General features: G+C 42.6%; 19 protein-coding genes and 1 long non-coding RNA gene across 37 annotated transcripts; 8 read left to right on the forward strand and 12 right to left on the reverse strand.

Moving 5' to 3' along the window:
- Positions 1 to 1,542: 1,542 nt before the first annotated feature.
- On the forward strand, positions 1,543 to 9,573 carry dusp14 (dual specificity phosphatase 14). The gene is made up of 2 exons (XM_056441247.1): positions 1,543 to 1,668; positions 7,498 to 9,573. Exon 2 carries the CDS (start codon positions 7,605 to 7,607, stop codon positions 8,238 to 8,240), a length of 636 nt encoding a protein of 211 aa, XP_056297222.1. The 5' UTR covers positions 1,543 to 1,668; positions 7,498 to 7,604; the 3' UTR covers positions 8,241 to 9,573.
- Positions 9,574 to 16,168: 6,595 nt separating this feature from the next.
- Positions 16,169 to 49,998, reverse strand: synrg (synergin, gamma). 9 transcript variants are annotated; one of them, XM_056440323.1, is made up of 24 exons: positions 49,924 to 49,998; positions 45,931 to 45,971; positions 44,780 to 44,934; positions 44,373 to 44,500; positions 42,350 to 42,455; positions 42,159 to 42,270; positions 41,209 to 41,625; positions 40,134 to 40,412; positions 38,986 to 39,063; positions 38,610 to 38,806; positions 36,530 to 36,805; positions 36,312 to 36,445; positions 34,646 to 34,770; positions 34,054 to 34,116; positions 33,725 to 33,754; positions 31,226 to 32,194; positions 25,798 to 26,331; positions 24,427 to 24,590; positions 24,269 to 24,322; positions 23,460 to 23,556; positions 22,972 to 23,120; positions 22,258 to 22,368; positions 22,123 to 22,161; positions 16,169 to 17,084 (listed from the first exon to the last, which is right to left on the reverse strand). In XM_056440323.1, the coding sequence occupies exons 1-24, from the start codon at positions 49,956 to 49,958 to the stop codon at positions 16,953 to 16,955; spliced, it is 4,425 nt and encodes a 1,474-aa protein (XP_056296298.1). In that variant the 5' UTR covers positions 49,959 to 49,998; the 3' UTR covers positions 16,169 to 16,952. The 9 variants fall into 9 exon arrangements, with proteins under 9 accessions (XP_056296298.1, XP_056296297.1, XP_056296304.1 ...); XM_056440322.1 differs by having other exon boundaries at positions 22,957 to 23,120; XM_056440329.1 differs by lacking the exon at positions 40,134 to 40,412 and having other exon boundaries at positions 22,957 to 23,120.
- A 7,581-nt stretch (positions 49,999 to 57,579) lies between these two features.
- hnf1ba (HNF1 homeobox Ba) lies at positions 57,580 to 76,236 on the reverse strand. Its single transcript, XM_056441643.1, has 10 exons — positions 75,576 to 76,236; positions 73,535 to 73,734; positions 72,961 to 73,228; positions 72,641 to 72,864; positions 67,223 to 67,377; positions 65,886 to 66,012; positions 65,617 to 65,799; positions 65,086 to 65,204; positions 64,105 to 64,149; positions 57,580 to 61,116 (listed from the first exon to the last, which is right to left on the reverse strand). The coding sequence occupies exons 1-10, from the start codon at positions 75,953 to 75,955 to the stop codon at positions 61,096 to 61,098; spliced, it is 1,722 nt and encodes a 573-aa protein (XP_056297618.1). The 5' UTR covers positions 75,956 to 76,236; the 3' UTR covers positions 57,580 to 61,095.
- Positions 76,237 to 98,119: 21,883 nt separating this feature from the next.
- On the reverse strand, positions 98,120 to 101,886 carry dynll2a (dynein, light chain, LC8-type 2a). Its single transcript, XM_056441076.1, has 3 exons — positions 101,341 to 101,886; positions 100,690 to 100,839; positions 98,120 to 99,920 (listed from the first exon to the last, which is right to left on the reverse strand). The coding sequence occupies exons 2-3, from the start codon at positions 100,819 to 100,821 to the stop codon at positions 99,783 to 99,785; spliced, it is 270 nt and encodes an 89-aa protein (XP_056297051.1). The 5' UTR covers positions 100,822 to 100,839; positions 101,341 to 101,886; the 3' UTR covers positions 98,120 to 99,782.
- Positions 101,887 to 104,659: 2,773 nt separating this feature from the next.
- srsf1a (serine and arginine rich splicing factor 1a) lies at positions 104,660 to 109,117 on the reverse strand. The gene is made up of 4 exons (XM_056441077.1): positions 109,043 to 109,117; positions 108,467 to 108,634; positions 105,924 to 106,025; positions 104,660 to 105,726 (listed from the first exon to the last, which is right to left on the reverse strand). Coding segments are annotated over exons 1-4 (372 nt in total). The 5' UTR covers positions 109,045 to 109,117; the 3' UTR covers positions 104,660 to 105,626.
- Positions 109,118 to 117,692: 8,575 nt separating this feature from the next.
- Positions 117,693 to 121,245, reverse strand: aldoca (aldolase C, fructose-bisphosphate, a). The gene is made up of 8 exons (XM_056441085.1): positions 121,067 to 121,245; positions 120,693 to 120,904; positions 120,463 to 120,517; positions 120,198 to 120,358; positions 119,421 to 119,504; positions 119,131 to 119,305; positions 118,823 to 119,022; positions 117,693 to 118,729 (listed from the first exon to the last, which is right to left on the reverse strand). The coding sequence occupies exons 1-8, from the start codon at positions 121,176 to 121,178 to the stop codon at positions 118,637 to 118,639; spliced, it is 1,092 nt and encodes a 363-aa protein (XP_056297060.1). The 5' UTR covers positions 121,179 to 121,245; the 3' UTR covers positions 117,693 to 118,636.
- A 5,688-nt stretch (positions 121,246 to 126,933) lies between these two features.
- Positions 126,934 to 144,690, reverse strand: LOC130210611 (bridge-like lipid transfer protein family member 2). 2 transcript variants are annotated; one of them, XM_056441063.1, is made up of 40 exons: positions 144,366 to 144,690; positions 143,923 to 144,049; positions 143,448 to 143,574; positions 143,221 to 143,270; positions 142,999 to 143,140; positions 142,798 to 142,916; positions 142,624 to 142,684; positions 142,366 to 142,549; positions 141,019 to 141,142; positions 140,791 to 140,915; positions 140,624 to 140,691; positions 140,382 to 140,518; positions 140,029 to 140,147; positions 139,469 to 139,662; positions 139,043 to 139,340; positions 138,307 to 138,512; positions 137,175 to 138,225; positions 136,844 to 137,035; positions 136,541 to 136,743; positions 136,219 to 136,337; positions 135,916 to 136,139; positions 135,613 to 135,803; positions 135,159 to 135,258; positions 134,868 to 135,067; positions 134,484 to 134,781; positions 134,242 to 134,399; positions 133,704 to 133,910; positions 133,205 to 133,304; positions 132,920 to 133,102; positions 132,649 to 132,770; positions 132,389 to 132,544; positions 132,173 to 132,294; positions 131,910 to 132,090; positions 131,504 to 131,590; positions 130,498 to 130,608; positions 130,276 to 130,411; positions 129,856 to 129,980; positions 129,660 to 129,761; positions 128,822 to 128,956; positions 126,934 to 128,588 (listed from the first exon to the last, which is right to left on the reverse strand). In XM_056441063.1, exons 2-40 carry the CDS (start codon positions 143,988 to 143,990, stop codon positions 128,403 to 128,405), a joined length of 6,711 nt encoding a protein of 2,236 aa, XP_056297038.1. In that variant the 5' UTR covers positions 143,991 to 144,049; positions 144,366 to 144,690; the 3' UTR covers positions 126,934 to 128,402. The 2 variants fall into 2 exon arrangements, with proteins under 2 accessions (XP_056297038.1, XP_056297037.1); XM_056441062.1 differs by having other exon boundaries at positions 143,923 to 144,052.
- Positions 144,691 to 144,884: 194 nt separating this feature from the next.
- On the reverse strand, positions 144,885 to 147,551 carry glod4 (glyoxalase domain containing 4). Its single transcript, XM_056441128.1, has 9 exons — positions 147,415 to 147,551; positions 147,221 to 147,270; positions 146,992 to 147,112; positions 146,740 to 146,884; positions 146,054 to 146,190; positions 145,866 to 145,952; positions 145,657 to 145,770; positions 145,491 to 145,577; positions 144,885 to 145,389 (listed from the first exon to the last, which is right to left on the reverse strand). Exons 1-9 carry the CDS (start codon positions 147,502 to 147,504, stop codon positions 145,324 to 145,326), a joined length of 897 nt encoding a protein of 298 aa, XP_056297103.1. The 5' UTR covers positions 147,505 to 147,551; the 3' UTR covers positions 144,885 to 145,323.
- Positions 147,552 to 147,971: 420 nt separating this feature from the next.
- Positions 147,972 to 150,398, forward strand: mrm3a (mitochondrial rRNA methyltransferase 3a). Its single transcript, XM_056441216.1, has 4 exons — positions 147,972 to 148,436; positions 148,747 to 148,991; positions 149,075 to 149,236; positions 149,328 to 150,398. The coding sequence occupies exons 1-4, from the start codon at positions 148,075 to 148,077 to the stop codon at positions 149,951 to 149,953; spliced, it is 1,395 nt and encodes a 464-aa protein (XP_056297191.1). The 5' UTR covers positions 147,972 to 148,074; the 3' UTR covers positions 149,954 to 150,398.
- On the reverse strand, positions 150,399 to 203,808 carry nxn (nucleoredoxin). Its single transcript, XM_056441218.1, has 8 exons — positions 203,331 to 203,808; positions 163,720 to 163,837; positions 160,441 to 160,574; positions 159,288 to 159,388; positions 159,047 to 159,153; positions 158,333 to 158,512; positions 157,720 to 157,844; positions 150,399 to 151,407 (listed from the first exon to the last, which is right to left on the reverse strand). Exons 1-8 carry the CDS (start codon positions 203,637 to 203,639, stop codon positions 151,225 to 151,227), a joined length of 1,257 nt encoding a protein of 418 aa, XP_056297193.1. The 5' UTR covers positions 203,640 to 203,808; the 3' UTR covers positions 150,399 to 151,224.
- Positions 203,809 to 204,497: 689 nt separating this feature from the next.
- txndc17 (thioredoxin domain containing 17) lies at positions 204,498 to 206,637 on the reverse strand. The gene is made up of 4 exons (XM_056441039.1): positions 206,398 to 206,637; positions 206,123 to 206,204; positions 205,212 to 205,287; positions 204,498 to 205,022 (listed from the first exon to the last, which is right to left on the reverse strand). Exons 1-4 carry the CDS (start codon positions 206,540 to 206,542, stop codon positions 204,954 to 204,956), a joined length of 372 nt encoding a protein of 123 aa, XP_056297014.1. The 5' UTR covers positions 206,543 to 206,637; the 3' UTR covers positions 204,498 to 204,953.
- Positions 206,638 to 206,748: 111 nt separating this feature from the next.
- Positions 206,749 to 238,398, forward strand: kiaa0753 (KIAA0753 ortholog). 3 transcript variants are annotated; one of them, XM_056441036.1, is made up of 18 exons: positions 206,749 to 207,359; positions 207,881 to 208,174; positions 208,288 to 208,549; positions 208,707 to 208,816; positions 208,910 to 208,972; positions 209,336 to 209,548; positions 209,875 to 210,052; positions 213,792 to 213,976; positions 214,083 to 214,204; positions 214,654 to 214,806; positions 215,375 to 215,464; positions 216,837 to 216,924; positions 217,559 to 217,630; positions 217,729 to 217,890; positions 218,080 to 218,161; positions 218,345 to 218,468; positions 226,049 to 226,282; positions 237,618 to 238,398. In XM_056441036.1, exons 1-18 carry the CDS (start codon positions 207,237 to 207,239, stop codon positions 237,781 to 237,783), a joined length of 2,721 nt encoding a protein of 906 aa, XP_056297011.1. In that variant the 5' UTR covers positions 206,749 to 207,236; the 3' UTR covers positions 237,784 to 238,398. The 3 variants fall into 3 exon arrangements, with proteins under 3 accessions (XP_056297011.1, XP_056297012.1, XP_056297013.1); XM_056441037.1 differs by having other exon boundaries at positions 226,055 to 226,282; XM_056441038.1 differs by lacking the exon at positions 237,618 to 238,398 and having other exon boundaries at positions 225,971 to 226,059.
- Positions 238,399 to 247,814: 9,416 nt separating this feature from the next.
- Positions 247,815 to 330,986, forward strand: pitpnm3 (PITPNM family member 3). 2 transcript variants are annotated; one of them, XR_008834846.1, is made up of 20 exons: positions 247,815 to 247,933; positions 261,180 to 261,275; positions 268,667 to 268,777; positions 294,375 to 294,445; positions 294,603 to 294,823; positions 304,095 to 304,284; positions 305,422 to 305,544; positions 306,073 to 306,239; positions 308,313 to 308,470; positions 309,019 to 309,189; positions 320,874 to 321,071; positions 321,211 to 321,359; positions 323,577 to 323,693; positions 324,950 to 325,066; positions 325,161 to 325,309; positions 325,892 to 326,041; positions 326,241 to 326,424; positions 326,602 to 326,730; positions 326,843 to 327,237; positions 328,753 to 330,986. XR_008834846.1 is itself a non-coding variant. In XM_056441175.1 (19 exons), the coding sequence occupies exons 1-19, from the start codon at positions 247,912 to 247,914 to the stop codon at positions 327,161 to 327,163; spliced, it is 2,844 nt and encodes a 947-aa protein (XP_056297150.1). In that variant the 5' UTR covers positions 247,815 to 247,911; the 3' UTR covers positions 327,164 to 328,321. The 2 variants fall into 2 exon arrangements, 1 of the variants encoding a protein (XP_056297150.1); XM_056441175.1 differs by lacking the exon at positions 328,753 to 330,986 and having other exon boundaries at positions 326,843 to 328,321.
- On the reverse strand, positions 273,470 to 276,697 carry LOC130210695 (uncharacterized). 3 transcript variants are annotated; one of them, XR_008834849.1, is made up of 4 exons: positions 275,370 to 275,570; positions 274,408 to 274,575; positions 274,106 to 274,201; positions 273,470 to 273,689 (listed from the first exon to the last, which is right to left on the reverse strand). It is a non-coding gene; the product is annotated as an uncharacterized LOC130210695 (long non-coding RNA). The 3 variants fall into 3 exon arrangements; XR_008834848.1 differs by lacking the exons at positions 274,408 to 274,575; positions 275,370 to 275,570 and adding an exon at positions 276,676 to 276,697; XR_008834847.1 differs by lacking the exon at positions 275,370 to 275,570 and having other exon boundaries at positions 274,408 to 274,682.
- Positions 330,987 to 339,239: 8,253 nt separating the features above from the next.
- slc47a4 (solute carrier family 47 member 4) lies at positions 339,240 to 343,937 on the forward strand. The gene is made up of 17 exons (XM_056441152.1): positions 339,240 to 339,407; positions 339,765 to 339,866; positions 340,101 to 340,169; positions 340,267 to 340,415; positions 340,841 to 340,883; positions 341,003 to 341,047; positions 341,188 to 341,285; positions 341,386 to 341,483; positions 341,588 to 341,701; positions 341,848 to 341,915; positions 342,050 to 342,158; positions 342,240 to 342,315; positions 342,409 to 342,478; positions 342,574 to 342,706; positions 342,835 to 342,929; positions 343,078 to 343,164; positions 343,375 to 343,937. Exons 1-17 carry the CDS (start codon positions 339,240 to 339,242, stop codon positions 343,639 to 343,641), a joined length of 1,791 nt encoding a protein of 596 aa, XP_056297127.1. The 3' UTR covers positions 343,642 to 343,937.
- Positions 343,938 to 344,168: 231 nt separating this feature from the next.
- Positions 344,169 to 351,393, reverse strand: slc47a3 (solute carrier family 47 member 3). 2 transcript variants are annotated; one of them, XM_056441151.1, is made up of 18 exons: positions 350,997 to 351,393; positions 350,472 to 350,655; positions 350,132 to 350,233; positions 349,984 to 350,052; positions 349,762 to 349,910; positions 349,622 to 349,664; positions 349,051 to 349,095; positions 348,270 to 348,367; positions 348,086 to 348,183; positions 346,729 to 346,842; positions 346,592 to 346,659; positions 346,379 to 346,487; positions 345,954 to 346,029; positions 345,548 to 345,617; positions 345,307 to 345,439; positions 345,056 to 345,150; positions 344,931 to 344,973; positions 344,169 to 344,734 (listed from the first exon to the last, which is right to left on the reverse strand). In XM_056441151.1, the coding sequence occupies exons 2-18, from the start codon at positions 350,592 to 350,594 to the stop codon at positions 344,535 to 344,537; spliced, it is 1,635 nt and encodes a 544-aa protein (XP_056297126.1). In that variant the 5' UTR covers positions 350,595 to 350,655; positions 350,997 to 351,393; the 3' UTR covers positions 344,169 to 344,534. The 2 variants fall into 2 exon arrangements, with proteins under 2 accessions (XP_056297126.1, XP_056297125.1); XM_056441150.1 differs by having other exon boundaries at positions 350,472 to 351,393.
- A 20,298-nt stretch (positions 351,394 to 371,691) lies between these two features.
- slc13a5b (solute carrier family 13 member 5b) lies at positions 371,692 to 379,275 on the reverse strand. The gene is made up of 12 exons (XM_056441157.1): positions 379,145 to 379,275; positions 378,257 to 378,385; positions 378,035 to 378,171; positions 377,579 to 377,787; positions 377,281 to 377,461; positions 377,068 to 377,190; positions 376,730 to 376,942; positions 376,494 to 376,600; positions 376,258 to 376,379; positions 375,563 to 375,724; positions 374,399 to 374,536; positions 371,692 to 374,019 (listed from the first exon to the last, which is right to left on the reverse strand). The coding sequence occupies exons 1-12, from the start codon at positions 379,241 to 379,243 to the stop codon at positions 373,894 to 373,896; spliced, it is 1,746 nt and encodes a 581-aa protein (XP_056297132.1). The 5' UTR covers positions 379,244 to 379,275; the 3' UTR covers positions 371,692 to 373,893.
- Positions 379,276 to 386,197: 6,922 nt separating this feature from the next.
- On the forward strand, positions 386,198 to 401,274 carry wdr81 (WD repeat domain 81). Of its 2 annotated transcripts, none has more exons than XM_056441147.1 (12): positions 386,198 to 386,426; positions 387,733 to 388,238; positions 389,117 to 392,658; positions 392,743 to 392,850; positions 392,972 to 393,171; positions 393,308 to 393,489; positions 393,747 to 393,912; positions 394,680 to 394,845; positions 394,971 to 395,783; positions 396,452 to 396,597; positions 396,715 to 396,897; positions 399,570 to 401,274. In XM_056441147.1, the coding sequence occupies exons 2-12, from the start codon at positions 387,877 to 387,879 to the stop codon at positions 399,894 to 399,896; spliced, it is 6,195 nt and encodes a 2,064-aa protein (XP_056297122.1). In that variant the 5' UTR covers positions 386,198 to 386,426; positions 387,733 to 387,876; the 3' UTR covers positions 399,897 to 401,274. The 2 variants fall into 2 exon arrangements, with proteins under 2 accessions (XP_056297122.1, XP_056297123.1); XM_056441148.1 differs by lacking the exon at positions 386,198 to 386,426 and adding an exon at positions 388,970 to 389,010 and having other exon boundaries at positions 388,062 to 388,238.
- Positions 401,275 to 401,829: 555 nt separating this feature from the next.
- serpinf2b (serpin peptidase inhibitor, clade F (alpha-2 antiplasmin, pigment epithelium derived factor), member 2b) lies at positions 401,830 to 405,056 on the forward strand. Of its 2 annotated transcripts, XM_056441153.1 has the most exons (10): positions 401,830 to 402,029; positions 402,354 to 402,486; positions 402,608 to 402,676; positions 402,797 to 402,871; positions 402,980 to 403,259; positions 403,369 to 403,512; positions 403,614 to 403,802; positions 403,988 to 404,130; positions 404,277 to 404,481; positions 404,585 to 405,056. In XM_056441153.1, the coding sequence occupies exons 3-10, from the start codon at positions 402,623 to 402,625 to the stop codon at positions 404,935 to 404,937; spliced, it is 1,443 nt and encodes a 480-aa protein (XP_056297128.1). In that variant the 5' UTR covers positions 401,830 to 402,029; positions 402,354 to 402,486; positions 402,608 to 402,622; the 3' UTR covers positions 404,938 to 405,056. The 2 variants fall into 2 exon arrangements, with proteins under 2 accessions (XP_056297128.1, XP_056297130.1); XM_056441155.1 differs by lacking the exon at positions 402,354 to 402,486.
- Positions 405,057 to 405,647: 591 nt separating this feature from the next.
- Positions 405,648 to 429,812, forward strand: rpa1 (replication protein A1). Its single transcript, XM_056441149.1, has 17 exons — positions 405,648 to 405,885; positions 406,493 to 406,540; positions 406,967 to 407,045; positions 407,276 to 407,384; positions 407,554 to 407,642; positions 407,810 to 407,884; positions 408,927 to 409,050; positions 409,480 to 409,582; positions 409,713 to 409,781; positions 410,081 to 410,273; positions 411,890 to 412,026; positions 413,698 to 413,846; positions 420,492 to 420,615; positions 424,929 to 425,105; positions 426,101 to 426,208; positions 426,484 to 426,570; positions 429,446 to 429,812. Exons 1-17 carry the CDS (start codon positions 405,856 to 405,858, stop codon positions 429,545 to 429,547), a joined length of 1,803 nt encoding a protein of 600 aa, XP_056297124.1. The 5' UTR covers positions 405,648 to 405,855; the 3' UTR covers positions 429,548 to 429,812.
- The last annotated feature ends 34,303 nt before the right edge of the window (positions 429,813 to 464,115 follow it).

Genomic DNA, 464,115 nt, shown 5'->3' on the forward strand with positions numbered 1-464,115 from the left:
CAGGTGTTCTTGAACCAGACATGAGGTTTGTTTGTTTCATAGTACTTGTGGCTTTCAGCCTTGGGCTCTGGTGCTGATCCCTCCACCGACTCTGTATGAGGAGTAATTGATGCCAGAGAAAAAGAGAGATAAAGAATGTGTGTGTTTGGGGGAGGGGGCGGGGGATTGTACTTTTCATTCATGTATAATAAATCCAAGCAGCAAAGAAGGAAAGGATGCTGTTTGGCTGCAGTGAGTGAAGGACAGCGACGGAGGTGAGCGTTTGATGAAGCAGTTTCATTTACAGCTTTGTGAGCGACTGCCGTTGATGTTTCGCACCTTGCTGCAGTATTTGCTGTCCCCGGCTATAGTTTCCAGCTTTGGTTTTGACTTAAATGCTTGTTGATACATTGAAACAGGAATCCAAAGACGCATCACACTGAAAGCTCATTCAGATCAGATTGTATGTATATGCACAGATGTCGGTACACATAAAAAAAATCCAATGCATTAATAAACCAAACGTTCTTGTCACAGCAACACACAATTAAATCAATCATATTCCGTGTAGAAATAACATTGTGAACCTACCTTTCGTGGTCAGTGACCCATCAGCTTTAGCATGTTATGACGCTGCTATATGTTGTAAGCCTTGTAACCTTATAAAGTATCCTTCACTTAAGTAAAAGTAGCTCTGTAAAAATACAATTTAACATCTTCATAGATTCAACATTTCACTAAAAGTACAAATGTATTTGCAATACTTGGGCAGAATATTTCACAGATATATTACTAGATAAATCATGTTGTTCCTAAATCTTTAGTGTACAAGCATCACTGTAATGGTACAGCTGCTGGAGGTGGAGCAGATTTGAATCACATCATTTACTGTTGGAAAGTTTCTTATAGAACAGTTTCATATTTTATAAAGTGATCGTGGGCCAACTAAAGCTCAGATGAATGAAGTGAAGTCAAAACTACAATATTTCCCTCTGAGACGAAGCTTAGTCTGGGTGTTTTCATCTTTATTCTACTTTTGCCACGGACCAACTTTTATATAAATAAGCGGGGTGCCGCCTCCCAGCCTATGGAGGACTTAAAATGACTTAAGTATAAATAAATAAATAAATGAATGCATGAATAAATACAAGAATAAATAAATAAATGCTTAAATAAATGTATAAATGAATAAATAAATGCTTAAATAAATGTATAAATAAATAAATAAATACAGGAATGAATGAATATAAGTTATAAATCAACAAGACATCTTTAAATAAATATATTTCTGCATTTCTGTATTTATTCTTGTATTTATTCATGCATTCATTTATTTATTTATTTATACTTAAGTCATTTTGAGTCCTCCATACCAGCCTGTATCCAATGATGCCTCCTCCTGCTCCTCATCTTCCTCCGCCCCTGCGTGGCACGGATGACTCCTCATACTGAGGCTGCCCGGTGCACGCCGCTCGTCAGCGTTGAAGCAGGCGGATGTCGGCTGCTATTCCTGTTGACTCTCACATGATGTTGTTGAGAGTGGTGATTGGTCTCCTGCTCCCTGGCCCCTCGCGCTCCTGCTGGTCGTCCGTGAGAGCGGACTGACTGGAGATCGATGTCCGGACTGTGAGGTCAGCTCGCCGGATTGCTGCAGTGGTTGAAGGCGCTTTAATTAATAAACTCCATCTGGTAAGTTGAGTTTCGCATCTGATGGAGGCAGTTTGTCATTGCCGTGTATCATCATGACCTAGAATAAGAGGATGGTGTGTTTTTTAATTTAAACTCAAACAAAGCATTTACGTGTTTCAATGTATGTTTTCGAGGCATTTATCCTGAGGTGTAGTTGTGTGATGTAAGAGAAACGAGCGGCACCTACCACACATGCTTTTTTAACCTACAATGTAGAACATTATAATATATGATGACATTACATTGTAGATTAAAAAAGTATTCACAAAGAAAAAGATGGTTTACACTTCAGATTCTTCAAAGAAGCCACATTGTGCCTGGATGACAGCTTTGTCGACTCTCCACGAGAGCGGCACTTGGAGCGCGTGCGTAAAGTTTACATCAGGACTTCCTCCTCGGGAGAATAAAGGATATTGTTGTCTCACAGACTTTTCACACTGCCTCTTCGTGAAAGGAAGTGTGAAAATGCGGAGCTTTAAATGAACGATTGCACGAGTTGTATTGATGAGGATCAGAGATGTGAAAAGGACCGCGCTCCTCTGCGCACGGGCGGCTCGTCCCCGCGACACGTGCCACACAGAGGAAGTGTGACAGGCAGGTGCCGCTCGTGTCTTCAGTTTCACTCATCTTACTTCACACAAATAAACATTAAATTGATGAAAAGGTGTTTTACATTTGACTGATCCAACAGAGGGGAAGATTAATGGGCTTAGTGAGAATATATTATACTTGATATCAGGGCTGCAAATGACAATTATTATAACTGTACTAATATGCTCGATTTTATCTTCAATTAGTTGTTTATTTATCTATAAAAGGGTCATTGGAATTTCTCAAGGCTCAAACAATCATATACATTACCATTAAGCTTGTTTTCTGGTGACATAACCACATGGTATTGTACACTCTTGTGTAAATGTAATATGATATATACTATACCGTTATTCGTCCCACAGTGGGAACATTTCAAAAATCACAGCAGTGGTGCACATCAGAACATCAATAAAAATAAATATAAAACACACAAAAAAGACAATGCAAAGACAAATAAGACATACTGAGTAATTTCTAACTTTATTATGAACTTTAGTGCAAAATATATTCTATTTAGTAAGTGCTTGTTATCAATTTAGACACTGTTATTATATATCATGATATTGCAGTGTGTGATTTCATCATGGATCCAATGAAAGATGATACATCATATTGATTATTCACCAGCACAACTATAACGTGTACAGTCCTATGTGGGATTTTGATTGGAAATTATTACAACTATTATTTTCAAAATGTTTGCAGATTAATTTGAGAATTTAACCGACTAATCGTTTCATCTCTTTTTATAATCATTGCTTGTAGCACCAATCATATTTGTAATAATTGTGTCTCATTGAGTCTGATATGTAAACTAGAGTCACTAGATGTATCTGTCTCATCCATGTGCTGGAGGGATGGATAGAATTGATCCGACAAAAAAATATTTTTAAGATGGATGTATATGGCCACGAACAATAGGCTTCATTGCGTAATATATCGGAAAGCAACGGCATTTCCGCCACCGCGTTGTGTTTGTCGTGCATTTGCACTCTCAGCATCTCACACTACACAACATCTGGCCCTGTGTCTCGTGGTGTTTGGGTCTGAGGTGTGACATCGTGGTTGGAGTGAGTCGCTGCTGGTCACAGGAAGGTGCCAGAGCCCAACCCTGTCCTCACAAGGAATCTTCCCCTCAGCTCCTGTTGACCGTGCTCTCTTTGGAACCCTTTGCGGTCAACCGGTGTCTTGCTGTTGTGAAGTTGCAGCCGGTTGTGTTTAAATAGATTTGAGAAGCTGTTTCATCGCTGCTCATTTTCTCCTGATACTTCTCCAGACTGCTGGCAGCAGGGTCACTTTCAGAGATCACACAGACAGAATAGATGGATCGCCTCTGGCTGAGAGCGACTAGCTGCTTGTCTGCTCGTGAGGAGCGTCAGTCAAACATGTGATGCGAGGTTCAGCTCCTCGACGTTGAGTTATGAGAGGGAGGTTGCCGTCAGCTTTTGCTGCTCTAGTTTTCCTGCAGGTGGAATGACCTTCCTCAGTGTTTTTTTAATTCTTGTTTTGGAGAACAAATCATCGCAGTGAACTTGATTGACAGCGAGCTGCAGTATTCCCACTACCTCCAACATTACAGCAGATTGTTTTCTTTGTATAATTCTCCCTCCTCCGCTCTGCAGATTCACTCCTGCCCTGCTCCTCCTATAAATAATTGTGTGGATGGAGCAAATCTCAGCAAAGCCCGGCCCTGTGGTTCATCAGCATCTTAGAGAGGGCTTGGGATTATTCCGCTCCCTTATTTTCTGCATATCTCTGTTGGTCTTGTTGGCTTGTACTGTGGTCAGTAGGTTGCCGTAGCAACAGACTGTGTACCTATGTCAGCTGACGATATGTTAACTATTCCTGCATCGACTGTGAATCCCGCTGGAGCAAAAAAATCATCAAAATTGTAAAATAGGAAGTTCATGTGAAATGTAGGCTGCTATATGCAATTAACCTAAAGATAATGTTTTAGATGAATCAATTTGTCATTTGGTTGGTCAATAAAATAAAATAGGGTAACTTGTTGATGTCCTGAAACACTCTGACCAACAATTTAAACATATTTACTCCGTTTACTGTCACAATAGACAGAAAAGCAGCACCTCCTCTCTGAATATAGGGAATGTTCTGTAGTTCTGCTTATAAAATGACTTAAATTATTTAACAATGTAGTTGCTGATTACTTTTCTGTCAATCATCAACCGACCACTTGTTTGAGTTCAGTAAGACAAAGGCTTACACTGCTCCAATGTACAAGACAATAGCGCCGGGGTCGGACTTGTGGAGTCGTGCTTCTCTGACCACCTCCTGGTCTGATGGTCACACGTGTTTCCCGGAGTCTGGAACGCTGCGTTTGTCGTCTCTTGAGCAGGGGCGATGGCGTGTAGGAAGGTGGATCATGGCATCCATTTCAGAGTAATAGTGCACGGTAATTGGCAATCGGGAGAAACTGTACCTGAATAAGTGGGAGGGAGGACGGTGTTGTTTTAGGCTTTTGATCCTTTTCTCTCCGAGGTGGCAGAGCTGTGATGGATAGGAGGAGAAGGTGTGGAGAAAAGTGACAATGAGACACTGGAGCTCAAAACCTTCTGAAGATGAGGATTAACATGTACACAATAAGTGTGTTTTACTTGTTCTACATACCTTCTTTATATTGGCCTTTTGAACAAAGCTTAATGTACTCGTGAACATTTGAACCAAAAATGGATCTGGACATGTCAGAGGCACAGGGAGGCAAAATAATTCAGCAATTTGCAAATATCTTAAGATAATAAAACTACCGGCTAAATTCCATTGCATCGTCAGTCATGCAGATGTATCTAAATGCATGTCGTTCCACTTGTGTGTTTGATTACAATCTATGAATGAGAAGAATCCCAATCCGTGTTGTCGGCGGTCCCTCTGCGGAGGATCAGGTGGTCGGTTTTGTTCTGCAGGTTGAGTTCCAGTCTGAAGCAGTTGATCCGTGTGTGTTGTTTACCAGACTGGAGCAACTGAAAGAAAAAGAGCGGCCGGCCAGACTGGTGCACGGGGTGTGGATGACGCACGACAAGTGCACCAGTGTGTGAGGGACAGCGCCCGGAGCTGTGAGCTCCCTGCTGATAACTAAAGTATTCACACAGGAGGGTGTTTCCATCATGTACAGAAATGGCACGTTACGGTTCATATAAGATTATAGATCATGAACGGAATATCATCTTTTTTTTGCAAAAAAAGGAAATGCAGTTAGATTAATAACGTTTGGAAAATGCAATGAGATCAGTGCTGAAATTAGGTATTTTAACACTTTGGTGGGATCATATTGTAGATGATTACTTTTCATTTGGTGCCAAAGTGACATCAACAGCACGATAGCCAAAGACACGTGAGATGTCATCTGTATGTGAGGGCTGTGGGTGGATGAACATGAGATGAGGTTCCAGGGGGTCTGCGCTCACGTGCCAGGGGGAGGCGGCCTCAGGGCTGCATTCAAAAGGGAGAGAATCGTACTGCAGAGATTACTCTGGCGGCGATAGAATCATTATTCATCCGTCCATGGAGTCAGGAAAACCTTTAATGTACTTGTAAAGTGAATTAGTGTACTATTGTCTGAGTGTTTTTGTTGTGTTTAAAGCAGTGGTTCTTAACCTTATTGGAGGTACTGGACCCTGCAGGCGTCATCAGTGCATTCGCCGAACCCTTCGTAACTGGAAAAATAAAATGAGATTTCTTAAAAATATAGATATATACACTACCATTCAAAAGTTAGGGGTCATCCAGACAATTTTGTGTCTTCCATGAAAACTCACTTTTATTTATCAAATGAATTGAAAATTGAATAGAAAATATAGTCAAGACATTGACAAGGTTAGAAATAATGATTAATATTTGAAGTATTAATTTTGTTCTTCAAACTTCAAGCTCAAAGGAAGGCCAGTTGTATAGCTTATATCACCAGCATAACTGTTTTCAGCTGTGCTAACATAATTGCACGGGTTTTCTAATCAGACATTAGTCTTCTAAGGCGATTAGCAAACACAATGTACCATTAGAACACTGGAGTGACAGTTGATGGAAATGGGCCTCTATACACCTATGGAGATATTTCATTAGAAACCAGACACTTCCACCTAGAATAGTCATTTACCACATTAACAATGTATAGAGGGTATTTTTGATTAATGTTATTTTTATTGAAAAAACAGTGCTTTTCTTTGAAAAATAAAGACATTTCTAAGTGACCCCAAACTTTTGAACGGTAGTGTATATATTTTTATTAGGGCACACAATTAAGTTCCCTTCAGCACAGATATCAAATGTGGCGTGATCAGCTGCAGCCAATGAGGGCCAAGCAGAGTGTGACGTCACGAATAATACGAGTGGGCTGAATTTATTTTGTGTGACAGTTTGAAAAAGCAACTAAATATTTGGAATCTAATGCTGCGTTCACACCTTTGCATCGCTTTACTCGCGTGAGTTTACTCGCACAACTATTTGTGGTTTATTCGCTTCATTCGCAAGGGGGCGTGGCTTATCTATGTGGCTTTACTCATTGGAAACAGTTATCATCTCCACCATCCACCATGGAAGAAGTTACTACTATTTCTACATTATACTAGTTGTGGACATCCCACGAATATTGTAACATCTAACGCCCTCATGTTTGGGTTCATAACATTAATATCATATATACAATAGGTATGGAAAGTATTCAGACCCCTTTACATTTTTCACCCTTTGTTTCATTGCAGCCATTTGCGAAAATCCAAAAAGTTAATTTCATTTCTCATTAATGTGATAATAATAACTCAACACCCCATCTTGACAGAAAAAAACAGAAGTGTAAGAATTTTTGCAAATGGATTACAAAAGAAAAACTGAATTATCACATGGTCATACGTATTTTAAAGGGGTCTGAATACTTTCCGTACCCACTGTGTATTTATACATATATCACCCGTAGGCTCGCAGCTTGGTGACTTTCACCGACTCCGTCTGAATAACTTCCGCTTCCAGCGCGACGAGAGCAGCAGCAGCAGCCAGTTAGATTCACCAACGGCACGACGTCAGTGATGACGGGCGGAGCGTCTCAACGCCGGGGACATTTTTCACTTCGGTCTTATGTCTGCGCGTTGACCTCACAATAATAACATTTACTGGAAACAACGGTCTTTGCAAACATCAATGACGTGACTCCTCTTTGTGAAGTGACTGTTTCTTTGTCATAGAATGAAGTTTAGACTGAAAGGGAAATCTGTTTGTGTGTTCCAGGAGCTGCACCACGATGAGTCTGAGCTCCTGAAAGTTTTGCTTTTCAAAAAATACATACAAAATAATATATAAATTGGCATCTTTCTTGAAGCCTACTCCATTCCTCGATGGGTTCCCACAGCCAAGGTTTCTTCCACCACCACCACCACCACCACCACCATCGCTCCATGGTGCCCACCATGGTGCCGAGGCTGGTTCCCGGGAACAGCACCCTGCTGGGGGCCATTGCCCAGATCACCCCCAACCTCTTCCTCAGCAGAGGGAACGTAGCATCCGACCGCAGCCTGCTGCTGTCCAAGGGCATCACCTGTGTGGTCAACGCCACCATCGAGCTTCCCAACTTCAACTGGCCTCACATGGAGTATGTCAAGGTCCCTCTGGCAGACATGCCCCACTCCCCACTCTCCTTGTACTTCGACATCGTGGCTGATAAGATCCACAGTGTGGGCCGAAAGCGCGGCGCGGTGCTGGTGCACTGCGCGGCGGGGGTGAGCCGCTCGGCCTCTCTGTGTCTGGCGTACCTCATGAAGTATCACCGCGTGTCTCTGGCCGAGGCCCACGCCTGGGTCAAAGCCCGCCGCCCCATCATCAGGCCCAACGGGGGCTTCTGGCGCCAGCTCATCGAGTACGAGAGGAAGCTGTTTGGTCGGAACTCTGTTAAGATGGTACAGACGCCCTACGGGGTCATACCTGATGTTTATGAGAGGGACCACAGGAGCCTGGCTCCGTACTGGGGCCTTTAAGAACCACAGCTAGGAGATCAAGGAGGAAGTGAAGATGAGCACCTTTGCCCCCCTCGACTGCAGCGCCATGCATGTTCAGGACAGGCGGAGTGAGACGCATGTGAGTGTCCATCTGTGTGAGTGCGTTTGAACAAAGGGAGACCAAACACTGGGGCTTGATGCTTTTTGTCCAACCCGTTGCCTCTCTGTCGTCTTTGTGCGGCAGCAAAGCGACTTGAACCCAGGATCCTTCGGACCAATGGATCCATCGGGACTGCAATGAGAAAAATGGAGATAAACGGCACCAACTTCCACATTTGATCTTGTTTTGGTGTCTATATTCCAGTTCCATTGGAGGATGAAGGTGACGGTTTGGGCTGTTCTCGAGACACTGAATCTCTGGCAGTGAAGTGGCTGAAGTCCTTCTCCGGACGTGATGATGTCATGTGGCGGTATCGTGCCAGTTCTGCAGTAATCATTCGTGTGAAGGGAAGCAGCAAGCTCTTAATTTATGGTAGCAGATACAAATGTACAGAAAAAAACATATATGCAGAAACATAATTTTATTGGAATGTAGTGGGGAACAAGTGGCACACTTTAACTCAACATTTAAAGATGTTGTTATATTGACCTTTAAGTTGAAAAGCTAGAGGAAGTAAGTTTCACCCTGTGACCACACTGTTATTGTTGTGCTAAATGATGCTGCATTAAAAAAAAAATCTGCCACCACAAAGCAATTGGCAGCTTTAGGATATATATATATTTTGTATCCTACTTGTTTTGCCTTTTGTCCACAGGTTGCAAACTCATAGCAGCACAGAGAACACATTTCATTTCTCTTTGTGAATAAGCCTCGTCACACAGGCTGAAGATCCTACAGCAGCTGGTGGTTTTGCAAGCAAGAGATAAATCATTTTTTTCAAAATCGTTCACAATAATCAACTTATAGTCCTTCTACTGACTAACCTCAACTCACTGTTTTAGCACTAGATGTGTCCTGTGATCCCATTGTTATTGTGTGCAGTGAATGTAGTGCGTTAGCTTCGTATTGTGATTTACGGTCTTGACTCCGCCCCCGACAGCACTGCAGTCGTCCCCGTTCTGTGGTCCTCTGTAACGGAACATCACCGAGTGACGTTGGATGGACAGTGAACGTCTTCGCCCCACAGAGATCAGTGCAACGATGTGTGTTCAACAAAGCCATCGCAGGTTAAATGAGATATCACAATGACATATATTAAAGAAGGAAAGGTCAGGGGTCAATACTTGTTAGTAGGAGGAAGATGTTGTGTAGTATGACTTCTAATCATTTCATGCACCAAGACAGTCGTATTAAAATAATAATTAGAAAAATGATCTCATGTCAGTTTTTGTTCAAATGTGATTCAATGTAACAGAAGTAACACATCTCTGACGCACAATATGTTGAGCATTTGATGTCAACAACCAACTTGTTTTTTTTCTAAAAAAGTTAACCAACATGAACATAATGAAATTAATCTGAGAGAATGGAACCACCCGATATTTGTCAAATGTTGCAAAATTATTGCACAATTATTTTATATATAATGAAGGGATGTCGTACTCCCCCCCCCCCCACCCCCCACCCGTGATATTATTCTGAAGTGTGGAGAGGACTGTCAAATGGCATTAAGAAAGACAAAATGTACAAGAAATACAGCTCAACAATTAGATTAATAAATTAAATGTGTAATAAACAAGTTTAGCATATCTGACTGTGTAGGTTGTATTTCAACCACTCAAAGCGAAGATGAACATCTGCTGAAGCGGCAATGAGTTACAGGATCACAGCTTCTCTGGGCTTCAAATTATAGAGCCTTTAATAATTCACTATAATCACCGTGAGCTACAGCTCTTCTCCCATATCAATAGGTAAAAAACCTGCATTTCCATTTTAACAAGGCCAGTTATTAACCATGCTGCTTTCAGCGCTGCTTCAATTTCAGGCTTGCTGCCCTCGTTTCAGGTATTATTTGACCAGATTTAGCCTCATTGTAACCTTTGCTGTTGGATTTAATATGTATTTCCTATTTGCAAAAAATAGCTACATAAAGAATGCTGAATATTTGGCTGCCCATAGTATGGAAGCCCGTTTCCGCCACTGTGATAAATAAATTAAGATCCTGTAAGTCATAATTTCGACTTACTATCTCATAATTATGAGATACTATCTCATAATTTCGACTTACTATCTCATAATTATGAGATTCTAAGTCATAATTATGACTTAGCATAATTACTATCTCATAATTTCGACTTACTATCTCATAATTATGAGATTCTATCTCATAATTTCGACTTACTATCTCATAATTATGACTTACAGGATCTTAATTTTTTTATCACAGTGGCGGAAACGGGCTTCCATACTACAGTTCTTAGAAACCTCAATAAATATCCCAGAGTACAGTTTGTCATGTCTAGATCATACAAATATATTGAATTGAAGCGGTGAAATAAAGAATCCATAACTGAAAGAGAGTAAAGAAAGCGTCAGAATGAGGAACATCTGAAGCGCAGTGGGAGACGTCGTCTGGTATAATTGTGTCTGTAGGGAAACAGATCATTCTCCCTCAGTGAGCAGCTGAGTGAGTGTGTCGTCTTCGAGGTATAACAATGACTCATCCGTCCATCGCCCTTCACGCCTCAAATGGATGAAATGATTGATGGAGTGGGCCCGAGCCACGGATAGTGAAGATGACTCAAACTACATTTCAGGTCCATTAAAGGTTCAATGTAGCCTTTCGGTGCTTTCTTTTAACTACTTACTAGTGGACCAGGTTTCTATGAAAGAGATAACTCTTAAAGTGTCATTTTGTTATTGTCAGCAAATCCCATGAAAAGATCCAAACCAACATGAAGATGATCTCACAAGCGAGTATCCGGCAATATATCTTATTCCTGTTTACATTACCGACATTCATTGTTGTCCAAAACTATTAAAACACATCAATCAACCAAGAAGTATATCGGCCCTGTGCTTTTTATTATTAATTAGTCTCACATACGCTGGACTGTTGCTCTAAATAACTGCACTTCTTGCTCCTGTTTGTGCGCGGCTGTTTTATACCGTACATATGTGTGTGAGCCGTTCTTAAAGACACATGTGGGATCACATGTCTGGATGAGAGACACAGACAAGGTCGGGTAGTCACAAAGTATTCAGAGAAATACCTATACCGAGTGGGTTTTGATTATTTTGTAGCATTTGTAATGATAATAATGAATAAGAAAAACACAGAAAACAACATCTTCAGTCCTTCAATTTGCCATAGAGTTAAATTATAGGGCTGTTTTCGCCAGGTGGCCTGACCAATGGACGGCTCACCTGGTGTCAGTGTAAATGTCGCTGAGGAACAACAAGAAGTGTCAGTATGTTTGATGTTATGAGAAACCGAGAAACAACATGACATACACTACCGTTCAAAAGTTTAGGGTCATCCAGACAATTTTGTGTCTTCCATGAAAACTCACTTTTATTTATCAAATGAATTGAAAATTGAATATAAAATATAGTCAAGACATTGACAAGGTTAGAAATAATAATTAATATTTGAAGTATTAATTTTGTTCTTCACACTTCAAGCTCAAAGGAAGGCCAGTTGTATAGCTTATATCACCAGCTTAACTGTTTTCAGCTGTGCTAACATAATTGCACAAGGGTTTTCTAATCAGACATTAGTCTTCTAAGGCGATTAGCAAACACAATGTACCATTAGAACACTGGAGTGATAGTTGATGGAAATGGGCCTCTATACACCTATGGAGATATTTCATTAGAAACCAGACGTTTCCACCTAGAATAGTCATTTACCACATTAACAATGTATAGTGTGTATTTTTGATTAATGTTATCTTTATTGAAAAAACAGTGCATTTTTTTGAAAAATAAAGACATTTCTAAGTGACCCCAAACTTTTGAATGGTAGTGTAGTTTGTCCACTATAGATCACTGACTAGTTTAATAGTTACTACTGAATGTTTGATATTTAATACATTATTTTATTATAAATAAATTGACACTTGGTAATTTTGGTTGATTTACTGGGCGATGTTCTTGTTTTATATTAATGATGTGTATGTTGGAGACAGCCAACAAATCCCCTTTGGCCTCTAAAATCTCTAGAATACATGAATAAATATGAATAAGTAGAGGTAGCTTAGATTGTGAGTATAAAAAGTGTGAGTTGTGTGTTACTGCCCATGTTCCTGCACAAGTTACCGACACCTCTCTGCTCTCACATTCCCACATGTTACACTTTCTTGCGGGAACCAATCTTTATTTGCGGACACACAGTTAAAGGAAAATATTATCCATATATGCTGTTTATATTGCTTGACATTGGGATGAAGTAAACATCTCAATATTTTAATTGATTGTGTTGAATCAAAATATTTATTGATTGTGTTGAATTTAAAAAAAAGAAATACAGCGTGTCCACCAGACCCACACACACTGACTAAATAACAACAATATCAACCCCACACAATTAAGCATTGTATTAAGCAGTCCTGCTTCGAGGCTGATTCATTTTATTTTCTCAGCAATCAGCATATAGAGGTGCAATCAGCAGGTGCAATTTACAACATATACAGAGATATTACAGTAATAATTAGATCAGCCCTTTTTTTGGAGAAAAGAACATTCCAGTTCAAACACTCTAAAAAGTGTGAACAAGTGTGTTGATATTTAGTACAATCCTGTTCAGGTATGTTCACTAAAGACAATAATGTGCATCTTTGAAGGTTGTATGTAGTTTTGAGTTTGTTAGTATTTCTTCTGAAATTTTTGTGGAAATAGTAATATCAAAAAGATTAACAACAATTCAAACCAGACATTTATCACAGTGAGAGACAAAAGATTCCCTCCAAAAGTAAAAAAATAAGTTTAAAGTGATGTCAAAGTTAGAGTTAATTATGCATTATTGATTCCTGCAAAAAGAGAGTACAAAGGGAACAGTTGTGCTCTCTCGTTTTCGACTTGAACCTTAGGGTCAAGTTTCTGAGGCGTCACTCTATTTGACTTGTTGGATTCTAATCTCACCTTTCTCGGCGGTCTCTTGACCTTTGCGGGCTTGTTCTTGTGTCTCCTGACACCCAAGGTCAGCAGCTTCACAAACATCAGTATGCAATATTTTAATATCCTAAACAGTATGATTGGAGTGTATTTAATCAAATTACACACCCCTTTAAAAGGTGTACCCACGATATACCGGGCTGATGGTAACAAACCCATTCTATGCAGCACACCTACACATTTAGCATCATTTTATTCACCCAGCACGTTTTTGAGATACATAATTCTCATGCTTTAAAAAAAAATTAACATTACATTTACTTTTAATTTCAATACTTAACCCTCCTGATGCCTTAGGGTCAATTTGATCCGATTCAATGTTTAATGTCGGTGTTCTTTCGGTAGTCAACAAACAAACATAAAGTACCTCACACTTAAACTTGGAAAACAATATTAATTCTAATAATTTTCTGGAGGTTTTAATTGCTGGGGTCAAATTGACCCCAAGGGTAAAATATGTCAGTAAATATAAAGGTAACAGGAGGGTTAAACATTGAATCGGGTCAAATTGACCCGAAGGCATCAGGAGGGTTAAGTACATACAGGACTGTCTCAGAAAATTAGAATATTGTGATAAAGTTCTTTATTTTCTGTAATGCAATTAAAAAAACAAAAATGTCATGCATTCTGGATTCATTACAAATCAACTGAAATATTGCAAGCCTTTTATTCTTTTAATATTGCTGATTATGGCTTACAGCTTAAGAAAACTCTAAAATCCTATCTCATAAAATTTTAATATTTCCTCAGACCAAGTAAAAAAAAAGATTTATAACAGCTGAGTGTTTGTCAAGGCTCAGGAAACCCTTGCAGGTGTTTCGAGTTAATTAGACAATTCAAGTGATTTGTTTAATACCCTACTAGTATACTTTTTCATGATATTCTAATATTTAGAGATAGGATATTTGAGTTTTCTTAAGCTGTAAGCCATAATCAGCAATAAATCAGAATAAAAGGCTTGCAATATTTCAGTTGATTTGTAATGAATCCAGAATGCATGACATTTTTGTTTTTTTAATTGCATTACAGAAAATAAAGAACTTCATCACAATATTCTAATTTTCTGAGACAGTCCTGTATATGTCCGAAAATTACTTTTGATACTTTGCATGAAGTAAATTAATTATCAGATACTTGACTTTTACTCAAGTAGTATTCTCATAGGTGACTTTTACTGGAGTCATTTTCCAGTAAGGTATCTTTACTTTTACTCAAGTATGGTTTTTGGGGTTCTTTATACACACAGTGACACCCTCGCGACATGAAGCTCGTGTCCCGGTCGTGTTTTTGAGCCATTGCAATCTGAGTTTTTTAAGCAATTGTACCCTTAAACAATAATGTGATTGACCATGATCATGACATATCTAAGAACAGCAGTCAATACAGCACGGGGTCACTTCAATCTCGCTTCTCTCTCTGGGATGATTTCAGCATTGCAGACAAAAGGCGTGAAGATGAGCGGCCCAGAGGGGCTGCATTTTGAATTATGGGCTTCATTCAGTGATTGATTTCAGTATTTCAGATGTTCACGGAGAGGAAATGAATTAGGTAACAGCGACAGATAAAATGGACATTGAAGAGCACGTCTGAACGCAATTGTGAGAACGATAATGAGACTGGTTTCAGAGCCACGAGACGTCTCATTTGATTGGTTGAGCTGAACCGCCAGCAATGGCCCAGCAGGCTTGTCCAAGTACACATTATTCCATTTTGATTGGATTTGATGGAAATTAGGCCTCTATACGATATCATGAAACAGTCATGAAAAATATTATTGCATGGAATGTCGTTGAAAAGAAACATTACATCAGGTCATAAAAAAGAGAAATATCATTGTATGTCCTAAAAATGCCAAAGTATTACATCTCAATCAAATGATCAAACAGTATTAAATGTATATGTGTATCTAGGTGACCTTTAACAAATAAATCTGTTGGTTATTTTCAGTACCGTTATTCATTATTTGGATTTGTTGTGATTTATTCTTATAAATATGCATTTAAAGATACATGTTCAATTGTTTGGAAGTATCTAATTTATAAATATCTGTTGTAAAGAAAACTGCCAACCTGGGTTAAAATACCTTTTGATTTAAAAGGGGATGTAAGAAACTATATAAAAGTGCAATGAATCCATAACATTGTCACAAATGTCAAAGAATGTGATGACATAATATATCATAAAATGTGCAACAAAAAGTCCAACGAATGTCTTGTATAAATTGTCTTTGAAAGTTTTTTAAAAAAGGTAAAAGAGATGTCATATCATAAAAAAGTATGCCATAAAAAAAAGTCAAAATATAGTTTCAATGTCATCAAAAAGTAATTGTATCTCATAAGAAATGTCAAATTCACTATGCAATAGAAAGTCATTAAATAGTATTCATACAAAAGTTAGTGGCATAAAACTATAGAGTAAGCAAATAGTCATCGAGTCATATAACTTCACAAAATAATGTCACCAAATATAAAGTGTAATTCATAGAAATATGGTTATTCAAGACTTTCTTTAAAGGGCCTTAATTGTTAAATTAAATAATGAACTTCTATTTCTTTTAAGACCCCGCAGACGTCCTACATGACCACTCGCTTTAAAGGACGAGCAAGAACTTATGTTTAATGCTTATGTTAGAGCACAGAATCTTGATCTATTATTTTGGAGACATATTATCATAATACACATTAAAGAAAACCATCATCACCCTCTTAATATCCAGATATCTGCTCTCATCTCAGCCTCATTGACAATGTTAATGTTTCTGAGCTGACTGAATCACAGCTGTTAGCAAACAGGTCATGAGTGTATTGCTTAAAGACATCCTTTCAAATCTGAGAAAAATGACACTTTAAAATAAATATTTTGCATGTTTATTTACATCACATTCACGTTACAGTTAGTTATAATTACAATGCTACAGCATGACACTGTAATATACAAAAAGTGCTCTGCAATTTCAGTTCAGAATTCATCAACTTTTTCCAGACGTTCAGCTCTAGTTGCACACAACAAAAAGACACAAAAACAATACCGTTAACATGATTCCCTTCAGGACCCCAAATCACAACTCTTTACCCCTATACAGTTTAAATATCCCTGGAGGTGCTAAAATCTCCTCAACCGCACAAAAACATTCAAAGCTGTCAATTCAACACAATTCATCAAAACATAGAACGCCAGCCTCGAATTGAACGTTAAACATTTCTTATTAACACCAAAACCGCCAGAGTTTTATCGAAAAGACGTGACCCACAAAACTCATTAAAGTACAATAATAGATTTATAATTCAACAGCTCTGGATCAGTGGGAAGAAAGGAAGTCACGAATAAAGATCCCCTCAAACAGAAGCAATAAGAGACATTAAAAACTCCAGATTCTAAACTGCACACCTAATAATATAAATATGATTCACACATTGAGAGATATTTAAACAAAAGCTTTTAACAAACCACCAGATCGGATCGACAGCCAAGTTGTGACAAAAGAGATAAAATACATAAACAGTGGAATCCAGTGAATAAACATCCTGCTCTCGGTCCGCGGCGGCAGCCCGAGCATCGCACGGCGCCTTGTTGCTCTACCTCTCTGATGTTGATCAGCCTGTGCCCTGTTGCCATGGCAGCAGCGAGCCCAGCGCTCAGAGCAGGTCAGGCAGTATGAGGCCGGGAGGCTTGGGCTCCACACAGTTAGTCCAGAAATTGGCACAGCTGGCGTGGTACTGGTGGCCCCCGTACAGCAGCTTGAAGTTGTCCGTCTCAGAGTTGAACGCCTGTCGAAGAGAGACGGCAGATGTGACACACCTCAGTCACAGGGACAATAACGCCACGCAGAGACGCTCTCTGCCTCTGTGTGGATTATTGCCACTTGTTGTTCCTACGACTGAACTGAGAGAACCACCAACACCTCTCTGTGCCCCTGCTGTGCCCTTCAGTCACGCTGCACTTCAATAGATATATTTGTTATGCAATACCAGCTGTGAGAAAGACATACCTCTTGAAATTGTTGATCCATAAAACTGGAAGCGAGAACTAGTTAGAATACACATATAATGAATAACCCTAAATAGGTAGAACAGATTCTGAATTCATCCTAAGAATATCAACAATGTTTTCTGAAGAATGAGGACACAACATCCGGCGACACCTGAAGCTCTCACTGACTCATTCTGACCGTCCCTTTGATATCTTGAGGCCGCTGTGTTCCAGGTGGGAGAGCGGAGCGACGTCTAATCCCGGTGGCTTGTTCCCGGCTCCGCCTGTTGGCGTGACCAAGTGTCCTTGAGCGAGACCCTGCTGCCCGGCGCGTTACAGATGCCCACTCATGCTCAGGCTGGTGTTAAACGCAGAGCGCTCGTCTCCTCACGGCGGACTGCGTACGGTCGGATGCAACGATACAAATAAAGTGTCGGCTTGTATTTGACGTTTAAGTAGTTCTGTCATTGCGGTGGGATGAATCAAACGTGCACCACGTGGCATCAAGAGACACCAAGACACACACAAGACGTACAACCTCCGACACTCCAGATTCAGAGTTTAGTGTGTGACGCAGTGTGGTTAGACATCCAGACATTAAACTAACTCGGCCTCATGGTTGACCCGAGCTGCACATCATTGTCTTTATTCAACGTGTCGTCCAAAAAGAAATATCTGAAAATATTCCATGTCTGGTCATATTCTATTCATTTTTTTTAAATGTCTGGGACGATGTGGGAAGTTTAAGCACCCGCCGATGTGCCCCGTTGCTTCATGGCGGGCGAGGCTGCACCACGCGGTGCCGTCTCCGTCTGTGCTTCGTACCAGCAGATATTAATTATCTCGTTAATTCAGCTCCAGATTTAAAAAAAAAAAAAGTGGCGATCTCCACAGCGGGGACAATGTGTTCAGCCGGACTTGTTGCTTCAACATATCGTTTGCCTCTGTGACTGAAAGCTGAAGAGTTCTTGAATGTATTATTTAAAGCCGATCTAAATACAATGTCGCGGTTAATAAAACGAAAGCCCGATCCCCATCGGAGTGCCGTGTGCAATCAGGAGAAGCGGATGTGTGCGACGCGCCGTTTAACAGTTTGCATCCGTGATGAAATACTGGGAGCTGAAGCCGGGAGAGAGGAATGAGTCGTGTGCATGAATCACAGCCTCCCGCGCAGGAGGAGGGGAGACGCGTGCAGAAAGAAACAACCCGAGTCAAACACGGCTCCACCTGCGTCGACGCCGTCTGCAGCGCACATGCCGGCCAGATGAAGAGCCTTCTCGAGCAAACGGAGTGACACATGCTCACGCTTTATTTTCTCACATTTCAAAAGCAGAGCCGTTTCCTTTGTGAGCCCTTCTGTTCGCTGGCCGACTGGGTTTCACAAACCTGCACTCACAGCTGCCAAAGCGAGACAACATTGTGAATGAAAGGGTGGTCACACAACGACACACCGACGCCGCCTCCTTTCACCGGAGAGCCTTTCCCTCTCGATGAAAGGGCATCTTCACACACTCAGACTTCACCTTCCTCATCGTGGTCGTGACAGTGGGCGGATTCAGTATTTCTTTACTCGGCAGATGTGTATTATTAAGCCTTTAGGCACTGGCAACATAAATGAGTCTTCATGCCTTCAAGCTTGAGCTGGTCAGATACCACGACAGCTCTCCTCTTCCAGCTGACCTTTGTAGGTGCCTGTAAAGGTGAGGGACTCAGGCTGGGCCACTGCCTGGTTAGAAAATATTAAAAACAACTCTGGATCTACAATCTGGCTTTCTATAGTTCGATAATAGTTACAAAATAAGTAAGGCATAATTACCCATAACCTCCCGTTTGTGTCTTTAATCAATGCCTGTCAGCACAAGAGCAGTCAGAGTGCTCATGCAAAGCCCAGACGGAGCAGCGCGTGCACAGAGAGCGCGGCAAGCAGACATCACATCAGCGGTTTTACCCCAAAAGAGTGAAAACATGAAAGAATCCAAGTAATTATCCCTTAGGGCTCCAAGAGATTTGATCTGAAGTATTGTCACTCCGTTGCGCCTGCTCATACGAGCAGATCAGTCTCTCAGGAGTCCTGCGGTGGCACTTCACTTTTAAAGCTGCGTACGACACTGATCAATGTCCAACATTTCAGTTTCATGTTACATGCTCATCAAATGCCATTTGTCTGCTGCCGTTATCAGCAACAAATTGAGCTTCTTAACTATAAATACATTTCACATTTCTGAACAGCTGCATATTTATAGCTTGCTTGGTTGTCGTTTCTATATTTCCCGTTATGACTCGTGTCCGTCATACAAATTAGCATTTCTTCAGATTACAATGAAAGAAACTATGCGGTTTGGTAGTTTAAATCATAAACTAAAAAGTAATTCCAGCTGGGTTCAACCAGCTATCAATACCGTCACATCCAGACTGGAGATATTCTTCCCCTCTGGGTCATAACCAGTTACTGACTGATGACTAATACCCTCCACATTCACACGACTCTTTTCAGGCTCGGCATTCCCTCCAGAATGTATTTAACTGTGTAGGAGCCTCGAGAACCCGAGGCTCAATACAGCAAGCTGCGACAGGGATGGGCCACCAAAAAACAGATTACAATTTTGAGGATGGGAACATTAGCAGAAAAGGCTGACAACGTGTGGCTCTAAACTTCTGATGTCAAACCTCCTCAAGTAAAAGCTACTCAGAATAATCAATCCAATTCATTGAGTCGCTGCAGAAAGCTGCATGAATGAAAATAGCCAGATATGCTAAATTATTCAATTTAAAATCCTTTCCAGGGCTCCTCGCTGTAATTGCTCAAATTAACATGCATCATTTAGGAGATGCGCTGGAGCATCATTAGCTGAGAAGTATTACTTATGATGAGCTGCTGCCGCCTTCGAGTGATAAACCGAGATGAGATGAAGCTGCTGCCCGTTGCCCATCACGCCTCCTGACCCGCAGGAGGACGGGCGGCGACTGAAAAGGGCTGCTTCTACAAAAGTAACACAACAACGCAAGACTGAAACCCTTAGCGAATTAAAAACTAAATAATTGAGATGGGACCCAAATTTGACAGAAGATTTTTAAGATTAAAATCCAAACAGCGAGAATAAAGCAGGAGCCGTCGAGCTCTTCGGCGGTCACATTTTCTCGACGCCACATCAACATCTCCTCAGATGTGAACTGGCGAAAAATAAGGATTTAGTTATGGTAATTTATATTTGAAAGGGGTTGAGCTGCGTCCAAAATTGTCGATACTATTTTTACGAATCGCGTGCCTAGTTTTTAGTTTGTGTGTGTAACGCAACACAATGGAGAACAACTGCAATACAGCATTTCTTTGCTGGGAATGTCACCAGACACCCACTTCGTAGTAATAATATATATCACACACACACACACACACACACACACACACACACACACACACACACACACACACACACACACACACACACACACACACACACACACACACACACACACACACACACACACACACACACACACACACACACACACACACACACACACACACACACACACACACACACACACACACACACAGCTTATTACTAACATGTAAGCCACATCTGCTCGCATCCTAGACGCCTCTTCGTCAGCCGGATCTTGGCCGGGCCATCCATCCCACCCTCTGAACCGCAGGGTCCGAGAACACCATTACCGCCCCACATTGATGAAACGCAAAGCCGTCGTGGGCAACGAGGTCGGCGGTCAGACATTTTACACACAGCGGCCCGTTCCCAGTTAATAGCTGAACACTTATCAGAAACACCAATGGTTGAGTGCTGCAGCTGGTGAGATGAGCAGGTGCCTCATGCTCGAGGCGACAGAGTAGAAAACGAAACCCTTCCAGACAAAGTGACGACCTTCGTGACCTTGAAGAACCAATCCCAGAGTGCAAGGACCAGCCCTGAGGCGCCAAAGTGACCACTCTCCTCTCTCACTTATTATAAGAGTGCACATTATTATTCTGAGATACGTTTCGCTTCTGTACGCCGATCGCCCAATTACAGCTTAGCAACTGTGAGGATGTCAGGTTTGTCAAGCTTTGGATTTCTTCACATCTTGAAACTGTAGACATGGGTCTCAAGTAAGAGAGACACCCTGCATTCAAAGAATTTGAGGGGCGCTGTTCTTCTCCCTACTTAAAACCTGGTGGCAATACAAAAGTCAAGGATCTTATAAAGAACTGATTTCATTATTTTGTGGCGCTACAGGTTGAATTAAAACGATAGAATGTCATCGCTATCAGTGGAGAGGCTAATGTTAGCTCTTTCATGCTATTTATTATATTTAGAGAAGTTTAAAGTGTAGTGACCTGAGAGAGCATTACAAACGGGTTAGTCTTTATAAGCTAATAGTAGAACTAACTCCCAGTAACTTAATCTCTGCCTTGAAAAATTAAAAAAAACATGCTTTACATGAATCAGCTGGTGGGAGCTGGTCTTTGCCTGGGACTTTTCGTCTTAGGAGACATACACAATATCTACACTCATCATCGTTTGTTGGTTTGAAATGAGGAGTTTGCTTTTTCCTACACCCAACACTCGGAAGTCAAAGGGTCGTTACAAACTCCACATGTGAGAAACAGAAGGCTTGACAGGCCAGTGAGCGAAGCTTAAAGTTATGTGGGCTCAAATCGAGTCTGCCACAGTGAGCGTCTATGCAGACAACCGTTTGCTTGTCGGAAAGGAGCAATGGAGAGAAGTTAATTGCGTCACTGTGGCCCCCCACCGGGCTCGTCGGTAAGAGGAGAATAGGCCCCCGAGGCCCTCAGTGGGAAAGAGTGGAATGAAATTCAGTTGACAGTTGAATGTCTCATACTCGTTTAAACAGGCGTCCAATAGTGCTTTCTTCTTTGTTCTGTAAAATGTTTCAAAGTCAAAGAAATGTCAGTTGTCAATATGTAAAAATATATTCACAAACGGTTATTCTGTGTGTGTGTGTGTGTGTACAAACCTTGCTGCGTGTGTCGACGTTGAGTAGACACACCCCGCAGGCCAACTCCTTGGCATTCTTTATGCCGTGCCTCAAAATACAGGAGGAGAAATCGAGGGAGCTTTCATCAGGCTGCACAGACACATAAAAAAGCATACACACAAACTTATTTTACTTCCTGCCGCAGTGCAAAATACAGTCATTTCTATTCTTATAATAACAGTTTAAGAGCAAATACAAATCTCTGAGCATCAACACCTTTCTCTAAAGACTCAGCTTGGTGGTGTAGAAACAAACAAAACCAGCATATGACTTCCTTCTTTCATGAAACTATCTCTCCACTTCCTTCAATTAAACATTCGTTCCATTTTTGTTTCTTCCTTCAGATGCCGTGTTCGATCTCCTGCAGCGTTCTGCTGGCTCTATGAATGAGGACAGCCCTCCTCCTCCATGGTCCTGATTTACAGGAAATAAATAAATCCATACCGTCCTCGTCATCTCAACACCGACCTCCTAAAAGGCCCCAAATCAATGTTGTTGTTTTTAGCGCATGGAACAATATTGGATACGCTACCATGTCATTATGTCATTGGTAGCCTTATTACAGTGCTCTATGATTATGTGTTGTGTTGGGTGGATGAAGGCAGCAAAAACATCTTCAGCACCTGCGTGCATGTTTGGGTTGCTGTGGAACGGTCCTGTGCTCTGGACTAGTTCTACCGTTTGGCTTCTTACAGCAAGCTTGGCCAGCGACATGAAGCCCATCAGGTTGTTCCACACGCGGCTGACGTCCTTCAGCAGCTGCTGCAGTTTCTCGGAGCACACGGCCGTCGCCTTGATGCCCAGCTCCACGCGCCTGGTGACACGATACACTTCCACCACGCCTGTCAGGGAGAATACACAAGCGCACACATCACTAAAACCAGTTGCGTTTCCTGTTTTTGATTCGTTTTCGGGGAGGCACAATGTGTTTAGTCCCTCGCTGTGATGTTTGCGTCTCGCAGCTCATTAAAAAGCGGAGAAGCACAACGAGGGAACAGACCGGCAGAGATAAGCAATCGCACCAGAGCTCGTTTTAATCGCGTCCTCTCTGTCCTTCAGAGGGAGCAAGGACACACATACACACACACGCAGTTCTTTTACCGCCTCTTGTTCACACTATATAGCCCCTCTGGGCTTGCTTATAGTGTGTGTGTGTGTGTGTGTGACTTGTGATCCCTCACCCAGCAGGTACTCCATGCCCTGAGCAGACTGGATGACCTCAGTGCAGACAGCGGAGCTGCTGATGCTGTTTAGGATGTTGTTGGCTTTGGTGATGACCTGAATGTGGGAAGACAGAAGCCATCATGGTGATACTTTATACATAAATACATTTTCATCTCAATTATATCATCTTCCAAGAATGGTATGCCCTTTGAGTCGGATTTGAGGCACGTTTTGGACCCAGAAACACACTTTGTGACTCTCCAGAAGTAAAATCAAGCCCCTCTCCTTTGGAACCGGCTTCCAGGCCCAGGAGATCCTCCTCTGTTGCTCTCCCTGAAGTTTTTCCCCCAATTCAATAAAAAAAAAAGTGTTGTTTTTTGGATTATCCGATGTAAGTGTCTAAAGAAAAATAATGTCATATATACTGTCCAGATTGTAAAGCCCTTTTAGGCAAATTTGTAATAAATAATGATCATAATAAATTGGGATTTCGAATAAAATAAAATTGAAACGTGTTGAATTGATCAATATTCCAGCATGCGGAAGTTATTTTAAAGTTGTGTTTCCCTCGGACACAATCAAATATTTAACTGTGCGAAGACATTTTATGTCTATTATTAAAGGACCCATTAAAATTGATATAAATTCAAATCATAAAAAGGTGCGTTTTCAGGGGGAAATGATTTGTCCCAAAACATCCACGAGAAGAAACAAAATGTCCTTGGGTTGAAAAACATTTCAGCAACTTATGTTTATCTTAATTATTCCTTCCATTTGTATCGTCACTCTCACAATGAAAAGATGTAGGACACAAACAAACACAAACCTCGAGAGCGCTCTCCAGACACCGTTGCCACTCGAATGCGTACCGCTCGCTCTCCTGCAGCAAGAGCACAACATGATCTCAAATGAACCCAAAGAGAACAGCCTTGTGTTGTGCTGAAACCTGGTGCTTGATAACAGTCAACGCCGGGCCCTCCTCACCTCCACCTCCCCAGTCAGGTCCTTGTACTTGTCCCTGATGACGGGCAGGGCGGGCGTCTCGCTCAGGGTGTTGGATCGGTCTCTGAAGGGCTGCTCTGGAGCCGGAGACGGGGGAGAACGTCCAATCTCCTTGTCGCCCAAACTGTGGCTGCGTTTGTGGGAGCCTGACGCAAAGAGAGAAGCACAAAGTCATTTGGGTTTTTTTCTTTATCAGAACAGCAACCTGTGGTGAGGACTCAATTTGAGGTATGTTATCATTATACTTCCATTCTGTGGCTGCTAGTTCTTCCTGGACAAGGACAGCATGAGTAAATACTCAATTTGTGACAATAATTACGTACAAAATGGGATGTACAAATATGCAGGTATGAATTATTTATAGGGACTCAGACAAATCCTGGCATGGTACCACAACAAACACTGGCTATTCCATTGGGGCTGGCAGTTAGTGCGTGTGTGTGTGCGTGTGTGTGTATCCAGACAACGGTAATCTATCCCCCCCCTCAAACTTCTCCACCACCCACAGAGACATACGTCATCCTCCCCACAAGCCAGAAGCTCCCCCAAGATCAGATTACTGTCCCACTGGGTGCAGAGAAGAAAGAAAGGGCCTCTTTCTCCCACAAATTAAATCCAGCAAAGGGCGATAAATCGATGGTGAAAATGGGCTTTTATAGAAAAAGCTGATGCATTATTCCTGGAACATGACAACCGCAAACAGCGGTTAAAAAATAAACAATCTTTCAGTGGATACAGTTAATCTGTCCTCATGGATTTGTTGGCCTCTGCTACCCGCCTCATCAGTTACTGCCTCCAGAGCAGAGCCGTCATCTCAACACTGCCATCTAATGTCCGACAGAGTCATTGCAGATCTGAGGGGCTGAACATGTGGCGGTGGGGCGGGAGAAAACTCCAGGGAAGAGTGTTGTTGTGCCATTTTAGGGCCACAGGTTTAGAGTTGGCCAACAGTCAGTCTTCATTCAAAACATGTAATGTTTGGTCAAATGGTTGATATTAACATCACTGTATAGAGCCACACATAATGAGTTAACTAGAGTAGAACCACCTACAATTAATTGACAACATTCACTTATTGCTGCTTTTCTGATCATTGTAAACTGAATCATTTTGGACAAATACATTTGAAGAAATCATCTTGGATTCTAGTAAATTGGAATATATATGTGTGTGTGTGTATGTGCTTTTCTGATTTAAGGCTGCCAGTGATGACTGTTTCCATCATCAATTAATCTAATATTCGTGAACAAATGTTCCCAGTGAAGATGCACAAGGTAAATGAATGATGAAGACACTGGTACTTCTATTTCTACCACACACACACACAGTAGGTTCGACCTGCTCGTGACTCACCTTGAACAGACAAGTCAAAGGTCGCCAGTTCGTTCTTGATCATCTCCTCACTGGACTTGACGTTGGTCTGAGCGCTGGCTTTGAGGAAGTCGGACTTGCCAAACTTCGGCTTGTCCCCCTGGAAGGCTCCAAACTCATCAGAGGCCTCACTTTGGTTTCCCTCAGCAGTGGCGGCTGGCGAGTCCGACTTTTCAGAGACGGTGCTTGCAAAGTCCCCAAAGTCGTCCTCGACACCGCCTTGGTCGCCGGGGCCAAAATCGGCGAAGGCTTCAAACTTGCCATCCGTGGACGCGCCGTCCTCGGTGGGAACGGAGGTCGTGATCTTCGCCACGGAGCTGCTCGTGATGTTTTCTGTGCTGCCAAAGGTCAGCTCCGTCCTCTGCGCCGACACGAGAGATGGAAGGGAAGCGGCCTCAAAGCCGTGCGGCTTCCTAACCTCACCGGGCAGACACTCCTCGCGGTCTGTCCAGTCGTAGCTGGACAGGGTGCTGATGTCCGACGTCCCGAAGGGGTCAAATTTCACGTCGTCTCCTTCTGTAATGACAACACAGACATACCGGTGGTTCCTAGGAATAGCATTGATGCTGTCATGATCGGAGGTAGATTAATGAGCCTGGATGAGGGACTGAGATCAAGTGTTGGATTTCCTCCCTGACCTAAAGTGGTGTCGAGCTTTACGTTTTTTGCTTAATCAAGCCAGGTTTTAATATATAATTCTGACAGTTCTGCCTTCACCCCAATACTTGTTTTTTCGTGGTGTTCACGATATTGAGAACTACACTAAACACAACAGTAGAACCATCTCTTTCTATAAAACCAACCCTGGATAACACACACCTCACTGTGGACAGCTTTCATTTGAGCAATTTGCAACTAAAGAAATAATCCCTATGAAAACTGAATTATCCATAACAATCGTTTTATTTCTGTGAAATCATTCGAGATGTCATTTTCTTTCAATCCTGTAAGTGCCACAAATGTATGGACATTCACCGCCGTTGTTCTGGGATGGAGGACAATCTCCAAAACGTGCAGATAGAACCTATCGCCACCACTACAGGTTGTTTTGTTGTATGGGAACACCCTCTGGCATGTTGTGTAGCATCACCTGTGCTGCATAGTCAGTGTCAATAATAAGATGTATTGTGAAAGGAAACAAATAGTCCTTAAAAGAAGTGAACACTAATCCTGAAATACACGGGCAACCACATACACCGTCATTCAATACTTACGCCTGCCAACTTGGTGTTGTTTTAACAAACCCAAATTTTTTACAGTTCTGTTGAATAAATTACCACAAGGAATACTAACTCTGCCTTTTTTGTAGCGGACAACTCTCTCCCCACTGACTGATCTCATTCTCAAAGAGCTCTCCGAACAGAGGTGATCTCTTCATGCTGTACAAAATGCACACACACACACACACACACACACACACACACACACACACACACACACACACACACACACACACACACACACACACACACACACACACACACACACACACACACACACACACACACACACACACACACACACACACACACCTTTGCTAGACAGAACACCTTCAGATACAAAGATCAATTTGTGAAATTGACAAGGACCTCGTGCTGTAAGCCTCGTGTCATCAGATCACTTTGCGGCTCGTCAAGAAAGGGAAGGAGAAAATAAGACGGTACGCATTTCAGCAATACCAACAGTAATATTTATTACGACAACATGAGTTGAGAGAAAGAGAGGTCACAAAGTACTGTGAAAGAGGTCTATCATTACAAGAGGTTTGTCAAACGAACACTTGTAAAATATTAGATTGCAGTCATTTAGAATACAAGGGCATGCAGAGTCAGGAGAAAAAAAAGGTAGAAAACAAACAGAGAAGGTAAAACAAAGAGAACCTTAAGATATAGAAGCAGGAACCAGAATGAGAAGGCACATTCACAGACTAAAATCAGTAATTCTGGGGAGATGACAAACTGTTTTACTATTAGGATATAAAGCAACAGGTGTTTTGGAAAAGATACGAGTACAGAACACTTGCAAAGCCAAGTTGAAAAGATAGTTTAAAAAACCAAGATCTAAGCAGGAAGCAGGAACCCTTTGAGGACTTGAGGGGACACATTTGTTTGTTTGGAAAGGCTGCAAACAAACTGCATTTTAGGAGCAGTAAGGACTTAAAAGCCACAATTTAAGAGGCTGCCATTGATACATTTACAAATATGTTACTCCTGGTGTTTATTTTAACAAATTAAAAAGAGAGGTCATCACAATATCTGCATTAACCTCCTAATCTGCATGTGAAAACGTGAAGTGATCTTGTTCAAGCACTCAAAGGGTTACAGAAAACAAAGAGGGTCATTCTTAGACCCGAGGGTTTTAATTACATCCAATCAAAGATGCAGAAACAGATTTAAAGAGGCAGTTTCCTTATTATCTTGCTTCAGTGATTGTTTGTCAAAGCAGGCTAATGTGTTTGCAAATCACACCAAGATCAAGGAGCCTTTCATAATAAGAGCTCATAGTCCTGTCATAAAAATACACTATTAAATCTGTATACATTAGTTTCCTTTGATAAAAAGAACTTGCAATACTGTTATGCACAAAATGATATCTTGTATTATGTTCTTGTCAATTTCACAAATTGAAAAGGTAGGCATACTGCAGCAAAAAGCAAGGCAGGAAGGGTAATACTAACGGCATCATGTTCTCAGAGAGCCAGACCAGAGAGCCACACATGATAGTTCATGCTGCAATATCACAGATAACGGTAAAAAATAAATAAACAAATAGAATGTGATTCCTAAGAAGGAACCTCACAAGAGAAATACTGTCTCTTTAAGATTACGTACATGTCCAGAAACCCAGTGCAAATCACGGTGAGGTGCTCAAACTGCTCGGCTTGCTACACTTTAAATAGATTAGTCCCAAAGGTCTCCGAAAACAGAACATCGGATAAATAAGGATGAAAGCCCGGGAGAGGTGGAGCAGCGGTTACAGTAGTGCGACGCCTTCTTAGGAACGTGCCGATTCAAACTGGGCATTGTTATTCAGGAGGAGCCTCACTGCTGCTCCATGGACCCTTTGTTTGAAAACATCATCCAACTCGGTCACTATAGAGGGGCCAGTTTCAGTTTGACCACTGGACAGAAACTCAAATAAGGCAATGGGGATGTTTATATTTATGATTTCCTCTGATTAGGAAGAGGAATCGTTAATTCCTTGGGTGAAATGATATGAGGTACAAAAGGGATGATTGAAGTGATGAGCAACTGATAAAGCGAAGAAAAAACAAGTGTAAGTACATTTTTCTTTTTTAATTCAATATTATCAGGTGAATACTTTGTCGACTCTCTCAACTCCCAGAAAAGGGTTCTATAAAAGGTTTAAAAACACAAATGTTTTGAGTTGCCAGGCTTTCACTCGACAATGGTTACATGCCTACTGAATGTAATGTTTCTGTGAAACTTGAGCCATGGCATGGCAGGCGATATGCTCCATGGATAAATGATGAGCACTGGAGAGGGAACACTGACATGAACATTACTGAATTACAACCAAAACAGGGTTGATTTCCTTTTAACCAAACGATAGGTACGCCCGTACACATGTGTGCGTCCTACGCATAATCCGGGAACTTTTCAATCTACTTCACACTTGTGGGCGTAATGTCAAGAACACCAAAGACCGTGCGGTCTGGATCGAATTTATCATCGATGTTAATCAACTTTGAATAAACAAGCGACAGACGGAGTCAACTCTGTCGGGATGAGATGCTGAAGAACCGTCCATCCAATAGACTTGTATTAAGTATGAATGAAGAACCAAGGGAGCGCGGTGTCGAGTGGGACGGTAAGACGCTGCACGCAGCACTTACAAAAGCTACGCGCTAGGAACTGCAGTACTTCTGTGAACCGGGACTCCACTTTCATGGATGTGTAACTTGTGATAATGGGCTATACAAAATAAACTGAATTGAATTGGGGGAGGGGAAGAAACAGCCGACGCGCTATTATGGAAACATCTCATAATTAGAGGGCCATTTGATCCAAATAATACTGCATGGTAATACAATAGCTGATGTACATAAAGATGCAAAAAACATGCACTCGCACTCAAATAACTCCGGCCCAAAATTAGTTTTGCGTCCAGCTATGATGCACCGAGCATCTCGGCTGCTTCTGTGGCCCAGTAATTCATTTATAAAAATAGCTCGTTTCCGGTTTCTTATTTAAAGGAGAAGTAATATTCTAAACATTAATATAGCATCAAACAACTATTTGCTGTGTAAAGATTTATTGGAGTAATATCTACCTGAGCAGAGAATTAAGTGGTTCTCCCTCTGTGTGTCGCTTCCCGAGCTTCTCTGAGCTTCGTTGACATACCGGGACAGCTGTCTGTGCTCTTAATGCATGTTAGTCCACTAGTTAACCCGTGGCTACCAACCAACAGCATCCCGACCAACAGCAACGTCACCCACCCTCCGGTTCCCCCTCAGGTAACCACTGTTAGCTCGGTCAGCACTTTTTCCGTCGTTTGTCCTGTTATTTCTGTAAACTATGAGCCGTGCAAGCTTTCCGTGTACATGTTGAAAGCCGTTGGAAGGCCATCAAAATGCTTCCAATCTCGGATCTTGCACATTTCAGGAAACACTGTATGAAATCGGACTTAATCCATTTTTCAGAAAATACATATTATTTTACCCACTCGGCACAAACCAAACCGTAGAAAAGTAGATTGATGGCTTAGAGATAACGCCTTTGGTGAGCTGCAGCAAATTGTGTGAAACCTGTGACGCCAATAAACAAGACGATCGTCACCGTGACAATCTCCTGTACTCGTCTGTATTCAGCTCAGCCACTCTGTTAGTTTATGCACGAAACGTCAACAACGGCCTGCGGAGACAAAACGCACACTGGAGCGAAGCACGTCTGCTGCTGCAGCGTGGACACAACAAATAGGGAGCTTATCCGAGTCACACAGACGGCAGCCGGGGACCTCGTCTCTGAACTGCGACTGAAAACACATCAAAACGAGGCATCTACCAGTTGGAAATAAATAAGAAATTTGGGACGGGAACTTTCTGTGATTACAATACTATTATATGTATGGAGGGAGGGAGGAGAAAGGAATATGAAAATAAAAAGGGGATTACAATCTAAGGATTAAAATATATAAACAAATAAAATTAAATGAATGATGAAATGTAGAATGACAGATACGATGCATCTAATCTGACATGTTATTCATGTAGTGTTACGTCTGTCTTAAGTATTTGAGCATATTGAATTAGGACATAATTACTTGCCCTTTGAACTCCGTTTGGTGGTCACAAGTGGGCACTGAGGAGAAGAGGCCACTAGTGGCCTTGGAATTAATACTGTGTGTAACTGGATGGGGCCTCACCAGAGCAATCTCACTAGTTCCTCACCTGTAGCGGGGGGCTGGTGGGCCGAGAGACCGGGTAAATCCAGAGAGCTGTCCGACATCACATGTTTCAGGTCTCCGCCCATGTCCGAGAGCTTCATGTCCAGCTGCACCGAGAGTGCGTCTTCGGAGTCGTCCTTTCCTACGCTGCTCCCCCCAATAGACGGGAGGTCGAGGGACTTGACCGAGGCGGAGTCCTCTTTGGCCTGTTTGAAAGCGGCCACCTTGTCCACCAGAGTCTTTTCCGCAGCCCCGAGTGCTGTGCAGAACTTTGAGGACTGAAAGTCGGCAAAGTCACCCGTGTCACTCTTCAGAGAAGAGAAGGAACCACCGCCACTGTCCTTAGCGTCATCGTCGGCCAGGCCGCCTTCCAGAGACAGCCGCTTGAAGACGTCATACTTGTCTGAGCTCTGCTGAGGTCGCTGCTGAGTGGGGGTCTCCCCTTGGACACCCACGCTGCTGCTGCTGCTGCTCTCACCTTTCGGCTCCCCACCAGAACTCCCGAACGCCATAAAATCGGCAAAGTCGTCCTGCGGCGCTGCCACTGCTCCTCCCGCTGTTGAAGCCTCAGTGGATGAGCCAAAGAGGGTAAAATCCCCAAAATCATCGACACCTCCCCCTGGAGGTTTTGCTCCACCTGGGAGGAGCACTAGAGAGGGGGGCACAGACACTGAGGGGAATGTGCTGGGTTTTGTCTCGGCGGGGGCAGGAACAGAGGACGCCATAGAAGAGAAAAGGTCCAGGTCGGCCATGTTGAGAGGATTTCTGGGCTGAGAAAGAGACACGGCTGGCTGCTGCTGCTGCTGCTGTGCTAGGTGTTGTAGAGACTGAGAGGTTGGGAAAGCAGAGGGGAAGGAAGGTTGAAAGATCTTGGCCTGGTCTGAAGGGTCTAATGGAGAGACGCTGTCTGCGGTTTTAAAGTCTGTGAAGCCATCATCAGCGCTGACGGACTTGAAATCTGCAAATCCTTCCCCTGCGAACAAAAGAAAACAGTTGGGGATCATTAAAAAATATGTATCGTGGCAGAGAGACATAATGGAAAACTTACAGCTGCAGCCGCTATGATTCTGTTACATTATAATCCTACAAGAAAGGAAGCGGGTCGTTATTAGTTGTGGCTTTGTGAACCTCCACGGTGAACTTTCAGTCCTCTGGTGGGCTGCAGAGTGTTCAATCAACAGCACACAGCACTGCACAAAAAAAGCTAGCGACATCGGCACTACCATGCAATGAGCTGTAACCTGCAACAGAACAGGAGGAAATGCTGCAAAAGTAATGTCCATCTGAACAAGTTATGTTTGTCCTTATGTTTGATAATCCCTCGACTGTCTCCCAGGGAAATAATAGAAGTGCAAATTAAATATAAGGAGGCACCGAAATAACTCTGTCCTGATACTGATATTATTACCCAAGTACCGATCCAATACCAGCGTTGCATTTAGTGAGGGATAATGCCCGACAGGGTGTCCATGACCAGGGATTAATGGACCCGTGGAGGCTCGAACCGTCCGACACGGTGGAGGTCACTTCATTCCTGATTCATTTATGGACACCCTAAAGGGGATAATCTTGTATATACACAATGGTCACTAGCCATATTTCATATGTTTCGCAACAAAAATCCAAATATCGATACGATAGTACAAGTCGTATAATCGCCATGACGATGTACATCATCAGGAATGAACGCACTTTGCAGAGACAACTGTCCCCTGTGCTGGCATTACCTCTTACTTCATGGATACCCTGCAGTCAATCAGAATTATGTAATGACACAAACTATAGTATAATAAGCCGTATGCCTCTTTGGAAGTGACTGTGGTCATTCTTTCATGTGTAAGGCAACGTCAGGCTGGACTTAAACACGGCTTTCCTAACTTTGAAAATCAAAAACAAAAAAATAAATACATGGATGTAAACTGACTGAATTGTTATTTATAACCAAAATAAATTATACGGTACACCAGCAACTTGGAAAAAGAATGTTCATAAATTAAAATGAACTGCAATTCAAGCATAAATCTCTTACAACAAAAAATGTGTGAAACCAATTTATTTCCAGTTATACCGAAATCGGTGCATCCCTCCTTAAAGTTGCAACTTTTGAGACAAATGTCAAAATGGTTTGGATAAAAGATTTTACTTTACAATCTAGGAAACCACCATTATTACTGGTTTGGTTTGGTATTGTAATTGCTTGTTTAGATGGGCGTGGTTCGCAATGACAAAGCTCCATATTTGCTATTAAAAAAAAGTGCAGCAGAAACATTTTTTCCAACAGAATCTTTTTGAACAAGCTGCTGGTATAAAGCTCAAAGAAAAACGTCTGAATGCCTTCTTGAGTTTCAGGGGTTGTTAATCCACTGCTGTATAATATATGCATGGATGGAAACGGAATCTGTTCACACTGCTGGTGCAGGGTGGAAAAGAGATAACTAAAGGGCTCATTAAGGAGACGGAGCCTGACAATGCCACGGAAAGGTCACCGCAAAGCATGACTTACTGGAGTTGTAAGAGCTGTCCCCATCGGAAACTGTTCTAATAAAACAGGGATGGGAAACACACTGGTATCAACACAACACGATAGTGTAAAAAAATGGCTTTAAAATATGGCATTGTAGCCCCTTAACAACTTCACCCAAGTCATGAGACAATGTTTAATTCGGGGGAATTTCATACAAGGGACTATATTAGAGCCCGAGAGGTCCTCTTTGTTATTTGGCCAAAGGATCTATTATCATGAATAACCAGAAATGCATTTATATTTTTACTTAGATTTACTCAAGTGTGTGTTTTGGAGAATGTGCAAGAAAGTGTGGCTGAGTTTCTTACCGACTGGTTTCTTGTCAGCAGGGTGCTCAAGCTGTCTGAATACACTGTATTTGTCCCCAATATCTGGATGAGAACAAATAAAGAAGAATGGGCGAAGTATGAAAAAAAAATACAACACATTGGACAGGTAGGCCGGTGTAGCCTTAATGCAGTTTGCTATAGCCACCGGGACTCTAAGGTTTATTTAAGGACCACAGAGATTATAAATTAAAAAAATATCCATGAACTGAAGGTGCCCTAATTGGAAATATTGTCCAAGACTGAAATTGCACAAGGAAACTTTCGGGGATCAATATTATTTCAGCAGTAATAAAATGCTTTATGAAGGTGGATTAAAAAAATTAAAAAATACATTAGAATCTATGAAATAGTGGCCACGCTATTTCTCAGTTGTGTCAAGGTAAAATGTGTGGAAACCCAGATGAGAGATGAGACATTACCTGTGTTGCTCAACTGGCATCACATCTGAAGATCATATTTCTTCCCTTCCCTAATCTTCTCTATCTTTTCTTCCCAGAGTCTGGAGCGTTTCATGGAGAGCAGACAATGATTCATCACATACCGTTCACTCCACGTCAGCTATAGAAAGTACCTGAGGCAGTGGGTGTCGGCTCTGCAGGCTGCTCCACAGACAGCTGCTTGAAAACAGCGTACTTATCAGAGGACGTGACGGAGGTGGAAGAAGAACCAGACACTGGCGTCAGCATGGCAGACGCGCTGCACGAAACACAAGAGTTATAGTCAGACATCGGGACGAGTGAGGTTCTATAGAAGAGTTTAATCCCCATAAAGCTGATTAAACAGGCTGTAAAGTGTGGCGAGTGACTTTTTTTATTTTATTTTTAAGTGTTCTTAAAAAAACATTGTGGTGGCGATTTTATCTATAATGGTGCTTTATTCATGCAACACCGGCAAAAGACTAAATCCCACATAAAGAGTGCTGGAGAAGGTGGGTCATAAGAGGATTTGTCTACATTCATAAGTGTGAGTGGCTTTTGGTATTATTGGAGTTTTGTCCAATTATCACTGCAGTATGTCAAGGTTTGACATTATGCTGTTCAGATTTTAAGAGATACATTTGACTAATTAAAACATCTGTGCTGTGTTTTTAACATTTTTAAACAATGCTCCTCTAACTGGGGCAACCGTTTGGTTGCTGCCTAATGACATTCAGCTGAATAAAAAACCCTCTGTTGCAGTATTCGCAGTTGTGCTTTTTATGAAGTTTTGACCTTCTATTGTTTACTACCCGTACCGAGTCTTAAACCAATTTGAATTTGAAAAAGGAACAGTTTGACATTTTTAATACCATAAAGTAAGTAAGTGTATTTCCCAATTGTGTCAAACTATTCCAAAAAGCAAATAGTTTCACAATATTTTGATGGACTCAAGTCCCCTCATGTTAATTAATGTGCATTGTTCCTTCCATAATGAAAATAAACATATTTATAGAATGACCAGGGTATACAATTCTTTCTTTCCAAAAGTATAGCCGATTGGATAACATGTACGAGAATTAAGCATAACGACAAATCATGACGCTCATTTTCCAGCAACTCAAAGCCCGTCCTCCGCAACACATCTGACAGTTCAGACTGGCAAACCAACATGAGCTTTTCAGCTTCTCATTAATTAGACAGCAATATCAGAATGGGGGGATTCTTATTACATCAATAAAACAGGAGTCAGATGTGCATGTTTTCATGGGAGAAAGAGGATAAATCATAAAGCGCCCATGCTACTTGATGTGAGATACGCAAGTTCTGCTATCTCTTTGTCTTTTATGGGATAATTGCTTTTCAGCTTCCTCTCCGTAGAAAGACGTCTCTCAAAATGAGCTTGGAAAGTAATATAAAGAAATGAGCCCACCTACTGTCCATTGAAATGAATTAATAAAAAAAACAAATTCATTGCTATTCTCGGAAGATTATTACAAGATATTAAGACACAGTGCCCGACTGTATGGTTTCCAAGATAAACGATTGAAGACAAATAATATGCACAATATCTCAGCTATAAATAACCAACGAGGGCTAAATATTAGACTCTCAGTACTAAAAACATTGACATCTTTTCTTAAGGTATAACAAGTGAGAGTGTAAAGAGATTAAAGAAATAACACTGGAACACTGAAGAAATCTATTTCTTGTAAATTAAGCATCAGGATCATATCAGACAACTTTGACCGAGACATTGCTAATTAAGTAAGCTAGAAGCAAACAGGCATTTTGCATCCCCACTGCACTCACAGCCCTTACCTTTGTTGGTGCTGCGATGCAAGGGTGGTGGGGAAACCTCCACCCGACTCCCCCTGGAACTCAGTGAAGGACTGGTCTCCTGCTTTTGGAGCCTCCTGGAAATCCTGGAAGTCATCGTCATCGGCTTTGGGCCCCTGAGCCGACAACATGTTAGTGAGTGAGATGTGAATTATGATCAACTAATGGATAACGCAGCACTAACGGCATGGTTATGTTACCTGTGCAGGAGGGAAACTGGCTATGAAGTTGGTGTTTGTGGGTGCTTGAGCCTGCATTGTAGTATTCATGCTCATAACTGGTGGTGCCGTTGTGGGCATGGCCATAGGCATAGAGACCGGGGGCTTGGTCATCATGGGGTGCTGGTGCTGGTGTTGGTGTTGGTGCTGGTGCTGGTGCATGACGGGGGCCATGGCCATAGCCAGGGCTGGTAGGTTGGGCACTGGTGGAGAGGGAAACTGACTGAGAATTTCCACATTCATAGCTGGGAGGCCACTCTGAAATAGAGAAAACAGATTTTAAGGAACTAATTAGGGAAGCTACTGTAAGCACATTTAAGAAGGCTACTGGAGATATAAAGTATGCACGGCAATCTCATTTTCTCAGACGTACTGGAAAACCCCACATCTATTGACCCAGAGGCGTTCATGCTCTCTCAGGACACACCTCCCTGAGATACTGGAAACAAAACCATTTTCCATCGTGTTGACAGACTTAGTAACTGTATCAATTAAAGCTCCCGACTAATCAATAGCAAAGTGGAATACTGTGAACATAAATAACTCTTTAAAAGCAAAGGAAATTATTGTAAGTGGAAGAAAATAGAGTAATATTGTATTCACACTACCCTTTATAAAATGTGATGTACTTGGTATGTGCTCAGACAAAGAATAAAAGTCATGGATCACTTCATCAAATTAGAGTTGGACATAAGCCACTTTTCAGCAACCACAACAATAAACTTAGGTGTGTCCATCCTGTGTAAACGCATTCATTTACTCTTATTAGTTAAATATTGGACATACAGGAAAAATATTCCATTATATATGCCTCAATCAATAATAAACTGTTTAGAGTTGCAGACATATATGGCCCCAATAACAACAACATTATCACTTTCCACACGTACACAAATGCCAAACTCTAAAGCACAAGGACCATGTGAATTCTGTTTTGAATTCCTTAAATGGGGCACTTGAACGCACTTTTCATGAGAACTGTCTCAAGAATAAAAAGGACAATTCCCCTCAGAGGGACACTGAATACAAGTTTGATCAAAACCTGAGAAGGTCTTGACTCTTACCTCTAGTTACAGCCACACAACATTAGGCAATACCGACATAAGTCATTTTCAAGGCATTCCGGTAGGAAACAATAGTTCCTTCTTTAATCTAAAGAAAAGAAATGACAGTCCACTAACAACTAAAGAAGACTCTCTTAAATTGAAACATCTCAGTGTAACAAAACAAAGACACTTGCATGTTCTACAACAATTTGGCTTTGGAGAGTTTGGGATTAAATAGATAAAAACACTGTAAAACACACCCATGGACACCGTCAATATTAACAACACGATATCGTACAGATTCACATTTGACCATTTTCATTGAACCCCTTTGCTTGTGGCATCTGACAAAATGAAATAATATGTATGCTACGAAACACAAACAACCCTGCAGGAAGTTATTAAATCTCATAAACAACTTCATACAACATTCAAACTACACCATAAAGTGGATTAAATCAGCCTTACTTCCTATATACCAAAGACCTCTGAACACAGATCTGCAAAAATACACTCAAAATTAAAGAGAGCACAATTCTAAAACTAATCTAGAATACAATTACCCATCAAACAATAAACAGCAACAATTGGTTAAATACATACTTTGGCACTGGAAGAAATAACTTCAAATGTTGCCCGTGAATGAATGCTTCTCAGACATTCAACCCCTACACTCTCGCACCTGCTCATACATAAAGATGACTTGTCAAATTAAAAATAGGTTCATCAATTAATTCGTGAGCTCCCTGCAGAGTGGTGGTGACAGGCCCAGGCTAAGGATGCTAAGAAGCCTCCTGCCAAACACAGCTGATGGGGACTGATGGCGGGTACATATCTTTGGCTTCAAATGCCCCACAAGCACTGGAGCTGATTCACAGCTCGGCCTCCTTCTGCCTATTTCTCGTGAAGCCCGTCTAATTGCAGTGTGGACTTGATGTCGAGGCTCTGTGGGAGCCATGCGTGACGATTAGTGAAGTCGTTCTAACGGGATAATTTGTCACGACTCCAGTGTTTACCTGCGCCACACCAATTAGTGCAAGTACAGTGTAGAGCTCCTCTTTGGTCAGCATGCCAGGTGTTGTGCGGTTGGCTGACGCCCAGATTTGCCCCAGTGCTTCCCTGGGAAGTCCTGATGATATGAGAATAGGGTAGAGATTGGCTGTGTCTATCCCTGCCGGAGTCATGGTGAATTCAAGAACCTTTTTGAACATTTCTGAGGAAAGACAAACAGAAAGGACAATATTCATGCATGTGAGAAATGGTAAAGTAAACTATTTAAATCTTTTAAAATCTTAATCATAACGGAGATGTAGAGTTTCATTCCTTGATACAAAACCCAGCATCCAATATGAATGTCTGAAAGATTATACTAGACATGTTGTAAATGTTCACCTGGGATGAGGCTGTCATTGTAAAGCCAGGCTGGCAGCATGGGCTGAATGTGCTCTTGTTGTGGGTACACACCAACACCTGCCGTCACAAGCAGACACACACACACACACAGTTAGTTGTTATAGCAACAACAACAAAATCATACATCGGATGTATGGAGGATTGCAAAATGTTATGCTCTCCTTCACTGAATCACAAGAGTCTTGTCCCGTCAGACATTGCTTCAAGATGGGCAGACAGAGGAAACTACCTTGTAAGAAAAAATAGCAAAAAATCAAATTTAACTGCCGATATTGAGCTTTAAAAAAAGAAAAAAATCAAATAGATGCATTTTATTTTTACTGCGGCGATTTTTCAGTCCCTTACAAGACATCTTATTGAGTCGAAAAGGCGTCTGTTTACTCAGGCAGCTGCTTTGCAGATAACAATCCCATCAGTGGGCAATTAAACAAATCTTATTACAAATCCTCCAGGTTTCTAAAACTAGCCTCTGTATTCCTCTTGATGACCCGGACACAGACAAACCAATGAAAGCAGAAAGGAGTAGCCAAGTGGGATGCACAATCAGCCTCGGATTATGTTTTTGGGATCGGTGGCGCCTGCCAATCCATGCGCATCCCTGTTAGACCATAGCAGTCAGCATGCGCCAGAGGTGGTTCTCTGAGAAGGTGTTACATAGCAGGGGCACAAACAGCAGCTTATCGAGTCACCTCAGGATCACAAGGGACATAATCCATTTCCACAAAGTGAGCAGAGAGCACCAACATGAGAAGCCCCTCTGACAAGATTTGGTCTGAGGGGACAGAGGTATGAAGCAGGACGATATAAGAGCAGAGACTTGGCTTGAGAGCAGTTGTAACGACACCAGGGAGGATACCTCCAAAGACACCGCCACTCCATTTGATCCACGAGGCGAAGGATATTATCAGCAGAATTTTATTTCAGAGCAGATAGGCGACACGAGTATGACGACCAGCTAGAATCTCGTATGAATCAATTATGACCCAAAGGTACAGAATTATTTTGTGCTCGTTAGAAAGAGTGGAAATATTTTCCCAGCAAAGAAGGAAAAGTACTGCCATGATTGTGTGCAGCAAAGCAAGCGAGAGAAGAAGCTAAGAAGACCAATAAACAGGCACGTCTCTCACCACTGTCACTACTGGTTTGAGGAGACGAGTAAACGGTTGATGGGGGGACGCTGGGTGCCGACACCGAGACCTCGGGTAGCTTTTCTGCAATGAAGATCGAACCCAAGTCCTCAGGGGCCGCAGCCCAGTTCCTCGCTTTAGTGCTGGAGTTAAACTGGGTAGAAACTTTGGTTCCAGGACCCATTTCAGCCAAAATCGACTTGGATTTAAAGCTAAACTGTGCCGTCTTATCAGCAGTGAAATCGCATGAGGAGTATAGCTTCTCATCCAGGGACGGGCCTAGAGGGGTGAATGAGGAACAGGTTTCTTGATAACACACTGGCTATACAAAGCAGTTGTATTCAACTAACGACATAATACAGTTTGTCAATCATGTATTTCTAACGTGTAATTTTTTTTGAATCAGAACTAATTTACCATGTCAAATGTCTTATCCAGCCTGAAATTGATTCTACATTAGCTTAAAATAATATATATTAAAGCAGTCTTATTTGTCAGAGGCATGCGGTGCGAGCCTGAGGACATCCAAACTGTTGATTCTAGATGCTAAACAACGAGGTCAGAAATGTCTCAGAGGACTGGGGGATGACACTCGATGGATTTCTCTGGACGCGAAGTGATCGCTCCGTCCTGTCATTCGCAGTCTCGAGACTGAGAGCTGTCACAGAGCAGCTGCTCATTCGAGAGATTAGACGGCATTGGACACATGAGTGACAGTCTTCTATCGAACCACAAACAGATTCCGTATCTACGATGGATTCGGCCACTATGTGGTTACAACCTACTGAGAAACATGCTCACGCTCTAATAACGAAGCAAGGTCAGTTTCTTATTGATGCTGCATCCTTGTTTGCCTAGTTTGCAGTGTCTGGTAGCTGTGTAGGTTTAGGTCACAAGGCCAGGCTGCATGCGCTCACACTGTAACACAGGCCAAGGCCAACGCAAGACCCAGATGGGCCAGTGAAAATATTCAGCATCGGCTTTAAAATAAAGAAACGGCATTCAAAATGTATATGATCGCGTATATACTATGAGGGTGGGCAGGGAGGTGTCAACAAAGCAAAAAGACAGTTACCTTGAAATGTAGAGCTGTTGTTGACAGCAGATTGTTGGGTGACAGTTGAAATGGACACAGAGGAAGGAAGGGACTGAGGGAGGGAAGAGGAAGAGGACAGTCCAGCCTTCAGGGAAGGGGATGAGGATTGGACTTGGGCCTGAGAGGAGGGGTGGAAGTTGGACGGAGGGAACACATTCAGAGGACCCTGAACAAAGTCACTAAACTCGTCATCGTCCGGGGAAAAACCTGTCACGGGGGAAGTGGACGAAGGCTGGGCGAGGGCCTGAGAGGAGAGGCCAGATGCGCAGGAAGTGGAGGAGGACGGAAGTAAGGAGGCGTCTACATGCCCATGAAAGTCACTAAACTCATCATTGTCTTCAGACACAGCTGGGGGGAGGGAGTGAGTGGGGACAGAAGGATGTGGTGACGATGAGTCTGCAAAAATTAAGAAATAATGATGATGGCACAACACACGACACACACGGCAATGGAGAATGGATTATGGGCTGCACATGCCAAGACTGAGATAAAGATTGTTTTATGCGTGACCAGAGATTAAAGATCTGCTAATTATACCTAAATCTAATTACATACAGCCTGTAATTAATATAATTCAATAAAATGCTTTCCGGGTGGAGAACGTCGGCTGTAATATTACTTTAAGATGTTTGTTCAATGCATAACAACAATTTTGCTTAAAAAAATATTTTTCATGACAATAGACTCACAGCTGTGTGAGCGACTGAAAGAATTACGTGATAAAAGAAATGTGATCAAGAATCAGCTTCTTCTTATTTTGTACACCGACAGTGTACGGCTGCCAGCTGAGCAGTCGTCATGCCGACCTGCCTCTAGTCCGGCTATTATTCTTAGACGGAGGCATTCCAACTGAGAGCAGTTCTGCTGATGGAGAGAAACAGAAAGAAAATCTCACGGGACTACACAGAATATCATTGGGGTGAAGGTACCTGGCTTCTTGGTCTGCGATGATGGATTTGGATACATCTTAGCATCTCTGCTAAAGCCATCCAGGTTGCCTTTGATTGCCTCCAAAGCATCATCGCGGCTCTTCTCAGCTGTCTGAGTACACAGTAAAAGAGGATCAAGAGTCAGGAAGGTTATAAGAATCGAAAGATGAACAGGATGTAGAGACACTCACCTTGGGTTTGACGCTGCTGAGCAGCCTCAGCTTCTGTTTCTGCTCCTCAAATTGTCTTCTCTTCCTGTCCTCTTCCAGCATCTTCTGCTGCTGCTCCAGGCGTTTGCTAAAAGCCACAAAGAGGAGACATTATATTGAGAGTCAACAGAATGATACCTTTGAATGGGTTGGTAAAAGACTCATGTTTCAAAAACACTTGCTCAAAAAGAGCCGGTCTGAAGCGACTGCCTCCTGGAACCAGAAGGCCATGGTGTCGTAGGTGGACAGGTAGTGCTCGTCTGTTAGGGGGACTACATCATCAGCATAACTTTAAAGTATTATTGCCTCTTGGTCATATGCATATCGGTCAAGTTGCAGTTTACACTCATGTCTGTCCAAAATGTCATTATTTTATCATCTCATCCAATTTGACTTGTGTTACCATTGCCATAAATGGCCTCTGCATTTTTTGAGTCCAAGAGGATGTTTGTGGCAAAGCTGAAGAATTTTCCTCAAGACTGCGAGGTCAGTAGAGTTTGAGGATACCATTTCACAAGATTAAGCCTCAACAGCAATGTGAGCGGCTCTTCAAGGCAGTAGTTGAGCACTGCAGAGCCTTGAGCTGAATCCTAACATCAGCACATTTCATTTTTACTCTGTTCAGCATCTTACTTTAAAAGCTGCTCCAAATAACTTGCATTCTATGTTGAACTGCTGGTCGCTGTGGATGAGAGTGGTCATGTTTCTGAGCACCAGAATCCCTTTAAAAACCCCTTATTTGACTGCAGTCCTAGTTCTGGATCTCCCGTGCCTGCCTCTGGGCCTCCAGCAGCATGGTTTCAGGTTGGCGGAGCATGGAGGTGAAGCTCTGCTCCTGACCAGAGAAGGAGCAGCTGCTACCAGTCGCAGAGCTCTCCTGTGGGTCTGTGTCTGTCCGCGGCGGGCAGCTCAATGCTGGAGGACTCGCTGGAGTGAAATTGTTTCTGGTGTCGCACAGAATTCGACCCGGTGGCACCAATTAACAGACATTAGGAATACTTATATATAAATAGCCAATCTTCCCGCTCAAGGTTTATTTTGAAGTGCCACATAGAGGCATCAGCATTAATGGTTAGGGACTTTCATAACCAAACATTGTCAAAAGTTCTCAACTGTATCTTTTAATTAGGATACGGTCAAAATGCATCCCATGGATGCACATGAGCACCAGTACAACACTCCTCCAATGATACAAATCGTGTGAAAAAAATCCATATTAAAATATTCCAAAAATGCCAGTTAAGCCTCAGGGCTCAGGGGGGGGGGGGGGAACAACACAGTGATTCCAGCCTCTCATGCTTCATCTATTTAACAATTTAGTGTGTTAGTTACTCGGCTGGCTATGCAGATGTGAGCATTCATGCTTACAAACAAACAAACACAAACAATCGAGAACCATGATATTATATATATATATATTATCCTCTTTTTTCTCTCCTAAAGGATGAATTTTCATCTCTCAATCACACGTTACTAACTAACTCTTCTTTCTTTCCGGTTCTTGACTTCAGGGTCCATCATGGGGTCGCCTGAGACGACATAGATCCCATCTCTGATCGATCATGGATCATCGGGTGGGGGTCGATTCCTGCTCCTGACGCCACTGTCCTGTTGTGTCTCCGACCACTGACCTCACTCTGTTCTCCTCCTCCGCCTCCTCCCCCCACCGCCATCTGCCTGATGGATCGTGGTCTCCCCATCGTGGAATATGCCTACTATAAACTATCATACACCATATTCATTTCATTGATGTATTTAAACCTACATTACATCCCTCTGTACAACATCTATTGCATCTGTCCATCCATGATGAGATCCTCCCTCCTTGCTCTCCCCTTTTTTTTTTTTTTTTTTTTTTTGAAGGGTATTTTTGAGTTTTTTTGGTGATGTGTGAGTTTTTTTTTGGGGATGTCTGTGTGAAATAGAAACAAAGCAAGATTTTGTAATGTGTGATTTGTGGACAACTAAATAATAATGAAACTGAATTATTGTAACAATGTCTTACTGGTGCTGCTCAGCCATTTGTTTGTGCATGTCCACAGTGTATTGGGGCCCAGCAGGTCTCATACCCATATACTGGGGCTGACCCATGAACTGCATCCCAGGGGTCTGCATACCAAGAGCCATCCCACCCTGTGAGAGACACAACATAACACAGAATGCAGCTCAGACATCCTATTAGCACATGATATTACATACTTGCACCGAGGGAAAGCATTGCAGTTCAGAATAAGATCAGCTCTTAAGTGCAGTCTTCCATGTGAATGAAATCAGTTAAATCAACACAGCAGGGTTACTTACAGAATGCAAGTTTGTTAAAAAACACTACAGATCTCTAAGGAAACATTAGAAGGAACATTTCACCTGAGACAACAAACAAATAGACAAACACAGAATCAAGGAGAAGCTCACCTGCATAGGCATAGCTCCGGCGGGCATCTGTCCCACATAGTTCATTCCCATCATGCCCTGCATGTTCGGTTGCATGACCGGTACCATAGGGAAGCCCTGCTGCTGCTGCTGCTGCTGCTGCTGCTGCTGCTGCTGCTGCTGCATGGGTACCATGCCTGCAGAAACACAAACAAACAGTTACAATATGCTGTGTATATGGAAAAGAATAGTATCTTTATTTACCATTTAATGTATGCCAACTTTAAAGTAAAAAAACAAAAACAACACAACAAAATCCTGGACTGGAAAAAAAGCCTCTAGAGACGAGACATGATTCAGGATCAAAAAATCTATTTCTGAGACGGCTGGAGAAAGACACGAGCTCAGCAACAAACAAATAAATTGTTCTTGTGACGACAGTGGCAGCTTGCAGCACAACAAGAGGCGAAAGCGGAAAAAAGAAGAGAAAAGTTCCTCGTTTGTTTTCACAGATGCTGTGTGAGCTGAGAGCCAGAGCTGTGCAGCCAGCTGGAGACGATTCACTGTTTTACGACTCAAGCGGGCTGAATAAGTGGCTTGTTTAGGTGGCTACACACAATGTGCTTAGTCCAAAATGACATTACTAATGGAAGCATTGTAATGGTCCCTGAGAGATGCTTGTCCTCAGTAGTGTGTGGATGGGTTCATTAGGAGTGTTGTGACAAAGTCAAGAGCCTACATATGATAATGCACGCACAGCTAAATGGTATGTGTGGCCCACAATGCACTGCTCTAGGCACAGGTAACAAAGGTATGATGTCTTTCCGATGGGCTGCATCCTTGCTGCTACTTAATTCTGCCGTGTCGCGGTGATTTTAAGGGGCAAAGATGAATTGTTAACAGGAAAGACCAAAGGGAAGTCTCATGACTAATGCAATATATATCACAATACAAACAAAGTAAAGCAAACGATTTCACAATTTATTTATTTTTTAATCTAAGTATAGTGGTACATACAGTGTGCAAGATTATCAACGGGTCACCTTAAACATGCAACATCTTGTCAGGTAAAAATTCTGAGAGAAAGCTTCCCATTTGATCATCAGCTTTTGAAAGTGAAACTGGAGAAATATATTTTGAAAAAAATCAGCTTGAAACAACAGCCTGGTAATATTGAGTGCAGAATGACTCACCTTGTGGCGGTCCCAGGCCCCCTCCAACAGGATACATGAAACTACAGTGAGAAAATGAACAGTTGCAGGTTGTGAGATTCAAACCGAGGGATAAACAAACCTACAGATAACACTTTTAGGTGACCTCGAAACATTAATCACGTCGCCAGCAGCTTTGAACAAAGTAGAAATATATATATTTTTAAAAATCATACGTATTAATGTAATACTTATACAACCCAACAATACGATGTAAAAGACAAAAGCAAATTTGATTTAATTGCTGAAGGTCAACAAAGAGTGCAACTGTCACTTCAAATCATTTAATTGGAGTTGATTGCATTGGGCAAATGGCACTTTGAACTCCAATTGTTGTTGAAAAAAAATGGAGGGTATGTTTGACCCAACTAAACCATAAATAAAAGCCTTGATTGCTTTTCATAATAGAGACATTAAATTAGAGGGGCCATATCTGAATTCAAGGTCTTCATATGAATCAAATCCTAATATGATTGGATTACGGTCAGCATTTATTGATCAGCAATGATTATATGTTCTACAAACTAGTTCATGCGCAAAGACCAGGGTGAATTTTCACACACTGATCCTTTGAAATGTTAACAGTAATTTCCAAAAGACAGAATAATCGATTCATTTCCACAGGCGACTTGGCGACTGGGTCTGAGCTGAGAATCTTAAAGAAACAATCAGAGGAAGTTTCTACAAGTCGGCCAAGTCACCAGAGCCAACACACACACACACACACAGGCCTTCAGCTATGTGCCAAATTACAACAGAGTTATTCAGGCTGAAGCTGATGATACAGAGACAAAGAAATAAAAAAGAGCCAGCAAGGCCTCGTGTCCCAGACTGACTCAGCTGAATTTGAGCATCACCAATCTCAGTGTTTCCCCTCCCGTTATAACAGGTCGGTGGCCCGCCCCCCTTTTGCTACTAAATGTCTTAAACCGGGGGTTTAACACGCGGCTCCGGAGTCTCAAGCGGCTCTTTAGCCGCTCTGTTGCGGCTCTCTGAGGCTTTGACAAAAAAAGAAGATGCATATATATATATATATAATATAAATAACTTTACAAGCTGTGATATCAAATAGCTTTTGCGCCTAGGGACACATTTTATTTGGTGGAAAACAGGGCCTAATGGATCTTTGGATCGGGAATGACCCATTACCCAGGAGCAGATGGACACAGTTAGCAAGTAGCAATATTTTACTCAGGATACAGTGGAAGGGGAAAAGAAAAGTGAATGTTGGATTTACATTCATCAGGTGGATACAAACACATTTCAAAGTGATGCTTCATGTCTGCTCTGTGTGTGAACATGAGACTGCATGCCAAGAAGCCACCTGTATAATGTGATAGTCTGGCAATAGGTTACTGCTGTCACCATGTGGCCAAATAAAAAACGACTTTGATGTTATTTTATTGTACGACTGTATGTGTATGAATGTGTGTCATCAAACTGTTTTGAAAGCTGGGAAACTGAAGGCAGGGACAGGAGTTTCAGTCAATGTCACCATAACGGAGGAAGGTACAACGAAAATAATGTAAGCTTATTCTGAAGCTTCTCTCCCAGTGGGATGACAGGAGGGATGACGAGAACGCCCTCAAAGGGAAAAGCTAAGAGACAGTAAATTAACCCTTTGTTAAAACAGAAATAAATTGTGAATTAATCAATGCCATGATTTGACATTCATTATCTGGTTCCATCAACCTAATAGACAGAAGTTGATGTTTTTCTCTCTCCTTGTAATCATTGTGCACTGAATAATCAATCTTTGGTTTTAAAATATCGGATCTGGTTCCTGTTAATCAATTCAGGGACACAGAAAGTGGCATAAGATCCTTCAATGAGTTGGGCATTTTATTTAACAGTCACCACAGGTAATGAAACCGACAAGATAGCCCCCGCCCTCCTACACACACACCAACGTGCCACAACCAAAATATTATAATTAAATTACAACTCAGGCTGCCATTCATTTTATTAACTGTAATAATAACCATGTAACCAGTTCTCCTAAGGATTTGACAGATAACATTTGTTATAATTCCAACTTGGAAATGTCTATAGTTGCAAAACACATCTCACAATATAATACTCTCTACAAGCACAATGGATCATCTGACATTCAACGTCTTACATAGTCTGTTGAAGAAATATAAATTGAGGAATTATCACCGGACACAACGGAAGCTGATATTACGCATTTCTGTCACTGTCTCCTTACAGCCTTCCTTAAAGATACATCTACTGCATCTTTCACATCACAGCTTTGCATCATTACATACATTCACCGATACATTTAATCCAACCAGCCACAAAGGTTGCTCACGATGAGCCAATAAGATTATTGTTCAAGCTACACTGCTGCTCCAGCATCTCGCTCTCCACACAGGCCCTCCGGACACCGTTTAATGTATTATTGCTGTATGATCGTGTCTGGCAGTCAAACGTGCTGCACTCACACAATGCACAACGTAACGCCTACATTTAGATCCATTATATTTCCCATGGAAAACGATTAGAAACATTCTGCAGATAAAAGATGCCCCTGGCAAGAAATATGAAAACTTTACGCGCGTGACAAAAAAAAGTAATCCGTCAAATTAAATCAAAGCCTTATTGGCAGCAGTAAAGCGGTGGTTCTGGTTAGGAGTGAACAATACGGATAAAATATACATTCATATCTATAACTTAACATACAGGTCGAGGTCTTTCGTCACAGAATACAAAACGCCTTTAAAAATGAAACATTGCCATAAGCCAGTGTCATGGCGGCCTACTGCATACAAAGCCGCTAACACGAACGTATGATAAACTGGAACAATGTACGGCACTTAACCACACTCTTGTGGATTGTCCTCTCCAAGTGCCAAACGGTGACGGTATATCTACAGCAGCTATTGAAAGAGCTATGGCTGCCATATTCCTGTGGGATTAAATACATAAAGACACGTTCTCCTGCTCTCTATCCTCATTGTGCACACGTCAGTAACTGTCCGCCAGACATCAGCATCGGGATGAACACATGAAAGAACTAGAATTACTTTCAGGTCTTCACGTTACACCTGCTCACAGTCATGAGGGCTTTGGTTTCACCCGTCAGGTCATTATCACCTGGCTCGCCGAGATGCCTGAACCCAGAACACATTTATTATTCAAACTGCTCGAGCTCAACTTTGAAAGAATCATGAGGCTGGTCTTCTCATCTCGCCTGCAGACTATCGTCATCACACTGCTCTAATAGGACACCTGTACATCTCCGAAACATCTGCTACAACTAGCTATGAACCGGGTAGATGAGAGACATGCGATTCAGTAAATCAGTATTAATCCAAACTAATGCAGAGCAGTGGGACTGCGGAAGAGGACGTGCAGCTTGTGTGTGAGGAGAGACATCTTTGAATTTGACGTGCAAGGCTTTTCGCTCAATCTTCACTTCCCTCCTGGTTCACTTTCTCAAAATAGTCAACCACGTATCGACATAGTTCTGCGTAGACTACCCCCATGGCAGAGCATTTGATGGTGAAACAGTTGATAAGGCCAGATTGTGACAGTCGGCCGTGTACGGGCCTGCATGTACAGGTGACAGCTATGTTCCTGACAATGCTAAAGTTTCAAGAGAGCACCATGGACTTGTGTTTCGGTCACGTTAAGTATCGGGATATGAAACAGAGCACTGTGAGCTGCGTGCACACTAACGGGTACGCGAGACACAACGCGTGAAATGTGTTTAATACACGAGCACCGTGGCTTTGTTTTGGTCCACTCGGAGCGTGGACAGGCAGCAGAAACCAGCTCACGTTAGCTCACGTTAGCTCACGTTAGCTGGCATCTGACAACCAGCCATCTCATCATCATCGCCGCGACAACAACAACCGTTTTTAATCGGTCTTCGAGGCCCTTCTGTGCGAGCAACGTGTCGCTAAGGGGCGCGCCGAGGTGCGGAGTTCACATTGTAGCGACAGAGTCGATTTTAAAATGTCAAATTACCTGCCGCCTCCCCCTGATCCCGGCCGCAGCGCCATCTTGATAACAGCAGTCGCCAATCGGAGATGACGTCAGCAGTGACGGTCCTCCAGGGGGCGCGAGGCTCTTCTGAGTTCGGTCTCTCGGGCACAGCTCACTTCCTGCTCCATGCTGATCCATATGGAAGCCAACTTCCGGCAGGACAATAAGATGACAATGTAGCTGTCATCATAAAAATATTACCATGGTAAGTCAACATTATGAGATAGAAAGTCATAATTATGGGATAGAAAGTCCCCACATATTTTAGACAGGTCGTAAACGCTTCAGAGAGGAGAGAGGAAGTGCACCGAGGCCTTCAACACATACGCACACATCATATACACAGATTAATTCAAAGGAATTTTAAGGCATATTCTGCTTTTATGGGCTATGCAAACCAGTGAATCAATATTTCATTAAGCATTGCTTTAAGTTTGAAAGACATACATTACATGTCATAAAAAATATAGCCATGCTGGTGGTAAAGGTATTATAATTAATAAGACATATTGGAATATGAAATACGGAGGACTTAAAAAATAGAGAAGGAAACTTTGCTATTCTTGGCCAACACTAGGCAACACAATTAAAATAAAGTAGTGAAGTGAAGTTTAGCCTGAAGGTGGCACCAGAGGTACACAAATATTACAAAATCCGAAGGTTAACCTTTAAAAGTTGCCAACATTTTAAATGTGATTAAATTGTATGCAAAGAGAAAAGAGGTATATGTCAATGCTTCCTCCTGCAGTTCTGAGCATGCAAAGTACCCTTAGCCGTCTTCAGGTGCATGATAAAATACAGCAAACACAGTTTGTAACTTTCTACACACCAATAACCAATCTAGGTCACTCCAAAATTCTTCAGGTTCAGTGATGTTTACATACAGCATCGTGTTTCACCTGCATAAACTTATTATATTGGGACTATTGGTGACACATACTTGAAAAAGCAGTCCAGGAGATCACTCTCCACAAAGCCCAAAACATCTTCCTCCAGAAGTACAGGTGAACGTCTTACAGGAAGGTACTTCTATTTTTGCAAGACAAATGTGATAATTCGTCCTACGCTTTCCCATTCTTCTTTACCAAAATCATGACATAGGTTTGGCACTTGAAAGCCATTTCCAAGAGTGCACTGCTCATAAAGGTCTTTCCAAAATGCTGACAGTTCATCCTTCAAAACACCACCATCATCCACAGGGTTTTCAAGTTTTCCATTAGGAAGAATAACTTGAAAGTAAACGTCACCTTCCATGATATTTTTTCTCAGAAAACACTTAAGTTCTCTAAAAATCAAAACCAGAGTACTCCATCCCAGAGAGGCTTTCTGTGTGGAAAATTACAATGCAACTATCCTCTCAAGCATCCACATTATGTCATGTGTCTTGCCAACTAGATGCATCCAGAGGGTCAACTGTGGTGTCAAGAAGGGAAACGCTCTCAAAGCTTGCATTTGCAAATACTGCGCTGCTTCCAACATGAATGATATGTGAAGTATTTATCTCAACATCTGTTGCAGAAGTATCTGGAGATACAATATATAATGGAAATGTCTTTATTTATGTAAAAAACAAATACACAAAATACATGTGACAAGGTGGCAATTGAAATATATATAAGAAAGCTCTGCGGCATTCTGTATTTATTTCAAATAGTTATTCTCCTGTAGATCAACTTTAGTAATTTACAATGTTATCCCTGGAGAATTAACACACATATAGGCATGATTTACTGTTTGCAATGTTGCGTTAGGGTAGAATCTGGGTAGAATAAGTTCTGATCAGAAGAGGACAAGAAAACTGAGTAGAATAACGGGCTGATCTTTTATCTGAAATATAACCTGCTTTGGAAAAAGCAGCAAAGAAGGCAAACTGAATGTGACCTCGAGCCATAGTGGAGTTTGATTAAAATAGAAAGATGAGGGACTGATACTCGCCTGGACTTCCTGTGAGGCATTACACAGGACTTGAGATTCCCAGAGACAACTTGTTCTATGTTACTGCAATAAAATATATTTTCCAACAGATGTCCGTGTAAAGCTTGTTTTCAGCTTTGTTCTTGTACACATAGGATCTGGGCTCTTTATGAGTAAACCTGTATGCAGTGTGTAGAGATAGATATATACTGTAGATAGATAGATAGATGGATAGATAGATATATAGATGAGGTTCTGTATTTAGATACAGTCATAAAAATATTTAATGGCATCTGACAATTTTCCTGCAGCACACCTGCACTGTAAATCCACATATTTCAAGTGAAAACATTTTCCACACCACTAAGAAGTCACATAACCTGTTTTTGACTGTGGCAGCACATCATTTAAGATAATGATGCTTATGTTATTCAAATATTTAAACCCAAAATCTAGTCATACACATAAAAAAATGTTAAGCAATGACATCCGCTTTGGTTAGGGTTTAAAGTGTGGGCAGACCTCCCGAGGAGTTTAGCCACACACAGTACACCCGCATACAGGCAATATTTCTGTACATCTGGACTTTATATTGTACAGTTGGCCTTGTAGTTTATTTTTTATTTTGGTATACTTATGAGCCAAAGTCATGTTAAATTGATGATGAATGGCAAAGACAACAGCAGTTGCATTGGGAAACTTGCAAACAAGCATTTTACATTTAAATGACATCATGTTGAAGTGGTTACAAACATTTAATCCGTCTACACTTCCTAAACAGGCAGAAATCATCACCTGTTTTTCTGTAAGTGTTCATTCATTCTCTAAATTAACGTATTTTAAATGTTTCATAAGTATACTACGTATATTGATATTTTTATTTTGTTCTGTATTGCACGCCTATTGTGTCTATCCCCTGATGTCTTGTCCAACATGTTTACCGGCTGCTTGAAGCATTGAGGCCATTGTGCATCCTGACAAAGTCATTCACTTGCCAGTTTCATTGTTACACCAATGACAAGGTGGAGCAACAAGGAAAAGCCTCTCTGGTCTTGTCTTATAGCGGGAAAGATTTACAGCCTAATGAGAGCAGGGCAAGGGAGCCGATGACAAGCCTGGCTGCTATCCATCACCTGGTTTGCCCTCACGCTTTCCTATACCTCTGCTTTATTCAACAGCAATGATTCAGAGTCTATATACATGACAGAGGGACTAATGTGGCCATTTAGGCTGCAGAGTGGCACATAACAAATGGAAAATTAGCAGTTTTAGTTTCACATATGAAGATGGTGGTTTTGAAGAGAAACATTTTGTTTTTACAGTACTTTACCCACATGAAGAAGACAGTGTGGAGAGTGTCCTTTATTTTATTTTATTCATTTTCCATTTTTTCACTTTTTCTTCAACACAGAGTCTCACAGGAAAGCTTCAGATATGATTAAGGACTCCACGGTTGTGTGAATCGTGAGTCATTTGATAAAGAACTAGAACTGGTGCCTATATTGAGTATGTTCTCAGCATTGTCTCTCGAAAATGTTTTTTTTTTGTTGCTGTTTCTTTTTAAATGGCTTGAGTTTATACTAAACCATACACATGTTGGGGGTTGGAGGCTAATTCTGGACATCATTAACTTTGAAAGGTAACAAAAATCAAAACTTAACTTAAACAAGTCATATTAAAGCTTTGAAACATGATTATTAAAAGAAAATATAATTATACAGTAGTATCAAAAAAGTAATACTTTTCTTAAGAAATAATCTCAAAGATTTTAAATTGAATAAATATTCGTTAAGTCACCATGCATCTATCCCCAAATGAGTCGATACAATGCTGATTGAGGCTATAACCCACTGATGAAAGCCCGTGCGTTTGCAATATTATAAACTGGGTGTCGGTGGCGACATTTCTGAGACAAACCACCAGCAACGAACGGTTTGTGACGTGGTGTCCATCACCCTGCTGGAGAAGGAATATTTCCCTCTCCAGCAGACACATGTGAAACCATCCTTCGAATATCAAACTACATTCATCATCCCACACAGTGACGCTCATTAATTAACCTTTTGATTAGAGGGTGACTTTAATTATCACCTGTGTGCTTTGCTTTGTTTATGTGAGATCATCACAGCTGCTTGGCTATTTTCTGCTGCTCTTTATTGCTTCTATTAAAACTCATTAAAAAGGCGATGAGGCCTCGTCAGTTCCCTCCACTTCTCTGAGAGCAGATCATGGTGTCACTCCCTGCTGTGTGTGCCGGGTTTAGCTGGAGGCCGGCCGACTCAGTCAGTCAGTCACGTCCCCCTCCAGTGTTGAATGTGGACTGGCTATGGGCAGCCCCCCAGAGAGGAGGTCTGGCGAGAAAGGTGAACATTAACCCGGGTCCCATTCTGGGCATCACACTATTCCCCATAAATCATTAACTTGTCCAGCATCAAGCCTGTGACAGCATCGCATGACAACATCAATCCATCAGGATTCCTCTAAACTGCAGATTGTCAGCCTCAGATGCAAATAGAGTAAATGTAGGCTCATTCTGGTGAAAACAGACTTGCACTTCGGCGCATCTGAAACACCTCATGTGGTCCTCATATTTAGTTTAATGCTGGTTTATTATGGATGATTTCTTTCAGGTAAAATCCCACATATAGAGAACCATAAACAAGCCTTATTTATCCAGTGCTTCTTCTGTCTAAACATTTAAATATTTTACAAGCTCATTAAAGGGTAAATACATCGAGCACATGACAGGCTCTTACGGTCTATGTAAGATTTATCACAGTTTGAAGTAATGCTTCTGACAGCTATCAGTAATTCATTGTTATAAATGAATTGATTAATAACTGTTGCTAAATTTTCAGTCCCCACTTTAGTTTTTGTTTTTTACATGTAAAATATACACATAATATTTATAGTTTGTATTTTAAGAAAATATTAAGGAAATATATGGATATTGATCAAAAGTATGGCCTGAAACGTGTCATCTCACTTATATAGAAGCCAAATAACTTAAGTTATTCTGAAGCCGGAAATATTCAGATGTGTGCAGATGATCAAAATGTGGTTTTATGCATTTAAGTTTATGTGTTTAAGTTTGATCACTCCTGGGAAAGAAGTCATGGGGTTCTATTAATTTAGTATTTGATTCCAAGTTCTCACTATTATCATGAATATGTCAATAGTTTATGAATTTAGTCGTAGGCTCAAATGTCAGAAAATGTGATTCTGGAAATGACTAATTGATTTTCTTTTTATTTAAAACACTGAAAGAAACAAGCTCAACATCGTTAAAGTATGGACTACAGATTAAGGTAAACTAAAAATACGTCCCACATACATCTTTCATATCTATGCTAATGAGCTGAATTGATCTTAATAAAAAAAAACTTGAGATCAATAGCCACCTATCTTTTCCCGCGTCCAGCCTAGCTGTCACTGTAGGTGGTGCTGGTGGCGATGTACGGTGAAGGGTACTGATGGTTACTAGGCAGCCTGACTGATCTCCATGACTGTGCAGAGCACAACAGAGGCCTCCTTGATGAGGCCTTTTGATGGAAGGCCTCTGTCAGAGCAGCTCCATACATGTGTATGTATTTCTCCATAGAAATGTTGGCGTTAACTCTGGTCGCAGTGACCAATTAGCCCTGGCAGAGAGTGGCCTCCTGACCCTTGACCCCTGCTGGGTAGTCTTATCTATTAACCCCTCTGACCCCAGCTGGAGTTGATGTAGTATCCTTTCTTTTGGCTCCGCTAAACACACGGCCACATTCACCCTGCAGCTTCCACTTTCTGTCTCTTTGCCCCTCTCCTCTGTTACGCGGGTGTCATCTCGCACCTCGTGTTGACCTCTCGAGTCCTCGACGGCACAGATCTGTTGGTCCACCTCCATCATCATCAGAGATTATGGACTTTTGTAGGGCAACCTGAAAGTTAGCATCACACTGGTTCCCCTGACAAAAAGCCAATGGTCAGATGGATTTGGGATTACTGCAGAAAATGAGCTTTGTGGCAAACAAATGGGAATGATACCCTTTGATGCGTTTTGTTCAGCGTGATTCTCTTCAGAAATGAACCACAACATTTATGATTTTTGAAGCGTGAATGCAATCGCCAGAAGTAAAAAGCTAACGTTTGGCTCAGACTAAAAAAATGTATACCAACCACCTTTTCAAAGACATGTAAAAGCTTTCAAATTGACCAGAGGGGTAATTGTCACAGGAGTATAAGGGTGGACCCAATAGCACAACTCAGGAGACAGAACTGCAAATAATGATCTTTACTCCGAGTACCGGCAGGAACAAAACAGGCAGGAACAGATAAATACAATTTGTACCGGTGGAGTGCTTGGTCAGGAAAAAACACAAAACAATCTGGCAGAGCACAAGCGCAAGTGAGGGGACCTAAGTAGACAGGGACTAATGAGTGAATGGGCAACAGGTGAGACGGGCATGAAGACCAGGTGAAGGGAATGACGGATTGACGAGGCAGTGATCAGAGGCAGGTGAGAGAACAGGTGAAGGGAGTTGGACTGACGAGATGGGAAGCAGGATCTGGAATGACGTGTATAGTTAGTGAGGCAGACATGAAAACAACTAATAAAAGGAAGGTATGGAGCTAAACTGTTACAGTATTACATTAGGTATTTTATGTTATATAACTACATGTTCAAATTATACTGAAATGAAAAGAAACCAGAAGTGACACATTTTGACTCATCAGGTTTGAGGACTCAACGCTGCATCACTCTGGGAAAGCTTATAGGCTGATTGTTTTTGTCACCTGTATAGGAATCACCTGAGCTACTTTCCATATCACCATACCAAAGTATTAACACTTGCATGATGATAGCAATGGAATCAACTTTAGTGGCATCTGGTATTGCTGATAACAGTAGCAGTATTTATGTTTTTATAGCAGTAAGTTGTAAAGTATGTGTCTGGTAGTGTTAATGCTGATTACGAAACTTGAACTTGTCCCAAGAGCAAATGTGTGAGGAGCAGGTTCAGACTTAATAACTTCATTTATATTAAAAGTTGAAACTAGTTTGAATTACAGGTGAAGGAATAATGTTCAGGAGACATATTCTGACTGACAACATTTCCCCCAGATGAACTTCGTCTGGCCAAAGTTGAGGCAGCATCAGTCATGGCCTTCCCTGTCTTACGCTCTGCTGCCTGGGAGTCATCCCAGTCGGCTTATAAGAGGCGAAGGGAGAGTCAATGATCCTCTGTTCCCTGGAGGTTTTGGGCTTTGATCAGACAGATGCAGCGCTGAATTAGAAAGCGGAGGAGGCGTTGACTATCTTGTAAAACTTAATGTCTAAAGACTAGCTGAAGCTTCCTGGAAGATGACAGCAGCCTTGCATATGGACAAATGAATTCTGATATTTTAGAGTTTAATCAGTTTGTTTTGCTCCTAGAAATTGGACATGCTGATCAAAAATTAACTAAGACATTTGTAAAAAAGAAATGTAAGGTCATATTTACTTTGGCCTTTTAAATTTGACAATACATTTTTACATTCAGTATATTTTCTCAAAAATATTCCCAAACTTACCTATACCTATACGAACTATAATGATTATTATGATAATAATGATACCACACTTGCATTTGCAATGTGTCATATGTTTGTTATTTCCTCTTTATAAGCCACATTATTGATGAAAGATGAGAAATAAAGAGTACAGAACACAATAAAGGAATTGCCCGATTGGTTGATACCAAAAAGCATTATTATAATTTTAATAACTTTAACGTGTGCTGTATTTTCTTTAACATTCAGCGTGTGTAATAAATGAAAAAAACACTGGAATAGATCTATATTGAGATGGACATACAAAACAACAAATAGGTGTCCATCTGCAAGTTGACCATGTGCATTATCAGAACGCTGAGATGATCAGATAAACCGTTGACTGTATTTCAAAGAAAGTTAGCTGTGGTAATACAATCCATTAAAAAAATGTCCTAAATTGTTTCCGGATTAATAAGCATAAGCTCATCCCTCAAATAACAAGACTAACACACGGGAAGTGAAACAATAAGCTAATCGCTGCTGGGTCAGCAAATATAAACTGTGTTTGAAGCCAGAATCGTCCGCAGCACATTTCTAATAGTTGTCCGAGAGCGTTTCAATGAATCAAGCTTGTATTCACACTCTACTTCACAGCTGAATTAAATGTCATGTTTAGAGAGTTCAGTGTTGTATTTCAAACTCTAACAGATGCTAATGAGCCTTTCAGTATTTCAGTTTCTTTTAGAGAAAAGAGTAAAAGACACAGAGTCAGATCTTTAGAGGCCTCCTGGGTCTGAAAATCAAAGGCCTCATTGAGAACCAAATAGAACAACATCAGTGGATTACAAGGCTCCAAACAGCAGGGCTCCACGGCGGAGGCTGCAGGTCAACACGGCCATGGAGAAGCAGAGTTAAGGGATTCCCAAGTCATATTAGTCGCTATAGGTTTTAAAGTGGCAACTTTCATTTTGAAAGTGGATGTCTTTAAAGCGGCTATGATATATTTTATTTGTAAGCAGAAAAGGCTTAAGATTTTTTAAATGACTGGCTTATAGCACACTTATTATGCAGATATTACATTATATTATATTTCTAGAAGTTGTATTTTCCAATATGAAGCTGTGTGTAATGACAGGTATTTATTTTTACAGTGGGCTCTCTTAAAACCAGATAAAGGCTGAAATGAATTGTGCTATCAACATGGCGGGTTCAATGAACTTATTGCTTGAAATGTAATGTGCAGAATCTAGATCTATGAACTTCAAAGAGGCTGTCTTATCATGCAGCAACACCACAGCATCTTTAGTGGTTATAAACATTTTGGAGAGGTGGAAAGTGACTCAAGCTTTGCACCTAAGTAGACATATGAGGTACATCCATTTTATCATACTTTAAACTTCTATTCCTTTACATTTCAGGGGGAAATAGTATACTTGTTGCTTGACTACTTGTATCTAAGAGATATTGGCTGGGCCACAAGTTACTCTCAGATCAAGATTTTTTTGTTGGAAATGTATTCCAAATGTGTTTAATATGATAAAAACTAATATGGTAAATGCATATAAATGTGTTGTAAACCATCCCAACCGCATATAAAATAGTTAAACTAAGTATAATAATAGTAATATTACAGCAAGGAACAATCTTTTTTAAATGTGGACACAAAATAACCAAAACCAAGTATTCTTTTTGAAAAGAAAAACTTTTACTTGAAATATTAACATTTTCTCAGAAAGTATAAATAATGATTTATGATTGATTTAAATGTTTATACAAAAATAATACATTAGGAGGAGAAAAAAAATCATATCTTGTCACAAAAGTGTGAGTGCCCTCTGATCAGATGGCAGTAGATGTGGCTATAATAACAGTCACAAAACAACCGACCAACATAATAATAACAAATGTAATGACCTAATATTGAACTGTGTGATACGCAGTAATAGGCATTCTCGATGCCAAATGTGGCGCCCATCTCAACCTTTCTCCTCATTGTCCAGCTAAGTTAACCTCAGCTGAACTGAACCGGGGCCGCGTGTTGCGACAGAACTTCACATAAAAAGTCATTTGTGTGGATCCGCCTCTAAAACGTACGACTGGAGGGAAATGGTGAGTTCAGTCGCTGAGATCTTCTGAGCTGATCGCAAACAGAAGCAGACGCATACAATACGAGTCCGTTGCTCGCTCGCTTACAGCTTCACGTCTGCACACTTTGTGCCTCGCCTTCGCTGCTTCGGGGCAAACAAACACAAATGGCCGGTTCCTGGCGAAGGAAGTTCTCTTCCATCCAAACACGCTTCGGTACAGTTAGCGTGGGCGTCTCTACCCACAGCAGCGGCTCCTCTCCCCAACGTTTCCCAGTCTTTGTGGATTCCTGTATGATGAGAGCAGCTGCTGTCACAACACTGCCCTATGTCATGTCTCTCTCCTTCACAAAATACCACACTAATTTGACTGTTTTGTTTCAGAATGCTTGTCAATGTTTCCATTCTAACCCCAGGGGGTCCTGGTGTATGATGAGGAGTTATTAACAATATTGGTCCAATTTGGTTTCTCTTCACATTGAGGCAGGAAGTGGGAGGAGGAGGAGGAGGAGGAGGAGGAGGAGGAGGAGGAGGAAGAAGAAGAGGAGGAGGAGGAGGAGGAGGCGGGTGAGTCCCATTCCTGAAATTCACCTGAACCTGTGTGTGCAAACAACACGGAGGGGAAGGGCAACAGTTAGAGAGTGAGTCAGTCCTCCCTCCGTCGACATTGCTGGCTGACGCTTATTCTTTGGCATTTCACACATTCATCCATCCGCTTTTCTGTTATTTTACAGGCAGCTTCAACAACAGCAACTCCAGCATACAGTTCGTACTGCATGCTCTGGGCTAAGTGTTGGTGGCTTCACTGATAGTGCATATTGATTTCCAGTCTCAATTGTGTGGAGTTCTGCGCAGACTCCTGTCATACAAAGAATTGCATCCACCTTTGCGACGCATTGCATAGTCCTTTCCAGATTGTCAAAGTCTCTTCAATCACAGTATACACATTGAACAACTCCTGAACTGATGAATCCCTCGGCTTAATCACCGGCACTAATGCTAGCACAGTAAAGCTGCGTGTGAAAGAATAATATGGAAGACTCCGTTAAGGCCCAGTAAGAATGCACGCTCAAGATCAGTACGGGGTCCTTGTGATTGTCACGCAGTTTGTGTTCACATCCAGGAACGTGCTGTGAGTCGTTCAGCCTTCACAGAGGCTAATCACTGTCTCTGTTATAGTTTCATGGTGTCTTCATATTTCCACCTTAAATCGCAGAGTAATATCGGTTGTCCCAGAGCCTTCATTCAAGTCGGTACCGCCATAGTTTTTGAGCCATATTGGGGTGCTTGGTTTTTGTTCCATGGTAATGTCAGAAAAGAGGATGACAGGTGGTATAAAAAACTGAATACTGTTTTCAAAGATTGTGTTAGAATCATCTTTGTTGATCGTGTGTGTGCGCAGAGGGGAATCCAGTCTCCTCACTTTCAGGTGCAGCAAGCTTCTTTTTTTTCCCCCCCTCTCTGTCCCCATTTCTCATTTTCACCGCTTGGCCCACGGTCGTCAGCACTCCTCTAGTTTTGTTGACTGACTCATCATCCAGCGCGGCGTTGCCGCTTATTAAGAGTTGTCATGGTTACCACGGTGAGAGGGTGGAAAAATGTGCTCCCGTTGCTGAGCACCGAGTAAGTCAGGTGGACGCTCTCACCAAGCTTGAAGAGGACACTGGAAGGAGAAGGAGAGAAATGTGAGACAAAGTAGACCTGCGTTACATAAAACAATAAATACAATATGTCCGGTAACACAGGTAGCACATGTATCGAGTGCATCAAGGCTTCCTGGAAGAAATTCAACTTTCGTTAATGCCGGTGGTGGAAAGTAACTTTGTACAGCTTTGAGGTACTTATACTTGAGTTTTTCCATTTTATTCTACTTTATACTTGCATGCCACAACAATGTCAGAGGGAAGTATTACACTTTTATTTTACAGCTATTGTTGCTCTTCAGATCAAAATTGTACAAAACACATCATCATTTTATAAAATATGATGTATTATTATAAGTTAAACTATTATGCAGTTAGTTAGCTCCACCATGACTAAACTACAATGTTGAAGTACCATTGACATGATTCAATAGTATTACACAGACATGACATGTTTTTCCTTTTCATACTTCATGCACAGTCAGTACAATGCCTTGCCTCGGTAAAATTCGGAATGCAGGACTTTTACTTGCAATGGAGTATTTTTATAGTGTGGTACTTTTCGTTAAGTAAACGATTCAAATTCTTCTTCCACCACAGGTAAACACGTCACCCCGGCACCTTCATGTGCCACACCTGACCAAATACATTCCTCATCCCTCTTTCTCCCAACTCTCAAAAGCCTGGTCTCCATTGAAACGCTCTCTTTTTTGGATTGTTTGTGGAATTTATTTTTCCACCTGCCTCTCCGGGGGTGGAGCCAGGTGACCCCGGTGTGACCCTGCGTCCAGCAAACAGCTTCACCTGATAAAGGTGACCCGCAGGGTAAGACTTGAGTCATTAGACGCCGGGCTCCGAGCAGAGGGGCGGTTGAAACAGACGCAGGTATAATGGAAGGTTCTCAGTCAACAATGGTCGTTATAAAGCCTGAGCATGCTAGTTGTGTCACGAGTAGAAGGCAGCCCCATCCAAGTAAAGTCCTGATAAGAAAATACCTGGGAGAGCCGACTGGCTCAGTGCTCTCTAAATAATTGTGTTTGTGAAATGCTAGTGTGATGCTGCCCGTGGTGGAAAGTAACCACCACTACATCCACTCAAGTACTGCACTTAAACACAATGTCAAGGTACTTGAGATTCACCTTTGACTTTACTTTTTTTCATTTTACTTCATAGATGTCGTTTGCAATTACTTGGCACATTCAAGTTTAAAGAAATGAAAAACAAGAGAGATGCTTATGAAAAACATGTATTATGAAATAATGTGTATTCGACAATTAGTGTAATTAGCAATGAGTTGATCAGCAGAAAATAAGTTAAATAAATTACCAAATGTGAAAATGTGCTGTTTTTCTTGGTAGCAGTTTAGAGTAAATGTAACTGCTGGCCAGACAAAACAAGACATTTTATGGAGTCACCAGAGGCATGTACACTGCTTTTCTAATGTTTTTAGCAATTTAATTATAATAATCACATTTATAAATTGTTAGTTATTAAACCGGTCCTGCCTTCTGTCTCCTTCATCCTCTTGTCATATCAATCTTTAATTCATTTACAGCAGATTTGTTTCATCGTGATCGATTACATATTTAAAACCACTCCATCTGTGTAATTCTACAATATTTGAAGAATTTAAGTATTTCTTGGGTACGTTATCACAACTAAGGTCAAACGTATAAAGTTATTTAGAATGTAGAAAACCTAATGTGTGAATATTAAGTCTGAAAAATTCATACTGTGTGTATTTCTTTACACAGGTAAATCATTTAAATACTCCTTCCACCTTTGGGTACAGCTTTTATCACAGCACATACACTACCGTTCAAAAGTTTGGGGTCACCCAGACAATTTCGTGTCTTCCATGAAAACTCACACTTTTATTTATCAAATGAATTGAACATTTCATAGAACATGTAGTCAAGACATTGACAAGGTTAGAAATAATGATTAATATTTGAAGTATTAATTTTGTTCTACAAACTTCAAGCTCAAAGGAAGGCCAGTTATAGCTTATAGCACCAGCATAACTGTTTTCAGCTGTGCTAACATAATTGCACGGGTTTTCTAATCAGATATTAGTCTTCTAAGGCGATTAGCAAACACAATGTACCATTAGAACACTGGAGTGATCGTTGATGGAAATGGGCCTCTATACACCTATGGAGATATTTCATTAGAAACCAGACGTTTCCACCTTGAATATTAATTTACCACATTAACAATGTATAGAGTGTATTTTTGATTAATTTAATGTTATCTTTATTGAAAAAACAGTGCTTTTCTTTGAAAAATAAAGACATTTCTAAGTGACCCCAAACTTTTGAACGGTAGTGTACCTTAATTGTTTTTCAAAAATCTAACCATAAATACATCTGATCGTCCCCGTAGAAAGAGCAGCACCCTGACCAGAATGCACCTACATTTCAAAGCCTCAGAGAGTGTTGTTTTACTTCCTGCCTCCACTGAGGACACAGCGCTGCTCTGAGCTCTCATCCCGTCATCCCATCTGTCGGTCAGTAGCGCGGCGGTACGAGTGCTCTGCCGCAGCGTGGGAAATTGAGCGTGTGAAAGCACCATGGACAACATTTCAGGCTAGAGCGATCACTGAGAGCAGGGAGAAGTAGGAAAGAGGAAGAGGTGTAATTACCCCACCACCCCCATCTCATCTCCAGCCTCACTGTAGCATGGAGGAAAGTAGCAGCACACCATGCTTGAGAACTTTGATTAGCAGCCGGGTTCATTTCCTGATCGCAGAGGTAACCCTCAGCAGGGAGATGAAAGTGAAAGGAGGCAGCATTAATCAAGAGGGGTTCCGGCTCAGGGAGCAGGTGATTGATTAGACGTCTGTTTAAGAGGAAATAGGAATTCTGAGGAGTATACCTTTCTATATCTATCTTGTCTTTTAGTTTGGAGGCAAATGAAAGCATTTGAACATCAGCAACAGCCCCAGCAGCAAAACAAGCAGTACTTAAAGTATTGGTCAGAAAGTAACTTATAACAATTGTATTTACCCATGAGAGACCCCCGAGTTGGACCATCTTGTTTACAGGAACGTCCTAATGTGACAGGAATGAAAAATGGTCAATACACATTCATAACAAACACACACACCCACAAACACACACACACACACACACGCACACACTTCTCCCTGTCATTATGTAGTTCCTGCTGCTAAGTTTGTGCTTTTCGATTGTGTAGTTTCTCTCACTCAGAACAGGGTGAGGGAGATTTATGTGCATCAATAGGTGATGTGTGAGCTAATCAACTGTTGCAGTTGATTACTTTTAAGGCGGCAAACTCTGGAACACATTACCATCCTCTCTTAGGGAGTGCCCAACCTTCAGCACTTTTAAAAAGCACATGAAGGGATGGCTGTTGTCCACCCAAACTTGTGCTCATATATAGTAGTACTGTCATGGATATGTGATGTATGAATGTTATATGAATGAATGAAACCTTAAAATGTGCTCATTAATTAATGCCCCTATGTGCAATATATCTGTCGTATATGGGTATTGCTTTTATATATATGTATGCGATTCTTTTTTTAATCCATTGTTAACTTTTTATTACCAAACTGCTATGTATTATCAACTATACACTATAATTGATTGTAGTTTATTACAGCTGCACTTTGGCATGACCTTTACCTCTCGGACACTCAATGACAGACAATGGAAATCAGCATTGCGGCTGTAATTGGGTGCATTTACATCTTAACTTAAAGTGTTCATCAATGTACATTGTCCCCTCTCGAACAAATAAAAACGTAAAACTTGAAGTTCTTTAAAAAAATGTTGATGAAAGAATAATTATATATGTAAGAATTGTAACAAAAACTGCAAAAACATTTCAGATTTACAGCTGATTCTCATGCAGATACCCGACACTGATGACAGATTGTCACTTCTTCAACCTACAACCCACGGTAGCAGGCAGGTAGAGGTGAGCACATGCATCTGACCTGCGGCCTGTGTGGTGGGACTGACCGTCTTATTTGATGACATGGAGCTCAGGGTGCTGAGGCTGTTGCCGTCTGTGACGACCATGGCCGAGGGGAAACGTGATGGGTGGGAATATTGTGGTGGCTCTTGCTTGTGAGAATACACTGTGAAAGAAAGTCAGACAAATACAAAGATATAAATACTTCCACATGGATTTTATTTGTAAAAATTACAGAGTTTAAAGGTTAATATCAGGTTTAAAGCAACGGCAAATACCAAAGGAACACAATAAGTGTGATCTAATCATAAATAAATAATAAGTCATAATATATTTATTCTTTGGGGTTTTATTTTACACACCCCTTTAAGGGTCCCCAACAAGGATAGGAGAGAACGAAAAACTTCTTTAGGCCTCGAGAGTTATTGAAATGAAACCAATTAAAAAGTTGTTAAACTGCTCACAGTTAGAGTAGACAGCAGCTTCCAAAGGGTTTGCACCAGTGGTATAACTGATACACAAAGCACTCCAGAGGCATGCATCCAAAGAGGGTGAGAGTATGAATGAATGTTACTGACTGTGCGAGTGTGTGACGGTTGCCATGAACGGCTGCTGACTCATGTGACTGGGGGAATGCTGCATCAGGCTCTGCTGGTGGGGGCTGTGGAGCTGCTGGGAAAACTGCACCGGCTGCAGCGCCGCTAGGCTGCCCGCCACGCTGTTGATCACTGGCACCGACTGAGATTGCGATGTGTTTAAACCTAGTGGGACACAGAGGAACCTCCGTCACATCATGCATGATGAAATACATTCCAAGACTTTCCCCTCTTGATCTGCTTGGACTTACTCTGTGCTATGGCCATGACTCCAGATAGAGGCATGATGAGGTTCTGTGTCTGCTGGTGGTTGTGATGGGAACTGTGGATGTTGGTCAATGTGCTGACTGGAGGAAGACCTCCACCTGAACCTGAGATCTAGGGAAAGATGAAGGAAATCAAAACAATTAGAGTTCTAATGTATTGCTGTATAATGTTGTATAACAAACTACCCCACTTAAAGTTCTGAGTGTCCGTTATTTAAATTCACATAAATGTATTTTCAAAGTGAAACAGATGTTGGCTGCTAAACAAACAACAAACATAAATGTTGACTTAGTTCCGATTCTTTTGTATGACACTGTACTTGTGTAACTCCACTCACACACAGCACACAAGCAAATACTGATAAGAAACAAAAGGTCAAGAAGAAAAAGAATCGTACTAAAAATGTCAGCAGAAGACTCTGCATGAGTTTGTGGAGCACATTGACAGTGGTGTGTACCTGTGTGGTGGATCATGTGAATGATTACGTGAACATTTGCAAAAAACAAAATATATGCATTACAGTATTGGCTATCTGGATCCTCCCACTCGTTGGGGCTGCGACTATTTGACTACTGCCAGCTGCCCAAAAACGACAGATCGGCCAAACACACATCTGCAGATAAAAAACGGTCAGCTCTGACCTGCTGTGGTCACTTCAACTAATGTCGCTCCAAAAGACAGAAGTATTTTGACAGGGAAGTTATTCAACTTCAGTTACATGACATTAGATTGTATGTGACCCTGAACAAGATAAGTAGTTCAAACGGTAGAATTTCGGGTTGCGTGGAAATTCGATTTTGTTCCGAAGTAAAACCTTTTATTTTAACGGTAAATCAAACATCTTATATCAAAAGTTTTGTTGCACCACGACTCAAACGCTGTGGGTCAATGCACAGGTCTCCTTGTCACTGATCAAATATTGGACTAGGGCAGAAGGGAGAAACTCTAAAGTAGACACAAACAAAAAGAACACATTGGATATAATCAAATGTTGGCGTCATTTCTCAGAAGAACAAGCAGAGCTCCACCTGTGGCTCCTCTTTGCGAGGCATTTAATCAATAAGAACAGAATGTTTCTTTGTCAGCTTTATTGGCTGATGCCTGTACACTGTGGTCTGACGAAGGCTGTGTGCTTGTCCAGCCATGGCCTGCCACCCCGGCTCCACCTTTCAAACAGAGCAGCACAATGTGCCAATTGTTGGCTCTTGCCCGTGGGTCCATGGGAGAGGAGGTTCAGGAACCTGCTTTGTACGCTTATGCTAAACGCAGGCCCGGGCCTTATCTAATCTGAGGCCAAGAGGGCCCAGGTGTGTTCACTCACCATCTTGCCGTCAGGTGACAGCAGACTGTGGCTGTGGTCCAATCCTCCCGGAGACACCTGCTGGAGCACCGACTGGCTGGTCACCATGGCGTTGTTACTGTGGTGACTGATGGTTGTGGAGGAGGTGACCTCACCGGGGCCTTGGCTGTAACGCACTGAGATAGAGACACAAAGTTAGTTTTACTTGCTGCATCCCACAGTTATAACACCTGAGGTGTCCTACAAGTATAACAGTTATGTAGGGCAGATAGACAGAAGTGTAGATAAACACCGGTGTCACTCCAATCTACCTGCTCTTTGGCGCAGACGGGGGAGGCCAGAGCAAACAAACACAGTGACCCGCCCGCTGCTATCTGTGTCGCTCAGCCAAGGCCGTTCACCGTGTTCACTCGCTCACAACACAACGCCAATCAGACTCTCTGGTCAGCACACAAAAACTACTACCGGTCATAGTGTTCTTAATTGCGTCAGTGTGAAGTTTCCCCAGAAGTACTCAGATCCTTTACTTAAGCAAGAAGTACCAATTTTGATCATGTAGGTCCTACAAACAATTGAATAAATACGGTATTTTAAGTGTTTTCCACAAAATGTGTGAAAGTAGAATTGAAAGTACAGAAAAGATGGCCTCTGTGCATGTTGTATTATTATATATTAGATTGTCAGATTGGTGATAAAGCAGCATTTTACTGGTGTAGCTGCTCGAGGTGGAGATAGTTTTTATACAGTTTGTTAACTTAGTTCAGTGATTCCCAGCCTAGGGGTCGCAGTCCCTCCAAAAGGTCAAAAGATAATTGGGAGGGGAAGATGAAAGCGGAAAAAAAGTTCTGCAACATAAATTTATCTAATCCCAGTAGCCTACTTCTTTCAGCCTAATTATACTTTTAGAATTATATTTATATTTAAATTATACTAATTATGATCATACGTGTATTTTGTAACCTTTTTTTTTTTAGACAAAATTTAAACTATTCGGAGAAAACTCCCCTGATATATCGAAAAGAGGATAAAGTGGCAAATTAAACCCAACATTTAAAATTCTACAAAGTACAGTGAGTTTTCAATGAAATGAAATTCTTCTTCTCGTGCCATCACTTAATCCTGTGTCTAGACTTCTTGTTGTCCCTCAGTGGAGGCCCACAGGAATGCCTCACCCGACCACAACCGACAATCAAATGCCTGTTTGCCGATGTAGGCCCCCTCTGATACCAACAGAGCAAACATTACACAATTACAAGCGATGTCAAACACATTCTTATCCTGTGGTCTCAGCCTCACACAGACACTCTCTTCGTGACAGTGCAGAGACAGACTGTGTTTGCCCTCAGATCTCACTTCTTCCCCGAGCCCTTCGTCCCTGACCCAGGTGTGACAGGCTGAACGTCCTGTCAACGTCGGTCAGACGTGTAAAGATGCATTGATATACAGCCATTTTGAGATAAAAGGGGAGGGAGAGACCAATGTGACCAATGAGGGGGGGGGGGGGGGGGACTGTTTTATTGTTGCTGCAGAAAGAGTTTGCAGATGTGACAGTTTGCTTCAGGTGCTAGGGAACGCAAATAGCTTTCTTTGTGTTGTTGGATGCGTACAGATTCACGAATATCAACGCATAATATGTCACAGACATTATCGTAATAATCTTGCATAAGATTCCGCACATTTAAAGCAATCCTTTTACATTTCCGGACATACACAGCCAGCTCTCTACGAGGTATTTGACAAGCATATTTCCCATATGGTTGAACTATTCCTTTGACTACAGACACTTAAAATACAGATACCGCGATATTTGAAGCCCCAGTGCCATATTTCATCGACTAAACTTTACTTTACTGCTACTGTGACGACAAATTTCCCCTTGGGGATTAATAAAGTATATATCTATCTATCTATCTATCTAAAGTACCTGTCCTCCATTTTGTTCAGACCACAGACTTCATATTGTCTCCTACAACCTACTAGCAACCCCACAACTCTCCACCGTGCCTTGTAAACACTGCCGCGGAACAATAAAGCACTCCATTGGACTCATGACCCCCATTGCCACACAATAGAGGAGGCCTCATAAAAAGGCAGTTATCTTGGTGCTGGACGACCTCCTAAAGTGTCAGACATAGGAAAGGATGCTATTCAGGCCAGTTTAGTTTCTTTGGGTTGGCCAGTAATCCAGCTGCACATAGCCTCGAAGTAAGTAAGGACGACTTCCATGATCGGAGCAAAGAGACTCTGGGTTTCTAGAAAGCAAATCTTTTAGAGACAGACTTTAAGATACCATTTTTTTGAGTTTCTGAAAAACTAAAGATTTTCTCTGGTAAGAAGGGCAATCCATGAAAATCTAAGGCGTCTTTTTCGAGAGCAGGGGGAGGGCGAGAACTTCAGAGGGGGAGTGGTAGCAAGGATCTTCAGCGGGTTTTAAAGGCTCTAGCTCCCTGTGTGACCCATGTTATATCAAAGCCTGCCTCCCCAACCCCAGGCAGTGCTCATTGTCGCGCTGCTGCATATGACAGACCTCCTGGGTCTCTGCAGGACGTATCCAGTCTCTTCTTTTGTGGCTCTCTGGGACTCACAGAGCAGTGGAAAGTGCAGAGCTAGGCCATTATTTTCTGTGTGAGTGCGTCTTGTTTCGAGCTTGCCTGAGGTGACGGAAAGCAACACAACCCACGGATAATCCCCCCCACCGCTGTGTCCGATCAGGAACTTCTGAGTCTGCTAGTTTTGTAACGGGCAGAATGATGCAGCTCAGCACTGATTCCACATTATGGTGACTTCAGCTGTTAAATGACCAGTGCTGCAAGAAGTACTCATCTAAAAAATACTCTGTCACAAGTTACATTCCTGCATTCAGAATCCTATGCAAGCAAAAAATTGGAACAATGTATTTAAACGATCAAAAGTAAAGGTGCTTGTCGATCAAAGACGCGGCCCCTGTGACAGAAATGTGAAGATATTTTTATTATGAGATTGTGTCAGCTGGGAACAGCTCCAGGGGAATCGGAGGTGGGCACTAGACTTCTGTAACGTTTGTTGGGACGCCGTTATCCGCCGTAACCACCATATAGGAGCAGCCATGAGCCAGGGAATATCTCTTTGGTGAGCAGCTAACAACAAGACGTCTGAAAATTGACACAGGGCCCCAACCTGACACCAGAGTGTTGTTCAGCAAAAGGGATTGGAAAGAAACATTGAATCCGTAACAATGAACGGTATTTTGTAAAATGATTTTGGTTTGTTTAGATAAAATACATTTAGTGATGTTGAAAGTACAATGTTAACCGTTAAAATATAAAGGAGTAAAAGTTAACATACAATGGAATAAGTACGAGCGTAAATGTACTTAGTCACTTTCCACTACTGCAAACAACTTTTTCTTTTGATTATTTTATTATGTTAAATGCATCATTTAATACATTATTAAACTAATGTAAAAATCTATCATTATAAAATATACAGTTGTATATTATGATTTAGTCGGCATAGTTATGACATTAACTAGCTTATTAGAGGAAGTTAATGCTTCAAAGTAAAATGCTGTAAATAAGAGGAAATACTTGAGGTCAGTAAACGGTATTCGCGGATGACCAATCGGTAAATATTCCAAAGGAAAACACAGGTGCGTGCACACATACGCCTTCTGACAAACGATGTAATCTGCCTGAGATCAGTTTCATTTCTGAAAGTTAAAAAGGTCACCACCAAAACTGCACGTCACACTGTTTGACTGTCTATCCAGTTGTGACCGACGAATCAATGAACTGAAACAGAATCAATAAAAACTCCCAAAGTAAGAGGAGTTTCTTTGATCCGACCCAGTGGTGACCCCTCTCGTATGACTGAAGGTGTGGCGACAGTTTAGGGGGGATGGGGGGTGACTAGGTTTCTCTGTAGGCGAAGAAGGGGTCATCAGTCCTGTCTGGCCAGAAAAGGGCCTATACCCCAGTGGACAGCTCCTGCTGCTCCAAGTCTGCCTAGCCTCAGCAACTATGCCAATGCCCATAAAGATGAGGGGGGAGGCTTTAAAATCAGTCCTCCTCAAGGCCCAGCAGAGATAAATGAACCTAGGTTACAGTCACTGCAGTCTTCTAATACACCACAGACAATGGGACCTCCTGCTGAGGCAGAGTATAGAGAGTAGAAGTCAGAGGAGCCCCTTATCAAAGGCCTCGGAGATGTAGTAGCAAAGGATTTTAATTGTCCATTAAGCATGCATAATACGGGTCGTGCCCTAGCAACGCAATGAGACTTCCTGCTGGGATATTATTGTCAGGCCAGAGGCTGACACTGAAAAACAGCTGATGCTGTCGGCAGGATGCCAGCAGGACACCTTGTAAGCAGCCAGCTGAGGGTTTTTTTTTCCGTGAAGAGCAAACTGTTTTCCACCATGCACCGATCCTTCCCTTCTGCAACATTATCGCTGACCCTCTGGCTTGGCAACCTGAGGTCAATGCCTGGTCAGGTGTTCAGAGCAACAACAAAAACCCTTAAAAGAAACCTCTAGCAAACAGACAATCACCAAAGGTAAAAGAGCAAGCCAGGGCAAACAGTTTGTTTTCCCCTCAAAGTGTACTCGTGTTCGAACACGAGACGAACACAATAGGCTCTGAGTGAGACTCTCAAATCACAGATTTATGGAGGGTGAGTGATGGCACGGAGGATAATGCCCTGCGAGGCCTATCAGGTTTGTTTTTATGTTGTATACACCAGGTAGACTCAGTCAACACTAATTACTGCAAATGCAAACATCAGGTAAGGGTGAAATGGTCAGAGCAATAACGCACAGCCTTCCCTTGTTTTGGAGACTGAGTGGAGTCATTAGCAACCCGCATGGGAGGAGGAAATGTGGAAATGACGGCGTTATGTCGAGGTAACCTGGATGTGTCTGTCCCCCCTCCCTGACCCTGGCCTGACCCTGGCCTGTCACAGGGTTGCTGCCCTTTGTGTCATGCTCCTCCATGCTGACTTTGGAGTGGAGATTGCAGGTACAATGTGGATTGTTCTCAGTGTGTTTTCAAAGATCAGAATAACAATGGCATTTGCTCAGCTCACTCACTCACGCTCATTGATCACTTGTCCCCTCTTTCTCTGCTCCTCTGATCACATCAACTGTGCTTAGTAGTTTCACGCCCAAGAAAACTAAATAATGGGCTTGTTGGCACTGTTACCCAAAATGTTGGCGTAAACACCGTAAATGCAATGCGGCGTGCGGTCATGTGACACTGGTTTACATCAGTGATGAGTTTGCCAGGTTTTGACAAAGGCAAAGAATGCGTGGAATGAAAAAAACAATATCTCGGGTTGCTGTATAGATTTTTGGATTTTTCTCTCTCTGACGGTGGTATAGGAGTCCAACCTTAAATGGACAGTATCCTGTCTGCTCAGTGTGACGATGAACCTCATGCAAAATGTTGCCACTTGGGATCTTACTTGGAGGGGAAATGCTGGTGTGGGGATGATGTGGCGAGCTGTGGGACAGCAGAGGGTTCATGCTGTGGGGCGGTACGTTGATGGCGTCCATGGCCAACTTCTGTCTGAAGGCTTCCTCTTTGCGCCGGTTGGCAAACCAGTTATATACTCGCACTTCAGTGACCAGATTAGAGCCGAGGCCCTGAGCTTTGGAGGGGGAGACGCCTCTTTGAAGACATTCGGCTCTGAAGGAAACAGATGAACAGGTTAAAAAATTGGGGTTGGTTTTGTTTGGGTGACATTTTTCAAAGAAGGTCGAGGAAGGTGTCATCTTTATCTACCTGTTGCACTCTTCTACCAACGCTTCCCTCTCCTCCTTGCTGGGGTTCTTCTGGCGTTCATAGGCCTGGTACAGGATCTGCTGGGACGCAGGCCCCCATTTGAAACGGTTACGTCTCATTTTCTTGCAGGAGGGTTCGCTGCCGACCTCTTCACCTGGCTGACCCATGCCCTGACCAGACGGGTTGAACTCTGGGAAAAAAAAGACTGGATCCTGATTGCCTTTGTCTGTCATGTTGCCCATTGAGCCTTGCACTGCCTGGTTAAACTCTGCAAAACAAGAAGAGGGACATTCAACAAGACACAGTTCAAATGGAAAATACATATTTGTAAAAGGAGAAGTTATGTCCATAATCGTAGTGTTTTCTGGCCATAAATAATATTTCCTTCCTTTGGATGCATTATGACAAACTTAGGATAGCACCAATTGCTGAAGGTGCTGCATCCATAATTTGGAAATGTCCAACCCAAAATTGATATCCCTACAGATGTTAAGCCCAAATAAAGAGCCATGCTGTTACCGAGTACACATTACAAGCCGGGTCAAAGCTGGGAGAAACTCAAATATTAACTTACGTTGGAGAATTTCCCGCTGTTTCCTGACATACCAAGTGTAGAGGGCCGCTCGCTTCTGTGTTTTCATGGGCGTGCCTTTGTTGAGGTGCTGGGAGAGGTGAGACTGGTTCAGCCCTGTGACGTCCACAACCTCCCGTTGGGGGATGTTGTGCTGCTGCATGTAACCTTTGATCATGCGGGCAGCACGCCATGGATCCTCTCTGGGTTCAGATAAAACGCAGGAGCAGAAAACACTCATTTCACCACTGAACTAATTGCAGCTTTCAGGGGGAAGTCGTAAAGAGCAAAACCACCTTTACTCACGGCTGAAACTAAGTTTATTTCATGCCATTAATTGTATGTAAACACATGATGAAATTATTATTTTTTATTATTCATGCAAGTGGGAAGATTTGGTTAGATTTGTTGATATTAAAATGTGTTATACAAAATATACAAATATGGAAATACTCTGGTGAAACACAAATGAACTTGTTCCTTTCCTTTAGCTTCACTGTTTTGTTTTGGACCTCAAGTTTAAAGGGGAAGTCCCTTCAAAGTTCATCATTCCAACCCATTCAATAGGCTGCACATATTTGCAAAGGTTCAACTGGTTCCTGCCAGGTTGAGAAATTTTGAACTTGTATTTTTTAACTAAACTGATGATGTCAGCCTGGAAACAGGTGGTCGAGGTTTGTGTGAATCTAAATAAGGCATGAACAGTATAGGTCTAGATTTAAAAAACAAAAACAAACTGTGAAACAAATCCTAAAGCTGCTTGACAAAACTTAAAACAATAAACAATATATTGTCCAATATGTTAATAGTATTTGAGGAAAGTATAATATTGGCATTAGTCTCCTTAATATATACTGCATAATGTGTACATACACTATATACAAATTTAAAAAATGTACTAGTCATACTAAGTTCAGATATTTTTTAATTGATAATCAAACATTATTACTTGCTATTAATCTCAAAAATGTTTTTCGTTTCAAAGAATTAACATTTTCTTGAATTCGCATGAGCATCGCATAAATATACGTACAATTAAAACATGCTCTTACCTGAAGAATTAGCTCTTCAAATTATTAATTTCTTATTCAAATGTCTGCAGCAGTGGGAAAGTGTATCGCAAAAATATGCTCGGATGTAAAACGGATCCGAGATTAGCAGGCCTGACACGCTGAAGTCTAATTGTAGCATATCTGTTTGTTTTGGAGAATGTGGAGCCCGACATTTAAATCTGCGGGTTAAGTGGGAGATGTTCGTTTATAACTTTTGACAATGAATAACCAGATCTCCATTCACTCTAATCACACGCGACTGTGTATCTTTCAGTTGATGATTTATAGAATAAAATTAATAATAACTTAACTACACGTGGGTTAGTTTTGATATTCTTCCGGTCCTTGTTAGGATCTCAAATATTAGTTTTACAGTGAATCAAGTGGTCTGAGTGGATTAAAGGGATTAGAAGCAAGAGGTCCAATGAAGACGGGGTTTTCTTTCCCACGATGTGTTTACTGACTCATGAATACATGGAAAACGTACAACTATTGAATTTGAAGTAATCACTTTATACTTAAATTGGTTGTATTGTTATTATTTAGAATGTATTATCATATGTATTCATATTTTCTATCTAAATTCTTAGCCATAATTAGTTTCGATTCACTTTCTCTTCATGTCGCGGATTGCGATATTTATTGTGGAGTAGGAAAAGGCCTAGAGTAAATAATAAATAGATCTAAATTCAGCTGATATATTCCAAAGGTAAATACATTTTAATCCTTGTCGATAATTAGTAACCAGATTGTAAAAAAAAAAAAAAAACACGGCGGGTTATTAAAAAATGGTAAACAAAGAAGGGAATGCTTTTAGTAGATATATAGGTTTTGTGCTTCATTTTCCAACCTTAAAAACGCAATAAATAGAGCATTTGATGTGAGTAGTCCTTATTTCCACTTCATCATGTCACCTCATACTGCGATTCAAATATATCGAAACTAGTTTGTACACTTAAAAACAAACAAGTCAGCCAGCGGAGGGAACTTACGCCAACATGCGATCCACCTCCGCCCTCTGCTCCGCGGCCTCCTCCGTGTTGAGCGACTGGAGCTCCTTCAGGATCGGCGGGGTGTCGTAGTCGTCCCCGTCCTCGGAGCACTCGTCCCCGGAGATCTTGCCCTTGTTGTGGCCGTTGGTGAGCGTGTGGAAGACGGGCTTCGAATCGACGTCCACCCCGTTCATTTTGCCGCTCTGAGGCGGAGCGGGGGACATGGGCAAGTTCTCCAGTTTTACTCCAAAGCCAGGCGGACTGGGGTCCATATCATCCAGGGCCTGGATCAGAACATCTTTGGAAACTCCAGAGTCCAGCAAGGCGCTGAGGAGCTCCTGCTGCAGAGATGTCAGCTTGGATACCATGTTTGAGAACATTAAAAACTCAACATAAGCCTGCTGTGCGCGCGCTGCAGCAGAGGGGGAAAGGGAGGAAACAGAAGGATATATAATAATAAAAAATTTAAAAGCAAAAGTAAAGTTCCTATGTTCCTCTCTGCTCCAGTGGTGTGGGGAGTTTGCGGCGGCTGACACCTGCTCCGAGAAGCTGCTTCACTTCCCTGTTGAAGGGGAGGATGGAGCTACTTTGTCATGATGCTTTCTGAGTGCAGGGGGATATAAAACGTGGTAATGAGTGGGCCGGCTGATGGGAGCCTTATGTAAATCCACTGAATAAGGCCCTCTCTGGGCCGAGGTAGACATGTGTTTACACTGCTGCACTGCTGCTTTTATTGGCTCCCCTTATCAGCAAAACTTTCATGGACTTTGGACCCTGTTGTATATGCCATAAAGACTTTTAAGAAAGGCGAGCTGCACATATTCACACTGCTGGATCTTTTATTCTGGTTGTAGGCCTTGAAGTAGTGCGGCGAGTAGAAGCCACAGGTTACTCTTGTGAATTTATTTGATTTATTTAGGTTTCAAGTGCTGTCATTATTACATAATGGGATAATCGTATAGATGTGAATAGATGTCGTTTTCGTCATTAATTCAGATTGTTTCCTTTAATGAAGCCTATTAACACATTCCATTAAATTAAATTCAATTCAGTTTATTTGTATAGCCCAATTTCACAAATTACAAATTTGTCTCGGAGTGCTTTACAATCTTTTCGTTTAAAGCAAATAATCACGGGACCAGAGAATTACATTGTAATACAGGGGAATACATTGTTTTACTTTTTCAAAAGCAGCCAATAATTAGCATTAATGATCTCGACAAAGACCAATCGGACTTCTTTTTCAGAATTGAAGTAATAATAATATACTTTTTTCGTTTTCTCTTCTTTTTTTTGCTTTAAATATCGGATGTAACTGGATTGAAATGTTCCATACTTTGAAAAATCGGTTTTAGAAGTTGTAAATTGCGTCAATTGTCTCTTATCTGCATGCGCACACGATACTATTTGGGTTCCTTAAATTGCGAAATGAAACGCCTCCGTTTTTATCTTACTCGGCAAATTTAGAAAAAGACCAATAAACCTACAACTCACTCAGAGAATAAACACACTTTCAACCATTAATATAAGAACAGAGTGAAGTTATTTAGTTTTGTTTCCGTGTGGAACTGTTCCGTAGATATAATAATAAAGCTGTTCAGTGTCATGGTTAAAGCCACAGACAGAGAGGTCAACCAGCAGGTGCAGCGCGGTGTTGAAGGTGTCCAAAATAGAGACCATACACACATTCAAATGTATTGTGTGAACTGTATTAACTAAACTTTTCTGGCAAACATGCATTAAATTGGCTTTATGTAGTTTGGCACGGAAATCTGTAGCAGATCACAGGGAAATGAATCCTGAAAAATAGGACACAATGCGAGTTGATCATGTTTAGAAGTCTGGATGTTCTTGATGATGTTGTGAATCGAAAGTCCGGTTTCAAATGTATCTTGTCAAATTATCCTAAAACTTAAATCTGCATAACTGTACTGCATGATCTTTCACGGAGAGCTGAATACTTTTTTTTAAAATATTCGACCCATGCAGTACTTGCATGAGCGGACGTGTTGTTACCTTCGCATTGAAAATGCGTAAGGTTATGTTTTGATCGCCGTGTATTTATTTATTTATTTTTATTTTTGTATGTGTGTTATTCGCAAAACTCAAAAAGTATTGAACCGAATCGCATGAAATTTGGTGGGATGATTGGTTATTATCCGGGGACCAGTTGATTAGATTTTGGGATCGATCGGGTCAAAGTTCAAGGTCAAAGGTCATGAACAGGTCAAAATCTTCTTTAATCGCATGACATTTGGTGGGATGATTGGTTATTATCCGGGGACCATTTGATTAGATTTTGGGATCAATCGGGTCAAAGGTCAAGGTCAAGGTCATGGAAAGGTCAACATCTTTTTTTTACCATAGCACGATACATTTTTGTCCAATTGGCATGCAACTAATGCCAAAATGTTCATAATTCAATGCCCAATCTTGTGATATGCGAAGGTATGCGCTCTACCGAGTGCCCATTCTAGTTATATGATGGTTTACCTGGAAACGATTATCGCACGATTGAAAGTTGAACTAAAATTAGACACATATACTATAGACTCCAAAACTATAACAATGAAAACAAAACTCATTAAAAAAAGAATTGGGGGGAAAAGCCAAGATGCAGTTGCAGAATTATTGTACACCGTGTTGGCATGTTGCACCCTTCCATCGGTGTGAGTCTGTGGCCTGACCAGAGGGGACAAAGATTAAATAATCAACATTATATTGTATTGATCAATGCATTGCGGATGTTTCTACAAGCCATAGGGAGATATGTTTACATCACTCTGCAGTTATTCTTATAAGTGTCTCTCGAATAATATTATGAATTAATATTAACTATTGAAATTCATAAACACTTAAAAAAACATTATTTCTATTCAAAATCAAATTAGTTAACTTGACTTGGTATCAGTTGCTATTACTTTTTTTGTTACGCTTGAATGATTGAATTCTCAAATTGTATTGAAGCTATTACAAATATTCGTGTATTCTGATTGACTGTATATCCAACATCCTGAGATTAATTATTTGTATCCTGGTGTTTCAGTCAGGTAAATAGTTAAAAGTGGAAAAACTGATCTGAGATAAGATCAGATCCTGGTTGGTTTTATGACATCAGTTATCATAGAAAAAGGTATAAAATCAACCAATATGTGTTGGAACATAACATTTAAATACTTTAAGTGTAATCAATTGTTTTGATGAACATTGCGTTACCACATTTTGTAATTTCTTTCAAAACTATAAACCAAATATCGTTCCATTAACAACATGAACACAGAAGCCACTGACCTCCTCTTTAACCCTTGTGTTGCCTTAGGGTCATTTTGACCCGAATCAATATTACACCCTCCCCCCGCCTTTGGGTCATTTTGACCCGATTCAATGTTTCACCCTCCTGTTACCTTTATATTTACTAACATATTTTACCCTTTGGGTTCAATTTGACGCCAGCAATTAAAACCTCCAGAAAATTATTAGAATTAATATTGTTTTCCAAGTTTAAGTGTGAGGCACTTTATGTTTGTTTGTTGACTACCGAAAGAACACCGACATTAAACATTGAATGGGGTCAAATTAATCCAAAGGCGGGGGGAGGGTGTAATATTGATTCGGGTCAAAATGACCCTAAGGCAACACAAGGGTTAAATATGCATGACTGTTTACAAGATACGTAGCAAATTATTGGTTAGACATATAATCTTTCAGTGTAGTATCAATGTGGTTGATCATTAGTAATACAGGATTTCCCTCAACCTATTAGCACCGCAGCCAATATCATGCAGCAACTCAAAACATGTACTGTTAGTAGAAGTTTAGCCTTGCAGGCAATGTATATGATGACCCAAATGTAACTGATAGTATATGAATAAAACAACAGTTACAATATAGGAAGAGATAAAAAGATAAAGTTCAGTATAAGGTCATTAACCAATCCACTGCCTCTTGTACCCGAGAGACAATTCTCTGTTGGAATGTGAATGATTTTATGCTCGTACAGCCTTATTACAAGTACTTTTATTCTACCGGGACACATCATCAAACAGTTGTTTTCTTCTGCAGCTTTTGATGTCGTTACACAGATTACAGTCTTGTTTTTGGTTACTATTCTGGAATAAAGTTATGCACCTTAGCCAGTAGGAGCCACGGACCCTCATGGTTGTAAATAACGCAGTGGAAACACATCTGTCTGCTGCCCTGTCATGGCCGGGTGACAAGTTAATCACTCCAGGGTTTTCACTCCCTTGTCTGAATCGAATCGAAAATATGTAAATCTAAGCCCAAATATATCAGAGAATCTTTTATCCGAGAGGTAGTAACTAAACAAGCAACAGTTGCATTAACAGACGTACTCACAAAAACATACATCTTGTCTCCTCTGGGTGGCAACACTTTGGCGTACATTTTTCTGGCAATTTCACATTTTTCCATTTAAAATCTATCAACCATTAACGACAAATAATAACAAGCAGCAAAAAACAGTTCATCCAGTATACAGGCCCTCACGTCTGTTGTGAAATCAGCCTGAGCACTGGAGCGTGATGTGGAACATGCACTGCCCATTAACACTTTCACACAGAACGGTGACACGTGGGTTGGGTAACCGGGGACAGGTCCCATGCGGGGCCGGGACATGTCCACTCGCTTCCTGTGACTATACCTGTCCGTCCACCTGAGCATGGACCAACAATCCCACGAAAAGACCGAAACCAAACATTCATTTCAAATTTAAATTACATTAATCCGCAGCTGAAAAAACAAATGCACTACTTACTCCTGTTTAAGAAACTTTTGCTAAACAGTGCCCATCTGTTTTTAGTAAATGATGTATCTCTGTTTTAATATGAGGAAGTCCAGTGCATAAGCCTCAAAACTAAGTAGTGCTACGTTGTACGTTTATTTTGAAAATAGACCATGCAGAAAACCAGTTGCGACACTTTGTCCGTGACACGTCCAAAACTGACACAATGGGTACCTATAGCGTCCTAAATTGAGGCATAGGGCCACTGACCAAGCAGTACTTGATGAGTTGGGAGTGAGAACCATAGACGGTTTAAAATATACGTATTCTCCGTGATGTCACGCATGGATTTCTGAAGAGCCGCCGTGACGACACGGCCTAATTCCGCGAATCCAAAATGGGCCAGAGATGCATCATCGATGGAGATGAGGCGATCGAGGGTGATGCAGCAGAGGAGAGAGCCGCGGCACCCACCCTTCACTCAAAGCCGCCCCACCCTCAATTATGCCTCCAGCCTCTGTATATTTTAAACAGGGTAGTCATATAAAAGTTCAACCCCAGCACAGTTCTCTATCACAGAAAAAGTATCTATAGAGACACAAAATATTGTTGTAGTATCGGGCTGTAAACAGTGGAGGTTGGAGCTTGGTGAGAATGTGTTGGTCTGTCCTCACAGGTTTCCAATGTTGAGGTTGGAAAAAAACAGAGGGTGTTGAATGATTGTAAAGCCCCTTGAGGCAAATTGTGTTTTGGGCCATACAAAACTGACTTGACTTGATGAAATAGATCATCTAACATAACAAATCATATATAAATCTTAACAATATGATAATAACATGAGGGAGAAAAGAAAATTCACTGGATAAACGTGCTTCTTTTATTGGCCATGAGCACACACTCAATCTGGATCCAGCCAGAGTTGACTTGTTCTCCCTGTCATTTTAATACTTTAGCTTCAGGGACTCACTGTGAGTTACTGATGCTTGGCAGCTTCGCGTGTGTGTCTCTGACCTCTCTTGACCTCTTGCTCCTCACCCCACGGCCTGGACAGTGCACTGACTGGAACATTTGGAAAGTGACTGAAATAAAAAGGGTAAAGTCTACATGTTGTGTACGTGAGGATCAGGAACCAGGGACCATTTTCCGTTCCACAGACTGAGCTGGACCTTACCCTCACCCTGAACTCCCTGACTACCCATCCTCTCCTCAGAGACTCATCCTGCTGTTCGCTGTTCCTGCATGAAGAGACAAACATGTTGAAATACTCTTTTGAATGCTGTACACATCTTTAAAGTTCTAACTAAAAGGAATAGTTCCACATTTTTGGAAATAAGACATTTACTTGTTTAATTTGATGGGAATATTGACACCACTAAATATACTAAATGCTAAGTATGAAGGTAGAGCAATAAATAGAAAAAAATGTGGTTTTGGACGCATTGAGAGCGGTTGGTTTGATCCGTACAATACAGAGTGTAAAAATGACAAAATCTCCTACATCCAACCTCATAGTAACACACTCCAGAAGATCCGAAAACGAAAGAACGTCACTAACTGCTGGTAAGCAATCGACACCAGCAAAGTTATCAATATCTATTCTTGTGTACAACCAATAAAATCATAAACAATACTGTTGTGGAAATGTTTGTAGAAGCCTTTTCTCATGTAAAAACAGAAAACACATGGTCATCAACACTAACTTATTAAGTATTTTAACTGAGTTTAGGTAAGGGGTCAACTCAACCCAGGGGCAGGATACAGTGGTCTGGTGGCCAACAGATGACGCCACGCCAAACTAAGACAAACAAAGTAATAATCAACACTATGGTAAACATAACTACAGTGTAATGGATAGTAACTGCAACCTTACACTGATGACAACACTTAGGTGACAGCATCCTGCAAAGAAATGGTCACACAACAAACATTTTTACACTTCAGTTGGTGTTAAACTAAGCTAAGCTAACACGCCGCTGGATAGTAGCTTTAGCATACTCTCAATAAAAAAAGCAAATAAGGGCATTTTCCAACTCTCTTTAAATGCTGCAGAAAAAAGAAACATAAAAACAGCATATTGCTCAAAATGGCAAGATGAGAGGCAAGGAACGAAATAAGGGACAACACTTTAAAAACTAACTTAAATAATGAACTGAAGATTAATTCAGTGTGTCTTGTTAGTTTTTTCTAAGTTAGAAACAATGCCTGTGTTGGCTCCACCAGGAAAGGTCAGCAAGAAAAAGCAATCCTCTAGGGAGAACCTAGATTATAAAAATAAAAGTTAAGAGTCTCGAGATCCCAATTATCATCATTCCTCCCCTTTAAACCTCATTAATCATGCAAATCATCTGGCTATTTTAATGATACTCAGCGGTTGTAAAGGTGTATCTGTTGTAAATCCATCAGTGATCAGACTTTTCCACTGGTGCTTTGATTTCGTCACAGTTTCTCCTCATCGGAAGGAGCAGCAGCTTTGATCTCTATCAGTGCAATAAGATGTCGTCACCACGCCCATGAATCACATAGAAGATGGCTGCACACACACACAGAGGACAGTTTTGTTTGCGGTTGACTGATACAAGTGAGGATAAGGAAGAGGAAAGTGATGGAAAGCACTGACATCCATCCACTCCTCCCGATTCATAAACATGACCTACCCATGATCCTGCACTGGGAGAAGTGGGGAGCCCTGCCAGCCTGGAGCGCTGGAGATGTGTGTCAGAGTGTATCAACTCTGTCGACACACTCAGCAGCAGGGCGCGTGTGTGTGTGTGTGTGTGTGTGTGTGTGTGTGACAGATTGTTTCTGTGGGTCTGAATCAAACCAAAGACTTGAAAGTCTTCGGACTGTGTTTGCTCTTCATGCGAAAGGTGTGTGTGTAGTCAGGGATTGAGCTTTTCCTCCTCTTTTCTTTTGTTAAATCATGTCAGATCAGAGCAGCTTTGAGGTTGTGGCTGTTAGTCACTGCACGGCAAATTGGTTTCTGTCTCAGTGTTGTTTGATTACATCTTAACTTTTCCCTTGTGTAGTATTCTTTATTTTTTATATATTTTTTGCAGTGACAGAGAAGCTGATAAGAAACACTCAACAGATTTGGGATTTTCCTTCCTGTGAAGCTCCGGGATGCAGTATTTTGTTCGTCAGAGCAGCACGACCTCTGGCATCGTACAGCCCCCTTGATACTCCCAACCTTTTACTGTAACTGAGCCAAGCTGATGTATTATTTATTTATTTATTTGTGCATTTTGCTATATGTCCAGCTACATGAATAATCAGTTTGCCTGTGCAAGGTCAGTTAGTTTGAGGAAAAGATCATCATGGGTTCAAATACCTACGAAAGCGGTGTTACTAAATTATGGAAGTTGCGTGACAAATAAATGAATATTGATGACATCACATTGGACATGATGTGGTGTCCTGGGGGACAATCCAGAGAATTCGTTGGATGTTGTTTTTACGACGTTACCTGTTCTGTCTCACGATTAAGTGGATTAGATTCAAATAGATGACGTGGCTTATATACTTATAATCGTGCATTTCGAGGTAGCCTCGAACAGTTTATGAATTTAACTTTTTTATAGTGAAAATTGCCCAAATGGTACAAAAAGTTACCCACATTCTCACAACTGAACCTAAAATATTGTTTACTTGCCTGATAGATAAAGAGTTGCCCATTTGGATGGAAAAAACGCCCATTATGGGAACACTGGCAGCCGCTTCTCAGGGTGTACATGCAACTCGTACTATGATGATTACACTGGCTGAGTCCATTCAGACATGTTTCTCTTTCCAATCCAAAAATACACATACATGTCATAAATCCAGTGTCCTCAAAGACAGTTTGAGCCCTGGAGCTTTCAGGGATACATTGTTGAACTTTACTTAACTTTCACATATTTAGGAATGAATTGCAAGTGACACTTCTTTTAAAAGATGGATGACTCTAGATAGATGATGATAACCGTGTGTCATTTACCTAATTATCTATTTCCATTTTAAATATTTTTAGTTTTGACAGTGCGCCCGGCTACCAGAGCCATTTCCTTATTTAAAAAAAAAAAAACTGAACAATGACTTAACTTAATCCTATCAGGTCTCTGGATATATTTGTAGTTAAAGTATAAAAGCCTAATATAAAATACAAATGCTGTAATATGTGAAAATGTATCCTCAAGAGGATTATCAATCAATAATCCCATCATATTGACAGTATGCTCTTTTGTGTGTGGTGTGTGTATGTGTGTGTGCGTGTTTGTGTATGTGTGTGTGTGTGTGTAGCTGATGATGATCTGCTGGCTGTCCTCCTTCCAGCTGCTGCTGCTGCCGCTTCTCCCTCCTGCAGGCTGGTGGTCAATATTGACTCAGGGATCGAAGCAACAGCCACTTTGTCAGGGTGCACAGGGGGGCAGACCTGCTATCGCTATGGCATCAGGTGAAAACAGAAGAAAAAGACTGCTTATACTAGTCTATGATGCAGAAAACTATGATTGAGCCGACACAAGATTTATTTATTTGCACAATTCAAACAATAAAACAAAATAAAAATAACAACAGAGATAAATGGATATCACAGTACAGGAAGAGACAAAAAGTCAACTAGGCTTATTTGAAGCCTCCACCTATATAATATTTTACATTTTACATTTTATAAAATTACAAACATAAAATGCACAATCAGAGCAACATTTAAAAAATTAAAGTAAAGAAAGAAATGTCTCTTTTGTCATCGACGGGCCCTTTTTTTGTCAGCAGACATTTCGACTTGTCACAGTAGAAAGAATCAAGGTTGAACTTATAACATTAGTTCATGCACAGTACCAGAGCCGTGAAACATACGCAGCTGAATGTAATTAAGCTGATATTAATGTAATTATTAACACCTGTGTGTGTCCTTTGTGTCTTCTTCAACAGAGACACAACTGCCTTTCCAGGAAACAGGTTTGTTGTTATCGACATAATGTTTTTATTTATATTTATCAGACTATATTTCGAATTCAAACACATCAGAAGAGATAAATTCATGAGAAAATATCAATTTATTTCATGTTTTGCAGTATTCTAAATGCTCAGACTGCTCTATCCATTATCAAGAGATTGTTAGATGCAACACTGTAATATATCTCTGTGCTTGATTGTTTAATGTCATTTTTGTAAGGCTTTATATTTTGTATTTATTATTAAAATTATTATTATTATAGTACAGCAAAGTGGTTGTCAGCAGCGTCACATTCAGACTGACTGACTCAGAGAAAGTAAATGAGCCCAAAGGGTAAAAAAAAGCATACATGGGCACTCGAAAGTATGAGAAGAAAACTGCAGTATAACGACAGGACGACCACACCGGTGTGTATTAGGTTAAACCAGATGTAGTGTCAACTATAGTAATCCAGAGATGTGTTGGATGCATAAACAATAAGCTCCTCCGTGTATTCACCCATGTATTGGGCCGAACACCACTCAAAGTGCGTGGAGCAAAGCTGCTCAACACAAGCAGGTGTTCATTTCACTTTTCCGAAATAATGCTTTTATTTTTTGGTGAGTCTGGAGATGGAATCATTTGATCCTCACTAAAAGCAAAACTATACCCACATGTTCCTAACAGTGTGCAAGATGTGCCATCGTCGACATGTGCTCCCTGGTTATCTATCAGTGACTGTTGAACTGGTCAACTAATGCGGAGATTTGCATGACTCGGACACTGGCACATGGGCTTCAGTTCCGTACCAGAGGTTTATTTTGCATAGTCCTGTGGTGAAAGCATAGACTCCTTTTGTAAAGGCACGCTGCAGAAAGTAAAGCTCCTCTGAACCTCTTGTTGAACTCACTGCTGTCACCTAGTGAACAACAGGACATCGTGCAGGTAAAGACCGACCCACTGTCTCGCACCTGCACCACTTTTTCATGATGTTTTGGTCACTTTCTGCAACCTTTTATTTAATCTCTCTATTCTAATTCTGTATATTTTAGGAGTTCATAGCACTGGGTACACAGTGTGCACCCGTAGCATATGACAATAAAGTTCAAACACACAGTCTCACATATCGACCCTGACCTTATTTTGAGCCGAAAAACTGTGCCAGGTCCATGAAAGGTGTGTCGCTGTGCAATAAATCTCCTGAGAAAAGAACATGAGTAAATCAGATCCAAGCCATTAGCTGTTGTACTCAGCGGGAAGTCAAACACATGCCTACAAGGAAGAGTTTGTGACGAATTATGGCGCACGATAAGAAGTCTCTTTATTTAGCAGTGCATTTTGAAACAAGGCTGGAATGCAGTTATCAGATCTTTGCTTTGTGCTCGTTAACATACAAATGCTGTGTGAACTCTTTGTTGTGCTTTGCAAGAAAGACAAGTTGGACTCATTAAGACAACAACAGAGTAAAACAGTGCTTCACAAGCTTTGTTTTAGGTTATATATATATCTATATATATAGATATATATATGAGCTGTGAGAGGCTCTATGAGCAGTGATGTCTGGTATTCAGCTCCTTTACTGATGACAGCTTTGCAATTAAATTGACAGAATGATAGGTCAGATTTTATAGACAAAAGAGAATCCGTAGAAGGTCAGCCAAAAATAACCCAAATCAACCTGAACTCAAGCGTTAATGTTGGAGCTCACCAGCTAACAAGTTGTTTTTTATAAAAAGATTGCATGCATAAGATTGAAGGTATACAAGCTGTAGTACATGTCCTACAGTTGTCTGAATGTTGTGCAATATTTTCCTGTGTAGTATAGGGGTCAAATCTATATTAATTGAAATATTTAAGTAAAGTACAAATACCTCAACGGTTTACTTATGTACAATACTTGAGAACAAGTTGTTACTTTGCACCACATATTAAAATAAGTCATGATTGACTGCAGCAGGGCATAAAAAATGATTAATCTAACAATTGAGTGTATTTTCCATTTGATCTGTATTTGGAGCTTGAACAACAACAAGACATGAAGAACAAGCTTGAATAGCTTTACCTGCATTGATAAGCCAGTGATGTTCGGATGCTTTTTAAAGAGCTCATTCTGACACTCAGAGCCACTTTGGGAGTCAGCAGAAGGATCCATGTGATTTGGGTTGGCTGCCTCCCTGCCCGTGTTTTCTTTCTCCTCGTCTGCGCAATTAGAGATTCAAAAGTAATTACCTGCTCGGCTTCCTCTGCGATTAAACCGCAAGTTCACAGCACCCTCATTAATGCAGAGGCATGCACACCTGCCATTAGCCGCCATGAGAGGTGGAACGTTGGGACTGAAACCTGCAGAACAAACAGACGGCTGTTGAAGCGCACGCACAGAATTACACAACATGAGCAAAAAACACACAATTTACAACAATGTCTCTGATAATCTCTGATCAAATTCATTCATACACTAGTTCTTTATCAATCGGTTTCACATCCTGTTATTCAGATGTTCATGGACAGTAACCAAGAACATTCACCGCCCCAACTAAATCTTGAGGTACGAGTACTTTTCTACTACTTTAGAGTTTGCTCCTCTACATTTCAGAGGAAAAGTGTTTTCCTTTTTACTCCGCTACATATATACCAATATGCAATGGTAATTAATCACAGAAGCAATAATCTTTGAGTTGCCAGGCACTGGACCGTCTTTAACAGCTTCAAAACTACACTTAACATTATTCTTTCAGCTCAACACTCCGTGACTCCTGTTCTTCTTCATGCTGTTATTATTTGTGTTGTTATTATTATTTTATAGAATGTGGGACCTTAAACAATAAAGAAGTAAAGCTAAGGGCATCTTTTTAGATTTTTTTTGGGACCATTTTCAGAGGCAAATGCACTCCACTACAGCTGTAGACGAACCGTATGATAATCTAACAAACGAAAACATGTTTTAGAACTAGAACGGGCACTCGGTAGAGCGCATACCTTCGCATATCACAAGATTGGGCATTGAATTATGAACATTTCGGCATTAGTTGCATGCCAATTGGATAAAAATTGACTGTGCTATGGTAAAAAGAAGATTTTGACTTTTCCATGACCTTGGCCTTTGACCCGATCGATCCCAAAATCTAATCAAATGGTCCCCGGATAATAAGCAATCATCCCACCAAATTTCATGCGATTCGGTTTAATACTTTTTTAGTTATGCGAATAACACGCATACAAATAAATAAATAAATGTAAAAAAATAATAATAATAAATACACGGCGATCAAAACATTACCTTCCGCATTTTCAATGCGAAGGTAATAATTGTCCAGAAGGTATACAACACAATTCAAATCAGCTCCAAGAAAAGCAGCGACGGCAATACATGTTGGACTACAGTTTTAATTTGTGTTAGTAGGCCTAATTGCTAATAATATAACAAATACATTATTCATCATTAGCTCTGTAGATTTATCAGAGCCTGGAAATAGTGACAGATTGACATTTTTTTAAAATAAAAGCCAATTTTGGTGTTTATCCTCTTTTGTAAGCATGTTACTCCATTTGTTGATAATGCTTCTTTACTTCTACATAAGTAATATTACTTTTACTTGGTTTATGGAGTATGTTTACATTGTCGTATTGCTACTTTTATTTTTAGAAAAAGATTAGAGTTCATATACATACATAATAATCATGATAGTAAGTTTAAATAGGATCTCTTCAAACAAACCCCATACATTTAACGTGGGCTTTTGAAGCTAGTCAAATTCATCTCTTCTGCTTCAAAAATATATTTTTAAAACATTTAAATTCCCAGGTGAAATATTCTCTCTCTTCCTCCTCCTACTATCTGACACTCATAGATCTTTATTTTGGCCATAAACGCAGCAATAACACCAAAAAATGTGACGGTAGCAACAATGACAATTATTTTTTCTGTCAGCAATTTATTTGCCTGTTCTGACAAACGCGGTAGGAGGTTATCTGTCCAGGTCTATAAGCTCTTTTTATTTCTGGTTTTTTTGTGAACAGTTAATGGATAACCGAGTGTGTGAGGAATCAGCACATTTCCTTTTGCTTCATACACCGATCGATGTCGGTGTGGCTTCGCTGCGAGAGTGCTAAATGGGATCATTGTCAAGAAAACTACAGTAACTTATCTCAAGTTTGACATGAATGAAGTCACAGTGTGTGTTTTGAACAGCGAACTGGGGGGGGGGGGGGGGGGGGTAGACCTATAGAAAACAGTTTCTTCAATAAAAGGAGGAACATTATGAAACACCTGTCATCAACAGTGGCACACACGTCTAAACTTCCCCTGTTTTTGTCGTGATGAGTTCCAATCTTTCTGTAAGTGTATAATCGTTTTTTTACTGTAAACATGAACTGTGATATGAAAGGTCTCACAGTAGCTTTTGAACAATTACAATTCTGGCCCCGTGCCACTTAATGTGGAACCCAGTTATCTATTATTTCACGAGTAAAGAGCAAATCTTCACACTCAGTTAACCATGGTGTCTGTCTTGTCCCCTGTGATTGCATAAAGCACCTGCAGTTCTGTCTGCGTACGGTCACCAGCTCTCTCTCCCAGTGGACCTTAGGAACGCTGCTCTGGATAAAACAAATCAAGACACAGCCACGCTCGCAGCTCTGTGAGGCATGTAATGGGAATATCATTAGTTTTGCACATATTCGGTCCAAACCAAAATGTCAGACGGACGATGGCGTTAAATGAAAAGTTATGGGATCACCGAAGTTACCACGAATTGTCCAACTTTGTAAACTCTGATCTCCCATAGTTGTCATGATATTTCACTAAAAGACAACAATGTCAACTTCATGGTGTCGCGAGAGGGAAACTCAGGGAATCACTGAAGTCAAGAGGAATGTCTGTACATCTAATACTTGTTGGGATATTTTAGCCTGAGCCCGGCTTTCTTTAAACGTTGGCCACCAACTAGAATGGAAATTTAATTTCTTACTTCTGCACTCAGACCCCCCCCCCTCCCCCCCCTCTTCCCCCTCCCCACCCCACCCCGTCCTTCTACAGCTCCACCACCGGTGGACTTTAGACCTCTGTCTCCACGCTCCTCTGCTCATCCCGAAAATTAATTCATCCGCACATCTCTGTTCCTCCAACACCACATTAACCTCGACCACAGGAGGCATCCTGCCGGAAAAAAATTTCCCTCTCTGGCTTCACGGTGAAACATCAGGTTGACCTTTCCACCTCAGCCCCTCTCTCTGCTCTTTTCCCACCCTCACTGGCTTCATCTAGATTTCAACATGCTCAAACCGCTGAATGATTCGGAGGACTGACCCGAAGACAGACTGGTGTCATAGGTGGGCAAAAGAAGAGTTAAGGCAAGTGTAAATGTGTCGCTTTATCTCAGATGTGAACAATAACATCAAACCTCCTCAATCTCTAAACATGTGGGTGGTTACCATGCTTTGGTGAGGAAGACTCATTTCAGAGAGTCACGCCACACTGGCTGCTTTCTGGAGGACAGAGAAACAGTAATTGGGGGCCATTAGCTGTTGCTCAAGACCACTCATGCAGGGTCAGTTTGTAGATTGAGACATGGTGACTGCACAGTCCCACCGCCGGTATCCGTGTCCCCTACCTGTGTGACTTCCCCACCCCGCGACCTCCCTGACCAAACCCCCTGCATGACCCCAGACACACCACAAACACATCCCCACGTCCTTTATTTTGCATTGTCTTCAAAAAAACCTTGAATGGAGTCAGGGCCAGCAAGACCCAACAGCAATCACATAAAATGTCACTTTTATAACATCCCCATTTTGTAACCGCATCTGTTACCTGTCTGACAACACCTGCACGGCTTTGCGGTGAGGATCAGCTTTAATTCAACACGGATTCAAGGCTTTCATGTAGAAAATTAACATGTTCTATTACAAAACTGAATATCCCTATGAAAATGAGAATGTACGTTTATTAATATGAAGTAATTCCTTACAATTCCTGAATTCCAAAGTGACAACAAAATATTTATCTCGCAAAAGCTAAAATAAACTCAGCTAGGTTAAACTAAACAAGAGTAAATAAAGCTAAACTTATCCAAACTCACCCTGGTAGACTTAAAAATAATCTAAATGAACTCAGATAAGTGGCTGTGGCCTTGTGCAATACCCTATATTGGGGCTTAACAGCAGCCCACTGATTCAACATGCTGTGATGGGTTAAATGCAGAGGTCAAAAGTCATGTATGTACCTGTATGTATATGAAAACCTGTATGTATGTGAACAGAGTTAAGTTAACATCATAAGCTTAACTGAACTCTAATCTAAACTACCACGGAACATAGCTAAACTGACCTTCACTGTACTAAACTAATTGTGAAGCTAAACTAAATCAAGCTTAACTAAACTAAGAGAAAATAGGTTATCAAAATAAGTTGATTGTTAAAATAAACTAACACTCACATCATGTAATGTAACTAACTACTACAAAACAAATGACAGAAATATTTTCCAAATGCATCTAAGGCTACTCGTAATTGATTTTGAATTCAATTCAATTCAGTTTATTTTGTATAGCCCATTATCACAAATTATAAATGTGACTCAGAGTGCTTTAAAATCTATACATATACGACATCCCAGTCCCAGGACCTCGCATCGGATCAGGAACAACTCCCAAGAAATAGAAAAAATCTTTCACAGGGAAAAAAAAGGGAAGAAACCTTCAGGAGAGCAACAGAGGAGGATCCCTCTCCAGGATGGACAGATGCAATAGATGTCATGTGTCCAGAAGGAATCACGACAGAGTAACAACACATTTAATGAATATGACAGAATGAATGAATATGAATATGAATCTGCATAATATGTGCAAAGATACCTGCAGTAGGAAAGAATCAGAACTTCAGGCCTGAATATAGCATATTAACAAACACTGTTACAAAATGATTAACATTTGAGATAACATTTCAATGCTATGTCCTGATAACTTGAAACCTAGGGAAACTCATGTAGCTTTTATATCCGCTGTATCAGCTTTTTGCTAAATGTTCTTCATTTCTCACTCTGTGTTGTCTCAAGATAAGGACATTTGTTCAAACATGTTTCCGCAGTGCAGAAGCCCCCCTGAAGCCACAGAGTCATTCAGTGAGGCCGGAGTTTCACAGTCCGGCTCATAAAGAGTTGCCGTGCTTTATGAGCCTATTGCCCAACATCACATGCCTTCAGTGATTGGATATGATCTGAGATAAGGCAAGAAAGTACCGAAACAAGTCTTCCTCTCCTCCTTCCTTCCGCAGCTCGTTCAGGCAAATGAACGGGATGGGGAACGCGCTGAAGTTTGGTTTTAAAGCCGCTGTGCCAGTAAATACAAAGTCTACTGAGCGGAGGGAAGTCTCGCGTCTCACTATTTCTTGATTTAAGGTGAAAAGTGTAATGTGACACCACCTCATTGGAGGATATCAAAGAAGGTCTGATTCCCTGAGATGCCCTTATTGCGTACAAGTTCTATAAATCATGTCTTTATGATAAGCTGATTACCTTCTCCTTGATAGCAGCGCACAGCAAGGGCAGTAAAGGTGCAGGATTACAAGGTGATGGTTCATAAAGGTTTGGCTCAGATAAGATGGTCTGTGGGCGCGAGAGAGAGAACTGGTGACTTTAGGTCAACAGAAACCAGGTTTTCTTATTACCAATTAAGCTTCATCAGCCACATAGTTTTACAAAACATCTGAGTGGGTAGCGATTTTTTTCGATTTTGGAATCAAGTTCAGTTTTGCCTGAAGCAAACTTTGATGTGTTTCCAGTCGTGCCTCTGCTGACAAGGTCATAAAAATATAGCGGCCCATGAAAGGCATCCATTCCAACCTTTAACCTGCTCCTCACTTAGTCATGCAGGATGTTTGCTCAGATCTGGTGACTTTAAAACTGAGCATGATGGACTCGTTTGCATGTGTATGTTGTTTTTACATTTGCTTTTTTCATTTAGAAAAAAAGTTGACTATTCCTCTCTGATGCCTACCCCCCGTGACATTTTCAAAGTCTGATGAGCTTTTGTGTCCATTGCTATGCCAACAGTCACAATAGACAGCCTCCCTGCTCATGTCCACTGTTCCAGTCTTCAGAATGGCTCTATTAATGAGCCTAATGGCTCAAGAGCGATACCCCACCTGAGTGAAACTGCTTCAGCAACTTCCTGGTTTGCAATGCAAGCCTTTGTGGATGCACTCCATTCAGAGGAAACCATTAGAACAAACTGCTCTCAGGTGCAGCAAAGCAGACCGGGCACCATCATTTATGAACCGAATCACCTCTGGGTGCCCTACACACAAGGACAAAGCAACACTCTTACACTTTTTCATCTGTTCACATTTACACATTTTTGGTTATATTTCCAGTGCGGTATAGTTTTCCTTTCGTGTTGGGAAATTCCACTTTTTGGGTGACTTCCTGTTACACGTTATGAAAAGATTTTGTTATGAATAATTCTCTGTACGCATTCATTCTTTTTGTGAAAGTCCAAAGGTAGAAATGCAAGCTCTATGTTCATGGCAACATGTCTACAGTATATGAGCTGTGCAATCAGTTTAACTCGGTTCAATATTTCCACTGTAACGAAGATGGAATATACCTACTTTCAAACAGCAAATTATTTTGATTGGCTTATTCCTTCATTCTTATTTCTCAGTCTTAGAATGACTTTTTTTTAAATCCAAGACATGTTAATTTGTGAACACATCTAATTTGTTGACTGTTGTTGACTGAGGGTTGTGGCTTTTCCCAAGGAAATAAAGAAGAAAAGAAAAAGGTTTGATATGCAAACTTATTATCGAACAGAGTTGATGGCACAGAACACGTATAAAACACTAAATCAAAGCTATGCTAAATTGTCATTTGTGTTCAATTAATTGAGCATTGAATTGTATTTCTGCTCCAAAATATTGTGGTTATTTTTGACTTAATAATACTGACTCATTGGAGCTGTAATTTTAATTTTAAACATGACTACTTTAAAAAGTATTAGCTTTTCATTGATGTTAATGTCAAGCATAATCACACTGGCTCCTTTTTCATATCACCACAACAAGAGATGTTATAAAGAGAAATGTTTCCCTCTTGTGGTGAACTGCAGTAGTGCATACATATATTATTCATCGTGTATACTATTTATCATGTATAAATCATGTGATTTCATGTTTCCTTGTGAACCACCATGACTTCAACCTATCGTTATGGTTAGGTGGAGAATATTTCACCCATTCTACAGTATTCCCACCATAATGCTGCATCTTCCAATGGAAATCAGCATCGACCAGAGACAACACAGGCAGATAAAGCAAGGATGTGTTCTTTCTCCTGCCTCCATTGTTCCACAAGTCAATATGTCCTTGGAAAAATAAATATTAGCTTCAAGTACTAAACACACAGCTAGCATGAGTGTAAAAGAAATGTCAAGTAATGATGTTTTCAAAGTTGATTCCCCCTGAAAATAGCATTAACTTTAACCTCTACACACCGTGTCATCATGGTGGTCCATGTATCCAGTTGCTGCAGTTAACATACAATGTGTCATCTTGTTTTTTTATCGACATCCCTGATGTTTGAGTCTGAGTCATTCGCCTCTTTGTAATGCCGGTGTTATTGCTGCCCACTGGTCATCTCACAGACTATGAGGCATCTGCAGAGTACAAGCATTGAACACATCAATGAGAGCGAACAAAGAAGCAGGAGGGTATTTTCGGCCTGAGCCAAAACAACATGCGGTTGGCACAATTCAGGTTATTCAAATGTTTTTTAAGGTCGAGCATTTGAGGAGCGACAGAGTTTGAGGGTACAAGGGTGAAAATACATTGCAATAAAAAGATCTTTGGATTTGAATGTCTTAGTGTGGCGGGAATTAAACTAGCTGGATTTGCTTTTACACTATAATAAAGTAAACAGTTAAAAAAAGCATCATTATATTTCCGCTAAACTAATCAGGAACAATTGATCAAAAATGTTTTTAATTTGAAAACTTCAAGTCCACAGATCAGAAACATAGACTGAGTGTTCATCAGCTAATGATCAAACTCTATGTTCAAACTTAGCATTTCTTCTTCCAGTCGATTGTTCGTGCGATGGCCATGAATTACAGCTCCGTGTGGAAAGATGGATGATGGCTACAGTATGAAAGAGAAGCAGGCAGGGACTCTGCCGCGCTTCTTTTTTAAAGTGTGAATGAACCATCACGAGACTGATGTGTTTACATCTAGTCGTTTTAATTTAAGTATTCAGTATTTTTGTGAAACCGGCAGAATAAAAACTTTGATTCCATATGTATTTCACTCACAAAATAGAGCTGAAAGTGAATCCTAGGACATTAATGTCTTAAAAGTAATTTATTTGAGCTTCAAACCCATGGAGATCTGACTAAAATGTAGGCAAAGTGTTCTAGTTAAGTCCACAGAGAGTCTCATTTAACGCGCTTTGACCTCAGTCTGAAATTATTCATTAGTCACTTGTCCATCAATGTGTCTGCTTTCTCAGCTCTGCTGGCGCGGCGTGCTCTTGTTTTTACAGTTTTCCACTTACATGACACCACATAACTTAAACTCGAGACATGACACTCTACCCGTGCATATTTTCATCCATAACAAAATAACAATAAAACGTCTCAGGTGATGCGGTCATGTTGCATGTTGGACCGCAGGAAAACATACATTCCGCCATTTTTTCTTCTTTAATTACATCACATTGAAACGTACACCATTACATCACTCCTCATCCTGACACACACTCTCTGGATTGAAACTGATGTCACACGTCTGTTCCTGTTAAAGTCTGCAGATTGTTATGCCAGCCCAAACAGCACCTGCTGTGCTCACAGAGTTCACGCTGACTGGAGGTTTGTTTATGGGTGGAATCCACTGGTGTATTATTTAAACATGGCTCTGGATTGCACATTGGACACCACCAGTTTGTGTAGCATGAATGGGAACATACATCAAAAGAAGCATTTCTACCAGGAGTGCGATGATGCAACTGAGAAGCAAAAACATTATTGATGTGTCTGAATGTGTCTGATAATTTTAATATGTAACAGACTGAACTTTTAGTTTTACTCCTGCAATGGAGTATTTCACTTCCATAATGTTGGGGGGCTTGCAAGATATGATAAAAAACAACTGTGATCATTTTATTCTACAGAAGCGGCGATACCCTGACTTCTACTTGTTACCTTTTAGTCGAAAATAGTTGGATCCAACATTTCCCATAATGCAACATGAAAGCATCTTTTTGTTACTCTTCCTGCCTGTTAAAATCAACATTCTTAATTTGTATTCAACTCCAACCCCCAGGTTTAGGTAATATAAGACTTACAGGCTTTCTGTCAAAACTCACCATCAGACGGATTTTGTAGATTCAATAATATTTTTCGTATCTTATGTTGCGGTTCATGGTCAGCGCCATAATTCCTTCTCATTAACTAAAGCGGCAGTCATTACGTTTTTTTTGTTGATCAGTATTTTTGACATTTAAATCCGTAGCATTTCCCTTTTTAACTCAGAATATGTCAAATGTGGGATTTAAAAAAAAAAGTGACTTGAACGCAGCATTATCCCAAAGGTGAGTGGTGAGCAGCCAAGTGTTTGTGGCGAGCCATGTGGGTAACCAACACAACAACACAGCGACTGATGTCAGGGTTAGGGGCTTTGTGCTCCTCTTCTGCCTGATGGTCTCACACACTTGTTGACAGTTATTCAGAGTAAACACACAGTGAATCCAACACTGCAAAAATACTTTGTGCCCTGCAGCTTTCACACATGTATACATAAACGTAGTCCTACGTGGTGTGTTCATCTGTTTATAATCGATTTTGCTCAGTCAGTTCGCCCTGTCTATTGTGCAGTGATGTATTTTTGAATCGGCATAAAATGTAACCGACAACTAGTAAAAAGCATTATGGCAGCATTTTTATTGGAAATATATGTCTCAAAGTCTGTTTGGAAGCTGCAAAAAGAGCAGAAGAGTAGCCTATCATCTGTATATGTGAGGAACTATCAGCTATCATTAATGGCTTCAATAATATATTGATGCATCAACATGTCTAAACGTTTGTGACTGTATTATCGTAAACTAACAAGAGACCTTTTCCATTACGTTCATGTACTTATTTTTCTGGTGCAGCCGTTCATTAGTGCCTACGATTTCAGACTTGGCCCATCGCAATTTTCCAATGTGATTTAATGTAAACTAAAGAATGTTAAAAACTTGAAAGATGTTAGATCTACGATGATATAAAAGTTAAATCTCATATTGGAGAAGCTAGAGTGTGTCAATTGTTACCATGTTTGCTTCGAGGTATAGACCGAAAGTGATGCAGTGTAACACTGGAAACGGAAACGACAAATGAAAAGTTGATCTCATACGAAATCAGGAAAACAAACGGACCCATTTAGAAATGTTTATATGGTGAAGTTTTAACCGACAAGACTTGGTAAGGTAGCGCTACTGCTACAGTTCAACATGTGCTAGCATAACATGTTTGTAGTAAGTAGCTACTGTTTAGAAAAACGTACATACTCTGTTTGATTTTATCTTTTTGGAAATAACGTTAGCCCTTGTTGGCGAGTTCGATGAGGAGATTGTTACCACGCGTGTCTCAACAGTTAACATGACCGGTTAGTCTAGCTTTGCATAACGATTAGAAATCTAGTCTGGGTCTGCCAAAAGGTAACACAATCTATCTACCAGCACCTCTTAAGCTTAGGAGTTAAGTTATTAAGTTATATGTTGGTTTCAAATCTCTAGTCGTTGCTCTATCTCTGTGCTAAGCTAAGCTAACAAGCTCCCGGTGCTAGCTTCATATTTACTGCAGAGACACGCGAGCGGCGCATAAATGGGTTGAATAACGGACAATGTCAAACAAAGGCCACTCTGTAATAAGTCAACAATTATGTACTTTATTTTATCGAGTTTTTATGATTTTGGTTCTGTAGCAACCTACTGGATAACTCTAATGAAGTGCAATTGTACTCAAGCCGGTTACAGTTGAGAGTAATGACAGGCACACGTTTTGTGTAAATTTAAACAACATCGGAACGGCTTCTACATATACACAGCAAAAATACATGCCAGAGGAAAACAATACTAAATCAGCTGACATCGACAATAGTTAGAAAGACACTCCTCGACGTCAATCCAAGCTAACACTTGAGATACACATTTTACCCATTGTTGTATTATGGGAGTTAGCAACTAAAAACATAGTCTTTACACACAGCAAGAAATGTGTTGTTAACCACCAACTGCGTGGACGACATGCCCCCGACCTGTCTCTGAAAGGATCCAAACATGCATTGCCCTCTGAAACTAATTTGCTGACATGACAAAAAGGAATCCCCAAATCAGTTAGACAAGAGGTACGTCTCCTTCCAGTTGCTTAAAGTACTCTTAAATATGTCGTATTTCCTTCATGTCTGGCAGTACACATGTTAAAAAGAATTAAAAGTAAATACAAAATTAAACGTTAGAGGGTTAATGCAACTTTAAAGTATCAAGAGCCATACATGACGACAAACCCATCTGAAACACACGGGTGTTGGGAGCATCGGCGGAGTTGACAGCAGATGTTTTTATCTAAAACGCCTTCCTAAAGCTCAGTCCAATATCTACATACTCAAAAGTTAAATAAATGATTTTGCTTCAAGGTGAACTTAGGTTTGATGACGGCTAAATAAATTGACTTTATCCTCCAAACATGCAGAAACACAGGATTACAAGAATGCAATCTCGGTATGCGAGTTGGAAGATGTCGGTGACCAGTACGTCGTGAGGTTACTCGGACATTACAGGCTTAAGGTCTGTGTTTGAGCTTCATTTGCTCGACCGTCCCACAGTGAGAACCACACATCCCTGTCAATGTGTGCACTTGCTTGCGTTAGATCCAAAATGTCAAGCTTGTTGGATGTTGTGAAGATCTTTGTCTGAGATCCATTGGACATGTTATTTTAAATCCAAATTGAAAACGTTAAAGGTTTTGCAATTGCATGTACATATTTTAAATTAATAAAATAGCAGTTATAAACAGAACCCATGCTGTTTGTTAGCGTGGAAACCAAAGGATGGCCGTGAAATAACTCATCTGAAGACTATTTTGCCCCATTGTTCAACTTATTTTCATGATCACACGTTAAAATCTTGATAATGAATTAGTAAACTTATGCACGCAACGATTTGACCATCTAAACTGACAGATGGAGTCTCATAACAGGGTCTGGCGATGCCACTTGTGAAGGAAAGCAGATGCACCACTACATTCTACAGCCTTCCTTTATTATACAATCAAGGGCGACGTTGAAATCTTTTACAACCTAGAATTTAACAGCATCAACAAAAACTAATTCAGTTGCATTCAAATGGCAACTACCGAAAAGTAAACTTACTGTAACATACATATTAAAGTGTATAGTCCATGCAATTGCGCACGGCCGGGTTTGCATCATTACGGTATGTTGTTATTAGTGTATGAGAGACATCAGCCACCAGTGCATCTTCCGATTTAGGTTCAGAGAGAAAAACTCCTCAACACCCAGCAGAAACTTCTCAGCCAGACTTGAAGAGCAAGATGGCCACTTGGCCCAAGTAGAAGTAAATGAAGTGCTTCGTCTCGTGGGTGACGTAGCTGCCGAAGTTCCTCCCGACGATACAGTGCCAGGTGGGGTTATACTTCTTATCAAACTCCTGAAACGTGTCGAAAGAAGCCAATTAGCGTAAACCCAAATAATTACAAAATGGATGCAAGCTACAAATTCTGGCGTACGTATCATGATCAAGAACACTGCTTATGTTTTCCCATTCGTGTATAAACTACTTGTGGGATAAAATGTTTCTTATAATTTCTCAGAGTCCAAAATGAAATCTTCAAATCGTTTTATCTGAACCAAGGCTTGCTCGACAATCAAAATCCTCACATTTGAGAAGCTGAATCGAGCAAAGATTTAGATAAATAAATAAGTGGTGGTCATTTTCTTTCTTAGAATTTAAACTGTTAGGCCAATAAATACACAAATAACTAAATCAATAAATTAGATAAACATGACTGATCTCAATTCAAAAGGCTTGAAAAAAGCATTACAGCATTAACCTAAATGTAAACTGGCTTTAAATAATAAATACGTTATCAAGTTTGTACTTATAATTGCGTTTTTTTTGTGATGCCTGTTCGAGTGTAAAGACATTCATGTTGTCACATCAGTCAACATTAAATATGAAAAATACAATTACTTGAATGTGGTGTGTAGGAGTGTTTGCGTGTGTGTGTGTGTGGGGGGGGGGGACACTTGTTAACTTAATAATAAAAAAAGAAAAATCCTGGCTACGGCCCTGATCACAAGCGCCTCGTCTCCATATTGTGACGAAAATATATCTGAGAATTTTTTTAAAGGGCTCTGAATGTGCAGCTCATTTGCCGGTGATGTAAGCGCGCAGAGGACCCGTCCATGCCTCTCACCTTCTTGATGTAGGCTGCTATGTCCTTCTCTATGTTGTACTTCTCCATGGCCTGGGTGGCACAGTCCACCGCGTCCTGCTGCATGTCCTCGGACATGTCGGCGTTCTTGATCACAGCTTTCCTGTCAGTCATGGTTGAGGATGAGGATGCCTTGAGGAAGAGGAAAAGGAGCACGTTCAATGCACTGAAAATGAACACCGCACGTGGGGCGTTGAGGGAGATTGTTTAGGCCAGCCGGATCACCGCGAACACATCACTGGTACGCAGAAGAATGGCCGTTTGACAGCGCGTTTCCCCCCCAACATGTGCACTGATTCGCACTCGGTACTTGCGCTCATGTGTGACATCTAAACGACGACTGGAGCGTTGCATAGGTTGGCTGCGAAACTTGATACAGGTGGAGTTACATTACTCGGCCAAATCCCTTTCCGATAAAAGCAGCATCAGGAGACCAGAAGTATCGAGATGTATCCGATTACTCATGTGCTCAGGGTGAACAGAATGCACCTGCTGTTCTCCGTGTCAGTCCATCGCCGCGTCTTGCCAGTCGAGATACAGTAACACACTCCACATCACGAGATAAACCCGAATCAGAAATGTCATGACACGCAAGTCAATCTTTTTTTCACAAAAGGGGAATCTGCAACTCACCTTTTCTTGAGCCGAATGAAAACGCTTATTTCCCCCCTCAAAAATATGTATTTCACCCAGCCAGAGGAGGGAGAGGTTTAGATGATGCTGCGGCTAATTGTTTTTTAAAGATTCCCAATAAGCATGTAGGTTGGCTCTCTGCTGCGCTCCAACAGCTCCCCGCCCCTCTGCCGCATGCTGCACCCTGTCATTGGCCGAGCTGCAGCCTCCCCGTGTGTTGTAAGCGTTTTTCTCCAGCTCCGGTCTGCCGGCATCTTATTTCATCCCACAATGCATCATTCACATTGTACACCACCAACTGTGGGCTCAAAGGAAACAAGACCTTGGCAACGAGCAGGTATCGTTTGGCTGCGCGTAAAAGGGTTTTTCATCAGTTGTCGTCACGGATGGGACACTGGAGCTTTGAGTACTGAACATATATGGGCTGCTATTGCGTTGGCGTGTTGTCGGTCATGTTGGACGTGGTGGTTTTATGCAAATGATATTCATTGTCTGCTCTGTCTGGTTCAGTTTTACAAATATATCATCTCTAATGTCTTCTTAAAGACAATACAGTGGTTGTAAATGGAAGGTGTGCACGTTTAAAATATTAAGCGTAGGAACACATCTGTTAAATACATACAAAACAAACTAAAGTATTGGTGTTTGAACATGTTTTATTGAAAATGCTAAGAGAAAAAGCAAGATTAAGCAAAGTGAAACATAACTATCCCCACATAAAACCACCTCCCAACCTCCACAATTTTTAATTCCTTCATACCAGACATCTCCGACTCCATCCTTTGATCCAACTCCCTGGTCCTCAGTTTCGTTTTCTTGTCAAATAAAGCCATTACCAGTGAAACACTTTAAATAGGCATTGGGCGGCCTAATGGAAGTAAGTAAGTCATTTATTTACATAGGTACATACATAACGTGTCCATACTGACATTAACAACAACAAAATAAATACCTGGGAGTCCACATCACCGAGGATCTGACATGGTCAACGAACACAGACACTCTGGTGAGAAAGGCAAGGCAGCGCCTCTACCACCTCAGGCAGCTGAGGAAATTTAAAGTTTCCCAGAGGATCCTTCAGTCCTTCTACTCTGGAGCTGTAGAGAGCGTCCTGACAGGAAGCATCACAGCCTGGTTTGGCAACTGCTCCGCTCAGGACAGGAAGGCTCTGCAGAGAGTAGTGCGTTCGGCTGAACGCACTATTGAACTACACTCCGACCCTGCAGGACTTGTACACCAGGAGGTGCAGAACCAGAGCCGGCAGGATCATGAAGGATCCTCACCACCCCAACAACAGACTGTTTCAGCTGCTGCGGTCAGGCAGGCGCCTCCGTAGTCACGCTGCAAGAACAGAGAGACTGAGACGGAGCTTCTTTCCTCAGGCCATCAGGACTGTGAACTCCGACCTCACCAGGACCCCCACATAGACCCACACAACTGCCCCTCTTAGGCACACACACACACACACACTTACTGTAAATATTGTGTTGTTTTTTATTGTAAATAGTGTGTACTTGTTGCCCTTGCACATTCCTGCTGAGCATTGCCACTTTCATTTCACTGCACACCCTGTGTGTGTATGTGACAAATAAAACATCTTGAATCTTGAATCTTGAAATGTACGAATGGAGGACCGTCCAAAGACCGAGGTCTGTAGGCTCCTCTGAGATGAGGAGTTGGACGGCCCCGCCCCGAACCCTTTAACCCCCCCCTCCCACTACTACAGGCACACAGACAGTACACACACACACATGGATCAAAACATAAAATGTCGTACAAGCAACAACAACAACAACAAAAACCAGAACAGGAAAAAGACAACCAAAAGGAAAACGAAAAAGAAAGAGACATAGTAAAAATAATAATAAAGGCAAATGTGAACTACTGATAACTTAGTAAAAAAATAATATCACGAACATCAAATTATGTATATACATTTTATCTTAAATATCTTTCCTCTATTGTACTGTGCCGCCAGGTTGCTCTGGGACTCCTGTTAATTAGTTATGAAATCAAAACTCATTTAGTTATGAACAGTGGCGGCTGGTGAATTTTTTTGGGGGGGGGGTGGGGTGGGCGCAGTTGGGCGACGCGGTTTAAATAACTTTGGGCATGAGAGGTTCAGAGCAGCTTTAAGGAACATTGGGTTGGGTTTCAGAGGTTTTCAAAATAAAAGAGTTTCACCCTCACATGAAAGCGGTTCAGAGCAGAATAGAGTCAGAAAGAGATCACATGTTACATTGGGTGTTTGACAGAGTAGACCCACTACTGGAAAGAAAAGTGGCCTCCTCTCTTTAAAGTTGGCAAACTTCTCAATAACTCTCTGGTTAAAGTCAATCATGTCTGTAACCAGCCTGTTTCATTATTCTGCAGGGAATGTGTCTGTTTTTCAGAACTCCTTCATCCAGTTCGGTCTCCTTCTGCTGCTCTGCTCTGCAAACAGGGTTAGCTTCAGGCTGTTAGCGAGTTAGCTTCATGCTGTTAGCTAGATGGCTGCGGCAAGATTCGTGCTTCTTACACTTGTCTGAAGCTCTTTGGATCCCTCACCCCGTTGTAGTCCAGAGAGTTTCAGTCTCAGGACTTTGGAACAACAGACAGGGGAAACTAAACAGCGCATTACTCACTGAGCCTCCAGCTAACAGCTCCGTTAGCTACCTGCTCCCGTAGCTCCGTGGAGCTCTCTGGCTGAGGGAACGCCGGTCTCTGATTGGCTGAATAGTCCAGTCACGTGAAATAAGAAACAATGTCATTGGCCAGGGCGCAAATTTTTGCGCTCCAAGATTCACGTTTCATCTGCCAATGAGAAGCCGTCCTTGCCGAAACGACCGTGAAATGTTTGCTCGCTGCCGCACACACACGTTGGGCCGGAGCCCGAAAAATGGGGAGGGGCTTCTCTCCGTGAGGATGAGTGGCGATATATTATTTATGTCACATTTAACTTAAGTGGTTGTTGACAGGCTTACAGTCTCCCACACACATTTAGCGCGTCAACACGGTATATTTACTTTTTAAATGATTTGGTATATAATGTTTTTTGACAGTATATATTATATTTTATTCTTCTTTTTTTTTTCATCTCCAAATTTTAAGAGGGGCGGCGCCCTAGCGCCCTCTATGGACGCACCGCCACTGGTTATGAAATTCAAACTCATTTGAATCCTGATCTCGTTCCAAGCATCAATCCTTGCCTATCCCTTTCCTAAATCGCTCCACTAATCCAGCTCCAACGATTGGGATCCACTGAGCCACTCCTCCAATCAAAACCTGGAAATACCAGGAAGAAAACCAGCGGCAGACTGTTAGAAATAATGTCAAAATGTTTGGGCCTAATTTTTCCATTTTAGTGCACTCATGTCAGATCAAGAAAAGAATAGAAAAAAACCCACCACTGAGCGCAAACAATGTAGCTCCCTGAAGTTAAATCATGTTAACCAATGAGGACATTTTAAAAGTGGGACGTTTTTGCAACAAAGTGATTCAGATTTTTACATTTGACAGTAAATATGTTACAATTACATCACAACACTTGGTCTAGGACTGCTTATTCTTTCACAAGTCAGAGTAACAAGTTACATATATATATATATATATATATATGTGAAGATGTATATGTGTGTAAAGCACAAATGGCTTTTAAATGTCACGCATGATGGCAACCTATCAAAACATTCAATTTATAAAGCGTAACATTGCCTCAAACTGATTGCTCCTCGATGTCCTATCCTGACCATACAAATGAAATGTGCTCCACTATGGTTTTATTCCAAATCACCTTAATCCTTCTCTTCAGATGTCTAAGAGGAAGACACAAGTGCAAAATACAGTTAAGCATTGAGCTCCCTGTCCAAACAGCACACACCACATATCCAATGAGAGAAACTATGTGTGTTTTTTAAAATAAACAAAAACCCAATAAAAGTTAAATGTTCAATACTTGCGAAAACATTGAGTGCAGCTTTTTTGAAGCTCCACACAGAACGATTTCTAATGTTCCTCAAATTGAGAGGACAGAGAGGAGGAGAAAACAAAAAGGACAGAGCAGCTGGAGTGGGTGGGGGAGAGGGTGAAAGAGGAGAGGGGAGGGGGGGTGTACATCTACATACCATGATCATCCACAAGGACATCGGGACATGAAATGCCCAAATTTAAATCAATTGCCGACATCTGGAGAAACCGATGAAAAAGAGGTAAAAACAAGAGGGTATACGTCAAAAGGGCAAAAACATCGGTGGTAGAAAACTTTAAGAACGGGAGCGAGAGAGCGGCTCTGACGAGGCGATCCTCTGTCACAGCAACGGGGACCGATGAGGCTGGGACTCCGGCTCCTGCTCCGACTGCCATGACTGCGGGAACGGGATCTTCCATAACGTGGGCTGCGGGGACCGTCTAATTTCACACGAATGTAAGCACGCGGACACAAGAGACCTTGACATTGAAAAGGCAACACTCTTTCCTATGTTGGAAAAATCATAGAAGGAAATGAGGGCCAGGTGCGTTTCAAATACCGAGCATTTCTTGAAGTACTCACCCGGACAAAGCAAAGAAACATTATTCATGAGAGAGAATCAATTTACTACACAAACCTCATGTGAGCGGGATTTGGTGTTGTCCAGCTTTCGAACGGCCATAGGTCATGTCTTCTCTGTGGTCCTTCAGGTCCTGCCAGCTGCCACTCTGAGGGAGTCCTGCAACAATACCCAAAATAACATGAGCTGACGCATGGTGAATTCTGCAGCTTGGTTTATGTGCGAAAACATCAACATTTGTCGGAATGACACAACTTGTTTATTTGCCCAAACCAAAGCTGTAGGATTATGTAGACACAAGGGTTCCAATCCATTCAATTGAGAGCAACTGTAGTTGAAAGAAGACATGTTAACATGTAAACAGGTTGAAGCTGGTTTAGCTTGAAGACACAAACGGTTTGTTAATGCTAACCTTTCCATCTGCTCTTTTTAATTATAAAATGTAGCAAAGCACCATGTGCTATACTGTGGGAAAATACATTGATTGAAACACATTGTATTTATATTCTCATATTTATGACATTGTAGGTTAAGATGTACTATATGTAATGATTTTTTTATGTAAATCCATTTGCCTTCTCTATGTTTGGCTGAAGACAACATATGAAAATGAACCTTCCTGAATACATCTGGTGCAATGCTCCCCGTTCCGCATTCTGACCTTTTTTTAAATACAGAACAGCGAGGCAGAATCACGAAACAACATTCCTGCCTCGAACACACACAAAAAAGGGTGTTAAACAACTCAACTGTAGTGAAGCCGTCTCATTGGTGTCAAAAAAATGTCATGTGTCATAGGTTGCATTGTCTGATCAGGGTTTTTATACCCCCAATACAACCATTTAGAGATGATGGGTCGCCGATTGATCGGAGCACCCTTGTTAAATTTGCTATATTTAATATTTTTTTATTTGATTTGATTTGTCATTGGTGTTGTGTGTTGTGTATGCATGTGTGTTGTATATGTACATATATATTTTGGTTTTGTATTTTACTTTTATTTTTTACTTTGTATATATCTCATCCTGTTTCTGTTTTGTTTTTTCTTTGGTTTATTGGTTGCTACCCTTGGGGATTAATAAAGTATATATCTATCTATCTATCTAAATGCACCAACTTGTGAGAGTGAAATAGGTTGCTTACCTCCTGTACATTTACTATTGACACTAAACAGTCAATTAAGTATATATTTTCTCATCTCTGATCTTTATCGGCCGATACTGCTTGCAGTAATCAGATGATGCCTCCAGCGATCTGCCCCAAAGGTCACAATTAGAGCTCCCTTATCAGTTACAACTATGTGGTGCATTGTCCTTGTCAATAAATCTTATTACCAAGCCTGACATTACGGAGATGATCAATTTAACTTTACAGTCACAACAGAATGTGTGAACACATTGGTTTACTTTTTCAGTGGTACTGATACTAGATAAATATGTCAATAACCTGTTGTTTAAATCGGACAATATCTTGTTTAATTAGTATCATCAATGTGCACATTACAAATACAAATATTCTTGCCAAATGCAGCTTGTCGCCTAAAGAAGACTCAGCGTGAAATATGGCAATCGAGTAGTGCAGCGTAATCCATATAATAACTCGGGGTATTCGTTTTCTGAACCAAGACCGAAAGCTCATATCAACACAGCATGTCAACAGTAGCGGTGGCACTGACCTTCCACAATAAAAGCCCTCAACATATATATCATATTGCATCGCTGCTTAAGAGACGGTACTTAAATTCATTCAGCTCATTTCAGTAAGAGGAAACTTAGCTTTCAATTTTTTTACTACTCATCTTTGCAAGAATTTAACTTGTTATTGGCAGAAATTAAACATGTGAGGGTGGAGAGACGTAAACGTATATCTGATCTAAGTTAAGAGTTTTACGAGTACTGGTGGGATATTAAAATGTATGAACCCACCATGCTTATACATCAGTCCGGTTTTGTGACTTTTCACACCGTCCATGGTCTTGCATTGACAACATGTGCTATTTATGAATAAATAGTGAAAACAGAAGAATGATTTGATGTTCCCCGTTCTATCATCTATTATTACATTACTGATATTATAGGGTTTTGCCCTGGGATTGTTTCTGTATCGAAATACTACAGGCAGGTAGCATATCAGTCATACTTTTGATATCATGACAGCACTATTAATACCAACATAGGAATTACCACAAAGGTCCCATTGCTGCATCAACAACCACCCTAACCAATGTTTTAACAATACATGCTCCAAATTAATATAGATTGTTCTGGTAAATATATTCTGACTTTAACCATTGATTGGCATTAGTCTAAAGTTAATGTGATGAAGCACACAACAGTCAACCAAGAATGTAACATATCCTTAAATAGCTCAGACACCGATAGGTAATTACAGAAGGCTGTCTGGAGTGTCATTTGCTGAATGCAGCTTAATTGGATGTCACAGTCGAAGAGGTGGACCTTTTTATATGAAATGTGAGAGATTGGGTTGCCCAACAAACTTTTGTGAAAAGTGGAGCTTCGGTTCGTTTGGTGGGTTGTAGGATTCTCAATAAGGTTAAATATGGAGCATGCATGCACATCGAACATTAAACGACTGCTTACCCGACACAGTCGGAGCGTCTGGAGAGAGGACCGTATCTTCCTCTGGGAGCTCCACCAATCCCACGGAAGCCGCCTCTGGAGCCCCTGCCGCTCCGAGGGAACTCCACCCGCAGCCTGTAGCCGTCATCGTCGCACCCATCTCGCCCATAGACCGCGTCATCGACGTCCCTGGTAACAAAACGACAGATAAAGCACGCGAAGGGCGGCCATATAAGTTTGACACACACACATACTGAGAGGAACTGCAGTGACGGACGGGGGTCAGCCACGCTAGCGGCTAACGTTAGCCTGATCCACTTTATGGTAGCTAATCCGCCGTGCAGACGTCCACGATAATACGGCCATTGTGCCTCCATTTGTGCTAAGACAAACAACATGTTATTTGTTATTCTTAGCACTCTGAAATCAAAAGTACCTCCATTAAGAGGAGCGTCACTTGACGAGTTTATTGACTGTCCTCCCAGCCGGGAAAGAATGCACAGTGTCGGTGTGAGTAGCTGTCCCCCTGGGCATTGTGACGCGGTGGGAACTAACGAAGGCGCGTGAGCAAACTTTAGACGTTGTTTAGAAACACACATTGAAAACCGGAACCGCACACAGCACGTTCCGCTGAGAGGACATGGCCCGGTTGCAGTGAGTCCAGGGACTAGTCCGAGCCCGCGTCAGAGAAGAGTGTGTTAGCCCCCCTTCCGGGGGGTGGGAGTAGCAGCAGCCAGTTAGATTCACCAACGGAGTAGCAGCTCAACGCTGATTGGCTTTCACAATGCAGCGTTATGGTCTGTCCTCCCCCTCCGCGCTGCTCTTTTTTCTGTTAAACTCGCTCTGCGATCAATTCAACTTGTTGTTATACTCCGCGATTTATTGAGTGACGTAATTATCGCGCGACACAACGAATCGATAATGAAATTCGTTGCCAACTATTTTACGAATCGTTCTTTTCGTTGTTGCAGCCCTACAACTGATTGAAGATTCTAGATGTTTCCTAAATTAAATTTATGTCAGTTGAATCTCTGTTTTTTTGGGGGTTCACCTGGGTTTGATCATGTTTTATTTAAAGCATCCTAATTTCACGGAATGACCCCAAACATGCTTGCTTATTCTATATAGTTCCCCTTGTTGGTGTATTTTAATTTAATTACATTTATTGAATTCAAATGGTTTCATTTTATTATATATATATATATATTCTATATATTAGGGCTGTGAAATTATTAACAAATTTAATCATATTAATCACAGGTTTCTGTGGATTAATCATGATTAATCACATATTACCGATATTCTTGGTATATTTTTGTGAGAACATAAGGCTTTATGACAAAAGACGGATATATACATTTATACACAGGGGTGCACATAACTTTTTCAGTGAGTTTCTCAGGTGAGTACCTGATGGCGCCGCGAAAGGTCGCCTCGGTGTGTTGGTGCGCGATGTTTTTTATTGTTTTCGTTTTAAATACTGTTTTCTGCTGGGATTCCCAGAGCTCTTTCACCAGAGAAGAGCTCTTGAACATCAGGGGAACAACTCCAGCGGATTTACTTCCAACGTTTTTAACTTCTGTGGAGTTACTGGACATTTTTGTAAAAGGTGTGCTCACCTTACCCACGTGGTGAAACGCCGCGGAGAGGGAAACGTGGAGCGCTTGTACGGCCACGGAAACGGGATCTCGTACAGCGCTGCCGGGCATATTTCTCCAACGTCCGCTCACTGTGCAACAAACTGGACGAACTCCAGCTGCTGGTGGGAGAGACAGAGACTTCTCCTCATCCTCCGTTCTGTGTTTCACGGAATCATGGCTTAGTGGCTCGATACCAGACTCTGCGCCCAGCTCGCTGGCTTCCAGCTGTTCCGAGCGGACCGGGTCACGGAGCTCTCCGGTAAAAAAGGGTGGAGGAATCTGCTTTTACCTCAACAACGGCTGGTGCAACGACGTAACGGTGATTCTACAGCACTGTTCGCCGGACCTGGAATCTTTATCATTCACTGCAAACCCTTCTACTCCCCACGTGAGTTCGCTTCATTCATCCTGGCCGGAGTTTACATGCCGCAGGGAACGTGCACGAGGCACAGCGGACCTCGCCGAACAGATACGGTGTGTGGAGCGGACCTTCCCGGACTCTTTAGTTATTGTACTGGGATTTTAACAAAGGAAACCTCAGCCACGAACTCCATAAATATAGACAGTTAATTAAATGCCCTACCAGAGAGAAGAGCATTCTGGACCACTGCTACACAACAATCAGCAGGGCCTATCACGCCGTCCCTCGAGCTGCACTGGGAAACTCTGACCACGTCATGGTTCATCTGATTCCTCATACAGGCAGAGACTAAAGCTCTGCAAACCTGTGGTGAGGAAGTTCAAGAAGTGGACCAGTGAGGCTCTGGAGGATCTACGGGCGTGCTTTGACTGTACTGACTGGGATGTCTTCAGGACTGCTACCAACAGCCTGGATGAGTACACAGAGGCTGTAACTTCCTACATCAGCTTCTGTGAGGACAGCTGTATTCCATCCAGCTCCAGGGTGAGTTATAACAACGACAAACCCTGGTTCACAGCGGAGCTCAGGAAGCTAAGACTGCAGAAGGACCAGGCATTCAGGAGTGGGGACAAGGACCTGTACACAGAGTCCAAATACAGGTTTAGCAAGGCGGTGAGAGATGCTAAACGACTGTACTCTGAGAAACTGCAACAGCAGCTCTCAGCAAACGACTCTGCTTCTGTCTGGAGAGGGCTCAGGCAGATCACCAACTACAAGCCCAAATCACCCCACTCCATGAACAATGTGCTTCTGGCAGACGAGCTAAATGAGTTCTACTGCCGCTTTGAAAGACAATGGAGCAGTCCTGAGACAATCCCCACAGCCCCACCAACAAGCCACAGACCATCAGCCCACCCTCCCCAGCCCATCAGGGGCTCACACCTCTGAGCACCCTCCATCAACTCAGCGACGCCTCGTCATCCTGGAGAGAGCGTCAACAGGCTGTTTAAAAGCAGAACCCCGCAGCAGCGGGCCCGGACTCCGCCTCCCCTCCACCCTGAAGCACTGTGCTGACCAGCTGTCTCCGGTGTTCACCGACATCTTCAACACCTCCCTGGAGACATGCCACGTTCCAGCCTGCTTCAAGGCCTCCACCATCATCCCCGCCCCAAAACCCAAGATCACAGGACTCAATGACGACAGGCCCGTCGCCCTGACCCCTGTGGTCATGAAGTCCGTTGAACGCTTGGCCCTGTCACACCTCAAGACCATCACCGAGCCACTCCTGGACCCCCTGCAGTTCGCCTACAGAGCCAACAGGTCTGCAGACGATGCAGTCAACATGGCCCTTCACTACATCCTCCAGCATCTAGACTCCCGAGGAACCTACGCCAGGATCCTGTTTGTGGACTTCAGCTCTGCCTTCAATTCCATCATCCCGTCCCTGCTGCAGGACAAGCTCTCCCAGCTGCACGTGCCCGACTCCACCTGCAGGTGGATCACAGACTTCCTGACCGACAGGAAGCAGCACGTGAGGCTGGGGAAACACGTCTCAGGCTCCCGGACCACCAGCACGGGTTCCCCAAGGCTGTGTTCTCTCCTCTGCTGTTCTCCCTGTACACCAACAGCTGCACCTCCAGTCACCAGTCCGTCAAGCTCCTAAAGTTCATGGATGACACCACCCTCATTGGACTCATCTCTGGCGGGACGAGACCGCCTACAGGTGGGAGACTGACCACCTGGTGACCTGGTGCAGCCAGAACAACCTGGAGCTCAACGCCTGAAGACAGTGGAGATGGTTGTGGATTTCAGGAGGAATGCAGCCCCACCCGCCCTCTCATCCTGTGTGACTCCCCGTCGACGCTGTGGAGTCCTACCGCTTCCTGGGCTCCATCATCTCCCAGGACCTCAAGTGGGAGCTGAACATCGGCTCCATCTCCAAGAAGGCCCAGCAGAGGATGTTCTTCCTGAGGCAGCTGAGGAAATTCAACCTGCCAGGGAAGATGATGGTACAGTTCTACACGGCCATCGCTGAGTCCATCATCTGCTCCTCCATCACCGTCTGGCACCCTGCAGCCACAGCCAAAGACAAGCGCAGGCTGCAGAGCATCATCCGCCGGCCGAGAGGGTTATTGGCTGCAATCTGCCTTCCCTCCAGGTCCTGTTCACTTCCAGGTCACTGTCGCGTGCCAGAAAGATTGTCGCCGACCCCTCCCACCCTGGACACTCCCTGTTCGAGTCCCTCCCCTCGGGGAGGAGGCTGCGGTCCATCATGACCACGACCTCCCGCCACACCAATAGCTTTTTCCCGACGGCGGTCGGGCTCATCAATGGACCCCGGGACTGACTGACTGTCACCCCCAGGACTACCACCTCTTCTTCCACCTTCCTCTCTCCTCCTTCTTCCCGCTCCTTCCTCTTCCTCCTCCTCCCTCTTCCTCCCACTCCTCCTCCCTCCTTGCGTTGATTGTTGTTTGTCATGTCCAAATGTTGCACCTTCCACCAAAAAAATTCCTCGTTTGTTTGTGAAAACATTCATTCTTTGGCAATAAACCTGTTTCTGATTCTGATTCTGAGATGGTGTTTGGTACTCACTCCATATGTAGCTTCAGCTTTTGTGACGTCCACCTACGGGGGGGGGGGGTACAAGTGACTTTTTTTTCGTCCCGATGTGCGCGCACACGCCGGCATTGGAGCTCTGCGGCGCGCGAGACAGAGAGCCGAGTATTGTTAATGCGACACGTAGAGACGAAATGACATGCTGCTGGTTAGAAACGACCAACAACAGACGTATTGGAAGCTCATTCTGCGCATGCGCTAAATGCGTTAAAAAAATTTAACTAATTAATCCTGTAATTTTATCATAACGCGTTATTTTTCACAGCACAGCACTAGTATATATATTTACACACATCTATATTTCTGGAAGATTTTCTGGCCGTGTAATCCTTTTTTACCTTTTGTATTTTGTGGCTTTTGTACAATTCAGCTAAAATAAGTATCATGCATATTGCGCAACAGTTTATTCATTCCTCTTCAAGCTGATCAGCCATTGGTCCTCCTTAAGCTGCTCAGTCATTGGTCCTCCTTAAGCTGCTCAGCCATTGGTTCTTCTTAAACTGCTCAGCCATTGGTCCTCCTTAAGCTGCTCAGCCATTGGTCCTCTTCAAGCTGCTCAGCCATTGGTCCTCTTCAAGCTGATCAGCCATTGGTCCTCTTCCTGTTTTTAAGTCTTTATTCAAAGTCACATTTAACCCACAAGAATATCAACCATATCAGCGCGTTCGGCTGAATATTTCCTCTCTATTGATTCTACTATGTTGGTGATTTGAGCATGTTTTTTTGACAGGGTTTAAAAAATGCTTTTGTACAAAATACACTCAGTGTTTAGATCTCGTCTATCCTTCACCCTGGTTTCTCCCTCTTTTTTATTCATCTTTCTCCTTCTGACTCTCAATGTCTTTCTCTCTCTTGTTCTCATGTCTGACTTTTCCCCCTCGCTCTCATTTCTTGGATTGTGATTCATAACTTGGAATATTTAGAAGAAAAAGTTTTGCTTATCTTTTCCAGTTATACATTTCTACCCAATATGTTTGTGCTTCAACATTTTCAGCAGGAAGTTTCCCTTTTTGATATGCTCAGATGTTTAAACTATTTTCAGCCTATTTCAGCTGTTGGCAGCTATGTTCAGCTTCTTTTTTTTAAATATCAGCTAATTTTAGACATTTTCAGCTATTTTCAAACATTTTCAGCAATTTAGTTTTTATTTTTCAGCTTCAAGCTTTCAGATGTTAGCATTCCAACGCATTTTCAGCACGAAATGCATTTTCTAGTTGATCTCTAAATTGCCGATAGATGAGTGTGAATGGTTTTTAGTACTTTATTACTTTTTTACTTTTTAACATTTTTTATAACTTTTTAACTTTTTTTAATTTTTGATAACTTTACATTTTTTGACTTTTTATTACATTTTCATTAATTGTGTAATTTTTTTACTTTTTATTACATTATTACTTTTTCATTACTTTGTACTTTTTATTACTTTTGTACTTTTTCATTACTTTATTACTTTTTTATTACTTTTGTACTTTTTAATTATTTTTGTACTTTTTATTACTATTTTATTACTTTTCATTACTTTTGTACTACTTTTCATCTTTTTCATTACTATTTAACTTTTTTTAATGGAGGTTAGTTTTTAAGGTTAGATGTGTGTGGCTGCACGGTGGTGTAGTGGCTAGCACTGTCGCCTCACAGCAAGAGGGGCTGACGGTTCAATTCCCGGTCGGGTCGGTCCCTCTGTGTGGAGTTTGCATGTTCTCCCCTGTGGGTTCCCTCTCCAGCTCCCTCCCACAGTCCAAAGACATGCTCATGTTAATTGATCTCTAAATTGCCCATAGATGTGACTTTGAATGATTTGTAATACTTTATTACATTTGTATTACTTTTTAACTTTTTTAATTTTTTTATAACTTTTTAACTTTTTAATAACTTTTTGTTCATTTTTAATAACTTTTCATTAAGTTTTTACTACTTTTTATCCTTTTTATTACTTTTTAACTTTTTTATATGGAGGTTAATTTTATTGTTAAGATGTACGGTGGTGTAGTGGCTAGTACTGTCGCCTCACAGCAAGAGGGCTGTAGGTTCAATTCCTGGTCGGGGTGGTCCTTTCTGTGTGGAGTTTGCATGTTCTCCCCTGGCAGCCTGGGTTCCCTCCCACAGCCCAAATACATGCTCAGGTTAATTGATCTTTAAATTGCCCATTGGTGTGAATGGTTTTTATTACTTTATTACCTTCGCATTGAAAATGCCGGAAGGTTATGTTTTGATCGCCATGTATTTATTTATTTATTTATTTGTATGCGTGTTATTCGCAAAACTCAAAAAGTATTGAACCGAATCGCATGAAATTTGGTGGGATGATTGATTATTATCCGGGGACCAGTTGATGAGATTTTGGGATCGATCGGGTCAAAGGTCAAAGGTCAAAGGTCATGAACAGGTCAAAATCTTTCGCAGAACTCAAAAAGTATTGAACCGAATCGCATGAAATTTGGTGGGATGATTGTTTATTATCCGGGGACCAGTTGATTAGATTTTGGGATCGATCGGGTCAAAGGTCATGAACAGGTCAAAATCTTTCGCAGAACTCAAAAAGTATTGAACCGAATCGCATGAAATTTGGTGGGATGATTGTTTATTATCCGGGGACCAGTTGATTAGATTTTGGGATCGATCGGGTCAAAGGTCAAGGTCAAAGGTCATGAACAGGTCAAAATGTTCTTGAATCGCATGAAATTTGGTGGGATGATTGGTTATTATCTGGGGATCATTTGATTAGATTTTGGGATCAATCGGGTCAAAGGTCAAGGTCATGGAAAGGTCAAACTCTTTTTTTACCATAGCACGATACATGTTTGTCCAATTGGCATGCAACTAATGCCAAAATGTTCATAATTCAATGCCCAATCTTGTGATAAGCGAAGGTATGCGCTCTACCGAGTGCCCATTCTAGTTACATTTGTATTACTTTTTTTATTTTTTATTACTTTGTAACTTTTTTTAACTTTTTGTAACTTTTCATACTTTTTTACTTTTTTGTATGGAGGTTAGTTTTTTAGGTTAGATGGGTGGGGCTGTTCCTGACTGAAGATTAATGCAGACTCATACCAACTAAATTACTTGGTTAGTAGCTGTATTTGTTAGTTAAGAATGAACCTCGCTACTGTCTAACTTAGTTCCCTTCTTTGTATTATTTATTATTTGTTTATAATTTGTTTAACTTTTTTATAACTTTTTATAACTTTTTAGTACTTTTTAACTTTTTAATAATTTTTTCTAACTTGTTAAATTTTTTTAACTTTTTTATTTTTTATTACATTTTCATTACTTTTTTACTTTTTATTACTTTATTACTTTTTTATTACTTTTGTACTTTTTCATTCCTTTTGTACTTTTTATTACTTTTTTATTACTTGTGTACTTTTTATTACATTTGTACTTTTTCATTACTTTTGTACTTTTTTATTACTTTTGTACTTTAAATTACGTTTTAATTTTTTTTCTTTTATTATTTTGTATAACTTTATTAATTTGTATTACTTTACCGTGATATTGATCCAATAACAGTTATATTTTTCCAGTTACAGCTTGGCAGCATGGGTTCCCTCTCCAGCTCCCTTCCACAGTCCAAAGACAGCATGTTTTGATCTCTAAATTGCCCATAGGTGTGAATATCAGTGTTACTGGTTTTTAATACTTTATTACATTTGTATTACTTTTTAACATTTAACATTTTTTATAACTTTTTTATAACTTTTTGTAACTTTTTTAGAACTTTTCATTACTTTTTTACTACTTTTTATCTTTTTTATTACTATTTAACTTTTTTAAATGGAGGTTAGTTTTTAAGGTTAGATGTGTGTGGCTGCACGCTGGTGTAGTGGCTAGTACTGTCGCCTCACAGCAAGAGGGCTGACGGTTCAATTCCCAGTCGTGGCGGTCCCTCTGTGTGGAGTTTGCATGTTCTCCCCTTGGCAGCGTGGGTTCCCTCTCCAGTTTCCTCCCAAAGACATGCTCATCATGTTGATTAGTTGGAATGCTTCAGCACAATGGAGAAAGTCTTCAACTTTAAGATCTTCATACTTTCAGCTAATTCAATCATTTATTTTTTTAAATGTTGACATAACCTTCCCCTTTTACTGTATATTTTCAAATATGTTTTATCTTTCCACATTATCAAATGATTAATTTTTTTATGGAATGAGTAATTAATGGGATCCAATGGTGGAAATCTTCAAATCCGCTTTAACTTGTTCAACTTTAAAAGCTTACAATATCGGCATACATTCAGTTAAAGAAACAATTCCAGCTTTAAAATGTTGACAAAATTGTTCGCTCTAACTTTATAATTCAGTTTCTTTTGATAGCTCTTATAGTTATTCAACTGTCCCCGTGTTTTTCCGCTCCTCCTGGAGTTTTCAATGTGTGTGTGGGGAAGTCTAGAGCTGTGACGTCATCGCTATAGAGGGGACAGCTGCGTCAGGATCAAGCGGGAATTATTTTTGTATATCGTCACTATGGCCGCAATTCTTACTCTTGAGGGATTATTTTTTGATAAAGTAGTAGACTTCGGGCAGACAGATACCGTATTGAAAGAAAAATAACAGGTCAAACAAGAAAGCATGAATACATTTAATACATTTCTATTCTCCACAAAAACAATACACTTTATTTTCTTTGAAACTGATGCTAAACTTAATAACAGGTTATATGATCAGCCGGACACAGAAATGTTCAATATTATGTAGAAAACTCCCACTTGTTTGCTACAAAGATAATGAAAACACATACTGTAGGTATACTCTTGCATAATGATATAATAGCATATCAATTACTATTGTTACAGTTCAATACAATTGTTAGATTACTCCTGTTGGGTTTTAATCAACAACTATTATAAATGTATAGATCCCTTATCGCGTAGGTGTACCGGTTATCTTATTCTTAACGTATTGTTCCATACTAAACATGTTGGTAAATGGTTTGTTGGTCACGATACAAAAGGCATCAACACACTGTTTTATTGCTTGACTGCTTACATTTGAACTATGTTCATCAAACTAATAGAAATTTAGATTTACAATGTAAATGTCAGCTTGCTTTCTACCTGACACTGCGGACAGATGAGCTTGAAGCCAATTCAGGTGCAATATTTATTTTTGTGCATTGTCGCTAACAGAACTAAAGTATTCAAACGCGTACACAGAGAAGTTTTGCACATCTTGAAGATATTTCCACCTAACAGGTGGGAAATTGCACATCATAAATTCCATAATTTCCCCTATTTTTCATAAAACTTATGTCATTTATGAGCAGCAAATATCCAATTTACTAACAGCAAATGAGTCGTTAGTATTTGTGTTACGAAGTAGTAAATGCAAGATTTTAAACCTTAAGTTATGGCACTGTCACAAGAGCATGTACATCCACAACAAAAGTAAAGCGATTATCCCCGCAACATGCATTAGAAATATCCAGCCATGTTCTGATTGTCCTCCTTTGTCAAGGCAAAAAGACAAAGCTGTCACGAGTGTCAGAATTCTGAAATAACCTAATTATCCACGATACAATTCCTCTTTGTTATGGTGATGAAAGACAACACAGGGCTTATGGAAACATGGCTTCTTAGTATGCATAACAGGAGCCATAGCTGCGCGGGCCAGTCTCGTCATAGTTCTCCCCACCAGTGGACTTCCCCTGACATGCCAGACTGTTGGCCTGTGGACAGAGAAGACATTAAACAAACAAATTAACAAAGAATAGGAAACAAATGCTGGTTAGTGGTAAAGTTAGGGATCAGGATTTGCAGACCTCCGCTCTCTTGATGAACTGCTCAGTGGCGGCTTTCTCGTTCTCTTTATGTCCTCTCCATGCTCTGAGGGCAGACGCCTGCAGGGCTCGGCCGAAGGAGAAGGTTAGGATCCAGGGTTTGGCCAGAGGGCAGTTGTTGATGGCATTGAGGTGAACAGAGGCCTCTTCTTCACTCTGACCACCTGAGAGAAAAGCCACTCCTGTGTGTGAACAAAAGAATCTTGTTTTACTTTCATTTTATTGCTGCAGACTTCAAACACATTTCTGTAAAATCGTCTCCAGACAGGACAGCGTTCGGGGGGGGTCACCTGTGACCGCTGGGGGGACAGTGCGGCGCAAGGTGGTTACAGTTGCCATAGCAACCTCCTCTGGGCTGTACTTAGTGAGGCAGCTGTGTCCAGCGGTGACCATGTTGGGTTTGAGGAGAGTGCCTTCCAGGTACACATGGTGGTCCGACATGGCCTTGTACACGGCACTCAGGATCTGCAACACACACATTGTTTCAGCAGAGGGCCAGCCGGCGGGCGCTTCCCTGCCTCTCTTGAAGTAACAATGTCACACATGAGAAGAGGTCGTGTACACGAGGTGGAAAAGCCACCTTCTCAGTGATGTACTGGCTGCGTTTCAGGTCATGATCTCCGTCAGGCAGAATCTCCGGCTCTATGATGGGCACAATGCCATGCTGGCCGAGAAAAGGAAAGATTAGCAGACCAACACACAGTGCGTTTACATGATGGTATAATTCAAATCTTGCTTTAGGCGGACTGTGCTATCTTTTGGGGGATCTGCTGTTATCCCAATATACATGGCAGTGAGTAATTCGAATCATTGGCCGAAAGCATGTCCTATCCGATACGATAGGTGGCGCTGTTTTCATAACAACTCGTGGTGATACAGCCATTTCCGCTTGACCTCTTCACCACTACCAACAACAACCAACAACAACAACATCAACATTTCGAGAAAGATGGCGAACAGAGAGCAAGGCGAAGCTACATCCCTCTACTATTCTTGCATGATGTTAATAGTGACATTATCGTCTCTTTCGACTCTTTCGACTTCCGGGTCACGACATGGGAGGGAGGGGGGAGGAGGGCGTTGGGATCTCAAGCATGCGCAAAGACGCAAAGTCCAGTTCCTAATCCAATTCACCGTTACATGCCGCGATAGTCGAATTATCAACCGGATCGGATCGAGTTATCCAGGGGTGTTAATCGGATCGTAGTCGGACCGCACATAGTCGAACAAAGGTGTTTACATGAAATGGATAATTTGATTTCAGTCCGACTAAGCCAGTTATTCGAATGCATGTAAACACGGTCACAGATGCATCATAAACTTGTATCGACATGGTTTTACACTGTTGAGTTCTGACCTGCTGGCAGATGCTGGAGTAGCGCGCAAGAACATTAGCATTTTCTGTGATTGCCAGTTTAGATGGATTGGTGTCACTGATTTTAAGCACGCAGCGCCACTTTGCGAAGACAGCTCCATCCTTTTTATACTGCGCACAGCGCTCGGACAATCCATCCAGACCTGTGAGGTTTATAAAAGAGTGATTGTTTGTCTCGAATACATAATGCATTCCTCTGAAGGGTGTGAGTGATATCAGCAGCAAACCAAGATAATTTTGTTCTGACCCTGCGTGGTGGTTTCCCCACGAGTTCCTGCCAGAGGCACGACACCTTTGTCAACCTGTGGAATAAGGTGTAGAACCCTGATGTGAAATGATCATATACAGAAACGACTAATAACCAGAATTCATGACAACGATGACACACATTGGATCAGAAAATCAACCTATATTCGCTCAAGGGTTGGTACGATTTGACGCTCCGCATTGAAATGATTTGGAACTAAACTGCCGCACCTTGATGCCGACCATGATGCCCCTGTCCCTGATCATTTTGACAAAGGCAACGCCATTATCAGAGTGCTGGTACAGCGTCTCATGGAAGAAGATGACCCCTCCGATGCAGCCGTTGATTCGATCGTCTGCACTGAAGAGAATCTGCCGGTACTGTCTGCGGTTCTCCTCTGTGTTCTCCACCCCGACCTGTGCCAGGCGCTTCGCCATGCTGCCTGCAGTTAACATATACACACGTTTTTAACATCTATACTGTGCACTCTTTGGACTGGATGGTCTTTATTAGTCACATTGTTGATCGTAATTGTCAGAAAGAAAGCAATATTTTTGGCCTGCATGTTTTCTACCATAAAGTGAAAAGATGGAGTTCTACAGACCCACAGATTCATCTGCAGCCAGGATGCCCTTCCCTGGAGAAACTATGCGTAGAGCAGTCTCGTGTAGCTCCTTCTTCTGCGCCTCGGAGAGCGTGGGGGTCTGGTGCGTCATCGCGGGTGACTGATTGTCCTACAGCCTTTGGAAGTTGGTGTGATTGTATTATTCAAACATTAATGACTAAACAAAGACAAATATCACACATCCATGAAGTTTGTTCGGATGGAAAATGTCAAAAGGTTCATCCACATCTGTTTCTCCCTCTGTAATTCTCAAAAGGAGTAGAGACAGTTAAGGAGGCATGATATTCTGACAGTCCTTATTGGCGTTTTCTCAACGGGGATGAGCTTCTATAGACGACAAAGGTTGAAACCAATGTCTCGGTATACACAAAAAAAAGTCTTAAACTTATATGAAAGGAATTAAACCACTCACCAAATAATAAAAGTCTGTTTTGATCCCGAGAGGTGAAATTCACATTTTATACAAGAAAAATACCAAAGAGATTTGAAACGGATACAACAGAGACATACAAAGTTCAAATGTAAAATTGATTAAATATTTTTTTATGTTGTATTAGATAAAGTGAAGTTTAGAGTTGACCCAAGTAAAAACAAATCAGTAATATGTAAACTTAAGTTCAGCATAACTTAAAATATTCCCAATCGTCCGCCTTGCAATTTAAAGCAACTTTGTAACAACTGCAAGTTTGCAGTTAACCGCTTGAAGCAGGAGCAAAGAGAAGTACCCACTGAAGTCAGGGATGTAACCCTAGATCTAAAAAGGACATGAGCAGTTCTTACCTGACAGAAATCAAACGTGTCTCGTCCACGGATGTGATGAACACTGACTTGAGACTCTGTCAGCGCTGCTTTGTATCAATTTCAAGTATGTCACACCTCATAAGCCGACACCCCTGGGCGGCGCTTGTACACCCGCCTCTGCCCCATATACTGTAAATTAGAAGATCTTTGATGAATCATTTCTATTTAAATAGAGACTTTTTTTCTCTCCAGCCATGCACATGATTTTTTTAATGCTGATACGGCAGCTTTACGGCAATGTAGTGCTTGCATTGCTGGTGTGTACACATATACAGTATATATATATATACATACCAGTGGCGGCTGGTGAAATTTGGGGTGGGGGGGGGGGGGGCGCAGTTGGGCGACGCGGTTTAAATAGCACTCAACAATGAGAAGAAAAGAGGTTTTGAGTAGAATATTGTAAAAAACAAAGCTTTATTTCAAGAACACAGCGTGCTCAACACTGTCCAATAACAACTATCAACACACTGTGACTTTGGGCATGAGAGGTTCAGAGCAGCTTTAAGGAACATTGGGTTGGGTTTCAGAGGTTTGCAAAATAAAAGAGATTCACCCTCACATGAAAGCGGTTCAGAGCAGAATAGAGTCAGAAAGAGATCACATGTTACATTGGATGTTTGACAGAGTAGACCCACTACTGTAAAGAAAAGTAGCCTCCTCTCTTTAAAGTTGGCAAACTTCTCCATAACTCTCTGGTGAAAGTCAATCATGTTTGTAACCAGCCTGCTTCTATTATTCTTGAGGGAATGTGTCTGTTTTTCAGAACTTCTTCATTGTGTTTTCGATGCCAGTTCGGTCTCCTGCTGCTGCTCTGCAAACAGGGTTAGCTTCATGCTGTTAGCGAGTTAGCTCCATGCTCTTAGCTAGATAACTGCGGCAAGATTCGTGCTTTACACTTGTCTGCAGCTCTTTAGATCCCTCCCCCCATTGTAGTCCAGAGAGTTTCAGTCCCAGGACTTTGGAACAACAGACAGGAGAAACTAAACAGTGCATTACTCACTGAGCCTCCAGCTAACAGCTCCGTTAGCTACCTGCTCACGTAGCTCCGTGGAGCTCTCTGGCTGAGGGAACGATACCGGTCTCTGATTGGCCGAATAGTCCAGTCACGTGAAATAAGAAACGATGTCATTGGCCAGGGCGCACATTTTTGCGCCCCAAGATTCACGTTTCATCCGCCAATGAGAAGCCGTCCTTGTCGAAACGACCGTGAAATGTTTGCTCGCTGCCGCACACACACACAGTTAGCGCGTCAACACGGTTTATTTGCTATTTAAATGATTTGGTTTATAATGTTTTTTGACAGTATATATTATCTTTTTTTCATTTTTTTTTTTCATCTCAAGATTTTAAGAGGGGCGGCGCCCTAGCGCCCTCTATGGACGCACCGCCACTGATACATACACACTACCGTTCAAAAGTTTGGGGTCACTCAGACAATTTCGTGTTTTCCATGAAAACTCACACTTTTATTCATCAAATAAATTGCAAAAATGAATGGAAAATATAGTCAAGACATTGACAAGGTTGTAAATAATTTGTATTTGAAATATTAATTTTGTTCTGCTAGCTGAAAGGAAGGCCAGTTTTAGAGCTTCTCTCACAAGCATAACTGTTTTCAGCTGTGCTAACATAAAAAGGTGATTAGCAAAAGCAATGTACCATTAGAACAGTGCAAATGGGCCTCGATACACCTTTGTAGATATTTCATTAAAACCAGACATTTACACTGAGAATAGTTATTTCGAACATTAACAATGTATAGAGTGTATTTCTGATTAATTTAATGTTATCTTCATTGAAAAAAACTGTTTCTTTGAAAAATGAGTACATTTCTAAGTGACCCCAAACTTTTGAACGGTAGTGTATATACATATATATAATTACTCATGAGTTTCACATCGTATTGTTTTAACTATGTCAACTCACTCATGTCGGCTGATTGTAAAATAAATGTATTATGTCAAAGCCTCCTCCCGTATAGCAAACTAATTTAATAATTTAACAATACCCGTCGACGTGCTATTTTTATTGTAATTGGTAAAAATGTGCCCAGAGGAAAGTTTCAGGTCTCCTGATAATTTGGTCGTCATCCTCGAATCCTCCGGGGTGTTTCGGTCTCAGAGCAATCCGTGCACTCGGTGGCTTCTCTTTTTTTTGTGAGCTTTAAACTGTAAAGAATGTGATGCAATGTCTTTCGAAATGGAAAATCATTTTCAGGTTCCAGTAAACGTAAATGAACGTGGTGATATGGCCCAAATTAGACCAAAATGAGGTCAACTACATCATTTCCATTTTGATGAAGGAATTCTCTAAATTGCCCCCCCTCTGTTTATCACGCGTTTTACATCAATCAGCTCACAAAGTTGGGAAGCCGGTTGTTTTACACTGTATCAGACAATGTTTGTTTAAAAATGCCAACAGAGAGACAAAAATATGTGATTACATTGATGTGAGCTAAACTGGATCCTCTTTATGTTGTGTTCGGATTTGTTGAATTATGTTGGTCTGTAGCATTGCAGTATAAGAAGCTACATTCAGGAAACTGCATGTTTGTGTTGTGCCACAAGATGTAGGTATTTAGTTGGACTCAGTGGCTTTCCTCCATTTCAGGGGACTCCTCTCGTTATTGTGGGTCAGTGTGCCTCGGAAACCAGAAATGGGTCACTGGACTGCCTGCCACTACACAGCCACTCCGCAGACATGGTGGACCTGTTTAAGACAAGGGCCTGAGAGGGAATTCAATGTCAGGCTGACAGTGGGAGGAGCTGGTGCACTCCCTTTCAGGAAGATAGATTTAAATAGATACATGACTTCAAGGAGAACAGCAATTATATGTGGCGGTCTCCTCCGGGGCTCTGTTTTTTTCTCTCTCTCGCTGTTACCTAATTAAAAGCATTTAATGATGATACTTTATCTGGTCCTTAATTTCCTGTCCTATTAAGGTTGTCCTCGACGGGTTTGTGAGCACTCCTCTAAATAGGTCGAGTCAGGGCAAAAAAGTTGTCCATCACGTATCCAGTTATGACATTAATACGTAACTGGTTTAGAATTAGACAGTATGTTTTTCCTAACAGCAAATACCACAGTCGGACTATACAGCTGGTGTCACTGGTCCTGACAGGAGGTTTTTGTTCTTCTTAAGTTGATTGATGAAGTTTAAGGGTGATTTTCTAGACATGAAGAAAGAGAAGGCCTTAATATTCTGTTCATACTCTTGCCCATATTGTTCTTAAATTTGAATTAATGTAACTTTTCTCATAGAATGTCTGCAGGAAGTGACTAATCGGCATGTGAACTGTATATTTTGACTGCAATCCAACTTCTGTATATTTGCAACTGACTTTAAGACTAAAAGTTCATTCTTGAGCAAACAATGTCACCACAACATCCACTCATAAGGTGTTAAGCAACTGGTCTGTGTGATACAGGGCTATCAAACAAACTTATCAAGTAAATTTTTTTTCTATAACCAAATATCACAAATCACAAAAAAAACAAAAAACGGTATTTTTTATTTTCCGTTTTTTTTACCGTTAAATAAAATATGTTTTTATTGTTAAAAAACAATAAAAAATCATCAGGTTTCTTTCCTGGTAAAAAAAAAGTTACGTTTTTTTTTTCCGGTGAAAAGAAAATGTATATATTGCAAAAAAAATAAAAAAACAGGTATTTATTATTTTCCTTTTTTTTACCGTTAAATATATATATATATATATATATATATATATATATTTTAAATCACCGGGTTTTTTCCCCAGTAAAAAAAAAGGTTGGGGCTTTTTTCCGGTAAAAAAAAGATGTTTATATTGTAAAAAAACTAAAAACAAACGGTATTTTTTATTTCCCTTTTTTTTAACCCTTAAATAAAAATGGTATTTAATTTATTTTTATTGTTAAAAAAACAATAACAAATCAACGTTTTTTTTTACCGTTTATGTAAAAAAAAATGTTTATATGTAGATAAAAGAAAAACAAACGGTATTTTTTATTTTCCTTTTTTTTAACCAATGAAAAACAATTATTGTTAAGAAAACAATAAAAAAATCACCGAGTTTTTTTCCCAGTAAAAAAAAAAAGTTAGTTTTTTTCTCCATTCGAATAATTTTTATGTTGTTAAAAAAAAGAAAAAGAAACGGTATTTTTTAAAATGTTTTTTTTTTACCATTAAATAAAAATGAGCGTGTTTTCTTTATGGTTTACTGTGTGTGGTATAGCCTATACATTTGAAGTGTTATGCTGTAAGTGGAAATTCTGTGTTTTAGATTTCCATTTTGTAAAACACTTTAATTTGGTGGGAGTGTAAATAACCCCATGAGAGGTTTATTGTTCTGTGTTTATTGCCTGTTTTTGTATCTGCCTTATTGGTTTTGATGTATGACTTTTATATTGTAGTGTTTAAATAAATTATAAATGTTTTAATCTACTTCCTCTTTATAGATAAATCAGACTTTTATTTTATGTTAAAATAAATATGTCAAAAGGCGGCTCTTCCTCTCCGCGGCTTCGGTGCACGTGCCAAAGTGTTGCGTTTAAAGCAGTGGTCCCCAAACTCACAGCGAGCGGCGCACTTTTTAATAACTTTTTATAACTTTTACACTTTTGTATAACTTTTGTAAAACTTTGTAACTTTTTATTACTTTTTACCTTTGTATTATTATATTTAACTTTTTTATTACTTTTATACTTTTTATTACTTTTTAATTACTTTTGTACTTGTCATTACTTTTGTACTTTTTTATTACGTTTGTACTTTTATTACTTTTTAATTACTTTTGTACTTTTATTATTCTTGTACTTTTTATTACTTTTGTACTTTTTCATTACTTTTGTACTTTTCATTATTTTTATACTTTATAAATACTGTTTATTAATTTTACCTTCTAATTACTTTTTATTAATTTTTTCCTTTTTATTACTTTATTAATTTGTATTATTTTAGTGATATTAATCCAATAACAGTGATATTGTTCCAGTTACAGCACTCAAAAAACGATTCAAGCCCTTCTTAGAGGTGACACATTTAATTAAATCAATTTCACAAATGAAGATATTTATATTTAATGGGTGTAAAACAAAATGTAGGAATTCTTTCATTTATTAGATATATTTAGGTTAGATGGTGTGCATATGAATGTAAAATATATGTGTTTAATTGGGGACTACCCTTTGCACATGTGCCAAATCTCACACTCAGTCGTCTTTCAGCCTTTTCTCCTGACTGTGACCTGACCAGATAGGTAGGTAGACGAAAATTACAGGGTGGCGGGCCGCCACCTTGTTATAATGGTAGGGGAAACACTGCGTTTAATTGAAATGTTCGGGGCACTTTTGTTTCCTTCTTCTAGAAATGTGACAAACAATATTATAGCGCTACCGATCCACAATACAGGTGAAAGGAAAAAAGACACGCGGTTACAAAAATATCAAAATTCTTTGCATAAAAAGTGCTTTAGTAATAAAATTACAAAACATACTCAGCTGCAACATATTGTCTTTTGCCACAATGACAAGTGCGACATTGTTGAACACGTGACATGTTATTGCTGCTCTATTGTTGATGTATTGCACTGGGGGAGGGGGGGGGGGTCCAGGAGAACAGGTCAAATATCGAACATTTTGTGTGCATTTATGGGAAAAGGCCTTCCTGTCAGAGTGACACTCATACAGCCATTTACAATCCCTTTCATTAGTAAAACATCTACTGATATATATATATTTTGTTACAGTGGACAGCAATGAATGTGCTTCCAGTCGAGTCCTCCTTATTTAGGCAGAAATACCGTGTTCCTGAGCCAGCAGGAGAAGGCGCTCAGTCTTGAATTTGGAGAATGCAGCGGAAACAGTCAGTGAAGGGCTCGCTACACACTGTAGATCTAGTGCTCGACTACACACAGTAGATCTAGTGCTCGACTACACACAGTAGATCTAGTGCTCGACTACACACAGTAGATCTAGTGCTCGACTACACACAGTAGATCTAGTGCTCGACTACACACAGTAGATCTAGTGTCCGACTACACAAAGTAGATCTTACAAGCTACATTCAATGTAACAAGTGGTCATTATTTAGTTTATGAAATACATGTTGAATAATTAATGGGACACAGATAAACAAGATAATAGGATGTATTTGGGCACCCTGCTAACTCCTGGAGCTTTTTTTTGTCTTGTTAATTTAACCTGTATGTAGACAGGTTACCTCATTGAGACACTGTGTGTGTGCGTGTGTGTGTTTATCGTTCTTAAGAGAGACCGGTTTGAGTTCCCAGTGGGGATTTTGGCCATAAACTGACATTTTGAGTATTATTTCAACAAAAAACAACATTAAGTTCAGCAGGCTCATCTGATACAATGAGATATCTCCATAAACAGTTTAAAACGCTCGACCGTGTGCCTTTTCCTTTTCCAAAGCCAGACTGAGGCACTTTCCCCTGATCCTCGTAGCGAGGGACTGTGGCAGCTGCTGGGGATGGTCCGTGCCGGCTCCGACTTGAAGGTGCGAGCGTTTGCGTTATTTGCGCCGACTGAAGATGCTCTTCTTGCCGGAGCTCTTGTCTGCGGTGCTGAGGCCGATGAGGAGGCGAGCCTTCTCATCTTCCTCCTGCTGATGCAGGATGTTGTCCGACTTCCCTTCAGACGCCTTCCCCCGCAGCTCGGAGCCTGAAGCCGGCTTCAGACGCAGCTTCTCCTTTATCATCTGAGCAGTGAGGAGCAAAGAAAAGATGAAAAACAAGTTCATCGAAGACAAACTTTTCAGTGCTGGGGCAAATACATGTCCTTTCTGCTGCCAGACATTCTAGATCATGATAAATACATTTAAACAATAAGCACACTCTAAACTTAAAGGACAACTCAGAATTGCAGAAAGAAACTAACAACAGATCATCGTCTCACAGCTGAAGTGTGTTTCAAAAGTCGGATGTGGTGTACCTGAGCTACGAGAGCTTTCCGGCTGTCCCTTTTCACAGCCATTGCAAAGTCGAGCCATGTCCAGGTATTGTTATGGTACTCCAAACAGGGCAGAACCAGGTTCAGGTCCTTCCAGTCCACACTACTCTTTTCTCCCTGAATCAGTGGGATTCAAATAGAAGCAAACATGTTTTAACATCCAATATAAGTTCATTAAACCTACAATACGGGTTTTTTGGACATCAGAAACAAGCTGTACAAATCAGCAGTCATGGAGCAGCAACATTATCATTCATTTGCGGTTGTGCTCATGTTTCCGACAGTCACGAACGTTTCAGCTCGGCTTTTGTTCTCCACCAACTCTTGAGGGGAATGTCCAGCTCACGAGCTGCTAAATGTTCCACTGCGTTCTCCAGCAAGTTGCTAACTGTTTTTTCGCTAACAGCTGCTGGACTACAAAGAGCGGTGAAAGTCAACCATGTTTCACTTTGGATTTTCATCTCTTTCTACTCTTAGTCTAATTATTATTTAGAGCACGCCACCATATTCAACCATGTCCCTGAAAAACGTGACCTTTAAATCTTATTTGCTTTAATATTAGCTTTCCTGCAAATCCAAAAGGGCCAAAATCAAAAATATAAAAGTTGATAAAGTGCCAGGAAGCCATGACCATTATGATTTCCCACATTTATAGTTTGCTTTGTATGGACGACCCGAGTTGTTTTAAGGTCAAGATGTACAATTTAATTTAATGTAATTTTCAGTCTTATTTCTATTCAAGTTGATTATCAATACAAATTATCAGGGATTGAAATAACATAATAATATAGTCAGTGTGGCGCTCAGTAACAGCGGTTACCTTATAGCTGACACAGAGGGGCACTTGGGGAATCTTGACGTAGATGAAGGAGTTGTTCATAGCAGCGCGCTCCTTCATCTTATCAATGTCATCAACGGGATGCTGGTGGGAGGAAATCATAACTCATATGAAATTATATTTCTCAATGTTCTCGCATTTTGACATCCGAGCACCAATAATCAGAAAGCGGAAATACCTCTGGAGGTTTCCTGAATGACCTCCTGACCCCTGCAGTGCGGTTCAGTCCCTGGGTGACACCTTTGCTGGGGCCCATAGCACCCATGGTGTCCTCCGATGACTGCCGAGGCTTGACAGCGATACCTGTGACACAGATTGCATCAGCACTGTGGCCTCTGGATGACTCGGCACCCTACACCTCATACTCCCAGTGAGTCCCTCTCACACACCCCTCAAGGTCATATCCAACATGACAGAGCCTTTTAATAGCTCAGGAGCTGACACAATATAGTTATGGGCAATTAGATACCACACACACACACTAAAATGGAAGGAATTATTGATCAGTAGTTGGTAGAGATTACAGCCTGGTGACCCTGCAGAGAGACTGCAGACTCAGCCGCCTGCTGTCATATTGCCACTGTTGACAACGACATACCTGTAGTAACCAATCGGAACTTGTCTTCTTCATCAGTGCCCTCTTCCTCTTCAACATTTCTCCCTGGGAAGAAGAATCCCATCATCCTTTTGAAGAACTGGTACATCAGCTGGATGGTGAGAGGCACCACGTTCACCTGATGATGGAAACATTCGTTCAAATAAAGCACACTCCAGATGTTTCCGTCAATATGTGGCCGCATGTGCATGCGAAGCGCTTCACCTCAAAGTGCTCCTTCACCGAGATGCCGCCCACTGGGGGGCGCACTTTACTGAAGATACGCAAAGCAAACTGGCGTCCGGACTGACAGTTACTCTGAGGTCGAAGTACAACCTAGAAAACAAAAGGGAGTTAATGCGACATCACAAAGGTAAGCTCGAGTCACATTTTATGAGGTCAGTTTGACTTTTAACAGCACATATTATTGATGATACAATGAACACAGTATGGACACGACCACCATGTTAACATCACTTGGAATGAGTCCTTGTTCACACATGCATCAAGGAAGCCGAGTGGACATGCAACACTGAATATGAAAGTCTGAAGATGGAGTCAACACAGACGTCTTGTCACTGGACGAGCACTGTACATACCCTCACACGCTGCACAGAGGAAACCAGGCAGAGTCATAAATATCGCACCATGTAGGCTTTTCAGAAATACATGTCAGCATCAAAAGGATGTTTGTCACAGGTGTCACTGCATTGTGTTGTATATTTAAAGCAGGATTGGTAATCTAGAAGAAACTAACACGGGTACACAAGATCTTTTTATTATTATTCTCCATCCCGAAGAACTCAGCACCCAGTGTGTTAACAACTCTTTTCCAATTAAAGCATCGAGGAGCACCAGATTCAAAAGCTGCTAAATTTGGCGAAAAATTCACCAAGTCTGAGAAACCGATAGCCCTCGGCTTCAGGACCCCTCCCCCAACCTATCATAAAATGTAAACAACAAACATGGCTATTGTTCGTGCTCTCAGCTGCCAAGTAGTAGCTTGTGGAAGACTCCAGAAAAGAGAAATTAAACCACAGGCTTATTACAGTCCTGCGACAGCCACAGGTACTGGATCTTGTTTTTGATTAGTTGATTGCCGCCAGGATGTAATAAGAATTTCAACAAGACTAACGGAAATATTTTTGAAGATTACCAACCCTGCCATAAAGGCTAAAATTAATTAAACTCAAATGAATTTGCCTGTCTGAATATTGAGAGAGAAACGCACCTTGTATGATGCGTTGGGCAGGAGGTTGTTCATTGTGAACCACCCCAACTCCAACAGGTGCTCGGCCGTGTCGTCAGATTTGTTGAGCTGAGGTAAGAAAGAATTCACACTCATCAACGTTCACCATCCAGCAGTGATGCATTATCAGTGAGAGGAGAACGACATCTTAAGATATCGTGGAGCAAATGTGCTACAAAATCCTGTTATCCGAGGATGGTTCTTCAAATACAGAAGGCTATAAAAAGGGTAAATAAAATCTACAGACGGAGGCACAGGGAATGTTTGTTTTAAAGTACAAATAGTAAAAGAGGATATGAGAGGAGACGGATGAGTCTGGTGGGACGTCAGGTTTCAACCCTGGATGACGGATAAGAAGCGATTCTGCAGCCCGGTCTGCAGTGCTTACCTTACTGTACATAAATCTCTGCAGCTCCAACTCGGCAATGCCGAGCTGGCCGTCCTCTTCAGTCAAACACCAGCGGGCCTGAGCAAAGTAGATCTCTGTTCTCCTCACCACGCTCACGTCCTCTGGGGGCTTACGCAGCTCCAGCTTGTTTGTCCGTTGCAGCTGAAAGTCCTTAAAACACCTGAAAGAGAGAGAATATAAATGTTTTGACCCGTGTGATATATCTCGTCAGTATTTTCCGTGAATGAGTGCGGATGCGAGACCTGATGAGAATGTTGAGCTCTTCGCTCTTCATCTGCATGTCGTTCTTCTCCTGATTCAGCTGGTTTTGCAGTCTTGTGTTGACCTCCATCAGTTCATCCCCGTTCAGTTCGTCAGATTGTGCCTGCAATTTAAAGAAAGTCTTTTTTTATTCATGTTTTTTTTTTCCAGGTGAACTTTCAATTGCTATTCAAGGAGTAAAGCAGGATGCGACTCACCCTGATGTTGGAGTAAATCTGCTTCTCGAGACGTCTAATCAGGGCGAGGTGCTGCCTGACGGCCTCCTGGAGGTGCAAGATGCTGCTGCGCTGCTCCTCGGGGTTACTGGAGATGTCCAGCTGGAAACGCACGCGCTGCTTCTTCTCACTGTGTTCCTACATGTCCAGAAGATTTACAAAACACATACCGAGTCAGGAGGAAACACCACGAAGGACTCAAAACAATTTATACATTGGGATCTTGAGATGCTCCAGCCTACCTTGCGTCTGGGCTCCACGTGTAACAGCAGGTTGTTGACAATGTCCAGGATCATAGCGTACTGAACAGGGTTTGTGGAGATCTCAAGATCGTGGTGAATGAGGGTGAAGGTGTCCACTGCCCCTGTTAAATCAACATAATAAAACACTTTATCGTGATTTAGTCATATTATTATCCTCCCCCCTGACATTATTAATGAAAAACTTTCGACAAGAACCCAGATGCATTACTCCTTGCAGGCTAAAGGCGCACAGTGCGGTGTTCCGACATACCGGCCTGTTTTTTCAGAAGGTCCTCCTTCTCGTGGCTGTTCCTCAGCTCTGATGGTTTGATCTGGGTGGCCACCTCTGGGTTGATGTCGTGACTGTAACTGATGTAATGCATTCGACAGCTACAGCGGGAAATGATTCGCTGAACCTGCTGAGACTCGTTCACCTGGGCTGGCTGGTTCCAGTCTACAGACACAGATAAGGGAGTCCGTGTGGTCAGTGTCCTGCAATGCATACATGTGACCATGTGGTCAGGAAGAACGGTCTCGTGTTTGAGGAGTAACTTACCTGTAGTGGTGCTCACCATTCCTCCCACAGCCTGGCCGCTCTCCATCAGCTCCAGCACAGAGTCGAGATTACGCTGCCTGTGCTCCTCTATGTTTTTCACCTAAACACAACATAGCGCAGAAGAAGCCAAACAGAGCAGATGAGTTACTGTAAAGCCCTGCTTGTTTGTGGTAGATCAATATTTGTTTTCTTCATTTATAAACCAGGTGAATTATACCATAAAACAAAATAAAATATAACAAGATATGCATTTATTTACTATTAGAAATATACTATATATAATACAGAAACTGTCCATCCTTTGATGAGGCATTGCTTACAAGCTGAATACTATTAATCCCTAGTTTAACAACTGTAAGAAGGAAATGTAACGTTATTAATTGTACCACTGAAACACAAAGAGGAAAAAACAACTCAAATAACTGTATATGTATAACTGCTGATTAGTGCTATTCTAATGACATTCTTTGTAAGGCTGTAACTACAGGGCCGTGCTTACCTCCAGCCACAACTGCCGGTCCTCTTGCTCGGATGCGTTGGGCTCCATGGTGGCAAAGTACTGCATCCCATCCAGCAGACAGGTCCAGGTGGTTTTCTGCTTCAGGGTGTCGTTGTACCAGGCCGGGTGGTGCTCACACTGAAGCAGCTGAGCCTTTGCTGCAGACACCAGCACACAGCCGGCTGTCTCTGTGCCGCGCAGCATCATCTGGGAAAAGCAAAGAAACTGAATAACAACACATCGGGCCAGATCGACTAACATTCAACAAGCTTTTCTGAGAACATATCAAAGATGAAAAACAGAAGCCTTTCAATATCAAAGAGCAGATTTGTGGAGTTTTGAAACAGCTTTTTTAGCCCTCATCATAGGATGCTGCAGCCACTGTTGGATTGTGTCATTCCATTAGTAGTGTACATTATCTTCAATAAGATGGAAAACAAACAAACTGGAGTAAAAACACTTTTTAGAGGGACATTAGGTAGGAACTCGATTGAACTTGCAACATGGAAAAAACTAAACAACAAATCAAGGCAGCTACCTGACAGTTGACTAACTCAATAAACCAGTTGCGGTTAAAGACGTCGTCCGTCTGACAGGCTGCGATGCCACACAGCTGGTCGCTGACACCCGAGTCCTCCTCTGAAAACACCACAAACTTGTCTGTTTCCTCAATCAGTTTCTGGAGCATCGACGTTCCTACACAAATTGAAATGGAAAAGAAGTTAGTGGGTCTTAACAGATTCTGCTTTCGTCTTTTACTTTTCCAAGCCATTTCCTTACCTTCATTTTGACCCTTTTCTGCTCGATTGACAGTGGGCAGAACTGGTGTGGTGGGGGCTGTGGTGGGAGAGTAGTTGGAAGGCGAGCGTTTGAGCTTCTTGGTGTGCGGCTGTGTGTCGATCCTCAGACCCTTTAAGGCTTCAGTAGAGAGATTTCTCTTCAGCACAGACGCCTTTTTGTAACCGTCGTACAGCCCGAAGGCTATGTTCCTGTTCGGGGTGGTCCAGGAAGCACGTAGGTCCACCAGGCGCAGTTTGTGTGTGTAAGAGGCATTCGTCTCATCCTTTTGGTTCACCTCCTGTCAGAAATAAACAAAAAAGCTCGATGAAGAATTCAGTGACAGTGAAGAACCGGCTTGTCGTGCAGCCACCTCTGGGCTTTTACCTCCTCCATGCGGTTGCTCTGTCGCTGGTAGCTCAGGGAGGACAGGCTGAGCAGGTGAGTCTTCTTCACCTGTGCGTTGATCTGGTGGTCGGCTGTCTCATCCCAGGTGGAGGCCATCAGGTGAACCGTCTCCTGAGATAGCTCACTAACCATCTGCGTCACATTCCATTCAGAGATCAGCCTCCTCATCACAGTGCCAGCTGTGAGAGATATGAAACACACACACGCAAATCAGTAAAAAAAAAATCATACATCCGTATGAATAAAGTGTTTTTCCTGGATGGCATGTACCCTGTGGAATAAGTCTCTGTATTCCGCGAGTGAAGACGTGGCCTTTGTTGCACTCCACTTGGACACCTCTCTGTTGGGCGAAGGAGGCCCAGTAATGCATCTGGAGGACACACAACATGTAGAAATGTATTAGAGATATTAGGTGTGGTGAAATGGGGAAAAGGAGTGGAATTGATCAAATATCTGTCAGACGGTAGTAATCATGGTCAAAATCATTATTCAAATGCATCAGGTTTTTAATATACATACTGTATGCATTACCCCCAAAATAGCAAATAGCATATAAAATAAGGAATAGTATTTCCATCTCATTCGTTATGCATCAATACCAAAACAGAGCCTTTGAATAGAGGCTAATATCCTTCACCAAAGCCCCAAAATATTTAATTTGACAGTAAAAGCAAGCAGATTGGTGGTGCACTGTTGCTGGAAGGCAAACCAGAGAAACACGTACTTGTAGTTGTGGAAAGGCAGCTGTGTAGGACGTCTGTTTGTAGTGCTGACCCAGCTTCTTGCGGATAGGCCTGAGGCTGTGGAAGAGCTTGCCTCTGCAGATCGGTCGAGAGACACCCGTCCATGTGGCCCAAAAGTTCTGCATCCAGCGCAGAGTGCTGCTATAGAGCAGAACTCTCGGCTGGGAGGATTCTACAAAGAAAGAAGTATACAGTTCTCTACAGCAAAATACGATATGACACTGGCTTTGTAGAGCAAAGGGCTGAGCTTGGATCGACAGAATGGCCAACAGAGTAGCATGTACCTGTTCCAAAGTGCTGGTTAAGGTCCATGGTGATGGAGAAGTTGAGGTTCTCAGAGCGGAAGGCTCTGAAGGAGTCATGAGGTTGTCCTGAGGTCACATCTGCAACGTTCTCCGCACAGCAGAGCATTACAGCGTAGTGGTCATGGGGATTGCCATGGCAAAGCCATTGGAGGTCAAGGGTCATACACAGGTTGGGCAGGTGTAAAAAACAGACATCATCATACCTAGTATGGAAAAAGGGGACTTGTAATACCAATTCCATTAAAGGTTAATTGAAGTGTCACATCGGATGTCGTCACTTACTTTGATGCTGTCCTGACATTTACATCCAAATCTCCTTTAAAAACAAACTGTCCTGGGCTCCAGTCAAAGTTCAACTTATTCCACTCCCAATGCAGGTTCTCTGTAGTGTTGTAAGGGTCCTGTAAGAATGTACGGTTCGTCATTGTATGAGAATAGGTGATTCATTTTATTCTGCATTACATAGCTCAGTTACATAAATGTGCCATGAAACATATTCAGTGACACACCGAGTGTAAACGTCAACCGATTGGTCATAAACACAACTTGGCTGAACCTGTATTTGCTTAGATTCCCAATAGTTCTTAGGTGTACATTATTTTACCTCCATCGCCAGCTGATGAAGATTGGCCTCATCAATGTCCATGACCCAGCGCCCATGCAGAAGGAGACGACTTTTGTCCCACCAGGCCAGCAGAGGGGAGGGGTCAACTGTGGGCTTGGTCAGCAGGTCAACAGATTGGCCAATCAAAGTCCAGGCAGGGTCCCAACATGGTCCCCACACAATGGTGTACAGAGAGATGTTTGCTGCATGAAGAGAATATTCAGTGAGGGTTAATCCTTGCTCCTCATTATCTAACGAATGCTTGGGAAATAGCTTGCCGACAGCGTAATTCCCAGAACTCACATTTTAAATCATAGTAAAACTTGAGCGGTGGCATATTCCTGTGGACCGTCGCATCTCCCCATGGCGGACCAAGTGGGACAATCTCTTTGCGATGAGCCCTGGCCTGTCCATCCTGCTCCGTCCCAATCAGACGGCCTGACAGCTCCCAGTCCCTGATCTCAAACAGGTAGCGAGGGTAATCCCGAATTCTCACTGGCACAGCGGAGAGAGATTTTTTATTAAAATAAAGCTAAAACCGTGAGGCTTTTAATAACACGCCATCTCCAATTGAGTGTCACCTAAATCCCACCTTATATCTGCAAATTAATGCTGTATATTTGTGTCAACTTACCCAAAAAAGCCGCCAGTTTAAACTTGACAGCGCGGCACCACTGGACCACCAGATGGAGTCCATCCCTGGGGAAGGGACTGACCCTGTCGATGTCCCTCAGCTGCTCTCTCACCATCTCTGGCCCGTGGAGACACTGATCGGCCAGGGCCACCAGCTCCAAGTCAGACACAGTCCAGGTAATCAGAGACTTCCTCATGGGTGTGTTGGCGTAGAGGCGGCGTGAGCGCTGGATGTAGATCTCAATGTGCTTTTTCTCCAGTGAACTATACAGCTCTTCAATCTTTCTGGCAGGGAGAAGTTCTCCATGCTGCTTGCGCAGATCTGCCACCTTCTTGTCCAGCAGCTGAAGACGCTTGGCACTTTCCTTACTCTCATCCTTCATGAGCTCGTAGTTGTCTCGCAGCTTGATTTCAAACGTGTCGTCCAGGAAGACAAAGGAGAACTGGCTGACTTTGAACACAAGGTCAGGAGGCAGCCGTTGGACGGTGGCGGCTTGGTTCGGGGAGCGATGCAGAGTCTTCAGCCACTTCTGCACATTAATGGCCATGTCAAAGGTGTTTGAGAAGTTGTACTGGTAGGGGAACTCGACAGCCAGAGAGGGGCAGGTGAGGACCCAGACACAGTTGTGAGGAGTGGTGAGGAAGGGGAATGCGTCTCTGTGCGCCCGCATCTCAGTCAGCTCGGCGTGCGTTTCAACATCGAGACTTTTGAAGGTGACGATGTCGTTGCCATCCAAGTTGAGGATCAGGCAGGGAGAACGTATATGCATGGAACCAGCTTGTCTGGAGACCGTGAGGGATTCATTTTTCAGGAGAATGTAGTTGTGTTCACTAACATGGGCGGTCAAACGAGTGCAGCCCAGCTCAACGCGCACACACAGCTCTCGACTCGGGCCGGAAAGGATTTCACTCTCCGTGGGTTCGACTGGACCGTCCTCTGCCGTCTCTCCACAAAGCATACGCCAGCAAGCCAGAGCCTCGGTCGTGTGCTGGTATAAGACGATGTGGCCGGGGGGCGTCCACTCGACGGTGAGTTCCTCTTCGCATTGAACCTGAGTGAGACACACAATATGAATATTGACACAGAGATTCAGTCCATGCAGAGAAATGACATTGTATGGAGATCTGTATACCTGTAAGGTGTGGGTGGTGATGAAGTAAGAAAAGGCTATCTTGGCGAGTTTGAGCACAGGATTGGGGGTTTGGGAAGCGGGGCAACATGACTCCATGTTATCCGTGAGTGCTTTGATCGCCGACAAGCTAATGCTTTGAAGAGACACTGTGGATCTTTCTGCCGAGCTGTGGACTTCAACGGTGTCCACCCGCAAAGACACGGCCCCTAAAGAGAAACGGAAATAAAAGATCATTGAAAAGGTGATGATAGACTGAAGAGCAGACAGTTTTGTGTACGATGAATAAAGATGATGAAGATGCAATAAGGACTTCGTAAGAGGAAGATCTGTTCCTTTATGAGTTAGCTAAAAAAATTGATTGTTTTCTCTCTCAAATGCCAGAAAATAGTGAAAAATGCTTATCCCAATTTCATAAAGCCCAAGGTTGGGTCTTAAAGTAGCTTGTTTTGTTAAAGAAAGAGTACAAAGCACAAATAAATGTTATTAACTGCTGCGTTAGAGCAAGTACTTGGTACTGTTCGGCACTTTTGTTTGAAAAATGACAAAAGTAGTTGCTGAGTAATCGTTATCTCTTCATTGACTAATGGTTTGAGCTACACAAGTCTTTTTGGGCCTTGTAGTCCCTAGAGACTAAAACGACTATGAGCGCAATATAAATATATTCATTACTATATAATATATAGTGATTTATGGCTCAAAGGCATGCAACACTCTTACATATTCTGCAATAATGTACCTGCTAGATTAGACAGTGTGAACACATTGACATCCTCGAGACAACAGTCCAGTTTGAACAGCAGCTGGAGCTGCGAGGAGGGGATGGGTGGAACGGCATCACCACCAGAGGGGGACACTGAGGCCACATCTGGCAGCTGTGGCCCAGAGTCGTGAGGGCCACAGATGAGGGACAGCAGGCGAGACAGACACAGAGCACAGGTCTCCGAGAGCTCCACTTGAAGCCCTTTCAGGCTGGACTCCACACTCAAACTCGGATTCATGCTACTGCACTCCATGCGGGGTCGGTTGAAACTCGCCTGGAGGGATGAGATTAGCAGTACTGCAACATAAGCATTCGAGTATACAATTAAATCAAAAGCAATACATGTCAAAATGAATCAATAAAAACTCAATGAAACCACTTTGTGGTCATTCCTGCTCCTACCTGAAGACTGAGCGTGTCTAAAATGAGCGCTTCTCCCCACACGTGTTTCCCAGGAGGATGGGGTGCTTGTTGGATGTGAGACCCCTGACCCACTCTCCACCAGAAGTTGTCCAGGGACAGTGAGACACGCCGGTGCACATTCTGGGACTCTGTGCTCTCTGTGTCAACTTTAATGTCACGAAGATGCTGCAGTTCTACAGACACAGGAAGTGAAAGTCATCACAAAAAAATATTTTCATTAAATATACTCATTATATAAAATTGCAGCTGTCTAGTTGCGAAACGTTAACATGGATATAAAAAGAGCACAAGTTAATGTGTAACATTTAGAGGGCACCCTAAGAAAAGACCTTATCTTATCAAGTTTTGCAAACAGTTGCCTACAGAATAAAACCCACAAAGGTTTAACCAAAGAACAGGACTTTAGCACGATGGAAAGTAATAACACGGAGCGCTGTTGCTTACGACAGGGTGTTGAGGTTATACATTAACGCAATGATGACCTCATTTTGCTTTGCAGAAGCAACATCCTGTGACGGCATGTGAAAGACCGACAGTACCTGCACTAGCAGACAGGAAGCCGAGAGCAAACGGCGTTGTGTCCCCGAGCTGAACAGACACGTTAACGTTGGACACGGTGGAGGTCATCATCACAGGAGCATCCAGGTGAGGGAGGCGCCTGAGGATAAGGAGGGATGGCAAATAATCTAATGGACTACACAACAGTTACACCATGGAGTGATGCGCAAACACAAACATGAATAAGAAAGAGGAGACAGTAAAGAATATATTAGATTATTGTAACAGAACACAGATCCAATCCTTCCAGAAAACATGAAATTGTCTGGTTTATACTCTCCATCACATGAGCCATTAAACCATCGAAGCTTTGGAGTTTCTTTTTGCAACTTGCCTTTTTCTATGTGCTTCCTTCCTGTGGATGAGCTGTTCCCACGGAAATAGATGTAGCCAATGGGAGAACTCCTGGTGACGGTAGTGGATGATGCAAGTGTTGATTGTGAAAGACCCCGAGATGTCAACTGACGTAATCTAAATATCAAGAGACAAAAGTCAATATAATGTTGAAAAAATATTACGAGTTATGGATTCAAGAATCGTTGCTCTTGTAATGAGACTATCGGGCATCTTCCCCACCTGCAGGGCCGTCTTCAGCGTGTTCACACAAAGGATTCGTTGCCTACTTTGTGAGAGGAGAAGTCCATCTGTCAGTTAAAACAAAGAGATCATCTCAGAATGTGTTATTCAGATTATTTCTCTTTCATCCAACTCTCTCTGGATTGTGTGCGTCGACCAGCACTAACCCTCGAGAAGGAGCTCCAGGCTGCTCTGGGGAAAGTTCAGCTCAGGTGTGAAGCTTTGAAGAGGAAGCTGCTCGTCATCACGTTCATAGCACACTTTTAAAGATTTCAGAGTCCAGTTCAGGTGTCTGTGAATCATACGACAGCTCAATTAATAGGTTCTTCCTTAGGGAATCCAATCGTGCAAAACAACAACCAAATGCAGTTGCTGGTCACATGGTGTTGACTCACCTTTTCTGGCTGTGCATTGACAGGGTCACATTTGTATTATCACATTCCATGTTGACCTTGTGGGGAACCAGCCGATGAAACCGCTCCACCGTCTCAGTCTGGATGAACACAGCGTTTTCACACTCTGAAAGGAAGCGGGTACAAATACTATTAAATCACAATAGTATGTGTGATACAACCACACATGTCGAGTCTGCCACAGTTACATTTTATTTGAAATGGTGGGAGAAACAAAAAAAGTAAGCATGGAATGAATACAATCACATGTTGATTAAAAGTAAATGTTTTGACTGTCTGCCAGCTGATACGTGTTGCATGGTGCATATTTCCAAGACCTAATTGATAGCAAATGTATTCCACTTAATTTGTTTGCTCTCTGATGATCCCAAAATGTGTTTGGCATGAAAGATTACCAGAGAGCTAATGTGTAATTTCCTTCCCCTTTCCAGTTTTTAGTGAGAATTTACATCAGCAAAACTAACAACCTTAGTGTCCGTGCTGAGGTTCTCGTTTTAAAAATATATTTTAAAATGTTTTAGTCAGTGAATAAAAACCTCAAAAGACAAACATATAGTACTATAGTATATTAAGAAATAGAATAGAATAGAATATAGAATATACACTTTTATTTATCCCCAAGGGGAAATTAGTTCTCTGCATTTAACCCATCCTTAGTTATTATGAGCAGGCCTAAGGAGCAGTGGCGCGTGTGACCGCCCGGAAGCAACTGGGGTTCAGTGCCTTGCTCAAGGACACTTCGACTTGCAACTAATGGGGAGAGCGGGGATCGAACCCACAACCCTGCGGTTGCAGGACGGCCCTCTTACCCCACTGAGCTAAAGCCGCCCGTTAAATACTAAGAATAATACCCACTAAATACGTGACAATGCTTTCCCAATGTTTTCTTACTTTTTAAAACTATTGCTAACATGCTTTATTTACTGGGTAGGTCCAATTTTATTCATACGTCATTCAGCACGTGAACATTTCAAGCACTGAGACAACACAGCTCTAGGATGTTTTGGTGTTTTAGCTGAACAGCTAAGACTATCAGAGACAACAGTAGACATTCACGTGTTTTTGAATAAGCAGAAGCTCAGTGGAAAACAACTAGAACTTCCATCATAGTTATAATTCTTGGACAATAAAGAACAACTGAAGCCAATACCTGTATATGTGCTGAATAGGTTATACAAGTTGACATGCTTCCCCATTCGTACAATCAACAAGCATTCCAGACCGAACATGAACACCTCAAGATTGATCGGTCATTGCCGAGCCGGTTTGTTAAATTATTCTCATCACAACTTTATGGCATTTCAGAGATTATTCTTTGAGTTTTCTTACCAGATGCTTCCTGGTTGCTCTTTTGGGGAGAGGGGGGCAGCAGGAGTTGGCTAAGAAACAGTCCCTCATGGAGCTCTGCTATAAGCGTCCTCACATTGAGGGACAGACAACCTGGCTTCATCTCCGGGAGGCTCACATCTCCGGACAGCAGCAGGCTCAGAGCTACTTCAGCCAAACATATATCCTACAGTGGAAAGCATGTTAGTCACTCAGACCCAAACACAAGTTTTATATTTCAGGGGAAATACAAGAACTTACCAACTGACTGCTTTTAAGCACTTTACTGCTGAGCTGCCCGACTGAGAAGTCCCACGCCAACCTGTAATGAAAGTAAAAAAGTTCATAACATTGATCCTTCTTTCTTTTCTATTAAATCTAAATGAGATCAGAGGTCGAAAGAAATAACAGACAGGGTGTGAACAACGCAATTACTTTTGACTCTGGTGGTCTAGTAACAAGGTGATGCCTGTAACTGTCATGTGCCATAGAGACTCTGACAATGCCAGGTTCAGGACCATCACATTGATGGAGCTGACGTGGAACGACAGCAGCTGAAAACACAAGACCACAAGAAGTGAGAGGCTGACTACACATGTGTTTATCAGAAGATTGCCCTTTAGTCAGGCTCCATACTTGTGACAGAAAGCATAGCGTTGAGGGGCTGATGGAAATCTTCCCAGATTTCTTTTCATTGCTCTTCTTCCCCAAAGGTCCGAGTGGTGCTTGCAAGTCAAACCTGACTCTGGTTTCGCCAACACACAACGCCAGGTACCTCCTGAAACACAAACATAAACTGATTTGCTGGAAGATTTCCTCTCAAACTAGCTGACGACAAAAGATATGTTGACAACTCACGGCAAATCCTGGTTTAGAAATTTACTCGAAATCCATATTCTGTCAATTTCCTGTCATAAAGAGAGTCACTGTTATGGCGAGTCAAAAAGTATCCGTGATATAATTTTGGACCAACAACACAACGTGTGTTCTGCCCATTCATAAATCAAACATGAAGCCCTGAAATGGGAGTGGCCATATTGAATGAGCTTACTACATAAATGTCTTGTAAACACAGTGGGTCTTACCAGAGTATGCTGGGGGTGAAACTGGATACTAACTCCTTGGACGGAAAACAGCCCGACTGATTTGATCTTCAGATCTGCATTCAGTGCAGTCTGGAAGAATCGCACAGCCAGGGTGCATATGAGCCACCTAGAAGCAAAAAGCAAGGGCATGTATTTTGTTTTTGTTGTAAATAAATTGTTCATATATAAAAGGGAATCAAGGACAAGACACATCTGGGTAAATCCCATCATTAAATGTTGCCTTATAGAATATCATTTGCAACCAAAAGCACACTGTATAATCACACACACACACACACACACACACACACACACACACACACACACACACACACACACACACACACACACACACACACACACACACACACACACACACACACACACACACACACACACACACACACACACACACACACACACACACACACACACACACACACACACACACACACACACACATTACAATTCTTACCTGAAAACGAGACATAACACAATCCCAAGCAGAAGAATAAGCAGGAAAGACATCAGCAAGAGAGACATGGTGTCCCGAGTGGTTCACACCCAAATCTCGGACCCGAGTCTGGCTCTTCTTCCATCAGCTGCTGTCAAAGAGGAAGAGAGGCACTTTCAACTGATTACAGCTGACATTCAGGTGCGAGTCATGTGAATGGTTGCTTTAAAAAAAAGAAAAGACAATCAATAACTTGTCCTGCACTGTGACGTAGCGAAACAACATTTGTTCTGCAGATTATTGACCGTCACTCGCGTTCCTTCAGCCAACAGTAGCGCCTCACAGTGCGAACATGAAGTAGCACGTAGCTTCACGTCGTCACTTTACAGTGTGTGTCTGTGTGTGTCTGTGTGTGTCTGTGTGTGTCTGTGTGTGTCTGTGTGTGTCTGTGCGTACAATCTTACCTGAACTTAGTCCTCGGTAACGAGTCACCAGCGGCAAAACAAACGCGTCGGCCCCAACTAACACGAAGACGAAGTAGTGTGAAGGCGTTTCGTCGCCGCGTCATCCGGACACCGAGCCGCTGTGCGTTAGCAGGCTAACGCTATGCAGCTACTCTTAGCTAGCGGCGGAACTGGGCGTTGGTTTCGGTTGAACTGGGGACACGTCCTCGCTCCCGTCGGCCCCGCGGAACGAGTCACTTACCGGGACGCCTTCACGGCACCGTGTTCGTGCTGCGAAGGGCGGTGTCACGTGACAGCGAACTCGGTGCTGGTCCGCCCCGCTCAGCCGGCAGCTCTTGGACTAGTGGCAGAGGAGCAGTGCCAGCAGAAGGCTGTTCAAGCACATATTAATCTTTGACTGTCATGCACTCAAACGTAAAGGGTCATAACGCAGGCCACCCCCACTTCATACACAGATGAAACACAGTAAACAGTCACGATCAAACTGTTTTACGACGGTGACCAAGGTACAACAACAACTACAGATAATAACTTTTTATTTGTTCATCTTTACAGGTGATTAGATGCAGTGTAACTCAACTACATGAATGGCATATGTATACTACATGATACTGAATGCAATGATCAGTAAAGTGCGATCAAAACTTCGATCATTTTAAGTGAAGTAAGTTGAATCTAATTGACTTTTTGCCCACCTATATGCATTATCGATGGGAACAATATTCACTGCAACAAAAAATTAAACATAAACAATACAATTAAATAAGTGGTCCTTTTCACAAAGCGCTGTCAATGCAATTGTGCATCACGGTGCACATCCAGGGAAGAATCATGCTCATACTACACAAATAAGGATGACCGAGTTGTCATTACAGCACCGCAGGTGCCTTTATAGCATCGTGTACATCATCTGAGCGGAAACTGATGGTGTACAATGTTCCCGTCCAGCCCTTTCATCTCATGCAGCAGCTTTTTGTCGGTTGTTTTTGGCAAACCACTCGTCACTTTTATCTTCAGCCATAGCCTAAAAAATAAGTTTATAAGCAGAAAGAGCACAGGTACGGTGAATATACAATACATGTAGCATATTCTATCTAGAGAGGAACATATTGGAGCAACACCTACCTTATTAAGCAGTTCCTTTCCTTCGGGGTCCACCTTGGACAGTTCCCTGAAAGCCTTGTCTCCCACAAAGCAGATTTCATGACCATCCTAAAAGAAACAGGGTCCAGGTAAGTTTGTTTTAAAAATAGAAACTCATTTAAGTTAATTCTATTGATAATGCACTTACTGGGTCAGACAAGATCACCACTTCTACTGTGGACTTTCCAGGAGTGTCTAGGCTAACTAATGGAGTGAGAATTTTCTGATTTTCATTTTTCATCAAGGCTTCCAGGCCAGGCAGCTGTGGGATGTAATAACATTTTTAATGATGAATATAATAAGGATTTTCTCCATTATTAATAATTATTAGAATGTATCCATGAAATAATGTTTTACTTGCTCCCGTGGGCATGAAAATGCAATTCTCCCAAACGCTGTTCCATGATCTACTGTGCCACTGTTGTCATAAAGCTCCAGTTTACACTGCAAAGAAATAACAAAAAGAAAACAGTCATAGTAAAAGACATGACAGCTTCATTAACATGAAATACAAAAAATAATTAATCCTATGATACTTGACTCACTTGAGTGTCTGCAAATCCCATGAGCACTGTTTTCTTTTCTTCATTCTTTTCCATCACCTTCATTCCTAAAAGTGTAGTCCAGTAGCGGGTCGATCTCTGGAGGTCTGATACTCCAAGACAAACCTTCTGCACCGGGTCTGGGAACAAATTCTCTAAGCTTAGTCCAAACATGTCTGCCCCAGCTGCCAGCACAGCATGAGGGATATCATCACATGAAATGTTTCATGTGGGTTCTTGACATTTCAATTCAGAAAATAATGATGATTAGATTTACTTCAAGAAACTAAAAGTTACTGTGGAGGCTTTAAGATGACATGTTATATCACAATATATACATTTTTGTGCAAAGAAATCTGTGTGGCAGCAGATCATAATTATTCTTCATTATATAGTATGAATGTGTGGATTGATCACTGAATAAATAAACCAATAAAATACAAGATATATTGACACATGCTTAATTAGTTTGAACAATATATTTAAAGGAAAGTGTACTGCTATAAATACATGTATAATGATATGAAACCAAGCAACTGTTTGCATTAGTGAAGCTTGGTATTCTTTTACGTGATACATGTGATACAATGACTTCAGTTATTACAGATATTCCTATTTGCGTAATGGTTCAACTACAATGATAACTCCTTCTCGTGCAGATAAAAAAAAGACCCGGGCGTGACACTCACCACTGGAAGGCTGCTCTTTGTCCACGAGGTAGAAAGGATACCCTCCCGGAGCATGGGTCAGATACAGAGCCTCTCCTACCTCAGTCAGAGGCCATCCCAGACGTTTAGCGTTGCTCACAGCCTGGCTCGACTGCAGGGTGAGCCCCTAAAGTGAAGATATGCATGACAATGACCCTTTAAAAGGCTGCTGTACTCTATAGAACAAAACATGGCGTTGTCCTCTGTAAAGCATTTCACTTATCTCTCACCCACCAAGAAGTCATTCCCAAGTTGATACTCTCCCACCCCATAATTGTACGTCAGTTCAGCAACAAAATGGTCATCTTCAGGGCCGAAGCCAACCATTGTCTTGCTCCATTTTCCATCGTATGGGCTGTATGGACACAGGATGGGGGGGCAGCGGGTATAAACAGCCATACATAACTCTATGATATACAGATTTGAGTCCAAAGTTCAGATACTTCTAAGTTGTCGACGTTACCCATTACACGTTGCTTTGCAGCCTTCCTCAAATTCTTCATGACGCAAAATCTAAAAAGAACGAGAAGAGATGAGGAAATATGCAGTCAGTATTAGTACATTTATGAAAACGCTCGAGTTTGACAGCTAACTAACTGACGAGTGCAATACAACAGTTCATGAATTGCTTCTGACCAGGAAACTCATCAAATGTACCTTCATACCCAGAACATCTCGGTAAAACGTGGCAGTTTTGGTTCTGTCACCAACTTTAAAAACAAAATGCAACGCTCGTCTCAAAGACATATTTCTAGACAGACACAGATATGTCACGATGTCTCCGAGTGAAGATCGGCGAGCAGGGGACGATTAAGCGTCCTTAATGATCGATTTATCTGTCATCGATTGGTGGACATTAAATATAAGTAAGTAAACAGCAGGAATGTACGATTGTAAATACATTCTAAATTATTATGTTAGCCGTTTTTGATTCATTGACAGTATTCAATCCTTATGGTGAAGGGTTACATCTTTATGGAGGATAAACGTAAATAAAACAACCGTCGCCCCCCTATTTATTCAGCTTCATGGTATCTCCCAGTATAACACGCTCTATCGCGAGGTTACAGCAACAGCTACTTTTACTGTTCATTTACATTAATAAAGAAGAAGTAAGAAGTCAAAGAAGTCAAAGAAGAAGATGACACATTTAAAAATAGAGTTAAAGTAGTTTGCTAACCACGCAGTGCATTTATTACCCATTAAACGAGACTGATTTTTGATACTTAACGCTGCATGTAGTATCACCTTCAATGCAGCTGGTGGCGGTAAGGAGATTTGTTCATTAGAAACCAGAGAAGAAGAAACGGGGCAAACATGGCAAACATGGCGGCGTACATGAGAAGCGTGATATGTCTTGTTTCCACGGAGCGAAGTGCTTTTCTGTCAAGGGGAAGCGGTGTTTTTGCTGAGGCGAAGCGGTATGTACGCGCTTTGAAGAGGAGACCTGTCCAGGTCTTGATGCCCGACACCGAGACGGAGAAAGTCCTCAAGCCGTCAGCAGGGCGTCTCGTCCAGAGGCAGAAGGGGGGACAGGTCCCAGCCACAATGCAGCGTCCCGATGAGGACTTTGCTAAAGCGAGAAGTGATGTGCATCCAGCTGTGACACATGCTGTTTCAAAGGATCACATTGATGGACTTCGCTTCGAGAGGGCTTTACCTGGAGATAAACGACTGGCGTAAGTGTCTTCATTAAGGCGGCGGTTTATTATTGCTATTATTGTCACAGATGACACCATTAAAGTCTATACATTATGTTGGTTGATCATGACATTTTTACCATCTTAGCCAGTCCTTAAAAGGATAAAAAGTATTTTAGCAATCTTTCTAATGTCTTTATGTATTATTGAAACATCTGTTTTATAAACATATGTACTTATTTTTTGATACGGTGTTTTACAATGTTTTTAAAAATAGCAATCTTATGTATGATCATTATTCATATTCACACTGTATTTCATCATCTCTGCCTCTCCATCTGTCCTTCAGGAGGTTGGTGAGTGTTGCTCGTTCCAGGGCATTTCGGGAGCAGCAGGGTAAAATCCTGCTGGAGGGAAGGCGTTTGATCTGCGACGCCCTGGATGCCGGAGCCAACCCACAGATATTGTTCTTCAGTACTGCGGATCGGCTCCGGGAGCTGCCTTTGGACAAGTTGAAAAGGGCCACACTGGTGAAAGTCAAGTTTGCGGACATCAAGATCTGGTCTGAGCTTGTGGCCCCACAAGGGGTGATCGGTGAGGGTCCTGTGTTTTGTTTCGGTTATTTATGAAACACAGGCGCTCTAAATTCTTTCTGACTTTGGCTTCTTCTTTCGCAGCCATATTTGCTCGTCCGGACCCGTCACGTTTGAAATTCTCCAGTAAAGATAATTCGTTGCCGTTGTCCTTGATATGCGACAACATCAGAGATCCTGGCAACCTCGGGTCCATGTTGCGATGTGCTGCTGCTGCTGGCTGCAATAATGTCCTTCTCACAAAAGGTATGCTCATCAATTAATTCTGTGAATAAGTGAGCTCAACCTTGAACATGGCTTTGTTTCTTTGCGTATGGTTCTTCAAATGTGTTTGCAGGTTGCGTTGACGCTTGGGAGCCTAAAGTTCTGCGTGCAGCTATGGGTGCCCATTTCCGCCTACCCATCTACTCCAGCTTGAACTGGGATGACATAGAAAAACATCTCCCAAAACCTGTGACCGTCCATGTGGCTGACAGCGGCTGTGGCACAGACAGAAGTCACGACTCGGAGGATTCACAAGTGAACGCGTCTCATAAACCCTCCAAAGCAGGAGACTATGGCTGGGTCAGCGCAAAGCCTAATCGCAACATGCGCTACGAGGAATACGACTCTGATTCCGACTCCGACTCTGATTCCGACTCCGACTCTGATTCAGACTCCGACTCCGATTCAGACTCAGATTGTGAGGGACTTTCACTTCCCAGAGTGGACTCAAAGCTGTACCACGAGAGCTGGGCACAGAGGGCCACTGCTCTTGTGATAGGTGGAGAGACGCATGGTCTGAGTTTAGAAGCGCTCCAGTTGGTTGAGAAAACTGCCGGTCGCCGGCTCTTTATTCCCATCGCTCCTTCGGTGGACAGCTTGAATTCAGCCATGGCTGCCAGCATCCTTTTATTTGAGGGTAGGAAGCAACTTTTGAAACTATTGCAGGCACCTGGAGGGGAATCTAAAGCAGAACAGTAGTTTTCATGTGACTTTAGTGTGTATTTATCGTCACTACAGAATGAGCTATGGTATTTACATCCTGTCCTGCCAACAATAAAACTTCAATTTGGTTTTGCAAAATGGTAGCATCTTCAAATTCTCACTCTGGGAAAGATGACCCACACCCTCCATGACAATGTCGAGGGATTTGTCAAAATATTGAAACTGGGCTTGGACCCAGTGGACCCTCCGGGCTAGACTTTCAACTGCCGGATTGAAAACACTGGTACAGATGCTGACTTGATCTGATATACCGTAACCAAGGTGTACTTGTTAGACTGGTGCTGTTCGAATATGTTATTGGCTGTGGTTTTCAATTTATTTGTTGTATTTCTTTATTCTTTACCGTTTTCCTCTGTATTGTTTCCTTAGTTATATCTTGTTAATTTGTCAAATCTAAATAAAAGTATAAGGAGGATCAACATTTTGTGCTTGCCAGTGAGTTTTAATGGATGTGAGAAGTAATGAATGAAGTAACAGAATACAGGGATTTCTACATTCAACACTTTTCAAATGCCACTTTTGTGCCTTCAGAGATAACCTGGTCTATTCATTATGGGACCTTCACAGAAAATCCTCATAATGACAGATGAGAACCACCATTAACAACTGGCAAGAGATGACATTCACTCACATCAGTACACACAGGTTTTAAAATATCAGTCATTGGTCTGTTACAAGCAAATTTAATGTGGTCTTTACTGTACGTGCACCTGTTTTTTTTTCTTCTTTAAATAGGGCCAGAAAGGCTTACGGCTGCATCCAACTGAGGTTGAGCATTTTTTAACTACATGTGAATTACAACTGTAAAAATGCATTTTATTCTCATCATTCATAAACCAAAAGTAACAAGGATCTCACAGACAAAACAGAAAGCAAAGAATCAGCTGAATAAGTAGGTCCACTGGGTAATTCTGGTTCTCTCGAGTTCACAAATGCTATCAAGTGAAACAAAAAGTACAGATACTTTTCTGGAGGACAAAAAAAAGAACCAACAGAATCTCTCTCTCTCTATATATATTACTGTAGGGACTATCGTCAATGCAAGGCACCACAGGAGAAAAACAGGACTGTGAAAAGAGAATATGTCTTAAAAAAAAGAAGTTAAAATGTCAGTAAAAACAGTCTGACAAAGTCAGAGTGGAGGTGGGAGAACGAGGATGGTAACGGCGAGGGGGTCGCAACAGGTGAGGGTGTGTTGATGGAGTGATTCCCATATAGTGTGTCCGGTTTATTTTTGGATTTCCTCTTCAGATGGGCTCTGGTTTGAGCTTCTCAGACAGAAAGTCGTTGACAAATTGCTCCACTACGAGCGGTGTGATCTCCTCCACGTCGCGTACATACTTGGCACGAGCCGACATGTCCAGGATGGTGAGCAGAGGTGCTGCTTCAGGGAGGTTAGTGTAGTCCCGCAGGGAGTCGCTCATGTCATCCTGTGGCGAAGGAGAAGCAAACACAGGGATTAGGTCATGGTGTTCCAGTGGTTCCTTGCATTCATAGCTGGATTACTGGACTCAGGCCCAAAACACAGCCTCTCCTTTTAGTAACATCTCTGGTTGGAAAGTCAAAAACTGGGGTTTGTCTTAACTTATGACTGAATTTTTTTCTGCCAATACTTTGGCTTCAGTAAGATTGATGAATATTCGTGAACTACAAAATAGAAATTTTTCTGAAAATGTAACCGTCAGGTTTCCTATAATAATGTGTATAATGTCCTGTCGTTTGTTCTCAAAGTGGGGTTGGAGACCCTCCAAGGGGTGGTCACATTCATATGTGGGCTTAATTGTCAAAGAGGACAGGAAGAACAGAAAATAGCTGACTAAGAATTTCTCAAGGTTTTTCTTTCTTTTTTTCTCTCTAAAAAAACAACACTTGTTTTCGTGTAAATTACTGGACAGTCTGACTTCTTCAGGACTCTCACAGAAAAGAAAGGCTGGAAACTACTGGTTTAGACATCCCATCTTCATTGTGTGGAAGATAAAAAATGTTTTGTATTTTGTGCTGCCACAACATAGAGTAAAGTGTGTTATACTTGTGCATAGTGTTATATTAGGCTTAACTGCAAAGATAACCTAGAGCACACACATCCATCTCCCAGACACGAGTTACAAGAACGCCAGACCGAGATAGACACGGCGGCCTTGTGCTGTTCCAGTATTAACCAGTAGCACGGAGACTGTAGAGCAAGGACCGGGATGCTTAGACCAAATAACAATAAGAGTGACGAGACGTCAGCAAGAACTGCCACATTCCTTAATGTAACCGGCTTGAACTAGCGTAGGGGGTAAACGGAGTGTCGAGAAATATGTAATGAGGGAGTGGATGGAGGCACATGCATTGAGTGGGATGGTATAAATAATATATGTCAATGTGTTGGTTCGGGAGTTGGGTAAGACAGATGTGGAGGGAGGTTGTTGTCTTTAATACCGGACTCAGCTCAGTTTTATTTGTGAAACTGTTGGTTACAAATAAATCTACTTGAATTGAACTCTGATCCAAACTCTGTGTTCTGTGGGTGTTTGATTCCTGAGGTCCAGTGCGTGAGTATCCTGTTGCATTTCACTAGCAGTCAAAGAGGAGATAAATACAGGTTTATATGCATCAGGTTAAGAGATAAGTCAGGGATTATCAAAAAGGAAGACATTTAGCCACCACAATCGGCAGCACCCGTCACTTGAAGTATACCACGATACAATCGCCTCATAGAATTCTGAACTGCCTGGCACAATCTTTATTACTGCACACCTCTTGAAAGAGAATATGAAACTCTCTCCCGTCTTCCTGCAGGCAGCCTGTCCAGAGAGACCGGAGCGTCGACCACCTGCTGTGTGGAAAGACAGGAAGGAGCACCATGTGGGGGTCCAACAACGTCCCTCCAGTTTCAAAGGCTCACTCACATCAGATATAAGTCTCCTCACAGAGCTCTGAAGGTTACATGTGGGCAGGAGAGCGAGCGAGAGAGCAAAACAGAGGTGTGAAGTAAGAAGTCACAATTAGATCGCTGTAGCGTTTGGAGGGCATTCCACTTCCGTTTTCCTTTTTTTTTCTTGACAATTATTTTGAAAGAGCTTCACTCATTTTCTGCCGGAGGCTTGATGTCACCATTCACCCTCTAACAAGTCGGGATTACAACCCCTCTAGCCCCAAATAACAGAATGAATTGGCAGCAGGCAGCAACTTTCATTAATTATTGAGACTGAATAAGGAGCTTCAGTTCCAGCCCAGAGTGCTTCTGGAAATGGCGTTCCTACCATGACAAAGAGATCCATTATTCTCGTCATACCTTCCCTCAAGTCAAACGGATTTCAGGTGTTATATTCTGTAAGGTCACAAGGTCACTCATTCGATGTGCACAGCCACTCTAAATTTGTCTTTCAAGACAACGCAACCCGATTTCCCCTCAGCTTAGTGTGCTGGCTCAGAGCGAGACTCCGTGATTACAGATCAGTTTCACATGGGAAAGATTATGTGGAAAATACAAAACTAACCAGAAAAGGCCAGAGGGTGGCACTGCAACAAAGTGTTGGACTTCTCATGGAGGCGGCGCCTCTGATGTTAATACATGTACCGATGTGAGTTTTGTCAAAACAAAGTCAAAGACAAAGCCACTTTGGACGGATTTCCTGCTACATATTAACTCTTAAGCTCCCCGTTGTCAGACAATCCACAGCTATTATTTCTAAATGGATCAAACTACAGTCAGCCATCAGACTTATCATGAATTAGCTCGGCTGTGCTGCTACCTAAAAAGGAGAAGTGTGCCAAGACCTCTTCTTTGCAAAACTGTTAACAGATGAGTAGCAGTGTGGTATGTTGTCATCGGCATCTAACTTCCTCTCAATAGGGCCCATTTTAGCATGCCTCAAATCACGATACACTGACCACTTAATACTCAGATAATCCGTCACTAAGAACAATGTCGTTACGAGGGAAATGCTGCTTGATTGTGCGACTACAAATGGCGGCCTTGCTTTGCATGCTCTCTTGCAGCCGTACTAAGTGTAGATTATAGATGATCCGTGGAAGGAAACCACAGAGAGAGGAATTCCACAATCCGTCATTGTGGTCTTTCCAGCCTCGACGATATGAGAAGATGTAATCTCTGAGTCAGTCTTCGCCTCCGTAGGAAGTCATGCATCTTCTTTTGTGTGCCTTCTCTGCTTGTGTAAACCGCTTCTCGTGAGGTGCTGTCATTCCAGAGACCCCCCCCCCCCTGCCGCCGCCCCGCCCTCTACAGCTCAGCTCAGAACAAAAAAGACAAAGGGCCTCTCTGCCCCAGCCCGCACTCACAGCTGTGATAAGGCTCAGCGTGTGTTTACCGTGTGTGGAACCTGCCGGGCCGCGTCAGGCTTATTCTGATTATTGACGCACCGGGCCATTTCACAGACGACAGCCAGCTGATAAAGCCCAAACTGATGATGGTGAACACAACTCCCCACTGGCCTCTGAGATGGCCAACTTTTATGTCTTGAGGAAAAGCCATGATTGTGAAATTTGGGGATTTCAACAACAATTGCAATTCAATTGTGTATATGTATGCATGTGTAAACCGTTGTGCAATTGTGTATATATATATATATATATTGTAATTTTCTAAAAACTATTCGTATTTTTTATTATTTTTTGTCGTTGATTTATACAAAAATAACACTAAATGTCTCCATGTAATGCTCCGTCTCCATCAGGCTGTGACGCTATACTTTCTACCTTGTTCACGCCATTTAGTTTTGTGTGTTGCTAACGCTAAACTAAATATGTTAACATTTGCAAATCAGCACTATTCACATATTCACATTTGCAGGTATTTGGTAGCGTTACGTCCCGTGACTGAGACGGCCCTGTTCCAGGAAGAGGGTGGAGCTATCTTTCAGATCTGGTATGCCTGGAGCACCACCACCTGAGGGAGATCACTTAATCAGTGGGCGGGACATGAATACACCCTGACTAAGTGTTTCTCTCTCTCTCTTCACCTCTGAGCTGTGACCATTCTGTGGTATGGTGCCGAAGTGTAGGTCACCATTTGTATTTTCGGCTCAAGCTTGCAGGGGTTCTCTGCCATTTTTGTTGTGTCCATTTTCTCCTGTTTTGTGGTCAGACAGGGAGCTTAGTATTGTTTTTCCTTTCTTCTATGGTAGGTCAGTGGTATCTTTTGATTTCTAGTTAGCATCTGGGTTTTGGTTTATTGTGTTGGCCTTGGAGACCCTGACGCCTTTTGCTTCTGTATTATTCTCCCCGTTGTTAAGCCCTAACTGTGAAATAAATACCCCTTATTTGCTTATGTACTTTGGTTTCCCCCGTAGATGTATCCCTTCTTTGTATGTTGCGGCCGGTGCACCCTTAGACAACCAAGAGGCCGTAACAGGTAGTATTGAACTATTTTGACCTGATGATGGCGCCTGACAACATGTTACTGGGTCACAGAGTTCTTACGACTGATCCTGAGGAGCATGGATGCCTCCAACTCATCTTATTTTATAGCTCTCGAGACATTTCTCTCACAACCAGAAATCACTGGCACTATTGCAGCATCCCGGATCGAGCTGCACCCGACGGGCGGACCGCAGGACTCCGTGTTTACGTCGTGGCGTGTGGTTGCTCAAACATAGACAACCTCCATGGGCAATGCTTTCCTGATGTGGAAATGTTTAACGTGATGTTATCTGCCTGGGGAAGAGTTTCTGTTGCTTACATTTCTCCTGATGCAAAATTATTTGGTCTCGTTTATTCTATTGTTATATTGACTCTTTAATTCCGGGCGGCAAAAATCTGTTGAATTCATTAAAATGACTAGATAATACCACGAGAGTACAATACAAGGAGTACACAGCAGCAATGAATGGACAAGAGCCCGTTGAGTCTGCATCTTTAACATGAGTATACCACTCAGTGGCGTATGTTTCTCTAAAGGAGGGTAAGAAGATATTGTGTCATACTGCTCAGCCTGGCCTCCCCCTTGAGAGAATGCCAACATACTTCTGTCTCATGGACACAGACAACCCAGCAGCTGGCCGGGCAAGGAGCCTGCGACTACCATGGTTAACCCGGGCCAGGGAGAAGGAGTCGGAGCCCGGAAGCTCCACTCTCCGAGCGCCACGAACGGGAAGCGACATCGGACCCAGAATGCGATCTGGAAGTGACACTGAGATTTCATATAGCCGGTTCAGCAAAAAGCCAGGATATTATACCTGCACTGTGTGGATGTAAAAATATTTGCCTTTGCATGTGTGCCACGAGGGAAACTAAGCAAACGTAGACCTCTGAATGTCTTCGAGCTCCAGTGCAACAAACAATGCATCTTTGCGTTAGGTCAAATACATATTTGCACTTGACACAAAACACTGGCATGTCAACTCTGGAGGGCTTCCTTGTTCTGTATGTCGGAGGCATTTCAAGGCCGACGAGCGGCCTTGGACAGACACACACACACACACGCAGAGTCAGATAGTTAGCACATGTGCAAGCCCCACGGCCACGAAACCGGAGCTTGCCCTCTGTGTGATACGAGAGACCAGCGTTGTCCTCCCAGAGAGAACTGGGAGGAAGGGGAGCTCGAGGGTAGATAGCACGGGAACTGGAGAGAGGTAGCTAATCTGGTAATCATGTCTGCCGCTGCTGCTAACTCCACCAGCTCTGGAAGGGTCGAGACACAACAACATGAGCTAACAGGAGTTATGAAAACCCCTAAGTTCAGACGAGGGGCGGAGATAAAGTCGGCGATGTGAGGTAAACCTGCTGGCACGCTCTGCCCATTGTGCTAAAAGGCACCAAGTTGGGGTCATCGATAGGAGGGAGTGTTACGCTTGCGGGTTCAAGAAGCTCAAAGGGGGCCTCTAATTCAGTTATTTCAACAACGGCTGAGGTGTTGGGTTCAGAGTCAAACTAGGGAGGGACTTATGTGATCATAGCCCGACTGCTGGGCCAAGCATTAGCTGATATTCGCTTCATTCAGATACATTGCTATCACATGTATGCTGAACACAACACATGCAGAAATACATGTTGAACTCTTTTGTTGTTGTTGCTGAATTGTTGTAAACAGTGTTTTCCACTCCACAGTTGGTATATTTTTCAAATTTCTGTTGTTCCTCTCAGTAAATATATCTCAGAATTCTTTAATTATCAAAGTTTACGTTGCTATAATTAATATATAGACGATGGACTCTACTTATTTGGAAAGGGGCCGTCTGTGGTAAACACATTGACAATTATCACCTGACTGCAATTTCCTTCAGCTCTTAAGAGCATTTTAGCGTCTTTTAGCTCATCGCTTTGGTTTTCTAGCAACTTTACTCTCATCACCTCCAATTTAAGCAAAGATTCTCTAAAACATACCGTACACTACCTCCTCAGCACCCAACAGCAGACAGACAATTATTGACTAGCCGGTGAGCATTGTGCACAGCTATAAATAAATGTTTCTCAAGAGTTGGTAGACACTAAAAACAGAGAGAATACTACATTTGCAAAGTGGCCAGACACACAAGTTTGAATTAGTTAATTTTTTAAACTCCTGGTTTGATAAATTTGTTGCTCAGAATTCTTTCAAAAAATACTAATCAGAAATGATTGTTTATATGACATGTTCAGGAAGTATCCATATACCTCAAACCTCTAGTATCAGACAGGCAGTATACTCTATGCCTTAACTAAAGCACTTTGCCAAGTGTAGCACAACAAGCACCCACACATGAGTTACTGTACATCACACAAGAAGTGATGTTTGTATCTCGAGTGTCTTATCTCACCTCTCCAGCCACAAAGAACAGCAGCGGCATCTCCTCCTCCTTTGCTTTGTACTTGACCATAAGCTTCTCCGCTATTGGCTGAATCAGCTCCTTGGCCGGCTCCAATTCACCTTCCTCCTCAGCGTCTGAACCAACCAGAAGAGAGACACAGAATGAGGTTTAAAGACAGCCACCGAACTGGGTGAAATGGGAAGCAAGGAAACCGTTGGCTTGTGGACAGATGAGTGAGGACATAAAAGAAAGTAAACGAGTGGACTTTGTCTCGTTCCGTTATCCAGTTTGACCGCAAGAGACAAAAGGATGCTCTCAAATTCTGAGGCTCACCCCTTTGGCATTTAGTTCCTCACAAAACCAATAACTTCCACTCATTCATGACCTGTTCCTATGCTATTAACAAACCTGCTGCATTTGGTTTCTTCGCACCTTCCATATGAGCATAGAAATAGATCAAATACTGAACTATACCTCGAGACCTTTGGACCTTTCAACACTGAAAGAATTGTCCATAGAGACTGACATTCAATATGCTCTACATAAATGCCACTCCATTCACGCACAGGGAAGTCCAGGCAGAGCCCAACGTGGAGTGGATCATAAATGCCGGTCTCCTCACCCACAAACAGGACGAGGCAGGGCCCCTCGTGGAGCTGCACGGCGTTGGACTCGCTGAGCTCCAGCACGGGCCGAGGGTGCCAAGGAAAGAGCCGGCACTCCGGGTCATTCAGCACCTCCACGCGGCCCTGTCGCGTGATCATGTGACCCTCTGCGTCCAGCAGAATCAGCGTGGGAATACCTGGTGAGGGAGGGAGGGAGGAGCGGTGAAGGTGGTGGGAAAGGAAGAAGATAAAAAGGGGTGGGCAGGAAATGGGCAAGAGCGTCAAAAGGTGGTTGGCTTTTTTTCCGTTTATTAATCACTTCATGAGACGGACGGTTTCCTCTCCCACGGAGATTTCATTTGTTGTTTGGATGTTTTTTTTACCATTTTTTCCCCCCTCTCTATCTGTGCCTTTTTCCACATGTCATCGTTTCCCACCGTCCTGATTAAAATCTCCTCGCCTCAGCTTTATCAGAGACAGACACCATATGGGAACGAACAGTGTACATGAGCGAGTGTGTTCCTGAAGTCTACAGAGGTGGGGGCCGCCATGAACTACGTGGGTTTGAAATGCAGGAGGGGGGCAGTGTTGACTGTGTTCCATGCATTCCTCACATAGTTTACCAGGAGAGGCCGAGAAACACATTTTTTTTTTTTTTTTAAATCTTCTCATGCTCCTCCCAGTTTGAAGAATTGAGACAACATTGAACAGGATGAGCTGGCTGTGATTACCTTGTATTCCATAAAGTCTGTTGAGACGTGACCGCCGGGCCTCATCTGAATATGGCACCGCCAACCAAGGCATCTCGCTGAAGTACTGCTGAAAGGACTCCTCGGACCTGAAGGGCACCAAACAGCGACACCACAGTCGGTGATTAAACAGCTGAATATAGAGAAGACTTAATTTGTGTCCTTGACAGACGGAGACAGACTAAATAGGATCTGGCCTGCGTTCTGCCTCGGTGAATCTTACCGGTCAGCGCTGACGAACACAATCTCAAACTTCTGACCCGCCTCTTTTAAGGTTTGATAAGACTCCACCAACACCCGGGTCAAACTGCGGCATGGGGGGCACTAACGGAGAGAAAAAGAAGGACGTAAAAAGGCGTGAATATACAGTACACAAATGTTTGGTTGCTTCCATTACTTTGGGTATTTACAAACACCTTTCTACTAGTACTAGTCTCTTGTTTTATATCTGGCTTCTTTAAACATCTTAAATCAGTAATCCTGCTTTAAAGCTGGAGCTTGACACTTCTGTGTGTTTGAGTGTGTGTGAGTTGGCAGGGTGGCATGGCCGGCATTAAAAGATGACATCAGGTCCTATTTATATCAATACATGTTTTTGTGGGCAACATTCATGGACAACCTCCTCGAAGTTTGCCTTCTGGGAAGTGAGACGTGAAAGCTAGAGTACATTTCACACAGTTAACATTCTCCTGGTGTGGACGCCTGCATCACAGATATGATTCAATTAATTCAGACCCCTCTAACTAAGATAATTATACATTATAAATAACATAACCTGTTTGGTCATTGGATGCAAAATATATTACTAAAGCAAAATTAGTTGTCTATCAAATGTTGGCAGAAAATCAATAAAAAAGTACCGGTACTCCGTTAAAAAATAATATTTTAAATTATAAAACCCTTCAATTTAGTACGGCTCTGAGGTTTGAGCCATCCTTCAGGCGGCAGCTGCTGCGCTGACTGCCCCCAGTAGCCAGCGCTGCATCTCATCAGGAACAGTCCACTGATGATATAACGGCCGTCATGCATCACTGAATCAGGAGCTCCGCTGGCTATCAGAAGGTCCAGAAGCGAAAGAGACAATAGGGATGACGTCAGTGGGGCGTGGTGACCGATCCCGACTTTAGAAAAGGTCCAGAGGTAAAAAAGGACTGACGGGGATAGCTAACCACCGTCAGTGTAAACACACAAACACAATGGAGGCGCCTCCACCCTCCTGCCGTCTTGACTAACTGCTGTCCCTTCCTGCTCCGCTCTGCCGCCGGTGCCCTTTCTCACCAGTGTTTCAGTGTTCTGACAGAGCCAAGAGGTCAGAGACATTAAAAAAAAAGAATCAGGGTCTGTCTTTGTCCCTTTTCTCCGTCCCCGGTACTCACCCAGTGAGCGGAGAAGTACACTCCCACAAAGTGTTCCTCCAGAGAACTGCCGTCAGTTGTGTGCCTGTTGTTCCTGAGCAGAGGGCCTGCCACCACCTCCGCAAATGGCTTCGGCCCCCAGGGGAACTCCAGGCCTGGGAGAGGGGGCAGAGGGAAAAGATTCAAAACACGTTGTAATCTGTAATACTATTAGGTATGAACATTTGTCAAATAAAGTTTGGGCCACAGGCAGCGATTTGAAGTTGTCAACAGCATGTTTCATAGTTGTTATATTTAATTGCTTTTATGCATTTTAGTACTTAATCTATTTGATAACAACGGTTGAGAGAGGGATTTGGGGGGGGGAGATCTCAGCTTTCATCAGTGTGTGATTGCTGGCCAGTTTAAATAAGTTGCAGTATTGGTTGGCATATAAATCAGCATTTCACAGTTGCCAAATACCGAAGGGTTGTGATCACATTCTTTTCTGTTGGTTGTAGCGTTATAGCCTCTGGTGGAAGATGAGCGCATCGCTAATGAGAACCACCACAAACATCATCTCTGCACTATGTTATTTGTAGCGCTTCATTACCTCAGCATCACTCAGCGTTTGGAGAATATTAATTTTATTATCTGCTTAAGCCTCTATAAACTCCCTTCTCCAAACAGTTGTACAGAGGAGCTATATTAAGACCCAAGATGGGATCTTGTGTTCACTTTGAGGGGGAATTTAATATTTTGGCACGAGGACCAACATATTGTACTCAAATAAAAACTTTTTGTTTGGGGTCGTATTCATAATGAATCCATTTTTTTAGAAGAAAAAAAACTATTAGATTATGACAAGGATTTTGTCAAGTGACTAATCAATTAATTGACTAATCATTGCAGCTCTAAACCAGAGACACTTCCTTCTGCCCGTGTCATGACTGTTGGATAACAAAGAGTCACGTGGGCTCGACATGTCTTCTTTTTTTACATCTGCGACTGGAAATACACGCTGGATTTTAAAATATGGTTTTAATCAAAGCCATGCTTCTCAAGCATATGAAGGTTACAAAAAATACTCCCTCACACTTTCCATTTTCTTTTCAAGGTGTCTTCATTGTTACCGTCAAGCTCGAGGGATGCATTTGTTGCAGCCAATTTAAAAAGGAGGTAATCATAAATAAAACCTTGTGTGGCATGGCTCATAATGGGCTCTTTATGTGAGCGTGGCTGTCTAGGGCTCCATTAGGCAGGAATGACACATCTGCACCGTGCTGACAGCCTTTTATTGTTGTCCCGATTATAAAAGTGCGCTGCAGGCGAGTATGCCACCACTCAAGGAAGGGCCTTTCATCTAGAGTGAAAGGCAGAGGGCCCCGAATCGTTCACCCCACCCCTCCCAGTCTGGATGTACGGTAAACTTTAGTGCCCTTTCCCCATTTCTAACCGAGACGGCTGCAGCAGAATGGATTCGTCACGTCAGAATCTGCTCAGTGTGTCTTTCAATAATATGAACGGATCAGAATGTAAAAAAGAAAAGAAAAAGTGAGCCTGTAAAGGCATAATCAAGTGCCCGTGCACATATTTATAACTCTGGAGACATTAATCGCTTCTCCTCCAGCCATGTCTAGTTTGGAAGAACACCTAATGAATCCTGGATCATTCTGCAGACTTCGACTGGCTTTCATTAAGCAGGCGGCCAAATCGGTTACAATTCTCACGTGGAATCCGCTCTGCTTCCCCGCTGCGCCGCCACAGAGCCACCATTCTCCATTCTGGTTTCTCACTTCTCCCGTCTCACATGACTAAAAGCACTCTGTTTCACATTGACCTAACAGGGTATAAAGAGGCACCGTTTTCAAATATTGAGATCGTCAGCGCCACAGAGGACATCCTGTGCACTGGGAGAGGAATGCAAGTTCACTCTTGTTAACTCTCCCTCTCCACTTCAAAGTGCAGAAATTATAGGGTTTGCAGATGAGGGAGTGAGACTTGGACACGCTGTAATATTCACACAGCACCATAATTACAGTGAGATCCACACAAGCAAGTGGGGGGAGGGAGGCAAAAAAAAGTTGTTGCAAAATGTTTAAGCCAAATGCTGCATGATGTACACTCGCATCTGTGTGGAGTCTTAAAAAGTAGGATGGGAGACAGAGGCTTCAGTTATCAAGCTCCTCTTTTATGGAACCAGCTTCCACCTTCAGTCCAGGAGGCAGACAGTCACCTCATGTAGAGTAGACTGAAGACTTTCCTCTTTGATAGTCTTATAGTTCGGGCTGAATCTGGTTCACCTGGTCCAGCCCCTTGATATGCTGCTATAGGCTTATAGCTGCTGGGGGACGTTTTAGGATGCACTGAGCACCTCTCTCCTCTTCTCTCTCTCCTTATGGATGAATGTTCATCTCTCCATTGCACATTACTAACTCTGCTTCCTCCCCGGAGTCTTTGTGCCTTCACGTCTCATAGGGTCCATTTGACCTGGCTGGGTCTGATGCCATGGCCCTGCTGATGCTCCGCCCACTCCTCCTCTCTACCTCCATCTATCTGATGGATCACGGAGGTCTGGATCGTGGTGTATGACTACTAAGAAATGTTCAGACAATCCGTCACTCATTAAATGTGTGATGCTTCATTCTGTACACATGACATCTGTTGCTTCTGTCCATCCTGGAGAGGGATCCTCTTCTGTTGCTCTCCTGAAGGTTTCTTTCCTTTTTTCCCTGTGAAAGGTTTTTTTCTATTACTTTAGAGTTTTTCCTGATCCGATGTGAGGTCCTGGGACAGGGATGTCGTATGTGTACGGACTGTAAAGCCCTCTGAGGCAAATTTGTAATTTGTGATATCTGGCTATACAAAATAAGCTGAATTGGATGCAGGAGTGACTTCTGTACTCCTTTACATCGTGATTACTTATATTTCTGAGGTTTATCTCACTCATGTATGTTTGTGTAACTAAGCAGACCAAACACTGTGGTAAGTTAATTTGGAATAATAATACCATTTCAAGTTTTGTTTTTATTACTCCGAACCTCATTACCTAAAGCACATTAGGTATTTCGAATGCAGAGTTCCAAAGGTTTGACAAAGTATGTGAGAAATTGATCGATGTGGTTCTGTCCCTTTGACCCTCAAATGTCATCTTATTATCTCATTATACCGAGATCGCTTTGTGTTGCACAGTGGGTGGTTGGGGTTAACCATTTAACAAAGAGGGTGAAGGTCAGAGCTTGAGGTTGGGGGATACAAATAAATCAGTCTGATGCCTTCAATAATAAGACATCATAAGTGCATGCGTGTGGCTGATCTCACCTTTAGGGTCATCTCGGACCACCAATAGACCGTTTCGACACACCACCTTTCCTGTTGTTGCATCCACAAACACCAGAGATGGGATACTGGTGACTTTGAACTTGTTCCACAGTTTCATCTGTGGAGAGAAAGAGACGAGGAGAGGTTGGAAAAAAACCGTTGACGGAAACATTTATATTTGGTTCAATTTTAGAGCTGGAAAAAATGCTTAAGCCGGTCGTAAAGTATGTCCTCCTTGCAGCGGAGCATTTTCACCTGAAATACTGCAGTATAAACGAAACAAGCCGAGTACTATATGTATTTTACAGGATAAACACCCTCTCTTCTGTTTTAAAAAGGAAACTTAGGAGACTAAGTGGGTAGAATAATAAAAAAACACAGGAGCTCCAAGGTGAATTAGCAGTGCTGCACATTTTAAAACGAGGCTGAATTGGAGCAAACTCATGATGTCCCTGCCGTGTCATGAATAAGAGTAAAAGCAGCTGTAAAAAGAACCACTTTTGCTCGGCAGTAAAGAAAAAATGTCTGAATCCTAAGTGTGTAACACTATGAATTATTGGAGCTTCTTGGGTAGACATGTCAAGCTTCCACAGGATTTTATGAGCGACCATTGGCCTTCAATTTAATCGTCATGAATTTGCCGATATGAATACGGCCTCATAAAGTCAAAAAGATCCTTTAGTCAGAAATATGTGCATGAACCGACGCCATTTATATAGTTCAGCGATCAGTGTAGTCCTCAACATCAAAGAGCAGATCAAGCGTTCCACATATCCGAGACTCGCTTTACATATCAGAGGGAAGAGTCCTACGCTGTGAAAAGAAAATAGCTGGGACTTGTAAAGAGCGGCAATCGGTACTGTGCATTGTTGCTGCTTCAGGAAGTACAGAGGAAGAAGAGAGGAATCCCTCGCATGAAATCCCAAACCAGCTTAGAAAATTCAGGCCGGAAATGTCACACTACCACGGTGTCGTCCCCTTATTTTACACCGGTTTTATACCATCCAATGTATAACCTGCTGTAGCCAGCCACACTTTGAAGCATCCACAATAATGTAATGCGTTGTGTTGCCTGGATGCTGCAGGAGCTTCGTTTACAGATTGCGTGTCAAATGAAGTGAGCGCCGCTGGCATTCTTGAGGCTCTCAGGCTTAGAGTTTGGTTACACGTTGATGACGTTTTTTGTGAAAACAGTGTCACGACGCTATTAGAGTGGACCCAAAAGCACGACTCAGACAGGAGTAACAAAGAATACTGTCTTTGGTTGGAAACAGGCTGGGTCAAAACTGGGAGATCAGTCGAAGAAGCAAACAAGTCCAAAAAGGGGCGGGGCAGAGAATCAGAGGTCAGGGCAGGCAGGCAGGGTCAGAACAGGGAGGTCAGGAATATACTCTAATAACGCTGGAGAACTTGGCACGAAAACACAAGACAATCTGGCAGAGGACAAGTGGAAGTGAGGGAGCTAAATAGCGAGGGACTAATGAGGGGATGGGCTGCAGGTGAGAAGGGCGTGAGGACCAGGTGAAGGGAATGAGGGACTAACGAGGGAGAGATCAGAGGCAGGTGAGGGGAGTTGGATTGACGAGATGGTGTGACAGGATGAAAACAACCATTACAAAAAGGAAGGCGTGGAGCTAAACTGTTACAAACAGTAAGCAGGAGCTGTGCACAGAGACTCTGATATGCAGACTGACTAAGCGAGAGGAAAGCTTGCACACACTGTGTGTTTTACTCATATTGTGAGTCTCCTCTTTGCAAATAGAGGTCAACCACAGGCCTGTCCCGACATAAGGTCAGGCGGTCCGTCCCATGGAGAAGACAACCCGAAGCCTCCTGACTATGTTGGTCTGGAAGTCCCTCAAAAGCAAACGTCAGCGTCTGCCGCAGTCAACGGCTTTACCACACACTCCACGCTGCTCTGGAAACTCCCCCTCACAAATTGATGAGGTTTAGGGGCATTAACTGTGACTGGCTCCAAAGAGCCAACATGCCTGACACAGAATCTGTTTAACTGCGGCCAATTCACTCAGTCCGCCTGCTGTGGTCATCGGGGGCCGATGGGAGAATGAGGGCCGGATTTGGCCGGAAAACAAGTTTTTTTATCGTCGTTATAACTGAGACAAAAAATACACAATGTGACATACCAAAAAAAGACAATAACGCAAATCTGCCCCCATCCCTAGGCTTTGGGAAAAAAAGGTTTGTTGACGTGATATTGAGGATATTTTTGTGATCTTAGTTGTATTAGTCTGGAACAGGACTGGTTTAATAAGATGATTTGAAAAAAATAAATGTTCCCCAGTTGTTCCATTTTCTGACCACTTCCATCTTTTCCCTTGAATGTCTCTCATATTACTATAATATAAAAAGTACAGACCAGTCCTCCAGCCTACTCCACTGAGCTCCTTACAGAGGCTCATCCTGCACCACACATCCATCGTGATGGGTAAAAAGCTTTTTACTGAAAATTGCCAAGCTGAAAGAACATAGCAGGCCTCTTCAATGCAAAACGCTGCATCTATCGGATTTATTTTTATTAGTCCTATAACGTTCTCCGGCAGAACCATTTTCCTGGTGAATTATCCAGGACGGACAGACGCGTAATCTAAGTTTTATTAGTTTGCAACGGGACTCGTTTGATGGAAGCGTTTTCCTTTGTGCTGCCGTTTGTAAAGCTGAGAAGATTAAAAAGGAAATGTTTGGGGGAAATACACACATTAGCTTTCTTGCAGAGAGTTAAACGGGATTTTTTTACAATTCTCATAAGTGTACAATACATATCGACAGTCATCAGCTGGTTAAATTCACCTTTTGTACGATGCTGGTAGTCAGATTGTGTTCCTGCAGAGCCAAGCTGGCTTTTGCCTTCTTTGTTATTATCATTTCATGAACGGATGTGCGACTGATATCAATCTTGTTATCGAACAAGCAAGACATGAAGGAGTTTCTATGAATGTTGGACCTTTCATGACCAATTAATTACCAACTTTTGGGATAATTGATACATTGTTTTCATTCATTAATCCAATATTATACTATATATATGTTCTAAACAAAAGGATTAATGGACACAATATTCAGAAGATTAACATGCAAATAGTAAGTTGCAGCAAAGGCTGTTTATATATTTTTTGCAATTAATTGGAGAGCATTATGTCCAATAGAGCAGTAAGGAGCTAATTCACTGCTTGCAGATCACTGCATCAAGATTTCATTTTGCCGTCCCCTGCTTTCTCCAAGGGGGGGGCCTCTATTCATTATCAATACCAACAGACTGTGCAACCATATAGCTGAGCAGGAGGCCCGGCTATATAGTTACACACTGGTTTTAAGATGCCAATAACCATTGTAGAGAGCCCACCAACTGCTAAGGCTCCAGGGAGAGCTGGAAATCCATACTAACAATCCATTAACTCTTTTGGACAAGCAGACATTAGCTGCGCACTACGCCCAGTGCTCATCATGGTAATTGGATCACACATGGCTGCGGATCCATATCCAGAAGAAGAGCGAATCAGCCCACTGTGGAGCCTGTGGACAGACCAAGGCTGAAATCGCTTCACTGATCAAAGAAAATGCTTATTATTTTTAAGATATGATGCTACTTCTCTTTTTATTGGGAATTAAAGCCTGCATTAATTTCCACAAAGTACTTGGATGTTCTGGACTTCAAGTAACAAAGAATTCTTAAAAAAGTGATCCACATATCCATGTTTAATGTCATGCGTGGCGATCGCGTTCATGCCTCATTGCTCTGCTGCTCTTTATGGCAACGTTCTGCTCTTTCTAAAAGGAGGTTAGCTGACTTGGAGAACCCCCTGATGGATTTGAGGCCTACATTTTTTCAACTGTCACCGTCCTTTCTAGTTTTGACCCAGTCCTTTTTAAAACCCTTTCAGTCTGCATTGAAATTGGGCCTCTGTCAGTAACCGGTGGCGGTGGGTCTCCGCAGTGGCTTTGGCGGGGTGTGTGTGTGTCACCCTGTTGAGAGAACGAGAGTGGAAGGAATTTCATCATTCAACGTTCCCAATTCACCAATCACTGTTCGAGCCCCGTCTGCTCACAGATCTGCTTTCACTGTGCCGGTGAGGGCCGAGGCATCTGCCAGACGCTCCCATTGCTGCTTCATTACAACAGAGCCACCACAAAGGAAAGTCAATCCTCTAAACCACAGGACATGAGCGGTATCCTGCTGTAATGCATAGGATTATTGTTACACGTGGTAATATTACAATTCTTATCATGAAAAAAAAAAAGAGGGGCGCAAACTAAATGTTCATGTTTCTAATTCCATTTTATTCAGGTAAACAACTTTAAGTATTCACAATTCATAACTGCACACCGTATATTCGTGGAATCAAATTTAACCTAAAGGGGAATACTTAACACATTTACCGTCACCAGGTAATCTTCTTCTTCATGTTGAGTGGAATTTATCAGTTCACTGCGCAGATTGTGAAAAAGCACAAATCATGTCCCAGTTTCATTTGATTAAAATCTTCTAAATTAGTTTTTCAAAATGTTATCAAATGTTTTTATTCGCACAATGATCGCCTACACAGATGAGATGAGTCAGGTGATCAGTGGCTTCTTCATATAGATGGAGATGGAAGCTTTGCTCTCTGATGGACTGACCATCCCCCACAAGACATGATCCCGTTTACGGGGATGCTCTTTACTGAGAGAGCCTGCAAGCCGTCTGATCTGACAGTAAAGATGTACTCCAGGGACAAGCAGGCTGGACTGCACTCATGGCAGATCCCAACACAAGCGTTCTAAAAAATAAAAAATAAAAAAAAATTCCGGCCATCCCCGGTGCAGCACGGATAACTTCATCTGCAAATGGATTCAAACGAACATGTTGGTGCACAGCAGCTGCAGCAGGTCATTCATCATGCCTCCCCCTTATCCGTTCTCTTCTTGGTCCACAGTTGAAGACAGACGAGAAACAACAAACGCGTTACTAGCGCCGCACATCTCCTTGCTACACCGCTGAAACTCCCTTTTGGCTGAGCCCCTGCAGCCAGTTTTTACTTGCATTCCTCCATGCTGCACCCATCTTGCTCAATCTGCTCCCGAGGCCCTCAGTAAATGCCTGTATCCACTTCAAAACTCTGTTGCTGCTCTTCACGGCTACAAAGGAAGCCCGCCCCCCACCTCTTAGCCATACTTGAGCCAACACTATGCGGGCCAGTGTGTGTGTTACTTTGCCTGTCCATCTGTGCCGCCGTGACCTGACTATCGCTTTATCCGGTCGAGAGTCTTCACCGCCGTGGATCCCCCGGTGGTGAAATACACATCTCAAACCCTGTGACAGCTGCACAGTCGCTGCCCTTTCTCAAAGCTAAACTGATGACCTCTCTCTATATCAAGATGCTTCATCTTGCTTTGCATGTCGCATGACAATAACAAACACATGAAATATGCTTTGATTTGAAAAAGAATAGTTCCCCAATTATTCTATTTTCTGACCACTTCCATCTTTTCCCTCGAGTGTCTATTTAAATTCTTATAATATAAAAAGTACAGGCCAGTCACTCCAGCCCACTCCACTGTGCTCCTTACAGAAGCTCATCCTGCACAACAAATCCTGACAATTGCCACGCTGAAAGAACACAGCAGGCCTCTTCATGCAAAAAGCTGCATTATTGCATTTATTTTATTAATCCTAAAACATTCTCTGGCTGAGCTTATTTCATGGTGAATCCTCTAGAACGCAGGCCGGGCACGCTGGATAAATTGCTTTTTTTTTCTCCAATAAAGAGACCCCCGTTGCAAAGGCAAGAGACCCCCCGTTGCTAAGGCAACCCCCCCCCCAACACACACACACACACAGTCAAGACATGTCACTGAGTGCCAGACACATTGTGGGCCCTTAGTTAATAATTCAGAGATAAATTAACGGTTTTGTGCGGAAAACAGGTGCCAGAATGTCAGAGGGCTTAGCTCGGGGTAATAGCCGAGCAGAAAAAAAGGGAGATTGAGGGAGAAGGAGGTGTGTGGGTGTTTTCCCCCCCACCCCTCAAGCCTTGTGTGGAGGCACAAAGCAACCCCCTGAATACAGGCTCTAAATCCAAACTTGGACCCTGTATGACGAAAAGTTTTTATGTAGTAAAGAACCCAGTGTAAAAAAAGCAGGGGGGATTGTAAAGGAGTAAAAAGCCAGGGCTCAATAGGTATCTGCAGCATTGTCTCTCCACAGGCGTGGGCTGCCCCTGAGGCCGACATTCGGCAAGGTCAAAGGTCAGGACGGCAGGGGGTGCATTCTTCACTCCCAGTGGCGTTTAGGCCTGCCTGATTAGATTGAGGCCGTTTGTCATTTAATTCACTTTGAAGAACCCTGATTTGCCATCTAATGCTTTATTGTTGCAAGTAACAATCCAGTGGAAAACAGCATTATGGAGACTACAAAAAACATTTAGCAACCATTAGTTTTTTGGCATGGACAACAAATCATATAAATGCTACAACTCAGCTGTCGGTTCATGCATAGCTGTTTTTAACATTCAAATATGTAGTAATTTTGACTTCGTTATTTTAGACAGCCGTAGACAAAAGGGGCATCTCATTTATAAATCTGGGTCTGTCAATATCAGAGTGTATCCCCTGAAGCCAACTAGTTAATTAAGCCAATGTTAGCTTCATATACATTTGTTAAAAACTCCTTTGTTGTCTTAGCTTTTTAAGTTTAGAGGCGTAATTGGAAAAGCAATGCAGAAGGTAAATTATAGCTGTATTGTTCATACTTTCGAACAGTAATTTTCACTTTTATTGTTACAAGAAAAAGACTTTTAGGGAAAGATAATCATGCCAACTCGGATAACTCATTTGGCTGGAATTGCTGCAGTGTAAACGTCCCCCAAATAAAGTACAGAACATTAGCCGCTAACATTAGCCGACACAAATAGCATCCACGAACATCACACTGTGTGGAAATACTGCACAGTGGAATGTTTTTTACATTTTACAGAACCTTTCACCAGAATGTAATCAGCCAGTGAAATCATAACTGCAGTCATGCAAACACTGGGTTAACATTAGTACAGCAACGCTATGATACCTGTAGTCATGCCAACACTGATATTCAAATATTAAACCCTTCAGATCTGTTTACACACGTGTGAAAACCAAAACATACAGAAATAGTATATGTGTACGTGAGAAGTAAAGTGTAGACACAGTAACATAATTATTCAGGTCAATCTCAGTAAGTCAATCATTAAATGATTAAATGATTTACCTCGGCGCTGTTCACAGGATGACAGGAGCTTGTGGTACGTAGAGTGTGTCATGATTTCTCAGTTGGTTGTAACTCACACCTTCTAATCTACACCATCGTCAGCCTGCATTTCATCGAGCGCAGACACACAGATAGGAGATATAAAGTTGGTTTGGCTCTGGACCAGCTGGACGTGCTCTATCAGCTATCTATATCTATAGCGTGACTTGGGCATTATACACTCGCAGTCATCTGCCAACTCATGACTTGAAAAAGCCTGCTGCATTTCTTTGCTGATTTTTTTTTCACAGTGTTTGCCAAAAGGTAAATATAACGCACTAAACTCTCTGAACTGTAACCCACCGCAGCATGGAGCGATTCTGCCGTCAAATAAAGTCAAATATGCGTCGGATAAGCACTTTGTGCAGCCTCATTAAGTCTGCCCCTGCACTCGGGGACTCACAGGCAATTATAGATTATTAATGCGACAAAACATGCATCAGCACAACTTGATGTTGACGCATGTGCTCGATTAGCTTCCCTCAGCTAACAGGCCCCAAGCAGGCAGGTATTAATTCTACCCATAAGCAAACATTGCCATTTCTCTGGTACCCCAGTTTTCTGGATTACCAGGGTGGTGAACAGGGGGGGGGGGGGGCAGGCAGTTGTGCCCTCTGTTTGACCCCACATTTAACTGCAACCACTCCTCCTCATGCTGGAGCCCTGGGAAGTCTCCCAGAGCTGCAGCTCAATCCCCGATCCAATCACAACACAATGCATTCATATTTATGGAAATTTCAGGGGACACATTATCAGCGCTTTTTGCATAATGTTAACTGTGCTGAATTCTATACACAACCACGTTTGGAACACATCTTCACATTTAGGCCGCAGGTTAGCGCTTCATTGTGTGTGTCTGCGCTCAGACTTTTAGACAATCTATAGCAAGAAAACACACAGCATGCATGATTTATAATGATATTCAAATGGGGACTAGATCATTGCATCCAGGCATTACTGAGCAGAAGCAAACCTGACAAAACACAGACTCAGTGTCAAAATAAAGGTGCCCTTTAGACTGCAAAAACAACAATCTTACAGGTTCTCTGCATTTCCCAGTGTGTGAAATGGGTCTAATAAAGTGTCAGACTCATGTTTTTAATATAATTCAATGAACAAGCTTTGATTGTAGCGCTGGCTCATACAGTGTATGCATCAATTTAAGTCACATTCTGATTGATTGTATATGTGGGTTGTAGCAGCAAGCAGAATTTGTTAAAGCCCGTCTTTGCTGACTAAAGATTTCACCACGTGCTCAAAAATCCCACAGTGCACAATAACACCACCACGTTATATACAAAATAAGTGGCATGCTGTTAAGAGGCATGCACTTCTGGTGGTTTTGTTCCCTCCACAGCCAGCAAGGAGCCCCATAAATCACAATGACACCCTGCGTCTACCTCATAAAAACAACACTTCAAGCAAACAAATCAATATATATATACACACAGACACACATATATATGTATGTGTGTGTGTGCGTGCGTGTACTCTTTATATCCATCCATTAGCCCGTTTCCTCCTCTCGTCTTAAGCTCATTAAAAGTCACATCTGTTTGCCCGTCCATTTTTATGGCTGAGCACTAGAGCCGGACCCTCCTTTCGTAGGTGGCAAAGACGTGCCCCCCCCCCCCCCCACCCTTCTCTCCCTACTCTATGCACTCCTCATTCTCGGCTTATCCCACCCCCCATCCTCCCACACGTTTCACAGCAGGGGCGACAGATTCAGACTCTTATAAGCTCCATCTCCAACAGAATCAGCTAATATTGGCCATGAGACTCTTGGGTACCGATTTCATTGAATCCAGATTGACTATTGCACAAAGCTTCATACAAATCAAATATCCATCAAGTCTGAGCCACATGTTTGAGGGATGCACTGGGGGGAAACTAAACAGGCACACACTTTCAGTCTCTAAAATGAATCCATTTATGCCATCATAACCATCAATAACGACTTGATTATGGGCCGTAATTAAAGCAAGTGAACATTGAAAATGGTAAAATGTTAAACTGTTGTTACATTTTCATCTTTGACCAGAATTTAATTGGGACATTGGGGATACTATTTCACTGTGTTTACATCAACACAGAGTGCTTTACAAAGCAGGATTGTAAGAATAATGACAGAGTAGATAAAAGGATACAAAGACGATCGAAATAAAAACAGAGGAGACAGGCAGGCTTGGAACAGCGATACAAGAAGATATAAAAGCACGTTGAAAAAATGCTTCCCTGTACAACAGAGCTTTGAGAAGCGGTTTGATGTGGCTAGCCTCAGCTCTTGCAGAGTGCTGCAGACCTCAGGAGCCTCGACAGCAAAGACTAGGTCACTCTTTGTTAACAGCAGAGTCCTTGGAACAAGCTGTGATGCTCTGCCAGAGGACCTGAGGCTGTGCTCCCCCTCACGAGGTCCAATATGTAGCTCGGAGACAAACCCCCGCTGAACCTCAAAATAAACATCCATCAATTTTCTAGATATAAGGTCAGGACTGTGGTGGCAGCAGAATGCTCAAATCGTCTTTTTTCCTCTTACAACTTCTACTATAGCTTCTCTTGAGGGACCTCATTGAGCTCCCAGCGCAGCTCAAAGTCTGGGGGAATCGGGTTCCTCAACTGGCTCTGTTCGGGCCATCAAACCAGTGCCTTGGTGTCTGCGGTAGTCTGAAGACGTTGCGTTTTAACACAACTATAAACATGTGGATTGTTCTTGAACACAATAAATATATATATATATATAAATAAATATACACACATATTTTTATAAATAAATATACACACATATTTTTATAAATATAAAAACTTGAACTTTGCCACCAAGCTCATTAAAGGCATTAATGCATCTTGTTGGTTTCAATAAGGAATAACAAATCATGGTGTGACTCACAAGCGATGAGTTCCACTAATGATAGTTGGCCATAGTTTTGTATTTTTTATTTACTTTTCTCTTTCCTGTCAAGTCTGAAAGTATATGGCTACTAAATAGCCTACTATTATGAAGTGTTGGTGGGATTTACGAGAGCAAATTGTTCTCAGAGCTGGTGTGGTCGGATGTGTGGAAACTCATGTCATAAATACAGACGTGCTTTTGCTTTACTTAATACTGGTTTATTGTAAAAAAGGACGCAACATGTTGCTTTTCACACATGATTAGTGAAAAACCTCAAATAAGCACACCATTGAGTAATTTCCGGTTACATGCTGCTAAAATGTTATGTTGGAAAAAAGGTAACCGGAGGGTTCTCTTAATGTAAAGATTGTCCGGTGAGAGTGAACAGGCGGCGGCAACAGAGATGATGAAAGAAGGAGAGGACAGACATAAGTCAAAGAGACATCAGTGTCCGTATTTAAGGTCACGTCACCCTGGAGGGCTGACTGACAGGGCAGAGTACGGGTTCAAAGTTCAGGCCTTTAATAGCCCGACTGAAACAGCTTGGCCTTCATGTCATCCGTTTACGACTAACTCCCATGCTACACCCTGATCCTCGCTGACACCACCTCAGCTCCTTGAATGAAACCCTTACAAAAAAGCAAGCATCTCACCGCTTGGCACCTTCCCATGTTGTGGACCTGAGGGCCTCTTTTTGTGAGATTGAATTGATTAAAACTGAGCTTTTTATTTTACGCCAAGTGATTTCCACTCTGAGGCAAAAGCAAGCGTCCAGTGCATCATAAACATGTGCGACATCACAGGGAAGTGTGCGCTCGGCGGTGCGTTTGCAATTCAGGTCCACGAGCTTGACATACAGATCTGAGGCCTCCCGCGGATGCAGGCGGAGATCGCTAAGCCTCGGCTTCCTCCAGACTCTTCTGATATCTTATTTCAGCAGTGCAAGGGCTTTCTAGACAAGATGGTGTAATCCTCTGGCACCAATCCTCCCCGCGCAATCCAACACATTCATTGCACGTGCTGTTGAAGGCAATTAAACACTGGAATCAGCCTGGCGATGTTTAGTTGGGAGCAATGGTCGTACAGTAGGGGCAGGAAGTGAAGGACAATGTGAAGGAAATTACAAGCTCGACATGGCTTCGTGTTGCAAATGGTTGGCAAATGTCGAAGACCAACGAGCCAACGGCCCTAATCAGATTGCTCGTTTCACCAGCTATGTGTCTATTCATACCACGCCTTAGTTGCAATGCAGAGTTAAAATAGACAGGACATTCCTTATTAACCGTTGGATGGGAGAGGCCGATGCTACAGCTGGAAGAAATTCTTTAAAACTACACTTTCTATGACCTCCCATTGACGCGCGTCCCAAAAAGGGATTTCATGCTGCATTCACTTGTTGTGGGAATTGCTCTGTTTAAGAGTGTTGCATTACGTGTGCAGTTCAAGCGTCTTTTGTTCACATGGTTGTTAAATCTTTCCGACGTCAAGTTAGAGGGGGTGGGGGGGGTGGAGGGTTGGGGGTTGTCTCCTCTCCTTTCTGTAACCTTTGTCATGGTCCAGCTGTGTGGAGGTGAGGAAAGAGTAATTATGCTCAGCTGGTGCAAAAGGCTGCTGGCCTGAAATCTTACAGCAATGTGTTGAGATATACTGCGCAGTACAGGTTTTCTAAAGTGGACTGGTTTGGAGCAGCTCATAAACAACATTTGTTTTCACGACTCTGCAAAGCCATGATTACCGTGACTGAGATGGAGAGACTCCTTTATTTAACTCCAGCGCCAATATTTTTCCTATTTCAGGCCACGCAGCAAAGCAAAGCAGGCCTTGAGATTTGTACTCCGGCTACAACATTTAAAAAGGAGCGGGAAACTCTTTTAAAGCCTGCCAATAATAAGGTAGGTAATGACAAAAATAAAACAGTGTGGATTTGCGTTTTAAAGGTCTGTTCATTCCTTTTACAGGCATTTAGATAGGACTGCCGGCGCAACGGATCTTTATCTGCATGTCTGTAGTCAAAATTAAAGCATCCTCTGGAGAGCAGAATACAATTCAAGGCAAATCCAGAAGTTAAATTAAAAGCAGGATTATACCGCTTCCACTACATTCATAAGCATAACCATTACTTCATGGGACCCCGAGTAGAAAATGGAAGTCTGGTTCAAAGGGTGGGGAAGAGGAGTCCTTTAGTGCTTGGACTTCCTCCAACAGTTATTTGGACTCAGCGACAGGAAACCTGCACATAACTGCAGCCAGAAACTAAATGGAAGAGGAAGAAGAAAAGAAGGAACCTAAATGACTTCTTTCTTTAATAAAATGGTGCCTAAAGCTAAAGAAAACATGACGTCCTGCAGACATGAACACATCAAATACATTATTGTCCAGTGATGGTTTGGAAAAGCGGTTCAGGGAAATGTGATGAATGTTTTCCACAAACTCTAAAGAAGAATTCACAGAAGATTAGAACAGAGTAATAGAGTGAGAGAGACAGAATGAGAAAAGCACTTTTCAAAAGTAGTCAAGTTCAGTAATGGCCAACATTGAAATGAGGGATCCATTGCCAAAGAAGGCCCTTCCATTAATATGAGTCATGGAAGACCACAAGCAGTAGTCATAAAAATGCAACAGCCAAGAGCAAAATGTAATTCTAACAACAAAGAAAAAAGAGAGTCAACCGGTTTTTCATGCACGTCCAGAGTCGTGAATAAATCACAAATCGGCAGCTTTTCTTTGGGGTCTTCTCTGCAACGACCGCGAGGATGGAGCTCCGCACAGACACAAAGGGGACACACACCGGGTGAGGTGCAACTCTCCCTGCGTCTGTGGCCGCCAGGAATGTGCAGTGGGTGTACTGGGTTTATAAATAACCGTCAGACACAAAAGGCGGTGCTGTTCCAAGCCGGACCACTCCTGCGGGGCACCCTCTCTGCCCTCCTGCTTACTACCAGCGTCTTACGGGGGCAGTTAGCACCGACCGGTGCCTGACCCGACCCACCCAGGCCTGCGTGTATCCCTGCAGCTCCAACATCAGCAGTTTTGTTGGGTCTGAATACAGAGAAGAATAGTCAAAGCAACCTTTAAGGGCAAACAAGGTGGCAGTGTACGTATGTATGTGGGAGGGGGGTGGGGGAGGAGAATGTAGGTTAAGTAAGGGAGGTAGGGAGGAAGTGCATCAAATTAGGGCTGAAACCGCAATTATTTCTACAACTCCTGTTTTCTTCCACTAAATGAATAATTGTTCAGTCCAGGGGTACCTAACATTTTTGTCTGATTAAACTAAAGCCAGCTGATCTAAAAGCATCAACATTAATGTACTAAGCACAAAGTCACTTGCTTCCTACCAGGAGGTTGTTTGAAATGACCAATGCATTTTATTTTTGGAAAATTCATAATCTATAACTATGTATCCTCAAAATTAACTGTTATTATTTGAGTCAGTTTGGTTTTGTACTAGTATAATTAATTGTGGCAGAAGCTAGACTGTTGTGTATCGATTACTTTTTTATATACATTTCCCTAGCTAAATTAAACTATGTATTCAATAGTTTAAGCCAACTCTAAGACCATCACACTTATGAATACATTTCAACTTAGTCATTACCTCAAGGCATCCATATTAACCATGTCTCTATTAACCTTTCTTTGTTAACATCAACAGTATATCCAGAACATTTAGTTAGTTAAAGGTATTGGTAAACTGGTAAGTTTAGTTTATTGCTTTTTTTTAGTCAGGGACCATGTACTTAATTTCAGACAAAGAAAGTATAAGAAAATATGCATTCTACCAGATTTAGCCATCATCTGCAGTCACCGTTTTGTGCACTCTTTCGGAATATGCCAGTAACTTTTTTTTAATCAAATTGTAATTCATAAGTTTTACATTTTGTCGAGCTACTCTACAATCTTGCCTCATACCAACTGTACAAGCAGAGATACAGCCTCTCTGACTGGGCTTAAACTGAAAGACTCCAGAGCTCACACGGCAATGAGGTAGCGTCGGAAATAATGAGACCATGTGGCTGTAAGGATGTGGTTGCATGGCACAATGGCATGAGAAGTGGCAGACAGCCTTTTTGAAAAGCAGTGAGTGCTTCTGAATATGTGCTGCCGCAGAGCTGGTAGGAGCAGATTATGACGAGAATCAATCCGCGCTGCCACACTACATCCTTCATCCCTTTTCTCCTGGTACCTGGGGAGCAGAGGCGTGCTGCTGCCTGGAGCTCGACCAAGATAGAAAAACCAGGCGGATTTCTATCTCTGTCCTCTCGTCACCTTTCCAGTCCTCCATTCCGTCTCTCCCTCCTTTTCATTATTTCTTAGGAAAAAGGGTTGTAATTGCATGCATTGAGCAAGCGAGGGAGGAGGGACTGAGAGGGAGGAGGGGTGGAAAGGTGATGGGCTGCAAAATGGCCATTCACACCGTATTTAAATTTTTTTTTTCTCCGACACACAGAAATGGAAAGTGAGGAGGGCTGGACAATATGTACTTGTATGCATGTCCTGTTCTTTGGGCTGTGGAAAATTGGTTTGTGATGCCGATTCTACTCTCCAGCGTGATTAGTCAGTGACACCGTTTTCTCTCAAAAACACCAGAGAGAAATACATCATCCGAACCACCAGCTCTATTTTCCCTGGCCAGGAAGCAAGGTTCCTCTCCTTTTAGGGCACTAACAGAGAGAATCAACAATGACAGAGAGGAAAAACAAAAGAGGTTGAAAAAAGAAGAAGATGTGTCTGCGTCAAATGTATCATGTCTATCAACACACCTCGATCCAACTTTTTCCCTCCTTAAATAAAAGAGAAAATATAATCCATAGCACGGAGCACTTTTAGCATTCACAATCAGTCACATCTCAGTAACGTCTATCCTGGAATGTTCCTTGTTCAGAATCCACTGCCAAAATGTAACTCAAACCATCAATTTCGCTCACCCACCTGAACAGAAAATGCACCAATGAATGTTACCTTATGAGAAAGAAAAAAAAGAATAGAGACAACTTAATGTTTTCTACAATGACTGGATAATAAGACTACGTTTGCGTCTTTTTGGATTGGAACATTTCCTTTTCTTCCCGTGGGTGTGATGTAATTGTACAGTTGATGAGAAAATAGTCAACTTGGACAAAGTGAAATTTAAGGAACTCCCGACTAAACTAAGCCAAACCTTAATGTTTGATGTGATGGATTATCTACCTCTGGCAAAGTCCGCATTTGTTTTTCATACGAGCCAATGGAAAAAGCTGACTGCGGCAACACTACGATTATCGATTAAGAACTAGTTGAAACCATAAATCAATTAATCGGTCGGTTGATCGACAGAGAACTAAGCAGCTTCTTTGTCATTGGACAAAAAAAGAATAGCTTTTTCCAAGACGTCACCTTGAGTTTTGAAAATGTCCCCTTGGATCTTTTTTCTACATTTGCTGATGTTCTATTGACCAAACTTATCAACGAATAGAAAATGATTATCTACTGGTTTAATCCTTAATAAAATCAGTTGTTAAACCAAATCAATGCTTTGAAGACATAATCTTGGGCATGGGGACTTCATTGAATAATCCAAAACATAATTAACAGAAGAATCGAAAAATGCTAATAATCATTGCAGCCCTAATCTGTAATTTGTAGATCACAAGTGATGTTAAGATTAAATTACGTTGCTCATCAGGGATACCATTACGCTGCAAACAAAGTCCTTAAATGTTCTTGTCGACACTCAGCCAGCAAGCATGTTTGAATAAAAGCTGTTCCAGGTTCATTCAAAGCGATCGGCGCATTAACACCAGTGTTGAGCGACATGCACAGTGTCGTTACTTTGCGGACACAGATGCAGCTGCTCGATGTGGAGCGGATCTAATTAAATGCTGTTCCACATTAACAGGATTGAGCAAAACTACAGATTTCTGCCTGCTCTCTTCGGCCTGAGTGGCAGTCGGTTTAATGCATACGAGCAGGAACCGGACGAAGTAGCTTCCTACAATATACACACAACCAGCCAGAAACAAGCGAAACCGACATCCGTCCACACAAGATGACCAGCACGCATTGTGCCTCGAGGTGGTGGAACATGGCGGCGTGGCAACAGCGTTACCGTTGCACAATGGCCAAGTAGAAGCTGCTTTTCAAGGTCTTTATGTAGCCCTGGGCGATATCTAGAGGGGTAACCTGTAACATCACTCTCCGTTTCTAATTTAGCTTTAGCTCCACCCAACTCATCTGCATTGAACATAATGTATTTCGTCTTTGCCTGCAGTCATTTTGTTGTCACTGGGCTTTAGGGCTTTAGCTCAAGCCCCATGGAGCTCATGCTTTGCTCGGATTGCTGCCAAATACCAACCAGGAAACTGTGGCCTGTCAAACGCATAGTATTCGTGGTGGCCTACAGCGCACACTGTTAGTCAGTGGTTGCATTCCCCAACATAAACCACCAATGTGGGTTTGCTCATGTCGGATGAAGCAGGTCTCAATGAGAGCAGACGATAAGCTGCATGCTAATTAACAGGCCCCATGTTTTAAATCCATTCGGTTTTACTCAGAACAAACTCTGCGGCGTGGTGTTCAATTATGGCTCCGGCTCTGCGTCTTCCATTTGTATCCAGCTGGAAAACTACAGTCTAAATGGATGGAATTTTTACAAAAGTATGACGATATCCGATCCGAGAGCTCCGAGATGTAAACAGCAGGCCGGTGTTCATACGGATACAGAGTCCATATGGTCGTCTGCGGCACGACCGCCTCTGTTTATGTGCTCAGTCACATCTGTTGAGACAACAGGACCAACTGGTCAAGATCTCGCCGGTTGCTGCTTCATATGATGGACTGCAATGTTCGAGCTAGAGGCCGGTTTGCTTAAATAATATTTAGAATTTCTTGCAGATAACCTACCGAGAGGAGACCACACAGCCGGCTTTTTTGCTGCTACATGTCAGTCCTGCTGTATGAAGCTGAAACACATCCTGCAATTTAATGTTCCCTTTGAGCATAACAGCCCACTTTAGAACAGCGTGAATTCACTCGGACCCTCCTGGGCTGACTGGAACAAGATCCTGATGAATGATCTTCACAATATTTTTACTGTATCTTTGTAATGCAAGTGCAATGCTGCTAAGTACATAGTTTGCTGGCATTTTCCCCAACAGAGAAAAATCTAAATTCAGACATTAAATGCCACTAGACAGGTGTTGGCTCTTGTGGTTCCTAGAGTCTTAAAAAGTAGGATGGAAGCCAGAGCCTTCAGTTATCAAGCTCCTCTTTTATTGAACCAGCTTCCACCTTCAGTCCAGGAGGCAGACAGTCACCACATTTAAGAGTAGACTGAAGACTTTCCTCTTTGATAGTCTTATAGTTGGGGCTGAATCAGGTTCACCTGGTCCAGCCCCTTGATATGCTGCTATAGGCTTATAGGCTGCTGGGGGACATTTAGGATACACTGAGCACCTCTCTCCTCTTCTCTCTCTCCTTATGGATGAATTGTCATCTCTCCATTGCACATTATTAACTCTGCTTCCTCCCCGGAGTCCTTTTGACTTCACGACTCATAGGGTCCATTGGACCTGGCTGGGTCTGATGCCATGGCCGTGCTGATGCTCCACCCACTCCTCCTCTCGACCTCCATCTGCCTGATGGATTGTGGAGGTCTGGATCGTGGTTCATGCCTACCACCAACTATTCATATAATCTGTCATTCATTGAATGTGTTTCAACTCTGTAATGATTCCTTCTGGTCACATGACATCTATTGCTTCTGTCCATCCTGGAGAGGGATCCTCCTCTGTTGCTCTCTTGAAGGTTTCTTCCCTTCCCCCCCCCCCATGAAAGGTTTTTTTTTCTATTCCTTGGGAGTTTTTCCTGATCCGATGTGAGGTCCTGGGACAGGGATGTCGTATGTGTACAGATTGTAAAGCCCTCTGAGGCAAATTTATAATATTGGGCTATACAAAATAAACTGAACTGGCCAGGGTTAACAAATAAATATTTAAAAAATGTATAATATTTTCTTAATCAAACATGTATCCTCAAATAAAAAGGCTTAACTTCCTGTTCCACTGCTGTATCACCGTTTGTCAGTTTGGGGCCAAATAAATGCAAAGCATCCTAATTTGCATACCACTTTTCAACTTTGTGCAACAGAGCTTCAATTTGACATTTTTATTGCCGTCTTGTCGCCTGCCGACAACGTTTTGTTTGTTTGGATGTGCGCAAACACTCTACATTGCTTGAGTGTTGATTCATGCGCATCCCAGAGAACACCAAAGAGGGTTTTATGAAATTTTGGATCGCACAAGCAAGTCTGTCGAGAGAGAAGAACCTTGCTAGTGAAGAAAAGAGAAATGTCATGTCAAAATCAGTATGGTTCACTTTATGGAGGCTTAATATGTGTGGATCATCTGCCCATCAGATTAATACTATGGGTAATTTTTTTTTCCTTGTGTCAGGACTTTGACCATCCACAGACAATTGCAGGTAAGTTACGGTATTTATTTATTAAAAGATACTTTTGCAAACTCAAGTGTTGGTCAAAGTTGGGATTTTCCCAAACATATTAGGAGTAATCATCAGGAGACCAAGAATATCCTTTCGTCAATCTGGCCAGGAGTTGTCGAGGTGTATCCATTATCTAAACTGTAAAAGTCACCATCATTTTACATTAGATGTGTCTTGACTCTGTGTTCAGTTTTTTATTGATTAATCCTTCCGTCTCGGGCCAGAAAGTAATCTGGGAACCAATTCTGCTACATGATCTTTTTCCCAGAGGGATACAATGTTCACTTGTGAGCCCTCCAGTCTGGGTGGTCCAGCCAAAGGAGCAACAAATGGACCGGCCGGGACTGGTTCAGACTAGATTGGACTTTTGTATGGGACACTCCTGTGAAGTGACCGATCGGACAATGCCGCCGTTTTTTTTCTTCCTCCTTCCATTTTGAATGAGCTCATAGTCTGAATTGCCTTACTGTTTCGACGGAGAGATTCAGTCATCAATTTTCAAACAGCACACAAAGAAAGAAAAAACGTTCTGGCCTACATGAAATAAGTGTGGGAAATGAATACAAAAAAGGGACATGATGCTTGAAACATTTATTTTCTTCCACAGTCCATTCCATAATGGTCTATAGAGAGCCAATAACCACTAATTGCTTTTCCAAACATGAACAGTTGGCTTGTAATCACTCCATGTCTTTCACAGAGTCAATTTTTCCTATAATGGAAGCTCATCTCCAGCTTCAACCCTATGATGAATTCACAGCCCCACTCCCTTTCTCAGATCTCAATGATTGGGTAACGTAATTGTCTAGGATTGCTCGGGGTCCACTCAGCCATTAGGAGCCCACCCGCCTGGTCTCTTAGCAACAAAGATCTGCAGCCTGAAGATGATTTCCTGTTTTAGTCAAATTGCAATCAGAGTTGCATCCGTTATGAGAGGATCTATTTTCTACAGCTGTATCCATCTTTTGAAGCTACATAGCCCTTCTGACTTTGAGTGGACGGTTCGTGGACAGGCACAGTCAACATTATGCGTGAGGGACAAAAGGCCGACTGTTATACATATCTTAACCTTTAAACTCATGCATTTGTTTGCAGATTGTTTTGTACAACACAAATCTCTTGGCACAATTAATTGACAGCAAGGGGTAAAAAATATGTGATGCAGATATAGAAACCCTAAAGGCACTCTATACTTCTAAATCTCTGTCTCCTTTCTCTGCATCTTCTGGGAAAACCTAGTATCTATTGTTTTGTTTTTTATTTATGCCAAACAAGCTGCAGTGTTGTGTTCAATTGGGCCATGATGAGCAGCACAGACTACAGCTTTAGAGGAGTGACAAATGAAGAAGACATCCCACTCAAAAACACACACGATTTGGATATCAAATTAATGTGTTTTTTCCCTTCCTCTGAATGTTGCAACTACATATTCCAGCCACTCTTTGCATTACCTGGTGGTTTAATGTTTAACACGATGTCATCTCCCTCATTCAAACACAGTTCATGAACTCATAATAGTGACAATGCTGGATTGTTTAGTTGTAAAGAGAACTGGGAACGTGGCTCCTTTAAGGATTGGGAAGTCACAAAGCCGTGTGAGCAGTCGTTTGAGCGGGGACTTTATCAACGGTAATGGCCCATATTGAAATAAATCTCTGGAGCAGGAGTGAATATTGATGCTTAACAAGCCCCGTCAAGAGACGGCTTTGCATATATTGAGCAGCATTGTGTGAGCTGATGAGGCGCCACTCCAGTACTCAGGAAGAACACCGTTTACATTCCACTACGACTCCCAAACCCACACGAAGCCTTACAGTGAATTACCAAGTATCCCCATAAAAGCTCATCTGCCCTATGCATCAGCATGCTAATTGTTTGTTTGAAGTGGATTTATGGCGTGTCACTGCCTTTCAGGCCCTCCTCCAGCGCTCCTTCTTACTCAGCTTGATTGACAGTGACGCTTGTGGCGGCCCGGGGCAGAGGACAGGAATCACTTCTAGTGAGCGCTGGAATGAAAAGAGCAGCACAGGGGGAAACCCACCACAGCCGCTGCGAGACGGGTCTGACTTCAGAAGCAGCACCATTGTTTAGTTCCCACCGCGAGCAGCAGCACATCGGTGGTTCAGGGGCAGCCGGACACCACAGCCTGAGCGTCAGCCCCCGCCACAGTCCCTTCAGTCGGCCTTGATCTACAATTACCACCCGTCACTTGCCATTCCATTGAAGCAAAAAGGCTGTTTGATGCATAAGAAAGGGATAAATGGGCAAATAATTACATTAATCAAGCTGAAATAATCTCTTCAGCGATAAGACAGGGGGGAGTATCAACTGGAGGAGAGGTCTGCTCATTTGGAAGAAAACATTAATGATCCAGACCCCCCTGTGTGATAGATAACATGCCTCAACTATACTGAGATGCTTAACAATGAAGTGTCTCTGGACCAAAAAAACCCCATAAGAGTATTTTTGTTGAGTCATGCAAAAATCGGAAAAAAACAGCCTACATTTGCATAAACAAAGGCAACAAAGAAGGACTGAGACGTACTACTTTTTACTTTCTGTTCAACATGGAATCTGGGCACAAAGCCCACAGAGTCCGATATCAAAGCAGATGATGAACAATGCATGACAAACATACTGCATCCTGTGAGGCCAGCTTGCATAAGACATTACAAAAAAAAGACAACTAAAAACTCAAACACTGGGATGGCCTGGGGCAATAGCTATGGTCTTGATTAGCTGTGCAAGCTGCGCAAATAGAACAATGTGAACAAAATAAATGCTACACTCAAGTTCACTTACAAGTTTCAGTGAAATAACTAAAAAAACAAATTTTGAAATCAATTTTTCCAATTTTCTAATTTGCAGCAGATCTCAGCAACAGAGGTTGATGTTGACAACACCGTGGGGAGCCTGGCCTTTGGAGGGAACTGAGAAGATGGAAAGAGAGGGGCTGGTAAAGAGGATTACGAGGGGCCAGCTACGGGGGGACTATTGTTTGAGCCTGAGAAAGTGTGCAGCAAGAGTGGCACGCTGGAAACAAAGTTGAAACGCTGGCCTCCCTGATGAATAACAGGAAGCTGTTGGATACAGGTCCTCGTGATCACTGAAATGACTTTCTTGTTCACATCTCCATCCTCCTGTGCTCAGGAAAACGTGTGAAGATTAGCAATCAACTAAATGTGTCGAGCATGAAATATATGGTTATCATGGGGGCAATGCAGTTTGTGTCTGTTTAGCATCATTTTGATCAAAGCGATTGGCTGCTGGAGAGTTCACATTTTTCAGCGGCTGCGTTTGGCAGGCGGAGATGACAGAGTGCTGGTCATCTGGGATATGGCTGGACAGGAGGATGTTGCTCCATGTCTGTGAATGCAATTATAATAAAGACCCTGAGCTGGGGCCATGAACGAGAAATATGAGCTGGCATTAATGCACTGCAAATTCTGTTTTTACAGATTTAAAAAAGGCCCTTAAAACAGATTTCACAACCAGATTATTGCAAGGATCATCAAGGTATATGACTACACACCTTTCTGCAAAAGATAAAGGTTTTGATTATTTCACGTGAGATATTTCTGTTTGTTCGGTTTGTTCTGTTCTTTTTTTCCATGCACCGATTTTACTATAAATGGTATGACAGATGTGGAGTTGTTTGCTTATGTTGCCGGGCCATCGTCAATGAAACATGTTTAAATGTCTGAGGACAGAGGATGTTCTTTACTCTAAACCTTAACTTGATAGTTTCATATGAAGCAATCATTATTTATGGTGACTAATACCACTTTGGAACCAAGTTTTCAGGGGCCTTGAGGATTCATAATAGTTTAAAAGCTGCTTTGGGAGCCTTTTACACCTCTGCAGAAACTAAACATCCAAATGTTTAAAGAACACAGAGGAGAGACTTATCATTAGGGGAAAAGAAGAAAAACAAACATGTCATAAAGAGAGAGAAAGCTGACCCAGTTTGCTCGTCCTGCTCTCCTTTGTGTTGGGAGGAAGAGGACACTGCCGCAGGGGGTGTAGTCTATAAAAACATTAAAAAACATAGCGAAACAGTGTGAGGGCACGAGTGTGCATCCAAGCCCATCAGCTTGATAATAAATCTCCCAAGTGGTCCTGTCCACGCTTAAGTGTCAGCTCTGACCATTACACTTTAAGTATATTTACTTTCCAGAATGGCACCACAGACCAGCGAACCCCTACAAGGTTAGACTCTTCTTGCTTAAAAAAAAAAGAAAAAAAACTTGAAGCTACATTACATTCTTCTGAAATGGCAAAAGGAAACAGCTGCAGTTGAACATTGTTGACTAAGCCACCATACTACAGTCATTACCTTCGCATTGAAAATGCGGAAGGTTATGTTTTGATCGCCGTGTAGTTATTTATTTGTATGCGTGTTACTCGCATAACACAAAAAGTATTAAACCAAATCGCATGAAATTTGGTGGGATGATTGGTTATTATCCGGGGACCATTTGCTTAGATTTTGGGATTGATCGGGTCAAAGGTCAAGGTCATAAAAAGGTCAAAATCTTCTTTTTACCATAGCACGGTCCATTTTTATCCAATTAGCATGCAACTAATGCCAAGTTGTTCATAACTCAATGCCCAATCTTGTGATATGTGAAGGTATGCGCTCTACCGAGTGCCCATTCTAGCTATATCAGTCTTCATGCTGGCATCCTCCTCCAGCGGCTCACACTCCACCACTGGCAAACACGAGAGCAGGCCCAGGGTCGTGCATGAAGCCTCCCTCCTGTCTGTAAACCCAATGCCAAGTACACAAACTGTATTAATCACTAAATCCCCAAAACCACCAGCATATTTCCCTCTTGCATCTATATAACCGGACCGTGACTGGAACCCATTTCCATTATTCAGATAAAAAAAGTCTTATCTAGAACTGGATTATCTGGTTTGTATAATGAGCAGTGTTACTGGATGGCGTAAATGCTGCACAAAAAATCTGAAGTTACTTTCCCAATCCCAGCCCAGTGATATCAAAGCAGAGTCTGAATAAACATCAAAAGCATGGTAATCTGAGGAATTTTACATGGAAATTTATGACACAATGGCTGCAATTCGAAGATCAAAGATGGTGTGGATCATTAAAAATGCACCATTTCCCATCCTTCTTTTCATTGCAGTCTGTGGGAGATACCGTGAAGCAGGGACCATCAATGAAGAGGAAGCAGATCATTCTTGGAGAGCAGGATTGGCTTTCAAGCCCCAAATAACTCCAGGGTCTTTTAATGGAAGGGAAGCTGAAGTGATGAAGAATAAAGGGGCAAAAAAGAGACCACTCCTCAGGAGGCCGTAAAGCGAGACATAAGAACTAACTGAGCCTCGGTAAAATCAGACTAGGTCACACCTAACTCTTGATGAATGAATATTAGACTCAAGATAAGCAACACTCTTGCTCTATTTCATCAAGGTTCGCGGAACTACTGATACCAGCAGACTCTTGTTCAAAAGTGGTCACACTTGAGAAACCCATGTGTGCATTACCTTATATTCCAGGGCAGTGTGTGACACACCCAAAGACTGGCAACTATCTGTTATCTCGGTCCAAAAACTCTGCTTTTCGCAGAAATATTCTGAGCTTTGGAGGCAATGCCAGATTTTTAAACTTGGCTCCGCTTTTACTTTCTGAGAACGGCCGAAGGAAGAACATGTTAAAATGAGGCCTAGAAAGCCAGCGAAAGCACAGCGAGTTCCACCTTCTACTTCCATACATTGTTCTGTGTACCGTCCTTCAGCCCTGCCTCGTTGGAATGGCACCAAAAAAAAGACCATCAATAATAATAGCCTGTTAGCGCGGGTGATGTCAAATACTGCTTTCATATTTTGGGGTTTATGCTCTGATGCCAGTAATTAGAGAGCATAATTACAGTAAACATTATGAGCATATCTCCACCCTACTGGTTTTTTTCTCCCACCAAAGCAAAGTTAAGATGATTCCTCGCACTCACTCAGCCTCTCAAGCTTAAAGAAGTCTAACTGAGGGAACGCAGAGTTTCAAAAAGCACCTGTCAGAATTATAGCAGCTTTGCAGAAAGTTCAAGCTATTTTTTTCTTCTTCTTCCTCCTTCTCTTTTCAAAACATACCTTTGCACACAGTTTCTATCTGCAGTTCATCTCGACGGCTCAGACATCGAACACCTGGAGCAACAAAGCGGTGAGGGGAAGCGATGAAGTGATGGAGATGCCTTTGTCTCTCAAGGGCTTTGGCCACACAGCAGAACTCGGCTGACAGGAGAGAAATGATTCCACATGTCGGGCTTCTCAGCTGCCACAAGCTCCTCTCTGCACTCTTGAGGTAGAGACATTGATCACAAACCGGGCCTCCTGGTTTAGATCTCAACTTTTATATCTTTCAAGTCTGGTTTCATTCACATCGTAAAAAATGGCAACACTAATTCTGTAGTTTTATTCCCTCTCTTTCCCTCTTTTATAAACATGGTACATACCTCCAGCTCTTGCTGCACACCATGATTATATGATGGATTAAAAAGGAAGAAGTGGAAAAGGTATAGGACTTGGCACAAAGACAGACATTCCTGACATGAAACCTTCATCTGCCTTTCTTTCTGCTTCGCTTCATCAGCTTTGTGTGAATCTATGGGGGACTGTGTGCACACAGACACTTGGCTATTGATGCGGCCATACTTAATGATCCTGCGAAGTCTATAGTCCACCTTCGAGAAAGCCGGCTTACGGACCACAGGACACAGACCGGGGTTGTCGGACCAGAACCTTCTGCTACTGGACTTGAAGAGCACACCTGCTGCCTCCAAGACCAGCAGAGCTGTCAAATGAGCAGGTGGCGAGTGACATACTGGGGAACTGTGGAGCAGAGGGGGGGTTGGGTATTTTTTCTGTGTCCAGCCCACTGCCTAAGCCCAAACTCAATTTAACACCAGACAGGCTACAATTCACATCAGCAGGGTCTCACTTTAAAGCTCGTTCGCTTCCCAACAGTTCATTTCCTTCAGAGGAGGAAAACATAAAACCGTTAAGGTCTTGGAAATCTTTTAAATATTGCTAATTATTTCATTTAGGAAATCAAAATGTACATAATTACAAACACTGAATGTGTGTAAATGTTCGAGCAGCAATGTGTCATTAAATTTTCATGGCCATCCTCGGGGGAATGGTTCTTTAACTGTAACCTTTAAGGAAACAAAGCAGGTCTTGTGTGCTAGTATCACATCTCTTTTATCTTTAAAAAAGAAAAGAAAAAAAGGTAGTCACATGGAGTGAAAGTAATAAAACTGAAGGTCATTATAGAATTCGTAAAAAAAGTGACATGTGGGTGTAAAGTGAATTGTTATTTCACTTCAGTGAGGTTGTCAGAAATCAAATGCTATTGTAAAAGATTGCTCATAATCCTAATATAAGTAAATTAGGTTTATGGTCTGCTGGGGGACGTTTTAGGATACACTGAGCTCCCATCTCCTTTTCTCTTTCACTTTATTGAAGAATGTATATCTCTCCATTGCACACTACTAACTCTACTTCCTCCCTCCCTCTCTTGACTTTCACTTCTTCATAGGGTCCATTGGACCCAGCTGTGTGTGTGGTGGTGTGCCTGCCTTTGCCTTGCCTCTAGCCCCTGGCCCCCTCCTCTCTCCTGGCCCTCCCTCCCCCCTCCCCTGCTGCCTGCTGGGCCTCCTGCCTGGGGGCCCCCTCCTGCTGTGATATGATGATGTGATATAAATATTGATATAAACTGAAATATGAATAAATAAATATCCACATAAATACATAATTGTATGTCACTCAATATGAAATATCAGTATAGTTAATCAACTGAGAAGCTTTTTACCAGTAAAATAACCAGTCGGGAACATCTGCTTTGGCTAATCCAGAAAACGAAATACCTTACAAATTAAGTTATTTCAGTTCTGCAGTCTTTGCACCTGATGTATGAAGTCCAACATAAACACAGACGTTAAACAGAGCACTGAAGTGATGTTGTCTGACTTTATGCATCGTTGAACCTGAGGTAGCGACCGTTTCTAATATGAATATTAGGCATGGAGCAAAGTAGCACACTGCATTAAAAAGCCCAACAAGCTCAGATGAAGTCAACATCTGTAGCTTAACCAAATTCCTGCCATTCCACTGGCAAAAACAAACCAGATATTATTCGGAGGTCGTTTATGATAGTTTATGAATAGTCTCATAAACAAGGACCTTACTCCACACAAATCAGTGACAGTGTTAGTCATTTGGCACCTCGAGGCTCCTTCCACTCCTCCACACAGCCAAGCAGGATGCAAACAGCTCTACAATGCTACCTTGATGATGTTGCCAAACACCAGGCGCGGTGAGAGTAGAAACCAAAGATAACTAACAAAATATTCACATTACAATAGCAACAGAGTGTAAAACAATGTGCAAAAAGTCCAAAAAAAGATCGCAGAAATTCATCCTCTGAAAGTGTGCACTGCTACTATAGTAGAAAACAAGCCCTCCTATTACCATCAGTTTGTGGGGAAACAATGTACAGCATTGAAGTCTATAATGTGAGGTTGCATCCAAAGAATCTGCCCCAGATGAGAGCCACGGGACTGCGTTGGGTTATCTCCTCTGCTGCCCTTTGAGAAAAGAGCAACGAGCACTGTGCGTCTCAACAATGTGCAGGACTAGAAAGATGCCGGCTACAACTCTGCGTGCCAGTAATCTCTCTTTGAGGCCCCGGTGTCTCTAATTGCCTGGACACTCGAGTCCGAGGGCCGCTTTCATTCCACCGTGAAAAGATGAGACCTCTCAAGCTTCTTACAACGGGCTTAAGCTGATAAACCCTTTCATTCAACATGGCCGTGGCATCGGCGGTCCGTGCGCAAAGATTGGGTAAAAAAAAAGACTAATCATAACAGCGATTATCCCCCAACACAGGGATAGAGCTATGCCAGAGCCTCAGCAGGGGGGTCCGCTCGCTCAGCAGCTTAAAGTGTGTGATGATTTGTGTGATACGTGACCGACTAACACGCTCCTTATAACTACAGGGCTGTGTTTTTATTGAAGAAAGACATGTCAGAAGACAGGAAAATAGATCTACCCGCTAGCATAATGCCCAAGGCTACTTCTTCACTCGGTGTTCAATCCCTCTCACTCAGATAATCAGCACCTCCCATGACAACCTGGCTTCCTGTCATGGTTTGTGTTACCCAGCCCTCCAACTAATCACCGTTACAGCGAGCAACTATGCCAAAAACTCTGTATGGATGACCATCGGTGAATCCTCTGGCAAGTTACTGTCACGGTCAAGTTGGGTGTGTGTTTTCTTTACTTGCTGAAATGAACAAACAGGCCAGACTTTAACACTCACTACATCTTATAGAAATACTGTTAAAAAAAGAAGCTGGTTTTGTGGAGAGACAATTTTTAGAACGCAGCCTCAAAGTATAGTAAGTATGTAAAAACGATCACCAATTGATATTTCCCAATTGATACACGAAGACAGCAGCTAGCCGGTGAACATGGTGGAGAGTTTAGCAGCGAAAAAGAAATCGGTGGAGAACAAAACTGAGCAAAGAAAAAAAGATGCGTCTTGGAGGTGTAAATAATGTAATTTTTGATTAGTTATCCTCCTCGTGATGACAGAGTTTTGTTTTTCAGCTTGTGGCACTGCTCGCAAATATCCATTTTTATTTTATGCTTAATTAATTAGTCAACTCTCCAGTTTAAGTAAGCAGGTTTAAGTATTCCAACAACGTTTGCGCCTCAACACTGAGAGGCGTTCTTCAGATGCCAGAAAGGTTATCGTTAATGTCAATTGTTTGTAAATTTGGGAAATTTACAAACATATCAGGTAGCATCAAAAAAGATTATTATTGTAGTCATTGTACTTCAGGGTGGCCTCATTCTTTCTACAAAAAACTACAACAAACTCCATACAATTTTCAAATATTTAGAAAAGATGCTGTAATCTACAACATCTTGAATTGCCAACAACCAAAGTATTATTGTACTACATATATATTATCACATACAGTAACTCACAAAAGGCAGGTAACTCTCCATCTATTAATTATCACGCTACTACGCCACAGGTTTTCAGAGCCAGCACATATTGTGAAGCCAGCTCACAAGAGTCCACTTCATATTGTCAATGTAATGTTCCTGAAAATACACCAGCATAAACCAATGTATTGGCAACGCTGCAGCAACATTAATAGTTTTCCAGATTAGCGTGACCATCAGTGACCTTGAGTAATAGCTCACAAATGTGGTCTAAATAATCACATGACTCGGATACACACACCCACAATATCCATTTGTCAAAGTAGATATATAATGTGCAATTATGTGGAGAGCGAGCTGTTGCAGTAGCGTCAAATAACAGCGCTGAGGTAAACTCGGTGAACCTGGCTGCAGAAGGTTTTGAATAATAAAAAATAGAAATACATTAAATTATCCACATTCAAGAATGCCTATTTGTGTGCAATCTCCTGGAGGAGCAGGGAATGGGTTATTATGAAATATAATGAGCAAACTACAGGCCATGACGCCATTCTCCAGCCAAACTCCCCTCCATTTTGCTCTACCATTACTTCACGCAACATGCCAATTTAGCAAGGACAGCATTTCAATTAGCGACACGGCTAGAGTCTCGTTGAGTTCCAGAGCGCCGAGGATGCTTACCTATACACTCTTCGTTCTTTCAGCAACTGTTAAAACCCACGACTTGCTGCCATGCCACGCCCTGAAAACAACTTGGATAATATGGAAGCGGTCTTTGGCCTTTCAGACATGATGTAGCCTCGGCTGGCTCGCTGTCCGGTGGGAGATCAACAGCTTACTGGAAATGAGGCATCTGCCTAGGAGCCGAGTGAGGATCAGGCAACAGTTAGAACCAACTGATGTGAATGATGTAAAACAAGCCCTGCGTTTACATGTACATTTACGCCTTGAAATAGCAAAAAAGAAACAAGGGTACATATGAATAAGAAAATTCATAAAAAGAAGGGCCTCGGCCTGATTTCCCAGTGGAGGCTTGGAGTCAGTTTCTTTTTGCTGTGACAAGGTGCTATTCTGGATTGTATGATTGTTCAGTTTCCTTTGGTTCTCAGTGACCTTCAGTCTGCCTGTTGCCGAGGGACTGGGGTGCATGCTGACAGGTTGTCATCGGGTGTGACAGACGAGATTTGGTATATTGCAAATACGATCCAGTTCTACTGTTAATACTTCATAGGAATAACTCAACATTTTGGGAAATATGATTGTACACTTTCTTGACCACTGTCTGATACTGAAGATATCACAGCTTTAGAAATCCCCATCTGCTCATGTAATTTACAACTTTTGTTTTCCACAGTCTGGCTTATTATAAGGCTTAGGATGGGTTGGAAAATAAACACTTTCACAAAAAAAGAAGATTAAAGCCAGATGATCTTCATCCATATACAGTATACCATTATAGACGTTTAGTTATTTCTAAAATGACATTAAATAATATAGACTGCATTGCCCACATTCAATCCATCCTGTTGAAGATGTGGGCTGCCCACAAAGACCATTAGAGCAGAGTGGAGCCTTTTCTCCACAGAAATACTACGAGCTTGAGGGAGCGACCTTGTTTTCCTCCATCTTTATCTATGTTCTACCAGAACAGCCCAGCACAGCAGTTAATGTACACGAGTGGTTACCAGTAGGGATGCTAGTCTCTAAGCACCTCACGATTAGATTCCAATTCAGAGGGCTACGATGTGATTTATTAAAATGATTATCTAAATATTTGTGAATAAAAAAAACAGATGAATCGATTTCCATTCTCTTTTAGGAATTCAATGTTAATAACACAACAAATAGAAGAGATGTCAATCTCCAAACATTGCAATGAGAACCAACAAGAAAATAAATAAAAATGTTGCCTGTAGCAGCATCCCAATAGTAAAAACTGCCGTTATTCACAAATAAACACTATAGACTTCTCTTCAAACAAATCCCCATTCTAGACAGACAACGAGCAGTCAGTGCCATCTCTTGTACAAAAATATCACTTTCTGGAACGTGGTAAAAATGGAGCGTGAAAACGCTGAGATGGAATGTTGCTTTTGGGTCCAACACACAACACGACTTTGAGCCAACCCTTTCAAATGTTTATTTATTATGTATAGCCAACTCTTTCAATGGTTCATTCCTTACTATTAACCAACCATTTCAACAGTTCATCCATTGCTTTCATCACACCAGTTTGGAATCCAATGCTTCTTTGCCTCCAAAACACCAATATGTCAACATGTCTTCCGTTTTTTAAATTAGTTGAGCTCCTCCAACTACTCGTCGTCTTTCCACAAATGCGGCGGTACAACCTGGGTTAGTGGTTAGGGAATAGCCAAAGTACAATATTTTAGTGTAATCAAGTGCAGTACAACAACATGGTTATGATGCTAACAGCATAACAGATAACAGCGTTGCCCTCAAGTGAGTCAAGTCATCAAGCTACTGCTCGTCAGTTGCTGGATAAAAGTCCCTTCGCTGCAGGCACCAGCCAATCAAATGTAGGCAGCGGGGCTGGTGCCAGTGTGCCATGCTACACGCCGAGACACTGGGTCTCTTTGTATGGTGAGCTGCAGGAGCACTTACACTTGGATGAAAACACCCCAGTGAGGGAGGGGGGAAATGCTTGCATAGACACATGCACAACAGTGCTGCCATCCTGGGACCGGGTAGAGGTCACATGGAAGGGAGGGGTCTATCGTCCAAGGGGAAACTCGTCACGCCAGAAATGTTCATACGATAAATACTTTCACATTAAATCAACACTGGCGCTCACCGATACCATCCTGAAGGGTATCGGTTTCATCCACTGTCGAGAGTTAAAGATGAATATTTTCAGTGACGGACCAAAGCGCCGTGTCTTTTTATGTAGCTTACGAAATATGATCAGTGCTGATGTGCATCACAAAGAGCCAACGTTCAATCTAGGAATGAGAACAGAAAGGAAGAGGAAAGACAGCTCTGGATGGCAGGATGCCCCTGGGGGGGCGGCTATGCCGTTATTATGTTGGAAGGGGCTGCCGAGCTGTGGTGTGGGGCAATTAGAGACCGGAGGATTGAGTGGGGGAGGGTCCAGGCACAACAACCCATCCGCGATGGGTTCTCAGCTCAGAGGGGGAGACGAGCAAACCTCCCGGATACGGCAGCTGTAGCATTATGAAAGAAAGAAAGAGAGTAACACATGGCAGATGATGGATTTATATCGAGAGATCGCATGTTGAACTTTATGCTGCACTGGTTTGGATGCGCTTGACTGGCAAGTATGCGTCAAATGGGCTGGTTCGAGGCAATGTGTGGAGGAATCATCTGTTGTTTTCATCGAGAGCTACTGAAGACATTGTGGTGAACACATTAACCATGTCCATTATCTTTAACGTTACTCCGCTTTGGAAAGTTCTGACTGAAAACCACAAAGTCCAGCTGGAGCACACGGAGACAAAGAGGAAAACTTAATCCCAGTGTATCGTTTCAGGGGTCGGGGACCGCAGACGGAGGTGGAAACCTTGCAGCTAGTGTGCATTATCCGACGGTTAGATCACGGAAGTGAACGAGACACACAGTGCGACTGTTCCCTTAACTTTCACTTGGGGTAACTTGAGCATCCGAACTTCACCTCTGATGAGCTCTCTATTGTGGCCTCTCATAATATTACAGCTCCCCCAATAAAGAAGATATAATGGGCAGAGAAAGAAGACGGTAACTAAAGCCTGGTAGTGTGAAATGTAACAGTTGGCATTGCCATCCCGAGTCCTCTCAAACACAAACACACACACACCGTTTCCATGTCCTCTGGCCCTGAACGGCTTCAGTGGAACAGGTGTCTGGCCACATTCTTTACATAAGCTCTTGTCAAACATGGCGCTCAGCAACAAGGCCTCACAGCTGCAGGACAATGGAGACACGTTAGATGGAGGCGCTGCAACCAGACATGCACACTTCCAGCCGGAGTAACCGCTTCTACAAGGTCAGTGTCCACTAAACCCAATAGAATGTAGAAATGGTGGTAATTGCAAAAGCCATGAGGTGTTTCAATACTACATGCATATATATTATGCCGTTGTTGTTCCAGGTTGATACACCGCTGCCGCAGAAGTGATCTATATTTCACGACCAGTGAAACAAAACCGCTTTTACAAAATAAAAACGCATACACAATCATACCTGAGGCACAAAATTTGACATACACAATAAATCTGATTGAGTTAAATGCTTGATGAACACCTGTGGCATTTCCTGTACTTTATAATTGAAATAAAGACACCGGATTATGTCATTTGAGAAGTCGGAGGTATTATCTAGTTACAATTATGCCAACACGCAGAGCTTCCTTTGCCTAACTATAAGGTGTCCAAGTATTGTTGACCCGAGCCATGCTGGGGGACGAAATTTCCTATATTGTGGTCATGAACAGGGATGTTGTGAATTAAACCAGACAACACATAAATCACAATTTAGTTTGGCAATTAGAAACTTGAAAAAGAAAAATATCAATAATATGTATTAATGTTCTGAAAAGAATATTCTCAGTGAAAAGTAAATGGAATCAAATACCGATTACACGTTTTGGGGAGAAGATTATTAATCTTTAAATGTAATTAACCAACATGAAACTTTCGATTAAATGTTCTTTATCATTAATCATCTGCCAGGGTCACATACCTTGAAGTAAAGATCATCTTATTTCCCATCGATTTTGATTCACACAGCCAATTTCAGATGAAGCTACATAAAGCCGCTGGACTTTGATCATTGTTAGGAATCCAACCTATCTAATCTAAGAGAACGCCATCGTTTCAGGTTCATAGCGACAATTGGAGAAGTAGGCCACATTAGACGCCCCTCATATACATATATCAATATTAGAGGTAAAGATAAAATAATCAAGATATGCACATCTGTGTCACCTTTAACTCTCAAGCTTAACTCCTTCCCACAGAGCTCAGTAATACGGTGGCCAAATCATATCCTAGTTGCTTTTTATGAGCTGATGTAACGCAGCATCTTAAAATGGACAAATAATATTGTCTCAAATAGAGCGCAGGCCCCCGAATTGAATATAATCAAAATTGGATTACTGCAGATTGTGGAATAAACAAATATTGTATCCATGTGGATAGAATCCTTATAATATGGTATTGTGAAGAGACACCTTACAAACCTGGTGATCTGAAAGACCTCAGTTTGATCTCTCGCTGACGTCTACTCCCACGGGCTTCAGCACAGGCATACCGAGCAGAGACTGGTGACGAACACATCCTCTCCGAATCCTACAATTACATTTCTAAAGCTCTCAATTAGAGATGTTCCACATCACAGAATCTCCAAAAATGTCACAGTCTGTTGTCGTTATTAACCCACACTGTGTGAGTAAAAACAGGCCCACAGAAACAATAATGCCACATGGACAGATCAAGAAGAGGGAATTGCCACCTGCAGATAAAAACAGTCTGGGTTCCTTTTCAAAATGCTGGGTGCTCTGCAGTTTTCCTCAGATCAGTGACCTATTGATGGAAGACGTCCCGAGCCCCTCTCTGAAGCCACTTGGCTAGGGGCCAAGCAAGCGGCCGTCCTGCCTTTGGGGGCCCGCTACCGAGCAGAACCGCCGACCAGAAGGCCTCGAACAAGAGGCCTTTCTCTCCCCGGGATATGATCCTCCCCCCTCAGACTACTGCAGGAGCAGCTCTGGCAGCCTGTTCTCCCCATGTTGGTCAAGTTGGGTTTTCACATCGCGTTGGTCGAGGCTTTAATTGATTTACATAAAACTCTCCCTCGCCCCCTCCTGCTGCACAGGTCCATGTAAGGCATTGCCAGCAAGCCAAGATTGCCAGACAGCTGAGCCGAGCCTGGACAGCAAGCAGACGTCCACTCCCTGAGAACATGCTATTCAAGGATTACCGGAGACAAACAGTAGTGGGTATCCTCCGTGCTGTTCAGAAGCCGGGTTCTGACTTTGCAGTCTGCATGACGTTAAGAGCAACAGCAACTTCAGAATAGAAGACATCACCACAGAAAGACAACTAACATGATCCACTCTTATTAAGCCATCTAACTGACCCACGTGTCCGACATGCGCATGAGGAAATAAACTCAATTAAATTCAGTGGTTTATTTATGTGGGCGAGAAAGTAATCAGAGAACTATACAAATGAGTTCACATTTTTCAGAGGACAGTTTCAATAAAGATTGGCCTCAACCCAAGTGAACAGCACCAGACTTTCCTTTCAATCTGTAGTCAAACAAGAATAGCATCCCCTTTGGAATAAATACATAATTTCTGCAAAAGGAAGAGTAAAAATAAAAAGGAGGACAGCCTCCAGTGCGATATTGCCAAGTCAGTGCAGGGCAGAGGGGTGGGGTACAGTCGGAGATTCTCAGGTGGGCGGGCGAGGATCTGGAAGAGAAAGTGCACCCTTCGGGGGGGGGGAGGAGCTCAGCTCGCACCAAGTCAAACAAAGCCCCGAGTGGAGAGCAAGAGGTGCACTTAGTCTCTGCAGGTCAGCAACATCAACAAGGCCCTCCGCCGAGTCAACATCAGTCACCAATTAGGTCCGTCGAAGGTGCACACACACACACACACACACACATTGGATCATCTTCACTGACTGACAAGTTCACATTCAGACAAGACTTCTTCAGCGCCCTCTCGTACTCCGTTAGCCAAAATGTCGGACGTTGTTTTCCAATCTCGTCACTGGCTGACGTTGCACTTCGAAAATTGCAAAATAGAATTTCTGACACTTGAAGTAAACACTTCCAATTACAGTCGTATGCAAAAGTTTGGGCACCCCTGATAATCTCCATTACTTTCATCTATAAATTGTTGGGCATTTGGATCAGGAACTTCTTTGTCATATATATAATACTTCATGCACACAGTGATATTTTAGCAGTGAAATAAGGTTTATTTGAGAAACAGAAAATATGCCATATGCATCATAAGAGAATTAGACAGGTGCATAAATTTCGGCACCCCAACAGAAAAATCACATTAATATTTAGTAGAGCCTCCTTTTGCAAAAATAACAGCCTCTAGACGCTTCGTATAGCCTCTGATGAGTGTCTGAATTCTGGATGAAGGTATTTTGGACCATTCTTCCTTACAATACATCTCCAGTTCAGGAAGGTTTGATGGGTGCCTTGCGTGGACAGCCCGCTTCAAGTCACCCAAAAGATTTTCAATTATATTCAAGTCTGGCGACTGGGATGGCCATTCCAGAACATTGTAGTTGTTCCTCTGCATAAATGCCTCAGTGGATTTGGAGCGATTTTTCGGGTCGTTGTCCTGCTGGAACACCCAACTCCGCCGTAACTTCAGCTTTGTTACAGATTCTAGAACATTATTGTCAAGAATTTGCTGGTACTGAGTTGAATCCATGCGACCCTCAACTTTAACTAGATTCCCAGTACCTGCACTAGCCACACAGCCCCACAGCATGATGGACCCCCCACCAAATTTGACTGTGGGCAGCAAGTGTTTTTCTAGGAATGCTGTGTTCTTTTGCCTCCATGCGTAACGCCTCTTGTTGTGACCAAAGAGCTCGAGCTTTGTCTCATCAGTCCACAGCACTTTGTTCCAAAATGAGCCTGGCTTGTTCAAATGTAGTTTTGCATACCTCAAGCGAGCCTGTTTGTGGCGTGTGTGCAGGAAAGGCTTCTTCTGCATCACTCTCCCATACAGCTGTTCTCTGAGCAATGCACAGTGACACCATCTGCAGCAAGATCACCTTGCAGGTCTTTGGAGGTGGTCTGAGGGTTGTCCTTGACCATTCTGACCATTGTTCGCCTTTGCCTCTCCGATATTTTTCTTCGCCTGCCACTTCTGGCCTTAACAAGAACTGTGCCTGTTGCCTTCCATTTCTTAATAACATTCCTCACAGTGGAAACTGATAGCTGAAACCTCCAGGATAACTTTTTGTAGCCTTCCCCTAAACCATACTGCTGGACAATCTTTGTTTTTAGATCATCCGATAGCTGTTTTGATGCCCCCATGTTGCCACCGTTCAGAGGAGAATCAAAGAGAAGCACAACTTGCAATTGGCTTCCTTAAATACCTTTTCTAATGATTGGATGCACCTTTCTATGGAATTGAAGGCTTAACGAGTTAATCAGACTAATTATGTGTTGCAGTTAATCAGCGATTTAGTAGGTACAGGTATTCAAATCAACAAAATGATAAGGGTGCCCAAACTTTTGCACAGTCTAGTTTTCACATTTGATTTAATTGCACACAACTAAATACTGCTACACTAAATATCTTTGTCTTGGAAACACCCCAGCACTCAGTGTTAACTAGAAAATGAATATTACACAACTGTGATCTTTTTTTGGTGAAGACAGAGTAAATTATCATGCAGCCTCAGAGGGGTGCCTAAACTTTTGCATACGACTGTATATTCCAAAATATGTTAATGTATGCATTTTCGTTGACCACCTGGTGCTCCACCAAGACACATAAATCCATGGACAATGGGCAATTAATTAGGGCTGCAACAGACAATTATGTTCATTATATTCCGATCATTGTTGTTAGAAAATGGTGACCAACACATTGCCAACGGCGTAATTTTGAAGTAATCACATTGCTGGTTTGAGTCCACCAACAGTCCAAAACCCAAAGTTATTCATTTCCCGATCGTACATGACAAATAAATGCAACCAATCATAACATAAGAAGCTACAACAAGCACATATTTGGCATAGACGTCTAAAAAAATAGTTGCCGATTCATTTACTGGTGCAGGTCAACAACTAATCACAACAATATATTTTCTTGGGGGAGGAGAACGGGAACTCAACTAGCTGAATTACCATTAAAAAGATAAACGCCAACCATTTGGACAAAGCGCAGTATGAATTAATGTGCAGATCCCAGCATACATACGTGGACCATTATAATATAATTGACATGCATAAATCAAACATGAACTAGTGGACACCTCTCACATTTATAGAATAGTGGTCCTGTACTAAAGCTGCTGCGTTTCCACTGCTGTGTTAAGATGATGAGAGAGAATAGGCTGAGAGGTTGGAGGAAGCCGACTGGACCAGAAACACAGATCCACAACTGTGCTGCTGTATTCTCATAAGGCCGAGGCAGCCAACAGACCCCCAACCGAGAGCACAAACAATGGTTATGTTGATGCCACAGATTCTCCACCAGCAGTTAGAAAAAGACAACAATGCTGCACTGTGGCGATGGACATGCTCCCCCACCCAGACGTCAACAAGACAACAACCCCTTGACATCTCTGAGCCTCATTCCCTCCTGGACTTCATTATGAGGCGCAACGGAAATCATCATTGGCAATCTGAAAGAATTTACAAGACAATGATGCAGCCTGAGTCATGCCTCACTGACACAAAGAGCAGCCAGTCTGAAACACATGAATCCGTTCTGACAAAATACAGACCGTGTTCAAGACCAGATGTGAGCTGCTAAAATATTTGAGGCCACTGTGATTTGAAACCCGTATTATGTGACATGAGAAAGGTATGTTTTCTCCTCAAAGTAGACAAGCCGTATCTTGAAAAGCCAAAGGGATTAAAATCCTCTAGCAATTTTGAATACATAGCAAACCACTTCAATTTTCAAACAAAAATCAGCATTAGACATGCATGGCAGAGTCGATGCAAAAAAAACACAGACTTTGTTCAGGCGTCATCTGCACCTACATTTAGATTTAGTGAAAGAGAAAGAGACCTGTGCTGCAGACACAACACTGGGATTGCTCACAGACGCGCACACACACCTACCTACCTACCCATCATTTGAAAAGACCTCAGGTTTATAAAGCTGAAAATATCTCTAACTAACTGGTAAAGGAACACTAAAAATAGTAATATATTATTATATGTTGCTTAATGTATATATTGTCTGTTTTTGTGGAGCAGTTTTAGGCGGTAACAAAAGGAATGGGCAATACTTTTCTTCCATCTAAAAAAAATATCAAAATATTAGATTACAGTCAAATGTATGACACTATAAATGATTGTATGTGTTAATATATTGACAATTTAAAAAAAAAGAAATTCCAATGTAAAGATATTGTATGTACACTACATTTTCTTAATAGATATTACAAATATTAAATCCAAGCTGCCTCATGATATGGTATGATAAGACATATATAATTAATTCATAATTGGGATAACAAAGCAAAGGACTGAAGGAGAAATATTTCAAGCACTGCATTCTTTTATGATAATCAAGAAACCGGAAAAAGCGATAAATGAGATGCTGGCACAAAATAAAAAGGCCGTCATGGGCACATGGATAATGTTATATGCATACATACCAGTGCTCCGAGACATTTAGTTGAAATAGTATGTGCCAATAACCACCTTGAACAAAAATGTTAGTCTGTGGAGAGACCACAAAGTATATTAAGTCTCTCTTTCCGTTTCCTCTGCTGATAATAAGTTAGGAATGTCTGGTCTGCCACATTTAGATTACCTTGATAAGGAAGTCAGGAACACACGCTTTATTCAGAGATGCAAGTGGTATGAATACAAAAAGGTGAAATATATTGTTTTAAATAAATTATCATTCAATTGCTCGTCTTTGCCAACAGTGCTGACATTTGATAGATTCGTCTAATTGTCCATTGGCTGCGGCTTTTTCTTCTTACGCCGTGACTTTATTAAATTAGATGTTCTGAATGTGTGTAGCCTACGTGTGAGTGTGTGTTTCCAATAACTAGAGTTGTTGTATTTTAAGGAGGCAGAAGTACATACAATTAAAGTCAGATTTAATTATATGTCCCCTGATTAAAAATACGGTGCTGATGTGAGGAACTAATTGAAGCTCGTACACCTGTGCACCGGCAGAAGAAGCGCACACGGCCAACACCGGCTCTTGCCCACTGACTTCCATCCCGCTCAACACCCGCAGCCCTCTCCAGAGCAGAAGCACCGATCCGGCTGCTCTTCATCACCACAGCCTATTCTTACCTTTTTGTGTCGGTCTTTGAAAGGTAACGCGAGCCATGGCATCTCCTGCAAAAAGTCCTGCCAGTGTTTCTGGTCCTGATCGGACGAGATGAAGACGATTTCCAATTTGTCCTTGTGTTCGGACGCCTTTTTGAACCGGCTGTAAAACTCGCCCAGGCTGCCGTTGAACTGCTTACACGGGGCGTTCATGCTGCACCCGAAGAAGAGCCCGACCAGGGAGAGCTTGGCGCCCAGCGACTGCACGTCCACCTCGGCGTTCTCGTTGTTGACGAGCCGCTCCCCGAGTAGACTCACCAGGAACTCCGACATCGCGGCGCTCGGGTCCTCTCCTCGACTACACAACGTCTACCCTCGGCCGAGGCTGCTGCACATGTGACCGCTACGTGCTCGTGCGACACCCGGCACTTCCTCCACCTCCAATCTGAGGTCTTCCGTGCGCTGTGAGCCCGTGAGGCGATGCGGTCTGCGTCCTCCCGTGTGAGCGCTGTGCAGGAATGCGCTCCGCTTAAATCGTCCTGACTGCAACAGCAGTTGCCCCCCTCCCCCGCCCCATCGCCCCCCCAAAAAGCATACTTTAATCACGGCATCTGGTTATTCTAGCTACAGAGATAACACTTTATCACGATAGTCTGGGGATTCTTTTTAGTATGCGTTTATAATATAACATGCAGGTTAATCCTCATACGTGTACTCAAACGTGTGTATACATTTCAGATTAAAAAGAGTCGGATTCTAGGTTTTAAATGTACATTATATTTCAATAAGTGCTTCGGAATTTGATCATTTAACAAGTTTCATTAGGCAACTCTACATACAACTCTGCAAATTTAACAAAGATTAAGGCTGGGGTAAACTACCCTCTGTTCCTGTGGATGTGCTGCCACTTAGTGCTCACAACAGGAAACTACCTGGGCTGCAACAGACGTTGAAGTGTCGTGACAAGTTTTGTGGCACAATTTAACCTACTTCCAATGCTTATTGAAAGAGGGAAATATTATTAAAATGAGGAAAAACAACTTGTAGTTTAAATAACAACTTTGTTCAAATGTCCAGATACCAAGAACAGAAACCAATCAATAAAAACATTCATGTGAAACTAGCACATTTTAAGCGTGTGGCCTTCGTCGGAGTCATCATCAATACAAATAAAGTTTTCTTCTGCTAAAATCAACATCAAGTGTTACTTTATTGTAATCTTACATCAAGGCAACACACATACAATAACATAAAAATGGTGATAATGAAGAAAATCCGAAGAATAACAAAAAGATTTAATTAACTTGTGTTTAAGATTGACGTTACCTTTGAAGAAACATATCAAACTCAAATTACAAAAATGAATTGAGTGATTGCACATAAAAGCAGCCAACGAAGAATTACTATTAGAGTTCCATCCATTCTTCATGTTTCTCTTTGCAGACGTTAAAGTACTGAATTAATGGAATAGCTGTGTCTTATGCTGGATGCTCATCATTTTGTTTGTAAATTAAAAAAGTTGCTGCTTTGCAAAAGGAGATGTATCATCAGAATGGTTGTCAATAATGCTGGAATTGATGGTGGAGAATTTAACTTTTTAACATTAAGGACATTATGAAATGACAGATGTGAACAGCGTAGGGTCCCTCAGTCCTCGGTGAACATCATCATCACCAGCTCGGATTTGAGGCATTCTTCCTCCACCAACTTCTGAGGCTGAAAAAGGATTACAGAGGGGAGGGGGATGATACATGTACTCACAATACCTTTTAATATGCTACATTTCATACGAGACTGGATGATACCTGAATATGGTCTCTTCTTATCTAATTCTAAAAAACATTTTTAGTGAGACTCATTTTAGTCGTATCTTGTCAGTAAGATATTCAGGAAAAATATTCTTACTGTCCCATATCGCAGCAGAGTTGGAACTCCACTCAACTTTAGTGTCTTCTTGAAGTCATTTGTTGAATCCTTCCAACTGAAGCATAAAAAAAAACATGTTTAAGCAGCTGATATGATTCATCAGTACCACACTTGAAAAAGCAGACATAGGAAGGCTGAAGAGGGTTTTTACAACATGAAACTGCATTTGCATTTTTTTGGAGAAGTAATGATGAAACCCATGAATATGCATTATTTGGTGCTCTAACGTATATTATACATTTATACAGCATATGATTTAACTAAAGTACAGAACATGTGTTGTGATATTGTCTTTGTCTAGTAGCATTATGGCCATAGCATTATGGCCTGAGCAAATCCATTGTTTGCATGCAGATGGTCAACATGTGATACATGTTTTTTCACTGAATGAGTGCAAATATCAATATTTCTCTTTTCAGGATAATAAAGTTTGCTAAATAAATACTTATGCCATGACTATTTAAAGCTCAATGTTTTCTCTCGACTACCATTCATTTGTTAGGTTGATTGGTTATTTCTATGCATCAAATCATCCTTGTGGCACAATACTTTTATTTCTGTCTAGAAACGCAATATTTTACAACCAAGCTCACTGTGACTACCTAAAATGTAAATGTAAATTTGATTTTGTTGATCAGTTACCATTTTATACTAATTTCGCAAGTATACATACTTGGTGCTGGCATCACAAATTCCAAAGAAGTTTTTGTCTTTCCATTTCACAGTGTTTCAAAATAATGTTACATCAAATCAATTAAAATGTTCGGCTGTAAATCAACAGTTTTTGAGCTGTTCCGTTGCGTTGATGAGCTGTCATTAGCTGTGGTGGCCGTTATGTATCATATTTCAGAAAGCAGATTATTCATCTGATAGAAGAGTAAAATACTGACTAGGCCCTTTCTCCCACTTGACAGTAGATGAAGACAGAGCCCTCCGGAAGATGAGTCATCTGCCCTCTTACTACTGGCTCCGCTGAAAGAAACAATGCACCGAAGGTCACAAAGTAAAGATCACTTCAAGAAATACAGGTTACGAACATCTCAGTACCAAAACCGTGACAAATGTGATCATACATTTAATCAAGTCGTCAAAATTAAAGTAATTTATACACATATATTGGCTATATTATATAGGTTTATTCCAGGTGGACAATTTTTGACATTACCTTTCACACAATCCGGGCACCAGCTCTTTCCTTGGGCGTCTTTATTACCTGAGAAATACACAAAAATATCCTTTCCCTTTCTCTCGGATACAGCCTGACAAAAATCGTCATATCCGTGCACAGCCACTTCTTCGTACTGGGCCATCGTTTTGACCGAGTGTGTATGAGAATGCACTTCCTAATACGAATCACTAACAAGAGTTAGCAAAAATACTGCTCCTCTATAAAACTGGACCCGATAGAAATACTCAAAATGTGACAGTACAACTTCCGGTCTGTGCAAAAGTTCTTAAAGTGACCACGTCCCTTTAGTTTGATTTAGCCTTTCTAAATTGTCATTTGTCATGGTGATTTTTTTACATTTATCATAATCACAGTACATACTATTTCCTACATTACGAACGTATCGTAGAAAGGTGCATATTTTATAACGGAACAACTTTTTGTTTTAATGCGGTTGCGTTGATGTTTGACTTCTTTGACGATCCGTACTTAGTAAAAAAAGAAAAGAGAAAAAAGAACTTCCGCTCAGTTGCGATCTGTTATCGTCATGGCGGAGATTCAAACGCTTGACAAGCTATAAATTAATATTGAACAAGTTAACCATGTTCCATATTGTAATTCACATCCAGTTAGCGACGCTACGTGCAGAGTTCATTTACATATCTGTATAAACTGAAAGAAACCGATACAAGTGATGGTCGAGTAGGTTATGTTGGGATTAATGTAATGTTTGTAAACTTCAGTTCAAAAGCGTCGTTAGCGTGATAATGCTAACTCATTTGCATTCGCCATTATTTGCTATTTTTTGACATAACTGTGCGGTTGTCTCTACTGCGATGACCGCTCAGTTCATGCTGAATGGCCTCACGGTTTCTGAAGGACTGCGAAGTCGAGGGAGAAGCTGGGTTGTTTCAGGTCCGACCCGAAACGATTTAACTCCTGTCGTGTCCCAAACCAAGGTAAATAACACTTGATCGATGTGCTACAACTAACACAACAGCGCTGCAATACATCATACAACCATGAATATGATGCTATATTTAGTTAAAACTGTTTGAGGAGTTTTGATTGAAGTTGACAAGATATGATAATCTACTGGACTGCAGTGCTGTTGGATTGTATTGCGTTGTACAAAGAGGTCTCTCTAATATTTTGTTTACCTATGTAAGAGTGGATAGAGTATATATTAGAATCCCCTCTCACTGAACAAATACTTGTTAAAAAAGGGTTGTGAAACGCACAAATGAATGTATTTGTGTAGCCGGTCCTCTATCCAGGTTTCCATGGTGAAGAGGAGGTTCTGTGGTTCAGGTTCCCTCTGTTGACACCAGTCTATGGTTGACACCTGGAAGCTGCTTGACATTCTCCAGGAGCCATATTTTTTATATGTTTATAATGAGTTTGAATGTATAATTTTGTTACAATGCTGTTTATATCACACACATAGCAAATTAAGAGATTAGTATCTTGCACACCACAGCTATTGTTTCATGAAGCCTTCCCTGCAAGTACCAGCAATCGTGCCTCCCATGTATACCCGCCAACCCCCATCGTGATAGAGAGGCTGCTGCCGCCGTCAGAGGAGCCTGAGAAAGTGGAAAGCACCAGAAGCTCCGTCAGCTTCACCACTCTTTCAGAGGAGAGACTACGGGCTGCGGTGCGGCTGGCCAAGCGAGATCTGAGAAGAAGGCGTTTTGAGTCGCTGACAAAATCCCCTGCCAAACCTTCTCAGGAGGCCTCCCTCAATGAAACAAGTGATGTAGAGCTGCTGCAGGTAAGTGATGTAGAATAATTGCATGTATTTTAGAATTAATAGTTTACTGGTTTATTTCCCTTTCAGGTATTATTGCCATTTTGTTCAGTACATTTGTTTTTGTCTCTCTATAGGAGCTTACCACCACGAAGAACAAGTTGAAGACCTCCAGTCCAAAAAAGAAATCAACCCGATCTGGATCCAAATTGTCAGCGAACACACCCCAGAAGCATCCCATTTGTCCCATGCCTCGAATTGGCCGGTCACCGCCGACCAGAGATCTTGGACCAAGACATTTTGAAGGATGCAGACATGCACCTTTAAGCCAGGAGATTGGCAAATTGCAAAATGAGCTGGAATTGTATTTTCACAAAGTAGAAGCGCTCTCCAACAGAGGTAACTCACAAATACAGCTTGTTACATTAGCCGTGTCTGAATGTTGATCGGATTATTTCACAAAAGTAATTACATTATTGTACCCACCAAATTCAGTACACTTTACGATATGATATTACATTAACTCTTATGATGATTCATGGTATTTTAACATCAGGGGGCGAACTAGAGGAGCACCTGGAGCCTGAAGAGCAAGACAAGTTGGAGGTGCGCAGGCAGAAGCAGGCAGGCCGTTCAGCACGTGTCATCTATGTTCTCCAGCAACAGGTATTTAAATCTCTACCACGTGTAATTGGAATAAACCTTTATTTACCTTTTATGTTCTCTTTAACACTATTTCTTAAAATCGCTATTTCAAAGGTAAAAGAGATACAAGAAGATATTGAGAAACTGCAAAGCCAGAAAATGTGGGACACTAAAAAGGTATGTCTTCAGCATTGCCACACATTCACTGCTGTTTAGAGCTCATTTATTTGTTGACGATGATCAAACATTTAGAACACTTTGTGGAATTACTTTTTTTAGACCTGTCGCTCGAAAGATAAATGTTCTTTGTGCCATTTATGTATCTGAACACACCAATGAGTGACCAAGACCAAGCTGTTTGCTGTGTACATGATGCTCAAATAACATGTCTCATGTGCCAGTATTTTACCACATTCTTTAATTATTTAAATTAATATCACTTTTGCTCGGTGGATATTTTATATAGTTTTGAATGTTAACTCATCGAGCTATCTGTTTTACTGAATGGAAAACTGATTTACTTTCTGTTCTTCTGTAAAGTCCACGACAATAAACAGGCTTGCAGCTGCACACCGTGGAACACTCCGAGTCTTGCAGGCGGTTGTCAACCAGCTCTCAGATCGTTCTCATGGCAAGGTACCTCCTTATTACAAAGAGCTGAGCCAACTGATTCGCCAGCTCTCGCTTTGCTCAGCTAAGGTTGAAGCAGAACGGAGTTCAGAGATGGCCCTCGACATCCTGCAGAAACTAGAGGTAAGGAGCATAAAATACAAATCAGAAAGTATTTGGACCATAATAAAGGTTTTCATTGTTTCGGCACCATTCTAGCAAAGTAGATTTAAAATTTAACATCTATTGTATGGAGGCCTACTTTTAGTCCATTGATGTTCATCGGACAATATCAAACAATAATCAACCAAAACTGTTAAATGAGTTACAGACCAGAACCTTAAAGTCAGTCATCTGATCTCAATCCAATTGACTGTGTGTTTTACTTACTGATAGCAAGGCACATGTCACCAGTTTGGCATGTCAAAGTATTGACATTATTTATTGTCTGGTCACTCTATTCTGCTTAGACTTTGGATTCTGCCGTCCATAAGCAACAGCTGCTCGAAAAGATGCAGGCCCAAGCACGACCTCCACGCGGGAAGTCTCCTCATCGCAGCACGTCTCCTACAAGTGCACCCAAGGGTCCCAGCAACTCAACTGTTCGAGGGCCTCGCAAACCAGCAAATCCCAAAAGAGCAATCCGCGGTAAGTGCTCTTTTGTCTGGACTTAGTCAGCATGTTTAGAAGAGTTTAATTAACTTTAGTTGGCCATTTGTACATGTGTAACTTTAACTTCATTTGTTACTCTGTTTTTCTATTTTATAACGTATCTTGTATAAATGCAGTATTTCCCTTTATAATTTCCTGCTGCAAACTGCCCAGAAAGTAAATAATGTGTAGGCCTTTTCATGAATGACAAACCGTCTCCAAAGTATCTGGAAATCACCAAAGGGCTTTCGTGCGGTTGTGTTTGGGCCTCCCACTGTGCTTAAACGGCGGCTTAACATTTATAAGGAGCAATGAGGCAGTGAGTGGAAAAACAGGACCTGAAGATCAGGACTGTTGATTCCCCACTGCCTCGTCCAATGAGCAGCCAACGCCTGCTGGCTCCCATTTGGCTGAGAGGCATCCTGTGAAAGAGATGACACAAACACCTGCAACGAGTTCAGGGATCCAGCTGGTTGTCAGAGTGTTATCTAATTGTTTAATTGGAGGTGTTGTGTCTTCCCTTAGCCTCCACGGCTCAAAACTGATACGTTCTGATTTGATTTGTTTAACCCTTGTGTTGCCTTCGGGTCAATTTGACCCGATTCAATGTTCACACCCTGTTACTACTTTATTTTTACTAATATATTTTACTTTGAGGGTCAATATGACCCCAAATAAAAAAAAAATATTAAAAATTTAATTTATTAATATTGTTAAGTGTTTGTAGTGTATGTGTTTTTATGTTTGTTTGTTGACTCGAAAAGAAAACATTCATATTTAAATCGGGGGTTAAAATGACCCGAAGGCAACACAAGGGTTAAGAGTTATTTAGGGCCAAAGCTATTCCTTAATTTATTTTACATGGGATACAATATGTTAAGATCACAACAAGTCAAATTTGTTGCGGATCCACCTTAGTCTATGTCGAGAGGTTCTTGTAAGGAGTCGTAGTATTCTAGAAAAGGTCTCCATACTTTACTAAAGGTTTGGGAGGACACTGAGGGTATAATTGATTTTTTCAAGTGTCAGGAAATACATGACATCTTTGATCCAGTGGGGGAGCGATGGGGGGGCGCGCTGCTTCCATCTCAGAAGGATCAAATGTCGAGCAAGAAGCGTTGTGAAGGCTATGATCACATTGGCTTTATTTGGTAAACGGGTACGGACTTCCTCTGGAATTAAGCCAAAGAGTGCGCAAATTGGGTCTGGCTCAAATTGAGCCGCAAACATCTCACCATAAGCTTTAAAAATACTTAACCAAAAGTTCGCGAGTTTAGGGCAAAGCCAGAACATGTGCAACAAGTCTGCTGGCTGGCCTCTACATCGAGGACATAGCGGGTCAGAGTTGGGGTACATTTTTGCCAGTCTAGCATTAGAGCAATGCGCCCTGTGTACCACTTTCAGCTGTATTAAGTTGTGTTTAGCGGATGTAGATGTGTATATCAAGTCTAAAATAGAGTCCCATTGGTCATTTGTTATAACCACTCCAAGATCTGAGTCCCAGGCCATTCTTACATTTTCCAAGGAGTGTGGGTTGACGTCATTCATGAGCCCGTAAATTTGGGATATCAATCCTCTACTATTCGGGTTCAGTTCTAGGAGGCTGTCAACATGAGATTTCATGGGCTTGTTCAGAAAAGAGTTACAAGTGTTTCTTACAAAGCTCCTGATCTGCAAGTAGCGGAAGAAATTGTTCTTCGGTAGGTCATAGGTTTGCGATAATTGGGAGAATAAAGCAAACGTGTCTTCTATGTATAAATTATGGATTGATCTGATCCCTTTATCAAACCACTGACCAAATGCGTACCTGAGGAAGTAAACATAAGGTTACATTTAATGGGGGAGCGGGTGGAAGCTGCATGCAGCCCAAAATGTCTCCTACACTGAGCCCATATTCTTAATGTGTGATTTACTGTTATGTTTGTACTCAAGTTATTACTAAGACGAGGCAGGGCTGCACAGACCACTGAGCCGAGATGGTGCTGGTAGGAGGAGAATTCTATTTGTACCCAGTCCGCCTTTCCTACAATTGGACTGTCTTCAAACCAGTGGAGTAGCTTCTGGATATTGCATGCCCACTAGTAAAGGAGAACATTAGATAAAGCTCAGCCTCCCACACGCTTTGGTCTTTGGAGTTGAGTTTTGCTGATCCGACGAGGTTTGGTCCCCCATATGAACAAGATTATTATTATTATTGATTATCAGAACTGAAGATTATATTTTTAACAAGATTTTTAAAGAAAGTTTTTTTAAATCAGGATAGGAATATTTTGAAAGAGCTATAAAAATGTAGGTAAGACTATCATTTTAACTAGGTTAACACGACCCACTAATGATCATGGTAATCAGGCCCAGCGAGTCATATCCTGTTTGCATTTATTCAAAAGGGTAATATAGTTATTTTTCAAAGTAGAGTGGAAGGACCGCGTGACCTCAATCTCAAAGTACCTAATGCCATCCCGGGCCACCTTAAAGGGGAAAAGGCTGGAGGAGAGTGCCTCTGCTTCAGAGTTTAGAGGGGAAAGTTCACTTTTTTGCACATTTAATTTATATCCTGATATTTTCCCAAACTGCTTCAGGATATCTAGAATATAGGGAAGAGATAGAGAGGGGTCGGAGACATACAGCAGCAAATCATCCGCGTAAAGAGAAACTTTTAGTTCCAAATCACCCCGAGGTATACCCTTAAAGCCCCCACAGCGTCACAGTGCCACTGCTAGGGGCTCAGAGAGGAGAAAGAGGGCACCCTTGTCTTGTTCCCCGTCCAAGAGGAAAGTAGTCAGATTTAGTATTTTTAGAGATTACAGCTGCTAGAGGAGAGGAATAAAGTAGTCTAATCCAGGCAGTGAATTCCTCAGAAAACCACATCTTTTGAGGGCAGCAAATAGATATTTCCACTCGACCCGGTCAAAGGCCTTCTCTAAATCAAGAGAAACCACTACCTCTGGGCACCTTGATGGGGCCGAATGGACAACATTGAATAGTTTTCGTAAATTTGAGTGGGAGTGTCGGCCTTAGATGAATCCTGTTTGATCAGGCGAGATAATATCTGGGATCACACTCTCCAGGCGTTTAGCTAGGACCTTAGACAGCACTTTAAAATCCCCATTAAGTCGGGAGATAGAGCGATAGGATGAGCAGAATACTGGGTCTTTATCTTTCTTAGCTAGTAGGGATATAGAGGCCTGTCTCAAGGTTACAGGAAGAATGCCTGAGGACAGTGCTTCTTTAAACATTGCTTTAAGAGTTGGTGCCAGCTGATAGGAGAACTTTTTGTAGAATTCCGTTGTGAACCCATCCGGGCCTGGTGACTTGTTGCTCTGCATAGATTTTATGGCCATGCTGATTTCAGCAGATGAGATATCTGCACCCAAGTTGGTGTTTTGCTCCTCCAATGCGGTAGGGATAGTCAAATTATCAAAGAAGGCACATGAGGGGCCAGAGTCGTTGCTAAGTTCTGAGGTGTAAAGGTTGGAATAGAATTGTAAAAATGCTTTATTTATGTCTTTATGATCTATCAACATTTCTCCTGTGTCAGATTGAATCATTGTGATATTGCGGGTGGTAGCCACTTGGCGGGCTTGCATAGCCAATAGTCTACTGGATTTATCTCCAAATTCATACACATTATGTCTGGATTTTAAGATGAGACGTGTTGCCTCGTCAGTAGATAAAAGATTAAATTCAGTTTGGAATCTCAACCGTTCTTTACATTGTTCATTTTCATTTGTTTCAGGTAAGAGAATGACGTCACAGAAGCCTAGAACTGCTTCTCAGCAGCTCATGAACAGAAGAGAGGTGCTCAGGGCCGGCCTGCAGAGCCTTGCCCAGAGAGAGCTACAGGGACGACCTCAGACAAACACCACCTGCAGAAAAGGAGGGGCTCGAGACTCTGGGAAAAACAAGACAGACATAATTCAGGTATTGGTTTTACTTCTACAAAGATTCTTCAAAGATTTGAACAATGTGAAGGTCATGAAAACAATCCGAACATATATTTTGTATTTTCTTGACGTTGCGTCATCAGGTCCAAGAAGCAGGTTTCCAGCAGCCTACGGTCTCCTCTCAACTCAGAATGAACCAGCTCCCTCTCAAAGAGCACTCTGTTCCCTGGTTACCTACCTCCCCTCACTCTCCTCCTCCACAGCGGTGAGCCTTTTATCACTCTGTACAACCGATTACATGTTCAATTAATTATCAACGAATAAAGAATCTGAAGATATTCTTGTTCACCAATATTTTTGCTCTCATTGCAAACTGGACTACGATTGCACTGGTGTCTATGCTATGTACTGTAGAGTCTGAAACTACAATTTCCAGTATTTATTTATCCATGGATTCTGAATTAATGTGTCCAATGAGACGATAACATAAAAATATTTAAGGGGGAAAATTGCCCAGAGAGACCACTAAAAGGTTGTTCAGTTTCCAGCCAGAAGGTTGATGCAAGAAGGTTGCATCATAAAAATAGTTGCTGGACTAATAGCTTTCATTTACTGTATAATTTCCCAATCGGTCTCGAAACAATATTAACGGAATATGTAATGGTAAACCACTCCTATTCCCTATGTAATTATATATCATTTTATTACCAACAGATCCCCTCAAATGAGAAGACCAGAGCCTCGATGTCTCTTCTCTCCCATCAAGCCCTCGTCCAGCCCTCCCAAGCAGGTGGTGAACGAAGCTTTGGGACCAGAGCCGGGCCTGAGCTCAGATAAGATGACACAAGCTCAGAATGAAGCATTAAGGTGAAGCTCATCGCCTACAAATGATATCTAACTTGTAATCTCTTCTATTTATCAGATATTTCATAATGAAATGTTAGAGTTCCTCAGAGTAGTGAGTTGAGGGTGTCATTTATACTGCACATAGGCGTAGACACTACATCACGATGTCCGTCCTGGCAAGAGAAAAAAAAGCAATGTGATTGGAATCTTAATGAGTCTTCCCTCCGTATTCATGGAGTTATTTCTAACCTCTTTGTCAGACCTCACTTGCTGAAAGCCACAGGCAATACTCTGATTCAAATTTAAAATGTAATTATTCCCAATGAATTAATCTAGGTGGTTGCTAGATTGAGGCCATTTCTCTTTGTGAGTGATTTAATAGTTGGCCTGTTTTCAGTTGTTATAAGTGACACATTGATTGAGTATTCCACATATGTCGCTGTTTAATCAAATGTTAAATTCTACAATTGTGCTTTCCATTTAATCGGGGGCTAGCAGCCTGATTTTTAGAGAGGATTATAAGTATTTATGTGAAGTGGTTAATTGAGCTTGCATGTTGCTTCATTTGATGATGGCTGGCTTGGTACAGAAACGCCTGGCTGGAGAAGATGACGATGCAGAGACTGAAGGAGCTCAACCAGCTGAGTAAAGAAGAGGCTCAACGCATTCAAACATTACGGTACAGAAGAAGTATAAATATAGAATTAGCGGTATCTGAGGGGATGTACGGTCATAATGTTGTATTGGTTGTTAAATATAATAGAGCTAAAAAATAGGTAATTTATTGATCCCATCTGTCCCCAGATTGCAACCTAGAATTATAAAACAACACAGAAAAACATGCAGACAGCTAAAATAGTTAACTGACATAAAACCAAATTCCTCAAGACAAATTTAATAGATCTTAAAGCTACCACGAGGAACTTTTCTTTTGTGTTGATTTTGTCGGTCCCGTTCCAAGAAAGCCTCTAATTTTACTGCAGCAACATCTGACAGTTTGCCCAACTCAGACCTGGTTAATAATACAAATAAATGCTTGAATGTGTCCCTGTATAAGCATTTGTTATTAAAGTTATTTAAGGAGAAGAAACATGTCCCACCAGTTTTGCCACTTTAAATATCCACATATTGCTGCCAACTAAAGCCAGTAATCCACACACCAATCTGCCATACTAATGCGCTCATTATCTCACAATTCTAAGAACAGTTACAGCGGGAACTACCGCGCGGACATAATTACCTACAAACAATAATTTGCCGGTTGTGATTGCAGCAATGTCTCATCAGCACCAGAGAGAGAATATGTTCCCATAGATCAACTCGCATTTCCTAATTGCTCATTGGACGGTTTAATCCTGCAAAGCCAGCAACAAAACACAGCATGAGCAGAAGTGCACGGGTCGGAGTCAACATCTGAGCCATAGAACAAATGTGCGGGCTTGTCCTTTCTGTTTCCTCACACACAAAGAAACAACACATAGGACTGAACTTGGAAGGTTCCGAGGCTCCTTTGGCCGAGTGGGTCATAGGGACGCACCACCATTAATAGAATTTCACCGTCGTTAATATTATTAGTTCCACCGGGGTATCTATTTTTCTTACGAGATGAAATGTCTGCCATGGAAAAGGTCTGTTGGTCCTATTCTGATGGTGGCTGTCCATCCCCCATGAAGATATACCTGTTTGTTTTTCAACATGTATACCAATGGCCTGGTGGGCCATGTGCTCAGGCCTTGATACATATTCAACATTTTCTTTTAAACATCATGACAAAGAGCTGATATCAGTCTCTCTTTGAAACTTGTCTCAGCTGGAGTTGTAATGATCTGCCTCTCCAGTTAAATATACCCGGAATAATTGCCTACAGTGTTCACAAGTAGTTTGGTGGTGTTTACCTTGTTTTTCGCAGTAAATGTGAATAGCCGACAACCAGCCTGACGAATACTGCTGTTTTGTGTAGAACCCCATCGAGCTTGAAAAGCAATTAAAATGTGTTTGGATTTCTATAACTTCTGTGACAGCTTGCAGTGTGGGTGTGTTTTGGTTTACAGGTCAGAAATGGTCTCACCAAGTCAGTGGGCCGAGAGCGCCGAGCAGAAGGCCAGAGAGAGAATTCAGCCGCTCCTGGACGAAGCAAAGGTAGGAAGAGTTTTCTGTTGTCTGCGTAGCAACAGATATTTACTTCCCTTACCTTCTATATGCCACCTTATAATAATAATAATCATTTATTTTATATAGCGCTTCTCAAGACACCCGAAGTCGCTTTACAGAGTCCAGTAGTCATACACACACACAGTCATCCCGGTGGTGGTAAGCTACATCAGTAGCCACAGCTGCCCTGGGGCAGACTGACGGAAGCGTGGCAGCCAATCAGCGCCTACGGCCCCTCTGACCACCACCAACATTCATTCATATCCATACGATGCGCTGCATGTCTTTATGATGGTGGGGGAAACCGGAGTACCCGGAGTAAACCCACGCAGACACGAGGAGAACATGCAAACTCCACACAGAAAGGACCTGGAACGACCGGGATTCGAACTCAGGGCCTTCTTGCTGTGAGGCGACAGTGCTAACCACTGAGCCACCGTGCTTATATGAAGAAGGGGAACAATTCTTATTATTTGTTCAAATTAAAAATATAGCAAGTTTTATTTCACAAGAGTCAAATAAAATGGGACTTTTTGATTATCTTTATTGCTTTTTTAAATAATTCACTTGGAATGATGCTTGATTGTTGGCACTGAGTTTGTCTTTGTCCCTTTTATTTCAGCAGATCGGGGCGTCAAGGACGAGGATCCGCCCCTCACTGAGGATTAAGCTGCCGGAGCAGGCTGCAGAGAGGGTGAGCTGTGCCGAGGTTGCCAATACTTCCCAGGAGAGAGTAAAATTGGTCTTGCTTTTGACTAACATGTGTCATGGCCACGATGTTTTCCTCCACAGGCAGCAGGGAGCGCTGAGCAGCTGAGCGAGGCGCTGCTGGAGGATCTGTTGGAGGACACGGCGTGGGCGGCTGAGACAGACGGACAGTTTGAGGGCATGGCCCAGAGTCGGCTGCAGGCCCCCACCCTGGAGAGTATGCTGCTTCGTATGGAGGAGATTCAGGTGAGAGCGGCCCCACACAAAGCCCCGGCGACCAGAAGGTCAGCGTGGAACCCGAAAGGTCACCAGTGATCGGGCTGATATTTATAGAGCGCTCCTGTGACGGCGTTGGTCCGGTGTTGTTTACTGATGGTGTCTGCTGGCGGGCGGACAGTTTGCTTATCATTTGCATTTGTATATTTTTCTGAGCAGAGAGACCAGGAAGAAGTGAGGAGACGAGTTGCTTCTATCGCCTACTCAGACCCTCTTTACTGGGACAGACCAGGAGCAGCAGGTACAAAAACAAAACGCCTAACACACAAAAGTGATTTCCCTGATTACTCCTGTAGGTGGAGACAGCGCTACAACTGACAAGAGGAGGAGAATACTTGTCATACTGACACTCTGCTCTGCTTGCTTTTTGCATCCGTCGCCCCCCCCCCCCATGCTCCACTCCATCCCTTTCTGTTCTTCCCAGGACCCCAGTGCCCTGCTCTGCGCTCCAGGCCACCAGCCTCTCCTCAGCCAATTAGGCTCACAAAGCCAGGACCGATCCAGAGCTCTTCGGCAGATATTGTCCTCGAGGAACCTGTGGAGACTGGGTGGGTTACTATGTCCTTTACCTGTTTTTCTTATAAAATCGTACGTCACATAATTTCTACCTCTCATCTTTTGCTGAATGGCTTCGCCTCTGTGCTGTTTTATTCATCTTCAAGAGTTAGTGGGGTCTTTCCAGAATATCAACTGGGGTGCAGTATTTCATCTTTTGAGCTGAAATTAGAGCTCTAAGCCCCCTTTTTTAAGTAGCCGGTGCGCCAACACAAAACTAACGTTTATATGACATTACAACACTTAAATATACACAAGGAAACGTTGGGTTTCGATAACTTTGTATGCACCGTTTAGGGCTTCTGTTGTTGTGCTTCAAAACTAAGCAGCAGCAGCATCATCGCCCACAGGAAGTCATTCACCATGGGTTTAATTACGCCATAATGAAATGTAAATTGGTTAATGATTTTCCAGCGATGCACAGTTAGTGTGTTTTTACCACATGACGTGTCGTTGCCCGACAACCACTCTCCCACTGGGAGGCCTTACTCAACCCGCAAGAACTCACTCGGTGGCTCCCGTACCGACGGCTGAGTCTATTCCTGACTGCAGACTCCCCGGAGAGAGCCTCCACTGCCCACAGCGCTCTGGCTGCAGCTGCTCTCCTGCTGGAATTAACGATAAACTTGGAAGGAGGAGAGTGTAAGGACTAGAAACTGTTGACGCAGACGAGCCAGCAGTCTGCCGCTTTTAACTAATTCAAGCAGCAGCATGAGCCAAATGAAGTCGGCGCCTCAGGTTCCGTTCCCTCGTTGGATACGTGGCCCTCACGTCCACTGTGACTCATCCTACACCTTGTCTTCGTAACACACCCATCAAGTAAGAGCTCTATTTCTTTTTGCAAACAAGGGTGCATCGGAAGTGAGGTTTTTAGTGTCGAGTCGCTACAAGAGTTCCTGTGTTTCAAGTCATTGCATATACTTTCTTCAAAGGGATCCAGCCTTGCAGCTTCTTAAAAGGGACACAGTTATTTGAGAACTGCCAGTTACTTTGTTTTGAAACTGCCTGAATCCCTGCAGCATGAAACGGAGACAAACCTGGCTGCATCGCTTTTATCCTCCGTTCAAATTACAGTAACTTTTGAAAAAGCGTCTGCACCTGCCTGGACCTTTTCATTGAATGGCTGTCGATGTACTTGGGATCCTTTTTTGCATTGATCAGTGGAAAAATAAATGATGATGTCAAAGTGAAAACAAATCTCTTTTGAAATGAAGCTAAAATGAAAGAAAACAAGACGTCATCAATTAATTAATTAGCTCCGCATGTCAGCACTACTCTGCTCTTATTTAGAAGTGGTTGATATGTCTGCGGTATGAGGTGAAACAAATGGTTGATGTTTTGAATGGGGACATCTGAGATCTCTTTGCCAATAGATGGCCTGTTGTTTTCTGTTGGTACATCGATCGGCGTAGTCCTCCAGTTAAACGGTCAGTGAGGGATGCATCGAGCAGCATGGAGAGTGGGTTTGATGACATCATGGCATCACGCTTGATGTTTTATTTGTCACATACACACACAGTGTGCAGTGTGAAATGAGTGCAATGCTCAGCAGGGAATATGACAACAAGTACACACACACTTTTTTAAAAAAAAAAACACAACATACAGTAAGTGTGTGTGTGTGTGTGTGTGTTTGGGCGATAAGCAAACCAGCGGGGGTCCATGGAGGAAGGGAGGAAGGCGCAGATTCCTATCAGCCTCTCTCAAGCATTTCATGACCACCGAGGTGAGGGCCACCGTCGGTCATCATACATATGAGAAGCATTCTGGGCACAGGGACAATAGTGGATCTGGATCTTTGAAGCAGGCGGGCGGACGAGGACAGAGAGGGAGAGAATGTTGTGAAAGGAGCTAGCTGGCTGGTGGCTGGGGCTGGCAGTACTCATCAGTATATGCCATCTGGCCCTCTGGACCTGCTCACCTCTCACCTTTCCTCCTCACACTGTGCTCCTCACACAGTGTGTGTGTGTTCAGAGTGTGTGTCCATCCACTCTCGCTCACGCACGGGCTGTTGTTAAATGGAGCTTGCTTAGTTGTTGTTGTTGTTAGCCTCCGCGTAAAAAATGAGTTCAGGTCAAAAAGGAGCTGGTCGTCCGCACTCACTCACATGGCGGTCTGCTGCTTGCGTAGTTGTGATAGTCCGTAGTGATCCCTGCCAGCCCTGCCCTGCCTGCCTGGCTGTGATGTGACTGCACCTGCTGTCCCTACACTCTTCTTCGCCTCCTCCTTCCCTCCGCTCCCTTGCCTTGGCCCATGTCCATGGATACGGATACGGAGTTGGGATTAGCAGCCGGAGAGGCGTTCACAGCTTCACGGATGGATCATCTCACAACCTTTTTTGGTTCAAAGAAATCTTTTTAAAGTCCCTAACTGGTGTCCGCATGGCGTTGCTGTGGGCTCATTCTACTTCCGCTGCTGCCACTGGGCTCACTACTACTGGTCCCAGGATCACTGTCCCTGGATTCTTTATCAGCACTCAGCCCAGCTCAGCCTCTGATTGGTCAGACCACTCATCCTCTGATTGGTCATACTCCCGCGCATCCCTTGTTTCTCCCGCGGACTTGTGAAAATGGCGGCATGGTCTGGAGAAAGATGGGAGGAGAGATGTGGCTTAGCTTAGAGAGAGAGGGGTAGTGACAGCCTTGTCTTCTGCTTACTCTGGTGGGGGGTATTCTTCTCTTTCTTTGGTTCATGACTTTTTAGGTTTTTTTTTTGTTATTTTTAGGTTTGGTTGTTAAAGTCCACCACCATTTTGTCCGCGCATCCACGACGCCGGTGTGGTCGTTTCTGATGCATGTCGGTAGCCGGTGTGGTGTGTGCTAGACGTGGAGGGTGGTGACCGTGTGATGGGAATGGAAGGTGAATGGAATTCGGGACAGAGGCAGAAGATCCGGGGAAGATGCGGCAGATGAGAATGAGATCAGTTGTTAATTTAATGAGAAAGAACCTTGTGTTTATGAACCATTAACCACCACTCAGACTGCACCCGCCACCTCCACCCTTAGATTACCTCAAGACTCGCAGTGACTCACTCGGAAACACTGAAGGACACCAGCGGGCCATCCAAGGACTCGGCACCAATGGCACAAAAGATGTTACAATCCCGCATGTCCCGTTCAAATCTCAAATTTTTCCATCATCATCGTCTTGATCAGAATTATCATCTTGTTTTCCAGAAGGATGCTGGGCAAAGGAGGGTGGGAAGGATGCTGTCTCTCGAGCTTCGGGCTCGCCTCCGTCTCGCTCCTCTCAGTGTTGTTTGTGCTCGTTTCACTCCCGTGTCCACAGCCTTGTTGTTGTTGTTGCTGATTGCTGTTGTTCGCGCTTCGCTGGTGTTCAAAAAAAAAGTGGAAAAAGTTGTTGTTGCTGTTTTAGCAAAAAAATAAACAAAAAAAAATTATGGTAAAAAAATAGCTGGTGTTTGTGGCAAAAGATTAAAAGCAAACAAAGAAAAAAACAAAAATAATCACAAAACACAAGCGCGCCAGCTGGACGGGCGCCATCTCTCATTGATGGGGGGGAATTGCTAAATTCAACTCAACAGTGTGGCCGCTTTATTGCTTCTTGCCAATCGTATTTATAATTGTTATCATTTGTAAAAAAATAAGTCTCATAGATTTTACCACATTGTCCACATTACTCACTTTGTCTACGGTCTGAATGAGGTCTGATTGCCAACAGCTTGGATAATCGAGCACTTTAGTTGGGAAAGACGTTCAAGTGCCATTGGGGTTCTTTCTGTGCTGTGTTTCCAAAGAGTTTATGGAGAAAGGTCCCTTTTCAAAGTAATAGACTACCTAGGTAGTCATTTAGTGTGTCATGGAAAGGGGAATTGTGTAAAGTAGGCACATTATTTTACAGAGCTGTCTTTCGGGGTCAAGAAGTTGTGAACGCCCCGTAGATGAGCAGGCGCTGTAATGACCCGGGGGACACATTTCACTTCCCGTTACAGAGGAGAGGTAAAGAAAAATAAAGTCACATGCACCTTTTTCTAACTTACATTTGACCTCTGATGCAAGATGGAAAAAGGGCATATTAAAAGTGTGTGTGTGTGTGTGTGTGTGTGTGTGTGTGTGTGTGTGTGTGTGTGTGTGTGTGTGTGTGTGTGTGTGTGTGTGTGTGTGTGTGTGTGTGTGTGTGTGTGTGTGTGTGTGTGTGTGTGTGTGTGTGTGTGTGTGTGTGTGTGTGTGTGTGTGTGTGTGTGTGTGTGTGTGTGTGTGTGTGTGTGTGTGTGTGTGTTCCCAAGAAACACATTCTTGATTTAATGAAAAATGTGATTGTGACAAACCCTTACGTCCCAGGAGGTCCTCTGCACTGCAGCCAGCTTCAGGTCAGGTTCATGCAGAATGAAATAATTCAGGGGTTTAGGAATTTGGATACGACAGAGAAGAGGAGAATGCTTGCAAGTGGCTTGTCCGTGCATCAGCAGGAGGGGAAATGGCCTACAGATGTTTTGTGTGTTAGTCCTCCATCCGTGTTGCCTCCTCTCTCGTGTTCAGTGTAGCAGGGTTTGATTTGAGGGGCTTTGTAACCGAGAAATGTGTGAAGAGCTCTTCATGTGTGCCGTCTCAGCCCTGATTGGCTGTTTATAACCCACATTTCTCAGACCAGGGGGAAACATCAGTCGCTGGCCTCAGTAGGAAAACAGAGCGAGCGATCTCGTACCCCACACACACGCATTTAAACACCCAAAGGAAGGACATTAGTGACTGCAGACTTTTTTTAAAGCTTCTTTGATCGTATTGCCTGATGACTTTGAGATAATTGCTTCCCGTCTTTTTTATTTGTGTTGTTTTTATGTAGCCGGTGAAGTGAAAACTGATGTGGAATTCACTTTTCAAAGGAATTACTCTTAGCTGATTTGGTAAGCGTTGAAACCAAGCAGATTTAATCGAGTTGTTTCCGGTTGCTCGGGCTATCGTCGCAGGCTCGTGGTCAACCTGGGAGTCGGGACTTACTACGTCAGGGCCTCTTGGAAGAGACTTCGCCTCACTATTTGTGGAAAGCTAGTTGTTTACATTACGCCAATATTTCAACCCTTCCGTCATGCGTCGCTAGACAGGTCACCGGCACCGTCCTCCTGAAGAGCGTTTCCAAAAGAGCAATTTCGCAGCTGCTTTTGTGCTCCAGCTATCAAGCGACCACACAGACAATTGGGCTGAAAGATTTCATCTTTGGAAAAAATCAGCAGAGCGTCAGATAAGATTTATGTATCCATGGTGAGGAACCCTCGCCCCACACACACACACACACACACACACACACACACACGCACACACACACTCGGCTGATGCTGAAGGACCAACTGTAGCCGGATCAGCAGGTCCAACACATCAATGAAAAGTTAAAAGCCCCACTCGGCAATATTCTAAACCTTTCATGTCGGATTTTTGTATCTGCTCTCCTACTCCACGGGGCCTTTGAGTACAGCGGCAGTCCTCACAGGCCGAGTATCACGGTGTCGTGGATACAAGAAGCGTCGCTCAGTAAACGGCCGCTTGGTAGATTTGCAGTTGTGACGGCTCCCATCCTGTGCATCCAGACGGGGCCTCACATTCACGCTGAATACAACCTGATATGTTATCCCTCTGGAATATACAAAAATGTCAGTCGTGCATCAATGGTTACAAAAACATAAATCAGAACTCGGCACATTTTCCTCCCCGCCATTCATCCTCCAGCTTTTCCCTCCCTGCTGTTCTCGGAAGCTCACCAGGCTTCAGTGACTCTCGCTCCGATCGGCCCGTGTGCCTTATTACTTTTGTCCAACTCCCTTCTGATGTATCGCATATGGCACTGTTCTTTTTCCTGGTCGATATGTGGCTGGAGTTTTTGTAGAGTTTTTGTAGAGAAACTAGAACGCAAACTTGAAAGCGGATCTTAATAACAGCTCACTCTGTCCATCAATTTTTTTTTCCGTGAAAGTCTTGTGCAGGTCAAGTTGTAGGTGGCTAAACGTGACGGGGAGATGTGAAGTTAGTCTATGCCTCCCTGTCATCACACAGAAACACACACACACATTGAATGAATGATTCAGCAGAGTTGTTGAACATTGTTCTTTCTTGGCCTCTGGCTATTCCAATTGAGCTGTTGAAACCATTTTACAGGGAATCACCTTTTCCCACATTAATCTTGGTCTTGGCAGTTTTTGCAACAATGTTTGAATGATGTTGGTTGTCAATAAAAGTCGGCTGGTTCACAGTTGTCTTTGTCTATGGCACAAAAAAAGCACCGCTGCGGTTCACACTAAAAAAATAGGAAGTGGATTCACCGAGGGGCGGTATTGTTGCTTTCGCCAGATGTCAATCCTAAAAAAAATCGACCCTTTACAGATTGAGTTCAGACTGGATGCCTCCCCACGGCGTTTTGCAGCCGCCAGACAAAACAGTTCAGCTGAGGACGAGAAGCACAATAGAGAGGCAGTTTGCTTTGGGAACCGCAGCAACACTAAATATAGCACCGAGGAGGCCGGCTCACCAGGCAGGAGGCATCAGATACCGCCAGGTCCAATGGACCCTCTGAGACGTGAAGTCACAAAGACTCCGGGGAGGAAGCAGAGTTAATAATGGTTGATGGAGAGATGTAAATTCATCCATAAGGAGAGAGAGAAGAGGAGATAGGTACTCAGTGCATCCTAAAACGTCCCCCAGCAGCCTATACGCCTATAGCAGCATATCAAGGGGCTGGACCAGGTGAACCTGATTCAGCCCGAACTATAAGACCATCAAAGAGGAAAGTCTTAAGTCGACTCTTAAATGAGGTGACTGTGTCTGCCTCCCGGACTGAAGGTGGAAGCTGGTTCAATAAAAGAGGAGCTTAATAACTGAAGGCTCTGGCTCCCATCCTACTTTTTAAGACTCTAGGAACTTCAAGTAGCGCCGCATTTAGTGAGCGTAGCTCTCTAGTGGGGCAATATGGTACTACAAGCTCCTTAAGATATGATGGAGCATCACCAATCAAGGCTTTGTAGGTTAAGAGAAGAATTTTAAAAGTGATTCTTGATTTTACGGGGAGCCAGTGCAGAGCAGCTAGTGCAGGAGTGATGTGATCTCTTTTCTTAGTTTTAGTGAGAACACGAGCTGCAGCATTCTGGATCAACTGGAGGGACCTTAGAGACTTATTAGAGAGCCTGATAATAAGGAGTTGCAGTAATCCAGTCTCGAAGTAACGAACGCGTGAACCAATTTTTCTGCATCTTTTTTAGACAAGATGTGCCTGATTTTTTAAATGTTAAGTAGATGAAAAAATGCAGTCCTTGAGATTTGCTTCACGTGGGAGTTAAAGGACAAGTCCCGATCAAAGATAACGCCAAGATTCTTTACAGTGGTGTTGGTTGCCAGGGCAATGCCATCTACAGAATCCACATCACCAAATAATTGATCTCTGAGGAGTTCAGGGCCGAGTAAAATAACTTCAGTTTATTTCTGGTCAATTGCAGCGCTGCTTTTCATTCTGGTCTCCCTCGTTGATTAATGACTTTCTCTCTTCTCCACAGCACTCGGAAGGAAAATCGGCCCGTTTGCCTCGCCTCATGAGCGTCACCCTCACCATCATCCTCTTGTGTTTTCTCAAGACACAGCATCCTCTCTGAAAACAGCCTGACTGATGAGGCATCCCAAGATGAACAGCAGCCCAGACGCGGCCCCGTGTTTCCAGGCCCAGCGGAGAGAAGCACGGGGACTGCTATCTCTGTGCCAGGCGGCATGCTGGGAAACATCCGGCAGTACCGGGAAGACTACGAGAGCTACCTGCGTGTTGTGGCCCACGCGGCTGTCGGCAGCTTCAACCCCTGGGCCGTCACAGATCGGTAAAAGACTAACGGCGATCCTCCCCCGTGTGTGACAGAATCAGTAGTTACACATTTAATCAATTCTATCACCAGTTTTTGTCTTTGCGGTTTTCTAACGGAGTGTGCGATGCTGCTTAAATGTAGTACTACATATCAGCATATAGATATTCAATTCAGTTCATTTGTATAGTCCATTTTTACAAATTAGAATTTTTTCTCAGAGTGCTTTACAATCTGTACACATAGACATCCCTGTCCCATAACCTCACATCGGACCAGGGAAAACTCCCAAACAACCCTTCACGGGGGAAAAAAGGGAAGAAACCTTCAGGAGAGCAACAGAGGAGGATCCCTCTCCAGGATGGACAGATGCAATAGATGTAATGTGTACAGAAGGAATCATTATACACAAATATGTACTACATATAAGCAGCATTTCACGCTCAGTTTTTATAAGCAGAGCCAGATGGAAACAAGATCTGTCCCCACCCCCCCTGCTCTCTGTTTTGTCCACGGATGTGTTCGGTCTTCCCACTCTGAAAGCATCACGCCTTTTATGGTTTGCATAGTGCGTCTCTGGTGTACACAGTATTCTTCGCTCCCACTCACAAATGTGCATCCTAAAACCGAATTCTTAAGTTTCTGCAATGCAGGAGACTCCCTCTCATCTGTGTGAACATGGACTGAATCTGAATGCCTTTGATAAACCAGAGATCAATTCACGTCTCTCTCTGGGTCACAGACAGTGTGTGGGATTGTGAGCAGCTCGATAAGCCGTTGCTGCCCATGGTACCTGACTGCTGGTGCCGCTGGCTCATTAACAATCCCACATCAAGGAATCCATGTTGTCAAGAGACATATCTTTTCTTTTCTGAATTTGGAGGAAAAATATGGATATTGTGTGAGGAAAAGCCATCGAATAACCTCAGTGTGTTTGCAGAGATAACCCAAACTAATCGACATCTAAACCCCTTGCTATGCTGGTAATGGGCTGCCCAGTAGTGGAGCCCCCCCCCCCCTCATTCATCCTGTCTGCTAACAGATTGATTGCAAAATAGCAAAACCTTAGCACAGGAAAATTACATAAAAGATTCATACTTCAAGCTATTATTTTTTATACTGGGGACATATTAATATGGAAATACACAAGAAAACAGAGTAGTATAATAATTCTTTCACACATGAATATCAAGCTTGTGCCTTATTTGTGCATTTTAACCGAAAAGCTCATTTAGTTTTTGCGATTACGTTTTGGCAGGTTAAACATACCGAATCTTAAGGGAGAGCTTTTTAGTGTTTTTCATATTTCCTCGTGTCTGTTCCAAATCCATTCTTTACTCTGTTTCACCCCGTGTCTGGTGTCGAACGCAAGTATTCTTGTATTGAATCTTGAAAGGTCATGGTAGTTCAACAACACACAATTAGCTCCAGCAGTCATCGCTTGTCTCCCTGCTTCAGTCTCATGGTTAACCCAGATATTGATTAAAACCAATGACATTTAGCTCGGTGCCTCACCAATCTTATAAGTTATTTCCCTTTTTCAAAGGCAATACGTTTTTAATATCAAGCTTAACCTTCAGTATTTTTTTTAATTAATGACACACGGTTCATTAATTGTGTTTCAGCTCACATGCCAATTTTTTTCAAGTGACTTACAAAGAATGTCCGTATAAAATGTTTTTGTTTAACTCTGAATAGAGGGGGGGGGGGATGTGTCATGTGACACATTTGAAGGCCAACTAGAATGGAACACAGCAGCATGTGTGATGTCATCAAGATTCAGATCAAAGCCACAACTTCAGTGTAGTACAGGGTACACTGTATGCTTTTACCAATTCCATTTCTCCAGTACTTTTTGCTGCACCATATCAATTTTATACCTACTCTACACATATTTACAAATAGATATCACCTTGAAACGGATTAAATGAAGAACGAGATAAACACAAATTCAAATCACAGCAATAAAGGGGAGGATATATTCACAATGTCATCAGACAATTCAGGCTCTTCAATGTTGGATCGAGTTGTTCTTAATATTGAGGAGTTGACGCAGGACATCTCCAGGTGGAAGGCTGAGGAACCCAATGAAGTAGAAAAAGAAGCTCACATCGAACAAAAGGTGGAGCGAAAGTTGTCGAGGTTTTTTCACATCCGGAAAATATTTGCAGAACACCAAGAATGCACGGAGACTGATTCAACAGTGGCACCATTAGGGCAAGATGAACCAATTCCAACGACCTCAAACAAATCCAGTGAAATCCCTAACACTGAGACTGATCCAAAAGCGGCACCATTGAGGCAAGATGAAGGGCAAGATGAAGGGCAAGATGTACCAATTCCAACGACCTCAAACAGCTCCAGTAAAACCCCTAGTAAATCCTTCTGGGAGAAGCTGACGGCTGTAAAGAATTGGTTTTCAAAATCAAAACGTCGTGAAATACCAGATGTAATCGATATCAAGGACTTGGGGACTGGGGAGAATAACGAAATCAGCTCTGTCCCTCTGGAACAGGAGGATTATGGCACAAGATCAGGATCTCCATTTTCTCAAGAAAATACATTGTCTGAAGTGGAGTCCTTAGAATTTGACCCATTATCAAAGCACCCTGTAATAAGCACTATGGTTGATGATCTCGAGGCAGAAAGCAGCAATTTAAAGTCTGTCACTCCACCTCCTCAAGCGTCATCTACCGCAACCTCAATCTTCTTTGAGGATTTCGGGACTGGGGAGAATGACGAAATAAACTCTGTCCCCCTGAAACAGGAGGATTGGGAAGCAAAACCAGGAACTTCATTTTCTAAAGTGGACTACTTAGAAATGGACGCATTATCAGAGCACCCTGTAAAAAGCACAGTATCATCCAGATCTGGGTCCCCTGAAGAGTCCGTCGATCAACTCCCTCTCTTCCGAGCCGATACCAGTCAACCGAAAAGATTTATGAAAACACTTAAATCTATCTCTCAGAGGATGAAGTCTGTAAAGAAGTTCTTCAAACCAAAACCAAAGAAAAAGGTCCAGGTGGCTTCTGAGCCAGATTTGGTTGATGATCTCGAGGCAGAAAGCAGTCGTTTAAAATCTGTCTCTCCACCTCAAGAACCATCTCCCACAACTACAATCGGCACGAGTGAGAACATCATGACTGTTGAGAAAGATGAAATAAGCTGTGAGGATGAGGATTTGAGAGCAAAACAAGGATATTTTTTTCCTGAAGAGGAATCCATAAAAATGGACAAAACATCAAAGCACCTTGTTGACACAGATTCATCCAGATGTGGGTCCCCTGAAGAGGTGTTTCCCACGACCTCAATCGGCACGAGTGAGAATATCATGACTGTTGAGAAAGATGAAATAAGCTGTGTCCCTATGGATATGGAGGATTTTGAGGATGAGGATTTGAGAGCAAAACAAGGATCTTTTTTTCCTGAAGAGAAATCCATAAAAATGGACAAAACATCAAAGGACCCTGTTGACACAGATTCATCCAGATGTGGGTCCCATGAAGAGGTGTTTCCCACGACCTCAATCGGAACCCATCCTCTTGAACCGGAGGATTTAAAGGTAAAAGACATCACATCAGAATCAAAAAGAGAAACGAGTGAAGCTGCCTATGACAAAGACATGAAGGCAAAGCTGGTTCTAATATGTTTGGAGGTGCTGTCTGACTTTGTTGAGGCAGTCAGTGATGTTGAAAAGAAAAAGTTCACACAAACTGCTGTCCTGCAGCCTTTGAAAACCTCTGTCAGCAAGGTTTGCTATGATGTGTCTGCTGCAGACGCATCTATTAGTACAATACCCAATGCAAAACAAATAATTAGTGACGAGATCCAATCGATTCTGTCAGAGGTCATAGAAGCGTCAAAGATCCATGGACTCCCTCATGTTCGTCCTAATAGGTGCTGCACATTTTTAAGTTGCGCAGCATGCAAGAGAGGTATTATCAAGACAATGAAATGCCTCATCAAGTCAGACATTGAAAAAAGTCCAGCTCCGATTCAGGTTGCCAAGACCAATAGATTTTCTGATTTCTGGAAATCATTCGGCAAAAAACTGTCTTTTAAATCTTGATAGCATATCGGTCTCAGCCTGCTCCCAACTTCCCATCGCCCCGGCGGCGATTGGCGGCCCTGGCTCCCCATGTCCCATCAGCAACCTTGCCGCCCCCAACTTCCTATCGCCCTGGCGGCGATTGGCGGCCCCCTGTCACCGTCCCCGTCAGCGACGGGGCACGGGAAGCCGGGGGTGGCCAGGTCGCCGCCCCCAACTTCCCGCGTCCTGTCCGCCCCAGACTTCCCATGCCCCATCCGTCCCGGCTCCCTGTGTCCCGTCGACGACCTTGCCGCTTCCTGTGCCCTGTCGCCATCCCTGTCGGGGCACGGGAAGCCGGGGGCGGACGGGGCACGGGTAGCCAGGGCGGGCGGGGTATGGGAAGCCGGGGGTGGCCAGGTCGCCGCCCCCAACTTCCCGCGTCCTGTCCGCCCCTGGCTTCCCGTGCCCCTTCCGTCCCGGCTCCCTGTGTCCCGTCGACGAACTTGCCGCCCCCGGCTTCCTGTACTCCGTCGCCGTCCCCGTCGAGGCACGGGTAGCCAGGGCGGGCGGGGTATGGGAAGCCGGGGGCGGCCAGGTCGCCGCCCCCAACTTCCCGTGTCTTGTCCGCCCCTGGCTTCTCATGCCCCGTCCGTCCCGGCTCCCTGTGTCCCGTGGACGACCTTGCCGCCCCCGGCTTCCTGTGCCCTGTCGCCGTCCCCGTCGGGGCACGGGAAGCCGGGGGTGGCCAGGTCGCCGCCCCTGGCTTCCCATGCCCCTTCCGTCCCGGCTCCCTATGTCCCGTCGACGAACTTGCCGCCCCCGGCTTCCTGTGCCCCGTCGCCGTCCCCGTCGAGGCACGGGAAGCCGGGGGCGGACGGGGCACGGGTAGCCAGGGCGGGCGGGGTATGGGAAGCCGGGGGCGGCCAGGTCGCCGCCCCCAACTTCCCGTGTCTTGTCCGCCCCTGGCTTCTCATGCCCCGTCCGTCCCGGCTCCCTGTGTCCCGTGGACGACCTTGCCGCTTCCTGTGCCCTGTCGCCGTCCCCGTCGGGGCACGGGAAGCCAGGGGTGGCCAGGTCGCCGCCCCCAACTTCCCGCGTCCTGTCCGCCCCTGGCTTCCCGTGCCCCGTCCGTCCCGGCTCCCTGTGTCCCGTTGACGATCTTGCCGCCCCCGGCTTCCTGTGTCCTGTCCCCGTCAGCGACAGGGCATGGGAAGCCGAGGGCGGACGGGGCACGGGGAGCCGGGGGTGGCGACAGGACGCCGAAAGCCCGAGGCCAGGTCGCCGCCCCCAACTTCCCGTGTCTTGTCCGCCCACATCAACATAGGGCTTTAAACAAGATGCAAGTAGTATCACAGCTGAAATGTCCCATTAATGTTAATACAGTGTAACCGCGAATGGTAAAGTGCCCTAAATCGGTGGTTTTAGAAGACCTGTTGCCCACACATGGCTGTTACTTGGAGTGGCCAGTCATGACAACTACCCAGATTTTCGATATGAAATGAACAAAGTTTTAGAAAGCAAAGTGTGGGTAATGGACACAGGGTGTCCGCGGGTCCTTAAAAAGTCTTAAGTCTTAAATTCAGATTGGATTGGTCTTAAATTTTTTGGGTGTCATGTCACTGCGAATATGAGGCAATCTGTTCCGCCAGGTCCGTATTTCGCTCCGGTCGGTGTCTCTGGTGTCACCGGGGCCACGCCCCTTCTCTTAAAGGTGCCCCGCGTATTCGGTCCCATCCCCTACAACGTGAAGCATCGGCTACTTTAGAAAACATGGCAGGATGCAAGTTCAACAACGGCTTGAAAAGAACGAGTGTTTCTGGTCACGGTCGGTGAAATGCTTCTGAAGCTGCGTTATGTGTCGCGAGACTTTCCAGCGGTGGAATCTCACGTGCAGAGCAAGAAGCACAGAGACTAGCGAAGGCCGCCAGCAGCCCGCGGGGCTAGCTGCTGCTCCGCCGCTCGCAGCAGCGTCAACGCTACAACGCTGGAGGTCACCGGAGGAAATCCAGCGCCTTGCAACAAAGAGCTCATCACCGAAGTCCAACGCTGCAGTGCGTTCTTCATTCTGTTCCACGAGACTCTGGACTAGACCACCGCGAGCAGACAGCTGGACTTCATGTGCGTTATTGGTTAAATGACCAGGTCCAGTCAGGATCCTGTGGAGCACAGCTCATGGGCCATGACACCGCCCAGGACATACTTCAGCACAGGCACGTGCACAGACATTTTGGGGGGCAGGTGATCAAACCCAAAAAAAGGGCACCCAATGCCAACAAAAAAAAATTCTGACAGAGTTGAAGCATAAGCAGCAATACACTGATGATGCTGTCCTCGACCGGCATTTCCTCTGGGCAGCATCAGACCGCTAGCTTACATTTTCTTTATGAATAAAGATGAATTATTATATAGCAACAACAGTACAAGCGTTCTGATTGGCTAATGGGTCGTCATGCCAGCCACGTATTGCCCTCCTGGTCTGACACGGATCCGTATTGCCCTCTTACGTCATTTTCAAAATGAGCGATATTGATAGACATCAACAGCCAAGAGCCGTGGTCCTCAAACTAAGGCCCGCGGGCCGGTTAAGGCCCGCCTCCACATTTGGCCCGGCCCTCTGAACAAGAGAGGCCTTATGATTTTTTTTTTCAGTCTGGCCACGCAAATCCTAGACTAGCCCCTGTTAAATAGAACGGAATAAGAACTCTCTCTCTCTCTCTCTCTCTCTCTCTCTCTCTCTCTCTCTCTCTCTCTCTCCTTTTTCTCTCTCTCTCCTCTCTCTCTTCTCTCTTTTCTCTGTCTCTCCTCTCTCTCTCTCTCTTCACTCTCTTCTCTCTCTCCTCTCTCTATTCTCTAAAACAGTGGCGTGCCGTGGGCCTGGGGCCTGGGCCCTGGGCCTTCAGTGAGGTCATACACAGTCCCACCCGAATTAATCCACCCAGCAGTCCGGTGTGCAGAGCTTCTCAGAGTCTGTGCCGTTGGTAGCGCTCGGAGTTGGAACTTTGAAAGGGGCGAACGAATCCCTGTCCCGCCTGTGACGGGCTTTGTAGCGTCGACGTCGGTCTTAAAGTTCGTCTTGAGAATGCCGTTATAATTATATCCTCGACCAAATCGATATCTTCTCCTCCTTCCGCCATTGTGGGTTGAAAAAACAGCTTAGTAGTACGCAAATTAATTCGTTTATCAAATTCAGTTTCCTAGTTCTGAGGTTCTGCATATACCTGCCCATAGGCCCCGCCTCTCAATATTGGTAATCCAATCAAAAGACGTGCAGCACTACGCCTGCTAGCTGCTCCTGTGCCGGTTCCGGGGCCTTCTAGAAGGCCTTCAGGAGCCAACTCTAAAGCTGATTGGTTGACACAACATTTTCATTCTCATTCACTTTAAGCTACCAGCCCCCTGGCAACACACGATGGCTGAATATGATTGGATAAAAGATCTAACATAAAGACCAGCCCTCCTAATCTCAACCTGGGGCTGGCAGCAGCGCAACCAAGAGGAAAGCTATGAAATGAAGAGTATAACTCTTACTCTGGGGAATAATTTAATACATATTTGTGGGAACATTTATTTAAAAAAAAAAATTATATTCTGATGATGTTTAGGCCAGCAGAGAAGGCCTTGCTGGCCCTGACGGCCCGCCACTGTCTAAACATAACTAACGTCAGTAAACAGCTGGACGAGGCTTTGAAATCACGGATTTCGTGAGTTTTTGTTTGTTTATTTTTTTCGGAACAGTCGGACCAGTTGTGACGTCATGTTTTCAGCAGCGCTAATGTTGTGGTTGATTTATCACAAAACAACGTCAGGGGACAAACACCGTCATGACCTGTGTGTCTGATGCTGCGGGTCAGAGGAGAAGAAGGAGCACCGTTTGGTGGCGCGAGGAGCACTGCGTGGAGGAGGAGGAGGAGGAGGGAGGGGCGCGGAGGGGGGGGGGCTCGTGAGCGTCGCGGACCATGTCGGGGCGAAATTCTCACAATAACTAAAATAAATGCCCCGTCGGATATTAAAACACATTTGGGTGGAGTTTATGACAGAGAGTAACTTTTATTCTTAAGTACTGAATGAAAAAAGTGGGCTCCAGCAAAAAGGGCACTTTTCTCATCCAGGGCAAAGGAGCTGGTGCTTGAGCACCACTTGGGCTCTATCTGTGCACGTGCCTGCTTCAGCATCTCAAAGTAAGTCTGCCATAAATATATGTATTAACTATCCTCTTGTATATGAGTATGTGTTTCATATAGTTAAGCTTTACTCATGTGTCAAGTTAATAACAGCTATGCATAGGTGCACTACACATTAATTAGACTAACAAAAAATTGTTTTAGAATGGTAGGAAGTAGAGTGGTGTTTACCTGTCAATATGTCTACATAGTGTTCACTAGGCTCAAGAGATGGCTCGCGTTGCTTAATTTGTAAAAATAGTTTTCATTCATATTTATCCAGTCTGACATTAATCTGAAGTGGGGGTGTCATGAAGAGATGTGTTGACTGTTGTATGGCTAATGTCTGCCTTTTTTCCTTTTTTCCAGGAGAATGGACCAAATGTCAACTGGAAGTTTTTTTATTCATATAGTTTGAAAAGGATTGTTTTCCTAGTATATTCACAAAAGCTCAGGAGGAGACATATGAACCTGTGCACAAAAATCCATCACATAGAGACATGAGAACTCTCGCTCACTCACTCACACATACATTCTGTTATGTAAATGTATTTGCATTTTAAAAGCAGCTGGAATTGTTATTTATGTTATTTCATAGATTTTTTTTGTTCAAAAGGAACTATGTTGCTCGTATTTTTTAAAATATATTATATGTTATAAGCATTTGTTCATGGGACCTAAATGTTCTGAAAATGTTGTATTAATAAATATAATTTACAACAGCAATGACATTTTTGTGTTATCCTTTCGCATTACACCATACTGTTCATTTTGAACAAACATCAGTGTGTTTAGATAAATGTATATTTCCACTTTTGATTTGTATTTCCATCACAAGTTAGGTCTTACATTTTATTTAAACGTGGTCTTAAAAAGTCTTAAATTTCACTTGTTTATTCCTGTAGACACCCTGCTTACGTGTGTGTGTGTGTGTGTGTGTGTGTGTGGGCTGTCAATCGATTAAAAAAAATTAACTAATTAATCGCACATTTTGAAATTCATTAATCGCAATTAAAAGTTAATTCTTTTTAAAGACCAAACTTCACACAGAGCTGTGTTTTCAAAGAGGCTCCTACCTATAAAGTGCCATTGAGGTATTTAATATTGTGGATGATAAATTGTTTCTTCAGTGAAACATCAGATTAGTAAAAAAATATATATATATTGAGACCCCATTGGTCCTGTCATCTTTAACATTGAACAGCAGCATAACTTGGTAACTGACTGACATTCAAATATGTCACGTTCATGTTGGAGTTGGACAGCGACACACCACCTGGACGGCACTCACTGGAAGAAAGCAGCGGTAGACTTCTACGTTACATCTATAAGCGTTTTATTCAGAAATCAGGATGCAAGTAGACATCATGCATGGACCCCCCTCCGGCTGGTACCTAGAGTATTCAGACCAGAGAGAGGCGCCATAACAGAGGGCGCAACGGTTTAAATAGCCATCAAGGCCAGTTCTGATTGGTCCAGCGAAGAGAGGGCGGTGTCTTCTCATTGGTTCTTCGTCTCTCTGCCTCCATCGCTGTCGCTCATTCATTGGTTCTTCTCGGCCCGCCAATGAGAGCATATGTTGTGAAAAAGTGTGAGAAAGGAAGATGGAATTCACATGTAGCTTCCTTGACTGAGCTGGGGAGTTTTCTAAGATAGTCTTATCTCTTCCTAGGTGGGATGCGCTGTGGCGAGAAGGTCGTTCCCAGGATATTTAAAAAGGGCCAGTGTAGGTGTGTGTGTGTGTGTGAGAGAGGGCTCTGGTTGAATCCGGATATTAATTGTCAAAGCTGGACCTTTCCTTATCTTATCTGCGCTCAGTAGTTGTCTCTGTGGCTCTCCTGTTCATGTGAGCATGAGTGTTGCTTTGTTCTATTCAAATCTAGGGTGAGCGTTGGTGCATAAAGTTCTTTTGTGTGTCACTGTTATCTTCTTTGATCAGTTCAGGCGCTGGAATGCCCTGCTGATGTTTCTAACTCTCGTCCAGTGTTTTTCCACTTTACACATAACATGTATGCACAATACACTAGGCTATGCTAAGGTATAATATATATATATTCTTTACATTCACCCTCTGGAGGCTGGGCTCATTTTATACATTTTGCAAAACAAAAAAAATTCACCTTTTAAAGGCGTTTGCATATGACACATACCCATGTGTTATACATCAAACATTCCAGAACAATCTCAGCTCTATTCAATGAGGCTCAGTTGTCCTGGCGCCGTGTTCTCTGCTCTCTGACTGACAGGCTGCTATAGAGCCTCACCTGTGAGGTGGGAGGTCCTTTGTGATTTACTGAGTGTTCATTGGTTGTTTTTTCCCCAAAATGTTGACAGACAAACGGATTGACCAATCACGTTGAAGGTTTCGTGTGACGAGTTCTTTCCGCGCCGCGTCACCCGACACGTCCCCTCCGTTCCTCTGTGTATCAGAGGGGGAGACGGGAGGAAGGAGGAGCAGGAGGAAACCCCTCCACGAGTTAAACTGATTTCTGCTCCTTATTTTCGCGGAGAAATAATTGTTTTAAAAACGGAAACAGTGTTAAACCGCACTGCCGCGGTTTGACACTCGGTTTGAGTGTAAAAACTTCAACGAACACCGGAAGTAAGCAAAGTTGCGTTAATTGCGTTAAAATATTTTAGTGCGTTAACGCGGCCAAATTAATCGCATGGATTAACGCGTTAACGCTGACAGCCCTAATATATATGTGTATATATATATACGTGTATACATATATGTATAATTATATGTATATATACATAGATAGATAGATATATACTTTATTAATCCCCAAGGGGAAATTTGTCAAAATATATGTATATATATATATATTTGTCATATAATTACATGTATATATATATATACACAAACATATATATGTGTGTATACATATATGTGTATACATATATGTATAATTATATGTATATATACATATAATTATATGAATATATATGTGTGTATATATATATGTAATACATATATATACACATATATATGTATTACACATATATACATATACATACATTGTATGTATATAATATATATGTGTGTGTATATATGTATATATATGCTTATGCGTATATATGTATATATATGTTTATTTAGCCAACTGACTGCAGAATATCTCTTGTTTTTCCTCATGCCTGTGTGTCTGTGCCCCCTCAGCCTGGCGGAGGAGCTGCTGTCCGAGGCTCTGGCTGACGTGGCAGCAGAGTTCCAGGACGTCGTGGAGGAGTACGCCGAGGCCATCTTCACCTCAGAGTTTCTTCAGCCGACCCAGTCGCCTCCTGCTTCAGCATCAGTCAGCCAACACGATGTTACGACATCGTGAATGAAGCCGTTTCTTGGAAAATACTGTGTATTTATTTTGGTCAGAAATCCATATTTCAGCACAAAAGATGTAAATATCAAAGGCCACAAGTCTTTTTCTCGACCAAGGATTATGATTATTTGTAATCTTTCTCTAGTTTCTCAGGCGGATGTCACATTCGAAATGAAATTATTTCACATATGTACTTATTTTATTAATTTACAAAGATCTATATTTAATTGGGATATGTAGATATATATTTTGTAATGAAGCCGCAAAAGAGTAGGTTGTTGAATTGCACAGATATTGATTAAAACCAATGACATTAGTCACAGGACTCTTTATGGTCCATCTGCATCTGCGATTCAATTCCGCTGGGAAAGTTAGTTTAGTTTAGAGAAGATTGGAGAGACCATCACAGCGGATTATGAGATTACCTCCCTCCCCTTACACTTGGTTTAAATCTCTGAGGATTACTCACACTATCTATTTTCCCGTTGGAATATGGAAATAAATGAATTTCATACAGCCCCGCCAAAAGAATTTTGGAAGCCAGGGACAACTTGATTATCTCTTTTGTATTTTTTAAAATAAAGGGTCTGAACCACGGTGATGAGTGAGGACAATAAAAAGCAACGTGTTGACATTCTTTTTATAAATTGGTTTAACGCCACCTTTTTTTTTTAGTGAGCTCAACGTTTTTCTTCATTCCTGTTTATTTCTTTCCTCAAGGTCAAATAAAATATGGTATAGTTTACCTATAGAGTTGCCACCGACCGACTGACTTCTTCACAATAATGGTGAGAAATGTGCAAAATAAACAGGACGAGCTTGGCAGACCAAGGAAATGTCAGTCCCTTAAAGGCAACATGCCGTGTGCTGTCAAAGTGAACGGGACACATCCAGGTGTTGCCTTGGCCCCTGGGGACCAGCCTTCGATGGGGGACATTCAGTGACTGAACGCATTAGCTCACATTGAATCAGCTGCCTCCACGCTCTCTCCGGGTGATTTCTGCGTGGGCTCCAGCTCGGTTGCTTCCTCCTGAACCAGGACTCGTAGAAATCGAATTGTGGCTGTTGCCATCTTCACACGGACCAACAGGACTGAGCTACTTTTGCCAGTGGGAAATGACTGGTTTTTTTTTTCAAGTGCAAATTTTGGATAATTCTTTTATTGTTATGGTTCAGAAATGTCAAATGAGTTTGCCAAGAGAAATGTTAAAGATAATCTATTTTCAGTTGGCACCAGTTAGCGTTTTGACTCGGACTAAGCCAACCTGATAATTAGCGCTCGCCTTTCTTCATGTACAATTTGTCACAGTGTTAACATTCAGTGCCAGATGTTACAGTTCAGAGACCAGAATTAGCACTGGTTTGCAAATATTATAATTTAAAATTGTCCGAGAGGTTAAGACGTCGCCACCAGCCAGCCTCATTGTCAGAGCTAAGTTCAGAATTAGTTGAGGACACTTTGCCGTTCAAGTGCATCAGCGCTGCGTTGTGACATGTGGGTTGCTTAGGCAACCTTTTCAGCAGATGCTCTGGACCAAAGCTAGATCCAATTGGCTTATTGCTCATGTTTGCTGTTCTCTCAATGTTGTTCTGTTGCCGGGATGGTTCCTGCTTTCTCCCCGAGCCATCTGTCATGTAAATACTTGCATTGTTTGCATTTTACGCCTTGTGAAAATTCTTTTTTAGTCCAATTATTTTGAGGCTTCATTTGCACTCTGAGCGATTTATGGCAGGTATCTTATAGAAGTTATAATTTTAGGATCGTGACAACCAGGTAGAGGAATGAACAGAATCATGGAACAGAATCACGGAACAGACTCATGGAACGGGTTCATGGATCAGACTCATGGAATGGGTTCATGGAACTCATGGAACAGACTCAAAGCTCAGCAGAGCACAGTCAAAAAAAAGGAAGTTGGTTCATGAATGACTTTAACCACATTATATATAATGACCAGTGGGCTGGTGACATTTTTTCATTGGGTTGGTCGCACATTTCTGCGCCCGAAGATTCACGTTTCATCCGCCAATGAGAAGCCGTCCTTGCTGCAAAGACCGTGACATGTTTGCTCGCTGCCGTACACACACGTTTGGCCAGCACCCATAAAGGGGGGAGGGGCTTCTCTCAGTGATGATGAATGGCGGTATGTTATTTTTGGTCACATTTAACTTAAGTGGTTGTTGACAGGGGCTTACGGTCTCCCACACACATTTAGCGCGTCAACACGGTATATTTCTTATTTAAATTATTTGGGATATAAGTTGTCACATTCTTCACCCCTCAGGCTATATTGTATATCAATACCTGCAAACTCATATCAACATCCTAAAATCGGTTCAGCTTTTGGGCAAGACGTCTGGCCAAAGAGCTGTGCGTTCTTCTCATGACGGACAGGCCAGCGCGAGCACTTATCCTCCAAGAAGACCCGACCCGGTAACATCTCAGGGACAGATCCTGCATGGACACTTGGGGAGTAAGGGACATGATGAAGCACACAGAAAACATGGGAACACCAGGACACACATGATAACTCCTCAAGCAGCCATATTGGGCAAAGTGAACATCACCACCAGCCGGACGACGGACAAAGGAGGAGGTGAAGAAACACAATGAGGAGGTGGATTAAAAACAGGAACGCCTCCTAACAAGGTCATAGGCAGGGGTGCACATCACTTTTCCAGTGAGTTACTCAGGTGAGTACCGGGAGATGGTGTTTGGTACTCACTCCATATGTAGCGTCAGCTTTTGTGATGTCCACCTACGGGGGGGGGGGGGGGGGGGGGATACTTTATGAGATAGTATTTCATAATTATGAGATAGTAAGTAATAATTATGAGATAATATCACATAATTATGACTTACAGGATCCTAATGTTCTCACAGTGTCGGTAATGGGCTTCTATAGGATTGGGAGCGATGTCCTTTTTATTTATTTTTAAATTTATTTAACCAGGAAATGCCTCATTGAGATTAAAAATCTCCTTTCCAAGAGTGTCCTGGCCAAGACAGCAGCAGCAGCACGTCACACAAAGTTCCATACAATACAACATAAAACAGTGACAGACAATATATAAAACGAAAAACAAAATCACAGCATGAATAAAACCAAAACTACGACTCAAGTCAACACAACCCAGCTCACACAGGAGCACATACCTCCGTCATAAAACATCTACAGCTAGATGAATTTCCCTCCAATATTTTCAATCTATTTTTAAAAACACCTAAGGAGACCGGCTCCCGGAGACCCAGGTCTGTCTGCAGCAAATTCCAAGCCGCAGGAGCAGCAAACTTAAAACCTCTTTTCCCCATTTCCAAACGGACGTGAGGGACGGAGAGCAAGAGGAGGCCTTGAGCAGAGGTCACAGAGCGAAGATGGTAGCTTCCAGGGTTTTTCAGCTGAATTAGCGTCCAAAGATACGATGGAAGTACGTGGAGAATAGCCTTATAAATAAGGACATGCCAATGATTTTGTCTACAGATGGACAGCGGAGTCCAACCAACCCTAGCATACAGGGAGCAATGGTAAGTCAGAGCCTTAAGATAAGTGATGAACCTCAATGCTCCATGGTAGACAGTATCTAAGGAGTGGAGACATTGAGAAGATGCATGCCTATATAAGACATCACCATAATCAATCACAGGCATAAAAGTAGCAGCAACAAGTCTCTTTTTAGCATTAAAAGAAAAGCAAGACTTATTTCGAAAATAGAAACCCAGCCTCACTTTCAACTTCTTCACAAGTTGCTGAATATGAGGTTTAAAAGAGAGAGAGTCATCAATCAAGAATCCCAGGTATTTATATGATGATACAGACTCAATCACATTGCCCTGAAATGAAATCATAGCTGGAAGGTTTAATGGCTTTGTTTTTGAGTTTGTAAACATCATCAACTTCGTTTTATCATGGCATGGATATAATTCTTCTTCCAGAAGAAATTGACTCAATGTAATTAATCTTTTGTTTCTTTTCTCTTGTATTGTGTCGGTGCAGCCATTTGGTGGAAACAGTGCGATCAGTCTTGCTGGCTTCTTGGCCTTCAGGCTTTCTCCAATGACTTTTTGTGAGTGGCAGTATCTCCACTCAGTGGCCAGAAGTGTATTCTCACTGGCTTTCATGATGAATACAAATCGGCTTCATCTATTCCTACTAAAGTTTGGTGATGTAATGCGATCAGCTCAGGCATCGTTCTCTATCAATATTAATTTGTGTGCATGCGGATGCCAAATGATGACCTGACGAGACCATTGTGGGACTGTGGGACCTCGTGTGTGGAGGAGGAGAAGGGCTAACCACAGCAGGTATTAACGTCACGACGGCTTCACCCGCTAGAGAGTGTAATATTTGCCATTAAAAAAATGCTCCCGTAGCTGTGTCTACGGAGTGTGAATGTGTGTGAATGTTAGTTACTCCTGATTGGCCGATGGAACCTTAGCCCCTCTCATCTGTGTATGAATGGGTGAATGATGTCATGTAGTGTTAAAGTGCTTTGAGTGGTCGGAAGACTAGAAAGGCGCTTTACAAGTACAGGTCAATATTTTGCAGCAATTCAGGTCAAGTGTTGCAGTAGTGCAGCGAGATCAAGATGAGCTTACAAATAAATTGGAGGCACCCAAAAGATAAAGCATCTGTCAGATGATACCAGATGGCACAATTTTAAAAGTGTGGGGAACATGATTCATATGCTTCATTTCTCTTTTCTCTTTCATCCACAGTAAGCAAAAAGGAAGAAAAGGAATCAGTCTTTATTTTGATAGTTTTTTGGGGATTTCCTCTTTTGCCTGGGTGATTGACCTGATTAGACCAAGGTGGTACCTGCTGCTTCAGGGATGGATGTTTGACAGATGTGTTAGCTGTCACCCATCATCCTTAGTTTGCAGTGCTTTCTCGTCCTCCTGCCAACAGCCATCCTGTTGCCTACAACACAGGCTTTCGTGTAACACTCAATGATTTCAATGTGTGGACGTATGATTCCACTGCAGTCAAGTGTCCTTCATATTAATAATTAGATATAGCCTAATAAATACGCTACAACCACACCCTATTATTTCATTCACGCTTACTCTAACTTTATATAGTCATCTGTGGAACCTCTAATATTCCAGATGATCGCTTCTGCTGTTATGTTTTGTCCCGCTGCCCATCATCTTCATAACTCATCTCTTCTAGGACATACCAAGCCTATACGAACAGGGGCCACGTGTGACATTACAATTATTGTTAACTATACTTTATATATAGGCTAACATTCGGTTTAATTCCAAACATCAATACATCCAATGGAATTGATTTGTGTTCTCACAGCAACCGCCCCCCTCCTCCTTTATTTAGGATAGTGTGGTGACACGTAATGTTAACATAATTCACCTTTAGGAATGGTGTTGCCACACGGACAGTTAAGTTGTGACACAGGGGTTGATGCATGTCATTCCTGCAAACTCGCTATGCTAAGCAGTTGTGTGGATAAGGTTCTCTTCCTTGATGGATATTAAAGCTTGGAATTCTATCCTTAATACACCGCCTCCGACTCCGTATCTCCGGCACTACAGTGGTGACCCTGACATTTCTAGGAAAGTTTCCAGAAACTTAGTGAACATGGCAGAGCGTGATGTTTATGTAAAGTTGCCGGAGTTTTGGGAGCATGCTGCGGAGGCATGGTTTGCCCACGTGGAGGCACACTTCGCCTGCCGTCAGGTCCGTGACGGGGACGCAAAATACTACCTGGTGGTAACGGCGCTGGGAAGTTCCACATCGTCCAGGTTGGTGGGATTCATCGCTGCTCCCCCGCTACAGGGCAAATACGAGGCGATTAAAGAGCTCCTCCTTAAGACATTTAGCTTATCTGCTAAGGAGAGAGCACGCCAGATTCTTGACATTCAGAGCCTGGGGGACAGCAGACCGTCTCATCTCATGGAGAAAATGCTGAATCTGCTAGGGGGGGAAGATCCCCAGATATTGTTCATGGAGGTTTTCCTGCGCCGCTTGCCACCCGGGTCCAGGGCGCTGGCCAACACGGCCATCACAGACCCCCGCGCCTTGGCTGAGGAGGCGGACCGCTTTTTCCTGGCGGCACGAGAGACAGAGGCGGAGGCGGCCCGTTTACAGGCAGGACGGCGTGGCGGAGGCCGGTGCCGGATATGGCTAATCAGCGTGGAGACACCGGACAGTGCTTTTACCACGCACGTTTCGGGACAAAGGCAAAGAAGTGCATCGCTCCATGCAGCTACAAACCTCCGGGAAACGGAGGGGCCCGCGCTCAGTAGTGGCCGTGAGCGTGGGCGGCACGGGCAGGCTCCTTTTCATCAGCGACAGCATTTCGGGGACCCTTTTTCTGTGTGACACGGGTGCCCAGCGGAGTGTAGTTCCTGCGTCGAGGGAAGGCGTCGCTCGTGGAGGGAATGGTCCGCGGTTGACGACGGCTAATGGCGGCCCCATTCGCACATACGGCGTGCGGCCTATGTGTTTGTGCATCGGGGTCAGCGTTTCAGCTGGGAGTTTGTGACAGCGGACATTTCTTTTCCCCTGCTTGGGGCAGACTTTTTTTGTGCCCATGGACTGTTGGTGGACGTTAAAAATAAACGCTTGGTTGACGCCTTGACGTTTTCCTCCCTGGTGTGCACACTCGGCAGCGCAGCGTACGACGGACTGTCGAGCTCGCTGTCAGGGTCAGACATTTTCTTAAACTTTTGGCTGAGTTTCCAGACCTGTCGTTACCCACCTTTTCTGCACTCACTACCAAGCATGGCGTGGAGCACCACGTCACGACGGAGGGTCATCCTGTTCACGCCAGGGCCCGGCGGTTGAACCCTTCTAAGCTGGCTGTGGCGGGCGGAGTTTTCGACTATGGGCGCCTGGGCATCGTCCGCCGCTCCGACAGCCCTGGGCCTCGCCGCTGCATGTCGTTCCCAAGCGAGCGGCGGATTCCGCCCGTCGGGGACTATCGTCGGCTCAACGACGCCACTATGCCCGACCGCTATCCGGTGCCGCACATACAAGACTTTTCGGCGCATCGGTGTTTTCCAAAGTGGACCTGGTGCGTGGATACCACCAAGTGCCCATGCACCCTCTAGACATTCCCAAGATGGCGGTGATTCGCCTTTTGGGCTTTGAGTTCCTGCGGATGCCTTTTGGGCTCAAATACGCCGCTCAGACATTCCAGCGCCTGATGGATTCGGTGCTACGGGACCTGCCTTTCGTGTTTGTGTACCTGGACGACATACTCGTCGCCAGCGCTTCGGTGGAAGAGCACCTGTCCCACCTCCGTGCCCTTTTCACGCGGCTCAGCGATCATGGATTAATCATTAATCCTGCAAAGTGCCAGTTCGGGCTGTCTGCCATTGACTTCCTCGGGCACCGCGTCACAGACGGCGGTGCGACACCCCTGCCGGCGAAGGTGGAGGCTGTCGCGGCTTTTCGCACGCTCACAGTCCGGTCGCTACGGGAGTTCCTGGGGATGGTGACTTTCTATCACCGTTTTATCGCCCGAGCTGCCCACATCATGCGGCCGCTGTATGAGGCTTTGAAAGGCAAGACCCCCGTCCAGGCGATCGACTGGACGGTGGAAACGGAGGGGGCCTTTTACTGAGGTCAAGGCCGCGTTGGCGCAGGCGGCTTTGTTGGCACACCCATCACCCACGGCACCCATCTCTATCACTACAGATGCGTCGGACTACGCGGTCGGCGCGGTGCACGAACAGTGGGTGGAGGGCGCTTGGCAACCGCTCGCCTTTTTCAGCCGCCAACTTACGCCCAGAGAACGCAGGTACAGCGCTTTTGACCGTGAACTCATGGGTCTTTATTTGGCCGTGCGGCACTTCCGTTTCTTGCTGGAGGGCCGTGAGTTCACGGCGTTTGTCGACCACAAGCCGCTCACCTTCGCCATGTCGAAGGTGGCGGAGCCTTGGTCGGCGCGTCAGCAGCGGCAGCTCTCGTACATTTCAGAGTTTACCACGGACATTAAGCATGTGGCTGGCAAGTCAAACCTGGTGGCGGATTGCCTCTCCAGGGTCGTCATCGGTGCCGTCCAGTTGGGCCTGGATTATACGCGCATGGCGGCGGACCAGGTCGCTGACCCTGGCGTCCAGGCTCTGAAGTTGGAGAGCACTGGATTGCGCTTGGAGGACGTGGTGTTCGGCGACGCGGACATCACTCTGCTTTGTGACGTTTCTACGGGCCTGTCGCAGCCTGTCGTCCCGCCTGCTGGGCGCTCGGTGTTTGAAGCAGTGCGGCCAATCGCACCCCGGCGTTAAGCCTTCAGTGCGTTTGGTGGCCACAAAGTTCGTCTGGCATGGACTTAAAAAAGACGTGAGGACTTGGGCAGGGGAGGGTGGCTTGTCAACGCGCTAAGGTGCACCGCCACACGAAGGCCCCTTTGGGCGTTTCCTGGTGCGGAGAGGAGGTTTGACCATGTTAACATTGATTTAGTTGGTCCGTTGCCTCCCTCTCAGGGTTTCTCATACCTCCTCACTATGGTGGACAGGACGACTCGTTGGCCGGAGGCGGTTCCGCTCGGGTCGACGTCGGCCGCAGACGTTGCCCGGGCTTTCATTGCAACGTGGGTGTGTCGTTTTGGCACCCCATCAGACATTTCCTCGGACAGGGGCTCGCAGTTCACGTCCGAGCTCTGGGCGTGGTGGCTGGCGGTCTGGGGGTTAAGCTGCACAGGACTACCGCTTACCACCCTCAGGCTAACGGCCTCTGTGAGCGCTTCCATCGCTCCATGAAGGCGGCCCTTAAGGCCAGCCTTACGGACGCAACTGGGTCGACAAGCTGCCCTGGGTGATGCTGGGGTTGCGTACCGCGCCCAAGGAGGATCTGCAGTGCTCTACGGCGGAGATGGTTTACGGTCAGCCGCTGAGGGTTCCAGGGGATTTCCTCCCGAAGGCGTCGGCTCCCTGGTCGGCGAGGGCCCAGCGGGCTTTCTTGCTGGACGCGGAGGCTTTCGCCCGGTACCTACTACTCAGCACGGTACTCCGGGGTTCAGGTGCCCACGGATCTCGCTCGGCTGGGCACGTTTTATCCGCCACGACGCACACAGAGGTCCCCTGCAGCCTCCTTATGATGGACCTTTCAGGGTCTTGGAACACGGGGATAAGCACCTGGTGGTCGACCTGGGTGGCAAGGCGGAGCACATCTCGGTCGATCGGGTGAAGGCTGCTCATTTGGACTTGGGCCAACCGGTGGTGCTCGCTAGGCCGCCGAGAAGGGGCCGCCCCCCAGCTTTGACTCCTGTCACGGGTGCTAGACCTGTTGTTCCGGTCCCTCCTCTTACGGGGACCGCACAGGAAGGAGTCGCTTTACCAACTCCAGTTATTAGGAGCCGTTGTGGTCGGCGTGTTGTTCCTCCCCGCCACGCAGATTTTGTTTATGTGTGAATTCTGGGGGGGCTTGTGTGGTGACACGTAATGTTAACATAATTCACCTTTAGGAATGGTGTTGCCACACGGACAGTTAAGTTGTGACACAGGGGTTGATGCATGTCATTCCTGCAAACTCGCTATGCTAAGCAGTTGTGTGGATAAGGTTCTCTTCCTTGATGGATATTAAAGCTTGGAATTCTATCCTGAATACTCCGCCTCCGACTCCGTATCTCCGGCACTACAATAGCCTACTTCTTGAGCATTTCGCAAAGTCAGACACGGCGAGAGGAAAGAGGACAGACCGCTGGACGGACCGCTGGATGCAGTCGAGCTCCAGTCCGGGTCTCTTCTGTGGGAACTCTGGCTGCTGTCAGCCGCCGGAGAGCAGAGAGCTGCAGGGTGGACGCGACACGTGAGCCGATAAGTCTGCACAGATACAACAACAAATAGACAAAGTCTGTCTGGGGCATATGGGCGGGTCGATGCTCTGAGACTTGAGACAGGTGAAAGAGAGCACAGCTGCAGAATTATTATCCCCCCACCCTCTCTCCCCCCCCCCCACCGCGGTGAGAGGAGACCGAAAGCCGCAGCTGTAGTTCTCCGTGCCTGCTGCTTCATTCGGGCTGGCGTCAAGGCGCAGCAGGCGGGAGAGGAACGCAGGAAGAGCCGCTGTTTAACTACCGGTCCGACGAGACGTTGAGCCGCAGACTAACACCACGGCTTTGCTCAGTGACCGCAGAGAGACCGGGGGCGGGGGACACGCGGGAGAGGACACGATGTCAAAGGCGAGAGGAAAAGGTAAGGGCACACTGCGCGCACAGTCTCGCGCTAACAGGTAGACAGCGGCGCGCGCGCGCACAGCCGCGTGCTGCGTGTTTGGAGGCAAATCTGTAGGAATGTGCACCGGTCTGAAAACGGAGCTCCGTGTGTCAAACGCAAACGGTCCGCTGGACTGTCCTCCTGTCCGTCTGTCTCTCTGTCTGTCTCTCTGACTGCCTATCTGTCTCTCTGTCTCTGACTGTCTGTCTCTCTGACGGTCTGTCTCTCTGCCTGTCTCTCTGACTGCCTGCCTGTCTGTCCTCCTGTCTGTCCGTCTCTCTCTGTCCGTCCCGCTGTCTCTCTCTGACTGTCTGTCTTTATGTCTCTTTCTCTGTCTCTCTGTCTGTCTGTCCTCCCGTCTGTCCGTTTCTCTCTGTCTCTCTGTCTGTCTGTCCTCCTGTCTGTCTGTCTCTGCGTGCCCAGTGTTGCGTCTAAATGTGTGACAGGGTCAACAAACTAAAAAGGGTCACAGCTGACACGGATGTGAGCGTAGAAAAGGGAAACACAACTTTTGATGAAATCCCCAATTAGGTCACAGAATACAGCTACAAGAGAGAAACGGCGCACATGCCCGCTGTTCTACTCTTTACATAACATCTCACAATAAATCCGCAAATAACTATCCTGGACAAGGTTAAAACGGGAATAACACAGGAGTTCAGAGCGTTGCTAATAGCAGGAAGTTGTTCATGCAGCTCATTTGATTGTTAATTGGAAACGAGGTGTTTACAGGGTTTGTTGTGACAGTGTTTACAGGAAAGCAGGTCTTTGAGGTTGTGACATTTCAGGAGAATGCAAGCTTTTTTGTTGCCCATTCCACAGTTTGGCCATAAAATGATGCTTAAGACCACTGAAAGCCCAGTTATTTTCTTTTGTGTGTGTGTGTATTTGATTGATTTTACACAGTTTACTGTCCCGTTAATGTAATAATAACCTGATAATCATGCTGAGGGCAGCAGGATGGCATTGTGAGTAGTCCGGCTTTTCTTTAGTCCGGGTCTATTTCTTAAAGCATCTCTGCTCAGCTGAAGAGCCTTTGAGCAAGTCACTAAATCTCTCTTCGCTTCAGGCTTGCTATTTGCGTGTGGGCTTTGTGCTCCGGGAAGAGAATTTCCCTGCAGAGATCGATAACATATCAGATAATTATTACTCTCGGCACGAGTGACTTAGTATCACAATAGAGAGGAGATTTTATTCAGTAAATTTAATAAGGCTTCAAAATATATCTATCTCTGATTTAAAGTAACATCCTCCCTTGATATCGTCAAGAAATTGATCCGTGCTGAGATCAAGCGTTGTATCAACCTCCACTTAAATCTCCACTTAGGCTTTCGACATAATGTATTTTCTATATCTGGATTTATCTTGAGTATTCTATTTTTAAACATTCTGAGGCCAACAATTTTATCAGAGCGCAATGGTTTTTCAAGTTTCGAAATGGAGTTATGAGGACGTGAACAAAGAGTGGCAGCCCCGTATATTCAACATAAGCCATCAGCCAGTAAAAGGGTTAATGAAATACCTTGTTCGTGATACAAATACAAAAAAACAAAAAAATCCAAACGTAAAACGCTGAAGGTAATTCTGACATTGAGGCACAGTGATAGAGTTTGTTCCACGCTAGAAATCAAGCAAATAGTCGTGTTTTTAGGAGACAGTCTCACAACACAAAGTTGGTTCTGTGAATGCATGCACTCAAAAAAATGATTCAAGCCCTTCTTAGAGGTGACACATTTAAATATTGTTTGATACATTTAAATAAATCAATTCCAAAAATAGATATTTATATTTAATGGGTGTAACACTAAATGTATGAATACTTTCATTTATTAGATTTATTTAGGTTAGATGGTGTGCATATCAACTCAAAATAAATGTGTTTCATTGGGGACTACCCTTTGCGCATGCGCCAGCTGAAAATCAGTTGTTTACATGAGGTGAAGACACTTTCAGGGCTGTACGGTGGTGTAGTGGCTAGCACTGTCGCCTCACAGCCAAAAGGCGTGGGTTCAATTCCCAGTAGGGGCTTTCCTTCTGTGTCGAGTTTGCATGTTTTGTTAGTTAGTTAGTTTATATTTTGAGTTGGACAAACACAAATTAATTTAATTTAATGAATATAGTTATTTTATTTTAGATGTATTTGATACAAATGAGTTGGACTAACTTAATTACATTTTATTGCACTGATGTGATAAATTTGAGTTGGAGTTGCATATAATTATTGGATGGAAAACCTGCCAACAATTTAATTGAGTTCATCCAATGAGTCATTTCTTTGAGTGTGGAAGACTATCGAGCTGCAACTGGATGGCCTCTCCAGTGAACAAGTGAAATTCACTCGCTCTGTGAGGCCGGTGGCGGATTGGAAGCAATGTGCAGTGTGTGTGGGTTTACTGGTCGTGCATTCATGTTTCAAGCATGCAGTGTTTCTGTTTTCAACAAACATCGCTTATCCAGTAGAGAAGTTCTCATAGAGACACCGTTCTTCCACCAAATGTAGTAATTGAAAGAGTGATGTGATGAACCCGAACACAAGGGCGTTAGATGTTCCGACGTTTGTGGGATGTCCTCAACGAGTAGAAAGCAGAACTAGTGGTTGGTTCTTCTGGAGTTGAATGAAGGAAATGACAACCGTTTTCATGGAGCAAATTAACGGGGACGCGAATGACGTAGGTGAGGGGGCGGGGATTATCTCTGTTAATGTTTTTGAATATATATATATTTTTTTAATACAATTAATTGATAAATTAATCACAGATGAATCTATTATTAAAATAATTGTTAGTTGCAGCCCTAGTTTAAACGTTCTCTCTTGACTTAAAATAGTACAGGGGGGCTCTAGATATTTTTTCATCATTAAAGTGTCGACGAGCATTTCTGGAGCATCTAAGCGTTACAGTTTACTGCAGCTTTTCTCAGCTTCTGCAGAAACGATGACCTTGTGCCCAGATTCACGAACTGTCTATTCAACCGGAAGAGAGACACCAGTTTGAATCATTAAAATATTAAAAGATAATTCGAGGAGTAATAAGGATTGAGGAATTATGGGGACAGTGAGTCAAGTGTCAGTCCTCAAAACAAAGCAGGTGGGACAAATGGGACATCGCCATTTTTGTTTTCAATCATTTGGTTGATCTCCCTCTTTCATCTCAACAATATTGAGCTGCTCTGACATTTTGTCCAGACATGTTAAATCCTGATATCATTCTTGATGCCATTAATTTAGCATTACCACAAGGGCAGTATTTTGAGTCATACTGTGAAATGTCTCCACGGATTGGTATGAACTACAAATATTCCTTGTTCCCAGATGATGTCTGTCAATGACTTTGATGGTTCGTAATACCTGGTTTTGGCCGAGCGCCATCATGAGGTTTCGTTGTGTGCTCTATGTCTTGAGAAATTTGCCATGAAATCTGGTGCAGACAGACTTGTTCCCCTGAAGATGAATTGTAGTCCTTTAGGTGATGCCTTCTATAGTGTAAGATTACAGGGGGTCTATTGATCGAAAACTATGTTTTTATTATTATGTAATCCACTGAAACTAAGAATCCTTGGGGTTTCGTAAGCCATGTTGCACCTCCATGTTTCTACAGGAGCCCAGAATGGACAAATGACTTTACTTGCTTGTAAAGCGAGGGGTAAGAGACGGTTACCATCTGCATTCTCTCCACTAGATGCAACTGAGTCCTACACAATGGTCCTTTGACCATCTAGCATCAGGATCTGGACCATTTTAAATGTGTCACTTTGACACTTTGGTTTATGACCGAACAACCTGCGAAACTCGTTTGCAAAAGCCTCAGATGTGCTTTCTGTTTATTAGTTGACCATAATAACGTGCTTTAGCATTTTGCTCAAAGCACCACTGTGACTAGTACAACCTCACATGGCTGCTAGCACGGTTGTTAACGACTCTCAATGTTGTTGAATACACATTCGCAGAATACTATTGGCTATTAGCCATTTTACAAATATTGTTTTTCTTCTTTTAACTTTCTCTATGTAAATGCAGATGCTCAGTTCCAGCTGTGCTTTGAAGGTCTTGTGCTGCCAAATGTCCCAAATGTTTTTGATTGCCAGGGATGTTTGTCATCCTTCTCTCCCAGAGTCAAACTGATCTCTACTGTTTGTCCTCCCTCAGATCTTATGAACCATTTCTGCGCTCTGTGCGAGATTGTGCACTCTGCAGCATTTTGAATTTTTCATATTTGATGAAATGGAATTGGTCCAAGGTGTTTTGGATTGTTATTATTTGCTGTCCAAATAGAATAAATGGGGAGCCTACCTGCTGTTTTGCTGAGATTCAACGTTGTGCTAAAAATAGAGCTGAAGGATGCTGATAAACCGTCTCTCTCTCTCTTGCTCTCTGCTTCCGTCTCTGTCTGAATAGTGAATGTTTGGCAGCATTTTAATCTTGGATGTGTCATGTCTGCCACGTTGTTCTGGGAATATCGACAGCTGGCACATTTCTTGCAAAAAAATGATTTATGTGATGCTTTTTGTGATTGCCCAAATCCAGCTCAGTCACTCAGTCTAAGACGTGATGCACTTCATTTATTACAACCATTATATGTGTTGGGGCTGTTATCCTTGAAAATGGTCTACAGAGGCGAGTGCTAATGCATTCAGCCCGTGACCTCTGTTATTGTATTTGATCATAAACAACAGTGCTAATTTACATTTAATAGGTGTTTGTCATGGGGAGGCACACTGGGCCAGTGTCGGAGGAGCAGCTATTCACAATGCACACGGCAGCTGGACCGCTGACGTTTGAGGTCAGAGACGAGGCGGCGGCAGGGGGACCGTCTCACCTGGAGCCGGGCCCCCGTCTCCTCGTCGTTTGTCGCTGCCAATGTCTCAACGTCACACTGGTGTCGAAATACAGAGCGTGAGGCAGACACTCTGTCTCTCTCTCTACTTTAGTGAATCACAGGTTTCTGGCTGCGTCGAAATGCTCGGGCTCTCTAATGCGACTATGAACAAACATGTTCACTTTAAAATCTACTAGTTCGGTGTAGATGTTTTTTTGTAGGTTCGGCTAATTTACATTGGTGATTAATTGGAAGCGCCTGTCGGTTAAATTGTTAATCGCAAATTGTTATAGAATTTACTTTTTACATTTAATCAGAAGCGATTTTGATAATCAATATACTGTGTAAACCATCTTTCAAGCAACATTGCCAAAACAACTCAGTGGATCCGCCGTCTCAAATGTGAACATTTGCCAGTTTTTTTTATGACAGTGAACTAAGGTGAGCTTAACACCGTCATCGTGTTATCGACCAAACAGAGAGGTTGATCGAGAAAATATTTTGCGATTGACATCTGATGGTATGACGTCACTTTGGCCGTGTGGACACTCGCGTGCTTCGTGGATTCGTCAAACATAAATCAGGCATAACCCCATTGTTTATCGACAGGCAGGTTTACGGTAATGGTTCACTCACTCAGCACCCATAGGGGTTTTTTGGAGCAGTTTTTTAGTCAAAACAGAGCAAAAAGAGCACATTCACCAGGTGACCAGAAATACCACCCCGAATGCATGCAAATGTTCTGCTTGTCGGAAGATAGAAATGATCCAATGAGTGGGAAAAACAACAATGCTTTCAGTCCTAAGCCTCCCACATTCACAATCAAAGACTTACATCATGGATAAAAATGGAGACTACGGGTCAGTGGGTAGCAGGTCCGTCTTTCAATCAGGGGGTTGGAGGTTCAATCCCCGCCCTAGTCGATGTGTCCTTCGCAAACCCCTTAACCCAATTGCTCCTTGTGTAGCTGCGTCTACAGTGTATGAATGTAACAGGATTGTAAATCGCTTTGGATAAAAGCGTCAGCTAAATGACAAGTAATGTAATGTAATAACAATTACAGTTAGGATCAAAATTAGTTTGTGATCTCCTCACCAGCCAGCTGTAATTAAGTGGCTGCCTCATCATCCAGTGCACAACTCATTCAAAATCACAAGAACATGCCGCTTTTAATGTAATCCCTTCAAACGCAGTCATGCTCAGGCTGATAATCCAGTACTACGAGTGGTCATCGTTGCATCGGAAGGGGAGAGTGTGCAGGCGGAGCAGTCCATGAGGAGTCGATCTGCGTAGCTGCATTGCAGATAAATAGCATCCAGGGGGATAACGTCTGGGAGCTGTGTTTGTGAACAATACATTTATGAGGAGTGATCAAGCTCTCTGATTTCTCTCATCGGCTGGAGAGATTGATTTGAACTTTGTGATACAATTAGGTTTAATTGAAGAAGAGGAAAGGCTATTTATAGCTATTTCCAGCTCACAGAGGACCAGTCAGACTTTAAGTGTACCATCTGTGTGAACGAATGTGTGTTCACTGTGGCAGGACGCACACACAGACACACAGACACACACACACACACACAGTCTTTTTCCTTCACGACTATGTGATATTCATACTCGGCGTGGCCATGGTGCATGTTTAAATGAGGGGCAGAGGCACTTCTCACTTGATCCAGCTTCTCACATGCGCAGAAGCAAAACCTTGTTGTCACCCCACTCTGATGTTGTGGATTGTCATGGAGCTTAAGCGATAGTTCAAGAAGGAAGACTCTCTCCACGTCATTTATAAATTTCTCAGTCAATTCTCCCACTATCGGATGATATTGGGGGGGCGGCCACGTTTAAGCAACCAACCAGATGCGGCACCTTGTCTCTAAGCCAATTACATAGTTGCTGTTAAAGGGGTTCTCTGCTCTGCTGCTGCCAGTTGTCATTCCAGCTTTAAAAAAACGAATGCGACCCTCCTCCACCCCAAGCTCCTCCAGCCAGCTTTCAGTCATCCTCCTCAAGTCATCATCGGATTGCAGCAATTCCCTTCTTCACCACCATTGTCTGGACTCCATGGGAGGATTCTGTCGGAGCGCCACAGCCCCTTGAGTATCCTGGTTTAGGATAGAGTCCAATCACCAAAGGGTTTGCACTATTCCAATGTTATACAGATGTAATAAATGTATTGTAGAATTCGGAACGAGTCTCTCCTGATGGAACAGTGTTCATTCAGAAGCGGTTTGCATCGCCATCGCCAGAGAGCCCCTCTGCACTTCCTCTCTGCGTGACGGCAGCCATCACTTATAACCTGGTACATCTTTTGGGTGCCGTTGGTTGCTTCGAGTTGAGAGAGAGAGAGTAAATATGAAATACTGCTAATTACTAAATCTGGCACTTGTTTAGCTTACAGACCATCTGGGTTGGAATGGAGAGAAGGCAATGAGAGATAAAGCTACGGCAGGGAGAAATTCTCTGAGGATTGTAGAAACTGATTAAAAACTGATTCCTCCTATGAGGCCGTTGACACTGAGGGCTCCCTCATTTTCCTCAAAACCCAGAGAACTCGAAGATAATTTTCTTTAAGTTCACCATGAAGCAGTTTCACATACAAAGCTGAAATCTTGTTATCTTTCATAGACATATCTATGGACTGTTTTTTTTCCTGGCTGAAATTAATCTATTGGTTTGGACACTTCAGTTAGGATCAGAGAATCTTGTAACATACAATCATACCACTATAATACTATCAAATCTTCCCAACAAAAGACCAAAATATGCTCCGTCTATCTGTACAAGTATTTTCTGACGTTGCTAAAGAGACTGACAGGAATGCTTTGAAGCTTCAACCTTTTCCCTCTGAGACCAGGTTTAACAAGAAGCGATGAGAGCGTAGTAAAGAGCTCACGGAGTTAGTTACTGGGTGAGATATCCACGCAAAGAGCAGCGCAGCAGACCTCCGGTGTGTCTTTAAGTGGCAGTCGTGCTTTACCGACACACACTGACCCCAGGCTCAGCACAGCGTGAGGCACGCATCATGGCAAAGAGGAAAAAAAGATTCACGGTGTGGCTACGTTTGACTGATAACTGTCATCTCAAATACAATAAAAACCTTCACAGGTAAGACGGGTGGTATCAGCAATTTATCAAAACATTTGGCGAACATGCAGGTCTCGCCTCTTTGTCGAGCAGCCGTCCATCCTCATCGTCCGCTCCACGTTAGTAGCCAGATGGAGTTTGATAATCAGAACTTCAGTAGGCTTCAGTATAGGCTTATAGCTGCTGGGGGACGTTTAGGAAACACTGAGCACCTCTCTCCTCTTTTCTCTCTCCTTATGGATGAATTTTCATCTCTCTATTGCACATAACTAACTCTGTTTTCACCCCGGAGTCCTTTTGACCTGTTTTTTATTAGTCCACTTTAATTTGTGCACTGTGAAACTAAACCGGTCTCAATAGAAAACAAACTGAAAGGAGCCACTATGAGTTTCACTTTCGCAGGCAATGTCACGAATGTCACGGGTTTCGTGGGGGAAGAGCTCAGGTGCGGAGCAAGCAGGCAACACTCCAGGTAAAAGGGAACAAAGACTCTCTTTAACTGAGAAAAAGGTTCAACATAAACTCTGGTTCAAGGCCACTTTACACTGATGACAAAACACTGGGAATCTACAACAGGAACTAAGACAGGAACTGAGACAGGAACTAAGACAGGAACTGAGACAGGAACTGAGACAGGAACTAAGACAGGAACTGAGACAGGAACTGAGACAGGAACTGAGACAGGAACTGAGACAGGAATTGAGACAGGAACTAAGACAGGAACTGAGACAGGAACTAAGACAGGAACTGAGACAGGAACTGAGACAGGAACTAAGACAGGAACTGAGACAGGAACTGAGACAGGAACTGAGACAGGAACTAAGACAGGAACTGAGACAGGAACTGAGACAGGAACTGAGACAGGAACTAAGACAGGAACTGAGACAGGAACTAAGACAGGAACTGAGACAGGAACTGAGACAGGAACTGAGACAGGAACTAAGACAGGAACTGAGACAGGAACTGAGACAGGAACTAAGACAGGAACTGAGACAGGAACTGAGACAGGAATCGACCACGGGTAACAAAGACAGGGACAAATGACACTAGTAACGACGTGCATAAATGACACTAAGACAATAAATAATCACGGTAACAGAGACAACAATCCGAAAGGGAACAAGGGAAAGACTGGGAGCATCAGGGGGGAAAACTCCAGGAGTGTCTGAGGGCCGCTGAAGGGAAAGAACAATCAAGACACCCTGGGGAGAGCCCAGAACAGGGCGTTACAAGCTCCTGTCGGCACTAGTGGGCTTCTTTTTGCTGCTTCTGTGGATTAGCTGAATTTAGCTCCTTTTAAACCACCTTAAAATTCTCCACACCCTCATGTCGAATATGCTGTAATTTAAGCCAGCAGGAACGAGACACAGTGGTTTTAAAAGCCTGCAGAGATGTTTCGAGGTGTTTAATGAATGTTTTACCGAATAGCATGTTCAGGCGACGCTCCGTCCACCAGCGCTCCACCCATCCCACGCTTTACATTAAGAGTCAAGCATTTGCCCCTGTGACTCATGGGGGGATCATACTGCTGCCGCGGGTTTGTAGTAGAGCTGGAGATTCATACCTGTATATGCGGAGGACATCAAGGGGGTATAACCTGTGATTGAACTGGAGCTGCTCCAGTAATTGATGCTGTCAGCCCACCATTTCAACCGGCTACAGGCCGCTGTGTAAACATCGCTGGAGGTGGATAATGGAAAGGAAGAGATGAAAGGGGAAATAGATGAGTCACAAGCAGCCTTGTGTTATGCTGCTCTAAAGTAAAGCTATTTAGATCCTTGTGAACCGTTTTTGAACGCAGCCCAGTAAAGTGCCGGTCCTCTAACACCGTCTCTTCCTCTCTTCTTGTTAGTTTCTTTAAGCTGCATATTTAGATTCAGAAAACGAGCTGTTTTGGATTTGCATGCTTTTAATTTTGCAGACAAAAGCAAATTGATCAAAGTAACTGCTGAATCACCCTTTGCAGTTTTTCGTTAGGGATTCTGTTAAACACTGTGAAACTGAATTTGAGCATGTCTATTGAGTGAGAAGGACTGGAACATCCTAATAAGTTCATTTGTAAAATTCAGCTTGCTACTCTAATTTTCTATCTATATTAACCTATTAAGACTGCCGAAACATTTCCATTACACCTTATAAAAAATGTAGTCTGTATATATACATTTTTTGGTTTACTCAATTTGGTTTGAAAAGGCGTGAAATAAATGCTTGTTCTGACCACGAAATCTCCATTACATCGGTATGGATGTGTAATTCTACTAAAGTGCATGAAAAGGCAAACATACGACAAGCATCTATTCAGACAAACGTCCATTGTTCAAAGCAAATATAACAAAGTTTAAGGAATATCGTACTACATGGTCATGTCTGCATCGATTTATTACTTGACAACTGTCAGTTTCAGCCACTAACCCTAACCCTCAGGACCAATTCTTTATTTCAAATAAAAATCAGTCAAATTCGGGTAAGCTTCACCAATGGCCAAAAACGAGATGAATACATCACGTTTTAGTTGACTAAAGATAAGGTTGAACGGAATGACGGGTCAAATACTTATTCGTCTAATACTTTGCCCTTTTGACAAATTACCAGAACATTTATAACGTTCCCATCAACCTCAGTTGTACTTTGCATTAGCATGATAGAGCGTAAAAACCAAGACGGTGACCACGATGAACCTTGAACCTGCTCAACATCAACATGTCAGCATTGAGCTCACAGCGCCGCTGGGTCGCATGTCTTCTCACAAAACTGCTCCTGTGGACTCTTCTGGTCCCACACACACACACACAGTGTTTTGACATAAATATATCGCCAGTGTGACTATATGAAATACTTATTGACAGTGTTAATTATTAAACAACATTGCTAAGCTAGTCACATCTAATTTGCTTGCGACTACAATTGAATTACACAAACACTGATTTCCACAACGTCGTCTCGTGAAACAATCAAGGGGCTTTTTCTCATAGATATATATATATATATATATATATATATATACAGGGTTCTCTGATGAGATTTGCACTGCTGCTGGTTGTGTGATATCTAATCTGTAGTTCTTTCATTCACTCAGTAGCCGTGGGAATATGTTGTAGTGCAACGCTCTGCAGGGAGCTACATTCTATTATCAATAGAACCATCTCTATTCCCCAGTGGGAAAGGCAGCGCTTAGCGATAGGCACTTTGGTACGAGACTTTAGGCGCACAAGGTTTGGTTTGACCCCCTTAAACGAGACATTCAACCCTCATGCACAGCTTTAATAGGAACATCCACCGCGCATACGTGCCTGTTCCACCGGTGGATGCATCAGTCAAAATCAGCAATTTAAGATCACTTGGAAGGCCTCATGGGGTGACTGACACTGTATGCACTCAACAGTTGATGGAGGATGGAGAGAGATGTTTGGCTGGCTGAATCAGGAGAGTTTCTACTTTAAAAAATGTTTTCTTTCCTTTGCGCATGTTGTGCACCCCATTAGCTCCACCTCCATGAGTGACGCCTCTGCCCATCCATATGCCTCTTCAGCACGACTATCTCAAAGCCTCAGACAGTCAAGTAGGATGCACAGTGGAGAGTGACGGCTCCAATATCGGATGCAATCCTCGCATCTACCCTGTTACTCATCCTCGATCGGGCCATAGGACAAGTTGAGAGGGTTAAAGGCTTTGCTTGGAAGCTTCGGGATCATGGAGAACAAATGTGCTGCTGACACAAGTCAGAAGTAAAAATAAGACATCTTCATGTTGTCCCTTACTTGGTTGGCATATTGACTAATTGTACAGGATTAAAGTGCTTGAAAAGCAGTTGCAAGTTTTTTTCTTGGACGATTGTCGAGATGGAGGATGGCCCTGCTCTTTTTCAGATTCATTGTGGTTTCTTGACAGTATTGGAAAAATAATAAAGAGGCTTTTTACATCACTGAAAAAAGGGTTGATAACCACTGCGTTAGATGAATAGCTAGCAGGTCGATAGGTCTTTTTAAACATGGGCGAATATGATTTATACGCCTGTGTCATGTCGGAATTTCCGTGACTGTGTGACTGCCTTAATATTTAAACATTTGACAGATTGCTACATTGTGTCGGTGCTGTAAAGTCAGGAAGAATGCAATAGACCCAGATTAGGGGAGCAATTTAGTTGTATGATTTGTGACACTGGGCCAGAAGAGAAACGTGGTTCATTACATTATCTGAGTGCAACAATACCGTGAGGTACTCAAAGCTTAACTCCGTGGCTCGACTCAGTGGAAACAGTTTGCATTTCCGCCATCCACCATGGAAGAAATAACCACTAGTTCTGCTTTCTACTTGTTGTGGACATCCCACTCCGTCTAATGACTCCAGAGTAGCAGCAGTCAAGCCACGGAGATAAGCCCCGCCCCTCTAAGGCAAGAATGAAGGGAATGATGTTCATGTGATTGGTTTAAAAAATGAGGGCTACATCTGATTGGCTACGGATAAGTCAATGTTAGAAAAAAACGCAATTACAGATTGAGCCACGGCAGGAGAGTCTCAACAATCTCTATATCCGTGTGTAGCGATCCACAAACAAATGCAGTGCGATCCACAAACAAATAAATAGAAATCCACAAACAAATAGACAAAACCACATAGAAATGCATAAATATTTGTGATTTTTCTTGTACATTTATATAAATTGTAATTTATTTATGCGTGCATTTGTAAATTTTATATATTTGTGAATGTTATGCGTGCATTTGTAAATTGAATATATTTGTGAATTGTTTTGTTGCATTTTTGAGTCTGTGTGCATTTGCAATTATTGAGACTGATCTGACTCCATACTTTGAAGGCACAGCATTCTAACCCTGACCCATTCGATCAACATTCCACTTGGAGAAAAGGCTCCTGCAATATCTAATTTATCTTGTAATTTAATACCAACACCAGCAGAGCAGGATTTGTTGTGTTGCAGCCACTTTCTGCTAAAGAGTGTTTTGAGAAGTAAATAGCTCTTTTCTGTCATTTGTGAAGGTTTTAAGCCTGGGTACTTGAGAGTGAATATTGTCAACAAATGGAAAGTGCTTTCAAATCCCCCTTCATCCCTGCACTTGTATCAGAAGGTCATACAAACACTGTATTAGTTGAGATACGTGTGTGCTTGGACACTGCACAAAGAAAAGTCCATTTGGGTCTTTTCAGTTGGTGTGCCACTCAAAAGGCCATCTATCCCCACATGGGGCACTGACACTTTGCTATTCAACAGTGGGGTAAAAAGAAAGGAAAATGCTACAAAAATGTTCGAACCCGCTGTCATCCTTTCATTCTAAAAGCTGATTTTATTTTCCTGTTCTGACCCACAGGATCATCACGAAAGCACAGCGCCGCTCATTGGTGTCTGCAGGATATTGCTCAAGAGTCAGTTGACAGCTCTGATGAGGAGTTCTTTGATGCCAGAGGTTAGTATTACATCTCTTTTTCCCATGTTATCCTCACCTTGTAGTTTGTCTGTCTTTTCAACAGTAATCTCCAAATGCCTGTTTGAGCATTTTAAACAGACCCTTTTCCATCAAGTGTGCAAACGTATGACTCTTTTAGTCCGTCTTCACTACAGAAACTAACTTGGGCTCAGGAGGAGGGGGCTCTGGGGTCAGCCGGGACTGGGGGACGGGGAGCTGAAGCCCGCCAGGACGGGGAACGGGGAACTGGGACCGGCCGGTTCTGTTCGTTAACATGCTTTATTCAATCGCCTCTGCTCACTCTCCCCACTCCACTCTCAACTGCTCCTTTTATGAGAGCAGCGTCGGCTGCTGACTGATTACCAACCAGCCAGCAGCCGAGGCCAAATTGGAGACTCCACAGCTGCCACATGTATTAATAAACATTCCTCGTTGTTTGAAACCAACATCAATTTCCACTGTTAAATAATCTTTTAGATTAAGATGTCAGACTGACCAGAAATAAACACACTTGAGAAGATGTTCGTCTACCAGCCTTTTTACCAGAGGGATTGAACCAGTGGATTACTTATCCCACCCATTATCCACTACTCAGTGTTCATCCCAAGAGACTGATGTTAGACATACTTAGCTGTGCTGTTTTCAATATGATATGTTCTTATTTTACATTTAGCCAGTCAACAGCGAGCGGTGTGTTAAGAGTTTCTCGTGTCCAAAATTCTTTCTTTTCCTATGAAAACCCGATGAAAATGAGGCTCAGTGGGAAACAGATTGTAGACCGTCTGCTCTGCTCCATTTCCATTTTTGTCGGCGGAGGAAATTTTTTCGTATGGAAATGAGATTTAATAATTTTGTTCTTTGTCCTCTTGTTTTATCTCATTTTGCGATCTCTGCCTCAATCTTGTGTCCCCCCCCCCTCTCCCCCCCCCTTAATTATGATTTTCCTGCACTCCCTTTCCCGTGTCTGTTTGCCATAAAAAGCACGTTCGCTGCAGACTGCTTATCTCAGCTGTCAGGGAGCAGTGCTGCACGTTGCTCACAATTAATTTGGTGAGTCCGGTGTCAAGCGTTAAGGCGATAAGATAATGTGCATGTGCTGTATGTGAGCCGATGTAATCCATCGTCGTGACTTGCACGTCTGCTGCACGAGATTCCCTGCTCAGCCGTGAAATATCTTTACCGAGTGTGAAGGGACGGAGAGCAAAGATGTCCGTTCATATTTTTTTATTAAATAGCATGGGGAGAGACTGCACACTGGTGTGTTGCGTGTCAAACGATACGTACACAATCAGATGTTTGTTGTGTGTGTGGTTGAATATTATGTTATTTAGTTCAGGAAGTATTCACAGTTGGACATTTTGGGATGAGACAAATGATACCGCTAATGTTTTTACAGGAAATATAAAGCTTAAGCGAGCAGCCGATTAGCTTGGCTTCATAAAGACTAATGAACATTGAAACATGAAATATAACAGCCTTAAAGAAAAAAACCAAGAAAAGAAAAGAGGAGATTGTGTTTTTTCTTTATAGTTGCCATGGGACTTTATTGTCTGAGCTCATGGAGAAAGTGGAGCTCAGTCCTGCAGGAACGGCAACAGAGCAAGTTATTCCAGACATAAACATGAATATCGCCATTTAATAATGTTATATTTTTAATTTGTTTAATCCAAACAACACTCAAGTGTAAAAAGATATGCGGTGGTGTCCACTGTACCACACGAAATAGTCAGGACACAAAATAGTCAGGACATAAAACCACATACAAATTGTTGTTTTTCCACTTGTTTTTTAAAAATTGGCTTATTTGCTGGCTAGTTCTGCAGAGGCCAAACATATCACATCTCATTTGTGCCATCGCTCATTGATGCACACAGGCTCGGCTCGTCTGAGCTCATGGAGAAAGTGGAGCTCAGTACTGCAGGAACAGAACAAGTTATTCCAGACAAAAACATGCTCAGAATGAGGGATGCCTCCCTTAAAAGGGAAACCAGAACTCTGCAGGTCCACTAGAGTCACTTGCTAACAAGCCTCTGGCTCTCAATCTTAGCTGCATATAGCGGCTCTTTTATTCCCATCTGGTACACAGGGAATATGTTTTCTTTAGCCAAAAGCAATTTCAGCCATTTATTGAAAAGCAGCAAGCAAAACTAAAATAATGACGTCGAAGAGTGACCGACCGGGTGATTGTCATATTATAGGCCTAACACTCTTGCCGTCACAATGAGCTCTTTGGGGAATTGTTTTTATGTGGTTATGATGAATGCCTTCAGCTACACTGGGTAACCCAGTGTGCCCAGCAATCTATGAGAATGTATGAAGACTAAAACGTTTGCTCAGCTTTCTGCTTTTCAGTTTGTCACACACTCGCAGCCCCCCAGAGCCGGCCTGCAGTGATGATGAAAACAGACGTGCAACGCAGACTGGCGTTCGAGCTGAGCGTGCACTTTTCTACGATTGAAGCTTTGTTCTCTGTGAAGAAGCTCAAGTTTTAGTCTGAACAATCCGATAGAATCAATTTGTTTTAATAATCAATGACATAGAAAAGCGCTTTATGTTTCCCTTTGCCAATAGCTCCATCTCATCTTCATCAGTTTGCTGAAAATGCTCATTGGGACCAAAGTCTTCCATTTTAAATATTTGTTAAACGAGATGAAACACTGCTTCGGCCAGAAAATGCTGCCGTTGTTTTGGATTGAGGATAACGGGGTCAGTCTTGTTATTTATGAAATGTAAACAAGACAATATTTAGATTTCGCTCCATTCAGAAAAGCTTCATATGTGTGTATATATATATATATATATATATATATATATAATATGCTAATGTTCAAAAGTGTGGGGTCACCGAGCCAATTTCGTGTTTTCTATGAAAATTCACAATTTTATTTATCCATTTAATTGCAAAATGAATAGAAATTATAGTCAAGACATTTACAAGGTTAGAAATAATGATTTTTATTTGAAATATTAATTTTGTTCTTTAAACTTCGAGCTGAAAAGAAGGTCAGTTTTATAGCTTCTCTCACCAGCATAACTGTTTTCAGCTGTGCTAACATAAAAATGGTTTTCAAGGGTTTTCTAATCATCCGTCAGTCTTCTAAGGCGATAACAAAATGTACCACTCGAACACTGGAGATGGGCCTCTATACACCTATGTAGAGATTTCATTAAAAAACAGATGTTTCCAACTAGAATAGTCATTTACCACATTAACAATGTATAGAGTGTATTTGTGATGAATTTATTGTTATCTTTATTCATCTTTCTTTGAAAAATAAGGACATTTCTACGTTTAAAAATATATATATATATATAAAAACATGTTTGTGTATACAATAGATCCTTCATATAAGTATTTCTGCCCCTTCATGGCTATTTCTGCCACCACTGAGCAGTTGCAGGAGGTAATTGTGGAGAATTGCTTTCTCTTCCTTATTTGACTCCCTCTGAAGTATCTGATTGTTTCCAAGGGCCCTCCACTTACAAATAGTATAGATTCAAAATCATACCTCTGTTCTACTCAGCAAAGTACTGGCATCTACTTACATCTTGCAGCATCACTCAACATGTTTACCTCCCACACATTTACATCCACTCACAGTTGCACACAAGTGGGAAAAGTCCATTTCTTTTAATCAGGACTGAATATGTCTTCAGGCAAATGCAAATTCAATTGGCAAATTGATTATTGATGTGAGCCGTTGACTAATTTGTTGTGCATTAATCCTGATTCATTATTTGATGACAATAATCTAAACAATAAACTGAATTGACAGACTAAGCCTGAAAGGAAAGCCATGGTGTAGACTACTCTCACAGTTTAATGACAAAATAAATTGCCACGTGAGGTAAAGGTCACCTCTGCACTATTAGTGGCACAACACTTATTTGCAAATCTGTCATGACTTTTAATGATCCTAAAATGTGCTGGTTCCCATCAGCCTATACACACACCATGATACTGGAAGACCTGCTTCAAAGGAATAAAAAACGTCCACTCGCTTTCTTACCCAGAGTGAGATGAGAAGGTTGATGTCATTCTCACGTCTGTCCATTCAATATGAAGCTCCATCCAGGAGCCATTTGCTGAGCTTCATGTAAAGAATGGAAAACAAAAGGGCATATTCATGTAACATGGAGGGACAAAAGCTTAAAAGGTGTATGCCCGCTTTCATAAGACTCCAATGATTATGTATTTTAATCTGAAACTTGTTTGCAAGTATGAAAAGCAAGATTAAAATAGCAATGAACTTTAAAGTTCTGTGAAAGCAATCCAAAGCAAACAGCATTTAGATGTGAAATTATAAAGGCACAATAACTGAGCCATACATAATACACATACACTACCGTTCAAAAGTTTAGGGTCATCCAGACAATTTCGTGTCTTCCATGAAAACTCACTTTTATTCATCAAATGAATTGAAAATTGAATAGAAAATATAGTCAAGACATTGACAAGGTTAGAAATAATGATTAATTTTTGAAGTATTAATTTTGTTCTTCAAACTTCAAGCTCAAAGGAAGGCCAGTTGTATAGCTTATATCACCAGCATAACTGTTTTCAGCTGTGCTAACATAATTGCACAAGGGTTTTCTAATCAGACATTAGTCTTCTAAGGCGATTAGCAAACACAATGTACCATTAGAACACTGGAGTGATCGTTGATGGAAATGGGCCTCTATACACCTATGGAGATATTTCATTAGAAACCAGACGTTTCCACCTAGAATAGTCATTTACCACATTAACAATGTATAGAGTGTATTTTTGATTAATATTATCTTTATTGAAAAAACGGTGCTTTTCTTTGAAAAATAAAGACATTTCTAAGTGACCCCAAACTTTTGAACGGTAGTGTATGTCTTAAAGTGAGAGGCAACACTGCAAAGCAGCATTTTGGAATTAAATCATAACCACACATTCTTTCACACGTTGTCGTTCTCACTCGATCTGATTCCACACATATTGTTTGCTTGTGAGCTCTACTCTTGGTGTTTCAACGCCATCCATCTACCTACCTGACAGACTGTTCATGCCATCTTTATGGGATAATACCCTAAGCAATCTCTTTTTCATAGAGCGTATTATCGGGAGTTGAAAAGGCCAAAAAAAAAGCCAGAAGTGGTATCTTTATAATTCCACCCCTTCAACTAATGCATGATGATGAGATCAAGACATTGAGAATGAGACACTGAAAAAACAATTGAAGTGGTCGAGGTCACCCGAGGCCCTTTCCTCATCATTTCACAATCACAGCATCTCTTCCTCTCTGTTCCGCTCCTGACACTTGATCACCGTGAGCCGACAGAGTGAAGGATGTTTCTAAATCTCTTTTCTCTCTCAGGGCCTTTGGCTGCAGGCAGAGCTCACACTTCTATTTCTCTTCTCGCCTGTCGTGTATTCCAAAAGCAAGAGATAAGGTAGCTCCAATCGGTTGATGTCGTGCTCCTAAGTATTTGTGCGTTGCTTTTATTTGTGTTGCTCGTGGTTTTGCGTGGAGGTACCTTTTAGTTTTTTACCTCGGCTCAAACACATTATGCTTCTCAAAGGAGCTTGTGCTTTGGCTCTTTCCTCGGCTCGATGAGAGAGGAGCCTGCCTGCTTTGCATTCTCCTCCTCTCCAAAAAACAGCTTTCTTAAATCCGGTAACACGTTGTTCAGATTCAATATGCACCTCTGTGTGTCTCTTTCTCGCTCCTCTACATTTTATAAGTGCTTGTCTGTGTATGTTTGAATCTGCGAGTGTGTGTGCTATGTGTGTGCGCTATGCCCCTGCGGTATTACATCTGGCTCGCCACCGTCTGTCTGGGGGAGAAGAGAGGGCACCAATGGGGTGTGGCAGGGGGTCAAACTGTGACCAGTAGACCAGTCGCTGTGTGATCCACATGGACAGGCGGTGTAGACCCATGACAAAGTCTTTCAGAGCTGCCAGGCAGGAATGTGTCCGAGTAGAAAGGTCTGTCAGGTACCGGGGGTTTCATCCTGCATGGCTCAGACTGTCTTGGTTGCTGATCCACACAACACAACGGAGCTGGTCTTTTTGCTTGACATTCGCCACGACAACAGAGCTCATCATTTACGGCGACAATGTGCTGGTTCCATGTTTGAAAGGGCCTGCAAGCCAACATTTCCTTCTGGATACTTAGACTGCTGCTCAGGCTTAATGTAGTGAAGCACTGCTGGGAACTACTCTCGATGACCCGGGTTTGGGCAATGATTTGACCGTTCTCCTTCATGTTCTCCTCCAAATGAGTTTGACGAACCGCTTGATCATGTTTACAACCCGTTTGACTGTTCCTGTTTGTTACTCCAAGCTGTTTGTTAGCAATGGTGCGTTGTTCGGGGATATCGGCTGTCGTAGAGCTACTGGCCAGAACTACAAAAATACAAACTGATGCGCTGACCTTTCTTTAAAATATCCTGTGGCGGTTTGGACCGCTCGCAGCACTATGAAGCAGAGCTTTGATGAGCAAATCTGCTCTACATGTACACGTGGCAGGTTGTCTCATATTATTCCACTGACCCGTGGTTGATGGTGACGTGCCAACAGAAACGGTATCAATGGCACCAACAACAGTCCAGGGAAGAGAGGTATCGTTATCCGCAGCTTTCATTGAATTAGAAAAATTTACTTCTCAAATGAACTTTGTTAGATCTCATACACGAGGCATTTTGGCAAGAACCAGTAAACACAAACTGTTTGTGTACAAGATAAATCTACAGGGTTGTTTTTTAAATAGAGTGCAAGCACGTAAGACACCGGCTTGGTGTGACGGTGCTTCCCGTTGGAAACAGATAAATACAGATACAACTGATGGGCCAGCTTAATAAACATGTCACACCCCAGTCTGCAGGGTGTAATTAATCTGTGTCAACATCATTCAGGCCAGATTTACATTTTATCTTTGGACAGCTTGCAAGTGTTGGCAAAAGCAGCACAAGAGCAATTCCATTTGTGTTCAGTCAAGACGAGCCCTGTGAATGTATGCGTGTAAAAAAGGTCTGTTTTTAGTGTTGCTGGCCGTTATATGGCATTGTGTTGCTTTGTAGCTGCACATTAAGTCTATTCAGGTTGGCATAAGCAGCATGTTTCTTAAGCCACAATTAAAACTAAGTCTAATCATTTTTTATTTTTTTATTTTTTTCGAGGCGCACTTAAAAATGGGGTACTCTCCGTTTCAACAGGTGCCACACATCTAACATGGGAGTGACGGAGAGGTCACTTTCTGGCAAAACAAATGCGTAGCTTTAATCTCCTCGAGCATTAAGTCATTTTCATTTCATTGATATGCAGAGAGAGGTTTGGGTTTTTGTCTTTGCTGCATTGTCTTATTTCTCCTGTGTGTGTGTGTGTGTGTGTGTGTGTGTGTGTGTTCGTGTTCGTGTTCCAGCAGATGTTATGGAGGGGAAGAGCGCCATTCTGCTGGGCATGAGTCAGTGGAACTCAAATGACCTGGTGGAACAGATTGAAACTTTGGGACACATGGAAGACCAGTCGCACGGTACGCTTTACACACACACACACACACACACACACACACACACACACACTTACTTGTAATCACACCCATGAGTCACTGAATGATGGTGGCTAGACTGAATTGTAGCTTCTATTTAAAGCTGCATTAAGTCATTTCTTACCTCTAGGGAGCAGAACAAGTTTTAAAAAACGACCCAGCTGTATTCTTATTGAGGTGTGGCGGGTAAAAGCAAATGTTGGCCTACATCAAACTGCCTTCGGACCAACAGTAGCCGTTCAGTTAAACACTGTAACTGGACTGTGTTAGTGTGCGTCAAAAATATGTATTGGTTTCTTGCAAAGTGAACTGTAAAATTAGCACAATGCTTCAATTGATTGGAACATTTGCATTTATTGTGTTGATTGTTGTTGATTGTTTAATGTTATTGTCCAATGTTGCACCACCCGCCATGACAAATTCCTTGTATGTGAAAGCATACCTGGCATAAAAGGTTCTGATTCTGATTTGACTATCAAACACAGCGCATTGCTGGATGTTGTTGCACTGCGTTGAGCCAGGATCCACAGGACAGCGTGTTAATGTCTGTCTGCATGCAGCAATAAGGGCTTCCCATCGCAGTCGTGTCTCTGCAACCTCACAAATGATGTCTTAGTTATTTCCTATATCCACAGGAAATAGTGAGGGCATGGTCCACCGACTCCTGGGTAAAATATCTTTCCAAGTAGTTCAGATGAGATAATATGAAGTGAAAAAGATTCCATGTTCCTTGCTTGCAAATGGGGAACATTTGCTAGTCGGCTTTATATGAGCGTAAACAAACGTAGCGAACAGAAAAGAAAGATAAACATAATGGTGGCTGAGATTGAATATGCAGAGATGCGGTGCGTTTCAAGCACACTGCTCTGACTGCCTGAGGAGGACCGCTGAGCTCGAAACATGCATGTCCTCTGCAATCATTTAAAGCATGACTAAAAATCACTCTCTTCAGGCAAAGAGGTTTCACTTTCATTTCAGTAACGTACCGCTTCAAACAAAACCTGGCAAGAAGAGAAAAGGGTTGATCACAGATACGTTGGAGGCTCGGCTTCATTTTGGCTCTCTGTTTTTGCCCAATCCATTCCTCAAATGCCGTAATGAGGCACCAAATAAGTAAATATGGGAACAACATCTGTGCTCAATCAACAGAATTAGTTGAATTTTACACAGATGATTTGTCTGTACGAAGCAGAATGAATATTTGTGAAGCAAACGGCATCGACGGGAGGAATATCATATTTCAGCTGGTTTTCATATTAGTCTTCCACACAGACTCACAATCAAGCAATTCTCCAAATGAATTATTCCTGCAAGAAAGTCAATTAATTAAATTAATTTATCAAAGACCCCTGGTGGGATACCCCAACCCCAGGAACTGAATAGTATGTCGCCCACAGTATTTCTGCGACACAATAAGAGCATAATCTGTTCGTGCTACAAAGATCAGAAATTGAATTTACTCTTGCATCCCTTTCATGTTTTTAAAGCAATGAATAAATATCAAGTGGCTCTGTTACCTATCAACATACCATACAAGTAAAGAAAGATCAATATATATATACTTTTTTTTTAACAATTCACTTTCTTTTGTTTCTTGATCGGCCAATGACAACATCCTGTTTAACTATCGCACAAGACAACAGCTGTGGCTTTAAATGGGATGGCAGCAAAGAAACAATCATCCTATTTTACCATATAGACTAAACTCATTGATAAGAACATAGATTCAATACCAACTGCGCTTTACAGCTCTTCATTCCTGTGCTGATAGCGTGGCACTTTTGGGGGGGAGGGTTTGCTTTCTGACAAGTGTACCGGCATTCCTCCTAAAGGTCAATGCTGAGGTTTGACAAACTGCAGTGGAGGCTTTTTAATCAATGTGCTTCAGTGCATGTGGAGCCTGGCGCTGCAGAGATGAAATAAACGGTTCCTGCATGGATGCTGTGCCTACGAAGTCATGTGCCGGGAACTGAAGGAGTGGGTACACTCTGAACATTTCACACATTCCCTCAACAAACCACTCATGAAAACCAGTAAGGATCTGTGAAGTGGTCGACTGCCGCAGCAGCACGAGTCAGTTATTTATCCAGAACAAAGGAAATAAGCTGTGACGGAGGTTACTAGAGTAATGATTTAAATCAATAAGGTATTAAATAATGTAAATGACTGGCAATATCGGAATGTTTTCACTGCTTTACTTTGCATTAGACGGCCGTCTTTGACGATGAACTCATTTCAAAGGCACCCAGACATGCATTGACACAACATTCATTTTCCCTCACAGAACACGGGAGATGCTTGTTTATTATTGTTGTGTTGTTGTGCATTTTTATTCAGTCAATCTTTGCAATACAGTACAATATTATTCTATATAATATACAAAACAGAAAGACTGAAAAGGTATAGGTAGAAGCAAAAATGCTTATATATTCCTATCCTAAATTATTATTATAAAATCAGATAATTAATATGAAATAAAGAAAAAGAAAGAAAAAAATATATTATTTCATTATTTTCATCTCATAATGGAAGTCAGTTTATTCTTATAAAATGTATACTTTCATTGGTTCTCAGTTGTAAATATTTCTTGTAAAGTACATTTTTCTCTTTTTACATGCTCTTTGCAGACTTTGTCATTCATGGCTTTCCTATATATATGTATTCTTTACCCTACAGCTTCTAATAGGACAATGCTTATTATATAACTCCAAAAATATGAGAAAACAAATGCATCATAGGCCTGATTAGGATCATCAGCATAGACCTCATTCCAGATGTTGTTTGTAAATTCCATCTTGAAAGCCTCAATCCTCTGAGGTGTTCTTATTCTTACCAATTTACAGGAAGGTTCACTTGGGCCAACTGAACAGTTAACCTTTAAATTATGGAGGATCACAAAAATAGGAAAATGATCACCGATATCATTTAAAAACAAACCACTTGTTATTTGGTCATGTACATTTGTAAAAATGTTATCAATATGTTTGGCACGTTACTAGTTTTATCAATAAGAGGCCATAGACCAAAGCTAAACATTGCATTACACAAAATATGATGTTAATTTGTGTTTGTTCCATTTTAACAGGTCAATATTAAAGTCACCACAAAGAAAAAGGGATTTATTTTTTATAAACTTTACCAAAAATATCAACTAAGGTTTTCATAAATTGGTCAATGCAGGAACCAGGCGTTCTATAATAGCAACTCAAAAATATTCTCTTAAAATGCATCGATCAGTTGGTTAGTTTGTGGTATTGAATATAAATTTGCTCAGACACAAACACTGCACATACAACCTGAGACACAGCAGAGCGGACAGCATCGTCACCCACAGGACACGTTTTTTCAATAGCTTCTTCCCTGCCACAGTCAGACTGATGGCAAAACAGAACTATTGAGAAATGTGCACTCTGAAAAATCTGAAAATGTGCAATATTACAATCAGCGCAATATCCCCACACAACCTTCCCCCAACATCTGAACATGTGCAATATCCCCATATAACTGTCCCCTTCCCCCCCTTTTTTTATGCTGATAACCTGTTCATGTACTTAATGCTGTATATACTTTTACCACCCTATGTACAGTGTGTTTTTGTACAGTGTGTTATTTTATATATTTTTAATATTTTTATTATTATTACTATTATTATTATTATAGTGTTTTGTACCTCTGATGACTCGGAGAGCCCTGCAAAATAATTCCGATGTGTCTGGACTGCTGGTCTAGGCACAGATGGCAAATAAAAAACCTTGAACCTTGAAATGTATACGATCGTGGCGCCACCAGCGGTACATTACTTCACTGTAAACCCGAATAAGTTAGTAGAACTCAAAAAATTTGAGGCAATATATTGCCTCAAATTTTGTGAGTTAATGAACTTTTTAATTTGATTTTGCAGAACTTAAAAAGTTTGATGACTTGCTACTTGTACCTTTTGATTACAGCTTAAATTAAAGTGTTAATTTAGCTCAACTCAATTATTTTCAGTTATTAGTACTTAAAATGTTCAAGTTTTCAAACCACTGGAATAAGTTCACAGAACTTAAAAAAATAAAGTACACAACCACACCATTTCATGTTAACCAAACTCAATGTTTTCGAGTTCACATTAGTCAAATGTTTTGAATTTGTTTACTTAAAAAGATAAGACTCGAAACTTAATTTTTTTGTGGCAATTTATTGCCTCAATTACATTGAGTTTAACAAACTCAAAATTTAAGTCATGAACATCTATCTATTGAACAGTATTTTCTTGCACTCACATTTAGCACACTGCAATATTAAAATAATTTGAAAATATACTTTAATAAATTGTAGAGCTTAAACTTAGAGCTGGTGACATAAAACAATACCAACATTTTTTGTTATAGCGAAAAAACACTGCTCTTGGCTTCCTGAGTATATAGTGCGGCATTTTGGATTAAATACAACAGAACTGTTTCAGAACATTTTCAGGAAAAAAAGAAAAACTTCCATCTTTATAGTGGCTGATCATTTTAATTATTTGAATGAATATGGGCACAACAAATAAAACATTTCAACTTTGCAACCAAAGTTAAACTTCCAAAATAAATTGTATCTTTACGTTTAAAAGATAATGATGATCTTTACCGCCCTAACCCTAACCGCCCTAACCCTAACCGCCAAGTAAGATCTTTTGAATGAATTCAAAAGTCTTGGTAAGTGCTTTGGGGTAGCTGAGGTGTAGTGCATACATGAATCCAAAGACTACCAGGAAGGCATCGCCAAGTCTGGGGAGACTAACCATGACATCACTTTCAATAATCACAGAGATTTTCACAGGGTGGTAGTGAACTGCACTTGTGTTATTGTCACTGGTGACAGTAAGGAGGCCCACTGCAACCCCATCAAGCTCTGGCTCATCAGACTCGTCCTGAATGAATGAAAAAGAGATACCAATCACAAACTAACACATGGAACAGCACAGATGACATAATGTATCTTTCCTTAACCAAGTCCCAATGAAAACAAAGGCCTCTTTTAAGGGAGACCTGTGTCTCATTGTAAGGAACAACATAAGATCCATGTTCTGCACACACAAATCAACCAAATTACCAGAGAATCCAAGTGGTGAGACTGAAACCAAGCTGAAGGACATTTACAGGAACATGTTTTACTGAACATCTTCTCACTTGCCAATACAGTTCCTTTGTAGTGAGGCGAAACAGACTATATCCGAAAAGTGTATGGGTAGACTAAACAAAGGTAAGTCCTAAAAGATATTAGTATTTTGATGAACTGTTTACATCATGCACACGTAGAATCTGTTAGTGACTTAAGAAGACTCACTGTGCAGGTTCTGAAGAATCCAGATACATCCTCGCACAGATAGACAGGGAGGCCGTGGAGAACAGTCGTACGTTTGGTGTGTATGTCCTGGTTTTCCTATTCAGATAAAAACACATTTGTACATTTAAAATAATCGATTCAGAACATATGGCCACAAATAACCTGTTCACATCTTTAATGCAATCAAACAAATGTCAAACACAGAGTGGACTAATTGCAAAATTCACAAAGCTCATTTGAGTCATTGAACCTGTTCGAAGTTCCACCGGTTCAACCTATGAAGTGTGTAATAATCTATTTACCTGTTCATCGTGGATTTGTAAAATTTCAGCCAGAGCATCTGCTGTCTTTCCAGTTCTTGATGCCTTCTGCCTAAATAAAGTCATTAGTCGTGGAAGATGGCGGTCAAGCTCAGCATAGAATCGGTTGGGCAGGTTCTGATTGGTTATCCTCTGGAACTCTGCATACAACTACATTGAAATAACAGCAACAAATAAAAAAACATTCAATTTGAAGAATCTAGCACATTTATTAAGCCGACAATAGCGGTCAAATGAATAAGAATCACAATTTTCACTTAAAGAGATGATCCATATTACCTCAGAAGATCTGATTCAAGTGGTCTACTATTTCCTGAGTAGCTGTGTTCGAGACATGAAGGATAGCCTGCATCTTTAGAAATAAAGAAGCTAAATTTGTAAATTTGTTTTAAGTTGATTTCTTAGACTGCCAGTGTCACACTGATCACCGTTCCCCACTTCTCTGCTCTGGTCTGGGCATTCTTCATGCGAATCACTAGTTTCCTCAGAAATACTGGCTTGAAGAATATGGGGATCCTCACTGACAATATCAGTTTGAAAGTCAGATGCAAGACCTGCTTTGTGTTCTCTACTTTTATGAGAATTGAACGAGGAGTACACATTTGTGATATAGCTACAATCCTTATATGGGCATGTCACCGTGTCATGATTTTTCAAATGCTTTCTGAGATGACTGAAAACGGCTGAATTAGAAAAGGGTTGCTGAAATGTGCATAAGGGGCATTTGAATAACACAGGCCCCTGACTCTGCTCTGTACAACTGCTAGGTTGTGCTGTATGATATATTGATAAATGAGTACTCAGTGAATTAAGTGTCTGAAACGTGCAAATGCAATCGGTGTAGAGGCATGGAAGAGGGCTGATTCTGGAAAAGTGGCTGTGCTGCAGCCTACAGTGTCTAAATAACTGTATTCTGGAGGTGCAAGAAGCTGCGCACAACTTACACTTCCAGATTATTTTGGAACCAGCAACCTAAAAGGCAAATAAAAAAATGACAAAGTTTAGACCAACATCTAAAACTTTAATGAGAATTACTATTACTTACTAATTAATATAACAAGTTAATTACTATTAGCTTACCAAAACATGATCATGGACTACAGCTAACACTGCTTTAAAATGGCATGTTTTCCATTTTTGTATGCGATGTAAAACAAAAAGTAAATATTTGATTTGAAAGAACACTGACTAAAAAGGACCGGTAACTGTTTCCTATTCATCAGAGAGAGAAGAAAATGAAAGACTGAGTTTTGAATGCTACTACAAACACATTCTTTGCACAATTTTCTCATTCTAAAATATATAATGTGTGGTTCTTAACCTTTAAATGAGTCCAAAAATATGTTACTGGTTGGCCACCTTTTCAGAAATACTTTTTGAGTGGAGATAGGTTGATGCAAATGCTATGCCATAGTACAATTACTGTCAATTATTTCATTTTATTTCTTCAAACAAGATTTTTCTGTGCTGTTCTTTGATATTTCTTACTTAAGGACTCTTCCCACAACACGTTGTGATTCCCATGCAACAGCCTGTGAGGTCCTGACACCCAGGTTAGGAACCGCTGGTATAATGCACTGACAAACATAGTTGACAATACATAATTTGTTGGTGGCATATCTAAACATTTCATTTATGCAGCTTACATGCAAGTCTCAATAACACCACCGTAAAACACTATCTATCTAGGATTTTCCATACAGGGTCTAACAATAACGTGGTTTTTATTTGGGGTGAACAAAACAAAAGAAATGCCAGAGATGCGAGTGACGTGAATAGTCAAGCATAAACACCGGGCGCTGCCGTGAACCAACAGAGAAGCACGGAGATCACTGTCAAGTTACGTTAGCTAGCGTACGTTCGTTAGCCGCGATGTTCTCAGTCGAACAAGGTAGTTTAGTGGAACACCTCGTGCTCCTCCGCTGGTACGTCGTTACGTTAGCTTGCGCGAACCGACGGCGTTAGCTATAGTACCTTAGTACACGAGGGCGTCGTTAGCCAACGTTAGCCGCCACTTGTGTCTCTGAGCTCAAACCAGCCACTGCTGAAGTTGAGAGACAGACTCCGGCAGAGGACTGGAGTCTCGGCGAGTGAAGCAGGCGTAGCTAGCTCGTAATGTCTCGCAAAGTCTAGGAAATTATTTAAAGTTTTAGTTTTTCGAGGTTTGGCAACTGGCTGATTGTAACATCATGTAACTAAACACATTACACATATCAACGTATATATAAAAACACTTAAGATCTCACTCACCTTGAAAACAGTCCGAGTCGACAATGACACCACAGCCTCGTGCGAAAGGGTGCAGGACGAAAGTAAAGTAACGACTCATGATATCCCCATAATGCACTTTGATAACGGCCAAAACACGTGATGACTCCAAGTTGATTTACACTACAAGTTGAATGTGAATTTTCAGCGTAACGTTTTATTTGTCGTTGATATGTTACTAGTTATTTTGTATTATCATGACAACTTCAATAGTCTTTTATGATACCGACTAAAAAACAACTAAAAGGACATTTTACTGTGTATTTTACACTTTTATTGTATTTTAGCATGTGATTTAGGTTTCTTTTTAAATCATCCATATTTAAAACAATAGAAATAACAGGACTTTATCATTAGCAGCATATAATTACTAAATTCTATTACGTTGGGCGTACGTTATGTTTTACAAAATAGTTCCATTTAATAAAAAAATATTAGTTAAAATTACTCAAAAAGAAGAACATGTTACACCAACTTGACATATTTAAGTTAGTAGAACTTTCTCTAAAACTTTGAGTATGCACTACTTAATCTATTTGATTAATTTGGACGTTCGGGTTTACAGTGTTGGCCTCGGTACCCCTGCCTGCTTTTCCAAACAGTGTGCCAACCGCCAACTATGTTACTGTAGGTTAGACACTAACTCTGGATAAGGAATTACGTAGCCATGTCATCATGCAGAAACCTGTCAGGTCAAGGGGAAGAGCTTTTTAGAAGGCTTGGGAAAAATCCATTTTAATGCTAAAATATACATATTTCACCCAACATTTCAACATTGGGATTTTAATACATAAGGAACACACTGTAAAATGATATAAAATGTGTCTGTAACAGGTTTGTGGCTGTCACCAGTTAAGCACCAAAGGATCAGCATACAAGATGGATATTTGGTAATATCTTTTATTTACAGTCTGTGCCTCTGCTCTCCACCTCCTCACTCCTCAGTCCATACTGCTGCTTTATGGAGACAAATGCACATACACAGATTGGCCTCAGCTGGAGACTAATTAACAATCAGCCACCAGCTGAGGCCAATTTTACCTGGTCCCGATACCGTTCCCTGAACCACGACCTCTGCTCCACCCACTCTGTAGTCGAGCCTAGACACCCCCCGCTGCCACAGTGTCATTTGGTTTTGTGATGTATGCGGTGTCTGTAGAGGTTTAAAGCTGGAATCTGCCCCCAGTGAGTGATGCTGAAACTAACTTCATTATGTATTCAGACAGGGTCAAAATGTATGTGCAGCCAGCATCTTAAAACTGACTCACTCCTTGACCATCTTTCTCTTTATTTTATAATGTATGAAAACATCACGAGTATGCTGGCCCATCTTCTTGATGAAATAGAAAGGGGGGCTCAGATGGGATGCTCCTACTGTTGTCTAATCGATGTGTGTCTCATACAGCAGGGGCTTTACATTTTACACTGACATGCAAAGCAAATACTCGTTATATGTTAATAATAATATTAATACATATAAACTTATTATCAGAACCTGAATTCAGCACTGGTATATTTCTTTACCACTCAAGACCCACTAACATGGAAAGGAAATATTGGACTGCTGTTCCCAGTGGACGATTACGCTCGAATGGCGGCTGTTGAGAATGTGGCATGAAGTGTCTTAAGTTATGGTAATTGCATTCTCTCTCTCTCTCTCAACAAAGTCAAACCTGCCTAAAATAGAAACACTCCCCAACACGGTGCTGCATACAAATGTGCAAATGCCTGCTGAGGTTCTTTGGTTGTTTGTTTACATCCTACAGCTGTGCAACTATAGGCACAGCAACCAAAAAGACAAAAGGAAAATCATCTCAAAGCAACACCAACAACAGCCGCTGCAGCAAAAGTGGCCGAGGTCTCGAATCTTGAAATCGGATATATTCATTATATTTTTAACTCTAAAATATCCCGCTCAATACGTACTGTATATTCAGTTTCAATTCAATTCAGTTTATTTGTATAGCCCAATTTCACAAATTACAAATTTGTCTCGGAGTGCTTTACAATCTGTACACATAGACATCCCTGCCCCAAAACCTCACATCGGACCAGGAAAAACTCCCAAATAACCCTTCAGGGGGAAAAAAAAGGGAAGAAACCTGGAGGAGAGCAGCAGAGGAGGATCCCTCTCCTAGGATGGACAGATGCAATAGATGTCATGTGTACAGAAGGACAGATTTAGAGTTAAAATACATTCAATGAATATGACAGAGTGTATGAATAGTTCATAGTAGGCATATTCCACGATGGAGACCTCCACGATCCATCAGGCAGATGGCGGTGGGGAGGAGGAGTGGGCGGAGTCTCAACAGGACAGTGGCGTAGTCATGAGCAGGAATTCCACGACCCAGACGATCCATCAGGCAGATAGGATCTATGCCGTCTCATAGGGTCCGATGACCCCATGAGACGTAAAGTCAAAAGGACTTCCGGGAAGAAAGCAGAGTTAGTAACGTGTGATTGAGAGATGAAAATTCATCCTTAAGGAGAGAAAAAGAGGAGATAGGTACTCAGTGCATCGTAAAACGTCCCCGGCAGCTATAAGCCTATAGCAGCATATCAAGGGGCTGGACCAGGGCAAACCTGATTCAGCCCTAACTATAAGCTCTGTCAAAGAGGAAGGTCTTAAGTCTACTCTTAAACGAGGTGACTGTGTCTGCCTCCCGGACTGAAATTGGAAGCTGGTTCCATAAAGAGGAGCTTGATAACTAAAGGCTCTGGCTCCCATTCTACTTTTAAGACTCTAGGAACTACAAGTAGTCCCGCATTTAGTGAGCGTAGCTCTCTAGTGGGGCAATATGGTACGACAAGCTCCTTAAGATATGATGGAGCATCACCAATCAAGGCTTTGTAGGTTAAGAGAAGAATTTTAAAAGTGATTCTTGATTTTACTGGGAGCCAGTGCAGAGCAGCTAGTGCAGGAGTGATGTGATCTCTTTTCTTAGTTTTAGTGAGAACACGAGCTGCAGCATTCTGGATCAACTGGAGGGACCTAAGAGATTTATTAGAGCAGCCTGCTAATAAGGAGTTGCAGTAATCCAGTCTCGAAGTAACGAACTTGTGAACCAATTTTTCTGTATCTTTTGAGACAAGATGTGCCTGATTTTTGAAATATTACGTAGATGAAAGAATGCAGTCCTTGAGATTTGCTTTACGTGGGAGTTAAAGGACAAGTCCCGATCAAAGATAACGCCAAGATTCTTTACAGTGGTGTTGGATGCCAGGGCAATGCCGTCTACAGAATCCACATCACCAGATAATTGATCTCTGAGGTGCTCAGGGCCGATTAAAATTACTTGGTTTTGTCTGAGTTTAACATCAAGAAGTTGCAGGTCATCCATGTTTTATGTCTTTAAGACATGCTTGAATTTTACAGAGTTGGTTGCTCTCCTCTGGTTTTATCGATAAATATAGTTGAGTGTCATCTGCATAACAATGAAAGTTTATGGAGTGTTTCCTGATAATATTGCCCAAAGGAAGCATGTATAAGGTAAATAAAATTGGTCCAAGCACAGAACCTTGTGGAACTCCGTGATTAACGTTGGTGGTTATCGGCGTCATCGTTTACAAATACAAACTGAGATCGATCTGATAAATAGGATTTAAACCAAATTAGTGCCGTGCCTGAAATGCCAATCGACTGCTCCAGTCTCTGTAACAGGATGTCATGGTCAATGGTGTCGAATGCAGCACTAAGGTCTAACAAGACCAGGACAGAGAGAGTCCTTTATCTGCTGCCATTAAGAGGTCATTTGTAATTTTCACCAGTGCCGTCTCGGTGCTGTGGTGTTTTCTAAATCCTGATTGAAATTTCTCAAATAAACTATTATGATGTAGAAAGTCGCACAACTGATTTGCGACCACTTTCTCAAGGATCTTGGAGAGGAAGGGAGGTTAGAGATCGGTCTGTAGTTAGCCAATACCTCTGGATCCAGAGTGGGCTTCTTCAGGAGAGGTTTAATAACAGCCACCTTGAAGGAGTGTGGTACGTGGCCTGTTAGCAGAGACACATTGATAATATCTAATAGAGAGCCGCCAATTAAAGGCAAAACGTCTTTAAGCAGCCTCGTCGGGATGGGGTCCAAGAGACAGGTAGACGTGTTGAAGTAGAAACCGTTGAAAATAATTGGTCACGGTTGATAGGAGAAAATCCTCAAATATACACCAGGGCATACAGCGGTTTCCAAGGCCATTCCACTTGAGGACAGATTGGCACTGGTTATGGGCAAGAGATTATTAATCTTGTCCCTAATAGTTAAAATCTTTTCATTAAAGAAGTTCATAAAGTCATTACCACTAAGGTTTATAGGAATGCTCGGCTCCACAGAGCTGTGACTCTCTGTCAGCCTGGCTACAGTGCTGAAGAGAAACCTGGGGTTGTTTTATTTTTCTATTATTGATGAGTAATAGGCTGCTCTGGCATTACGGAGGGCCTTCTTATATGTTTTAAGACTATCTCGCCAAACTAAGCGGGATTCTTCGAGATTAGTTGACGCCATATGCGTTCAAGCTTTCGTGACGTTGCTTCAGTTTGCGGGTCTGAGGGTTATACCAGGAGCAAACCTCCTCTTCCTCACTGTCTTCTTCTTCAGAGGCTATCGAGTCCAGTGTCATTCTCAGAGAGCCTATGGCACTGTCAACAAGATGATCAATCTGGGACGGACTAAAGTTAGACCAGGAGTCCTCTGTTATATTGAGGCGTGGTATCGAATCAAATACAGAAGGAATCGCTTCTTTAAATTTAGCTACAGCACTGTCAGTTAGACATCTAGTGTAAAACTTTTGACTAACGGAGTACACTCCGGTAGTATAAATTAAAAAGTTATGAGGTTGTGGTCTGACAGAAGAGGATTCTGTGGGAAGGCGTTCAAATGCTCAATGTCAACGCCATAAGTAAGAACAAGATCAAGCGTGTGGCCAAAGCTGTGAGTGGGTTTCTGTACTCTCTGACAGAAGCCAATCGAGTCCAACAAGGAGATGAATGCAGCACTAAGGCAATCATTATCAACATCCACATGGATATTAAAATCTCCAACAATAATAACTTTATCGGTTTTAAGAACCAAACTTGATATAAATTCTGAGAATTCAGATATAAACTCTGAATATGGACCTGGTGGCCGGTACAGAATCACAAATAGAATTGGCTGTAGTGTTTTCCAGGTTGGATGTGAAAGACTAAGAACAAGGCTTTCAAATGAGGTGTAGTGTAATTTTGGTTGAGGATTAATTAATAGGCTCGATTCAAAGATGGCTGCTACTCCACCTCCTCGACCGGTGCTGTCACTATCCTTGATTCATTTAATCGTGGCCATGGTGGGGCAAGCTGCAAACATATCAGTGACCTCTAATAAAAGTTGACCCACAGCAGGACAGGTAGCGTGTCGTAATTCATAGAGCGTTGCTGCTGCTGAAAATGATGCTGATGAGCCAGATAAAGAATACAGATGTGAGCCAGATGTGAAAAAAAAGGACAATCACAATAGGCACAATCACCCTCTCACTTTAAAAACATATTTTCCTCCTTTTTGTCTTTTTCTTGAAAACAAAGACAACTTAGTGAGGCTTCTCAGGTGCAAAGACAAGGACTTTCTCTTCAGAATTAGAGTAAAAGACAGCAAACAAAAAAGAGGGAGAGGTTAGATAATGAGAACAACGGACTCAATGTCAGGAGTATCGCTCTGCTTCATCTAATTTTTACAGCCCTTTATTGTTAAAGCTCTTTCTCCAGTGCGTCTTTATTTATTTGGCTCTGTTTTCAAATCTGGATGCTAATATTGTTATTGCAAGTCTTCCTTTGTGTCCATATGTGCACGCTGGTCTCATAGAATAATAAATAATCGATCTCAACTACTTACCTGTAAGAAATAGGAAATGCTGTGTGATCCCACACTGAGAGCAGATAATCACACCCAAACAACACTGTCCTTGCCTGGAGCTCCAGGGAGGGGAGGGAACAGGGAAGGGGACTGAAAGAGGGATGACGACTGTGTGAAATGAAAAGGAACAAACCCGTGCTGAAAGCCTCTCATACTCGGCTCCGCATGGTGTTCTGCCGCTGGTGGTTAACGCCTTTCTTAGACCTTTTAGGTTTATTGATCGAGCGTGAGTTTTGGAAATGGAATGTAGCACCATCAGTATCGCAGATAGAAATGGGTCAATACCACCCAAAAGTGGCCAAACTGAGGCCCGTGTGCCTACTGTGGCCGGCTGATTGTTCTTAAATGGCCTGCAGTGGATTTTGTTTTAAATATAAGAGAATATGGCTTGAACATATTCATAGTTAATTGCAGTGCTTGTGCATTACATACTTCATCATTTGAGTGAAAGGATCTCTGTCTTAACCGTGGCACATAAAACACTATTTTACCAGTTCTGCCTGTTCTGTTCATGTCTTAATGTTGGACCGACAGATTTACCATTAGTATCATATTATTTTAAGTGGGACCGTAGGCCATGAAAAGAAACTAAAATAGGTTTTTGGCAATTTCAGCCTCTTTTAACTTCTGGACAGATTTACACTTAAAATCATAATATTTTAGGTGGGCACTTAGGCCATGCACTGTATTAGAACTTAAAAGCATTAGGTGTATTCAAATTAGATTTAAGAGCAGCAGATACAGGAGTACTTTTTGTAACGTGTGAGCAGTGAGCACACTGACACACTGTACCCTGCCTTCGCCCAACATCAGCTGGGATCGGCTCCAGCGCCCCGCGACCCTAATGAGGATAAGCGGTATGGATAATTGAATGGATACAGGAGTACTTTTTGTAACGTGTGAGCAGTGAGCACACTGAGTGTAATGTCCCCTCACATCGGAAAAACTAAAAACTCCCCGCAAAAAACCTTCAATGGAGAAAGAAACAGAAAGAAACCTCCGCAAAAGAGGAGCGATCCCTCTCCCAGAATGGACAGAAGTGCAATATGTGTCACATTAGAAGATAAATGTGACCTTTCGGCTATATAGAAAGAGTTGACTGGATTTATTGAACCATTTTTCTTTTCCAAAACTGATTTCCAAAACATTGAGTATCTATTTGCCTGAAGAAAATAGGATACCGATTGTAATGGTCTTCTCTTTTTCTCTGTCCATTTAGTGTAACCTATCTTGCGTAACCAAAAGCTGTTTCTACCACTTCTATCAATTATTCATGACATTCCAGGGTATATTTGTCAACAAGTTTTTGGTTAACGTTAGATCAGCATGTCCCCAGTTCTCGGCACTGAATGAGCCCCTGCTACACCACTTCCACCCACTGTATACATGTATACATACCTGCAAACTTGTCACCTTTCGGTGAAATTCACCGTTTTGAAATCGAAATAGGTCATCCACGTGAATCGTGTAGATCCGAAGAGTTTTTGTTTTGGGGTAGGGGGGGGTAGGGGGGGTCAACTGGCCGGCCGGCGTTTATGAGATTGAAGTGAGACACGGAGAAAATGTGAAGTGGTGCTCTTCGCAATAAAACTTCTTTGATGGGACGTGTCGCGTCTTGGCCAATCAGCGTTCAGATGTCGACAGCGTTTAGGGGGTTTAGGTTAGCTTGAATGTCAGCCCGCTACATCTACTGCTGTCACGCTGCACGGTGTAGCGATGCTGACAAAGTACCCGTACGTTAAACACAATATGATTTAGCATATTTTTTGTATCAATACTTCATTAAAAGAGCGATCAGAGCGCACGCGCTGCTCCGTGTCGAGCTGTCTGCACGCATTGCGCTGCGCAGCGCTCACAGCGAGTGACGTCAAGTGGCGGAGCTTTTGAGACTTAAAGTCTTCAGCTTTAAAAAAAAGTAGAAAAAGATGATTCCAGAAGTGAAATGTTTCAGTTCTTTGTCTCCAAGGCAGACAATTTGTAAAGTTATGTAACTCTACAGCTGCTCATCCTGATGAACTCTGTATCATCTGGTCAGAAACTAACGGCCTCATAGTGTATAATCAATGCTATGATGGAACCATGTAGTTTCATTAATATCTGGCTGTATTAATACTAATAATACTGCTATTTGTTAAGTGTTGAAAAAGTTGGTAAAAAGTGAACCATACAGATGTTTTATTTATTACTATTATAGATAAATATACCAGTGTCGTATTTATGGTATCATATTGTTTTTATGGTATTGTATCGAATTCTGGTATCATGATATTTATGGCAGGTATCGTATAGAAGTTATAATGTTAGTGACAGCCAGGTAGAGGCAGAACAGACTCAAGGAACAGAGTCATGGCTCAGCAGAGCTCACGAGTCCTTGTTGTTCAGGCCAAAGAAAGGGAAGTTGGTTTATGAATGACTTTAACCATATGATATATAATGACAACGCATATTTTTTATTACTATCATTATATCATTCATAATATTTCTACTTCATACATTTTGTTGCAAAACTACCAAAGTTCAGCTAAAAATATTATTAGATTAATCAATTAGTTGCTTAAGAAAAGAAAAAAAAGAAAAATATTTTTGATAATAATTTCACTTTAAATAATTTTAAAAAAAGTATGGTTCCAGCTTCTTAAATTTGAAGATGTGCTGCTTTTCCATTTTTCCTAATTTGAATGATTTTTAAATATTGTTATACTTGTGTTCGCCAGTAGGGGCAGTAGCGGGTTTTGCCATGACTGGTGCCGTAATTATTGTCTTAAACAAACAAGTCAGACCAGCGTAACACAGACAGTGACGCAGCTGTTGATGCGAGTCTCTTGTTGGTGTTTACAGGTGAGAAACGTACATAAACACCAGGGCTCTCAAGTGTCACGCATTGAGCGTGAGACTCACGTATTTCGGTCTGAAGTCACGCACTCCCGCCAAACATCGTATTTCTCACGCTGAAAAAAACTCGGCTATTTAATATTTTAATGTGCCGCAGCGCGCAAACATGAGCTGGCCGCGCTGCCCTCACCGTGGAGGAATCAAGCGCTCCCCTGGAGTTCTGCTGTGAGGAGCCACTTATCAGCCAATCAAGAAAAAGAAATGGGCTACACAATAGGGTTGGGGGGGGTGCTGATGGAAATGGAAATGTCACTCTTGCCTGTCTTCAAAACTTGAGAGCCCTGAAACACCATATATATATTCATGTTATGTTCACTCGCTTTTATATTTTGACAGTTATTAACTGTAGAAGTTAAAGTGAAGACAGTTAATTAAGGCTAGCGCCGTTTAGCTAGCAGATGTTAATTGTACAATGTTCTGCTGGCCTGAGAATTACATTGTTCCATGAAAGATTAGATAGTTACATGTTGTGTCCCGTGACAGATATAAACAGTAGTATGCACACACATAAGTACTTATATACATACACAACAGACCGAGCTACTATTCCTTCCAGGGAAGGGCTCCCCCACCCATGACCTGACTACCACCTTCAACAGCTCTGTGTTGGCCCCTACCCTGACTGCCAGGAACCTCGGGGTGACACTCGACAGTCAACTCTCCCTGACGGCCAACATCACTGCGACAGCGCGTTCCTGTAGGTACATGCTGCACAACATCAGGAGAATACGGCCTCTTCTTACTCAGAAGGCGGCACAGGCTCTGGTCATTTCACGCCTCGACTACTGCAACTCCCTCCTGGCTGGTCTACCTGCTAAGGCCATCCGACCTCTGCAGCTCATCCAGAATGCAGCAGCTCGACTGGTCTTCAGCCTCCTGAAGTTCACCCACACCACTCCGCTCCTCCGCTCTCTCCACTGGTTACCGGTGGCTGCTCGCATCCGCTTCAAAACACTGGTCCTGGCGTACCGTGCTCTGAACGGATCGGGCCCCGTCTACATCCGGGATATGGTCACACCGTACACTCCGGCACGTTCGCTCCGCTCGGCAACAGCCAACCGACTTGTGACTCCTGCACCTCGAGCTAACCACTCTACATCCAGACTGTTTGCTGTCCTGGCTCCTCAGTGGTGGAACGAGCTCCCCACTGACATCAGGACAGCAGAAAGTCTCTACATCTTCCGCCGGAAACTGAAAACACACCTTTTCCGACTATATCTGGATTAAAACACAGATTAGCACTTTAGTGGCACTTAAATAGCTCTTACTTATGGTACTTTTGTAGTTCGACGATGTTGAGGAAATGTTACTTCCTGTATTCTTGTTGTTCTTAGTTTGTACTCTAGGTTGAATGCACTTATTGTAAATCGCTTTGGATAAAAGCGTCTGCTAAATGACATGTAATGTAATGTAATGTAGATGCATATAAAGTTTAAACAGGTTTCCTGGTGGAAGTCACTTCTTGTCAGTGCCTTCGATCTCCGTGACCTTGTCCGTCACCATGGAAACGTTGTCACATGACACTCACTCTGGTTCTGTGCTGTGACGTCGCTAGTGACGTCACGGAGCACCGAACCAGAGTCTGTATATAGAAGTGATTTCCAGCAGGAATTCAGTGTGTGAATCTCACAGAAACCCCCCCACCCTTCTCCATTCAGCCACTTCCCGGGGTGGGGGCCTCTGATGCGATATCACAGACAGGGTGGGTGGGAAGGTTTATTATATATTATATATTATTGCTTATTGGATAAAATAAGGAACAAAAGGAATTCATTTCTAAAATTATTTAGAAATTAAAGAAATTAAAAAAGTGTTCAAGTGCACACAATTCAGGAAGTTACTTGATTTGTAAAAGTGTAACGTGGGACAAGTCGGCCGTAGAGATTTCTCTGAATGGGCCTCGCTCCTATTCACACCTGGGCCCATGCAAAATAAATATTACTGAATATTTCAAGGTGTGGCGGCCATCTTACCGGGTTCACCATCATCTTTCAAGGTGTTGTCACTATTCTATTAATATATATATACATCTATTATATTCTTATTAGAAGGGTTTGTGGGCACTGACTTAGTCAGAGCAGAGGACCCCCACCCCGTTGTCACCTTTTTCACCCCTCATGAGTTTGCAGGTATGTATATACATGTATACATGTATACATGTATATATGTGGGAGTATTTGTTGCAGCAACATATAGACAGGGAGCAGCTGGGAGCGGTTGGGAACAGACTGTGTGTACGTGTGTCTGAACGTATGTGTCTTTGAGTGTATGTGCTGCATCGCCTACGGTGTGTGTGTTGCTGTGTGTGTGTGTGTGTGTGTGTGTCATGCAGTGGAGCTGGTGGCGTCTCCTGAGGTCTTTTCACAGTAGGGCAACACAACAGAGCCTGATTCCAGCAGCAGTGAACAGACGGCTGAGCTTGTTATCAGGCGTGCACCGTGCCAGGGGTCAGAGGGAGATGTTCAACCAGTGGGGAGGCAACATACCTCCAAACAAGCACCCTGACCTGTTGCTGCTTCACGGCACGCACTTTTAAATCAAGTGATGCCTCTTCACATTTTCGTGGGGATCTTCGCCAAGTAACTTTTTTAATATCTTAAAAAGATTTAAAGAAACACAAATCCTTCCATGCATTTCTCGTGTTAACGGTACAAAATGATCACAAACAAATGCGAAACCTGTCGCAGTGATGTCGATTTCACCGTCCACCAAATGTCTTTAAGTTATTCTTCATTTCCGCATGAGCGCAGTGAGGGAAAAACACAATTCATTGGCACGGAGCGTTTCAGATTTTCCCATCAATCAATCATTGGTGTGTGTGTGTGTGTGTGTGTGTGTTGTTCGGGGGAACACCTGCTTCATGAATCATTTCATTCACTTCTTTTGGTGAATTGTTTTGGTTAGTTATAGTTTGCATCTTCACTGTTCTGGTTCAGTCTCCTGGAGCAGCAGGCGGCTGACAGACTAAATATTGTTCTTGGTGGAGAACAAAACCTCATGCCACCTAGATTTTTTGATGACGTCATGTTAATTGAATGAATGATGAAGAGGTCATGGGGTTCTCCCTCTCAGGACCACAGCTAGTTTTGTTCGTCACCGTAAATGTCTTCTCGTGCCTCTTGAAATTGTTGAGCTTTAGATTATCAGAATCAGAATCAGAATCAGAAACAGGTTTATTGCCAAAGAATGAATGTTTTCACAAACAAACGAGGAATTTTTTTTGGTGGAAGGTGCAACATTTGGACATGACAAACAACAATCAACGCAAGGAGGGAGGAGGAGTGGGAGGAAGAGGGAGGAGGAGGAAGAGGAAGGAGCGGGAAGAAGGAGGAGAGAGGAAGGTGGAAGAAGAGGTGGTAGTCCTGGGGGTGACAGTCAGTCAGTCCCGGGTCCATTGATGAGCCCGACCGCCGTCGGGAAAAAGCTATTGGTGTGGCGGTGGTCGTGGCCATGATGGACGCAGCCTCCTCCCGAGGAGGGACTCGAACAGGGAGTGTCCAGGGTGGGAGGGTCGGCGACAATCTTTCTGGCCGCTTCAGTGACCTGGAAGTGAACAGGACCTGGAGGAAGGCAGATTGCAGCCGATAACCCTCTCGGCCGGCGGATGATGCTCTGCAGCCTGCGCTTGTCTTTGGCTGTGGCTGCAGGGTGCCAGGCGGTGATGGAGGAGCAGATGATGGACTCAACGATGGCCGTGTAGAACTGTACCATCATCTTCCCTGGCAGGTTGAATTTCCTCAGCTGCCTCAGGAAGAACATCCTCTGCTGGGCCTTCTTGGAGATGGAGCCGATGTTCAGCTCCCACTTGAGGTCCTGGGAGATGATGGAGCCCAGGAAGCGGTAGGACTCCACAGCGTCGGGGAGTCACACAGGATGAGAGGGCGGGTGGGGCTGCATTCCTCCTGAAATCCACAACCATCTCCACTGTCTTCAGGCGTTGAGCTCCAGGTTGTTCTGGCTGCACCAGGTCACCAGGTGGTCAGTCTCCCACCTGTGGCGGTCTCGTCCCGCCAGAGATGAGTCAATGAGGTGGTGTCATCCATGAACTTTAGGAGCTTGACGGACTGGTGACTGGAGGTGCAGCTGTTGGTGTACAGGAGAACAGCAGAGGGAGAACACAGCCTTGGGGAACCCGTGCTGGTGGTCCGGGAGCCTGAGACGTGTTTCCCCAGCCTCACGTGCTGCTTCCTGTCGGTCAGGAAGTCTGTGATCCACCTGCAGGTGGAGTCGGGCACGTGCAGCTGGGAGAGCTTGTCCTGCAACAGGGACGGGATGATGGAATTGAAGGCAGAGCTGAAGTCCACAAACAGGATCCTGGCGTAGGTTCCTCGGGAGTCCAGATGCTGGAGGATGTAGTGAAAGGCCATGTTGACTGCATCGTCTGCAGACCTGTTGGCTCTGTGGCGAACTGCAGGGGTCCAGGAGTGGGTCGGTGATGGTCTTGAGGTGTGACAGGACCAGCGTTCAAAGGACTTCATGACCACAGAGGTCAGGCGACGGGCCTGTAGTCATTGAGTCCTGTGATCTTGGGTTTTGGGGACGGGATGATGGTGGAGGCCTTGAAGCAGGCTGGAGCGTGGCATGTCTCCAGGAGGTGTTGAAGATGTCGGTGAACACCGGAGACAGCTGGTCGCACAGTGCTTCAGGGTGGAGGGGAGCGGAGTCCGGGCCCGCTGCTTTGCGGGGGTTCTGCTTTTTAAACAGCCTGTTGACTGCTCTCTCCAGGATGACGAGGGGCGTCGCTGAGTTGATGAGTTATGAAAATAATGTGCAATTTGAAAGCCAACGCTGCTCTTCTCTGCGCACGTCTTTTCAGAAAATCAGAATTCATCATGTTACTGAATCTCTCTAATGAGGTGATTCTCACTCTAGCAGGCAGGACACATTGAGTAGATTGTGCCATGTTCATACTTCCTGGGAAGATACGTCTGCAGTCTGGAAGCCAATCTTCCTGATGATGGATGTCATATTTTGCCTCTCTTTCATTCCCCTGCTCTTCCGTTTTACCATCTTCTCAATCGAAGGTAATGCATGTGTGACAGTGATGAAAGGGGTCAAGACACAAAACAGAAAACAAACACTTTGCATGTCGGTGAACAAACGAGACGTTGTATGGGAAAATTACAATAAATATTGTAGTTGGACATACAAAAACAGATCAATATTTCATCCTCTCTCATTCGGCTCTGGGAGCCCTTTCATCTTCACAACCCTCTTTTTGGAGGCAATTTTCTCTTATTTTCCCTCCGGTGAAGAGATATCTCAGACTGCAGTATGATAACAGATGCACTGTGTGTAGCTGCAGTGAGTGTGCGCCTGAATGGGCTTTAAGCCACTGGAAATGGTCACAGTTGCTGCTGAACTCGGGCATTGTTGTTAACTTTCTACAGGGAGTTTTCTCGCTTTGGTTATTTGTTTGTGGAGGATGAGTGCCGATAAGGAGCTGCTAGATACCACTAAGCTTCATGAAGTACATCTCGACTGGCAGCACCTCTAAGGGGAAGCGCAGAGAAAGAAAAAAAGAAAAACGGACGGATTGCTAGAATTGTGACAACAGAAATCGGCCTCGTAACCGCGGAAGCCGGCTGATACCACCGAGCAGAGCCAAACAAAAAGATGTTTTTGTTTCCTCCAATATCAGGCAAATGTCTTACTTATCGTTGGATTCACGAGCAGCCCAGCATGTGCGCCGCTCTCACAAATGACGAGGTGAGCGAAGCTCGGCTATTTCCTCCGACTGGGTTTCCTACAATCTGCAGCCAGTACATTTTTGAGAACAATCTGTGTGAGCTGCAAAGGCTCTTCATATTGGCTGGGCTTGAGTTTGTGCTTGAATATACTTAACTCGTGAATTCTATGATAAAACAAGTGTGTACCTTTTACTGCTCTTTATTAATAGAATGTCTTTAAAGATTAAGGTACAACTGATTCCTGATCAATAAACGTTGTTGGATCTAAACACTCTGTCACATTCATTGAATGTATTTAAACTCTAAATCTGTCCTTCTGTACACATTACATCTATTGCACCAGTCCATCCTGGAGAGGGATCCTCCTCTGTTGCTCTCCTGAAGGTTTCTTCCCTTTTTTTCCCCCTGAAGGGTTATTTGGGAGTTTTTCCTGATCCGATGTGAGGTTTTGGGACAGGGATGTCTATGTGTACAGATTGTAAAGCACTCTGAGACAAATTTGTAATTTGTGAAATTGGGCTATACAAATAAACTGAATTGAATTGAATCTAAACTACATTGTATGTAGCTGCATCTTTCCCGTCCCCTAAACCAGAGAAATCATATTTCCCTCAACTATCAGCCACTGGATTTGTAGTCTGTGAAACTTTTGATGAAACTGGGTTGAGCCCTCTGCTTGAAGGCATTGCTCTAACCTTCCTAAAATAAAAGTTTGTGTTCAGGTTTCTGCCATGGGCATCATGCCACGCCATTTATGGGGATTTTGGCAGTGTGAAAATGATCAAACGGCTATTTCATGAAGATTGGTCCAACTTAAAGTGCTCTCTGGCCACATAAAACAAAACAAGCTGCGACAGTCAGGCTGGTCTTGTATTCACCTTGTGCGTATATCATGACACAATGTGGCCCTGGAGAGACGGCTACTGGAGCAGGAAGTATCACTTAGTCGATTGTCTTGAGTCATTTGCTGTGTGAAACTTTACAGGTGTGTAGTTTAGGTTAAAATGAAGGTTGCGTGTACTTTGAGAGCCCCCCCCACACACACACACACACTTTACGCCTCTGCGCCATGTTACTTTTGTTTACAGCCAGTTTACCAATTCAGTTTTATTTGTATTGCCCAATTTCACAAATTACAAATTTGTCTCGGAGTGCTTTACAATCTGTACACATAGACATCCCTGCCCCAAAACTTCACATCGGTTCAGGAAAAACTCCCAAATAATCTAGGGGGAAAAAATGGAAGAAACCTTCAGGAGAGCAACAGAGGAGGATCCCTCTCCATGATGGACAGGTGCAATAGATGTCATGTGTACAGAAGGACAGATTAGAGTTAAAACACAATCAATGAATATGACAGAGTGTATGAATAGTTCATAGTAGGCATATTCCACGATTGAGACCTCCAGACACACAGCTTCCTGCTCCAATCCACATGCTATCAACTGTGTAACTGTAATGCAATTACTGAAATATATATTGTAATTCCTAACACTCGGTACTGAAAAAGATGAGCACATTACTGTAATGCGTAACTGTATAAAATGTGAGTCAAAAGATGAACAATTATTTGTGTGCACTGAATTCACTTGTTATTTTCCTGACCATGGAAACACTTGTAATCTATATCTGAGAGCAGCCAATCACATTGCACAGTTGGAGGGAAAGGTGTGTTTGGCAGAGCAGCAGAAAATAAAGAGAACATGTTTCAGACTTACCGCGTAGCATTTAGGACTTGGACTTGATTCTTTGTCATCGTAGCCAGATCAGGAGATTTATGTGACTTGGCAAACAATGACTTCATCCCACCTCTGTTAAATATCATATATCATTTTTGAGACATTGGAACAATTGCTTTGTTCAGATTAAAGGATGTTAAAGGATCAGAAAATAGGACCAACATTTTTTTATTTTGTTGGTCCAATAGTTCAGTTCACAATGATACGTTTACAGCTTGGGGAAGCTGAAATCAAATATATTTCATTAAAAACTTACTTAAATAATGAATACATTATCAAATAGTTGTCGGATAATTATCTCTAATCGATTCATTGACTAGTTCATAATTGTTGAAGTTTACTTTGGTTTTAACAATCTGGCCCTACAAACAACCTGTTAAGAATGCCTAACTTAAGCCGTTATATGATTTAAATTCGTGAGTTATGTACAAATTCACCTTCTGCTAAATCTTTCTCTTGTACCATGCTGTTAATGTGTATTTATGATGTAAGATGGTCCTCTTAACATGGGTGTCTATGGGGATTGACTCACTTTTGCAGCAAGCCATTTAAGTAAATGCAGTTTTTGGCACTTCCGATTCGGCTTAATTTCTTAGCATCTTAGGTTGCCAATTGGTTTCTCTGCACACTGTTAAATTCCACCGCACAGTTTTCCCCCTAAAATAATAAACCAGGTTTTCGGGGGAACTTTTCTTCCCTACCTCCCGTTTTCAGAAGAAGAAAAAAACCTCCCTCCATAGATTTCCTTTTACTTTGTGACCAACATGTCGTGTGCTGAGTCCCCTGTGTGTGCTGAGCTGTTCGAGACAAGCAGGCAGTGGGAGGCAGGCTGTGGGCTGGGAGCGGAGTAGAAGGGAGATGACTTCTGCACAAATCTGTGAGAGCCGCCCATGACAGGCGGCCCCAGAAGAGGAAGCTGCGTATAAATAAACACAGAGCCCTGCCTTGAGCCTGGAGAGAGAAAATAGTCAGCGAGACGGGAGAGAGCTCGGGAATAGGATGACACGGCCTGCAGCGGCTTCCGGAGAGGGTAATGAGTTTGGCCAAGTTCCCATGACATGCTGAGCCGCACAAAGAGGGAGAGACGCTTCTAGTCTTCACATTTGGGAAAAAAATGTCCCCATCCCTTCATATGTTTTCATTATAAAATAAGTCTATTGTTGTTTCTCCATCAAAGAGGTCCAAATCCAATTGCATTTGACAGCTGCAGACTGACCACGGCCCTGTGTTTACTATCAGTATTGACTTCTGAATTCTATGCTCATGCCATTTGAGCCTAAAGGTACATTGACCCAGTTTGGAGTACGAATGAAGAGTGATGAAGAGGCATTAGTCATATTGATCATATTCACAGATTAATATCCATGTGTGCTCGCTGCATCTGGGTGAAGTAGCTCCCGCATTGACCTGTTCTTCTTTCTATCTTCCCTCTTCTTTCCTGACACTTCCTGCTTCTACCCTTTACTCATCCAATACAGAGGGTCTCTACCAACTGGGCGGTCCACGCTGTGCCCCTCAGAGCAGCATTGAAGAACTGGAGGACACAGAGGTAGGATCATTATGAACATCCTCTCAGGTCATCCAGCAGCAGCCAAGAGCATGTCAAAGCCACCAGTGATTGGCCTCACTACTTTCACAGAATGCTGCCTCCTTTCTTACCTTCTTGTAAGTCTCTTGTTCAAACTTGCCCTCCCCCTTGTTTGCAGAGGAAATGTAAGACGCATGTGCTGCTGCTGGTGGTGCATGGAGGAAACATCTTGGACACAGCGGGGGGAGACGCCAGCTCAAAGGCCGGCGATGTGGACACGCTGGCCTCGGTGCTGGAGAAGGTGACGCGGGCGCATTTCCAGGCTGTCGCAGAACACATCAAGATCAAGCTGGTGCCATGTCTGGCTGTGTGTGCCGAGGCCTTCTCCCTGGTGTCCAAGTGAGTGCTGTTGCCAGAACAGGGAGTCTCATTGGCCCGGTTTACACTTGTGTCTCATATCTGGATAAAATCCAGATGTAGTTTAAAAGGCTTTTGTTTAAATGTGGCGACATACACACTGCAGACAAATTCATACAGTATATATTTACATAGGTGAGATGTCCATTTATTTGTATCATAAAGCAGGTCGAGGTGCTACATAAATCATGAAAAAGTATCTAAACACTCAATCCACGGAGAAATGCTCAGATTCAGAGTTTATGTACGGTTGTGATGTCACAACTATACAGCCACCTGGTCAAAGTGCCCCTAAACTTCCTCTGCGGTGATGCTTTGAAGATGACAAAAGCGCAGATGTGGAGGACCAGAAAACGCTGACCAATCAGAGCAGACTGTGCTTTATTTCTGGAGTGGGGCTGTAATAGACATGCGCTAAAATACAGATAGAGCCAGGCGGACTTTTTTGAACAGTAAAACATGTAAATATGTTCAAGGGAAAAGAGGGAAACATCTGTTGCATACCATTAATTCTCAGTCAAATAACTGGTAGTTGACCCCATAATTCATTCACGGTACCGAGTGGCATATAAACAGTGCCGCCGCTCCCATAACGCGCACTACGCGCTGTGCGTAGGGCACCAAGTCCTGAGGGGGCACCAAAAAATAGGCAACCAAAAAAAATCCTCATAGTTATAATAATTATAATGCCGATATTATTTCAATCTAGAAATATTAGGCACCTTTTAGGCATGTATTTCACAAAACAGGCAGAACAAGAGATATATTTAATTGCTCAGCCCCCCCCCCCCCCCCCCGCCGCCGCCGCCGCCGCTCGCCATAGCTGCCCTTTCCAATCTCAGGGGGGGGGCATCATGAAGGATTTATGCTTAGGGCACCAACATGTCTAGCGACAGCACTGTATACAAAATGGATAATGATTATTTCATTTGATCTCTCATCTGTCTGTATATGCGCTGTCCTTCAGCCAGACCACAAATCTGTCTGAATCTATCATATTTGCAAATGCAACATGCGGTGGTGCTGCTGCATCTGAAGATGCCCAGGAAGTAAGTAGCGGATGCTGAAAAAGCTGTTACGCTAGCTATCAACCATCCATTGATGAACACAAACACATGGATGGGCTATGAGAGAGACTTGAGAGACACTCATTTTACGCCTTGTGTATGACAACAGCTGTTGCTGCCTTCTTCTGACACTTGAATGAAATGGGGAGAAAAATGGATAATTCCATTGGCACTAAGGCTGACAATATCGGCTGCAACACCACTGTGAGTCGCTTCTTCCACAAGTTGCTTTTCGGCGTGGAGTTCAGAGTTAAGTTGAGTGGAGAGACGGATGAATTATGAACAGTTCTCAGGCAGCTCCTCTGTTCAGCCAGAGACACGCCAAGTAAATCACCAACAAAAAAGAAAACATGATGAGGACGAGTCAGGTTTAATTGGCCGTGCTGTCCACCTGCGTGAATGTGATTTAAAGTTAGTCAGCTGGTGACTGAGCATTAATGAAACGGTTAATGTGAGCAGTTAAAGTGCTCCACCTGAACGAGGTCTTTGCTGCAGAAACCTTTTATTCTCAGCAGTAAAAACAATTGAACAAGTAAATTGATGATGTTTCAGGGTCCTGGTACTGTGCATCACACAATGTCATCATGGCTTAGTTCATGTTATTAGTAACAACTGTTCTTTTCCTACAATAATTCAACATGTCTGCTGTGATAAAGGACTATCATGTGCATTTTTTATATGTTTCACATGGTTCTTAGGCACCACTGCTTTGCTTAATTTGCCTTTATGATTTTTGAGTGTCTTACTTCTGTTATGTTTTTGTATTCAACCGACATTCTCACAAGTTTTATAGACAGCCTTAATTACTGTTCGGTAGTAATCAACGGACTACGCATGAATGTTTCTGGGGGTATTTGAGGAATCAATATGAACACACGCCTGCAATAATTAGCATAGAGGAAATTATGCCTGGTTGGCTAAGGATGTGAAGGTCAATCGAGGAATATATATTGACCAAATACCCAAAATAGACAGGGCAATGTGAATTAGTATGCTGCAGACATGTGCCAGCTCATGCAGGCATGTGGCCATGTGGAATAGTCCTTGACCTTTTTAAATGCTGTTGTCTTTAATTGTTAATTTGGCCCTAAAATCCTGGAAGAGGACAAATCGATTGACATTACACAGTTTCTACTGATCCTGAGGCCTCGGCAAAGTGGTGTGTGATTACCTGTTTGTATAATGAGCTTTTACTTTGAATTCAGGTTACATTTGTGGTGCCAATTTTAGAGTTGGAGTTAATTGTGTATGGTAGTACCTCAGTGATGAACAGCAGTCAGGAGAGGATTCTTTTACATTACATTACATGTCATTTAGCAGACGCTTTTATCCAAAGCGACTTACAATAAGTGCATTCAACCTAGAGTACAAACTAAGAACAACAAGAATACAGAAAGTAACATTTCCTCAACATAGTCGAACTACAAAAGTACCATAATAAGAGCTATTTAAGTGCTATTGAAGTGCTAATCTGTGTTTTAATCCAGATATAGTCGGAAAAGATGTGTTTTCAGTTTCCGGCGGAAGCTGTAGAGACTTTCTGCTGTCCTGATGTCAGTGGGGAGCTCGTTCCACCACTGAGGAGCCAGGACAGACAACAGTCTGGATTTCGAGTGGTTAGCTCGAAGTGCAGGAGTCACAAGTCGGTTGGCTGTTGCCATATCCCGGATGTAGACGAGGCCCGATCCGTTCAGAGCACGGTACGCCAGAACCAATATTTTGAAGCGGATGCGGGCAGCCACCGGTAACCAGTAGAGAGAGCGGAGGAGCGGAGTGGTGCGGGTGAATTTCGGGAGGCTGAAGACCAGTCGAGCTGCAGCATTCTGGACGAGCTGCAGGTCGGATGGCCTTAGCGGGTAGACCAGCAAGGAGGGAGTTGCAGTAGGATTCCTCCCTTATGATGAAACAGTTGTATCTCCGTTAAAAGTCACAAGTCGTTCCTTGCTGTGAGGTGCGTTTGCTTATTCTTTTTTTTGGTCTGCTGCCTGTGCAGAGAACTACTGAAGTGTAACTGATGATTTCATTTCACATTCAATGCCACATGTCCCTGTGGTGACCATTTTCTATCTTTGACATCGTCACTTAGTTCTCGCTGCTCTCCAATTATATGCAGAGGATGTTTTTGTCTGAGGTGTCACTCATCACCGGGACTGAGAGAATGTGTTTGGCAGTCATGGCGAGGCTTCAGGCTGGTTTTGTGATTGACATCAGGCGGAGTGAGGTAGTGACTGGAAGCAAGACGAGTGTAAAGAGTTTTGAGTTCTGTAGCTGCTGGGCAGCTTGACATCCGCTTACCTTTCAACACATCCAGAGATGAATTATTAAAAACAACAACTGCCCATGGGAGTCGAGCTGAGCTTTTGCAATATGTCTCGATTGTGGACGCAAACAAAAAGTTACATCAAAGCTAATGGAATACAACTCACTTGTATGTCAGTACACAGGATTTACAGCACAGGTACACTCTGTTAACCCTTCCAGCAACAAAGCTAAGTTAACAACTGCTACCTCTGGGCCTCACCAGCACATTTGGTAATCCAACCGTGTCTCTAAGAGCAGTGCGTAACAAGACTGTTCTGTATAATAATTAGCTATAAATGGTACATTCCTTGAAAAAGTGTCTTTGACTGAGTAGTATAAAGATCATGATTTACCAGTTGGCACATAACATGAATAACAATATTGATGCGAACCTTACCGAGATAGATATCAAGCGCAGCATTTTACGGTGTTACACGTATATCAAAACTACCATGATACTATGACGATTGTAAATCATCTCAAACCCAGTTTGGCATTTCTGTCCAGCAATGTATTTCACTAGACTTCACCAATATCTTGGCCTCGCCCTAATTTTCATACAAAGAGTGAATATTTCTTAACAGCTCTCCACAATACTTTTTCAACAGTGCCTTTTGCCAGTTCACAGTGTGCGCTCTAATGACAGTGTTGGAGGTGTGGGCGTGCGGAGCCTTATTTATTTGCATGCCAACATAATCAGAGTTGGCAGCCCCTCGCGAAGGAATGGCTGCTGTGTGGGTAATTCACTCTCATTCCGGCTCACGGCTTGGCTGAAGATCTCATCGCGGGATTGAGGTGGCAAAAGCTCTTAGTGCCTCGAAGACAAACTTTCACATAAACAAACCACTTTGACTCCGTGCCTCACAATTCCTCTTGTGCTGCAGGACGTCCCCACATGGAGCGAACGTGTTCCTCAGCCGGTGTTGTGGTTGTCGCCGGTTGAGCGTCGAGCCTGCTGTGCTCCCGAAGGCTCCGAGCGCTCATTCTTAGCTCTGCCTGCTAATGAACATATCTGGCAGTGCTGGTTAGGGGCTGTGTGTCAAGACAACACACACATAATCCATAAACACACTCAACGCACAAATGCAACCCACTCAAAAACAGTCAGAGCACGTCCAATTAACAGCGACAGTGGATTGATTTTCTCTCCCAGCCAACACACTGTGTCCCAGTTTGAAAAGAAAGAAACATTTCAACTGTTGAAAACTTCATCTTAACAACAGGAGGGGGACGATAAAATGTGTTCCTTTTACGGACGATACATTGTCATGTTTTCCGGATCCGTTTTCTTTCAGGGAGAGGAGTGGAGGAGGAGGGCGTGCACTAGTAATGACCTCAGGTCAGGGAGGTACGGACTCATTATTCTGGCCATTGGCGGCGGGGGACATGCGGCTGCTATTTCTAGGCCTTCTTGCCTAATTAAGAAAACTCTACAGTGGCCCATCGCTGTTCTTTGTAACTGTGCACACTTTTAACAGCTCAGCCAGCCGTTAAGGAACTGGGAGTGCAATTAGGCAGGAATCTGACATACTTCTGAGTTTTCAGTTTGCCGTTTTTTTAACGAGCGGGTGGTAGTGCAGCATAATAGAGTCCTTCTCAAGATTATGCTGTGTGAGATAATGCCGATTCCAGGTTAATGGATCTCTCCATCATCCTATTACCATGGAACCCTAAGGAAGACTTCTGTACGTCTCTCACTGTGCAATTATATGGTAAATATTAACCGGCCTTTAGGTGTTATTGAGTGAGTCTTTGATAGTGTTTCAAGGGAACTTCCCATAGTAATTATATGGAAATAAATAAACTGTAAAGCTTTAGGATGAATGATTACCTGACAACATATCTAAAGTCAACTATGTGACTCATAACAAAACAACAATTTAAGCTTTTTATGTAAGCTGAACACTCATCATTTAAGTCTACAATCAAAGACTATGAAATCCAGACTATACAGAACCACATAAAAACTATTTTTATAGAACAGCTTTTAAGTGTCGTCCTTTTATGCGGTTCTTTGGTTCCCCTAATTTAGTTTGTCTTTGTTTTTTATTTTATATTTGTATCTTACCATTCTATTTGTTTTGCCGTGATTCTCTGTTGAGCACTTTGTAAACTTTGTTTTTAAAGGTACTATATAAATAAAGTTATTATTATTATCATCTATTTTGAAACAACAAATACACCGCTGCAGTTTTGCTCCATCATAAACGATATGTTCGAAATCACAGCTGCGACTTTATTGATCAACAGCATTTTAAAGGAAGATAGAGTTTGTTTTAATCGGATTAATTAGCATTTAAATGCAGATGGGATTTGAAAGGTTTGGTGGAGCAACCTTTTCTGAAGCACATACATGTTTGTGTCAAAAAAGGTAATTATGATCACCTCAAATTGATTAGGAACCATTGATTCTGACAATATATTGAATAATTGACAGTCCATGAGAACGTTATACCTTCAAACAGCCTCACAAGCAAGCAAGCAAATCATTTACGTGTGTGTAAAACAGTGTCTGCTCCATCTTAATACTAACAAGTGCTTTCATAATCAACTAATTGTGCAACGCAAATAATGAGCAGAGCAGCAGGTGTTGAACCTCTGTTCCTGTTCTGTGACTTGTGGACCCTGTTCAGAGCTCGAGCTGTGTTTGGAATATTAATTGAAACTTATTTTTTCTTTGTTGTCTGCGAGCATGCGTTTTTGGCAGCAGTGTGTGAGCAGCAGTTGTAAACAAGAATCCAATAAGATCTTCAGAATGTTAAACTTCAAAGCTCTGACCACAGTGGCCCTCAGCTGGGGTGTTGGGATTTCTCATTTCCAGTTCCTTAAAACTCAATAAACAAGCACCTGGTGAATATATCAACGTGGTTTCAATTATGAGTAGCACACCTTCCTCTTGGAGCGAGACGTTGCCATCTCTCCGCTTGAATTGTCTGAGCTGAATATTTCACACAGCAGCATCTCTGGAAGAAGGGTCACCTTTGTAATGCAAATAACTGTCTGCAGTTCTGTTCCAGTGACACAGAATATATTATAAAGGTTTCCTTTTTAAAAATTCAAATCTGCATGGAAGCGGCTCAAAGCGTAGCTTCTGTCTGAAAGAGCTACTCTCTGAAGCAGCGTGCATACGGAGCTGCAGGTCCAGTGGGGTTTTGTCAAGCATGTTCTGCGCTGCTTTGCTCTCCTTATTAAAGTCGTGATCACCAAAGAAACGTGGAGACTCTGAGTCAACTTGTGGTCTAGTATATGGTTTATCTGATAAATAAGGAACTCGTTGTAAGCACTTTCTTTCCACGAGGCTAGTAAGTCACTCTTGAATTTTTGGATATTCACTCTTGGTAATGTCAATTTTTAGCCATTTCAAATATTGAGCCCTCATTATGTTGCTGATGTTTTCCATCATTTTTTGCCAGAAAGTGACGGATGAGGGACAACTAAACGCATGTGCATCTTATCGCACAGGCTGGAGTCGCATCTCGAGCATGCTCTGGATGGCATCAGGGACGTAGACATTTTTCAATCCATCTATTCTGCTGACTGATGTAAATAATCACCCTTCAGCCGAGATCTGTAACTGTCTGCTCTTGTGTCAGCAGAGGGGCTTGTGGAGGTGGCTTTATCCACCAGACCTGACGGGTGAACGCTGTGTTGCTAGGAGCACAACAATCAATTGTCTTTTTCCCCCCTTCCCAACAGAGTGTAGCTCTTTTAGACAGAAGCTATGCTTTCAGCAGCATGCTATTCAGTGGCAACCAAACGAGGAAATGTCAACTATGAACATATGGTGGCACATAATAATGGCTTATGGTGTTGAGAAAAGAAGAAGAAAAGGGAATGATATTGGAGCTGGAGGATTTTTTCAGAAGAGGTTTTATCTAGATAATTTAAAGTGTGTTGGCGCTGACATTGGCATATAATCAGAAGATTCACACAATCATGCAATCAGTGCAAGCAATCAAGTAAATGGCTTATTTAGAATTTATACTGGGACATTCACAATCACAAAGAAAGAACATTAAGTTACTCTGGCACAGTTGTTCCCAGAATAGGAGAAACCTGTCCTTACATACATGGTCTTTCCTGAGATTTTGACACTTCATAGCAGGGGGGATAAAGATCGTGTGCAGAGCCAGCAGCTAATTAGCCCCAATGTGTGAGCTAATTCATACTTGGCTGGTGATTTTTTTTTTATATAATAAACTTAAACCATAAACCTTTCTTGTATAGACTTGACTAAAACAAACATGCCTAATGGTTTTGAAGTTCTTGGAAGGCAGAGCCAGGTTCCCCTTCCCTCTCCTTGCTTTCAGTGTTGGTTTAATGCCAGACAGAGTTTAAATTATTAGCCCTACTTAGAGGTGACATCTAAATATGGTTTGATACATTTAATTAAATCAATTACACAAATAAAGATGTTTGTATTTAATGGGTGTAACACAAAATGTCGGTATACTTTCATGTATTAGATTTATTTAGCTTACATGGTGTGCATATCAATGCAAAATAAATGTGTTTAAAACGAGTTCAGTAAAGTTAGAAAGATATTCACAGATTCAGACTTCCCGGCTCAATAGCTCTCAAACGACACGGAGTTAAAACACAAACAACACCTCTCTGTGATCGTAGTGATGTCGACAACAAGCTACAACCTTCATTTTACCAAAAAAAAGTCTCAATGTGCGATGAGCTGTGAGACCTAAGCCCAGGGACCGTCTGCAAAAAGCAATCCAGGAAAGACATATTCCAAAAATATTCAATATATCCACTGAAAGATTGTGAAGGCTGACAGAACTTATACCATATGTCAAATGGCCACCCTGTAATGTACTACAGCTGTTATTTTGAAAAAAACTCATCTTAAATAATTATTATGAATTATATTTAATATTTTATGGAAACAATCTTCAATAGCTTCACTGTTATCAAGTGTACACATCAATGGGCTCCACATGAGTGGACTACACCTCTCATTTTGAAGAAAAAAGATTTTGAATAATTTTTATGAATATTTTGTCATAATTTATGGAAACAATCTTCAATAGCTTCACTGTTATCAAGTCTAGAGTGAAATCATTCAACATCTACGTCAATGGGCTCCACATGAGTGGACTACACCTCTTACTTTGGAGAAAAAAGATTTGGAATAATTGTTATGAATATTTTGTCATAATTTATGGAAACAATCTTCAATAGCTTCACTGTTATCAAGTGTAGAGTGAAATCATTCAACATCTACATCAATGGGCTCCACATGAATGGACTACACCTCTTACTTTGGAGAAAAAAGATTTGTCTTTGAGACAATTACGTCCTTCCCATAATGTTGCATTGCAAACATGTCTTTGTCGGTGCTGCATCACAACCGTCTCCCCTGTCACTTGCATCGAGGTTTTGCCCTTCTGTGTGGGGAGGTGCCCGTTGCTCCTGTTTCAGGCTTTATGTGGTGTCACATGCTTCCTCCTGTAAAAACTGCATTTGATGGATGATGACAGGGTGGGCAACACCATCTTTTTCCGTTTCCCCGCGTTGTCACATGAAATGTCTCTTATGCTGTGTCTGTCATTGTGCTACACACACACACACACACACACACACACACACACACACACACTAGCATTGTGGGAAAACCTTGAAGTCTTGTATCAAGTCAGATCAGGAACAGATTGGATGAGACATTAATTCATTTCGAGAAGACAAGGGGTCTGAATGTGAACATCTGAATAATCTTAGCTTTCATTTATTTTAACATTAATCTTCATTAGAAACTGATGACTGCCATTTTACAAATTTGTAAGGAAATATTCCCAAAGGGCTTTGTTAAGATTGTTACATTAATATATATATATATATATATTATAATAATTATAATTGTTCTTCTCTTCCAGTCTGAACCCATACAGCTATGACGAGAGCTGTGTGTCCAGTAGCGTGGACCACCTGCCCCTGGCTGCCCTCCCCCTCCTCGCCATCGTCTCACCTCGCTACCAGGATGCCGTGGCCACCGTGATCGCCCGAGCCAACCAGGTCTATCGCAGCTTCCTGCAGTCAGAGGACGGCCAGGGATTTACGGGTCAGGTCCGTCTCAAACCTCTTCTGGTGGGAGAAGAGAGGCCTCTCGTCTCTCCTCATTGAATAATGAGCTGTAGGCACTTTGATCGAAGCCAATGATTGTCAAAGGAATTACAGATTGCTTTTGAGTGGGCTGTAATGTGTGGTAGCTCTGGGCCTAAGAGGCTGCAGATGTCTATTGTTTAGCAGATCGCATTTCATTCTCTTGTACATAACAACTATTGAGCTCTTGGTAACACGCTGCTTTTTCTTGTGAGTTAATGATCTGTGAGAAGAATGTTGACCATTGACCCTTTGCTAAACCGGAGTTACCAAACCCATGCTGTTTCTTACTTTACTCTCAGAATAAATGTTATGTAAAACGGTAGGTATGTCTTTATTCACTGCAAAAGCAGCATTATTCAGGATACATTATTCAGGATACATTATTCAGGCATGCATAGCATAGAAGTGCTAGAGGTGCAAAAATGACAAAACAAAGGATACTGAGTGTATATATAAAATGAAACCATTGCATATTTAAATCTTTATTCAACCAGGTGAGTCCCATTGAGATTCAAAATCTATTTTTCGATGGTGACCTGGCCAAGACAGGCTACATAAGAAACACATAGTTACAAACAAAAAACACAGAACAAGACAAGTTAAAAGAAACTAAATTTAATTAACCAAGTTAATTTAAGAAATTCCATTTCTTTCATTTTATATTTTAAAGAAGGTTCTTTGAGTTTAATTATTCTGCAACTTATTCCAGGATGAGGGTGCAGAGTACACAAAAGCCCTTTTTTCCCATTTACGTTCTGAAAAGTGCTGAAACGAAACCAGAACAATACTGTGTAGGAAAACACAGTGATTTTTTTTGCTTTCTCTTTGTGAAGTTTTACCAGCAGTCTGATGGATGACAATTCGCACAATTATGTTTGTGTTTGTACAACATGGGAACATGTATTGATTTATTGTCTACTAACATTCAAACATACAGTATGTATTACCAGAGAAATATGTTGTTTTCCCAGTGAAATATGTTGTTTTCTTAATTCTATAATTGCTTTCACACACCTCTCCATTATCCTCCTGTTATGTCTCGTCTGACTGAGTGTGCCATATGGGAAGGTTGTCTGAATGATCTATTTTCCCCAGCAGGTATGCCTGATGGGCGACTGCGTGGGAGGTGTGCTGTGCTTCGACGCTTTATGCTTTAGCAATCACCAGAGGCCCGGCAGCCCCAACAACAGCAGCAAGAACAACAGCACCGAGAGCCTGAAGGTAGGAACTCCCTGTTACACTGGCAACAAGATGATGGTGATGCACAGACCTGCTCCGGGGAAAGAGCACTTTACTGGTGATGCATCTTAAAGAGATCACTGCAAATGCAAACCATGACATGCTTGTGTTTTATTTTGTCAGTATAGCTAATTACTCCCCAGAGTGCACCAGTGGCACCCCCAGTCCGCCTTAGTAAACAAACGGAGACTATCATACATAGTGTTGCTCTCCTGAAGGTTTCTTCCCATTTTTTCTGAGCTCAACTTTCAGCAGTTCAATCTGTGCATGTAACATGTTCATTATAATATTTGGGGCAGCTTGTCATTTGATGTCCTTTTTCCGCCTGCTACGTATCACATGATCCCCACTTTCTGTCTCTTGCCCGCTCGCTCTCTTCTCCTCTCCTTTTCCAATCCACTCACATCTTTAGATCGTCACTCTTGCATAGATAGGGTTCATCTAAGGGAATCAACTCCTATCTGTATAAGGTATTTTCAGCATGTTGCACACTCTCCTCCTTCCCCTCAGGATAACTCGGGCCTACTCGGGGAGTCCAGCCTGAGTCTGAGTTCCAGCAAGAGGCTCAGTAAGAGCAACATCGATATCTCCGCCCCCAATGAAGGGCTCAGACGCAAGCAAAGCGACTCCTATGATGGAGACGCCACGTCCACGGGCCAGCACAGCTTTTTTTCCAGGTGGGTTATTACTTTGTTTACTATAAAATATCTTTAAATGCGGTTTATATCAAGGTGCCTGTCCGTTTAATATTTCTGGATGTATAGGTAAGTATGGGCAATGTTGAAAAATCTATATAAGTAGGGTTCATTCTTTATGATTTATGGTAATATTGGAATTGTATATACAAGTTTGCGTCACTGAGGTTTAGAACTTTTTCAGCTATTTGCTGGATTTACCACAAACAAGCATTCTTCTCTGTTTATTATTATTATTATTATTATTATTAGTAGTAGTAGTAGTAATATTAGTATTACAGTTTTTAAGCTTAGGGTCTCAGTTGATAACTCAGATCTTGCATGCCATCCCTCTCAGGTTTTCCTGGAATGTGTCACCTTGTCTCGCCCTTGCTCTTCATCAATATTTGCAGCTTGACTGGCCTGCCTGCCTTCTGGTCTATAAATAGCCGTTTTTTGCCTGTGCCAGTCGGTTTGTGCGGGAGGCCGAGCAATGCGGCTGAATTTAGCTGAGTTGTGTTGGCCGGGGGGGGGGGGCTACAACTGCCATGTTTACTCACATCAAGCAACCAGTGTTCCCATTCCAAATCACACGCTCCACTGGGCGTACACCATCAAAGTAACACAGTGACTGAAGATAGGACCCCATCTATTCACCATTACGCCACATTGTGTCCACGGTGGTGCACCTCGCTCCTTACAGTTCTATAGTTCTCCTCTTGCTAATCGCAAGCCTCGCGGTGGAGAAGGTAACCTCTGCTCCTGGACGTGCTCTTTCCCCCAGCCCCTCCCAGTGGATGTTCCCATCCCGCAGAGGGCTTATTAAAGCTCCTTTTTAAGCCCACATTATTCTCTTTTCAGAATGGCCAATTGGAAAGCTGTCTCCGTCTGATTCTCTCTTTTCCACAACAGCTTGCTCTGCTTTGACACTCACAGGTGGAAATGGTCACAACACGTACTAAGAAAACCCAGGAGACTGCAATCAGTGCAGCAAGCATGAGTGCTGTTGTCCTTAATGTTTCAGCCAACATATGGAAATAAAGCTTACCTTTCAAGATGAGAAAAAACAAACGATAAAATGGATATCATTTATAAGATTTCGACATCTATTTAGTCTAAAGTGGTCAGAAAAAATAAACAAGTATGTGCAGCCAGAGCTTCGCAAAGGCTTCATGCATTCGTAATGCCCATAAGGAAATATATTTGCAGGGGTTTAGTATAATAGTTTGGCATCAATCACATCTATTTGCTGCTCTAGTAGAGAGCTGGTCATTTTAAAATGCCTTATCTGTTTCTTTACCAACAATTATCCCTCATAAAACCGTGTCAACCACTTACTCAACACCACTACGTATACCACTACTCCAGATTCTATGAGCAAAGGTTTAACATCAATGTCATATTTGTCATATTTAAATAACATAACAGATTTTTACGAAAGAGTGGGCGTATTTCTATAGAAAAGCCAACAAAACAAATGGAAGCTGAAGGCAATCAAAAAGCTATTGATTTAATTTTTAAACATGACTGTCAGCTCATCCCTTTTCCCCATAGAGGACTAACTGTTTAGGGGAAATGACGCCCTGCCTGTGTGAAGGCTAAGCGACGAGCTGCTCAGGCTGAGTCATCAAGACTCGCTGCCGCCAACAACCCCTGAGTCTTGAAATTATCCGGCCTACCATTGATTCAGAAAAGAGCAAAAAGCATCACTCAATTTTGCCTTTTCAATTTCAGTAAGCACATTATTCGCTTTTATTCGTTCCCAATTAGTTATGTGTTAGTAACTACTAAAAAGGGTGGGGTTAACTGCTGTTAATTGTCGCTCCAACAATTAAACAATTATAAGAATATATATATATATATCATCTTATTATATCTATACTATTTACATGTTATTAGGGATATTATCCACCAAATTTCCAATTTGTAATTATTTGCTGTGGTGAAATGTGCTGTATATTTACTATATATCTATTATACTGTATATATTATTACAACTGTGCAAGGTTCAAGCGGACGCTCTGTCGCGATTCCACTCTCCACAGACAGATAACATTGTATATTGTGTGTCCCCAGTTTGATGAAGGAGGGTGTGGAGCTGCGTGGTGGCAGAAGCACCGGTCTGGTGTTGAATCCCGGTCAATTTGACTTTGAGGTGTCAGACTGCTTCCTGCTCGGCTGCCCTTTGGGCCTGGTGCTGGCCATGAGACGCACCGTGCTGCCTGCCGTCCAGGGTAAGACTCAAAACACATTCAACAGATAGCGGAGAGCGCAATTCTTCAAATGCAAACTTCTACACAAGGACACACTCTCACAGATAACAGCAGCTTGTATCTCCAGTTGTTGTGCTTTATATTTCTACTGAAGCACTTGACGACACTCACCTGTACACAAGGTGCTGTACAAAGTTACTTTGATTGACTAATTTAGAGAGGACTGCAGTGAAATCACATAAATCGGATGTAAATAGATCAGTTTAGACTGGTTTTCACTTGGATTTTACTCCTGCACTGCAAGAAAAGTTTAATTTATACCGTATTATTATTATTTATACCTGTTATAAAAGTAGGTCCTTTGGCATATGTAAAAATGTAAATGAGCTGGTGATTATCCCTCAAAGTGATAACACCAATAACCTCAAAATTATTTTCACTGGAAGTTTGATTGCCCTGCTTATTTATTGTGTTTCCAACACCTCCTCCCTCAGCTACACTTTATACTCTGTATGAGTCATACTTTTCCTAATGGTTTTGCTTGTCCATTGTGCTTTCTGCCCCCTCAGTGAACCAGCTGCATCCAGCCTGCTCTCAGATTTTCAACTTGTTTTACCCTTCGGACCCTTCAGCCTCCAGACTGGAGCCACTGCTGCAGTCTCTCTTCCACAAGTTGCCACCATACGCTGTGCCGCGCTACCAGCGCTACCCTCTCGGAGATGGACGCTCAATGCTCATAGGTAGGAAGTTGGATTCGACCCTGAAAATCAATTTGCGAGCGTTGGGAGATGCGAGAGAAGCTCCTCCTGAATATTTCATTGGTTAATTTATTTTCTGGTATAATTGCATTGCTTTATTAATAACCTTTTGGGTTTTGCATTATAAAGCTGGCATGAAATCTTTTAGGATTACAGCGGCAGACAGATGCTATGACTTTGTAATGACAATTTTCACAGGCACACATGTGCACACAGAGCCTCGGCCTCACCTGTGTAAGCTTGCCCTGCTGATGCAGAGATAAATCCGATTTGAAGTAAATGTACTTCTTGTGGCCCTGTACTTTTGGCCCGCCATCGCTCTCTGAGGGTCAGGCACAGCATGTGAGATATTAGTCTGCTAGATACGGCAGAGTACTGCTGTAATCCCCCTTGGGGGCCTGGTTGTAGAAAGTGAGTCCTTAATGAGCTACTAAATAATTTGAAGCATGTTTTAGCACACTTTTGGGACATAGAGACTGGATGAAAACAGCGGGGATGACGTGTATAGCTTGGATAGCCTGCCCCCCTGTGCGCCTACCTCACCGAGAGAAAGGAGGGCGACTGCTGATCTCTTGAGGTAATGGCCTGTGAGCATGAATCCAGATCAGAGGATACGGCTTCGTGGTTTGGTGCAAGGCTAGAGACAAAATAAAAACTCCTTTACTGAACATGCAATCATTAGAAATATGTATAACAATATGTCAAATGTACTATTGTGGCGACTTTTCCATTTATGTTCCATTCTTGCTTTTTTACTAGGCACAATAAAGTAGGTTCTTTAGTCAGGTCAAGTTTATTTGCATGGCACATTTCATACGACAGGACACTTTAGTGAGATTGATTGTTTAAACATGAAAAGGTATTGGCTCAAGTCCTATTCAGACATGCACAATGGTATGTATTATGTGGTGGCAATTTTAGACATTACAAATTAATTCTGTCTTTCTTGTCAGGTGCCTGAGACAAATATCCATGCAAAGACTTCAGTATAATCATATTTCATACACCATATAAACACAACTTGAGGACAACCATACTGTACTATACATTACAAGTTCATCGTTAAGCAAAGAAGAAAAACTGTCCAATACAGTCTTAAAAAGTAAAAATACAGCACACTTTAGAATTCAATACTCTCATGCAGTGTCGTCAGGTGATGTGCGAATTGTCTTTTGTCTTCCACGAGCAATCGCATTAATAATGTTATAAAATAAATTCACTGCTGAATAATTTGCGTGTTTTGCTTGCATGTGGACCTGTGTACCCAAAATGCCTGACACGTGGTATTAAATAGCGAAGTGTGTTTACACGCGTAAGCTCGAAGCCCAAGCTGTGTTTTATTAATTCAATCAGACTCGGCCACTCACATAACGGGAGGTGATGAAGTGTAAAGGCAGACACACAGCGAGGGCTTGCAGCTATACCGAGTTTTAATTATGGGTCTGCATCCCTGTTCTATTGATTGATCCTGGATGCTGTCAAATTATAGATTATAGACAGGTGCACACGGACGGACACAGCCATACAAACACACTCGTACACACAGAAGAAGCAACAGCCCGCACCACCCATTTCCTCCTCTGTAATACGATAATTAGTTGTTCTGAAGGCATGAAAAGACAATCAAATCCTGTGCATATGACTTTGACATCAACACCCATCAACAGTGCAGCTTTTATTATGATGAATGTTGCGAATAAAGAGGGAACTAGCTCTCTTCCTATTGATTTCCAGCGATGGTCCAACGGGGAATATTATTGTCCAAGACAGCAAATGCACATGGAATCACAGTAATTAATATCTGTATTGATCACATGGCTAGCTATGCTTTAACATAAGGATGGTGCTGTATCTATTCCTCACCATTAAATTGTACCTGTTGTGCTCGTGTGTGGAGGCTGAGAACGTGACGAGGAATGCAGGAAAGGGGCTGAGTTAAAAGTCTCTGAGTAAAAAGACATTTCAAGGCCACAGTGCAATCATCCTCCCTCACTTTATGAATAATCTGCCTGTCCTACCATATTACCACCATCATCAGCGGTTTCACTCTCATCTGCCGTGTGCAATCGTTTGGTCTTTTTTGCAGGCACACAAAGTACAAGCACGCATGCTCGTGCTTGTACTTTCTTGTCTTTCTCACTAGCCCTATTTTTGTGTCAAGCCCCTGCAGTTTTGTGTTGCTCCTGTCTCTCTCTGTCTGCTTCTCCAGCTGCACGTCTTGTGAAATGTCGCAAAAACGTGTCAGTCAGTGGATCATTCTCCCACCCAGAAGAGTATCTCCCTCTCTCTGTTTATTGTGCTGTGAAAGAAAAACACAGTTGTGCTCATATTCCAGAGATTAGATGCAAATAGAAGCTTGGTGGGTGTGTAGGTGTGTGTGTGTGTGTGTGTATGTGTTATAAGTAAACAACATTTTGATTCAAGATTGTTATTGGATTTTGTTATAACATTAAAATTCTATCATAACAGCCCAACCAGATGACTATAGGATCGGTTAAATCAACCTCACCTGATTGAGTCGGGGGGCGAGAGAGACAGAGAAGTGGTGGATGCCAATCTGTCATCACCATTATTATTAGGTATTCATATTTTTCCCAATGCCTTACAATTTGCATATTAGTTTTCAGAGACATACATTGGTCTATGAATCTGAAAAAATACCATAATAATGTCATTATTTCTTTTCTCCAATCAACAGTCCGAAGCCCAAAGATGTTCAGCTTACAGTTGAGACAAAGCAAATGCTCTCGTATGAGAGACAGACTTTGTGCTCCCTTCACTGAGTTAATTGACTCAGGACATGCTCCTGTTTTCCTAAAGGGATGTGGCAGTGACAAAAAACACGTGACGCATGAAGGAAATTACTCCAAGTGTGCCGTCTTCTTTCTGAACCGTCACTGCGGTTATTTTCCGTCGTGTCAGGGAACGTGCCACTTGGCTGGAACTGAGCCGTTGCGGGGGGCTTTGGAGATCATCTTGTCATCAGTCAGATTTGCATCCCATGATTGGTAGATTGACCCTTTCTCTGCTGCCTACTGGATTGTTTTATAAATAAACCGCCAGATGCAGCCACGTGTTGCATCGTCGGTCTTTGAAGGATCTGCAACCGTCGCAGGAAACGGATTAGCAGCCGCCCACTCAGACATGAGGGAGGATCAGGTGTGGTTAATGATGCAGGAGTCTTAGGATGATGAAGATTATGGAATCTACGTTCATATCGGTGATGCTAGATGAGATGGTTTGGTTTCAAATGGGTCTGTTTCCGAGGAGCAGGAAATATGACTTCAGTGTTTGTCATTGTCGAACCAGAGAGAAACCCTTTTGTGAAAAAAGAACTTGTCCTTGACCGGCAACTTCCGTGTTCTGCAAGGGAACAATGACTGTTTTGATAAAAAATACTGAAACAGTTTCCGTTCCCTGATGGAAAGAACTACTTGACAGCAAGGTGAAGCGCTGAACATGTTATAAATATTGCATACGCTAAAACTGATTGAGAGAGAAGAGAAGAGCACCTCTCTACTTTTGTACGGGCTCTCCCATACCTCACACAACACTACTTCAACACATTTACCTATCTCTCTGAGTGATTCTTTAAAAATGGAAACCATGTTATTCAATTCAGTTTATTTTACATAGCCCAATATCACAAATTATGAATTTGCCTCTGAGGGCTTAACAATCTGTACACAGACTGTATGTAGCTGGCCTTCTTGGAAATCAACCTAGGAAGGAGGAGTTCCAGCCTCTTCACGCAGCTCCGAAAGTCCTCTTGCTCACTTGGTGGGACCCATCGTTTCCACCGGCGGTACACGTCCTTTCCGGTCTTTACCCGTCCTTGCAGGTGGTCGAGCATAAAGTCATATGCCTCCTGGCTACTATTGGGCCGCACAGTAGCAGCATGGTCACACTCCTCTGCCGCCTGCAATGCTGTGGACAATTCAACGTTCCTCCTGAATCAGACTTTTGACCTCCCTTAGTTTTCCATTACACTCATTGAAGGTCTTTTCTATGTCGGCTTTTTGCTGTTTAGTTAACACAGCATCCTCATTTGCATCCAGCTCCGCCTTAAATCCAGTTTTCAAATTTTATTTTCACCCATAACTTTCTCAGTTTCTCTTATGACTTTATTGAAACTGTCTCTGAGCTCCTTTTTAGACATGTCCTTGTAGGCCATGGCGGTAATCCTGTTGACCAGTTGTGTAAATAGTCTTTTCGCTGTAGTTCGTTCCACCTTGAGTTGCTCGGCTGATTTCACAGTAGTTTGATCCGTCTTGTTTGAATCCACTCCGTTGTTGATTACAGTTGAGAAGGTAAGTACTACTTTGATCCTATATATATTCACTTGATTGTCTTTTCCCAGGATTCCAGTGTATTGCTCCTGCTGTTCCAGCTCAAAGTTCCCAGATTTTCTTTTACTGGTTTTCCAGAATTTCCAGTTTTTGATCCCCGGTTTTTCACTGTCAAGTTTCCGTTTTTAAACCGTTGCAGTTTCCCGATCAAGTAGGGAAACTGCAAAGGTCTAAAAAACTGAAACTTGACAACATCCCCGTCCCAGGACCTCACATGGGATCAGGAAAAACTCCCAAAAAATAGAGAAAAAAACGTTCAGAGGGAAAAAAGGGATTAAACCTCCAGGAAAGCAACAGAGGAGGATCCCTCTCCCTGGATGGACAGAAGCAGTAGATGTACAGAATGAACAGCGTTACAGAGTGACATAAACACATTCATGCTTATCTCCTCATAGTTTCAATATTCCCACAAGCCGCATATCTTCCGAACATTCTGAAACTAAAATGGCAATTTTCAGACACATAAATCTGGAGAAGGTCTACATTAACTCAACGTTCAAGACCTCTCTCTGTCTCAGCAACACGTTCTTCAGCACGACATCTGGCAACACGGATATCTCTTTTCCCTGTTGATGCCGAACCTGTCTGGTAACGTTACCGGTCGAGTGTTAACGTGAGCCAAACTGGCGTCAACTCACATCTGTAATAGTCACAGCTCTCTCATTTTCATAATGCTAAATATGCCAGTAAGAAATATATAAATGCATTAGAACAAAGCCACTTGGAAGACAAGCTGTAAGACGTCATCTTGTGAAATAAAACAACAATGCTCATCTTTGTGTATACATCGTGAATGGAGGTAATGAAAGTGGGATTCTGTCAGGAGAACCCCTTTTTTTCCAAAGATGCAGCAAGATCCTTTCAAACCCAGACACGATGTGTTGAGGTTAACATCAGCAGGCGAGCAGGCACACCTGCTCCCATTTTGATCTGCGCCCTCCTCGGACGTGCTGCTTCGTATTCCAGCTCCCCGTTCGTACCGTATCTATTCCATCACACCAGGCTTTCCTTTGGATTGACACATATTACAGTAATTGTGAGCAAAGTAAAGGACGTGGTACCAAAGTGGCGTCATTGAGTCTGGGCTTGTTTGTGACATACATACATATATAGATTACATTGAATCTGTGGCACACTGTGTAGCGCAGCAGTGGAGAAGAGACTCATTCAGATATGAGTCGAGCCTCATCCAGTGACAAATGAGATCCACAGCAACACACAAGGCCGAGGTAACAGGATAATCAGCACCCTCCAGAGTCTGGTTGAAAAAAGAACTTTGAGTTAAGAAGAGGAAAACAGTGGTGGGTGGATTGCTGTCAAAGAAAGAGCCCCACGGCTGTGTTGGACCCTGCTGTGTAATGGAAGCTGTATTCAGTCAGTGTGAGTCTCCTTTTGTCCTCAGGATGGACTGTTGTGTCTTCTCCTTTCATGCCGATTTGCTTTTTGTTCATTGTAAATAAACAGATCAATCACCCGCACACATCCTCTCTACCATACCTAATAGCACAACACATTTGTGAAAAGAGAAATGTATTAAACATAGCATCACATAGAAATAGGCAAGTAATTGAAGATAAAGGTAATTCCCAAATAAACATTGTACATAAACATACAATAAACTAAATATACACGAGTAGAAATATTTACATGAGAAGAATATAATGCGTATATACACATGACAATATAGAAACATCTATATCGACACCTATGAATTTGAAGGTAAGATAAATGTGCTATTGAACTGAGCTGGTAGCCACTTGTATTTCTAACGACACAATTACTGATTAAATATGTTCCTGCTATGCTCTTAGGAATTACCAAGTAGATCCATGATGTCTGGTGAACAGTGGCGGCTGGTGAATTTTTTTTTTGGGGGGGCGCAGTTTAAATAGCACTCAACAATGAGAAGAAAAGAGGTTTTGAGTAGAATATTGTAAAAAACAAAGCTTTATTTAAAGAACACACTGTGCTCAACACTGTCCAACAACAACTATCAGCACACTGTGACTTTGGGCATGAGAGGTTCAGAGCAGCTTTAAGAAACATTGGGTTGGGTTTCAGAGGTTTGCAAAATAAAAGAGTTTCACCCTCACATGAAAGAGGTTCAGAGCAGAATAGAGTCAGAAAGAGATCACATGTTACATTGGGTGTTTGACAGAGTAGACCCACTACTGTAAAGAAAAGTAGCCTCCTCTCTTTAAAGTTGGCAAACTTATCAATAACTCTCTGGTGAAAGTCAATCATGTCTGTAACCAGCCTGTTTCCATTATTCTTGAGGGAATGTGTCTGTTTTTCAGAACTTCTTCGTTGTGTTTTCGATGCCAGTTCGGTCTCCTTCTGCTCTGCTATGCAAACAGGGTTAGCTTCATGCTGTTAGCGAGTTAGCTTCATGCTGTTAGCTAGATGGCTGCGGCAAGATTCGTGCTTTACACTTGTCTGAAGCTCTGTAGATCCCTCACCCCGTTGTAGTCCAGAGAGTTTCAGTCCCAGGACTTTGGAAAACAGACAGGGGAAACAAAAAAACGAATTACTCATGGAAAATCCAGCTAACCAGCTCCGGTTAGCATATAGGCTTGAGGAGAATCTCCGGGTGTACGTCCTCCCGCGGTCAGCGCTTTGCTGCAGAATTTTTTAATCCGGATGTTCGGGTCCCAACTCTTTCAGCCTCTTCTTGTCAATATCTGACCGTCGATTGAAAGGTGTTTGGTGTAGAGATACCACAGAGTTTTCAGTCGCCGACGCCATGCTAACATAAAGCTTCTGCTAGCTATGTTGCTCGCGTACCTCCGTGGAGCTCCGTGGTTGCCAGGTCTGTGTGACACAACCAGCCCAATGGCCAATAAAACCAGCCCAATATCAGAATTCAAAATATGCCCGTGCCAAACCATATACACTGCTTTTAAAGTCCAACAGCATTGCTATCATTGCCAAATGTATTGTAATATCTACAAAGTAACACCAAATGTTTAGTATGCCAACATGAAAAGCAGTTTTCCCAAAACAGTTATTTCACCTAGGTCCTAAAATGGCCTTGTGTAATTAGATACAGAATATTATCATAAATAAAATGTGTGTATGTGCTGATCTGGAGGATTACATGGAGGATGGCGCGGCTGTGTCCAGTCGCCGTCGCGGCAGCTCCGCGGAGATTGTGCGCTCTTTTAGTTTTTGTGTTTATTTTTAATATTTTCTTTGCCACAAACACATCGGCACTAACAACATACGACCGCAGCACACTTTTGGACATAAACTTTTGCGCAAAACAAGGGTTTTTGTCCACTTTTTCCATCGATCCAGCGTGGCCGGCAGAGATTGTACGAGCGAACCAAAACAACAACAGTGGAGCCGCTACTACGGGGAGACGACGAAAACATCGAGGGAAACGGAGCGGAATTCGGAACAGACTGAGAGTTCAAGCCCACCGTCCACCTTTGCCCAGCATCCTTCTTGCTAACGTCCAGTCTCTGGAAAATAAGATGGATGATTTTAGGGCAAGGATCAGATTCCAACGGGACATGCGGGATTGTAACATCTTTTGTCTGACGGAAACTTGGCTGACCCGCTGGTGCGGATCGAGTCATATGCCCAACCGAGTCCTTCTCTGTTTTCCGTGCAGACAGAACGGAAGAGTCTGGTAAATCTAAGGGTGGAGGGTTTGCTTCATGACAAACAACATGTGGTGTGACCCCAAGAACATTAAGACTCTTTCTCGTTCCTGCTCGCGAACCTGGAACATCTGACGATCTCATGCCGTCCATTCTACCTTCCCCGGAGTTCAGCTCGGTCATCACCACTGCCGTCTACATTCCACCACAAGCGGACACCGGCGTAGCACTATCGGACCTACATGATGTGTTATGTCGGCATCAGGACAAGTATCCCGACGGCTGTGGTGGTGGCTGGGGACTTTAACAAGGCAAACCTGCAAAGTCATGCCGAACTTTCACCAGCACATTACGTGTGCTACCAGAGGGGAAAGAACGTTGGACCACTGCTATACGCCATTCAAGAGAGGCTACAAGGCTGTCTCTCTCCCTCCGTTAGGGAAATCAGACCATGCCGCCATTTTTCTGCTTCCGGAGTATAAACAAAGGATCGCGCGGGAAGCGGTAGTGACGAGGAACGTAATGCGGTGGTCTGACCAATCAGAGGCTGAGCTACAGGACGCTCTACGTATCGTCGACTGGGACATGATCCAATCCAGTTCCAGTGACGTCAGCGAGTTTGCGGAAGTAGCAATGAGCCTCATAGCAACGCTAACGGACACCATCGTCCACACGGTAAAAGTTAGGGTCTTTCCTAACCAAAAGCCGTGGGTTGATGGATCCATCCGTGAAGCTGTGAACGCCCGTACTGCTGCCTATAACTCCGGTCTTGTATCCGGCAACATGGACGAGTACAAGGCAGCGGTCTATGGACTGAGGAGGGCGGTGAAGGACGCCAAAAGGAGGTACCGAGACAGAGTGGAATCACAGATGGAGCAGCGCGACACCAGGCGCCTATGGCAGGGGCTACGGACTATCACAAACTACCAGAGCAGACCCCGCGCAATGGTGAGTGCCGACGCATCCCTAGCGGACGACCTGAACTCATTTTATGCACGGTTTGAGGCTAGCAACAACAGCGCTAGCTCGCCGCTAACAACAACACCGTTAAGCGTAGCCGAGGTGAGTTCTACCGCTGGGGATGAACACACACTCTCTGTGACCGAGCACAGTGTGAGGAGGGCTCTGTTGAGGGTGAACACCAGGAAAGCTGCAGGTCCAGATGGCATATCTGGGCGAGTACTGAAGACCTGTGCTAACCAGCTAGCTCCAGTGTTCACCACAATATTCAACCTCTCCTGGCTGAGTCCGTGGTCCCCGCCTGCTTCAAGAGATCCACTATTGTCCCTGTGCCCAAGAATGCTTCTCCAGCATGTATGAATGACTACCGACCGGTGGCCCTCACCTCGGTGGTCATGAAATGCTGAGAGAGGCTGATAAAGGACTACATCTGCGCCTTCCTCCCTTCCTCCATGGACCCGCTGCAGTTTGCTTATCGCCCAAACAGATCCACGGATGATGCTGTCTCCCAGGTACTGCACACCACACTCTCTCATCTGGACAGCCAGAGGGGGCTATGTGAGACTGCTGTTCATTGATTATAGTTCAGCTTTCAACACCATAGTCCCCTCAGACTGGCCGGCAAGCTGATTGAGCTGGGACTGAACACCCCTGTGTGCTTGGATCCTGGACTTCCTGACCGCCAGGCCACAGGTGGTCAGGGTGGGCAGACACACCTCCAAATCCCTCACCCTGAACACAGGATCCCCCCAGGGTTGCGTCCTCAGCCCCCTACTGTACTCCCTGTACACACATGACTGTGTGGCCAGGTTCAGCTTCAACACCATCATCAAGTTTGCGGATGACACAGTGGTGGTGGGCCTGATCTCCGACAACGACGAGAAGGCCTACCTGGAGGAAGTTGCTGATCTGTCACTCTGGTGCCAGGACAACAGCCTCATCATGAATGTCACCAAAACTAAGGAGCTGATTGTGGACTTTAGGAGGGTACAACAACAGAGGACGTACTCACCACTGGGGATTAACGGGACTACTGTGGAGAGGGTGAGCGGGTATAAATACCTGGGAGTCCACATCACCGAGGATCTGACATGGTCAACAAACACAGACACTCTGGTGAGAAAGGCAAAGCAGCGCCTCTACCACCTCAGGCAGCTGAGGAAATTTAAAGTTTCCCAGAGGATCCTTCAGTCCTTCTACTCTGGAGCTGTAGAGGCGTCCTGACAGGAAGCATCACAGCCTGGTTTGGCAACTGCTCCGCTCAGGACAGGAAGGCTCTGCAGAGAGTAGTGCGTTCGGCTGAGCGCACTATTGGAACTACACTCCCACCCTGCAGGACTTGTACACCAGGAGGTGCAGAACCAGAGCCGGCAGGATCATGAAGGATCCTCACCACCCCAACAACAGACTGTTTCAGCTGCTGCGGTCAGGCAGGCGCCTCCGTAGTCACGCTGCAAGAACAGAGAGACTGAGACGGAGTTTCTTTCCTCAGGCCATCAGGATTGTGAACTCCGACCTCACCAGGGCCCCCACATAGACCCACACAACTGCCCCTCTTAGGCACACACACACACACACACACACACTTACTGTAAATATTGTGTTGTTTTTTATTTGTAAATAGTGTGTACTTGTTGCCCTTGCACATTCCTGCTGAGCATTGCCACTTTCATTTCACTGCACACCCTGTGTGTGTATGTGACAAATAAAACATCTTGAATCTTGAATCTTGAATCTTGAGTTTGGTAGGATTTGGGTATGAATAAATTATTTCATTTAAAATATGGATTTTTATTTAAAGATATTCATGTAATTTGCATGCAAAATAGGTCTACCCGAACCAAGGACAAAAAATTCAACCCGCGGCAACACTTCAAAAGTAGCCCGATTCCGCAGGGAAACCGCGGACCTGGCAACACTGCTCTATGGGCTGAGGGAACATACGGGTCTCTGATCTGCCGAATAGTCCAATCACGAGGCCATGGCGCACATTTTTGTGACCCAAGATTCACGTTTCATCCGCCAATGAGAAGCCGTCCTTGCCGAAACGACTGAAATGTTTTCTCGTTGCCGCACACACACATTGGGCTGGAGTCCCGAAAAAGGGGAGGGGCTTCTCTCCATGATAATGGCGATATATTATATTTTTTTACATTAACTTAAGTGGTTGTTGACAGGCTGACGGTCTCCCACACACATTTAGCACGTCAACACGGTATATTTACTATTTAAATGATTTGGCATATAATGCTTTTTGACAGGATTTTTTTTTTTTTTTTTTTTTTCATCTCAAAATTTTAAGGGGGGCGGCGCCCTAGCGCCCTCTATGGACGAACCGCCACTGCTGGTGAATCTAGGTCTCATGGGGAAATTATCATTTTCTTATCATACAATATTATCGATGAACAAATAGGAAAGAGCTGCGTAGAGAAACCCAACCAGTTAAAGGGGTCCTACTTGTCAGCAGGAGCCAAGAATAAGATGTTTTAAGAATGCCAAAGTCAATACATATGGATTGAACCGCATCACGAGTAGAAGCAGTTTCTGTCCTTGTTATTAGTGCTTGTCCTTGATTTTTCCTTTACGAAACACAAAGCAAGCAATTCGATGCATAGCAAGAGGTTATCTTATTCGTCAAAAAGCAGCATTGATTTTTTTAACGATTGAGTCAATTGTTGCGAGATCAAAGCATTTCCTTTCCTCTTCCCTCCCCGCTCGTCCTTCTCTTTTCTCTTCCACTCACCCTCCCTAGCGGAGAGTATCCAAAGTCATTCAAATGTGTTTCTGGAAGCTGAGCAAACCCCTGGAGGTTCAGCTTCACAGACGTCCTCTGAGACTAAGGCCGATGGAGGAGGGGCAGAAGAAGGAGGTCGTAGAGCCAGCGTGACCAGCGCGGAAAGTGAAATGTCCAATTGCTCCTTGGGCCAGCTGGGAGACACCATCGCTAACAGTGAGTGGGAGGGCAGAGGAGCACGACGCTGTCCCATGTCATTCTTCAACGATCCGCTATAGATGCATTCAGGTTCATGAGGTGTCCCAGCTCTGAAGCTCAACTCCGATGTATCTGCTTCTGTGTGTGTGCGTTTCAGTTTCCAGCAGCTGGTGGGGCTCCAAGAGGCTAGATTACGCCTTGTACTGTCCTGATGTGCTGACCTCCTTCCCAACGGTGGCTCTGCCTCACCTTTTTCATGCCTCCTACTGGGAGTCCACTGACGTAGCGGCCTTCGTTCTCCGGCAGGTGGGAACGTCTTATTGACGGCGTTTGTTTTTTCCGCAGCAAGTTTCACCACTCGACCAAAGTATTGTCTCGGTAAATAGTACGCAAATATAAGAAAAAATAATTTAATTAGCTTACTAAAAACAAGATTTATTCATTGCATAATTAGCATAGATTATTCTCAACAAAGGCAACGAGCATCATCTAAAGGCTGTTTCAAAATGAAGATCCACAACAAGACAAAACCCTTTTCAGGGTAAAGTAGTGGTTGTGTTAATAGTAATCTCTTCAATTATTGGCTGACATCTCAAAAGACTGAACTAGTCAAAACAAGTATGAAAAAGTTTCTCCAAGCACGTTGCTCTGGGAGTAGATAAAACATTATGGTGAAAATATGGCACATCTCCAGTCTCTTGTGCATAATATCAGTTTCTTTTTTGATGTGACAATTGTGATCTGTTCCAAGCCCATGACTTGTGGGTTTGTTTGTTGTTATAACATGTGGTTATATGAGAGCAGCAGGAAGCCCTATGCGGTCACTGAACCATACATTGAGCTTTTTGTAAGATATATTGCAAACAATTTGAACAATTAAACTTCTGGTATACATATTCACTATTAATAAGCAGCTAATGCATGCATATTAGTAGCATTTTGGCTCTCTGGTAGTTATTATTAGGCACGAATTAATGCCTTATTGTGCATGACAATATTACAATACATAAAGAAGGACTATTGAGATGCACAAGTTCTAATCTCTTCCCTTTGTATCGATATAGGTTTGGAAATCTCTAAAGTGGTCCATTAATTAAAGTAGCTCTTTATACTTGTGCTGTCTTTGTTATTCTAGCACAGAATGGGAACAGAACCTTTGTATCTCCATATACCTTCATTTAAGTACAGGGTATGTTAATTGTTCTATAATTAATGCACTGTGTTAAGAGGAGGCGGTTTTAGAATTCAGAAGTGGGACTTCAACCGTAAGTCGTGGCAGTGTTGCTACCGCCATATACCGACTGATAACATTCATGTGTATTGTTCATCTAAGTGTATTCCCCAGATCCTCTTACACAACAAAGAACAGGGGGGAAAACGGAATAGATACATAAGATGTGTCTATTACGCCATGTTAAAAGCTCCTTCAACAACATGTGCAAGGCAGAGGTAGTAGAGCATAACATACCAGGTGCATTACACTCCTGTGACCAATCATGCTTTAGACAGAGGTTCAGACCGCCCAGCTCATTTGCATATAAGGACACATAAATGTCAAGCATAAATAAATGAAGAAATATGTGTGGACACATAAATAGAGACATAAATAAATGAAGAAATACATAAATGTAGAAATAGATTTATTTAATGGTCCTATTTAGGTAGAACTTTACTCCTGTATTTATTTATTTATACATGTATTTATTTATTCTTGTATTTATATATTTATTTAGAAATTTATTGAAGCATTTATTTATTCCTGTATTTATTTATACATTTATTTAAGCATTTATTTATTTATTCCTGTATTTATTTATACATGTATTTAAGCATTTATTTATTTATTCCTATATTTATTCAAGCATTCATTTATTTATTTATTTATACTTAAGACAACACTGTCCTTCTTTAAACGTGGTCATGAGAAAGCAGAGCTCACACTGCAGCATGTCTTCTTTGTGAGAACATGTGAGGGGAATGAGGAGAGCACACGGGGAAAAAACGAGGGCTATCGACGCCATCAGGAGGCTAATAAACCCGAAGATCGTTATTTTGGTCCAGCGGTTTAAAGCTCCACTGGATACAGTGTTGTACTAAATGATCGTTATGGAATTTAAGGGGCGGCAATGTAGAACACACGTTCTCTCAATCCAAGCTCAGTGTGTAGAGAATGTCTTCCGGTGGGCCATGAAACAAAGAGCCTCTTGACATCAGGAATGATATGCAGGATTTCTTTCTGTGTGGTCATTTTATTTGAGTACTCCAAATCACCCCTTGTCCCTTTATCTGTGTCCGGGCTGTTCCTGTCACAAAGGCGTCCGATCAGAATTTTGACCAATGATCCCTAAACATGGCTCCTGATTTGCTTTCTAGGCATCCGATTATTCTTCACTTTGTGCAAGTGTTGCGGTGAGACTGGAGTTGTGACAGATAGACAGATGGTCTGCCGAACAGGAGGATGTGATATTGTGATACATGTGTGTTGAAATGCTTGCTATAATACATGCATGTGTTTGTTGACAGCTCATGAGATGTGACTGTGTGAAGACCCAGGAAGCGGACAATTTGGGCTCTGCTCTGTCCTCTTCCTCCAGCCCTCGAGAAAAATGGCTCCGAAGGAGGACACATGTCAAACTAAGGGTAATGAATTATTTGTTTGGTTAATTTAGCACAAGATTTACTTTTTTGAAATACTCCAAAGAGCAACAACTACGCACATAGCCGATATTATCATTCTGCTGCAATGACCCTGCATTCATTTAAACTACAAATGAAGGTACTGCTAACTGCTAAGGTCGTAGCGCTTTAGAACTCCGACTTTGTGATCGGAGACCTACATTTATTTAAATACTCCGACACGCCCACCTTGAGACACAGAAGCAGGCAGACGCACACAATTACTCGATGCTCCTGAGCCCTGCAGAGCAGAACAACCAAGGTCGTATTGCTGTACACCCGGTGCTCCTCTTATCTAGAATTCAGTGACTGCTTGCCTTTTACGAGGCTTAAAATAGAACTACGTAACCAGAGTGTAATGTAAGAAAGTCTATATTTAAGTCTGTGAAGGTTTTCTTTTCTCTCTCTCATCTTGGTCTTGCCTCAGTTTTACCGACTAATGCGTTTCTGATGTAAGTGCCTCAAAAAAGTTGCCTCATCCTGAATGCATTTCAGTATGTGAAGATCTATGGTCGCTCCGTGCTGATTGAATCTGGGAACATCTTATCTGCTGCCGAGTGATACTATTCAGAGAGGGGAGGCATCTATTTCTGATTTTCCTTACCTTGGTCAGAGGTGTTGTCTCGGCCGGAGAGGGTGGCTAGTGTGGTAGACATTTTAGGTGGTCCATATGAAATGATTTTAGCATTCGCTCGTGCAACTTCCCATGCCGACCCCCTCTGTTACCTCACATCCATGACAATCAGAAAAACAACCTTATTCATTCTAGGAATAGGAGCTCCACCTCATCATCCATCTCTTTCATAAGTGTTCACTTCTGAGAGCAATGCAAGGGGATCAGTTTGGCTGCTTAGGGCGGAGAGAAACTGAAGAGTCTGATGATGAATCTGTTTTCTTTTCTTTACTCATCCTAAGCATTCGCAGTAATGGGCTGCTGTAGCTTAGTGTTCATTGTCTCTCCCACGGAGGGAGTGGGAGCCTGATGATAAAAGGACAACGCATTCCACCTGAGCCAATAGAAAGTTATTGCACATTAATTCCCCATTATGTAGTAGATCCATTGGTAATCTGGAAAAATAGATTGTAGAAGCATTAAATATGTGTTCATGTTTAACAAACGTGTATCTCTGGCTGAGGTGGTTTAATTGTATTTCTTTATTTTTTCTAAATCAAATAAACCTCGACTGACCTGTGTTTTGTGCTCTTGTTATCGACTGCAGAACGTCACTGCCAACCACAGGGTGAATGATGTCATTGCCACCGAGGATGGCCCTCAAACGCTGGTTGGTCGCTTCATGTACGGGCCCCTGGACATGGTCACACTGACTGGAGAAAAGGTGAAGACAAGCAACAAGATCATTATAGATATACGTTTGTGTGTGAAATATGTATATGAAACTCCAAGCTGTTGACCCCGCCTGCCCCTCTCAGGTGGACATCCTGCTCATGACACAACCTCAATCCGGCCGCTGGGTGCACTTTGACACAGAGGTGACCAACAGCAGTGGCAGAGTCACATACACGATTCCCAAGAGCAAGAAGCTCAGCCTGGGAGTCTATCCGATTAAAATGGTGGTCAAGTAAGCATCCATGTAGCATCACAGAGTGATGCATTATCAAATAAGAGGATACTGTGTGTATTTGTGTGTGTGTGTGTGTGTGTGTGTGTGTGTGTGTGTGTGTGTGTGTGTGTGTGTGTGTGTGTGTGTGTGTGTGTGTGTGTGTGTGTGTGTGTGTGTGTGTGTGTGTGTGTGTGTGTGTGTGTGTGTGTGTGTGTGTGTGTGCCTCTAGCCAGAGAGTGTAAAGTCCCTTAACCCTCCTGTTACCTTTATATTTACTGACATATTTTACCCTTGGGTCAATTTGACCCCAGCAATTAAAACCTCCAGAAAATTATAGAATTAATATTGTTTTCCAAGTTTAAGTGTGAGACACTTTATGTTTGTTTGTTGACTCCCTAAATAGCCCTTTAAATATATAAAAAAGTTGATATTTCTTATATGTTTGACACAGTGAAAAACAGCCTGGGGTCAAATTGACTCCAAAGAACACCGACATTAAACATTGAATGGGGTCAAATTGACCCGAAAGGTAACAGGAGGGTTAAGGGAGTAACAACCATATGTTGCAAATGCAGCTTCTACCTCTTTTTCTTTCCCAAGGGGCGATCAAACGAGTGCAGAGGCTTACGTGACTGTGTTGCCGCGGGGCATGGAGTGTGTGGTCTTCAGCATCGATGGTTCTTTTGCTGCCAGTGTGTCAATCATGGGCAGTGACCCCAAGGTCCGCCCCGGAGCTGTCGATGTAGTCAGGTAAGCGGTTTACAGCCTTCAGATGTGTGTGGCTGTGGCCGTTAATGACATTCCCCATTTCAGAGACAGACACAAAGGTTCACGAGGGTGTACACACGGAGCACCTGAAGCATTTAAGTGCGTCCTCTCCAGGATGATGCCGCGACTGAAGGAATTGAAAGACTTTGACGTGTGTTTGCTGTTATGTATTCACATGCAGGCACTGGCAGGACCTGGGTTATCTGATCATCTACATCACAGGCCGCCCTGATATGCAGAAGCAGCGCGTGGTCTCCTGGCTGTCGCAGCACAATTTTCCTCACGGGATGATCTTCTTTTCTGAAGGCCTGGTTCACGATCCCCTTCGGCAGAAGACCATCTTCCTCAGGAACCTCATGCAGGAGGTACGGTCCTGAGACGATCCCTCGTTCTCACATTAACAGTTGATCTTTCTTCCAAAGCACGTGAAACATTTTGTTCATTGCCGTTGTCGCTCCCAGGCTCCCAGTGTTGTGGCCTCGAGTTGTGCCGCGTAGAAAAGGCCATACACATCTCTGACTGAATGTTGTCTCTCTTCCCAGTGTCACATTAAGATCAACTCTGCTTACGGCTCCATGAAGGACATCACCGTTTACAACATGCTCGGCCTCTGCCCCTCACAGATTTATATTGTTGGCAGACCTACGAAGAAGTATCAAAATCAATGCCAGGTAGTTTCATTTTCATTGTATTTCATCGCTCTCATTATATGTATTTCGTAGTATTTCCGTCTGCCTGTTTTACTTGTATTTGTTTTACCATTTCCCTGTGTGGTAAATGTAGTTCCTGAGCGAGGGATATGCAGCGCACCTCGCCACCCTTCAGTTTGGACACAGAGCCAGACCCAAGAAATCCCCTTCAGTCCGTATGGTCCTCAGGAAGGGCTCTTTTGGTCTCTCGGCGAAGCCCGACTTCCTGTGTAAGCGCAGCCACCTGCGCAGGACCATGTCAGTGCAACAACCCGACCCACCGTCCACACCCAACCCCAAGCCTGAGCGAGCTCAGAGCCAGCCGGAGTCAGATAAGGACCACGGAGGAGGAGGGGGAGGAGGACAAGGCGTGTGGGGACGGCCCTCCATTCACCGTGGAGACACCACTCCCTGACGTCGAAAGAGAGATGGAAGGATTGCAGGAATAAAGAAGAGGAGAACAAAGGGGTCTTAGTGTCCAGGGCCAAGGTGATATCTCGTGTTTTAAATGTATTTATTTTATTTTATTATTTTAAAGGACCATAGTGTAGGATTTAGTGGCATCTGCCAGTGAGGTTGCAGCGGTCAACCAACTGAACACCCCTCTGCTCACCCCTCTCTCTCCAAGGGTGTTTATGAGTGACGGTGGCCGTCATGTAACTTAAGAACATGAAAGACTCTCCAGAACCAGATGCGTGGTTTGTCCGCTCTGGGCTACTGTAGAAACATGTTGATGTAACATGGTGGACTCTGTGGATCCACTCGGTATTTAGATAGAATGGGCTCATTCTGAGCTAACAAGAAGTCTTAGTTTCAGGTCATTCAACACGATAGTGATGAATATATATTCAGCTTCTGCCAGTAAATTCCCCTAAATGTTACACACTGTTCCTTTTTTATGAATAATTGTTATCTTAGTTAGTTTTCTGATAAGAAAGAATACTTTTGTACTCTTCAAGCGGTAAACAGGCAGTCGGATGATCAAGCTCCAGTCTGATAAAACAAAGATGAACTGAAAACATTTCTTTAACAGACTTAGTTCAACATCCTTGATCAAGCTCCAAAAACATTTGAAAAAAAATACAAATCCAGTAATGCAACTCGATGGAGTCTTTGTTTAGACGTCCCCACACGACCTGCTGTACAAGCACACTCTTTTTAAAAAATCCAGTCTTTATTGGTGGAGTGAATATTTTTTAAGCAGAGGACAAGAATATAAACAAAACGTGCAAACATCAAACGAGGTGGTGATAGTTGACTGTGCCACTGACACTTTTTGCAATATGGAAAGCAAAAGCTCCAATGATCTGATCAGGAGCATCAAAGCGGTCCAGATTGTCAGAAGAGTCTCTCAGATTGCTGCAACACCTCTGAAGTTGTCTTTTACTTTTTTACCGCTTAAGGATAACAATCGCTGTTGAACAATGAGCCGCTCACCTTTTTATTTCGCTGCTTGGTCTGTTAAGCCTTTAAGACAAGGAGGCTCCACGAAGCTTTGCCTCAAACACAGATTGATTTTGCTCTCGCTACTGTTGAGTTCCGACAAAGTCAATAAATGTCCGTCTTGATTTGATTGTGTTCCTTGTGTTCTTTGATGTACACCATTTATTACGGCCCGTTCGCTTTGAGTCACTCTATAAATAATGTGAAGTCCAACAGCACAGAAGCAAAAAGATCAGCAAAGCAGGAAAGTAAAAGAGAATGAGTAATTCTTCTGGATACTGAATATCCCTGTGGCAACCTGAGTAAGATATGCTATTACTAGCAGCAGCTCCCTTTGGAGTACTGAATGTAAATTAGTCCACAGCGGTGATTATGCTGGTTGGCCTACTGCTGAGCTAAGACTGTCCTTCTAAGATTTCCATATTTTGAAATATTGTTTGTGCGATGATGGAAATGAATGCTGTATCACTGAGAGCATGTATACGAACAAAAGATGCTGACGCACCACATGCTCATCAAATGTGAGAGACTTCACTAATTGTCCTTTCTCTTTCCATGTAGATACATGTAAATTGGATCGCCTGCCGGTATCCCTCCGGCGCCGCTTCACCTCCTGCTCGGCACTCGACACTATTCCTCCTGCCCGGCCCTTTCCTCCTGACCCGCTCGCTGGATTATGTCACTTAGTCTTTGTGCCTGAATTATTAAGCAGTTGCCGGGAGATGGGGGGTTCCAAATGTCCCTGTCTCGCTAGAATTGTGTCTAATTGTAAGGTAAAAAAAGAAGACGTACTTGAGATAGTGACTCTGAACCTGTTGAGACCTTTGCAACCGGACTGCTGTGCTGCCGGGTGGTCACGTTGACAGACTCCTGCAGTAACGCCCCGCTCGTGTAAATAAGTATTCAACGCACGTCATCCCTGTTCAGGCCTCTGGACATTTAGTTCCAAGCTCCACACGAGCTCTGAGATCCGCAGGTCCAATGAGTCAACCTCAGCCCCCCCCCCCCCCCCTTTTCGACAGCCGCCTCAGATCAGGTCCACGACTCGCACCCTGAGGTTGCACTTGCACTTTGGTCGTACGCCGCAGTGGTTCTCAGTTCGGCTGCGGCACTCGCTTCAGAATCAAAGAGTTGTGTGTTTGTAGTTTCTTGTTTTTCCGGCAATTTGTGCAGCTTGTGTGTTCCTGTAACTCCCGGAAGATGAAACGCAATCGTTTGTTGGCTTGACCAAAACACTTTTACAGATTGACAGACTCGGATGTAAAAAGTGATCTGAACTTGTTTATCTACTTAATGTCGTTGCAGTTGCTTGCCGGATATTGTACTGTACAATACACCCCATGCCAGTTGAAGTTCCAGCAGGATACTCTTGCATCCATTGAATACAGCTGCACTGGAACCAAGACGATACACGTGATTACGTCTGATGCTGTCTTGAATTGAATCCATGTTTAAAACTCAAGTCAAACATATTTTTCAATGAGGAAATATTGTAAATATAAATATTTTCAATGTATGATTTTGAACCTTTTGTTGTTTGATCTTAAATTGTAATTGCTGTTGTGTAGAGTTTTGGATTTGTTTGACCAAAGTGTTGGACAAAGTGCATTTTATCAAGTTGATATTGTTGCTTTGACAGGTTTTAGATAGTGTGTGCGTGTGTGTGTGTGTGTGTGTGTGTGTGTATGTGTGTGTGTGTGTACCTAGGTATTTGTGGTAGACTTGTATTTACTGTGAACATGGAAATAGCTGTGACGAGTACATGTCGGCGTGTTGACATGCCACCATGTTCTCACTGTGTACTTTAGAGGTATGGATTAAAGCACTGCGTCAGAGGATTATTTAGTTGAGGTTTTTACACCTGCTGTAAAAGAAGAAGAAAAGGCTTTTGAGATCTGTGTCTGGGTTCAACTGAAAACCTGCATCGCCAGGAGGGAGCAGGCTTTTTCTTTTTCTTTCCCCGCCTGCACATAATAGGTGTTCCAGTAATTCGCTGTTTGATTACTACTAATCAGTATTTATGACTCTGTTGTGCCGCCCGTGTAATTGCAGTGCAGTGTTTAGCATTACTTGGTACATTTATAACATTGTACAATACTGAAAAGCCTAACTCCATTTTGTTTTGCATTAAGATTGTTGAATACTGAAATATTGTTTTTCCAAGCAACATAATGATCAAGTCGGTTTAACACATAGTAATATCTTTCAGTGTGTAAACTATGTATGATGGGCAACATAGTACAACAACAACAACAACAGTATAATATTGGTAAATGGCAAATGATGGTCTAATAGTTAAATGGTGATTGTTCTGTGCATGTTATTATTTCATATTGTTAAGTAATGGCTATCAATTGTCATCTTTGTTATACTTTGAAGTTTTAATTAATTAACGGGAGAATAAGAATTAATCATTCATTCGAACAGCAAATCCGAATTCCAATAGCATAGAAAAGTATTAGTATTAGTATTCACCAAATCACAACTTAACTATAGAGTATTGACATCATTTGCCATTTATTAACAGTTTGTATGACTTAATAAGTCGGCTTTGGTAACTAACATGGTGTTACAGTCTGTTTTACAAAAAACAAAATATTTGTGTTAATTATTTGTGTGGTCTTAATCTTGGTTTTATGAGTATTTGAAACCGGAACTTTGACCAATGTGGGGAAAAAAATGGTTTCCTGGCTCCAAAGTGTATTGTTTTGTACAGAGCTCATGTAATTATGTTGTTGTGTTTATTGGACTCAGTCCATCTTTCACTATGGCATAAATAAAGATATTTCATAGTCGAAGAATTTGGTTTTACTCCAGGAGAGTTAGTATTACTTCCACATGTGTTTCATCTGCAGAGAAACTGAATCCCCTCTGATGTGCTTTATTATTTCATTTCAAGGTCAGAGTTTGAGTATCAGACGTGACTCGAAAATCCTCTTATTTTTATTTTTTAAGGCTCTGTTTTAAAGTCAGTATTAGAAACCTCACTCCAGCTTTCCTTTTGTATCACCATCCACTGAACTGTCTGACTTGAATGAACGGCTGAATCCGCCAGCCGGTTGGATTCAGAGTCGAGACATCGGGCTTTCACAGATCTACAGTAGACATCGTCATGTCTAGTCATGAATCCGTAATAAACATTGTGTTTTGGTTAGAACATTAGAGTGGAAGTGTGTGATGGCCATACGTTGTTGCAGCCTTTAAAAAAAAAAATCAACTGCAATATTCAGAATAAAAAAACATTCAAAATCAGCTGCAACTGATTTGCACTGATTTGGTGCAAAGGTTACCATTTTAGACCATTTTAAATTGATTTTTAAAAAGGGTTAATAATCCCTACAAAATACCACATTAAGACCTCGATGAACACCATAGAAGAATTCCTGCTGTGCTTTGGTATTTAAAAAGACATTTGGCAACTTGGCATGGTATGATGAGCTTCTTTTCTGTAAGTCTAAAAATGAATCAATTAAGCTCATTGAATCCACAATAGTTTCAGCGTTACACTAATTTTCAATGTATGTTATTCCAAGACATATATTCAAATCCATCCATGTATCAAACAAATAACTGTATGGGATTATCATTGAATGGTTATGTCTGTAAAGGGGAGATTTCAAGGTACCCAGAACACCCATGTCATTCAGCTATCTTATTGTGTCAAGACAAAGTGATTTGCTGAGTCATTTGAAAATGTATTCATGATACGTCAAAAGGCAAACATAATCCACAGCATAATACTTTCCCGTCAAAACATAATTCACAATGCAGTGTCCTTGTTTGGGAACGTTCGTTCTATGAGACGGGGCTGCTTGAGGTTGTCTTCCCGACAATATCAGGTTTTTTATCGGACCATCCTCTTCATGGTGTCTTTAAAGCTGAGCTCACGACTGCCTCTTAAATACAGTAATGTCACAGATGCTGTGGATCTCACAGTATAATAGTGTTGAGATTATTTTCTTGACAGCTGTTTAGAAGCTTGTGAATTAACTATCGAACTAACAAGGACAAGGAGTTCTGCTCAGGAACAAGAGTCCACTTGCCAGCGGTTCTGAGGCTGAACTTGGTCACAGCAGAGCTCTTAACGCCCACTCCTCCTCTCGACCTCCATCTGCCTGATGGATCATCGAGGTCTGGATCGTGGCCCATGCCTACTACCAACTATTCATACACTCTGTCAGACTCATTACCTTCGCATTGAAAATGCGGAATGTTATGTTTTGATCGCCGTGTATTTATTTATTTATTTGTATGCGTGTTCCTCGCATAACAAAAAAAGTTTTAAACCGAATCGCATGAAATTTGGTGGGATGATTGGTTATTATCCGGGGACCATTTGATTAGATTTTGGGATCGATCGGGTCAAAGGTCAAGGTCATGGAAAGGTCAACATCTTCTTTTTTAAATAGCATGGTCAACGAACACAGACACTCTGGTGAGAAAGGCAAGGCAGCGCCTCTACCACCTCAGGCAGCTGAGGAAATTTAAAGTTTCCCAGAGGATCCTTCAGTCCTTCTACTCTGGAGCTGTAGAGAGCGTCCTGACAGGAAGCATCACAGCCTGGTTTGGCAACTGCTCCGCTCAGGACAGGAAGGCTCTGCAGAGAGTAGTGCGTTCGGCTGAGCGCACTATTGGAACTACACTCCCCACCCTGCAGGACTTGTACACCAGGAGGTGCAGAACCAGAGCCGGCAGGATCATGAAGGATCCTCACCACCCCAACAACAGACTGTTTCAGCTGCTGCGGTCAGGCAGGCGCCTCCGTAGTCACGCTGCAAGAACAGAGAGACTGAGACGGAGTTTCTTTCCTCAGGCCATCAGGACTGTGAACTCCGACCTCACCAGGACCCCCACATAGACCCACACAACTGCCCCTCTTAGGCACACACACACACACACACACACACACACACACACACACACACTTACTGTAAATATTGTGTTGTTTTTATTGTAAATAGTGTGTACTTGTTGCCCTTGCACATTCCTGCTGAGCATTGCCACTTTCATTTCACTGCACACCCTGTGTGTGTATGTGACAAATAAAACATCTTGAATCTTGAATCTTGAATCAATTTGTATCCATTTGGCATGCAACTAATGCCAAAATGTTCATAATTCAATGCCCAATCTTGTGATATGCGAAGGTATGCGCTCTACCGAGTGCCCGTTCTAGTTGAATATATTTTAACTCTAATATGTCCTTCTGTTCACATGGCATCTATTACACCTGTCCATCCTGGAGAGGGATCCTCTGTTGCTCTTCTAAAGGTTTCTTCACTTTTTTCCCCGTGAAAGGTTGTTTGTGAGTTTCTCCTGATCCGATGTGAGGTTCTTTGATAGGGATGTCTATATGTACAGATTGTAAAGCCCTCTGAGACAATTTGTAATTTGTGAAAATGGGCTATACAAACTAAACTGAATTCAATTGAACGCTAACGTCACAATGACAATTATCGAAAGGACGAGTAGATCGTCATTATGTAAAATACACAAGAGCCAGAAGCATGTCGACTATTTAACTGGCGAGTCTACTGTTATTATGGTTTTCGTTTTATTATACAACAATGTGGTATAATGAGCTGGATCTGTAATTCTCCGAGCCACATGTAGCATCTGGTCTGGGAAAACAGGCGGCGGGAAGGACTGCTGTTTTCTTCTATGATTCACATGAAAGGTTGAAATCAGTCAATCAATAGTATGTATTGTAGATGAGTGTGAGAGCATTTTCCTTTTGGGTTTGTGGTGCACTAACATATACAAATATTTTTCTTTCTATGTGGTCGGGGCTGATGCACAGCTGACAGTATCTGAAATGGGTGTTTGTTAATTCACATTTCCACAAGGATAGACCAGTCAGCTTGTTTACTCTTCTTTGTTTACAGCCTTGAGAACCACCTGTTCCGTAACAGCGGTTGCTTTCATGTTCTTGATTTTGAAGAGTTGAAAATTAAAGTGTGATTCATGAGCCATACTGTGAGCTGTGAACACTTGCTACCCCAGGATTGTGATTTAAAAATGTAGCGACCGTTTCTGACTCACTTCATTTGTGTCCCTATTCTCCCTGTTGCCATATTTGTTTGGCCAAAAGAAATCAGTCCCTTTTCTTTTCCTTTTTTGTATACATTAAAGGCACTTATCACCGCTGATGAATATCTTGACTCAAGGTCAGTTTAACTAGGTGCTCAAGTAACTTCTTCCAATCCTTGCAGAGTGTGCGCTTTATTTCGACCGCGTGATTATATACGAGGCCTTTATCGGGGATTTTGAAAATCTTTGTCACTTGTGTTGGAAGTAGCACTTCACGAAACTGCCTCTTGCACCATAATAATTTTGTATCCAGGTTTAAATGGGAAACTTGATCCTGCGAACATAAAATTAGAAAATAGTCCATTGTTCTTAGTTGTGTGGTATTTCTCGTGAGATGGAGTAACAGGGGTTGCATGTAAAACAGCTCACCAGGGACAGAGGCTGGACACCTCACACACATGTCATGGATTGCTTTGCCCTGTGTCACCGAGACTTTGTGAGAGACGAAAGACTTATCCCAAGGATTTGATTGGTGCATCCCTTATTGTCCTGCTTTTATCTCAAGCTTCTGGAAATCGGAAGCTTTTTCCAGTCCTAGAGTCTTAATCTTGGTAAAGGTGAATGGGCCTCGCTTGTGAATCAATGTATGCTATTGTTGCAGGGTCTTTGTCTTTGTAAGCGGAGGATGCTGGAGCAGTGCTGCGTGTTGGATGGAGCGCCCTGCATTGTCACGCCTGGAGCATCTGTAATGCGGTTCAAAGAGGACAAAGTAATGCTTGCATAAGAATGAAACCCTCATCCTTCCGTATTTGAGTTCATCTAGTTTACGCTTTGCAAAACAAGTTGGTTAGTTACCTAGAAGCAACTTAACACTTACTGTGACCTCCAGCTCTGATTGACAGCAGCACCCAACTGAATCACCCTGGTTGTTATTCCCAAACAGCAGAGTGGGGTTTAATTTGTTTTGGGATTTGGCCGGTGATCTATGGATGCCAGGACAGCGACGAGGAGTGTATTACAATCTGAATAGATTGTAATACAACAGAGCAGCGATAGAGACGGAGACAAAGAGATATATTGAGACATTTCTTTGGCCCAGGATGCCTGGTTTCTACACAGCAAGAATATCCTCAGATGGTGTAAATAACAGTCCACACAGTCTTAACCAAAGCACATCCCTGAGGTCAGCAAGGAGAGACGTGTACCTCTGGCAAGTTGGCATGGCAACTCTCTGCTGTTTAGATCAAGCGTGATTTCACATTTTATTATATTTAAATATGTCTTGTTTTACATTCTGTACATGGTCATCTGAATTAATTTCACAAGGAATGTAATTGCTGCAGCTTAATATAAGTGATGATACAGGTTACGAGGCTTAATGTAATTGACGTTAGCCGTGGGGACACTGGAATAAACGGTGTAGCCGTTTGGTGGTAAAATGCAGCAAGATTCAAAATAGGTCTCTAAATTATTCTGGAGGGTACAGCACTTGCTAGATGCGAACAAAATCCTGTTGTTGCAGCCGACGACCCGGCTTCAGAATTCAGTTTTGGCTGGGTCACAAGAAATTATAAAGAATTTAGAAACCCGCTGCATTAGAATATTTTCAGAGATTGCATTTGAGAAAGCAATGATCCATCGGAGCGGGTCAGATGCCGGAGCCACATATCACTGCCTACAGAGGCATCAGATATGACAGGCTGCGTCCCCTCATCATGACTCAGATCAAACCTTTCCCTTCCATTATTTAGTCAATCCATATGAAGCTAATGGTCAGAACGCTCTGGAAAGGGATGCACCTTTTCCTGCTTCTTGTTTTGGAGAAGTTGTATGTGACAGCGTGGAGGCAGAAGCTAAACAAGCCCCATTTGTTTTGTCTGCTTGGTACCTGCAAACATAATGTCTCACAATTCTAAAACACAAGATTCTGCTGCATGTTCAAGTTCGTTTTGCATGTTTATTTCAGGTGTTTTCCTCTGCTTTGGTTTTTCATTTGAAATCCGAGAATGGCAGATAAGGGCATCTTTTATTCAAGCTGCCCAGCCAGTGCCGTCCACTTAGTAGCTCATTGACGCAATATCTAGTTTACTCGCAACATTGTGAAAGACAAAATGAAAGTGAATGATTAAAGGAGAACCACATGAATACGTTGTGTGTGCCTCCTTCAGAGGTGTAATTCATTCAAACATGTATCAGTTGAATAAATATGTTGAAGAAAAATATATTTGCGTCTTGATCTTTTTGTCCATCAGGAAATCAAAGGCAGCTGTGCACGCTTCTTCGAACTTTTTTAAGGAGGATGCAGGATTAAAATGAGATGCCACAGCTCAGGTAATGTTAAACCAAGATACGTGTATAAACTCAGCGGATTAATGTTTTACTCGGAAAGGAGCTGGTAGAGTTCTAAAATCATCTTTTGTTTTGGACTGTTTAACTTTGCTTAGTCTCATGGACTTCTAACTTGTAACAGAAATTAGTTTGTGTTCTCCAGGGATGGCTCAGATGAATCCACCAGCATGCTGTACAGAATGTGACGCAGTGCAGAGGTCAACCATATGTTTATGGTCTGTGGTTTTCTTCTCTTACACTGTAGTGTCCCAGATGGATGTGTCAGGACGGGATTTAGGGTGGACCCAAATGTGTCCCTACAGATGTTAATGTATTTTCCAGAAGAAGCACATCAAAATGCAAATTTCAAACTAATGAAAGTATAGTTGAGGAAGTGTTTTAGTTTCTAAGTCTTTCTTTTTTTCATGTAGTCTGAGTAAAATGTTTCTCCTACTCTACGACTCACATGAAAGGATGAAATCAGCCGCAGTGGAAGATGTGATTTAAAACTTAGCGACCGTTTCTGACAAACTTCATTTGTGTCCCTATTCTCCCCATTGCCATGTTCGTTTGGCCAAAAGAAATCAGTCCTTTTCTTCTTCCATTTTCTTATTTTTAATCCATAAAAGGCACTTATCACAGCTGATCAATATCTTGAATCAAGGTAATTTTAACTAGGTGCTCAAGTAACTGCTTCCAATCCTTGCAGAGTGTGCTCTTTATTTAGACCGCGTGATTATATACGATATAACTATGAACTGTATTCAAACTAATCAAAGTATTGTTAAGGAAGTGTTCTAGTTTCTAAGTATTTTATTTGTATATGTAGTCTAAGTAAAATGCACACACAATCCCAAAGATCATCAGTGCAAATGAACATGTCGTATATAAAAAATTGTGAATTTCACGTGAAAAAAAGCTCCGGACGGGCAGAGAGCAGTGAGAGAGAGGGCATGGAAGGCATGGAAGACGATACCGACCAGAGGCTCGGGGAGCAGAGATATCAGGCGCCATCGGATGGACTTAGAAAACACAAAGGCAGGAGCAGAGTTATGGAAAACAACAAGTGACAGATACAAATCACTGGCGCTGTCGCACATGGTGACCGTGGCATTCACTCCAACGGGCTGATTGATGCATTCAACTTGAGGCCTCGAGGGCTTTGGGTTGTCTCTCTAAGGGGAGCTCATTGCAAGAATGCCACATTTTCGTTCGTCCTTCCTTGTTTTTAGAGATGCATTACACAGCTAGAACTCACACATCTTTTCTGACCTGGTGAAATCAATCGATCCGATGGATAATAATCACATTCTCGCTCTCAGTAGCCTACAGTTGAATCTTTCAAAGCTGATTCTTGCGGTTTCAAGAAACTGGTCATTGTCCAGTAAATATATAGTATAGTAAAGTATATGATTTCAATATAGTTTTTCAGTAGCACTGGAAGAGAAGAATAGTGCATGAGCTCACACTCGCGCTTTGTGTGTTTATAATAACATGTTATTTATTCACACAATATTATAACTACCATAATGTGCGTAACACCGTCATTTTAGAGCACAACTTTCTATGAAACCATGCCGTAGTCTTTATCTCTAGACTTCATCTTTAAGTCAGCTTTGCAATCAGAGTGGCACACATGAGTTTGTGGAAGCACTTTTAATGATTGTGTGTATTAAACTCCTGCTCCCTTCCATGGAAATAATGAATGCGCCACATAGACGCACAAACTCATCACTTCCCTGTCGATGAGGAAAGCTGAATTCACCAAAAACATTATCAATTTGAGCTTAGCGCAGTCATTATATTTGGTCCACATGAGGCTACACTTGTAGAAACTAGGTGTTTTGTAATCTCATTGCTACACAAATGTATACACCAGCATCACTGCATCACTGTTTCGTGCATTGATAATATGTGATGCACGCTGTCTCTCTGCTCCAGAGAGTTGAACGGGTTTTCTGCCAGCTCGCAGCAGAGCGCTGTGTCTTAGTTTAGATGTTGCCAGAGCACTGACTGGTTGACCTTTGCCCCTCCCCAGTAGGACAGAGAACCATATCCTGATGCCAATGTTTCATATTGGGTCAGTGCTTAGCAGGTCCATCTTTCAATCAAGGAGTTGGTGGTTCAATCCCCGCCCTAGTTGATGTGTCCTTGAGTAAGACACTTAGCTCTGAATTGCTCCCTGTATCAGTGTATGAATGGAAGATGATTGTAAATTGCTAAAGCTAAATGACATGTAATGTAATGAATTTGACTGATTTCCCTTCTTCAAAGGTAACATGTGCCAGTCAATAATAAGCAAAAGGTGATTGAATGATCATGACATCACACCTACATATCATATCTAACAACGCAGAAGTAGAAGAAAGGTTAGGGTTATTTATTATGCTTTCCACGAGGGCATCTTGGCCATATAATCATTTACTCAGTAAACCCAATGAGACGCAAAATTACATTTTAACCGCATTTTTATTTGAATTGTAAAAGTAATTCTCTGGTTCCACTTAGTACACAATAGTATATAGTGACTTATAATATGTACTTTGTAACATGTTAACGTATTTATTATAATTATTTGACATAGTTTCTACAACCTGAAATGCAATATGTAAAAGTAACTAATTAATAAGTTACCTTTGACGGTGTTGAAATACAGCAGTGGTGAACTCTTTCTCTGGAGAGCATCGAAGATGAGCGACCTGGCTGAGGCTGCAGTGGAAAAACCTGCATTATTTTCCGGTCCTGCAGACATGGAGGGGTCCAGTGACAAGCTCTTCTGCTGCAGGTTGGTGCGCAACAGAATTCCGCTGGCATACCGGGAGGAACTGTACCACATCCTGAGGATGGCCGGCCCTCTGGTAAGGATGGACACTGCCTACATCCCTTCTTCTGTCTGTTAGGGAGTGTGTGGTTTCAGGCTGTCCATGATGAAAACTTGATTCATGCAACAGAAAAAGTTAGTATTTGGTTGGAAATTTCAAGTAAAAAACAACCTGTGTCTGATATTTAGAAGCACATAACAGTCAACCAAAGGCAGTGCTTGCCTAGTTTCAATCAGTGGCTGCAACCTGACAAAGCGATGACAGCGTCATGTCTCATTGGCAAATAGAGCCACGCTGAATAATTATGACTTGTGTCTCCGGTAAATTAAAAACGTATCCTCTGTGAGCTGGTAACCATATCAACTGCACCATTGTCTACTATTTTCTTTCTAGCTGCTCTCTCGAATCCTCCAGTACATGCTACCATTTGTGGTCACAATGTTCTGTGGGCGTCTGGGAAATGAAGTGATGGCTGGCTATGGATTAGCTTGTGCTGTAAGTGTTCATATGTATGCTCCATAGACTTGTGGAGGCTGGCATGAGGGAATGAAGGTGGGAGAAAATTGCATATTAAAGCTGTAAACTCAACTTCTCAAGATTCAACAATTTTCTCAAAGACTGGTGATTTAATAAATATGTCGTATAGTTACTGTTATGAGTCATAGAAATATCGGTTATCGCGAAGTTTGTGCTTCAGGCTCATTCAAGTGTGTTTCATACTCATTCCAGACCATTAATATCACGACTACAGCAACGGGATATGGTCTGGGACTGGCATGCGATACTTTGGTGGCTCAGGTTTGCCCCCCCCTAATTTTTACAAACTCAAGTTCCCCATTGGTCATTCATTACACCGTGTTCTCCACTGATAAACACGGTCTGTGCTGTTGTGCAGACATTTGGTGGCAAGAACCTGCTGCGGGTGGGAGTGATCCTTCAGCGGGGCATCATCATCCTGCTGTTGTTCTGCCTGCCTTGCTGGGGTCTGCTCATCAATGCCCAGGCCATCCTGCTGTGCCTGGGCCAGAACCCTGAGGTGACCAGGTAACTGACGGTACCGTCAAACTCAGTGCGTCTGTCCATGAATGGGGTTTGGTCAGAGCATGAGACCTCATCCCTTTAAACACCTCTACATTCAAATAAAATATGGTCCCCACAGATTATAAACAGATTCATCATCAACAGATTATCTGTCTTTAATGAATGAATATACACTTTTATTTAACATATTGATCAAATACACCTCTTAACAATTATGTGGTGCACACTCACACCTCTTCTGTGTTATTTAATGTGTGTTCTCAAGGGATAAGTATACACTGTACATAATAATATCTTCATATTATTTCTCCTGAAAGGCAAAACGTTCTACATTTTTAAGTGTGGATATAAATGAGGTTCCAATTATGACAGTATATACTATGAAATCAACATTTCCTTGCATCTAAATACAGCCTTTTGGATTTTAGAATAGCGCAGCAGTATATTACAGCCTTCCTTCCTGCCGTACCAGTGAGTTGTGACTTTTCTCTCACCTTTTCAAGCAAATTCAATACTTTAAACTTTTTTTTAATAAACCATGACCTCTCAAATGTGGTTGTTTTTTTTCAATTAATTTGTATGTCTTTTAGGCAATGTTTCTAAATAGGCTCCAGATGTCTTATCTGCAAAACCAGGTGCAGTAACATCCTGAACACAAATTTGTTTTCTTTTTCTGAGAAACAAAACATGCTGTCTTAGATAATGGAATGAGGAGACTGAGGGGACGTGTATAAGTGGTACTCATCATCACTTCATCTGGTGTTTGTGTACTCAGGGTATAATACTGCCACAAGTGTACGCTGCCGTCATGGCAAACATATTAAACATTGTGACGAACTACATCTTTCTTTACTGGCTGGATCTGGGTGTTAGGTAGGTGTACTTACACACCACATACACACACACACACACACACACACACACACACACACACACACAAACACACACACTGATCAACTTCTCTGTCTTACAGCGGATCTGCAGCAGCCAATTCTATGTCTCTGATTTACTACTGCATTTTTCTGTTTGCTTACATTCGGTGGAAGAAGCTCCACGTAAAAACATGGGGAGGTAAGAGATTTCACATTTATGCTTTCTCTGTGCTTTCATGCATCACTCTCTTCAGCCTCCATCTCTTTTAATCTCAATACATGAGTTTCTCTCCCCCCCTGCAGGCTGGACTGTGGAATCACTGCAGGAGTGGGGCTCCTACATGAAACTGGCCTTTCCCAGTACATTAATGATGTGTTTTGAGTGGTGGCTTTTTGAGTTTGGGGGATTATTTGCAGGTAATCCAGCTATTTTCATGATTACATTAAGCCCTATAGATTTAAACACTGAGCAGTACTAACCTATGCTATTTAAGATTATCTCTAAGCTCAATGATTTAATCAAATCAAGCAATCCAAACTTGTTCTTTGTGTCTGACGAACAGGAATGCTGAGTGGAGACGAGCTGGCTGCCCAACATGCTGTGATCATGGTGGCTTTCATAAACTACATGGTACTAACAAGTCAGAGTGTGACTTTACAAATTAGATTGAAATCATTTTTTAAAAAGAAGCTCTTGAGTATATCAGTGTTCATTCTTTCTGATTCCTGAATGTATTATTTGTGTGCAAAACGATGGATCCACAGTTCCCTCTTGGGATTCAAGGTGCAGCATGCGCCCGTGTGGGCAATGCTCTCGGTGCAGGAAACACTGCCAGGGCCATCCTCACCTGCAAGGTGTCATTCGCTCTCTCAAGTCAGTTTTAAACACCTTTTTTTTTATTACGTAAAGCAGCATTTGATGTTTGATTTCTTTACATCCACTTTATTTTCCCAGGTAGCATTGCAGTTGTTGCAGGTCTTGTGCTCGGCTCCACTAGAAAAGTGATTGGCTACGTCTTCACCTCTGACGAGTGAGTCTCTGCAGCTACACTCACCTTTTGAATGTTAAAGTTGTTACACTACATCTGTGACACGCAGAGACACAATCCTAATTACCCTTTCAGGAAGATCGTTGGTCTGGTCTCCCATTTGTTGAACGTTTACTGTTTCCTCCAATTCTTTGATGGTCTCGTGGTGAGTCTAACGGCCGGCAAAAACACATTTGCAGTATGATGCCAACATCAAGTCAATAAATGTCAAATAAGAAATACAAAAATTCCCCATTCTAGTGTGTGTGCACGGGCATCTTCTTGGGCACGGGCAAACAGAAGATACCGGCTGTGGGCAATTTCATTGGATACTACTGCATCGGACTTACACTGAGCGCAGTTTTAACGTTTGTTGCCAAGCTGAGAATTTTAGGTAATAATATGAAGTGACCAATGTGTAGTTGCTTTCATAGACCAATAAATACTGCTGAGAGCGAACCAAGTTCTTATAAGAGAGGCCCGCTGGGTCTTTGACACACTAATTTGTCTTTTTCCCTGCAGGTTTTTGGCTGGGGCTGCTCATCTGTGTCATCTTGCAATCTACCTTCTACGTCACTGTCATCTTCAAGCTCAACTGGAGCAAAATGACGGAGGAGGTATGCTGCTGGCCAGCTTTTACTGGCAGAACCTGCTTCATTTCTATAGCATCAGCTGCTCAAGCAAATCTAAAGTTGTATACATACTTGTCAAGTGTATGAATAAGAAGATATTGACAGTTGGGTTTTTGTATCTGCTTGTTTGCAGGCTGTGAAACGAGCTCAGAAAAAGACACACGGGACATTATTACGCACAGCTTCCCTGTCAGATGACCAGATGGCATGTAATAAGAACGTAAGTGACTCGCGACTGTTAGCACTAACAACTGAAATGGCTTTTCATAGCTATAGGATCACACTGTCATCAATGGACTTTTCTCATTTGTTTTAAATGTAATACTCCATAAGTCCAATAAGACCAAATATCTGACGACTTTACTTTTTACTGCACGTGTTCTTTATATGACTCAACAAAAGAAATGAACATGATACGTTCTCCTTTAAGTCAATGGAAGGCTACATGTCTGTGGGCCCTGGACACCATGACGGGAACGCGGCGACACAGGGTGGCCGTCTCTCCACTACCCAGCTGATCCTCAGGCGAGGCCTCGTTGTGTTTGCAGCCGTTGCACTTCTGGCTGTGGGAGCCACTGTTCACTTCCTGTTGCCTTTGCCACAGACCCGGTCTTCAGAGGCCAACTTTACTTTGGGCTGGATCAACATGACGCATACTCATCAAATTCTTTCCACCGCACTGGTTCCAAATAAATGATTGAACTTAAAGTAACAATATTGTGCCCGTATTACCTAGATTAGAAATTGAGGATACTGAACCGTCTTGAATAAAAGACGAATGCATTTCCAAGTACGAGTCATGCACTGTAAATTGATCTGCTAACATTCCTGCCAACTGCTGTTAGACTTAATAATAAATCACCTCTGGCCAGATCCTCCTTAAATTGAATCAATACACTACATATACTTTGATTTTTTTTCCCCATCTTCATAATTTAATTTTCTTTAATATAAAATGATCTGCCATTTCATATGAATGTATTGTATATATTTTAATCTTGTTTGTTGCCGCTAAAAATAAATTTCAACTTGGGGATGAATAAAGTATCCATCTAATGCATTTGTAATGTATTTATTGACTGCAAATTATAAACCAACTTATGTGGATTTGTTTGAAATCTTTCAGTTCACTAGATGTGTGTCTGGCTATGTTAACAGAAGCCAATCCTGAATCCTGAAAACAAAAGCCTTAGGAGAAAAAGTTTTTAAATCCCTTGAGCCGTCTCAATTTCTCAAAAGTGACCCTTCTTTTTATGATTTAATCCAGTAAATATATTGTTGTTCCTTCAAGAAACCAAAAATAACCACAATGTAATGCCTTAAATACGAAAGTTATCAAACTGTCTTTACTATGACTCATTCCCTTTGACAAGGTTGGTTGAGACAAATACTGCAGATTCACTGGAAGATCTTGTGAATTATTGGTTTGACAATAATTCATTAAGTTTACACAATTTCACACCCTGGGCTCCGTCTCCTGTCTGCATGTGTGCCTTGCTTCTGCACGCCCTGCTTTGACATCCTGCAAGGTCAACCGCTGCATCATATTGTGCACTTGTGAGTTACATCACTTTATACTATAGACTTTGCTCATGTTATCAAGTTAGTGATCAACAGGTTAAGAATTATCCCAACAGCCAGGATTAAAAGCATGACAGCCAGAATGAGGCCTCTATTCAGAACCAGAGCCCTGTAAGAGAACCCGTCCTCCACTGTCTTTACTGCTGGTTCCGCCTCAGGGAGAACCATGTCCGTCGTGTCGGTTTGCCTTGGATCATCTAGTTGGGGACCTGGATACATACAATACAGTTTATAGCTTTTTCATGAACTTAAAAAGGTGTTAGAGTATATGTATATCTTTATGGAATATACCACCATTAAACTACTTGTCTTATAGTCTCAATTTACTTGAGGAAGAATTCGTCGTTTAATTTGCCGAACAGAATAACATTTTGTATGTAGCAGGATAAAAAAAGTTGTACTTACTTGTGTCTATGATCTTCTCACGCACTCCCGCTCTGATCTGAGCCTGGAAGAAAATCAATGTGTGAACTTTTTTTCATAAAAGCAGTAGGCATTTACAATGGGAGGATGTACCTCTGAATACTGACCTCGTCTCTGGCTTTCACCCAGTTCATTCTTATGAGGTAGAAAATCAGAAATGAAGACTGCAGAAATACGCAGATAAACAAGCCCGACCAAAGACCTGAGTGAAATAAACAGTTTGACATATTTAGCTTTAAGTGTCGTATCAGATCTTTTACTACAAAAGCATGGGGACAAAACATAAAAATGACCAGTTAAGAAAGAAATGTGTCAAAAACAAACAGTGTAAGGCTCAAAAACATGCAATAAATCGTACCTTTGATTCCCATTTTGGCTGCAAACATCAGAGACACTCCGATGGGAAAACCAACACCATAATATCCTAAAATGTTGCAAATAGCCCCAATCTTCTGTTTACCAGTTCCTCTTATAATGCCTCCCGAGGCCGCCTGGTGACGCAAAGACAATAAAGAGGGAAGTTAGACTTGCATTTCGAAAATGCAATAATATGTTTGAGTATTAAGGGATCTGGTTTGGATGAGAATTAGGATACTTACTGCTATTGCATCTAGGAGGATGAATGGTGCATATAAAGCTATGACATCAGCAACCCGTTCCCGTATTTGTCTGACAGAAAAGACTCAAAATTAACAGTTTGACACAGTAAGAGAGGTTAAGAAAAGTTATGTCATGAGATTTGTGTGTTGTATATTGTGACACCCATGATTATGGACCAAAGAGAAATAAGTTGACAAAAATTAGAACATTACAGCGATGCTGAGCGTAACATTTCCTTCAAGTTAAAGTTGAAAAGAATGTTGCAAAAGTTCCCTGAAATGATTTGCATGTCATGGTGAAAGGTCACTTAGATTCTCTCTCGCAGACTTGACACTGTCGAAGTATATGTGAACATAAAACACACACGCACAAAGTTAGAAAAAGACTTGTTCAAGATATACTCACTCGTCATCTGTAAAGACATAGGAGATGTGGTTATGCAGGCTCCCAATGACAACGGACAAACATATGGAGACTGACACTGTGGTAAAGAGTAACAGACTTCATTTTTCACAGATTACATCATACAAAAAGGTGCCGACATAATCACACAAAGGACAACCACAGTCTCGTGAAGCTCAAGTTCAGTAAGGAAGACACTCGTGATCGTTCATAATCAGTCTCCCAAGTCTCACAGAGTACACGCCCCCATCAGCTGATTGGGGGCGTGTACGTTGAATGAACCAATCGAATTTGCCGCAGTTTCTGAAAGCCGATCACATCGTTGTTGTCAAACTTTTAAAATAGGTTCTCCTCTCCGCTGCCGTCAGTTGTCATTTCAGCTCAAACCGATGACATTAACACATGACATATAAATGGTGTTTACTGACCTGCACAGAACATAGTCAGCTTAGCGGACAGCTTCGCCTGCTCCGTGTCTCCGGCTCCCAAAGCATTTCCGACTCTTACGTTGCCTGCTATACTTAAACCCAGAGGGAACTAAGAACAACAAGGCAATAAGAACATGCCTTTTGTACAAATAGGCGATTCGTGTGACATAATAACAAATGGAAGTATATTAATTTCGGTCGGGGAAAGATTACCATGTACGCAACAGAAGCAATTTCATATACAACCGCTTGAGCTCCAAGCTCCACCTCACTTATTAGACCTGTCAAGGACAAACCGTTAGATTTCACACCAGAAATGCGTTAAACAACAAAGTGGCCCATGACATCACCTGCCAGAAAGCCTCCAATCTCATACGTCCACCACTCGACACACATCATGATCATGCTGGGGATGGCCACGTTGATGTATGAGCCCCAGTCCTGCAGGCACTCTTTAGACCAGCCTGCGTGGTCAAACAATGAATGAGTAAACCACTCTATAAAATATACTGTAGGTTCGATCAGATTATGGGTTATGGACTAAAACATCATGATTTTGACGGAAACATGGCTCAACAGTGGCGTTGCCGATAGTGCCATTGAACTAGCGGGACGTCACGTGCTCATATTTGTGCATTTCCACTGTTGACCATATCTGCACTGCATCTTTGCACTCTCTGGTCAGATGTAAAACTACATTTCGTTGCCCCAGTGCCTGTACTCTGTGCAATGACAATAAAGTTGAATCTGAATCTGAATCAGTGCCTTGTCTCAACAATCACATGTAAACCGAATCCAGGGAGCTCTGCTGGGAACTTATCATTGGCAGAACAGGTTCATGATTAGATCGAACACAACGTTCTGTAATGTCCTAAACAAACGGGGAAGCAAGTGAATGAAAAAGAGCTTGTATTTGTGTTTGTAGTGACTCAAACCTCAAGTTCTGAACTAAACCATAGTGTGTGCCCTCAGCATGTCAAATATGGAAGATGTGTTATACTACTGTGGAGGAAGAGGGATGGGAGAAATGGAACATGTTCCCCATAAGTTAAATCAGTGGTTCTAAATGCATTTTTTTATATATACATATATTTAATTTGCATACATTTAGAAAAAAATCATAAATAAATAAATTTGAAATAAATTTGAATTCATAAATATTCAATCAAATAGAAGTGTAAGTGTCCTTCTGTACACATTGCATCTGTCCATCCTGGAGAGGGATCCTCCTCTGTTGCTCTCCTGAAGGTTTCTTCCTTTTTTTTCCCCCTGAAGGGTTATTTGGGAGATTTTCCTGATCCGATGTTTGGTTTTCGGACAGGGATGTCTATGTGTACAGATTGTAAAGCACTCTGAGACAAATTTGTAATTTGTGAAATTGGGCTATACAACTAAACTGAATTGAATTGAATTAAGTTAATACACTGAATTGTTTATATATTCTCTATTAAATCAGACACTGATGGCACAGTGCTATAAGCTGGTTAGGGAGAACAGGAGGTACATATCTGAAAAAAGGTTAAGAACTATTGAGTTAAGCTTAGCCACACAAAGCCTTCACTCTATAGGCACACGGCCTTGAATGGACAGTACTTTGTCTCGGAAGATTGAAACTCCTTCAACACAATTACGTAGATGTTTTTGTGAGCTTCCTTCCGATGGATTGTATTCAGGCTCACGGTCCTGCAATGCAAATGTGGTTCTCACCTCCCCAGGTGGCCTTGTGAAGACCTTTCCACATGATGTAAGCGTAGAGAACTGAAGCCAAGGAGAACTGGGAAACGGTGTTGGCAACAGCAGAACCTCTGTAAAAAGTATTTTGTTGCCTGATATTGGTTATGTCATACAAGCAATACTTGTGTTCCTGAAAGAGTCAACAGGCAATACTTACGCTACTCCCATCTTAAATAGGTAAAGGAAGATGTAGTTGATGAGGACGTTAAGAAGATTGACCACAATGCCTGTGATTACCTGCGGCCATATGATGCCCTAAAAAGAGGAAAGCCACATATAATTCAGATTAGACAGAAGGCAAAGTGAGAGCTCAAAGAGGACCATAGGAAATGAATGGAGGACATCAACAGACAGAATCCATGTGATTAGAAACCTCTTTACCCGATAAAGGGCCAAATAAAATGAAATACAAATGTAAATGGTCCATTCTATATTGTTGGTCAGTCCTTGGGATACATTTACAGAATGTATGGAACCGTTTTGGGATTCAGCACCTCGAGCATGCGCTTTGTGTGGTGGAAATCAACCTTTTTAAATACCTTGGGAGAAACAACCGTGATGTGAAAACTGTTAAATGTCTTTAAGTATTTATTTAAAAACAGACACTTGGTATACTTCAGCTGAATGAATAGAGCTCTTTCCCCACAGATGGTGCAGGGTCTAAGCACAAGAAAGGTTTAACAGAGTCTATAATGCAAATTAATGTCTCCAGTCAGACATAAGATCCATTTGATAAGATCCACTTGTTATCTGGGTTTGTGCTTAGTGTTAAGTTATAGCCCAAAAGCCTGATTAACAAGCATTTCACTATACTTTTATCCTTATGTGGATACGAGGGAGCCAATACGGGCTACAAGGCTACTCTTTCATATACTCATCCTGCGCTGTCCTTATTTCAGCTCATCAGTTACTTAATGTTGAATAATAACGGGCCTCACCTGGTTTTGCAGATATCTTGCTTGTAATGAATACATGAATGTAGCCTAAACAGAACAAGAAAAATGAACAATATCAAAATAAAAATAAATGGTAAACTGTTTAGAATGGCTTATTACCTTCACATTGAAAATGCGGAAGGTTATGTTTTGATCGCCGTGTATTTGTATGCGTGCGTGCGTGTTATTCGCATAAGTCAAAAAGTATTAAACCGAATCGCATGAAATTTGGTGGGGTGATTGGTTATTATCCGGGGACCATTTGATTGGATTTTGGGATCGATCGGGTCAAAGCTCAAGGTCATGAAAAGGTCAAAATCTTCTTTGAATCGCATGAAATTTGGTGGGATGATTGGTTATTATCCGGGGACCATTTGATTAGATTTTGGGATCGATCGGGTCAAATGTCAAGGTCAAGGTCATGAAAAGGTCAACATCTTATTTTTACCATATTTTTATCCAATTGGCATGCAACGAATGCCAAAATGTTCATAATTCAATGCCCAATCTTGTGATATGCGAAGGTATGCGCTCTACCGAGTGCCCGTTCTAGTTCCGATTATGAAATACTTACTGGAAGAGCTGGCATAAAGATAGTCACGTACATCTGAGACAACCTAAAAAGAGATTTTCCATCAATAAATAACAAAAAATACACACTTTCTTTAAAAATAGATGCATATATTAAATTAAGAAATGAAGCGGAAGACATACCTGGCCACCTCGGGCTCCTGTCTGACAGCCAACAGAATGCCCTCTGTATTAACGAGGATCGCCCAACAGGGGAAACACGCCAGTAACAAAATAAGGATTGCCCGCTGAAGAATGACCCCAACTCTCAAGAGGTTATTGCTCCCAAATGTCTGAAAGCAAAGAGCATTTTCTTATTTTGTCGATACGTCTTACCAAATGGAAAATAAGGTGTGAGGCTCATACCTGAGACATCAGAGTATCACATGCTGAAGCCAAACCAGCTCCAATAGATACACCTGTGACATTAATAACCTGAGGACACACACACACACACAATGTTCTGTTGCTTTAATGGCATGTCTTTCACTGTGAGAATCTTACTGGGACTTACTGATATTGCCAAAGAAACCCCTGCCAGCTCTTTCCTCCCCAGATGGCCACAGAAAATAGTGCTGACAAAACTCACTGCAAACACCATGAGCTGGGCAATAACCTGAAGAGATCAAATCAAAATGAATGGACACATGGTGAGAAGTAACTGACCATTAGAGACGTGGGCCTATTTGTTCTACATCAACCTGACCTGTACACTAAATAGTACAAAGCTTCATTAGTGATACATTTAATTACCAGTCAATGTGAATTGTTAATTGAACCTTTTTTTCCATTGAGATCATCTTCGAGATGAGCAATGATTGGCCACCGAGAGTGCACAAATGACGGCTACTTACCACCGGTGCTGCCAGTTTAGATAACTCTTTTATTTCGGTCTTGAAGCCAACAGGGACCAACATGCGGATCCGCTTCACTACAAAGCATTCCCTCCAGGAAGAAAGAGGCGCGCTGTTCGCCATGACGCGGCTGCGTGCTGCTGTCAGGGCGCCTTCGGCTCGACCGGGAGTCTCTGTCAGTGTGCTGGGGGACGAAAGGTTGGTGAAGTAAACTCTGCTTTTACTCCACGGCACGTGGACGTTAGCGCCGGTTAGTTATTTCCGGGTGAGTCAGTCGGCAGTCACATTTCCAAGCGGCTGTCCCGGCGGCCTCGCGCATGTGATTGATCGACCTCAAACGTTCGGGCTCAAACCGGACATTCATACGGTAAGCACGCACGTGCCTTGAGGCGCGCGCTCCCAAAGCCCGTGAAGGATTACGGCTCTATACCAAATACTCGAGTGTCTCTTGCAAGTATTTTGAGCCCTCTATAAACCCTTTCTGTCAAATGCAGACTTTGCCCAACTGAATTACCCACAACTCACTGTGATATGCCATTAAACACGCCACTAGTGGAGGCATGGAGGGCGCAGCTACAACGTTAACGATTAAAGATGGGACATGCATACAAACACATAGAATCAGGGGAATGCAAGCAGAGACTAAACTCCCGTTACCGTAACGGGAGTTTAGGGAAACAAATAAAGAGTGAAGCCGTGGGCGAGCGGCACGTCTGTTCTCCCGACTGTTTGTTCACGTGTGATAAGTGCACCAGATACACGGACCCATATCGCTCGGTTACATAGGTGGCAGCGGAGCGGTGGTTCCTATAAACCGACTACAGACCGCTACAGAGATGTTACACGTCGGTGACTGTGAGTGTGAACGAGCTGAGCTGAGCTGTCTCGGTTTAGCTAGCCAGGCTATCTCCGCAGCACAGAATGCGTTTTTCAATTCCAAGTAGGCCTACACGAAGTGCAGACTTGTGTTCTTTTGGAGTTTGGACTTGGGAGTCCAGAGGACGGGAGGACGGTCTTTCTGCGATTGGAACAGCAGCTGACTTGATGACGTCACCACATCAGCTGTTCTTGCTCAAAAGTTTACTCCAATTATTCACTGTAAATAATGTTTTAAACAAGTCAAACGAAATATGACAACCCTGCTCTTTTCATTATAAAATAAATTAATCATACACAGAAAATTGTATATATAGTGTAAAAAATAAAAACATATATATTTGTATATATAGTTTATATATACATATTTGTATATATATATAAAATAAATATGTTATGTAAACATACATATATATATTTGTATATATATATTAGGGCTGTGAAACGATTAAAATTTTTAATCAGGTTAATCACAGGTTTCTGTGGATTAATCATGATTAATCACATATATACATTTACAGGGCTCTCAAGACAGGCAGGAGCTCCGAGAAGAGTTGTTGACGGGGGGGTGCTAGTGACTTTTCATGCGCGCAGACCGGCATCGGAACTCTGCGGCGACCGCGATCGACATATTGAGCACCCCTGCATTAAAACATTAAAGAGCCGAGAGTTTTTTTCAGCGTGAGAAATACGATGTGTGGCGGGAGTGCGTGAGTTACGACCGAAATGCGTGAGTCTCACGCTCAATGTGTGACACTTGAGAGCCCTGCATTTATACACAGGGGGGCACATAACTTGCTCACCAGTGCGCGCGCCAGCATCAGAGCTCTGCCGCGCGAGACGGAGATCGGAGTCGTGTTAACGCGACACGTATAGCCAGAATGACATGCTGCTGGTTCGAGACGACCAACAACAGACGGATTGGAAGCTCATTCTGCGCATGCGTTAAATGCGTTAAAAAAAAAAAAACTAGTTAAACCTGTACTTTAATTAACTGAGTTAATCCAAATACAGGTTTAACTAGTTATTTTTTTTAACGCATTTAACGCATGCGCAGAATGAGCTTCCAATCCGTCTGTTGTTGGTCGTTGGGACGAAAAAAAAGTCACTTGCAAAATGAGCTTCCAATACACCACTTCAATCTGAACTCTGTCCGCTCTCATGCAGACGGTCTGTTCATCGGTAATGATCCTTCCGCAGGTTCACCTACGGAAACCTTGTTACGACTTTTACTTCCTGTAGATCAGGGTCTCAACACGTCGATCGCGACCTGCCAGTCGATCGCGGCGTAGTGTCGGTAGATCGCATGACATTAAAAGATTGGCCCGCCCTGACATGTTCTCTATAGCACGTCTTTGTTCTTTTATTAAACTAAACGTCTGTTGTTGATCGTATCTCCACAGCAGCATGTCATCTCTGTCTCTACGCGTTGCGTTAACACTTATCGATCTCCGTCTGGCGCGCCACAGAGCTCCGTGCGCGCGCATCGACCGAGCAAAAAAGTCACTTGTCAATCTGTCCACCTTTAGATTGTATCATGGTGGAGTTAATGGTTGACAAACAAGAGAAAATGCTCTGTTTAACCCTCCTGTTACCTTTACATTTACGAACATATTTTACCCTCGGGTCAATTTGACCCCAGCAATTAAAACCTCCAGAAAATTATTAGAATTAATATTGTTTCCCAAGTTTAAGTGTGAGGTACTTTATGTTTGTTTGTTGACTACCTAAATAGCCCTTTAAATAAATAAAAAGTTGATATTTCTGATATGTTTGACACAGTGAAAAACAGCCTGGGGTCAAATTGACCCCAAAGAACACCGACATTAAACATTGAATGGGGTCAAATTGACCCGAAAGGTAACAGGAGGGTTAAACATTCTGTTTAGGATGAAGATGTATTAATGTTCCATATGGAAGAAAACTGCTAAATAACTGCTGAGTTGCAGCACCATTGTATAGAAGAATGTATAAATGTATATATCCGTCTTTTGTCATAAATCTCTATGTTCTCACAAAATATACCGAGAATATCGGTAATATGTGATTAATCATGATTAATCCACAAAAACCTGTGATTAACCCGATTAAAAATGTTAATCGTTTCACAGCCCTAATATATACATATTTGTATGTGTAATATAACTATATTACACATGTAATTGCAAACAATTTGGTCAAAAGCTTCCTCAGCAGCTGCACGGGGGTCCAGTTGCTGCACACTTTTCTGCAGAGCGAGTCTGGGAGAAGGCCAGACAGACCTACGATTGGCTTTTCATGTTGAGGGACATTACACATTGGTGTGAGCAGTGCAGAGCCTGCCAAACCCGCAGGGCCCCAGTTCCCAGGCAGAGGGCTCCCATGGGAGAGTCCCAGGTTAGTCGTCTTCTGCAGCGGGTGGCCACAGATATCCTCCAGCTGCCTGTAACGTCACGGGGGAACAGATATATATTGGTAGTAGAGGACTATTTCACCAAATGTGTTAACCTGAATCCGCTGCCCAATCAAACTGCTCACATAGTGGCTCGCTGCTTGTTCGATGACTATGTGCTCGTGCACGGGATCCCTGAGGTCCTGCACAGCAACCAAGGCCGACAATTTGAGGCAGAGGTGAATCCGAGTCTGTGCAAGTTATTAGATATAAAAAAGACACGCACTACTGCCTACAACCCCAAATCAGATGGTGTGGTGGAATGTTATAAAAGGACTCTGATTGACCAGCTGGCAAAGATGCTGCTTTCACACGGAGGTGAATGGGACGATGATGTGAAGCAGGTGGCCTTTGCCTCCAACACATCCAGACATGCCAGCACTCGTATTATCCCTTTCTTCCTCATGCATGGACATGAGGCACGAGTTCCAGCTGATGTTCTTATTCCTAACAGGGTTGATATTTCCCAGGGCTCTGGAGTCCTGCCGGAGTATGTGCCATCTCTGGTGGGGAGACTGGAGAGAGCCTTCAGCGCAGCGAGACTTCATGCTTCAGAAGCTCATGAGAGACAGAAACTGTATCACGATGTTTGCCATCGTCCTTATGGAGAGGGTGCGTTAGTGTGGCTTAACAACCCGACTGAGAGTCGCACCAAACTGGCGCCTCACTACATGGTCGAGCAGGCGCTGGCTTCAGACCAGGAAGCGGCCCTGACATACCAGATTGTCAACCCACTTGACCCGCTAGACCGGGCCCAGGTGGTTCACCGTGATAGATAGATAGATAGATAGATATATACTTTATTAATCCCCAAGGGGAAATTTGTCGTGACAGTAGCAGTAACACACAAGAATAAAAACAAAACACAAAATATAAGAAACAGGGATGAAAGATATAGAAGTATACAAGTAAAATAAAAGTAAAATGCAAAACAAAATATATATGTAAATATACAACACGCATGCATACACAACACACAACAACACTGACAAATCAAATACAAAAAATATTAAATATAGACAGAGTGCAAAAAGCAAAGTGTGTGTATGAGTGCAGAGCAAATTAAATGAAATGTGTGTAGTGCAAACAAATGAGATGTGTGAAGTGCAGATCAACATAGTGTGAGTATTCAGTTATTGTTGTAGTTATTGCACTATGATCTGGCAAGAGGTGATCTGTTGTAGAGCCTCATAGCCGTCGGCAGGAATGTTCTCCTGTATCTGTCCTTGTGGCAGCGGAGCGTGAGGAGACGTCTGGAGAAAGTCCTCCTCTGTCCCTGTAGGAGGTGGTGGAGAGGGTGGTCCGGGTTGTCCAATATGGACACAAGTTTCTTCAACGTCCTCCTCTCCACCACCTGTTCCAGGTGCTCCAGCTGGCAGCCGATGATGGAGCCAGCCTTCCTAACCAGTTTGTTGAGACGGCTGGTGTCACGGCCCGATGCTGCTCCCCAGCAGACAATGGCAAAGTGCAGCACACTGGCCACAACCGACTGGTAGAATAACTCCAGCATCTTGCTGCACACGTTGAAGGATCAAGCTTTCTCAGGAAAAGAGTCGACTCATCCCTTCTTGTACACAGCGTTGATGTTGGCCTTCCAGTTCAGTCGGCTGTCGATGGAGACGCCCAGGTACTTGTACTCCTCCACCATGTCCACGTCCACTCCCAGGACACTCAGAGGTGGAGGAGCTGTCGCCTTCCTCCTGAAGTCCACCACCATCTCTCTGTTCTTGGCCACGTTCAGCCGCAGGTGGTTCTCATCGGCCCACTTTACAAAGTCACTCACCACTGCCCTGTACTCCTCCTCCCGTCCATCCCTAATACACCCGACCACTGCAGAATCATCAGAGTACTTCTGCAGATGGCATGACTCCGTGTTGTACTGGAAGTCACTGGTGTACAGGGTGAAGAGGAAGGGAGACAGAACAGTTCCCTGTGGGGCTCCAACATCACTGACCCCCGTTCAGCACACGGCCCATTCTGACAAACTGTGGTCTGCCTGTGAGGTAGTCGGTGATCCAGGAGATGGTGGACGCGTCCACACCGACCACCCGCAGCTTCTCACTCAGCAGCAGTGGCTGGATGGTGTTAAATGCACTGGAGAAGTCAAAGAAAGTGACTCTCACAGAGACACCGGTTCCATCCAGGTGCGACTGAGCTCGTTGCAGCAGGTAGATGATGGCGTCGTCCACTCCCACATGAGGCTGGTAAGCAAATTGCAGAGGGTCCAGCGACGATTTCACCTGTGGCCGGAGGTGGGCCAAGACCAGCCTCTCCAGCACCTTCATCACATGGGAGGTGAGGGCGACCGGTCGGTAGTCGTTGAGGCCAGATGGTGTTGACTTCTTTGGGACAGGGACCAGGCACGACGTCTTCCACAGCACCGGGACCTCCTCCTGCCTCAGGCTGAGGTTGAAGAGGCGCTGCAGGACACCAGACAGCTGGGTGGCGCAGGTCTTTAGGACCCTGGGGCTGATGCCATCAGGACCTTCAGCTCTGCGCTGGAGTAGTTTCTCCAGCTGTCTTCTCACCTGGTCAGTCGTCACAGAGAGAGGGGGGAGGGTGGAGGAGCCCATTGATGTTGAGGGCTCGGTGGATGTGCAGCTCAGCACGGGGGACAGAGGGGGAGGTGTTTGGGAGGTGTGATGTGTGGAGGAGACGGGGGAGGGCTGTGAACTGAACCTATTGAAAAAACAGTTCAGCTCATTGGCCCTCTCCAGGGAGCCCCCTGGCTGTCTCCCTCCCACCTTGAAGCCAGTTATCTGCTTCATTCCTGTCCACACCTCCTTTGTGTTGTTCAGCTGGAGTTTGGCCTCCAGCTTCCTCCTGTACGAGTCCTTGCCCTCCCTGAGCTTCACCTTCAGGTTGCGCTGGGCTCTCCTCAGCTCATCCCTGTCTCCAGACCTGAAAGCAGCTTTCTTCTTGTTAAGAAGTGCCTTCAGGTCCCTGGTGATCCAGGGCTTGTTGTTGGGGAAGCAGCGCACAGTCCGTGATGGGATGGTGGTGTGTTCACAGAACTTGATGTATTCCGTGATGCAGTCGGTCATACTGTTGATGTCCTCCCCATGCGGTCCACACAACACATCCCAGTCCGTTGACTCGAAGCAGTCCTGTAGAGCGTCGTTAGCCTCCAGAGACCACCTCCTCACAGTCCTGGTGGTCACCGTCAGCCTCTTCACCAGAGGAACATACCTGGGTGTCAGCCGGACCAGGTCATGATCAGACCTGCCGAGGGGGGGAAGGGCAGTGGCACTGTATGCGTCCTTAGTATTAGCATACAGCAAGTCCAGAGTTTTATTGTTCCTTGTTGGGCAGTCTATGTATTGATGGAAGGTTGGCAGAGCTTTATCCAATGTGGTGTGGTTAAAGTCACCAGTGATGGCCATGAATGCTCCAGGCTGATGATTCAGCAGAGCAGACACAGTGGAATGGATGGTGTCCATAGGTTGAAGTGGTACACTCTGCCCCTGCCATCACTGTCTGTCGATGACACGTCACCCTCCCTCCCGTCTTCTCCTGAAATGGGGGCTTCTCGGCCTTCCTGAGGGGGGGGGGGGGGGGCAGCGTGTGCTAGGACAGTCGGCCCCTGACCTTGGGGGTGGTGTGGCAGAATCACCTGACCCTGTGCGGTCACGCGGGGGTCGTGTGGTGCGTTTCCCATCCCACCTTCAACAATATGTTCTGTTTTGACTGTTGGGTTGCCACCCGGGATGTTGGTCCTTGTGTAAGCCGTTATATGTTTGAAGCAGACGGTGTCATGTTTTGTTGTTCGCCTTGCTTTTTGATGATTTGTGTTCATTTCTTTGCGTTTGTTGGTTACGAAATAATTGAGGGGGGGGGGACATATGTAACAGACTGTTTCAGGTGTTTTGGTGTTGCAGATGATATGTCCCTTCGGTTGCAGTTGAGAGAAAAGGTAACAGGAGTTTGCGGAGAAAAATAAAGTGTGTAGCCAGATCGACACGTTTGTTCTCCCGACTGTTTATTGACATGTGATAAGTGCATCAGATACACAAACCCATTTTGCTCAGTTACACGAATATATATATATATATATTACACAGATTTATTTATTCAGTCATTTAATCTGTTTTGACAGAAACAAGTTCATATTATTGTTTTCAATTATCTCATATGTGACGAAAAGAGACTGGAAGATATTCCAATCAGGAAGTACAAATCATAGAATAAAACAAACAATTCCACATCATATATTTTGACTTTGTAATGATTAACATGATATGTTGCAGCAAAGTACCGTCCCATTAGTATCTACACCATTTCAAGCCCTCCTAGCCTCTCACACTCAAGGAGGTTTTACAGAACATAGTTCGGGAGGGGAGACCACGCCCCTCATTCAGCCAATCATTCGAGCCGACGGTACTTAAACACGTCACACCTATTCACGCCCTCTTCGTCTCAGCGGCGACATTCCAACCAGCTACCAGGACACTGGTAACCCGACCTTCTCCTCTCTCTCACCCATCTAACCCTCTACCGTCATCCCGTCTCGACCCCATCCCCACATCCTTCCCCGACCCTTTTCCTTTCTCTCTTCGCTAGAAGAGGCTTCGTCTCAGCGCCGACATTCCCACCAGCGACTGGGACACCGGCGGGACACCGCAACCCGCCGTCTCACCCGCCGACCTTCTGCCGTCTAACCTCTACCTCCCTTACTTCTTATCCTCGACCGTCATCCGTCCCTCGACCCCATCCCTACAGCCCTCACCCCACATCCCTTCCCTCGACCCTTTCCTTTTCTCTTCGCTAGAAGAGGCTTCGTCTCAGCGCCGACATACGGCGCTCTTCCAACCGTCGAGATCCAGCTGCTCGAACGCGGCCGTGATCGACCTCCACGCCGACGCTCCCGAGCGCTTTACTTCCACCCCGGTGGACAGTAAAGCCGAAAGACGCACTCGCCCAGCGCAACATTCCATGTAACAAACCTGACAGAAAACCAGACTATCAACGCCTGCCTGGCGGAACACCACGGCACTTCCGGGTTCCCGGCGTCAGCGACAGCAACGCCAAGGACGTCACTACTTCACTATTAACCCTGCACATGCTTCCTTCCGCCTTCCTCCCTCCTCATCCACAACATGTACGTAATGATAACCATAATACCCTGCATGCAACCCTTCCTTCCACAGGTAGACACGTCGGCGCATCGGACTAGCACAATCCTAAACTACTGGCCTGAAACAAACGGTCCTCCTTAACCCGACACGGACGAGCAGCTGCGTTCTGAAGCCTCGTAATCTCCTCCTTCACTTCCCACGCCGTCGCCAGCATCATCGGCTGCTTGCCATCCACGATCCCCGCCACAATTCATCGCGGAGCTCCCGACGGAGCTCGATTTAGGCGCCCGCCACGCCCACCACCTCATCTCACCATTCCATCGGCGTCTACAAATCCCTCTACGCGCACAGTCCCCAACCAAGACCGCAACCATCGAACCCAAAATCATCAGTCTAAGGAAAAACAAAACTTTTCCAATACGCCACGGGACCCAAAGCCAACTCGATCTCCAGCGGGCACTTCCGGGTATCCTCTCGCGTCTCGTCGCAGCTGCGATGGATCCGACGCCATCGAGGAGAGAAACCCCCCATTCACCAGGTCGTATCCCAGCCATCTTCACCAGGTCGTATCCCAGCCATCTTCACCAGGTCGTATCCCAGCCATCTTCACCAGGTCGTATCCCACCCCATTTCAAGCTGCCTCTGTACCAGAGACATTTCACCTCGCAATTTATTGGCCAAACTTCACCGCCAACACATCCACACTGATCCCGTCACCACCAATGCTGACGCAGCCCTCGCAACCATTAATAATAATAATATCACATTTCATTTGGAGGCGCCTTTTAAGTCACCCAAGGTCACCTTACAATACAATAATACAGAATAAAAGACAAAAGCAGATCGAAACAAAATTAAAACAGAACATGAAAAAAAAAAAAAAAAAAATCCAACAGCGGAGGAAGCGCAGCAGCAACTTGCCAGCGGACCTTCCTCCTCAGGAAAAAAGTATATCCTACTTTCAGCCATGTCTTTCGCGTTTACGTTCACCGAATTGACGAGACTCTTTACTCTGGATATGTCTCCGTTACGACAGGCCTCGAACAGCTCCCTGAACGCCCCGCCGACGCCGCTGCTCCCGTCCGCTCCCGAACCAGGCTTGAGACGCTGCAGCTGCCGCCGCCACCAGAGGAGGAGGTCGTCGTAGTGAAGTTCGCGCTGATCGCAAGGACCATGGCGGATAGGTCCGGGGAGGCTTCGGCCACCTCGATTCCCCCCTCACTCTCTGGAGGTACGGGGGCCGAGGTCAGCACAGCCATCGGTGGAGACACCAGAGGAGCTCCCGAAATAGAGTCGTTTCTCGTCGGAGACCGCAACGCGCCTTGCGTTGTTGCTGCTCCTGCAGCCGGTCAGACATGAACGCCCACTGCTCGGGCCCCTCTCGCTCCAAATGTTCCAACTTTCAGCACGCCGGAGCCATTCCGAGGCATACACGAACGGTCCAGCACCGTCGCAATCTATTCAGACACAGCTTCAAAACTTGACCAGTGACTCACTTTAGGTTCCTCGTGCAGGAAGACCAACTCATACGCACCAGCCTCCGACTCCCAACTGGACAGCCATCGCGGCTCCTCTACCTTCATGCCTCGACCACCACCCCTTACCCTACATCTCCTCCATCCTTCGACCCCGTCTCTTAATGTCTCGATCCCTCTGCCCTTCATCCCTTCACCCCGACCCTAATCCCTACATCCCTTCCCCCTCGACCCTCTTTCTGTCCTCGTTGCTTCCTCGTTTTCTTGTACCGCGGTTACATCAGAACCCTGATCCCACTGGTCATCCTCTCCCAGTCGTACTCAAAATCGCGAGTAACTTCCTCCTTCCTCGCACACCTCACTCTCTGGAGGTACGGGGGGCCGAGTCAGCACAGCCATCGGCGGATACGCCAGAGGAGCGCCCGAAATAGAGTTGTTTCTCGTCGGAGACCGCAAGGCGCTTGGCGTTGTCGCTGCTCCTGCAGCCGGTCAGACATGGCCGCCCACCGCTCGGGCCTCCTCTCTCGCTCCAATGTTCCACCTGTCGGCACGCCGGAGCCATTCCGAGGCATACACGAACGGTCCAGCACCGTTGCAATCTATTCAAAAATAGCGTCGACATAACATCCGAGCCTTCCGTCCAAGGGGTCAAAACCTGACCACTGACTCACTTTCGGTTCCTCGTGCAGGAAGACCAACTCATACGCACCAGCCTCCGACTCCCGACCAGACAGCCATCGCGGCTCTTCTACCATCATGCCTCGACCACCACCCCATCCATTCACCCCTACCCGAATCTCTACATCCCTTCCCCCTCGACCCTAATCCTCACATCCTCTCATCCCTTTACCCCTACCCTAATCCCTACATCCCCCGACCCTAATCCCTACATCCCCCTACCCTAATCCCGACTACCTCTACCCTAATCCCCACATCCTTTTCAACCCTTCACCCTCTACCCTCTATCCTTCCATCACACCACCCGCACCCCATATCCCACCTGCATAAACTAATGTACACTACTAACCTCTCCTGATCCTGTCCTCGTTGCTTCGTTCGTTTCACAGGTTTCCTCGGACTGCGGTTGCACCCGAACCCTGACCCCACCGGTCATCCTCTCCCGGTCGTACTCAAATCACGAGTAACTTCCTCCTTCCTCGCACCCCCTCCCTTCCTATCCCAGTTGAACGGCGAGGATAACGTCTTCCTTCCTCAACCCGCACACCAACTACTAACCTCGCTCGATTCTGTCTTCGTACTTTCTCGCTCCACAGGTTTCATGGATCGCAAATACACCCGCTACCTACACTTCAGCCTTATCGCTTTCATAATTGCACCCTACTAAACTTGCCTGAACCCGTCGCCTGTTCGCCACACAGGTCTTCAAGGATCCTGCTCACACCCGTACCGTGATCCTGCCATCCACCACTACCTTCACTAGCCGTCGAATCGCTACTACAAAGGCCTCTACCTTCCTCACCCCACTACCATTATTCTACCATCCAACCCTGCGCTATCAGTAGTCTTATCGTCATCAGTCTCTGACTGTCCCAATAACAGGAATGTTTTCATCATACGCATCTAACGCATAGTAATCTCGTCGCGTCGTAGAAAGAGACATCCACTCTTTGGGGCTCTGCATCAGCCTCAACCCACAAACACATAGCCACGCAGCAGCGGGCTCCATAAAGACGAACCAACTGCACACGAAACAGTCTGCCTCCCACTTCAGTTCCCAACACAGCCACACTCGCAGCTCAGGCTAGCGCTGCTGCACAGCCAAGTATTAGATTCGATCGTCTCCTGGCTTCCGGCCTCCCGCATCCTCCAGTTTACCGCTCGACCACGCCCGACATCTCCGTCACGCCGACACATCATCCATAACCCTAAACTCTGCATGAGCAACAACTTTGTCTGCCTCAACTCAGATGCTTGGCCACGGTCCTCCTCACTGTCCTCTCCGATACCCGCTCCTATCTAACACTCAACGGGCATGCACGCTTTCCATTAAGCCATCTTTTGGGGACTCTGCACCGCCAGAGCTTCAGAAGAGACAACCCCACCCACGAGTCTCAACCCCGCCGTTCCTCTAACCACCAGACGTCAGCAGTCTCCAATAGCACCCCTCCAACCCGCTCTTCACGACCCTTCTCGTTCCAGACATAATCAACCCTTCATTCATTTATTTCACAATAAACTAACTGTAAACATGTATCACTGCTGGCGTGGTTTTCCTTAGTGAAAGGAGGTTTTACAGAACATAGTTCGGGAGGAGACCACGCCTCATTCAGCCAATCATTCGAGCCGACGGTACTTAAACACGTCACACCTATTCACGCCTCTTCGTCTCAGCGGCGACATCCCTCCCTCCCAACCCCGTTCTTGTCTTCCCATTTCTCTACTACAGGACTACGGGAACAACGGGGGACTCTGCACCGCCAGAGCTTCAGAAGAGACAACCCCCACCCACGAGTCTCAACCCCCGCCGTTCCCTCTAACCACCAGACGTCAGCAGTCTCCAATAGCACCCCTCCAACCCGCTCTTCACGACCCTTCTCGTTCCAGACATAATCAACCCTTCATTCATTTATTTCACAATAAACTAACTGTAAACATGTATCACTGCTGGCGTGGTTTTCCTTAGTGAATTGACTTTCAGTTTCACCAAGACCGAGGATTGGTCGGAGCCAATCACAGGGCGTGAAGACAGTGGATGAAAAAAACAGCTAAGAGTACAATTTAAATTATAACAGTAAATAGTGCAATTAAACTACTGCCTCAAAAAAGATGCAACATTAATACAAAAAAGATGTGAAGATTGGATTAAATGATCCAAATCTGAAATTCAGTTGCAGTTATTCATGATATGTTGTAATCCTTTTCATACTATAATATGTAACTAATACCTTTATATTTGATAAGGAAATGTGTCCACCTGTTGCAAGTCATCCCACACAGAAATTCAACAACATCTGTCCTTCAATTACCCGACATTGAAGTCCTGAGATGTTGTTGTAAGAGCTGAATAGTTCCAACAGATGGAGCCATTTCCCAGGTCTTTATATTAACATATCACATCACAAAGAGATATGTTGGTCTATAAAACATGTTGCTTTTCTCTAGATATCTTAACTTTCACAATGTAATCATTATTAGTCAATTATTGATTAAAATGCCATTAAAACACATTTTTAAATGTATAATTTCATTGATTGGCTTCATGATGCACACTTTGGCTAATGCATTATGTGAAAACCAATCATTTACAAAGTTAATAGTGAGTTGGCATTAATAGAGCCATAGGAACAAGGTCCATCAAATGACCCAATATAATTATATAATATTGTAGTTAAATTGATAATGTAAAATACAAAGTACTTTGTAAATGTATTAATTTTTAATTAAAGACATTTCTTTGCAACTTTTTGCAAAGACTACAAGTCCCCTTATTAAATTGAGAATTTGATATGGGGTATTGAAATTAAGTTTGTTTTACGTTTCGGCCTCCCTTTAATCATTTTAGCAGTCTGAAATTCGGGGTTGTAATATACTCCTATGCCATGTTAAGCCCCATTATCTATTTGCAAGAGGATTTAGAATTAAGCTAAGGGCCAATCAATGTCACTGTGGGGTAAGCATTTGCCAAATAACTATGTAATTTAAATCTTTAAAATGTTTTTTATAACTGTGTTTTTTGGAGTCTGATTATTTATCCACAAATGTATCCCATGTATTGTAAATTAAGGGAATAAAGCACTTAGCCTGAAGGGGTAGTAACTTTGGACAGGAGAAACATGCTCTTTGGTCACCAAAATGTGCTCTTTTTTACATTAAAAAGAGAAAGACAGACGGGCGACCTCGAAACTGTTTATGTCGATTTGTGACAGATTTATCAAAACTATCTATTGAGAACTTCCGAGAGGGACACAATAGTAGGGTTTGCACAGCTTTAGCCTCTTATTGCACCTAAAAATGATCTTTTTGTGAACACATGAACTGTGGTCATACAGTCCAATGAATCACCCATCATCCTGTTTTTTTAACATGTGTTGTATATGCTAAAAGAGTTCCCGGTTGCGTTTTCTGGCAAGAATCTCACAGAATAAACAATAACTAGTATGCATGAAGCAACTCTGTGTGCGTGGCCTTTCTGGATGACAAGGCCTGCAGGGGTCACTGACTGATAGGCATAAACATTATTTGAGTAATTGGACTAAATGAATTCAGATATATGAACATTGTAAGCCCAATATGAATTAATGTATTGATTATAAAGGCACTGTTTAGCTACGTCAGCTTAAATGTGCCCAAAGAGTACAAAGAAAGACCCTCTGTCCTCTTCTAGATCTTTTAGTTTTTGGCCTGGGCTCTTGTCCACACGTTAATTGGATACTTTGCTAACTGAAACCAACTCTACACGCAAGAATTCTGCCAGGATGAAGGAGTCATTGTATCAAACAGGCTGCATATTGTCCTCGTGTGTAACCGATACAGAAAAGGTGGAAGGCAAGTGTAGCTTTAAAAAGACATCCCATCCACAAAATGTTCTTAAATTCATCAGGTGGACGAGTCCCCAAATCTGCTTTTTGACCTCTTGTGTGCCCGGCAGACATGTATCAACATGACTTCCTTTCTGTGCAACCAGAGTTCATAAGAAGTTAAAGGAACAGTGCGTAGATTCTTTTGGCAGAAATAGAATATGATATAATTAGATTATTTGTCTTTCTTTTTTCTTTTGTTGGCTATCTTATGCATTTTTCATTTTATGTTTGTAATTTGGTAAAATGTTAAATATTATATAGGTGGAGGCTTCAAATAAGCCCAGTTGGCTTTTTGTCTCTTCCTGCACTGTGATATTCATTTATCTATGTTTTGATTTATAGTTTTGTTTTATTGTTTGAATTGTGTAAAAAAAAATACAAAATAATATATATTAATAAGTATATAATCCCCTGAAAATTGGAATTGTGTTTTTGTTCCCTGAGAATGAATGAGGCCTCGGTATGTAGAACGGACAAACTAAACTCTGGATCTACATAGGGCGATTCACGTTTTCACTTCGCTTCGGCCATTTTAGGAACTTTTATCTTGCTGTGAAAGAGTCTCGGTGTAACACTGATGCCTCTACATGACCACTTCACGTTTCGAACCAGTTTTCCCTGCTCAGCGACACACCCGCTGAGGAACACACCCTGGTTATCGGGAGCTCTATAGTCAGGAACGTGAAAATAGCGAAGCCGCGGACCAGAGTCGTGTGCCTCCCGGGGGCCAGAGCGGGCGACGTGGAGTCTTGTTTGAAGCTGCTGGCTAAGGACAAGCGGAGATACAGTCAGATTGTAATACACGCCGGTGGTAATGACGCCCGAGCCCGTCGGTCGGAAGTCACTAAAATTAATGTGGAATCGGTGTGTGCTTATGCCAAGACGTTGTCGGACACCGTAATTTTCTCTGGCCCTCTCCCAAATTTGCAGACAGACGAATTGTATAGCCGAATGTCGTCTTTCAACCGCTGGCTGTCGAGGTGGTGCCCAGCGAATAATGTGGGCTACGTAGACAACTGGAAGACTTTCTGGGAAAACCTGATCTGATGAGGAGAGACGGCATTCATCCCACGTTGGACGGAGCGCCTCATTTCTGCGAATATGACCAAGTTGATCACCGGACTTAATCCATGACAACCCAGGGTTCAGATCAGGAACTGGGATCAGAGTTGTAGTTTAACACCCTTCTCTGCTCTTCCATTCGAGCAGTTACCCACCCATGACTTTAGAGTAGAGACTGTGTCTGTCCCACGGCCACTTCAATTAAATAAATCAAAAGTAAGCAGAAGAGGAGTCGTACACAATAACCTTATACAAGTTAACACCATTATTTCAGCAGTGCAACAAAATAGGTCTATTAAATGTGGTCTCCTAAATATTCGATCTCTGTCATCTAAAGCTGTGTTACTAAATGATTTAATATCAGTTAATCACATTGATTTATGTTGCCTAACTGAAACCTGGCTGAGCCATGAAGAATATGTCTGCCTGAATGAATCGACTCCTCCAAGTCATATTAATACTCACATTCCTCGAGGCACCGGTCGAGGAGGTGGAGTAGCAGCCATCTTTGAATCGAGCCTATTAATTAATCCTCAACCAAAATTACACTACACCTCATTTGAAAGCCTTGTTCTTAGTCTTTCACATCCAACCTGGAAAACACTACAGCCAATTCGATTTGTGATTCTGTACCGCCACCAGGTCCATATTCAGAGTTTATATCTGAATTCTCAGAATTTATATCAAGTTTGGTTCTTAAAACCGATAAAGTTATTATTGTTGGAGATTTTAATATCCATGTGGATGTTGATAATGATTGCCTTAGTGCTGCATTCATCTCCTTGTTGGACTCGATTGGCTTCTGTCAGAGAGTACAGAAACCCACTCACAGCTTTGGCCACACGCTTGATCTTGTTCTTACTTATGGCGTTGACATTGAGCATTTGAACGTCTTACCACAGAATCCTCTTCTGTCAGACCACAACCTCATAACTTTTGAATTTATACTACCGGAGTGTACTCCGTTAGTCAAAAGTTTCTACACCAGATGTCTAACTGACAGTGCTGTAGCTAAATTTAAAGAAGCGATTCCTTCTGTATTTGATTCGATACCACGTCTCAATATAACAGAGGACTCCTGGTCTAACTTTAGTCCGTCCCAGATTGATCATCTTGTTGACAGTGCCACAGGCTCTCTGAGAATGACACTGGACTCGATAGCCCTCTGAAGAAGAAGACAGTGAGGAAGATGAGGTTTGCTGCCTGGTATAACCCACAGACCCTCAGACCCACAAACTGAAGCACACGTCTCTAAAGCTTGAACGCATATGGCGTGCAACTAATCTCAAGAATCCCGCTTAGTTTGGCGAGATAGTCTTAAAACATATAAGAAGGCCCTCCGTAATGCCAGAGCAGCCTATTACTCATCAGTAATAGAAAAAATATGAACAACCCCAGGTTTCTCTTCAGCACTGTAGCCAGGCTGACAGAGAGTCACAGCTCTGTGGAGCCGAGCATTCCTATAAACCTCAGTGGTAATGACTTTATGAACTTCTTTAATGAAAAGATTTTAACTATTAGGGACAAGATTAATATTCTCTTGCCCATAACCAGTGCCAATCTGTCCTCAAGTGGAATGGCCTTGGAAACCGCTGTATGCCCTGGTGTATATTTGAGGCTTTTCTCCCATCAACCGTGACCAATTATCTTCAACGGTTTCTACTTCAACACGCCTACCTGTCTCTTGGACCCCATCCCGACGAGGCTGCTTAAAGACGTTTTGCCTTTAATTGGCGGCTCTCTATTAGATATTATCAATGTGTCTCTGCTAACAGGCCACGTACCACACTCCTTCAAGGTGGCTGTTATTAAACCTCTCCTGAAGAAACCCACTCTGGATCCAGAGGTATTGGCTAACTACAGACCGATCTCTAACCTCCCCTTCCTCTCCAAGATCCTTGAGAAAGTGGTCGCAAATCAGTTGTGCGACTTTCTACATCATAATAGTTTATTTGAGAAATTTCAATCAGGATTTAGAAAACACCACAGCACCGAGACGGCACTGGTGAAAATTACAAATGACCTCTTAATGGCAGCAGATAAAGGACTCCTCTCTGTCCTGGTCTTGTTAGACCTTAGTGCTGCATTCGACACCATTGACCATGACATCCTGTTACAGAGACTGGAGCAGTCGATTGGCATTTCAGGCACGGCACTAATTTGGTTTAAATCCTATTTATCAGATCGATCTCAGTTTGTATTTGTAAACGATGACGCCGATAACCACCAACGTTAATCACGGAGTTCCACAAGGTTCTGTGCTTGGACCAATTTTATTTACCTTATACATGCTTCCTTTGGGCAATATTATCAGGAAACACTCCATAAACTTTCATTGTTATGCAGATGATACTCAACTATATTTATCGATAAAACCAGAGGAGAGCAACCAACTCTGTAAAATTCAAGCATGTCTTAAAGACATACAAACATGGATGACCTGCAACTTCTTGATGTTAAACTCAGACAAAACCGAAGTAATTTTAATCGGCCCTGAGCACCTCAGAGATCAATTATCTGGTGATGTGGATTCTGTAGACGGCATTGCCCTGGCATCCAAAACCACTGTAAAGAATCTTGGCGTTATCTTTGATCGGGACTTGTCCTTTAACTCCCACGTAAAGCAAATCTCAAGGACTGCATTCTTTCATCTACGTAATATTTCAAAATCAGGCACATCTTGTCTCAAAAGATGCAGAAAAATTGGTTCACGCGTTCGTTACTTCGAGACTGGATTACTGCAACTCCTTATTATCAGGCTGCTCTAATAAATCTCTTAGGTCCCTCCAGTTGATCCAGAATGCTGCAGCTCGTGTTCTCACTAAAACTAAGAAAAGAGATCACATCACTCCTGCACTAGCTGCTCTGCACTGGCTCCCAGTAAAATCAAGAATCACTTTTAAAATTCTTCTCTTAACCTACAAAGCCTTGATTGGTGATGCTCCATCATATCTTAAGGAGCTTGTAGTACCATATTGCCCCACTAGAGAGCTACGCTCACTAAATGCGGGACTACTTGTAGTTCCTAGAGTCTTAAAAAGTAGAATGGGAGCCAGAGCCTTCAGTTATCAAGCTCCTCTTTTATGGAACCAGCTTCCAATTTCAGTCCGGGAGGCAGACACAGTCACCTCGTTTAAGAGTAGACTTAAGACCTTCCTCTTTGACAGAGCTTATAGTTAGGGCTGAATCAGGTTTGCCCTGGTCCAGCCCCTTGATATGCTGCAATAGGCTTATAGCTGCCGGGGGACGTTTTAGGATGCACTGAGTACCTATCTCCTCTTTTTTCTCTCCTTAAGGATGAATTTTCATCTCTCAATCACACCTTACTAACTCTGCTTTCTCCCGGAGTCCTTGACTTCACGTCTCATGGGGTCATCGGACCCTATGAGACGGCATAGATCCTATCTGCCTGATGGATCGTCTGGGTCGTGGAATTCCTGCTCCTGACTACGCCACTGTCCTGTTGAGACTCCGCCTACTCCTCCCCACCGCCATCTGCCTGATGGATCGTGGAGGTCTCCATCGTGGAATATGCCTACTATGAACTATTCATACACTCTGTCATATTCATTGAATGTATTTAAACTCTAAATCTGTCCTTCTGTACACATTACATCTATTGCATCTGTCCATCCTGGAGAGGGATCCTCCTCTGTTGCTCTCCTGCAGGTTTCTTCCCTTTTTTTCCCCCTGAAGGGTTATTTGGGAGTTTTTCCTGGTCCGATGTGAGGTTTTGGGGCAGGGATGTCTATGTGTACAGATTGTAAAGCACTCCGAGACAAATTTGTAATTTGTGAAATTGGGCTATACAAACAAACTGAATTGAATTGAATTGAATGACCGAATAGAAATGTGTTTTTGAGGTTACCGGAGAAGGTCTTGTGTGTGCAAGAAAACCCGGCAGGTTCAATTTCCTACTGAAGACTTATATGTCATAGTCAATAATATAGGCTATATACGTGAGGATGTGTTTCAACTGATTACAGGATTTCTGCTGTTTGGATTTGGCGCTGCCCTGGCTTATCGGAAAATTAAGGAAACGGTGACAGCTGTAAAAAGCCCCCTAAGGCTGCCCGACATGATTGACGCGTTGGGTAGAGTTGTTGGCACTCAGACTGTGGCATTAAACCGCCAGAATGATAACATCGTGGAGAAGCTGACGGCTCTGCAAATGAAAGTGGATCGATTTGAAATCCTATTGGCAAACGGGAGGAAGATGGAGGAATAGTGGTTGCGCAAAATTGAAATGCAGCTACTGGAAGACCAAACAATCCCAATCTTATCTGTTTTCGGCTCCCTTACCAGGACGGGCCTTGGCCAAGGCCGTTACTGGAACAACAACTCCCCCGAAGATCACTGAAACGAGAATCTCTCTCATTCCCTTCCCCCTATCCACAGACACCTGTGGTTGTTTTCTCCCAGGACCTTTCAAGGCTATCTCCATGGCAACGACCATCTTGCGGACTGAGAACTCTGTCTGTTGTGGCCTGGGGGAGGACGACATACCAGAACACGCACACACAAACTTTCAATAATACTGATTTGCATTCACTACCCCCCTCCCCCCATCCCACGCCTTCGCCTGCTTTTTACCCCCAGTGTGACCGGACGGGGCTGTGGCTGGCGCTGCTGTGATGGCGCCGGACCGGCTGGCTGCTTGTCGGTGCTGGTTACCTTCTGCCCCCAATGGATGGGCTTAGATCACCCAGTTGTTGGATTACCTCCCCTCCCCCCTTCCTACTCGTTGCAAGTCATGTCTAAAATGTATGTGCTTATGTGCTAAGGTGTTTTTTTCCTGCTCCCACACTGTACCCCTCTCGGGGCATAGTCGGGGGGTTGGTGTTTTTTCTCGCCTTCTTCCCTCATGTTATGCTGTAATCTTTCATCCACCCTTTCTTGTAATTTCGATGCTTTTGTACCTGTACTCTGGCAAACGACAAATAAATATATCAATCAATCAATCAATAAGTGGGTGGCTGAAAGGCAGCAAAGTGAAAGAAAGGCACTATAATTACATCAACTTTTTTCCCCATTGGGATCTCAGATGATAGTGATCTGGTCTTCTCTATGCACCCGACCGTCACTTTCAAACCGTCTAACATGTAAAGAGTCACGGGAGTGATGACCTTTTGTCTCGCTGTAAAAGACAGTTCTCATCATGGTGTTTAGGGTTGTAATAAAGTGCTTTTGCATTATTTAAATGGAGACATGTGAAATGTCTTCTTTGAGCTCATAATGTTTATGACGCTGGACATCATCACCACCTTGACCCTTTGCTCACGCAACGTCTCGGCAAGAGGACAATGACACAGAGCTCTTGTCTTCATATATTAGGTGTGGCCTTTCAGTGCAGGATTACTGTGGTTTTGCACACTGTGTTTACAGGATTATATCAGCTTTATGTATGAGACAAGCGGTCCTTCAGCGAGAGGCGGAGACACACGGCTAATAGTCATGCGTAGTTGAGAAAGAGACGACTGGTGATGAAAGTGGGATCACTTGGTTTTGGATGATTGTTTTATTTCCACCTGTTCATTAAAGTCTTAGAAGCCTATGCTCGGCCATTAATGTTAACTGTTAAGATCTTGCTGTGAAATCAGTGGCTTACATTTTAAGTGTTTCTGTAGAATTGCGAAATATTCTGTGCATGAACAGCTGAAATAACTTTGTATATGGAAAAGGAATGAGGATTTGAAAATGTTATCAAAGCACGGTGTATGGAGGCTGTGCAACAAGAAAGACACATTAAAACTCACAATATTGAAACTTATGTCTTTTATTTTTAGAGTTTGTCACAGACCAATGAAATATTGTATCTTTAGCCCATTGGATATTTCGGCAGAGAATATACTTCATTAATTCTTTCCCAGGTACAAAAGTCTTGCAATTGAAGAGAAAAAAGAGCCATAGCTTAAAAAACACTTTATTGCAATTCAGTCATAATTCATGATTGCAGTGAGGATTTTCTCAATGTGTATTGATCAAAAATATTGAGAATGTGTTTACAGTACAATACATCTGTGTGTTTGTACAAGTGTGAGAAAGCTATGCTTAATAGCGCTCTTAGCAATAGCTATTGTGTATAATATTGTATTTAGATGTTGAAGGGTCAAGTCAAATAAAATACACTGAAGGTATTATCCAATGATATTAAATGAATAACCGTGAATGTGATTGTGAAAGACCTCAGACAACGACTGTGAGAGGAACAAAAACGTTTGGCTGGGAAATGTTTAAGGCACGAAGAGGTGTAGATCTTGGAGAAATAGGGGGTTTGCTTGACCTGATGGTCGAGGAATGTTGTTGATTGTAAACTAAGACCACAGGAGTGATAAGGAAGAACAGAACAAGGTGTTGTCCAATCACAGGGCTGGAAGTTGTGCTGACCAGATGGAGGCTGGCCTGACATTCTGAAAATCAGATCTTGTGCCAGCTGCCGGGCAGGTAACCGATGTACACCGGTCTGCCCGGGGGCGGGCGCTTGATCTCTGTCCCACAGGATATATTTCATGTATTTCCGAGTGTGATTCAATTTGTAATTGTGTTTGCGTTACTTTTTGTATAAATATTTTTTACTGGAAGTGAAACCATCGATTGTCTCTCTATTTTGTTGACGGACCTCATCGCAGAGGGAGTTCTCTTGAGGACGGTCGAACACAACACAAGGCACATATGTTTTTGCATTGGTGCATTTCAAAGTTCAACTGGAACTAAAACAAACCACCATACATCCAGATATAGCCTGAACATAGGGGTCCAAAGTACAAGTTTACTTCTTGTCAAGAGTCTGACATATAGTTCATATGAGCCCATTATCTGTAAATACCAAAATGCCAAAACTAACTAGCAGTGTTTGCTACCTTAAATCTATTTAGAAAGATGTGCTAACAAGCCCATCAGCTCTAAAAACCGTGGATTAGTCCTGAATTCAACATTTTACTTCAGTGAGAGTACAGATTTCTGACACACAAATATATAAAATTGTAAAATTACAGATTGAAGCTGAATTACCCTTTTCAGTGATATGTTAATGTTATTGGATGATACTAATGCATTGACACATAATGTTGTATCTGGTTGAGATGGGGCTATTTTTGCATACTTTTATCTCTAATAATATTTCATATCACATTTATACAAAAGATAGACAAGTAGCGACAGCTCTCAAATAAATGTACTCGAGTAAAAAAGGAAATATTTTCACTTGAAATGTGAAGTAAAAGCAGAAGTAGCACAAGATGAACATCCTTAAATAAAGTACCTCAACATTCTAGTTCTAAGTGCAGTAATTGAGCAAAGTTACCTTCCTATATGGCTTATTGCTATTTAGTTGTTACTGCATTTGAATATGTAAAACATTTCTATAAACTTCCCCCTAATGACTTTATAATCTCCACCCCAGATGTAGATAAAAAAAAGAATAGAGAAGACTGATTGTAATATTATTATTATTATTATTCAATGTTTTTTTGTCCATATTGTCTGATGCATATTAGATATTTTCTCTTTCATCTTTTTTATTATTTTATCTTCTATAATGTGATTATTTTGCACTTTGTCTCAACACGTGTAAAGTGCTTTGAATTGCCTTATTAATACCCTTCCAATAGCTGCTTCAGTGGATTATAAAATCTGAGTGTAGTTATGATGCAATGTAAATAAAGATTTTTTTTTTTTAAATTCCATTCCTCAACCACTCTTCTTTCAATTATATATTACTCAGGTGTCAATGAAAACAAGCCTCGATGGCCTTGCATTCTTGATGCAATCGGACGGCGGCGGTCCACTGTGCGGTCCACTGTGCGGTCCACTGTGCGGTCCATTGTGCGGTCCACCGTGCGGTCCACCGTGCGGTCCACCGTGCGGTCCTGTGCTGTCCCCTTTGACCATAAATCTTTGTCGGGTACCTGATGATAGTGAGGGCAGCGGGTGCGTGGATTCTCTCCTGTGGCAGTACCAGACTCACACCTTGGTGACGTTGGCCCAGGCCGGGAAGGTGTCCAGGTCAAACATGGCCTTGCCCCAGGTGTTGACGGCCAGTGTGATACAAAGGATGCCGATGATGTTCATGACTATTCCTGTCCTGGCCTGATGGAGGAAAAGAGCATGTAGATATATGTTAGCGATAGTAGGACATTTGGAGGACTTCGCTTGTTCACTTTCTGACTGAGAGTTAGATGAGTTCGATACCACTCGTGTCATCCGTTAAATAGGAAGCTAAACAGCCACAAGCTGGTTAGCAAACGGTCCAGCGGTGAGACTTTTACACCTTAAGAACGGTATTGATCTTCTTATCTGACTTTTAGCAAGAAAGCAAACAGGTGTTTTTAACCAAAATGAAGAGTTATTCCTACATACACAAGTTCAGCCATCCTCCTTAATGTGTAACTGTGGCCTGAAACTGACAACTTTGCATATTCCACATATCATTGACTGAACAAACACAACAAACCGCTACCATACTCACCATGTCAATAACCTTGAGGTATCCATAAGAGAAGACTATCGCGTTCGGAGGCGTAGCAACCGGCAGCATGAAGGCAAACGAGGCACTCAGAGTACAAGGCACCATGACGTACAGTGGGTTGATTCCGATGGACTGAGACTGCAATAATCACACAGAAAGCTTCAACAGTCAAAGAGCCATCATCTTCAAATCCTCCACTCTTTTTTTCTGCAACCGTAATCACTGACTCATGAGTCAGAGTAAAATGTGTGTAATTCTTTGTGGAATGAGAACTCTCATGAGGTGGGTGTAATTAAGATGTAATTCCTGCAAGCTCAGGGCTGAGTCATGACATCGAGAATAGAAACGCTCTTCAGGAGTGACGATAATGGCAGACTACTAAATTGCAGAAAACATCACTCAGTGGAATTTGCTTCTGAATTACATATGTTGCAGCACCGTCGCACAGTGATTTCTGGCCTTTAAAATAAACAAAGGTTTTTTTTAGAGTTTTTTAAACTACCGGCTGTAGATCAGTTCACCACGATGACAGTGTTTAGTCTTGTCGGATGGTTTTTGTTTGAATAAAATAATGCATAATCCCATGACAGGATAGCACATAAAGGAACAGACATACAAGCTGTGATTGCCATAAAGCATCATCTCCTCACTGTCAGCTGATCCCATGCTGGTTTCTTTCTATCTCTGTTTTCACATTCGGGTTAGACACCCCAGTGCACCCTACTGGACTTCATCCACAATAAATACCTTTCTGAATACCCTGGCTTGGCACTGGATTTCGCAACCCAGCCTGGACCAGCGGGCACAGTGATGCCATTCTTTAGCAGCAGCAGGGTGGGCAGTTTTAAAAGGCACTGGGCTGCATTGGTGTGTTTGGCAGATTATTAATGGGAGGAGGGGCCCAGGGGAAGGGGACCAAACACATTCAGCCTGAATGACCAACTAGATGGACAAACAGGGAAAAATAGGCCGGCTCCCACTGGGAGTAGTTTCAATGCTGGACTCCAATTGGTGAAATTGGTTGAAAAGAAATTACACTCTGTAGCACTTTACACCATCATGAACCTAACAGAATTGTCTGGCTCCTGCAGTCTGAGATCCTGCCTCTGCTTCTGCTTTTTTAAATATCTTTTAACACATTTCACATTCTTCCTGATAACTTACCATTGAGGCTAAGACAGGTAGGAAGAGCGTCGCAGTGGTCACATTACTGGTGCACTCTGTGAAGGTAGCAATCAGCAGGCATAAGATGATAGCAATTGCCCAGGGAGGGATGTGTTGCAGGGGAGCCATTTGATCTCCCAACCACATTGAGAGTCCTGATACCTAAAGAGAGAGATATTTATAAAATATTTTCTGTAAAATAGTTTTGATGTGTAAATCAACATTTAATCATTTCCTGTGATTAAGCTCTAATTCAGGTGTGTGCCTCATATATAGCATCCTTTGGAATATTACTCAGGGGTATTTGCAGCATAAATTAGCAAAATAAATCAAACTAAAGCACCACACACAGAGGGAACATTTGATCTAGCAGCAGTAGGATATTTTCAGTTTGCATCGCTGCAACCTAAAACAGCTTTAGAAGAAAATGCTGTAAATAACAAGACTGATTTGGATACAAATTAAAACAGTCATGCTGGATTACATTGCTGCTCCATTTCCTGTGAATCCCTTGTGCAAAAGAAGGCCATTTGGCTCCAGTGTGGGAACAATAAAAAAACACTACAGATGGTTTTAAATAATGGAAATATATTAAATAAATATTGCCAGAGACAAATCTTAACAATCAATAGCATTACACAAAGGGTTTGATTTCATGAATTCATTGCACAACTTGAAACCCAGCCGACGCTTACCTCGCTGCCCTTGGCCAGAGCAAAACCTCCACCAAGAAGAAGCACGATGCCCCACGGTACCTTCTTTTGGGCAACTTTCCAGGTGAGCAGAGGTGGAGTTCGGCCAACAGTTTCATGGGGTGCTAAAGATCCAACACATTTATATCAGTATTGAGTCATTCCACAGTCTCCAGCTCGAAAGACTTGGATACAGCTGTGTGATACGTAACATACATCCTTCCAGAGTGATGGCTCACCTGATTCGGAACTTTGAGTCCTTCGCGAACAGAAACGCGGGGGTTTGGAGGGCAGGACAAAGAGAAGGACGGCAATAAAGATTGCCACTGTGGCATCTGTCACATACCTGGGAAGTGGAGTGATGAGGGAATAAACAAATTTAGATGTATGAAAGTGTCTCTCATGCAAATGAAACAAGGGTCCTAAACAAGATTAACGTGTGAGTGAAACATGAGGTTTGCTGTTGTTTACAAACTCTGCTTTGGAGTTGAAGATATCTGTCGCCCAGCCGTCGACAAAGCCCGGGTCCCTCGTGAACCACATCACTACCAGCAGAATAAAGAGACACAGGACACTGATCTCTCCGAAGGACATGGGCCCCAGCTGGCGATGCTCCTCACGGATCACATTATAGGCAGCAATGTCCTTCTCTGTCTTCACGGCCCCACAGCCCCACGTCTTCTTGAAGCTAGACGGATCACATGGGAAATAACACCTTGGTGTCACCTTCACACTCCTGATGCGGCAAAGGTTTCTTGATGTTGATTCAAGTCTATGTCGGTGTGATTAGGCTTTAACCATCACCAAACTCACTTGAATCCCATGAAGACGAACTGCAGCCAAAGCCAGGCCAGTGCGAGCATGATAATCATGTTCGGGAAGGCAAAGCCGAACCAGGAGGCAAAGTTAATCACATCCCCGTTTTGGGGAAAGAGTCTAAGAAAGAAAAGAAAAAAGTTGTAATCAATCGAAACATTTTATACAAACAATGACTATGACAAAACAAATGTTTGAGTGAACACTCACTGGTTCATCTGGCCCTTGAGCACCAGATTGGGCCCGGTTCCTGTGAGCGTGGCGGTGCCTCCGATGCTGGCAGCATAACAGACACACAGGGTCATCCCTTTACACATTTTAAGCTTTTCTGCTGCCTCTTTTTGCATTGCAGCCTCTGCTGCCACATCCAAGAAAGTCACCACCACTGGACCTTCAAACAAAGAGTGAGTTATAAAAGGAGCTCCAAAATAACCTAGTTTTATAGGCAGTACTGGATTATTTAGCTTGGCCAAACAGAACCCTGCATATGAAGACGACCATGGCTCACCTTGGCTCTCGCTCTGTGGAGGCTGTTTACTGTCAGGATCTGATGTCTGGACCTGCTCCTCTGAGCTGAGGATCTGAGGCATCTCTGCCTCACTGCTGTTGAGCTGCTGCAGCACTGCTTGGACAATAGGCACCATCATGGCTGTGGTAGCTGTGTTACTGATCCACATGGACAAGAAGGCTGTCACGCCCATGAAGCCCAACATCAAACTGCCAGGAAGATGAAAAACAACCCGAAAGAACCTTTAACACTGTCGGTGGCCTTGGATTGTAAGAGGCCGCCAAGAGAGTTTTACAACAATCAACAATAAAAAAGAAAGAGATTATTTTTATGATGCCAATGATCAACTTGAACATAGTTCCCTAATCTATAGTGTGTGTTTAGATATCATAGTTGATTAGATATGCTGCGGGAATTGTTCTGAAAGATGAGAAGCCACGCGTCTGAGCCACTTACAGCGCTGGACGCACACCAACGACGAGCAGCACCCTCAAGGCGATGCGCTTGTGCAGATTCCAGTGCTCCACGGCTACTGCGACCAACAATCCCCCCAAAAACAGCAGGTTTGTGTCCTTCAGGTACTCCATACACACCTGCGTCACACAGAAGGAGATGTGCATGAACACAAATCCATCCCTGCGGAGCCACTTCCACACTGTTGCAGTTATTTTCACTTACATCTTTGGATTGCATGATGCCAAACAGGGGGAAGAGAATGGCTGGGAGCAGAGCTGTTACGGCCAGCGGTAGGACTTCTGTGCACCAGTACACCGCCATCAGGGCTATCACATAGGCGCATTTTGCCTCCTGCACAACAACATGTAATCACATATAGTGTGAGTGTTATGTAATTCTGAATGGGATGTTAATATGTTTCAAAGGTTAAAGATAAGTGTGCTTTTTGTTATACTGTTTTAGTCACCTGCATGTACACTTCTGAGATAAACACCCCATCCAATGATTGTTACCTCATATCAATGTGTTTATGATTTATTGTAATACAACATTGTTTTTCAGCCTCGGTGGCTTTGATACGTGTAAAAAAAAATCCTTTGAAAGTGAGCAAATCTTTCCTAAACTTTCTTTCAGATTGAGAGCTCATAGGCCAAAACTCGTCCGGCCTGCTTTCTTTGGGCCATTGTTCATGCGGTGTAGTCATGAGTGGAGGTCCATCACAACGCGCTCGGCCCGCACCGCCCGTGCGCGCGCCAGCAACGTGGACAGATCGGACTCTGCGTGCACGCTGGACACGACGTACCCTTCATGTTCACAACAATAGTTAAAACAACCAGACTTCGGAGCGCTCCGGCCTCAGGCTACACCGGGCAGTTCTCATGCAAGTTGGCCGCCAGTGCAGCAACAGGTGCAGGAGAGCCCCGGTGCAAGGAGGACATGTTCCTGTGGCGCTGAAGTTTGCGGAAGAATTTAGTTCAATGTGTTGTCACTGTGAAGTGAAATGCCTCCTTTATTAAATTAAATAAAATGCCCAAATCACCAGTTGTCGCAATATTCCTCTATTTCATAATAATGTGGCAATATTGCATTTGAAATGAAATAGTTACTCACCGATGTCCCGATCACTAAAGGCAAGGGGAGGAAGAGTAACGGAGCTGTTACGAGGATAACCTCATTCTTCACCGTGCGGAGATATTTGAAGAATCCCATCCTAAAGGGAAACGGAGAATGGGAGGCTATCGCACCAAAGATCCCGCTTTTCACTAGCAGGCGAGAGGAGGAGGGGGAGTCCCACACCTCACATAAAGGAGAGAGAGAGAGAGCGAGAGAGAGAGAGAGAGAGAGAGAGAGAGAGAGAGAATCGTGTTCTATCGGATAATCAGCAAACCTCCCAATTCCCAAATATTGACGTACAATTACCAAATATGTTTTTTATTATTATTTATAATGAATAATTATGGCGTTATTTTGGAAACCGCTGCTTTTCTGTCAGAAAACCATAAATGATAGGCTGCCAGGCAGGTAGCATGCATTTGCTAAATACTGAAGCCACAAGTCCAGATTATTACAGTGACACACTGCACAGTTGAGAAACCTTTTATCATCATCATCATCATCATCATCGTCATCATCATCATCATTATTATGAATTTAAAACACGTTCCTGTAAATTAAATCTCTCTAATGTTCTAAATGCTGCTTCAAACACTTACACTGATGCAATTCTGGATCAAAAATAACACTTGTATTTACAATTTAAATATCTATGTCTAAAACAATATATACAATATATGAAAAATGTGTTGCAACCAAGTAGCTGCCGTACCAAATGACTTATTCTGTTCACTAAATCAAGTAATTCCCCATTATTCTGTGTGTTGCTACTGATCTGAATACTTTAGCACATCTACCCTTCACCAAAATAAAAAAGCTTCTTGAAAGCCTTTCACATGTATCAAACAGAACATGTAAACTATCACGATAATTGTCACAATAATAATAAATGGGAAATTGTTTTAGCAGATTAGATTGACTTCAACTTTGTGTATCAATCAATTAAAGCAGAACTTTTTGCAACAAATAAAATATATAAGAAACCCACAGACCACATTTCTAGCTAAAAGATCACCCAAACAATGATGTAAGAGATTTCTTGTATCTGTTTTTGGAAGCAGCATGTTCTGTGATCAATGTATTTCCCCCTCATGATGCCATAAGGAAAAACTGGCTTCCTTTAAGCGTATTTTAATAAACTAAATCTAAATTATTCCTTCATCAGCAGTCTTTGTATTTCGACATGCCCGTAATGTGGATTTCTGTATTGTGTAAGTCACAAAGTTTTTCATATTTTGTTTTTTGAAATATACTTTATTAGAGAATGTGCACAATATAGCGACAGGAATCAGCGAACAAGTTTTTTTTTTTGTGTGTGTGTGTTGTTCTGTTTGCAGTAATACTGCATAAAGTGACAGGAAGGTAGAGCAAACAGACAACGTAAAGTGAAAAATGAGAAGAAACACAACTAATAAATAAAAAATAAAAAATAAAAAAACAATTGAAAATAAGGAAAAATAATGAATCATAATACGCCCACCCACAAACCCACCCACACCCATGGCCTTTACATTTGTTCACAGATTTTTGTAATACATGGATTTGGTTGCAATAAATCAGACAGATGGACAGAACCTAACGCCTCAATCATTGGGCAACACTGACAGGTCTTGGAAATAGGAAATGAAAGGCTGCCACTTCCTCGTGAAATGGTCATTACAGCCTCTAAGTGTATATTTGATTTTTTCAAGACTCAGGAAAAACATTACATCCTTAAGCCAGGCAGACTGAGATGGTGGACCTGGAGACTTCCAAGCAAGCAGTATTCTGCGACGAGCCAGAAGAGTAGTAAAAGCAATGATATCATTTTCTTTGGTACTATATAGGATGGGTTTGGCAGGGATTCCAAAGATTGCCAGAAGAGGGCACGGTTGTAGCTTGATCCCTAAAACTATAGATAAGATATTAAAAACATAGCACCAGAACTGTCCAAGTTTAGGACACGCCCAAAACATTCATCAGCAGTCTTTGTATTTCGACATGCCCGTAATGTGGATTTCTCTATTGTGTATGTCACAAAGTTTTTCATTTCTTCGCAAAGATACATTTTGCTCTTTGGTTAACATTTCTGTATTTCGCCAATGATTGAGACGATTTTTGTGACACAACTGGTAAAAGTAAAGAGGAGAAACAGGGAATTGGAAAAGTATTGTGCGTGTTTGCTCAGTGCTGGTGAACTGATGCTTTGAAGTCAATTTTTCAAAATGTTGAATAATATAAATGAGGTGTGGCAACTGTGTTCCTCTATGTCAAATTAGCCATTCCTGCAAGAGAGGAGGAAAAGCTGTTGGCATCTTATTTTGAGTGATGTGACACGATACAAAAGTACAGATATTATTTATTGCAAAGATCCTGTAATGCATTGTCCACCCTTTTTCATGTTAAGGTCATTTGCAGAGAATATGCTTTAATCCATAACCCAAAGCTTGCTTCAGGACATAAAACCCATGATGCTTGTCAGTTCTAGGAAGATAACAAAATGCTGAGCCAAGGAATGTCATGTTCTTTATCTTTTCAGTAATACGTACAGTAATTATGTTGCATTGGTGGTATGCTGAGATGAGAGAAGCTTTTAATGTGTGCCCCTATAATTGTGAGTCTACAACACAGTGTGGGATTTCAAAATTCATTCATAGATTAATTTTTACAGATTAAAAAAAACATTTTTGTAAGAAATCTATCTGGTCCACACGGACACCAACTGCCTGTCTCTTTGCTTTAACATCAGTTTTGATAATGATGTTTGACTTGAATTTGAAAACATCCGTACATAAAATTAAATACAATGCATCAAATGTTCATATCAAGTTTGTATATAAAGTTAGATTGGCTGCCCTCACATGAGTGCATTCCCATGTGCATAAGTCTTATAAGTAGGTTATTGCACACTGAGAAGCATTTTTCAATATCCTTCACAGCTTCACAAATATTAAATCACATCCCTGTCAAGTTTGCAACCGCAACATATAAAGTATAATCTACCTTCAAGCGTATTCATAACCATCTCAGATAATACATCGGAATTTAAATCAACGGAACATTTTCTGTCACAAGAAATTCCTATCAATGACACTGTGTTCTTCTGATAAACAGATCATAACACATTTCTATATTCAGATAAAGCCCGTTTTTACATTCAGGGTCCAATTTAAAATCACTGAAAGTTGTCAGATTTGGTGTGAGTTTGTGGTATTTTAAAAATATATAAAAAAGTAATGTCAAAGAGGAATCAGGAATGCACATTAAACATAATAATATGTAAGAAAGACTGAATTTACAAATTGTATGTTTATCTATGAAATTACAGACATAACGCCACCTTGTGGAGACGACTCTGACGGCACCCCCAGTCAGGTATTAGAAGCACATATTTATTTAATATAATAGACACAATAGAGATTGTGGGACCTATAGGTATTTGGGAAATAGTCTATGGTGTGGTGTTTTAAAAAAACAACAACGATATTTTAAGGGTACCTGAAAAGAAATCACCAGCAAAATGTGGTATTGTCGCTTCATTTCATTCCCTCCATGACCTGATCTATAAATATGTTTGTCAGTAGGATGGCCAGCCCTGTGCTTACCTTAAAAAATAATAAAATAAATTAAAGGAAACCTCTAACACGGATATATCTCTTTTGCCATTGTGATTGTCACAATATCTACTTCTGCCCTGTCAAGTGATCACAGAAATAATGTCTGGTATTAATCCAACGTTATTTGCAGGACTTTGGGGAAATGGCCCTGAGGAGAAAAGAGGAGGACCAAGATCTAAATTAAATTCAAAATAGAGTGTTTTTGAGACATACGAGAGGAAACTATTGGGAATGTGCTTGCTAAATAAATAGCCAGCTGAAACATTCCAGCAAATTATATTTGTTATACTGTACCCAGGTCCATATCCAGAATTTCTATCTGAATTTTCAGAGTTTCTATAAAGTTTAGTCCTTAAAACTGACACGGTTATTATTGTAAGAGATTGTAATATTCATGTGGATGTTGATAATGATTGCCTTAATGCTGCATTTATCTCATTGTTGGACTCGATTGGCTTCTGTCAGAGAACAGAAACCCACTCACTGCTTTGGCCACGCCCTCCACCTTGTTCTTATGTGACATTGAGCATTTGGTGGTCTTCCCACTTCTGTCAGAGCATTACCTCATAACTTTTGAGCTTATACTACCTGAGTGTACACTGTAATATGTGTACACCCAGATGTCTAACTGACAGTGGTGTAGCTAAATTTAAAGAAGTAATTTATTCTGCATTTGATTCAAGACAACATCTCAATATGACGTAGGACTCCTGTGCTAACTTTAGTCCGTCCCAGATTGATTGTCTTGTCTATTGCGCTAAAGGCTCACTGAGAATGTCACAAGACTCGATAGCCCCCCTGAAGGAGGAGAAGAAGAAGAAGAAGAAGAAGAAGAAGAAGAAGAAGAAGAAGAAGAAGAAGAAGAAGATGAGGAAAAGGAGGTTTGCTCCCTGGTAAGACCCTCTGACCCGCAAACTAAAGCAAACATCACAAAAGCTTGAAAGCATATGGCGTTCCACCGATCTGTAAGAATCCCGCTTAGTTTGGCATATAGTCTTAAACTGAAGCTCAGGGAGGGCAAGGACTCCTACAGGAGGAAGCTGGAGGCCAAACTCCAGCTGAACAACTCAGGTGGGAGGTAGACAGCCAGGGGCTCCTGGAGGGCCCAACGAGCTGAACTGTTTTTCAATAGGTTCAGTTCACAGCCCTCTCCTGTCACACATCACACCTCCCAAACACCTCCCCTCTGTCCCCCTGCTGAGCTGCACATCCACCGAGCCCTCGATAACAATGGGCTCTCCACCTTCAACCTCAGCCTGAGGCTGGGGAGGTCCCAGTGCTGTGGAAGGCGTCGTGCTGGTGGTCCCCCCAAAAGTCAGCACCATCTGGCCTCAATGACTACCGACCGGTGCCCTCACCTCCCATGTGATGAAGGTGCTGATGGAACCGGTGTCTCTGTGAGAGTCACTTTCTTGACATCCAGCCACTGCTGCTGAGTGAGAAGCTGCGGTGGTCGTGGTGTGGGGCCCCCACCATCTCCTGGATCACTGACTACTCACAGGCAGACCACAGTTTGTCAGAATGGGCGTGTGCTGAGCGGTGGTCAGTGATGTTGGAGCCCACAGAACAGTGACTTCCAGTACAACACGGTCATGCCATCTGCAGAAGTACTCTGATGACTCTGCAGTGGTCGGGTGTTAGGGGGGATGGGGGAGAGGAGTACAACCACCTGCGGCTGAGCGTGGCAAGACCAGAGAGATGGTGGTGGACTTCAGGAGGAGCGACAGCCTCCACCTCTGAGTGTCCTGGGCGTGGGCGGACATGGTGGAGGAGGCATATACCTGGGCGCTCCATCGGCTACCGACTGAACTGGAAGCCAACATCAACGCCAAAAGACAAGAAGGATGAGTCTTCAGAAAGCATTGAACAGCCGGACCACCCTCTCCACCACCTCAGGGAGGGACAGAACTTCTCTTTCTCTCTCGTCTCTCTCCGCTGCACACACATTTCATTTCATTTGCTCTGTACTCATACACACACTTTGCTTTTTGCACTCTGTCTATATTTAATATTTTGTGTATTTGATTTGTCAGTGTTGTTGTGTGTTGTGTATGCATGTGTGTTGTATATTTACATATATATTTTGTTTGTATTTTACTATCTTTCATCCCTGTTTCTTATATTTTGTGTTTTGTTTTTACTCTTGTGTTGCTGCTACTGTCACGACAAATTTCCCCTTGGGGATTAATAAAGTATATATCTATATCTATCTATCTATCTATCTATCTATCTATCTAAACATATAAGAACGCCCTTCGTAATGCCAGAGCAGCCAATTACTCATCAGTTATAGAGAAAAATAAGAACTAACCCAGGTTTCTCTTTAGCACTGTAGCCGGGCTGACAGAGTCATCGCTCTGTGGAGACGTGTATTCCTTTAGACCTCAGTGGTAATGACCAGTGCCAATCAGTCCTAAAGTGGAGTGGCCTTGGGAACAGCTGTATACCCTGGTGTATATTTGAATGGCTTTTCTTCCATCAACCTTGACCAATTGTCTTCAACGGTTTCTACTTCTAAACCGTCTCCCTGGATATTGTCAATGTATCTTTGCTAACAGGCCATGTACCACATTCCTTCAAAGTAGCTGTAATTCAACGGCTCCCAAAGAAGCCCACTCTTAATCTAGAGGTGTTGGCTAATTAAGGATCGATCTCTAATCTTCCCTTCCTCTCTAAGATCCTTGACTAGATAACTGCAATTCCTTATTATCAGGCTGCTCTCATACGTCTCTTAAATCCCTACAGTTAATCCAGAATGCTGCAGCTCGTGTACTCGCAAAAACTAAGAAAAGAGATCACATTACTCCTGTATTAGCTGCTCTGCACTGGCTCCCTGTATCCTGAATCACATTTAAAATGATTCTCCTCACCTACAAAGCCTTGATTGGTGATGCTCCATCATCTTAAGGAGCTAATCGTACCATATGCCTCCTTCCTCAAGGGCCTGGCCTCATTGGTCCGGCCTCTATGCCTCCTGCCTCCTGCCTTGGCCCTGCTGATGCCCTTCTCCTCTCTTCCTCCTTCTGTATCAATTGTGGAGGTCGGGATCGTGGTCCATGCCTACTACTCATTATTCATACATTTCTGTCATATTCATTGATTGTGTTGTAACTCTGTACATTATGTACACATGGCATATATTGCTTCAGTCCATAGGGATCCTACTCTGTTGCTTTCCTGAAGGTGTCCTCCCTTTTTCCTCTGTTTAAAGTTTTTTTTCAGTTTTTTGGGGGGAATTATTCCCTATCCGATGTGAGGTCTTGGGACAGAGATGTCGTATGTGTACAGATTGTAAAGCCCTCAGAGATTTTTTTATTTGGGATTTGGGGCTATACAAAATAAACTGAATTGAATTGCCTTCCCGCGTCACAGAAGAAGAGGCGCGTCCTGGCAGCTTCAGCAGCAGCGATCACGTGAGACGAGGCCGGTGTTGTGTCACGTGAGGTGTCTCCTCTTCAACATGGCTGCAGCTAGCAGCTAGAGCAAAACATCCTCTGATTGACTGTCGTCCGTCTGCTGACACGCATCAGTGAACCTCGGAGGAGCAATGTGGAAGTGACGGTCGCCCCGCTGTTCATCCTCGTTTCGTCACGTTACTGTCGCACACACCGATCATGTGTAAAGTCCGCGCGCCACCGCTAGTTTGACGCTAACTAGCTGTCAACTGCTACAAGTGGGAAGAGGTGAGCCAACTTAGCTGTTGAAAAGTTCATGTTGTCGTGCTGTATTCACACCGGACTTGCATGTGACCAGTGTAGCTGCTGTTGCTCAGCTCCAAGTCGGTGTGTCGGTTACCGCCTCACGCTGTGAGTGAGGTGACGTTAGTGAGCTAACGTTACTTCCCCATTTAGCTAACGTTAGCGAGTCTTCTTCAAGAGTTAAACTCGCGATCGCCGTTCCTAAATATAATGCGTAAGATGTTGGTATTAGCTAGATAAATACCATGTACATGTGTCGTTGGAAGTTTATAGTATTGATAGTGTCTGTTTAAATTAGTATTAGTAATATTCTTGGACAGTTTCCTTTCCAGGCAGCTAACGAAAATCCATAATATATTAACTTCCGGTATTGGCTCGTAGGACACTAAGTTGGTTTGATTGGTAAAGTTGCAGTTTTAAATCGCTGCACTTTGAGGCTCTTTTATAAACTTGTCACTCGGGTATGAAGTTGGACCTGTCCGTGGGGCGGAAGCAGGAGGCGGTCATGTGAGCTGGGCTAGACTTCAGAGCTGTAATCACAAACATCACATCACTGCTTTTTTGCAGCAAGCAACCTACTTGTCGAAAACAATCTGTCGTTGCATACTAATATCACAAATCTAATGCCATGCGAATATTATTGAAGAGACTGAGATGGAGTAGTTACATTACATGTCATTTAGCAGACGCTTTTATCCAAAGCGACTTACAATAAGTGCATTCAACCTAGAGTACAAACTAAGAACAACAAGAATACAGAAAGTAACATTTCCTCAAAATAGTCGAACTACAAAAGTACCATAATAAGAGCTATTGAAGTGCTAATCTGTGTTTTAATCCAGATATAGTCGGAAAAGGTGTGTTTTTAGTTTCCGGCGGGAGCTGAAGAGTCTTTCTGCTGTCCTGATGTCAGTGGGGAGCTCGTTCCACCACTGAGGAGCCAGGACAGACAACAGAGTAGTGCCAGTGAAATGTGTGTGGCTGCAGGAGTCAATACACTCCAAGCTGTTTTAAGAAATCGTTTGTATAAATTTATCTGCTGGGTTGATGACTCTGAAAATGAAATCATCATGGTTTTGTTAAACATAAAAGTTTAGTACTACACGCTACCAGTCCCAGCTGTGGAGACATTTGTACAGCTGTCTATTTATAAAGCATTTGTAGTTCTATATTTTTTACTCGGGATTTTGTATGTATTTTATTATATTTCAATGTTTTGTTTTCTGGACCTTGAGTCTGAAATAAAAGTTTGATTAATGTCCATTTCTTCTTTTTGATTATTTCCTCAAAGGGGCTGGTGGAAGAGGAGATTAGGTCTGCCCCTGATGACTTTGATGCCATCCTTCATGAACGTCTGAAAGGCGTCCTCGTGGGAGACGGCAAGGTTTATGCAGCGGTACATTGTTTGACTCTTAACAAGCATTGGCGACTCATCATGGATTGGCTGATGCGTGCTGTTGAGAAAGACTTGGGGGTTGACCGGCGGCAGCAAGGCCCAGGTCCCCGTCCCAGGGAGCTCACTGCCCTTGTTCCTACGCGCTGGGTGATGGGTCTGAGGGAGAGGAGGATCATGCGCTGTGCCCGCTTTGACAGCGTCAGTGAGCCAGAAATACGCACCTTCCTTCAGTGTTCCCAGGCAAAGTTGCCCCCAGGCTGGACACGAGTGTGCATTCAGGGTCTGAGAAAAAGCAAGCTGAGCTACAGATTGGCCAGAGACCCATGCCATCAACAAAGGGAGTGCACGTCGCAAGATTCTTATGTCAAAAGCATGCAGTATGTGTCGCAACACAATGTCAGGTACGATACACATTTTGATATACTTTTATTTGATCTATTTTGTAAAATGTGACGATGCATGTCATAATACATAATAAATAAAGAAAATGCTCTTCCCATGACAATTGACTGTAATTTATAAACATAATCCAAGAGTTTAAAGAAGCTTTTCTGTAATATTATTAGGTAGAGCTGAAACAATTACTTCATTGATAAGTTAATTGGCAGATCTTTAATCTACAATGTTTTTTATAAGTGATCAATTGTTTCAAGTGATTTCTCTAGCATTTGTCCATTTTATATTAGTATAACGTGCTACTATCTTTGGGTTTTGTCCGGTTGGTCAGGCAAAAGAATACATTTGAAGACATGACCTTTGGCATGCGAAATATGCGGGGCGATTTGTTTCTTCTACTTTCTTATATTTTAGAGTAAATGATTGATTAAAAAAGTAATGGTGAAATTAATCAGAAGTTTGAACCCTAATATTAGTAGACCTAGAAGTTTAATTTAATCCACTTGGCTTTGTGGCATATTTAATGTTTGTGTAGGTTTGTTTTTAGCTTTATTTAATTGCGTTGCTACCTTCTATGATTAGGTCAGGGTTTGTCACTCACTGGTAGCGGGGTGCTCTTAATGACAGTGAGCAGTTCACTCTTGCTTTTAATTTCTGGAAGGTTTCTATTGTCTGAAAGTTGAACTTAACTGTTTAGCTTGTTAATTGAATTCTCATGATAAATGTCTATTTTTAGTGTCTAGTTTGCGGTGAATTTGAAGTTAACACATGTAATATGTAAGTGTTTAAAATATAGAAATGGTGAATAATAAATGCAGCCATTGAGTTGAATATATTTGATGTGGTAATCTTAATCTGCCTTTTGTCTTTTCCCCTTTATTAGGAATCTGTGGCATGACGCTCATTCCAAACTTGTGCAAGCATATTTGGGAGCCAATGAGCAGACCCATGTTGCAGCTGTAGATTCAGTGCGTCAGGCTTTACAGAAGCTCTTCAATTCCACATTCATCTCAGCTGACAGAATGTCACCATCTCTTTCCCCAGCTAGAGAGAAGGAGAAAGAAAACCACTTGCCATCCAGTTCGTCTTGCTTTACAAAGTCTCAGTCGGACCGTCTGTGTCCCAATGTTCTGCTTGCAGATTGTCTCCTGGAGACGGCAGAGATGCTCTATGTTATTCTACCTTACACTCAGTATTCGCTCCATGATATTGTCTCCTTCAGCCCAGCCAAGCTCGCCAACAGCCATGCCAAAGTGTTGTTCATTCTCTACCAGTTACTAATCGCCCTGCAGGGATGTCATGCAGCAGGTCTGTCTTGTGGAGAGCTCTCCCTGCAGGACATCGCTGTCGATGAGCAGCTCTGCAGTCGTCTCAAGCTCAACCTAGCCCATTATGAGGAACTGGGGCCAGAAGGGGATGCCGATAGCGATGTTACTGGCAGACAAGTGCCAACAAGTGTCCTGCCAAGGAACAACTCATGTGTGAGCCAAGGTAACAAAATACTTTGCAAAGACTGCTTTGGTGAGCTTAAAAAGTTAGTTCTGGACTGGGTCCATGGGCGAGTCAGTAACTTCCACTACTTGATGGAACTGAACAAGTTAGCAGGACGGCGAGAAGGAGACCCTAACTATCACCCAGTGCTGCCATGGGTGGTTGATTTCACTGTGCCGCTTGGAAAATTCAGAGACCTCAGGAGGTCGAAGTTCAGGCTGAACAAAGGGGATAAACAGCTGGACTTCACATATGAGATGACCAAAGAGGCGTTGGCTGCCTCGGTGGGCAATGGAGGTGGTGGAGGTGCAGACCTTGGTGGCTCTGGTGGTGTTGGTGGTGTTGGACCGTCTGACCATCTCCATGTCCCTCATCACATATCCGATGTGCTCTCGGACATAACCTACTATGTCTACAAAGCGCGGCAGACGCCCAAGTCAGTGTTGTGCAGCCATGTTAGATCCCAGTGGGAGCCGAATGAATACCCAGCCAGCATGGAACGCGTGCAGAGCTGGACCCCCGACGAGTGCATTCCAGAGTTCTACACGGATCCCTCCATTTTCCGCTCAATCCACCCCGACATGCCAGACCTGGATGTGCCTTCCTGGTGCAGGTCATGTGAGGAGTTTATTGAGGTCCATCGGCGCCTTCTGGAGAGCAGAGACGTGTCCCAACACTTGCATCACTGGATAGATCTCACATTTGGGTATAAGCTTTCCGGTAAAGAAGCTGTCAAGGCCAAGAACGTGTGCCTGCACCTGGTGGACAACCACACGAATCTGACGACGTATGGTGTCGTCCAGCTGTTTGAACAGCCTCACCCGCCACGTTTGTCTCCTTCCCAGTACGCCCCCGCCGAACCTCCCCTCCTCGGCCTTGCTGCTCTTAATGTGCCTTCGCTACACATCCCGCGACTCGACGCCGTGGCCGACACCGTGGATGGACTGGTGCAAGAGTCCACCGGGTGCGAGTCCAGTGGCTGGACCATGGTAGACAGAGACGAAGAGCTTGAACAAGGTATGGAAGCTCTGGACTCATTGGCGTCCACTGGCTCCTCCAGCTCTGCTTCCTGCTCCATGCCGAGCATCAGCACGGCAGTGGGGAAGCTGGGAGGAGAGCACGCAGCACTTATTGTCTCGCAGTCCCCAAGTTCTTTCCCCGGTGAATTCACGAGCGGCTTCGGCCCTGGTTTACGCAGTGCCATGTTACAAAGAGGTGGGCCAACGAACAAAAAGCATGTGGAGGGGACTGTGCCCGCTGCCAATGCAGAGGAAATCAAGATCCTCCTCCCGGAAGGCTTCAACCCGCTGCAGCCTTTGGATGAGCTGGAGAAGTTGAACAACTTCCTCGTCAAGAGTCTGCACGCTGAAGTGGGGCATCCTGACTGCACGAGAGACGGCGTCCGAATTGAATCTCTACCCTCTCTGACACAGCTCTATCAAAGAGACATGCAGGCCTTCGGTGTTCTCATCGCTGAGATATTCTCCCACTCTAAACTGAGGAGACTGAAACCAGGCACCCCCCTGAGACAGCGTTTCCAAGCTGTTATCAAGCTCTGCTCTGCCAGCCTCCGTGACGTGCCGCTGTCTTTGCATGATGCTCTGAAGACACTGCTGCTCTTAGAGAAGCACTCTGGATTGGCACAAAGCGAAGAACCGGATTGCCCTCGCCCGCTGCTTTTCAAATATGAGCCCATCTGCGACGGTCTTCCTCCCCCAAACCCCTGCCAGTTATTGAACTCGATCATCTCGCCCTTTCCTTTCCCTTCCTATTTTGCACCACTTCATCGCTTCATCTTTTCCTACCACGCCAAGATGGATACCACGTGTAGTCTTCAAGGAAGAGATGTTGTCTTCCACCTGTGGCAGCAGCTTGAGACCCTGTTGCGGGGTAACATCACAGCTGAGGGCCTTGAGATTCTCTTGCCCTTCATTCTGGCCCTCATGCTTGAGGAGTCCACTGCCGTCTATGCAGCCTGGTACCTTTTTGAGCCCATCTCCCGAGTACTGGGTCCCAGAAATGCAGGCAAGTACTTGCTGAAGCCACTGATCACCGTTTATGAAAACCCTCACTACCTGCGTGGACGTTTCTATCTCTACACGGACTGTTTCATTCTGCAGCTGATAGTGAGGCTCGGCCTGCAAGCCTTTTTATCCAGCCTACTCCCTCATGTGCTGCAGGTCATCACTGGTTTTGAGAGCTGCATCTCGGGCTCGAGCGGGGAGGCTTGCAAAGGGCTAATTGTTGGCACATGTAACCTTGAAGAGGAAGAGGACTTTCAGTGCAGCGAGGTGAGGCCATCGTCTGGGTCTGTTAGTGGGAATATGGGAGGTGGCAGTGGGGCCAGTGGTGGAGTCGGGGGAGTGGGAGAGACGGGGATGATCGATTACTCCTCTGGCATCAGTCTCAGTGATCAAGTGTTTCTGTCAGAGGCGGAGGACTTTCAGAATGGGTTCTATGACAACAGTGGAGCAGGGGTGGCTGCTGGGAAACCGCAGAGCCAGAACTCTGCCGTTAAGGATCAAGACCAGGAGTCCCACAGTGTGGGTAAACTAAGTGACAAAAGCAGCACAAGTGAGCTCTCACTGGGTGATGGAGACTCGATGCGGGATCGAGTCAGTCTCAAATCGGCCGACAGCAGCCAGGACCTGAAACAGGCTAGTGAGGGAGAGGAGGGAGGAGAGCTGGAGGAAGAGGAGTTGACTGAGACGACTGAGGGTCATGAGGGGACAGATGACCCTACCGCGACCAGCCTGGAGCTAACGCTCTCTGGTTGCACAGAAGCCTCAGGAGCTACAGTTGCCACTCTGGAGGGTGAGTTTGTGAATGGAATGGCACTGGAACCGACTGAGAAAGGCATCGTGGGAGAGCAGGAGGAGGATGACCACGATGCATCTGAAGAGTCTGGGGAGAAAGAGCAAAAGATTCTTCTCGGTGAGGGAATGATTGAGGTTCATGTAAATCATTTGTTTGATAATTGATAACTTCTAATGATTTCACTGATTTCTCCACAAACAGATACAGTCTGCAAAACGGTTCGGTGGCTGTCGGCAAAGCTTGGACCAACGGTGACTTCGCGATACGTCGCCAAAAATTTGCTTCGATTGCTCACAAATTGTTACATTGGTACGTACATGCAGAACATGACAACATTTCAATTAACTCATTCCTAATTTTTTTTTATTTAGCAATTTTGACAAATGCCAAAAGGAGGACTGCTTGACCTCATTGTGCTCTCTGCCTGCAGGACTTGAGAAACACCAGTTTGTGGCCGGTGCATCGGAGGAGAGCGGTCTGGAGAGTGTGGGAATGGGCAGCGTGTATGAGAAGAAACCTGTTGTTGGCGACCAGACAGCTGGACCTGTGCTGGACTGTCTCATCTACATAGCTCAACTTTATGGAGAGCCTGTACTAACTTACCAGTACCTGCCTTATATAGGATATCTAGTAAGGCAAATTGCAGTAACGCACACAACAACAACAAAAGTTTGGCTCGTAAAGCGTGATATTTTTTTGGTGGGGGGGAAAGACATTTGCACCAAATTACTTTTCTAGGTAAATTAACAAATATGTATGTTTCCAGGTTGCTCCTCCTTCTTCGCAGCGTCTTAACACGCGTAAGGAGGCGAGTCTGCTTGGAGCGGTGGCACTTACGCAGAAGATCATTGTCTTTCTCTCTGACACCACTCTAATGGACATGCTTATGAAGATCAACCAGGATGTGCTCCTCCCACTACTGGACTTGCTCACCACCCCCCGCATGGGGTAAATAACACACATTCAACCATGCACATACTCTAGATGTAAATTGAGGTATAATCCATGATGGTGTTCAAATACTCAAAAACAACATGCAAAATAGAAGTATTGTAAAACATTAATTTGCCTTTTTATGAACTCTTCATATTTTTGGAAGTGCAATGTCTTTAACTTTTGTGTTACATTAGAGTAGAATCAGAATAATATTACAAAAGGTCTGTCATTAGTCCTCTGCTCGGTTTTACCCATTCTGCTGTTCTCAGGTTCCCCAGCGGGGTGCAGACACGCACTGCCGTCTGTCTCAAAACACTCAGCCTGATGGCTCTCATCTGTCTGCGCATCGGGAGGGAGATGGTGCAGCAGCATATGGCTGACACTCTGCGGCGCTTCTTTGCAGTTTTCTCTCTGCTGCATTTTTTGCAGCCTCAGGTATGACTGACACGCACGCACAAGGAATCACAAGACTGACAAACGTAATGCCGCTTTCAACAAGCACATCTATCAGAAAGAGCTTTACAAAAATAATGACAGGAAGGCCGATGAAAATAGAGATGAGACGGAAACGTTGAATACAAACAGATGGAGAGAGTATACACTACCGTTCAAAAGTTTGGAGTCACTTAGAAATGTCTTTATTTTTCAAAGAAAAGCACTGTTTTTTCAATAAAGATAACATTAGTCAAAAACACACACTATACATTGTTAATGTGGTAAATGACTATTCTAGGTGGAAGTGTCTGGTTTCTAATGAAATATCTCCAGAGGTGTATAGAGGCCCATTTCCATCAACTGTCACTCCAGTGTTCTAATGGTACATTGTGTTTGCTAATCGCCTTAGAAGACTAATATCTGATTAGAAAACCCGTGCAATTATGTTAGCACAGCTGAAAACAGTTATGCTGGTGATATGAGCTATACAACTGGCCTTCCTTTGAGCTTGAAGTTTGAAGAACAAAATTAATACTTCAAATATTAATCATTATTTCTAACCTTGTCAATGTCTTGACTATATTTTCTATTCAATTTTCAATTCATTTGATAAATAAAAGTGAGTTTTCATGGAAGACACAAAATTGTCTGGATGACCCCAAACTTTTGAACGGTAGTGTATGCATTTGTGAGCATGGCAGGATGGTTATTTTCTTCATGTAGTTATGTCTTTTGAGATGTGGTGATTTTTCTCATTCATCATGTAGCTGGACAGCGCCCCTTGCAGAGTTGTGGGAGAAGTCACGGTTGTGGACGTCTGCACACCTGAAAACACAAATGTGACATATGAGTTGGGTGTATTGGAGGAGCTGCAGACTGTTTTTAACCCTGAGATGGCCCATGCCTCCTACATCCCCTTCAACTGCCTCATAGGTAGGAAATTGCTCATCTTCTGCTAAATTAAATCGATAATAACCTGTCGGTAGGAGGCTGTATATTATGTGCTAAAATCACATATCTTTACACTATGAATCCGTTCTCTGTTGTGATTTCGGTAGGTGACATGGCAATACGGAAACTGGTTCCCAACCACGAGCTGGTCTGGCAGTTGGCCCAGTCCTACCACCAGAGTTTGCATCAGGGGAGTTCAGAGACGTCGAAGGTGGAGCTACCGCCGCCCTCCACAGGTGTTTCCTCCACTTTTGGCAGAAGCTTTGGTTGCAGCCCATTCCCCGCACCCGAGACCAACTCCACCATGGTGGGAGACTCCCTCATTGAGTCGGGCACGTTTGGGAGCCACCTGGTAGGAAACCGTATTCAAGTGTCCCGGGAAACCGAATATGATAGTAGCCGGAATCTGGGCTCGGCCAACTCTTGGGGACGCTCCAAGCGCACTCCCCCCATCATCACCGCAGCCTCCAGCTTCACCATTCCGTCCTCTGGCACGGCTTCCTTCTCCTCCTGGGCGACAGGCCCCACCCAAGAGGACAGTGCGCTCAAGCAGGAGCTCCCTCGCAGCGGCCGTTCCCTGCAGGGCAACTGGCTGGCCTACTGGCAGTACGAGATCGGCCTCAACCAACAGGATCCACACTTCCACTTCCACCAGATACGTCTGCAGAGCTTCCTGGGTCACTCTGGCACCATCAAGTGTTTGGCACCTCTGGCAGGAGAGGATTACTTCCTCTCTGGAAGTAAAGACAAGACTGTGAAGCTTTGGCCCCTCTATAACCGTGGCGATGGAACACAGGAGGTGGAGCCTAGTGTGACATATAATGACCATCGAAAGTCAATCTTCTATGTCGGACAGCTCGAGGCTTCGCAGGAGGTCGTCAGCTGCGATGGAACGGTGCACCTGTGGGACCAGTACACAGGTAAGATGATGACAACGATGCATCATAAAGTTCCCGGTTGGAGGGCGATGAATGAAATAAAATCCAAAACAGCGCTGCCAGGGTCCTGAGGGGAGTCCGGAAATATGACCACATATCACCCATTCTCCAATCACTGCACTGGCTCCCTGTTTCATTCCGGATTAACTACAAGGTCCTAGTACTCACATATAAATGCATCAACGGACATGCACCCCCCTACCTACAAGAATTTATCACTCCCCTAACCTCCACCCGCACCCTCAGATCCACAGGCCGCTCGCTCCTTCGGGTCCCCGACACCAAGCTCCGCACCATGGGCGACCGGGCCTTTTGCTCGGCAGCGCCACGCTTGTGGAACGGTCTCCCTGACCACCTGAGGGAAACTCAGACACTGAACTCTTTTAAAACTGGCCTAAAAACCTTTTTATTCAGGAAGGCATTTCTTTTACCTTGAGTTAATTTATTGTCAGCTATTACATTCTGATTTTTTTTCTTTTTATGGGTTGCTTTAACTATGTTTTAATCGGTTTTATTTGTTTTTACTATATGTGTGGCACTCTGAGATTCTTTGAAGGAAGAGTGCGATAAAAATGAAATGCATTATTATTATTATTAAATGCCGGTAACTACTACGATTCTGTGTAACTACGCTCATCTATTTTCCTTAGGCAAACAGATCCGCTCGTATGAGGCCGTGGATGGGAAGAATCCCATCACAGCTGTCACCACCATGCCAGCGCCACACTGCAGCGTTGTGTTTGGCAGTGCAGATTCTATTCTCCGCTTCATCGATCCTCGCAAACCTGGATTGCAGGTAGCGATCTGCCGTACAGCATCCCCCAATTACCAGTGTGTTTTCAGCATAGTAAGATGTCTCCGCTATCGAGTTGTTCCAGTCTCGACAGTGACTCATTTTCCTCCGTGTCCCCAGCATGAATTTCGTCTGGCATACAGCAATGTGAATGCTGGCCTCATCCGCTACCTGGCAGTGAGCCCTTCAGGGCGCACCGTGGCTGCAGGTTTCTCATCGGGCTTCATTGTTCTGCTCGATGCACGCACTGGACTCGTTCTGAAGGGCTGGCCGGCTCATGAGGGAGATATCCTCCAAATGAAGGTATACATTTTTTTTTTTACCTGGCGTCTACATCACTGAAAAGGGCCGCCCCTGGGTTCCAGCTTCGTCAGTAGTCGGTGAAGGGACAATAAATAGGGGGACAGCTTTTGTTTGGAAGAAACGATCTTATAAAATGGATTATATGAAGGTTTGGTTCTGTATAACAAGGGCAGTTATTTTGTATTTGGGAAGCTTGGTCTTTTATTTAAATGGCAGACAGTAAAGAGGAGACAAGAAAAGAGGGATGGAGAGATGAAGAATGCTAAGACTTAACGCGGGACGTTACCCACAAGAGCATTTCTTATTACAGCATTAATTTGAAACTGTTATTTCAACTATATGAAGATATTATGGAAATGCTTTTGATGTTTTCAATGTATTACTACCTGTGGTAGGTTGTATTAGTTACAATATATGTATTCAATGCATATGTAGAGCTTATGAGAGCTTTCAGAATGGTATAAAAAGAATTTGATAGGACCATTTGTTGTGTTGGATTCTGTTTTATATGTATTCTGATGTACACTAAATACTTATATGATTGTTCAGCTCGGGAGGTAAACAGAATTATCTGATTTCCTGGATGTTAGGGGGAACAAGTTACCTTTTTTGTTCCAGAAAATGATACTCTGATTAAATAATGGCCACACACCAACTTGAGCCCATGTTGCACCACTTTGTGAGGCCTGATGTGTAGCATTAACGGTCAAGTTGTTGACTCGAGACGTGGACTGTGATTCACTGTGTCACATACGTGGGCGGTCACTCTCTATGCTGTAGTCCAACTTTGTTTGTCTACCAGATAAACTTGTAGCCAAACACAAGTGAACAGCTTCTCTATCGTGACTCCATTACTTTGTTGAGTTGTCAGCATGGCGTGATTTCTGAAATAAGAGACGGATAGTCTGGTTTTAAGGGGGTTGCATCATCGGCATACAATCAAATACAACAGGCCTGTAGGCTTTTACTGGAAGGAAGGTCATTTCTTTTTGTGTATTTGTTGTTCACTTAAGATTTATAAACCAGTATATGTGGATGATGTGTTTATACAAAATGTCTTTTGAGCAACAAGATGTGAGAGCCAGATGAGTGTTTATATTCTCTTCTGTTGGCCACAGAGTTGGTTTCGGTGCATCAACCTCAGAATCTAGTGGGTAATAAATTGCAAGCGGGCTTCGGGGTAAGCGGTGGAAACTTTTGGATCAGTCAGTTAATCTCTTGTCACTTTTCTTGACTTTTTTTCTCTTCTCTTGAGTGACCCACATTACGTCCCTCTGCCTGACTTCTCCTCCTGATTGGTTGTCTAGATCAGTTTTATGGGTTGTTTTCCTTGACCACATCACACACACAAGCTGGAAGGTGTGGCTCTACTCTTGGATGATAAATATTCCAGAAGATGATCAGCCACCAGACTTTTGATTGTACATTCACCAAAGGTAGTGATACTAAGTGGTGCAGAGATGGTGAAAGTTGTACCCAACTGTTGTCAACAGTGCGCAACCATGAGCAAACTTTATTTAACCCCAATCTAGGTCAAGGATTGTATCTCTAGTTTTAAAGGCAGAAGTTTAGGCAAATATGGACATAGGTTACTCATTAGAAAGAGCACAGAGGTTTTCACTGGCCCATTCCTATTGCTCATATCGCCCCCTCAATTTGTTTGTGTGTATCAACAAGTGACGGTTTTCACTTCTATCTGGGAAATTTTAAACAAATACAGTTGTTCAAATCTTTTTTTAAATACGTTTTTAATATATAAAGATAATACAATGAATGTACACTACCGTTCAAAAGTTTGGGGTCATCCAGACAACTTCGTGTCTTCCATGAAAACTCACTTTTATTTATCAAATGAATTGAAAATTGAATAGAAAATATAGTCAAGACATTGACAAGGTTAGAAATAATGATTAATATTTGAAGTATTAATTTTGTTCTTCAAGCTCAAAGGAAGGCCAGTTGTATAGCTTATATCACCAGCATAACTGTTTTCAGCTGTGCTAACATAATTGCACAAGGGTTTTCTAATCAGACATTAGTCTTCTAAGGCGATTAGCAAACACAATGTACCATTAGAACACTGGAGTGATAGTTGATGGAAATGGGCCTCTATACACCGATGGAGATATTTAATTAGAAACCAGACGTTTCCACCTAGAATAGTCATTCACCACATTAAAAATGTATAGTGTGTATTTTTGATTAATGTCATCTTTATTGAAAAAACAGTGCTTTTCTTTGAAAATTAAAGACATTTCTAAGTGACTCCAAACTTTTGAACGGTAGTGTAACTTACTCCCAAATTCAGGTTCTATGTGTGGGTGCAGGAACACTTTTTTAAATATTATTATTAAATCTGAAGCGATTGTAGAAACTGTAGAAATATGAGTAAGAAATGGATATAATTAGTAGGCACGGGATGATTATTTCAGGACATGTAATAATAATTTGCAAACTTCCTCTTTTTTTTTTTAATGAAAAGAAAACAATTTATAAATAAGGTTATCATGAGAGGTAGAACGTTTTTTTTACAGTTACTTTTGGGGCTATTCATGATTATCCCAATAATGAGAATGTGCCACAATCAACCTCTTGTAAGTATATCATCCGATCACTAATAAGTACCTGACATCAACAGTCAGTGACTTTCTTTCTTGTGTTTTACTTTTCAGGCTGCAGAAGGAAACTTGGTGGTCAGCTCCTCCAGTGACTACACGATCGCTGTGTGGAAAGATCTGGAGCACAAGCCTCTCCGCCAGTACAAGTCCCAGTCCGACCCCATCCACGCCTTTGACCTTTACGGTTCCCAGATTGTGACCGGAACTGTGGCGAACAAGATCGGGGTGTACTCCATGGCAGATATCTCCTTGAGTCCTCTTAGCAGCACAAAGCTGAGCTCTGAGAACTTCCGTGGCACTCTGACCAGCCTAGCAGTCCTGCCCACCAAGAGGCTGCTGCTGCTGGGCTCTGAGAACGGGGCCATCCGGTTACTAGCTTAGACATGAGCAATGACTCGCAACTATACGCTAAACACTCTTCATGTTGACCTTGAATCTGTCTTGTTCCTGAAGACACCAGATGTCTGAGCTCTCTCTGCCCCCCTGTCCTGAGCTTGAGGTCAACTGTATTGGTAGTGCACTTTTTCCAAGTCGCTGTTTGAATGAAGCAGCACAAGTAAAGGCTTTGTACGGATACGCTTCATGGTGACCAGATCTCACCAATCTGGCTGATGGCACTGAATTTGATGACCAAGACTAACATTCATCATGTTCAATGAACACCATGATTTCTTTTTTTAAAAGCCTGTCGATGTATATAATGGGAACATATTTGGACTAGGTCAGTTCTTCTGTTCAAAAGAATGAATCAGAAGACGCCCTCAGGAAGGTGGAACCAAACACGGTTCTCATGTGGCGTTTACACTTTCCAAATAGATGCATAAAAACACCAAAAAAAAACATTGACCTCAAACTCATTTCCCTCACTGTTAGAATACATGAGTACCCAAATGCACTGATTAAACTATGCAGTATTTGTAGATCAAATAATTTGTTTGTGTAAGCGTGTTTCATAAGAGTTGTTTCACAGTAGATTGTTTATGCGCCATGAACAATAAAAGTACATTCGCTGTCTCGTCGGCAGTCTTGGTGCATCTTCTCAATGTGGAGGCGCTTCAGTTGTTGTCACTCACCGATGCACAGCCTTTACCCGACTGCACAAGTATGGCCTAAATTGTAACATTGAGATTCTCACTCAGATTTTAAAGATTGAATGTTTTTATCCACTAATAAATAACTTGAAGTTGCTTCGGGATTTCTTTAAACCTTGTTTAGAGATTCTTGATTTAGCGGCCAGACCCTGTAGCAACATTGCACTGAGTATCAATGCAGGGGCCACTTTGGCTGTGAATGCCAGTTCTTAGACTCAACACTTTCTAATTGCTCATTACAAAAGCTGACAGATCAGTTAATGCCAAGATGCACCATTTTGTATGTAATCATTTATATGTGACTGCATATGAATATGTTGAGAGAAAAGTTGGAATTCAATAAAAATGTGGATTAAGTTGCTCCTTAGGGTGTAAAGCAAAGGAATATGTAGTATAGATGTCTGCCCACAACCTTTAAATAAATCTATCAAAGACTTCAAAGGCCATTAGCCTCACATCACAAAGCGCTCCACTTTCTATGATTTGATCACGTTCATGTTGTAAAATGCAGTTTGCCTACTTTTCTAATGATTTGCCCGAAGCTCAAGCTGCTCTGACGAGTATACTACACCTGTTGATATGTTGTGTTTTTTTGTAAGTGAAAGCTCAATGGTCATAAAACGACAAACTTTGTTTTGGAAATAAAATTTGGAGTCGTGTATTGATAATTGGTTACAATAGCTCCAGAATCTCTGAACAGTTTCAGAAACGTCTTTGAAAACGCATATTTATTAACTGGATTAATAAAATAATTGCTGCCATGTTTTAAGTTTGTGTTCCAGTTCTGTATGATTAAATTTGACCCCCAGCCTTGCTCCCCCGGGCTTGGCTGAGTCACTCGATCTCACATTGGACAAAGTCCTCTCTTGTGTTTGCAGAACACTTTTTTCCTCGTAGTGAAATCTGACCAAATACACTAAAAAAATTATTTAATTTTTTTAGTATTTCCCCCGTGTCTTGAGTAATTATTTGCCACAACATGTATCCTCAGTTTCTAGACTTAGCAGAACAATCATTTATTTTCTGTGAAGTGGGTAACATATCAACGCCTGAGGTTTCTGGGAAATGTGGGCTGTGGTCTGAGCAAGCTGTCTTTGTTTGCCCACACGTTGTATATTTAACACACTTTTGCAACAAATGTTCTGTTCAAGATTAGGTTGTCTTGATATTGTCACCTGCTCATTGATATGCAAAGTAGGTAAGCATCTGGGTCTTTAATATTTAATATATATTTTATTATGAGTCTCAGTAGCTACAACTACAAGCAAGTAGGCCTAGTGGCATAAATGAGGCCCCAATCAATGTAAGTTGATGTTTAACTGTTTGCTGAGCCAAGTGCCAATCTGTGACTCAGGAATTCTGTTCACTCAGTTGCTCTTTTTTTGGACACGGCAGCACATTTGTTTTCTAATTTAAATTTAAGGTAAGAACAAACTTCTTTTCTTTTTTTTTAGTTACTGGGATATCATTGTACATCTGATGACTTGTTGGAATATGCTAAATCCTGCTCAGTTATTCATAGTTTTCATGTTAATTCTTTTACATGTCCACACCTTATTATGAATACAGAATGTTTGTAGACAACACAAGAGTGTTTCAAGTTGATTTTTGGTCCCTCAAAGTATAATCCTATTACTGCTTTTTTCCGAGAGACAAAAATCAGCTGTATTACCATGTGATTGGAGACAGCTTGGATAGCTGCTGAAAGCACTCATGCTGCACTTTCTATGTGGACATCTTGATGCAGGGTCTTCAAAGATCTTTAGTGTGGCTTTCATGTGTCAGATGCTCTGGGTTCCTTAAAAAGAAAGAGCGACTAAGTAGAAGTATTGGAAACCTGCACACAATACTGCTAAGAAACTATACTCACCAAGCGAAAGGTAAAGAGTGTTGAGTTCAAGAAGCTTTAACATAAACCATATTTGTCTTGTTTTTTATGAAAGTGACCAAGCCATATTTATATTTAATTTTTTAAGCCAACGTCATTTCTTTCTCTCACAGTTCCATTTTAAGGATATGGACCTTCGTCTGACACTCCTGTTGATCGGTCTCTGCAGCCCAGGAGTCACTGTAAAGCATTGGAATGACTTCTATTTCACTCAAAAGATCATGCTTGATCATTTTAATCTGTGCTGATTATATAACGTTTGTATAGATTGTTGTTATTTATGCTAACTTTCTTCTCAACAGAATGCACAAGTGTCCGAAAATGAGTCGATTCCTCTGGTGCCTCTTATTCCCCTGATGCCCAGCCACCACATAGAGGTTAGAGGCTAAATAACTCTGCTTGTTGGGTCACTGTGTTCTGGTCATTTCACAGTTTTGAAAATATGTTCTTGGACTTAAAATGTTGTATTATTCCTGCCTTTTTAGAAAGTAGACAATATTAGTAGGCCTACAGCACAATCAGGAACTGTGCATACCACAGAAGCAACAGCCATAACTATTGGGCCAAACGGGAGCTCATCAGAGGAAGAACATGACAAAGATTGTCTGTCTGGCGGCCGGAGCCAACAGTCAAGGGAGGCCATCGCTGCAGCCATTCAGAGACTGGGTGTGCAGCTGCTGCATAACCTGAAGACGACGCCAGAGGAGCCAAATGTCATCATATCTCCTTTGAGCATATCGTTAGCGCTCTCCCAACTGGCTTTGGGTATGCACTTCCTGCTGCAGCATTTACATGACGCACACTGGAGCAAAACGGCTCTCTCTCTCTTCATGTGTGCGATGACTACATGTGCTGTATTGTTTATTCTTTACAGGCGCAGTAAATGAGACGGAGGAGCTGCTGATGCATCATCTAAATGAAAACGGTCTCCCGTGCTACCACCAGTCGCTGCATAACGTTTTGGCGCAGCTCAGAAACAATGACCTGCAAATTGCCACACGCATCTTCCTGCGCCAAGGTTACTCCATGGAAATAATTTTGCACCATACTAATAGTTGAGACTAAACAGCTGGTGTTTGCAAGAACATTACTGTATTAATGTGTATTTATGTGTTGCAGGGTTTGAGCCAAAGCAAGACTTTGTCACTGAATCCCGGAGGTTATATGACTCAGAGCCAGCAGTATTGGAGAGCCTGCAGCAGATAAACAACTGGGTAGAGAATGCTACAAATGGAAAGATGGTCGACTTCCTGACTGCTTTACCACCAAATCTGCTCCTCATGCTCATCAATGCTGTCCACTTCAAAGGTGAAATGTCACCATAGTCATGTCTTTAGCTTCTTTTTGAAAGAATCATTTTTGTCATTTCTCAAACTATCAGTGGAAATAACCAATGAAATCTCCCAATGTTTGTACGTTTTTTCCTTTTCATAAGCTATACTGTATGTCTGAATTATGCTTCTGACTAAAACTGAGACCGATGTCACCTCCAGGAGAGTGGCAAACTCGTTTTGACCCGCACTTTTCCTCTAGAGGCGTGTTCTACCTTGACAACAAGCGTATGGTTGATGTTGAAGTGATGGAAGATACCAAATACCCCTTGAGTGTATTTATTGATCATGATCTGGAGGCTCAGGTAAAATATAGTGTTGTTCTCTACAGTTTAATCACTGTGCCCAAAATACACCTGCCTCTTCACACAATTTGGAAAGACACATACATTCCGACCATAACTTCCATTTATTTCCAACACCGTTTCTTCATTCACCATTTCCCGTGCAGGTAGCGAGCTTCCCATTCCTGAAGTCAAAGAGCTTGTTGGTGGTCATGCCTATGTCCGGCCAGGTGAATGTGTCTTCACTTTCCACAAGGTTGAATATCTCGGACTTGTATCGTCGTCTGCCCAAGGAGAGAGCTGTTCAAGTTAAAGTCCCAAAATTCAAACTGGAGTATGTTCAAGACCTGAAAGATGTTTTAACTAAATTGGGTAAGAGGTTGTTATGTCTTTGTTCTTGAATTTATTTTGACCACACATAAACATTCTTATGGTTTAATGAAATTTTTTGCCTGTCCTCTCTGTTCTGTGTTAGGCCTCGGAGATATGTTTTCCAGTCCCAACTTTGCTAATATGGCAGACGGCCCTCTGCTGGTCTCCAGCGTGATGCATAAGTCCAGCATGGAGATAAATGAGGAGGGTGCAGAGGCTGCTGCCGCCACCACAGTGGTCATCTCACGGGCATCGAACCCTGTTTTTCACCTCAACCAACCTTTCTTCTTTGCCCTCATGGACGATAAAACTCAAGTGCCCATTTTCATGGGTGTCATTAACAACCCAAATCCTGGTGCTCCTATTTTGGAGAGAGGAGAACTTGGAAGCAAAGATAAAGTGGGATTCCCAATTGATAAGGATGATGTAAGCTCATTTAATGGCCCACCTAAGTAGGGACTAATACTTTTACTTATACTGCCATCCCAGGAAAAACCCAGAACAAGATCTTTCATAATTGTATAGAATAAATGTACAATGCCAATAAACTGGATCAAAATGTGTGTGCGAAAACAGATGTGTGTCTGTTTCATTGATGATTAAACACACAAGGGTGTACTTGGTCCCATGTAAAAAACCGAATATTTTTAGCTTGTGCTGTATTATATGCAAGTCCTGGTATAGCAACTCTCAAAATAATAGTTAAATACTAGAAATGATTTATACCCTTTGTACAATCTCTGTCCATCTTGAATTGATTTTGCTTTAAAATTCCAAGGTATCAAAATGCAAAGTCAGTGTCCCAGCATTACTGCATCAGTTTTTATGTGGTTGATTTTTTTGTTTTTTTTATTTCATCTAATAAAATTAATTTATACAGAGCTAGAGGCACTTTTGTTTCCACATTTAAATATATGTATTTGTTCTATCAGTTTATTGTCGACTCTAAATGTATAATAGTATTTAAGTCAACACGTTTGTGATTAAATATCGCAAGGTCAAGGATCTAAGTATGCGCTATCGTGGGGAATAAAAACTCCCATTTTAATGCGGATATGAATGCGTCGCACTAAGCGCGTGACGTCACCTTATGTTTGGCGCTGACATTCGTGCAGCCGGTCTCCGGTCAGTTTTAATGTGTTTACCAGGCATCTAGATGAACGCTGTTGACAGACCGAAAACTGAACTGAGATCTGTAAACGGAAACGGAAGCTGGAGCAACGCATACGACGCTTCGCGCGTTAGGACAAGCCGTTGGCGCCAACGATACAACGGAAGCAGTACTGACAGTGTTGGAAGCGTTAAGTTGGCTGTGCAGCAGATATTTTGCCAAAGTTATCTTATTTTTCGCGGCTTTACTTCCTTCTCGTGGACATGACGAACCTCTCAGAGGGTGCGATAGAGGTAAGGTCAACCTTTTCAGTCTAACTAACGCGCTACAACTACACACTGACGAAGTTAAATACGGTTTAGTGCGGCGTCAAGTGCTTTGTTCACCAACTGGATAAGCTAGCAGTTATGTGTTGGCTACTTTCTGTAATTTAACGAACGTTTGTTAGCTTACTGTGAAATTAGCGTTTGTAGTACGTTCGTGTTTGTAACCGAGCACCAATTGCAGCCAGCTTGCTGTGGTAGAATGTGAACTGGCGAAACATACGGATTTAGTTATGGTAATTTATATTTGAAAGGGGTTGAGCTGCGTCCAAAATTGTCGATACTATCAGGCTATTTTTACGAATCGCGTGCCTAGTTTTAAGTTTGTGTGTGTGTGTGTGTAACGCAACACAATGGAGAACAACTGCAATACAGCATTTCTTTGCTGGGAATGTCACCAGACACCCACTTCGTAATACCACACACACACAGACGCACACACGCACACATACAGGGGAAATCGTTAACCTTACAGCAGTATTTATACATGCAAGTGAAAAAAAACATACAAGTAAAGCTGTGTTTGTGTGTATATATGTTGCTGGTCACAGACATTTATTCAATTCTTCTCTTCCAGGCTCTATCAAATGGCATTGGTGGTAACGATGCAGTGCTTCAGTTGGTGGTGAGTGAAAAAACAACACACAATCTTTCCTTAACATGCCTGTTTAACCACTACATCACTGCTGACCTAACATGTCCTGTGTTTGGAGTTTGACACCATACACATAATCCAACTTGTCTATCACAAATGTGAATATTTCGGAAGCGTTATCCAAACCAAAGTTAGTTTTTAAGGGTGAAAACTACATTTCAGGCCGTAACTCACAACTTATTATTAATAATATACTACAATATTAGTAGTTTCAGGTTTAATGACAAAAAAGGCAAGTGACTAACACGTGTAAATGTTTTAATGCACCATACATCAAGCTAACCAAGATGAGTGCTGTCATAGGATACAGAATGAGACGATTAGACAAACCTTATGTTTAATAACCCTTAAAAAAAATAAAAATATTAACCGAATCACTTGTTTATCACCTCTCAGAACCTTCGCAAAATTGACAGTGGAAGTGGTCCTACTCGCTTTCGGGTGATGATGAGTGATGGACTGCACACTCTGTCCTGTAAGTTTGTACTTTACATTTTTAATTTGTATTGTATAGAATAGATACAGAAAAGCGGATTAGGCAAAAGACAATCTTGCTTTTTCAGCACTTTGATCAACTGAGGTTCATTTTGAATGTGCTCTAAAAATACAGTTTGACTTGACTTAAACAGTTATTCCCTAGAACCCATTAATTGAATGAACCTGGGCTGCCTGTCTGATTGTCTCCTCTCACCCCCCCCCCCCCAGCCTTCATGCTCTCAACGCAGCTGAACTTCATGGCTGAGGAGAACCTCCTGGCGCCCAACTGCATCTGCATTCTAAAGAAGCACGTGACCAATATACTGAAGGACAAACGGTATGCAGTTTTCTTTTTACATTTTATTGTCATATCAAGATTTTGCCCACCCTTTGTATAGTTGTGTAGATGATGGTGAGCATAATTATCTTCCAAATGTAAATGGATACAATCATCTTCAGAATCTAAATGTCTATTGTCTGTGGTTGACGGTGATGTCTCATTACAGACGGGTGGTGATCATTTTAGAAATTGAAGTCATCAAGCCTGCTAAAGATGTTGCTGGAAGAATAGGTGACCCTACTCCTTTTGCTGAGGGTAAGCCTTCAAATCATATTTCATGATAGCATCCGCTACCTAATAATGCAATTTTGTCTTGTAGCATTTGATATTGAATATGTTTGATGTGAGATTGATGTTTACATATAGGTTGGTTTTAATGGGTCATAAATGCAGCCAATACTAATGTCAAATCTTCCTCGCAGGTCAGGTCAAAGGCCCGCAGTCGGCACCAAACCCTGAAACCCGGCAACCACTACAGCAGCAATTAAAAAATGAAGGTGAGTGCAAGTGTTTATTTTAACTATTGAGCATGAAGTAAAATGAGTGAACATTTACATTTTGTGGAAGACACTGTCCACACAGTTCATAGATATCCACCAGATGGCGGCATTCCTCTGTTGCTTTCTCTAAGCTGGGTAACGGACAGATTTACATGTCACCAGTACTTTTAAGGCCTGTTGAGGACCATTTTTATTTTAATCTATCTCAAGCCTTTCTCTAGGGTTTTTTCACAGTGTTATTGACACTCACTTCTCCAAAGCTGTGCCATTCAATCAGTGTTCTTCTTTTTTTGGAAGCACAGTAGAATATGTAAACGCCCTGTAGCACAGACAACCTGGAGAGTGCATTTTAACACCATAAGCAAACAGTTTTGTTTTTCAAATTGTCGCAAATAACTTTATTGAGGAGAGATGTGCAATCCGGTTGTCAGAAAGATTTAGCTGTCTTCTAGTGTGTCATAGCAGGTATTCATCCCTTTAATCTTTCATGTGGGTATTGCGGTTGTGGCAAGCACCCTCATCTGCACAGTCATTCATTTCTCTGTGTGCTGGTTGATCTGGAGGCTTAATGACCAGAAGTACAGTGGTTGGCAAAGTGGGAGGACTTAAGTGGACACTTTGAACTCTAATCCGCCGCGTGAGACCTGCACAAATCAAATGTGCAGCGCTGGTCCAAATGGAAAGTCGGGCAGCACAGCTCTCCTGGGAAAGAGCAGAACCAGCTCTGTCCTGATTCTGTAAAATGGGAATCATCCTTCTCAAAAACGCTGGATCACACATCTTTAACAACTTGGCTTGGCAAGATTTTTGTTTCCCGTTTGAGTCTTTCCTCTCGCTCGACTCGAGAACAAACAGTGGAAGTGGTCTTCTTTGATGGAACTTCCCTCGTTCAGTGAGATAATGACTGTTATAGCAGTTGCCATCCAAAGAAATTAGATTTTCGGAATTTGTCTCGGTTAAATAATGTGTGTGCCTCTCCCTTGACTTCTCTCCATCACTGCTCTTCATTGATCATTTATTTCTCTCTTCATTCTTTCAGCAGGGAACAAAGGTTTCAATAGGGATAGGGACTTTGGGAAAAAGACCCCATCTGCTACGCCCAGTACTCCAGGGGGCAGCTCTAAAGTTGTGCCCATCATCAGCCTCAACCCCTATCAGTCCAAGTGAGTATGCTTCCCAGTCAGTGGGAAATGTCATGAGGTTGACATGTTTCGCACAGTAACAACAGACATAAGATGTGATACAACTTTGATATGATAAAAATAACTCAATTATATTGCTATGACACAAATCTTAAATAAAATAACCATTAAAATGATCAAATATGTCTAATGCAACTATTTAAAAACTGTTCCTGCATCCTGAAGTCCACAGACGCTCCAGCACTTTTGGTTGTCTGTGGCGCTGCTGCAATTTAAAAAAAAAATCTTTCAGGCAACGTGCACAGATTATTTAAAGTTTGCGTTGACACATAAATGCATGAAGCCATGAATAAAACTATTCAAATGTAGGGTTACAATGTCATCCCATGGAGTGCTCTAGAAATGAACAATACCGACTCAAGTAACCTCAAACTACTTGTTGTCCCGTAGGTGGACCATCCGCGCTCGTGTAACCAACAAGAGCAGCATCCGTACATGGAGCAACTCTCGTGGTGATGGCAAACTCTTCTCCATGGAGATTGTGGATGAGAGTGTGAGTATTACTGTGGTCCTAGTGTTGATTCTTATGCTGCAAGAATAAACTACAATATATTATGAGTTGGATATCTTCTACTGTCCCTGGCATACTTAATATATGAACCAATCTTTCTATTTCATTGCAGGGCGAGATCAGAGTGACTGGTTTTAACCAAGAGGTGGACAAGTTCTTCAGCCTGGTTGAGGTTGGCAAGGTGATGTTCCTCCAGATAAGGATTCAGCACAGAATGTGCTAATTATCTGTCATAACTGACAGATTTGCCGAAGACTGTTTTATCAACAGCTGCCAGTACTTTGGGAGTTACAATCACAGAGACTATAAATGAGTCATCTGGCTCCACTATACCCTGACAATAAGCGGCTTATGATCATCTGCCAGCCTTTGTTGATCCCCACCGATTGCCTAAAGTCATATCTTGTCTGCACCATTCAGCCGGGTGAAATGCTCCCCAGGTCTCTGAATAACATGTGGTTTGATCCATCTGTGGGTCAGGTCTACTACGTCTCCAAGGGCTCCCTGAAGATCGCCAACAAGCAGTACACATCGGTGAAGAACGACTATGAGATGACTCTCAGTGGAGAATCCACGATTATCCCGTGTGAAGACAGCCGTGATGTTCCGGTGATGCAGTGTGACTTCGTCTCTATTGGTGACCTGGAAAACCGAGAAAAAGATGCCATCGTTGGTAAGGATCTACACGTGCATCTCTGAACCCAACATGTGTCATTAGAACCTCAGATCAGTTTTTTGCCTCATGTTACCAGATTGTAATTTTAGTGGTAAAAACTGAAGCGCCTGCAGCACTAACTACATGAGACACGGCAAACTGTCAAAAATGTAACATGGAGCCCCATAAATACCATGAAATGCAGCAGAGCTCTGCTCAAACAGCATGTCTTTGATTGAAAATGCCTCCTGACAATTGATGTAATGTTGGTTCAGTTTGCAGATTTCTAACTGTTTTTGACTCTTGGCAATTATTCTAGTTGTTTCTAGATATTTATACAGTCGCAGTGAATGCAAAAAATGAGTGAAAAACTGTCAGCGTTTAACCCGCCATGTATAATGTTGCAAGAAAGAACAGCGGGGTAACACATTTAATGGCGGCTTATGTAAGATGACAATTAAAGCCTAGCCCACAGTCTTGACAGGTGAAAATATTTGGTGCAGGAATATAATTAATTGTTTGTTCAGCGCTCCTTTTTCCCCCCCTCTCCTTAACAAAGTATTATCCTACAGTGTGAACAATTGTATACACGCAGCTAATTAGATTAACCCAGTTAATGCACCATGCACTAAACTACATTTAGTTAATGTTTGTGTCCTCTTGTGGTTTCCTGGTGTGTTATTCCACATCGGTTTCCTTTACGGAGGGCTTGAGCTCCGGGAAGCCGAAACGCATCATAAGTCTCTTAAACACTGGTTTATTCCAACCAGCCAACTGGAGCTCGGAGCCCTGCGCCTGCTGAGGCGTTCCCAAGCACCCAATCATACGTTATCATAAGTTATCATAAGCGGAGGATGGAGTTTGTAGCTGAAAGTAGAGCTGGATATGCTGTGGGATTGCGGTAATTACAGCCCACGAGCAGAGAAAAAGTGGTATTAATAAAACTGATGACACTAATAGAATGTAGTGCAGATTGACTTTTGAGCCAATGGGAACATGAGAACCTACTGTCACAGGTAAAATGAAGGGATATTAATTATTTAATGAAGACTGCTGATTTTACTGCTATTTGAGTAATTTATCTTCAGCTTATGAGCAGGCATTTTACATTAAGTTTTATGCATCTAAAAGCCCTTTACTCTGTGCGGATGGGGGTTTATAGATGAGTAATGGTGGTGCCGCTCTTGCTCATTCACAAAAAAATGGCTTTGCATTTGTCGTGCTTGATTACATTAGTCAACAAAGTATGCTTGATGAAGTGCCTTGGTGGAAACAAGTTAAGCCTATTTCTTGGATTCCCTCCAACATTACGGATGCAAGTGCCCAGTGCACAGGTCAGTGCATCTGATTTTGAAATGAATGAATCACTCCCTTATTTCCCATGAGCCAATTTGTGCCGGAAGCCACGTGACCTAGAACGACCTGTGGGCATAAACGCACTCAATATGTATGATATGTATATTTGGAAACCATCGGTACATTTTGCAGTGGGAAGTTGAACCATATGGTCATCGTCTCTCAAGAATGTCATGAGCGCTGCATGATTCAAACTTAACTGAATCATTTTGGTTATTAAATTGAGAAATGGATCCGGTACTTGCTGCTAATGGACTGGTTCATATCTTCTCTTGCAGATGTGATTGGAGTGTGTAAGAGTGTGGACGAATTGACCCGCCTCACCACCAAGGCAAACAAGGAAGTGTCCAAGAGGACACTCAACTTGATGGACATGTCTGGGAAGTTGGTGACGGTCACGCTGTGGGGAGAGGAAGTGAGTATCGACATTTGATGGAGCGTAAAACCTGCAATGAGGTAGAGCAAATTGTGTCCGGAGCTTTTTATTAAATCAATACTTCCCTTTTTCATAATGCATATCCATGCCTATTGTTATGGTTAAGCGTTCCCCTCAGAGCATTTGTCCTGCTAAGTGCTCATCGTCATCTGAGAGCACCCATTTACTATAAACGACTGAGGCGGAACCGAAGCCAGACCTCGCATGCCCAGGGTGAACACAAGGACATGAGCAGCTCCAATATACAACGCCTACAATAACAGCGACCTGTTTGTGAAGCTCATAATGTTCAGTCATCGCTGAGACCATGTCGGCAATCTGTTTAATTAGAAAGAGTTGTTCAACACATTAGCTGATCACTGTTTAGCGGTTTGAGAGCCAAAGAAATGCAATGATGCGTGCGGTGGTTAACGGCGCTGGATGTGGTTGAAGTCGTAGACTGACTTCCCCGTCACAGGGTCATAGAGTCCCTGTGCCCGTGCGGTTGTTTTTTTACCGTTGGCTCAGAGGGACTGTTGAGTTTACCACCATTTCTTTCCTCCTGACGAGAAGCAGTTTTCCCTGTTTGTCCGACACACACACCTTTCCACAGGGATCTGCTGAGGTACACAATATGCATCGTTCATAAAGAACAATAACGATGCTAAGAAGCAAGTGTTGAGACATTTTTCCCTGTCACTGAATGCTGCACTTTTGCGCCCCCCCCCCCTCCCCTCCTTCCACTCTGTTGTTGTTTTTTATTATTATTGTTGGGGCCTCGGGTTATTACAGTAAAGAATCCTGAAAATCTCATACAATTGGAAAAACCTCTAATAATGTGGAAGTAATTTTAGAACTGAACTAATAATAAATATTTGCCGAGGTCTGTCTTTATCTTACATATCTTACTACTATTTGATGGATTGCGTTTCATTGTTCCCTGACGATGAATCCCTCGACCTGTCATCTAGTACAATGAAATATCTTTATATCTCCATAATATGAGGGAGTGAGATTTCTTCGACATTCATGTTGCTAAAAAAGATATAGAGTAATAACTTTGGTGATTTCTTAACATCTTCCATCACCATCGGGTAAAAATGTCAGGTTGTCAAATGTTTTGGTTTGTAATACTTGAATACTAAATGACATTCCCATCGCAGCTCTGTACACTGTAGGGCTACGCTAAGTGCAAATCTAAAACCCTAAACTGAGATGGTGAACGTGGTTGCCATTGTTCACCATCATCTATACATTGCCACTTTTGAGAAAATGGTTTAAAAACAAGTATTTTGAACCCGTGGCTGGAAGCCTAACATAATAGGATCCATGATGTTATGCTGTAATGGCCATGGGACCGGAGGTGCAAAAAGGTTTTAGTGGGGACATTTCTGTCCTTAAGGGTCTGAGTGTCTGTATTTTGGATGCACAGTGTATTATATATGTTTTAATTAAAGCTGGGGTTCCACATCCAAATTTCAGGAAAAATCTTGCACTCTCGCCAAAATGTTTACCATTTACATTAACTCAGCCAAAAATGTCCGCCGTGATGCACGGGGGTTACAAAGCAGCAACACACAGCTTGCGGAACCAAACGGAGGCAATGGAATTCAGCGAAGTAAAAAGCAACACAGTTATAATGAGTGTTTCCATATCTTTTGTTTTGTGTAGGCAGAAAAGTTTGATGGGTCCGGACAGCCCATCATAGCCATAAAGGGGGCGAAGCTTTCGGACTATGGTGGCCGGTCCCTCTCGGCGTCCTTCAGCAGCACCCTGATGATCAACCCAGACATCCCTGAGGCTTATAAGCTCAGAGGCTGGTAAGTGAGCCTGGATTTCAGAGATGATGCAGGGCAGAGAATTGCTCCTGTGTTCTAGCAGCTGTGGACTGATGACCAAGTACTTCCATTGCCGGTATGAAGCATGATATACATTAAACCAGAGGGATTTTTCTTATACATTTCACCTGCTGTAAAAAAACTTCTTGCATGCAATTATTGCTGTTGAAATTGGAGAATTCTAAGGATTTAAATGGTTGTATAAGTGCATGCTTTGATTCTCATTATAATAATAATAATAATAGATTATATTTATAATGCACTTTTTAATTTGCATGGGCAAAACTCAAAGTGCTACAAAGTAAAAATGGTTTAGATAAAACAGAATAAAAGCAGCGACGTCTATGTTCAAATCTAGTGAAAAGCTATTCTAAAAGATTAGTTCCCCCCATTAGCCACACTGTGTGGGTGGGGGTCCAGGGGCGCGGGAATGCCTCAATGAAGCATTACATATAAATGGAAAGCATACTTAATCTGTGGAAATGCATTTTTTTTCTGCTGCTAAATGCCTTTCCAGACTAATTTCTGTGTGATTATGTTGATCGTCTGTCTCTGTGCATCTGTTTTTAGCTTTTTGGCAATATATCTTTGTTCTTAAACAAATCAGAGTAGTTATCTTTGTACATGTAGACATGTGTATTGCACCAAGTAGATTTTATTAGAATGACTTCATGCCGAGTCGAAGGATTGTACACTAACAGAATGAAGTCATGCGACTGTTATTCCGTGTAGATTTTTGGCTATTCTTGCAATGGAAAAGAAACATTTTAAGACCAAGGCTTTCATCTTTAATCTAGGTTCCCGGGTCGGTTCCCTGATTCCTCATTTTCTAAATGAGCCCCTCGCCCTGGTGCACAACATGACAAAAACAATAATCATGCACTGTATTTGTGCGTTTTGTTGGGTGAAAGACATTATTTTTGCTTTTGTTATCTCCAAAGACATTACCTCGTCAGTGTGAGATGACGCGTCGTGAGGTGGCTGTGTGGAGGCAGCGCTGTCGCAGTGGGGGTTGAATCTGGCTCCAGCTCCAGAGCTGTGGCAAACTGATCGGTCCTTATGGATCCCACTTCGAAGAGAGACCTGATCTGCATAATCAGAGCAGTAAATTGCGACTCTACTTCGCACGCGAGAAAGAGGCAGATCACAAAATCTGCTCACGTCTTGGCTCAGTCATTTCTCGATGACGGTATTACCACCAGCCTCTGGCTTCTCTGAAGATGTATTTATTCATTTAATTCCTTAGAATGCCAAGTAGGGTTTATTTTAATTCATTTATGTGTTATAGGACGTTACTGCTGGAGCATAGTCTTTTCTTACTTTCTGCGCTCTTTTCTGTTTAATAACAGAAGGTCATTTTCAAAGAGGTCCCTCAACCTCTCACCTCAATATATATTGGGATATGTCTCGAAACTGTCTTGGCATTCCACAAAGTAGGAAGGCTGAGACCAGTGAGCCCCATTCATGTGTGATGACGGTGGTCCCGTTAGTAGCCATTTCACAAAGACTATTGATTGTTGATCTGAACTTGATGTTGCTGTACAATGACCTGTTGTGACCCTTTAGAATAATGAGGATGAGAATAATAGGGCTCATGTATCTTTGCAACTATAGACCAAGGGCATTAAGTAAATAGGGAGACAGTCCCTCACGCTTATGGATGCCAACCGCCATAAAACTCAACAGAAGATGGGACGTGGCGGGAGACGTCTCTTCTTATTTATTAACAAGCCATACATCATCAGTGGAGTCTTGTGAAAGTGGACATGCACCTTTTTAAGCTCTTGTCCCTCCATGTTACATGAATATGCCCTTTTGGTTTCCATTCTTTACATGAAGCTAAGCTAATGGCTCCTGGCTGGAGCTTCATGTTGAATGGACAGGCGTGAGAGTGACATCAACCTTCTCATCTCACGACTGGGCGTTTTTATTCCTTTGAGGCTACTGTGCCGTGGTGGATATGTAGGCTGATGTGAACCAGCACATTATCGGATTATTCTGATCTTTATTCATGACTTTTATCATTGGAGAGTTCCTCATTGTCTTGGTTTCTTAACCTTGTGTTTTTAATCATTTGTGTTTATTCTTGAGTGGTCAAACCAAAATCTGTGAAACAAATAGTATCAAATCCAAAATAGCTGGAACAACTTATGAAATGTTAGTGATTATAGTACAGGCCATTATATATTTCCATCACGATATTCTAAGCCCTTTTACCCTTTCACAATTTATTTGAATCCATTTCTCTTTCACATATATGACTAGAACTAGAACTTGCATTTCATTTCATTTAGCTGACGCTTTTATCCAAAGCGACTTACAATCCTGTTACATTAATGCACTGTAGACACAGCGACAGGGAACAACTCGAACTAACCCCCTGATTGAAAGACACACCTGCTAGCCACGGACCCACAGTCGCCCTTCACTCTTTCAGTTCGATTCTTCTGTCGCTTTGTCCACTATGGAGGAGGAATCTATTTGGTCAGCGGGTACCTGCAAGCATCAACAGTCTAAAAGTCACAGATGAAAGGAAGCCAGACTTCACTCGTTACTCTTGATCCAAGTGAGGAGGACCACGGTGGAGACGACATCGTTGTACTGCATGTCAGAGCTGTGCCTCAGCTGTGTAGAGGATGAAGAGAATAGCCTCCTCACTGGTTTCCCTTTATTCTAATGCTCCATTATGGCGATGTTATCGGGTGATGATGACAAACAAGATGTTTTGGGAGTTTTCACTGCGAGACTCCCTAAATACATAGTGTGTGTTTTGTTGTCCCTGATGCGTCTGGTTCTCAGGGTGGTCTCCGTCCACACGTGTGTCTCTTAATGAGCGTTCTGTAAGCCAAGATCTGACTTGTGTAAACCAGAACAAGGGAGTAAATCAATTAAACTCTAAACAAGCTTTTGATGATCATATTTTTCACTTTGCACAGAAGAACCCGAAACCTTTTCTCCCACAGCCTGACACCGATACAGTACACCAAGGCTGCTGGAACATTGTTTTACTCATGCGGAGGCGTCTTAATTTGATTTAGTTTTGACGCAGACCTCTGGGACTTCCTTAAATGAATAGTCTTTTCTCGCTGGGCTCTTGACTCAAACTCTAGCAGAGTATTAGTCGTTTCGCTCCGCACTTTCCAATGTGCTTATAGATAAGAATTCTTCATTCTGAACTAATTATCTTGATCTTGGCTTAATCTGGGCTCTTGGAGAGTTATTGACACAGGTTGCCAACTTTACAATAAATCTACACTAAGTTCCTATTTGTGAACATTATCAGTGTAACGAAATCTGACTTCACATTCACCCTTTGGTCCATCTGGAGTGTAAAGACGCATTTGTCCATTAGGTGGCAACAGCTCATTTGGAGACCGTCACTTCTCTGGTTACTACACCTTCTCTTCGGTGATGCCTTCAACACAGACTCATTTAGTCCCACAAGTCCAAGCTTACCGTTTCTCTGTCTTCCTTATCGTGACTCCAGTATTTACACATGTACAAGCCACAGCGCTATGGTTGTGACATTTTTCATGTCAGCCCAGAAGCCAACAAGCGTTAACATCGTCTAATGAATATGATGCCTCGGTATTTAATTGACTGTTACTTTTCGAACATTTTCTTGCTATATTGATTGAAAAAAAGAAAAGTGTCAGATTTACTACTAAGAGTTATTAGCTGAACTGAATTATTAACGGACTTGCTGAATGTTTCAAACCAGATTTGTTGTCTGACAAAGTGAGTGATTCTTCTGGTGGTGGCGTTATTGCTCGTTGCTCAAAGTGGCCTTGAATCCGGGAACTTTAAACTTTAGCTTTGTGTGTTTAGTCGATTAGTCGAAGAATTACACCATCTGCTGGTTGCAGCTTCTCAGATGTGAGGATTTGTTAGATGTCAACTCTTACATTTTTCTTTTAGGAAGAAAAAAAGATACAAATTCTGTTAAATGTGAATATTTTCTGGTTTCTTTTCTCCTGTATGACATTAAAATGATAACCTTTGAGTTGTGGACAGGAAGTCGTCTTGGCCTTTGATCATGAACATTTTTCACAATTTCTGGACTTTCTATACACCAAATAACTTGATAATTTAAAGATTAATCAACAATAAACGATTATTTTTGCACACTTTAAAAACATTAAAGATTATATATTCATTAAGATAATATTTTGCAACATATACTAGTCAGGCATAGAATTACAATCATAGTTTTTTATTAAGTGAAAAAAAAGCTACAATTTGTTTAATTTACAGAAGGCTGATGAAGATGGTAACTTTCTTAGGCTCAGATACATTAATAATAAATTAGGTCAATTTATTTAAAACGGCAAAATTTTTTTTTTTAAGTACTATAGCAATGCATTTATTTTCCCTTTTTTTTTTCTACGAGATTATATATATATATATATATACATACATACATCTGTAGCTCTACAGGACTGTCAGAAAATTCATGCATTCTGGATTCATTTTTATTCTTTTAATATTGCTGATTAAACTCTAAATCCTATCTCATAAAATTTTAATATTTCCTCAGACCAAGTAAAAAAAAGATTTATAACAGCTGAGTGTTTGTCAAGGCTCAGAAACCCTTGCAGGTGTTTCGAGTTAATTAGACAATTCAAGTGATTTGTTTAATACCCTACTAGTATACTTTTTCATGATATTCTAATATTTAGAGATAGGATATTTGAGTTTTCTTAAGCTGTAAAGAATAAAAGGCTCAGTTGATTTGTAATGAATCCAGAATAAATAAAGAACTTCATCACAATATTCTAATTTTCTGAGACAGTCCTGTATATGAAAAACTCATTCAAATGCAATGTTTGTGACAGTGGTGAGAATTTACTCTTTAATGCAGAATTTTCCCGAGGTGACATTGAAACATTAGATTGCTGTATTTTTGCTCTTTTATTCAACAGCATTCTGACACATTTTATTTGACAAATGTAGCCTGTGTGATCTTTCCATTGTGAGGACAGAATCGCTTTGCTGTGATTCGGCTGAAATGCTAGAGAGGGACAACACGCGTCATGCATTAAATAAAACCACGTCTGTGGCTTCCCCGTTACTGGAAGCTCAAAGACTTATATTATTCAATTGTGTTGGTTTTCTAATCGCAGCCCAGGCATCAGGGTCTCGACCCAGAGCTGAGAACCCTGCTGACTGAGACTTCCCCATCATCCCCTCTTCATCTGACGCGTCTCTTCTCCCGTCCTGTCCCTGTTCATTGATACAGACATGCTATTTGACGTGCATGTCTGCCAAGCCTCCAGTCGTCTATCGTGGTGTTCCCACAGTTTGTCTCACTGTCGCCACGCTGCTCCCAGCTGGGTTCTGCCTGCGTTCAGTTGACCGGTGCACGCGTCTTCAGCCCGGTCCATCGTGTCCTCGTTTGGTTTCCTTCATTTCGATCGCTGTCTATTGCGCCACTTCTGTTTCCTGTGCTCCTCACTGATTTCTGAAGAACAAAAGGAGCAGGGGATTTTTAATTTCATTAATTTAATTGGTGGTATCGTGATTGGTTTATAGTCCTTTTGGCTTACCTGTCAAATTCGGTGTCCAGTGGAGCCATGTATCACTGTGAAGCCTGTCTCGTCTGGAGGGCTTGCCATGTTTTAACTTGTTGTCACAACATTTGTCTCCCCCTTTTAGAACATCTGTCTTTGGAGAGGAGACATGACAGAAACCGCTATCTCCATTTAGTCAGAATATCTTCTTACAAGTTCCTAACGGGGCGCAGGCTCAGTTAAAGCAGAGCGGTGCAGGTACACCCGTGAGGAATCTGGTGCCACCATGAAAAATTGCTCACATTTATCAATGGAAATGGAAATCGGCAGCCTGCGTGTCGCTCTGGCCACACACGTTAATGGGGATATTTTCAATTAGTCATGCCTCCAGGAGCAAAGCATGCTCTGGCTGTATTTACAACCCGAGCTCCCATTGTGCGCTGCTCTGCCTTATGGCCAACAGATTAGCGAGCGCTCTATTGATCCCTGTGACCATTTTAAACTGCTATTTGCTTTCCCCATTGCATTTGACCTCCACTCATCTTCTCCTTCTACTCTGCCTCCTCTCTTGCTTCTACCCTGAATTACTAGGGAACAGGAGAAAATGGGTTTTTGATGTCACTGGCTCGTCTGTCATTTCACAAGCCTCTCAGCCTGTGCTCAGCTCACCCATCCTTGCTTTGACAAACACAAATGGATGCTCTGCCCAGAACAGGATTTTTTTAAAGCTAACTGTTAAATGGACAGTCTGTAGTCTGTTGATAGTCATGTGAACAACTATTGCCCCCTGCTTTTGGTTTGGATGAATTCAAATGTATAAAGCAGCAACTAGAAGTAGGCCTCAATATGCCAACATTACAAAATACAGCTTTCTTTAATAAATTTTTTTTTAACGAGGTAAAATAAAGTATTTAGATAAGTCTTTATGGCATTTTCTAAGTGAAAATGTCTCAAACGTGAATATTTTGTGAATATTGTTTTGTTTTCTCACTTTCAACTAAAATCTTGGTTTTGTGTCTGTCAGATCAAATAAACGTGAATATGCCATAAACCAGCGTGGCAACATTTTGATGAGTGTGTGATGTGAGCAATGATGGAGAGATTCTCTCTCAAACAGGTTTGACAAGGAGGGCCACGCCCTGGAAGGACAGTCTTTGACGGAGGCGAAAGGCAGCGGGGGAGTCACCAACTGGAAGACTCTGTCGGATGTTAAGATGGAGCACCTGGGACATGGAGACAAGGTACACGCATGCTCAGCTTGGCCTTGATGTGCTCAAACACTCACGCAATGGTGAACCCAGACGTATTGTTATTATTCGAAGATACTCACAAACAAACTGAAAGTCTTTCGTTGAATCCCAAACAATAAATATGAAAGTACTCGCAGTCAATCTGCATTTATAAAGAACTCAGTGTACGTCAATACAGTCCGTGACAAATTAATGAATAGTCAGATAACCGGGTCCAGCCCTACTCGCTTTAATGTAACCGTGTCACTCGTACGGTGCATTTGGCACCCCAAAGGTACTTTTGGCTACATCAATATGATGAATTACGAAATTATTCATACTTACTCATAAAATCACTGCACCACCAGGTATGCGTGTTTCAAAATCCTCATTATTCCCCTTGTATTGTGATGTCCCCTCAGTCTTGTATTATGGCGAAAGTCACATTCATTGCTGGTATTGATTCCACAGGTTATATTCTTTGCTCTCTGAAATGCCATTACTGCACTAGGATAAGTAAAGTAATGTGTTTGCTAATTTACCCCTTTTTAAATTTATACCTTTGAGGGAAATGGTGCTCGCAGAAGTGAATGTTGTCTGGAGCGGCTAATGTGACCTGTGCAGAGATCTTAACTTGTGTAATTTAACACAATCTGCACAATAATAATCATCACAGTATGATGAAAGTATCCAATTAAGACTATAGGACAATAGATAGATGAAAGCAATGATGAGATGAAAGAAGAATTTTGCTTCATTGTCTTTTTCGAAGCTCAAGAGGATTTAAGGGCCCATAATTCCTGAGAAAACAAATAAATGCAAAAATACATGGATATAACCAGACGAGAAGTTATCGCTAAGTCAAGGCGTAAGATATGTTTTGGTAAATATTTCACGATTTGAAAGCAGTGTTGAAACTTTGCCCGAGGCTGTGAGTGACCCTCGTCCAACATGCGTTACGAGCTTAATTCTTTCTGAAATGGCCACAACTGCAGGATCCCCAGTAGCTTATAGTAGGCTTTAGGGCTGCAACTAACCATTATTTTAATAATCGATTAATCTGTCGATTATTTTTTCGATTAATAGATGAATCAAATAAAACAAAAAACACATTAATTTCCAACCCTTTATGAAAAAACAACTAACGATATTTTACTCTTTACGCCTGAGTTTACTCACCCCACTATGTGTGGATCATTTGCGCCTGAGAAGGGGCGTGGCTTATCTCTGTTACTTTGCTCTGTGGAAATGGTTAATATTTCCTTCATCCACCACGGAAGAATTAACCACTAGTTCTGCTTTCTACTTGTTGACGACATCCCACAAACGTCGGAACATCTAAAGCCCTCGTGGTCGGGTTCATAACGTCACCCGTAGGCTCACACAGCTCGGTGACTTTCACCGACTCCGTCTGAATAACTTCCGCTTCCAGCGCGACGAGAGCAGCAGCAGTCAGTTAGATTCACCAACGGCACGACGTCAGTGATGACGGGCGGAGCGTCTCAACGCTGATTGGCTTTCGCAACGCAGCATTATGGTCTTTCCTCTACCTCCGCGCTCAGTTTTTTAAAAATTCAATTCAGTTTATTTGTATAGCCCAATTTCACAAATTACAAATTTGTCTCGGAGTGCTTTACAATCTGTACACATAGACATCCCTGCCCCAAAACCTCACATCGATCAGGAAAAACTCTCAAATAACCCTTCAGGGGGAAAAAAGGGAAGAAACCTTCAGGAGAGCAACAGAGGAGGATCCCTCTCCAGGATGGACAGATGCAATAGATGTCATGTGTACAGAAGGACAGATTTAGAGTTAAAATACATTCAATGATTATGACAGAGTGTATGAATAGTTCGTAGTCGGCATATTCCACGATGGAGACCTCCACGATCCATCAGGCAGATAAAGACTCAAACATCTCTGCAGCTTGAGTAGCGTAATAATCGCACGACGCAACTAATCGATAATGACATTCGTTGCCAACTATTCTAATAATCAATTGTTATCGATTCGTTGTTGCAGCCCTGGTCGGCTTGTTGCGTCCTCATTATTCTCTTTTAGTTTAGCCCTTTCAGCTATTCTATCATGTACAGGCCTACAATGCAGCTCAAGCAGCCCCATCTATTTCGCACTCTTAAATTCCAAACCCCAAACCCTGACACTGTATTAGACCCCTGTCGGGTGAAGGGTTTCTCGTTGCATTAGCTTTCTGCCGTTCAGGAGGAAACGGTTTGACCCTGGGGCTATGGAGGCTATTGCTTCACCTCAGCATGGCACTTGATGAGGCCCGGTACTGACAGAGGGGTTAAAGACGGCCTTGGTTCAGCTCCTTTGAGACATCTAATACACAGGGGCATGAGGGTCAGACCTCTCAACCCCCCCCCCCCCTAACTAAAAGTCTGTTGCATTTAATTGTGCCTGTCACAAAGCCTTTGTGTCACAATCTCAAGTTTCCACATGGCTCCCGTGCCCTCTCTGACGGGAGGTGGTCACCCTCCTCTTGTTGGCTTGACACTGCATTTGTAAAGGCTCATGACAGTGGCTGGAATCCAGTTCCATCCCTGGCAGCCCTGATCAGTCGCACACTAATTGAGGGATTTACTTGATTAATTGCACCTCATTTAGCAGAGGTTGATGTCTGGGGTTTTTATTTTGTAGATCTAAACAAGGTTGTTTTGTTGCTGTCATTTACCACATGTAAGGGCTTTTTTTTGTCGATCCAAAATGACTCAGAATATCATTGTCCTGTTCTAGAAGATAAATATAAATATACACTTTTATTAATCCCCAAGGGGAAATTAGTTCTCTGCATTTAACCCATCCTTAGTTATTAAGGAGCAGTGGGCTGCGGTGAGGCGCCCGGGAAGCAACTGGGGGTTCAGTGCCTTGCTCAAGGACACTTCGACTTGCAGCTAATGGGGAGAGCGGGGATCGAACCCACAACCTTGCGGTTGAAGGACGGCCCTCTTACCCCACTGAGTTAATTGGGGTTGAACTTCTTTTGCATACTAACGGAATGCTTGGAGAAGAGAGGAACTTATTTATTTGTATTGTTTTGGGAAATCTATATTTAAGTTTGTTTTTTCAGAAACATTAGTAATTCATTTTTTATTCATGCTCATAGTCCCACATTTTTCGATTTTAATTGATTAATCGGATAAAAAAACATAAATTTTCAAACCTTTATTTAAAAGCGCTTTATGCTACGTTCACACCAAATCCCATCTCATGGCATCTCAACACTAAATTTTCGCAACGCATCATTACATGGTCTTTCCTTCGGTTCTGTGCTCAACTCAACTTTTGAACTCAAACATCTCCGAATTGTTGAGTAGCGTAATAATCGCAACACATCGATAATAACATTTGCCAACTATTTTAAGAATCAAATTTTACCGATTTTATTGATTTGTTGTTGCAGCCCTACATATATCCACATTACTAATGATTATTTATCAAAAATGTCTTTGTGTAATTATCCTGTGAAAGCTCCAATAGTTGACTGTAGAAAATGTTTGATTTTCTCCATGTCACCCAGCCCTCGTGTCTCCTTCTCAGTCCTTTGGAGAAATTCTAAATACAGATGACTTGCATGTTTCTTCACAACATAGTCTTGCATTTACATAGTGCTATTAGTGATCGGTTGATGTTCTTAAGTCACCAAGATGACGGGTCTTTTGCGCTGCTGCCTGACCGTGAACTGACCTTTTAGCTTTCATCAAAGTGGAATTGTCTCCTTCCTGTTGCCACAGCCAATATCGAGGTGAGTAGAGGATGCAGACCGCCTGAAACATTGAGCTGTTGAGGTGCGACCACCATCTGTCCAGTACGTTACGGTTCACCCTTCACGACGGGGAGAAGGAATGTGCCTCTTCTGCAAACGTGTTGGAATCATTCGTCCCTTCATGACGGCATATCCAGAGCGGCTTCTTCCATCCACTCTTCTATCGATGTGAAATTCACGTCGCTTGGTTGGGTGTTTTCCATGCAGACGAAGAATGTTTCCTCAAGGCTGTTTGTGTGCAGTCTGTTTCAACGGTTTGCTTGTTCCCCATAAATGTGGCAGCAAGTTTGCATTTGTGTCGAAGCCATTAGGATTCTGGCTGGCATTACAAATCTTGCATCTGTACCACAAATGTTGCTTCCTGACGGTTCACATACACCATTACGCGCTCCTAAAATGCCCTCTTGTCGTTACATTTCATGCAGTTTTATTCCTAGTTTTCAACAGTCAACATTTAACATTGAGCAAGAAGCACATTCCAGTAAGATTATCCAGCACTGAACTTGTGTTTATATGAATATTTGTTTGTTTCCTCTTCAGGCGGACTACTACACCTGCATAGCTACCATAGTATACCTGCGCAAGGAAAACTGCCTTTACCAGGCCTGTCCCAGCCAAGACTGCAACAAAAAAGTGGTGGACCAGCAAAATGGCATGTTCCGCTGCGAAAAGTGTGACAAAGAGTTCCCGAACTTCAAGTATCGCCTCATCCTTTCTGTAAGTGACTCGGCACTGGCGTCCCTAAAACTTCTAGCTGTGCCACACATGCACTCGCACGCACGTATTTATGCTAATGCACACATCTTAAATGCCTGTTCTCCCTGCTTAATATTGAGCAGCTGTCACCGCTAAGGCGATGCATATCATCCTTAGTCATTCTCATTGCCTTGTCTTTCTGCTCTCTTTCCTTACTGTCCGTATTCAAGCCCCTCTCCCTTTATGGCCCACTCACTCTGGTTCATCGTTGTCTCGAGCTGCTCTTTGCAGTTCAATTTAGAAACATTGAAAGCCAACTCTGGATTTTGTAATGCAGTGCGACTTTTGTTGAAAATCCGAGCCATGTGAGGTTAACTGCTGCAGCTTTCCGTACTGTTAGCCCCAGAAAGTGCAGGGAGGAAAAGAAAAATACATTTTTATTAGTTATTATTGTTATTGCGAAAGAACAAAAATCAAATGGGAACAAAAGCTCACCGAGTCAGTCACAGAGAAATGTCACCACTCGCCAGTCGACATATTATTCTTCACAAGCTCGAGCATAAGCCGTGCAATTGCTTCCGCCGAATGTATTTATCAAGCTTTGCCAGCAGGATGTAGGCTAATTATTTCTTAAGATGCATACATACGTATATACATATTTAAGCATACAGGAACCACTCGAACAAACAAGCGGATGATTCCAAATTACATTACATTACATTACATGTCATTTAGCTGACGCTTTTATCCAAAGCGACTTACAATCCTGTTACATTCATACACTGTAGACGCAGCTGCAGGGATCAACTCGGTTAAGTGTCTTGCTCAAGGACACATCGACTAGGGCGGGGATTGAACCTCCAACTCCTGATTGAAAGACGGACCTGCTACCCACTGACCCACAGTCACCCCTTATTCAATTGATACACAAGAACATTAAGCTATGCTTGTGTTTCCATGCATGTAACCGTTCTTTTAATTCACTATTGCCTTTTGTTTTCTATATAATCCGACAGGCCAACATTGCAGATTACGCGGACAACCAGTGGGTCACTTGCTTCCAGGAGAGTGCCGAGGCCATCCTCGGCCAGAATGCAGCTTACCTGGGGCAGCTCAAGGACTCGGTGAGACTCTCCTCCCTGAATACAATACTGGCCTGAGGAAAGGAAGAGGCTTTGTGACTCACATGCTCCTGCACCGACCGATGAGTGGAGAAGACACCGACTGTGCTTTGTTCCTTTCAGGCAAAATAACCTCCAAATCAGTTGTCTTAGTAATTGAGTTGTTTTTTTCAGACACTTTTTTGTGTGCTCTTGAAACTTCGATGAAACTGAGACTTGATTCAATCAATGTGTACCATTTTTATTTTTTATTGAGCCAAATGTTTTTTTTATTTCAGAACGAAGTCGCCTTTGACGAGGTCTTCCAACAAGCCAATTTCAACACTTTTATTTTCCGAAGCAGAGTGAAGCTAGAAACGTATAACGTGAGTAAAGCGGTAATGGTCTGATATAATGCCGATGGGATTGCTTCACCGTATTGCTGTAATGGAAAATTCGTCTGTCGAGAAGAAAGGGAGGGATACATGTGCAGCCTCAATCCCCGGAACCAACATCATTCCTTTGTAGAATGAAAATGCAGCACATAAAACGGCTGTTTGTGATTTTCCTCCTTGATAGTTTTCCCATTCATCAACAGAACGACCCTGCTTTCATTTTCACCCACTGAGCCGTCTAAAACAACCTTAAGTGTTTGTCTGAGACTGCTGCTTTGTGAAGCTTGCACACACACAGATTAGTTGTGGGCGCTATTTCCGGAAGTCCGCACAGATAGAGGTTTGTTTTGAGGGCCGCACATAAAAGAATTGATTGTGCTGGGACTCGGAGCAGGAAGTATGGAGCGGAGCCAGAGGCTCATCCGCCTCGAGACCACAGAAGAGGCCACTGTGTCCGTCACATTCAGCTCAGCTTCCAAACTGCCAATGGCACTTCTACAAGCATGTGTTGGCTGCTGCCTCCAGACTCGTTTTCCTTCAACCGAGACACCTGCAGCCCCTCTTTCAGGTTATGTTCTCCCCCTCAATGCTACAAGCCAGCCATTGTGCAAGACCATATTGTCATGTGTGCGATGGTGGATATGCTTGATGTCGGACAAAGGAAGTAAAAGACGCCCATTCGTCCTGTTGCATCACCGTGAGACTAAATTTAGACAGAAACTTGTTTCAGGGTTTTTCAGGACAGTTGAGAAAATTAAACTCTTTATTTTTAATTCAATCAGGAACCTGCCACATGAGGACTATAATGAAATGATCTCTTCCAATGACATTAAAACACAGACTGCCAGCACATGTCAAGGTCACCTTGGTTATACATAATGTTAGGAAGGTAGACATCAGAGTTTAGCCTTATGCATATAGCCGACATTAAAGATGATAAATACGTTGGTCAAGAAAATATTTTTGTAATTGTCATTTTTAAGCGAATGAACACAACTAGAACACTTGTTCTCACTGTTGAAATGTAAATTGAACAGTTTTTCCGTTTCATCATTTTATATTTATGACCAAAGATTGGTGGTCATTCAAAACCAGCTCTGATTAATCTATTTATCGGGAGAAAATTGGAGTTTATGATATTATATTAGGATATTAATAATGACAAATGTTATTTGCACCCTTATACAATAGATTCCATATATAATACAGCTAAAAACTTGATTACTATCTATATTACGTAGAGAAGAACGACTGCAATCGTTCTAAAGACTGATCAAGATGTGTTGGACTTTTACTATCAAGAGGAAATGAACGTCTTCTGATCCTCTTATCATTCGCTGTGCAGCGGCACACTGAACAAAACCCAAATAAGCGTGACGCTCTTAATGAGAAAAACCAAGCCCCTGTTGAAGGAGAAGGGATGTCGCGTTTAGGATCAAAACAACAGTCAAGTTTAATTAATGTCATTCTTGCATCAAAACATGAGCATGAAGCCGTGTCAAGGATGTGTGAGAACCAAAAGCTTTTCCTTTTTATCTAGTTTTGGCTATTAAATCAAAACATTCTTAATTACTGCACGTTTATCAAAACAAGTGACGTGTAGCTGGTTCATGTAAGCATGATGCATGTTGTCATTTTCACATGAATCAATATCAAAGTTGAGTTTTGTTGTTCGAAATATAATTGTAATCTTGCATGCAGTTAATTGTAATAACTCAAAATGTCAGTGGATTTTTTATAGCTGCGTGTTACGGCCAAAAAGCAATCTTTTGAGTTTTACCACTCGGGACTCGTAACTCTTCTACCTGCCTGACCTCACCAATGTCCGCTTGAGGCTAAAATATCCAAACGGCTGTTATTAAGGTCTCATTTGGCCTGTAGGCCGTGGCTACACGTCGGAAGTGATTCAAGTCGAGCTGATGGCGGAGCTCATATTGGACCTTCAAGGCATTTCATCGTAGCACTGGCCCCGTCTTATTACTCTTTTTTTTTTTCTCCTTTGCTTCTTACAAATCATGTCTGTCTTTACAAGATGTGACCACCGGTGATCACATGATGAAGTCTGTTCCTCTGGGGAGGAGTGAGAGGAGTGAAGAGATTTCCATGGCACTAAAGATTGGTTGCACTGGACTAGTTCTCTGGTGCTGCGTCCGCCCCAGGTTGTCCAAGTGTGCAGCGACACCCGACGTGGCTCTGATGTTGCCGGCTTCCACATTCACACACACCATCTCACCGTTTAACCAAAAGCAGAGAGTCGTCGCTCCTTGTGCCGCCTTCAGTGTGCCGATGGAAGGCGGGTCACGGGGAACACAGCCGACCTGGACATGAGTGCCGTGACCTTTTGTCTGGGGCCGGGTTTTATTAGTTGGGTTGAGCCACTTGAAGCATGCGCCACATGGTGGCTTATGTTGGCAGGGTTCGTACGGTCATGGAAAACCTGGAAAAGTCATGGAATTTTAAAATGGTTATTTCCAGGCCTGGAAAAGTCATGGAAAAAACTAAAATCATAAAAGTTTGGGAAAAGTCATGGAAATTGTTATAATCACATGTTCATTTACGCCGAGTTTGAAATAATTAATACGTTTTTTTCCAGAAAAACGCTCAAAATATAAGCCGGCACATTTTTCAAAAATGTTCATGTTTATACCAAGATTTCAGTTTGGTCATGGAAATTTGGTTTAAAGTCCTGGAAATCCATTGGTCAAAATGTGTAAGAACCCTGTGTTGGTACTTGTCATATTTGTGCTGCTTTCTAGTTTCTTGTCGTCGCCAGCTGTCTTTTGTTTAGCATTGATGGACGTAGTATTGTACGTCCATGTGATCCGCTGTGTCGTCTAAAAGAGTTTTCTAATCGTTTGTGTGCCAGGATGAATCCAGGATCAAGGCGACGGTGATGGACGTGAAGCCCGTCGACCATAAGGACTACAGCAAGAGGTTGATCCAGAACATCAGGAAACTGGCTGCTTAGAGGAACCTATGATCTATGCAAAGTACTGTTAGTGCTTTTGTTTCTCTAGTCGACGCCGCTCTGTACGTGGGACAAAGTTTTGCTCACAAAGCAATTGTTTATTTTTTTTTTACTTCCCTGTGAATAAATTGTCGTGATCGCACTTGTTCACCCTTTCTTTATCAAATGACGATTGCTGGCCTGATTCTTTGTTGTTGTCTGTGAACATGACGGACATGTTTTCCTTTTCCAGAGCAGAGAGTGACACAATAAAATGCTAACTGTCTCAAGTCGGTTGTTGTTTGACTGGTCGTGTGCTGCTGCCGGCTGCTTCAAGCAGGAGACCAGAACGGGAACTCGGCCCAGCGAGGCCGGAGCTGCACATCCCTGATCAGACCGCGTGCTCTCCCACTCTTTTGTGCCTCGTCTCTCACATAACTCGCGAACATAAGCAGACGCACGCATGCACAGTGCAGACCTCGTGGGGAATGCACTGGAGTCTAAGTAGAAATTGTTTTTTCTTTTTCTTTTAATGCCTTTTAACTGTTTTGTCTGTTCCTTTTTAATATTTTTTTTTTGTGATGGTTGTGAGAATACATTTTTGGAATCGAGTTTTCTTTATTTTACTCTTTACAATGCATACTGTCGGAATTTTTTTCCGTTGTGTAGACTATTACCATCCCTTACGGCAACTCAGTCCAACGTGCTAATTAACAGCTCACCCAAACATGTCGGGTTTCCACTGTGTCTAGCGGATGTATTCGCAGGCTGGCACACATCGCCCTCCATCTCCTTGGGTGTTGCTCAGATGTGCAACAGCCTCGACTGCAAACCTGACTTCCATGTTATATTACAGCAGGACATCAGGAAGGCGCCACCTCCGCATCTCTCATGCGATAACATCTCCTTTCTGCTGGGCGCTGCATCTGTTGCCTGTAATGTGCCGAGATGGATTCATGCTGTCCTGATATGGGAAGGGAAGGAGAGTTTAATGTATTTCACTGTCAGCCATGCGAGGAGATATTGATGGGAGCTTTGCCTGTGATTCCTCCTCCTCCTCTTCCCATATCTCGTGCAGCTGGCACTGTGGATGTTGCAATCGAGCCGTTAAAACGCCACAAGTGGGTTATTGCGGTCGGGAGTGTCAACGGTTGCCGGTGACGCCTCACTCCATTCCTGCGTCAAACTCCCAGTCAATAAACAGCGATGGCGGACGTGTTCCCGGAGGACCTGGTGGCTGTTTAGCCATCTGAACTGGAGCGTTTTATTTAGTGATGCACATAGCACCGCTGAGGAGACGGTACTTCTACCAGGTTAATCTGGTTACTGATTCCCCCGGGCAAAGGTCGAGCAAGTTCTTCCATCTTCCATTTGAAACCCGAAAACTATTGATTCAAGCGTCACTTAATGATTCAATTCTCGCCTGTTTATTTATGTTTTTTATTAAGCTGATTACACAGTTGTAGTTCAGCGAACAGTTTGATTGGAATGCATTTCTAATTGATTTAGCGCTTGTTGGAATGAGATCGGCTGATGGTCTGCGTGATGTTTATTACCCTGGAATAGTTTGCTGTCGTCTTTTTCGACGTGGCTGAATGGAATTGTGACGCAACATGGCCGACATTAGATGTGTGATTAAAGTCAGAGAGATGGCACTCTGCTGGGGTCAGGAGTGACTTTCCGTCACATTTAATAAGTGAACATGTCAACCCATGAAAAGCCCCTTTGATAAGTTTTGACCAAATATTATTAAGCTATCATATAACAAAATGTGTCCGTCAACAATGTTGTATGCAAGGGATAATTGCACTATACTTATTTGTGTTTAATTTGTTGATGGTAAATATGGAATATATTCACTTTATTTGTGTTAAAAATAAAAAGTCTGATTAAAGTGCGAAACTAAACTTTGTTGTCATTGTGTAACAGTCAACATGCATTGTGTTCCTGCTCACTGACGCTTTAAAATGAGTTTGCTTTGTTTTTCCTTTTCTGTTTTGTCTTTTTCTGGTTGGTCGTCATTTTCCTGTTTCTTAACGATAAAGCGCTTGATGATAACTCAAAGTATGACAACCCTGCGAGTGATGACTCATGCAGCTATAATTTAATATGGATGTCGTTTTCATGCCGTGTCCTTCTTTCTTTTTTACGCATGTGCAGTCTTGTATGTCTGTTCAACCTCATTTTCAAGGTTTTTATACAATGTCCAATTTCCCCTCATCGCTGTGTTGTCAGGGCAACTGCTCCTCAGAGGTTCACCCGAGCCAAGGTGATGACACAGGAAGGATCTAAAGATTCAAGGACCTCCATGGATATACAAGACTGGTATGAACATCTGAACCCACTGCAGTTAAAAGCCTGAACCACCCAACATGGGCACCAACTAGTCCAAAACACAACCCAGTGTTCCACTGTGCAGCAGAGGGTTTCAGCCATTTGGTTGATTGTATAAATATATGGGTTTATTAGATATTTGCATCAGTTAAGTAAGAGCAACTGAGGCAGCTAAGTCATCATTTCTTATTCCAATGGACCAGTGCTGCCGTGTCAGTCTATTTCCAACCCATTTTGTAATTTATATTAAGCTCATGACGAGCTGAAAACTACTTGACATACTGATAACCTATAACTGCAATTACTAATAACAATTGTTATGTATTCTATCACAGAACATTTATCCACACAGATGGATTTTGGCAAATCCAGTGCAATTTAGTTGAATTTAAGGAGGAGATTACAGATTATGTGTGGCTGGTGAAGTCAGTTCTGGCATTTTAAATAATGTTCAGTAAAATGTTAAAGTGAATCTCAACAGCAGAGATGTCCCGGCCAGCTCTGCTCTGCCAGATTAATACAAAATATATCCTTAGAATGCATGTTAAGATACTCGACTCGGGGAACGTCACCGGATGCCCCGCTGCTCAGCCACTGGTTTCTATGTGTCTGTGCTCATTTTGCTGAGCTGTTAAGGGTTTTGACATTTTCCATATCACCATGATACATTTTTAATTGGCAAATTCACATGTCCGCCTTAAAGAATGACATTTGCAAAGTGGACCACCTGAGTCACACCGTAGTTCTGGATGGCTCCTGCTCTGCAGCCGGGTGTGGCTCCACAGCCCTTCTTTTCCCTGAATGCTTTTGATCTCCAGCCTCGGCAGCTGCTGCCGTCATTTCAAGATTAGATAACTCTAACTTTATCACCTGCACCCTCATGTTGTGATCCCACTCTCCACATAACAGTTTTGTTAAAGATTGCTCAACAACATCAGGCTAATATCCCAGTATAGCTCCTCATGTCACACTTCATAAGCTAACGTGCACATGTGCATATTACATTACATGTCATTTAGCAGACGCTTTTATCCAAAGCGACTTACAATAAGTGCATTTCAACCTAGAGTACAAACTAAGAACAACAAGAATACAGGAAGTAACATTTCCTCAACATATTCGAACTACAAAAGTACCATAATAAGAGCTATTTAAGTGCCACTGAAGTGCAAATCTGTGTTTTAATCCAGATATAGTCGGAAAAGGTGTGTTTTCAGTCTCCGACGGAAGATGTAGAGACTTTCTGCTGTCCTGATGTCAGTGGGGAGCTCGTTCCACCACTGAGGAGCCAGGACAGCAAACAGTCTGGATTTCGAGTGGTTAGCTCGAGGTGCAGGAGTCACAAGTCGATTGGCTGTTGCCGAGCGGAGCGACCATATCCCGGATGTAGACGGGGCCCGATCCGTTCAGAGCACGGTACGCCAGAACCAGTGTTTTGAAGCGGATGCGAGCAGCCACCGGTAACCAGTGAAGAGAGCGGAGGAGCGGAGTGGTGTGGGTGAATTTCGAGAGACTGAAGACCAGTCGAGCTGCTGCATTCTGGATGAGCTGCAGAGGTCGGATGGCCTTAGCAGGTAGACCAGCCAGGAGGGAGTTGCAGTAGTCGAGGCGTGAAATGACCAGAGCCTGTGCCGCCTTCTGAGTAAGAAGAGGCCGTATTCTCCTGATGTTGTGCAGCATGTACCTACAGGAACGCGCTGTCGCAGTGATGTTGGCCGTCAGGGAGAGTTGACTGTCTAGTGTCACCCCGAGGTTTCTGGCAGTCAGGGTAGGGGCCAACACAGAGCTGTTGAAGGTGGTAGTCAGGTCATGGGTGCGGGAGCCTTTCCCTGGAAGGAATAGTAGCTCAGTCTTGTCAGGGTTAATCTTCAGGTGGTGAGCAGACATCCACTGAGAGATGTCAGTCAGACAGGCAGAGATTCGTGCCGCCACCTGTGTTTCGGACGGTGGAAACGAGAAGATCAGTTGGGTGTCATCAGCATAGCTATGATAGGAGAAGCCATGCGAACGAATGACAGAGCCGAGAGAATTTGTGTACAGAGAGAAGAGGAGGGGACCCAGGACGGAGCCTTGAGGAACCCCAGTAGTGAGAGGACAAGGATCAGACACAGATCCTCTCCAAGTTACCCGGTAGGTGCGGTCTTTAAGGTAGGAAGAGAAAGAGCGAGTGCAGTGCCTGAGATCCCCAGGTCCTGAAGAGAAGAGATCAGGATCTGGTGGTTCACGGTGTCAAATGCTGCAGAAAGGTCGAGAAGGATAAGGACAGAGGAGAGAGGCTGCTCTAGCAGTGTGAAGCTGCTCAGAGACAGCCAGGAGGGCAGTCTCTGTCGAGTGGCCGGCCTTGAATCCAGACTGGTGAGGTCAAGAAGGTTGTTACTGTGGAGATAGGAGGACACTTGGCTCAAGATAGCTCGCTCCAGAGTTTTGGAGAGAAAAGGAAGAAGAGACCGGTCTGTAGTTGCTGACTTCAGACGGGTCGAGCGTGGGTTTCTTCAGGAGAGGGTTGACTCTCGCCTCCTTCAGAGAGTTGGATAAACAGCCAGTTGAGAGTGAGCTGTTAATAAGATGGGTGAGAAAGGACAGAAGATCAGGAGCAATAGCCTGGAGAATGGGAGACGGGACGGGGTCAAGGGCGCAGGTGGTCGGTCGGCGGAGGTCACCAAGCTAAGAACTTGATTGGGAGACAGGGGGTGAAAGAGGAAAGAGGGGGATGAAGAAGTTAGTGTTGGTGAGGCGATAGAAGATGGATTTGTAAAGGAGGAGCGTATGTCGTCTATCTTGTTTGTAAAGTAGTCGACAAAGTGGCTCGGCAAAAGGGTGGAAGGAGGAGGGGACAGGGGGGATCAAGGAGGTTGGAAAAGATAAAGAAGAGTTTTTTGGGGTTAGAGAAGGAAGACTGAATTTTGGTCAGGTAGAACGAGCTTTTGGCTGCAGAGATAGAGGAAGAGAATGAGGAGAGGAGAGATTGATAGAAGAGCAGGTCTTCCGCTTGATTCGATTTGCGCCATTTTCTTTCCGTCGCTCGCAGGGTGGCTCTCTCGGCGCGCACCGAGTCCGACAACCACGGAGACGGAGAGGATTTCCAAACCGGTCGTGTCTTAAAAGGACAAAGAGAATCAAGAGATGAAGACAGGGAAGAGAGGAGAGTGTCTGCGGCAGAGTTAGGATGCATGAGTGAGAAGGAGTCAGTTGAGGGGAGAGCAGATAGGACAGAGGAGGCCAGAGAGGAGGGACAGAGGGTGCGAATGTTGCGGCGTACAGGTGCAGAGTCTGTAGATATGGGTGGGTTGTCAGTACCAGAGAGCGAGAGAGAGTAAGAGATGAAGAAGTGGTCAGAGACATGGAGAGGAGTCACAGTGAGGTTAGAGGTAGAGCAGTTTCTTGTGAAAATGTAGTCAAGATGGTTGCCGGCTTTGTGAGTGGGAGGGGAGGGACTGAGTGAGAGGTTAAAGGAAGACAGTAAGAGTAAGAGATCACATGACTTCTCTGTCTGGATGTTGAAGTCACCCAGAAGGATGAGCGGGGGGCCGTGTTCCGCGAAGTTCGATAGGAGGACGTCTAGCTCTTCCAAGAAATCTCCCAAAGAACCAGGGGGACGGTAGAGAACAACAATGTGAAGTTGAACTGGATGAGTAACGGTCACAGCATGAAACTCAAAAGTCAGTGGGATAAAGAGTGGAAGCGGGTAGGGAGCGAAACACCATGTGGGTGAGATACTCCTGGAGTGGATGGTTGTGTGTTGCTCTCAAAGCACCGATAGTCATTCTGTAATGAAATCAGTGCACACTATCCAAATTCAACGACGTATATTAATGTGCCAAATGCAGGGCTCAAGTTTTGAAGACAGGCAAGAGTGACATTTCCATCAGCATTCTTTCTAAAGTCCTGGGTTCCCTTTTTGCTCTCTCTCTTTCTCTCTCGCTATCCCTCTCTCTCTGTGTGAGTGTGAGATATGCAGCCCCCCCCCCCCCTCCTCCTCCTGACTGGCCTCCCCAAAAGCGGTGCAGAACGTGTTTCTGGCTTGGGATCACTGCCCTGCCTTCAGATGGAGCTGTGGAAAATTGCCCTGACAGTCAAAATGTCTGGCAGGTGGAAAGCTGATCATTACAATCAAACAAAGTTGGAATCCATTGTTGCTGCTGAAAAGCGGTTCAGATTGAATCTGTAGATACACATGTGTCTTGGGCGCCGATCCCGTTTCCACTTCAATTGGATTTGGGTCGAGATAAAGTTCAGTTTGTCTTCTCGAGCTCTAGATTATAAGGTCATGTTGTGAGTTTGTTTTGCTCTTTTCGCTGCAGTGTCTCCATGTCATTGTCGGGGCTGGACGTCCCGAAAACACACACTTTACTCATTTCAATTTCAGTGAACCATTTTCAGCTCTTTGTTTTGTTTCTCTCTTGCAACGACTCTCGGGGAACAGTCCGACTAAGGAGAAAGCTGTTTTGTACAACAGAGCGGTAGCAATCACCAAAGATGATGACTTTTAGTCGCTACACATTTATCCTTTACAATAAACGGGTAACGGCATGACAAGGCGACACGGTGGTTTGATATTTTAATGATTCTGATTTGATCGATTCTGATGTGATCTCTGGGCTACACTTCCCCCGACAGTGTTTTAGCATTTTATTTTAAAACCAGGCACTTACTTTTGTCTGACTTTGCACATGGGCCTCTCTTTATTTATTCACTTGTTTAAATTCTGTCCTGCTGCATTTCAGCATTCAGTAACCTTTATCTTGACCGTGAGAGGAGCTCAGTCATGAAGTTGGCTCTCAGTCTAGTTCACCTCACACTTTTGCAATCAGAAACAATGAGATTAGATGCAACAGCAGTTTAAGCTCCAACACATTAGCGTAAAGATCTTGTGTTTAAAACAGAGCTCGCTTTTCTCTCTCCTATGACGAGGAAGACGGTGTCTTCATTCAATTTACAATCCATAACCTTTATAATCAAATAATTTGATGGTCATTTTGTTCATTATTTTAATCACTGGGAAAAAAACAGGAAATTCAGAGTTCCCGAGTCAGGCTTTACATCTTTGAGGATGGGACTATTATCATTGTTTTTGTTATCATAAAGACATATTTGATAGGATCCTTTGAAGTGTATCTTTAGGTTAGGATGATCTGTTTCTCATAAGCATCCTTTTCATGATTATGAGCTCAACTAACAGCGTTTGACTTTTTGGAAGCATTTTTTGGCGTTTTCTTCTTGGACTTTGCTGGTCTTTCAGAGTATTGTTTATGATCTGTACAATGTCAATCTGGAATACAACATTTTGGTATTCTATAGAAAACCCAGCAATGTTCCCAAAATATCATAATCCAATGATTTTTCTTTCTGAAAGGGGAAATAATTGATACACAATTTAATACAATATGGTATATAAATGGTTACATAGGCCAAACTGAGAAGGTGGGGGGTTGTCCTGTAGCGAAGAGGTCTCTCTTAAAGGAGTAGAATCGGCACCACGGGGGCATTTGAACAGAGCCGGTAGAATATTTCTCATAATCTCATTATATTGAAGGAGGAAGGGGAATAAAAAAACATCAAAGGTTATGCAATTCACTGAAATTACTATTCCATGTATAGTTTCCGATCTCAAAAATACTTTGAAGTTTCATGTTTCTCCTTTGTAAACCTCACAAAGGAACTGACACCCCATGCCTTGAGATCTGCGGGTCTTCATTCGGTATGTAAAGGTGAGGATGACCTTGTCGAGGTTCTCGTTAATTGGATGACCCGTTGCTTTGAATGCGCGCTGCTTATCAGTGAATATTGAGTGCTATCATCTCAGAGTTCCTTGAAGTGTCAAGATAACAAGTGATTACAGGACTGTCTCAGAAAATTAGAATATTGTGATGAAGTTCTTTATTTTCTGTAATGCAATTAAAAAAACAAAAATGTCATGCATTCTGGATTCATTACAAATCAACTGAAATATTGCAAGCCTTTTATTCTGATTTATTGCTGATTATGGCTTACAGCTTAAGAAAACTCAAATATCCTATCTCTAAATATTAGAATATCATGAAAAAGTATACTAGTAGGGTATTAAACAAATCACTTGAATTGTCTAATTAACTCGAAACACCTGCAAGGGTTTCCTGAGCCTTGACAAACACTCAGCTGTTATAAATCTTTTTTTTACTTGGTCTGAGGAAATATTAAAATTTTATGAGATAGGATTTTAGAGTTTTCTTAAGCTGTAAGCCATAATCAGCAATATTAAAAGAATAAAAGGCTTGCAATATTTCAGTTGATTTGTAATGAATCCAGAATGCATGACATTTTTGTTTTTTTAATTGCATTACAGAAAATAAAGAACTTTATCACAATATTCTAATTTTCTGAGACAGTCCTGTAGACGAGGAGACGGGGAAACGGGGATTAGTGCGAGGAGATGACACGCGAGACTGTCAGCCCATCGCCATACTGAACAATATCAAATGTGTGTCCTCTGGCAACACTTCTTTGCCCTTGAATGAACTGAGAGAGCATTATAAAGAGTCATTTATGATGCTGATACTGTACCGTTCAGTTCTTGGATTCTTGAGCAGCATCACTACATCCGCCCTCTTCATCCAGTTCCTCTCCTTCTCTCCCAGCCTGTCCACTTTTCCACCTGTGCTCTCCTTCCCAGCCTCTATACTGAGACCTCTTTAATCGTCCCTTCGTGTGGGATTTGGATAGGCGTTTTTGTTATGTAACCGGGCCCTGCTTCTGCTGCCTCTGTGTCTTTAATTCACTCCCTTCTTATCTTTTTTTCTTCTCTCTCTCGCTTTGCTAATTGCTAAGACATCCTGGGGGCGTTCCCTAAAGGCTCGAGTGTGTGACCTGGGCTAGGTCCATTTGTGTTCATGCCTCCGGGACACCTCAGCTGCAGAAAGCCAGGACTATGCAAGTTCAGACTCCCGGTCCTCTGTGCCTCGTTTCCCCTCTCTGCACACTCCACGCGCTTTCTGAATGTGTCGTGTTCCCTCAGCGCGCTGATTAACTTTCTAGCGTTTCTTTTTCTTCCTTTCACATTGTTGTCCGATGTGACCTCAATATTTATCTTTAGCGAGTGCCTGCACATCATCTCCTGTGGAGACTCATGCAAGTGGAACTCATGCATTCAAACATGTTTGCTTGACTTTATGCCAAGGTCTTATTGGGAAAACAACATTTGCTTGCTCCTCTGATTCTCCCCGGGATACAGATTATATCTCCATGTCAAGTAGGCCAGGCTGAGAGAAAGAGTCACCCCTTGAGGGAAGGCCCTGGCTTCAGGCCCTGCTGCAATACAGTATGTTTGAGTAGTCCAGCCCTCCTGATGCTCTGGGTGATGTACCGCACTGACAGTAATTTTTCTCCTGCGTCTGCAGAGAACTCCATTTACACAAATCCTTTTTTAGCTGCCCCCTCCTATTAAAGTGAAAAGCAATTGGCTTATATTTACTGACTGTCTGTAAGCCTCCCGTTTCTGGAACAAGACGAACAAAGGTTAAGTCCGAGAGAGCAACGGTGTTGTTAAGGAGCTGACAGAGAGCCTGCACAGGCAGCTTCATACACTTCCTGCTGGAGATGATATTCTGACATCTTTTTACAGACCCTTGAAGACAAGACTGAATCTGGAGAACCCCTTTAGTCCTTCATGTGAATGTAATCACAAAAAGAAAAGCTGTTGAAGGTCAATGAAAAAAATCAATCCTCTACTGGAGTATTTCCACTGTTTGTGCGTTGTTCTGTTCATATCATGATTTAAAGTATTTGAAAGTTCAACACTTAGAACCAAGACAACAAATCAAGCCGATAGTGGGAAAGTCTTGGCAACACCTGTGGGTCCTGGTTGTTTTGTCTTCTGGAGTGGGACTTTTAAAAGATGGTGTCTTCTTCCTCTAACCAACTCACATGATCATCATGGAAATAGAGAAGATGTTCTGCCACAAACACAACTCGGCTGTCAAGGTGCGTCAGCGGCTGCCCTGCCAAGTCCATGGCTTTACGTCAGCGCACGCCCTGCAGCTGTCACACCACTCACAAGCCGCCGTGCCTTGTGTTTGACAAATACAATCAACAAGCCGAAAGCCGGGGTAGAGGGAGAAGCTTAGGGATGCTTTATGACGATCATTAGTGAAGGGACATTAAGGTAATGTGGAGTATTACTCTGAAGAGCTATAATTAAAGCTCAACTGTGTGTCTTCTGAGGAGCCCCAGGCAAAGCACGCATGTCTGTAGTGGGACAGATAACGCCGCTGTGTGGGTGGGAATGTCTCCTGGAGCCGGTAGTAGCCTGAACTAGCACCCATTGTTTTTGCCAAATTGACGTCCTGATTTGGCCAAGCGGTGACCTGTGTGCTGCCTGGCCGGTGTTTTAAGTTGTGTTGGTGAAGCAGCCGCAGGAGGGAATGTAATGTTCTGTCTGTGTGTTTGGGAAGTTTTGGGCCTGTTTTGTCAGCAGCTGCATCGTTGAAGTACACAGGAGATGCAACAAGAGCAGATGAGCTGGAAGAAAATGTTTCACCCGAGGATGTGCCTTCAACTGTGAGCTGTGCTGAAAGCTGTGCAGCACAAAGCAAGGTGGTGGGACAGTGTGAGACCAGGCGTCAAAGCACGGCGGAGAGATGTTTGGGTCAACATCTAAATCCCTTCTTGCATACCTGACAGTTCTGGAATCATCAACATCCCCTTAAGACTGAGGTTTCCACTGTTGTGTCCCTGCCACGCTCGATTATCTGAGTTATCCCGATAAAGAAGTGAGCCCAGGATCTGGTGTCACCCGGAGCAGTGGGTTTATTCATCGGGGATTCTGTGAGACTGTTTATTCTATTGTGAATATACAATGCAAACACATTTTCTGGTAGCAATAACAAGACACAGAAAGGATCACAGAATACTTTTTTCAGATTGGAAGATGATACATTATTTTGTAATAGTATTCTACATTTTTCTTTGTGGGATTTGTGAACCGAACACGCTGCCAAATACGACGTCCCGGCGATTTTTAACTCCGTGATTGGATATGACTGAAAAGTCGTTATTGTTTGTGCCATCAGCTCCGTTAGCTCGGCCGTCCTCGTGTTGTCTCCACCGGGTGGGGGCAACAACAGATATGTTCTGAATTCCGTGTTGAGAAGCTTTTAAAGAACCATTTAACACCCACATAAAAATTTTGCTTTTGCCGTCAAGTGGTTTAACTTCTCGTCGTCATGCTGCGGGGTACAGGCGGGCGCACTTGGAAAACCTTATACAGCATGATAGCAGAATATTCCAGGACACTATGACATCACTGCTAGGTGTGGAGGTTACAGATGTCACAAAGTTCAATTCTTCTAAGAGGTTAGGCGGTCTTAAAAGTTTTAACCAGAGGGGAGAGCTAAGCACTTGCTTCTCATCCCGGAGTTACTATCTTTGATTCTTTAAAGACGTCACTGTCATCAGACAACCTGACAGCGGTGGAATAACAAATCTCTTTCATAGCAGACATTTAGACGCAGGTGTCACCGAGACACGCCCCGTACACATTTGACATGTTTCCTCATTAAACTGGACTTCTTCAAATCTGCCCCGAACTTGTCATGCTTGATTACAGTCACCGCCTGAGCATATTGACGAGCCTATTTTCACTCGGTCAAAGCGCCACCTAATGGCGAAAGGAAATCAGCGTTATGTGACAAACGGCATCGGTTCTACATGGCAATTACAGGATGTGGTCTACACTTCACGTAGAGAACCATGACGCATGCTGTTGAGCGTGTCGTCTAGCGCCACACGGCGATACAGGAACTAGCGAAGTATTTTATTGCGTTCCGCTCTCCACGCGGGAAAAAATAAATAACAATAAAAATGCGAGAACCCTTCATCATTGCTTGCAGCTTTAATTATTCATGAATTCCACTTTCTATTTGTAAAGGGAACAATATTGCATAGTTTTGCTTTCAGGAACATTTTGAAAAAAACATTCAGCAGGCATGTATTGTTTGTGCGTCAACATACTTTGATGTGAACAGTTATTTTTCTGGAGAAACCGGTCTCAATGAAAACAGTTCACAGCGAGGTCTGTCGATACACCAGAGAAACCCAGGCTTTGTGTTTGGAGAGACGCAGTGCTGCAGGTACTTTTTAAATACATTTTATTATCTCTTTTTTTCTTCTTCTTTTTTTGAGCATCACAAACATAATCCCATCCACGCCCTTTAGGTATACATTTGAGCAATGGGTTCTTTACAATTTGGTGAGCTGTTATAGCATATTATGCAGGGATGAAAATAATAACAAATCAGGAAAGCACAAAAGAGTCTTAAAGGGACAACAGTAGTAAAGAGTACATCCTTAACAATTACAATGGAGTTGAGGTCATACCCTCCTGAGTGGCTAAAAAGAAAATCTGAGAAGCTTTGTAAAGGATTTATTTTAGGACCGAAATGCATTTCATTGTACAGATGTAGCTAATAAACAGCAACCATGACCATATGTAAACACTAAAGATTAGTCTAATTATTCAATTCAGTTTATTTTGTTTAGCCCGATATCACAAATATCAGAGGGCTTTACAATCTGTACACGTACGGCAAAGCTGCAGGAGCTCACATCGGATCAGGAAAAACTCCCAAGAAATTGAATAATTTGGCTTCTTGATAAATAAAGTGCCACACGAAGGTCCAAAAGTCCAGGGAACCTGTTACCTGCAGTAAATACTCTGGATCTGATTTGACAAATCGGTCGTTGCATCTCTCAACTTTCACTGAAGACGTTTCTCTTGCGGCTAACATGGCTACATTCAGGATAAATGGGAACCCCCACATGCCATTGTGGCTTTACACATATCGACATATCTGTCAGCCTGTGTAATCCTTAATGATGGCTCTCCGAGCCGGCAGGGACATTTGTTCACCGATCCACATGACAGTGTCTTCTGGAAAATGCAGCGAAAGAGAACTAACGGCGTTTCTGTCGCGCAGTGATATCTAATGATATCACTGGTCAACAAGTTGTTCCAGCCATCGTGCAGGTCACATTAAACTGGTTTCCAGTCATATCATGGGGGCAACCAGAGAGACAGCTTTACTATGTCCTATTTTCGAGTGTTATTTTAGAAACTCACTTTGAAAACCATTTACCAGTGAGCTTATAGACGCCACATAATGTACTGCAACCTAATTATCAGGGTGAATTGTTTATTAATATCGCTTATATACTTATTAGACTTCAGTTGAAACAATATAAAGGAGCTTTAATGGTCGGAGGTGAGGAAGTGTCAGTGTCCTCGTTTCCATTAAAACCACTGGAGGATGTGTATCCTAGAAAAACGGCATTGGAATAGTTTCTTTTCTCCTAGAAGCTTCATGCATATGCAGGAAAAAAGCGATTATTTCTGTGAAACCCTCGCAGCCTGCATTAAATCATACTGTACATCACTCTGGCCAAAACCCTCATTATCTGTCACTGAAATACTGCGGCGAAAAACAAACTCCTTTCCCACAAATATGTAAATTGTTTCATGAAATAATTTAAGTTATCTTCCGCTGCCAGTTGGAGTATCGGGAACAAATGCCACGAGGAGCTAAACCTCCAGCTGTAGGGCTCAATGAGAGGGGAAAGCAAACATATTTGGTATTTGCCATGGAAATAGAGTCTTATGTCAACATGTGCAGATGGGATTAAATCATTTTTGAAAAACATCTTTTATTGGTTTGCAGGGAATGTTGATTTTTAGAAGAAAAAAGAAGAAGAAAAAAAGAGTATCTTCAACATGTAGGGGGGGGGGGGGGTTGTGTCTTGAAAGACGGATGCGACAGAGCACGGTGCTGACATAATTGTGCGTGTTGTGCGCGCGTGGCTGTTTACTTGTCGGCGAGATAACATCAGCAGCAGATAATGGAGCTGAGCCGGAGAACTGACGAGGCTGACAGAGAGCAAACTGCCAGGATGAAGTCAGTGAGTGAAGCCCCCGTGCTCCCCTTCTACCAGCAGTTATTGACTCAGCCACAATTGATTGTGACTTGAAAAGGCTTTTCAGTGGACAATATGGGCTCAGGAGAAATGGAGTGATTGGGTTGAGATGCATTATGGATAATTAAGTTTGAATACAGAAATGTCCCTGCCAAGACAGCAAGAAGAGGAAATTCTGACTGTCGATGAATGACGAGGGCAGGACGCAACCTAATCCGGTTATATTTTGAACATTAAAAAGACGGAAGATATATATATATATATATATATATATATATATATATGTATATGTATATATACAGGACTGTCTCAGAAAATTAGAATATTGTGATAAAGTTCTTTATTTTCTGTAATGCAATTAAAAAAACAAAAATGTCATGCATTCTGGATTCATTACAAATCAACTGAAATATTGCAAGCCTTTTATTCTTTTAATATTGCTGATTATGGCTTACAGCAGCAAGAAAACTCTAAAATCCTATCTCTAAAAAAATATTAGAATATCACCAAGTAAAAAAAAAAAATTTATAACAGCTGAGTGTTTGTCAAGGCTCAGAAACCCTTGCTGTAGGTGTTTCGAGTTAATTAGACAATTCAAGTGATTTGTTTAATACCCTACTAGTATACTTTTTCATGATATTCTAATATTTAGAGATAGGATATTTGAGTTTTCTTAAGCTGTAAGCCATAATCAGCAATATTAAAAGAATAAAAGGCTTGCAATATTTCAGTTGATTTGTAATGAATCCAGAATGCATGACATTTTTGTTTTTTGAATTGCATTACAGAAAATAAAGAACTTCATCACAATATTCTAATTTTCTGAGACAGTCCTGTATGTGTATGTGTATATATGTATATGTATGTATATATATATATACATATATGTGTATGTATATATATATGTATATATTCCTCATAATAGACCACCACACATACATATGTGTTGATGTCTTCACATTATCAGAGCTAATGTGATTCCACTGGACTTTAACCCTGAGAAGAACTCTAATTCTTCTGCTTTCTCTTTGATTGCAGAGCCAATATGAAGGAACACCTCTACTCCTGATGCAGTCACACACATGACCCTGAGCAGCCCATCTGATGTGCTCCAGGCTGTGTTTACTCGCAGCCACTGGGCGCCTCGATCGGGTTGATTGCATCCTTGATGTTATTGAGGTTCCCTCATTAAGCCAAATCAGTCTTTGCACAGCATTAGAAAAGCTCTGCCAAAGTGGCTCCTTAATTATTGTAGCCATTGATTATTTTGTGTAATTTTTCATTAACTTTGGTGTTTGTGTGTATACGGAAGAGGTTAATACAATACACATGTCGTGTCCATGTGAATTATGTGGATTGATTAAATGTCTCAGTCAGTCTGGAGCCCTGGGCGATGTTTCCTAAGTGAGAGTTTAACACAACCCAAGACCAGTGAATTATGAATTCCTTTATTAGGTAGGCTTGCATTACAATAGTATTTGTTTGCCACTTGGGAGCAGCCCAAACAAGGTTGGCATCACTTTTTAAGTTATGGCTATTGTGATAATTTGGAGTTAGTCTCGGCGATATAACAATAGCGTTCTCCTTTTAGCTGAGGGAAATATCAGAGTATTTAGTTGTTAAATGCCCAGCTATGTTCAACAACTAGTTACTATTATTGTCTTCTGAGGAAGTTGATTATTTAGTGGCTTGGGATACTCAAAATGTGTCGTGGCAAAATGAAGAGCAGAAAGTCGTTGATTTGGCGAAGCAACCCAGCGGGACGTGTTTTAATGAGCACAAGGCAACAAGTTCAACAAATCCATCTTTCTAGAATATTTAGCACACATTTGTCGTGTACATGTAGCCCTCCCATCAGACCTTTCACCTATCAGATCAGTTGTGTGAGTCAGTGACCAGAACAAAAGAACACAGATGTTTGAGCTGCTCTTTTACCTGTTGAAATGTTTTGGCCCCTGTTATTGCCACGTTGTTTTAATTGACTGTCATACTGCACTTTGTGACACTTTGTCTGTGAAAAGTGTCATCTAAATAAACTCTACTTACTTTAATAATTACTGAGGAAACATGTGAAGGAGAATTCATAAGGATTAGGAAGATATTCTCTGGTAGAGGGGTGGGCGGCGCTTCTATGTTGATGTACCAGGTTAAATAAACTGCTTCTTGAGTGACAGGCCGTTGTGTGAAGGGGAGATACCGCGGGTCCTTCCTATGTGCACTAACGTGAATTCAACGGTTCAGTCTCTACTTATTATATTGAGCCTTTACCGTTTAATTATCTGTCAGATTTATTTAACTGTTGCTTCTGTTAAGAATATAAAAATACATACATAGTACCCCATGTCCCTTACATTGCATTAAGGCCCTGAAGCACCATACATTGTGTCCTTCTATGGCAGTAGGGCCCTGACCAGAGAGGACAGCACATACACATGCTTTTGAACATACTGACATCGCCTCATAAGAAGCACAGACAGGTACAAACTCTTCATGACCTCGGCCAGAAGAGGACACGAGCTATGCACAACCCCCCCATCCACACAGGGAGGACAACTAGGAACCCCTGGCTCTGACCTCACCTTGACCGCTCAGTCGTAGAATTGAGATTTAATAAGAGCCGTACCTGTCACCGTCAAAGAACTTGTTTATGTAAGCAACAGATAGTTGCAAAGCCTTTTTAGTTTCTGTTATGTTAAAGAAACCAGCACCTCCTTAGTAGAAACTGCACACCTCCTGCTTTAGATGGAGAACAACATACACACACACTGACTGTAGGACGGTGGCGAGAAGATCAGAGCCCAGAGGGCGGGGCCACCCTGAGCTCCAACGATGAGACGGACAAAGTTTAAACCGAGTGACGTCTCCTTCTATATTATCCAATCACGCTTGCTCTTAAAGATTATAAAGAGTCACGTTCTCCTTGAGAACTTGAGTCTGTTATCGAACAATGCTTTTAGCTGACTTCATCCAGGCCCGTGCTGCACGTTAAATATTGTGTGTCTTCTGACTTTTTGTTCCACCACACTTGATTAAATCCACTTTGTTTTGAATTTTACTTTGCCGTCCTGGACATTTTTTCCCAACCTTCAAACAAAGGATTATAATATCATAACTGAATTCAAGGTACCAGTCATAGAAGTCCATATGATAAATATTAAGACTATATATAAGTGTTTATATCTTTCTACTCCTCCACATTTGTTTCTTGACATTTTTGCTGTAATAATTGTATTGATTGTTGTTTACTAATTTGTACATAAATAAAAATAATCCAACACAACATTATTATCATTGCCTTCTCATATTCATAAACATGAATTACTCGATTACTGTATGAATATATTTTTGTAATCTATGCATGATGGGCATATTTGTTTTCGGGAACAGCCGAATGGTGCGTTTCTTTAATGTTGCTGTCACAAAGGATTGTGGGACGGCATTATCTCCTTTCCTTTAGTAAATGATGCTAATGGAGATAAGAAAGAAAGAATCGAAACACCTTTTCTTAGCTTTTAGAGAAGTCGACCAGCTCTTATCATGGCCACTTATATACTCCCACACTTATATACTCTCCCACTTATATACTCCCGGGTCATTTCATTCTGTGCGGGAACTTTACGAAGCAAAAAAGACTATTCTGCTACAACCACTGCAATTGTATTCATCCAGTACAGCAGCTTTCTAATCACTATTTATCTTGAGCAAATACAATACCTTGCTGAGATATATTTATTTTTCTGCTTGCAGGACATTGTGTCATTACAGTGAACATGCTTCTCCTAATCTTAGTACAACACGATGCAGTACGTTTGAGTGGAAAGCTTTGAAGATGTGCATATCCCCATGTTATTGTTTGCAAGTTGTTGCGGATTCCAGCCTTTGCCTCACATAATAATGCCTTGTAAACAAACCGAAGTAACCATGTGGCAAATATTGAAGCCAAGTTTTTGCACTGATGGAATAACAACAACAAAAAAGCGTGTTTAGAAATGAATTGCCACCACACTGACGACACACAGCTCCTAACTAAGCACGATAAAAAACGTTGACTTAGAATTGATGAGCAGTCGGCATAAAGAAAAATCCCTTAAATAATAACTCACTGTATTTGCCACAGGAAACCGAGCAGAGATTGTTTATGTTTTTATTAAAATGTCCACAATTTCCAAAGAACAAGTTAATCTTTGTATTTCTGATGTCAAGAGTCCATGAAATAGGTAGAGGAGGGGTGGGCGCCCCTGAAGGCAGCACACACTGTCAACGTGTTTTTATGAAAGGCCCATGAGGAGAACTGAGGACTCATTTTGTTACAGTACGAGAACAGGGGAGTTCTTCACTCACTGTTTACACATTGTTACCCCTTCTGAGAGACGAGTAATACGATTACATCAACTGCGGCTCATGCCTGGGAATAAAATACAACTGTATTAAATATTGAGCGTGTATCATCCTCCCTTGACCCCATACATCCTAAAAGGGACACATTTGGAGTTTTGAGTGTCAGAGATGAAGCCTCTCACCTCCGAGTTGGAGGCCTCTGTCGTGTTAAATTTATGTTTTTGTGACACAAGCTGACAAAATGCTCAGTGCTGTGTGAGGACGCAGGAAGACATTTTACCTGGTCTCTGTCACACACAGGCTGATTACGGCTGTAGAGGTAAAGTGTCCCTTGATATCCCCTTGGTGTGTCATCGTGTGTGGGCATTGGGCTGTGGGAGAAAGTAAAGACGACGCCCGAGGTCGTAAACGTTCATTTAAAGACGACCTGATCAGATATTGGTGGACAAAACATGACAATTTCTCATACAATGTCTTATAGGATGAAATCATTGTTAATTAATAAATGCACATTTGTGGATGGATGGTTTCTGTAACTGCCTTTTGTTTTATCCTTGAACAATTTGCCCAAGTCAATTTCTTGCTTCCTTAAAGTAAATATTAATTTAGCGTGGTCTTTTTGGATAACTCATAGCAGTTAAACAAAAACAACTGTGTTTCTTGTTTGGTTGTTTACCAATAAATAACATTGTGTTATAGATTATAACACTATTAGGATTAGATCTAACCAAGCAGATATCAAAACAAATATGTTAAGAAGTACTTTTTTATCAAACCTGATCCGCTGATATCATCTAGTGGTTATGTCAGTATAAGAGATGAATCGTGCAGTAATTAAACATGTATTTAGCTGCTATGGTAATATAGTGCTGGGGGTTGAATAAATCACTCTCAGTTGATTGGAGTGAAACTACAGTTATTGCTGTATTTTATGTGTGCCTGTATTAAACAGTCAGTTAAGTGTTTAAGTGTTGCAACTATATTAAAGAGCAAAAAGAAGGAAGTGAAAGGTTTCTATACACACTGACCTTTGCACAGAAACCCCCACTAAGGTTTATGTAAATCGGCACGTTAGCTTCTGAGTGATATTAGAATGCAATTAGTGTATGCATATTAATGAGCCACCTTTTGAGGCTGTCATATGCACACAGGTTATTTTTAATGCAGTTTGTATTGTTGTTTTCATCATACGGTGCATTTGCACTTCAGAATCCTTCTCACTTAATTGTGGTAAAGTAAACTTTTTACCTCAGAAACAGCAGTTGAGAGAACAAGCCAGCAGCTCGTCAATGAACAGGCAACACACCGCTGAACTAAACAAAACACCAGTGCAACTTTAAATCAAAAGAAGAGGATTGCACACACACACACACACACACACACACGAGAAACAATAGTAGTGCAGCCGTTATGATGGCATTTAACAATAAAATAGATGTTGCACATCAACAGCATCAATAGATGCACAGGACCGTGTGTGTGTGACTATGTGAGCATCTTGTTGGTGTGTGACTATCTATGTATGTGTGTGTGTGTGTGTGTAGTTCCGCTGTAATTGTTGTACAATAAATGCTGAGCAATGTCCTCGTCATATGAAGGCAGATCAAAGGCTTTCACGGAGCATGTTGTTAATTGAGAGCACAGTGTGTGTGACTCACAGCATCCCTCGGCTGAACCACGATTGTCCTCAAATGGCAGCTTATTTCTCCTCACTGTCGATTAATGGCACCCCCTCACTTACTTGTGTCCTTATGGGGGTTGTTGTGCGTGTGTGTGTGTGTGTGTGTGAGTGAGAGAGAGGGGAAGCCAGAGAAAGCCTGTTTGATCGGACAAGCTTGAATTGAATTGACTAATGGGGCGACAGAGGACACATACGGACGGACAGGAAGCAGAGGGGTTTTCCATTTTCGCTCACTCCTCTGTGTTGACATGCAGGAGTGTAAAGGATGGGGCAGCACTCTTGTCACTTTGAACTACAGCAACAGTCTACGGAGGCTTTACATACTATAAGTAAACATTTAGGTCAAACAAGTATTTTCTGCAACCAAAGAACACCTTGGTTGCCCTGAAAAGGTTTTTTATTTTACTTTAAAACATTTTTTTAAACTTTCTTTATTCGCTTTATTCGTTTTTGGGGATTTGGGTTTACAAATCCATGGTGTCACAGATATCCCAACATATTTTTGTGTTCTTTGATAAGAAACCTTCCTCCATGAAAAGACCTTGAAAAGATGTATTTTCTGCAGACCACCTTCCACGCCGGCTGATGTGAAGCTCCACAGAGGTAATCATCTCAATGTGTAACACCGTTTTTTGGGGGGATTCTGACAGTGCTTGTTGATAGAGAAGAGTTGCACCACAGCTGATGGGATAGATGGAGTCTCTTAGTCTCCCTGTTGAGACGACTTTGCAAACCATGTGAGATGGGAGGCAGCTTTTTGGAAGGGTTTAACATCTTATTTTTAGAGCGCAAGTATACCACTCATCCCCTGGGACTGAGCGGCACTCACAACGCTGCCTCACCGCCTGCTGTCAGTGCTGTGATGTGGAAGCCTGATTCTCCAGCTCAAACCCCCAGGTAGGCCACAAAGGACCCTGTTGGTTATATTTTTACATTTTAATAGCAGGCGCTGCAAACATCATTGCTAACGATGGCTGGCCATTCTTTGCCATAAAAGAAAAAGAAAAGGAACATCTTCTCATTTCCTTTGCGCTCTGTTTATCTTTTCATCTATTCATCACACTTGTCACTGAGACTCCCCTTACTCAAAGCTTTTGTTTTTACATGTTTTCCTTGCAGACAGTTAACCCACCTGCCTCCAGTGAAAAGCCATATGCCAACTCACTTTTGCCGTATCGTCGTTAATAGCTCCAAACTTTAGTTTAGAAACATTGGTTTCTGAGACAACATTTTAGTTACTAAAAAATATGGAGTAGAGTGAAATGGCTCTCATGACCAATACAAGAGAAAATATGCATTACTTCATGTCAAGAATCGACAAAACAACAACACAAGTACTTCGTAACATAATGCAACCCAGTAGATACGGCACAAAGGATATCTTTAAAATATTAAAATGTTGAATAAATCCTGTTGTTGGTTTCATAAATATATATCTATCTTATATATCTATTTCCATTGTCTACATAAAAGATATATGTAGCTGGAGACTTCGTGAGGCCTGCCAGGTGTGTTAGAAATCCAGAAGGCTGTTGTTATTCCTATCCTGTACAAAAAGCATGTACTGCATTAGATAATGGACTTTAGGGAGCACACATAACTTTCTCACATGTTGGTTGCACATCCTTCAGGCCAGCTGTGCTCTCCCAAAGCCTTGAGAAATATGTTGGGCAAGGTTCGTGGGGGTTGGACTGTGCAAGGAGAAGCTATACGGTCCAACTCTACACAATTTTGACAGGAGGCATAAAGGTGCTCTGTGGAGGTTTTAAACCGCTAAACGACCAAATGAAGTCATATTTTAATGAGCGGGTCTGCTTCTCATGCTCTGCTAGCATCTTCATAAGCTGCTAACTTCTCCAGTGCATTTAACACCATCCAACCACTGCTACTGAGTGAGAAGCTGCGGGTGGTCGGTGTAGACGCGTCCACCATCTCCTGGATCACTGACTACCTCACAGGCAGACCACAGTTTGTCAGAATGGGTGTAACGAGAAGGATAAAGACATGCAAACCAATCAGAATTCTCAAGACTCGAGACCTCCGAGGAGTATCCTCATGTCAAGGAGGAAATAACTCGGGCGCACCTGACAACAAAAATGAAGGCAGTCGACACTGGACGTAGGAGCCAGTGTTGCCAGGTCCATGATTTCCCGCAGAATTGGGCTACTTTTGAAGTGTTGCCGCGGGTAGAATTTTTTGTCCGCTGGTTTGGGTAGACCTATTTTGCATGCAAATTACATGAATATCTTTAAATAAAAATCCATATTTTAAATGAAATAATTTATTTATACACAAATCCTACCAAACTGACTCCAGATCAGCACGTACACACATGGACATTGGACACGTCCACATACACACACTTTAAAAGCAATGTATATGGTTTGGCACGGGCATATTTTGAGTTCTGATATTGGGCTGGTAGGAGCGGCCAAACTAACTGTAAACATAGGACGCTCACATGACGTGAAGTATTTTTAGTCGCATACTATGACGTTTGACAACCTAAAACTCCGTTTGACCTAGTTCACACGCAAACACAAAAACGGAGTTTTCAGAAATCTCCACTTTGGCCGGAGTTTTTAGAAATGATCGTTTTCCGTGATAAAACCTCCGTTTTTGTGTAAATGAAAGGCCAAAACGCATGAAAATATAAGCGTTTTCCCATCGTGTAAACGGGGTCTTAAGATCGGTCGGCTGCAGTCCTCCGGTGTTGTCGGCACCTCTGTATCATAGTCGTTGTTACCTTCGCATTGAAAATGCGGAAGGTTATGTTTTGATCGCCGTGTATTTATTTATTTATTTATTTGTATGCGTGTTATTCGCAAAACTCAAAAAGTATTGAACCAAATCGCATGAAATTTGGTGGGATGAATGGTTATTATCCGGGGACCAGTTGATTAGAGTTTGGGATCGATCGGGTCAAAGTTCAAGGTCAAAGGTCATGAACAGGTCAAAATCTTCTTGAATCGCATGCAATTTGGTGGGATGATTGGTTATTATCCGGGGACCATTTGATTAGATTTTGGGATCAATCGGGTCAAAGGTCAAGGTCAAGGTCATGGAAAGGTCAACATCTTTTTTTTACCATAGCACGATACATTTTTGTCCAATTGGCATGCAACTAATGCCAAAATGTTCATAATTCAATGCCCAATCTTGTGATATGCGAAGGTATGCGCTCTACCGAGTGCCCATTCTAGTTAAGAAATGTTCTTGCTCCTGTAAAACAACCCTGTGTCTCCCGTTCTTTGCCACGGCCTAAGAGCCAGGTCGTGACAGTGCGGTTTCCAGCTGATGATTAGTAGGTCTATATGGTCGGTAACTATCTACAGCCATTCTGTGTCTAGTGGGAGGAAACGTCGACACAAAGATCAATCCTGCCGAATCAGTTTACTCGCCATCACCGGCAGCAGACTTCTTATATGAACACGGATGTTTTTCTGACTTTGTACATCAACTATTGACCAAAACACTCGCCTCCCAGGATGATATTGATGTTACAATACTGTCCCACCAGAGAAACATCACTTGTAAAACCAGCCTGAAACCATTGAGTGTCACGCTGCTCCAGTCTCAGCCTTGAACTGCCTTGGCCATGTGCAATTAGCTTTGAGGACTGCAATGCACACATCCAATTAAAGCGGGGCCTGTTTCACTTGACACAAAATCAATGCCGGTCTGCCCCCTCACTTGAGAGGCGGCAATTGTGTCAACAAAGTGACGTTTTTCCTGCCTTTACCAACATTTTTCTTCCCTCCGCTCACTAAAAATGTGTGATATGACAACCTCATAGTATTGACGTCCTGTCGGGGAGCAGCAACTGCAGTGAATTACAGACACGTATTTTGGATTTTTTTCACATTCTTTATTGTTTTTGTAGAGATGGCCATAAAAAGTCCTTTGGATGTTCCGGTATTCACGCAGCCTGCCGTTTCCCATCCTGCACAAGTCTGCCACATTTCAAGAAAATAAGCCGACAAGCATCTCAAAGGAATATTCCACTTTGATATAACATATTGTTTTTACCGCATGCTTACTAAATCTTTGACATTAGTTGCCCCATAAGCTTATTCTCTCTCTCTCTCTCTCTCTCTCTCTCTCTCTCTATATATATATTATAATATACTATAATATATGATAATATTATATATATTATAATATTATATATTCTTATTCTATCTTATTCTTATTCTATATATATATTAATTTGAAATGTCCCCACTGTGGGACGAATAAAGGAATATATCATATCATATCATATCATATTCAATTTTCTCAGCAAATCACTCGATTGACAATAAACTAAATATAGATTGTTTTCCCTTGAGCAAAATTAAGTCTATTATTTGTGTTGTTGCCATGACCATATTTGTTTTCCAAGCTTAACTAAGTAGTTTGTTGTGCCTTGTATGGCATATTAACCACATGAATGATCCTTATTTAACAGTCATATGCACCAGATGCAAGTGGCAACTGACTTGGATTCTGATCCTCTCAAAACATGTTAATGTGCCATTTTGGAAGAAAATGAAGAATATATTGTTCAGATGGGAGAACTTGTTGAAATGCTTCTAAAATTGTGCATATGTGCTTTGTTTACATCAAAATATAAATATTCGTTTTGTCTGAATGAAATTAAAAATAATAACATGTTTCACCTGATAAACAATTTCTGCACAAAAAAAAAATACATAAAAGATTAAAGACACTAACTTCTGTTTAACTTTAAATCTAGTCTGTGCTTTATACATGAAGAAATAAAGTATTCTTTTTTCATCATGGGTAAAACCAACCTATCCCCAGAGACTGATGATTTAAACACAATACATATTACGTATTATAATGATACAATCAATGAGTCGGTGACATCGTGTGACCTGCATGTCCAACGGTGGCCACTATGGCAAACATGTCGTATAGAGCGGGGCTGTTGCTGTGCAAACTTCATTTGTTAGGTGTAGAGATGGTAACAGTAGTCTAACAACACAATGTACCACAAATAAATAGGGCCAAAATACATAGAAAGCAAATCTTGACATTTTAAATAGATTTTATTTGTAGTTATATCGTCATAGTTTACCCGCTAGTATGCAAAGGGGAGTCACCCCAGGTGAATAGGGTAGGAATTAGAATCCACAGATATAGCCATGAAATTGATCTGGTTGATTACTTATATTGAGGAAATATTTTTTTTGTCTTGCAAGTTTTCAGAAAATACATATTGAGGTATTTTCTTACGTGTTGATTTGTCTACATTTCCAGAACTGAAATCTGAATGTTCTTTAAGCCAGGTTCAAAAGGATTGAGTCATCTCTTTAGCTCTACATTTTATGGATACAATATTATATAAATTAGGCTATGAATGATAAAATCCAAAATGAGCGTTTTCCTGCGTTGTATCTGAATTTCTTGCATACAAACCTCAACACGTATATGCTATGAATAATTGTACACATTGTGTGAGTGTACATTCTGATATAGCATTAGTACACACAGATGTCTAGTATTTGAAGGTAGCGTCTGCGATCAACAGTGGGGTTTATTTTCTGTAAACAGCTGTTCACGTGCACTGATACACTTGTGTGCGCTGGTGTACACGTGTCTCACGGAAAAAAGGGCGATGAGCATCAGATGTCAAACATTTTTGCTTTTAAGAACACAAAACATATTATATTCTCTATAGAAAATAGTGTAATGTGCGGTGCTGCGTGTCAGTGTGGGTGTGTGTTTATCTCAGCGATGCCTACGCCGTGGGGGCGAGATTATGGAGCGAGACAGTGAGACAAGCTTGAACCCGACCTCAGACGCCCTGCGGCTTCCCACTGAGTGGGCGGCGCATGTGTGGATGTGAGGGGGACACACTCGTGGACCGGTGTCTTCTTTTGTTGGAGTGCCTCGACTTTGTAAACTTTGTAATCCTCGAAACAGCGTCGATGGCAACGTTGATTTTAAAGACAAAGAAATGAAGAAACAAAACCCTCTCTGATCTTTAAACTATACATTCTATTGTTGTGCTCCATGCGAACACAGAGCTCCTCAAAGTGTTGGCTTTGGGAGTGTTGCCAGTGTGGTATTGAAATGTGTTAAGGTTATGACACTGTAATTAGACACTGCTGGCCCAGTGAACAGGCCCATAAGGCAGCTTTCAAACAGCTGTGCTTTAAGCATGGTCCTCCAGACTGCTGTGGTCAAGCTTTGTTATTTATGTCTCCGCACTTAAGACAGGCAGAGAGGAGGAAGTGGTTTTGTGAGGGTCTGTCACGGGCTGGCCTCAAGGTGAGTGACAACATCATGACAATATCAGCTTATTTCATTATCTTTGTACCCGGTGATGAGAGATCCAGAGAGACACTTTGTTAGACAATCAGAACAGAGTTTTAATCAAATTTTAAAGTTAGAGATATCTGGACATGGACTCCAAAAATGTAGCCTTCTATAAAACTAATATGTTGTGTTGAGTTTTTTCACCAGTGATATCCTGAGGAAATACTTGAAAGAAAAACACATTCTCTGGGGCGGCTTTAGCTCAGTGGGGTAAGAGGGCCGTCCTGCAACACAGGGGTTGTGTGGGTTCGATCTCGCTCTCCCCTAGTGTTGCAAGTGAAGTGTCCCTTGAGCAAGAACCTGACCCCCAGTTGCTTCCCATCACACCTCAGCCTGCTCCTAAATAATAAAGATGGGTTAAATGCAGAGAACTAATTTCCCCTTGGGGATAAATAATAGTGTATATTCTATTCTATTCTATTCTCACTCTCAACTCGTCCAATACTGACGCCTGGTCAGTGGACCCCAAGCTTCAATCTAAGACGCTAGGAAGGCGGCGTGCCGGCTTCCACTCATCACATGAATCCTGTCTTTTCAAAGTGAACTTCTATCTTCACAGAAAGTTAGATTGAGGCAACAAAACCACCGACTCACGTGACTCTCGACAATAACGACTCACTGGACTAATGTCTGATGTCTAAAAGTGTCGAGATTTGCTTTCAGTTTTTCACACGGAACAAGAACCGCTGTTTGTTAGCGAACACCGACTTTATCTCTCCTGCACCATCGGAGCTAATATTTCACCTCAACAATAAAGTTGCAATCCACTGTCGCAATGGCCTTTGTTGGTATCTCTAGCCGAACGGAAGCAGCGTTTTAGTTTTCTTGTTGTCTTCTTATGTAAAAGGTAATTGGATCCTTTTGAAGATGTGTCATCAGCATGTCATAATTTCTGTTTCAGCCTCTTGAATCACAGGATTATCACAGACCTACAAAATGTATTTGCACATGATTTTAAAGCCTGCCAGATAGATACTTTGATCCGTAAGTGGCTCTTCTAGGCTTTTGAGAAATAAATACTGTGAATGTGAAATGTATTCAAAATCACTGTCAAATGTGACTTCCTATAAAAAGAGTGGATGAAAGAATACATTTTAGTCAAGTTGCCGGGCAGCTTGAACATTAACATCATCACGCTTATATATGGAAACCATGTTCGAATGACCTCCTGTCTAAATTCTGCATTATGATAGATGTACAGTGCATAGACAATTGATGTATGGTTTCACGTGTCGACTGGACAAATCTGAGAACTGTATAGTAGAGGCTCTGGTCAACCCTCTAAAGAGCTGCTATCGATTTACTTCGAACATAAGACGACATTGGCACAAAAGTCTTCATACTTGTTAATGAACTGTATTATGTATGTTGTATCTTCTTGTTTTCTCTCTTTTTTATAGTTGTATGTCTGTTATTTTATATGGAACTTGGCGTCTGAAATAAAGAATATATATATAGCGTATATATGACATCATTCAAAATGGACATTTTTGTCGTGTTACAATTATGATTATTGACTGTCTGCATACATTCAATGCAGAACGCACAAAGGCACATCTCACCAGCCGCTCTGAAGAGGACAGAATAACATGCTGCTGTGTAGATGGGTTCTCTCTTTTGTCAGATCCGCCACAGGGGTGATTAATAATGGGAGAGAGAAAGTGCTGTGTGTGTCATTAGCCTCTTGACTGGAGCGTGGACCATCCAGGAGTGATGCGCTCCGTGGCTGCTTCACACTCAAAGGACAACGTCTGTGTTCCTCAGGCCTCCTCCATTGATCGTGTGTGTTAATTGTAGGCATTGATCAGGACAAAAGAGCCTTTTCCACAGGGATGTGAGCTCGATGGAAGAAACAGAGAAGGGCATCTGTCTTAGAGGGGAATTAAGATTAAGTCTTATTTTCATAGTCTTTTCATATATTAAATTTAATAATTTAAATAAAAAAGTAAATGAAAAGGTTCAAATAAGTGTCTCTAAAGTTTAAAGTGACAGCGGTGCAAGGTTTATTGATATTCATTTGAGGAAGATTTGGCCAGAGGTGATTTAATATAAAGTCTTATTGTCATTGGCAGGAATGTTCTCCTGTATCTGCCCAGGAGAAAGTGCTCCGCTGTCTCTGAAGTAGGCGGTGGAGAGGCTGGTCCGGGTTATCCAATATGGACAATAATCTCTTCAGTGTCCTCCTCTTCACCACCTGTTCCAGATAGTCCAGTTTGCAGCCAATGATGGAGCCGGCCTTCCAGTTTAGTGAGTCGGTTGGTGTCTCCGGCTCCAATGCTGCTCCCCCAGCAGACGACTAAGTTTCCTCAAGAAAAAGAGTCTCCTCATCCCCTTCTTGTACACCGCGTTGATGTTGACCTTCCAGTCCACCATGTCCACATCCTTTCCCAGAACTCTCAGCGTTTGTGGAGCCGTCGTCCACCACCATCTCTCTGGTCTTGTTTTCTTCCAGCCCGCTCCACAAAGTCATCCACTACCGTGTACTCCACCTCCCGTCCATCCTTTATACAGCCGACCACTGCAGACTCACCAGAGAACCTGACCCCGAGTTGTACTGGAAGTCAGTGGTGTACAGGGTGAACATGAAGGGAGACGGAGCAGTTCCCTGTGAGGCTCCAACATCACTGACCACCGACCCATACAGCCCACGGCCAGTCGGACATACTGTGATCTGTCTGTGAGGCGGTCAGTGACCCAGGAGACGGTGGACGCGTCGACCCCCACCAACCGCAGCTTCTCACTCAGCAGCAGTGGTTGGAGGGTGTTGAATGCACTGGAGAAGTCAAATAAATTGATTCTCACAGAGCCGTCGGTTCCATCCAGGAGCGACTGACCTCGATACAGCAGGTAGTTTATGGTGTTGTCCACTCACACACGAGGCTGGTAAGAAAAATTCAGTGTCCAGAAAACATGACTCTTTTCTCCACTTTGATATTTTTACTCACTTAGTGTGTTATTAACATGTGATTCTAAAACTAAACTAAACATTATACAACAATACATTATCTACTATACAGTCCTTGATATATTCTAGTTATTCAGGGACTGCTATTAATAGTACTAATAATTGGTCTATCATCAGATGACAGGTCACTCTTTCCTGACTAAATGCTCTGAGTTTTGTGTAAGTTATTGTGAAGTGTGTAGCGGTGTTGCCGGTATAAGATTTAATAAATAATAATGAATCAATACCAAGATATGTAATGATAATAAATAATGAAATCATGACTAAAACCCATAAATCATTGTTGATGAATGATAGTACTCTGCTTTTGCCAACATAATTCAACAAAATATTAGATTTTAATGCCACCCAACTTTGGAAAGATTGGGAAAACAAATATATTATATTAATGTATAAATGAATAAATGATAAAATAAACAAAATTAAAGGAATGATACAAATAGGACGAAGAGAACAATGATTAAAAATGAACCACAACTCAATAAAAAGGGTTACATGTAACCAGGTAAAATCACTGACTCAAAACATTGTGACGCATCTTTATATTAGTTTTAATTCAAATGTAATTTCGATCAATAGGTCTGAGATATTTCTATCTAATATTATTTTATAATGTGACAAATGTATTTGGCCTGCAAACATAAAACTAATTTGCTTTTAGAAATGTATTCTTTGGCTGTTCCTCTTTAGACATCTTCAACTGGTCGGATGATTGTAGTTTCTTGATCGGACTCTTGCATCTCTCGCTCAGCGGCAGCATATTCGGCTTTCTTTGATATCTTCAGACTGTGGTTGAGTTCTTCTTTGAGGTTCGTTTTCAACTGATCTTCCTCATCTCCATCTCTCTCTCAGCAGAATGCTGAGTCATTTTATCGGCCCCTTCGTAGCAGCAGGGGTCATTATGGCACCTGTGCCGGTTTAAAAAGTCTTAGAGTCGCTTGCTCTTAATAGTTGGAGCTGCATATAAAACATACAGACCTAGCATATCAAGGAGCAGTTAGTTAAACTCGTTTATTAACAATTGGAAGCTCTGCGATGTCCTCAGGAATACGAATGATCGTAAAAACCACAAAGATGGGGTCATACAACATTATAGACTCAACGATTTACAGTAAGTGTTGAGTCTTATCCGTCTTATCTTATCCGTATATCCAGACACATAATACATTCAGTGTTCAACTATTAAATGACCTTTAGGTTGTGAGAGCAGTTCCTGAAATAAGTTTATTAGTTCAGATTGTGGCTAAAACGTTTCAGTTTAATAATCTCTCATGGGTAAATGGTATGAATTTACCATTTACCATTTCATCTTCTGATCACTTTGCCCCTACTTGTCATCATTTACCCACAAAGTATTTATGTTATACATGACCACATTGAACATTGATTAAATGGGCTATTCAATATCTATCAATATCAATATTTTTTTGAAACGGTCCAGAAAACAACAGTTTTTTGCTTCTACGAGCCTCAGAGGTGAGCTTGTTGAAGTCCAGCATTTTGATCTACTTCCCCAGTAGACCATGCATCTTTATCCACATTGTTGGCTCTTTTGCCTTTTTCCAGGAGAGGAAAACCACTCTAAACATCGGATTTCTGATGAGCACACTTGACCTCTGAAACACTCCCGCCAGACATCCAGGGCATCTTTCATTTATCCAAATCAGCTGTTGATCTGGCTGAAATGTTACCGACAACCTTCTTCAATGGTCTGTTTCCCACCCTCAGGGTCTCCTTTGTTGCAGCTCTCCCAGATTGCAACAATAAATTTGGCGAGTACAGTCTTTTTGGAGAAGAAAATTCCCCAATTGGGATTAAGTTTTGATTTTTAGAAAGCTGGAGTGTGAAGTTTTCTGGTGAATCAGCTCGAGTCACGGGCACCGCAGAGCACATAACAGTCAGCAGTCTCCACTGAGAAATCAGCAGCAGGAAAACGTGATTCATGAAAAGCAACACTGCACTAACCAGCCCTCCTTCCTCCACCCAGCAACAAAATATAAGTAATCTGGATGTATTGTTATGGTGAAACATGCCTCGCTGACTTTGAGGATTTTTTCTGCAACTTCCGTCTGACTTGAGGTCAAACACGAGAGGATTAGCGAGTCTCTAATCCATGCAGGTCGTGCTGTGGCCTTGAGCTCCGCAAGTCCTCTCTGTTTATTATGCAGGCTGGCTGGTTTGGAGAACTGGAGCACGCTCTGAGGGGGATTTCAAGCTAAATAAATAGACAAAATAAACGAGCTGGAATAAGAAGGATTCTATAAAGAAAGAGGTGGTATTAGCTCTGTGATTGAGTTGGGAGAGTGGGACTCGGGAGACGGAGAGGGAATGCACCGTCACGCTCGATGTTGAGGCATGTTGTGGTCTATCTGCTCTGAATTATCATAACCCTCTTCTCAGCTCCCCCACTTTCTTCATCTCTTTTTCAATTTTCGAATTGCTTGGTTTTAATTAAACCCACACAGAAGTGACTGCGAGTCAGCCAAGAAATGGGCACAGATAAACAAAGATGGACTCTTTTGGAGGGGTATTTCGGTCCGAGAGCATTGCTGCATCCCACAACACAATAGTGCCTTAGGACGAATCAACAAGCTGCCTCTCCCCTGCATGAATAAGTCATGTGAAATCACACATGCTGATGCTATATTTGGAGGCCTGTATTGTGATGTGGGGAAGTGTAAGAAAGGCTCTGTGGCCCTTATTGTTGTCTATACATACATGCTATATTTACACAAAGACTCCTGGATAACTGGAACGTATCAAACACCTATTTCATGTTTCATTGTTTTGGTGCTCTTTTTCCCTCATGACTTCTTCTTTGTTCCCTAAGTGTAACATCACATCTGCTCGTGTTCCCTTTGTGTGTTATTTCCTCCTCATGAATGCCATCCAGCTCCCCTCCCTCACACTCAATAGCTGATGCCCTGTAGCCCCCCACTCTCTCCACCGGTCTGCTTCTCTGCTTCTCTCATTTTCCTAAAGCTCAGATAACAACACACACAGAGAGCCATTTCACTGCGGTAGAGATTACTCCATGAGATCGTTATAATGTTTGTAGCCCTGAATGTTGTATTTTGATCATTTAATGATATTACGTTTCACCTTTTGATACTTCTCCTCATCCCACCTGTTAATTATGCAGCAGCATTTGGGCTCCGGCTTCTAACGGTTCAGCCTGCCAGCTGAACTGGGTCCTCACTGCATGCTGATCACTCCTCCTCTGCAATGAGACAATCACAATTACACCCCGGCCTTTTGATGTGCTTTACAAATAAGTGGGTGAAGTCAGAAGAGAGTCAGTGAGTCAGATACGAATTTACCCCAAAGTTGAGGACAATCTAACAATTCTGTGTAAAACTCTCCTCATACAAGATAACTGTGAGCTGGAAATGCATCGCAATCGTGCCATTTACTTCCAGGTTATGATCCGCATCTACTGCTTCTTCATCAGTCCAACAATTAGCGGAATTAGCATGTTAAGAAATACAGGTGTCATGAGATTTGCTCGGAAAAAGCTAGCTGAGCTTACACAATATTATACATTATCTATACATATGACATATATACATTGATATTAAAGGAACATGTCTACCGTAATGGCCTGTTTTGTAAATAATGAGTCTATAGCATTAGCAGAGTTAACAATGATAAACAATGACATCCCATGGTCAAACTATTAATTATTCATTTGGTCACTCTTGTTTAGTGAAAGAAAATACAAATATAAAAATATTTTCAAAAGATTATACATGCATTAAAACTGTTGTATTTACAAACAGTTAAATAACAGAACTCAACTCAAAGTCCACTTTCTAGTTTCGTTATTGCTTCCAAACACATCTCATATTTGTTTGCAGTGAATGGAACCAGCTCAGTTGTTGTGGAACGTCAGTCACATTAACAAGTTGGATTATATGGGGGGTAATATGGGTAGTAATGCACTGATTCTTTGTCAAAAATGTTGATCTTTTCCAAATTGATTCTGTGGCAGCTTCTGGTTTCACTTGGTGGTTGTGTTGCCTAAGAACAATATTATTGAGAAAAGACACTGCATGAAACCAGTGGAAACTGACACGCCATCCCTGCCTACCTAGAGCGCCATAGCTTGAAGCTTTGGGCCACTGACCATGTTTTAGTATTTGATGAGTTGGGAGTGAGAACGTGCTGTCTCATAATACCACTTTACTGAGATTTTTGTACAGATAAAATTGATTTATTATGAGTTAGTGAGCTTTAAAGTTGCTTGTAAATGGATTTTGTGACCTTTCACGAGTGGTGAGTCTGTGGGCACACTTGGATCATTGAATATTAAAATGTCAGTAGGCGCTATACAGCTGTATGGGGGGGGGGGGGGGAGGAGAGTCAGGTGGTCCCCAGATTGGTGTGCAGCCGTTAGCTGTTCCCGCGGTTTACAGTCTTTATGCAAATATAAGCAAACCATCTGCTGGCTTTAGTTTCACAACAGACACATGGGGGACTGGCATCAATCTGCTCATCTAACTCAAGACAGTCAATAAGAGTATTTCCCAAAATGTTGAACTAGTCCTTAACATCACTGGTAAGCGCCCTGACGACAACACACACCCAAGAGGAAAACTGGAGCGGTGTAAGACATGCGTGTCGTTGTATACAGGGAACATGTCAAGGACACTGGACATGAGTGACTGAGCGCTGAGGGGTCAGCTCTTTCAAACAAAGGCCACGGTCGTTATCAGTGAATGGAACTGGCTCACCAAGTCACGTGTCCTCCAACAAAAGCTCTGCAAAAGCTTGTAAATTGACATTAAGTTGAGATGCATTATCATACATACCAATCTGGAGTTTACGAGAAAGTTAAATTTACCCTGAAAAGAGTCAGTATGTAATTAATGATACATTAATCTCTTTGAAACAATTTACAGCAAAGTTAGTCCAACCTTTAATTTAACCTATGTGTAAATAGACAGATAATGTAAACATGTAAAACATTCCATTTAACACAGCAAATAAGCATGCTTATTCTCA

Source organism: Pseudoliparis swirei, chromosome 20 (assembly GCF_029220125.1).
Source record: "Pseudoliparis swirei isolate HS2019 ecotype Mariana Trench chromosome 20, NWPU_hadal_v1, whole genome shotgun sequence".
In the NCBI taxonomy this organism is placed as follows: Eukaryota; Metazoa; Chordata; class Actinopteri; order Perciformes; family Liparidae; genus Pseudoliparis; species Pseudoliparis swirei.

Coding starts and splice junctions, on each gene's coding strand:
- dusp14 (XM_056441247.1), top strand. CDS start 7,605: ATGGGTTCCCACAGCCAAGGTTTCTTCCACCACCACCACCACCACCAC.
- synrg (XM_056440322.1), bottom strand. CDS start 49,958: ATGGCGCTGCGGCCGGGATCAGGGGGAGGCGGCAG. Junction 26,332..31,225: donor CCACCAGCCCCCCGCTACAG/GTGAGGAACTAG, acceptor TTGTCATTACAG/AAGGAGACGACGTGAAATTT. Junction 22,369..22,956: donor TTGCTGTAAGAAGCCAAACG/GTAGAACTAGTC, acceptor GTGTCTGTGCAG/CCTGATGAAAGCTCCCTCGA.
- hnf1ba (XM_056441643.1), bottom strand. CDS start 75,955: ATGTTCTCAAACATGGTATCCAAGCTGACATCTCTGCAGCAGGAGCTC. Junction 72,865..72,960: donor TTGGTAGAAGAGTGCAACAG/GTAGATAAAGAT, acceptor TGTTTCCTTCAG/AGCCGAATGTCTTCAAAGAG. Junction 61,117..64,104: donor AACTCGGGGGTCTCTCATGG/GTAAATACAATT, acceptor TTCTCCTTCCAG/TGTCCTCTTCAAGCTTGGTG.
- dynll2a (XM_056441076.1), bottom strand. CDS start 100,821: ATGACTGACAGGAAAGCTGTGATCAAGAACGCCGACATGTCCGAGGAC. Junction 99,921..100,689: donor TAGCAGCCTACATCAAGAAG/GTGAGAGGCATG, acceptor GACACGTTTCAG/GAGTTTGATAAGAAGTATAA.
- srsf1a (XM_056441077.1), bottom strand. Junction 106,026..108,466: donor AGACGCTCCGACTGTGTCGG/GTAAGCAGTCGT, acceptor GTATTGTTGCAG/GACTCCCTCAGAGTGGCAGC. Junction 105,727..105,923: donor CCAAATCCCGCTCACATGAG/GTTTGTGTAGTA, acceptor GTGTGAAATTAG/ACGGTCCCCGCAGCCCACGT.
- aldoca (XM_056441085.1), bottom strand. CDS start 121,178: ATGACGCACCAGACCCCCACGCTCTCCGAGGCGCAGAAGAAGGAGCTA. Junction 120,905..121,066: donor GGCTGCAGATGAATCTGTGG/GTCTGTAGAACT, acceptor TGTTAACTGCAG/GCAGCATGGCGAAGCGCCTG. Junction 120,359..120,462: donor TGGGGAAACCACCACGCAGG/GTCAGAACAAAA, acceptor TAAACCTCACAG/GTCTGGATGGATTGTCCGAG.
- LOC130210611 (XM_056441063.1), bottom strand. CDS start 143,990: ATGTCTCTCTTGCTGATGTCTTTCCTGCTTATTCTTCTGCTTGGGATT. Junction 143,141..143,220: donor TTTCTAAACCAGGATTTGCC/GTGAGTTGTCAA, acceptor TTTGTGTTTCAG/GAGGTACCTGGCGTTGTGTG. Junction 135,068..135,158: donor ACAGAGACTTATTCCACAGG/GTACATGCCATC, acceptor TATCTCTCACAG/CTGGCACTGTGATGAGGAGG.
- glod4 (XM_056441128.1), bottom strand. CDS start 147,504: ATGTCTTTGAGACGAGCGTTGCATTTTGTTTTTAAAGTTGGTGACAGA. Junction 145,771..145,865: donor TTTCATGCCCACGGGAGCAA/GTAAAACATTAT, acceptor TACATCCCACAG/CTGCCTGGCCTGGAAGCCTT. Junction 145,578..145,656: donor TGGTGATCTTGTCTGACCCA/GTAAGTGCATTA, acceptor TGTTTCTTTTAG/GATGGTCATGAAATCTGCTT.
- mrm3a (XM_056441216.1), top strand. CDS start 148,075: ATGGCAAACATGGCGGCGTACATGAGAAGCGTGATATGTCTTGTTTCC. Junction 148,437..148,746: donor CCTGGAGATAAACGACTGGC/GTAAGTGTCTTC, acceptor TCTGTCCTTCAG/GAGGTTGGTGAGTGTTGCTC. Junction 148,992..149,074: donor GGCCCCACAAGGGGTGATCG/GTGAGGGTCCTG, acceptor CTTCTTTCGCAG/CCATATTTGCTCGTCCGGAC.
- nxn (XM_056441218.1), bottom strand. CDS start 203,639: ATGTCGGAGTTCCTGGTGAGTCTACTCGGGGAGCGGCTCGTCAACAAC. Junction 160,575..163,719: donor GGTCCGAGATGACCCTAAAG/GTGAGATCAGCC, acceptor CCCCTCTCCCAG/GCCTGGAGTTCCCCTGGGGG. Junction 157,845..158,332: donor CTGCCTCGTCCTGTTTGTGG/GTGAGGAGACCG, acceptor TGGTTGGTTCAG/ACGCTGAGGAGGAAGGTGAA.
- txndc17 (XM_056441039.1), bottom strand. CDS start 206,542: ATGGCCCAGTACGAAGAAGTGGCTGTGCACGGATATGACGATTTTTGT. Junction 206,205..206,397: donor GTGCCCGGATTGTGTGAAAG/GTAATGTCAAAA, acceptor TGTTTCTTTCAG/CGGAGCCAGTAGTAAGAGGG. Junction 205,023..205,211: donor CTCTGCTGCGATATGGGACA/GTAAGAATATTT, acceptor ATCCTTTTTCAG/CCTCAGAAGTTGGTGGAGGA.
- kiaa0753 (XM_056441036.1), top strand. CDS start 207,237: ATGACCGCTCAGTTCATGCTGAATGGCCTCACGGTTTCTGAAGGACTG. Junction 208,973..209,335: donor AAATGTGGGACACTAAAAAG/GTATGTCTTCAG, acceptor TCTTCTGTAAAG/TCCACGACAATAAACAGGCT. Junction 217,891..218,079: donor TTCGTATGGAGGAGATTCAG/GTGAGAGCGGCC, acceptor TTTTCTGAGCAG/AGAGACCAGGAAGAAGTGAG.
- pitpnm3 (XM_056441175.1), top strand. CDS start 247,912: ATGTCAAAGGCGAGAGGAAAAG. Junction 247,934..261,179: donor GTCAAAGGCGAGAGGAAAAG/GTAAGGGCACAC, acceptor TCTGACCCACAG/GATCATCACGAAAGCACAGC. Junction 294,446..294,602: donor AAGAACTGGAGGACACAGAG/GTAGGATCATTA, acceptor CCTTGTTTGCAG/AGGAAATGTAAGACGCATGT.
- slc47a4 (XM_056441152.1), top strand. CDS start 339,240: ATGAGCGACCTGGCTGAGGCTGCAGTGGAAAAACCTGCATTATTTTCC. Junction 340,170..340,266: donor GCGATACTTTGGTGGCTCAG/GTTTGCCCCCCC, acceptor GCTGTTGTGCAG/ACATTTGGTGGCAAGAACCT. Junction 342,159..342,239: donor GGTGTCATTCGCTCTCTCAA/GTCAGTTTTAAA, acceptor TTATTTTCCCAG/GTAGCATTGCAGTTGTTGCA.
- slc47a3 (XM_056441151.1), bottom strand. CDS start 350,594: ATGGCGAACAGCGCGCCTCTTTCTTCCTGGAGGGAATGCTTTGTAGTG. Junction 349,665..349,761: donor CAGGAGCCCGAGGTGGCCAG/GTATGTCTTCCG, acceptor ATCTCTTTTTAG/GTTGTCTCAGATGTACGTGA. Junction 344,974..345,055: donor GGGTGAAAGCCAGAGACGAG/GTCAGTATTCAG, acceptor ATTTTCTTCCAG/GCTCAGATCAGAGCGGGAGT.
- slc13a5b (XM_056441157.1), bottom strand. CDS start 379,243: ATGGGATTCTTCAAATATCTCCGCACGGTGAAGAATGAGGTTATCCTC. Junction 378,386..379,144: donor CTTTAGTGATCGGGACATCG/GTGAGTAACTAT, acceptor GTTGTTGTGCAG/GAGGCAAAATGCGCCTATGT. Junction 374,020..374,398: donor ACCTCAAGGTTATTGACATG/GTGAGTATGGTA, acceptor TTCCTCCATCAG/GCCAGGACAGGAATAGTCAT.
- wdr81 (XM_056441147.1), top strand. CDS start 387,877: ATGGATTGGCTGATGCGTGCTGTTGAGAAAGACTTGGGGGTTGACCGG. Junction 388,239..389,116: donor GTGTCGCAACACAATGTCAG/GTACGATACACA, acceptor CCCCTTTATTAG/GAATCTGTGGCATGACGCTC. Junction 393,490..393,746: donor CTCACCACCCCCCGCATGGG/GTAAATAACACA, acceptor TGCTGTTCTCAG/GTTCCCCAGCGGGGTGCAGA.
- serpinf2b (XM_056441153.1), top strand. CDS start 402,623: ATGGACCTTCGTCTGACACTCCTGTTGATCGGTCTCTGCAGCCCAGGA. Junction 403,513..403,613: donor ACGCATCTTCCTGCGCCAAG/GTTACTCCATGG, acceptor TATGTGTTGCAG/GGTTTGAGCCAAAGCAAGAC. Junction 404,131..404,276: donor ATCATGATCTGGAGGCTCAG/GTAAAATATAGT, acceptor TTTCCCGTGCAG/GTAGCGAGCTTCCCATTCCT.
- rpa1 (XM_056441149.1), top strand. CDS start 405,856: ATGACGAACCTCTCAGAGGGTGCGATAGAG. Junction 412,027..413,697: donor TCACGCTGTGGGGAGAGGAA/GTGAGTATCGAC, acceptor TGTTTTGTGTAG/GCAGAAAAGTTTGATGGGTC. Junction 413,847..420,491: donor GCTTATAAGCTCAGAGGCTG/GTAAGTGAGCCT, acceptor TCTCTCAAACAG/GTTTGACAAGGAGGGCCACG.